The 576,716-nt window shown below is 49.2% G+C and overlaps 1 protein-coding gene across 5 annotated transcripts; it reads left to right on the forward strand.

Moving 5' to 3' along the window:
* Positions 1-4,941: 4,941 nt before the first annotated feature.
* grb14 (growth factor receptor-bound protein 14) lies at positions 4,942-369,073 on the forward strand. 5 transcript variants are annotated; one of them, XM_072474138.1, is made up of 15 exons: positions 4,942-5,019; positions 65,960-66,088; positions 199,313-199,513; positions 260,373-260,529; positions 276,556-276,677; positions 278,428-278,499; positions 290,650-290,787; positions 341,668-341,778; positions 342,113-342,208; positions 349,969-350,049; positions 359,562-359,678; positions 360,772-360,841; positions 361,114-361,201; positions 363,425-363,518; positions 367,878-369,073. In XM_072474138.1, the coding sequence occupies exons 3-15, from the start codon at positions 199,451-199,453 to the stop codon at positions 368,022-368,024; spliced, it is 1,356 nt and encodes a 451-aa protein (XP_072330239.1). In that variant the 5' UTR covers positions 4,942-5,019; positions 65,960-66,088; positions 199,313-199,450; the 3' UTR covers positions 368,025-369,073. The 5 variants fall into 5 exon arrangements, with proteins under 5 accessions (XP_072330239.1, XP_072330218.1, XP_072330228.1 ...); XM_072474117.1 differs by having other exon boundaries at positions 4,943-5,019; positions 278,425-278,499; XM_072474127.1 differs by lacking the exons at positions 4,942-5,019; positions 65,960-66,088 and having other exon boundaries at positions 199,256-199,513; positions 278,425-278,499.
* The last annotated feature ends 207,643 nt before the right edge of the window (positions 369,074-576,716 follow it).

Consider the following 576,716-nt stretch of genomic DNA (forward strand, 5'->3'; position numbering starts at 1 on the left):
CAGAAGGAGGCCATTCGGCCCATCGAGTCTGCACTGGCTCTTGGAACGAGCACCCTACCCATGTTCAACACCTACACCCTATCCCCATAACCCAGTAACCCCACCCAACACTAAGGGCAATTTTGGACACTAAGGGCAATTTAGCATGGCCAATCCACCTAACCTGCACATCTGTGGACTGTGGGAGGAAACCGGAGCACCCGGAGGAAACCCACGCATACACGGGGAGGATGTGCAGACTCCGCAGAGACAGTGACACAAGCCGGAATCAAACCTGGGACCCTGGAGCTGAGAAGCAATTGTGCTATCCACAATGCTACCGTGCTGCCTGAGGTGATTGACCTTGAGGTGGGCCAAGGACGTAACTCTTTAAAGGAGTTGACCCCAAAGTCCATCTGAGGGCCACCCTCCCCCTCCCTCCACACAATACAAGACCTGCCCACCTCACCACCACCAGACCCCTGCAGGGCCCCCACACCAGGCACCGCCTAAATAAGGAGACTTCTTGACAGACCTCCCCCAGAAAAGTGACCCCTGTCAGGAGGTTCCCCAGAAATGAGACCCCTGTCAGGAAGTTCCCCAGAAATGAGATCCCTGTCAGGAAGTTCCCCAGAAATGAGACCCCTGTCAGGAAGTTCCCCAGAAATGAGACCCCTGTCAGGAAGTTCCCCAGAAATCAGATCCCTATCAGGAAGTTCCCCAGAAATGAGACCCCTGTCAGGAAGTTCCCCAGAAATCAGATCCCTGTCAGGAAGTTCCCCAGAAATCAGATCCCTATCAGGAAGTTCCCCAGAAATGAAATCCCTGTCATGAAGTTCCCCAGAAATCAGACCCCTGTCAGGAAGTTCCCCAGAAATCAGACCCTGTCAGGAAGTACCCCAGAATGAGATCCCTGTGAAGAAGTTCCCCAGAAATGAGATCCCTGTGAGGAAGTTCCCCAGAAATGAGACCCCTGTCGGGGATCCCCCCAGAAAAGAGACTTTTGCCAGGAATGCCCCCAGAACAGACACCTCTGTCCAGGAATCCCTCCAGCAGAGAGACCCCTGTCACGAAGCTAGAGCGAAGTCCAGACAGAGGCAGTGAAAAAATTACTGCTTTAGCACTTACTTCCGCAATACACCTGCTGGCTCAGACACAGGAAGCACCACATGTCCTGGAAAGACATAACCAATCAGTTGTGTTTAAACCCTCTCAGATCTTCCATCTGTGAGCCATTCATTCATTTCTCTTTGATATTGATTTTACTGGTCGATGATTGACAGCTTCCATGCACAACCAGCTGACAGCGTTGTTCCATTCATCTCCCTTCAGGGTTGCTAACTCTGAAGTGTTCTAACCAATGTTTATGAACATCGAGCTTTGATTGACAGCTCCTGGACCACTTCAAACAGAATTAAGTGTTTTCCAATCACCTCCCTTCACAGTTGAGTGATTTTGAAATGGACAGCTAAAAATTGACAGCACTTTACTGTGTTTCAGCTCTCACAGGAGAACATAAACTCCCAAACAGAAATTTTTGCCCCGGTATTCCAAGTTACCCGTCTGTGTTTTGGAATAACCGCACATTTAACATCAGCGAGGGTTCTTAACACTTTTAACTGTAGAAATAAATAGTTCCTTTTTACTTATCACAATTAGCACTCCCCAGAATTACATTTCTTATTGAAAACAGTTCACTGTGGCTTCCTGTTTTCAATGTGTTGCTTATTTTCCCAGCCAGGGAACAATCCCAGATCAATATCTCACTGTCAGGGTTAGACAGTAAATTTCTTCCTGTAGCTCTAAGCTAGGTAAATCTTCCAACTTCTTGTAACTCCTCACAAACTCAGTCTTCGATCTCAGTGCGAGCTCCCTCGCGTGTTCTGTGTGGTGAACAATAGACTTATCAATTTCCCTGCTTAAGCTGGAGGCCTGGCTCATTCTATCTCTTGTTCTCTACCTCTCAGCTGGTTACAGAACACACAGGATGAAACTGCAACTGCTGTCCGTCTATATTAATCCTGGGTTTATAGAGAAAGCTGTAACCTGATCTCAAAATGGCTTCTTCTACCCTCTTCTGCATAGAAACGGGCAGGATTCTCCATCCCGAGATGCCCGGAGTACGTTCTCTGATAGGACGGGCGTGGGGGCAAAATCAGGATCGGTGCCGGGCACCAATCCGATTGCAATGCTCCGACCCCTGCAGGTGGCAGGAACAAGATCCATGACCGCATGCCGGCGGGGGGATGCAAGTGCGTATTAATGGTCCATTTGCATCCATTCAGCAGTCCTGGAACTGTATTCTCCAGCCCTCCGTGATTCTCCGCTCCTCCTGGCTGGGAATCATGTGACCGCGGATCATTTGTGGTCTCTGCCAGCGTGGCCCTGAAGTGGTGGACCTTTCGGTGGGCCAAGGAGATACCCCTCCAATGAGTTAACCCCCTTGATCCACTGCGAGGTCCACCACGCCAGGGCCATAAGACCATAAGACATAGGAGCAGAAATAAGTCATTCGGCTCCTTGCCTTTGCTCCGCCATCCAATCATGGCTGATATGTTTCTCATCCCCATTTTCCTACATTCGCCCCATAACCCCTGATCCCTTTATTAATCAAGAACCTATCTATCTCTATCTTAAAGATACTCCGTGACTTGACCTCCACAGCCTTCTGCGGCAATGAGCTCCAAAGATTCGCCACCCTCTGGCTGAAGAAATTCCTCCTCATCTCTGTTTTAAAGGACCATTCTTTCAGTCTGAGGCTGTGCCCTCGGGTTTTAGTTTTTCCTACTAGTGGAAACATCCTCTCCACGTTCACTCTATCTAAGCTTCTCAGTATTCTGTAAATTTCAATGAGATCCACTCTCATCCTTCTAAACTCCATCGAGCACAGACCAGATCCCTCAACCGCTCCTCATATGACAAGTCCTTCATTCCGGGAATCATTCTTGAAGGTTACGTGCAGTGCAATCACACATTAGAGTGATTGAAATGCACTTAGTGCTTGGAATGCACTTACCTCTATGTTGTGGTCAATGTTTTGTCAACTTTGGGGTTTCACCACTTAGGCTACTGAATCATGAGGAGAGATGAATGAATCATAGCTGCAGATCGAAGTTGTGAATCACAGACCACTACTGGGCAGCACGGTAGCACAGTGGTTAGCACTGTTGCTTCACAGCTCCAGGGTCCCAGGTTCGATTCCCAGCTTGGGTCACTGTCTGTGTGGAGTCTGCACGTTCTCCCCGTGGCTGCGTGCGTTTTCTCTGGGTGCTCTGGTTTCCTCCCACAGTCCAAAGATGTGCAGGTTAGGTGGATTGGCCATGCTAAATTGCTCTTCGTGTCCAAAAAGGTTAGGTAGGGTTGCTGGGTAACAAGGATGGGCTGGAGGTGTGGGCTTAAGTAGGGTGTTCTTTCCAAGGGCTGGGGCAGACTTGATGGACTGAATGGCTTCCTTCTGCACTGTAAATTATATGATTCTATGAGAAAGTGATGAATGGCTTGCAGCTAATAGGGAACCAGATGTAGGTCATAGCTGTTCTCTTCCCTGGAATAGACACATGGAGCTTCAAGGTAAGTGCTACAGTTAAAATTCTTCTCTGCTCCTGTTCTCTAGCTTCCAGACAGGGGTCGTGTTTCTGGGGGTGGGGCGGTGTCTGCTTTTTTGGGGGGGGGCACCCTTTTAGGCAGGGGGTCCCTATGGGGGGGTCCCCCTATTACATAAAATTGATTGGCAAGGAGGCGATGGTGTAGTGGTATTGTCACTGGACTAGTAAACCACAGACCCAGAGTAATGATTTTAAAAAAAATTTAAAGTACCCAATACATTTTTTCCAATTAAGGGGCAATTTGGCGTGGCCAATCCACTTACCTTGCACATCTTTGGATTGTGAGGGCGAAACCCAAGCAAACACGGGGAGAACGTGCAAACTCCATACGGACAGTGACCCAGAGCCGGGATTGAACCTGGGACCTCGGCGCCATGAGACTGCAGTGCTACCACTGTGCCACCGTGCTGCTCTGACCCAGAGTAATGATGACCATGAAACCATTGTCGTTTGTCAGAAAAACCCACCTGGTTCACTAATGTCTTTTAGAGAACAAAATCTGCCTGGTCTGGCCAACATGTGACTCCAGATCCACAGCAATGTGGTTGACTCTTAACTACCCCCACAAGGGCAATTAGGGATGGGCAATAAATGTCCCATGAACAAATAAAACAAACACTGAATTGTCTGCTGGTTTGCGCCCCCAGGGGGATCGTAAACTGATAGCAATTAACCTCCGTCGGGAGAACATTGGACGCAATCTACCAGCCACATTGTGCCTGAACGTCAGCGCGCCGCAGTGCAACTTGGCAGGTAGATGTTGGGCTTCCCCACTCCCGGAATCTACCCAGCGTGTTATGCCTCGCAAGATCTAACAATATCTCGTGAGACGCGGCTATGGGAGTCCTGCCCATTGTGAGTGGGATCAGTTTTTGTAGATCTGCGTACTAGTGAGCCAGTGAGCAGGGGCACTGCCAGGGTGCCAGTCTGGCACTGCCAAGGTGCCATGCTGGCATTTTCTTCTACCTCTCCCACCCATGTCCTCCCTCCCCCACATCTACATCTCACACCTTACCCTCTGATTTCAGTTTCTCTGTCGTTTGGCCTTTCACACCTTTTATTCCCTCTGGGGACTACCATTAGCACTTTTTCCCTTGGTTTCTGTGGCTATTAGTACTCATTTACCTTTGTTTCTGTGGCTATTAGTACTATTTTCCCTTGGTTTCTGTGGCTATTAGCACTCTTTTCCCTTGGTTTCTGTGGCTGTTACCACTCCTTTACCTTGGTGTCTGTGGCTATGACTCATCTTTCATTCCCTCCTCCTACAGTATAAATATTTCCCATTTTCTCTGTCTTTTAGCTTTGAGTCTTCTGGACTCGAACGTTAGCTCTTTTCTCTCCTTACAGATGCTGCCAGACCCGCTGAGATTTTTCAGCATTTTCCCATTTGCTGACTTCTTCCGAACAAGGTCGCCCACCCTTAAATATTCTACTGGTAGGTCAATTACCCCACTGACTCCAATTTGCATAGGGACTTGGTGCGAATTTTCTTTTGTGTTTTCTCGCTGATGATGACAAAAAGCGCGGGGTGGTGGGAGGTGTTGGACCTGATACACTGCAGAAACTGCGGGGGAAGGGGGGGGGGGGGGGTCGGATCTCACGTTCGTACAGCACAGGTGGACGAATTGCGTCAGATCTTTTGCTTCCACTGGTTGCAATTGAGGAGTCTCAGCAAAGGGCTTGGCGACGCATTCATTGAGCTGGAGACTCCGAGACAAGGTGAACAGCTCGATTGTCCATCCCAGGCGCTCGAAGGTCAGCATTTCCAGGGCTATTTGCTTTCAGAGAGCTGGAAAGTTCAAGTGTTTCACACGCGGGGAGCAAAACTCCGAGGCCGAGTTCTGGATCTGCTGGGCTGTCGTGTGACAACTTTATAACATTTAATGTTATGGATGGATTGGAGTTCCAATAAAGCATCTGCACACCTTGGACGGGTGGCGATCATCCGAAATAATGCAACGTTTTAAAACAAAGCAAAACTTTTATTTTCCCTTTTGGAGTAATATTGCACTGCAGAAAGAAAAATCAGTTTTCATGTATATGTTAATATTTAATATCGGGTCAAGTGCACGATTGATAACATTTGCACTTTTAACATTTAGAAAAGATAGCTTTTACTTTTGTCTCCTTTGATCATTGAAGCGCTTAGACTTGTTTTAAGGAAGGGGGAGGAGAGGGGGAATGTGTGTCCTGTCCTCATTCCTATCTAATTTTAGTTTCCCCCAATTTTTCCAGGTACGACTGGTGCAATTCTGGCAGCTTGTCACCTGTCGCCTGACTGCAGGTCCCATTTTCAAGACACTCACTTTTTAACGTTAATTATCTTGGAAAAACGCGCGTTGGACAGTGATGCCATCATTGTCTCGATATTATTTAAAAAAAACACTTTATTACAGCATTGAAAGGAGTTTGTGTATAAACCTGGATTGCTGTTCAGTCAGCGTTATTCAAAGCGCTGTTTCAGCCTCAGGAGTTGAAGTTGCCCCCAAAAGACTCCCACAGGATGCAATCGTGTGCTTTTAACTCTCAATGGTGCCAAGCTGCTTGGCAAATAAGGCAGTGTAGAGCAGAGTAACTGACACATTATCCTCAGGCATTTCTTGCAGATTGTGAGCTCAGTTGTTCGTACTTCTGTCCTTTTTATATCATATTTCTCAATTGAGAAACTAGAATTACACGTAGAGGGTGCGATTTAACGGGAAAAGTTCTAAGTGTCGTATCGGGTGCAACTTCACGGGTGCTTCCAGACGGCCTCATTGGCGAAAATGCAACTCGTCTTTAACAGCACATAATGCCGAAAATGATTCCTCCACAAGCTTCACAGCGGAACTGGCTGATTTGCCAGAACCTCGCCCCGCTAACAAGGGGGAATTGCTCATAAACGGTCCTTCTGACCTAACTCTCAGGCAGCACAAGACCTTGGCACCACGCATTGAAATGCCAACCTGGATGCCGTGAAGGTGAGACGGGACATCCTGTTCCCCCGAGGGGGTCGGAGGTCCAGCATCAGGGTCACCAATGGCGCCTGAGAGGCAGTGGCCGTCAACAGGAAGAAGACCAACAATCTCCAGCAAGCTGCAAGGTGAGCTAACACCGGCCCCTGTCATCAATCCCGCCTGCCACCCTCCTGACCTCCCACCAACAATTCGGCGGCTTGCACCTTGCAGCCCCCCCCCCCCCCCCAGCAAAGCACCGCGCCTGTGCCCCAGCACACCCTGGCACCAACAAGCACAGACCCTGTTTAGCACACTGGGCTAAATCGCTGGCTTTGAAAGCAAACCAAGGCAGGCCAGCAGCACGGTTCAATTCCCGTACCAGCCTCCCTGAACAGGCGCCGGAATGTGGCGACTAGGGGCTTTTCACAGTAACCTCATTTGAAGCCTACTTGTGACAATAAGCGGTTTTCATTTAATTTCATGCCTAGGAGCGGTGCTCAACCATACCACCTGCCATAGACACCCCCTGATGTATCAACCGTGCGGCTCGCAATGCCATCTCTCTGTCCCTGCAGAAGTAGTTGATCCATAACAGACGGGAAAGGGCCAAGACGGGCGGCGGAGTTCCAGACATCAGAGTCCTCACCCTCTATGAGGAATGGGCCCTGGAGATCGCGGGGTTGACCGAGGAGAGAGAAGTCACCGGCAGCGAGGTTGGCCTGTGCCAGAGAGGTGAGGATCCACTGCCCCCTCACCCAGATCACATGTCTCAAGTGATTTGTTCATGTCAGAAAGAATTATCCTTCCCTCTCACATGTCCCTACTCTCGCAGGACCTCCATCTGAGGGGACCTGGCCATCTGGGGTCGTCCCCTTCCTGCCCACCCAAGAGAACACCTCGGAGAGCTCAGGAGATCACCATCGAGGCATCACAGTTGTCACCTCCACCCTCCACCAGCACAGAGACTCACACCTCGGTAGGCAAAGTGAGTGGAAAGAGTTATGGGCTGCAATCTGGTGAGCACCACACAGTTGCTGATGCACATCAGGTGGAGTTGAGAACACCCAAGGTGGTCAGCAGTCAGACATCTGCGGGATCCCAGGACTCAGCTGAGTCCCAGTCAGATGCCGAGCCTCTGGGCAAGACTTTCCGAGAGCTGATGCAAACGCTTTGATGCGGCTGTGACTTTCTGGAAGGGGATGTCAGCTACACTCTGGCAGGTGCATAGCTGATTGGAGGAGTCCCAAAGGCCACGGCTGTATGGGTGCAGGAGATGGTGCCGGCAATATGTGGCACCGAGGCCAACACTGCCAGGGTGGAAACTGCAGTGGAAAGCCTGCAGCATGAGGTCAGTGTCTTGAGCGGTGATGTCCAACGCATGGCTCAATCTGTGGCTGAGGGCCTCGACAGCATGTCCCAGTCGCTGAGCGACGTGTCCCAGATGCAGGTGGACATTGCCGAGGCATTGCAGAGCTTTGCCCAGTCAATGAGGATCATCGCTAAGGGCATCAATACCATGGTGCAGACAGTGGGGAGCTGCCAGGGCTGGCAAAGCCAGATGACTCAGAGGCCTCTGGAGCTCGATCCCACTGTCCCTTAGCCCCATGGAGATCCTTAGGGTCCTACGGGCACTGTCCGCAAGGAGGGAGCATTGGAGGCCAAGCCGGAGCCTGCCACCAAGGAGACGACGACGGTCACCACTTCTTCCGAATTACACCACCCCTGACACCAACGTATCACAAGGGCAGTGGGCAGAAAAGGGTGTCAAGGATCAAGGACACGCCAACGATACCGGTAAGTCGGTTGGGTTCCTCTGGCTCCAGGCCCTCCAGAGGATGTCTGCCAAGGTCATCAAAGGCAGCAGACTGCTTCCACCTCTGATGTGCATCCTGGAGATACACTTCGACGTAGACGGAGGACGCAGCACAGTAGCATTGTGGTTAGCACAATTGCTTCACAGCTCCAGGGTCCCAGGTTCGATTCCGGCTTGGGTCACTGTCTGTGCGGAGTCTGCACATCCTCCCCATGTGTGCGTGGGTATCCTCCGGATGCTCCGGTTTCCTCCCACAGCCCAAAGATGTGCAGGTTAGGTGGATTGGCCATGATAAATTGCCCTTAGTGTCCAAAATTGCCCTTAGTGTTGGGTGGGGTTGCTGGGTTGTGGGGATAGGGTGGAGGTGTTGACCTTGGGTAGGGTGCTCTTTCCAAGAGCCGGTACAGACTCGATGGGCTGAATGGCCTCCTTCTGTACTGTAAATTCTATGATAATCTATGATATAGAAGATTGAGGACCTCTGAGCGGAGTGGTCACGGGGGTAGCGGGGAGGGGCAGCATGGTGGGGGTGGGGGGTGCACACCATCAGTACCTAGGGACAATGGGGATTTTGAATGATCACAAAACTTGTAACACCTGAAACATGCAAAGCCTCTGCCATGTTATTTTTCACAGTGGGTCTGTCCATACACCCACTCCCTGCTCTACCCACACCCTGGCCCCCAGGCACAGTTGTCCAACAGCAAGAGCCCCCGATGCAGACCCCATGTAGGTGCTGGATGTGAGCACGTTGTCAGCAGAATGGCAGGAGTCAGACTTTGACAAAGATTGAGGATTAGATTTAGATTCGAATTTTTGGATTAGATTTAGATTTATTGCTACATGTTGCAAGGTACAGTGAAAAGTATTGTTCTGCGTACAATCCAGGTAGATCGTTCCATACATGAAAACATGGAACACACGATAAATACATGAGGATACATAATGAAAATACATAAACGTAGGGGGTGAAGGATACGGTATATAGTGCTACAACTGTAGAGAAGATGCATAGAAAGATCAGTTCAGTCCACAAGATCAGTTCAAACCCTAAGAGGGTCATTCAGGAGTCTGGTAACAACGGGTTCACATGATGGACTGGTTTCTGTTCAGGGCTCTCTGTAGTTTCTTGAGGTCTTGGGCCGAGCAGTTGCCATACCAGGCTGTGATGCAGTCAGGATGCTTTCTCGGGTGCATCTGTAAAAACTGGTAAGAGTCAACTTGGACATGCCAAATTTCCTTATTTTCCTGAGGAAGTATAGATGCTGTTGTGCTTTCTTGGTCGTAGCGTTGATGTGGGTGGACAGGGCAGATTGTTGGTGATGTGCAAACCAAGGAATTTGAAGCTGTCAACCATTTCCACCTCGGCACATTGATGCAGACAGAGATGTGTACGATATTTTGCTTCCTGAAGTCAATGACAAGCTCCTTAGTTTTGCTGACGTTGAGAGAGAGATTGTTGTTGTTACACCATGCCACTAGGTTCACTATCTCCCTCCTGTACTCGTGACTCATCATTGTTCGAGATCTGACCCACTGCGGCCGTGTCATCAACAAACGTGTGATGGAGTTGGAGCCATATTTTGTCACACAGTCATATGTGTATAGGGGGTATAGTAGAGGGCTAAGTTTTCAGCCTTGCTGGACCCCAGTATTGAGGACTAGCATGGAGGAGATGTTGTGGGAATGATGTGGGGGTGAGGGTGCTCTATGGAGGAGGGGGTGATTGGAAGGGAAGGGGGTGAATTGATGGACAAAGCCTCATCTTATGAGAAGCGGGCGAGAATGAGGGCCTCCTTCCCCTCTGGGCATGCCGGACCCTCGCTGCTGCCTGTCCTCCATCCTCAGGCTGCTCCTGCTTGTCCTCCCAGGCTTGTCCTCCAGCCCCTTCTGGTCCGGCCCCTCATAATTCGCCACAGATACGGCCGCATGTCCCTCCTCCTCCTTCTCCAGCATGCTGCCCCGCTGCTGTGCCGATTTAGGGAGGGCACAGCAGACCAACACAAAACGGGAAGCCCCTGGGGTTTGTACTACACTGCACCACCCGAGCGAGTGATTCAGGCATCAGGGAGGTTATGCTGCAATTGTATAAGGTGTTGTGAGGTCACACCTGGAGTATTGTGTTCAGTTTTGGTCTCCTTACCTGAGAAAGGACGTACTGGCGCTGGAGGGTGTACAGAGGAGATTCACTAGGTTAATCCCAGAGCTGAAGGGGTTGGATTACGAGGAGAGGTTGAGTAGACTGGGACTGTACTCATTGGAGTTTAGAAGGATGCGGGGGGGGGGGGGGGGGATCTTATAGAAATATATAAAATTATGAAGGGAATAGATAGGATAGATGCGGGCAGGTTGTTTCCACTGGTGGGTGAAAGCAGAACTAGGGGGCATAGCCTCAAAATAAGGGGAAGTAGGACTGAGCTCAGGAGGAACTTCTTCACCCAAAGGGTTGTGAATCTATGGAATTCCTTACCCAGTGAAGCAGTTGAGGCTCCTTCATTAAATGTTTTTAAGATAAAGATAGATAGTTTTTTGAAGAATAAAGGGATTACGGGTTATGGTGTTTGGGCCGGAAAGTGGAGCTGAGTCCAAAAAAGATCAGCCATGATATCATTGAATGGCGGAGCAGGCTTGAGGGGCCAGATGGCCTACTCCTGCTCCTAGTTCTTATGAACCGCATTTTCAGTATTTTGATGCACCGCTCAGTGACAGCACGGGTGACAGCATGGGCCTCGTTTTACTGTGTCTCCACATCGGTCTCTGGCCTCTGGACTGGCGTCATCGCCTGGTACTCAAGGGTTATCCCTTATTCCCCGAGAGCCAACCCGTTATCCTGGGGTGGTCCTCGAAGATGCCGGGGATCACCGAGTGTCCCAGGGTGTAGCTGTCATGCACACTCCCTGGGAAACGTACACATGTGCATGATGCGGAGGTGGTGGTCACATACAAGTTGAGCATTTGAGGAGTGGAACCCCTTCCTGTTAATGAAGGGCACTCCTTGATGTCCTGGTGCGCTCAAGGTGACATGCATGCCATCTAATACCCCTGTACCTGGGGTATCTTGGCGATGGTGGACAATCCTGCTGCACAAGCATCTTGATATGCTTGGTCCAGCTCAAAGATTTTGTAGTCAGTTACCCGGGCATACAAGGCATTCATGACCTGGGAAATGCCCCACAAGGCCCTGCTCGAGTCCAGGATTGTACAGTTGTATAAAAGTTTAGTGTTATGGTGATACGCCGCTGAGAGTGGGTCTTTTCCTCCTCCACAAGGTGCCAAGTCGGCAAGTACATGGCACAGGGGCCGCACCATCTCCGTGTTGAGACCGTGGCTCCTGTGGCACACATTGCCCATCATTTCGTCGAATGACCAACGACATCTGTACACCTTGGGCCATCGTTGGCCTCCTCCTCTGTGTCGCTCCTCGGTTTGATGGGCGGCCGGGTCTCCAGGGTGTGCGGCAGACCCCTGCAAATGTGGTGCCGTCTACAGCCTGCATTGGCACTGCTGCCACCTTGTGCAGCATCTGGCTGCCTGGACTGCATCCAGTATTGCGAGGGTAGCTGCTGCAGGGTCAAATTGACTGCTGTAAGGAATTGTAGAAGGAGAGAGACCGACAATCAGTTAGGGCTTCCACCCCGGGACCCTGATATACCACGTGCCCTGCCTTCTTTCAGAATGCCAACCACCGAGCCAATTGTGCTGGAAGACCTCGCTCTGCACACTCACCCCCAGCCAGCAGGATCCCCTAGACCCCAGAACTCTGCCGGGAACACTAAGGAGATCATGCTCAGGTGCCTTCTCCTGATGCACACATTCCCCCCTCTGCTTGCAGGCATATCCCCAGTGCTGAAGCCCAGCTCTTGTGTGTTTGATTGTTGGCTGCTGCCTCTGTGGTGTTGAAGCCCCCAGGATTCAGGCGAACTGTTCAGGCCTCACAGTTTGATTGGAATGCTGGGCAATAACCCTCGCCTGAGACATGACCCGTGTACCCATGAGAATGCACTTGAGAACTTTGCAGCACTCACATAACTAACAACACCGTTTCTGTATTAGCAATAGCCGTCAGCTAGAGGCTGCTCACAGCTAAAGGGAGTTAACGTGGCCTTCAGCAGGTAACTGAACAGGGCTCCGTCCTGGAAGTGTTTGGTCGGACAGACAGGCAGCAGCTGTAGTTGCAACAATTTGGGGTATGCATAACATAGGAGGATGGCCTGTAGGACCCGTACACGCTGAGCCTTTTCACCCCCTTGCTCAGGGGCGACCCCGATCTATGGCATCCAGTCCCCCAACCAGGCCCATCCCCCACTCCCCCGAGGGGTTATCCACAACCCCTGCCGCCAACCCCCCCCCCCCCCCATCTTGCCCAGAGCACTAGGGCAGCAGCTCCAATGCCCCTGGGTTCATGCAGGGGAATGGAAATGGGCACTCCCCTCCCTCTGCAGCCATTGCACTCGCTTTCCGTTTTTAAATCGGAGCGCTAAACGGCGTCTGTGTGACCTCTCGCTGGGAGTCGGTTAGTTCCCAGGGGGCTGTTAGATTGGGCTTCCATCTCGCTATTGAGATGGAGGTTGCTCTTAATTGGTCTTGATTGGTGTCTCGCCCCGTCTGGTAGGGATCCTGAACGCATCAACAGGAGCGAGCTGGTTAGATCGTGAACTGATTCGCTCATGGCGCAGATCCTGATTTTGGCCTTACCCACTATATAATTGGCGCTTCCAGATCCGTGCTGGGTACAATGTGGCCGTTAGATCGCGCCCAGAATAAAACATCCTCTGCGGGATTCTCTGGTCCGCCAGCTGCGTTTTCCTGCACGGTAGGCCCACGTCGACAGCGGGATTCTCCTTTCCGGCAGCCAGCCAGTGGGATTTCCGGCACCATCTCCTGCACCCGTCACCTTTGGAACTCCTCCAATTGGCTATGGACCTCCCCTCCTGAATATCACGGCCGCACCCTAGCATCTGCATCAGCTCCAGGATAACCTTGTCCAGAGGTTTAAAATCTACTTAAGCGCGTGCTGTCTGGTCCCACCCATTGTGGGCGGGATCCCAGGAGGCTTCACTCGGCAACTATCAGATGGGCATGGCATGGCTGGTAGATCATGCCCATGGGTTAGTGAATGCAGTGTTCTGTCACGTATCCAGGGGCTGATTTAGCACAAGGCTAAATCGCTGGCTTTTAAAGCAGACCAAGGCAGGACAGCAGTGCGGGTTCAATTCCTGTAACAGCCTCCCCGAACAGGCGCCGGAATGTGGCGACTAGGGGCTTTTCACAGTAAATTCATTTGAAGCCTACTTGTGACAATAAGCGATTTTTCATTTCATTCATTTCATTTCATATCCCCTAATGGTTTACTAAAGATCAATTTGAGAGATGATTTTAGTCGAACCTCTACACAACAAACAGCGGGGGGAAAAAAATTGCCTTTGGTTTGGTTAAACTATGTCCAGCCTTCAGGATCAAAAATAAATTTAGAAAATCGCTGCACTTTTGGGTTTAAATCCATACCTTGATTTGGTTGCTGCAGTTTAAAAAAAAATATATGTTGGACTGAAGTTGATGGAACATTTCCCTCTCTTTGATTGCAATCTTTTAATAAACCTGCTGTTCCTTGTTTGTTTTATTATAGTGCCTGCTATTGATTATTCCACTTATACTTGAGTATGGAGTGCAAGACAAAAATCTCTGCCAAATTTCTTTCACTTTAAAAAAAATGGAATTAAATATTTTTATGGTTGAAACAAATGGCACAATTTAGCAATAAAAATATATATTTAGACAGCATTTTTAAAGTAATGAACTCACAGATGAACATTGATTTGTCTTGTCTCCAGGAAAGGAGAGTTAGCAGAAGTGACCAAAGGCATGTATTTGAAAAGGTTTTCACAGGATTCGAGGGGAAAGTATGAGGAGGCATTTCCAGAGAGTGTGTCTCAGCTAACAAGATGTGTGACTTGGAGAGGAACTTAAGAGCAGTAGTGCGAACATAGCATTGCCAGCCTCATCCATTAGGTTTTATTAATGTAACCATAATGAATTACTGCAGTGCATCCTGTGCATCATGCACACACTGACAGTGTGCCATTGCTAAGAAATATAGCTATTGAGGGCACTAGTGAGGACACCAAGCTCTTTACTTGGTTGTTATGACTCGACCGATTATGGCAAGTCATGAGTGATCCATTGTATAGGCGGCAGGGTAGCACAGTGGTTAGCACTGTTGCTTCACAGCGCCAGGGACCCGGGTTCGATTCCCGACTTGGCGTCACTGTCTGTGTGGAGTCTTCATGTTCTCCCTGTGTCTACGTGGGTTTCCTTCGGGTGGTCCAGTTTGCTCCCACAACTCCCGAAAGACGTGCTTGTTAGGTGAATTGGACATTCTGAATTCTCCCTCAGTGTACCCGAACAAGCGGCAGAATGTGGTGGGGATTTTCACAGTAACTTCATTGCAGTGTTAATGTAAGCATACTTGTGACAAGAATAAAGATTATTATCATCATCTCTCTCCCTGGCACCTATTTGAACCTGAAACCTGGTGTCATATTTGACACTGAAATGAGCTTTCCATGTCCAAGCTATCTCTAAGGCTGCCTTTTAGTACCTGGGGCTGGTTTAGCACATGGCTAAATCGCTGGCTTTGAAAGCAGACCAAGGCAGACCAGCAGCACGGTTCAATTCCTGTACCAGCCTCCCCGAACAGGTGCCGGACTGTGGCGACTAGGGGCTATTCACACAAACTTCATTTGAAGCCGACTTGTGACAATAAGCGATTTTCATTTCATTTCATTTCCATAACACCACCCGAGCATGGCCCTGTTCTCAGCTCAACTACTGCTGAAATCTTTGTCCATGCCATGTTACCTCCAGATTTCACTACTCTGATGCACTCCCAGCCGGCCTGTCACAATCTATGCTCCGTAAAATTCAGGTCATTCAAAACACTGCACATATCCTGGCATCTTCCAAGGCCCCTTTACAATTATCCATGTGCTTGCTGAAGTAGGAAGTCTTACAACACCAGGTTGAAATCCAACAGGTTTATTTGGAATCACTAGCTTTCAGAGCATAGCTCCTTCATTACTCATCTGATAAGTCTCACAGTAAGACTTCTTACTGTGCGCACCACAGTCCAACACCGGCATCTCCACATCCTTGCTGAAGTACATTGATGCCTGGTCAAGCAATATCTTAATTTTTTTAATTCTCATCCTTGTTTCTCAAGTCCCTCCATGGCCTTGCCCCTCCGTTTCTCTGATATCTTCTCCAGCCCGCAACCTGCTAATATATACAAGGTGACAAATTGTCCCCTATTTTTACCTTTCATCCCACGTACCTCATGAAATCCCTTTTGATCCTTATTTCTAGGACAGCCTGTGGAAGACTCCCGAGTTCGGAGTCTTCTCTTGCATTTGCCTCTCTTTCTTTTGTGAGCGTGCACACTGGTCATTGACTCCAAGGGGTTTTCTGATCAACCTCCCCTCCCATTTTTATTGCCACCAATCCCCTGCCCTCTGATCTTGTGATCACCAACATTCCAGTTGAAGTGTCCCCTCTGATCCCCTCCCTTTCTTTCTTTAAGACTCTGTCTTTTAAAGCTTCTTCTATAATTAAGCTTTTGGACATCTGCCCGACTATCACCTTTTGTAAATTGTGTCAAATTTTGCTTTCTAGTACATCTGCGAAAGGCTTTGGAATATTTAATTACATTAAAGATGCTAGATAAATATTGCCGTTGTGGATCCATAAACTATTTTTTCAAGCATATCGAAATAATTGCTTGAAAAGGAGGGAAATTGGGAAGTACCAGAAGCCAACAGCATAGGTTAGGTAGCTTAAAAAAATCAGTGCTGCCTTGGAGATGTACAGCCAGTTTATGTTGTAATACTTTCATGTTTCTGTACATTGCTCTAGGTCCTGGATTTCCACGTCAATGATAGAGTGGTTATTCTTCTGCAAGAAAATACAGCAGGTTTATTTCTGACAATTAATTTTATGTGCATTTTGTTCGACTTGTGTAGCTTGCTGTCTAACCCATAACTTTAGATGTTTCTGATGTGATAAGATTGAGGGCTATGGAGAAGGGATAGGAAGTACATAGAACATAGAACATTACAGCGCAGTACATGCCCTTCAGCCCTCGATGTTGCGCTGACCTGTGAAACCACTCTAAAGCCCATTTACACTATTCCCTTATCGTCCATATGTCTATCCAATGACCATTTGAATGCTCTTAGTGTTGGCGAGTCCACTACTGTTGCAGGCAGGGAATTCCATGCCCTTACTACTCTCTGAGTAAAGAACCTACCTCTGACATCTGTCCTATATCTATCTCCCCTCAATTTAAAGTTATGTCCCCTCGTGCTAGAGGAAAAAGGCTCTCACTGTCCACCCTATCTAATCCTCTGATCATCTTGTATGCCTCAATTAAGTCACCTCTTAACCTTCTCTCTAACGAAAACAGCCTCAAGTCCCTCAGCCTTCCCTCATAAGATCTTCCCTCCATACCAGGCAACATTCTGGTAAATCTCCTCTGCACCCTTTCCAATGCTTCCACATCCTTCCTATAATGCGGCTACCAGAATTGCATGCAATACTCCAAATGCGGCCGCACCAGAGTTTTGTGCAGCTGCAACATGACCTCATGGCTCCGAAACTCAATCCCTCTACCAATAAAAGCTAACACACCGTACGCCTTCTTAACAACCCTCTCAACCTGGGTGGCAACTTTCAGGGATCTATGTACATGGACACCAAGATCTCTCTGCTCATCCACACTACCAAGAATCTTACCATTAGCCCAGTACTCTGTCTTCCTGTTATTCCTTCCAAAATGAATCACCTCACACTTTTCTGCATTAAACTCCATTTGCCACCTCTCAGCCCAGCGCTGCAGCTTATCTATTTCCCTCTGTAACTTGTAACATCCTTCCGCACTGTCCACAACTCCAACGACTTTAGTGTCATCTGCAAATTTACTCACCCATCCTTCTACGCCTTCCTCCAGGTCATTTATAAAAATAACAAACAGCAGTGGCCCCAAAACAGATCCTTGCGGTACACCACTAGTAACTGGACTCCAGTCTGAACATTTCCCATCAACCACCACCCTTTGTCTTCTTCCAGCTAGCCAATGTCTGATCCAAACTGCTAAATCACCCTCAATCCCATGCCTCCATATTTTCTGCAGTTGCCTACCATGGGGAACCTTATCAAATGCTTTACTGAAATCCATATACACCATATCAACTGCTTTACCCTCATCCACCTGTTTGGTCACCTTGTCAAAGAACTCAATAAGGTTTGTGAGGCACGGCCTACCCTTCACAAAACCGTGTTGACTATCTCAAATCAAATTATTCCTTTCCAGATGATTATACATCCTATCTCTTATAAACCTTTCCAAGATTTTGCCCACAACAGAAGTAAGGCTCACTGGCCTATAGTTATCGGGGTTGTCTTTACTCCCCTTCTTGAACAAGGGGACAACATTTGCTATCCTCCAGTCTTCTGGCACTATTCCTGTAGACAAAGATGACTTAAAGATCAAAGCCAAAGGCTCAGCAATCTCCTCCCTAGCTTCCCAGAGAATCCTAGGATAAATCCCATCCGGCCCAGGGGACTTATCTATTTTCACACTTTCCAGAATTGCTAACACCTCCTCCTTATGAACCTCAAGCCTTTCTAGTCTAGTAGCCTGAATCTCAGTATTCTCCTTGACAACATTGTCTTTTTCCTGTGTGAATACTGACAAAAAATATTCATTTAGCACCTCTCCTATCTCCTCGGACTCCACGCAGAACTTCCCACTATTGTCCTTGACTGGTCCTACTCTTACCCTAGTCATTCTTTGATTCCTGACATATCTATAGAAAACTTTAGGGTTATTCTTGATCCAACCTGCCAAAGACTTCTCATGTCCCCTCCTGGCTCTTCTTAGCTCTCTCTTTAGGTCCTTCCTAGCTAACTTGTAACTCTCGAGCGCTCTAACTGAATCTTCATGTCTCATCTTTACATAAGCCTCCTTCTTCCTCTTGATAAGTGTTTCGACTGCTTTAGTTAACCACGGTACCTTGCACGACCACTTCCGCACCAGAGTTTTGTACAGCTGCAACATGACCTCATGGCTCCGAAACTCAATCTCTCTACCAATAAAAGCTAACACACCGTACGCTTTCTTAACAACCCTGTCAACCTGGGTGGCAACTTTCAGGGATCTATGTACATGGACAACTTTCTTCCATTAGCAGGGAGACCTTTTCAAATAAGGTATACACTTTAAGTAATTGATGGAAGAATTGGATGGGAGTTGAGAAATTCTTTCACCCAACAGGTAGTGGGAGTGTGTAATTCACTGCTTTGAAAAGGTGCTGTGGCAGAAATTCCCATTGCATAAAATAACCACTGGAGGTGCCATTTGATAAAGGGCTACAGACCTAGAGCTGGAAGAGCTTAGTGTATAGTTCTTTGTCAGCCGCTTATGGGCCAAATAGTCTCTTGTGTTTAAATCTTTTTATGTTCAGTAATGAATGGCAAAACACTCAGATGTTTCATTACTTTTGTCTTTCTTTTCCGTAAATTGCATTTGGAAAGTTGTGTAAATTTTCAAATTTTATTGCTTTTTTAATTTCCCAAATATTTTTTAAATGGCATTTCAAAAACCCACCACAAGGAATGAAAACAATTCTATACTGTAAGACCAATTTATAAGTGTGTCTCATGATTCACATTAACTTTCAGCAATAGGATTTGCCTACTGGAGTTGGGGTAAGAATGAATGAGTCTTTTCAGTTTCTGCAACATCACAGCTGTTCACCGAGCACTTTATCCAATCTAAACTCTTGTGCAAAAGATATGTTGTGCAAAATGAAGTTGTCAATAGGCAAGCTAAATTCAGCAACTTGTGTTGAAATTTCTAATTCCACAATAACAATATAAAAGTTAATTTTATATTTTAGGAGGTTAAAGTTCAATTAAGAACTTTAAACAAAATCCATAACAAAAAGGCATTTGGGCTACAGTGTGAAAGACTTGCCACATCATCACATTACGGAGCTCAGATGTGTAGCACCATCAAGACATCTTTTGTATTCGTGTTTTGTGTACGATAATTCCAGGTTCTGTTTTAGAGAAGTCTGCCCAGAGCATATGCAAACAATATTACAGATTTAAGGGTTTGTTGTAAAGCAAATTCTTTGCAAAGTTCGTGCACAAATGAAGACTTTTGATTTTAGATTTGGTTACATTTTTAAAAATTACATTTCGCTGTGGTTGTAACCATGCTGGCAGGTGAACGGACAGAGTTGACATGAACAGTGCATGTGGTTGAATGTATCAACAGAGAATTGTGCCGTTGTAGACAGAGACGGTTGCTGTTGGTGAGTGAATGGAATTTTCTTTCTGGTTAGATGATACTTTGGACCCAGTGACCCTGTGCAATAATATGAATAATTCACTGGATAATTAACAAAGTATGAAGAGTTTGGGTGAAAATGCAGCTCAGAATGACAAAAATACCACAAGCAATTAGTCCAATAGAGGCCTGATTAAATATTAGCAAAATGTTCAACCTCAGGTAGTTCAGCAACAGAAAAATTAGTATGCTTGGTTTGGTGCTGATGCACGATCAATGACCACTAAAGTGAGGTTGTAGTCCAACTGAAGGCTTTAATAAACTAGATGTTTCCCCCAGCAGCTCAGGTACAGAATGAAGGCTGCTGGGGCGGCACGGGCTCTTATACCCCGCCTAGCAGGACGGAGCTACCATACAGCTTGACCAATAGGAAACATACAATATCTACCAATGGTGTTCCAGCATTACCAGGTACCATAATACCTCTACACAGACTACCACATTCACCCCCTGTTAAAAAAGAGTCCGGCGGGTGTGGTGGCCTTATACTACAAACATGGCAACGTGGTAGAATTAGTTATGGAGGTACCATAATACCTCTGTACAACGTTTTGTAACTATTTACAATTCTATTAACTATTTACAATTTATGACTTAAATTTACAATTTAAAATGAAGCAATCAGTCGATTGGGGGCCCTGGTCGTCCTTTGTGATCATCGGAGCTTCGGTGGTGACTCCGGTGGAGGCTCGGGCGTCTGTGACTCCAGGAGCGTGGCCTCGGTCTCTGTGGCAGCTTCGACACCCCTCGACGGCGCTGGTGGGGAAAACGGTTGACCTGGGAAGGGAGCGCCTGCGGGGTGCGTTGGTGGGTGGGGGGGCCTAGACGGGGCCGGCGGCAGGACCTATCCTCCTGTAAGGTGCCCTGGTTGGGGGGGGGGGACTGATGGCTGGGGTGTGCTGGGGCTCCAGCGGGCGCCAGGTCTCATAGGGAGACCGTATCTTGTCGGCCATCGGGGTACGCCACGAAGGCGTACTGGGGGTTAGCGTGGAGAAGATGGGCCCTCTCAACCAACGGGTCCGACTTGTGCGCCCGCACATGTTTTCGGAGCAGGATGGGTCCGGGAGCTGCCAACCAGGCCGGGAGCGAGGTCCCAGAGGAGGACTTCCTGGGGAAGACAAGGAGACATTCGTGAGGTGTCTGGTTGGTTGTGGTACAAAGCAGTGACCGGATGGAGTGGTGGGCATCCGGGAGGACTTCCTGCCAGCGGGAGACTGGGGGATTCCTGGACCGTAGGGCCAGTAGGACGGTCTTCCAGACCGTTCCGTTCTCCCTCTCTACCAGTCCGTTACCCCGGGGGTTGTAACTGGTCATCCTGCTCGAGGCGATGCCCTTACTGAGCAGGAATTGACGCAGTTCGTCGCTCATAAAGGAGGACCCCTGTCACTATATATGTACGCGGGGAACCCGAACAGTGCAAAGGTGCTATGGAGGGCCTTGATGACGGTGGTTGCGGTCATGTCGGGGCAAGGGATGGCGACTGGGAACCGGGAGTACTCGTCAATCACGTTCAGGAAGTACGTGTTGCGGTCGGTGGAGTGGAGGGGGCCTTTGAAGTCCATGCTGAGGCGTTCAAAGGGACGGGAAGACTTTATCAGGTGCTCTTTCTCTGGTCGGTAGAAGTGCGGTTTGCACTCCGCGCAGATTTGGCAGTCCCTGGTGGCTGTCCTGTCCTCCTCGATGGAGTAGGGCAGTTGCGGGTCTTGATAAAGTGGAAAAAGCGAGTGACCCCCGGGTGGCAGAGGTCCTCATGGAGGGCTCGGAGGCGGTCCACTTGTGCGGTGGCACATGTGCCGCGGGACAGGGCATCAGGAGGCTCGTTTAGCTTCCCGGGACGATACAAGATCTCGTAGTTGTAGGTGGAGAGTTCGATCCTCCACCGCAAGATCTTATAGTTTTTAATCTTGCCCGCTGTGCATTATCGAACATGAAAGCAACCGACCGTTGGTCAGTGAGAGAGTGAATCTCCTGCCGACCAGGTAATGCCTCCAATGTCGCACAGCTTCTACTATGACCTGGGCATCCTTTTCGACTGAGGAGTGGTGGATTTCGGGGGCATGGAGGGTACGTGAGAAGGCCATGGGCCTGCCCGCTTGTTGTGGGTGGCCGCCAGAGCTATGTCAGACGCGTCGCTCTTGACCTGGAAGGGGAGGGACTCGTCGATGGCGTGCATCGTGGCCTTTGCAATGTCCGTTTTGATGCGGCTGAAAGCCTAGCGGCCCTCTATCGACAGGGGAAAAGCTGTGGATTGGATCAGGGGATGGGCCTTGTCCGCATAGTTGGGATCCACTGTGCGTAATAACTGAAAAACCGTAGGCAGCGCTTCAGGGCCTTGGAGCAGTGAGGGAGGGGGAACTCCATAAGGGGACGCATGCGCTCAGGGTCGGGGCCTATAACTCCATTTCGCACTACGTAGTCGAGGATGGCTAGGCGGTGGGTGCTAAACTCGCATTTATCCTTGTTGTATGTAAGGTTAAGGATCTTTGCGGTCTGGAGGAATTTTCGGAGGTTGGTGTCGTGGTCCTGCTGGTCGTGGCCGCAGATGGTGACATTATCGAGATATGGGGAATGTTGCCCGTAAACCGTACCGGTCAACCATTCGGTCCATCTTGCGCTGGAAGACCGAGACCCCGTTAGTGACACTGAAGGGAACCCTTAAGAAGTGATAGAGCCCATCTGCCTCGAAAGCAGTGTATTTGCGGTCACTAGTGCGGATGGGGAGCTGGTGGTAGGAGGACTTAAGATCCACCGTGGAGAAGACCGTAATGCGCGATCCTGTTTACCAGGTTGGATATGCGGGGGAGAGGGTACACGTCAAGCTGTATATCCTGCTGATGGTCTGACTGTAGTCGATGACCATCCTCTGCTTGTCCCCGGTCTTTACCACCACTACCTGAGCTCTCCAGGGACTGTTGCTAGCTTCAATGACCCCTTCCCTCAGTAGTCTTTGGACTCTGACCTAATAAAGATCCGATCCTGGGCACTGTACCATCTGCTCCTGGTGGCGACGGGTTTGCAATCCGGGGTGAGGTTCGTAAACAGGGAAGGCGGGTCGACCTTAAGGGTCGCGAGGCCGCCGACAGTGATGGGGTATAGGGCCGCCGAATTTGAAAGTTAGACTTTGGAGATTACACTGGAAGTCTAAACCTAGGAGTGTGGCCGCGCAGAGGTGGGGAAGGACGTAGAGCCGGTAATTTTTAAACTCCATTTCCTGGACTGTGAGGTTTGCTACACAAAATCCCTTTGTCTCTACTGAATGTGAACCGGAGGCCAGGGAGATTTTTTGATTAACGGGGTGGACGAGTAGAGAACAGCGCCTTACCATGTCGGCGTGTATGAAGCTCTCCGTGCTCCCAGAGTCGATGAGGCAGGACATCTCATGCCCGTTGATAAATACAGTTGCTGTGGCAGTTCAGAATGTTCGAGGCCGGGACTGATCCACAGTCACCGAGGCTAATCGCAGCAGTTGAGTGTTCTCTTCGGGCAGTGTGTGGTCAGCTGAGCTGGGGTCCTGGGAGTCTATCCAAGATGGCGGCACCCATTGGTCGCACATGGCTGGGGTTGCACAAAATGGCGGCGCCCATCCATCTAACATGGCGTCCGCGGGACAAGATGGCGGCGCCCGGGGTCCGTACGTGGCCCTGGAGTAGGAAGATGGCCACGCCTGCTGACCGCACGGGAACCGTGGAGAGGTTTGTGGTGGCGGTCCGCATTGACCGCCGGAGACTGCGGCAACCGCACGAGCCTGGCGTACCACTAAATGGCCCTTTTTACCGCATCCCTTGCAGGTGGATGCGCGGGCCGGGCAGCACTAGCGGGGGTGCTTGGCCTGCCCACAAAAGTAGCAGCGGGGCCCCCCAGGGTTGCCCGGCCGCCTTGCAGCACAAGCTTGTGGGGGGGATGGGGGATGTCTCGGGGTCGGCTGCGGAGGGGTTCCACGCTGCCCAGGGGGCTGCCGCGCGGTCGGGAACGTAAGCGCGGGCATTTCTGGAGCCCACATCCAGGGAGCCTGCAAGGACCCGGGCCTCCTTGAGACCTAGAGTGTCTTTTTCCAGCAATCGCTGGCGGATTTGGGAGGACAGCATAACTGCCACGAAAGCGTCCCGGACCAAGAGTTCTGTGTGTTCGCTTGCCGAAACCTGCGGGCAGCTGCAATTTCTCCCCAACACCAGGAGTGCACGGTAGAATTCTCCCAGCGATTCCCCAGGGATTTGTCGCCTCGTTGCTAGCAGATGTCGGGCGTAGACCTGGTTTACCGGGTGAATATAATGTCCTTTTAGCAGCTCTATTGCTGCATCGAAGTCTTCCGCTTCCTCGATGAGGGTGTAAATCTCCGGGCTCACCCTCGATTGCAGGACTTACATTTTCTGTTCTCCCATGGGTGTGTTTTCGGCCGTCCAGAGATATTGTTTAAAACACGCCAGCCAGTGCTTGAAGATTGCCGCTGAGTTCGCCGTGTGGGGGCTGAGTTGCAGTCACTCCCGCTTCATTCGGAGCTCCATCCTTTTAAATCTAGCTCATTAAATTGATGCACGATCAATGACCACTAAAGCGAGGTTGTAGTCCAACTGAAGGCTTTAATAAGCTAGATATTTCCCCCAGCAGCTCAGGTGCAGAATGAAGGCTGCTGGGGTGGCACGGGCTCTTATACCCCGCCTAGCAGGGCGGAGCTACCATACAGCTTGACCAATAGGAAGCATACAATATCTACCAATGGTGTTCCAGCATTACCAGGTACCGTAATACCTCTACACAGACTACCACAGGTGCATTTTCTTAAACTATTGAAAATTAATTTAAAACTTCAAAGAGTAACATTGAACATGGGTCATTATTAAAAGGTTTAAAACTATTATTACTTTACCTTTTGGTCTTATCCCCTTGTGACATGTCATTCACAGAGGAAGTCTGCTTGCAGTTAGCCATTTTTTCCCCTCACAACACTTGCACTATTTAGGCTGCTTGAAACAAAAATCTATACGGGACTTTGAACTTGTAAATACAGCTGACAAAAAAACTCTGTGTTGAAAATTAAATGACACGTACAGTTGTGACTATTTATATATTGAACGCTCAAGTTAAGTGCTGGTAAGAAATTATTTTCTCCTCATTTCGAGAAAAACATTCTGATTTTCTTCATGATTGCTTACTTATGAACATAATGAACATATGAAACAGGAGCAGAAGTAGACCCTCGAGCCTACTTCGCCAGTCAGTAAAATCATGACTGATCAGTTTGTGTTTCCAATAGCACATCCCAGCTACCCCCCAATAACATTCGATCCGTGTTAGGCAAGGGTAACAACCTACCTCCGCCTTAAACGATATTCATTGACTCTGCCTCCACTGTTTTCTGAGGCCGAGTTCCAACGTCGTACAACCCTCTGAGGTAAAAACAAAATCCTCATTTCAATCCTAAAAAGGCTAATTTTAAAGCAGTGCAGCAGTGTATATTATCTTGGGCGGCACGGTAGCACTGATGGGCGGCACGATAGCTTAGTGGGTAGCACATAGGGAACACTGTCGCTTCACAGCTCCAGGGTCCCAGGATGGATTCCTGGCTTGGGTCATTGCCTGTGTGGAGTCTGCACATTCTCCCCGTGTCTGTGTGGGTTTCCTCCGGGAGCTCTGGTTTCCTCCCACAGTCAAACTCGTGCAGATTAGGTGGATTGGCCATGCTAAATTGCCCTAAGTGCCCAAAGGGGTAGGATAAGGTTGCTGGGTTACAGGTGTGGGCTTCAGTGGGGTGCTTTTTGTAAGGGCTGGTGCAGACTCGATGGGCTGAATGGCCTCCTTCTGCACTGTAAATTCTATGTCTACCTTGCTGAAGTAAATGAGCTAATGTAGCACATGCCTTGAATATGTGTATCACTGAATTTTGTTAGCAAACCACTTCAGTAAAGCAACAATTTTCAATTGACTAATTTGTAAAAATGTTCATTTTTGTGGATGTTGTGGCATGTGGAATTCCTTACTTTGTTTTGTCTTCATAATTGTACATTTTTGTTACAACCCCCATGGAGGTCACTGGGTGTGGACCATTCAGTTCCTCGTGACCTACATGGAATAAGAACTTCCCCGGTAATGGGGTGAGGCTTCCCGTTTAACGAGGGGAGCCCGCACAGTATAAAAACCCTGATCTGGGTGGAGGTCGAGGAGGGAGACTTTTTGGGGAGTGGAGAGTAATAAAAGAGTATTGTTCCATCCAGCTGGCCATTCCATGTGTTCACTGCGCGAATACTATCGTTTTACATTCCCTCTGTCACGTTGGATTTCATCAAAATAAATAACTTGTTTTGCTTAAAGGTGAAGCACATTTGCAGTCCAGTTAAAGAAAAGACGGAAACCATTTGATATTAACTCAGACGTTATAAAAACATACATTCTCCATCTCTAATCCTCCATTCACACTTTGAACAGGCAGTGGAGCAGAAAATAATACCTATGCTTTGAACCTGAATTCTCTGCATTGGCTTTATGCACGACTCGAATGACTCTGAATATTACAATGGATTTGGTGGGGCAAAGAAAACAGTTGAGCTGTTTAAACAAATGTGAATCAACAAATTTTTTAAAGCACTTTGAGATGATTAATAACGCATTAATCGTACTACACAAACAAAGTCAATTTTAAGAAAAAGTAAAGATGTTGTGCAGCATGGTGACATGACTGAACGGGAGAGCAAAGTGTGCCTGCCATATATTCTGCTTGATGAAAGAACGACTTGACATCCCTAGTTTAGCATGTTTTCATAATCCTCTCGTCCTTGCAGGTAGGAGTTGCCACAATATGTAATTATGCTTTCACATATATGGATTTTTCAACCTTAAACAGCTGGTCAGCATGCAATTGTCAGGTTTTTGATCGAAAAGATCCCACAATATCAATCTTTAGTTTGTATAGTCTGACATTTCAGCAAAATTCTTGCCTTTCTATCTCTATAGATGATCCTTTATCTTGACGATTGTCACATGAACTATAAACATTTTGGTTACAGCACAAGATGAATATTATACTGGCATGTGCAAACCGGTGTAATAAAAAATATGAAAGCTATGGATCTAAACCCAGGTGCAAAACCAAACTTAGCTTCAGTCTATCTTCCATAAAACCAATCTAGGTAATAAGAGCAGTGTGGCCAGGAGGCACAGGTGCTAATCCGTCATTTTGGCTACACCAGCAAGGTGAAATGTGCTTCTAAGCTTTACAAGATTTAACCAGATGTTTAGGACAATGAGTTTCCTGCAGAGTGTTTTGTAATACTTTAGGTCTGTTTCTTGGGGAGTTATTCCTGCTTGACGCAGACACTGGGACTCCCGATTTTTATCACTGCAACAGAACAGATCAGTTCAGAACTTGGTCTTCAATTGATTCTATTATCTTGAGCAAATTGTGGGGCGGGGCAGAGTTCATGCTGGTTGGGGGTTGGGGGGGCTGCTGGTGGAGTGCTCACCCGATGTATTTGCTTGCGTGCCCCTCGGGCAGTTCATTGTTCAAAGGCACTCAGTGTCTGACTGAGGAATCTGACATTGGATAGGGGTGCCTGCCCTTGCTGCTGACCCTCCCTCCTTTCCTAACCAGTGCTAGGTTCCTTCTCGCTTGGCCTTGGGTGGGTGGAGTACTGGCAGCTGCCACCACATCCTTGGTGGTGCTGCTGAGTACTAAAGAGCTGCTCACCTCTGGTTGGCTGGCAGCTCTCTGAGTGTGGGACTTCCTCTCCCTGTTCCTGGATCCCTGTCAAGTGCCTGAGTGGCTCAGGACATGGAGGGATTTCCCAAGAATAGGCGATATGGGATGTTTGCCAGCTGCCTAACTAGCAGCTGGCAATCTTGTCACCTCCAAGATTCAAGAGTTGATGCACCGTCAGTTGCCACAAAGACGAGAATGGTGGAACAATCAAGGCTTTATTGAACAAGATGTTGTGCCTCCTGTAGCTGGAACCAGAATAACTGCAGCGTCGGAGAGCACACACTTTTATACACCGCCTGCTGGGCGGAGCCAGCAGGCATTGATATACCGTTGTACCTCTAATATAAGGGCAATACCGTAATACATATAATATACCACTAGTGGTGACTACCACATTCACCTCCTGTTAAAAATGAGTCCGGCGGGGGTGGTGGAAACATTACAAGTTAAGTCTGTCGGGGGCCTTGACCCTCCTCTGTGATCGCCTCAGTCCAGGTGGTGATGTGGGCGTCGACTGGGTCACCTTCGACTCCAGGAGCGTGTTGTCCTCGCCATCGTCACCCCTGAGTGGAACCAGTGGGAGGACGGATCCTACTGGGGTGGGGGCTGCGGTGAGGTTCGCTGGAGGGTGGGTGGGTGGTGCAGGGGTGAATGAGGCAACGGGGTGTGGGGGGGAGAGGGGGGGTGTGGGGGGAGGTGTCAGGTCGTGGGTGGGGATCCAGCGGGTGCCAGGTCCCGGAGGGAGACTGTGTCTTGGCGCCTGTCGGGGTGTGCCACATAGGCGTACTGCGGGTTTGCATGTAAAAGGTGGACTTTCTCGACCAAGGGGTCCGACTTAAGGGTCCGCACATGCTTCCGAAGGAGGACGGGTCCAGGAACTGTCAGCCATGTTGGGAACAAGACCCCGGAGGTGGACTTCCTGGGAAAGGCAAGCACACGTTCGTGAGGGGTCTCATTAGTTGCAAAGAACAAACAAAGAACAAAGAAATGTACAGCACAGGAACAGGCCCTTCGGCCCTCCAAGCCCGTACCGACCATGCTGCCCGACTAAACTACAATCTTCTACACTTCCTGGGTCCGTATCCCTCTATTCCCATCCTATTCATGTATTCGTCAAGATGCCCCTTAAATGTCACTATCGTCCCTGCTTCCACCACCTCCTCCGGTAGCGCATTCCAGGCACCCACTACCCTCTGCGGTGCAGAGGAACGACCGGATGGAGTGGAGTGCGTCGGGGAGGACTTCCTGCCAGCGGGAGACCGGAAATGTTTAGACCACAAGGCCAGCAGGTTTTCAAGACCGCCCTGTTCTCCCTCTCCACCTGCCCGTTTCCCCGGGGGATGTAGCTGGTCGTCCTGCTCGAGGCGATGCCCTTGCTGAGCAGGAACCGACGCAGCTCATCGCTCATAAAAGGGGATCCCCGATCGCTGTGGATATAGGTGGGGAAACCAAACAGAGTGAAGACGCTCTGCAGGGCAGCACAGTAGCACAGTGGTTAGCACAATTGCTTCACAGCTCCAGGGTCCCAGGTTCGATTCCGGCTTGGGCCACTGTCTGTGCGGAGTCTGCACGTTCTCCCTGTGTGTGCGTGGGTTTCCTCCGGGTGCTCCGGTTTCCTCCCACAGTCCAAAGATGTGCAGGTTAGGTGGATTGGCCATGCTAAATTGCCCTTAGTGTCCAAAATTGCCCTTAGTGTTGGGTGGGGTTACTGGGTTAGGGGGATGGAGTGGAAGTGTGGTCTTGGGTGGGGTGCTCTTTCCAAGAGCAGGTGCAGACTCGATGGGCCGAATGGCCTCCTTCTGCACCGGAAATTCTATGACCGTGGCAGAAGTCATATCAGGGCAGGGGATGGCGAAGGGGAATCGGGAGTACTCATCAATAACGTTCAGGAAATACGTGTTGCGGTCGGTGGAGGGGAGGGGCTCTTTGAAGTCCACGCTGAGGCGTTCAAAGGGGCAGGTGGCCTTCACCAGGTGCGCTTTATCTGGCCGGTAGAAGTGCGGCTTGCACTCTGCGCAGACTTGATAGTCTCTGGTGACGGTCCTGGAGTAGCGCAGGTTGCGGGCCTTGATAAAATGGAAGAACCGGGTGACCCCCGGGTGGCAGAGGTCATAGTGGAGAGCCCGGAGTCGGTCCACTTGTGCGCTGGCACATGTACCGCGGGATAGGGCATCAGGGGGCTTGTTGAGTTTCCCCGGGCGATACAAGGGGCGTCATTCTCCGCCGGCGGGAGTCTCCATTTTGCCGGCACCGGGGGGTTTCCCGACGGCGTGGGGCTGCCCCACAATGGGAAACCCCATTGACCGGCCGGTGTTACGGAGACTCCCGCCGGCCGGTCGACGCAGAAATGTGGCGGGGCGGATAGGAGAATTTCGCCCAAGATCTCATAATTATAGGTGGAGAGCTCGATTCTCCACCTCAAGATCTTATCATTTTTGGTCTTGCCCCGCTGTGTATTATTAAACATAAAGGCAACCGACCGTTGGTCAGTGAGGAGAGTGATTCTCCTGCCGGCCAGGTAATGCCTCCAATGTCGCACAGCTTCCACTATTGCTTGTGCCTCCTTCTCGACAGAGGAGTGTCGAATTTCGGAGGCATGGAGGGTATGGAAAAAGAAAGCCACGGATCTGCCCGCCTGGTTGAGGGTGGCGGCCAGAGCCACGTCCGATGCATCACACTCCACCCGAAAGGGGAGGGACTCATCGACCACGTGCATCGTGGACTTGGCGATGTCTGCCTTGATGAGGTCAAAGGCCTGGCGGGCCTCAGCAGTCAGGGGAACAACTGTGGACTGAATGAGTGGGTGGGCCTTGTCCACATAATTAGGGACCCACTGGGCGTAATATGAGAAAAACCCCAGGCATCATTTCAGGGCCTTGGAGCAGTGGGGGAGTGGGAGTTCCATGAGGGGGTGCATGCGGTCGGGGTCGGGCCCTAGGACTCCATTTTCCATGACATATCCAAGGATGGCTAAGCGGTTGGTGCGGAACACGCATTTCTCCTTATTGTATGTGAGGTTAAGGAGTTTGGCGGTATGGAGGAATTTTTGGAGGTTTGCCTCGTGGTCCTGCTGATCGTGGCAGATGGTGATGTTATCTAGGTACGGGAAGGTGGCCCGCAGTCCGTACCAGTCAACCATTTGGTCCATCTCTCGCTGGAAGGCCAACACCCCATTAGTGACGCCGATAGAAACTCTAAGGAAGTGGTAGAGGCGGCCATCTGCTTCTAACGCAGTGTATTGGCGGTCCTCCGGGTGGATAGGGAGCTGACGGTAGGCGGACTTCAAGTCGACTGCAGAGAAGACTCGATACTGCGCAACCTGATTGACCATGTCAGATATGCGTGGGAGGGGGTACACGTCGAGCTGCATGTACCGGTTGATGGTCTGACTGTAGCCAATGACCACCCTGTGCTTCTCCCCAGTCTTCGCTACCACCACTTGAGCTCTCCAGGGGCTGTTGCTGGCCTCAATGACCCCCTCCCGCAGAAGCCGTTGGACCTCCGACCTGATGAAGATCCTGTCCTGGGCACTGTACCATCTGCTCCTGGTGGCGACGGGTTTGCAGTCCGGGGTGAGGTTCGCAAACAGAGAGGGCGGATCGACCTTAAGGGTCATGAGGCCGCAGGAGGTGAGGGGGGTAGGGGTCCGCCGAATTTTAAAGTAAGGCTTTGGAGGTGGCATTTAAAATCCAGGCCGAGTAACAGGGCAGCGCAGAGGTGGGGGAGGACGTAGAGCCGGAAGTTGCTGAACTCTATGGCTTGGACGGTGAGGGTCGCGATACACTACCCACGGATTTCAACAGAATGAGATCTGGAGGCCAGGGAGATTTTCTGGGTGACGGGGTGTCCCATGAGGGAGCAGTGCCTTACCGTAGTGGGGTGGATGAAGCTCTCTGAGCTCCCAGAGTCATAAAGGCAGGTCGTCTTGTGCCCATCGATCTTCACCGTCGTCGTCGCGGTCGCGAGGTTGCGGGGCCGGGACTGATCCAGGGTGATAGAGGCGAGCTGCAGAAGATGCTGGGAGGTCCAGGGCTCGTCAGCGGTGCGGAGGTAGCAATCGGTGATGAACAGCCAGATGGGCAGGGCTCCTGAGGCGCCGTCCAAAATGGCGCAGAAGATGGCGGCGCCCACGGGCCGCACGTGGCTTGCGGTGAGGAAGATGGCGGCGCTCACGGTCTGCCTGTGGCTTGCGAAGGGGAAAATGGCGGCGCTCCTGTGTCGCACATGGGGGGTGTAGAAACGCCGGGCCTGGAAGCAGCGGCGACCGACCGGGCCTGGCAAACTGAAACATAATGTCCTTTCTTCCCACACCCATTGCAGGTCGCGCTCCGCGCCGGGCAGCGCTGCCGGGGTGCTTGTTTTGTCCGCAAAAATAACACTTCGGCCCCCCAGAGTTGGCTGGCTGCCGCGTGGCACAGTCTTGCAGTGAGCTGGAGTCAGCAGCTGGTGGGGCCCATGATGCCCACGAGGGTGCCACGCGGTCGGGGGCGGAGGACTGAACGTTACGGGAGTCCACTTCTAACGAATTAGTGAGCTGCCTAGTCCCTGCAAGATCAAGCATACTCCCTTCCAGTAGCCGCTGGCAGACGTAGGCAGACTTCAAGCCCGTGACGTAGGTGTCTCTAATTAACAGTTCGGTGTGCTGGACTGCCGAAACTGCCTGGCAGTCACAGTTCCTACCACGGATGTGCAGGGCACACCAGAAATTGTCCAGAGCCTCCCCGGGGAGTTGCTGTCTCGTGGCCAGGAGGTGCCTGGCGTACACTTGGTTCACCGGTCAAACGTAATGTCCCTTCAGGAGCGCCATCGCTTCGGAGTAGGTGGGCGCATCCCGGATGAGGGAAAAATTATCAGGGCGCACCCATGAATAGAGGACTTGGAGCTTCTGCGCGTCCGAGGGTTCTTCAGCGGCTGCTCCGAGGTAGCCTTCGAAGCAGGCTAGCCAGTGGTCGAAGGTGGACGTGGTGTTGGCTGCTTGAGGGCTCAACTGCAGGCGATCAAGCTTGATGCGGAGATCCATTGTTTAAAAAATCTTATTCAATAAATTGATGCACCATCAATTACCACAAAGACGTGAATGGTGGAACAATCGAGGCTTTGTTGAACAAGATGTTGTACCTCCTGTAGCTAGAACCAGAATGGCTGCAGCGTCGGAGAGCATACACTTTTATACGCCGCCTGCTGGGCGGAGCCAGCAGGCAGGGATGTACCATTGTAATATACGGGCAGTACCGTAATACATATAATATACCACTAATGGTGACTACCACAAGAGTATTGTAAAGGTTAATGCGTGGGGCTGTGTAAGTAGCACCTCCCATAATAATGATGGAAGAGAATACATGACCAAAAGTCAGGCATGTTCCTTGCTCCAGAAGTGTAACACAAAGTCATGTCTCGCTGTACATAGTTCAGTTACATCGAATAAATCAGTTGCTGTTTACACACATACATTTCAGCAGCTATTCCGCAGAATATAACAGGTTCCTCCCCATGTTTAATATCCTTTCCCCTTTCTCCTTTCCCCAATCAGACTCTTCCCTCACCCTCCACCTCCACACACGCCGGGCAGGATTCTCCGGCCGTTTGCTGGCGGTGGAATTCTCTGGTCCCGCCGGCAGTGCACCCCTGCCTGCGGGTTTCCTGGCAACGTGGGGTGGTTTCAATGGGAAATTCCATTGACAAGCGGTAGACCATAAGACATAGGAGCAGAATTAGGCCACTCAGCCCATCGAGTCTGCTCCGCCATTCAATCATGGCGGATATTTTTCTCAACCCCATTCTCCTGCCTTCTCCCCATAACCCCTGATTAATCAAGGTAGTACAGAATCCCGCGGCCAGCGAACGGTGCACTAAATTCTCTGTCCTTGCTAGCAGCGGTAGCGTGGCGGGCTCGCGGCGGACGATCCCGACTCCTTTTTTTATTTCACATTAGCTTCAGGGAAAGATCCAAAAACCCACAGACCCATTTGACAGCTGCTGATTTCATTCCCCGGGGCTGCTTCTGAGCCATTGGGCAAAATTCTATGTTTGGGAGACGAAGGGTGGATTCTCTGGCAGCACTCGGCGACCAGAAATTCCTGCCCGATGTCATTGGACCTTTACATTGGCACCCCGCCCGAGGCGATACTGCGGCGATCGGGACAGATTCCACTTCCCACAATGAGGGCTGAGGCAGGGAAGTGTCTGTCTGCTGGGGGCGCAGCCGCAGTGTGATGTGGGTCCTGGGTGTGACACAGTTTTTTGTTTTCAATTTTTAGAGTACCCAATTCTCTTTTTTTCCAAATAAGGGGAATTTAGCGTGGCCAATATAATTACACCGCATATCCTGTTCTGCATTACACTGCACATCTTTTTGGGTTGTGGGAGTGAAACCCATGCAGACACGGGGAGAATGTGCAAACTCCACATGGATAGTGACCTGGGTCCTCTGCGCGTGAGTGACACACAGGTTTTGACAACCTGACAAGGGACAGGATGGATGGGAGCAGGAGTGCAGTGGGCAGGACATGGGAAGAGCCTGTGGTCCTGTGGAGTGGGTTAGCTGATAATGTCACTGGTGCGGCCTCTGCTCTCAGAGGGACTGAGGTACCATTAAACCACTGCTAGACGATGAGAGCGAGAGAACATAGGCTTTATTACACAAGAACTTGCCTGCCTGAGATCACTGTAACAACTGCGCGCCGCCCGGAGCGTTCCAGTACACTACATGGAAGAGGGATCATATTACAGTACTCGACAGACAACTTATTCTGGTGAATACATTCACCACATTCACCCCTGTTAAAAAAATGAAGTCCAGCGGGGGTGAAGTGGCGTCATCAAATGTTCAGTCTGTCTGGAGGCCGGATTGTTCTACTGGACCTCCTCAGCCCTGGCGGTGCGGTGGGTGCTGCCGATGTAGTCGTTGACTTTGGGAGCGTGTCGTCTGGAGCCTCGGTCCAGCGTGTCGGCGACAGCTGAGGAGTGGGGGTAGGCAGGGATGGTGGATAGCGGTAAGGGAAAGGTGGATAGCGGCAGCGTAGGCTCGGGACAGTGCAGGAGTCCCGGGGGGGTGGGGGGGGAGGGGGGGGGGTGGCGGTAGGCGGGGGGAGGGGGGGATGCGTTGGCATGGGATCCAGCAGGGGGCAGGTCCCGGAGGGAGACCGTATCTTGCCGTCCGTCTTGATGTGCGACGTAAGCATATTGGGGGTTGGCGTGCAGCAGCTGGACTCTCCCGACCAGGGGGTCGGTCTTATGGCTCCTCGCATGCTTCCGGAGAAGGACAGGTCCCGGAGTTGTCAGCCAGGATGGAAGCGAGACCCCGGAGATGGACTTCCTAGGGAAGACAAACAAACGCTTGTGAGGGGTCTCGTTCGTGGCTGTGCAGAGGAGAGATCTAATGGAGTGGAGGGCGTCGGGGAGGACCTCCTGCCAGCGGGGAATTGGGAGACATCTAGACCAAAGGTCTAGAAGGACGGCCTTCCACACCGTCGCGTTCTCCCTTTCCACCTGCCCGTTTCCCTGCGGGTTGTAGCTCGTAGTCCTGCTCGAGGCGATGCCCTTACTGAGCAGGTATTGACGCAGCTCATCGCTCATGAACGAGGTGCCCCAGTCACTGTGGACGTTCGCAGGAAAACCGAACAAGGTGAAGGTGCTGTGCAGTGCCTTTATAACAGTGGCCGAGGTCATGTCGGGACATGGGATAGCGAAGGGGAAGCGGGACTACTCGTCAGGAAGTATATATTACGGTTGGTGGACGGGAGGGGCCCTTTGAAGTCGATGCTGAGGTGCTCAAAGGGCCGGGAGACTTTTACCAGGTGGGCCTTGTCTGGCCGGTAGAAGTGCGGCTTGCACTCCGCGCAGACTTGGCAGTCCCTGGTCATGGCCCTGACCTCCTCGGTGGAGTAGGGCACGTTGCGGGCTTTAATAAAGTGTATAAGCCGGGTGACCCCCGGGTAATAGAGGTCAATGTGGATAGCCCGAAGTCGGTCATCTTGCGCGCTGGCGCATGTGCCGCGGGACAGGGCATCTGGGGCCTCATTGAGCTCCCCAGGACGATACTTAATATCGTAAGTATAGGTGGAGAGTTTGATTCTCCACCTCAAGAGTTTGTCATTTTTTATTTTGCCCCGTTGTGCGTTGTCAAACATGAAGGCGACCGACCGTTGGTCGGTGATGAGGGTGAACCTCCTACCGGCTAGATAGTGCCTCCAGTGCCGCACGGCTTCCACAATGGCTTGTGCTTCCTTCTCGACAGAGGAGTGTCGAATCTCGGAGGCGTGGAGGGTTCTAGAAAAGAAGGCTACTGGCCTGCCCGCCTGGTTGAGGGTGGCGGCCAGGGCGACGTCTGACGCATCGCTCTCTACCTGGAAAGGGATGGACTCGTCCACCTCGTGCATCACGGCTTTGGCAATATCTGCCTTGATGCGGCTGAAGGCCGCGCTGGCCTCAGCCGTCAGGGGGAATATAGTGGCTTTAATAAGTGGGCGGGCTTTGTCCGCATAGTTGGGGACCCACTGGGCATAATAGGAAAAGAGCCCCAGGCAGTGTTTGAGGGCCTCGAGGCTGTGGGGAAAGGGAAGTTCTATGAGGGGGCGCATGCGGTCGGGGTCGGGCCCTAGGATCCTGTTTTCGACGACATAGCCGAGGATGGCTAGCCGGGTTGTGCGGAGTTGTGTGAACCGATTAATGGTCTGGCTGTAGTCCACTACCATCTGACTCTTCTCCCCGGTCCTGACAACCACCACTTGTGCTCTCCAGGGGCTGTTGCTTGCCTCGATGACCCCCTCCCTCAAGATTCGTTGGACCTCCGACTTGATAAAAATCATGTCTTGTGCACTGTACCGTCTGCTCCTGGTGGCGACGGCCTTACAGTCGGGGGTGAGGTTCGTGATGAGCGAAGTGGGGGGGGGGGTGACCTTAAGGGTCGCGAGGCTACATACAGCGAGGGGGGTAGGGGTCCGCCAAATTTTAGGGTCAGGCTTTGGTGACTGCATTGGAAGTCGAGTCCAAGCAATAGTGGGGCGCAGAGGTGAGGGAGGACATACAGTTTAAAATGGGCGTACTCAGCGCCCTGTATCGCAATGTTCGCAACACAGTACCCCCGGATCTGTACCGAAATGGGATCCGGAGGCAAGGGAGATTGTCTGGGATGCGGGGTAGAAGTGGAGGGAGCAGCGCCTTACTGTTTCGGGGTGGACGAAGCTCTCTGTGCTCCCGGAGTCAAAAAGACAGGGGGTCTCGTGCCCATTGTCCCGGACGGCCATCATCGAGTTTTTCAGGTGTTTTGGCCGCGACTGGTCGAGGGTGACTGCACCGAGCTGCGGGTAGTTTGCGTGGTCGGAGGTATCGGGTCACGAGATGGCGGCCCCCACCGGCCGCATGTGTTGGGCTGGGTAGAAGATGGCCGCCCCCATGGGTCACACGTGTCGGGCTGAGTTGAAGGTGGCGGCCCCCACGAACTTCACGAGGCGGATGACACGTCTGAAGGGGCCGGCAGGCACGCAGCCACATTGTGGGGTCCGCGGGCCTGTGAGTCCATGGGTCGGGCCTGGTACGCTTTCGACTTCGGGGCTTTGGATCGGGCCAGACAGACTCTGGCGAAATGTCCCTTTTTGCCGCAGTCACAGATTATCATAGAATTTACAGTGCAGAAGGAGACCATTCAGCCGATCGAGTCTGCGCCGGCTCTTGGAAAGAGCACCCTACCCACGGTCAACACCTCCATCCTATCCCCATAACCCAGTAACCCCACCCAACACCACAGGCAATTTTGGACACTAAGGGCAATTTAGCATGGCCAATCCACCTAACCTTCACATCTTTGGACTGTGGGAGGAAACCGGAGCACCCGGAGGAAACCCACGCACACACGGGGAGGATGTGCAGACTCCGCACAGACAGTGACCCAAGCCGGAATCGAACCTGGGACCCTGGAGCTGTGAAGCAATTGTGCTATCCACAATGCTACCGTGCTGCATGTCACGGTGCGGGCTGGCCAACGCTGCCGGGGGTGTTGACCCTGACTGCAGAAGTAGCAAGGCGGTCCCCCAGGCTGAACGGGCAGCTGCGTGGCACAGGCCTGGGACGTAGTCGGGTCTGGTGACGGCCGCGTCTGTGGTGCCCACGAGGGGTTCGCTGGGTCTGACGGCAACGCGTGAGGCTCTGGTAGGCCACCTCTAATGAGGTGGCTAGCTTTACCGTGTTCTGTAGATCAGTGGTCCTGTTTTCCAGCAGCCGCTGCCGGATGTAGTTAGACCGGACCCCAGCCACGTGGGTGTCAGGGATCATCAGCTTCATGTGCTCACGGCCTTCACATCCCTGTAGTTGCAGTTGCAGGCGAGTAGGGTCAGGCTCTCCAGATACCCATCCAGCGATTCACGGGCTTCACCGACTGTCTCTTTAGAATCGCAACCGCCGCGTCATACGTGGCTGCGTCCTGGATTGTACCCGTGATTCGGTGTCTCAGCCAGGCGTGGAGGAAGTGCAGCTTGAGAGCGTCGGAGGGAGGAGTTGCAGAGGAGTCGAGGTAGGCCTCAAAGCAACGGAGCCAGTGGGAGAAGATTTCCTTGGCTTCCGCTGCTCGTGCGTCGAGTTCCAATTTATCAGGCTTCAGAACGGTTTCCATAGTGATGTCTTTGTGTAATAAATTGAGGTACCATTAATCCACTGCTAGACGATGAGACAGCTTGCCTGCCTGAGATCGCTGTAACAACTGCGCGCCGCCCACAGGCGGCCGGTCTATATACCGTCTGGGGGGGCGGAGCCTGAGGCGGAGCCCACCAGGGTTCCAGCACACTACATGGAAGAGGGATCATATTACAGTACTCGACAGACAACTTATCCTGGTGAATACATTCACCACAGGGACAATGTGCCAGGGAGGGTGCCAAAGGCCACGGTGCATGTATCCTTTGTTTGGGATGAGCTCTGCTATTCTCCTGCTTCCCCTGCAGTGGGGCTGTGCTTCTGATGAGTGCACTGAGGAGTGGCAGCACCTGGTATTCCACTGTTTGGGCTTGGTCACTCCCATCCCATTGATGGGTCAGCTGGAATCTGAGGGTTTCCAGAGGGGCAGCCTGGATGGGCCCCCAAATGGTCAGAGGGCCTGTGAATATTTATAGGACACAGTGAGCAGTCAGCAGAGTGAGCAACCAGGAGCCTGCAACTTGTACCAACTGGGTGTGTTTAAAACAAATATTGCAGCAATGGCAGTCTGAGCCGGGCCACCCAGGTCCTGAGGGAGACACCCTAAATCCATGGAGCTGTCAGCACGTCGCTCCCTGCTACACCCGCCGGCCCTTGCAGCCACCCACAGCAAGCCTACAATTTTTCACAGTTTTTCAAACTTTTCTTACATTCTCACTCCCCCTCAGCAGCCATGGCACCCAGTCCCCATTTGTAAATAAGTGTTGTAAATCGCACCCGCGTGACTTCTGCTTGACAGGGGCGGATCATCGCAGAGGCATGCTGGGTCAAACACGCTAATTGCATTCAAATACATGCAGATGCCGGTTCTGCATGCCGCTCCTGGTGCGGGGCGCAAACCTCGTCATTGCCACCAGCGAGGGACCGGAGCATGGCGCCCCAATCAACACCAGACGGGGACCTTGATTTTGGCCAGACGCCCTATTCTCTGCACAATCGCGGTTCATGAGGCAAAGAATTTCACCCATTATCTAATCCTTGACTACAGAGTAGGAATTCCGCTTCCCTAGCCAGTAGTTGATGCCACTAGGATTACACAAGTGCAGTAAAATTCAGTCAAGCCAGTGTTCTTCCCTAATATTTTGCTGCCATTACTGTGTGCCTACATTTGCTCTCCCTGTTCCTCAGGTACGTTTTAGTACAACCATGTGACGCTCTCACCTACTCCTTCCACAACAAACAGCAAAAAGCCAAGACTGGCTGTGGCAATTACAAAGCTGCTGTGGATATTATTGTTCTGAATTGAAAATACTCCAGAAACTTCAAAACGTTTATGAAATGGAGAGAAAGGTAAGGGGTGGGATTTACTGTCTGTTCACGCCAACGGTAAACTCCGGTGCCACACATGGGTTTCCCGGCGATGAGGGGTGCTGTCAACAAGAACTCCCATTGACAACGGTGGGACCGGTAGATCCTGCTGATGTGCTGCCTCCCCTGCCGAAAACCCGCGGCGGGTTGGTCGGTAAATCCCGCCCAATGTCCATACTAGTTTTAGCTCTTTTAGAAGTTGAACTTTGAAATCAAACAGAAGAAGTTATCACCTGTTCTTGTTAGAAATATGTCAATAATTGACTGACATGATTACAAATTTGAATGGCAGATGGAGATTGTAATGCACTTCTAAGAACAAATACCAATTCCAAATAAAATGCGGGCAGAGTTCATGCAAAACGTTTTTAAAAATAGAGTCAAGGCAGCACGGTGGCGCAGTGGTTAGCACTGCTGCCTCACGGCACCGAGGTCCCAGGTTCGATCCCGGCCCTGGGTCACTGTCCGTGTGGAGTTTGCACATTCTCCCTGTGTTTGCGTGGGTTTTGCCCCCACAACCCAAAGATGTGCAGGGTAGGTGGATTGGTCACACTAAATTGCCCCTTAATCAGAAAAAATGAATTGGGTACTCTAAATTTATTTTTAAAAATAGAGCCAACAGCTTTGTGTGAGGTGTGTGGCCTTTCTGCCCCCTCGATACGATCGACAGACAACAAAAATTGGTCAGCGAATTAATTCCCCATATTCTGAGATATTCTTTTACTTTAAATACGATATTTGAATGTTTTGAGTTATAGATTGCTATCTATATTTATATTAGAGACCATGGGCGGGATTCTTCATTGGCTGTCGCTGAAATCGGGAAACGTGATTGGGCGGAGAATAGGTTCCGACGCCAAAATCACTGCGGGCGCCGATTTGACGCCATATCGCAATTCTCCGTCACCTCAACAGCGGCGTCAATGCATACCGGACTGCACATTCAGGAAACACCGTTTGCGTATCATTAGCGGCCCTGACCCGGTATTCTCCGAGGCCTGCGCGATTCTCCGCCTCCGATGGGCTGAGTTCCCGACGGTGCGGTTCACTTCTGCTTTTAAAAATCGTGAAACTTGCATCATGGCTGATGAGGGAGAGAGAGGGGGGTAGGACACAGAGCTGCGCGACTGTGGGCTGGCGGGTCAGACACTGGCCGGGTTGGCTGGGGTGGGGAAGGCCCTGCCAGGACCAGGGGAGGGGACCGGTGGGTGGGCGAAGAGGGCGAGTGGCCGGGGTGAGCCCCACGGGACTGGTCCTGTGTCAGGCAGCCATCTTTCTGCACCACCCTGGCACCTGGTTCTGCAGACTGACACCAGCTGTATGGGTGCACCCAACCCCCCACCCCCACACCCTACCCTCTGCTACACCCCCATCACACGGCCGCCACACACCGGTGGACCACCCAGGGCAACACCCACAGTAGCCCCTACTGGAGCCGCGGTGCATACCCCTGGCAAGGGCAGTGCCAGCCGACGGTACCCCTGGCATCAGGGACCAGTGCAAGGGCCAGAGGCCCCCATGGTGCCCGCCACTAATAGGGCCAGGGGAGCAGGGATAGGGGTGGGGGACATGCGTGGCAGAGCCAGCAGTGCCAGCCGGGGCCACCGTGTAACCCGTTGGATCTTGTTGGGCACAGGGGTATGCACCATGCTAACATGTCAACCTTTCACCCCCTGCAGGCAATAGATATTGGAATTCAACCAGCGATTGTGGCCTCCCTGCTAGTCGCCGCAGCCCAGGCACTGTATGAGCTGGAGCTGCTCGAAGAAGAGGAAACAGCAGCATTGGATCCTGCCCCAGAGGAACAGGAGGCTGCCGCCCAGGATGGAGAGCGAGCCGCCCAGCAGGCCGAGGAGGAGGAGGTGCCAAGGAGGCACTGCATGAGGCCTCGAGTACCCGCAGCGCCTGTCAGTCGAGGACCTGCCAGGCCAGGCATGCCGTCGAAGACTCCGACTGAGCAGAGAGACATTATGACATATCTGTCAAAGAACAGATGCCTGGCACCTCGGGGTTATGGGGATGGCCGTCAAGGTGACGGTTGCCCTGAACCTTTACCCAACAGGGTCCTTCAGATGCCGATTGGGGGCCTGTCCAGGATCTCACAGACCTCGGTGCAGAGGAGCATCCGCGCCGTCACGGAGGCACTATATGCCCAGGCGGCTAAATACATCCAATTCAATGTGGACTGAGCCCACCAGGCTGTCCGGGTGCTGGGATTCCCGCCATCGACAGGATGCCCCAGCCCAGCGGGTGATCGGGATGCATGTTCCCCTACGAGCACCTGCTGATGACAGTCCGCTCTACACCAACCAAAAGGAATACCAGTCAATGAACGTGCAGCTGATATGTGACCATCAGCTGGGCATCATTCACCTCTGCGCCCGATACTCATGCAGTGTGCACGACGCCTTTATCCTGGCACACCCGACGATTCCTGACATGTTTGAGATGCCCTCCCACCCCCCCACCTGAGGAGTTGGCTCCTGGGTGACAGGGTTTATTCACTGCAGTCGTAGCTGATGACACCGATCCGGAAGCCACAGCCCAATGCGGAGACCCTCTACAATGCCCAGGTCCGTGATTGAGCAGTGCTTCGGCCACCTGAAGATGTGGTTCATGTGCCTGGACCACTCTGGGGGGGGGTGTCCTCAAGTACGATGCTGATCGTGCCGCCCGCAACGTGGCAGCCTGTTGCGTCCTCCACAACATTGCACAGCAGAGGGGTGATGTGCTGGAGGAGGAGGTGGAACACCAGGCCTCATCCAATGAGGCGGATGTGGGGGAGGGTGGAAATGGGCAGGACATGGAGCCCAGGCAGGCAAGGGAGACATGATGTGCGCCAGGGCCAATGCACCAGGGATGCTCTGATTGCCTCCTGATTCATCTGGATACCGCATTCCACCTCCATACCCCCTCACTCCCCATCCCGGCCACCCCCCACCTGCAACCCACTCCGTGATACCTGCCTGCCGCACTACGAGGTGTGGACCCTGTGTTGGCAGTAACAGCGGGTCTGGTCTATGGAGGATGGAGGATGATGACAACCTGATGTGCGGTGAGCTCTCTGTGGAGTCTTTCTCTTCTTATTCATTTTACAGGTTGTTGTCATCCAGTGTAGCAACGATCTGCCATTACATCAAGGTATTGGATTCATCTACTATTAGTAGAGTGGTATTTAGCTTTTCAACCGTGTTGCTAACACAATGATCATCATATCCAAATATCTCTGCCATGTCTGAGTAGTATTCTTCAATGTGGCATTGATCATCTTTAGTTATAGATCTGTTGACATTTTCTTCTTGTTGCATACTGCAAACATTTTGTTTCATGGTGCTGCAAAGTTTTCTTCAACTGTTGAAATTCAGGCATTGTTCTGCCTTGCGAGGTAAAAAACCTGTGTTTTGTGCCTTTAAAACTGTTTTTCAAAATTTTCCTTTAAGTAAACGTGTCCAAAATGCTCTGACATCATGACGTTCATGACATCATGCATAACCTTCGATTGCGCATGCGCAAATCAACCTTCTCCCTGAGTACGCTCTTTTTTCAACTGCGCATGCAGAGCTTCTCGCGCATGCGCAGAACGGTATTTTTCCGGTTTGCGTCTTTTTTGGAAGTGCGCATGTGTGTACTGGTCCCGCACATGCGCAGAACAGTCAGAATTGGAATTGTGCGTTTTTTCGGGTGCGCTTGCACATTTTTGAAGAATAAAGGGATTAAGGGTTATGGTGTTCGGGCCAGAAAGTGGAGCTGAGTCCACAAAAGATCAGCCATGATCTCATTGAATGGTGGAGCAGGCTCGAGGGGCCAGATGGCCTACTCCTGCTCCTAGTTCTTATGATCTTATGTTCTTATTCGTCTTTTTGAGCGCAAATGGTTTTTTGCTGCACCATAGCTTCAAAGGAGGGAATTTATTTTTTACTTTGACGATTAAACAGTTTTAGATTGTTTCCTCGCATTGTACATTTTAAATGAATCTTGAGACAGCATTTTATGTTGCCTTTGCAGTCTTTTGATGAACTCTTCATCACTTTCACAATATTGATCAAATTTTTTAACCACCAGTTCAAAGTTTTTTTTATCAACATCATTCTCAAAATGAAATGTGTTATATATGTCTACAGCTTGTTGTCCAGCCATGAGTAATAATAAGGCAGTTTTTCACTCATCTCTGGCAGTTTCTAGATTAGAGGATGATAGATGATAGATAGAGTTGAAACTCTTGATAAAACACTCACCAGTTATAATTACGATTCCTGTTCATCCGGAGTCGCCGTGGAGCGTGAGCTTTCTCCATCAGCCCTGGATTCATCGATGTCTTGCAGTAACAGGTCTGTTCTTCGAAATTAGAGTTGCTTATTAGTTTTTCTTACCAGATACTCACTAAACTATTTAAGTAGCTACAGTAGACACCCTGGTACCATGTTATTACGTGGTGCATTAAAATTTAAAGCTTTCCACTCCTCGATGCTTGTTATATTACAACACCTGGTAGCATGTTATATTACACTTTGCGGTAATATGTCGTTATTCTTTTCCTTTTGATCCAGAATGGTCTGATGAGTTGATGATAAAGAAACCACCAATCTTTAGATTGAAGCAAAACTAATTTATTGAATAACGATTAATTAAATAAAGTTTGCACACACTACTGAACTATTAACTACTAATAAAGTAAGGCTGAATCTGTTAAACAGTAATCTATAATCTAGTATTAACTAATGATGTCCTCGTGTTAACTATCTCTCTAATCTAAACTACTCCTCGTGCTGTGATCAATCTGTCTCCTCTGCTAACTCTCCACTAACTACCCAGCATTCCCTGCGGTCTGATATTTACACTGGAAACTGGTGGTGCCCTCTAGTGTTTGAATTACACTAAAATGTAATAATTAACCCTTCACTAACTTGTCTATCTGCATATCATTACATGTGCCACCTCCCTCTGTCCGTGCCATGTTGGCCAGCGCCTGGGCAATGCTGCCAACGTTCCCAGCCATGGCCTGCGGTGACTGGGCCACGCTCAGGAGCGCTGCTGCGATGTCCAGGTGGCTTTGGCACATGGTTGCCTGTGAGTCGGCAACCTTGCCCTGGGCCTCGGTCAGCACCTGCACAGAATGTCCAAAGCCTTGGACGTGCTGATCCATAGCTGAAATCGTCACCCTCAATGTCTTGACTACGGACACCACCCGTGTGGTGTTGGCCTGGGTGGCACGCATGGTCGGCACCACCCCTTGCTGCTGCATGTGATTGGACTCCTCCAACTGCATCTGTAGGTGCTGGATGCTCGCCGACAAGCCCTCATGTAGTCCCTGGCTCTGCGACTGCATCTCCACAATTGATGGGACTGACCGTTCCAGAAGCCCGAAACCCATTTGTAATGCAGCTAGTTCCTGGGGTCAGCCTGTCCTCCGACCGTTCACCCCTTTGGGAGTTCCTACCTCCACCTGCTGTACCGGATCAGCTGTGTGCTGAGCACCAGAAATTACCCCATGAGTCTCTTCGCAAAAGTGCCCAATCGAGGTGAGTGTCTCTGGGATGGTGGAGGGTGTTGGAGACAGCTGTGACAGGAAATCACTGTCATCCTCAGACTCGAGCTGCGGGGTCTCCTGAGTTTCCGGTGGAGGGCTGGTGTCCGAGCTGCTCTCAGCAACACTTCTCAGCTCACGGGGGGCTCCGACTGTGGCACTGGCTGGGGGCGGGGGAATCCAGATGGACATGCCCCATCACCAGCTGCTCCTATAAGACACAAGACAAGACGCATGATTAGACCACGGGGCTGGGAGGGGAGTGGGGGCCGGGGATGGAGCGGTGGGGAGTGAGGGTGGGGAGATGAGGGTGGTTTGGCGGTGGTGTTGGGGAGGGGGTTGACACATGTGTCACGGGGATCCGCAACTAAGTGGGGTTTCACTTCCTCGCCCACGGCCGAGTTCCATCTCGGTGACCTCCCTTTCCTCTGGGCTGCCGACCACATCCAGGGCCCTCTGCTCAGCCACAGTGAGGGGCAGCAAGTCCAGCAGTCTCCCTCCTGCCTTCTCCCACTCCCTGCGTTTTTGTGGGCCTTCTCCTGCAAGCGGGGGTGGAATCACAAAATGACAGTGTTAGACAGTCTGATGCATGCAGCCCAGGGGTAGGTAGCTTGTGGCCTCAGTGGTCAGGGCACCCGGCCATGGTGCCGATATGGGTGCCGGCATGTGGTGCAGGATGGGACTTTGGCTGCCCTCCGGGTGGGGGTGGGGTTCCGAGTGTGTGGGACAGAGGTTGGTGCCAGGGCCACAGTGCACAGTGCTGCCCACTCACCCTGACCGCCCTGAGGAGATCGTGCAGTTTTCTATGGCACTGCTGGCCGGTCCAGACTACGTTGCGTAGGCGCTGACTGCCTCTGCCTTCAGTGCCCGGGTATGATGAATGGCAGCAGCTGGCAGCCTTCTTCCCGGGTTGGGGTACAGGTTCATCCTTCTCTCCTCCACGGTGTCCAGGAGGGTCTCAAGCTCTGCGTTTGCAAAACATGGGGCCGCGCATCTTACTGCCATCTTGTTGGCTGGCATGGTGTGTGTGACGAGTGAAGTGTGTACAGGCGGCTGTTGCTTGTCAGCCTCCTAAGTGTCAGTTGCAAACCGGTGAATCCGGCACTATTTTTCATTAGAATCCATTATGTTCCACGTGATGCCAGTGCTAACCCCTGAACAGTAGCAGAATCGGTCCAGGTGCGGCGCCAATTTTGCTGTCATGAAAGTCCCCGAATTCTGCGCCGGAGTCAACACGGGTGGGATTCTGTCCTTGCCGATGCCAAAATCGCATTCGACGATCGGGTGGAGAATCCCTTCTGTTGCCGAAATGGTGGGCGGTGCCCGTTTTCCGATGCTCCGCCACCTCCACAGCGGCGTAATCGGTGAGCCTTTGGGATGGCCTCAGGATGTCACCTGAAAGCCCTCCCCCGATTCTTTGCCCCCAATGGGCCAACTTTCCGACGGCGTGGATCACTGAGGTTTAGTCAACCTTGCGTGGCTGCTCGTCACAGTCGGGGGTGGGGTGGAACCGTTCCACTGGCCGGGGAGGGCTTTGGCGGGATCTGGGGGTACTGGTGGGGGGTGGTCCGAGGGTGGCAAGGGGGGTTACAGGGGGGCACTATCTGGCAGGCCGGGTCCGCGCGCGGCTGGCATCATTTCGTACGGCGCGTCCGCTGTTGGTAGTCGCCGTGCACATGCGTGGCCAAGGACCCGGCATTTCACTGGCCATTTCTGTCAGGAACGGCGGGAGTTTTACGTGGCGCGGCTGCTAGCCCCCCACATCAGTGCGGTAGCCCCCCAGCGAGCGGAGCATCAGTGCGGTAGCCCCCCAGCGAGCGGAGTATCGGTGCGGTAGCCCCCCACCGAGCGGAGTATCAGTGCGGTAGCCCCCCAGCGAGCGGAGTATCGGTGCGGTAGCCCCCCACCGAGCGGAGTATCGGTGCGGTAGCCCCCCACCGAGCGGAGCATCAGTGCGGTAGCCCCCCACCGAGCGGAGCATCGGTGCGGTAGCCCCTCACCCAGCGGAGCATCAGTGCGGTAGCCCCCCACCGAGCGGAGCATCAGTGCGGTAGCCCCCCACCGAGCGGAGCATCAGTGCGGTAGCCCCCCACCGAGCGGAGCATCAGTGCGGTAGCCCCCCACCTAGCGGAGCATCAGTGCGGTAGCCCCCCACCAAGCGGAGCATCAGTGCGGTAGCCCCCACCGAGCGGAGTATCGGTGCGGTAGCCCCCCACCGAGCGGAGCATCTGTGCGGTAGCCCCCCACCGAGCGGAGCATCAGTGCGGTAGCCCCCCACCGAGCGGAGCATCAGTGCGGTAGCCCCCCAGCGAGCGGAGTCTCGGTGCGGTAGCCCCCCACCGAGCGGAGCATCAGTGCGGTAGCCCCCCACCGAGCGGAGCATCAGTGCGGTAGCCCCCCACCGAGCGGAGTATCGGTGCGGTAGCCCCCCACCGAGCGGAGCATCAGTGCGGTAGCCCCCCACCGAGCGGAGTATCGGTGCGGTAGCCCCCCACCAAGCGGAGTATCGGTGCGGTAGCCCCCCACCGAGCGGAGCATCAGTGCGGTAGCCCCCCACCGAGCGGAGTATCGGTGCGGTAGCCCCCCACCGAGCGGAGTATCGGTGCGGTAGCCCCCCACCGAGCGGAGCATCAGTGCGGTAGCCCCCCACCGAGCGGAGTATCAGTGCGGTAGCCCCCCACCGAGCGGAGTATCAGTGCGGTAGCCCCCCACCGAGCGGAGTATCGGTGCGGTAGCCCCCCACCGAGCGGAGCATCAGTGCGGTAGCCCCCCACCGAGTGGAGCATCAGTGCGGTAGCCCCCCACCGAGCGGAGTATCGGTGCGGTAGCCCCCCACCGAGCGGAGTATCGGTGCGGTAGCCCCCCACCGAGCGGAGCATCAGTGCGGTAGCCCCCCACCGAGCGGAGTATCGGTGCGGTAGCCCCCCACCGAGCGGAGCATCAGTGCGGAGGTGCTGCTGACTTTTTTTTTTAAATAAACATTTTATTGAGGTATTTTTGGTATAGTGACAACAAAATAAACAATATACACGAATCCATAAACATAGTGCAAAAACCTCTCGTACAGGTCCCACCCTTATTGACCCCCTACTCTAATCTAAACTACTCCCCCCCCCCACCCCCCCCCCCCCCCCCCAATCTGCTGACGATTAACTTCCCGCAAAGAAATCGACGAACGGTTGCCACCTCCAGGTGAACCCTAACAGTGACCCTCTCAAGGCGAACTTGATTTTCTCCAAACAGAGAAAGCTAGCCATGTCTGATAGCCAGATCTCCGACTTCGGGGGCTTTGAATCCCTCCAAGCTAATAGTATCCGTCTCTGGGCTACCAGGGAAGCAAAGGCCAGAACGTCTGCCTGGTCTTCTGACACCCCGGAAATTGCCACCTCTGGACTCCCGCGACCCTTTTTTTTTTAAACACCGTGGATATGACATCCGCAAACCCCAGCCAAAATCCCCTAAGCTTTGGACATGTCCAAAACATGTGGACATGGTTCGCTGCTCCTCCCGCACATTTTGCGCACCTGTCCTCCACCCCAAAGAATCTTCTCATCCGGGCCACTGTCATGTGAGCCCGGTGAACAACCTTAAATTGTATCAGGCTGAGCCTGACACATGTTGCAGACGCGTTGACTCTACGGTGGCAGCATATCCCATCTTTTAAAATCCTCCTCCATCTGTTCCACCAACCGCGTCAAATTGAGCTTGTGCAGGGCCCCCCAACTCCTAGCTACTTGGATCCCCAGGTACCAAAAGCTCCTTTCCGCCCTCCTCAGCGGTAACTCGTCTATCCCCCTTCCCTGGTCCCCTGAGTGCACCACAAAGAGCTCACTCTTCCCTACGTTGAGTTTATACCCCGAAAAGTCCCCAAACTCCCTAAGGATCCGCATGACCTCCGCCATCCCCTCCACTGGATCCGCAACATGCAACAACAGGTCATCGGCATACAACAACACCAGGTGTTCCTCTCCCCCCCGGACCAGTCCCCTCCATTTCCTGGACTCCCTCAGTGCCATGGCTAGCGGCTCAATTGCCAGTGCAAACAACAAGGGGATAAGGGGCACCCTTATCTTGTCCCCCGGTACAGCCAAAAGTTCTCCGACCTCCGCCGGTTCGTAGCCACACTCGCCACCGGGGCTCTATATAGCAGTCTGACCCAGCTGATGAACCCCTCCCCGAACCCAAACCTCCGCAACACTTCCCAAAGATACTCCCACTCCACCCGTTCAAAGGCCTTCTCCGCGTCCATAGCTGCCACTACCTCCGCTTCCCCCTCCACCGAGGGCATCATAATCACATTGAGGAGCCTCCGCACATTTGTATTTAGCTGCCTACCCTTCACGAATCCCGTCTGGTCCTCATGAATCACCCCCGGGACATAGTCCTCAATTCTCGTAGCCAGCACCTTCGCCAGCAACTTAGCGTCAACATTGAGGAGCGAGATCGGTCTATACGACCCACATTGTAGTGGATCCTTGTTCCGCTTCAAGATCAAAGAAATCAGCGCCCTAGACATTGGCGGGGGCAAGGTCCACTCCTCCCTCGCCTTATTAAAAGTCCTCACTAGCAACGGGCCCAGCAGGTCCACGTATTTCCTATATAATTCAACCGGGAACCCATCCGGCCCCGGGGCCTTCCCCGCCTGCATGTTCCCCAATCCTTTAACTAGCTCCTCCAGCCCAGTCGGCGCCCCCAAACCAGCCACCTCCTTCTCCTCCACCCTCGGGAACCTCAGCTGATCTAGGAATCGTCGCATCCCCTCCTCCCCCGCTGGGGGCTCAGACCTGTACAGATCCCCATAGAAGTCCCTAAATACCTCGTTTATTCTCACCGCACTCCACACCATATTCCCCCCTCTATCCCTAACTCCACCAATCTCTCTCGCTGCCTCCCTCTTACGAAGCTGATGTGCCAGCATCTGACTCACCTTCTCCCCATACTCATAAACCGCCCCTTGCGCTTTCCTCCACTGTGCCTCTGCTTTCCCCGTGGTCATCAGGTCGAATTCCGTCTGGAGGTTCCGTCGCTCCCTAAGTAGCTCCTCCTCGAGGGCCTCTACATAACTCCTGTCCACCCTTAAAATCTCCCCCACCAACCTCTCCCTCTCCCTCCTCTCTCTTCTCCCTGTGGGCCCTAATGGAGATTAGCTCTCCCCTGACCACCGCCTTCAACGCCTCCCAGACTACCCCCACCTGCACCTCCCCGTTGTCATTGGCCTCCAAATATCTTTCAATGCACCTCCGCACCCGCCCGCACACCTCCTCATCCGCCAATAATCCCACATCTAGACGCCACAGCGGGCGCTGGTCCCTCTCCTCCCCCAACTCCAGCTCCACCCAATGCGGGGCGTGGTCCGAGATGGCAATGGCCGAGTATTCCGTTCCCTCCACTTCGGGATGAGCGCCATACTTAAAATGAAAAAATCTATCCAGGAGTAGGCTCTATGGACGTGGGAAAAGAAGGAAAATTCCCTGGCCTGCGTCCTGGCAAACCTCTATGGATCCACTCCCCCCATCTGGTCCATAAACCCCTTGAGCACCTTGGCCGCAGCCGGCCTCTTACCCGTCCTGGACCTAGAGCGTTCCAGTGCTCTGTCCAGCACCGTGTTGAAATCCCCCCCCATTGTCAAGCTTCCTACCTCTAGATCCAGAATCCGACCCAACATGCGTTTCATAAATCCGGCATAATCCCAATTCGGGGCATATACGTTCACCAGTACCACCCGCACCCCCTGCAACCTACCGCCCACCATCATATATCGACCTCCATTATCCGCTACAATATTCAGTGCCTCGAACGACACCGACTTCCCCACCAGTATTGCAACCCCTCTGTTCTCTGCATCCAGCCCTGAATGAAAGACCTGTCCTACCCATCCCTTTCTCAGCCTGATCTGATCTGCCACCTTCAACTGTGTCTCCTGGAGCATAACCACGTCTGCCTTCAGTCCCTTTAAGTGCGCGAACACCCGGGTCCTCTTGACCTGCCCGTTCAGACCCCTCACATTCCAAGCTATCAGCCGGATCAGGGGGCTACTCGCCGCCCTCCCCTGCCAACTAGCCATCTCCTTTTCTAGGCCAGCCACGTGCCCGCGCCTCCCACACCCACCAGTCCCCCAGGCGGCGGACCCCCGCCCCGACCACCTCTCCTACTTCCCCTTTGGCCAATGCAGCAGCAACCCAGTTCCCCCCCTCCACCCCGCTAGATCCTCATCTAGCCATTTTGCTCCCCCCATGACACTCCCGTAAGTCAGCTGACTCCTGCTGACCCCGGCCTCTCCCGCCATTCCATCGACCCCCCAGTGTGAGAATCCCCCCCATCCCTTGGCAGTCAGTGTGCGCTCCTCTCCAGCACCGCCCTTCCCACCCGGCCCCGCCCCCATCCTTCCCTAACACGGGAAAAAGCCCGCGCTTTCCGTCTGAGCCGGCCCCGCCCCCTCTGGCGCAGCTCCTTTTTGCGGCCTTACCCCAACTCCCCATCCCCGGGCCACCACCCCCCTCTTCCTCCACGGGACCCTGCCCCTCCAACACCGACGCCCACACTCTCCCACAGCCCCCACATCAAATCCATTCATCCATCCCCACCCAGCACCGAAACAAAAAGAACATTCCCCAAACGCAGTAAACACAGTAAACATACCCCCACGCCAAACCCTCAGTTTGAGTCCAACTTTTCAGCCTGGATAAAGTTCCATGCCTTATCAGGCGTTTCAAAATAGTGGTGCCAATCTTGGAACGTGACCCACAATCGCGCTGGCTGCAGCATCCCGAACTTCACCCCTTTCCGATGGAGAACCGCCTTAGCCCTGTTAAAACCAGCTCTCATCTTAGCCACCTCCGCTCTCCAGTCCTGGTAAATACGGATCTCCGTGTTCTCCCACCTGCTGCTCCGTTCTTTTTTGGCCCATCTCAGGACACACTCTCTGTCCATAAAGCGGTGGAACCGCACCACTACAGCCCTTGGCGGCTCGTTGGCTTTGGGTCTCCTTGCCAGGACCCGATGAGCCCCATCCAGCTGTAGGGGCCTCAGGAAAGCTCCCACGCCCATCAGCGAATTGAGCATCATGCTTATATATGCCCCGGCATCGGGCCACTCCGAAGATTCTTCCTCCTCGACCTATTCTCCAGGTCCTCAAATTTTTCCTGCCACCTCTTGTGCAGCGCCTCGTGCGCCTCCACCTTCAACCCCAGGCCCAAGATCTCGTCTTCGTTCTCCAAGGCTTTTTGCTGCACCTCCTCGATCGCCGCTCCTTGGGCCTTCTGGGTCTCCACAAGCTTCTCAATCGCCGCCTTCATTGGCGCCAGCATTTCTGTCTTCAGCTCCGCAAAGCAGCGTTTAAGGAATTCCTGCTGCTCCTGCGACCACTGCGCCCATGCTGTTTGGTCTCCACCTGCCGCCATCTTGCTTTTCCTCCTTCGCACTTTTCGCTGCCCCAAGATCACTTTTTTAACTGCTCCACTCCTGGTCCAATCCATATAATGTCGGGGGAACCTTGCTGTCACCTTCCCACACTGGGAGCCGTCGAACAATTGCCATTGGGGCCCCTCTGAAGAGCCCAAAAGTCCGTTCCCGGCGGGAGCTGCCGAACGTGCGACCTCCCTAGACACAGCCGCAACCGGAAGTCTGTTGTTGTTTTCTCAACAGATGAATAATTCATTAGCCGGTCTCAGTAATTGCTGTACCTCTAGCTCTTAAATTTCTCTTGAACCATAGAATTCCTACAGTGCAGAAGGAGGCCATTTGATCCACTCCGTCTCACCGACCCTCTGAAAGAGCACTCTACCTAGGCCCACTCCCCCATCCTGTCCCCATAACCCCACCTCATCTGCACATCTTTGGATTGTTGGAGGAAACCAGAGCACTGGAGGAAACCCACATTGACACGGGGAGAACGTGCAAACTCCACACAGTCACCCAAGGCAGGAATTGAACCCTGGTGCTGTGAGGCAGCAGTGCTAACCACTGTGCACCGTGCATGTCCTACAATAAAGAGGGTGACAAAAACAGTCATGTTTTAAATCGAAATCATGAGGGCACGTTTTTCCAAAACTCAAAAGAGTGCAGAAGGGTATTTAGTATTTTGTATATTTTTTAGCAAAATTATAGATTTGCATGGGAGTTCTAGAAATTAATACAACTTGAGTTCAGGATAACTCCTCCGCAGCGACCAGGCATAATTTGGAACTGGTTCACAAAGTCATGAACCAATTGTGGTGGCACCTACATTGGTGGCTTCAGTTGACTGGGCACCAAATTACGGAATTCTCTCCCTACACCTCTCTGCCTCTACCTCATTTTCCCCTTTAAGACACCCGTAAAACCTACCTGTTCAATCAAACCTTTGGTCAGCTGACCTAATGGATGCCCAGGTGACACTGACAGGCTGGTAGGGCACTGCCAGAGTGCCAGGCTGGCAGTGCCAAGGTGCCCTGGTGGCTTCATGTCCACATTGGGATCGGGCCTGGAGGTGCCCTGCCCTTGTGTGGTGGGGTGCAGGGGACTTGATGACCCTATTATTGATGGGTTGGGGGGAGTCCGGAGGCCACAGTGGGGGGTCTAGAGGTCTGAGTGCCAAGGCCCAGAAATGACGCAGAATTCAACCTAATAGTGGAGCCGCTTTGGTGCTGCCAGCGCCAGGAGAAACCTAGCTAAGCATGCTCGGCATGGGATTCATTTCCATTAAATCGGGCCCAATATCTCCTTATGTGGCTCATGTCATATCCTGTTTTATAATGGTTGTACAAAGCACGTTGGGACATTTCACACTGCCTTTAGCATAATGTGAATATAAAGTTGTTATCATTCTTTCATAATTTTTACTGAATATTTGGAGAAATACTGTGCCAATTTGACAATGAGCTGGCTGCAAAATAGGGTAAAGAATTGGGGAATAATTGAGGCACTACAGAACCGACACAGTTGAGAGGTCATATTACTCGAGTACAAGTTTACATGGGGCGGGATTCTCCATTTCTGAGACTAAGAGCTGGATTCCCTGATTTTGAGGCTATGGCCGGAGCACGATGAAAAAGTCGGCGACGAAACTTCCGGTGGCGGCTATGAAGCACATTTGGTGGCTCCTGCTTTGGTCGGACATTTGGACCTTTTCCCCGTTTTTCTACCGGACTTGAATTGTAAAACGGATTTTAGTGGCAATTGTTTACTGAATTCCCACTTCGGTGCATGGAGAGAAGGACTAGAAGTGTTCGTAAGGGCAGAAACAAAAGGATAGAGAAGGCTTGGGCTGTAGCTGCAACAGAAGACAGCATGGCGGAGGTTCGGGCCTCTGGTTTGTCGGCCCCGCAGTCTATGGAGCAGTCATTCAGGAAGGCTTTGCTCTCACTGGCGGGTAGGGTGTAGTCGGTAAAAATGACGGTCCTTCCGAGGTTTCTCTTTGTGTTCCAGTGCCTTCCCATTTTGATCCCCAAGGCCTTTTTCAAACGGGTAAGCAGGAGCATCATGGGATTTGCGTGGGCGAATAAGACCCCGAGGGTGAAGAGGTTGTTTCTGGAGCGTAGCAGGGATAGGGGGGAGGGGGCTGCCGCTGCCGAATCTGTGTGGCTATTATTGGGCAGCCAATGTGTTGATGATCCGTAAGTGGGTAATGGAGGGAGAAGGGGCAGCGTGGAAGAGGTTAGAGATGTCGTCCTGTGTGGGCACGAGCCTGAGGGTGCTGGTGACGGCATCGCTGCCGCTCTCGCCGACAAGGTACACCACGAATCCGGTGGTGGCGGCGACGCTGAAGATCTGGGGGCAGTGGAGGCGACACAGGGGCGAGGTGGGGGCTTCGGTTTGGTCCCCGATTCGGGAGAACCATCGGTTCGTCCCGGGAAATTGATGGGGGGGTTTCGGAGCTGGCATCGGGCAGGGATTAGAAGAATGGGGGACCTGTTCATCGATGATGTTTGCGAGCCTAGGGGCGTTGGAGGAGAAGTTTGGGCTACCCCCGGGAAACACTTTTAGGTACATGCATGTGAGGGCGTTTGTGAGGCAGCAGGTTAGGGAATTCCCGCTGCTTCCGGCACGTGGGATTCAGGACAGGGTGATTTCGGGTGTATAGGTCGGAGAAGGCAAGGTTTTGGCGATTTATCAGGAGCTGCAGGAAGAGGAGGAGGCCTCGGTGGAGGAGTTAAAGGGCAAGTGGGAGGAGGAGCTTGGGGAGGAGATAGATGAGGGTCTGTGGGCTGATGCCCTGAGTAGGGTTAATTCTTCCTCCTCTTACGCCAGGCTTAGCCTAATACAGTTCAAGTTTACTCACAGAGCGCATATGACAGGGGCGAGGTTGAGTAGGTTCTTTGGAGTGGAGGGCAGATGTGTGAGGTGCTCGGGGAGCCCGGCAAATCACGTCCATATGTTCTGGTCGTGCCCGGCACTGGATGGGTTTTGGAGGGGTTTTGCGAGGACTATGTCCAAGGTGGTGAATGCCCGGGTCAAGCCGAGCTGGGGATTGGCATTATTTGGGGTATCGGACGAGCCGGGAGTGCAGGAGGCGAAAGAGGCCGGTATTCTGGCCTTTGCGTCCCTGGTAGCCCGGCGGAGGATTTTGTTACTGTGGAAAGATGTGAAGCCCCCTTGTGTGGAAGCTTGGATCAATGACATGGCAGGGTTCATCAAGCTGGAGCGGATAAAGTTTGCCTTGCGAGGGTCTGTGCAGGGGTTCCTCGGGCGGTGGCAACCGTTCCTAGACTATCTCGCGAAACGTTCGGAGGAGGTAAGCAGCAGCAGCCCAGGGGCTGGGGGTGGGGTGGAGGGAGGGGGGGTTTCTCTTGGGGTGGTGTTTGGGTTAAGGTGGTTTTCTTTTTCCTATTTGTGCTTTTTACTGTTATATGGGGGGTTACTGTGTATGGGGGAAATCCAATGTATAATTTCTACCTGTTGTGTTCTTGTTGCTTTCTTTTTGTTGGGGGGGGGGGGTGGTTTTGTTGAAAATTTGTTGAAAAACTTGAATAAATATATATATTTTTTAAAAGAGAAAACAACAACAAAGCTTAGTGTATTAGCATTTTAACCACTCTTGGTTTCTGAGCCTATTTTTAACAATTGTGAGAACACACTTTGCTTTACAATCATTCTTTTTTGTTGAAATGATAAAACAAATATTGCAATGTGTGATTTACTTCATGATTGCAAAACAACGGTTGCTACAGGTCATCCATCGACTGTGAACGTTTAAAATATATAACTGATTTTTTTTGTTTATTTACAGTACGTAGGATTAAAGGCCCACAAATCCTTGATGCCACCTTGAGTTTGTACAGTTGCAGCAAGGAATGCAGTGTGTCTGAAATAAAATATTTTTATTAGCTCTAACAAAAATGAATAATTTTGAGATGCTGGATCCAACAGATCATTACAGAATTCTAAACAGTTAAAATATAAACAAACACCAAAAATGGGATTTGTCCCCACAGATTGGGGAAGTGAAGAACGGTGCAAAAGCAAAGTTCACGTTTTCTATCACTTTACCCAGTTTCCTCCCACAGTCCAAAGATGTCCAGGTTAGGAGGATTGGCGTTGCTAAAGTGCACCTTAGTGTCCAAAAGGTCAGGTGGGGTTACAGTGACAGGGAGGGGGAGTGGGCCGTGGGAGAGTGCTCTTTCGGAGGGTCGGTGCAGGCGCGATAGGTCGAATGGCCTCCTTTTGCTCTGTAGGAATTCGATATTTCTATGAGTACTAGTTCAAGTAATGTGGTAAGCGGAAAAGATTAAAACGTTTATTCTGTTATCAGTAGCAACAAACTCAGCAGGTTTGTGAAATAAAAAAGAAAATGCGGAAATGCTCAGCAGGCCTGGCATCATCTCAGTTTCAGTTATTTCCTGCTGAAAGGTCATCGACCTGAAACGCTAGCTCTCTCTCTCTCTCTCTCTCGCCACAGATGCTGAGTATTCCCAACATTTTTATTTCATGATTTCCAGCATCCACACGACTTTGTTGATGTGCTGCATCTTAACAGTGAAGTGCTCTCAGAGCATTCATTGAATAAAGCAAGCGAGGGAGTAATAATTATATGGCATCACGCATTGCTCTAAAATAGCACAGGGCCATTTGGGTTTGGAATTCTGATCATGGATGCTACAAGGAGCGTGTTTTCATGTTGCAATATAAATCAATGGTTGACCAAGCTCACGCTAATATTGTCAGTATTTTTTGTTCGTGGGATGAGGGCATCATTGGCAACAGCATAATTTATTACCCATTCCTAATTGCCCTTGAGGAGGTGTGTGTTGTTAAGCTGTTCTTAAGTGTGATCTTAAGCTGCTGTACTCTTTGTGGTGTGTGTAATGGTATTCAAGAGCCATTTTAGTTGCAGCATTATATGGAATCATAATTTCATACTTAGGGCAACACGGTGGCGCAGTGGTTAGCATTGCTGCCTACGATGCTGAGGACCTGGGTTCGAATCCCAGCCCTGGGTCACTGTCCGTGTGGAGTTTGCACATTCTCCCCGTGTCTACATGGGTGTCACCCTCACAACCCAAAGATGTGCAGGTTAGGTGGATTGGCCATGCTAAATTGCCCCTTAATTGGAAAAAAATAATTGAGTACTCTAAAATTTAAAAAAGACAAAATCATTTCATACTTAAGGATGAAGTTAGTGGATTCTTGCTTTCCATTGGCCCACATCTGTTGAAAAGAGTACCGTCTCCACTTCTGGTGGCGGCTATGAAGGAGTAAGTCGCCCATTTGGTGGCTCCCGCTCGGGTCGGATTTTGGACCTTTTCCCCTGATTTCTTACTGGACTTGAGTTGAAAAATTGATGACAGAGGCAATTGTGAACTAAATTCTCACATCGGTGCATGGAGAGGAGGACTAGAAGTGCTCGCAAAGGCAGAAACAGAAGGACATGGAAGGCTTGGACTGAAGCAGCACCGGGAGGAAGCATGGCGGAGGACCAGACCTCTGGCTTGTCGACCCAGCGGTCAACGGAGCAGTTGATGCAAGTGATCCAGGAGGGTTTCGCCAAGCAGAAGCGGGACTGCTTCTGTTTGGCGAAGCGGGGCAGCACGGTAGCATTGTGGATAGCACAATTGCTTCACAGCTCCAGGGTCCCAGGTTCGATTCCGGCTTGGGTCACTGTCTGTGCGGAGTCTGCACATCCTCCCCATGTGTGCGTGGGTTTCCTCCGGGTGCTCCGGTTTCCTCCCACAGTCCAAAGATGTGAAGGTTAGGTGGATTGGCCATGATAAATTGCCCTTAGTGTCCACAATTGCCCTTAGTGTTGGGTGGGGTTACTGGGTTATGGGGTTAGGGTGGAAGTGTGGACCTTGGGTAGGGTGCTCTTTCCAAGAGCCGGTGAAGACTCGATGGGCCCAATGGCCTCCTTCTGCACTGTAAATTCTATGATATGGCTCTATGCTTGGACCCGATTAAAGAGGCAATTTTGCGGCTGGAACTTAGATTGGATGCCCAAGATCGGGTGATCCAGAAAGTAGAGAAGGCGCTGGCTGACCAGGAGGAACATCAAACAGTGGTGGAGTTGGAGGTGGGGATGCTAAGAGACCAGAGAAGAGGTCGGCAGAGCTTGAAGATCGTTGGGCTCCTGGAAGGGTCCGAAGGAGCAGATGCTGGGACATACATAGCAGCCATGTTCGAGAAGCTGCTGGGAGATGAGGCATTCCCCTGACCCTTGGAGGTGGACAGGGCTCACAGAGCGCTTGCGAGGAAGCCGTGAATGGGAGACCCCCCGAGGGCAATGGTGGCGAGAGTCCACAGATACCTGGATAAGGAGCGCGTTTTACAGTGGGCCAAGCAGACACGGAGCTGCAAATGGAACAACAGTACCCTGCGGATCTATCAAGACCTGAGTGCAGAGGTGGCCAGGAGGAGAGCGGGGTTTAACCAGATCAGGTTGACCCTTTTCAAGAAAAAGATGAAGTTCGGGCTGTTGTATCCGGCCCGCCTCTGGGTCACACACGAAGAGCAACATTACTATTTCCAGTCACCTGAGGAAGCGCTGGACTTCGCAAAAAGGACTGAGAACTTTGAACTTTGAATTTTGCTGCAGTGTTTATGTTTTTGTTTTAAAAAAGTTTTTTGTTTCTTGCTTTCTCGGACGTTATTGGCTATGCCTGTTGCATGGATCTGGGACCAGCTGCAGAGCTGAGTAAGGTAAAGTTTGCATTTGCACTGTTGGGGGATGGAGGTGTGTTTGTTCAGATGCCGGATCTTTCGCCTGATCCTTTATTTTGATTATGTGTTCAACTTGTTTTTTAAACATCTCTGTTGGGAAATTGTGTTGGGTGTGTTTTTCATTTGAATATGTATGTATGAGCGGGGGAGAGGGTGGGGAGGGAACAATAGGTGGGAGATTGTCTGGCACCAGGGGCAAGGGCCACCAAGCTAGCTGGGCGGGCTAGCTTACGGAAGCGTAGTGGGGGGTGAGCAGATGTTAGGCTTATCAAAGGGGCTGATTTACTTTGTGCTGTAGGGGGGAGGGGGGAAAAATGTTCCGCTCACGAGGGAGGGACTTTTGCTGAGGGACAGTGAGGAGGTCGGGGGCGGAGGCTGCCTGGTGGCGGGCCGGTGGAGGCGTGGGGCACGGGCCGGCGACTGGCCCAAGAGAGGGGATGGCTGGTCGGGAAGGGGGAGGGGGGCAATGAGCCCCCCAACTAGCCTGATCACCTGGAATGTAAGAGGGCTCAATGGGCCGGTCAAGAGGGCACGCATGTTCGCGCACTTGAGAGGACTGAATGCGGACGTGGTAATGCTGCAGGAGACGCACCTTAGAGTAGCTGACCAGGTTAGGTTAAGGAAAGGTTGGGTCAGACAGGTTTTTCACTCGGGACTGGACTCAAAGACCAGTGGGGGTCGCGATTTCTGATCAACAAGCAAGTAGTGGTTGTGGCGGGAAGAATAGTTTTGGATGTGGAAGGCCGGTACATTATGGTTAGTGGGAAATTGGAGGGGGTGCAGGTGGTACTAGTAAATGTGTATGCCCCAAATTGGGATGATGTGGAGTTTATAAAGAGGATGCTGGGGAAGATACCGGACCTGGATTCGCATAAACTGGTCATGGGAGGGGACTTTAACATAGTTATTGATCCTGGTTTAGACCGGTCAAGCTCAAAAATGGGCAAGGTGCCAGCAATGGCTAAGGAGCTAAAAGGGTTCATGGAGCAGATGGGGGGGATGGACCCATGGAGATTTGGGCAGCCAAGAGTAAAGGAGTTTTCATTCTACTCACACGTGCATAAAATGTACTCCCGGATCGATTTCTTTATTCTGAGCAGGGCTGTACTGACGGGGCGGTGGACCCGGGGTACTCGGCGATTACAATCTCAGACCATGCTCCACACTGGGTCGTCCTTCTGGTTAGTAAAGACAGTAATCAGCGCCCGCACTGGAGGTTAGACGTGGGGCTTTTAGCGGACGAGAAGGCGTGCGGGCGGTTAAGGAAATGTATTCAGAATTACCTGGAAGTCAATGACACGGGGGAAATTTCAGCAGAGGTGATCTGGGAGGCATTGAAGGCGGTGGTTAGAGGGGAGCTGATTTCGATACGGGCTCACAGAGAGAAGGTAGACAGGACAGAGATGGACCGACTGGTAAAGGAGATGCTCCAGGTCGACAGGAGGTATGCGGAGACCCCTGAGGCGTGGCTTTTAAGAGAACGGCGGAGGCTACAGGCGGAGTTTGGCTTGTTAACCACAGGGAGGGCAGTAGAGCAGCTGAGAAAGGCGAGGGGGGCGATTTATGAGCATGGAGAGAAGGCCAGCAGAATGCTTGCACAGCAGCTTAGAAAGAGGGAGGCAGCCAGGGAGATAGGGAAAGTAAATGACGGAGGTGGGAACCTGGAGGGAGACCCAGCAGGGGTGAATAAGGCATTTAAGGAGTTTTATAGTAGGCTCTATGGGTCGGAACTCCCACCGGGGCCAGAGGGGATGTGGCACTTCCTAGGGGGGCTGAATTACCTGAAGGTGGACGGGGAGCTGGTAGAAAGGCTGGGGACCCCGATCGGGATCGAAGAGATAGCAGATGGGCTGAAGGCCATGCAGTCGGGTAAAGCCCCGGGACCGGATGGGTACCCAGCAGAGTTTTATAAAAAGTTCGCTGGGATATTGGGGCCGCTGTTGATGAGGACATTCAATGAGGCAAGGGAGAGAGGGGTGCTCCCCCCGACGATGTCATAGGCCATGATCTCACTGATTCTGAAGCGGGCTAAGGATCTGGAGCTGTGTGGGTCCTACAGGCCGAGATCCCTATTCAATGTGGACGCCAAACTGTTGACCAAAATTTTGTCCTCTAGGATTGAAGACTGTGTTCTAGACATGATTGGGGAGGGCCAGACGGGGTTCGATAAGGGAAGGCAGTTGGTGTCGAATGTAAGAAGATTGCTATATGCGATCATGATGCCCCCAGAAGGTAGGGAGGTGGAGGTAGTGGTCGCAATAGACGCAGAGAAGGCTTTTGATCGAGTAGAATGGGAATGCCTTTGGGAGGACGATTTGGATTTGGGCGGGGCTTTATTGACTGGGTCCGGTAGCTGTATCAGGCTCCTGTGGCGAGCGTACGGATGAATAGGACGACATCGGACTATTTTAGGCTACACCAGGGGACGAGACAGGGGTGCCCCTCTCCCCACTATTGTTCGCGCTGGCTATAGAGCCACTGGCAATTGCGCTGAGAGCCTCAAGGGGCTGGAAGGGATTGGTCCGGGGGGGAATGGAACACAGAGTCTCGCTTTATGCAGACGACCTGCTCCTGTATGTCTTGGACCCAGCAGAGGGGATGGAAGAAATCATGAGGATTCTGGGGGAATTTGATCGGTTTTTGGGATACAAACTAAATATGGGGAAAAGTGAGATGTTTGCGATCCAGGCAAGGGGACAGGAGAGACGATTCGAGGAACTGCCGTTTAGAGTGGTAGGGGGAAGTTTTAGGTATCTAGGCATCCAAGTGGCGCGGGAATGGGAATGGTTACACAAACTTAATCTGGCCCGTTTGGAGGACCAAATGGAGGAGGATTTTCGGAAGTGGGACGCACTCCCGTTGTCACTAGCTGGGAGGGTCCAGACGGCAAAGATGACGGTCCTTCCGAGATTGCTGTTTGTGTTCCAGTGTCTCCCATCTTCATTCTGTGGTCCTTTTTTAAACGGGTTAACAACATTATCACGGGCTTTGTATGGGCGGGCAAGACCCCGCGAGTAAAAAAGGGATGATTGAGCGGAGCTGGGGAGAGGGCGGGTTGGCACTGGACAACTTCAGTAACTATTATTGGGCGGTGAATATTGCCATAATCAGGAAGTGGGTGGTGGGGGGAGGGTCGGCATGGGAGCGTATGGAGGCGGCATCATGTAAGGGCACCAGCTTGGGGGCATTGATAACGGCGCCTCTGCTGTTCCCGCCGGCACGGTACTCCACCAGCCCCATGGTGGTGGCAGCACTGAGAGTCTGGGGGCAATGGAGGAAGCATGTGGGAGCAGAGGGAGCATCGGTCTGGTCTCCAATCTGTAACAACCATCGGCTTGCCCCAGGAAGGATGGACGGGGGGTTTTGGAGATGGCAGAGGGCAGGAATTGAGAGGATGGGGGATATGTTCATAGAAGGGAGCTTTCCTAGCTTGAGGGAGCTGGAGGAGAAATTTGGATTGGCGAGGGGAAACAAATTTAGGTATCTGCAGGTGCGGGACTTCCTACGTAGACAGGTCTCAACCTTCCCGCTCTTACCACCAAGTGAGATTCAGGATAGGGTAGTCTCCAGAGTGTGGGTGGAAGAAGGGAAGGTCTCCGACATCTATAAGGAGCTCATGGGGTCAGAGTACACGCAGACTGAGGAGCTGAAACGTAAGTGGGAGGAAGAGTTAGGAGGTGAGATTGAGGATCATCTCTGGGCGGAAGCATTGAGTAGAGTCAATGCGTCCACAACATGTGCCAGGCTCAGCCTGATACAGTTCCAGGGAGTTCACTGGGCTGACATGACAGTGGCTCGGATGAGCAGGTTCTTTGGGGTAGAAGATAGGTGCGCAACTGTGCGGGGGGGCCAGCGAACCATGTCCACATGTTTTGGACATGCCCAAAGCTCAGGGGATTCTGGCAGGGGTTTGCGGACATCATGTCCACGGTGTTAAAAACAAGGGTGACACCGAGTCCGGAGGTGGCGATTTTCGGGGTGTCGGAAGATCTGGGAATCCAGGAGGAGAAAGAGGCAGACGTTATGGCCATTGCTTCCCTGGTGGCCCGGAGGCGGATATTATTAGCTTGGAGGGACTCAAAGCCCCTGAAGTCGGAGGCTTGGCTATTTGACATGGCTACCTTTCACTGTTTGGAGAAAATCAAGTTCGCCTTGAGAGGGTCATTGCTCGGGTTTGCGGAGGTGACAACCGTTCGTCGACTTCTTTGCAGAAAATTAAACGTCAGCAGAAGAGTAGGGGGTTAATGAAGGGGGGACCTGTAAGGGAGGAAGCAGGCTTTTTGCACTATGCTTATAGACTTATGTATGTTGTTTATTTTGTCGTTGTTGTAAAACCAAAAATACCTCAATAAAATGTTTATTAAAAAAAAGAGTACCGTCTCCATTCTCAACTGCCTATTTTGGGAAAAGCCAGCTGTATATTTAGTGTTAGGCAGCAATACCATGGGGAAACTCTAGACTGTTGAGTGAGCATCTAGCTGAATCTCCATCTGTATTTCTACAGCTACAATGTTCTGGTTTGTAAACTATGTAAAGTTTTCAGGTGTTTTGATTTCCACAACTGTCCTGGTAAACCTCAGAGGTATTGATTGAAAGAGTTATCATATCAGCATTAGGGAAGCTGTGTGAAGAGATAATAGGGGAAATGAAATGGTATATGTGAATAAACGTACTACTCATGCAGGGGATAAACGCCAACATGGACTTATTGGGCCAAATAGTTTATTTCTGTGTTGTATTCCCGAGTGTAGCATTTGTGGATTTGGTGTTAATCTCCATTTGGACAAATTTGAGGAGAGAGAATGGAGGGAGGGATGAAGGTTGATGAGCCATTTTCCAGGCCTGAAAATTGCCTTTCTTAAATTAGTAACCGGAAGGCAAAACATCTGGTCGGATGAATAATTTAGCTGAATTGGGAAGTGGAAGAATAGTTAATTTTAATCAAGAATTTTGTATACAACCTTAAATTAGGATTTGCTGGTTAACATTCTTTCACTTTGTCACTCTTTCTTTCTCTTCAATATCTTCTAATCCTCCATTCATTGATGGCCATTCCTTCTTTTCTGAATTGCCATCCAAATACCATTTCATTGTCATCCATTTTCTATCCACTTTATGTTGTTAGTCTGTCTTCCTTCTCATGAGTTTGGTAGCTAATGCATTGGAGTCAGTCTTTCTATCTTCTTGCTCACAAGAGTTTCTCTCTACAGTATATAGGGGCGACAAACCCGGCCATTATCACTGGGAATTGGATTTGGATTTGGGTTTATTGTCTAGTACAGTGAAAAGTATTATTCTGCGTACAGTCCAGACAGATCGTTCCATACATGAAAAATATCGGACCTACGATAAATACACAATGTAAATACATAGACATAGGCATCGGGTGAAGCATACGAAGTGTAGTGCTACACAGTAGAGAAGATGTGTGGAGAGATCAGTTCAGTCAACAAGAGGGCCACTCAGGAGTCTAATAACAGCGGGGAAGAAGCTGTTTTTGAATCTGTTTGTGCGTGTTCTCAAACTTTTTTATCTCCTGCCCAATGGAAGAGGTTGGAAGAGAGAATAACCTGCGTGGGAGGGATCTTTGATTATACTGCCTGCTTTCCCAAGGCAGTGGGAGGTATAAATGGATGGGAGGCGGGTTAGTGTGATGGACTGGGCTGTGTTCACGACTGTCTGTAGTTTCTTAAGGTCTTGGGCCGAGCAGTTGCCATACCAGGCTGTGATGCAGCCAGATAGAATGTTTTCTATGGTGCATCTGTAAAAATTGCTAAGAGTCAATGTGGACATGTCGAATTACCTTAGTTTCCTGAGGAAGTATAGGTCCTGTTGAGCTTTCTTGGTCGTAGCGTCAACATGGGTGGACCAGGACAGATTGTTGGTGATGTGCACACATAGGAATTTGAAACTGTCAACTATATCGACCTTGGCGCCTTTGATGCAGACAGGGGTGTGTACGATACTTCGCTTCCTGAAGTAAATGACCAGCTCCTTAGTTTTGCTGACATTGAGGGTTAGATTGTTGTTGTTACACCACACCACGAGCTTCTCTAACTCCCTCCTGTGCTCTGATTCATCGTTGTTCGAGATCCGACCCACTACGGTCCTGTCATCAGCAAACTTGTAGATGGAGCTGGAGCCACATTTTGCCACACAGTGTGTATAGGGAGTATAGTAGGGGCTAAGTACGCAGCCTTGTGGGGCCCCAGTATTGAGGACTATTGTGGAGGAAGTGTTGTTGTTTATCCTTATTGATTGTGGTCTATGGGTCAGGAAGTCGAGGATCCAGTTGCAGAGGGAGGAGCCAAGTCCTAGGTTTTAGAGTTTTGATGGGAGCTTGGCTGAGATTATGGTGTTAAAGGCGATGATGTAGTCAATGAATAGGAGTCTGACATAGGAGTCCTTGTTATCGAGATGTTCCAGGGATGAGAAAAGGCCAAGGAGGTGGTTGTGGCAGTTTGCGAATTGCTGTGGATCAAGGCATTCTGGGAGTATGGAGTTGATGTGTCTCATAACCAACCTCTCGAAGCATTTCATGATTAAGACAATATGAAAAGTTGCGAGAGGAATGGGATGGGAATAAAGACCAGGAATGTTCCTTTTTAAATATCAGCAAATGCAGAATGGGCCTCCAAAACATTGACTCAGTGTAGAATGCATATTATTTGCATATGTATGACTACTGCTTAATGTGCACATTCCCAACAGTGTTTTAATAAGTCCATGGAGCAATCACACCTTTATGCAGTACAAAGACATATCCTTGCAGAATTTAAGTATATTTTGTTTTTTATTCAACTTTATTTACATTTTATTATATTAAATATTGTTGCCATTTATGGTAATTAAAAGCATGTTGTTCTTGTTCAATCTAGGGATGTAAGGAGAAGAACAAAATGTTGGCTTTGCCACCCATTAAAAATCCTTTCCCTGAGCATTGAATTTCTTCCACTTCAGTACTGGCTGCTAGTTCGAAGCCTATGGCCAAAAAGCACAGTTCTTTGGTAAGTACGATAGCTTTCAAATACTCATGCTTGATGTGGGTAATTTATACCAGATCTATAAGTATCATAAATAGTTTAATCTAATTTAATGTAGGGCTTTCAGTTCCTTTTATTACCTTTGGTAAACTATAGTTGCTCACTAACCTGACCTAGGGCAAAATTATGTTGATCTTGTGAGACTAATTAATGCTGCATGACTTCAATAAAATAGATTTTAATGAACATATAAACACAAATGACTAGCGTGTATTTTCAAAATGACTACTCATGGACTTTATTAGTAAGACCATAAGACATAGGAGCAGAAGCAGGCCATTCGGCCCATTGAGTCTGTTCCGTCATTCAATGCGATCACGACTGATCTGATATGGGGAAGATTCTCTGGCCTCCCAGTGGCATGTTTGTTGATGGTAGCAGGCAGCCCGCCAGCCGTTGACTGGCCACGGGATTTCTGATCCGCTGCTATCATAGAATCATAGAATTTACAGTGCAGAAGGAGGCCATTCGGCCCATCGAGTCTGCACTGACCCTTACAAAGAGCACCCCACTCAAGCCCATTTATCTACCCTATCCCCGTAACCCAGTAACCCCCACTTAATCTTTTTGGACACTAAGGACAATTTAGCATGGCCAATCCACCTAACCTGCATGTCTTTTGACTGTGGGAGGAAATCGGAGCACCCGGAGGAAACCCATGCAGACACAGGAGAACGTGCAGACTCCGCACAGACAGTGACCCAGCCGCGAATCGGACGTGGGACCCTGGAGCTGTGAAGCAACTGTGCTAACCATTATGCTACCATGCTGCCTTGTCAATGGGATTTCTGATTGAATCTACCCGACACCACCGGGAAACCTTCACTGGGGGCGCGTCATGGGCGGGACAGAAAGATCCTGCCGGTGTGAACAACCGGAGTTTCTCCCACATGATAACCTTCAACTCAACGTTCCTGCCATGGTATATATATATTAAAATATTTTAGATAATTAGCATTTGGAAGCAGTTGTGCGTAAGAGAATCTGTTGGATTTAATAGCCCAGGTTTTACAGTGGTAGTGACGAGGAAACTGTCAGAATTCATTATCGTTAATCAACTGAAACTGACAGCAACTTTGAGTTTGCACAGCACCTCATCTTCCGATTAGGCACGTCACAACAACTTCAGACTGTGAACACTCTTCTCCACCTTCACCCCATTTTTATTTCTATCAATTTATTTTCATTTCTTCCATCGAACTGTTTCCCCTGCCCCCACCCCCTCACTTGGGCCATCTGTTCCCTGTTTCTAGTTGCCCTTTAACACCCTGCTCACCTTTATTCTGCCATTTACACATTCTAATCTCTTTATGTGCTACTATCAGCACCCTTCTTTGACTTAATCACCTCATTTGCATTCCCTTTGTCTTTCTGTCCATGGCTTTGTCAATCTCCACCTATCGCTGGCCCTCTACCCAGCCCCACCGTTCCTCGCACCCCCCCCACAACAGTATAAATATGACCCTATTTCCAGCGTTGACAAAGCGTTATCCAGACTCAAAACGTTAGTTCCCTACTCTCTCTCCACAGATGTTGTCAGATCTGCTGAGAATGTCCAGTATTTTCTGTTTTTGTCTGAATTTACACATGTGCAGAATAAGACACAACTCCAGAAGCTGCTGTCAGCGATTCTGTGCTTCTCTAAAAGAAATGCTACTGAGTTACCCACACGCATCCCCCCCACAACCTCCCAAAGAAGACCAATTAATTTGATGAGAACTTCCACGTCTGACTATAAAAAAATCTTTTAAAAGTCACACCTTGTTGAATGAGATGTTACTGGATACTTAACAGCGTACTAACTTCATAATTGCTGCTGAACACTCTCAGTGGCCCCAAAAGCTAATTTTATATTTAGATTGCAATTTCACCACACATAATTCTGCACATTTTTACAAAGTTACATTTGTTTTAGCTTGTATCTCAATACAATCCCAATGATTTAGTTTGCCATCTGTAAAGTGAAGGTATTAAGGGCTCTTAACATCCTGCTTTGTTGTGTCAATACTAGTGGGGTGGGTTTCTTATGTTGCCTGACATCACTGCTGTTGTACACAAAGACATCTCCTTCAGTCGGTGTCACATTTAAACTGCGGGTGGAATGGTAATAAACCACATCGGGGATCTCTATATCTTTATCTTTGAGGTTCACAGTGAGCATTGTCTCTTTGTTGCTGGTTACAAAATTCGGGTTTGTATGCATTACCATGTTCAAACGAGTAATAATGGGAGAAGTTGCTTTGAATTTTGACCTGCTGATTTTTTTCTTTTATCTCTAAATGCTTTGGCAGAGATTTAATTATGTCAACTCTTTTTGCGAAATGCAAATAAAATTTGTGGCAGTAGGTGATATTCTGTTGATCGTGCTTACTCCATATAACTGATCAAAAATTGGCTGTGCAAAAGCTATTGGCACAGATTTTGCTTTAGAGATGACAGTTAGGCTAACAATGCTCACTGTTATTAATCTGTAAATCGGACAGCAACATCTGGACTCCACACGTGTACATAGTTCAAGTGCTTAGCTCCGCTGTGGGCTAAACTATAACAATACCTCCGTTTAGATCCAGCATTACTGGCAAGGGGAGATGGTGGTGTCATTGGTAATATCACTGGAGTAGTAATTAGAGACCCAGAGTAATGAGGCTCAGGCCATGAAACTTACATTTTGTTGTTGTTGTAAAAAAACAATCTGCTTCACTAAAGGCTGCCATCCTCACCTGGTCTAGTTTACATGCAACTCCAGACCCACTGCAATGAGGGGCTGGTTTAGCACAGTGGACTAAATAGCTGGCTTGTAATACAGAACAATGCCAGCAGCGCGGGTTCAATTCCTGTACCGGCCTCCCCAAACAGGCGCCGGAATGTGACGACTAGGGGCTTTTCACGGTAACTTCATTGAAGCCTACTTGTGACAATAAGCGATTATTATTATGTGAGCTGCCCTCTGAAAATGGCACGCCACTCCTATCAAGGGCAAAAAGGTGATGGCAACAAATGGTGGCCTTGCCAGCGATGCCCACATTCCAAGAAATAATGAAACAAAGATCAGTGCAGGGACGTGAAGTCGTGATACTTTCCCACTAAATATGGATACATTCAAGAGAAAGTGAATTTTTAACTCTATTGTCCATCATAATTGCTGCCCAAATAACGTCTTCGTTTGTCTGCCTCTCTATCAATCCCATTTTTCTTTCACTTTCTGAGCATATTTTGTATCTAAATTATACCGCCTAGTTGTCTGGTTTAGACGCAGGGAGGGGCCTCTGACTGACACCATCCCCTCACTCCGACTTCCATTCCAAGCTGAAAAGTCCCAGACCAGACAACCCCTCCTAACCCAACTGCCACCCTACGCACTTACCACACCCATCCTACCTATTTACCTCACCCACCCTACCCACTTACCGACCTACACATTCACTAACGCAGACATTGTCAAAGTGGGGGTTGCGACCAGCTAAAAGAATGCGGGTGCACTGCACATGCGTGCTCACTTATCAATGTGCCCAGCGAGAAGCACCACCTCATCCTGGCGCAGCGTGCTGACCCAGAAGAAGATTTTTTCAAAAAATTCAATGCAATCATCTTGCCTGAGCAAGGCAGAGAGCAGGTCACGCGCCCCAAACGCTAACGTTACATGCTTTGGGCACGATTGCGAATCCTCCATTTTGTCTGCAGCAAACAAGTAAATAAGAACCAAGCAAGCTCACCTCTCGCATTAAAGGTAAGAGAAAATGGTGGGTCGCGAAGGATGGCTGGCATGGGTCGTGGAGGTCGGCCGGCGTGGATCACGAAGGTCGGCCAGCGTGGGTCACGAAGGTCGGCTGGTTGGTAAAAATGGGTCCCTGGAAGAAAAGTTTGAAAAACTCTGCACTGACGGAGTGAAAAATCTGTTGAATATGTCTGTCCCAAAGCTTTTCAGTGTGTTGGTGAACAGTTGTTCGAATGCAGCAGCTGGTGCAATGCAAAGAGGGCATGGCTGTCTTCCTCCTATGATCCTGGACACCAGGAACTGTTTCCAGCGAAGGCATGGCCACATTTCTGAAGAAGCCAGGATCGGCAGACCCAGCCAGAAATGTGGACCTCCGTGTGGCACAGAAACGTAGGTAGAAAATTGAAAGGTTTGGTCAGATGGCCAAAAGCTTAGTCAAAGGGGTAAGTGTTAAGGAGTATTGAAAAGGAGGGAAGAGGGCAAAGAAGCAGAGAAGTGGAGGGAAGATATTATGGTTTGGGGCCCATGCCTGTCATTTTCAAACTCGGGGTCACGACTCGCGGGTGGGTCATGGCTGGGTGTTGGAAGAGGTGCGGCATTCTCGATTGCGGGAAGAAGTGCCCAACGACTGCGACCGGCTCTTAAAAATATGCGCCGTGACAAGCTTTCATGTATTCTGGCTGTCTTGTGCATGCGTGCCCCCTCAGCCTGATGTAGCAGTGAACAGATCCGGAGCCCAACGGGTAAGACCGCCTCCTCTGGAATTCAGTGCGCTGTCCCAAGAGCAGATTTTTAAAAAAATCACAGGAGTCTCCCTACCAGAAGCCGCAACAGAGATCAGGTCACATGCCCCGTACACTGGCGTCACGTGTTCTGGGCCCTAAATCACCGAAGAGAGATTCCACCATTTTGTAGCTGCCAGCAAGGAAGCAACAGGACTGGAGAATTTAAAATGAATTGTTTCATAATAAGGAAGAGATGGCCAGACACACAAGCAGGCCACAATCTCACAACTAAATCTGCTGGAGAGAGCTGCTGAGGAGAGTCTAGGGCAGGACGAAGCAGTGCTGAGGTGAGCTCAAGGACCACTGGTGAACAGCCCACTAAGAAAAAGCTGAAATCAGGAACAAGGCAGTATAAAGATGATTTCCTGAGGTATTTATTCATTGTGCCAATGCAAATCAGGATGCAACAAAATAATTGTGGGTCACAAGGTTCAGCCGGCGTGGGTTGCGAATGTCGGCTGCCGTGGATTCGAGGGCCGGCCGGCGTGGGACATGAAAATTGGCCGGTGTGGGTTCGAGGTTCGGCCGGCGTGAGTCGCAAGGGTCAGCCGGTGTGGGTCCCGAAGGTTGGCCAATTGGTAAAAGTGGGTCCCGGGGAAAAAAAGTTTGAAAAACACTGGCCTAGGCAACTGAGATCTCAGCCACCGATGGTGGGGAAATTATAATTTGCAATGCACAGTAGACTAGAATTACCTATGTAATAATAAGCCAAGATACAGAGAATTGTGAGGCTGGAGGAGATTAGAGATATCGAGGGGCAAGAGAGCTCTGAAAAGAAGGATAAGAATCTTAAAATTAAGACGTTGCGTTAACGGGAGCCAGTGTAGGTCAGCGAGCACAGGGCTGAGAGGGGAATGGGACTTACTATGAGTGAAGGTACTGGGCAGCAGAATCTTGAATGATCTCAGGATAATGGAAGGCAGAAAGTGAGAAACCAGCAAGGTGTGCAATGATATATTTAAGTCTAGAGGAGACAAGGACCCGGCGAAGGATTCAGCTTCAGATAAGCTGAGACAGCAGCAATGTCAGGCAATCTTACAGAGGTGGTCTTAGTGATGATGTGAATATGAGGTCGGAAGCTCATTTCATCTCGGGATCAAATGTGACACCAATGTTGCAACCAGACTTGCTTAATCTCAGACTGTTGCCTAGGAGAGGGATGGAATCAGTAGCTAAAGAATGGAGTATAGGTGGGGCCTGAAACAATGTTTTCCCAATATTTAATTACAGGAAACCTCTCATCTAGTACTGGTGTCGGATAACCAGTCCGATAATTTAGCACCAGTGAAGGGGTCAAGAGAAGTGGTCATGAGATAGAACTAGGTGTATATGTGAAAACTAATGATGTGTCTTCAGATGACATTGTTGATGTGAAAATGGAAGGGTCCCTGGATACATCTTTGGGGGACATCAGCGATAATAGTGTTGGGGCAGGAAGAGGAGCTACTGCAAGTGATTCTGGTTAGATTGATCAGAATGACCTACTCTGGTTTTCAAAGATAGAGGGGTCTCGGAGAAGGATGGTGCGGTCAACTGTGTGAAAGATTGCACAAAGATCGAGGAAGGAAGGTTTATCTTGGTCACTGTTCTGGAAATAAAATAAAACCAGCAGTACAGCTTTTGAGGCATGTTTTGTTTATATGGATGTGTATTCCCCAGAATTATTCCCGTTAGATTCTTTTCAAATTAGAGAAGAGGTTGGATGTCCAAAGGAAATTTTCCACATTGCCCTAATATCATGAGGCTTCCCCGGTATTCTATTATTTTCAATCCTCAGTTCCATATCATAAGACCATAAGACATAGAAGCAGAATTCGGCCCATCAAGTCTGCTCCGCCATTCAATCCTGGCTGATATTTTCCTCATCCCCATTCTCCTGTATTCTCCCCATAACCCCTGATCCCCTGATTAATCAATTATCGGCCACTTCTCCACTTGTTATCTAACCCTGCTTTTTTTCCTCATTATTCTTTCTCTCAGATATTGTGTATCAGTACACACAGCTTCTGTTCCACTTCCACTGCAATGCCTGAATAATTACATGTACACAGGGCAATGAAAAATTCTGTTTATTTCAGTTCTTCAAATACACTGTCTCCGTGGCAAGTAAAAGAAATAGCAAGGTTAAATTGCAATAGTAACATTTTTTAATGTGATGGAAATAGTTGAATCACATAACAGTATGATGACATGAGCATTAACAGCAAAGTGATATAGTAAGCATTATATGGCATGAGTATAAACGTGCAAGACCACATATATATCGATATATATTGGGCAAATTCTCTGGCCACGCCCGCTCGGCGACCGGAAATTCCTGCCGAGGTCAATGGACCTTTACATTGTCCGCATCCCGCCTGTGGTGAGTCCATACTTTTTTTATTTTGTCTAACCTTAACTCTTACACTATATAGTTTTCTAATTAGAATGCACCACAGTGTGGATGGTGGCTAGTCAGAAGGAATAATTTTTGTGCCATTTCTTTGTTATTGTAATATTGGCACTGAACTCACCAACAATGTTACAATAAAATTAAGTCCTTTCTAAAATAGAGCTACAACAAAGTAGCTTTCTACGAATAACCTTTGCTAAGCCCAACTTTTATCAATCCATGCTGCATTCAGCAGCAAATATGCAGCTCATAATTGGGCGTACCGTTCCACAATATAAAGTAAGCATGTGAGTAAGTAAAATGTTAAAATCTATTTAAATCCGCGAATTGAAGACAATTCATATATTGAAGTTACTATGGTGTGAATATTGAAAGAATCCACACTGATAATGACTGCCTGTTGCACTGTTTTAATGTCTGAGCTTCAATGTACAAAGTAGTGTTTCATCCAGAAGATGTTTTGAAACTGCTATTCTCTGAGGATTACACAATAGCTGTTTCACTTGCTGAAATGGATAATAAAGCTGCTTACCACTTATGCATTGTGGTAGTATGTATTGGGGGTCATGTGGGACTAGAAGCCCTAGTGTCATTGGCTGACAGATCCCGGGTCCTGGTTGGCCGTTGACCTCAAGCTCCGCCCTGAAGGCGGAGTATAAGAAGCCGGAGTCTTCCCCCACAGGCCAGTTTACTATCGAGCTGCGGGGGAACAGACATCGACTTCACTCTATTCGTCTCATGGAGTCTTTGTGCGCTACATGCATGAATGGTGATGAACATCTGTACATAAGGACAGTTTCATTACTAATTTGCTGGCCTACTCATTCTTTTTCCCCTAACAGCAATTAGTTACTTAACTGAGTTTTAAATCAGTATTACTGTACTTTTTAATCTGGTGTGTTTATGGTGTAGAATATGAGGGTAGATGGAGAAATATGTATAGTGCATGTGTAGTAAATGAGGAAAGAGATGTGTGACAAGGATATCACACTCAATCTGGCTCTACCCGGTTTGAAGACTCAGTGGAGTGCTCTTTACAATTCGCTCACATACACATGCATCTAAAACCTATCTAAGGAGTACTCATTTGTGACTTGATTAAACTATTCTGGCTTACTCGCGGTGTGGTCTTTTAGACTTTCTCTCTTAGTTGATCATACATTCAAGACACCTACTCTACCATTGTGATGTTCTTTCAAGACTATTTGATTCTACAAATTATTATTTTTTCTACCTGATCAGACAGGTGTCCATGGATTAGCAGTTTCTTCCCCAACATCTCTAATTAGCTAATAGCACAGGCTTGGTGAATGCTGCCACTGTCTTGAACTGTATGCCTGAGATACATTCGCTGATGGTTGGGGGCTGGTCAGAGGCTGCTTGTGTACGTTGAATGGTTGATGTATCCTTGAAAGTCATCAATTGCAGTGCTGCCTGATGACCAGCACCCTTCATTTCCAGTTTAAATGGCATCGATGACAAAGCAAAGATTTTAAAAATTGCAATCACCATTGATTATAACTGTAGGGGTGGGGAAACAATAATTAATTTCTTAATACTTCAACTAGGGAAGAATTGCGCAGAAGTCCAGGAAATTATGAATTCTTGTGAGTGATGACGTAAGTCACTAATCCAATAATTTGCTTTCTCATGCTGTGACGTGACTACGCCATAAGAATGGCTTCCAGGAAGGTTATATCATAACTTGCCAAACATTTTTCTATTATGTTATTGTAGATTTGAAATTTGGGCAGAAAACCCACTTTGAAACCTCTCATTCAGTTGGTATACTTTGCTTACCTGAACCTCGGTACTACGTTGTGTGCCCAGTGCAAGTTTGATTATTTCATGGCTTAATGTGATAATCTATTCTTGGGAATAAAATAATTAATTATGCTGCCTAGTTTTATGATGACATGGTTGGCGGCAGTCCCTAAAATTTTAAATATCCCTTATTCAAAAATGTAGCAGGGTAGCAGAAAATGGCTTGATGGATTATTTCAGATCTTTTTTGTACGAGAATTAAAATCGAGTTTGATTAGTTGCAAACCTGCCTGTTCTCAGTTTGGACCACTAGGTGGAGTGTTTCAATATATTAAGCTCAATCCATTCCCGGAAAGTGAAGCAGAAGAAATGAAGGCAGTGCTGTTATGGTTGGCCTGGAATTATTATTTCCACTAATGTGCTCAAGTCCTGCAAGGGTCATTGGCTAGGATTCAGGAATCTTGCTGAACTTTTCCTCCCTAGCATGGGAAACTGAGGCCAATTGCTGCATGCCAACCGCTGCTCTGGCCAAGATCAGCTAATTTAGCACAGACTGTATCAAAGTTGAGATCTTCTGGACTGTAAAGTTTAGAATTTCATCAAATTATGTTTTTTAATCGTTTGGGGGAAAAAAATTGGGTCAGCTACTTGGACGCTTGTTTTAGCATCAGCAACGATTTCAGTGACTACGTAGTGGCCAACATGGCGGGCAGGCCACTGTGAAGTTGGGTGAGCTGGCTATAGGATAATGTGGCCGGTGATAGAAAAAATGGCAATGCTTTATTGCAACCTGCCAGATCCTCTGCAAATAAGGTAGTTTTGAATCCGGCTAGACCATAATCTGCCATCCAGTTCAATAGTGTGTAGTATTTATATACTCAAAAAAAACAAATCCAATTTAAGCTCTAAATGGCATTGCTGGTTAGCTGTCTTGTCAAAATATATTGAGCATCTTTGGGAATTTAATACAGTTTCAGACATTGGTAACATTTTTCCTATAGATTTAGTAAGCAGTGGCAATAATGTTGTGTTTTGCAACAAAATTCAATGCTAATAGCCAATCACTGAAGATAAAGGCTGGCATTCCATAGAAAGAATGTACTTGGTTCATGCTCGGGGTTTGGAATAGGACATGAACCCACAACTCCGATGTGAGAATGCTACTATAGAAGCATAGAAAATAGGAGCAGAAGTAGGTCACTTGGCCTTTCGAGCCTTCTCCGCCATTCATTGTGATCATGGCTGATCATTCAGCTCATTAACCTGTTCCCGCTTTCCCCCCATATCCTTTGATGCCTTTAGACCCAAGAGATATGTCTAACTCCTCTTGAAAACATGCATTATTTTGGCCTCAACTGCTTTCTGTGGTAGCGAATTCCAAAGGCTCACCACTCTGGATGAAGATATTTCTCCTCATCTCAGTCCTAAATGGTCTACATAATATCTCAAGACTGTGACCCCTGGTTCTGGACTTGCCCCACCATAGGGAACATCCTCCTTGCAGCCACCCTGTCTGGTCATGTTAAAATTTTATAGGTTCCCATGAGACCCCCCTGATTCATCTGAACTCCAGCAGATATAATCCTTTTTATTTTTAAATATTTCTTTATTCTCCTTTTTCGCATTTTCTCCCAAATTTACACCCACCAACATAAACAATAATCAGTAACACATATGTCAATCCCCATATCAATAACAACGATCCCACCAAACCCAAAACATTCGGCCACATGTTCACATAAACAACTGACAAAAAGGAATCAGGAATCACCCATAGCCACCATTAACACCCATCGCCCCCCCCCCCCAACCACACCACCCCCCCCCCAACTAATGTTCGATGTTATCCAGTTCTTGAAAGTGCATAATGAATAATGCCCATGAATTGTAGAACTCTTCTGTCCTTCCCCTCAGTTCAAACTTAACCTTCTCAAGAGTCAAAAATTCCAACAGGTCCCCCCGCCACGCCAGGGCACAGGGTGGAGAGGCTGCCCTCCATCCCATCAGGATCCGCCTTCGGGCGATCAACGAGACGAAGGCTACAACATCTGCCTCCGCACCCGTTTCCAACCCTGACTGGTCCGATACCCCGAATATGGCCTCCCGGGGGCCGGGGTCCAGTTTAACGGTGCACCACTTTAGAAATTACCCTAAAAACCTCCTTCCAGTAATCCTCCCGCTTTGGACAGGACCAAAACATATGAACGTGATTAGCGGGGCCCCCCCCGCAATGTTCACACACATCTTCTACTCCTTCAAAGAATCGGCTCATCCTCGCCCTCGTGAGGTGTGCTCTGTATACCACCTTCAGCTGTATCAGCCTCAACCTCGCGCACGAGGTGGAGGCATTCACTCTCCGGAGCACCTCACACCAGAACCCCTCCTCCATATCCTCTCCCAACTCTTCCTCCCACTTTGCTTTGATCCCTTCCAGTGGTGCTTCCTCCTCTTCCAAAATAGCTCCATAGACCACCGCTGACACGACCCCCTTCTCCAATACCCCTGTCGTCAGCACCTCCTCCAGCAATGTGGAGGCCGGCTCCTCCGGGAAGTTCTGTAACTCCTTTCTGGCAAAATCTCGAACCTGCATGTATCTAAACATTTCCCCCTGCTCCAGCCCATACTTCGCTTCCAGCTCCTTCAACCCCTAAGAAACAAATCTTTCAGTGTCTTAATCCCTTTCTCCTCCCATTTTCGAAAATTTCCATTCCACCTCCCTGGCTCAAATCTGTGGTTCCCCCGAATTGGCATTTCCCTTGACCTTGCCCCCAACCCGAAGTGTTGGCGAAACTGTCTCCAAATTCTCAATGAGGCTATTATTACCGGACTCCCTGAGTACTTCCCCGGGGCTATCGGGAGCGGCGCTGTTGCTAGTGCTTTCAATCCCGACCCCCTGCACAAACTCTCCTCCATTCTGACAGCAAATATAATCCGAACCAACTCAATCTCTCCTCATACGCCATCCCAGGAATCAGCTGGCAAACCTTCACTGCACTCCCTCTACAGCAAGAACATCCTTCCTCAGATAATGATACCAAAACTGCACACAATATTCCAGGTTTGGTCTCACCAAGGCCCTATATAACTGTAGCAAGACAATCCCTGCTCCTGTACTCAATTCCTTTCTCTATGAGTCGCACATCAGTGGTAGGAAAACTGTTGGAGAATATTCTGAAGGAGAGAATTAACCTCCACTTGAAAAGGCATGGGTTGATTAGAGATAGCAAGGTTTTGTCAGAGGGAGGTCATAAAGCCGTAGAATTTACACTGCAAAAGGAGGCCATTTGGCCCATCGAGTCTGCACCAGCCCTTGTAAAGAGCACTCTACTAAGTCCATACCTCCACCCTATCCCCATAACCCAGTAACCCCAGCCAACCGTTTTGGACACTGAGGTCAATTTAGCATGGCCAATCCACCTACCCTGCACATCTTTGGTCATGCCTAACAAATTGGATCAAATTCTTTGATGAAGCAATCGAGTGTGTGGATGAAGGAAGTGCAGTTGACATAGCTTATTTGGATTTCAGCAAAGCCTTTGACAAGGTCTCACATGGGAGACAAATTGAGAAGGTTGACATGTATGGAATTCAAGGAAACTTGACAAGGTGGATCCAAAACTGGCTCAGTAGTAGGACATAAAGGGTGCTGGTAACTGGAGGCAGGAGTCCAGCGGCATACCACAGGGATCAGTGCTGGGTCTCTTGTTGTTTGTTATATATATAAATGATCTAGATAAGAACATGGGGGGGAATGATAAGTACTTTTGCAGATGACACCAAGAATGGGATGGTGATAAACAGTAAAGAAAAGGTTACAGGAAGATATAGATGGGTTGGCCAGATGGGCAGAGCAGTGGCAGGTGGTATTTAACCCTGTTCAGTGCGAGGTGATGCACTTTGGAAGAAGAAACAGGACAGGGGAGCCTTTAATGAATGGCAGGACACAAGGAAGCTTAGAGGAACAGATGGATTGTGAGGTACTTGTTTACAGGTCCTTGAAGGCAGCAGAGCAGGTGAATAGGGTAGTTAAGAAGGCATATGGAACTCTTGCCTTTATTAGTCGTGGCATAGAGTATAAGAGCAAGGATGTTATGTTGGAGCTGTACCGAATGTTGGTTAGGCCATACCTGGAGCACTGGGTGAATTTGTGGTCACCTCACTATAGGAAGGTGATTCCATTGGAGGGGGTGCAGAGGGGATTCACCAAGATGTTGCCTGGGATGGAGCATCTTAGCTATAAGGAGAAACTGCATAGGCTGGGATTGTTTTCTTTAGAGCAGAGAAGGCTGAGGGCGGGGGGGGGGGGGGGGGGGGGGGGGGAGAGAGGGGCGGGGGTATGATTTGGCTGTATAAGATTGAGGGGTTTAGACAAAGTAAATAGGAATCAGCTTTTCCCCTTGGTTGAGGGTTCAATCGCAAGGGGGCATAGTTTTAAGGTGAGGGGCAGGAGATTCCGAGGGGATTTGAGAAAAATAAATTTCACTCAGAAGGTGGTCAGAATCTGGAATGCACTGCCTGTGGCTGGAAACCTTATAACCTTTAAAAAACACTTGGATGAGCACCTGAAACACCATTACATTCAAAGATATGGGACAAGTGCTGGTAAGTGGGATTAGTGCGAGATATGGGGCAGTGCAGACTCGATACACTGAAGGGCCTTTTCTGCATTGTATGACTCCATGATGGTCAACATACCATTTGCCTTTTCTCACCATCTGATGCACCTGCATGCTTTCTTTCAGTAACTGGTGTATGAGGATATCCAAGTCTCATTGCACATTCCTCTCTCTCAATCTACAGCCATTCAGATAATAATTTTTGCCACCAAAGTAATAATCTCACATTTATCCACATTGTACTTCCACAGCCATTCATTTGCCCACTAACTCAACTTGTCCAAATCACACTAAAGCATCTCTACATCTTCCTCTTAGCTCACCCTCCCATCCAGCTTGATGTTATCTGCAAAGTTGAAGATATTACATTTAGTTCCTTCATCAAAATCATTAATATACATTGTGGATAGCTGGGGTAGTAGCATTCATACCTGCAGTATCCCACTAGTCAAAGCATGCCACATGGAAAAAGACCTGGTTATTCCTGCTGTCTATCTCCTGTTTGGCAACCATTTTTCTATCCCTCTCAATACACTATTCCCAATCCCATGCACTTTAATTTTACACGCTATTCTCTTTTGTGAGACCTTGTTCAAAGCCTTCTGAAAGTCCAAATAGACCACATCCACTAGCTCCCCCTCATCGATTCTACCAATTACATTCTTGAAGAATTAGATTATCAGGCGTTGGGGATTTATCGGCCTTCAATCCCATCAATTTCCCCAACACTATTTCCCTACTAAGTCTGATTTGCTTCAGTTTGTACCTCTCACTAAACCCTGTGTTCCCCAACATTTCTGGTACATTATTTGTGTCTTCCTTTGTGGAGACAGAACAAAGCATGCATTTGTTGGTCAGCCATTTCTTTGTTTCCCATTATAAATTACACTGTCTCTGACTTCACCAACCTTTTTTCTTCCTATAACTATAGATGCTTTTCCAATCAGTTTTTATGTTCCCTTGGTCTTGTACTTTATTTTCTCTATTTTCCCCTTTTTAATCAATCCCTTGGTCCGCCTATGCTGAATTCTAAACTTTTCCCAATCCTCAGGTCTGCTGTTTTTTCTGGCCAATTTGTATGCCAATTTCTGACCAATTTGTATCCAAGTCCAGAGGACATGGATGGTGTTTCAGAACTAGATCAGAATTTGTGTCAAAGGAAAAATTTGTTTTGCCCCAATTGTGAATTCTGTTTGAGCACAGTTAAACAGGAATTACGATATGCTGCTTTTAGAACATATTTTACAGTTAAACCTTTCATTATTTTAATTGCAAGTGTGCTTTTATTGTTTGACAATAAGGGAAATGTGACTTGGGTAATTTCAACCTAACCTGCCTGGCAGGAAATTGACTGGTTCGGATAGAACATAAATTCTGTGAGGTGCAAGAAATGGACGGCTGATTCGATTCAGCCTGTTTCCTGCTAAGCAGGTTCAGTTATAATTACCTCTGTTCTTTGTCAATAGTGCAGCATTGTATACAGAATGTTAGCTTCTCTTCAGACCCAAATTTTGGCTGAATTTCATAATTATCTCTGATCATTTGTCTTTAGTAATTATTTAAACAAACCTCATCCAAACCACAGCACAGAAAGTCTCTTACCTGCAATAACGTGAGGTATCACTGAGGTAGCTTCTTCTATAACAAAGAGGTATATTGGAAACAACAATGAAGTCTAACTATGTAAAGGCACAGAGGTCTATCATTCAGATCTTTTTGCCTTTACCTCTGAGTCCACACTACCCAGTCCCTGGCTCCCAGGGCCCTGCTGTTTTTCCACGGGTGCTCCTGCAAGATAGGGCCCGATCGGGTCATGTGGTCCGCGAAATCATCTAGATAGGAATAATATGATCAGGGATAGTCAGCATGGCTTTGTGAAGGGTAGGTCATGCCTCACAAACCTTATCGAGTTCTTTGAGAAGGTGACTGAACAGGTAGACGAGGGTAGAGCAGTTGATGTGTTGTATATGGATTTCAGCAAAGCGTTTGATAAGGCTCCCCACGGTAGGCTATTGCAGAAAATACGGAGGCTGGGGATTGAGGGTGATTTAGAGATGTGGATCAGAAATTGGCTAGCTGAAAGAAGACAGAGGGTGGTGGTTGATGGGAAATGTTCAGAATGGAGTTCTGTCACAAGTGGAGTACCACAAGGATCTGTTCTGGGGCCGTTGCTGTTTGTCATTTTTATCAATGACCTAGAGGAAGGCGCAGAAGGGTGGGTGAGTAAATTTGCAGACGATACTAAAGTCGGTGGTGTTGTCGATAGTGTGGAAGGAAGTAGCAGGTGACAGAGGGATATAGATAAGCTGCAGTGCTGGGCTGAGAGGTGGCAAATGGAGTTTAATGTAGAGAAGTGTGAGGTGATTCACTTTGGAAGGGATAACAGGAATGTGGAATATTTGGCTAATGGAAAAGTTCTTGAAAGTGTGGATGAGCAGAGGGATCTAGGTGTCCATGTACATAGATCCCTGAAAGTTGCCACCCAGGTTGATAGGGTGGTGAAGAAGGCCTATGGAGTGTTGGCCTTTATTGGTAGAGGGATTGAGTTCCGGAGTCAGGAGGTCATTTTGCAGCTGTACAGAACTCTGGTACGGCCGCATTTTGAGTATTGCGTACAGTTCTGGTCACCGCATTATAGGAAGGACGTGGAGGCTTTGGAACGGGTGCAGAGGAGATTTACCAGGATGTTGCCTGGTATGGACGGAAAATCTTATGAGGAAAGGCTGATGGACTTGAGGTTGTTTTCGTTAGAGAGAAGAAGGTTAAGAGGAGACTTAATAGAGGCATACAAAATGATCAGAGGATTAGATAGGGTGGACAGTGAGAGCCTTCTCCCACGGATGGAAATGGCTAGCACGAGGGGACATAGCCTTAAACTGAGGGGTAATAGATATAGGACAGAGATCAGGGGTAGGTTCTTTACGCAAAGAGTGGTGAGGCCGTGGAATGCCCTACCTGCTACAGTAGTGAACTCGCCAACATTGAGGGCATTTAAAAGTTTATTGGATAAACATATGGATGATAATGGCATAGTGTAGGTTAGATGGCTTTTGTTTCGGTGCAACATCGTGGGCCGAAGGGCCTGTACTGCGCTGTATTGTTCCATGTTCTATGTTCTATGAAAGATTGCCCCTTACAGGGGTCACGCTACCTCAACCTGGAATACTATTTGCTAATGTGTGTAAACAGCATTCCATGTAATGTGTAGAATGGCTATCCCCATAAACCTTTATTCACAAAAGGATGCAAGGATAATTCAGGTAATTACAGGCCTTGAGTCAGTGGAAGGGAAATTATTGGAGAGGAGTCTTTGAGACAGGATTTACTCCCACTTGGAAATAAGTGGACGTATTAGTGAGAGGCAACATGGTTTTGTGAAGGGGAGATCGTGTCCCACTAAGTTGATCGAGTTTTTCGAGGAAGTGACGAAGATGATTGATGAGGGCAAGGCAGTGGATGTTGTCCACATGGTGATGCACCCGGATGATGCCTGGGATGGAACATTTAACTTAGGAAGAGAGGTTGGATAGGCTGGAGTTGTTTTCGCTGGAGCAGAGAAGACAGAGGGATGACCTGATCGAGGTGTACAAGATTATGAGGGCATGGACAGGGTCAGTTGAAGGGTCAGCCATGAGGGGTCACAAGTTCAAGGTGAGGGGCAGCAGGATTAGCGGGGATTTGAGGGAAAACCTTTTTACCCAGAGGGTGGTGATGATCTGGAATGAACTGCCTGGGAGGATGGTAGAGGTGGGCTGCCTCACATCCTTTAAAAAGTACCTAGATGTGTACTCCGCATGTCATAACATTCAAGGCTATGTAAGTGCTGGCAAATGGGATTAGGTAGGCAGATCAGTTGTTTTCCATGCGGCAGGGCTGACTTGATGGGCCGAAGAACCTCCTCTGCACTGTATTATTCAGTGATTCTGATTCTGTGATTTTGTGATAGGCCAGGAACTGAATATAGGTCACTGAGCACGAGGTGCCGAATGAGTGAGACTAAATATGTGCTCATAAATCAAGTAGCAAAGCTTTGGGTGAACTCGAGTTTATGGACGGTGGAAGTTAGGAGTCCGGAAGTGGGAAACATTGAAATACTCAAGTTTGGATATGGTAAAGGAATAGATTAGTGTTTCAGCAGCAGATAAACTGAGGCAAGGGTAGAGGTGTTACACAGGTGGAAGTAAATACTCCTGGTGATGAAGAGGATATCTGGTCAGGAGCTCAGTTAGGGGTCAATTAGGCTGCTAATTCAAATTTCTGTCCATTTCCCCTGTCTCCTAGTTGGATAATCTGTCCAAGGCCTCACCCAAAACTTCTGTACATTTACAATTTGTCCTCATTGGAATGCTAAAGTGTTGCAAGTAGACTTTTGTTGTGATGGGGACAGGGGTCATAAGCTTGCCTTGGAACACAAATAGGACACCAGAGGTTGCAAATACTCAGGTTTCATCGGAGACCATGTCAAGGAAGGGGATGGATTTGTTTTTTTTTAACAAACATTTTATTTCGGCATTTATGGATTTAGAACAACAAATGATGCAAAAACAAATGTAAACATAACTCAGTGCGTAACCCCCCCCCCCCAACCAACAACCATACCCCGCCAACATAGCTTATACACACAATCCCCAAGTGCCTCCAACTCCTCTCGCTGATCCCGGGGGATGAATTTGTTTACAAGGTAATATATTGCACCCCCTGAAGGTGATGACTTCTGTATTCCTCCAGTTTAATTTGAGGAAATTGCAGATCATTAGGACGCCAAAGGGTTTGATGAGTTATGTGACATTTGCTAATTCTATACTCCCAAGTCCGTTCTAAATTGAAATACTAAATTAAATGCAGATGATTGTTTCTTCGTGATTGAAAAACTTAGTGCCAAGAAGGTGAACCAAGGTTCAATAAACTTAATGCATTTTATTTCATGCAAACCTGTGATTTTCCTTTTCTACTTATGATCTTGTCCTTATAGGCAGATTCTCCCATCTAGGATTAGGTTACTAGGTCCCATGGTGGGAGCAGGAACGTGGGGTGCTTCCCACTGCAGAAGCCGGCAGGAAAACACTCCAAACCTTCCGGCCCGGCCTCATTAATTATGCAACCAAGTGTTTTGCACTGTATTCCATGGCAGGCAGGCCTAACAGTGCATAGCCTGCAGTCTTATCCGGGCACCATGTTGAAAACTGACCCCCAATTAAGATGGACCTCCTGAAAATAAAGTTAGATCTCCAGGAGCAGCCTGAGACCACAGATGAACCTCCTCCAGGACACCAAATCTGGGGAATCCAACTGTAGATGCTCCCCCTCACCCACTGCTGTGGTATTCCGGGGTCCAGGGTTGCTGCTGGCCTCCATCCCGAACTCCAGCTGCAGCCCCAGACATTGTTTGAGTTAGTCCCGATATCTGCAGGCCACGTTCCAGATGTGTTTTGTATCGCCGTGCCTTCTGGCCAGCATTGCGGAGAATTCTGCCCTATATTTCCAATTTAGGACTGTGCTCGTGAAATACTGCTGATCTAGACACTGAAGTCTTCGTACCTGCACGCCTTTTTCTTCAACCATGCCTGTTAGTTTCTTGTGAAAGAAAATCTACCTATTGCGCCAGTGTCTTTTCCTGCATGCAATTTCTGTAAATTCCTAATCAGAGTTAAAAGGAACTCTTCTGCAAAAAATTCAATTGTTGTCTAAGGGAGCCCCAGAGCCAGATGGCTGTAGGGACTTTGTGGCGGGACCTGGAAGGAAGGCTTCAAAATGGTGGGCAAGAAGGGTCAGGCTGCAAAGGCCAGTGGGTAGGGAGTGGCCAAATCTGTGGTGGGAGGAATGGTGTGGGAGACCTGAAGGGGAAATATTCATCTCCACTTTCCCATCTGAGGTTGGACCAAGTTAATCTACTGGACATATAACCCACCCTTCCCTGACCTTCATTCACCAACCTCAGAATTGCGACTGGGCAAGGAATAGTCACTTAATGGCCTCAATTGGGACGATAGTAATCCGTCCTAGGCCTTGCCTGTCTCCGTGTAGAATTGCAGACAGGTCTTGGCATGAGGGCAGTGGGAAGGGCACCCAGGGAATTTTACAGACTCACCTAGCCTGTAAACCTCTGCCCCAGGAAACGGCCTCCTGCTTGCCAGAGTTTTCTTTACTGCCAGGCCCAGACCACCCATCCTAATTGGAAATTTTTCCAAGTGTTCAGGTTTAAGATCCTGGTCCTCAAATACTCTTTTCCTCAGTCAGCCAAAGACTGAACTGGCACAATGGAGGTGCTGATGAATTTAGTTGTCTGTGTCTGCTTTTGTTGAACGAAGGCTCCTAATAAACAGTGATGTTTTCAAAAAGGCAATTAAAGTCATATTTCAACATGCTTTTTTACACCAATCCTCATATCCTTGAATAACAATAAATTATAAAGTAGAAACAGGCCCTTGACCTAATTGATTTGTGTTGGGTGTTTATTTTCCTAAGAGTAGTAATTCTAATTATGTGCTCATGGCCTGTTTCCATATCCCTTTAAACTCCTTTCTTCACCTATCCATCAAGTCTATTAAATGTCAATATGTGTCCGCTTCAATCACTAATTACAGTAGTGAATTTAATAAATTCTCATCTCTCTGTGTAAAAGAAAGTGATTATCCTGCTTTCTGTCCAAAATGTTGAATCTTGAATCCATTTTGGAAGCAGTCTATTTCTATCCATTTCTCCCCCACTCCATCATAATTTTAACTACTAGTAAATCACCACATAACCTCCTTCGTTCTAGCAAAAACAACTCAACTCTTACCAATCATCTATTAATATTCTTAGCCTCATTTCCATTACTCCTTAATTAAAAAAAAAATATATTTTTATTCTCTTCCTTTTTCACATTTTCATCCAAATTTCCACCCACCAACAATCAACGATAACAAATACAATGTCAATCCCCTGGCCAACAATTCCTCCCTCCCACCAACCCCCAAACAACCCTCAACATTTTAAGTACAAACATCAAACAAAAGGAAACAGGGGCGAAATTCTCCCCCAACGGCACGGTGTCCGCCGACTGGCGCCCAAAACGGCGCCAATCAGACGGGCATCGCGCCGCCCCAAAGGTGCGGAATGCTCCGCATCTTTTGGGGCTGAGCCCCGACATTGAGGGGGTAGGCCGGCGCCGGAGGGATTTCCGCCCCACCAGCTGGCGGAAACGGCGTTTGTTGCCCCGCCAGCTGGCGAGGAAATGACATCCCCGGGCGGCGCATGCGTGGGAGTGTCAGCGGCCGCTGACAGTTTCCCGCGCATGCGCAGTGGGGAGAGTCTCTTCCGCCTCCGCCATGGTGGAGGCCGTTGCGGAGGCGGAAGGGAAAGAGTGCCCCCACGACACAGACCCGCCCGCGGATCGGTGGGCCCCGATCGCGGGCCAGGCCACTGTGGGGGCACCCCCCGGGGTCAGATCGCCCCGCGCCCCCCCCCAGGACCCCGGAGCCCGCCCACGCCACCTTGTCCCGCCGGTAAATACCTACTTTAATTTACGCCGGCGGGACAGGCAATTTCTCGGCGGGACTTCGGCCCATCCGGGCCGGAGAATTGAGCGGGGGGGCCCGCCAACCGGCGCGGCGCGATTCCCGCCCCCGCCCAATCTCCAGTACCAGAGACTTCGGCAACCGGCGGGGGCGGGATTCACGGCGGCCAACGGCCATTCTCCGACCCGCTGGGGGGTCGGAGAATGATGCCCCTGGAATCCACTATTCACCCATACATTGTCACCAACAACATACACAGTCCAACGCCGCCCCCACCCCCCGCCGCCCCCAACCGCCCTCCCCCAGCTCTAATGTTCAATGTCATCCAATTCTTGAAAGTACATAATAAACAAACCCCATGAATTGTAGAACCCTTCCATCCTTCCCCTCAACTCAAACTTCATCTTCTCGAATGTTAAAAACTCCAACAAATCCCTCCACCATGGCACAGGGTGGAGAAACTGATCCCCACGCCAACAGGATCTGCCTTTGGGCGATTAGCAAGGCGAAGGCTAAAACAACTGCCATCCCGCTTCCAACCCCGGCCGGTCCCATACCCTGAATATGGCCTCCAGAGGACCCGGCTCAAGCCTCACATGTACCACCTTTCAAATTACCCTGAATACCTTCCTCCAATACCCTTCCAGTTTTGGGCAGGACCAAAACATATGAACATGGTTTGTGGGGCCCCCCGCAAAGTTCACAAACATCCTCTACCCCCTCAAAGAGTCGGCTCATCCTCGCCTTTGTGAGGTGCGCCCTATACACCACCTTCAGCTGTATCAGCCCCAACCTCGCGCACGAAGTTGAGGCATTCACCCGCCAAAGCACCTCACACCACAACCCCTCCTCCATACCCTCTCCCAACTCTTCCTCCCACTTTTTCTTAATCCCCTCCAGCGGTGCCTTCTCTTCACCCAGAATCGCCCCATAAATCGCCGACACCATCCTCTTCTCCATTTCCCCTGTCGTCAGCACCGCCTCCAACTGCATGGAAGCCCGTGCCACCGGAAAGCTCTGTGTCTCCTTCTTAGCGAAATCTCAGACCTGCATATACCTAAACATTTCCCCCTGCCCCAACCCATATTTCGCCACCATCGTCTTCAATCCCGCAAACCGGCCCCCTAGAAACAAATCCTTTAATGCCCTGACTCCCTTCTCCCATCTCCGTAAACTCCCTTCTCACTTCCCTGGCTCAAATTTGTGATTCCCCCGAATCGGCATTTCACTTGACTCTGCCCCCAGCCTAAAGTGCTGCCGCAAATGCCTCCGGATTATCAACATCGCTACTACTACCAGACTCCCTGAGTATTTCCTCCCGGGGGACATCGGGATCGGCGCTGTTGCCAACGCCCTCAGCCCTGACCCCTTACACAGACTCTCCTCCATTCTAACCCACTGGGAGTCCCCCCCTCTAACTCAGCCATGGCTCCTTAATTACTAAAACTTATTTTATAAAACTTATTTCTCTCTTGTTCTGAATGTTTCTTCTCCTCAGCAGTAGCTCTTACTTCGTATATTTGGGAGATTCTTTTGCACTTTTCAACAGGATACAAGAAAAGGTTTCTGAGAAACACTACTTTCTTCTCCAGCCTTTTAAATTTGTCTTGGATTTATCAATTTGCTGCCTTAATATTGGTCAATTTTCCTGTTGTTCACTCTTTCCCAGAACAGACTTGTTAGCCCAGTTGTCTTTTCCTGTTCTTAAAATTGTGCACTATTGTGTAATTCTTCAGTTGTTGAATCCTCTCCTTTAAAATGGGAGCAGCTTTCTAAAATTTGATCATTATGAGGATTGTATCAGATTTGCCACCAAAACCAGTTTGCTTCAGATGTACAATTGTGCAATTGTAAAGTGTGCTTTATATTAGGCAATCTCAGCCCAATGCTTACGTGAGGAAAATAACCTTGGGCGTCATTCTCCGACCACCCAGGGGGTCGGAGAATGGCCGTTGGCCGCCGTGAATCCCGCCCCCGCCGGTTGCTGAAGTCTCTGAAGGGAGAAAAGTCGGCGGGGCGTTAATGGCACCGCTGACGTCGGAGAATGGCACCGGTCTGCGCAAGGCAGCCGATTTTGGGCCTGCCGATATTCTCCCTTCCGGATGGGCCGAAGTCCCGTCGACGTGATGACCGGTCACGTCGACGTAAATCAAACCTCCTTTTCATCGGCGTGAAACTGTGCTCCAGGTTCATGCCGACCAGCGTGGAGGTGAGTGACGGCCTGGGGGGTTGGCCGCTGGGCAGGCGATGGCGTGGCCGCAGTCTGAATGTGTGGGGAGAGGTGTGTCTAGGGTTGTGTGTGTGTGTGTGCGGCGGGGGCGGGGGGGGGGGGGTGGTTAGAGTGGGCTGGGTTCCGGGGGAGTGCCGGGAGGGGGGTCCGTGCCGGGGAGGAGGATGGGAGGTCCGTGCCGGGGAGGGGGATATGGGGGGGGGGTCCGTGCCGGGGAGGGGGATGGGAGGTCCGTGCCGGGGAGGAGGATGGGGGGGTCCGTGCTGGGGACGGGGATGTGGGGGGGTCCGTGCCGGGGAGGAGGATGGGGGGGGGTCCGTGCCAGGGAGGAGGATGGGGGGTCCGTGCCGGGGAGGAGGATGGGAGGTCCGTGTCGGGGAGGGGGATGGGGGGGATGGGAGGTCTGTGCCGGGGAGGAGGATGGGGGGGTCCGTGCCGGGGAGGAGGATGGGGGGTCCGTGCCAGGGAGGAGGATGGGAGGTCCGTGCCGGGGAGGGGTCTGGGGAGGGGGGAGTCCGTGCCAGGGCGGGGGATGGGGGGGGGGTCCATGCCGGGGAGGAGGATGGGGGGGTCCGTGCCGGGGAGGAGGATGGGGGGTCCGTGCCGGGGAGGAGAATGGGAGGTCCGTTCCGGGGAGGGGGATGTGGGGGGGGGGGGGTGTCCGTGCCGGGGAGGGGGATGGGAGGTCCGTGCCGGGGAGGAGGATTGGGGGGTCCGTGGCGGGGAGGGGGATGGGGGGGTTCCGTGCCGGGGAGGGGGATGGGGGGGGGGGGTCCGTGCCAGGGAGGAGGATGGGGGGGAGGTCCGTGCCGGGGAGGGGGATGGGGGGGGTCCGTGCCGGGGAGGAGGATGGGGAGGGGGGTCCGTGCTGGGGAGGAGGATGGGAGGTCTGTGCCGGGGAGGAGGGGGTGGGGTGGGGTGTTCCGTGCCGGGGAGGAGGATGGGGGGGGGGGGGTGTTCCGTGCCAGGGAGGTGGGTCCGTGCCGGGCAGGGGGATGGGCGGGTCCGTGCCGGGGAGGGGGATGCGAGGGCAAGTGAGTTGGTCCACCTGGCCAGGTGCCAGCCTCCAACAGTTGGACCCATGCGGTTCATGCCACCTGGCTGGGGGGAGGAGGGGATATGGGCAATGATGACATGTCGTCGTTCCCCTCCCCCCCACCAGGCCGTCATGTTTTCCAATCATCCAGCGATGTTGGCCGCCGTGGCGGCAGCCGCTAATGTCTATGTTGCCAAGGATGAGGAGGAGGAGGAGGAGCGTGCCAGAGAGGCGGCGCAGGCTGCCGCAGAGGGGCAGGCGGCAGCCGCCCAGGCTGGAGGGACACCTGACCGACAGGACGAGGAGGGGGAGGAGGACGTCGCGGCCCCACGGCAACGGAGGCACCCGAGGGCGCCCCGTGTGTACGGGCCCCGGAAGTCATACCAGGACCTCACGGACCGGGAATGCAGGAGGAGACTCCGGATGAGGCGGGAAACCATGGCACACATCTGCCACCTGCTGGCACACCTGTCACCGCGTGGCACTGACGGGGGACACCCTCTCCCTGTGTCCGTCAAGGTTACGGTGGCCCTGAACCTTTATGCAACGGGGTCATTCCAGGCACCGAGTGGGGACCTGTCCGGCATATCGCAGACATCGGTGCATCGGTGCATCCGGGCAGTGACAGATGCCCTATATGCCATAGCGCACCGCTACATCCGCTTCCCTGTGGACCGGGCCAGCCAAGATGCCCGGGCGGTGGGCTTCTCTGCCGTGGCCGGGTTCCCCACGGTCCAGGGTGCGATTGATGGGATGCACGTTGCCGTGCGGCCACCTGCAGATAACAGGGCCGTGTTCAGCAATAGGAAGGGGACCTATTCGATGAACATACAGGTGGTCTGCGACCACCGCATGATGATCCTGCATGTCTGCGCCCGTTGCCCAGGCAGTGTACATGACTCATACGTGTTGTCGCGGTCATCCATCCCCGGCATGTACGAGGGACGCCATCCCCGGCTGAGGGGCTGGTTGCTGGGCGACAGGGGCTACCCATTGCGATCGTGGCTGATGACGCCTATACGGAGGCCACACAATGAGGCGGAGAACCGCTACAATGATGCCCATGTAGCGACAAGGGGAGTGATAGAGAGGTGCTTTGGCGTGCTGAAGATGCGTTTCAGGTGCCTGGACCTCTCTGGGGGCGCCCTCCAGTATCGGTCAGATAGGGTCGGCCGCATCATTGTGGTGTGCTGCGTCCTGCACAACATAGCCCAACAGAGGGGCGATGTGCCGCAGGCAGAGGAGGGCGGAGTGGAGGAGCAGCAGGAAGAGGCGCAGTCCTCCCCAGATGAGGGGGATGGGGGCAATGGTCAGGGCAGACGGGCTAGACACAGGCGGGTGGCTGTCCACCGTTACCGGCTGGTCCAGTGGGCATGGGACAGACTGATAGCCGCCCGCTTCACTGACTAGATGGGCGTGGGAATCGGGTAGTGTGGCCACAGACTGCACACCATGGCAACAGCCGACCACCCACATCCCCCACCCATCCACCCACCCAGCACCCTCACCCCCCTCCCCAACCCCACCCACCCCACCCGCATGCACACCACCCCCCCCATTGCCGATCCACCTGCGGCACAATGGCCGGGCTCACACAGTTGCGGGTGGACGCGTGTCTATTGCAGGCCATGGAGGATGATGACAACCCGCCCTGCGATGAGCTCCTGGCTCCACATCGTTGGACTATGTCTGACCCATGGCCACAGTACCACCATCCACCCGGACCATCCCTGCATGCGGCTGTGACACTGCAGTGCACGGTCCCGTCCTCTGCCCGGGGGGATGTTGATGGCGGCCCAGGGGGAAGGGGGCAGACTCACCTGGGGCTGAGGTAAGACCACCCCTCACACGCACACTTGCGCACAACGTACATGACACCCCCGCACGCTTTGGACAGAGCACAAAGGCAGCTTCTGTAGGTGTAACATTGACTTTAATAACCAAAGGAGTTCATGCACGTGCCCTAGCCCCTAAAACTCATCTGTGCCCTGCACCCGTGCCAACTTACTCAGTGTCTAATTGTTTGGCCTTACGGGCCCTTTGACTACGTCTACGTGGTTCCCCAGACGGTACAGCAGAACTGGAGGTGGACTCCTGTGATTCCTGCCCTCTGACACAGGATCTCTTTGGCGGCCGTTTCCTGGGGCGTCCTGGCCTAGATGGGCCAGTCTGCGGCCCGGGCGACTGGGATGGCGAGCTGCCAGCCTGTCCTGCCCGTTGCCCACCCGATGCACCTGGGACGGAAGGGGGGGAGTCCGAGGTGTTGCGGTGTTCCCGGACCTCCCCTACAGGGGGAGCCGGGACGGACCACACCACCTCCTCCTCCCTCGGGGTGCCCGATGGCCCCCAGGCCTCTACATGGGTGGGGGATGTGAACGGACTGGCCATCCGACGGCCCCCCGACATCTGGCGCTGCCAGTCCTGGGGGCCCGTGCTGGTATCGACAGGGGTCTGCAGGTTTGCAGCCATGGAGCCCAGGGGGTTGGCAAACCCTGTCTGTGACTGCGACGCCGGCTCGCACATGGCCACTGGCGCCGATGCCCTCAGCGATAGCCTGCTGAGACTGGGCCATGGCCTGCAGAGACTGGGCCATGGCCTGCAGAGACTGGGCTATGGCCTGCTGAGACTGGGCTATGGCCTGCTGAGACTGGGCTATGGCCTGCTGAGACTGGGCCATGGCGTTGAGCGCCTCTGCCATCTGGCGTTGGCACTGGCTCATGGCCTCCTGTGAGAGGGCAGCCATGTCCTGGGCCACAGATGCCGCCTGCACGGAAAGCCCCAGGCCTCGGAAACCGTTCCCCATGTCTGACACCGTCGCACCCATTGCCTCCACCGCGGACGCCACCCGTGCGGTGTTGGCCTGGGTGGCACGCATGACCGGCACCACTCCCAGCTCCTGAACGCGGGTGGACTCCTCCACCTGCGACTGCAGCCGCCGCAAGCCGGCCGTCACCCTCTTCGCTCGTCTCCGGGTCGGTGGTTGCATCGGATCTATGTGTGGGTGTGGTAACTCCAGGAGCCCGGGATCCATCTGGGCGGCAGATGTTCGCTTGGGCTGGGCTGCCCTCCGACCGCCCGGCCCCTCTGCTGCTCCTACCTCCACCTGCTGTACCGGGACGGCTGTGTTGTGCGCACCAGTGAGTGTACCAGACGCCTCATCACTAAAGTGCCCAACCGAGGTGAGTGTTTCTGCGATGGTGGAGGGTGTTGGTGACAGCAGTGGCGTTGTGTCATGCTCTTTGTCCCACTCTGAGTCCATGGCACTTTGGGGTGGGGGTTCGTCTCCACCCATTCAGTCTGAGTCACTGTCCGGTATTTCGTCTTCCTGGGTAGTGCTGTCCCGGGTAGTGCTGTCCCTGGTAGGGATGTCCTGGGTAGTGGTGTCCTGGGTAGTGGTGTCCTGGGTAGTGGTGACCTGGGTAGTGGTGTCCTGGGTAGTGGTGTCCTGGCTCAGCTGTGACGGGGGCCTGTGGCTGCCCCTCTCGTCGCTGGGTGGCACATGACTGCGTCGTCGCACCCGCACGTGACGGGGGCGTCGTCTCCCTGTTGATCCAGGTCTCTCCATCTCCCGTGGTGTGCGAGGGGCATCCTGCGGGCGTCGCATGCCGGAGGGTCCGGGTCTCTCCGTCTCCAGTGGCCTCCGAGGGGCATCGTGCGGGCGGTCTGCATCTGCGGGGATGGGTGCCTCGGCGTTTGCTCCTGCGATACACAATGAAGCATGCATGGTTAGACACGCAGGCAGTGATCAGGTGATATGGGGGAGGGGGATATAGGGGAGGGGGGATATGGGGACGGGCTGTCGGTGGCTCACTTGCTAGTACGCCCCCGACCTCTGCATCAGCAACCTCCCCGTCCTCAGGTCCGCCAGCCAGTTCCAGGGCCCTTTCCTCGTGTTCGGTCAGTGGCCTCTCATCAGCGGGGCCACCTCCAGTCCTCACATGCTCCCTGGTGTTGTGTGCGCATTTCTCCTGTGGCAGGGGAGGGGGTGGGTGGCAGGGGTAAAAGGCAACAGTGTTAGGCAGGTATATGAATGCACGCCATCGGTTGCGCGTGTATTGCAGAGGTTAAGGTTAGGGCTGGATTCACATGGGGGAGGGGGGATATGGGGGAGGGGGGATATGGGGGAGGGGGGATATGGGGGATGGGGGATATGGAGGAGGGGGATATGGGGGAGGGGGGATATGGGGGAGGGGGGATATGGGGGATATGAGGGAGGGGGGATATGGGGGAGGGGGGATATGGGGATATGGGGGGAGGGGGATATGGGGGAGGGGGGATATGGGGAGGGGGATATGGGGGATATGGGGAGGGGGGATATGGGGGAGGGGGGATATGGGGGAGGGGGATATGGATATCGGGCGGGGGGGGGGAGGCTCACCCTGCCTGCTCTGACGAGGTCGTTCACCTTCTTGTGGCACTGGGTGCCTGTCCGTGGTGTCAGGGCCGCAGCGGTGACGGCCTCTGCCACCTCCCTCCTCTGACGCTGGCTGTGGCGTGGGGCAACTCTGCGGCCGTGCCCGGGATACAGGGCCTCCCTCCTCTGCTCCACTGCGTCCAGGAGCGCTTCCACATCCCGTGACTGGAACCTCGGGGCTGAGCGGCGGCCAGCCATCCAGTCGGGTGTTCCGGTCGGGTGTTCCGGTCGGGTGGGGGGGAGCAGTGCGTCCTTATGAGCCGTCACGCCGTGCGGCGTGTATGACGCTGCATGGCGTGAACCACGTGCGCAAGCGCGGATCCCGTCACGTCGCTGCTAGCCCATTTCGGGCCGGAGACTTTGCAACGATTTTTCCGGCGTGACGCAAGTCAGATTTGCGCCGATCGGCGGAATTTGCGCCGATAACGGAGAATTTCGCCCCTTCTGTCCCGTGAAAAGATATTTTTTTAAAAACAGGCTATGGAGGAGAGAAACTAAATTGGAGAATAACATCTATATCTGCATATATTTTACACCACAGCAAAATAGACAACACTTTCCCTTCATTTCTATGCTCCTAGGATGTTCCCACTTGTCGTAGGGGAAATAATTAAGTTCAGTCAAACATTTGCACTTGAATGTGTGAAACAAGTGACATATAGGTTGGTTTCCAGATTGGAGATTCATTCCCAAGGTAGTGTTAGAGTAGTAGGATTTCAGAATTCCCTTGAAGTCAGTTAGTTTTGCTCCTTGTGTCTGTTCAGCAGATGAAAATTTTAGATGAGTGCAAAGTCCTTATGCCCTATCTGCATTTATCTTAGGGCTACTACCATGTTGACAAAAGTAGCTTTCCGGGATGGGCAATTGTAGCCACCTAGGTTGGCCAAGTCCCGATCTAAAATGGAGAACAGCAAAGGCTGAAGGGAAATTCAGCCAACACAGGCAGAAACTAGCAGGTGCAAGTTACAGTGTATTAAGCCCAGACAGCATTGAAACAAGCAGCCATCTGCATAATAATGTAGCAGCCATCTACATACTAATAAGCGATCCCCGGGAACAATCGCAACATTTGGGACAAACAAAGCTAAGCCATACTCCCCGGCGCCAGCAGGAGCTAACACAAAAGAGGTTAACGGACACCTCAAGACCGCCCATCGATCAGGGAACCGCTCCAGTATTGGAGAAATCGAACTAAGCAACTGGAATGAAGTCCAATCATTTGGAACCAGGTACAGGGTCCGCCCCGAAAGGCGGGAAGCCCCTGGGGACTTTAAAGTTAAGCCCCCAAGTTCAAATTGTTCTTCTTGACCGGGTCACTCAGCAACGCGAACCAACCCTTGACCGTGACCGGTGCAGCTGCCGCCGATATCCAGTAAGTCTTAAGTCAACGCTCGCTACGAGATAGGCGTTCCTAGCTACCAATCCGTACCAACTTCGAATCCCGCAGACTCAGAACCCGAACGAAAGGCCACTTGTTCCCCTGACCTGGTGGGCCAGTCCGAAGCTAAGTATAGGCCTGTTAGTTGTAGAAGTAGCTTAGAAGTAGAATTTATGCATGAGTAGTGATTACTGTGTACAATAAATGTGCTTTGAGTTGAATCTTACTAATTGGTGTGTTGAGTTATTGATCATTACTTGAACTTGAACCTCGTGGCGGTATCATAAAGATACCTGGCGACTCGAGAGCAAAGGTTATAAAACAGAGCCAATTGAACCAACGAAAAGTTAGCAACATATTACTGGCGACATCTGACGGGACCCGAACTAGAAGTGGCTTAACCACTCCGGGAGAACCCAAAAATTTGAATTAGAGATCCAATTGGGAACAGAAAACCACAAGTGTTCAAGCAGTTCTGATCAATCCTCATAATTCGGAAGTGTGTTAAATGCATGCGTAACTAACAGGGCTATATGGTAAACTGATAGATTTTTTGTTGCGACAAAACTGTCGAGAGTTTGTATTTCGGAAATTAGCGAAAGCCGTACCCGTATTTACAGCATCGCCTGAGCTCCCCTGTTCCAAATTTAAAAGAAGCATCCAAATAAGAAAGATGGCAGTGCAGGCAATGCAGCACCTCATGAACCCAGAAGAATTTGCGGTCGCAGCGACCAGCAGCAGTAGAGTAGGACAGTGTCCCGTATGGGAAGAAGAAATCAGGAAGTACCTCAAAGGGAAAGGATGGCCCCTTTGGAGCAAATTCTGTATCAATGAGGAAACAGGTCCCAGGAGTATAGGACATACTTGGTGGGAGAACCTGAGCGAGATTCACAAGAAGAGCTTAGGGAAAGCTCGCAAGTCGATGACAATCATGTCCTGCTTGGCACAATTGCGAGGCACAGAGGAGGTCGTTAGGACGCTCCGGAAAGAGATAGAAGGCATACATCGAATGAGCAAGGTCGATGTCAGTGAGGTAGAAAGAGAGAACTTAGAGTTAAGGAGGAAGTTGGCAGCAAAAGACGGAGAGGTGGATGATGCCAAGAGGGCACACCAGTCTTGTCTGGCGCACGTAAGCAGCTTCCAGTCCCAGTATGAAAAGGCCTATCAGGACACGCAACGTGCAGTCCTGGTACGAGAAGAAACAGAGAAGCAGGTAGAAGCATTGCAGAGGCAGTGTAGTGACCTGAAGGCAGCGTTAAGAGCACTCCATGCTGCTACCACGGAGCAAAGACAAAGCTCACTAGACCACACAAAGAGCCGGAAGCAGATTGCAGAGCTGCAATCGCTGCTTTTAGTTCAAAAAGGATTCCAGGAAACCTTTGGAGCAAAATTAGATGAGGAAGACGGCCCTGATTGGGAAGAGTTAAATGAGACAGCGCAGAGATATGTTCAGGGAACATGTGCGCAGGGAAAGCCCCAAAAGAGAAAAGCGCCCCAACCCCCCACAGAGCAGATAGTTCAGGCTCCAATGAACCCAGTCACCACCCACCGCACAGCCACATCGGACGATACGGAATTTCTGTACACCACCCCCTTAGCAGTGACCCAATTACGGGACGCGTGCGAGAAAATCACACCGTTCCTCCCCACCTCAGACCCCCACCACTTCTTTGCCAGTGTAAAGCAGCAGGCGACCATGTACGGCCTGGATGAGCGAGAGCATGTAAAGCTCACAGTTTTGAGTTTAGACCCTTCGGTCGTAGCAGCCCTTCCCGACCACAGAACGTAGGAGGAGGCACCCTTGCAGAAATGCATACCGCGGTCCTAGATGCGATCGGGTATAACCGGGGTGACCCCATAGATGGCCTCAATAAATGCAGGCAAAAGGAAACCGAGCACCCCACAGCGTTTGCTGGACGCCTGTGGATCCACTTTGCAGCAGTTTTTGGAGACTTAGACCGTGCCCATTTGTCCCCAGACAATATGGCCAAATGGACCCGCACCCTTGTCTCCCATGCCATAGAAACAGGACAAAAAGCTTGTGCGAATTATGATCCCTCAGAGGAGGCTCATAATGAGAAATGGGTCGTAAAAAGATTGTCCCGTGCCTGGGAGCAGTCTGTACAAAACAAACCCGCAGTTAAAAATCCCGAAGAAAAGCAGGCCGACGCAGACATACAAGCAGTTAAAACACACCAGAACCCCGCATGGGTAAATGAAAGCAAGAACAGCCCCCCACAAAAATCACAGGAGTGTTACAACTGTGGACAGTTGGGACACTTTGCAGGAGAGTGCAATACCCCACGAAAGCCACAGAGAGCCCAGCAGACGGGCACTCTGAGTAAGAATAAGACAGAGCCCATACATAGTGTGAGCACCCGTTCAGATCAGATGGACCTGAACGGAACGGACTGACGGTGTTCGGGCTCCCTAGTTGGGTCTGCGACACCCTTTGGGATAGGTCCGGACGACCGGTAATTGCAACGAAAATACGGGGACAGCCCATCGAGTTTCTCTGGGACACAAGAGGGTCCCGTACCACAATAAATTCCTCCACCATGTTCCAAAAGGACACGTGGCCCACTACAGCCACCATCACCCTCAGCGGCTTTACAGGCCACTCACAGCAGGGACACATCATAGCCCCTGTACCCATTCAAATCGGCAACATCACCACCAAGCACCCCATAGTTTTAGTCGATCTGCCCCACACAGCAGAACACATTTTGGGCATAGACTTTATGAATTCCCACAATCTATTCCTTGATCCAGTCAGCCAGTGTGTCTGGAAAATGGCAAAATCTGCATGAGCCCCCGCAACGCTCACAATAGGTGAATACGCCAACAAAATTAGCACAGTAGGCGAATTTTGGTTTAACCCAACGACAATTAGCACGGACAAGCATGTTAGGGCAGTTTTACAGAAGAACATTCGCGACCCACAAGCACGACTGTCGCCGGATGACTGGAAAGTACAAATCACAGGACCTGACCCTAGACACCAAAAACAGTATGGATTTTCCCAAGAGGCAGAGGGAGAAATCTCAAAGGTAATCGACAGCTTATTAGAGCAGGGCATACTTAGATCAGTAGCCTCCACGAATAATGCCCCAATTTGGCCAGTGAGAAAGCCCGATGGATCATGGCGACTGACCATCGATTACCGGGAACTCAACAAAATCACCCCCGCAGCAGCCCCCACAGTAGCAACAAGTCCCGGGACCATGCTCAAGCAGGGACTCAATTCCCGATACTTTACGGTTTTGGACACCAGTAATGGATTCTGGTCCATTCCATTGGCAAAGGCGTGCCAGTACAAATTTGCCTTCACTTTTAAAAACCAACAGTGCACGTGGACATGCCTTCCAGAAGGATTCCACAACTCCCCCTCCATTTTCCACCGACAGCTGGCAAATGGTCCAGCCAAATTTTCTCGTCCCGAATGTCTGGTCCAGTACGTAGATGACCTACTACTGCAGACAGACACCAAGGAAGAGCACATCGAGTTTCTGTCCGAACTCCTGGAACTCCTACAAGCAATTAGATGTAAAGTTAGTTAACCCCAAAAAGGCCCAGATTCTGGAAAATAAGGTGATATATTTAGGTACAATTATCACACGTGGTAAACGCGAGATCGAGCACAAAAGAATTGACTCGATTGCTAAATTGCCCCTTCCCCAGAACGTTTCAGCTCTCCAGTCGTTTTTAGGATTGGTTGGCTACTGCCGAAACCACATTGACGGTTTCGCCAGCAAGGCAGCACCCCTCTCAGACCTAAAGAAAGGAGTCCCCTGGGAATGGCTTCCGCAGCATACGGATGCTGTGGACTCTTTGAAACAAGCACTCATAGCAGCCCCCGCACTACAAGTTCCAGACCCACTTTCCCCCTATGCGATAGAGGTAGCAAGCACAGACTGCACCCTTTCGGCCGTGCTCCTTCAGGAACGGCACGAACAGTTACAGCCCGTGGCTTACGCCTCCAGAGTTTTAGATGCTGTGGAGCAGGGATTTTCAGTCTGTGAAAGGCACCTGCTCGCAGTTTTTTGGGCAGTACAGTATTTTTCTTACATTACTGGACTGAACCCCATCACAATCCTGACGGAACACACCCCCACCCAAGTTTTACTGGACGGATGACTCAAGGACGGTACAGTTAGTCAGATAAGAGCAGCCAGATGGACCCTTCTTTTACAGGGACGGGACATCACTGTTAAAAGGACAAAGACCCACACTTTTTTAGCCGACAACTTACAGTACCCCAGAATCCCCCACGAATGTGAAATTATCTCTCCACACCACAACACAGGCCCCTTTATTGCTGAAACACCCCCCAGAAAGATAGGTAGTTCACCCCAGAGCCCCAAGCACACAGACACATGTGAATCCATAAAGATATATGTGGATGGATCTTCCACAATATTAGAAGGGAAGCGCATAGCAGGATGCGGTATTTATGTTGAGGCCCTAGAAGAAATAGCAATAAAACTTCCAGGACACTTAGGCGCGCAGGCGACAGAACTTGCGGCCATCACATACATAGTGGAACACCCAGATTCCTTCCCCAGCCCAGCAGACATATATTCGGACAGCCTCTATATCTGCAACAGCCTTACGGAATTCCTACCCCTGTGGAAAGCAAGAGGATTTGTTTCCGAAGACGGAAAACCCCTCCCTTCAGCCCCATTGCTCCGTCACATTTTAGAGAGAGCACAGAACAGGACTTTTGGAATAGTCAAAGTTCGTAGTCACCATCGTTCCTCCCCCCCTGGAAATGTAAAAGCCGACGCACTGGCTAAAGCAGGTTCCAGGCATGTATATTTTTGGACACCCCCCGAAAGCGCACCAGTGAATGCAGTTCAGGTCTCGCAGACTAATATCGAGGATTTAGTGCAGGCCCAGAAGCAGGACAGCAATCTCATGGAGATTTTGAAAGGAAACTATCCAGCCCCCTATGAGAGATTTTAAAATGCTCTGACCACACATGACGGTGTGGTGTTAAAAAACACCCTTTATGTGATTCCTGAACAGGACAGGAATCAACTGATTTGTTTATTCCATGACAGTCATGGACATCAGGGAATCGATCCCACTACAGACCACCTCAGGCAGCTCTGCTGGTGGCCGAATTTAAAGGACGATGTAAATCACTACATTGAGAATTGTCTTATCTGTGCCCAGAACAACCCGGACAGATACGCCAAAAAGGCTCAGCTCAGTCACACCAGACCCGTTAATGGCCCCTGGACTAACCTCCAGATTGATTATATAGGACCATTGCCCCCTTGCAGGAATGGTTATAAATATGTACTCATGGTGATAGACACGTTTACAAAATGGGTGGAAGCATTCCCATCAGAACAAACACGGCAAAGACCACAGCCAAGATCCTCACCCACCACATCTTTATGAGATGGGGACTCCCCCGCAGCATTGCATCCGACCAAGGTTCCCATTTTACAAGACGTGTCATGAAGAACGTCCTCACGATATTTGGCATTACCCAAAAATTCCACATTGCAGTCAAGTGGTATCGTGGAGCGCATGAATCGGACCCTAAAATCAACCTTCAGAAAAATGGTCCAGCAAAACAACACCACTTGGGACTCGATCCCACTACAGACCCTTTTGCGCTGATGTTTTTGCGAAATACGGTTTCCACATCCACAGGTTACACCCCACACACTCTCATGACCGGACGCCCCATGAAAGGCACAGAATTTTTATTAGGATTAGATTTGACCAGCCCCGAAGTGACGGCCCTCACACACGAGAACGCAGTCAAACAATTAATGGAGAATGTTAAAACGGCTCAGCTAGCAGCCACAGTGAAATTGGGCACAAGAAAGAAACAGAGCAAGGCCTGTTTCGATAAGACAGTGCATGCGACTGAGTTCAGTGTAGGACAGCAAGTCATGCTCTCCGTATACAACCCCAGCACATTCCTGTCACCAAAGTACTTGGGTCCGTACTCCATTGCGGACAAAGTAAGCCCTTCCGTCTACAAAATAAAGTACCCCAATGGAAAGACTGCGTGGTTCCATATCAACCAGCTGAAGGCATATGGAACACAATCTAACCATGCACACCACGTCATGCTCGACGCAGCAGACCACGCCCCGCCCACAGCCAACGTAACCCTACCCTCCCCCAACACATCCAGCAGCCACGGACTCAACCTCGACTCCACCCCCGAAATATATACTCCGTCCCGGAACACCCACAGACAGCAGCAGCAGCGACAGCAACTGTGACTCAGACAATAGCCACAGCACGCCACCCTACTATCCCCATGCAACAGGCCCCACACCCACCGAATCTGAGCACGATTCGAGTGATCCCTTCACGATCACTTTCCTAAACAAACCCCACCACCGACCACCGACCTACAATGACGATCACGATTCCGTCTCCACAGACCTAGACACCACCTTTTGGCACCGAGATAATTCGTACAGACTAGTCCGGAACGACGAGAGCGATCCCAGATCACACCATGCAGCCCTATCAGCCCTGATACACTCGAGAGTTTGGCATCCGGGATAAGATGACGACTTTGAGTCTGACTCCCAAAAAGAGAACCCATTTGCGACCCTGTTCGCAACCAATAACTGAGGTGTCCAGATGATGTTTTAAAAGGAACCGCTTGGGAGAAACGGTGTCCTTTCTGATGGAACCTGCAACATGTTTGATGTTGTTTGTACTTGTACTGTTAAATGTTGTATGTCAGACCGGAAATTTTTTCCACGGCCCTACGACACCACCCTTCTGACGCCCACTGGCAGTCAGAGAAACTAGTTTGGCCAGACGCTAGATCAGAGGAACTAGTTTGTCCGCAGAGACTGGTTAATGTCCCAGATGCCAGTTCAGAGGAACTCGTCTGTCGACTGAAACACAGACCCCCGTTCGTAACTGCTCTTCTGGTTCGAGGGAAGAACCAATACGGCAGCCCCCCCACGATGACTACATTTCTTGCCCGTTCTTGTCGGTTGCTCAGGCAGTGGAGAAACGGCTTGTGACCCGCCCTGCTGGGAACCCCCCCTCTGGTCAACTACGCTCGGGTAGGGCACACACAGCATTGGTTGCCGTCCTACCCGGGGGCTCCATCCAAATCGTACCCGTCGCGGCCCATACGCACCTCATTTCGTCAAGTTTTGTTCAAAAAGTTTTCTTTTGTTTTCAGGTGACCCTTAGGTTGCCAACCTTATGCTATTTACATCCTGAAACATTTGGATGGTAAATCGCACAGTCTGCGAGACGGCTCGCACTGGTTCATTATTTGTAAGTGTGTCTTGTCCTGAAATTCGGTTTTTGAAGAAAAAAAAATGAGGGAGTCACACATAGTGACCAATTATAAAGGGAGTAATTGGCACTAAAGGACTGACAGGCTATCATACGAGATATTAAACCAAGATAGTAACAGACACTATGCTTGATCCCACAGAACTCCAGAAGCTCCAGGACCAGAGAAGAGAAGAGAAGTGAAAGAAGAAGAACCATGAGGACATTCTCCGCGTGGCTCATAACCCTAATGGACATTTGGTTGCGCGCGAACGCGAACCCCATGACCTCAACTCCCCCAGCCGTTAATGATTCACTTCCCCACAGTACCCAGAGCCCAGTCAGAAGCGACACCACACCATCTTGGTGTGACAGGTTTATAACCTGGTACTTCCTGTCCTACTTGATAGAATCCCTATTGGTATTGGCGATACTCTGCTGCATCGTGCAGACTATTCGTCTGAGAAAATGGAGAAAGAGAGCCTACCATGCTCGCACCCCGGTATCAGATCCTCTATTTTCGGATATGACCAGACCCCCGACCCCCGCGATCTATAATAAAGAACAGTCGTTTGCGATTTGTTGTAAATAAAGAAATGTTCGTGAGCAATTGTACAATCCTGAGCTTGACCGCCAAGCCAGAAAATGTGTATAATACTGCTATGATTTTGTTTGTGTGGTTTAGGAAGTTAGTGTGATGAAATGTTTAAGTGAGTGTAGTTTATTAAGGATAGTTAGAGGTTCCGATTTTCTTGTTTTGTGATGCATGTCCCTGTTTGACTTTGGCCCCTCAGAATTGTCAGTTAGAAAATTTTTTTTGTATAGTTATGGTCAGTGTAGAGGCCAAAGGAGAGTGCTCGCCGGGTCAAGGAATGAAAAACAACGCAGAGGGAGTGTAGCCACCTGGGTTGGCCAACTCCCGATCTAAAATGGAGAACAGCAAAGGCTGAAGGGAAATTCAGCTAACACAGGCAGAAACTAGAAGGTGCAAGTTACTGTGTATTAAACTCTGCAAAAGCCCAGACAGCATCGATACAAGCAGCCATCTGCATAATAATGTAGCAGCCATCTACACACTAATAAGTGATCCCCGGGAACAATCGCAACATTTGGGACAAACAAAGCTAAGCCAGACTCCCCGGCGCCAGCAGGAGCCAACACAAAAGAGGTTAACGGACACCTCAAGGCCGCCCATCGATCAGGGAACCGCTCCAGTATTGGAGAAATCGAACCAAGCGATTGGAACGAAGTCCAATCACCTGGAACCAGGTACAGGGTCCGCCCCGAAAGGCGGGAAGCCCCTGGGGACTATAAAGTTAAACCCCCAAGTTCAAATCGTTCTTCTTGACCGGGTCACTCAGCAACGCGAACCAACCCTTGACCGTGACCGGTGCAGCTTTCGCCGATAACCAGTAAGTCTTAAGTCAACGCTCGCTACGAGATAGGCGTTCCTAGCTACCAATCCGTACCAACTTCGAATCCCGCAGACTCAGAACCCGAACGAAAGGCCACTTGTTCCCCTGACCTGGTGGGCCAATCCGAAGCTAAGTATAGGCCTGTTAGTTGTAAAAGTAGCTTAGAAGTAGAATTTATGCATGAGTAGCGATTACTGTGTATAATACATGTGCTTTGATTTGAATCTTACTAATTGGTGTATTGAGTTATTGATCATTACTTGAACTTGAACCTCGTGGCGGTATCATAAAGATACCTGGCGACTCGAGAGCAAAGGTTATAAAACAGAGCCAATTGAACCAACCAAAAGTTAGCAACACAATCAATGCTGGCACAGCCTGCGGTGCCCGCGTCCCATGAATGAATAAAAAAAACCTGCTGCTGACCTTAAATGGGCACTACACCTAAAGCATTGGGAATAAATGAGCTTGTTAAAAGACTCCACATGCAGTCTAACCTGACTTTCTAGAGGTCAGAAAATGTCTTACGCCCTACTTACGCCCTACAGCTGAAGGACAGCTGGAAGTAGCAGTACTGCAGGCTGCAACTGGCCTGCTCCAATCCCTTTCCCATTCTTCTAGCAACCGCACCCCCCCCCCCCCCCCCCCCCCCGCCCCCGCCCCATTCTGTACGCTGGTTTCCACAATGATTATAATCATGCCTTGAGGTCATTGTTTGGGCAAGAACTGAACCTCTAACTTCTGGTGTGCACCAATTATGCACTGATTATTCTTTGCCTGAAAATGTGTGAAGACCAATTTCTTATCCTATTGATTCCAACTACATGGCTTCACTGATTTCCTTACTCCATGTTGTAACTTATATTGCAAGAAAGAATACTATTTTTTCCCCAAAGGGCAGCATGTTTGCAATCAGTACGGTTGCATCGTAAAACAGAATACCTTTTGTAATAGTGGCATTTACAATGGTATTTTATTCAAGAAATATGTTGATAGTCTGAATTTCCATGTCACTTGCATTGATAAATGCACATACAGACTAAATAATCAAGTTAAAAAAGTGCAAGCATGTGACAATCATGAAATGACAAAAGTGGACAAACAAATCAAGCAGGTAACAGGGAAGTGGGCGAGCGGGATGATAGAGGAAGGGTGATGTTGACTTAAAATTATATTAAAATTGCAAACCAATTTATCTTTTGCACATTACAGCCACTGAAGTACATACAAATGTAGTAATGTAAGTACTTCATTGAGGACCTAAATCGTGGGTAAGCAATCCTGAGTGTTGCCATTTAAGGCACTTTATCATGTTAACATTTCTTAAACCAGAAATATAAGTCTGTCGATGGCTTCTGGAAGATTGAAATGATTTTCTGCATCAATAGGTATTAACACCTGTATGGATTCTCTAGTGGAGAGCGAAGCATTATATGGTAAAGTCTGTTCATGCACGAGAACAGTGATTGTGAACACCGCTGACACTTTGGAGGCACTCTATTTATTTCAGTTTGCCTTGGGGCTATCCTGAATTATAATCCAACAATAGTCTTCAGGATCATGGATGTGTGCTCTTCTTCACAAAGAAACAAAATCATACCCTATGGGCAACCAAAGGAGCAGCAGTAAAATCAATGAGGATGTGTGGGAATAGTCATTCGCAGCTCAAATGACACTCATGCCATATTCGTACAGGAGATCTTCTCTTGTCAACATTTATTTCCACAGGATTAATCCGAGTACATTTTCCACTTTTCCTCTACAAATACTTTGTTAAGGCTCCTTTTGGGGGCCAAGGACTGTGCTCCATACCATTCCCCCCTTACACATCTGGGAGTCATTGGGGGCAGATTTCCCCTTAACAAGAGGATATTCAGTATAAAACATTCAGTATAAAAACCCTGACCTGGGTGCAGGTCAGGGAGGGCGTTCTTCGGGGAGAGGAGTTATTGTTTTGTTATTTTGTGTATACCGTAATAAACTAGTTGTTCATTCCTACTCTACCTGCGTTCGTGTTGTTCGGGTCCTACATACTTCATCTTCAGACCCTTTTTTGTGTTCAACTGGTTCGGAATATTTGTCTCATAAAAATGCCAGGAGGGCAACACAGTGGCGCAATGGTTAGTGCTGCTGCCTCATGGCGCCGAGGTCCCAGGTTCGATCCCGGCTCTGGGTCACTGTCCGTGCGGAGTTTGCACATTCTCCTGGTGTCTGTGTGGATTTCACCCCCACAACCCAAAGATGTGCAGGGTCGGTGGATTGGCCATGCTAAATTGTCCCTTAACTGGAAAAAAAATGAATTGGGTACTCTAAATTTAAAAAAATAAATAAATACAAATGCCAGGATAGATCATACAACATGTTTAATTACAAGTCTGAAGATCCTCCAATGTGCGTGGACCAGCCCACATGACCAGACCCAACAGGACTCCTCCAGTGACCCGACCCTGGCCTCGACCTGGAAGTGGAAGAGGTCTGACCCAGGAGTCCGACCCTGACATCGTGTAGGACCCGACCCGGCTCCCGGAGCACCCAACCTGGCCTGGGAAGCAGCCCCGGCCCTAAGAGCACCCGACCCAACCTCTAACCATGAGACCCGGCCCGGCCTGACCCCCCCTCCCCTCCCCGGTAAGCCTGAAATTGTGAACAATGCCCGGGACCTCGCCAGATGCAACCACTTACCTTCCACAATGTCAGACTTCTCCTTCGGATCCTGGGACCATCCAGAAGTAGCTGCTGACTGAGGAAGCAAGGAAAACATGACACTTTGCTGGTGAGACTAAAGCAATGTGGGTTCAAGTCCCCTTTCCCCAGCAGACTCCTGGCAAACGTCCAAGTGATCGAAAACAAGCTGGATGAACTTAACGCTAGGCTTATCTCTCAGAGGGAAGTAAGAGAATGCTTTGTGCTCTGTTTCACAGAGACATGGCTCACTCCCGCCTCATCGCACTGTGCCAAACAACCTGATGGATTCTCAATACACCGGATGGACCATACTATATTATTGGGCAAAGCAAAGGGTGGAGGGGTTTGCCTCCTCATCCACCTCTGGTGCTTGGATGTGGCAACCCTGGTGAACTACTGCTCTCCGGACCTGGAATACCCGACTGAGAAGTGCCGCCCAAAGTACCTTCCACGGGAACTCACTTCTGCCATTACCATATTTTAATGCACCAAAACATCCTGATGTACTCCACGTGTAAGTCAAACCACATGAGGTATTAGGACCAGGTAGGTTTTGAGGAACTTATGGAAGGAGGAGAGGCTTATGGGGGAATTCCAGAGCTTGAGGCCCAGATACTGAAGTCAGAGCCACCAGTGAGGGTGGTACAAGAATCCAGCATTGGAAGAACGCGGCAATCTGAGAGTTTCAGGGTTCAAAGGCATTGCAGTGTGGTGTTCTGCAAATGACCCAATCTGTGTTTGGTTTCCCTATTTAGAGGAGATGACTTTGTGAGCAGTGAATATAGGCAGGATACTAAATTGAAGGAAAGACAAGTAAATTACAATTTCATCTGAGAAGAAAGCTTGCTGCCCTGGACAGGTTGAAGGGACGAGGTAAAAGACCAGGGGCGAGATTCTTCGACCCCCCGCCGGGTCGGAGAATCGCCGGGGGCTGGCGTGAATCCCGCCCCCGCCGGTTGCCGAATTCTCTGGCACCGGAGATTCGGCAGGGGCGGGAATCGGCCCCCCCCCCCCCCCCCCCCCCGCGATTCTCCGGCCCGGATGGGCCGAAGTCCCACAGCTAGAATGCCTGTCCCGCCAGCGTGGACTAAACCACCTACCTTACCGGCGGGACAAGGCAGCGCAGGCGGGCTCCGGGGTCCTGGGGGGACGCAGGGCGATCTGGCCCTGGGGGGTGCCCCCACGGTGGCCTGGCCCACGATCGGGGCCTACCAATCCGCGGGCGGGCCTGTGCCATGGGGGCACTCTTTTCCTTCCGCCTTCGCCATGGTCTCCACCATGGCGGAGGTGGAAGAGACTCCCTCCACAGCGCATGCGCGGGGATGCCGTGAGCCGCCGCTAACGCTCCCGTGCATGCGCCGCCCGGCAATGTCATTTCCGCGCCAGCTGGCGGGGCACTTCCGCCAGCTGGCGGGGCGGAAATCAGTCCGGCGCGGGCCTAGCCCCTCAAGGTTAGGGCTCGGCCCCCCAAGGTGCGGAGGATTCCGCACCTTTGGTGCGGCGCGATGCCCGACTGATTTGCGCCGTTTTTGGCGCCGGTCGGTGGACATCGCGCCGATACCGGAGAATTTTGCCCCAGGTGTTACATCTCCTGCACTTGCAGGGAAAGGTGTTGTGGGAAGGGGAGGAGTTTCTGGTGGTTACTGAGGAGCAGACCTGGTGTAATGGAGGGAATGGTCCCTTCAGAATGCTGAAAAGGGAAGGGAAGTGGATTTTTTGGGTGCACAACGTTAAAATGGTGGAGAATGTGGAGGCTGGTGGGGAGGGGAAAGAGTAAGAGTGCAGGAAATGGAATGGCCACAGTTGAGGGCCTTTTTGAGCATGGTGAGGGGGATCTTTGTTTGTGAAGAGAGGAAGATATAACGGAAGCACTGGAATGAAAAAAGGCAGAACAGGTGCAACGGAGATTGCAACACTGGTTAATAAAAACAGAGAATTTGAGGCGATGAGTTGGGGATTCACCATCTGAAGGTGAGGCAAGAGTGGAAACTGGAAGCAAGGTGGATGACATTGTCCAGTTTGGGTTGAGAGCAAGTGCTGCACAAATGTAGTCCTCAATGTGCTAGATAAAAGGTGAGAGAGGGGACCTAGGACATTTATATCAGACTGGAACAAAGCGTGTTCCACAAATCCCACCAAAAGGTGGACATAGTTTGGACCTCCATTGGTTTGCATAGGTTTGGAAAAAGTGAGTGGAGCTAAAGAAAAAATTGTCCAATGTGATAAAAGCTGATGGATATGTGTCGGTTGGACCTCTGTTCAAGGAAGAAACAAAGAGCCCTCGGGCTACCCGGGTAGGGGAGGAATTGTGCATTCCTGGTGAAAAGATGACTGTTGGTTCAGGAAACTGTTAAAGCAGCAGAGGGCATCTGAGGAGTTGCAGATGTAGGTGGGGAGAGACTGGACAAGGGGAGAGAAAAAGGTTAGGCAGAGCACTTCGAGAAGATCTGCTTAACCATAGATAACACGTACGCAAAAAATAATACCAGTAGAAAAGTAAAATGCTGGAGATTTTACAAAAAAGCTTGCTCTCATGAGGCTACGTCACATGACAGGCTTAATAACTAACTGTTACACATCACAGTCTCCTCTCTCTTTAATCTCACAACTAAAGAGGGCTGTTTGTTTACATGTCTGAGTTCTGAATCGCAACACCTGTTTGGATGCCACCAATTTGATTTTCAATTCACTACTTCTCCATTTTCTTTCAAAACAAAATGGCAAATGAGCTTAATTGTTGACTGGTCCTACAGTTTGACAAGTTTTGGGCAGAAATGAATTTTGACTGGCACTGCATTAGAGACACATGTGCAAAAAGGTTCAAGTGGCATCATTTGGACCCCATGCCATTTTTACCTCTGCTTGCCTGATTTCCACCAAATTCAACCATGGGCGAGACACACACGTGAGGAAGCACAAATTTCAAATGATACTTAAGATCCTCAACTAAAGCTAGAAAGAGTTTTGGTGGATCTCTTTCCGGCAGTCACATATTGCTTTTTTTGTCTTAATGGGGTTTGAACATTTGTGCAGTTCCTGCAGTCAAATAGTGGCTGCTACATTTTCTTCTCCCAAAGAAAACGCAGAACATGATGAACTCTGAAAGGGTGTGAGGCTAAATGGAGGGAACGTGGAGAAAACACCAGATCAGAACTCGGTTAGCAGGAAATTTGGGAAAGGTTTGGTTTGGGTTGAATGTGGGGTTATGTAACTGAACAGGTGGTCTTGCTCTTCGTGACAAAAATGTGCATGAGTTTGTTGCAGGAGGGTGAAGGAAGGGAAGAGAGTTTATGGAGATGGTTAGTTACGAAGGATAATCCTGGAGAAATGAACTATTTTACCAGAGTCCAGGCCCCTGCAAACCCTAACATGCTATTGAATTGCAAGCTCCATAGTCTATGGTGGGGCCTCCTGTCTTGTCCCAATTACTGACTTTGGGACAAATCCCTAACATGCTCCCCATTGCAGACACCATTGCCTTATCCAGAGCCACCGTATTTGTTGCCTGGTCCTGTGCTGCAGGCCTGCAGTCTGTCAGCTTCAAGCTCAGGCTCCTTAACCTATAACACTGTTTTTTAGATCACCTATCCAGCTGTCCACACATAACTTGAGCTGGATTGAGATTCCAGTCGCTGGAGACATGGGTTTGTACTCCACCACTGCCAGTTGGCTCTTTTTAGCTTCAGATTGGCACATAACTTGGAACACAGCATCCATAATGTTCTGGTGAAAACATCGGGTTTTAATACAATCACAAAATCAAACTGTCCAATACGCAATAGAAAATGGCCCCAGCCTCAAACGAACCAGCCGAGGGCAGAGAGCAGAGCTGCTGATTGGCTGTTGCGGGAACAATTTGCATACGTCTGTTGTGCTCACCCTAACTTGAAGGTGTACCTGAGCAAGAGACCCTAGCTGTTCAAGTGAAGACAAGCATCCAGCAGAGGGCAGTAGAGCGGAGATGCTGATTGGCTGTTGCGGGGGCAATTTGCATACGTCTGTTGTGCTCACCCGAATTTGAAGGTGGTTTCTGGAGGAGCTGTTGTCAAGTGACACTTAAACCCGAAACACTTCTTCAGTGTTTCCCTACCTAACCCTCCTCTAACCCAAAAAACCCAACTGCTGTAAAGATCAAGAGAAAGGCTCGAGGTAGAAGTAGAAAGAAGTTGAACCGTGAAGTCACAGCCTGTCACATAACTTTCCAAATATTGACTGGAAATGCTATAGTTCGGGTACTTTAGATGGGTCCGTTTTTGTCCAATGTGTGCAGGAGGGTTTCCTGACATAGTATGTAGATAGGCCAACGAGAGGCGAGGCCATATTGGATTTGGTACTGGGTAATGAACCAGAACAGGTGTTAGATTTGGAGGTAGGTGAGCACTTGGGTGATAGTGACCACAATTCGATTACGTTTACTTTAGTGATGGAAAGGGAAAGGATATACCGCAGGGCAAGAGTTATAGCTGGGTGAAAGGCAATTATGATGCGATGAGGCAAGACTTAGGATGCATCGGATGGAGAGGAAAACTGCAGGGGATGGGCACAATGGAAATGCAGAGCTTGTTCAAGGAACAGCTATTGCGTGTCCTTGATAAGTATGTACCTGTCAGGCAGGGAGGAAGTAGTCGAGCAAGGGAACCGTGGTTTACTAAAGCAGTCAAAACACTTGTCAAGAGGAAGAAGGAGGCTTATGTAAAGATGAGACATGAAGGTTCAGTTAGGGCGCTCAAGAGTTACAAGTTAGCTAGGAAGGACCTAAAGAGAGAGCTAAGAAGAGCCAGGAGGGGACATGAGAAGTCTTTGGCAGGTAGGATCAAGGATAACCCTAAAGCTTTCTATAGATATGTCAGGAATAAACGAATGACTAGGGTAAGAGTAGGGCCAGTCAAGGACAGTAGTGGGAAGTTGTGCTTGGAGTCCGAGGAGATAGGAGAGGTGCTAAATGAATATTTTTTGTCAGTATTCACACAGGAAAAAGACAATGTTGTCGAGGAGAATACTGAGATTCAGGCTACTAGACTAGAAGGGCTTGAGGTTCATAAGGAGGAGGTGTTCGCAATTCTGGAAAGTGTGAAAATAGATATGTCCCCTGGGCCGGATGGGATTTATCCTAGGGTTCTCTGGGAAGCTAGGGAGGAGATTGCTAAGCCTTTGGCTTTGATCTTTAAGTCATCTTTGTCTACAGGAATAGTGCCAGAAGACTGGAGGATAGCAAATGCTGCCCCCTCATAGATGATCATAGATTAACGTAGGTTATCATAGAATTTACAGTGCAGAAGGAGGCCATTCGGCCCATCGATTCCGCACCGGCTCCTGGAAAGAGCACCCCACCCAAGGTCAACACCTCCACCCTATCCCCATAACCCAGTAACCCCAGCCAACACTAAGGTAACCCAGGTAACTATTGACCAGTGAGCCTTACTTCTGTTGTGGGCAAAATCTTGGAAAGGTTTCTAAGTGATAGGGTGCGCGATTCTCCGCCCCTGCGCCGGTTGGGAGAATCGCCTGGCGCGCCATTTTTCCCCACAACGCCGGTCCGACGCCCTCCCGCGATTCACCCAAGCGGCGACAACGGCCCCGTCGAGTTCAGCGCGGCGCAGGCCGTAGAATCGCCTGGGACATCCAAAATGGCGATTCTCCGCTACACCCGCTATTCTCCGGCCCGGATGGGCCGAGCGGCCTGCTCAAAATGACGGCTTCCCACCGGCGCCATCCACCCCTGATGGCAGCCGGCGGGAACAGCGCGGGAACGCTGGGAGGGGGTGGCCTGTGGGGGGGGTTCTTTTACCAGGGTAGGATTCAAAAGGGGTCTGGCCTGCGATCGGTGCCCACCGATCGGCGGGCCGGCCTCTCTGAAGGAGAACCTCCTTTCCTCCGCGTCCCGCAAGATCCATCCGACATCTTCTTGCGGGACGGCCTCGGGGAGGACGGCAACCACGCATGCGCGGGTTGGTGCCGCTGCTTTCGGGACACGCCCCCCGAGTTTCTGGCGGCCCCGATCCTAGCCCATTTTCGGGCCCCGAACCGTTCGAGATCGGGGCCGTTTCGCACTTCGTCGCGGGAGCGGAGAATCGCGCCCAGGATGTATAATCATCTGGAAAGGAATAATTTGATTAGAGATAGTCAACACGGTTTTGTGAAGGGTAGGTCGTGCCTCACAAACCTTATTGAGTTCTTTGAGAAGGTGACCAAACAGGTGGATGAGGGTAAAGCAGTTGACGTGGTGTATATGGATTTCAGTAAAGCGTTTAGTCATAGAGTCATAGAATTTACAGTACAGAAGGAGGCCATTCGGCCCATCGAGTCTGCACCGGCTCTTGGACCAGTAACCCCACCCAACACTAAGGGCAATTTTGGACACTAAGGGCAATTTATCATGGCCAATCCACCTAACCCGCACATCGTTGGACTGTGGGAGGAAACCGGAGCAGCCGGAGGAAACCCACGCACACACGGGGAGGATGTGCAAACTCCGCACAGACAGTGACCCAAGCCAGAATCGAACCTGGGACCCTGGAGCTGTGAAGCAATTGTGCTATCCACAAGACTACCGTGCTGCCCCGTTTGATAAGGTTCCCCACGGTAGGCTACTACAGAAAATACGGAGGCATGGGATTCAGGGTGATTTAGCAGTTTGGATCAGAAATTGGCTAGCTTGAAGAAGACAACGGGTGGTGGTTGTTGGGAAATGTTCAGACTGGAGTCCAGTTACTCGTGGTGTACCACAAGGATCTGTTTTGGGGCCACTGCTCTTTGTTAATTTATAAATGACCTGGAGGAGGGTGCAGAAGGATGGGTGACTAAATTTGCAGATGACACTAAAGTCGGTGGAGTTGTGGACAGTGCGGAAGGATGTTACAAGTTACAGAGGGACATAGATAAGCTGCAGCTCTGGACTGAGAGGTGTCAAATGGAGTTTAATGCAGAAAAGCGTGAGGTGATTCATTTTGGAAGGAATAACAGGAAGACAGAGTACTGGGCTAATGGTAAGATCCTTTGTAGTGTGGATGAGCAGAGAGATCTCGGTGTCCATGTACATAGATCCCTGAAAGTTGCCACCCAGGTTGAGAGGGTGTTAAGAAGGCGTACGGTGTGTTTGCTTTTGTTGGTAGAGGGATTGAATTTCGGAGCCATGAGGTCATGTTGCGGCCGCATTTGGAGTATTGCGTGCAATTCTGGTCGCCGCATTATAGGAAGGATGTGGAAGCATTGGAAAGGGTGCAGAGAAGATTTACCAGAATGTTGCCTGGAATGGCGGGACGATCTTATGAGGACAGGCTGAGGGACTTGAGGCTGTTTTCGTTAGAGAGAAGAAGGTTAAGAGGTGACTTAATTGAGGCATACAAGATGATCAGAGGATTGGATAGGGTGGACAGTGAGAGCCTTTTTCCTCGGATGGTGATGTCTCGCACGAGGGGACATAGCTTTAAATTGAGGGGAGATAGATATAAGACAGATGTCAGAGGTAGGTTCTTTACTCAGAGAGTAGTAAGGGCGTGGAATGCCCTGCCTGCAACAGTAGTGGACTCGCCAACACTGAGGGCATTGAAATGGTCATTGGATAGACATATGGACAATAAGAGAATAGTGTAGATGGGCTTTAGAGTGGTTTCACTGGTCGGCGCAACATCGAGGGCCGAAGGGCCTGTACTGCGCTGTAATGTTCTATGTTCTATGTTAACCAGTTCCCAGCCACTCTGTTTCATCCAGCCTATGCTGAGTTAGATGAACCCATGTAAGTTGCGCTTCCTCAAGGTCATTGACAATCTGGCCAAGGGATTTTATCAAGTTGACCCTACTGGATGATCTTCAGACCTCACAGCGTTTCCAATTAAACTGTGTGGCAAATCACCAGCACATGGCCTCCCACCACATATTTTGACCAATATTGCTGACTAGATTTGCATCGCGAACCTCTCCTGTGAACTGCAAGTCCTGTCTCGCAATGAACATTTTGTTCGGATGCAACCTGTCTTCACCCTCACCAACCAAAATTCTCAGCCATTCTCAGGACGGCACAACACAGCTTGCTTACCAAGCAATGCAAACGTAAAGCATTGCAAACGTAAGCACCATCAGCAGTTTTCAGAGTCTTGAGGAACTGGATCACACCACGCCACAGTGTGCAAAATCTCAGTTCCACACTCTCCTTCAGGAGTATGATTAAGTCTTTGGTCCAATATTCCCAGGTTACATTGGCAAAGTTGGCAGCTTCAAGCCGAATGTGTTCATGGGAACCACAAGAGAGCGATGAGCCATGGCCTCCCCAAACCCCTCTTGCAAGTCGATACAATCCCTCGTTCTGCACTTCTGTGGTCTGGTCTCTGATCTGCCCCAGCACTTACAAATGATCCCTCCCAAATCCATGTTTTCCTGAGACCTTGGGTTGACCATTCCCAGCACAGATTGTGCTGATCTCACAAGGTTAGAATCATCATGTCCTTTGGCTGGGACATCTTGAATTTGAGGTAATTAATACTGAACCAATTCATTTTTAAAATTTGTTTTTATTAAAGATTTTTTCAAACAGAATTTTTACATAACCAATAACAGAAAAATAAAAGGAAAATATTTAACAAAACTAGGTGGCTATTATCATTATACAAAAAGAGAATATACATTAAATAAACAATTCCCCACCTAAGCCCCCCCCCCCCCCCCCCCCCCCGGATTGCTGCTGCTGACATTTTAACGCTCTCGTAGAAAGTCAAGGAATGTTTGCCACCGCCGGGAGAACCCCAGCAAGGACCCTCTCAAGGGAAACTTTATTTGCTCCAGGCTGAGAAACCCAGCCATGTCACTGAGCCAGGTCTCCACACTTGGAGGTTTCGAGTTTCTCCACATTATCAAGATCCGTCTCCGGGCTACCAGGAAGGCAAAGGCCAAAACCTCGGCCTCTTTTGCTTCCTGCACTCCCGGATCCTCTGACACCCCAAAATCGCGATTTCTGGACTCGGCTTCACCCGCGTGTCCAAAATCCTGGACATAGCCCTCGCAAAGCCCTGCCAGAATTCTTTAAGCGCCGGGCATGCCCAGAACATATGGACATGGTTCGTTGGACTCCCTGAACATCTCGCACAGCTGTCCTCCACCCCAAAGAACTTGCTCATTCTCGCCGTCGTCATGTGTGCCCTATGTACCACCTTAAACTGAATTAAACTGAGCCTGGCACATGATGAGGAGGAATTTACCCTTCCCAGAGCATCAGCCCACAGGCCCTCATCTACCTCCTCACCCAGCTCCCCCTCCCACTTGCACTTCAGTTCCTCCACTGGGGCTTCCTCCGCCTCCTGCAGTTCTTGGTAGATGTCCGAGACCTTCCCCTCTCCTACCCAGATGCCAGAAACCACCCTGTCTTGTATCCTTCAAGGGGGTAGAAACGGTCCCCACCTGTGTTTTGAGAAAGTCGCGGACTTGGAGGTATCTGAAGGCGTTTCCAGGGGGCAGTCTGAATTTCTCCTCCAGCGCCTTCAAGCTAGGGAAAGTCCCATCTATGAACAGGTCTCCCATCCTTCTAATGCTTGCCCTGTGCCAGCTTTGAAACCCCCCCATCTATCTTGCCAGGAACAAATCTATGATTGTTCCGTATCGGGGTCCAAACTGAGGCCCCCTCCTTCCTGTGCCTTCTCCACTGACCCCAGACCCTCAGTGCCGCCGTCACCACCGGGTTTGTGGTGTATCGCGCCGGCGTGAATGGCAGCGGTGCCGTTACTAGTGCCCCTAGGCTGGTGCCTTTGTATGACGCTGCCTTGAGCCGCCCCCACGCCGACCCCTCCTCCATTACCCATTTCCTAATCATGGCCACATTAGCCGCCCAGTAATAGCTACAGAGGTTGGAAGCGCCAACCCCCCCCCCCCTCCCCCCCCACAGGCACTGGAAAACGAACAGGAATCTGGGGAGGACCGTCATTTTCACGGTCTGCACCCTTCCCGCCAGGGAAAGCGGGAGCATGTCCCACCATTTAAAGTTTCCCTCCATCTGCTCTACAAGCCGAGATAGATTGAGCCTGTGTAGGGCATCCCAGTTCCTAGCCCCCTGTATACCTAGGTAACAAAAGCTCCTCTCCACCATCTTGATCGGGAGCTCTCCCAGTCTCTCCTCCTGTCTCCTAGCGTGGATTACAAACAGCTCACTTTCCCCCACGTTCAACTTGTACCCCGAGAAGCTCCCAAAGCCCCTTAGGATCCGCATGACCTCCCCCATCCCTAGCCGGTCCGAAATATATAATAGCAGGTCATCTACGTAGAGCGAAACCGGTGCTCCTCTCCCCCCCACCGAACCAGCCCCCTCCAGTTCCTTGAAGTCCTCAGCGCTATGGCCAAATGCTCAATTGCCAGGGCAAATAGTAGCAGGGACAAGGGGCACCCCTGCCTCGTCCCTCGGTGCAGCCTAAAATACTCCGACCTCAGCCGGTTCATGGATACACTCGCTACGGGGGCCTGATACAGTAGCTTGACCCACCCTATGAATCACTCACCGAATCCAAACCTACCTAACGTTTCCCACAGGTACTCCCATTCCACCCGGTCAAAGGCTTTCTCTGCATCCATTGCAGCCACTACTTCTGCGTTCCCCTCCTTCTGAGGGCATCATGATAATGTTTAGGAGCCTCCTCACATTTGTGTTCAATTGCCTGCCCTTGACGAAACCCGTCTGATCCTCATCAATCACTCCCAGGACACAGTCCTCTATTCTAGTAGCCAAAATTTTAGCCAGCAGTTTGGCATCCACGTTTAGGAGCGATATCGGCCTGTTGGACCCACAGTGAAGCGGATCCTTCTCCCTCTTCAGGATGAGCGAGATCGAAGCCTGCAACATCGTCGGGGGGAGGGTTCCTCTCTCCTTGGCCTCGTTAAAGGCTCTCAGCAGGAGTGGGCTCAGCAGCTCAGAGACTTTCTTGTAGAATTCTACAGGGAAGCCATCCGGACCCGTGGCCTTGCCCGACTGCATACTTTCTAGGCCCTTAACTACCTCCTCCAACTCAATCGGGGCCCCCAGTGCCTCCACCAGTTCTTCGACCACCCTTGGGAACCTCAATTGGTCCATAAATTGCTTCATCCCTTCTCCTCCGACCGGGGGCTCTGATTCGTACAGTTTACAATAAAACTCCTTGAAGACGTTGTTGACCTTCTCTGGGCCCAAGACCATGTTACCTGCCTTATCCCTAACTCCCCCAATCTCCCTGACCGCCTCTCTCCTGCGAAGTTGGTGCGCCAGCATCCTACTTGCTTTCTCCCCATACTCGTAGACTGCCCCTTTCACCTTCCTCAGCTGTGCCTCCGTCTTCCCAGTGGTCAGCAGATCAAACTCCGCCTGCAGTCTCCGGCGCTCCTTTAGCAGCCCCTCCTCAGGGGTCTACGCGTACTTCCTCTCTACTCTGAGTATCTCACCCACAAGCCTCTCCCTCTCTGCCCTCTCCCTCTTCTCTCTACGGGACCTAATAGAAATTAACTCCCCTCTAATAACTGCCTTCATAGCCTCCCAGACCGTTGTTGCTGTTACCTCCCCTGTGTCGTTTGTTGTCACATAGTTTTGGATGCTCCTCCTTATCCGCCCACACACCTCTTCATCCGCCAGCAGTCCCACATCCAGTCTCGAGAGAGGGCGCTGCCCTCCCTCCGCCCCTAATCGCAAGTCCACCCAGTGTGGGGCATGGTCTGAGACAGCAATGGCCGAATACTCAACCCCAACCACCCTCGGGATTAAAGCCCTGCTCAACACAAAAAAGTCAATCTGAGAGTACACTTTGTGAACGTGGGAGAAAAAAGAGAACTCCTTCGCCCTTGGCCGCGCGAATCTCCATGGGTCCACGCCCCCCCATCTGATCCATGAACTCCCTCAGGGCCTTGGCCGCCGCCGGTCTCTTTCCCGACCTGGACTTAGACCGGTCCAATGCCGGATCCAGGACTGTGTTGAAGTCGTCCCCCCCCCATGATCAAATTACTTGACTCCAAGTCTGGGATTTTACCCAGCATGCGCCTCATGAATTCAACGTCGTCCGAGTTCAGGGCATAGACGTTCGCTAACACCACCCGGGCCCCCTGCAGCTTGCCACTCACCATAATGTACCTGCCCCACTTGTCCACCACAATACTCCCTGCCTCGAATGCCACCCGTTTGCTAACCAGAATTGCCACCCCTCTGGTCTTCGAGTCTAGCCCCGAATGGAACACCTGGCCCACCCATCCTCTCCTTAACCTCGTTTGGTTAGCGAGTTTTATGTGCGTCTCCTGTAGCATGGCCACGTCCGCCTTTAATCCCTTTAAGTGCGAGAACACGCGGGCCCTCTTGACCGGCCCGTTCAGACCCCTCATATTCCACATGATCAGCCTAGACGGGGGGTTGATCCCCCCCCTCCCCCCCCCCCCCCCTGCCAACTAGCCATCTCCCTTTTTCAGCCAGCCACGTGCCCGCGCCCCCCGCTTTCTCCAGCCCTCCCGCCGGAGGCCCCCACCCCGACTCTCCATCCGTACCCAGAAGTTGGCCCCCCTTCAGTCAGCAAAGCAGCGCCCCCAACCTCCCAATCCCAATCCCCCATGCCAAGCACGCGGTTAGCACTGATTTCCCCCCCATTACGCTTCTGTAAGTCAGCTGACCCATGCTGACCCCGGCCGCTCCCGCCTCTATCCCCAATCTTACTGTTGTCTCCTCCTTCGGGCCCCCAACCTCCCCTCCCCCACAGGATAAGGGAGCGAGAGCTATCCAAATTCTTCCCGTGAAACAAGAAACACAACCCGGGCGTTACCCCACCCCCTGAAAAAAACAACAAAAAAGAAAAGTGAACAACATAAATTCTACTACCAATCTTACATTAGGCCAACACCCGGTTACACATCCTCACCAGGGCGTTTCATCCACGTGCAGCTGTCCTTAAGCTCGAGCCCAGATTTTCATGCTTAATAAATGTCCACACCTTGTCCGGCGTATCGAAGTAGTGGTGCCTGTCCTGGTACGTTGCCCAAAGCCTCGTCGGATGCAACAGCCCGAACTTCACCCCTTTGCTGTGGAGGACCGCCTTAGCCCGGTTGAATCCCGCATGCCTCTTAGCCAATTCAGCTCTCAGGTCCTGGTATATACGAATCTCGCAGTTCTCCCACTTACTGCTCCGCTCCTTCTTTGCCCAACGCAAGACCCGCTCCCTATCTATGAAGAGGTGGAACCTTACCACCATCGCCCTCGGTGCTTCGTTTGCCCTAGGCTTCCTCGTGAGGACTCTGTGCGCCCCATCCAGTTCCAAGGGCCGCGGGAAGGCCCCAGCACCCATCAGTGTCACCAGCATTGTAGTCACATATGCGCACGCGTCCGCCCCCTCCGCACCTTCAGGGAGGCCCAGAATTTGCAGGTTATGACTCCTAGACCTCTTTTCGAGGTCATCCAGTCTCTCCTGCCATCTCTTGTGCAGGGCCTCATGCGCCTCCACCCTGACCGCCAGGCCCAGGATCTCATCCTCATTGTCAGATACTTTTCTCTCCACCTCTTTGAATCGCCTTCTCCTGCACCTTCTGAGTCTCCACCATCCTTTCCATAGAGTCCTTCATAGGGGCCAGCATCTCCGTCTTCAGCTCTGCGGAGCAGTTACTTAAGAACTCCTGCTGCTCTCTCGACCACTGGGCCCACGCTGCTTGGTCCGCACCGGCCGCCATTTTGTCTTCTCGGACCCGTTCCGCTCGCTTCCCCGCAATTGCTCTCTTGATGGCCCCACTCCTGGTCCCCTCCATGCAACAGTGAGGCGAACCTCTCCAGCGTCTCTTGCCACGCCGGGAATCACGCCAAAGTGCCGCTACAGCTCCGTTAAAGGGCCCAAATGTCCGATCTTGGCGGGAGCTGCCGTGTGCGCGACCTATTCGGACATGGCCGCTACTGCAATACTGAACCAATTCATATTGGATTTTTAATTGCTTTACCCGATTTAGAAATGTTTAACGAAACATTGGTAGCACAGGAGCGTTGTTGATGTTTTGCTCTGTTTTGGTCATTTAGTGAAAATGCCGAAATGTCCACATTTGCAAACTTGCTAGTTATGCAATGGAAAATGTGTTTGCCAGAAGTAGATGGCTAGTGTTCTATGTTCTTGATCATTTACAAGTAAGTCGATTGTTTTGTATTGCACTGAGTATTAACACATGCTGAACTGTAGGCAGGCAATGTGAACAAGCTTTATTTACATCCCCAATAGAGAAGGCAATGTAACAAATGGTCAGATCTTGCAATATACAACATCAATGTGCTTCAACTGTACAAAATGTCTGATTATTTTAAATCTGATGGAGCACAAATTAATGCGACAATAAAAACTTCCTTGCATTTCATAAATGTCATTAAATTAGGTAAATTAATATCATTAAATTATACTTTACCACTAATAGTTAAAATTGCTGTTTTAAGATTTTTGGTGCCACAGTTTTATTCTTCAGACACCTAAATATATTCAATGCTATTTTCTTAAGGCCATTATGGTTAATGATTTCTACTGAGTAGTTTAGATTAACCCTGGAGGAAGATTTAGTCTACAGGGATAAAAATAGAAATGAAAGATTAAGAAGAACAAGAACAAGTGGATATAGAGAAAAGATAACATTTTTCTCTCAGAATGATATGTTCTTTTCCTTGAAACTTTGTTTTTCATATCTTCTTTGAACTCAATTTCAAGGAAATCTGTGGCTCCAAAGTTGCCTTGAACTACTTGAAGTGTGAAACAGTTGGTGAAGTATCCTTGAACAAAGAAACATACGACTATCAATGTGGAGCAAAGTGCACAGTCATCATAAATGGATACAAAAATACATTGCGGGCTAGTGCCGTTAAGTTGCTTCACTAGAATGAGCAGTGAAAAGTCAATTAATTTAAGTATTTTTGTGGTACTCTTAGTTTGTGCTCACCATGCAATGGGGACAGGGGTAAGCATTCACCAAAGGGTGGAGAGATGGGAAGGAGAAGCAGAATGGAAGACCATGACAGGGAAAGTGAAAAAAAACCAAATTGCAGTCTCTCGATCAGATGGCAGCTGGGCGATGAGCGCACTGGTCAAGCACTCCAGCAGTGTTTTGTCCGATGTGGATTTGTTCTGAACTGAAATTTCAACTTGAACAGATGCAATGTCAGGGAAATCAGATGGTGTATAATAGATGGCCAATCTGATATCGGCTTTTATCAAAGTTGAAAAATGTTGCCGCATGTCTGTGTGGGCAAGATGTTAGTCCTGCTTATTGCACGGAGTGCCAAATGACAGGAACTAAAACAGCGTTGAGAATTAAATGACATGAAAAGCTGCCAGAACAGGTTGTCAGATTTTAAATTCCAGACTTCAGGTCAACACTTCCGATTTCACAGATTTGCCTTCCGCCCCAACAAATCTAATATCGTCCTTGGGCGGGATTTAGTGGCTGGGTTAGTCTTCCCCGCAGAGGCAATCAGATTCACGCACAGGAAGGGCTCGAACCTGATTTGGTGGATTTGAATCGATTACCATACACTTAGCATGGTTAATGTTGCATCTTCAGCCCGCATTGAGCTGTTCTAACCACCAGGCGTGATGCCATACGGTACAAATACTATTGCTTTTTAAAAGTGGGAACCAGACGCATGCCCTCAGAGAGGGAGGAAGGAGGTGGGCACCACTGAGCGCCAGGTCGGCACCGGGCATGGGGGATAGTCAGGGTTGTCCGGGGCCTCGGGGTGGGGGTTGGGGGGCCTGCTCAGGGGGTGTGACAGAAAAAGGAGGGCAGCTGTCGGGGGCATAAGGCTGCATTCGCGGGGGTGGTCCTGATATCTGTTATCCGTGTTGTTTAAGTGAGCTTTTAGAGATGTGGCATGGGAGTATGGGGCGGTTGAGGGGTGTAAGAGACTCAAGGGGCCGGGTTCAGTGGACTGGGTCAATGAGAGCCCAAAACGGGGACACTGAGAAGGAGAGGGAGAAGCTGTCCAGGAAGCTCAATGGTTGAGGCATGACAGCAATTAGGGCACAATCTCATGGAAAGGTTTCTAAGTATGGTAGCGAGGGGGAACAGCTGGGTGTTTCCCGATGGCCCACCCAGCGAGGCCGTCACCAGTACCTAACATTAATTAGGCCATGTAATGATGCCCCAAGGGCTACATGCTGGAACTGGCTGTCCCGCCAGCTGATTCGCCGGGACCGCACTCGGCAGCTCCTTGCGAAAAAGAGGGCGCAGGTCTTACACTGATCCCACAGAGCAAATCCCAGACAGCACGCAGCCGTGCCACCGTGCAGACCCACTCCACAATTCGGAGATACTTACCTGATGGGATGCGGTGAAGTCCAGGTGGGATACCCTGTACCCCGGAGGGGCTCAAGAGGGTCAGCCACAGGGCAGTCAGTGCTGCCTGGGAGGCAGTGGCAGTGAGTGTCAGCTCGGGGAATGTCACCAGGAGGACCACCACACAGTACCGCAATAAGCTAAAAGACCTTCACCGGGCCGCACGGGTGAGTTGCCATTGGTCTCATGATACCGGTCCCGCCTGCCACACCTGGATCCCCCCCCCCCACCCACATGATTCTGCGCATTGCACCACCCGTCCCCAGCACAATACCATGCCCGTGCCTCAGCATACCTTGACACCCACAAACACCCATGCCCAGCAGCCCATCCCTGTTCCCCGCCTTGCCTTCACCCCTGCAATACATGCAGAACGTGACTCACGATGCCCCCTCTGTATCCCCGCACGAGAGGTTGGTCCACAACAGACAGGGTAGGGCCCGGGCAGGCGGCAAGGCGACGGACATCAGAAGCCTCACCCCATGTGAGGAATGAGCCCTGGACATCATGGGGGTGGGCGAGGACAGACCGTCCACCGATGTCGATGCGAGGTTGGCCTGAGTCGCAGAGGTCCAGTCGCATCATGCCAGTAAGATGATCCTTCCCACCCACTGACCACATGTCCATTCTCCCGCAGGATCTCCAGCCGGCGGTGCCAGCCCATCCAGTGTGACCCCCCCCCCCCCTCACTATCCAAAACAACACCTCTGAGTTGAGCTGCGGGGATCCCACCATTGAAGCGCCACAGCTGTCATCTCCACCTCCCAACAGCACAGATACATACACCTTGGTGGACAAATGTATGGACAGGCTTCTGGGGCACATTCTGGTGGGCACCACACAGTTGCTGATGCACATCAGGTGGAGGCAGGAACATCCAAGAGAGACAGCAGCCGAAGGTCTGCTGGATCCCAGGACCCAGCTAGTTCCCAGCCTGATGTCGAACCTCAGGACCAAGCTTTCCCAGAGTTAATGTAGTCGCTAGGGTGCTGCCGTGAGAGTCAGCGGGGGGAAGTCAGCAACACTCCAGTAGGTCCATAACCAATAGGAGGATCCCCAAAGGCCATGTGCGCAGTAAATTGCGCCGGCAATGCATGGCACCGAGGCCAGCACTGGTGGTGACTGCAGTGGAGAGCCTAGAGCATGATGTCAGTATCATGAGTGGTGGTGTCCAAGGCATTGCTCAGTCAGTGAAGGCCATGGCTGAGTGCCCCAACAGCATCTCTGAGTCACTGGAGGAAGTGTTTCTGACGTGGGTGGACCTTGCTGAGTTGCTGCAGAGCATGTCCCAGTCTTAGTTGGGCATTGCTGAGGTGCTCGAGAGCATATCCTGGTCGCTGAGAACCGTTTCCCAGATGCATGTTGACATTGGCGAGTATGGCCCCGTCACAGAGGGGCATCGACACCATGGTGCAGGCAATGGGGAACTGCGGGCTGGCAGATCCCGATGATGCAGGGGCACCCAGAGCTCAATCCAGCTGCCCTCATCCCGAGGTGACCCCCAGGGCCCTATGGGCACGACCAGGATGAGGGAGCGCTGGAGGTCGACCCGGAGCATCCCTTCAAGGTAACGAAGGTGATCACCTGCTCTTCCGAGTCTCAACACTCCTCACCCCCGGACAATGGCGCGATTCGCAGTCAGCGTATGGAACAGGGTGGCACGGTAAAGCCAGTGATACAGGCAAGTCAAGAGGAGACCTCTGGCCCTAGACCCCCAGAGGACGTCCGCGAGGGGCCACATGACTCAGTCAGAAGCAGGCTGTCTCCATCTCTGATGTGCATCCTGGGGATACACCTACATACAGCGGCAGAGCACAGAGGGCTATGCAGATCGAGGGTCACTGAGAGGGCAAGGGGAGGGTGGCAGAACCATTGGGGGTTAGGGACAGTTGGGGCCACGATTGTAGAACATTAAAAATTGTTACCTCGAGACATATGAAGCCTCCATCATGTTATTCCGCACTGCGGGCTGGCCTGCACCCCCTCCGCCCTTCCTCGGCTCCAGTCCTCTGGGTGCGCTGGTCCTAGACCTGCCCCCCCCCCCCCCCCAAGGTATACCACGTGCAGGTGATAGGGTGAACACGCACTCAGCAGTCAGACAGGAGTCAGACAATGGCATAGATTGAGGAGCACCAGAGCTCAGCTCACAGTGGGTTATCAACACTCTCCTGCCTTGTACTTTGACCCACTGACAGTGCCGACACAGGCCCATCACCCTAGAGTGCTGTAACACAGGGTAGAACTGGGCGATAAAGGGGGGGGGGTGCGGTAGGGGGATGAGGGGGGGAGGGGGCATGTATTGGATGGGTGGGGGATGGTCGGGGGAGGAATGGAGGGAGGAGTGTGAGGCAGACTGAGTTCCGTGGGGGTGGTGTGGGAAGGGGAGAGGGGGAGAGATGACAGATGAAGCCATATCCGATGAGAAGCGGGCGAGGATGAGAGCCGCTGGGCCTTGCCACTGCCATCTGTTCTCCATCCTGTGGCTGGTCCCGTTGTCCTTTGGGGCTTGTCCTCCAGCCCCTCCTGGATCAGATCCTGCTCCTCGTCCTCCTCTGGCATGGCTGCATGTTTTTCCTCCTCCACCTCCAGCACATTGCCGGCCAGGTCCTCGGGATATTGGGTAGGCCCCTGAACATGGGCCACCACCCCGAGGCTCTGTCACCACAGCTGCTGCTGTCTTCTCCCCGTGGCCTTTTGCACTGCCATCGCCACTGTGAGGTACACAATTTCATCCATACTATGACATCTGTAAGGAGGTGGAGAGGGTGAGAGACCTTCAATAAGCTATGGCTTCCACCCCGGGACTCGTGGGTCCCCCAAGCCTCCCTACACTGTCATCCCTCATGGTATCATCCAACACACCTTGTACATGCACCCCTGGCCACAGCAAGCTCCCCTGGGCACTGGACCCCAGACCCTGTACCCTAGACACCTGGTTCTCTCTCCAGTCCACACACATACCCTTGGTTCGAAGGGATGTCCCTGGTACTGTGGCCCAACTCTTGGGTGTTTTAATATTAGCTACTGCCTCTGTGGTGTGGAGGCCTCTGGAGTTCAGGCACAGTGTCCAGGCCTCACAGTCTGATTGGGATGCTAGGCAGTAACACTTACCTGTGACTTGGCATGTCTACCCATGGGAATCCACATGGGAGCTGTGAAGTGCTTACATTACTAGAATTGCCGATTCCCTATTAGCAATAGCCTTCAGCTGTGCGACCAGCAGCTGCCACAGACAGTGGGGGTTAAAGTGACCTTCACCATATTACCACGGACAGAGCTCTATCCTGGGGTTGTTTGTTGGGACAGGCAGACAGCAGCTGGAGCTGCCCCCATTATGGGTATACACGATCCAGGGGGGTGGCATGTCAGCGCTGGACTACTTGCTGTCCCCCAGCCCAGAGGTGACCCCCCCCCCACCGATGTGGCACCCCCCGACCCTAGCACTGGGGCATCAGCCTCAGTCACCCCGGGCTGAGTGCCCATTTACCAAGATGGCTACTCATCTCCTTTGGTCCCCACACAGCCAGTTCACTAGTTTCACATTTAGGTGCGCTAAACGGAGCCGGTGTGACCGCTCGCTGGGGAGCCGGTTAGATCATGGGAGGCCTTTAGATAGGGGTTCCTTCCCATTAATGGAATGGAGATTGGCCTTAATTGGTGATTATTGGTTTCTCGCCATGCTGGATCTGGATCTCACCAATAGGTGGCCTGGGCCGGTTAGATCGGAAACCAATCGGCGCCTAGAGTGGCTCCCAATTCCGGTCAATCCTGTGATCTAACCGCAATGAAAGCTCTGAACGCTGCAGCCTGAGTAAGAAGGCTGCTTATTAGCTTTGCCTCTCCCTGAAGCTTAAAGCAAATGTTCCCTCTATCATTCCTGAGACTAATGCTCATCAAACTAATTATCCAAAAGAGTTAACTCTTAACAGTGTCAGCTACCCGCAGTCCCCTTTAAGGAGCTGTCCCTTTTAATTTGTCCCTCAGTTTGTTTGATTTAGTTTAATCGGTTGAACTCATAGCCCAAAGCCAACAGGATCAAGAGGCACTGGCCTTACTTCTCTGCCGGACCCCAGTCAGGATCTGTTAGCCCCCAAGGTAGGCCTCACCATCCAGTTGACCGTGGCCATTTGGGATGAGCGTGCATGTAACCGTCTTGTCAGAACTCCCAGTGTTAGACGGCATAAGGGAGGTGAGAACCAGACAGAGGTGAAAGGCGAGTTTATAGGCCAGGGCCAATCCTATTCTGGAGATGGGAAGGCACCGCTGGCTAAGATCTGGGACTGGCTGCTTTGAGGTCTGGAAGGTCAATGAGTCAGGGGAGATAATGAGCCAGGAGACATAATTGGTTACTCCATGTGACGGAAGGCAGCTGGAGTGAGCTCAAGAGGCCTCAACTTCATCTGCCGTTGTTAGTTCTGGAGGTCGACCATTGTCAGAACCATGCAGTTGAAGCTCTCAGCCATGTCCTCAGGGACATAGCCATGCTTCAAAGTTCTCCTGCCATGGATCTGACGTCTTGCCTTGTACTTTCTACACAGAAGGCTTTTTGACTACTCCATTCGAACTTGGAGTTGCTATCATGCCATCCTGGTATTCCCGGTTCGGCCTTTGCATCTTAAGCAGCTGAGGCATGGGACACAGCTGAGTCCTGGGTTCCAGCAGACCTTCAATTGTCCGATCCCGGGACGTTCCTGTCTCCAACTGATGTGCATCAGAAGCAGTGTGGTGCTCACCAGATAGTGATCCAGAAGCCTGCCTGCTAAGATCGCCCACCGATGTGCTTGGCTCTGCGATGGTGGATGGTGCGGGTGATAGCCATGATCCTTCGTCAGTGTCTTCCTCCAGAATCTCCTCAGAGATCGTGTTGAGGGTGGCTAGTGAGACCCTGCTGGTGGATGGGCTGGGCTGATCAGGTAATGTTCCTGCAAAGCAAGGAAAATGGTCTGGTGAAGGGTTTGGACTACACAGAACTCAGTTGAATTTGGTTATCTGGATGAAGGTGCAGTGACTCCTCACATTTCCCTCGCAGGCCACCTCGCTCACAGCACAGGCCCAACTTGCTCACAACACAGGCCCACCTCACTGTCAGCACAGGCCCACCTTGCTCATAGCACGGGCCAACCTCGCTCACAGCACAGGGCCACATCGCTCTCAGCACAGGCCCACTTCGCTCTCAGCACAGGCCCGCCTCGCTCACCACACAGGCCACGTCGCTGTCAGCACAGGCCCACCTTGCTCATAGCACGGGCCAACCTCGCTCACAGCACAGGCCCACATCGCTCTCAGCACAGGCCCCCCTCCCTCTCAGCACAGGCCCACCTTGCGCACAGCAGAGGCCCACCTCGCTCACAACACAGGCCACGTCGCTCACAATACAGGCCCACCTCGCTCTCAGCACAGGCCCACCTCGCTCACAGCACAGGCCCATCTCCCTCTCAGCACAGGCCCACCTCGCTCACAACACAGGCCCACATCGCTCTCAACACAGGCCCACCTCGCTCTCAGCACAGGCCCACCTCGCTCAGAACACAGGCCCACCTCGCTCTCAACACAGGCCCACCTCGCTCTCAGCACAGGCCCACCTCCCTCTCAGCACAGGCCCACCTCGCTCACAACACAGGCCCACCTCGCTCACAACACAGGCCCACATCGCTCTCAGCACAGGCCCACCTCGCTCACAATACAGGCCCACCTCGCTCTCAGCACAGGCCCATCTCCCTCTCAGCACAGGCCCACCTCGCTCACAGCACAGGCCTATCTCCCTCTCAGCACAGGCCCACCTCGCTCACAACACAGGCCCACCTCGCTCACAACACAGGCCCACCTCGCTCTCAGCACAGGCCCACCTCGCTCACAGCACAGGCCCACCTTGCTCTCAGCACAGGTCCACCTTGCTCCCCGCACACGTGTGCTCCTGTTCCTCCCCTGTGAGCTCCATATCTCTCTCCTCAAAAGGAGTCAGGATCTTCAGCTTGGTCATTCCACCGCCCGTCTTCTCTCGCTCGCGGCAGTTGTGGGAAAGCTTCTCCTGCAGGAACACAAATGAAGATGATTTGAGCTGGCCACCTGGAGGATCAAATGTTGATGATACTTGGCATGAATGGACACTGCGTAAGCAGGGAGGGGTTCTGATGAATGCAGGGAGATGTGAGGAATCTTGTGAGTGTTAGGTGCTGGGACCCTGCGAGTTGGCAGCATTTGGGGTCAAGGTGACACTCCGGGGGGTGATGGCAAGGTAGAGTGCAGAGATGAGACCTGCAGCACTTATCCTGGTAGAATTGGGCAGGTCATTGGTCTTCTTGCGACACTGCACTTCTGCTCTATTGTGTAGTCGAATCAGATGCTTCATACCTCAGGCGTGATGTTTTTCACGTGGTGGGTGGGTGGGTGGAGGAAATATTTTTCTAAGTACCTGAAAATTGCGGCCCGGATCACGTCGCCAGGGCAGAAGTGAATCGCACCAATTTCTGTGCCAAAATTGACACTTTTGTTATTTTTTCAGAACATTTCGTCCCAAATCTGACTTTAATTGCTCCACCACTGGCGACTGCCTTCTGCTGCCAGGGGAATTTCCTCCCTAAACCGCTTTCTCCCTCATCTGGTTCTCCGTAAAACCTAACTCTTTGACAACCTTGCAGCCATCTGCCATAATACCTCTGTGTGGCTCAGTTCCAAATGTTGTTTTATCATGTATTTGTGAAATGCATTTTACGATATTAAAGGCATTTTTATTTGCTTAACATTAAAAAGCACGGGGATTATCAAGGAATACTCCTCACTGTACTTCAATGTACTGCATAGTTCACATACCCTCCCACAACTATCATCGGCTTCAGAAGATAGTAGAATTGACAGATTCTTAAAATGCTTTGTGCTCTCTTGACTACCTGACAGACATGATTCTGGTACTTTTATGCTTCAAAATGTTTATGCTCTTTTGGAGGGTTGGTGCAGACTTGATGGGCTAGGTAGCCTCATTTTGTACTGTGGGGATTCTGCAAAAACAAATTGTGCCAGTTTATGTGAGTGAGCATGCCATTTGACTCTCTTTACAGATCATAGCAAAAGAAGCTACCACAGGGGCTTCCTGACCCCACTTCAGACAAATCAGTTTGAACATGCATTGGGAGGCTTTCAATCTATGTTATAAAGCATTTAACACACATTTATCTAGAATTTGTAAATGCTTTGATTAGTGTACAACTCGGCCCTTCTAAAACGAAAAATCATTTTGGTGATTGAACCAATAGGGGGAAGAGTCAGAACATGAATGTTCAGAACGGGATTCTCCGTCCCGCCGCGTCAGATTTCTGGGGCGTCATTCTCCGACCCCCCGCCGGGTCGGAGAATCGCCGGGGGCTGGCGTGAATCCCGCCCCCGCTGGTTGCCGAAGTCTCCGGCACCGGATATTCGGCGGGGGTGGGAATCGGGCCGCGCCGGTTGGCGGGCCCACCCGCTGGATTCTCTGGCCCGGATGGGCCGAAGTCCCGCCGAACCACCTTTTGAACGGCGGGACAAGGCGGCGTGGGCGGGCACTGGGGTCCTGGGGGGGGCGCGGGGCGATCTGGCCCCGGGGGGTGCCCCCACGGTGGCCTGGCCCGCGATCGGGGCCCACTCATCCGCGGGCAGGCCTGTGACGTGGGGGCACTCTTTCCCTTCCGCCTCCGCCACGGTCTCCACCATGGCGGAGGCGGAAGAGACTCCCTCCACTGCGCATGTGTGGGAAACTGTCAGCGGCCGCTGACGCTCCCGCGCATGCGCCGCCCGGAGATGTCATTTCCGCGCCAGCTGGCGGGGCAACAAAGGCCGTTTCCGCCAGCTGGCGGGGTGGAAATTCCTCCGGCGCCGGCCTAGCCCCTCAATGTTGGGGCTCGGCCCCCAAAGATGCGGAGCATCCCGCACCTTTGGGGCGGTGCGATGCCCGTCTGATTGGCGCCTTTTTGGGCGCCAGTCGGCGGACATCGCGCTGTTTCGGGAGAATTTCGCCCCTGGTTCAGCACGCCGGCGGGATTCTCTGTTACGCCGGCTGGTCAATGGGGTTTCCCATTGTGGGGCAGCCCCACGCCGTCGGGAAACCCCCGGGCTGCTGGCAAAATGGAGCATCCCGACGGCGGAGAATCCAGCCCATTAATAAATTTAAGTCTGTACTCTTTGAAACTTGTCAAAAATCTGTCCCTTCTACAAATGGTCATTGTCCTTGAAGGAATTAATAATTTAGTTAGCATGGGTTCAAACCTTAGTGGCTTAATTCAAACGAGTGATGCAGTCCTCTTAATATACACAATGAATCACCAGAAACTAATGTTTCAAAAACATTTGTCTCACCTATCTAAAATGTAGTAAGGATGTAGAATAACTTGCCATATTTTTCCAAAATAATCTTTGAAATAATTTGACTTGTACTAAAAAGACTTTGGTTGGCAAGTACAGTACTTCTGACCTTGAAAGAAGGAAAGTGTACCAGGAATTAACAGACCAGGAATTTTTACCTTCTTTGTTCGGAACCAAAAACTTGCATTGTTGCTAAGATGGGCACATCTCCCTTCACACGGTTGGAATTCAGAATTGTAGCAATTTCGAATAGGTTTAAGCCCAATTATAATGGCAACAAATTTTCCAGTCGTTTTGGATATGGCAAATTCTTCTGCCTACCCCATTACCAGGGGGGCATTAGGTGTCAGAATTCCCAGCCAATTCATTCCCACCTGATATACTTTCTTCTGGTGTAATTTACAAGCAGATCAGGGTTGTAACCTTGTAAGAAGAAGATGTGCAAAGTGGGAATATTCCATTTAAAGGATTTTACTGCCTAGATAACTTTTGAGCATTTCAGGTTTGTCAACATCTTTTCGGAATCTTTTTTTTGTTGCCTTCAGGAATTTCTGATTCAAGACCACAGCGAACACAGCTGTATGTTTGTGGCCTCCATACAGGTTCTCCAATGGGAATAGTTTTGTTTGCAATCTTGACCGACGAGCATAAAGAGAACAGAAAACAGCCTGGGGGATCTCATAGAGACTTATGACATTTTACCGGGACGAGACAGGGTAGATGCAGGGAAGATGTTCCCAATGGTGGGTGTGTCCAGAACCAGGGGCGGGATTCTCCGCAATCGGCGCGATGTCCGCCGACCAGCGCCAAAAACGGCGCGAATCAGTCCGGCATCGCCCCGCCCCAAAGGTGCGTAATTCTCCGCATCTTGAGGGGCCGAGCCCTCACCTTGAGGGGCTAGGCCCGCGCCGGACTGATTTCCGCCCCGCCAGCTGGCGGGAATGGCCTTTGGTGCCCCGCCAACTGGCGCGGAAATGACTTTGCCGTGCGGCGCATGCGCGGGAGCGTCAGGGGCTGCTCACGGCACCCCCGCGCAAGCGCAGTGGAGGGGGTCTCTTCCGCCTCCGCCATAGTGAAGACCATGGTGAAGGCGGAAGGAAAAGAGTGCCCCCACGGCACAGGCCCGCCCGTGGATTGGTGGGCCCCGATCGCGGGCCAGGTCACCGTGGGGACACCCCCCGGGGCTACATCATCCCACGCCCCCCCCCAGGACCCCGGAGCCCGCCCGCGCCGCCTTGTCCCGTCGGTAAGAGAGGTGGTTTGATTCTCGCCGGCGGGACAGGCATTCCAGCAGCGGGACTTCGGCCCATCACGGGCCGGAGAATCGCTGGGGGGGGGGGGGGGCCCGCCAACCGGTGCGGCGAGATTCCCACACCCGCCGAATCTCCGGTGCCGGAGAATTCGGCAACTGGAGGGGGCGGGATTCACGCCAGCCCCCGACGAATCTCCGACGCGGCGGGGGGTCGGAGAATCCCACCCCAGGCGTCACAGTCTGAGGATTCAGGGTAAACTATTTTGTACAGATATAAGGAGACATTTCTTCACACAAAGAGAGGTGAGCCTATGGAATTCATTACCACAGGAAGTAGTTGATGCTAAAACTTTGAATACATTCTTTTAAAAATAAATTTAGTGTTCCCAATTCATTTTTTTTCTAATTAAGTGGCAATTTAGCGTGTTCAATCCACTTATCTTGCACATCTTTGGGTTGTGGGGGCGAAACCCACGCAAACACGGGGAGAATGTGCAAACTCCACACGGACAGTGACCGGGATCGAACCTGGGACCTCGGCGCCGTGAGGCAGCAGTGCTAACCCACTGTACCACCGTGCTGCCTTACTTTGAATATATTCAAGAGGCGGCTAGATATAGCACTTGGGGAGAATGGGATCAAAGGCTATGGGGAGAAAGCAGGATTAGGCTATTGAGTTGGATGATCAGCCATGATTGTGATGAATGGCGGAGCAGGCTTGAGGGCCACAAGGCCTCCTCCTGCTCCTATCTTCTATGTACCTATGTATCTATGTAACCTCAAAGGAAGATTAGGCTAACTTGCTACTCTCCTCTCTTCCCACAGTGGGTCTTTGAGTCCTGCAGATCTTGTCCTTTCAGTCTTTGGGCAGGATTCTCCCCTACCCGGCGGGGCGGGGGGTCCCGGCGTAATGGAGTGGCGGGAACCATTCCGGTGTCGGGCCGCCCCAAAGGTGCGGACGTCTCTGCACCTTTAGGGGCCAAACCCTCACCTTGAGGGGCTAGGCCTGAGCCGGAGCGGTTTCCTCTCCACCGGCTGGCGGGAAAGGCCTTTAGCGCAGTCGGGGCCGAAAGGTCTTCGCCGAGCGACGCGAGTCCGCGCATGTGCGAGAGCATCAGCGGCTGCTGATGTCATCCCCACGCATGCACAGGGGAGGGGGTCTCTTCCGCCTCCGCCATAGTGAAGACCATGGCGAAGGCAGAAGAAAAAGAGTGCCCCCCACAGCACAGGCCCGCCCGCGGATCGGTGGACCCCAATCGCGGGCCAGACCACCGTGGGGGCATCCCCCGGGGCCAGATCGCCCCGCGCACCCCCCCAGGACCCCGGAGCCCGTCCGCGCCGCCTTGTCCCGCCTTTCAAAAGGTGGTTCAATCCACGCTGGTGGGACAGACATTCCAGCAGCGGGACTTCGGCCCATCGCGGGCCGGAGAATCGGCGGGGGTGAGCCCGCCGACCGGCGCGGTGCGATTCCCGCCCACGCTGACCGACGCGGCGCGATTCCTGCCCCCGCCAAATCTCTGGTGGCGGAGACTTCGGGACATGGCGGGTGCGGGATTCACGCCAGCCCCCAGCGATTCTCCGACCCGGCGGGGTGTCGGAGAATCCCACCCTTTGATTCACAAAGCAAGTTCACCTGTCACTTTAAAGGTAAGCAAAAATGGTGGGTTGCGAAGGTTGTGTTGCTAACATTTGGTTGGCTCTTAATTTGTAATTTGCTCTTTGTTTAACCTTTGCTCTCGAGTCGCCAGGTATCTTTATGATACCGCCACGAGGTTCAAGTTCAAGTAATGATCAATAACTCAACACACCAATTAGTAAGATTCAAATCAAAACACATTTATTATACACAGTAAATCACTACTCATGCATAAACTCTACTTTCTAGACTATTCCTATCACTAAAAGGCCTATACTTAGCTTCGGAATTGGCCCACCAGGTCAGGGGAACAAATGGCCTTTCGTTCAGGTCCTGAGTCTGCAGGATTCAAAAGCTGGTATGGACTGGTAGCTAGGAACACCTATCTCGTTGACTGGGGACTTACTTGGTTGATGCGGCAGCTTAGACAGATCACTCTCATGGGTTGATTCAAGTTGCTGAGTGACCCTGCCAAAGAAGGACGATTTGAACTTGGGGGCTTTACTTTATAGTCCCCAGGGGCTTCCCGCCCTTCGGGGCAGACCCCGTACCTGGTTCCAAATGATTGGACTGCGTTCCGATCATTTGGATCGATTTCGCCAATACTGGAGTTGTTCCCTGATCGCTGGGCGGTCCCTAAGTGTCCGTTGGCCTTCCTTTGTTTTGGCTCCTGCTGGCGCTGAGGAGTCTGGCTTGGCTTTATTCATCTTAAGTGTTGAGATTGTGCCTTGGAATCGCTCATTACTATGCAGATGGCTGCTGGTTTCAGTGCTGTCTGGTTTTTGCAAGTTTCAATACACAGGGGGCGTCATTCTCCAACCCCCCAGAGGGTCGGAGAATGGCCGTTGGCCGCCGTGAATCCCGCCCCCTCCGGTTGCCGAAGTCTCCGAAGGGAGAAAAGCCGGCGGGGCGTTAATGGCGCCGCTGCCGTTGGAGAATGGCACGGGTCTGCGCAAGGCAGCCGATTTTCACCTGCCGATATTCTCCCTTCCGGATGGGCCGAAGTCCATCACGTCGACGTAAATTAAACCTCCTTTTCATCGGCGTGACCCTGTGCTCCAGGTTCACGCCGACCAGCGTGGAGGTGAGTGACGGCCTGGGGGGTTGGCTCAGGGCAGGCGATGGCGTGGCCGCAGTCTGAATGTGTGGGGAGTGGTGTGTCTCGGGATGTGTGTGTGTGTGCGGCGGGGGGGGGTGGTTAGAGTGGGCTGGGCTCCGGGGGAGTGCCGGGAGGGAGGTCCGTGCCGGGGAGGAGGTTGGGGGGTCCGTGCCGGGGAGGGGGATGGGGGGTCCGTGCCGGGGAGGAGGATGGGGGGTCCGTGCCGGGGAGGAGGTCGGGGGGGTCCGTGCCGGGGAGGTGGATGGGGGGTCCGTGCCGGGGAGGAGGTTGGGGGGTCCGTGCCGGGGAAGAGGTTGGGGTGTCCGTGCCGGGGAGGGGGATGGGGGGTCCGTGCCGGGGAGGAGGATGGGGGGTCCGTGCCGGGGAGGAGGTTGGGGGGGTCCGTGCTGGGGAGGGGGTTGGGGGGTCCGTGCCGGGGAGGAGGTTGGGGGGTCCGTGCTGGGGAGGAGGTTGGGGGGTCCCTGCCGGGGAGAAGGTTGGGGGGTCTGTGCCGGGGAGGAGCTTGGGGGGTCCATGCCGGGGAGGAGGTTGGGGAGTCCGTGCCGGGGAGGGGGATGCGAGGGCAAGTGAGTTGGTCCACCTGGCCAGGTGCCAGCCTCCAACAGTTGGACCCATGCGGTCCATGCCACCTGGCTGGGGGGAGGAGGGGATATGGGCAATGATGACATGTCGTCGTTCCCCTCCCCCCCACCAGGCCGTCATGTTTTCCGATCATCCAGCGATGTTGGCCGCCGTGGCGGCAGCCGCTAATGTCTATGTTGCCCTGGATGAGGAGGAGGAGGAGCGTGCCAGAGAAGCGGCGCAGGATGCCGCAGAGGGACAGGCGGCAGCCGCCCACGCTGGAGGGACACCTGACCGACAGGACGAGGAGGGGGAGGAGGACGTCGCGGCCCCACGGCAACGGAGGCACCCGAGGGCGCCCCGTGTGTAACGGCCCCGGCAGTCATACCAGGACCTCACGGACCGGGAATGCAGAGGAGACTCCGGATGAGGCGGGAAACCGTGGCACACATCTGCCACCTGTTGGCACACCTGTCACCGCGTGGCACTGGCGGGGGACACCCTCTCCCCGTGTCCGTCAAGGTTACGGTGGCCCTGAACTTTTATGCAACGGGGTCATTCCAGGCACCGAGTGGGGCTCTGTCCGGCATATCGCAGACATCGGTGCATCGGTGCATCCGGGCAGTGACAGATGCCCTATATGCCATGGCGCATCGCTACATCCGCTTCCCTGTGGACCGGGCCAGCCAAGATGCCCGGGCCGTGGGCTTCTCTGCCATGGCCGGGTTCCCCATGGTCCAGGGCGCGATTGATGGGATGCACGTCGCCGTGCGGCCACCTGCAGATAACAGGGCCGTTCACCAATAGGAAGGGGACCTATTCGATGAACATACAGGTGGTCTGCGACCACCGCATGAAGATCCTGCACGTCTGCGCCCGTTACCCAGGCAGTGTACACGACTCATACGTGTTGTCGCGGTCATCCATCCCCGGCATGTATGAGGGACGCCATCCCCGGCTGAGGGGCTGGTTGCTGGGCGACAGGGGCTACCCATTGCGATCGTGGCTGATGACGCCTATACAGAGGCCACACAATGAGGCAGAGAACCGCTACAATGATGCCCATGTAGCGACAAGGGGAGTGATAGAGAGGTGCTTTGGCGTGCTGAAGATGCGTTTCAGGTGCCTGGACCTCTCTGGGGGCGCCCTCCAGTATCGGTCAGATAGGGTCGGCTGCATCATTGTGGTGTGCTGCGTCCTGCACAACATAGCCGAGCAGGGGTGATGTGCCGCAGGCAGAGGAGGGCGGAGTGGAGGAGCAGCAGGAAGAGGCGCAGTCCTCCCCAGATGAGGGGGATGGGGGTAATGGTCAGGGCAGACGGGGTAGACACAGGCGGGTGGATGTCCACCGTTACCGGCTGGCCCAGCGGGCACGGGACAGATAGATTGCCGCACGCTTCAATGACTAGATGGGCGTGGGAATCGGGTAGTATGGCCACAGACCGCACACCATGGCAACAGCCAACCACCCACACCCCCCACCCATCCACCCACCCAGCACCCTCACCCCCCTCCCCAACCCCACCCACCCCACCCGCATGCACCCCCCCCCCCCCATTGCCGATCCACCTGCGGCACAACGGGCCGGGCTCACACAGTTGCGGGTGGACGCGTGTCTATTGCAGGCCATGGAGGATGATGACAACCCACCCTGCGCTGAGCTCCTGGCTCCACATCGTTGGACTATGTCTGACCCATGGCCACAGTACCACCATCCACCCGGACCATCCCTGCATGCGGCTGTGACACTGCAGCGCACGGTCCCGTCCTCTGCCCGGGGGGGATGTTAATGGCGGCCCAGGGGGAAGGGGGCAGACTCACCTGGGGCTGAGGTAAGACCACCCCTCACACACACACTTGCGCTCAACGTACATGACACCCCCGCACGCTTTGGACAGAGCACAAAGGCAGCTTCTGTAGGTGTAACATTGACTTTAATAACCAAAGGAGTTCATGCACGTGCCCTAGCCCCTAAAACTCATCTGTGCCCTGCACCCATGCCAACTTACTCAGTGTCTAATTGTTTGGCCTTACGGGCCCTTTGACTACGTCTACGTGGTTCCCCAGACGGTACAGCAGAACTGGAGGTGGACTCCTGTGATTCCTGCCCTCTGACACAGGATCCCTTTGGCGGCCGTTTCCTGGGGCGCCCTGGCCTAGATGGGCCAGGCTGCGGCCCGGGCGACTGGATGGCGAGCTGCCAGCCTGTCCTGCCCGTTGCCCACCCGATGCACCTGGGATGGAAGGGGGGGAGTCCGAGGTGTCGCGGTGTTCCCGGACCTCCCCTACAGGGGGAACCGGGACAGACCACACCACCTCCTCCTCCCTCGGGGTACCTGATGGCCCCCAGGCCTCTACATGGGTGGGGGATGCGAACGGACTGGCCATGCGATGCCCCCCCCGGCATCTGGCGCTGCCAGTCCTGGAGGCCCGTGCTGGTATCGACAGGGGTCTGCAGGTTTGCAGCCATGGAGCCCAGGGGGTTGGCAAACCCTGTCTGTGACAGTGCGACGCCGGCTCGCACATGGCCACTGGCGCCGATGCCCTCAGCGATGGCCTGCAGAGACTGGGCCATGGCCTGCAGAGACTGGGCCATGGCCTGCTGAGACTGGGCTATGGTGTTGAGCGCCTCTGCCATCTGGCGCTGGCACTGGCTCATGGCCTCCTGTGAGAGGGCAGCCATGTCCTGGGCCACAGACGCCGCCTGCACGGAAAGCCCCAGGCCTCGCAAACCATTCCCCATGTCTGACACCGTCGCACCCATTGCCTCCACCGCGGACGCCACCCGTGAGGTGTCGGCCTGGGTGGCACGTATGACCGGCACCACTTCCAGCTCCTGGACGCGGGTGGACTCCTCCACCTGCGACTGCAGCCGCCGCAAGCCGGCCGTCGCCCTCTTCGCTCGTCTCGGGTTCGGTGGTTGCATCGGATCTATGTGTGGGTGTGGTAACTCCAGGAACCCGGGATCCATCTGGGCGGCAGATGTTTGCTTGGGCTGGGCTGCCCTCCGACCGCCCGGCCCCTCTGCTGCTCCTACCTCCACCTGCTGTACCGGGACGGCTGTGTTGTGCGCACCAGTGAGTGTAGCAGACGCCTCATCACTAAAGTGCCCAACCGAGTTGAGTGTTTCTGCGATGGTGGAGGGTGTTGGTGACAGCAGTGGCGTTGTGTCGTGCTCTTCGTCCCACTCTGAGTCCATGGCACTTTGGGGTGGGGGTTCGTCTCCACCCATCCACTCTGAGTCATTGTCCGGTATTTCGTCTTCCTGGGTAGTGCTGTCCCGGGTAGGGGTGCCCTGGGCAGTGCTGTCCCGGGTAGTGGTGTCCTGGGTAGTGGTGTCCTGGGTAGTGGTGTCCTGGGTAGTGGTGTCCTGGCTCGGATGTGACGGGGGACTGTGGCTGCCCCCCTCGTCGCTGGGTGGTCGCTCCCGCACGTGACGGGGGTGTCGTCTCCCTGTTGCTCCAGGTCTCTCCGTCTCCCGTGGTGTGCGAGGGGCATCCTGCGGGCGTCGCATGCTGGAGGGTCCGGGTCTCTCTGTCTCCCGTGGCCTCCGAGGGGCATCCTGCGGGCGTCGCATGCTGGAGGGTCCGGGTCTCTCTGTCTCCCGTGGCCTCCGAGGGGCATCCTGCGGGCGTCGCATGCTGGAGGATCCGGGTCTCTCCGTCTCCCCTGGCCTCCGAGGGGCATCCTGCGGGCGGTCTGCATCTGCGGGGATGGGTGCCTGGACGTTTGGTCCTGCGATACCCAATGAAGCATGCATGGTTAGACACGCAGGCAGTGATCAGGTGATATGGGGAGGGGGATATAGGGGAGGGTGGATATGGGGACGGGCTGTCGGTGGCTCACTTGCTAGTACGCCCCCGACCTCTGCATCAGCAACCTCCCGGTCCTCAGGTCCGCCAGCCAGTTCCAGGGCCCTTTCCTCGTCTTCGGTCAGTGGCCTCTCATCAGCGGGGCCTCCTCCAGTCCTCACATGCTCCCTATTCGTGTGTGCGCGCTTCTCCTGTGGGGGGGGGGGGGGCTGGGGGTGGTGGCAGGGGTAAAAGGCTGTTAGGCAGGTATATGAATGCACGCTATCGGTTGCGCATGCATTGCAGAGGTTAAGGTTAGGGCTGGATTCACTTGGGGATATGGGGGATATGGGGGAGGGGGGATATGGGGGAATATGGGGGAGGGGGGATATGGGGAGGGGGATATGGGGGAGGGGGGAAATGGGGGAGGGGGCATATGGGGGAGGGGGGATATGGGGGATATGGGGAGGGGATATGGGGAGGGGGGATATGGGGGAGGGGGGATATGGGGGATATGGGGAGGGGGGATATGGGGGATATGGGGGAGGGGGGATATGGGGAGGCTCACCCTGCTTGCTCTGACGAGGTCGTTCACCTTCTTGTGGCACTGGGTGCCTGTCCGTGGTGTCAGGGCCACAGCGGTGACGGCCTCTGCCACTTCCCTCCACAGACGCCGGCTGTGGCGTGGGGCAACTCTGCGGCCGTGCCCGGGATACAGGGCGCCCCTCCTCTGCTCCACTGCGTCCAGGAGCGCCTCCACATCGGGTGACTCGAACCTCGGGGCTGAGCGGCGGCCAGCCATCCAGTCGGGTGTTCCGGTCGGGTGTTCCGGTCGGGTGGGGGGGAGCAGCGCGGCCTTATGAGCCGTCACGCCGTGCGGCGCGTATGACGCTGCACGGCGTGAACCACATGCGCAAGCACGGATCCCGTTACGTCGCTGCTAGCCCATTTCGGGCCGGAGACTTTCGACCCATTTTTCCGACGTGACGCAAGTGGGATTTGCGCCGTTTTTTGCGCCGATCGGCGGACTTTGCGCCGATAACAGAGAATTTCGCCCAGGATTTCTGCACTTGCTCAAGTTTGCCTGTGTTGGCTGAATCTCCCTTCAGTCTTTGCGGTTCTCCATTTTAAGTCAGGAAGTGGCCAACCCAGGTGGCTACAGTTGGCAGGCGTGGGTCGTGAAGATCGGCCAGCGTGTAGCACGAAGAATGCCGGTTGGTAAAAATGGGTCCCGGGCAAAAAAGTTTGAAAAACACTTGAGTTATACCACTCTGCATGATAATTTGTAGCTCAGATCAAGAAATCAAACTAAGCTGACCGTGGCAGTTGTAACTTGCAAGGTTTAAACTGTTAAATCACTGGCTTCTTCCAAGCTGTACTGGTGATGGCGGGGCTGAAGGAGGGAGGCAGGTGTGCTGGGGCAGAGCCTCTTCAACGTTACCTGTGATTTCATCTGGTGCTACTATGACAGATCCCTAGCACAGGGTGTAGATTTCACCCACCTTGTGATTATCCTTAGACAACAACATAATAGAATATTTCAGTTATATCACCAAGTCGGTTTCCCAAATTCAGGGAACAGTGGGTGTATTTTATATTGCAGGCACCCTGTGTGGACTTGCCTGAATTTCCTGAATTTCAGTGTTCACTTTCTCTGACCAGCTGCAATGAATCGTACATGTCACAGACACATTGCCAGAGAATTGTCACATTTTCTTCAAGGTAGTGTAGCCTCCTAGCTGTGTTCAGGAAAGGTGTCAAGATCACATCAAGTTCCAGTGGCTTCTGGACAACTTCTTCGGGGTGGCATGGTGGCATAGTGGTTGGCACTGTTGCCTCACAGCTGCAGGGACCCAGGTTCAATTCCGGGTTCGGGTCACTGTCTGTGTGGAGTTTGCACTTTCTCCCCGTGTCTGGGTGGGTTTCCTCCCACAGTCCAAAGATGTGCTGGTTAGGCGGACTGGCCATGCTAAAATTGCCCCTTCGTGTCCAAAAGGTTAGGTGGGGTTACTGGGTTATGGGGATTGGGTGGAGGCGTGGGCTTAAGTAGGGGCAGGTGCGGACTCGATGGGCTGGGTGGCCTCCTTCTGCACTGTTAATTCTATGATTCTATGATGTGCAGAAGACACCAGCAGAATATTGCTACAATTAATCCAATTAGAAACAAGATTTGTTACAGAAAGGACTGTAGTGTTTTGCAAGGCAAGGCTTTCTTGCATCGTGTAGGGCAGCATCCAGAGTGGGTTGCTTGTTGTGTTGATTGTGAGGGGCACAGCAATCACAGTTCAAAATGGACTAGTCATGGAATCATGCATGTAGGCCCAGATTCTGAGAGATTTGGATCTTAGCCTCAGGAGAATTCAGTGCTCTGAAGACACTTCCCTGCCTACCGTCGGAGAAAGGTTACGAGTCCTGTTTTCTGTTCTGATTGAATGTTTCGATGGGTGATATTTTTAATCACTGCATAATTTTAAATTTCATGATAACTCCAATCATTCTATACATCCACAATAGCAAAAAGAGTATTCAACCCAGACACCTCGAAACCTTTTAAAATTTGAACATTGTGGTTGATATAGAGAACCGTCAAAGCACAGGATTACATTGAATGGGTGTGTAATTTGCAAATGAACGTCAATATAGGTAATTGTGAGGTGGTACATTTTGATAGGAAGATGAAGAGGCCACGCACACCTTGGAAAATAATTATCTAAATGGGGCAGAAAGGCAGAGGGATTGGGGAGGATTGGTACTGAAATTACTAAACAGTGAAGTTTCTTTTTAAAAAAGAAAAGCACCAAAAGCGCTGTGTTTTCTTTCTCGGGGGATACAACTAGGGCTGCACAGTGGCAGAGTGGTTAGCACTGCTGCCTCACAGCGCCGGCGACCCAGGTTCAATTCCAGCCTTCGGTGACTGTCTGGAGAATGTTTGTACATTCTCCCCGTGTCTGTGTGGGTTTCCTCTGGATGCGCAGGTTAGGTGGAATGGCCATGCTAAATTGCCCCTTAGTGTCCAAAGATGTGTAGGCTAGGTTAAGTGGTTATTGGGATAGGGCGGGGGTTTGGGCCTAGGTAGGGTGTTCGTTCAGATGGTCATGCACACTCAATGGGCCGAATGGTCTCGTTCTATACGATATGGATTCTATGATTCTATGAACTGGAAAAAAACAGAAGTTCTATTATCTATGTAATGGTTAGACCACAGTTGTGTACTGTGAACAGTTCTGGTCTCCATATTATATGTAAATAGGTCGGGAGGTCCTGGACAAATTGCAAAGAAGATTTACCGGAAAGGTACAATCTCTCAGTTATCGGGCAATAATGATTGATTCGGCTGGATCTTTCTCTCTAGAAAAGAAAAATCTAAGGGGGTACCTGATGAAGGTGTTTAATATTAAGAAAGGATGATAGTAGACATATTGAGGGAGTTTTCACTTGCAAAGGAAACCAGACTAGAGGTTATGAATGTATAATTGTCACATATATTTCGTATAAGGAATTCAGAAACAAATTATTTATCCAGATGATGGTTAGAATATGGAACTTGCTATCAAAGGGGGTGGTTGAGGTGATAAGCATTGATGTATTTATCCCTGCGCACTTTAAACCTATGTCCCCTAGCACTTGGGCAGCACGGTAGCATAGTGGTTAGCATAGTTGCTTCACAGCTCGAGGGTCCCAGGTTCAATTCCAGGCTGGGTCACTGTTTGTGCAGAGTCTGCACGTTCTCCCCGTGGCTGCGTGTGTTTCCTCCGGGTGCTCCGGTTTCCTCCCACAGTCCAAAGATGTGTGGGTTAGGTGGATTGGCCATGCTAAATTGCCCTTAATGTCCAAAAAATGTTACTGGGTTATGGGGATAGGGTAGATACGAGGGCTTCAGTGGGTTGCTCTTTGTGAGGGCCGGTGCAGACTCGATGGGCCGAATGGCCTCCTTCTGCACTGTAAATTCTATGATTCTATGATTGACTCGCCTCACCTCGGAAAGAGCATCTGACTATCCACTCTGTCCTTGCCACTCATAATCTTGTAGACCTCTATCAGGTCACCTCTCAACCTCTGTCGTTCCAGAGAACAGACCGAGTTTATCTAACCTCTCCTTATAGCGAATGCCCTCCATACCAGGCAACATCCTAGTAAACCGCTTCTGTACCTCTTAAAAGCATCCACATCCTTCTGGTAGTGTGGTGACCAGATTGTACACGATATTCCAAATGAGGCCTAACTAAGGTCCTGTACAGCTGCAACATGACCTGCCAATTTTTATATTCAATTCCCCGACCAATGAAAGCCAGCATGCCATATGCCTTCTTGACCACCTTATCCACATGCGTTGCTACTTTCAGTGTTCGGTGGAAATGCACGCCCAGAACTCTCTGCCTGTCAGTACTCGCAAGAGTTCTACCATTTATTGTGTAATTCCTACATGCATTGGACCTTTCAAAGTGCATTACTTCACACTTGTCCAGATTAAACTCCATCTGCTATTTCTCTGCCCAAGGCTCCAACCAGTTTATATCCTGCTTTATCCTCTGACAATCCTCTTGACTATCTGCAACTCCACCAATTTTTGTATTGTCTGCGAACTTACTAATCAGACCAGCTACATTTTCTTCCAAATCATTTATGTACACCATGAACAACATAGGCCCCAGAACTGATCCCTGTGGAGTGCCGCTAGTCACAGTCTTCCATTCAGAAAAGCACCCTTCTACTGCTATCCTCTGTCTTCCGTGCCCAAACCAGTACTGTATCCAACTTGCCAGCTCTCCTCTGATCCCATGTGACTTCACCTTTTGTACCAGTCTACCATGAGATACCTTGTCAAAGGCTTTACTGAAGTCCATGTATACAACATCTACTGCCTTTCCCACATCCATCATCTTTGTCATTTCCTCGAAAAACTCAAACAAATTAGTGAGGGACGACCTCCCCTTCACAAAATTATGCTGTCCATCACTAATAAGCCCATTTGTTTCCAAATGTGAGTAAATCCTATCTCTAAGAATCTTTTCCAATCGTTTCCCTACCACTGACGTAAGTGGAAGAGGTTTCCCCTGATTCCTATTGACTCCAGTTTTTCTAGGAGTCCTTGATGCCATACTTGATCAAATTCTGCCTTGATGTCAAGGGTAGTCGTTCTCACCTCACCTCTGGAGTTCAGCTGTTTTGTCCATGTTTGAATCAAGGCTGTAATGAGGTCTGGAGCTGAGTAACCCTGGTGGAACCCAAACAGAACTTCAGTGAGCAGGTTAATGCTAAGTAAGTGCCACTTGATAGCACTGTTGATGAATCCTTCCACCACTTTACTGATGATTGAAAGGAGACTGATATGGTGGTAATTGGCCGGGTTGGATTTTTCCTGATTTTTGTGTACAGGACACACCTTGGCAATTTTCCACATTGTCGGCTAGATGCCAATGTTTAAGCTGTACTGAAACTGCTTGACTAGGGGTGCGGCAAGTTCTGGAGCACAAGTCTTCAGTATTATTGCCAGAATATTATCAGGGCCCATAGCCTTTGCAGTATCTAGTGTCTTCAGCCGTTTCTTGATATCACGTGAGGTGAATCGAATTGGCTGAAGACTGACATCTGTGATGCTGGGGACCTCCGGAGGAGACAGAGGTGGATCATTCACTCGGCATTTCTGGCTGAAGGTTATAGCGAATGCTTCAGCTTCGTCTTTTGCACAGATGTGCTTGGCTCCTCCATCATAGAGGGTGGGGATATTTGTGGAGCCTCCTCCTCCAATGAGTTGTTTAGTTGTTCACCACCATTCATGACTGTAGAGCTTAAATCTGTACTGTTGATGTGGGATCACTTAGCTATTTCTCTCACTTGTTACTTATGTTGTTTGACATGCAAATAGTCCCGTATTGTAGCTTCACCAGGTTGACACCTCATTTTTTGTTATGTCTGGTGTTGCTCTTGCACTTTTCATTGAACCAGGGTTGATTCGCTGGCTTAGTGGTCATGGTAGCGTGTGGGATATGCCAGGTCATGAGTTCACAAATTGTGGCTGAGTACAATTCTACTGCTGCTGAGGACTAACAGCGCCTCATGGATATCCAACCTTGAGTTGCTATATCTATTCTGAATCTATCCCATCACGATTCAACCAAAATATTTTGAAGTGCCATTTTGCGCGGGTTTGTTGGGGTGTTTCGTGCTGGCTTCTTGTGTGAGATCCACACTGCTACTTAACCACACTTAGTCATTTTTGGGGTCTTGGGGAGCTTCTCCTTGGCCCCGGGAGAATACGGCATAAGAATATGTAATTGAGAGGCCACTCGCGAGATTCATCGGCCGCGTTGCGCCACCAAGACGGCGCGTCATGGCTGTTAAATCGTGCCTCATGTCTCTAATCATCCACTCTGAGGGGAACCCTCTTAATATATATAAAAGTCTATTAGCCCAACCTTTTATGATGCTTTAATTGCACCTCCAAAAAGCCTAGCTGCCTTGCAAACCAGGATTTTTAAAAACATTACTGTAGTAGGCATACACACACTAACCCAGGTTTTTAACCTTTATTGCACCAGATACATATGATACAATATATCTGAAATTCCCACATGCATTACAAACAGCATGCTCCTTCACTTGAAACAACAACAGTTCACTTCTCTGCATGTTTCTGATCTTCTCCACTGAAACTTTACAGTATCCAAATAATATGTTATTGGAAAGCTAGCGCTGCCCCTTGTACTGGCTGTCACATGCTTGCTCAACTTAACAACAGTCCATCCAAGCCATGCTTGATAATGTCATTTAGTGCTCTCTCTTCCCATTTTGATCTATTCCTAGTTCCAGGTGGCTCCTGCTTGATCGTTATGTCAGCTGATTGGTGATAGTACAGAAGCCTATAACAGTTGCTCTTCCCTTTTTGTTCAAGCTCATGAGCTGGCGTGTGCAAGCTCCTTTTGCAGATATTGCTTCACTCACTTCCAGACAAGACCTGCTGGGAACTTGAGCATGGCAGTTGACCAATTTCTTACTCTCCGAAAAGACATCCTGGCAGCATTTAAATGAGCTTTAAACCTGAGCAGATGGAGAAGATTAATAATCCAGTGGCCTAGGCTAAAGCTCTAGCGACATCGGTTCAAATCCCACCACGGCAGTTGGTGGAATTTAAATTCAATTAAAATCTGGAATTATAAAGGCTATTCTCAGTAATGATGACCACAAAACCATTATCGATTGTTGTTAAAAACCCATGTGGTTCACTAATGTCCTTTAAGGATGGAAATCTTCCTTCTTTACCTGGTCTGACCAACAGGTGACTCCAGGCCCACAGCAATATGGCTGACTTTTAACTGCTGTCAAGGGCAGTTAGAGGTGGGAATCAATTTCTGGCCTTTCCAACGATGTTCACATCCCATGAATTAATTTAAAAAAAACCGTTAGGCCTCCCAAAGCTGACATTGCATAGTTGACTTGATCATGTGACCCACGTGGTATTTGTTCTGGGTCGAAGCTGTATGTAATTCCCATTAGGGGATGGATTAGCACAGTGGGCTAAACAGCTGGCTTGTAATGCAGAACAATGCCATCAGCGCGGGTTCAATTACTGTACCGACCTCCCCGAACAGGCGCCGGAAATTTGGCGACTAAGGGTTTTTTACAGTAACTTCATTGAAGCCTACTTGTGACAATAAGCGATTATTATTGTTATATTTCAAATAATTTTGAATCAAATAAGAAAAAATACTTCAGCTTTATTTTAAATGGCTTGCACACAGCAATTGTAATTGGCCCCATTACACCTAGAATAATGGAGCTATATAGATGGATATGTTGGCATATAAAATGTAAATTTATATCTTTGGATAGGGGATTTTTCAACATTCTCTATTTTCTGTCAGTTGTTTGCCCTCACTATTTCACTCTCTCTGCTCAACCCCTACTCCTCCCGAACCTCTTTGCAGAATGATTTGAGACTTCTCTGGATGTAGTTCCACACCCAAGGCTTTTCATCGGTGTCAAAGAACTGTTCAATCACAGTGGTGTCACATTATAGCCTGATCCTGTTCCCACCCAACACCCATACATGCACACTTACTACAGAAGTCAAAGGATAATGGTCAAGATTGGGGGACAATGTTTGATATTTTATTTTAACCTCCTCCCTAATTATTTGACAGCGAGGCAAACTGAAGTAATCCTACTGCTTGCAATTAGTTAACTGACTATCGATTTAGGACTGAATCAAAAAAATTCTGGATCTCTGTTAAACTATTTATTGTTTTAAACAGCTGAGCCATGAGGATTTAGAAGCAATTTTTAAAAATGGCTTCTTGTTGTCTGTGCATGTACTGTCGCAAGTTAAAGCGTCAACTTGTCTACATGTTCTGTACAATCATATAATTAGGGATTAGTCTGAAGAATAAAAATAATTAGCTTTCCAGCTATTATACTGAATGGGGTGTGGTCACAGGATCTTTTTCTTCTCAGTGGCGGTCCTAGATTGCAATTTGAGACTTCACCTGGGGTTATTTTTGAATTGTCCTCTCGATAAAAATCTGCCTCTTGATTTATTGTGACATGCAACTTATATTTCTGAGATTCAAATTTCAGTGGAAAAATGCTGAGCTGGTTTTGAAGCTAGTTACAGTTAAACTAAACGTTTTCTTGGCTTAATGCTCTGACGATGTGATTGTCGTTTAGTGCAAGAAGCAAAGGCCTCACCTGGATTTTATCTAGGTTTAAATGCTCCCTATATGGAAACACAAAGGTGTACTACCAGATTACCAAATCGTACTTTAGTTATTCAGTCCTATGCTTCTGAAGAGACTATTTGGTATTTACTTCTTTAAAAAAGGTGAATTAGTGCTAAATAAATGTTTAGGCCCACTCCTGGCTTCTCATGAAGTGACCAGAACATTGACATGCATAATTCGTGAAAACTGGGCTCTGACCATGACATGAGAAATATAGTCTTATGTTAACCAAGCCTTCCTTGCTGCAATGTGCACAATCTCTGATTATCCAGTGACAAGTATGACTTTATTTTTAGTCAGTTAATTTCTTCAATGCTGTTTTACTCCCTGCAAGTATCAGTCCATAGTGAGTATTGAGTCATGTAATATTGGGTTGATCTTAAATACACAAACATTACAGTATGTACAAGGTCATAAGTTCAAAACTTAGGTCATCAGCCTAAAAAGTAGAGACAGATATAACTACTTTTTTCACATTGAGAGGCTAAGATGAACCTTGCAACAGTAAGCTCTTTAAAGCCAGTTTTTTTTTCCTGTTAGGTTGAATCTGTATTTATCAAAACATTTTTTAAAGTTGTTCCCAGAAGCAGCATGTGTCTGTTTTCTTGAAACAACAGCAGCTTGTATTTAAATTTTGTCTTTAACACGCAAGATATTTCACAGGAGGTTAATCAGTGAAACATCGAGGCCGATGTCGTGTTAATCACCCTGGGGTAACACGGACTGCAACTGGATGCAGTTGTACTTGAAAGTAGACTCCAAACTTTGGTGTTGGTTCAATACACTTTATTGAACTTGTTAAGCACACAGTTCGCTGTGGGTTTGACACTCTACTAATCTAAGCGTGCTTACTCTTACTAACTAGACCAGATTAGCTCTGAGCCACATGTAGAAAGTGCTAACTGATATGTACACCCTGACTATCACTCCAGTTGTCACCAGTGGAAAAAGGCAGAGTGTTGATGCTTCGTGTGTTTTATAGTGGGAGACCATCTTCTAGTGTTCTGCCTGGTGATTGGTTGTGTTCTGTCCTGTGTGTTGATTGGCTGTACTGGGTGTCTGTCACTGCCTGTCTGTATCTCATTATGTGCATGAGTGCATATCATGACATCTCCCCTTTTTAAAAAAAAAAAAATGTTGGTTGCTTGGAGCATATGCGACTGTACTTACATGTAGACCTATTTACATTAAATGGCGAGTGGATGAAAGTGAGTGGATGAATATATACATAAGAGGTGTCTAGCGTGTAGATACAGAACAAAATTTAGAAGATAAATGTCTATAAGTCCAATTTTTGGGGCTTGCGTCTGATCCTTGTCGACTGCCTGAGAGGTGGAGATGGGGACGACGGCGCCTTGACAGGCGGGATTGCTGGCAGATTGGTGGCCTCGTGGTGCGAGGTGTCCGGAGGAGGCACGACAGCATACGGAAAAGTCGGATCTGGTGGTGGGCAGGCAACCTTGCGCAGTGCCCTTCTGTTGCGCCTGACAATGGAACCATCAGCCATACGAACTACAAACGATCTGGGAGCAGCCTGTTGAACAACAACAGCTGAAGCTGACCAGCCGCCATCAGGTAGCTTGATCCGAACAGCATCTTCCGGAGGTAGCACAGGCAAATCGGTAATATGAGCATCGTACGTCAGCTTTTGCCAGTTCCTGAGTTGCTGCACCTTTTGAGCACTGGGAGGTGATCCAGGTCTGGTAAGTGTATGGCTGGAACAGTCGTTCGCAGGTCTCTATTCATGAGGAGCTGAGCCAGAGACATACCGGTGGACAGAGGGGTTGCCCTGTACGCCAGCAGCGCAAGGTTGAAGTCAGAAGCAGAGTCCGCAGCCTTGCAGAGCAGTTGCTTCACTATATGGACCCCTTTCTCGACCTTCCCGTTGGACTGCGGGTAGTGTGGGCTTGAGGTATTGTGGTTGAATTGGTACGACTTGGCGAAATTGGACCATTCTTGGCTGTGGAAGCAGGGACCATTGTCACTCATGACAGTGAGTGGAATACCATGCCTGGCAAATGTCTCCTTGCAGGCCCTGATGACTGTCCTTGATGTGAGGTCTGACAGCTTCACAACTTCCGGGTAATTTGAGAAGTAATCTATGATGAGCACATAATCACGCCCATTGGCTTGAAGAAGGTCGATTCCCACCTTGGACCACGGAGAGGTCATGATCTCGTGTTGCTGGAGTGTTTTTTTTGTTTGAGCAGGCTGGAAACGCTGGCAGGTCGCACAATTGAGGACCATGTTGGATATGTCCTGGCTGATTCCAGGCCAATAGACAGCCTGCCGAGCCCTGCGCCTACACTTTTCGACACCGAGGTGTCCCTCGTGGATTTGTTTGAGCACTAAGCTCTGCAGACTGTGAGGAATAACGACACAATCTAGCTTGAGGAGGATCCCCTCGACGACGGTCAGGTCGTCCTTCACATTAAAGAACTGAGGGCATTGCCCTTTTTGCCAGCCATTTGCAAGGTGGTGCATTACACGCTGCAGAAGAGGGTCTTTGGCAGTCTCTTCACGAATGCTGATCACTCTTTCATCTGAGGCATGGAGGTTGCTGGCACACAGCTGCACCTGTGCCTCAATCTGGTGGATGAAGTCAACCTGTTCACAGGGCGAGGTGATGGAGCGGGACAGGGCATCCGCAATTATCAACTCCTTGCCTGGTGTGTATACTAACTCAAAATCGTACCTGCGGAGTCGAAGGAGAATGCGCTGAAGCCTGGGCGTCATGTCATTCAAGTCCTTATGAATGATATGGACAAGGGTCTGTGGTCAGCCTCCACTGTGAAGGTTGGTAGACTGTAGTCATGGAACTTTACAATGCCGGTTAGGAGGCCCAGGCACCCTTTTTCTATTTGGGCGTACCTCTGTTCAGTAGGAGTCATGGCCCTTGACGCATAAGCCACTGGAGCCCAGGACGAGGAGTCATCCCTCTGGAGGAGCACCGCACTATTGCCGTCCTGGCTTGCGTCCGTGGAGATTTTTGTTTCCCTGTCCGGGTCAAAAAACGCTAATACCGGAGCAGTGGTGAGCTTTGCTTTGAGCTCGAGCCACTCTGCTTGATGTGTGGGTAGCCACTGGAATGCAGTGGACTTCTTCACCAAATGCCTGAGAGCCGTAGTGTGTAAGGCCAAGTCGGGAATGGATTTTCCCAAGAAGTTCACCATTCTGAGGGGGCGTAGTGCCGCCTTATTTTCTTCCGGGGTCTTCATGGCTTTAATGGCCTTGACCTTGTCCGAATCTGGCTGCACACCCTGCTGGGATATCTGGTCGCCCAAGAACTTGATGGCTGACATGCCAAAGGAGCACTTGGCCTTGTCCAGCTTGAGGCCGTTTGCATGGACACGTCAAAAAACTTGTTTGAGACGAGATATGTGTTCCTCGGGGGTCTTGGACCATTTGATTATATCATCTACATAGACACGCACACCCTCAATGCCCTCCATCATCTGCTCCATGATCCTGTGGAAGATTTCAGAGGCTGAGACAATGCTGAACGTCATCCGGTTATAACAGTACCTGGCAAATGGTGTGTTGGACGTGCAGAGCTTCCTGCTGGACTCGTCCAGTTGTATCTGCCAGAAACCACGCGATGCATCTAGCTTCGTGAAGTATTTGGCGTGAGCCATCACACTGGTTAGTTCCTCCCGCTTCGGGTAGTGTTCCCGCATTATGTTCCAGTTAAGATCTTTGGGATCTATGCATATCCGCAACTCTCCTGAGGGCTTCTTCACACAGACCATCGAGCTGACCCAGTCAGTCGGTTCCGTCACTTTGGAGATGATGCCCTGGTCTTGGAGCTCCTGTAACTGTGCCTTTAAACATTCCTTCAGAGGAGCCGGCACCCGGCGTGGTGCATGGACCACAGGCGTGGCATCAGGCCTGAGTAGGATCTTGTAGTAGTATGGCAGAGTGCCCATTCCATCAAACACATCTGGATATTGAGCAAGGATGTCATCAATGTCAGCCTGAAGATCCACATTGGAAGAAGATATGGCATGGACTCGCTGTACGAGGTTGAGTAGCTTGCATGCAGGGGCAGCGAACAGGGACGCCTTATCAGGCTTGACGATTTTGAATCGCAGTGTGGCATTGATGGTCTTATTGGAGACAAATAGATGACAAGATCCTAGTGCAGTTATGGCATTGCCATTATAATCGAGGAGCTGGCAGGCTGCCGGAAGAATTTTGGGTTGCTTTTTAAAATAAATTTAGATTACCCAATTATTTTTCCAATTAAGGGGCAATTTAGCGCGGCCAATCCACCTACTTTGCACATTTTTGGGTTGTGGGGGCAAAACCCACGCAGACACGGGGAAAATGTGCAAACTCCACACGACAGTGACCCAGAGCCGGGATCGAACCTGGGACCTCAGCTACCGTGAGGCAGCTGTGCTAACCACTAGGCCACCGTGCTGCCCTTTTGGGTTGCTTTTTAATGCGGTCAACATCAGCTTGAGAGATGAGATTGGCAGAAGCACCAGTGTTATGATGCCCACACGATAGGGGGACTCCAGGCAGTCATCCTCTGGATCCGTAGTGCTACCAGGATCAGAATCCAGTAAACCTTGCTGTACACATCGAACGCGCTTGCGATGGAATTGGGATCGCTGGCCCTTGACTGGTGGTGCAGACCTGCACAAGGCTGCATAATGCCCTGTCTTCCCGCAATTTAAACAGGGCATTGCCACTTTAAGTGGTTGGTGCCGCAGTTCAGGCACGTCATGACGTTGACGTCATTGCGCTCCGTGCGTCGTCGCACATGCGCAGTGCGGTCAGCCGACGTTCGCACCTGCGCAGTTTGGTTTTCTGCCTCTTCATTCTCCCGTTTGCGTTGCGCATGCGTGGGGCCCCGGGAGAAGCGTGCAAAATGGCCGCTTTCATCGATACTGAGGCGCTGCCGCCGGGCAATGGCCTGTACACTCTCTGCCTTGTGGGAGGCAGGTTTTTCGTATTCTGCCAATTTGAAACGGGAGGACCGATTTCTCGCATTCTCATGCACTATACACATCTCGATTGCGACTGGCAGGGTCATGTGCTTAATTTTGAGGAGTTGCTCCCGCAAGGAATCGGAGTGCACCCCAAACACGATCTGATCCCTGATCATGGAATCAGCGGTTGCACCATAATTGCAGGACTGCGCTAATATACGGAGGTGAGTTAGAAAGGATTGGAATGGTTCATCCTTACCCTGAAGGCATTGCTGGAAGATATAGCGCTCAAAGGTCTCATTTGTTTCGACTTCACAGTGACTGTCAGACTTCTCCAAAACGGTCTTGAATTTAGTCTTGTCCTGCCGTCGGTAAAATTAAGCGAGTTGAAAATCTGGATGGCTTGGTCCCCCGCAGTTGATAGGAACAGCGCGATTTTTCTGGCATCGGATGCATCCTCGAGGTCTGAGGCCTCAATGTAGAGAAGGAACCTTTGCTTGAAGACCCACCAGTTGGCGCCGAGATTGCCGAAGATCCGTAGCTGTGGGGGGCCTGGATCTTCTCCATGCCGCTGGAAGGCACTTGCTGGTTGTCACGGAATCACTCGAGGTAAACCACTTAGAGATAGTAGACTACTGGTACCATGTCGTGTTAATCATCCTGGGGTAACATGGACTGCAACTGGATGCAGTTGTACTTGAAAGTAGACTCCAAACTTTGGTGTTGGTTCAATACGCTTTATTGAACTTGTTAAGCAGTGCACACAGTTCCCTGTGGGTTTGACACTCTACTAATCTAAGCGTGCTGACTATAACTAACTAGACCAGACCAGCTCTGAGCCACGTGTAGAAGGTGCTAACTGATATATACACCCTGACTGTCACTACAGGCGTCACCAGTGGAAAAAGGCAGAGTGTTGATGCCTCATGTGTTTTATAGTGGGAGACCACCTTTTAGTGTTCTGCCTGGTGATTGGTTGTGTTCTGTCCTGTGTGTTGATTGGCTGTACTGGGTGTCTGTCACTGCCTGTCTGTATCTCATTATGTGCATGAGTGCATATCATGACAGCCGAGTCAAAGGAAGATATATCGTTGGAGGATGTGACCAAAGCTTAATCGGAGAGGTGGGTTTTTAGGGCAGTTTTAAAAGAAGAGAAGGGGGGCGCACAGGTTTAGAGATTAATTCCAGTGCTAAGAGCTTTTATTAGCTGAGAGCCTCTTTGCGGTTCTTGAGTTAGAAATGGGAAGAGATGAGACGATGAAGTGATTGCAACATGACGATGAGCATTTTAAATATACGGCACTGGATTAAAATTAGTCGACATAATTTTGGAGGCCCAGGGTGAAGGAGGAGGTATTGTCGGACGGTATGTATGCATCAACTTTGCGGTTGAGCTGAAGTTTGTGGAAGGTGCGGAGGGGCCACAAGGCAGCTGGGAGTGGCAGGTGTGAATGGGGATTTTGGCAGCCGATTGGTGGCAGCTGTTTATGTTACAAAGTTGGTACTAGATGTCTTTTGTGATACTGAAGATAAGAGCCAGAAGCTCAGTTTGTGTTCAGGCGGGATGCCAAGGCTACTGTCAGTCCAGTACAACCTGAGATGGTGACTGGGAGATGGTTGAAATTTGTGGAGAGGATAAAGAAATTTGTGACGTGGGACCAAAAATAACACCTTCCATTTTCCAAGTGTGAACTGAAGGAACTTGTGGCTATTCCATGACTCTTATCATTATATGGGCAACACGGTAGCACAGTGGTTAGCACTGTTGCTTCACATCGCCAGGGAACCGGGTTCAATTCCCGGCTTAGGTCACTATCTGTGCGGAGTCGACACGTTCTACCCGTGGGTTTCCTCTGGGTGCTCCGGTTTCCTCCCACAAGTCCCGAAAGACGTTAGGTGAATTGTACATTCTGAATCTCCCTCAATGTACCCAACAGGCGCCTGAGTGTGGCGACTAGAGCATTTTCACAGTAACTTCATTGCAGTGTTAATATAAGCCTACTTGTAACACTAATAAAGATTATCATTGTGAGAAAAACATCCTGAGAAGTGCGGTGGTTGAGAGATGCGGTGCGCTACAAGTGCAGGACGCGGTCATAGCACATGTACTGACTCCATGGGCGGGATTCTCCGTGAATCAGCGCGATGGCCCGAATCCGGCGCCAAAAACGTCGCGAATCACTCCGGCGTCGTGCCCCCTGAAACGTCGCGAATTCTCCGGCCTGGAATGGGCTAGTGGCAGTGTGACGCCATTCGCGATGGCGTCACCCGTCACGGACGGGTGGGCGGGGTGAGGGTGGTTGGTGTTCGGTGGGTGGGGTGAGGTTGGTAGGCTGGTGCCGTAGTGTGCAGTCTGTGCCCATACTCGGTGATTCCCACGCCCCCCTAGTCCGTGAACCGGGCGGCTACCAGCCTGTCCCGTGCTCGCTGGCCCAGCCGGTAACGGTGGGCAGCCTCCCATCCATGTTCAGCCTGTCTGTCCTGACCATTGCCCGCATCCTCCTCATCTGGGGAGGCCTGCACCTCGTCTTGCTGCTCCTCCCCTTCCCCCTCCTCTGCCTGCAGCACATCGCCCCTCTGCTGGGCTATGTTGTGCAGGACGCAGCAGACCACAACGATGCGGCCGACCCTATCTGACGGGTACTGGAGGGCGCCCCCAGAGAGGTCCAGGGACCTGAAGCGCATCTTTCGCAGCCCAAAGCACCTCTCTATCACACCCCTGGTCGCTGCATGGGCATCGTTGTAGCGGTTCTCCGCGTCAGTCTGTGGGCTCTGTATAGACGTCATCAGCCACGACCGCAACGGGTAACCCCTTTCGCCCAGCAACCAGCCCCTCAGCCGGGGGGGACGTCCCTCGAATATGGTGGGGATGAAATATTGCGCCAATACGAATGAGTCATGTACACTGCCTGGGTACCGGGCGCAGACGTGCAGGATCATTATGCGGTGGTCGCAGACCACCTGAATGTTCATGGAATAGGTCCTCTTCCTATTCGTGAACACAGGTGGCCGCACGGCGATGTGCATTCCATCGATCGCCCCCTGGACCATGGGCACCCTGGCCGCCGCAGCGAAACCCGCTGCCTGGGCATCCTGGCTGGCCCGGTGCACAGGGAACTGGATGTAGCGGTCCGCAATGGCATATAGGGCGTCTGTCACTGCACGGATGCACTGGTGCACCGATGCCTGCAAGATGCCAGACAGGTCCCCACTCGGCGCCTGGAATGACCCCGTGACATAGAAGTTCAGGGCCACCGTAACCTTGACGGCCACAGGGAGAGGGTGTGCCATCAGGTGGCAGATGTGTGCCACGGTTTCCCAGCTCATCCGGAGTCTTCTCCTGCTTACCCGGTCCGTGAGGTCCTGGTACGATGAGCGGGGCCAGTACACATGGGGTCTCATAGGGCGTCTCCGTCGCCGTGGTACCTCCACCACCTCCTCCTCATCCTGTCGTGCGGGCGGCCCTCCAGCCTGGGCGGCTGCCACCTGCCTCCCTGCGGCACGCTCCTCTGTGGCAGCCTCCGCCGCCTCCCTGGCACGCTCCTGCTCCAGCTCTCCCAGGGCAACGTGTAGAAGTGCGGCACCCGCCACGGCAGCCAACATCGCTGGGTGATGACCAAAGATAACGGCCTGCAGGGAGTGGGGGGGATTGGCGACAGGTCACCATTGCCCATAACCACCCCCCGCAGCCAGGTGCCATGGTCTGCATGGTCGCGACTGTTGCCAGCTGGCACATGGCCAGGCGGACCCCCCCGCCCCCCCTTCCCGGCACGCACCCTCCCCAACCACCCCCCTCTCCACCCCAGCACACAGCCTCCCCTACACCCCCCCTCCTCCCCGGCATGCACCCTTTCCATCATGCACCCTCTCCAACCCCCCATCCTCCTCTCCCCCAGCCCATCCCCCCCATCCCCTCCCTCCCCCCCAGCCCCTCCCTCCTCTCTCCCCCTCCTTCCCCCATCCCCTCCCTCCCCCCAGTCCCACCATCCCCCTCAGCCACTCCCTCCCCCCTCCCCACCTCCCCCAGCCCCTCCCTCCCCCAGCCCCTCCCTGCCCCCAGCCCCTCCCTTCCCCCCCCCCAAGCCCTTCCCTCCCAGCCTCTCCCTCCCCCCAAACCCCCCCCCCCCAGCCCCCCCCCGCATGCACACTCCAACGGCTCCTGCGACCCCCCACCACCACCTGCGGCCGTGCCGTCACTTCTCTGGCGGCCACCCCACGCCGACTCCTACCTCCGCGCTGGTGGTTTGATAGGTGGTTTGATGGGTCACACCGGCGGGACTTCGGCCCATCCGGCCCAGAGAATTGGGGCGGCCCCAGGGCCTGTTGCGTCGCGCCGGCCCTCGACATTCTCCGAGGCACGCGCCGCGATTCACGACGACGGGATTTTTGGGGGGCCGGAGAATATCACATTGGAGGGAATAGTACAAGAGAAAGAACAGAAGCCATTACCCGGGATTCTCTAGGATGGATCACCCGGTATCAGATAGGTATCTGATACGATGAATGCACAATTAGCTCAGCTGATCCTGCAAAGTCCTCCTCACTAACATCTGGGGACTTGTGCCATAATTGCGAGAGCTGACCCACAGGCTAGTTGATGGAGCCTGGTATGGACATATTCATAGAATCGTGCCTTCAAACCAATGTTCCAGACGCCACCAACATCATTCCTGGGTATGTTCTGACACACTGGCAGCACAGACCCATCTGTGGTGACAGCACAATGGTTTACAGTTGGAAGGAAGTGTCCCTGGGAGTCTACAACATTGGTTCTCGACTTTATGAAGTCTCGTGTCATCATGTCAAATATGGGCAAGAAATCATCCTTCAGGTTCCAACTTAACACCCTCCCTCAGCTGATGAATCAATATTGAACATGACTTGGAAGGAGCGAAGAGGATAATGCATTGTGAGTGGGGTGTTAAATGCCCAAGACTAAGAGTGACCACTGGCCAGGTTGGCCATGGCCTGAAGGATACAACTGCCAGACTGGGCTTGTAGCAATTTTTTCCCTCTGGTTTCTCACCACCTACCTGAATTCATCCTTACCAATCTACGTGTCACTGGTACATCTGATCATTACAATATTGCTTGGAGTGACCATCGGACAGTTCTTGTGGACAGGTAGTCCCGTCTTTCAATTGAGCCCTGCCTCCATAATGTGGTAATACCACTATGCTAAATAGGATAGATTCAGATTGGATCTAGCAGCTCAAAACTGAGCATTCATTAGGTTCAGTGGATCATCAGCAGCAAAAGAATTGTTTTGAACCACAATCTGTAACCTCATTGCCCAGCATATCCAGAACTAGGGGACACTGTTTTAAAATTAGAGTCGCCCTTACAGGACAGAAATAGGAACATGGAAACATAGGAACAGAAGGAGGTCATTCGGTCCTTCAAGCCTGCTCCGATATTCATTATATCATGGCTGATCTTCTAACTCAATAGCATAATCCCACCTTCCCCCATATCCTTTGAACCCCCTCTCCCCAATTGCTATATCTAACTGCTTCTTGAAAACATACACTGTGGACTCTGCGACGGCAGGATCCTCCACTTTGTTGGCAGCGCACCCATGCCTGCGGGCTTCCTGATGGCATGGGGTGGCCACAATGGGAAACCCCATTGGCCGGCTGCGGGAATGGAGAATCCCGTGCTGGTGGGGGGGCGCCGCGTCGGAAAACGGGGCTAGTGGGACGGAGAATCCCACACATAATATTTAGGCCTCTACTACTTTCTGTCATTCAAATTAGCCAACAACAATACATAGCATTATTGAGAATCCTTAGGTACAATGAGATTTCTCTCTTGAGATACTTTCATATAACAGTTAGAGTCCATGCTTCAAGGAATATATGAAAGAAAGCCCATGACGAGCTTATTCCCAAATCCTCTTCCACTAATTAGATACCCACTGAAGGCTCATTTTGAAAGTTAACTGGTCTGAGCTTTGTACAGCTACATTTATATATATTGGGAAGTGCCATCTGACATGCTGTAAGATATGGTTCAGTTAGAAAACTATCCCTTCATCTTGGATTTGAACTCAAACTTGGACCTGGTCCCACCCAAAATAAAGCAATAGCATTATTCTTCAGCAGTTGTTCCCAAGACAACCAGAAATTGGTATAAGCATCACTAAATATTAATCCAGTTCAGAGTGGGATGGTGGGAGGGGTGTGGGTGAAGTTGTGGAAAATGAACTCGGGAACATTATGGTATTAGGGTGAAGATGTGTTATTGGGTCGAAGTGCAGAGAGATTTATTTTGAATCCAACCTAAATTATACCTGACCTTGGATCGGCTGAGCCCAGTATCAGTTGGCAGAAGTGAAAACATATTTAACTATGCTTTACTGGTATCACTCGTCTTGGGAGAAAAAAAGTCACAGCCCCAAGTGATATTTAAAATAATATTTTTAACTGAGTATTGCTGCGCTAATTATTTTTTGCCTTCATTCGTGTACATATGCAAATTTAATAATTAATGCTGCACCTTTCGATGACAATATTTGTTTTGCTCTATCGAATGGGGCAAGATAAAGTATCAGGCCACGGCGCATTGTAGCCGGTGAAAGCCAGGGGAAACCCACTCCCGGGATCTACCTAGCTTGCAACGCCTAGCGAGACTCAATGCAATCTCGCGAGATGTTACAAGGTGAATCCCACCAACAATGGGCGGGATTATTTTCGGCAAATCTGCATATTAGAGCGAGGCAGTAAGCCTTTTTCCAATGTGCAGACTCCCGAGGTACCTAAAGCTTTGGGGTTCAATCCCTTTGCCTCAAGTACTGGTCCCCACAAACGGGGACCAGACGGAACGTGTGGGTCTCATGTCAAAATGAGCTAAACAAGATTCACCTGCGTCACCTTAAACCCATGACAGATATCAAAAGACAGGATTCCACTGTCAAATATGAGAGGCAACACGGAACATTAAACACTACTTAATGTTTGTAAAAACATAGTTCCACCAGGCAAAACATTTTATTCAGGCACATAGCAGCAGACTTTCCAAGTATGTTCTATAAAATGAACTTCAATGTAGCAAATGCATATGTGGTTGGAAGATAGGACTTGGCACAAAGGCAAACAAATCAGATGCTTGAAGGCAAGTTATCAGGTAGGCATTCAATTTTGTGACACAAGAGTAGGCAACATTGAAATCTGAATAGTAGCAAAAAGTACCAAAAGTAATTGTTCAAAACAAGACAAAATGTATGCATACATTGCATGAAGCCCAGTACGTCATGAACTGGACCATATAGCTATGGAAAAGGCCATAGAAGGCTTACAATTCTTTACTTGTTATCTTCATGCCTGAGGAAGTTACAGCCTTTTTTTATGCTTATGGCTTTTACATGATCTCAGAATCACAGAATTGTTACGGTACAGGAGGCCAATCGACCCATCATGTAGTCTGGTCCAGGAAATCTGGGCTATTAACCACATTTTTAAAACTGGGCCAATTAAAAGGGTTAAATTAATGGACAGATTGCTGAGAATAGGTTTGGGTATTCCTCAAGTATAGAGACATGAGAAATCTAAGGGTGGCACATTGGAGCAGTATTTAGCACTGCTGCCTCACAGCTCCAGGGTCCCGGGTTCAATTTTTGCGTGGGTGTTCTCCGGGTGCTCCGGTTTCCTCCTACAGTCCAAAGATGTGCAGGTTAGGTGGATTGGCCACGCTAAATTGCCCCTTTAGTGTCCAAAAAGGTTAGATGGGGTTACTGGGTTATGGGGATAGGGTGAAGGCATGAGCTTAAGTAGGGTGCTTTTTCAAGGGTTGGTGTAGGCTCGATAGGCCGATTGGCCTCCTCCTGCATTGTAAATCCTATGATTCTATGTCGGCACCGACTCTCCAAACGTGCATTCTGACTGAGTGGTGTTCTGGAGCTTTTTCCCTGTACCCTTGCACGTTGCTTCAATTCAAATTATCATCTAATGCCCTCTTGAATGCCTCAATTGAACAGGGGGGATAAAAATTACTTTAGAAAATAGGAATATTCCTGGGATGGATTGAAGGTTTCTCTACTATTCCTTCCAATATTTCACAGTTCTATTTATTTTATTTTCTAAAGGATGCCTATTTCTTAAGAGGATCTCCCCAAACTTTCAGATTTAAAATGGAGATTAGCTGTACTATACCGAAAGGACAAGGTGATTTTGGTAACCTTGTTAAGGATTACAAACATTGAGAGTTGCTGCCTTCAAATTCAGATTTTAAAATTGGAAGGCCTATATTTTATGATTCTCCAATTTAACCAATTGCTATTTAAATTGTTTTTAAATCATGGGAAATTGCTTGAGAATGAAAGACGGTGTGAACAAGCATAGCTGCTACACTTAGCTCAATTTCCTCCTCTGACCATCAAAAACAGTGATTGTCTTCGAAAAGAACATGAAGTTTATTTTTACTGCACACTTTAATACAGTTGACCACACTCTCCTACGCCAGTGCCTCTCCTCCATTGTCCAGTGAATTGGAAAAGGACCTCATTTAGTACCACTCCTCCATGATCGTGCTGAATGGCGGAGCAGGCTCGAATGGCCAAAAGGCCTCCTCCTGCTCCTATCTTCTCTGTATCTATGTATGTCTGACTGTGGCTTTTTTCATCCATGGGATATGAAAGCATTTATTGACCACTCCTAATTGTCTTTGAGAAGGTGGCACGGTGAGCTGCCTTCTTAGCCATTGCTGAACGTGGTCTAGGTGCACTGATAGTGAATGGATGGCTTTGCAGTTCCAATTCAGGATAGTATGTGACTATCAGGTGGTGGTATTCCCATGTTGTCTTTCCAGGTGATAGAGCTCATAGGTTTGGAAGGTGCTGTTGAGGGAGCCTTTGTAAGTTGTTGCACTACATCTTTGAGATAGTACACACCACTGCCAATGTGCAACAGTGGGGGATGTTTGAGTTGGTAGATGGGTTGTCAATTAAGCATGCTGCTTTATTGAGCATGGTAGCATTGTTGGAGCTGCACTAGGGTAATGGAGCGTATTCCATCACACTGCTTTGTTGTGTCTTGTAAATGGTGGACAGCCTTTGGGAAATCAGAGAGTGAATTACTCGCTAAAGCAATTCAGAAGTTTCTGCCTCTGACCTGCTCTTGTAGATACCGCATTTAAGTTTTTGATCAATGGTAGCCCCCAAATATTGATGATGTGGGATTCAGTGATGTTAATGCCTTTGAATATCAAGGGGAAATAGTTAGATTCTCTTTCAATGAAAATGGTAATTGTCTGGTACTTGTTGCATTGATGTTGCTTGCCACTTATCAGCTCAAGCCTCAATGCTGTCCAGGTCTGGCTGCACGTGGGCACAGATTGCTTCCGTATCTGTTAAGAATGGAACTGAATATTGTGCAATTATTAGCAAACATCCCCACTTATGACCTGATGATGGAGGGACGATCATTGATAAAACAGCTGAAAAGAACTGATACTTCCCCAAGGGATCGATTCAGCAATGCCTGTAGGGTGAGATAATTGTCCTCCACCAACCACAACCATTTTCCTTTGTGCTAAATATATGACTTCAACCTCTGGAGTTTTTCCTTGATTCCGACTGAATTCAGTTTTGTTAGGACTCCTTGATGCCACACTTGGTCAAATACTGCCTTGATATAAGGCCGAATCACTGTCATCTCACCTCAGAAATTCAGCTATTTGTCCATGATTGAACCAAGGCAGTGATGAGGTCTTTGAGATGAGTAGTCCTGGCATTGATGATTAGGTTATTGAAGAGTAATGTGCCATTTTACAGAACTGTCAATTACACTTTTTGTCACTTTGCTAATGATTGAGAATGGATTGTGGTAATTGACCAGACTGGATTAATCCTACTTTTACAGTACATTTGTGAACGTTTTTAACCATTATTGGGTAGATTACAGTACTTTAACAACTTGGCTGGGGGTGCAGTTAATTCTAAAGCACAAGTCTTCATCACTACTTGCAGGATATGGTCAGGATTCATTGTGTTCAGGATTGAATGCAGGATACTCTCAAAGCTCATTGCCTTTCTCGTGTCCAGCGCATTTAGTGTGGAGTGAATCAAATTGGCTGAAGACTGACATCTGTGATCATAGAAATCTCAGTGCAGAAGGACGCCATTCAGCCCATTGAGTCTGGTCCCGCCCTTGGAAAGATGCCGGGGACTTCAAGAGAAGGCATTTAATTGTCCACCTCTCTTCATGAGCTATTGAAGCGCTTTGATCTGATCCTTTGGTTGTGGGATTCTTTTGTTCTAAAAATCCTGATGAGCATGTTGGTAGTACTGTGTTGTAGCTTCACTAAAGTGTACCAAGTTTTTAGGTACGTTTGATGCTGCTCATGGCATGCCCTGCTTCACTCTTTATTAAGCCAGGGTTGGTTCCCTAGCTTGATGGTAATGGTAGAGTGGAGGGTATACAAACATGCAAAATAGGAGCAGAAATAGACCATTCAGTCCTCAAGCCTGCTCTGCCATTCTATAAAATCATGGCTGATCTGTTTGTGTTTCAAGTTCCACATTCCCATCTACCCCAATAACCTGCAATTCCCTTGCCCAACAAGAATCTATCTGCCTCTGCCTTAAAAATATAACTCTGAGGCAGGGTTATAAAGTTGCACAACACTCTGAGAAAATATTTCTCCCCTATAAAATTCTAACAGGACCAGACTGGGTAGATGCAGGAATGCTGTTCTCCATGGTGGGTGTGTTCAGAGAATATGGGGTAGACCATTTAGAACAGAGATTAGGAGACATTTCTTCACCCAAAAAGTAGTGAGCCTGTGGAATTCATTAAGTGTAAGTACGAATAAAGAAAATGCATGCTTGAAATTAATTCCATTAATATAGATGAAATTTTGTTTGGCAATGACCATGCTTTATTATTTGAGTGGCGTGGGCTGTAATTTGTCATGCACTAGAATGTGATCTGCTGTTCTTGTTTGCAAACAGCTGGACTGACTCAGCTGTATTTTTTCAGCACCAAAGTTTGTTTTTAAATTCCTGGGTTGTGGAAATATGTCAGGATGATTGAGTGTACTGTTATGATTTAAGTATTTTAAGGAAAATCTTTTATATTGGGTAAACAAAATAATAGCTGCCCAGTTCTAACTGTTTGAGGTGAGGGTGTGGTTGGGGAGATGCTTCTTTACATTAATCGAGCAACACTGTAGAATGGCAGTATTAGGATTATGAGGTGCTGATAGTGGCATAAAGGTAAATTAGCACGGGTTAATAGGAGAACAAAGGTCAGTGGTCAGTGAAAACAAAACTTAAGAACAAGTGACAGATGGCCCTGTGGGGGAAGTGGGGTGGGGGATTTGGACAAAACACAATTGGATTAAAAACGGAGTGAAGGTGGAGGAGAAAGTTCACAGTCTATACCCTGTTATGGGCCAGGGTTTAGAGAACCCCAAAGTGTATCATGGAGTTCACCTGACCCACGACTTTTAATAGATTGTGGTTATGGGGAGCACACGGTCCACTCTACAGGTATGGTTCAAACAGAGCTTTACAGTACTTTTAAATTAAAACAATGTTTATTGTATGAACACAAGTTAACCTTTTTAAAACATACAGTGAACATCTTAGCAACCATCAATTCAAATACAACCCCCAAAAATTACAACACTAAGTAATCCTTAATAACTTACCAAACAACATCCAGAAGACAAAAAAAACACGTTTTAACAGAAGTACATTAGGTTTACATTCACTACTGAGACCATTTATAATTCTGAATTCACCAAATGATCAAGAGATAGTCTTTTCATGGCAGAGAGATCAACGGTACACCTGCTCTGTCTGGCTTCAGCTCCAACACTGAAAACGAAACTAAAACACACCCTGCAGCAAACAGCTTAAAACGAAAGTAAAAGGCTGACAGACAGCCCAGCTCTACCCACTCTCTGATATCACTGCGGTAAGAAACACCCATTGCTTAAAGGTACTCTCACTACAGATATTTATATAAACACCCATTTATAAACACCCATTTCTTAAAGGTACTCTCACATGACAACCCGTTGAACTCAGTGTTGAGTTCAGAAGGCGGTAACATACCTAATTGGAAGATGAAGTGCTGCTCCCCCAGTTTGCGTTGAGCATCACTGGAGGAACAATATTATTTTAGCGTTGATACTTGTATTGAATTGTCATTTTTCCATTAAGATTTTAACATGGTTATGATGTAAAATGCTGTAACTAGTCTAGAGAGTTTGCAACATGGAACTGTACACACCATTCTCTGTCTCTTTCACTATTTCTATGTAACACTACAGTGTACATCCCACTACAGATGGATATTAATTTTAGTCAAATACTCGTCAGTCTCTTGTGCCCTTGCAAGTCAAGCCCAAGTGCTATAAACATGTTAAGCCAAAGATTTTCTTTTGACGGGTTCATGGATAATTGAAAAATTAGGGAAAAAGGGAACAAAGAAGTAAGAGTGCAGTGGGAGGTTGTGGAGGGAGCGATGAGAAGGATGCAGAAATGAGGGCAAGTAGGGTGGCTCCAGTCAGCTAATTGTGAGCAAAGAAGGAAGATGTGGTCCAGTGAGGAGACTGGATTCCGTTCCCAAAAACAGATGCAAAGTGGATTGGGTGATTATTGCCGGCTCTGGTTGCCAAAGTGATGATGGATGTTGAGGTGGGACTGATATGTTGTGTTGAGGTGTGTGGGCTTTCATTTCAAAATAATGGTCAGTGCTGGAGAGGGTGGAATCCAGTTTTCCAATTGGTGTCATACAGAATCAAGGATGAGAGATGGGGTGGTGCACTTGGGGCGGGAGGGGGTGGGGGGGATGCTATTTGCAGGCTGGAGGCTTCATTGCAACTATTTTTGTCATGGGGAAACTGAAACTGGCAATTTATTTTTAGAAGTATTTGAAGCATTACAAATGTAGCACTTTTAAAATAATATATAACTCAATTTGTGGGCCACAGTAGAAGCTGATGGTGATGAGAATGAGGAACAGGCAAGTGGAGATGGCCAAAAGGGTTGGGAATGAAACAAGGAGGGAGGGGAGTATTGGAGGAGTGAGTAAAGGACAGCTAATCTATGTCTATGCAGCAGTTCACTGAACTTAAAAGCTTCTAATTCTGCACTAATATGTACCCTGTGAACCTATCACTTAAATCAGGAATATTTCTTTTGTACTTCACTAACAACTAATTCAGTCCTGATGATTTATCGTCAACAGCACCACCATTCCAGTTTTATTGCTTACCTTGACTCGATCACTGTTTCTTGAGCTGAATTCTACTGTCCTGATCACATTTTCTTTGTAGTACGAGACGAGGGTCAGTGCCACTGATTTATAGACCAAACTACTGTTGCTTTCAAGTCCATTGGTTGGATGGCCATGCTGCTAATCTTTGAGTTCACCATCCATATTAATACAATTGTTTACTTAAAACATATAATTTGAGCAAAATCCACACTTTCTGTATTTGAATCAAACATTTAAATTGGCTTGGGCATTTAAATACCTCAACAATGCTGGCTGGTACAAGTCAAGACTGACATTATAGTTAGATATTAAAATACTCTCTTTATGCACGACTTTTGAGTTTCCTTAAGAGTATGTTAAGAGATAACGGGCGAGTATGTTAAGAGATAACTAAATGGGAACAAAGTCCCATCATGCAGCGCCACAAAACACAGCACTATTAAACGTCATTCGGGTTAGATAGGGGGCCTCAGCGGTGAATGCGCGACCAAGGCCGCACATAGCCCCGTTTTCTGCACTGAGGTTCTCCGCTCACCGAAACTCCTCAGTATATCTTGGAGTCCCCAACCAGATCCCTGACCCCGCCCAAGTCCCAACTCACTATGAGCGGATCTAAGGGCACCCCCAGCCTGATCGCCACAGCACAAAAAATGCCTGGCTGTCATCCAGACTGGCACTGCCAGGATTCCAGAATGGCATTGCCAGGCTGCCACCCTGCATAAAGGACATGCATCTGGGGACCTCCTATCCCCTGGGAGATCCCCTGGAGAGCCGTTCCGTCTGGTACCATTCGTGGAGACCAGCACTGAATGGCGCTCACCCAAGCTCTCCGAGGCGAAGGGGATAGATCACCATGCCATGGTGCCTTGGGAAACTGCATATTACTGTGAGACTAGCTGTCTTGCTCTAATATGCAGATTTGCCAAAAAGTGATCATTGCCCACAATGGGCAGGATTCACATTGCAACGTCTCAAGAGATCGCGTTGGATCTTGAGAGGCGTTGCGAGTTGGGTAGATCCCGGGAGTAGGGTCTCCCGGCTTCTATCGGCCACGTTGCACACTGCTTTTTGAGAGCAGTGTTGCTGTTCGATCGCACCCAATGTATGTGTTTGCATTGAGGTTAAGGCATTTTATATTTTGTTAATGACCACTGTTTAGATGACATTTAAGTGTTGGTGTTTTGCATGTGTAATTCAAAGTAATAACAATCATAATACTTTATTGATGAAATTTATTCCAAAATGCAGCAAGTGCTACATTTTGAACCTCGCTGCAAGCCGACTCGAGATCAACCTGTTTTTATGATGAAATTTTATTATGTGCCATATGCTGATCTTAAAATCACACTATTGAAACCATGCCAAGAACCCGTATCTAAAGTTATGTTTAGCTAATGCCTAGATATGAGATTAGCATTGTGCTGAGACGTCTGTCCTCCACTTCAGCTTCCCCCTTTCTTTTATAATTATGTTAGCGTTTTTTTCTCATGCTTCATTTTTCTACCTGAGGTGATAATTCTTAAAATATTAATACAAAAGAAAAATACTGAAGATACTGGAAAGCTGACTGAGCAGAGCGTCCATCATGACTTTCACCCTGAATGTCACATGCTTCAGCCCAATGGGCTCTTACCTTCCTCAGCGATGCCAGAGTCTCTGCGGCCTGACAGCCTTCCTCCACCCTGGCTCTCCAGCTACAGGATTCCCAGCTTGTGGCTGGCGAAGATCGCCAGGTTTGGCACACTCCCAGCAGTTGAAAACCACCCCTGATTGTTGTGGCTCCGTTTTGTCTGCAAGCCAGTGAAGAGCTCCAAAGATTGCTGAAACCTTCATTTTGAATGCCATACCATGCTGCCCTCTGACTCAAAACACCCCTAAAGATTTGAAAATGCGACCAAACCCCTGGACACCTGAACCATTGATGGACCAGAGGCTGCTGATTCATCTCTCCAGTCTTAGAATCATAGACGTTACAGTGCAGAAGGAGGCCATCTGCCCCATCGAACCTTTACCGGCCCTTGGAAAGAGCACCCTACTTAAGCGCAAGCCTTCATCCTATCCCGGTAACCTGCAATTAACCTTTTGGACACTAAGACACAATTTAGCATGGCCAATCCACCTAACCTGCACATCTTTGTGCTGTGGGAGGAAACCGGAGCACCCGGAGGAATCCCAGACACTGGGACAAAGTGCAAACTCCACACAGTCAGTCACCTGAGACCGTAATTGAACCCGGGTCCCTGGAGCTGTGAAGCAGCAGTGCTAACCACTGTGCCGCCAACCACAAGTGTGATCTAAGACTTCTTGAGACCTGCACACTGGATTGCAACCATGGATGGCCACTCTTCTCATGTCCCATTCATCTCAATGCCCACTCACTACTTATCCATGCCAATTTCAGAATGTCATTGAACCTTTTCCGGTACTGGATCGAGGTTCTCCGGAATAGATCGTGCCCACTAATCTCCGCTGCCACCTTGGCCCATGCCTTCCTGGTGAGGTGGGGTGGCTACATCCTCCCATCCCTCAGCATCAAAATGTCCCTCCTGGCTGACAGCCTCAACAAGGGCTCGGAGGCAGTCATCTGGTAAACGGGCACTTGCTAGCTTCCTGAATTCCCCTCCCATCTGCTGTGGCCTCCTGTTGTTGCCACGGCTCATGCAGGTGTTCGTCTGCGGCCTTTGAGGCCACTTTTGAAGTTCGCGGAGGAGTCATGGAGGAGTCCTTGTAGAGCACGATTGCTGCTGTGCCACTTAGCTCTGAGGACACAGCTTCACCCCCTGAGAGATTGGCAGCTCCAGCAAAGGGATGGACAATAAATGCTGCCCCAGCCAGCGACACCCACATCCCATGAACGAATAAACAAAAAAAATGGCTAGTCCAGTTCAGTATCTGATCAATGGTAACCCCCAGGATGTTGATTGTGGGGGATTCAGGAATGGTAATGCCATTGAATGTCAAGGGGCAATGGTTATGTCCTCTCTTGTAGGAGATGGTCATTGCCTGGCACTTGTATGGCACAAATGTAACTTGCCACTTGTCAGCTCAAGCCAAGATATTGAGCAGGTCTTACTGTGTTTGGACATGGACTGCTTTGTTATCTGAGGAGTTGCGAATGGTGCTGAATATTGTGCAGTCATCTGCGAACATCTCCACTTCTGACCTTATGATGGAAGGGAGGTCATTGATGAAGCAGCTGGAGATGGTTGGGCCGAGGACACTACCCTAAGGAACATCTGCAGTGATGTCCTTAAGCTTAGAAGATTGACCTCCAACCATCTTCCGTTGATACAGGCTGTGATGAGGTCAGAAGGTGTTGATGAACAGCCCTCTTGAACTGCTGCATTCTATGTGATACAGGTACAAACACAGAGTTAATTGAAAGGGAATTCTAAAATTTTGACCAGTGACAGTGAAGAAATAACCATCTATTTCCAAGTCATGAGAATTGCGTGACTTGAGGTAGAAGGGCTTTGGGAGACTGGATATTGCCACAATATCCAGCCTCGCAACTGGTCTTTTAAAAAAAATCTTTATTGTCACAAGTAGGCTTACATTAACACTGCAATGAAGTTACTATGAAAAGTTCCGAGTCTCCACACTCCGGCGCCTGTTCGGGTACACAGAGGAAGAATTCAGAATGTCCAAATTACCTGACAGCACGTCTTTCGGGATTTGTGGGAAGAAACCGGAGCACCCGGAGGAAATCCACGCAGCCACAAGGAGAATGTGCAGATTCCACACAGACAATGACCCAAGCCGGGAATCGAACCTGGCACTGTGAAGTAACAGTGCTAACCACTAATCTACCGTGCTGCCCACAGAGAATCATCGAATCATAGAATACCTGCAGTGCAGAAGGAGGCCATTCGGCCCATCAAGCCTACACTGACCCTCCGAAAGGGCACCCTATCTTGTCCCAATCCCCCGCCCTATTCCCATAACCCCACCTAACACTAAGAGACAATTTAGGGTGGGCAGTTCACCTAACCTGCACATTTTGGGCTGTGGGAGGAAACTGAATGGAGCACCCGGATGATACGATACAGATACGGACAGAACATGCAAACTTCACACAGTCACCCGAGGTGGGAATCAAACACAGGTCCTTGGCGCTGTGAGGCAACCCGGCTAACCACTGTGCCAATGTGCCCCCCCCCCCCCCCCTCTCTTTGTGCATAAATGATGGAGGGGATGAGTACTGAAGGCAGTGGATTAGATGCCAATTAAGTAGTCTGCCTTTCCTGAATGGTGTCGAGCATCTTGGGGTTACACTTATCCAGACAAGTGGAGAGTGTTCTTGGTTTCTGTCTACTGGATAGAACATAGAACATAGAAAAATACAGCACAGAACAGGCCCTTCAGCCCACGATATTGTGTCGAACCTTTGTCCTAGATTAATCACAGATTATCATTGAATTTACAGTGCAGAAGGAGGCCATTCGGCCCATTGAGTCTGCACCGGCTCTTGGAAAGAGCACCCTACCCAAAGTCAACACCTCCATCCAACACTAAGGGCAATTTTGGACACGTAGGGCAATTTATCATGGCCAATCCACCTAACCTGCACATCTTTGGACTGTGGGAGGAAACCGGAGCACCCGGAGGAAACACACGCAGGCACGGGGAGGATGTGCAGACTCTGCACAGAGAGTGACCCAAGCCAGAATCGAATCTGGGACCCTGGAGCTGTGAAGCAATTGTGCTATCCACAATGCTACCGTGCTGCCCTTAAGAACAAATAAATCTACACTACATCATTTTACCGTAATCCATGTACCTATCCAATAGCTGCTTGAAGGTCCCTAATGTTTCCGACTCAACTACTTCCACAGGCAGTGCATTCCATGCCCCCACTACTCTCTGGGTAAAGAACCTACCTCTGACATCTCCCCTATATCTTCCACCATTCACCTTAAATTTATGTCCCCTTGTAATGGTTTGTTCCACCCGGGGAAAAAGTCTCTGACTGTCTACACTATCTATTCCCCTGATCATCTTATAAACCTCTATCAAGTCGCCCCTCATCTTTCTCTGTTCTAATGAGAAAAGGCCTAGCACCCTCAACCTTTCCTCGTAAGACCTACTCTCCATTCCAGGCAACATCCTGGTAAATCTCCTTTGCACGTTTTCCAAAGCTTCCACATCCTTCCTAAAATGAGGCGACCACAACTGTACACAGTACTCCAAATGTGGCCTTACCAAAGTTTTGTACAGTTGCATCATCACCTCACGGCTCTTAAATTCAATCCCTCTGTTAATGAATGCTAGCACACCATAGGCCTTCTTCACAGCTCTATCCACTTGAGTGGCAACTTTCAAAGATGTATGAACATAGACCCCAAGATCTCTCTGCTCCTCCACATTGCCAAGAACTCTACCGTTAACCCTATATTCCGCATTCATATTTGTCCTTCCAAAATGGACAACCTCACTCTTTTCAGGGTTAAACTCCACCTGCCACTTCTCAGCCCAGCTCTGCATCCTATCTATGTCTCTTTGCAGCCGACAACAGCCCTCCTCACTATCCACAACTCCACCAATCTTCGTATCATCTGCAAATTTACTGACCCACCCTTCAACTCCCTCATCCAAGTCATTAATGAAAATCACAAACAGCAGAGGACCCAGAACTGATCCCTGCAGTACGCCACTGGTAACTGGGATCCAGGCTGAATATTTGCCATCCACCACCACTCTGACTTCTATCGGTTAGCCAGTTCGTTATCCAACTGGCCAAATTTCCCACTATCCCATGCCTGCTTACTTTCTGCATAAGCCTACCATGGGAACCTTATCAAATGCCTTACTAAAATCCATGTACACCACATCCACTGCTTTACCTTCATCCACATGCTTGGTCACCTCCTCAAAGAATTCACTAAGACTTATAAGGCAAGACCTACCCCTCACAAATCCGTGCTGACTATCCCTAATCAAGCAGTGTCTTTCCAGATGCTCTGAATTCCTATCCTTCAGTACCCTTTCCATTACTTTGCCTACCACCGAAGTAAGACTAACTGGCCTGTAATTCCCAGGGTTATCCCTAGTCCCTTTTTTGAACAGTGGCACGACATTCGCCACTCTCCAATCCCCTGGTACCACCCCTGTTGACAGTGAGGACGAAAAGATCATTGCCAACGGCTCTGCAATTTCATCTCTTGCTTCCCATAGAATCCTTGGATATATCCCGTCAGGCCCAGGGGACTTGTCTATCCTCAAGTTTTTCAAAATGCACAACACATCTTCCTTCCTGACAAGTATTTCCTCGAGCTTACCAGTCTGTTTCACACTGTCCTCTCCAACAATATGGCCCCTCTCATTTGTAAATACAGAAGAAAAGTACTCGTTGAAGACCTCTTATATCTCAATACACAATCTCCCGCTACTGTCCTTGATCGGACCTACCCTCGCTCTAGTCATTCTCATATTTCTCACATATGTGTAAAAGGCCTTGGGGTTTTCCTTGATCCTACCCGCCAAAGATTTTTCATGCCCTCTCTTAACTCTCCTAATCCCTTTCTTCAGTTGCTCCTGGCTATCTTGTATCCCTCCAACGCCCTGTCTGAACCTTGTTTCCTCAGCCTTACATAAGTCTCCTTTTTCCTCTTAACAAGACATTCAACCTCTCTTGTCAACCATGGTTCCCTCACTTGACCATCTCTTCCCTGCCTGACAGGGACATACATATCAAGGACACGTAGTACCTGTTCCTTGAACAAGTTCCACATTTCACTTGTGTCCTTCCCTGACAGCCTATGTTCCCAACTTATGCACTTCAATTCTTGTCTGACAACACCGTATTTACCCTTCCCCCAATTGTAAACCTTACCCTGTTGCACGCACCTATCTCTCTCCATTACTAAAGTGAAAGTCACAGAATTGTGGTCACTATCTCTAAAATGCTCCCCCACTAACAAATCTATCACTTGCCCTCGTTCATTACCAAGTACCAAATCCAATATGGCCTCCCCTCTGGTCGGACAATCTACATACTGTGTTAGAAAAGCTTCCAGGACACACTGCACAAACACCACCCCATCAAAACTATTTGATCTAAAGAGTTTCCACTCAATGTTTGGGAAGTTGAAGTCACCCATGACTACTACCCTGTGACTTCTGCACCTTTCCAAAATCTGTTTCCCAATCTGTTCCTCCACATCTCTGCTACTAATTGGGGGCCTATAGAAAACTCCTCAAGGTGACTGCTCCTTTCCTATTTCTGACTTCAACCATACTACCTCAGTAGGCAGATACTCCTCGATCTGCCTTTCTGCAGCTGTTATACTATCTCTAATTAACAATGCCACTCCCCCACCTCTTTAACACCCTCCCTAATCTTATTGAAATATCTATAACCAGGGACCTCCAACAACCATTTCTGCCCCTCTTCTATCCAAGTTTCCGTGATGGCCACCACATCGTAGTCCCAAGTACCGATCCATGCCTTAAGTTCACCCACCTTATTCCTGATGCTTCTTGCGTTGAAGTATACACACTTCAACCCATCTCCGTGCCTGCAAGTACTCTCCTTTGTCAGTGTTCCCTCCACCACTGCCTCACTACATGCTTTGGCGTCCTGAATATCGGCTACCTTAGTTGCTGGACTACAAATCTGGTTCCCATTCCCCTGCCAAATTAGTTTAAACCCTCCCGAAGAGTACTAGAAAACCTCCCTCCCAGGATATTGGTGCCCCTCTGGTTCAGATGCAACCCGTCCTGCTTGTACAGGTACCACCTTCCCAGAATGCGCTCCAATTATCCAAATACCTGAAGCCCTCCCTCCTACACCATTCCTGCAGCCACGTGTTCAGCTGCACTCTCTCCCTATTCCTAGCCTCGCTATCACGTGGCACCGGCAACAAACCAGAGATGACAACTCTGTCTGTCCTGGCTTTTAACTTCCAGCCTAACTCCCTCAACTCATTTATTGCCTCCACACCCCTTTTCCTACCTACGTCGTTGGTACCAATGTACACCACGACTTCTGGCTGCTTACCCTCCCCCTTAAGGATCCGGAAGACACGATCCGAGACATCCCTGGCCCTGGAACCCGGGAGGCAACATACCTTCCGGGAGTCTCGCTCGCGCCCACAGAATCTCCTATCTATTCCCCTAACCATTGAATCTCCTACTACTATTGCTTTTCTATTCTGCCCCCTTCCCTTCTGAGCCCCAGAGCCAGAAACCTGGCCGCTAGGGCCTTCCCCCGGTAGGTCATTCCCCCCCAACAGCATCCAAAACAGTATACTTGTTTTGAAGGGGAATGGCCACGAGGGATCCCTGCACTGTCTGCCTGTTTGTTTTCTTTCCCCTGACTATAACCCAGCTACTCTTGTCATGTACCTTGGGTGTGGTTACCTCCCTGTAACTCTTCTCTATCACCCCCTCTGCCTCCCGGATGATCCGAAGTTCATCCAGCTTCAGCTCCAGTTCCCTCTCACGGTTTTTGAGGAGCTGGAGTTGGGTGCACTTCCCGCAGGTATAGTCAGCGGGGACACCGGTGGTATCCCTCACCACCCACATCCTACAGGAGGAGCATGCAACTGGCCTAGCCTCCATCCCCTCTTACCTTACAGAATATAGCTGCCCTGTGGACCAACTGGACCTCCGCCCTCCGACTCTGCTCCCAGTCAGCTGCACTCTTTGTAAACTTCTGGCTCCCTTCTTGCTCTTTGCGGAAATGTAGGAAATGGAAGGAGCACCTTATTCCCTCCTCACCTCACTCCCTCAGTCACCAATCTCTCACTATAGCACTCAAATGCACCAAATTCAGCACTCAGTGCAAACAAAGTCTGCACTGTAGGTGGATCACTTTTATACTGTGAGGTCGTGCAACCATATCACCTCTGGGTAATTCAAAAAGTAGTGTACGATCAGGACATAGTCCCTACCCAATGCGTGGAACAAGTTGATGCCCACCTTGGTCCATGGTGACGTGACCAACTCGTGGGGCAGCAGGGTCTCACGTGGTTGGGCCGGCAGGAAGCGCTGGCAAGTGGGGCAGTTGAGCACTGTGTTGGCTATGTCCTCATTAATGCCGGGCCAGTACACTGCTTCTCGGGCCCGTCGGCGGCACTTTTCCACACCAAGGTGGCCCTCGTGTAGTTGTTCCAGGACAAGCTGGCACATGCTATGCGGGATGACAATGCGGTCCAGTTTGAGAAGAACCCCGTCCACTACCGCCAGATCATCTCTCACATTATAGAATTGAGGGCATTGGCCCTTGAGCCACCCGTCCGTTAGGTGGCGCATGACACACTGTAGCAAGGGGTCAGCCACCGCGTAGCGGCGAATTTGGACGAGGCGTTCTTCCGAGGCAGGTAGATTGGAGGCCGCAAATGCCACATGGGCGTCAACCTGGCAGACAAATCCCGCTGGGTCACATGGAGTGTTGACTGCCCTGGAGAGAGCTTCAGCAATGATAAGGTCCTTGCCTGGGGTGTATACCAGCTGGAAGTCGTATCACCGGAGCTTGAGAAGAATACGCTAGAGGCGAGGCATCATGTCGTTCAAGTCTTTCTGTATTATATTGACCAGCGGGCGATGGTCGGTCTTGACGGTGAATTGAGGAAGTCCGTAGACATAATCGTGAAATTTAACAACACTGGTCAGAAGGCCCAGGCACTCCTTTTCTATCTGCTCCGTGGGGGTCATCGCACGTGACGCATATGCAACGGGGGCCCATGATGAGGCCTCATCACGTTGAAGTAGCACTGCCCCAATGCCGGATTGGCTGGCATCGGTTGAAATTTTGGTCTCCTTTGCTGGATCAAAGAAGGCTAAGAACGGGGCCCTGGTCAGTTTTGCCTTGAGTTCCCTCCATTTGCGCTCGTGGGCAGGGAGCCATTGGAAGTCTGTCGGCTTCCTGACCAGGTTCCTGAGAGCCGTGGTATGAGAGGCGAGGTTAGGGATGAATCTCCCTAAAAAATTGACCATGCCCAGAAATCGGAGGACCGCCTTCTTGTCCTCTGGTGTTTTCATAGCTGTGATGGCAGCTACCTTGTCCGCATCCGGCTGCACACCCAATTTGGAGATGTGGTCCCCGAGGAACTTAAGTTCTGTCTGACCAAAACAGCATTTGGCCCTGTTGAGGCGGAGGCCATGCTCATGTATACGTCCGAATATGCGCTGGAGGCGACTAACATGCTCCTGCGGGGTGGTGGACCAAATGATTATGTCACCGGCAGAAGACGCGAACACCTTCAATGCCTTCCATCATTTGTTCCATAATCCTATGGAACACTTCTGATTCAGAGATGATCCCAAATGGCATCCTGTTGTAACAATATCTTCCAAAGGGGGTGTTAAACGTGCAGAGTTTTCTGCTGGATTTATCGAGCTGGATTTGCCAGAATCCTATTGAGGCGTCGAGTTTGGTAAAGAGCTTGGCGCGAGCCATCTCACATGTGAGCTCTTCATGCTTGGGAATTGGATAGTGCTCTCTCATAATATTGTGATTTAGATCCTTGGGATCAATGCAAATTCTCAATTCGCCGTAACGCTTTTTTACACATACCATGGAACTGACCCAGTCGGTCGGTTCTGTGACTTTGGCAATCACTCCTTGGTTCTGGATATCCTGCAGCTGCTGCTTGAGGCGGTCCTTAAGGGGTGCTGGGACCCTGCGAGGTGCGTGCACCACAGGCGTGGTATTCGGTTTTAATAAAATCTTGTAGGTTTACGGGAGCGTGCCCATGCCCTCAAAGACGTTGTGGTACTGGTTGATAATGGCGTCGAGCTGCGCTCTGAAGTCAGTGTCCTGAAACGCAGATGCGTCAGCAGGAGAGACAGAGTGAACTCTCTGAAATAGGTTCAACAGCTTGCATTCCTGCGCGCCAAGCAGGGAGGCTTTCAAGGAGCCCACGATTTCAAAGGGAAGGATGGCTTTGCGTGACCTGTGCGTCACTTCAAGTTGGCATGAGCCACTGGCAGCAATGGCATTGCCATTATAATGTAATAGCTGGCAGGCTGATGGCAGGATGGCTGGTTTGACACGAAGGCTTTGGAGGTCAGACCGCGCAATGAGATTGTCGGAGGCTCCGCTGTCCAGGCAGAATCGTATTTGGGACCGGTTGACTGTAAGGGTGGCACACCACTCATCGTGGGTTGAATGGCCCGGACATTCCTGCGAGGCTGGCTGGAGTGACGAGAGTTGGCAGGCTGAGCTGATCTGCATAAAGCAGCATAGTGACAAAGTTTGCCACATCGCAAGCATCGTCGGGATTTGGCAGCACATTGCCGCTTTAAGTGGGCGGAGCCACAGTTGTTGCACGTTGAAGCGTCAGTATGTTCACTGTGCCACCACGCATGCGCGGTGCGGTCATATGTGGTGCGTGCCTGTGCAGTACGTTCGTCGATGTTGCCGTCCCCTCGTTCGGTGCGCACAAGCGCGGGAGTCCGTGACAAGCGCTCAAAATGGCTGCCCTCATCCAGGCTGAGGCCCTGAAGTTGCTCGATTGCTTGGACCCGTTCTGCCTCGTGGGGACCTTGCCGCGCCGTTTCAGACGCTTGGATGTGGGAATACCGACTAGTGGCGTGTTCATGTAGCACGCAGGTCTCGATGGCAATCGCTAGGGTGACTGAACACCGAAAACGATCTGGTCACGTATCATGGAGTCGGTGGTGGGCCCGTAATTACAGGATTGCGCAAGGATGCAGAGGTGGGTGAGAAAGGACTGGAAAAGTTCATCCTTACCCTGCAAATGCTGTTGGAATACATAGCGCTCGAAACTTTCATTCACCTCGATGTCGCAGTGACTGTCAAACTTAAGGAGGACCGTCCTGAATTTTGATTCCGTGGATAGGAAGAGAATGATCTTCCTGGTGTCTGAGGCAGCTTCCTGGTCTGTGGCTTCAAGGTAGAGCTGGAAGCGTTGTTTGAATATCTTCCAGTTGGCCCCTCGGTTACCGGTGATGCGGAGCGGCGGCGGCGGGCGGACGCTGCCCATTTTGCAGGCTGGCTGTATGCTGGTGGAAGGCAGATCACTTGCAGGTATGTCTAAGAAGTTCTAACATCCCTCGACTACTGGTATCATGATGTGTTGGGTGCTTTGGATCCATGGAACACATACAGGCTACCAACACTTAAAATAGAACAACACTATTTTATTAAGCTCGAAACTGTTGAACATACTTTCACTGTGGGTTAACACGATATTAGATTAAACTAAAGACCTATGCCTATCCTAACCAGTCTATGCACTCAGCACATAGTGAAGATCTGTGCTGTAAACTCTGTCCTTCTGAGAGACTGCATCCCGAATGAGCGGGAAAACTGATGCCCTCTGTCTTTATAGTGAGTGTGCTCTAACTGGTGATTGGCTGCGGTGTTGTGTGTGTTGATTGGTCTTGCTGTGTGTCCATCAGTGTGTGTGTCTGCACCATGATATACTGGTGTATATTATGACACAACCCTCTGAAAGAGCATCCTACCTAGGCCCAATCCCCACTCAATCCCTGTAATCCCACCTCGGGGCAATTTATCATGGCCAATCCACCTAACCTGCACATCTTTGGACTGTGGGAGGAAACTGGAGCACCCGGAGGAAACACACACAGCCACGGGGGGCAGACACAAATGTTGGAGATTGATCATTTTCGATACTTTCTCAACTCTGTAAAGGAAGAACTGAACTGATCGACCCACATATTAGAAGCACTATTTCGAAATGCCAACATTGTGGCCCATCAGAATTCTGGTGGGGGCATGAGCTTAATTGTATGTTCTCTATCTTGGAGTTGGGGGGGGCGGGGGTGGTGCAGTGATTATAGGTTGATGTTTATAGCAGTGGAAACAAGGGTTGGCCCTGATTCCCTCCCAACAACCACTCATCTGTTCTGCATACTCCTTCAAATAACTGGCTCAATGAAACCATCATGGCTGGAATATTGTGCAGTTGTTTGGATTATTCTGTTGTGGTGTTCTGAATCTTCTTGGATATTGTTCAAATAGAATATTACCATTAATTCTGCTGCACAAACTCATCTTCCTTCTCCGAATCCAATAAATCAGTGGCAGATCCAATGGACTGGCTACACTGAGCACTTTTTAATGCAGCAAAAAATCTCCTTTTGCAGTTATGCATCAGAAGAGTGCTGAAAAACAGTGAATAAAATTCTGAACTGAAAGGCGCAAAGTTCAGATTGACAAGTCATATCGTAACATTCACAGTCTGGCAAACATCCAATTTAAACAAACAGGTAGAAAATTGAGAGTTTTACTGCAGGACTGACTGCAAAGTTAGTTATGGGAACAAGTATGCTGAGTCTGATCTTGGGCACGATTCTTCGGTGCTTGGCCCAGCGAGGTCGGCAATGCTATACAATGTTAATTGGTCCAGTTAATGAGGCCCCACAGACTTCTCGCCGCAAATGAGGGCTCGCCAGCTGATTTGCCGGCACCGCACTCGGCAGCTTCCTGCTAACAAGGTTGAACAGCATTAAGCAGCACTTGCTCAGTTAACCCCAGTCAGCAGGCAACGATGGGGCCCAGGAGACCGGCCCCAAGATTCAGCGGTGTGGATCTGGGGAGATTCAGTGGAGACCTGGGGAAATGCAGTGGAGGCCAGGAGAGATGTCCTGTTCATCCGAGGGTCCTGGAGGGTGAGCCACAGGGCAGCCAGTGCTGCCTGGGACAAGGTGGCGGCGGCTGTAAGCTCCGGGAGTGTGACCAGGAGGACTGGCCTGCAGTGTTGAAAAAAGATCAACGACCAACACCGGGCAGCACGAGTGAGTAGACACCAACCGCCCCCCTCCCCCCCCATGAAACATTCCCACCCCCACGTGAGCATCCATCCTCCATGCGGTCCCCGACCTTCCCTTCACCACCACCCCCTCTCCCTTCAACTCTCCCTTCACCCCCTTCCTTCAACTCCCACCAACCCTTGCTTCACATTCCGTCTCCCACCGTTGTGAACCATACATATGGCTAAAGATGCCCTCTCTGTGTCTCCTCAGGAAAAGGTCTCCCACAATCATCGGGAATGGGCCTAGACTACCGGAGGTGCTGCTAGACGTAAGCATCCTCACCTCTTTCGAGGAGCGGACCCTGGAGGTGACTGGGATGGCTGAGGACAGAGCGGTCACCAAAGCGGAGGTTGGCGGAAGCCGCAGAGGTGAGGTTCCACATACCATTTGCCTACCTGGAGGACCTGTCACATGTGAGTTGTTATTGCCACACTGACTGACCCATTCCACCCACTGACCACATGTCCATTTTCCTGCAGGTCCTCCAGCCAATGGCACTGGCACATCCCGGGTGGCCCCCCTCTCCAGCCTCCCAGGAGACCACCACAGAGGGGAGCTGAGAGGAATGCACGACAAGGCGTCACAGCTGCCATCCCCACCCTCCACCAACGTAACACACACCACAGTGGGACATGTTAGTGGACAGGCTTCGGGGACACAATCTGGTGAGCACCACACTGCTGATGATGCACATCAGGTGGAGGCAGCACCCCCCCAGGTGAGACAGCAGTCGGAGGGCTGCTGGATCCAAGGACCCAGCTGGGTCCCAGTCTGATGCTGAGCCTCTGGTACAGGGTTAATCGGAGCTGATGGAAATGTTATCGGTCAGTCAGGACATTCAGAGGGAGATGGCAGCGACACTCCAGCAGGTCCATAGCCAATTGGAGGAGTCCCAGAGGCTATGCGTGCAGGAGATCTCGCCAGCAACGCATGGCCCCGAGACCAATATTGCTAGCATAGTGACTGCAGTGGTGAGCCTGGGTGTACTTCTCGCCTTGCGGCGAGAAGTCCGTGGGGGCCTCATTAACTGGACCAATTAACATTGTATAGCATTGCCGACCTCGCTGGGCCGAGCACCGAAGAATCGTGCCCAAGATCAGACTCAGCATACTTGTTCCCATAACTAATTTTGCAGTCAGTCCTGCAGTAAAACTCTCAATTTCTACCTGTTTGTTTAAATTGGATGTTTGCCAGACTGTGAATGTTACGATATGACTTGTCAATCTGAACTTTGCGCCTTTCAGTTCAGAATTTTATTCACTGTTTTTCAGCACTCTTCTGATGCATTGGGTGTACCAATAGTGGAGATGTCCAAGGTGTTGCACAGTCTGTGACGACCATGGCTGTGGATCTCGGCAGACTGTCCAACTCACTGGGGGATGTGACCCAGTACCTGGCTGACCTTGATGAGGTTCTGCGGGAAATGTCCCGCTCTCAAATGAGAATGACCGAGGCGCTGCGGAGCTTGTCCCAGTCGCAGGTGGGCATTGCCGAGGCACTGCAGAGCATGGGCCAATCATTGGGAGCATCCCTGAGGGCGTCGACTGGCAGAGCCAGATGATGGATATAATCCCAACTGATTTGGTCTCTCCTCATATGACAGCCCCGCCATCCCGGGAATCAGCCTGGTAAACCTTCGCTGCACTTCCTCCATAGCAAGAACATCCTTCCTCAGACAAGGACACCACAACTGCACACAATACTCCAGGTGTGGCCTCACCAATGTCCTATACAATTACTGTAAAACATCTCTATTCCCATACTCAAATCTTCTCGCTATGAAGGCCAACATCCCATTTGCCTTCTTTACTGCCTGCTGTACCTTACTTTTAACGACTGATGCACGAGGACACCAAGGGGCTTTTCACAGTAACTTCACTGCAGTGTTAATGTAAGCCTACCTGTGACAATAAAGATTATTATTATTATTAAGGTCTTGCTGAGTATCCACCTCTCACAATTTACACCCATTCAAATAATAATCTGCCTTCCTATTTTTGCTACCGAAGCATTATCCACATTATACTGCATCTGCCAAGCATGTGCCCACCCCCTCAGCCTGTACAAATCGCACTGAAGCATCGCTGCAACCTCCTCACAGCTCACCCTCCAACAAAACTTTGTATCTTCTGCAAATGTGGAGATAATACATTTAGTTCCCTCGTCCAAATCATTAATATACAGTGTGAACAGTTGGGGTCCATCTCAGATCCCTGCTAGTCACTGCCTGCCAAACAGAAAAAGACTAATTTATTCCAACTTTTTGCTTCCTGCCTGCTAACCAGTTTTCTACCCATCTCAAGACACTACGTGTAATCCCAAGCACATTAACTTTACAAATTAATCTGCTTTGTGAGACCTTGTCGAAAGCCTTCTGAAAGTCTAAATAAACCACATCCCCCGGTTCTCCCTGGTCACTCTACTGGTTACAACTTCAAGGAATTCTGGTAGGTTTGTCAAGCATGATTTTCCTTTCATGAATCCATGCTGATTTTGTCTGATTGCACTATTGCTTTCCAAATGCTGTGGTATGAAATCCTTGACAACGGACTCCAGTAACTGCCCTACTATTGACATTAGGCTCACTGGTCTATCATTCCTTGTTTACTCTCTACCTCCCTTTTTGAATGGCGGGGTTACATTTGCTATCTCCAATTTGTAAGTACCAATCCAGAGTCCAAAGAATTTTGGGAAATGACCACCAATGCATCTACTATTTCTAGGGCCACTTCCTTAAGTACTCTGGGTTGCAGATTATCAGGTCCTGGAGATTTGTCTACCTTCAATCCCATTCATTTCCCCAAAATGATTTCTTTACTGATACTAATTTCCTTCAGCTCCTCGCTAAAACTTGTGTTTCTCAGAATGTCTGGTACATTGGGCGAAATTCTCCGGTATCAGCGCGATGTCCGCCCACCGGTGCCAAAAACAGCACAAATCAGTCGGGCATCGCGCCGCCCCAAAGGTGCGGAATCCTCCGCCCCTTGACCGGCCGAGCCCTAACCTTGAGGGGCTAGGCCCGAGCCGGACTGATTTCCGCCCTGCCAGCTGGCGGAAAAGGCCTTTGGTGCCCCGCCAGCTGGCGCAGAAATGACATTGCCGGGCGGCGCATGCGCGGGAGCGTTAGAGGCCGCTCATGGCATCCCCGCGCATGCGCTGTGGAGGGAGTCTCTTCCGCCTCCGCCATGGCGACGGCGGAAGGAAAAGAGTGCCCCCACGGCACAGGCCCGCCCGCGGATCGGTGGGCCCCGATCGCGGGCCAGGCCACCGTGGGGGCACCCCCCGGGGCCAGAACGCCCCGTGCCCCCCCCCAGGACCCCGGAGCCCGCCCGCGCCGCCTTGTCCCGCCGGTAAGAGAGGTGGTTTAATCCACGCCGGCGGGACAGGTATTCTAGCAGCTGGACTTCAGCCCATTCGGGCCGGAGAATCGCGGGGGGTGGGGGCCCGCCAACCGGCGCGGCACGATTCCCATCCCCGCCGAATCTCCGGTGCCGGAGAATTCGGCAACCGGCGGGGGCGGGATTCACGCCAACCCCCGGCGATTCTCCGAACCGGCGGGGGATCAGAGAATCTCGCCCATTATTCATATCTTCTTTTGTGAAGACAGAAGCAAAGTACGAATTTAGTTCCTCAGCCAATTTTTTGTTCCCTGTTATGGATTCCCTTGTTTCTGACTGTAAGGGGCCTACATTATTTTTTTAATCAATGTTTTCTCTTTACATACCTATAGCAACTTTTACAGTCAGTTTTTATGTTCCCCAAATAGGAACAAACAATTTTGGAGTTCACCTATTTGTTCCTTGAATGCCTGCCAGTGCCTGTCTGCTGCCCTTCCTTTCAGCAATGTTTCCCAACCCATCATAGCCAGCTCATGCCTCATACCATCATAGTTACCTTTATTGAGGTTCAGAACACTGGTCTCAGAATCAACTATCTCAATATTCACATTGATAAAGAATTCCACCATATTGTGGTCACTCATTCCCCAAGGATTCTTTCACAACTAGATTGCCAGCTAATCCTTTCTCATTGCACTACACCCAGTACAAGATGGCCTGTTCCCTTGTTGGTTCCTCAACATACAGGTCCAGAAAACCATCCCATATACACTCCAGAAATTCCTCTATTGTACTGTGACTAATTTGAGTCACCCAATCTATATGCAGATTAAAGTCCCCCATAATTACAGATGTTCCTTTATCACATGCATCTCTGATTTCCTGCCTAAAGCTATCCCCTGTCTTGTTATGCTCTAGGCGTAGCATAAGCAGCTTCATTGTGGTGCACTTGATAAAGGAAGGTTCAGACGTGGAGATAACTTCAACCCGTTTATTAAACTATTTACACTTCTCCTACTCGGGTTCGCCACTACTGTTAATCCTTCTATAGCTACTCAGACTGACTAACCAGTCTGCTACAATCCACGTGGTGGGTGTAATATTGAATCAACCCTGTGTCTCTACTCACTGACTGTCTCCACTGGAAAGAGGAAGGTCATGTGTGTTGTGTCCTTGATATATGGGTTGGTGTAATGTCCTCCTGTGGTCGTGTCACCTCTATGTGTATCGTGAATGCCCATTGGTCGTGTCCTATCTAACTGTTCTATTGGTTGAGTGTCTGTGTGTCATGTCTCTGGTGCTCCATCTAGTGTCTAGCTAGTCTACATGTATTTACATTAACCCCTTGTGTCTTTACAGTGATGCATATCACCACATCCCAACATTACCACTGCAGTTTGGTAGTCTGTATACCACCCCTACATATGTTGTTTCCCCTTGAGTTTGTTAACTCAACCCAGACAGATTCCACATCATCTGTACTTATATCTTTTCCTCAATATTGTATCAATATCTTTTTTCTTTAAATATCGTTATTCTCCTTTTTCACATTTTCTTCCAAATTTACATCTCCTACAATAAACAATAAGCAGTAACGAATATAATGTCAATACCCATATCAACAACAACAATCCCATCCTCCCACCAACCCCCAAACAACTGCTCGCATGTTAACATAAACAAATAACAAAAAGGAATCAGGAATCACCTATAGTCACCATTAACACAGACAGACCCCCCCCCCACACACACACACACACTAATGTTCGATGTTATCCAATTCTTGAAAGTGCATAATGAATAGCGCCCATGAATTGTAGAACCCCTCGATCCTTCCCTTCAGTTCAAACTTAACCTTCTCAAATGTCAAGAATTCCAACAGGTCCCCCCCGCCACGCCAGGGCACAGGGTGGAGAGGCTGCTCTCCATCCCAACAGGATTCGCCTTTGCGCGACCAACGAGACGAAGGCTACAACATCTGCCTCCACACCCGTTGCGAAACCCGGCTGGTCCAACACCCCAAATATGGTCTCCCGAGGGCCCGGGTCCAGTTTCACGTGCATCACTTTAAAGATTACCCTAAAAACCTCCTTCCAGTAATCCTGCAGCTTTGGACAGGACCAAATCATATGAACGTGATTTGCAGGGCCGCCCCCCCCCCGCAACGTTCACACACATCTTCTACCCCCTCAGAGAGCCAGCTCATCCCCGCCCTTGTGAGGTGTGCTCTATCTATCACCTTCAGTTGTATCAGCCCCAACCTCACGCATGAGGTGGAGGCATTCACTCTCCGGGTCACCTCACACCAGAACCCCTCCTCCATACCCTCTCCTAACTCTTCCTCCCACTTTGCTTTGATCCCTTTCAGTGGTGCCTTCTCCTCTTCCAAATTAGCCCCGTAAACCGTCGGCGCTACCCCCTTCTCCAGTCCCCCTGTCGTCAGCACCTCCAGAAATGTGGAGGCCGACTACACCAGGAAGCTCTGTATCTCCTTCCTGGCAAAATCTCGAACCTGCAGGAATCTAAACATTTCCCCCTACTCCAGCCTATACTTCGCTTCTAGCTCCTTCAATCCTGAAAACTGACCCCCAAGAAACAAATATTTTCGTGTCCTAATCCCCTTCTCATCCCATTTCTGAAAATTTCCATCCTACTTCCCTGGCTCAAATCTGTGGTTCCACCGAATCGGCATTTCCCTTGACCATGCCCCCAACCCGAAGTGTTAGCGAAACTGCCTCCGAATTCTCAATGAAGCTATTATTACCGGACCCCCTGAGTATTTCCCCGGGGCCATCAGGATCAATGGGTGGGATTCTTCGACTCCCCGCCGGGTCGGAGAATCGCCGGGGGGGGGCAGCGTGAAACCCACCCCCGACGGCCGCCAAATTCTCCGGCGCCAGGGTTTTGGCGGGGGCGGGAACCGTCCGTCCCGGCGTTTTGCCGGCCCGTAATGGGCTGAGTGGCTGCCCGTTTTCGGCCGGTCCCGCCGACGTAAATCACAACAGGTCCTTACCGGCGGGACCTGGCTCCACGGGCGGCCTGCAGAGTCCTCGGGGGGCACGGGGGGATCTGGCCCCGGGGCAGTCCGATGCTGGAGTGGTTCACGCCACTCCTCGGCGGCAGAGTGGCCCGTCCCACTGATTCGCGGAGAATCCCGCCCAATATCTTCTTTAATCAACAATGCAACTCCACCGCCTTTTCCTTTCTGTCTGTCCTTCCTAAAAACTGAATAGCCCTGAATGTTTCCTTCCTATCCTTTGTCACTTTGGAGCCATGTCTCCGAAATCCCAACCATACTATCTGTGCAACTAATACATCCATTTTATTTCAAATGCTCCGCGCATTCAGGTACAAAACCTTAAGGCGAGTCCTTCTAACGTTCCTTATCTTATCCCTACTATTTTCTACAGTGTCATTATCTGATAAAGGCCCTTGATTTCTCTGCTTATCACTTTTCTGATTCTCCTTTCTGTCTTTTTCTCTTGTTCTTGATTCCCCCTGCTCTGGAACCTTACATAGGTTCCCACCCCCCTGCCATATTAGTTTAATCCCTTCCCAACTGCTTTACAGGTACCCCCCCTCACCCCCCCCCCCCCCCCCCCCCTCCCACCTCCCCAAGGACATCAGTCCCGGTCCTGCCCAGGTGTAACCCATCCTGCTTGTACTGGTCCCACCTCCCGCAGAACCGATCCCAATGCCCCAGAAATCTGAAACCCTCCCCCTCACACCTTTTCTTCAGCCACATATTTAACCGATACATCCTACTATTTCTACTCTGACTACACGTGGCACTGGTATTAATTCTGAGATCAATACCTTTGAGGTCCTCACTTCTCAACTTTCTTCCTAACTCCCTATATTCTGCTTTCAGGACCTCTCCTTTTTTTACCAATGTCGTTGGTACTAATGTGTGCCACGACCACTGGCAGTTCGCCCTCCCCCTCCAGAATGTCCTGTAACCTCTCTGAGACATCCTTGACCCAAGCACCAGGGAGGCAACACACCATCCTGGAGTTTTGTTTGTGGCCACAGAACTGCCTATCTTTTCCCCTTACAATCAAATCGCCTATAACTATTGCATTCCTCCACTTTTTACTCCTCCCTTCTGCAGCAGAACCAACCATGGTGCAATGAATTTGGCTCCTACTGCATTCCCCTGAGAGGTCCTTACCCTCAACAGTATCCAAAACGGTACATTGGTTTTTCAGGAGAATGGCCACAGGAGATTCTTGCCCTGTCTGGTGCTCACCCATTCCGAACCTGCCTGTGGAGCCTGAGCCTGCAATGTGACCACCTCTCTATACGTGCTATGCACGGCATTCTCCGCCTCACGGATGCTCCACAGTGTCACCAGCCACTGCTCCAGCTTCAGGTGATGTAGCTGCAGACACTTCCTGCACACATGCTGGCCCGGGGCACTGGAAATGTTCCCCGCCTCCCACATGGAGCAAGAGGAGCAAACCAAGACTTTCTCCTGCCACGACTTACCCTTTTACATTAAAGCTTTGGAAGATGCTTTTCGATTAAATTCAATTGTCTATGGCCCTTCTTCGCTCATCCTCGTTACTGCCAATTATAGCCCTTACAGATTATAAATCACCAAACTTATTTTCAAACTATAATTGATGAAAGTTGTAAAGACTTACCGACCTTGTCCACTACTTACTAATCAGCTCTCTCCCTTGTCGCCTCAACTGCAGCAGGGCAAGAACACTCTCTGAAGGTTTAAAAGTTACAAAGCAAGGAGAAAAGGCAAAAAGCACCTCTTCCCGCTCTGCACGAAATCCCCACTCTGCTTCAAATTCCCAAGTTTAAAACTCACTCTGTCTGTGGCCTCATTCCGGATGTCGCCTCTCTCCCACTGCTCATGAGCCTATCTCCAGTTGCAGTTGGATGCCGATTCCAGGCATTACATAACCATTAACACCCACAGGGGCTTCTAAAAATACACAAGGCTATCATTTGGACTGTCATCGGCTTGTTCAATTTTTCAGCGGGGAGGCAGTGACATAGTGGTTTTGTGACTGGACTAGTAAACCAGAGACCCAGGGTATTGCTCTGGGGATCCAGGTTCAAATCCTATCATTGCAGATGGTGAAATTTGAATTCAGTAAAAATAGATCATAGATCATCATCATAGCAGATTCGACAGCATAGGTCATAGATTTTACAGTGCAGAAGGAGAAACTTACAGACTTTGGGGGGGAGGGAGGGATGTTATAACCCTCATGAGACCCACGGGGATGGCCCGATTGATGTCCTCATGAGCCTCCTGGAGTACGAGGTCCCCCGCTGAAGGACCTTAAAAGATCGGGCCAGATAGGAACCAAGCTGCAGAGTAGTTCCGACTGGGACTGTTACCTGTATATACCTTTGGTGATAAACCTTTCATTTGAGTCTCCTTTCCGGACTCCTCTGTGATGAGTAAAACAAATAACAAAGTATGAATGAACATTTCAGCAGCAGATCAGCTGAGACAGGAGTAAGTGAAGCTGAAAGATGTTCGGCAAGTGGAACTAGGGGGTCATAGTGGTGGCATGAATATGAGGTTAGAAGCTCCCACCAGAGTCAAATGTGCCACCAAAGTTGCAAACAAAATAGCTTAATCTCGGGCAGTTTCCAGCGAGAGAGAGAGACATGGGGCAGGATTCTCCCCTACCCGGCGGGGCGGGGGGTCCCGGCGGGATGGAGTGGCGGGAACCACTCCGGCGTCGGGCCGCCCCAAAGGTGCGGATTTCTCTGCACCTTTAGGGGCCAAGCCCTCACCTTGAAGGGCTAGCCCCGCGCCGGAGTGGTTGGCGCCCCGCCGGGTGGCGGGAAAGGCCTTTGGCGCCATGCCAGCCGGGGCCGAAAGGACTTCGCCGGGCGGTGGAAGTCCTCGCATGCGCGGGAGCGCCAGCAGCTGCTGACATCATCCCCGCGCATGCGCAGGGGCGGATGTGTCTCTTACACATCGGCGATCGCAGAGGCTGTCGCCGAGGCGGAGGGAAAAGAGTGCCCCACGGCACAGTACTGCCCGCGGATCGGTAGGCCCAGATCGCAGGCCAGGCCACCGTGGGGGCCTCCCCTGGGGCCAGATCACCCCACGCCCCCCCGCCAGTCCCGCCGATAAGGTAGTGGTTTGATTCACGTCGCCGGGACTGGCATGACAGCAGCGGGACTTCGGCCCATTGAGGGCCGGAGAATCGTTGGGCCGGGCCCGCCAACTGGCGCGGCGCGATTCCCGCCCCCGCCAAATTTTTGGTGCTGGAGAATTCGGCGGCCGGCTGGGGCGGGATTCACGCAGCCCCCCCGGCGATTCTCCAACCCGGTTTGGGGGGGGGGGGGTCGGAGAATCCCGCCCCTCGAGTCAATAGTTAGAGAATGGATTTTGGATTGGGGACTGAAAACAATGGCTTCAGTCTTCCCCTTGTTGAAATTGAGGCTCATCTAGCACTGGATATTGGATAAGCAGCCGAATAGTTTAGCAACAGTGGGGGAATCCAGAGAGATGGAGCTGGGTGTGGTCACTGCACACATGTGACCTGTTTACGGATCATATTGTTGAGGGGCGGCGTGTAGATCACAAATGGGAGGGGTGAAGAATCAAAACAATAAAACATTCGACTCTCTTTGTATTTTTTATTTACTCTGAACTCATCTTGACATGGCAGCAACGCAAAACCTCATCTGACCGAGCCCTATTGAAATAAGTGCTATTTAGCTCACTACACATTTTTCTGTTTGTTTCTGACTTGTCTTCTTGTGATTTAGTGTTGTTCTGTATAAAAAACCAATGTGACTTACTTTTTCTGCGCTTACCCTGTTTATTGAAGCTCTGTTTTGTTTTCTGTAATTCTCAACTTTTGACCAAAAAAATAAAAACTCTGAAAACACCTGAGTGTTTTTAATTTACAGATAAATGTGTGCAGCTTCTATTTTAAAAGCAAATCTGTGCACAAAAAGTGCACAGTTCAGGGTCTGCTGTTTCAGCTGACATTCTGGCTCTCTGCCCAATATCACCATGTAGGTAATCCTCCCTAAATCCCACTCCTAACAAAAAGACATAGATGAATGAGGTGAGCTATAAATAAAAAGTACTGGCTTCTTATATACAAAAAAAAAATTAGCTGATCTTGTGAGCAATAAAATAAACAACCATTGTTGCTAGGCACCGGAAACGACACTGGCACACCCAGTCCTGCAAAGTCCTATGACCTAGACGGGGAAGGGCAGCAGATGCATGGCGAACACCACCATCGGGAGGTTCCCCATCAGGTCACACAGCGTCCTGACTTGGAACCACATTGCTGTTCCTTTACTATGGCTGGGCCAAATCCTGGAACTCCCACCTTTACAGCACTGTCTGTGGGTGTACCTGAGCCACATGGACTGCAGCAGTTCAAGAAGGCAGTTCACCACCACCTTCTCAGAGGCAAATAGGGGCAGGTAACGAACACTGCCCGAGCCAGCCACACCCACTTCTCTGTGAAAAAACAAAAGGAAATGAGTAAATCGGTTTCCCAACTGCTCAGTAATTTTATCTGATAAGTTGCTGAGCTACACAGACTGAAAAGGTGTGATTTTTAAAAAAAAAATCTGGTTTTGCATAAACTTAAAAATTTATGCTTTATACCAGCTTAGTTCCGATTTCTTCCAAAATATTCCTTCAATCATATGTTTAATCTTTGAAGGGACCATATTTTGCATAGATTATCGCTCTGATTTTGTTTCTGCAAAAAGAAGCAATGAGACAAAATGAAATGAAATGAAAATCGCTCAAGTAGGCTTCAAATTAAGTTACTGTGAAAAGCCCCTAGTCGCCACATTCCGGCACCTGTTCGGGGAGGCTGGTACAGGAATTGAACCCTGCTGCTGGCCTGCCTTGGTCTGCCTCCAAAGCCAGCGATTTAGCCCTGTGCTAAACCAGCCCCTGGTTTGGAATTGTCGTCAGGAACTATTCTAAAGAAGAACAAGCCTTAGTTTTGGAGAAGAACCATACTAACTATATTAGTATAAGACTTAAAGTATAAAAGAGTGGATAACTAATCCAATAAACTAAAATGCGATGTGGCATTATGGAGATGCCCTACATGCATTTGTGTGATCAAACCGTGTTGCCTGGACACTGTGCCTGAACACTGCGGGAGGCGACACTGAGGATGCAGCAGCCAACATCCGAACAATCTGGGGCTGGGCCCTAGCACTTGGGACATCTCCGCGACCAGAGGGTGGGTGTGGGCACCAAGGATAGAATCAGCACCCAGTTCAGGTTACTTTGCGATCAGGTGTCTGGGTACAGGGTGTGGGGCCCGGTGAACATGGGCCAGGGGTGCTTGGGTAGGGCGTGTTGGATTGGGGTAGGGCTGACGCAATGGGGGGACTGTAGGGTCCTGGGGTGTAGGCCACCGCTGGATGTCAGCCTCACACCCTCTCCCAATTCCTTATAGATATTACACAGTGCCCTTGTGGTGCTGCTGGCAGGCCAGGCATCCAGATGGCAGAGAAGGTGTCGACAGAGGTTTGAGATGACGGCCATGTGCAGGGCGCCGCACGACATCCCGAGGACCCGGCCACCCATCAGACCAGGGAGCGGCCCAGAGAAGGAGGCCTGCGATGGGCCAAGGTGTACAGTCGTCACTAGTCTTTTGAGCAGGTGACGGACAGCACGTGCTGCAGGAAGCTCTGCCTCAACCAGGGCATGGTGCGGCACCTGTGCCCTGTTCTCACGGACTTGGCACCGCATGGAGGAGGAGGATACCCGCTCCTGATAGCCATCAAGGTCACCACATCCCTGAACGTCTACACCTCAGGATCATTCTAGGGCTTAAGCAGGGACTTGTGCAGCATCTCACAAGCTACAGCCCACGAGTGCATCCGTGAAGTAACGAATGTCCTATTTACTCGGGCAGAAAACTATATAAACTTTGACATGGACCAAGGCCAACTTGACGCCCAGGCAGCAGGATTCACCACGATCATCGGATGCCCCTGGTCCAGGGGCTAATATATAGCACGCATGTCGCCTTGTGCTCACCGGGCCATCTGGGAGTTCCTTACATCAACAGAATAATAATAATAATCACTTATTGTCACAAGTAGGCTTCGGTTAAGTTACTGTGAAAAGCCCCTTGTCGCCACATTCCGCCACCTGTTCGGGGAGGGTGGTACGGGAATTGAACCTGTGCTGCTGGCCTTGTTCTCCATTACAAGTCAGCTGTTTAGTCCACTGTGCTAAACCAGCCCCTAAAGTGGTTCCACTCCCTGAACATCCAGCTCGTGTGCAACCACAACATGAAGATCATGGGCGGGATTGTGGCAGACTGTCCACACCGTCGTAATCGCCATCGCGTTTTACGACGGTGTGAACGGGCCGATCCGACGACTAATTCTGGCCTGCAAAAGGGGCCAGTACGGCACTGGAGTGGTTCACGCGGCTCCAGCTGCTGATCCCACCGCGGACTGGGCGCCACGGGATCATTGCATGCGCAGTGGTGCCGGTGCCAATGCCTTCCTTCAACGTGCCAGCCCCGACGCAACATGGTGCAGGACTACAGGGGCCGGCGCGGAAGAAAAAAGGCCCCAAGCCAGAGAGGCCGGCCCGCCGATCGGTGGTCCCGATCATGGGCCAGGCCACATCGGAGGCCCCCCAGCATTTCGGACCCCCCCTCCCCCCCACATGCCGCCCCCCCGATCCTTCCAAGCTGAGTTCCCGCCGGCTGAGAGGGGGTGTGGACGGTACCGGCGGGACTTGCCGTTTTCACAACGGCCGTGCGGCCCATCCCGGTCCGAGAATCGACGGGCCGGCCGCATAGAGTGGCCCCCGACCGACACCGCACCACCACGCCGGCTCCAATGGCGCCGATTCTCTGCTCTGCGGAGAATCGCGTGTCAGTGTCGGGCCGGCGTGGCGCAAATCGTGCCGGCTGTCATTGAGCGGTGCATTGACTCCTCAAAATGCCCGTGGGGCCTTGTTAAGTGGACCAATTAACGTTTTATAGTGCTGAAGGCCTCACCGGACCAAGCGTCGGGAAGCTCATGGCAGTTCCCACTTGCTAGAAATTTCCTGGTGAAATCACACCCCTGATCTCTAGCTTTGTGCATTTCCAGTAATGATCACCGGATAATTGCAGGAATAGGAACTAATTTTATCCTGCGTTTAAAGGTTACTGCGGTAAATTGTTGCACCAACAGCATATCTCATTAACATCAAAGTCAATGTAAAAAATAGCCTTGAATTTGAGGCCTTCTTGAACTATGTGGCTTAGCTATTCACTTTGTTGGAGGTGGGGCAGTTGGCGGACGAGGAGGTGAGTGAGAGGGTCCGAGGAAGTATAGAGAGATACCTGGAGGCCAACGATAACGGGGAGGGCCGAGTGGGGATGGTCTGGGAGGCGCTGAAGGCGGTGGTTAGGGGAGAGCTGATCTCCATTAGGGCCCACAAGGAGAGGAGAGAGCAGAGGGAGAGGGAGAGGCTGGTGGGGGAGATGGTGAGGGTAGACAGGAGGTATGCTGGAGGTGCCGGAGGAGGGACTGTTGAGGAAGAGGCGCAGCCTCCAGGCCGAATTCGACCTGGTGACCACCAGGAAGGCGGAGGTGCAGTGGAGGAAGGCCATGGGGGCGATTTATGAGTATGGGGAAAAGGCAAGTCGGATGCTGGCGCATCAGCTTCAGAAGCGGAACGCAGCTAGGGAGATCGGGGGAGTTAAGGATAGGGGAGGGAGTGTGGTACGGAGTGGGGTTGACATCAATGGGATCTTCAGGGACTTTTACGAGGAATTGTATCGGTCCGAGCCCCCACTGGAGGAGGGAGGGATGGGCCGCTTTCTGGACCAAGTGAGGTTTCCGAAGGTGGAGGAGGGACTGGTAGCGGGATTGGGGGCCCCGATTGGGCTGGAGGAGCTGGCCAAAGGGATAGGGAGCATGCAGGGGGGGGAAGGCACCGGGGCCGGACAGTTACCTGGTCGAATTCTGCAAGAAATATGTGGACCTGTTGGGCCCGTTGCTAGTTAGGACCTTCAATGAGGCAAGGGAGGGGGGGGCCTTGCCCCCGACGATGTCCCGGGCACTGATCTCCTTGATACCGAAGCGGGACAAGGATCCTCTGCAGTGTGGGTCTTATAGGCCGATTTTGTTGTTAAATGTAGATGCCAAGGTGCTGGCGAAGGTCTTAGCCACGAGGATTGAGGATTGTGTGCCGCAGGTGATCCACGAAGACCAGGCGGGGTTCGTGAAGCGGAGGCAGTTGAACGCGAATGTGCGGAGGCTCCTGAATGTTATTATGATGCCGGCGAGGGAGGGGGAGGCGGAGATAGTGGTGGCGATGGACGCTGAGAAGGCCTTCGATAGGGTAGAGTGGGTGTACCTGTGGGAGGTGCTGAAGAGGTTCGGGTTTTTTTCCACAGAATTTACAGTTCAGAAGGAGACCGTTCGGCCCATCGAGTCTGCACCGGCTCTTAGAAAGAGCACCCTACCCAAGGTCGATACCTCCACCCCATCCCCATAATCCAGTAACCCCACCCAACACTAAGGGCAATTTTGGACACTATGGGCAATTTAGCATTGCCAATCCACCTAACCCGCACATCTTTGGACTGTGGGAGGAAACCAGAGCACCCGGAGGAAACTCACGCACACACGAGTAGAATGTGCAGACTCCGCACAGACAGTGACCCAAGCCGGGAATCAAACCTGGGACCATTGAGCTGTGAAGCAATTGTGCTATCCACAATGCTACCGTGCTGCCCACTGGGGAGGGATTTGTCAGGTGGGTTAGGTTGTTGTATGAGGTCCCGATGGCGAGGGTGGCCACGAACAAGAGGAGGTCTGAGTCCTTTCGGTTGCATCGAGGGACGAGGCAGGCGTGTCCCCTGTCCCCCCTGCTCTTCGCACTGGCGATTGAACCCCTGGCTATGGCACTGAGGGAGTCGAGGAACTGGAGGGGGTTGGTGCGGGGAGGGGAGGAGCATAGGGTGTTGCTCACTGCGGACGACTTGCTGCTATATGTGGCGGACCAGGTGGGGGGAATGCCGGAGGTTTAGAGGATCCTCAGGGAGTTCGGGGATTTCTCAGGGTACAAACTCAACATGGGGAAGAGCGAGTTGTTCGTGGTTCACCCAGGGGACTAGGAGAGGGGGATTGGCGAGCTCCCACTAAAAAGGGCGGAGAGGAGCTTTAGGTACTTGGGGGTCCAGGTGGCCAGGAGCTGGGGGGCCCTGCATAGACTTAATTTCACGAGGCTGGTGGAGCAAATGGAGGAGGAGTTCAAGAGGTGAGACACGTTGTCGCTGTCCCTGGCGGGTAGGGTGCAGTCAGTTAAGATGACGGTGCTCCCAAGGTTTTTGTTCCTGTTCCAGTGCCTCCCCATGTTTATCCTGAAGGTCTTCTGTAGGCAGGTCAACAGGAGCATAACGGGGTTTGTGTGGGCGCGAGGGACACCGAGGGTGAGAAGGGTGTTCCCTGGAGTGGAGTAGGGATGGGGGAGGGGCTGGCAATGCCCAACCTCTGTGGGTACTACTGGGCCGCCAAAGCGGCGATGGTGCGCAAATGGGTGATGGAGGGGGAGGGAGCTGCATGGAAGAGGCTGGAGACGGCGTCTTGTGACGGTACGAGTCTGGAGGCACTGGCAACGGCGCCGCTGCCGATCCCTCCAATGAGGTATACCACGAGCCCGGTAGTGGCGGCTACCCTCAAAATCTGGGGGCAGTGGAGGCGGCACATGGGGGAAGCCTCGGTGTGGACCCCAATACGGGGAAACACCGGTTTGTCCCATGGAGAATAGATGGAGGGTTCTCGGGGTTGAACAGGGCAGGGATAAGAAGGTTGGGGGACCTGTTTGTGGACGGGAAGTTCGCGATCCTGGGTGAGCTGGAGGAGAATGATGGGCTCCCCCCGGGGAACACCTTCAGATATTTACAGGTAAGGGCGTTTGCCAGGCGGCAAGTGGTGGAATTCCCGTGGCTGCTGCCTCGCACAGTACAGGACAGGGTGCTCTCGGGGTGGGGGTGGATTGGAGTGGGGAAGATCTCGGAAACTTACCAGGTAATGCAGGAGGAGGAGGTGGCCTCGGTGGTGGAGGTGAAAGGTAAGTGGGAGGAGGAGTTGGGAGAGGCAATCGAAGAGGGGACGTGGGCAGATGCCCTAGGGAGGGTGAACTCTTCCTCTTCCTGCACGAGGCTCAGCCTCACACAGTTTAAGGTGCTGCACAGGGCACACATGACCGGGCCAAGGATGAGCCGGTTCTTTGGGGGTGAGGACAGGTGTGTTAGGTGCTCAGGGAGCCCAGCAAATCACACCCATATGTTCTGGGCATGCCCAGCGCTGGAGGAATTTTGGAAGGGCGTGGCGAGGACGGTGTCAGGGGTGGTAGGATCCAGGGACAAGCCGGGCTGGGGGCTCGCAATATTTGGGGTTGCAGAGGAGCCGGGAGTGCAGGAGGCGAAAGAGGCCGGTATTTTGGCCTTTGCGTCCCTGGTAGCCCGGCGAAGGATTCTTCTTCAGTGGAGGGATGCGAGGCCCCCAAGCGTGGAATCCTGGATCAGCGATATGGCGGGGTTTATTAAACTGGAGAGGGTGAAACTCGCCTTAAGGGGATCGGTACAAGAGTTCTTTAGGCGGTGGCAACCGTTCTTGGACTTCCTGACAGAACGGTAGACAATGGTCAGCAGCAGCAGCAACCCGGGGGGGGGGGGTTCTATTTCATTTTTGTTTATTTACCCTATGGGATCTGAGGGGGTGTATATAATTGCTATGTTTGCTTTGTGTTAACTCGGGGTGTTAATTTATTATTTATGTTTTGGGGGGAGGGGGGCACGGGGGTTGTTTTACTTTGTTCTTGGGTTTGTTATTGGGTTTCTTTTTCATTCTTTTGTTGATATTTTGTGAAAGCCCTAATAACAATTTTTTTTTAAAAAGGCTATTCACCTTGTATTGAGGTACTGTAACAATTGAAGTTTCACTTGACCTATTTTGGACTAGTTCCTCTGGTTGAAGAAGTTAAATGGGAATTAAGTTCAATCTGTTATTTTAATATTATACTATGGAGTTTCTAAGTGCCATGGTTAAAAAAGCCTGGCCCTCTTTCTACACTGTAAACTTCTGCTAGCTTGTACTGTTTCAATTTGACTTCACCAGTCAGTGGTTTTATATTGTATGTTGTGATGCATAGCAACTTGGTAACCTAAACATTCAAAATAACTATTGATGAGGCCGACTTCTATAAAACCTTTGGGAAGTCTCAATGCTACCGCTTCTGGCAGTATATCTATCATGAAGGGGCACCTTAATTTGAAGAACAGGAAACCTTTTTCTCTTTAATGAGTACCTTACTTCTTGTTTCTACATGTTAGATTACTGTCCATAAACAATTATATAAAAGCCACAAAAAATTGGTGAAATGTCTATTTCCTTGGAGATTAAAAATAATTATCTTTGCTGCGATGCTCAAATGTTATTCTAACATAAAAGATAAGGTGCTAGTTGGACCCATTTATCTCTCCAATTGCCAAGTTCCTGCTGACGAGCAATCATGATCATGAAATTATTGTAAAATTGTGCACATTATTCAGTGATTTTAATTTTTCTTGTGCTTATATTTTCAGCCTTAAAATAAAAGATTAAAGAAAAGAAATGGCAAGAAATATTTTTGGGTTCGAAAATTATCGAATGTTTAAGCACATTTGGCAAACAATTCTGCATGGAATGTTGTTATTTATGTGTAGGAAAATATTCTTAGTGTAGGATACTTACAGATAATTACTAATACTGAAATACACAAATATGTGGTGCCAAATTACTGAATTTGAGGGGACCAAGACAAAAATTCCCTGACGAGCAACAGATTTAAAACTGCACTCTTGTTTTAGCAGTCAGGAAATCTTGTGTTCTTTAAAACCATAAACAAGAAGAGAATTTGTTTTCAAGGGCAAAGGAGGAGCTTTTAGTGGCTGCGATTGGCTGTTGATTTGTCCTGTCCTATGACCACATCTCTTAATTAGTTTGGGTAGTACAGGATTTACATAGGCTGGATGATATTTGTTGATCCTTTAACTCAGTATTATGTTTTGATAGCAACCTCTATGCCACGACAAAGGAATTTTGTGCACAGTGTATTGAGACTGCAAGGAATTTTTGTCAAGAGTTTCCATCAACCACGTAACAGATTGGTCTTTCATGGTTGCTTAATGGTACGCCTTTTGAAGAACAGACATGAGCTTGTCTGCTCGCCGAGTCACATTGCCTGCAATCACTCCACTTGTACTGCAGAAACGGGTAAGATAGCCTTTGGTACTTATGTTCAGTTCTCTTTTTTTTAAACCAATTATTTACAAGTCTGATGCTTAAATTGGGAATTCTCTCAATTCTGTTGAACCAGCCCCTTTAACTTCTTAAAGACTCAAGGGGTTTTCCATTTGTGAATATTTTACTTTGATTGCAGTCTTGCAATAGTTTATAATGAATTGTGTATGTTCCGTTATTTAATTGTACTTGTAAATCTGTGGTGTAACTCAATAAGGAAGAAACAAAACCAAGTAATGTGTCTGTTTTACTGCAAGTATTGATGAATATTGGAATACTTAGTGTTGAATTACATGTCAAGTACAGAGCGATCATTAACCTGAGCCATGATTGACAAGTTGAATTATGAGTTGAATGTTTTGATCTGACTGATATTGCACTGAATCGATATTATGATGGACTAAATTGTGCCTGCTCGTTCCAGTTGAAGCTTTCAGGATAAAATTCATTTATGTGTTGGCATTCAGCTACTATTTCTACTGCTGCTGATTTGCATATCTTGGGTGCAGGGGTAGCGGTGGGAAGTAAGTTGGCTGCTCTGAGTGCTACTGAAGTCCTGGGTGAAAAAAATATTTTTAAACAGAATTTTCTGCCTGGCTTGGCAAAATTTGCCACCCATCAATTGTTCGCAATTGGCCTGAAAACACTTCCATATTAAAGCCCTGCACGACCCATACCCGACCACCATGAATTCAGTTAACCATGCTGAATGACACCTGCTGGCCAGGGTTGGCATGATGGTGTTGCCAATATATCCAGGGCGCGATACTCTGAGCCCTGCGCCGGAGAATCGCCGCAACCGCGCCGCAACGCCGGCGTGCGATTCTCCGAGGTGCGGAGAATCGGTGCCATATGCGCCGGTGATTTTGACGCGGCGATGGCCGCGGGCCACTGGAATCGGCGGGGCCGCCGATTATCCGGCCCGGGTGGGCCGAGCGGCCGCGCAGAAAAAGCAGAGTCCCGCCGGCGCCGTTCACCCCTGGTCGCTGCTGGCGGGAACTCTGTGGGAAGCCTGTGGGCGGGGAAAGGCGCTCCTTCACCGGGGGGGAGCCTCTGATAGGGTCTGGCCCGCGATCGGGGCCCACCGATCAGCGGGCCGGCCTCTCCCCCCCCGGGCCTACTTTGTTGCGCGGCCGGTCCCTGAACCCCTACGTCATGTTGCCTAGTGGCCAGCGCGTTGAAGAAGTCCCCCATGCATGCGCAGGTTGGCGCGGCCCAACTGCGCAAGTGCACATTGGCGCGGCGCCCATTTGCCGTGAACCGCTCTAGCGCCGTGCTGGCCCCCTGTGGGGGACAGAATCGGTCGTCCCCGTGCCCGTTTCGCGCCGTTGTGAAACGCGACGGCGTGAACACTTAGTCTACATTTTGGAGAATCGCCCCCCCCAATGTCTGTCATTTTCTCATCATTAACAACTGGTATGAATAAATCTACGGGCAGATTTATTCCTTGCGCATTATTATCTTTAGCCAGAAAATCCACAAGTGACGGTACCTCCAGGGTCTATGTGGAACATTTCATTGGCTTGTCTGAGTGTTGTGGAAAATTTGCCTCTAGAAATTATCCTTTGAGAGTTTGATAAACACCTGAATAATTAAGAGAATCTTGTCTACAATTAAATCTTACTTGCTTTACATGTGCAAAGCCTAGTTTTTCTAGTTGTTTCACTAGTTAACAATTAGTAGATAAAATGACTTGTTCTAGAGCTTTGCTTTCTTATTGTCCCAGCGATATAGTCCTTTTATGACCTTGAGGATTGTAGTTCAGTGCCAAAAGCTGCATAATCTGCCTTACTAAGATGCCTCATCATGAAGATCCTGGACATTGGCTGCTAGAGACATTTATGCCATTCATACAGGACACCTTCTATTCACTACTATATTTAGTCAACTGAAGAATCTATTGACCAGATATGGTGTTGATAATAATTCTGCAGGACACATACCTGCAATGGTGCTAGTGTTGGCCACTGGTACCACATAACTGCAAATTGACGGGAGATAACCAATAATATCAATGAAGCCCTGCCTCGTGGTTGTATGTAACTGATACCCAAGACAGTTGAAAGTAGAAAGAAATATTAATTGGCATAAAGGATCATCAAATATAAACTTGCTAAAATAAAGGCTTGAAGATAGCTATCTTTCATGTTGCCGTGTCTTTTAAAGTTCCTCCCACCCTGATAGTCCATTTGGGAGGCTTTTTCTTCAAACACAGGTCACATTACCCAGAAATAGTATAACACCTTACAACCGAGCAAAGCACATTTGCATAAAATTGCCTTTGTTCAGCAATAGAGCATTTTTATTATCCCACTGTGTTTAGTTCTCAATAGTTGGCATCTCTGGAAGTGACGTTCGGTACAAAATAAATACAGGGAAGAGTTCAAATGCCATAGAGTCTGTTAGCTCCATTTCACTGCCAAAATAAATTTGAGATAGTTATCTTGATAATTAAATGACTGCAAAACTCAGTAAAAGCATTTGCAAAATGAACTGACATTCTTCCATCAATCCCCAGCAGTTGCCTTGCAGTCATTCCCTGAATGCTGCAAATCGCGGCAGCAAATAAGGCAACCGCATTTTTCCAGCCCCAAAAATCATGGCTGGGATTCTCCGAGCCTGCACCGGGACGGAGAATCAGCAAAGGGGCGCGTGAATCCCGCCACACCGCTCCGCGACCGGGCCACCGTTTCTCCGGAGAATCGGCGGCAAACGTGTCGGCGCGGTCGTCACGTGGCCGGTCAGGGGCTGTTGAAAGCAGCCTCCGCAGCGATTCTGTGCGCTCAACGGGCCGAGTGCCCGCCGGGTTCCGACAAGTCCCGCCGGCATCGTTTACGTATGGTCCTACCTGGTGGAACCTCGGCGTTCTGGCTGCGGGGGCCGTCCTAGTGGGGGTGGGGCGGGGAGCCGACTCCGGGGGGGGGCCTCCACGGTGGCCAGGCCCGCGATCGGGGGCAACCGATCGGCAGGCGCTCTAATTCCGGGACGTGCCTATGTTCCTCCGCGCCGGGCACCTGTAGGGCTCTGCCATGTTGCCTGCGGGCCGGCGCAGAGAGGGCCGTGGCACGCATTCGCAGATCCGCGCCGGCCGTGGTGGCGGGCCGGCTTTCGGCGGCGGAGCAGCACACAGCTGTTCTCGCCCCCGAGGACGGAGAGAATAACAGGGCCTGGAGGCCCGGTGACGCCGGTGTCGCTCGCGCCGGTTTTGACGCCGGCGTCAACACTTGGACGGGACTTCGGAGAATCCTGGCCCATGTTTTGACATATAGTTGGTGCACAAGTTGACCCCTCCCCCCGTCATAACATGCCAGATTTGCATTAGTAGCCAGCCTCAGGTTTCCACTCCATTCATGCATAGAATCATAGAATATGCAGTGCAGAAGGAGGCCATTTGGCCCATCGAGTCTTCACGGGCCCTTGGAAAGAGCACCCTACTTAAGCACACCTCCACCCTATCCCTGTAACCCAGTAACCCCACCTAACCTTTTTTTGGACACAAAAGGAGAATTTAGCTTGGCCAATCCACCTAACCTCGTATCTTTTGGCTGTGGGAGGAAACTGGAACACCCGGAGGAATCCCACGCAGACACGGGGAGAACATGCAGACTCCGCACAGTCACCAAGCTGGAATTCGAACCTGGGACCCTGGAACTGTGAAGCAACAGTGCTAACCACTGTGCTACCATGCCGCCCCATGTTTTTTTTTTGTTTATTCATTCATGGCCTGTGGGCATCATTGGCTGGGGCAGCAATTGTTACCAATCCCTAATTGTCCTTGAACTGAGTGGCTTGTTTGCTCATTTCAGACATGTTGTTTTTTAAAGAGTCAACCACACTGCTGTGGGTTGTGGGTTTGGAGTCACATGTAGGACAGACCAACTGAGGGTGGCAGATTTCTCAGATGGGCTTTTACGACAATCGACAATGGTTTCATGGACATCATTAAACTTTTAATTCCAGATCTTTATTACATTTGAATTTCACCATCTGCAGTGGTGGGATTCAAACCGGTGTGCCCAGAGCATTACCCTGGGTCTCTGGATTGTTGATCCAGTGACAATACTATTATGGGCCCGGGTTTAGAGAACACCAAAGTATATCATGGAGTTCACCTGACCCACAACTTTGAATAGATTTTGGTTATGGGGAGCACAAGGGTCCACTTTGCAGGTGTGATGCAACAGAGATCTAAAGTATTTTTAAACAAAAAAAATGTTTATTCTATTAATCCAGTTAACATTTTATAAACACACAGTAAACATCTTATCAACTACCAACACTGATACTCCCCCAAAGATACAATAGTCTGTAGGTAACACTTAGTAACTTACCTAACAACATCCATAAGTCAAAAACCTTTTTTAACAAAGACAGTAGGTTTGCATTCCTTACAGAAACAAGTATTACTTTGAAATCATCAAGTGATCTGGAGACATCCTTTAGCTTGCAGAGAGAGACCCAAAATACACCTCCTTGGTTTGAATGCAGCTCTCCAACTGAAAACGAATCTAAAACTCAGCGACAAAACAGCTTCCAGCTCAAAACAAAAGTAAAAAGCAGAGCTAGAGCCCAGCTCCACCCACACACTGATATCACTGCAGCCACTTGAGAAGACAAACATTTCTTAAAGTGACATTCCCTTGACAATACCACTATTCCACTGCCTCCCCTACTTACTGGTATCTTCTAATTGTGTGCCAAGGATCAAGAGGCAAAATGGGCTGTGTTGCAAAGACAAGCAGGAGTTTCAGACATGCCCACACTTTGTGTCAGATGCCAATGACATTTCCAAATGGATGTCACCCACAGTAGGCGGTTCAGTTTTACACTCGGCGTATAAGTTGACCCCCGTTTTCGGAGAGGTTTTTTTTGAGGCTTCAAAGGTGACTTATATGCCAACATCAATGGTATTAAATTATAATGCAGTATTCTATGAAAACTTTCCTTATGCATATCGAAAACCTTAAATGGCTGAATAAGCATGAGAACTCACGGGTCATTTTTACTTGGGAGGGGGTAACTTGACTTTATAATATGTTATTATCTTACAGAAGAGTCTACCCGATCATATTAGGTTGAAAATCATTTTTTGAGAACGTGCCAATATGATTTGCTTTTAGATGAAAATGCCAAGAGGAATCAGCAAGAATCTTTAGTCACTACCTAGACAAGTCAAATAGATTAAAAACTAAGGGGTGCAATTCTCCCATCGGGAGACTAAGTCCCGGTGTCAGAGTGAAAACCGGAGTGTTTCGCTCTGGCGTCGGAGGCCCCTCCCAGCCCCCTATTCTCCTGCCCCCGGGGGGCTAGGAGCGGCGCCGTGTCATTTACGCGAGCTGGGCCTTGGCGCCGCGTAAAAGCGGCGGCGCATAAATGACGCGGCGACGTCACCCGCGAATGCGTGGGTTGGCCGGCGCCAACCTGCGCATGCGCAGTTGCCATCCTCCCCGTGGCCGGCCCGCAAGAAGATGTCGGATGGATCTTGCAGGGCGGCGGAGGAAAGGAGGTCCTCCTTCAGAGAGGCCGGCCCGCCGATCGGTGGGCACCGATCGCGGGCCAGACCCCTTTTGAAGCCCCCCCGGTGCAGGAACCCCCCTCCCCCCACAGGCCGCCCCCCACCCCCCCAGCGTTCCCGTGCTGTTTCCGCCGGCAGTGAACAGGTGTGGACGGCGCCGGCGGGAACCTGTCGTGTTGGAACCTGTCGCCCGTTACAAACAGCAAGCGGCGATTCTCCCAGCGGCCAGTTGTGATTCTCTCCGCGCCGGTTCGGGGTGGGTGGGAGAATCGCGTGCGGGTGCCGGGGCAGCGTGACGGGACTCGCGCGGCGCCCAGGCGATTCTCCCACCCGGCGTGGGGTGGGGGGGGGGAGAATTCCGCCCACGGTACCAGAGATGAATTTAACCCTGCCTGGTAACTATGCGGGTGTGTAGTAAAATGGTTGCCTTCCTCTAGGTTGTAATTTTAACCTACGTTTTGAATAATTGAACAGGATACCTACCGGAAAGTAATGGGATCCATCTTTAAATTACCATTTCAGGCACCAATGATGCCATCACAATCCAATTTGGTGGCCATGAGCCCAGAGTCAGGAGAGACCCAGAAAGAGAATTAATTTTGTATTATTTCTTTTGTTTCCTGATGAGGTAAACTATAGACCTCCCTCGGCCTCTGATTCCCATCCCCTCACATGTTTGTGAGCGCTTCCTTCCTATTTTCCTAATAGCACTAGCAACCCCCCCGCCCCCACAAATCAATCCCCCCCCCACACACAACCACAACCCAAGTACTGCGCTTAATTGTCTGTTGTTCACCTATCACGTGTGTGTGCTAATGTACATTGGTTCCCTGATAAGGAAATGCGCAATTTTTAAGAGCATTAAATAAATAGGCACAGGAGTAGACCATACAGCTCCTCAAACCTGTTCTGCCATACAGTAATATCCTTGTAATATTACTTGTAATATTTGCTGTATATTACTGTAATAATACTCCTTGCCTGCCCATCTCCCATATCCTTTGATTCCCTGAGAGATGAAAAATGTAACTCTTTCACCTTGTGAATACTCAATGATGGAGCATCCACAACTCTTCGTGGAGGGAATCCCAAAATTTCCTAACCTTCTGACTTGAGAAATTCCTTCTCATCTCAATTCTAAATGATTGACACTTTATACTGAGTGTGTGTTCCCGTTTTCCTGATTCCCCTGCCAGGAAACAAACCTAACCGTGTCTGTTTGTTGAGCCCTTTCAGAATCTTATATGTTTGAATGAGATCATCTCTCATTCTTCCAAATTCCAATTTACTCTTCATCAAATGATGATACTATCATCTTAGGAGCTCGTTTAGTGATTCTTGCTGAACTGCCTCCACAAGGATATCCTTCCTTAAATATGAAAACGAAAACTGCACACAGTACTCCACGTGTGATCTTACAAAGTGCTATACAACTGTGGCAAGACATTCTTATTCTTGTACAACAATCCTCTTGTAATGAATGAAAACTGCGGTCAGAGTTAATGGACCCCTGTCGAGCTATATAAATAAACAATGGTAATCCTTCCTTTGAAACTGCCTGGATCTGTCAATAAAGAGGCTTTTAAAAGGCAATGGTCTGTGAAATTGAATGTAAATAATGCAATTCAAAGCTTTTCGGCTTAGAGGCATGCACACAGGCTTGAAAAAGGTAAAAGGCAATGAAATTGAACGTGAAAAAAACATTTCAAATGTTTCCACCGCATTAAAAGGAAGACTTTTATCTTCATTTCCCAGATATTTGAACTTCGCATGCTGACAGACAGTTCAAAGTGTCCAACGCTGCAGATGGGAAGACTTTCACATTATTTTCAGAAAACTTTAATATTGACATGCTGACATAGAGTTTAAAGTGTTTAAAGGCTGTAGATGGTAAGACAACTAATCCCCATCCCAGGAAAGACCCCTGACCTGAGCCCAGTCCAATCACCCCCAATCTGCATTTCCCATAAAGAACCCACCTTGAACCCTGGAAGCAAGTGTAGGGGGGTACTCACCCCCTTGACACCCCTTGAAGTGCAAGGTGCCAGGTTGACACTACCAAGTGATGGGGCCTGAATGGTGGTACTAGGGGGCTGAAGGGGAGACCTGGGGTGCCTGAGGGGGCCGTGCCAGTGATCTGTGGGATGGTGGGACAGAACTACGGAGGTGGGCCTTGCCGGTGGTCCCTGGTTGGGGGGGTGGGGGGTGGGTAGCTGCAACAGTATTCTGGGATAGGGGCCCCCTTTGAAAATGGTGCCCTGATCTCTGAGGAGCGTGTCCTATCAAAGAGATTAGGCCCCATCCTTCCTAGGTCCAGCGAAAACCCCGATCTTCTTTAAAACATTATGTGCTGCGGAATGCATGAGAAACCTGATCCTGTGGGAAAAAAATTAGAAGTTCCATGGGATGACACCTCAGCATCGATCCTAACGCCAGTGGGAAAACAGTGGTTTTCCCAATGTTGGGAGTGCATAGTCTGCAAACGGGAGAATTGCATCCTCTGTTTCCTATCTGTTAACCAATGTTAATATATCACCTACCCATGTTAATATATTACCTCCATCTCCAGAAACACTTATATTACATATTAAGGGCAGCACGGTGGTGCAGGGGTTAGCATTGCTGCCTCACGGCGCCGAGGTCCCAGGTTCGATCCCGGCCCTGGTCACTGTCCGTGTGGAGTTTGCACATTCTCCCCTTGTTTGCGTGGGTTTCGCCCTCACAACCCATAGATGTGCAGGTTAGATGGATTGGCCACGCTAAATTGCCCCTTAATTGGAAAAAATTAATTGGGTACTCTAAATTTATTTAAAGAAATATTGCATATTAAACTTGTGTGGCTGCTACTGCATATCTTTTAGAGAGTCAAGTACTGTATACTACATGTAATGGCTTTCCTTTATCTAACCTACTAACTACATATTAAAAACAATTCTAATAAGTCCGTCAAACACAATCTTCCTTTCGTAAAACCATGTTGACTCTGGTCACACTATGTTTTTCTAAATGCATTTGATTAAACTTTGTAATAATAGATTCAAGCATTTTCCCAAAGACTTATGTCAGGCTATTGGCCTGTAGTTCCCTGTTTTCCCCCTCCCTCTCTCTTTCTGCTTTCTTGGTATGAAGTCTTACAACACCAGGTTAAAGTCCAACAGGTTTGTTTCGATTCACTAGCTTTCAGAGCACTGCGCCTTCCTCAGCATCTCCACATCATGGCTACCATCCCCTTTCTTGAATAGTGATGTTACATGTGTTAACTTTGAATCCACAGGGACTGTTCTGGAAATGGAGGAATTTAGATAAATTGTAATTTATCCATCCACTATCTCAACCCTAGGATGTGGGCAAACAGGCCCTGGTGATTTTAGCTGTTATTCTCTCAATCTCCTCCAGTACCTTTTCTCTGCTGATGTTAGGAACATTAAGAATATAGGAGTTTGGAACAGGAGGGCCTGATTCGTTCCTTTGAGCCTTCTCCGCCATTTCATAGATTATCATAGAATTTACAGTGCAGAAGGAGGCCATTCGGCCCATCGAGTCTGCACCGGCTCTTGGAAAGAGCACCCCACCCAAGGTCAACACCTCCACCCTATCCCGTAACCCAGTAACCCCACCCAACACTAAGGGCAATTTTGGACACTAAGGGCAATTTATCATGGCCAATCCACCTAACCTGCACATCTTTGGACTGTGGGAGGAAACCGGAGCACCCGGAGGAAACCCACGCACACACGGGGAGGACGTGCAGACTCCGCACAGACAGTGACCCAAGCCGGAATCGAACCTGGGACCCTGGAGCTGTGAAGCAATTGTGCTAACCACCGTGCTACCGTGCTGCCCCGCAGATGGCAGATCTAATTGCGGTCTCAACTCCATGTTATCTGCAGCTCCCCCTCCCCAACCCTCCCAGCAACACCCTTGACTCGATGGGCGGAATTCTCCGACCCCCTGCCGGGTCGGAGAATCGGCGCGGCGCCGCGTGAATCGCGCCACCCCGCCCCGACGGAATTCTCCGCAGAATGGAGAATCGGCGCCATTGGTGCTGGTGTGGTCAGCGCGGCGCCGGTTGGGGTATGCGCGACTCTCTGGCCCGGGCCGGCACGGGTCGAGGTGCCGATTCTCCGGCCCAGATGGGCCGAGCGGCTGTCACAAAAAATCCGAGCTCCGCCGGCGCTGTTCTAACATCCTCTGAGCCGGCGGGATCTCGGCGTTGAAGGGGCTCGGGGCGGCCTGTGGGGAGGGAGGGGGAATCTGACCCCGGTGGGGCCCTCCGTAGTGGCCTGGCCCACGATCAGGGCACTCCGATCGGCGGGCCGGCCTCTCTGGCTGGGGGCCTCCTTTCCTCCGCACCGGCTCCTGTAGCCCTCCGCCATTTGGCGTCGGGGCCGGCGCGGGGAAGAAGGCCACTGCGCATGTGCTAGTTGCCGCCTGCCGAACTGCGCATGCGCAGACCCCGCAGTACCGGGTTCACGCTGGGATCGGCAGCTGGAGAGGCATGGGCCGCTCTAACGCCGTGCTAGCCCCCTGTGGGCCGGAGAATGGGGTCCCGGAACGGGCGCCGACGCGTCAAACATTCCCTTATGAAGAAAGGTTGAAGAGGTTAGGTTTGTATCCACTGGAGTTAAGAAGGGTAAGAGGCAACTTGATTGCAATCTTTCAGATTCTGAGGGGTATTGACATGGTGGATGTGGAGAGGATGTTTCCTCTTGTTGGAGAATCTTGAACTAGGGGCTTCTATTTAAAAATAAGGGGGGCGAAATTCTCCCGAAGCGGCACGATGTCCGCCGACTGGCGCCCAAAACGGCGCCAATCAGAAGGGCATCGCGCCGCCCCAAAGGTGCGGCATGCTCCGCATCTTTGGGGGCCGAGCCCCATCATTGAGGGGCTAGGTCGACGCCGGAGGAATTTCCACCCCGCCAGCTGACGGAAACGGCCTTTGTTGCCCCGCCAGCTGGCGCGGAAATGACATCTCCGGGCGGCGCATGCGCGGGAGCGTCAGCGGCCGCTGACAGTTTCCCACGCATGCGCAGTGGAGGGAGTCTCTTCCGCCTCCGCCATGGTGGAGACCGTGGCAGAGGCGGAAGGGAAAGAGTGCCCCCACGGCACAGGCCCGCTGCGGATCGGTGGGCCCCGATCGCGGGCCAGGCCACCGTGGGGGCACCCCCCGGGGCCAGATCGCCCCGCGCCCCCCCCCCCCAGGACCCCGGAGCCCGCCCACACCGCCTTGTCCCGCCGGTAAGGTAGGTGATTTAATTTACGCCGGCGGGACAGGCAATTTATCGGCGGGACTTCGGCCCATCCGGGCCGGAGAATCGAGCGGGGGGGGCCCACCGGCGCGGCCCGATTCCCGCCCCCGCCGAATCTCTGGTGCCGGAGACTTCGGCAACCGGCGGGGGCGGGATTCACGCCAGCCCCTGGCGATTCTCCGACCCAGCGGGGGGTCGGAGAATGTCGCCCGGGGTCGCTTATTTAAGACAGAAATGTTTTCTCTCAGAGGGTCGTGAGTCTCTTGCTGAGCACCTAACACACCTGTCCTCACCCCCAAAGAACCGGCTCATCCTTGTCCCGGTCATGTGTGCCTTAAAGCACCTTAAACTGTATGAGGCTGAGCCTCGCGCACGATGAGGAAGGATTCACCCTCCCTAGGGCATCTGCCCACGACCCCTCTTCGATCTCCTCTCCCAACTCCTCCTCCCACTTGCCTTTCACCTCCACCACCGAGGCCTCCTCCTGCATCACCTGGTAAGTTTCCGAGATCTTCCCCACTCCCACCCAACCCCCCGAGAGCACCCTGTCCTGTACTGTGCGTGGCAATAGCCATGGGAATCCCACCACTTGCCACCTGGCAAATGCCCTTACCTGTAAATATCTGAAGGTGTTCCCCAGGGGGAGCCCATACTTCTCCTCCAGTTCAGTCAGGCTCGCAAACTTCCCGTCCACAAACAGGTTCCCCCAACCTTCCTATCCCTGCCCTGTGCCACCCCGAAAACCCTCCATCTATTCTCTCTGGGACAAACCGGTGGTTCCCCCGTATTGGGGTCCACACCGAGGCCCCAACTTCCCCCCTGTGCCGCCTCCACTGCCCCCAGATTTTAAGGGTAGCCGCCACTACCGGGCTCGTGGTATACCTCCTTGGAGGGAACGGCAGCGGCGTCGTTGCCAGCGCCTCCAGACTCGTACCCACACAGGACGCCGTCTCCAGCCTCTTCCATGCAGCCCCCTCCCCCACCATCACCCACTTGCGCACCACCGTCGCATTGGCGGCCCAGTAGTACCCACAGAGGTTGTGCGGCGCCAGCCCCCCCCCTGTCTCTACTCCGCTCCAGGAACACCCTTCTCACCCTCGGAGTCCCTCGCGCCCGCACAAACCCCGTTATGCTCCTGTTGACCCGCCTACAAAAGGCCTTCGGGATAAACACGGGGAGGCACTGGAACAGGAACAAAAACCTTGGGAGAACCGTCATCTTAACTGACTGCACCCTACCCGCCAAGGACAGCGGCAACGCGTCCCACCTCTTGAACTCCTCCTCCATTTGCTCCACCAGCCTTGTGAAATTAAGTCTATGTAGGGCCCCCCAGCTCCTGGCCACCTGGACCCCCAAGTACCTAAAGCTCCTCTCCGCCCTTTTTAGTGGGAGCGCATCAATCCCCCTCTCCTGGTCCCCTGGGTGAACCACGAACAACTCGCTCTTCCCCATGTTGAGCTTGAACCCTGAGAAATCCCCGAACTCCCTGAGGATCCTCATTATCTCCGGCATTCCCCCCACCGGGTCTGCCACATATAGCAGCACGTCGTCCGCATAGAGCGACACCCTATGCTCATCCCCACCCCGCACCAACCCCCTCCAGTTCCTCTACTCCCTCAGTGCCATATCCAGGGGTTCAATCGCCAGTGCGAAGAGCAGGGGGGACAGGGGACACCCCTGCCTCGTCCCTCAATGCAACCAAAAGTACTCAGACCTCCTCTTGTTCGTGGCCACACTCATCATCGGGACCTCGTACAACAGCCTAACCCACCTGACAAACCCCTCCCTAAACCCGAACCTCTTCAGCACCTCCCACAAGTACCCCGACTCTACCCTATCGAAGGCCTTCTCTGCGTCCATCGACACCACTGTCTCCGCCTCCCCGTCCCTCGCCGGCATCACAATAACGTTCAGGAGCCTCCGCACATTCGCGTTCAGCTGCCTCCCCTTCACGAACCCCGTCTGGTCCTCATGGATGACCGGCGGCACACAATCCTCAATTCTCGTGGCTAAGATCTTCGCAAGCACCTTGGCACCTACGTTTAGTAGCGAAATCGGCCTATAAGACCCACACTGGAGGGGATCCTTGTCCCGCTTCAGGATCAAGGAGATCAGTGCCCGGGACATCGTCGGGGGGAAAGCCCCCCCCTCCCTTGCCTCAGTGAAGGTCCTAACTAACAACGGGCCCAGCAGGTCCACATACTTTTTGTAGAATTCGACCGGGAAACTGTCCGCCCCGGTGCCTTCCCTGCCTGCATGCTCCCTATCCCTTTAGCCAGCTCCTCCTGCCCAATCGGGGCCCCCAGTCCTGCCACCAGCCACTCCTCCACCTTCGGAAACCTCAATTGGTCCAGAAAGCGACCCATCCCTCCATCCTCCAGTGGGGGCTCGGACCGATACAGTTCCTCATATAAGTCCCTGAAGACCAGATTGATGCCAACCCCACTCCGCACCACACTCCCTCCCCTATCCTTAACTCCCCCACCCATCTCCTTAGCTGCGTCCCGCTTCCGAAGCTGATGCGCCAGCATCCGACTTGCCTTTTCCCCATACATGGGGCTGTTTTAGCACACTGGGCTAAATCGCTGGCTTTGAAAGCAGACCATGGCAGGCCAGCAGCATGGTTCAATTCCCGTACCAGCCTCCCCGAACAGGAGCCGGAATGTGGCGACTAGGGGCTTTTCACAGTACCTTCATTTGAAGCCTACTTGTGACAATAAGCGATTTTCATTTCATTTCATTTACTCATAAATCGCCCCCTGGGCCTTCCTCCACTGCACCTCCGCCTTCCTGGTGGTCAACAGGTCGAATTCGGCCTGGAGGCCACGCCTCTTCCTCAACAGTCCCTCCTCTGGCACCTCTGCATACCTCCTGTCTACCCTCACCATCTCCCCCACCAGCCTCTCCCTCTGCTCTCTCCTCTCCTTGTGGGCCCTAATGGAAATCAGCTCTCCCCTAACCACCGCCTTCAGCGCCTCCAATACCACCCCCACTCGGACCTCCCCATTATCGTTGGCCTCCAGGTATCTCTCTATGCTTCCTCGGACCCTCTCACTCACCTCCTCGTCCGCCAACTGCCCCACCTCCAAGCGCCACAACGGGAGCTGGTCCTTCTCCTCCCCCAGCTCTAGGTCTACCCAATGTGGGGCGTGATCCGAAATGGCTATCGCCGAGTACTCGGTATCCTCTACTCTCGCTATCAGTGCTCTGCTCATAACAAAAAAGTCGATCCGGGAATAAGCCTTATGAACATGCGAGAAGAATGAAAATTCCCTAGCCCCCGGCCTCGCAAATCTCCAAGGGTCCACCCCTCCCATCTGGTCCATAAACCCCCTCAGCACCTTAGCCGCCGCCGGCTTCCTACCCGTCCTAGACCTGGAGCGATCCAGTGCCGGATCCGACACCGTGTTAAAGTCTCCCCCCCATTATCAGGCCCCCCACTTCCAAGTCCGGGATCCGACCCAGCATTCGCCGCATAAAACCCGCATCGTCCCAGTTCGGGGCGTACATGTTGACCAGCACCACCCTCTCCCCTTGCGGCTTACCACTTACCATTACGTACATGCTGCCATTGTCTGTCACAATGCTAGACGCCTTGAACGACACCCTCTTTCTCACCAAGATCGCCACCCCCCGATTTTGGCATCCAGCCCCGAATGAAACACCTGACCTACCCACCCTTTCTCAATCTTACCTGGTCTGCCACTCAGGTGTGTCTCCTGGAGCATGACCACATCCGCCTTCAGCCCCTTCAGGTGCGCGAACACGCGGGCTCGCTTGACCGGCCTGTTCAGTCCCCTTACATTCCAGGTTATCAGCCGAATCAGGGGGTTACCCACCCCCCTCCCCCGCCGACTAGCCATAACTCCTCCTCGTCCAGCCATGCGCTCGCACCCCACGCCCGGCCCGTTCCCCACAGCGGCAGACACCCGTCCCAACCCCCTCTACTCGCTCCAGCTCCCCCTTGGCCATAGCATCAGCAACCCGGTTCCCCCCCCCCCCCCCCCCCCCCCCCCTAGCTAGGACCCCTCCTAGCTGCTTTACTCCCCCCATTGCACTCCCGCAAGTCAGCTGACTCCTGCTGACCCCGGCTACTCCCGCCTCTCCTTTGACTCCTCCCATTGTCTGATATACCCTCCTCCTCCATTACCCATCTGCAGTCTCTCCGCCTACCCCTTCCATCCCAAGCGCGGGAAACAACTCTCGCTTCCCCGCCCCCTCCAGTCTTCAGCGCGGGAAAAACCCCGAGCTTTCCACCTACCTGGCCCCGCCACCCCTGATGCAGCTCTATTTACAGGCCCAGTCCCCTCACCCCCAACTCGGGCCTACCCCTCCCCCGCGGGGCCCCATCCCCCCTACCGGCCATCCACCCCTGCTCCATTTACTTACCCCCCTCCGAGAGCCCCCCCCGACAGCCCCAACCAAAACAGTGCCCAACCCACCCTAACCACCCTCCCCAAACCCCCCCTCAAAATGTAACACATCAACAGCAATCCCCGACCGCCCATCGCGACCCTCAATTTGTGTCCAGCTTCTCGGCCTGAACAAAGGCCCATGCCTCCTCTGAAGGCTCAAAATAATGGTGCCGGTCCTTGTAGGTGACCCACAGTCGCGCCGGCTGCAGCATGCCAAACTTCACCCCCTTCCTGTGCAGCACCGCCTTCGCCCGATTGTACCCGGCCCTCTTCTTCGCCACCTCTGCACTCCAGTCCTGGTATATTCGAACCTTCCTGTTCTCCCACCTGCTGCTCCTCTCTTTCTTGGCCCACCTGAGCACGCACTCCCAGTCAGCAAACCGATGGAACCGCACCAGCACCGCCCGTGGAGGCTCGTTAGCCTTGGGCCTCCTTGCCAGCACTCTATGGGCCCCTTCCAGCTCCAGGGGGCCCTGGAAGGACCCCGCTCCCATCAGCGAATTCAACATGGTGACCACATAGACCCTCACGTCCGACCCCTCCCGCCACTCCGGGAGGCCCAGTATCCGCAAATTCTTCCGCCTCGACCGATTCTCCATCTCCTCGAACCGTTCCTGCCAGTTCTTATGGAGCGCCTCGTGCGCCTCCACCTTTACCGCAAGTCCTAAGATCTCGTCCTCGTTGTCGGAGATCTTTTGTCGGACCTAGCGGATCGCCACCCACTGGGCCGTCTGGGTCTCCAGCAGCTTATCGATAGAAGCCTTCATCGGCTCCAGCAGGTCCGCTTTAATCTCTCTGAAGCAGCGTTGGATTACCTCCTGCTGCTCCTGCGCCCACTGCATCCACGCTGCCTGGTCCCCGCCCGCCGCCATTTTGCTCTTCTTCCCTCGCACCTTCTTCGGGTCCACCACCACTTTTTTAGTTGCCCCGCTGCTGGTACAAGCCATATACTGTCGGGGAACTATTGCAAACTCCTTCCCGCACCGGGAAACGTTGAAAAAGTGCCGTTGGGGGCCCTGAAAAGAGCCCAAAAGTCCGTTTCTAGCGGGAGCTGCCGAATGTGCGACTTAGCGCCGCATAGCCACAACCGGAAGTCCGCTGGCCCTCTGGTACCTTCCTTGAGACTCTGATTGAGGCAGTGGTGTACAGGAGAGAGAGATTATTCTTGGCATCACCAGAGCCTGAATGGAGGTATTGGCAGAGGTCAACAGCAGAGGAAGACCAGAAGGATCTGGATTTGATGTTGAAAAATTCAATTACATGATAAGGTTTTGAAAGGTGAGTGGCAAGCGACGCCTGGGTGTCAGGTCTCCAGCTCTGTGTACACCAGCATGCAGACAAGCTGAGCAAATGGCTGTCTCACCCTGCTGATTGCTATGAGGCCTGGGACAGCTCAGAGGTCTTTATCCAAAGCCTGGCCGGCTGGCAACTCTTGAATGTTCTGTTCATCTTCCTCTTCATCCTCATCTGAGGAAAAGTGGCATTCCCGGTCCTCTTCATCGAACTCTATATTGACAGGGTCCAAGCTTGGTGGTGAAGTTGAAATCAAGAAATGTAACTTTCTTCATTGAGGTAACTTATTGACTTGTTAAGTCTCATAGCTCTCCTTCCACACATCCAGTAACCCAGCTGTCCCCCATTTATATTCTTTTTTGTAAACCACAAACCAAAACAAATAAAATTATTTGGCCCCTTAAAGATGAACACATGAACACATCATTAACACCCGAGGTGTCTTTGCATTATTATGTTGTACAGCTCGGAGCAGACAACCACACTACAAAACATCCTGGCTGGCTTGTACCAGAGGGAACCACCTGACCAGTCAGGAAACTGAAGTATACTTTCACGATGCCAGTGGTCTGCTCAAGGCAAGTGCATGTTAATAGATGATTCTGATTGTCATGCCTCTCTCCATCCGTGAGAGCTGGGTACATGGATATAATTGACAGCTCCCTGGACTTAAGGGAGTCCATCAATTGTGGCAAATCCCAATTCCCTCTGTGTCTGCGTAGGCCTAGCTGTCCCACAATGAATGTAGCTCCCTGCCCTCTGGAATCGGGACCTGTGACCTGATTGTTTGTGGAGCTGCCAAATGCAAGATACCACCCAGGTCTGCAGCTGAACCCTGGAACAACTTAGATGCGTAAAGTTCAGGGCAACATTGACCTTGATGGCTTAAGTTAAGGGATTGCCAAGGTGCCTGCAATGCTTCAGGTCGTACTGGACCGCAGTGCGCAAGTCCTAAACCAACTGCCTGCATAGGCGCAGTCCCCTATGGCACTGATGTTCCATCATTTGCGGGTGGCTGAATCTTGAGTGGTACACTAAATGTCTTGGAGAGCACTTTCCTCCCCTTGTATCCTCTTGCTGTGCTCCCCTGACCAGGACAATGCACCTGGTGAAGCTCCTCCTCATTACTCTGTCCAATATCAGAGTATCCTGCTCCCATCTCCACTGCCTCAGCGGGCTCCTGTTTGTTCGCCAGGGCTTCTTCTACCAATTTCGGCTGTCCAAATGATGCCAGCAGCCTGACCTACATCTCGGGACTTTCACTTCTCACTATCGAGGAATACAAACCATTCAGCTCAAACATGGCAACTCCTAGCCACTGATTGAGCAGCTGAGCATTATTCTCTGCTTACAAGTATGCTGACCAGTGCATCCATTGGCCCTCATGACAGATGCATCCTGATGTGTCGCAGACTCATCTTTCCCCCATCTGCCGTTTGAAAATTGAAAACCGTTCCGCTGAAGCCTTTTAATGAGCTCAGAAATTATGCTTCCGCGAAGATATTTTTCAATGCGTGCCCACGCCCATGTTCGCCCCCGTGGGAAATAGAAAATCCTGCCCAAAATATTTGTTCAACATTTCTGCCATTTCCTCATTCCCTATGATAACTTGTCCTATCTCTATCTCTCGGGGACTAATTGTTTACTTTAGCCACGCTCTGTTTTTTTATACTTTTAAAATCTCTGACAATTTTCTCAATATTCCTGGCTTCTATTTTTTCCCTTTGTATAAAATTCATGTTCGCCTTTTGCTGGTTTTTAAATCTCTCCCAATCATCTGACTTACTGGGCTGGATTCTCCGCGCCGAAATCGCATTCGGCGCGGGGGCGGAGAATGGGCGTTTACCCGGAAATCGGGACCGGTTCCGGGACCGGAGAATCGCTCAGGAGTCGCTTGCGCGCGATCTACGCAGTGCGGGTAGGGGACCATTGACAGAGCCCCCCCCCGCCCCCCGCAATTCAGCACGGAAAACTGGCCGAGTTTCTGATGGCATGGTTCTAACCACATATCGACCGTCGGGAACCTCGGGTGGTGGCCGCGGACTCAGTCCGCGGCCGCCCTGGTGGGGGCGGGGGGATCGATCACCGGGGGGGGCCTCATGGACGGCCAGGGGAGCAATCGGGCAGCACGGACCCACAGGCACGCACGATCTCGGGGGGGGGGCCTACATCTTTGATGACGGTCCGCGGTGCGAGTCTGCCTTGTTACAAGGCACGGCTGCCGCCATGCACACACACGGACTCCCGGCCGGAAGTGGGGGGCTCCGTATCCGCAGCCAGAGCTGCGAGAAGCACTCCGGGGCCCTGCCAGCCCCCTGCAGATAAGAGAATCGCTCAGGACCTTCTTAAGGAAAGTCCAGAGAGAAACTCTAGTGGTTTTACGCTGGCGTGGGGACATAGCCCCATTTTTGGAGAATCCAGCCCACTATTCTTTGTAACATTTTAAGCTTCTTTTTTCAATCTAATACTACACTTAAATACCCCGTATGCCACAAATAAAAATACAGCACAGGAACAGGCCCTTCCGCCCTCCAAGCCTGTACTGCTCAATATAGCACCCTTGGCCAAAACCCTCAACACTTCCTGGTGCCGTATCCCTATACACCCATCCTATCCATGTATTTATTGAGAAACCTTTTGAACGCCATTAATGTATCTGCTTCCACAACCTCCCTGGCAACGCGTTCCAGGCACTCATCTCCCTTTGTATAAAAAACCTCCCTTACACACCTCCTCTAAACTTTGCCCAACGGACCTTAAACCTATGCTCCCTGGTGACTGACCCCTCTACCCTGGAAAGAGTGCCTGCTCATCCACTCTATCCATGCCCCTCATAATCTTGTGGACCTCTATCAGGTCGCTCCTCAACCTCCGAGGTGTCCTCCCGCAGTACGGCTTCTCCTTAACCAGTAATGCTACTCCCCACCCCTTTTACAACCCCCTCTATCTCTCTTGAAGCATCTATATCCTCCAACGTTCAACTGCCAATACTGCCCTTCCTTTAACCACGTTTCTGTGATCGCCACAACATAATAATTCCAAGTACTAATCAATGCTTTAAGTTCATCTGCCTTACCTGCTATACTTCTGGCATTGAAACAAATACACTTCAGACCACTGCATTTGAGCAGATAGAGTGATGTTTTTCTCTTATTTTGGTTCTCTATTTCCCGTTTAGTTATTACGCCTTCTAAGCTAACGCCCTGGTTCCCACACCCCTGCCATACTAGTTTAAATCCTCCCGAGTGACACGAGCAAATCTCCCAGCTAGGATATTGGTGCCCCTCCAGTTGAGATGCAACCCGTCTTTCTGTACAGGTCCCACCTGCCTCGGAAGAGATCCCAATGGTCCAGAAATCTGAAACTCTCCCTCCTACACCACCGGTTTAGCCACGTATTTAGCTGCACTATCCTCCTATTTCTAGCTTCACTGGCATGTGGCACAGGGATTAATCCTGAGATTACAACCCGAGAGGTCTTGCTTTTTAGCTTACTGCCTAACTCGCCAAACTCCTTCTGCAGGACCTCATCATTCTTCCTGCCTATGTTGTTAGCACCTATGTGTACTGCGACCTCTGGGTGTTCACTCTCCCCCTTCAGGATGTCCTGTGTTCGTTCAGAGACATCCTTGACCCTGGCACCAGGGAGGCAATGTACAATTCTGGAGTCGCTTTCACATCCACAGAAGCGCCTATCTGTGCCCCATACTATAGAGTCCCCTAAACTATCGCTCTCCTGCACTTTGCCCTCCCCTGCTGAGCAACAGAGCCAGTTGTGGTGCCACTGTTCTGGGTGCTGATGATAGGCTATCCGCCCCCCCAACAGTACCAAAATGGTATACTTGTTAGAGAGGGGGCCAACCACAGGGGATTCCTGCTCTGTCTGTCCGGCCTTTCGAGCGGTCACCCATCTGTCTGCCTGCACCTTGGTGAGACCACGTCTCTATAACTCCTATCTGTGATGCTTTCCGCCACCTGCATGCTCCTAAGTGCATCCAACTGCTGCTCCAACTGAACCACGCGGTCTGTGAGGAGCTGCCATTGGTTACACTTCCTGCAGACATAGTCGACCAGAATACTGAAAGTGTCACGGATCTCCCACATCTCACAGTTAGAGCACTGCGTCCCGCTGAGCGACATTTAAGCATTAATTAATTAATTTAAAATATATATTTATTAAATTGCTTTTCGATTAAGTTACAATTAACTATATGGTCCCTGGCGCTAGATTTCTATTGTAAAATTAAATGCTAAATACCAATCTCTTCCTTCAGGTTTAGTTACTCCTCTACCTAGTCAATTAATTAGTTTTAATTAGGTTTTTCAATGTTTTTTTCAAATTTAACACAGATTCCCTACCATCCAACTAAGTCACAGCTTTACTGTGATGTCACTTCTCAGTTTTTACCCCCCACAATTTGAAAACACAGAGAGACACAGACACAAATACCACGAACCTTCCCAGACTGCACGCTGGATTTCTCCCACTCAGCCCCGCTCCTGATGTGAAGGACTTACCTGCCTTACCTGCTACTCACCAATTAACTCTCTTCATTGTCGTCACCTGTAGCAGAGCAAGGCTACTCACTGGAAATTTGAGTGTAACAAATCAAGGGATAAAAAACACTTCCTCCCACCCAGCCTTGAATTCCCACCTAGCTTCAAATTCCCAGCTCCCAAACTCACTGTCCAATGTGTCCCACTCTGGATGTGTCCTCTGTCTCACTGGGATCTTTCCTGCTGAATTTCTGTTTGATTTCAATGGAATGCATTTTGTCGAAAATGTGTTTATATTTCCCACTTTTTATTTATTGCCATACCCTTTAGTCTGGTTATCCAATCTACCTGAGCCACCTCTCCCCTCATATCTATGAAATTGGCTAAGTTTACGATTCATGTTCTAGATTGAGGAATGTCGCTCTCAACCTTGACATAAAATTCAGTTGTATTATGATCACTTTTTCCAAGTGGATCTTTTGCTCTGAGATTACTATTTAGTCCTGCATCATTACACCACACTGGATCCAAAATAGCTTTATCGTGAGTTGGTCTCACAATGGAGGAAACAGCCATGAAAGTATTGTAAACTCATCTTCCAGATTACCTTTGCTCATTTAATCTGTTCAATCCATATGAAATTAAAGATCCCCCCCCCCCCCCCCACCTTGATCGTTACATGGTCTTTATTGTAAACTCATATTCTGTTTTGCTTGTCCAAACTGTTAGGGAGCCTATAAACTACTCCCCCCAATGTTTTCTTACCCTTGCTATTCTAATCTCCATCCACACTTATTTTACTCCCTGATCTTCTAAACTAAGATCCTTTCTCATTTGTCCTACCGTATCAGGGCAACACCTTCTTTTCCATTCTGCCTGTTCCTTCCCAATATAAAATACCGGAGAACATTTCATTCCCAACTTTGTTCAACTTGCAAGCTTGCGTCTCAATAACAACTAGACCAAACCCATTTATCTCTATTTGTGCTGCCAGTTCGTCTGTCTGGTTACAAAAGCTTTGCACATTCAGATAAAGTATTTAATTTATTTTTTTTAAAACAAAACTCTTTTCATGCACCTTATTCACCAATACACTGTGATCATTGAACTCGCTAACTTCCTTTCTCACTCTGCTGGACTTTACCCAACTCACTGCACTGTTTTATTGATTTGACATTTCTCTTTAGATTTCTACATTTTCCTTCACCTGGTCCTTTCCATCCCTCACCCCGTCCACTCTATCCACCCATCAGTCAGTTTGCACTTGTCAGGCTCCTTCCTATTCATTCATAGTCTATTCCCTCATTTCCCCTTACTTTTAATTTTCCAGTTACAGTTTTGATCCATGGATGATTTGGTGGACATGTGTCTTTTAGGCAGCATGCCATTTTATTTCAAGCAGAAGAAAGCAGTGGTCTGTTCCTTTAATTCAAACAGAGGATTTTAGCAGCAGGATAGGTCACTGTGCTAGTCTGTGCTGGTTCATACTGGAGTTGCAGACTGACCGGCATAATGACAAAGATTGGCTGGGTCTCAGTTTGACTGATTTGGCTGATAGTCAGTGAATTGGCTCAAAGGGCTGTGCTCTGCCTGGTAACAGGTGGTGATTGGATATTATTCTACTGGAGGACTTTTCAGATGTCCGAAGGTTGAGTTTGGTTTCAGTTTTAATTCTGGCAGCCTGATGAAGAGATTTAACTAGCACATTCCAAATAAGATCTAACTAATTCTTTCCAGAAGGTCACTGTGAGGGCTGACTCTTCAGCAAATCTCTTGAGACTTCAGAGGCCTGGGGCGAAATTCTCCCCCAACGGCGCGATGTCCGCCGACTGGCGCCAAACACGGCGCCAATCAGACGGGCATCGCGCCGGCCCAAAGGTGCGGAAGGATTTCCGCCCCGCCAGCTGGCGGAAAAGGCGTTTGTTGCCCCGCCAGCTGGCGGGGAAATGCGGCTCATGCGCGGGAGCGTCAGCGGCCGCTGTCAGTTTCCCGCGCATGCGCAGTGGGGAGAGTCTCTTCCGCCTCCGCCATGGTGGAGGCCATAGCGGAGGCGGGAGGGAAAGAGTGCCCCCACGGCACAGGCCCGCCCGAGGATCGGTGGGCCCCGATCGCGGGCCAGGCCACCGTGGGGGCACCCCCCGGGATCAGATCGCCCCGCGCCCCCCCCCCCAGGACCCCGGAGCCCGCCCACGCCGCCTGGCAATTTCTGGGCGGGACTTCGGCCCATCCGGGCCGGAGAATCCAGCGGGGAGTCCCGCCAACCGGCGCGGCCCGATTCCCGCCCCCGCCCAATCTCCGGTACCGGAGACTTCGGCGGGGGCGGGATTCACGGCGGCCTACGGCCATTCTCCGACCCAGCGGGGGGTCGGAGAATGACACCCCTCAAGTCAAACCATGAGCTGAAAATAAGGTTTGATGTGAAATACAGTGGGCGGGATTCTCCCCTACCTGGCGGGGTGGGAGGTCCCGGCGGGACGGAGTGGAATGAACCACTCCAGCATCAGGCCGCACCATCAGGGGCTAGGCCCGCCCCAGAGTGGTTTGCGCCCTGCTGGCCGGCGAGAAAGGGGCTTGGCGCCACGCCAAACGGCGCTGAAGGGCCTCCGCCGGCCGGCGCGAGTTGGCACATGCGCGGGAGCGCCAGCGCATGCTGGCGTCATCCCCGCGCATGTGTAGAGGGAGCTGCTTCCGCACCGGGAATGGCGGATCGGTACAGCCTCCGGTGCGGGACAATAGAGTGCCCCCATGGCACAGGCCCGCCCGCGGATCGGTGGGGCCAGGCCACCGTGGGGGCAGCTCCCGGGGCAAGATCCCCCTGCGACTCCCTAAGAACCCCGGACCCTGCCCGCGCCACCAGGTCCCGCCGGTAAGGGACCTACTGTAATTTACGCCGGTGGGACTGGCAAAGAACGGGCGGGACCTGGCCCATCGCGGGCCGGAGAATTCGGTCAGCCCCGGGGCCCATTGAGTCGCGGCGGACCCCGCCATTCTCCGAGGTGGGCGGCGCGACTCACGCCGGGGCAATTTTTGGGGGGCGGTAGAATTAGGAGGACGGCAGGGGCGGGATTCATGCCACCCCCCTTCGATTCTCCCACCCGGAGGGGGGGGTCGGAGAATCCCGCCCAGTATCTCTACAGAAATAAATAAATGTGAACCTTGAGCTGAAGGCACAGTTTGATGAGAAATAAAGTGTCACCATAGTAAGCCTGCTGCCTGTGCATGTTTGCTAACCTACAGCGACCCTGAATGAATTAATTAATGATTCTACAAAGAAAGTGGCACGGTAGCATAGTAGTGAGCACTATTGCTTCACAGCTCCAGGGTCCCAGGTTCGATGTCTGGCTGGGCCACTGTTTGTGCGGAGTCTGAACGTGTCTGCGTGGGTTTCCTCCAGGTGCTCCAGTTTCCTCCCACAGTCCAAAGATGTGCAGGTTAAGTGGATTGGCTATGCTAAATTGCCCTTAGTGTCCAAAAATGTTGGATGGGGTTACTGGGTTACAGGGATAGGGTGGAGGTGTGGGCTTAATTAGGGTGGCTCTTTCAAAGGGCCAGTGCAGTCTTGATGGGCCAAATGGACTCCTTCTGCACTGTAAATTCTATGAAAATAACCGGGTGTAAACCAGACACTTTAACCAGCAAGTGTGCTGCGGAGAATGTGTGTGCTGAAGAACCACCATCCGAAGCAAATAATCTGATCTTTTGACTTTCATAGATCATAGACCATAGAGCTGTATGATAGAATTTACAGTGTAGAAGGAGGCCATTCAGCTCATCAGGTCTGCACCGGCCCTTGGAAAGAGCACCCTACCCAAGTTCACCCCCCCACCCAATCCCCGCAACCCAGTAACCCCACCTAAACTTTTTTAGACACAAAGGGCAATTTAGCATGGCCAATCCACCTAACCTGCACATCTTTGGACTGTGGGAGGAAACTGGAGCAGACACGGGGAGAACATGCAGACTCCACACAGACAGTGACCCGAGCCGGGAATCGAACCTGGGACCCTGGAGATGTGAAGCAACTGTGCTAACCACTGTGCTACCGTGCCCCCACTTTCATCCTTATTATTTGTCATCCCATTCGACCCTCTATGTTTGTATGTCTTGTGTATGTAGCTAAAATCTCACAGACCTCAGTCTGCAAAGGCCAGATGATTTCTCATGTGCCCCAGTCAGCCCCTGCCTTCATGACTCCGAGCAGGAGTTAAATTCAGACTAATTTATCTTTGCTTAGATCTAGCAGCTGATGTGTCCAGAGTAGAAACATACCCCACAAAAATTAATATCAGTGCTGAATCTGTGCCAGCAAGAAAATAAATGGTGAAAGACAAAATTAGAGCCCCTGGCTCTTGTTAATAATCTAGAAACTATGTTGAGATTAAAGAAAAACCTTGAAACATAAAAACATTTTAAAAATCTGCAGGCACTTTTCAGAATTTGGACATTTTTGGTGTGCATCAGCATTTTATCACATGTACTTTTTGGGTAAGCAATATGAGACAGGAAATGAAACTGGACTTAAAACCACTTAGCATTATCAGAGATTAGAACATTAGAAAGATATGTTGCAGATGTCATTTGTGTTTTGAATTTTCTGGAATTGTCATATATATCTAAAACATCATTGCTTCAAAAATGTTTAATGGGAGTCCAAATCCCACAAGAAAAACCTTACTACTGGAAGTAAATTTTACACCAAATTGCACGTATGGTTTGATAAACACCGATAATTAGAAATACGATGTGAAGCTGCACATGCAAGGCTTATTCCATTGTGTGTTTCAAAGATTAAATTCATCTAAAATACCTGGAATTTGTGTTTAACATTACAGTTAACACATTGGATTAGACTACATCAGGATTAAACTGCAAGTAAATAAATTATGAAAAATATTAAGCCGATTATTTTCCATTTAGCTTGGTTACCAATAAGCTGCAGGATATCTGTGAAAAATGTATGGTCTACAACAGAATATTAGTCGAGGTTTATGGAAGTTGGTACATGAGATATCGAAAATTCTGCTGTATGAGCTGGATCCTCAGACCTTTTCATGACTGTGCCTGCATCACATTCCCATTTCCCTTTTTTATTTAATTCCTTAGACGACACACTTCTGATAATGCACTCACAAGATATTTAACAGATGAGGCAAGCCATCCACTCCCCCTTAATTCATCTCTCCAGAAAGTACCCCTCCCCCACCCTCCATTGCTGTATTTATTTTCTTAAATTATTCCAGGCTTTTGCCTCCAGCACGCTCTCCGTAATTCGATTCTGAGTGCTGTTCATTATTGTGTGAAGAACCACCTCCTGAAATCAGTTTTAAAATTACTATTTACTAATGTGTCTTCTCCTCCTGTCATTGTTATATTCCCTATTAATCTTTTTAAATCTTATTTCAAGGGATGTGGGTATCACTGTCTGGGCCAGCTTTATACTGCCAAATCAAATTGCCCTTGTGAAGTGGTGGTTAGCTGCCTTCTTGAACTGCTGTAGTCCATGTGGTGTAGGTACACCCACAGTGATGTTAGGAAGGAAGTTTTAGGATTTTGACCCAGCGACAGTGAAGGCCCATCAGCGGACTTGTTAATTCCACAGGATAAAACCCGGCCTAGGTAGGAGCCGGGGTTCCAGAATAGTCCCGGCTGGGACTTGGACTGTTGCTTGTATATACTTTTCTGAAACCGAGGGTTGTAAATAAACCTTTTTTGATCTCCTTTCCGGACTCCTCCATGACCATTATACAGTGCATCTTGTAGTTGATACACACTGCTGCCACTGTTGGAGGGAGTGAATGTTTAAGGTGGCATGGGGTACCAGTCAAGCCGGCTGCTTTCTCTTGGATGGTGTCGAGCTTCTTGGGAGTTGTTGGAGCCGCTCTCATCCAGGCAATTGGAGAGTATTCCACCACACTCTTGACTCGTGCTCATTTTTGAATGAGACAAGGATAAGGAAGGGATCATTTAAATAGTTGAGTTGGTGCCAGCAAAAGTATTAATGTTAGTTTCAGTGACAGATGGTCTAAGGCAGAGGCAAAAATGGGTGAAATTATAGAGGTGGAAGGAGATGATCTTAGCGGTGGAGATAATATGAGGTTGGAACTTGCCTCCAGGTTAAATAGGACACTCGGGTGGTGAAAAGCCTGGTTTCAGTTTGAGAGAGTGGTTAGAGAATGGAATTGACGGCTGCAACATTGAGTTTGTTGTGGGGTTGAAGACAGGGGCTTCAATATTTAATTGGGGAAAATTTCTGACTGAATATTGGGCAAGCAGCCTGATGAGTAGTGGGAGGGTGTTGAACGGTAGAATAGGGTGTTGTCTGTTTACGTGTCAAACCTGATGTTTTCAGCTAATGTTGCCAAGGAGCAGCATGTAAATAAGGAATAGGCAGGATCAAGGAGGGGTTATTGGCAGCTTTCCAAAGGTTACTGTATGGGAGTTAGAAGAAAAGCCATGGTGCAAGATTCACAGGCTACAAATGAATAGTGGAGAATTGGTATCCATTGAGGGAAGTCTCACTTGACAAGATATTGGAAGATTGTGTGGTCAACTGTGTCAATGGCTGCAGCTAGGTTGAGAGGGATGTGCAGGGGCCATGCATTGTAGTCGTACAGGATGCGACTTTAATCTGGAGAGTTTCATAGGAGGAATTTCAACTTAATCTGGAGATGTATTTATTTTACAACCTTTCAGTTTGTCCAGAGCTTCTGTCTCATTTTTATTAAAGTTTTGTAATTGCCTTGATGATTATGTTTGTCATGTCTTCCCTGTAAACAGAAAGACATCATTTAGCACACTCATTGGTTCATTATCCGTTTGTTTTTTGTAAGTTGCAAATTTTATGCTAAAAACCCACTTCTACTAAATCTACTCAGTAATGTACCGAGTTTTCACCAAACTTTGTTAATTTCCTCCACCTTTGGTAAAGGTCACGTTCATTGCTTGCAAATCATTGCAAATATAAGGTGCATCACCTCAGCAGCCTTTCACTAAATTCTAATCTAAGTGTAAAATGGTTCCCCCTTAGAGGGGACAGAATTCTTAAAATGCATCCAGGAGAGCCTTTTTATGCCAGTACGTCGAAAGTCCTTCAAGAGAGGGACGGTGCCGGATTTAGTTTTAGGGAATGAAGCCAGGCAAGTGGTAGAAGTTTCAGTGGGGGAGCATTTTGCTGACAGTGACCATTGCTCAGTAGGATTTAAGGTAGTTGTGGAAAGGAACTTTTACTCCTAGCGGAGGGGGTCAATAACCAGGCGGCATAAATTTAAGGTAAGGGGCAGGAGGTTTAGAGGGGATGTGAGGAAAAACCTTTTCACTCAGAGGGTGGTGGGAATCTGGAACTCACTGCCTGAAAGGATGTTAGAGGCAGGAACCCTCACAACATTTAAGAACTATTTAGATGAGCCATAGCATATAAGGCTACGGGCCAAGTGCTGGAAAATGGGATTAAAGTAGATAAGTGCTTGATGGTGAGCATGGGCACGATGGGCTGAAGGGCCTCTTTCCTTGCTGGAAAGACTCTTATGACTCATTATGGTGTGGGGTTCTCTTCAAAAATGTCATTGCTTAACAAGTTCAAAAAAAATTTCTATGATTGAATTTTGTTTATTGTCACGTGCACCGAGGTACAGTGAAAAGTATTTTTCTGCGAGCAACTCAACAGATCATTAAGTACATGAAAAGAAAAGGAAATAAAAGAAAATACATAATAGGGCAACACAATGTAACTACTTAACACCGGCACAGATGAAGCATACAGTGGTGTAGTGTTAATCAGGTAAGTCCATAAGAGGGTCGTTTAGGAGTCTGGTAACAACGGGGAAGAAGCTGTTTTTGAGTCTGTTCATGTGTGTCCTCAGACTTTTGTATCTCCTGCCCGCTGTTGGAAGAAGTTGGAAGAGTGAGTAAGCCGGTTGGGAGGGTTTTTGTGATTATGCTGCCCGCTTTCCCCAGGCAGCGGGAGGTGTAGATGGAGTCAATGGATGGGATGGTTCATGTGATGGACTGGGCGGTGTTCACGACTCTCTGAAGTTTCTTGTGGTCTAGGGCCGAGCAGTTGCCATACCAGGCTGTGATGCAGCCTGATAGGATGCTTTCTATGGTGCATCTGTAAAAGTTGGTAAGAGTTAATGTGGACATGCTGAATTGCCTTCATTTCCTGAGGAAGTATAGGCGCTGTTGTGCTTTCTTGGAGGTAGCGTCGACGTGGGTGGACCAGTACAGATTTTTGGACAGGAATTTGAAGCTGCTAACCATCTCCACCTCGGCCCCATCGATGCTGACAGGGATGTGTACAGTACTTTGCTTCCTGAAGTCAATGACCAGCTCTTTAGTTTTGCTGGCATTGAGGGATAGATTGTTGTCGCTGCACCACTCCACTAGGTTCTCTATCTCCCTCTTGATGATCCCTTTCATGTGAAGTACGGAAATACCACAAGACAGACTATTTATAAATAAAACGTTTCAAGTTGGTTTTGCCTCAAATATGAGGCACTATTTTTGGAAAGTGATTGTCACATTAGGTGATTCTTCATCAGCTGTCCAGAGCTGCACTGCTTTCTGCAAAGTACTAGGAGGTAATGTGGCCTGGGAATAAGGGCCATTTCTTCCCCACACAGGCAGGAAGCTCAAGTCAGGAAATCCCCCTATTTGGCAGACCTCTCTCCATGGAAACAATCTCTGTTCACATGATAGTTGCTTTAAGTGGGGTGGGGGTGGGTGTGGGGGGGGGGGGGGGGCATTATTATTGAGTTGGGCTTGCCATTTCTGGAGGCAGTTTTGAGGTAACCATGGAGCGAGGTGAGTGAGGAAGTGTGCTAATTATAAGGACAACTCAGTGCCCTGAAACATCGGCCTACTTTTATAAAAGGCTGTTAGGCCCCTTGCCCTCACCCCATCATCAACTCCCATGTTTACTCCTATCCACATGCCGCCTGCTTGGTCACTCAAAAGTATCCACCATGGGCAGATCTCAGAAGCCATGTGAACATGAATGCAACCCAAAATTCTCACAATCTGAGAGAGCTCACATTCATACATGCTTGATACTGAAACAATTATTTAATTCATGAAAACCTTTCAAAGATTTTAAATCCCCTCAAGCGGTTAATAAATTGTAAAAAGCCAAAAGTCTTTGATTCACTAATCACATCAAATACATTTAATCCTTTAGCTCTTAAAATTGTCAATCAAAATCTTAACTTTTTTCCCCCAACTGAGATAAATGGTTTTGGAGCATTTAAAACTCAGCCAATCTTTCACAATGGGCTCTGTTGCAATATTAATCCTTGGCAAATGTTAACAATATAGTCTATTTAAACTGCAGGAACAGACGACTAATGTTTTTTTCTAAGTTGCACCAGATAGTCTGTCAATCGATGCAGCCTCCAATGGTGGGCTTATTTTGGACTCTAACTAATATCTTCAAACTGTTTTTGTTTTCATGTTTAAAGAACTGGGAATTTAAACAATTGCAAATCCTGTCACGTTATCCACTGTTCAAATGACCCTGCTGAGTTTAGGTTTCCCTCCCTTTCCCTGCACCAAAAATGAGATCAGCCAGAAATGGGGCAGGATCTCCTCATTGGGTCCCACCCACAATTCGTAAAGGCCGGCAGAGTCCAGACTCCATGAAAACCTGACCCTAAGAGTCAGAAGTTGTTTATAAAAGTAATTGAAAATTCATCTAAGGCAGTATTCCTCAGATTAATACGTTAGGGTATGAGGCCTTATGTTTGGAGGAACAAAAGGAAAGCAGTATACTATTTAAATAGAGCGAGATTGCACTGCAGCGTACTGAGTGATTTGGGTGTGCTGTTACTTGAATCACAAAAATTTAGTTCCAAAATGCAGACACAGCAAGTGATTAGGAAGGCAAATAGAATATTGGCATCTATTGCACGGGAAATTGAATATAAAAGTAGGGATGTTTTACTACAGATGTACATGGTTTTGGTGAGACCACTCACATCGGAAGTACTGTGTACAGTTTTTGTCTCCTTATTTGGAAAATGATATAATTGCATTAGAAGCAGTGCAGAGCAGGTTCACTTGACTCTTTCCTGGTATGAAGGGCTTATTTTATGAAGAAAGGTTGAACTAGGGGCTGGTTTAGCTCACTGGGCTAAATCGCTGGCTTTTAAAGCAGACCAAGGCAGGCCAGCAGCACGGTTCAATTCCTGTACCAGCCTCCCTGAACAGATGCCGGAATGTGGCTTTTCACAGTAACTTCATTGAAGCCTACTTGTGACAATAAGTGATTTTCATTCCATTTCATTTTCAACTGGTGGGGCCTTTACCCTTTGGAGTTTAGAAGAATGAGAATGATCTTGCTGAAATATACAAGATACTGAGAGGACTTGACACGGTGTATACTTAGAGGATGTTTCTCCTTATGGGCGAGGTTAGAACTAGGGAACACAGTTTAAAGTGGAGATGAGGAATTGGAATCCCCATGAATCCCCATGATGCCAACAAAAAAACGAATGCTGGACCAGGTTTCACATTATAAAATGTAAACTGTACAAACCAACTAAAATCAACATAATTCAAACATTAATTAACGTGAAGAATTTTTAAAATAAAAGGGTAAATTTCAATTTAACTAGTCGATTCAACAGAGAAACAATTGGCAGTTATGAGCACTTGCATTAGCTCCCAACAAATTCTGGGACCATTTCCTGCTCAATTGTTCAGCCTTGGAGTTGTATTCCATCCAATATCTCCAGACATGTTCAACACTAACCAGGTGCATATCTATGAACCCTCGCTAACTTGAGTAACAACAGTCCTAATAGTATAGAGTCCCCAGAGACTCCCTTTCCCTATCCCTTAAACAGTAGGGTAGAGGGGTCAATTACTAGGGGGCATAGGTTTAAGGTGCGAGGGGCAAGGTTTAGAGATGTACGAGGCAAGTTCTTTACACAGAGGGTAGTGGGTGCCTGGAATTCGCTGCCTGAGGAGGTGGTGGAAGCAGGGACGATAGTGACATTTAAGGGGTATCTTGACAAATACATGAATAGGATGGGAATAGAGGGATACGGACCCAGGAAGTGTAGAAGATTTTAGTTTAGACGGGCAGCATGGTCGGCACAGGCTTGGAGGGCTGAAGGGCCTGTTCTTGTGCTGTACTTTTCTTTGTTCTTTGTTCCTCTAACCTGCCAAACTACCCCTCAGGAACAGATCACCCATTCTCTCCAACCCCTTCCCCTCCCATCCCCCTAAAAGTGGCATCAATCTCACAGGCCTGAAAAGATGATTCTCACAAATCGGAGCCTGCTTTATACTGACCCCAATTTAAAATGCTGCCGAAATTGTATCCATATCTTCAAAGTGGAGACAACCATTGGATTTGCTGACAACTTTGCCGGTGGGAACGGGAGCGAGGCCGTCACTAATGACCTCAGAGCAGACCCTCTACACAACCTTGATTCCATCTGCTGCCACCTGGCTCCCAGATCACTATACCAACCCACACCTTCTCCGCATTCGCCGCCCAGTCATAAAATATTAGGTTCGGCAACACCAAGCCCCCCCGACTGTCTATCCTTTGAAGGACTGTCCTCCGAATCCTCATGTTCCTGCTAAAGGATGGAATGAACTTTTTGGTCTCCCAAAAACAATTGGGGGCGAAAGCCCGGCAAACACTTGAACAAAACAAAAATCTTGATAAAATGTTCATCTTGATGGACTGAACCCTGCCCGCCAAAGACAGGGGAAGATTATCCCACCTTTGCAGATCGGTCCTGGCCCTGCCTATACCTCGTATAGTTCAGTTTACGGAGATGGACGCAATCCCAGGCTACTTGGACCCCCTGGTACCTAAAGCTGGAACTAGCTATACGGAAAGATAGCATCCGTAGATTAACTCCCCTCCCTGGGGGATTAACTAGAAAGCACTGTCTTTTTTCCAAGTTTAGCTTGTACCCTGTAAAAGAACCACAGCACCTCAGCAGCTCCATTATATCATACATGGTGGGGATCAGATCCGTCACATAAAGCAAGAGATCATCAGCGTACAGGGACACTCGATGCTCCACCCCTCCCCTTGCTATCCCCCTTCACTTACTTATCTGAAGCCTTCAAGGCAATAGCCAAAGGCTTAATCGCTGATGCAAACATGAGGGGGGACATAGGGCATCCCTGCCTTGTTCTCCTATTTAATTGAAAATGCCCCAAGCTCATGTTATTGGTACAGACACTAGCTGCTGGGGCCTTGTACAACAGTCGTATCTAAGATACAAACTTGGGCTCCAACCCAAACTTTTCCAAGACCGCAAAAAGATACCCCCCATTCTATCCTATCGAATGTCTTCTTGGCATCCAGTGCGACGATTACCTCAGACAGGGAAAGCACTATATTTAGCAATTGCCGCACGTTAGACTACAATTGCCAGCATTTAACAAAGCCCATCTGATATTCCGTAATAATTGAAGGAGACATGGGGCGGGATTCGTGCGGCCCGCCCCCGGTATTCTCTGTTTCGCCATCTGGCTAATGGGGTTTCCCATTGTGGGCAGCCCGACGCTGTTGGGATATTTCTGGCTAGTATTTTGCTGTCTACATTAAGTAAAGGTGGTACACACACATTCCAAGGGGCCTTTATCCTTTTTTAAAAGCTTCACTGCTTGCATCAGCGTCGTGGGCAGGGAACCCCGCGAAACCGAGTCCTCGAACATCCCCATTAATAACGGCACCTGCTGCCCCACAAACCTTTAGGAAAGTTCCACTGGGAACTGCCCGGCCCCGAGCCTTACTTGTCTGCATCCACCCTATTGCTGTCAAGACTTTCTCTGTGCCCAATGGCCTCTCCAACACTTCACGCTCTTCCTCCTCCACCTTCAGGAACTCCGACATACCTGACCTCCCCCTTCAAAAGACCTGACCTATAAAGGTTCTTATATATTGCTTCAAATACCCATTTGACATTGTCCAGCGCAGACACCAGCCTGCCACCTGAGTCTCTGACTTGAATAATTTCTGGGGAGGCCACCTGCTGCCTCAACTGGCCTTCTCCCCATACTCATATACCTTCCCTCGAGCGCCACAACTGGTGCACCACCTTTTCTGTAGACAACGGGTCAAGCTTCATCTGGAGCTTCCTTCCTGCCAACGAGGAGGTCTGGGGTTTGATCATTTGCATACCTGCAGTCGACATCCAAGATGTCATCCACCAACTTTTAGCATTCCTTCCTTGCCTCCTATCCATATGCGATTTGTGCAAAATTATCTCCCCCCCTAATCACTGCTTTCAGAGCCTCTCACAGAACCAAGGGCAAGACCGACCAAATCCCATTAAACCCCACATACTTGTCTATCACCCTCGATATCGTTCCACAGAACCCTAAGTCTGCCAAAAAACCCACATCCAGCCTCCATGCCGGACGCTGAACTGGACCTATTTCTAATACCAAATCAACCAGATGTGGAGCATGGTCTGAGATGACTATCGCGGAGTATTCAGCTCTCCTACCCCAGGTAGAAGAGATCTTCCCACATAAAAAAAATCAATCCTTGAATATACTTTAAGTACGAGGGAGAAAAAAAATTATTTACCCCCAGATTGTGAGGGGTGGATGCTGGCAGGTTGCATAAACTGCCACGGATTCCCGCCCCCCCCATCAAAATGCTTATCTTTAAATCAAAGACATCTAAGTCATATTTTTTGAAGAGTCCTTCTGACTCTACAACTTCAAAATGATGGGTTGGACTTGGATATAGAAGTCCTGCCTCCCTTTCTGACAACCACATTTTGCCAGTAGGGAAACGGGAGAAGGGTATGATTCACACAGGAGCGAAATCCAAATTCAGCAGAGCCATTTGAACTTCGTGCTGAGTTCAAACAGACCACATTTTGGCTGTTGTGAGAGCTTTAGCCCACAAGGGCCGATTTTGTGCCCACGTTAGCCATCAGTGTAAACGCCGATGCCAGCCTAAAATCTTGGTAGAGTTGGCAAACAAGGTTCTCGCTGTCGTTTCCTGATTTTCCATGCCCATCACCTGTGACATAATGAGATTTCATTACATTTAAATAAATTTAAATATCATTATACGGTTTCCCTGCAACAAGTTTCCCCCTCACTGAATATTCATACATCGGCAAGGTTTAAAAACCTGAAGCAGTTGAGGAAGTCCGCCGGGGCCGCAAAGGTAAGCATAGTACCTGGGGAGAGAGGGCCATGCTGGCAGTGTCGAGGTGGGAGCCCCATTGGGGGGGATCACCTTTTGTGTGATTGGGTGTTGGCGCCCCGATGCTTGTGTGGGAGGGGGCGGGGGAGTTTCCCCGATGCTTGTGGGGAGTAGGATCCTCTCTGTCTGTGGGTGAGGGGGTTCCTTTTGGGCAGATTGGCACGTCCTTTAAAGGTGGTGCCCATGTCTCCGCCCCGCCAGAGTGATGGTGAATCTGGATGGAAAACTCAGCTGTGCAGCTGGTGAGCTACATACTGGTTTTCTCACTGAAACTTACACTCTGAAAAAATATTGAAAAATTCTTCCCACAGTGTGGGAAAACACGAATTGATGCAGTAGATGTATGGTAAGATATAGAATGATGTCTGAATAACTAGCATGATCTGAAGATTTTTTTAAAAATCCCCTGCTCCTTAAACTTAAAACAAAATCAGACTTATGCTGTCATAATAAACTTCTACTGAACTACTTTCTTCTCAGGTCATCTGGTGAAAATTAGAAAGAAAGGTTGCATCTGGTGGAGCAGTTTCAATAGAATTCTTCATTTACATTTTCCCAAGTGCTATCGTTATGCATGCTTGGCTGTGTTTCAAAAGCGACAATTATCTCCACGGGGAATTCTGAGTTCACAGATTGATCGACAGTTTAAAGAATCTATGAAAGGATTAGATGTCTTTGAAGTGGGGCCTGAATAGAAGTTTGTTTTCTGAGAAAATTTGAGAAGATTTAAAACCTTTGAATAGGATTTATGTGTGGGAGTTTTTTCACCATAAATGTGTGGGACTGAGAGCTGTATTAAATTGCTTGCATCTCTACTCAGCTCCCGAGATTTGCCTATGGTGGATACTCGGTGAATTGGCATTGAAGTGATATGAGGAGCCATGGGGACTGTGTGAGGATAATGCTTGGCAGGGACAGAATGTGGGGCCCTGAGAGGTGGTTTAGGACATGGAGGGTATGAGGAACTGTGGTACGGGTGGGGCATGAGTTGACATGGAAGTAATGGGGGGGCCAAGACAGGTGGTTTGTTTTTTTTTATCTGGCATGAAGGTATGAGAGGTGGATAGGGCAAGAGTTGGCATTGAATTGGCATGGTGGGTATGAGGGTCCATGTGCAGTGGGTGAGGGAGGTAGAGAGCCTAACAGCTTACAACTCGGATGAAATCCCAGAGAGCCGAGGCAGGCCTTCTAACTAGAATGCCTCAGCACTCACCCACCTCCATGGCCACTCATGACCTCCTGGGGGTGGGCCAGCCCAAATATATTGTACACAGCCCACCTCCTCTCTGGGTGTGAAGATTGCATGTTTGAGTCACTTTTTACTGAGGCAGATCTGACAAGGTGAGTCCCTGAGGGCAGCAGGAAAGTTAAATAAGGTGGTTAAGAAGGCATATGGGATACTTGCCTTTATTATCCAAGATATAGAATATAAGAAGAGGGAGGTTATGAAGGAGCTGTCTCAAACGCTGGTTAGGACGGGTTAGGCTGGGGTTGCTCTCCTTAGAGTAGCGAAGGCTGAGGGGGGACCTCATTGAGGCGTCAAAACTTATGAAGGACATAGATGGGATAAATTGGAAGAAATGTTTCCTCTTAGTAGAGGGGTCAATAACCAGGAGGCATACATTTAAAGTAATGGGCAGGAAATTTAGAGGGGATTTGAGGAAAAATGTTTTCACCCAGAGGATGATGGGAATGTGAACTCGCTGCCTGAAAGGGTGGGAGAGACGGGAACCCTCACAACATTTAAGAAGCATTCAGATGAGCACTTGAAACATCATTGCATTCAAGGCTACAGACCAAGTGCTGGAAAATGGGATTAGAATAGATAGGCGCTTGATAGCCGGCACAGACCCGATGGGCCGAAGGACCTCTTTCTGTGCTGTAAAACTCTATGGTGACGGTGAGTCGAGAAATGTCCCAGCGTGAACTACCCACCTTGGTAGCAAATATTCAGCACTTGTACTCAATGGATTGTTATGTTTGTGCACTGACTTTTATTTGAAAAGACAGAACTTACATATTTTTCTGTAGTTTTTATGGCATTGCGTTGAAGCCATACAGTATGATGACTCATTACGAGAACACATATGTTTGAGAAAATTAATTATTGCCATTTTAACAAACCATTAACTTGGTAATGGGTAACTTGGTGCCTTTGGTTTGGCAAAGCTACCCTGAGAAATTAGGGTTCCGTTTCCATTTGGGCAATTATACTGTGTCGATGTTTAGCCTAAGACACATTTAAGTTTGCTTCGCCTCTTTGTTAAATTTCTCATTCTGCCTTGTGAAAACGGTCCATCTGCAGTGATCAGTTGATAAAAGCCAGAGACACTCCACGGCTGGCAGGAGAAAACTGCTGCTCAAGGTCATTATTTAACAATCTTGTGTCTGGTCCAGTTTGCTTTGCAATTAACTATTAATTTTCTACTTTCTCACGGTGGATAGTGAAGTTTAAAAAACACTATGAGCTGGATATTATGGCCACAAATTGGATGGGCTATCCGCCCCACCCTCCAGCCACCCCACAATCGTCCTTATGTAAAATATGGCATGATGTCGTTGGGCCAGCATTCCAATGTCATCCCACCAGCCTTCAATAATATGGAAGGTGAGCAAGTGTCAAAATCGGAAGCCCAAAATCATTCCTCCTTACCCGGTTGAAAAATGCAACACCCACCCATGTGATGCTGGTCTTAACTTGGTCCCTGCCATAACTGGACGGCAGTGGCTCAAGTCACTTATTGCCCTAGTTATGCTGGTGTTCAGGGTGCCACCATTTTAGTTAAATTCCTGATGTGGACAGCAGAAACCTCCTATTTCAGGTAGGAAATGATTTCTATCATGCAGATCGGATTCTGTGACATGCATATAATTGTCGAACAGAAAAGAAGGAGGTCATTTGGCCTGTCAATTCTGTGTCGACATTAGATCCAGACAGTAATTTTGATGTACAAATGAGTGGCATTCTCCATTTATTTATAGATTTAGATGTATTGTCACGTGTACCGAGGTACAGTGAAAAGTATTGTTCTGCGTACAGTCCAGGCAGGTAGTTCCATACATGAAAAACATAGGCGATTCAATAAATGCATGATGTAAATACATAAAGACATTGGGTGAAGCATACGGAATATAGTGCAACATCTGTAGAGAAGATGCATAGAAAGTACAGTTCAGTCCATTAAAGAGTCTGGTAACAGCGGGGAAGAAGCTGTTTTTGAATCTGTTGCTGCATGTTCTCAAACATCTTTGTAGAGTATATTTGCGAGAGTGGCCTAACAGCAGACCAGGAAAAGTTTGAACTTTTGTTTTAGTGAAGTCAGGAAGAGCAGGTACCTGGGTCCTCAAAACTACTCTGGACTGTTCATAGAATTTCATAAAATTTACAGTGCAGAAGGAAGCCATTCAGCCCATCGATTCTGCACCTGCTCTTGAAAAGAGCACCCTACCTAAGCCCACACCTCCACCCTATCCCTGTAAGCCCACCTAACCTTTTTTGGACACTAAGGGCAATTGATCATGACCAATGAACCTAACCTGCACATCTTTGGACTGTGGGAGGTAACTGGAGCACCCGGAGGAAACCCATGCAGTCACGGGGAGAAAGTGCAAACTCCACACGAACAGGGCGTTATTCTCTCTTCCCCCCCCCCCTCCCCTGCCCCACCACCACCCCCCCCCCCCCCCCGCCGCGTGGGAGAATCGCCGGGGCACTGCACGAATCGCGCCACGCTGCCCCGACCCCCGCACGCGAATTTCCCACCCCCCCAAAAACGGCGGCGCGCGAATCGTGCCGGGCCGCTCGGAGAATCGCCGCAAACAGCGAGTGGCGCTTCTCCGGCTCGGATGGGCCGACCAGCCGTGCGTAAACAGTCTAGTCCTGCCGGCGCCATCCACACTTGGTCGCTGCTGGCGGGTACTCGTTGCGAAGGCTTGGGGGGCAGCCTGTGGGAGGGGGGCTCCGTTCCCGGGGGGGCCTCCGGAGTGGCCTGGTACGCGTTCGGGACCAACCGATCGGCGGGCCGGCCTCTCTGTCGGCGGGCCTCCTTTCTTCCGCCGGCGAGCCTGGATCGATCCGCCATGTTTGTGCGGGGCGGCCTGGGGGAGGATGGCCACCGCGCATGCGCTAGTTGGCACAGGCCCAACGGCGCATGCACGGGACCCAAGGGGCTACGGCTTTTACGCGGCGCCGGGTCTCTGACGCGTGACTAGGCCCCTGTAAATCGCGCGACGTCTCTGCTAGCCCCACGGAGGGGGGAGAATAGGGGTCTGGGAACGGGCGCCGACGCCGGAGTAAAACACTCCGGTTTTTACTCTGGCGTCGGCACTTAGACTCCCGTTGGGAGAATCCCGTCCACAGTGTCCCAAGCCGGGAATCGAACCTGGAACCCTGAAACTGTAAAGCAACTGTGCTAACCACTATGCTACCGTGCTGCCCCTGTTGGTGGCCCATTTGAGTTAACCCATAAATCATTTCACGTCCACTGCAGGCTCCAACTGTCAGACAGCTCCTCATGGGAACTGGACATGTCCCAACCTTGCACAACCAGCGAGCTACTCTAGGAAGTTGCAAATGGTGTGTTAATGCCCTGGCCTCGTGCCAGCAATAATGGACAATAAGTGGCAGGAACACTCCACCTGAAGTTATAATTGGTCTTTATAAATCTGTGTGTGTCATTACTTCTGTTCACTGATCCATTAATTGTTAAATACATTAGTAAGTTTATAGCCCATGCCACATTTTCTGAAATTGAAGATCATGTGGGTGAAGAGAGTTAATTGTTTAATTATGGGTTCATACTGGTCAGGCAAAGCTGCATTAAATTTTGAAAGTGCAGGAGAAAGCCTATTGAAGTGGTCTAAAATGCTGGACCCAAGAAAAGGATCTAGAGTGACACAGAAATGTGGCAGTGATAAGATGGAATATCATTCATGTGCTAATGTACCACTCAATTGTTTAAATTTGAAGTGGGTCAGTACAAACATAAATGTCAAAGAGGTTTAAGAGGCTGTAAACTGATACTGGTGAATGAGATTTATGGCAAGGGTACAGAATTTGTTTTTGCAGACTGAATGAAATATCTTCATATGGATGGGTCATATTTAGCTGAGAAACTGGAGGGTGCAGAGGATAGATCCTAGGGGACTTCAGAGTTAGGGGTAGGAAGAGACGCTCTTGATGGAGGCATACTAGCTATGACTGAAAGGTAAGAGTGGAACAAAACAAGAGCAGTCCCATTGAGGGGCCAGGAAATACGTTAGCCGACCTCACCATCATCTGTGCAAAAGTCTTTTAAAAAATGATAAGAATAAATATGTATAATATACCATGATCATCATCACAAATGAAGTCTTTGTGACTTTGAATCACAGAATCTACGGCACAGAGACAGGCCCTTCGGCTTAAACTAGTCCATGCCAACCAAAAGGCCCATCTAAGCTAACCCCATTTGCCTGCATTTGGCCCATATCCCTCTAAATCTTTCCTATTCATGGGCGTCTCTGTTTAAGAAGGGTGGCAGGGATAATCCCGGGAACTACAGGCCGGTGAGCCTTACTTCAGTGGTAGGGAAATTACTGGAGAGAATTCTTCGAGACAGGATCTACTCCCATTTGGAAGCAAATGGACGTATTAGTGAGAGGCAGCACGGTTTTGTGAAGGGGAGGTCGTGTCTCACTAACTTGATAGAGTTTTTCGAGGAGGTCACTAAGATGATTGATGCAGGTAGGGCAGTAGATGTTGTCTATATGGACTTCAGTAAGGCCTTTGACAAGGTCCCTCATGGTAGACTAGTACAAAAGGTGAAGTCACACGGGATCAGGGGTGAACTGGCAAGGTGGATACAGAACTGGCTAGGCCATAGAAGGCAGAGGGTAGCAATGGAGGGATGCTTTTCTAATTGGAGGGCTGTGACCAGTGGTGTTCCACAGGGATCAGTGCTGGGACCTTTGCTCTTTGTAGTATATATAAATGATTTGGAGGAAAATGTAACTGGTCTGATTAGTAAGTTTGCAGACGACACAAAGGTTGGTGGAATTGCGGATAGCGATGAGGACTGTCTGAGGATACAGCAGGATTTAGATTGTCTGGAGACTTGGGCGGAGAGATGGCAGATGGAGTTTAACCTGGACAAATGTGAGGTAATGCATTTTGGAAGGGCTAATGCAGGTAGGGAATATACAGTGAATGGTAGAACCCTCAAGAGTATTGAAAGTCAAAGAGATCTAGGAGTACAGGTCCACAGATCACTGAAAGGGGCTACACAGGTGGAGAAGGTAGTCAAGAAGGCATACGGCATGCTTGCCTTCATTGGCCGGGGCATTGAGTATAAGAATTGGCAAGTCATGTTGCAGCTGTATAGAACCTTAGTTAGGCCACACTTGGAGTATAGTGTTCAATTCTGGTCGCCACACTACCAGAAGGATGTGGAGGCTTTAGAGAGGGTGCAGAAGAGATTTACCAGAATGTTGCCTGGTATGGAGGGCATAAGCTATGAGGAGCGATTGAATAAACTCGGTTTGTTCTCACTGGAACGAAGGAGGTTGAGGGGCGACCTGATAGAGGTATACAAAATTATGAGGGGCATAGACAGAGTGGATAGTCAGAGGCTTTTCCCCAGGGTAGAGGGGTCAATTACTAGGGGGCATAGGTTTAAGGTGAGAGGGGCAAAGTTTAGAGTAGATGTACGAGGCAAGTTTTTTACGCAGAGGGTAGTGGGTGCCTGGAACTCACTACCGGAGGAGGTAGTGGAGGCAGGGACGATAGGGACATTTAAGGGGCATCTTGACAAATATATGAATAGGATGGGAATAGAAGGATACGGACCCAGGAAGTGTAGAAGATTGTAGTTTAGTCGGGCAGTATGGTCGGCACGGGCTTGGAGGGCCGAAGGGCCTGTTCCTGTGCTGTACATTTCTTTGTTCTTTGTTCTTCTTTGTCATTCTCCGACCCCCCGCCGGGTCGGAGAATGGCCGTTGGCCGCCGTGAATCCCGCCCCCGCCGAAGTCTCCGCTCCCGGAGATTGGGCGGGGGCGGGAATCCGGCCGCGCCGGTTGGCGGGATCCCCCGCTGGATTCTCCGGCCCGGATGGGCCGAAGTCCCGCCCAGGAATTGCCTGTCCCGCCGACGTAAATCAAACCTGGTATTTACCGGCGGGACCAGGCGGCGTGGGCGGGCTCCGGGGTCCTGGGGGGGGGCGCGGGGCGATCTGACCCCGGGGGGTGCCCCCACGGTGGCCTGGCCCGCGATCGGGGCCCACCGATCCGCGGGCGGGCCTGTGCCGTGGGGGCACTCTTTCCCTTCCGCCTCCGCTACGGCCTCTGCCATGGCGGAGGCGGAAGAGACTCTCCCCACTGCGTATGCGCGGGAAACTGACAGCGGCCGCTGACGCTCCCGCGCATGCGCTGGGAAACTGACAGTGGCCGCTGACGATCCCGCGCATGCGCCGCATTTCCGCGCCAGCTGGCGGGGCAACAAACGCCATTTCCGCCAGCTGGCGGGGCGGAAATCCCTCCGGCGTCGGCCTAGCCCCTCAATGTTGGGGCTAGGCCGCCAAAGATGCGGAGACTTCCGCACCTTTTTGCCGGCGCGATGCCCGTCTGATTGGCGCCGGCTTTGGCGCCAGTCGGCGGGCATCCCGCCGTTGGGGGAGAATTTCGCCCCATGTATCTGTCCAAATGCCTTTCAAGTGTTGTCAATGTCCCTGCCTGAACCACTTGCTCCAGCAGCTCATTCCACATACGTACCACCCTCTGTGGAAAAAGGTTTACCCCTCAGGTTCCCATTAATTCTTTCCCCTCTTAATTAAATGTATACCCTCTAGTTCTCGATTCCCCAACCCTGGGAAAACGACTGAGTGCACTCACCCTATCCATGCCTCTCATGACCTTATCCACCTCTATAAGTTCACCCCTCAGTCTCCTATGCTCCAAAGAAAAAAAGTCCAAGCCTGTCCAATTTCTCCCTATAACTCAGTCCCTTGATCCTTGAGGCAACATCCTTGTAAACTCTTCTGCACTCTCTCCAGTTTAATAACATCTTTCCTATAACAAGGCTACGAAAACTGAACACAATACTCCAGGTGCGGCCTCACCAACGTCCCGTACAACTGCAGCATAACTTCCCAACTTTTATACTCAATGCCCTGACTGGTGAAGGCCAACATGCCAAAAGCCTTCTTCAGTGTCCTATCTACCTGTGACTCCACCTTTAGAGAACCGTGCACCTGAACTCCAAGGTCCCTCTGTTCCACAATACTCCCTGAAATCCTACCGTTCACCTTGAAAGTCCTACCTTGATTTGACTTTCCAAAATGCAACACTTATCTGTCTTGAACTCCATTTGCCATTTGTCGGCCTACTTATCCAGCTGTTCAAGATCCAGCTGCAATTTTTGATATCCTTCCTCACTGTCTACAATACCACCTATTTTAGTGTCACCTGTAAACATACTGATCATATCTTGTGCGTTCTCATCCAAATTGTTGATATAGATAATAAACAACAATGGGCCCAGCACTAATCCCTGAGGCACACCACTAGTCAGAGGCCTCCAGGACGACAAACATCCTTCCTCCATTACCCTCTGGTTCCTACCAACAAGCCAATTGTATATGCAATTTGCCAGCTCTCCCTGGATTCCATGTGATCTAACCTTCCAGGACAGCCTACCATGTGGAACTTTATCAAAGGCCTTACTGAAGTCCATGTAGACTACGTCTACTACCCTGCCCTCATTAACCTTCCTGGTCACTTCATCGGAGAACTCTAACAAATTTGTAAGGCATGATTTCCCATGTACAAAGCTGTGCTGACTACTCCTAATCAAACTCTGTCTTTCCAAATGCCTGTACATCTTATCCCTCAGAATCCTCTCTGGTAACTTACCCACCACAGATGTTAAGCTTACTGGTCTATCATTCCATGCTTTTTCTTTGCAGTTCTTCTTAAATAAGGGCAGAACATTTGCTATCCTCGTCTTTTAGTACCTCACCAGTAGCTAACAATGATGTAAATATCTCAGCCTGGGCTCCCGCAATTTCTTCTCTCGCCTCACGCAGTGTTCTTGGATATACCTGGTTAGAGCCAGGAGATTTATCAATCTTTATACATTTTAATACGTCCATCTCCTCCTCTATTGTAATGTGAGCTGTCCCCAATATATCACCACTAATCTTCCCAGGTTCCCAAGTTCATCCACAGTAAACACACAGGAGAAATATTCATTGAGAACCTCGCCCATCTCCTGCGGTTCCACACATATGTGTCCACTTTGGTCCTTGAAGGGTCCTATTCGCTCTCTAGTTATTCTTTTTCTTTTAATATACTTAATAATAACTTTTATTGTCACAAGTAGGTTTACATTGCAATGAAGTTACTGTGAAAAGCCCCAAGTCGCCACATTCCGATGCTTGTTCGGGTACACAGAGGGAGAATTCAGATTGTCCAAATTACCTAACAGCATGGGCGCGATTCTCCGTTCCCGTGCCGGTTGGGAGAATCGCCTGGGTCGCCAGATTTTCCCAAGACGCCGGTCCGGCGCCCTCCCGCGATTCTCCCAAGCGGCGAGAACGGCCCCGTCGGGTTCCGCACGGTGCAGGCCGGAGAATCGCCCAAGACACCCAAAATGGCGATTCTCCGGTACCCCTGCGATTCTCAGTGCTGGATGGGCCGAGCGACCAGCCCAAAACGGCTGGTTCCCCCGGCGCCGTCCACATCTGGTCACTGCCGGCGGGAACAGCGCGGGACCGCTGGGGGGGGCGGCCTGTGGGGGGGGCGGGGGGGAGGGGGGATCCTGCACCGAGGGGGGGGCCTCAAATGGGGTGTGGCCCACGATCGGTGCCCACCGATCGTCGGGCCGTCCTTTTTGAAGGAGGACCTCCTTTCTTCTGCAGCCTTCAAGATCAGTCTGGCACCTTCTTGCGGGGCGGCCTCGGAGAGCACGCAACCACGCATGCGCGGGTGACGCCAGTTATGCGGTGCCGGCCGCGTCATGTATGCGGCGCCGCCTTGACGCGGCTCGAAGGCCTGGCGCGCGGAAATGACGCGGCGCCGCTCCTAGCCCATTATCGGGCCCTGAATCGGTCGGGATAGGGGTCGTTTCGCGGATAGTGACACTGCAGCGCACGGTCCCGTCCTCTGCCCGGGGGCATGTTGATGGCGGCCCAGGGGGAAGGGGGCAGACTCACCTGGGGCTAAGGTAAGACCACCCCTCACACACACACACTGGCGCTCAACGTGCATGACACCCCCGCACGCTTTGGACAGAGCACAAAGGCAGATTCTGTAGGTGTAACATTGACTTTAATAACGAAAGGAGTTCATGCACGTGCCCTAGCCCCTAAAACTCATCTGTGCCCTGCACCCGTGCCAACTTACTCAGTGTTTAATTGTTTAGCCTTACGGGCCCTTTGACTACACCTAGGTGGTTTCCCAGATGGTACAGCAGAACTGGAGGTGGACTCCTGCGATTCCTGCCCTCTGACACGGGATCCCTTTGGCGGCCGTTTCCTGGGGCGTCCTGGCCTAGATGGGCCAGGCTGCGGCTCGGGCGACTGGGATGGCAAGCTGCCAGCCTGTCCTGCCCGTTGCCCACCCGATGCACCTGGGACGGAAGGGGGGGAGCCCGAGGTGTTGAGGTGTTCCGGGACCTCCCCTACAATGGGACCCGGAACGGGCCCCAGCACCTCCTCCTCCCTCGGGGTGCCCGATGGCCCCCAGGCCTCTACATGGGTGGGGGATGCGAACGGACTGGCCATCTGACGCCCCTCCGAAATCTGGCGCTGCCAGTCCTGGAGGCCCGTGCTGGTATCGACAGGGGTCTGCAGGTTTGCAGCCATGGAGCTCAGGGGGTTGGCAATCCCTGTCTGTGACTGTGTGACGCCGGCTCGCACATGGGCAATGGCGCTGATGCCCTCAGCGATGGCCTGCTGAGACTGGGCCATGGCTTGCTGAGACTGGGCTATGGACTGCTGAGACTGGGCTATGGCCTTCAGAGACTGGGCCATGGCCTGCTGAGACTGGGCCATGGCCATCAGAGACTGTGCCACGGAGTTGAGCCCCTCTGCCATCTGCCGCTGGCGCTGGCTCATGGCCTCCTGTGAGAAGGCAGCCATGTCCTGGGCCACAGACGCCGCCTGCATGGAAAGCCACAGGCCTCGCAAACCGCTTCCCATGTCTGACACTGTCGCACCCATTGCCTCCACCGCGGACGCCACCCGTGCGGTGTCGGCCTGGGTGGCACGCATGACCGGCACCACTGCCATCTCCTGGACGCGGGCGGACTCCTCCACCTGCAACTGCAGCCGCCGCAAGCTGGCCGTCACCTTCTTCGCTCGTCCCAGGTTCGGTGGTTGCATCCGACCTATGGGTGGGTGTGGTAACTCCAGGAACCCGGGATCCATCTGGGCGGCAGATGTTCGCATGCGCCGGGCTGCCCTCCGACATCCCGGCCCCTCTGCTGCTCCTACCTCCACCTGCTGTACCGGGACGGCTGTGTTGTGCGCACCAGTGAGTGTACCAGACGCCTCATCACTAAAGTGCCCAACCGAGGTGAGCGTCTCTGCGATGGTGGAGGGTGTTGGTGACAGCAGTGGCATTTTGTGGTGCGCATCATCCGACTCTGTGTCCATGGCACTTTGGGGTGGCGGTTCGTCTCCTCCCATCCAATCTGTGTCACTGTCCTGTATTTCAGTTACTGGGTAGGGGTTTCCTGGGTAGGGGTGTCCTGGGTAGGGGTGTCCTGGGTTGTGGTTTCGTGGCACGGCTGTGACGGGGGCCTGTGGCTGCCCCTCTCGTTGCTGGGTGGCACACGCCTGCGTCGCCGCACCCGCATGAGACGGGGGCGCCGTCTCCCTGTTGCTCCAGGACTCACCGTCTCCCGTGGTCTCCGAGGGGCATCGTGCGGGCGTCGCGTGCCAGAGGGTCTGGGTCTCTCTGTCTCCCGCGGTCTCCAAGGGGCATCGTGCAGGCATCGCATGCCAGAGGGCCCGGGTCTCTCCGTCTCCCGTGGTCTCCGAGGGGCATCATGCGGGCGGTCTGCATCTGCGGGGATGGGTGCCTCGACGTTTGCTCCTGCGATACACAATGAAGCATGCATGGTTAGATACGCAGGCAGTGATCAGGTGATATGGGGGAGGGGGGATATGGGGGAGGCGGGATATGGGGGAGAGGGGATATCGGGGAGGGGGGATATGGGGGAGGGGGGATATGGGGATGGGCTGTCGGTGGCTCACTTGCTGGTGGGCCCCCGACCTCTGCATCAGCAACCTCCCGGTCCTCAGGTCCGCCAGCCAGTTCCAGGGCCCTTTCCTCATGTTCGGTCAGTGGCCTCTCATCAGCTGGGCCTCCTCCAGTCCTCACATGCTCCCTGGTGTTGTGTGCGCGCTTCTCCTGTGGGGGGTGGTGGCAGGGGTAAAAGGCAACAGTGTTAGACAGGTATATGAATGCACGCCATCGGTTGCGTGTGTATTGCAGCGGTTAAGGTTAGGGCTAGATTCACTTGGGGATATGGGGGAGGGGGGATATGGGGGAGGAGGGATATGGGGGAGGGGGGATATGGGGGAGGAGGGATATGGGGGAGGGGGGATATGGGGGAGGGGGGATATGGGGAGGGGGGGATATGGGGAGGGGGATATGGGGGAGGGGGGATATGGGGAGGGGATATGGGGGAGCGGGGATATGGGGAGGGGGATATGGGGATAGGGATGTGGGGGAGGGGGAATGTGGGGAGGGGGGATATGGGGGAGGGGGGATATGGGGAGGGGGATGTGGGGAAGGGGGATATGGGGAGGGGTGATATGGGGATGGGGGTGTGGGGGAGGGGGGATATGGGGAGGGGGATATGGGGAGGGGGAGGGGGATATGGGGGATGTGGGGGAGGGGTGGTATGGGGATATGGGGGATAGGGATATGGGGATATGGTGAGGGGGGATATGGTCAAGGGGGGATGTGGAGGGCTATGGGGGAGGGGGGATATGGTGGAGGGGGATATGGGGAGGGGGATATGGGGAGGGATGATATGTGGAGGGGGATATGGGGATGGGGAATATGGGGAGGGGGATATGGGGGAGGGGGGACATGGGAGAGGGTGGATATGGGGAGGGGGATATGGGGGACATGGGGGAGGGGGGATATGGGGAAGGGGAATATGGGGGAGGGGGGATATGGGGGAGGGGGGATATGGATATCTGGCAGGGGGAGAGGCTCACCCTGGCTGCTTTGACGAGGTCGTTCACCTTCTTGTGGCACTGGGTGCCTGTCCGTGGTGTCAGGGCCACAGCGCTGACGGCCTCTGCCACCTCCCTCCACAGACGCCGGCTGTGGCGTGGGGCGACTCTGCGGCCGTGTCCGGGATACAGGGCCTCCCTCCTCTGCTCCACTGCGTCCAGGAGCGCCTCAATGTCGCGGGACTGGAACCTCGGGGCTGAGCGGCGGTCGGCCATCCGGTCGGGTCTTCTGGTCGGGTGGGGGGAGCAGTGCGTTTTATGAGCCGCACGGCGTGAACCACGTGAGCCAGCGCGGATAGCGTCACGTCGCTGCTAGCCCATTCTGGGCCGGAGACTTTGCGACGTTTGGGGCGGCGCGATGCAGGTGGGATTTGCGCCGTTTTGGGCGCCGGTCGGCGGACATCGCGCCGATACTGGAGAATTTCGCCCCAGAGCTTTAGAGTAAGAAATATAAATATTAGATTATTTTGAGCATTTCTAAAAATAGTTATTTCTTTAACCTTTACAGCAATGGAAACTTCTTTATTTGGCTTACTTTCTGGACATTATTAATATGCATTTTTGACTTATATTCAAGAAAAACGTTAGTAAATTTATCATTGGCAATTTATACAATAGCCTCAAAGTTCCTGGTTGGGTAATAAAAAATACAAACTATGCCTTCAGTTGGTTATATAACACTTCAATTCAAGAACGGACAGAAGGGTTAATCTATTAATGGACATACGTTTCTTTTCCCCCGTTTGTGGTCAAGAACTACAACAAACACGATTGGCTAAATTTTCTCTTTCTGAACCGTTCAATAGTTCTACATATACAAGCAATATATTTTGAATGAAAAATGGTAAGAATATAAGATGATGAAGAGTAACATTAAATTTAACATAAAAACTTGATGGCGGGAAGAATCCTGTTCCTGTTTGTAGCTGCTCCGACCAGGAGATCTGCTGTCCTGGCACCTTCCATGACTAACTATGTGAGGTTGCAGGTTTTTCACAGGTGACAGGTCATGCGTCTTACTGAGCATCATGACTTTGCCCTGGTGGTGTCACACACATTTCTGGTGTCTGCCTTCTGAGCCATTCTCTACTATTTGTTTGGGTCTTCTGCCTTATCAACCATTGTCAGTCTACAATGTACAGTTGGAGTGGTGATGTCTCCACACCACGCCAGTTGAGACTGATGGACCCCTCACTTAGTTTTGCGCAACTGCTGAATTGAGATCCTGGGGTATCGCTGCTGTTATGCGAAACCAACTACCTGGAGTCATGAGTGAGGGTTGGAGAGTTATAAAGCACCGTTTCCTCCACCCACCTCTCTTTTAATATGGGCGTGTGGCTTGTCGGGGGATCAAGGGGATTACTACCCCTCATACATATCTCCCATATACCACAAAGGGGGGAAGAGGAAGATAAGAAAAAGTTGAACTCAAGTACTTATTTTATAAGTTCACGTGTTTGTAACTATCATTGTTTAAAATGTTTATGGTAAATATTGCATTGATAATACTACTCTTGATGTTTGAATAGGTTTATTTAAAAAATAATTTTGTAATGACTGCGGAAACTGAAAAAAATCCAGGGAGCATAAAGTCATTGGCTGTTTTTTCTGCTATAACTTTAACCGTAACTTTAACAGTAATGGCATGGTAGCACAGTGGTTAGCACTGGTGCTTCACAGCACCAGGGTCCCAGGTTCGATTCCCACTTGAGTCAAAGTCTGTGCGGAGTCTGTACGTTCTCCCCTTGTCTGCGTGGGTTTCCTCCGGGTGCTCCGGTTTCCTCCCACAAGTTCCGAAAGACATGCTTGTTAGGTGAATTGGACATTCTGAATTCTCCCTCAGTGTACCCGAATAGTGTGGTGACTAGGGAATTTTCACAGTAACTTTAATGCCTACTTGTGACAATAATAAAGATTATTAGATAACTGAAAATTGAATACATTTTACTTCTGTTTGCTTAGGGTGTATATTTTGAATTTGAATATTTTAAAGCACAGTATAATGCAAACATAAAAATGTACAGCACTGTTAAGAGTCCACTTTTACATTAGATAACAATTTAACCATCTGTTATATTCCCTTAACATTACTGAATTTGCCAATTAAATCCTTAAATACAGATTCTGAGAATTTCCAATTCGGTTTGATATGGCAGTCTCCTTGCTTACATTTTCACTTCAATTTATTGTGTTTTTAAAATATCTTCAGTTTTACAGAGCTGCATGCCTGGAATGACAAACATAAGGGCAGAACTCTCCCACGGCCCAGTATACGGGTTCAATGGCGCGTGAGGGGGGAAGAATTTGGTGGGAGTGCAAAAATTGGTTTCACGCCAGGTGATTTTCCAACGGGATCTTCTGCTGGTGCCCACCATGGTGGATTGGGAAACCCACTGAAGGCCAGCATGAAACTTATTTGCATCCTACTAAGGGGATGCATATGAAGGCCCAACCAGAATCTTTTGCAAATGCTTGATTCTCCATGGCACCGCTGCAAACCCCATCTGGAACATTGTCGGGGCCCACCTGAATAATGCCCGGGGCTGCCTCCAAATTTGGAATGGAGGCTGGCGGAAACCCTGGACCTTGAAACACCACAGCAGTGGGTGGGAAGCATCGACAGGTAGATCTTCCAGATTCAGTGTCATCTTCCAGCCTCAAAATGTTTCTTATCTCTCAGGAAGTCCATCTTCGAGCTTGAGAGTCCGCCTGGAGATCTATGTTCATTTTCAGGATGTCCATCCTCTTATTTCAATAGTCGGGTGCTTTTCAATATGGCGCCCAGATACAAGGGCAGTCTGTGCTCCATCAGGTCTCCCCTCCACGGAATAAGGTGCAAAACACCTGGTTGCATAATGAATGAGGTCAGGGCTGGAAGACAGGGCATTGTTTCCTGTTGTGGAGGGTAGCGGGAAACCCTCCACATTCCTGCCCCCATCACAGGACTTAGACCAAGATGGGAGAATTCTGCCCAAGGTCTTCGTTTAACAAGAGAAAAACATTATTTGTATAAACATGGTTGTGAACCATCCAAGCTTGGGGCTGATGAAACTAATTTAAATAGGACTGATCAAAATTTGAAGTAGCATTCAAGAATGAAAGTTTCTATTTGACTTCAATTTTTCACAAATTTTGTTGTTAATGGAAACTGATATCTTTAAAAAAAAAAAAATTTTGAGTACCCAATTCATTTTTTTCAATTAAGGGGCAATTAAGTGTGGCCAATCCATCTACCCTGCACATCTTTGGGTTGTGGGGGTGAAACCCACACAAACACGGGGAGAATGTGCAAACTCCACACGGACAGTGACCCATAGCCGGGATCGAACCTGGGACCTCGGTGCCATGAGGCAGTAGTGCTAACCACTGCACCACCGTGCTGCCCCTGGAAATTGATATCTTAATACTGTAAGCAGGTAACTCTCACAATGGTCTAAATTTTCAGGCCCCATTGTGAGCAGGAGGTGGAAGCAGATGGGACCTGGAAATACTGGTGCCAGCCAGACCTGATGCTGACAATATTCACCAGGATGTGGAGATGCCGGCGTTGGACTGGGATGAGCACAGTAAGAAGTCTTACAACACCAGGTTAACAGCCAACACGTTTGTTTCAAACACTAGCTTTCGGAGCACTGCTCCTTCCTCAGCTGAATCTGTCTGCTTTCTTGCATCTTTGTAGAAACTTCATGTCAGTGATTCACCTGAGGAAGGAGCAGTGCTCCGAAAGCTAGTGTTTTAAACAAACCTGTTGGACTTTAACCTGGTGTTGTAAGACTTCTTACAATATTCACCGGGGCAGCATAGCAATCCCAGTCACCTCTTGATTAAGGACAATTAAAATGTCTGGAGCTCATTAAAGGGGGAGCTTGAAAGTTTCCTCAGGCCACACAGGTTGTATGCACTGGGACTAAACAATTGAAAGAGGCAGGTAAAAAGTCGGGAGAGTGTCATGGATGCAGCAGGAAGTAATTCCCTGGTCCTATAATAGGGTCAGCGATGCAAAAGGGGCTCAGTCTTTGGGAAGGAAGTGCCCTAGACGCTGCACAGGTGGTGGGGAGAATGGGCGTTCAATACTTGGACATTGAGCACAGTTGTCACCCCATCGTAAACAAAGAATACTGGAAATGCAGTATTTGAGGAGAGAAAAAACTTTCAAACTCCCCGTGTCTGATTGGGGCAGGGAAGTTCCCCAAAGGCGCACTTAAGAACCCATCTTGGAAATTCACAGGTAAACATTTGTACGGCAATTGCCGAGATGCACTAGCTTTGGCTGGCTAATTGTCCTGTGCTGGGATCCATTCGAAAATGTGATTTAGATGGTTCCGACTAACTTATTGAGAAAAAGGTAGAAGAAATAAGATCTATTCTAACTTATGCAAGAAGTATTACGGGTAAGGCAGATGAACTTAGAGCTTGGATTAGTACTTGGAACTATGATATTGTTGCCATTACAGAGACCTGGTTGAGGGAAGGGCAGGATTGGCAGCTAAACGTTCCAAGATTTAGATGTTTCAGGCGGGATAGAGGGGGATGTAAAAGGGGAGGTGGAGTTGCGCTACTGGTTCGGGAGAATATCACAGCTGTACTGCGAGAGGACACCTCAGAGGGCAGTGAGGCTATATGGGTAGAGATCAGGAATAAGAAGGGTGCAGTCACAATGTTGGGGGTTTACTACAGGCCTCCCAACAGCCAGCGGGAGATAGAGGAGCAGATAGGTAGACAGATTTTGGAAAAGAGTAAAATCAACAGGGTTGTGGTGATGGGAGACTTCAACTTCCCCAATATTGACTGGGACTCACTTAGTGCCAGGGACTTAGACAGGGCGGAGTTTGTAAGGAGCATCCAGGGGGGCTTCTTAAAACAATATGTAGACAGTCCAACTAGGGAAGGGGCGGTACTGGACCTGGTATTGGGGAATGAGCCCGGCCAGGTGGTAGATGTTTCAGTAGGGGAGCATTTCGGTAACAGTGACCACAATTCAGTAAGTTTTAAAGTACTGGTGGACAAGGATAAGAGTAGTCCTAGGATGAATGTGCTAAATTGGGGGAAGGCTAATTATAACAATATTAGGCGGGAACTGAAGAACATAGATTGGGGGCGGATGTTTGAGGGCAAATCAACATCTGACATGTGGGAGGCTTTCAAGTGGCAGTTGAAAGGAATTCAGGACCGGCATGTTCCTGTGAGGAAGAAGGATAAATACGGCAATTTTCGGGAACCTTGGATGACGAGAGATATTGTAGGCCTCGTCAAAAAGAAAAAGGAGGCATTTATCAGGGCTAAAAGGCTGGGAATAGACGAAGCCTGCGTGGAATATAAGGAAAGTAGGAAGGAACTTAAGCAAGGAGTCAGGAGGGCTAGAGGGGGTCACGAAAAGTCATTGGCAAATAGGGTTAAGGAAAATCCCAAGGCTTTTTACACGTACATAAAAAGCAAAAGGGTAGCCAGGGAAAGGGTTGGCCCACTGAAGGATAGGCAAGGGAATCTATGTGTGGAGCCAGAGGAAATGGGCGAGGTACTAAATGAATACTTTGCATCAGTATTCACCAAAGAGAAGGAATTGGTAGATGTTGAGTCTGGAGAAGGGTGTGTAGATAGCCTGGGTCACATTGAGATCCAAAAAGAAGCGGTGTTGGGTGTCTTAAAAAATATTAAGGTAGATAAGTCCCCAGGGCCTGATGGGATCTACCCCAGAATACTGAAGGAGGCTGGAGAGGAAATTGCTGAGGCCTTGACGGAAATCTTTGGATCCTCGCTGTCTTCGGGGGATGTCCCGGAGGACTGGAGAATAGCCAATGTTGTTCCTCTGTTTAAGAAGGGTAGCAAGGATAATCCCGGGAACTACAGGCCGGTCAGCCTTACTTCAGTGGTAGGGAAATTACTGGAGAGAATTCTTCGAGACAGGATCTACTCCCATTTGGAAGCAAATGGATGTATTAGTGAGAGGCAGCATGGTTTTGTGAAGGGGAGGTCGTGTCTCACTAACTTGATAGAGTTTTTCGAGGAGGTCACTAAGATGATTGATGCAGGTAGGGCAGCGGATGTAGTCTATATGGACTTCAGTAAGGCCTTTGACAAGGTCCCTCATGGTAGACTAGTACAGAAGGTGAGGTCACACGGGATCAGGGGTGAGCTGGCAAGGTGGATACAGAACTGGCTAGGCCATAGAAGGCAGAGAGTAGCAATGGAAGGATGCTTTTCTAATTGGAGGGCTGTGACCAGTGGTGTTCCACAGGGATCAGTGCTGGGGCCTTTGCTCTTTGTAGTATATATAAATGATTTGGAGGAAAATGTAACTGGTCTGATTAGTAAGTTTGCAGACGACACAAAGGTTGGTGGAATTGCGGATAGCGATGAGGACTGTCGGAGGATACAGCAGGATTTAGATTGTTTGGAGACTTGGGCGGAGAGATGGCAGATGGAGTTTAATCCGGACAAATGTGAGGTAATGCATTTTGGAAGGTCTAATGCAGGTAGGGAATATATGGTGAATGGTAGAACCCTCAAGAGTATTGAAAGTCAAAGAGATCTAGGAGTACAGGTCCACAGGTCACTGAAAGGGGCAACACAGGTGGAGAAGGTAGTCAAGAAGGCATACGGCATGCTTGCCTTCATTGGCCGGGGCATTGAGTATAAGAATTGGCAAGTCATGTTGCAGCTGTATAGAACCTTAGTTAGGCCACACTTGGAGTATAGTGTTCAATTCTGGTCGCCACACTACCAGAAGGATGTGGAGGCTTTAGAGAGGGTGCAGAAGAGATTTACCAGAATGTTGCCTGGTATGGAGGGCATTAGCTATGAGGAGCGGTTGAATAAACTTGGTTTGTTCTCACTGGAACGAAGGAGGTTGAGGGGAGACCTGATAGAGGTATACAAAATTATGAGGGGCATAGACAGAGTGGATAGTCAGAGGCTTTTCCCCAGGGTAGAGGGGTCAATTACTAGGGGGCATAGGTTTAAGGTGAGAGGGGCAAGGTTTAGAGTAGATGTACGAGGCAAGTCTTTTACGCAGAGGGTAGTGGGTGCCTGGAACTCGCTACCGGAGGAGGTGGTGGAAGCAGGGACGATAGTGACATTTAAGGGGCATCTTGACAAATACATGAATAGGATGGGAATAGAGGGATACGGACCCAGGAAGTGTAGAAGATTGTAGTTTAGTCGGGCAGCATGGTCGGCACGGGCTTGGAGGGCCGAAGGGCCTGTTCCTGTGCTGTACATTTCTTTGTTCTTTGTTGTTGTTATGGGTACCTATTGTAAAGACCCAGACCGACCCCCCCCCCCCCCCTCCACCAATCTCTCAGGGAACTCCCTCCACCCCTCGACTAACGAACACTCCACAGTATTTCTGACCCCTCATCATAATTCCCCTCTACCCACACACGGGACTCTTTCCCCTGCTGCGGGCCCGAGAACCTGCTTCAGGCTTGAATCCCCCTTACCCGCCAGACCCAACCTGCAACCCCACACCCCCAGTCAATCCAACAACTTGCCCCTATCCGAGGCCTGATTTCACTTCCCCTGCAGGCCTGACCCACAATCCCACAACCCCCCTTCCCCACCACCACCCATCGCAGCTCCAAGGCCCGATTTCCACCTCAGAGGCCCAATTTTATCCTCCCACCCAATATTCCTATCCACTCACCTTAGACATCTGACAATGATTGTCATTCCACAGATGTTATGGCCCCATATTTTTTCAGGTTGACAACCGTTCATCACAACTGAAGAAACGTAGAAATGTATGTTTTTAAGCCAGTTGAAGGAGAGAAGGGGCAGGACGAACAAAAGAGATGGCTTGTGGTAGGGTGGAGGGTAGGGTAGCGGAGATTACAGAACAAAAGATTTCATGATGCAACAGCCAAAGAGAGTGGTAATGCGTTTCGTGGAAAAATAAAGTTTATGGTCCAGATGAAATGTGAATTACTACATAAAATTCATCTGAGTACAACATGATGGCATAAAGAAAGAAACAAGGCAAGATCAACACAGCAAAACATAAACAAAAGAGAAAAGGAAACATAGAAGAAGATGAAGGTTGTCACCCCACCATCCTTCCTCGCATGGGCAGAAGAGCAACAGCAAGGCTGGCAGTCACAAGAGAATGACAACCTGTCTTCAAGGAAGGCTGCAACTGGCAATGGTGGCAGAACTCTCAGATTTTAGGCTCAGTGGTGATGAGGGGAAACACCTTCTGCAGGAAGGTGCAACCCTGTGCAGCAGGAGAACAAAGGAGAGGAAAGAGGGGAAGAAAGGCAACAGCAGCCAAACCCTCAACAGAGTTGCTGCCTGGAGCTAACTGAGACCAAGTGTTGAAGGAGACTGCGACTGTCCAAGCATATGTTTGTAGACATTTGTGACCTTGTCACTGAAGACTTCATATCTTGCAGCACTGATCACTATGCCCTGCTCATCCTGGCATTGAACATCTTTACTTCTGTCTCCTTTCAAAGATCAGATGAGCACCTTGGTGGCATCTTGCAGAAGGCATTGAATTTTGGATTTCCAAGGTACATTATTTAATGCACCCATTTGGCCATTACGACACTCAGTGACTGCCCACTCAGATTCATCCATAGGATAGGCTTCCACTCCCTCAATGTTCAATAGATCTGCAAGCACAACAGGAGCTTTCTCCAAGTGTGCATTTACGCATTTACTCTCCTGGCAGCTGTCATGATTACTTCATTTTCCAGCATTCTATGTTGCCTCAAATCTTCACTCCAACCAGTGAATAGATCCCAGACCGCAAGGCTTATAATTTCACCTGCTCACTAGGGCAACAATTGAGGCGGCCAGTGGGCTTCTGAAGATTTGATTCCAGGACATGGGCCAGTGATGTGGTGCCGTCCAGGACTCTACCTCAAGGCCTAGTGGTTTGTTGAAATCTTCATAACATGGTCCTCTAGTGAGGTGTCGACCTTGAGGCTGGTCAAACCCTGAGCCTGGAGGACAGCCTCCATCACTTGATCCTGCTGTATAGATGGAGGGTCCTTAGTCAGAGGGGCCAAGGCTACTAAGGGTGCCCCTTGAGGAATGGCATCCTTATCCCTTGCCAGTCCCTCTGGATGCCTGGAGGAAGATACCTTCTGGGTCATACAAGGCACCCCATTCCCAAAGATTTCTGCTTCACTAGTGTCACTGAGTGGTCCGTGATATTGAGTCTCATCCATCCTGTGGATGTCAATGCACAGTTCCTGCATGCACTCTATCACTTATGGCTGGCCGCTCTCTCAATGGGGAAACTTGTGCGTTCAAAGCCCTGAGCCATAATGGCACATATGAACTGGATGCACTCTTCCATTCTTAGCCTGTGACTGCACCAGCCTCAGGGAACTCTAACTTGTGGGATCACAGTTCTTGATTAGACATAGTCACACGGTTTTGTGAAGGGTAGGTCGTGCCTCACAAACCTTATTGAGTTCTTTGAGAAGGTGACCAAACAGGTGGATGAGGGTAAAGCAGTTGAGGTGGTGTATATGGATTTCAGTAAAGTTTGATAAGGTTCCTCATGGTAGGCTGCTGCAGAAAATATGGAGGCATGGGATTGAGTGTGATTTAGCAGTTTGGATCAGAAATTGGCTAGCTGGAAGAAGACAAAGGGTGGTGGTTGATGGGAAGTGTTCAGACTGGAGTCCAGTTACTAGTGGTGTACCACAAGGATCTGTTTTGGGGCCACTGCTGTTTGTCATTTTTATAAATGACCTGGAGGAGGGCGTAGAAGGATGGGTGAGTAAATTTGCAGATGACACTAAAGTCGGTGGAGTTGTGGACAGTGCGGAAGGATGTTACAAGTTACAGTGGGTCATGGATAAGCTGCAGCGCTGGGCTGAGAGGTGGCAAACGGAGTTCAATGCAGAAAAGTGTGAGGTGATTCATTTTGGAAGGAATAACAGGAAGACAGAGTACTGGGCTAATGGTAAGATTCTTGGCAGTGTGGATGAGCAGAGAGATCTCGGTGCCCATGTACATAGATCCCTGAAAGTTGCCACTCGGGTTGAGAGGGTTGTTAACAAGGCGTACGGTGTGTTAGCTTTTATTGGTAAGGGATTGAGTTTCGGAGCCATGAGGTCATGATGCAGCTGTACAAAACTCTGGTGCGGCCGCATTTAGAGTATTGTGTGCAATTCTTGTCACCGCATTTATAGGAAGGATGTGGAAGCATTGGAAAGGGTGCAGAGGAGATTTACCAGAATGTTGCCTGGTATGGAGGGAAGATCTTATGAGGAAAGGCTAAGGGACTTGAGGCTGTTTTCGTTAGAGAGAAGAAGGTTAAGAGGTGACTTAATTGAGGCATACAAGATGATCAGAGGATTGGATAGGGTGGACAGTGAGAGCCTTTTTCCTCGGATGGTGATGTCTAGCACGAGGGGACATAGCTTTAAATTGAGGGGATAGATATAAGACAGATGTCAGAGGTAGGTTCTTTACTCAGAGAGTAGTAAGGGTTTGGAATGCCCTGCCTGCAACAGTAGTGGACTCGCCAACACTAAGGGTATTCAAATGGTCATTGGATAGACATATGGACGATAAGGGAATAGTGTAAATGGGCTTTAGAGTGGTTTCACAGGACAGCGCAACATCGAGGGCTGAAGGGCCTGTACTGCGCTGTAATGTTCTATGTTCTATGATGCTGTTCAAGGTAGAACTTTCTGAAGTCCTGCACTGTGCCCAGCTGAGCAGGGCTGTGTCTATCCTTCCTCCTTTGAGGGGAACTGGCCATAGCCCCCTTTTTATTTCTTGGGTTTTTGATTACTGCAGCATCAGTCACATTATACTAAATATGTCAGCTATCGTCAGACAGATTTATTTGCTTATTTCATTTTCAATTTCGCAGTAGCAAACTTGAAAAGGGATTTCTTAGATTGGAATTATTACATTTGATCTCCAAATATTAAATGTGGACTGTACATTGTATTCTGACATTTCAGACAGACTAAAGCAGGGTTACTCCAGTTACACTAATTAAAAAGTTTTCGGGCAAAGATATGGGTATTGAAGCATTGTGTATTCTGCACCTCATGATAAAATGAGCACTGTTCCTCATGCAATATGATAGCTTTGAGCTTTGGTTTGGCAGAACCACTGTAATTAAAATGCACACTGGGACACAATTGGAATTAAGCCTGACTGCATTTCCTGTATCGCTTTTCAACAAGGGAAGTAACTTTCAGTGTAATAAAAACTATCACTTTAGACTTTGATTCTGCATAAACAAATTACTTCCAAGAAATGGCAGATATTTTGCTATGCTGCATTTGTAAAGCAGCTAAGCGAACTGTCGTTTCAGATTAATACTTCTCCCGTCTAAAAATGCGTGTTGATCATGCAGCACAGTCGACCATGGCAAGGGCTTCAGTACATAAGCTCTTGTGTTTTGTTTGCACTCTGTGATTGGAGATTCTTCGGTCCTTGTCTTCTAAATCTCCGTGCTGACTGATTTAAATAGCAGATCATTTACCTCGGTTCAAATGACATCATAACAGAAGCCTCTCATTTGCTGGGAGCTTTTGAAGGGTGCTTAACTTAGCCCAGCAGGAACATACTGACAAGATTTCTTCTGTACAGACAGGCCGATTTATCTTGCCCCCTTCTGATCTCCTTTTCAAACGAAAAGAACATAAAGGCTGCATCAGCAAATCCCTATTTAGTGTCACCTAACCCCTCCCCCTACCATCCCTCAACGTAGGCAAAGTTGAGCTATCTAACATCACAGTTGGGTCTGATCTCCAGGACTGCAAATTAATTTATAAGGTGCATTACATTAGTAATCATCATTCAAAAAGCATTGTGAAGAAGAAGTGGCAAAAGCATAGTGCGTTATTTTATTTGTGCTTAAGTTTATGCGGTAAGGGAGGTTCAGCCTTTGCTGATTCCTGAAAAGGTAGCAGGTGATTGGGTGAAACATTTGATGACATGCAGCTGTGGAGTCAGGAAACTGTTGTTAACAGGCAGCACCACATAATCACCTCATTTGAGACTGGTGCAATCGCAGATATCTCCAGCGTGCCTTAATGTGCAAGTCTAACTTACCTGTACAATTATTGTATAATGCAATGTACACATACTTACATTAACTGCAGAGCTGACCAAAATATGCAAGTCTGTTTGTCGTCTTATCGGTTGGTGAGTAAAGCAAATGTAAATAATCAAGATTCGAAAACGTGGAAGTTTGGAGAGGCATTTGAAAGACTTTGAACAATCGTTTAAAAATCTGGATTTTCTCTCGTGCTATGCAAATGAATCATGATTTTATTTTGACATATTTGCTCAGAATAACGACACTATTTTTGGCAATTTTCTTCCTTGAACTTGGGTAAATACAAAAATTGAAGAGATTTTAAATTTCAACTTTTAGCAGGTGGCATGATAATTGATTCATTCATTTGGCTTGCGGGCAAGGTTTAGTATGTGCCACCAATCAAGCTTATTTTTCTTGGTTTTTATATGCAGGTAATTAAAGTATTTAATGAGAATGGCAGTAGTCAAGCATTGGAGGTGCCAAGTGACATCATGGCTCACGATGTCTGTCAGTTGTTCATATTGAAAAATCACTGTGTCAATGACAATACCTGGACTCTTATTGAGCACCTTCCTCACATTGGAGTGGGTAAGTGTAAAGATTAATTTAACTTTTTATTCATTGTGATGTAATTTGTACTATGTCATTCATTATAAAGGAGAAGGTTTTTGAGCATATGCAAGTTATATCTATAAACATTTTTCAAACATGTCCTGTACTTCCCTTACTGTGTCTGGTGCCATTCTTGTCCACCCTTAGAGAGGCAATTGTTCAGTTGAACAGCAGCAATTGTGTGTGTGTGATTGTGTGAATAAGAGCATCCATTTGAAGCAGTGTTATTGTCAAATATTGCCAAATGTTGTTGTCCAGCTATTTGCAAATAGTCAGCTGCAATTTTTATATGGCTAGTTAATCAGGGTAATTTTCACTTGACCCATTCAGTGGGATTCTAATCGTATAAAATTGGTTGACTATTTCATTCTCTACCTGAAATCAGGCGGGGTGTAGAATTGACAGCCAATTCAATCATGGCAAACTTTTGCTGAAAGCATCAGATAAAAATAACCTATATTTTGCAGAAAATATTCCACTTCTTACCCATTTCTCGCACTGCTCAAAACCACCTTTTTTTTTTATGGAGGAAAAGAAAACTTTTAACACCAGTATTTTCAATGTAAAATATTCAAACTCTTTGCTTAGTAATTCTTCTTTAAATTGAGTTCAGTCCACTGACATTTCTATTTTATTTGCATTGAGCGAACATCAGTATGTTTACCAGCTCCTGTTAATGAGGATTCAACAGCTTTTTGGGAGACAGTTCTGTAATTTTGCTGCCCTTTGTGAGGAACTGCTTCCTTGCATTATCCTCAAAGTGAAAGCTGAAAATGCTGGAACCACTCAGCCTGTCTAGCAGCATCTGTGGGGGAAAAAAGCAGAGTTAGCTTTTCAGGACGTTGACTGCACATACCCCTGTGCACACACCTCCCAACCCTATCAAATCCTTTACACACTTAAACACCACTAGATCGCTCTTCACTTCTTTATACTTGAGGAATACCCAAACCTATTCTCAGCAACCTGCCCTCAATTTAACCCTTTCAGTTGGCTCATTTTTAAAAATGTGGTTAATGACCCAGATTTTGTGGATCAGGCTATCTAATGGTGTCTGATGTTAGTTAAGCTTAACCGTGCCCTTATAGGCTATTAAATGTTTCGCATTACAAGTTACTGATAATGATGCAGCAAGGAAAATGGCATTTGGGGCCTGAATGATCAACGAGAGTTAACTGTGTCTCAATTATTGAATAAGCAGTGCAAGGATACATTATGTACATCAATTTGGATGTGGAAAGAAAAGAGGGAAAGAACTATTAGATTGAGAGGGGGCTACCCCTTTTAAAAAAAAAAAAAAACAAAAAAACTCTGCAATGAAAACTGAAGGATTGTGACTCCACACTTGTAAAAATTACTTTTTGATTCTAGAGGGATTAAGAGTATTTGAAATGACAACTTTCTGTGCAGAGTTTGTCATATATAGCTTCATCCCATGCATTTTAATGGATTGGCAGATAATGAGATGCCGCTTCGGTAAAGCTAATAGATCACTGGTGCAACATTTGGAAATCTGTGCTTGGTCTAAACCATGTAAAACACTTGTAAACAATATTGGAGCCCATGAGACTAAAGGAACAATTGGCAACATGGATAAAATTTGTCTACGAGTGGCAAACTGTTGTTTTCGTCGACTGGAGGAAAATATACTGTCAGTGCTCGGACCACTGCTCTTAATATGAACAGTTAACTCTCTGTATGAAGCAACCACTTATTTTATTAGCACTTCTAAAATAGTAAAACATTATTTGCTTACTCGCATAGAGTTATATACGCAGAGCAAAAATAGTAAAACATTATTTGCTTACTCGCATAGAGTTATATACGCAGAGCATAACTTCAAAGCTTTCAGTTGACAAAACACAAGACATAGTAAACCGTGCGGAGGATGCTAAAAACTTATGGGAAACATGGACTGGTGAAATGGGCCGACACGTTTATTTAAAAAATAAAAGGCTTCTTGGCTCTTCAAACCTGCTCTCGCTCCATCATTAAATACTATCATGGCTGATCTGCCTCCATTCCAACCTCTCTCACTATCCCTATATTTCTTAATCCTGAGTATCCAAAAATCTATTGACCTCTGAATAAGGGCAATGACTAAGTATCCACATCTTTGATGTATAAAATTGCAAAGATGCACAACCTTTTCAGTGAACAGATTTCCCCTCATCTGTGGTTACTGAACCTTTTTTATTCTGAGACTGTGACCTTCCTTGTTCTAGACCCCTCAGTCAGGGGTCTAGCAGCATCTACTCTTATCAAGCCCCTTAAGGATTTTGTATGTTTCAATTAGATCACCCCTCATTCTTCTAAATTTCAGGGAATATAGGCCCAGTCTACTCCATCTCCCCTCATAGGACACTTCCCTCATCCCAGGGATCCAAAGTAATGAATCCTCGTTGCACTCCCTCTTCCTCGTTGCACTCCCTCTAAGGTTAGTATATGCTTCCGAAAAGTAATGAGACCAAAGCTGTGCACCGTATTCCAGGTGTTAGATGTAACACAAGGTGAAATTATTTATTTTGGTAGAAAGAATGAGCGGCTAATATAAACTAAATGGTGTTGCAGGAGCTGAGAATTAGGGTATACATGCACATGTCTTTGAAGGTGGCAGAGCAAATCAAAAACATAAATGGGATCCTTGGCTTATAAAGCAAAATGTATGGTAAACCTTCTTAAACACTGGCTAGATCTCAGCTTGAGTATTGCTGCCACATTTAAGAAAGAGGTCAAAGCCTGGGAGAATATGGAGGAGGTTTACTGGAATGGTATCTGGGATGAAGAACTTTAGTTACTACATTGTGGAACTCTCAACTTGGGGTAGTTCTCCAAGCAGCTGCTACAATCCTAGTTGGTGTTCTAACTGGGCAGGAAGTTCCCAGATTGCAACCTTGGCTCAAAAGACTAACTTTTTCTTATAAAAAGTGGAGGAACAGAGTCAGAGGATTGCAAATGGGTTTTAACATTTAAAAAAAAAAAAAAAACATTAAACAGAAAGTGGGATTATTGTACAGTACTCCTTCTCAGCTCTCTGCCTTCACTGTTCTATACCTTTTTTAACTTCAGATTTCATGGAATTGAGTCTGCACCGGCCCTTGGAAAGAGCACCCTACTTAAGGCCAAGCTTCACCTATCCCAGTAACCCCACCTGTCCTTTTGGACACTATATAAGGGGGCAATTTAGCATGGCCAATCCGCCTAACCTGCACATCGTTGAACTGTGGGAGGAAGCCGGAGCACCCAAAGGAAACCCACGCAGACACTGGGAGTGCAAATTCCCCACAGGCAGTCACCCGAGGCCAGAATTGAACTCAAATCCCTGGAGCAGTGAAGCAGCAATGCTAACCACTGTGCCACGAACAGACTTCTTGGAAACCTTTCTTGACTCTGCACTTTTTTTTCTTTATCATCACTGCATGGTATAGCTTTTCTTCTTGAAAAGCTGAGAGGACTGTTCCCACTCTAGCTTTCTAAACCAACTGCTTCTAACAGAGCTGAGAGCTACCTTCTCTCTCATTACCTATCTCCAACTTCCCACAAATTCCACTAAAACGAACAAGCTTCTGTACTTTGAGGCTCCAGTGTGGTATAGGTATTACGGTACCCGACAGGCTAAAGCACCATTGGTGGAAACTGTATGCTTTCTATTGGTAGAATGTATGATGGCTCCGCCCTGATAGGTGGGGGTATAAGAACCCATGCTGCCCCAGCAGCCTTCATTCTGTACCTGAGCTGCTGGGTGAATCATCTAGCTTATTAAAGCCTTCAGTTGGACTACAACCTCGCTTTAGTGGTCATTGATCGTGCATCAATTTAATAAGTTAGTTTAAGAAGAAAGGATGGAGCTCCGAATCAAGCCGGAGTGTCTGCAACTTAGCCCCCACGCGGTGAACTCATCGGCAATCTTTAAGCACTGGCTGCTTTGCTTTAAAGGGCATCTCGAGACGGCCGAAAATGCACCCACAAGAGAGCAGAAACTGCACGTCCTGCACTCAAGGGTGAGCCTGGAGATTTACACCCTTATCGAGGAAGCGGAAGACTTCGATGCAGCAATAGAGCTGCTAAAAGGACACTATATTCGCCCGGTAAACCAGGTCTATGCCCGGCACCTGCTTGCAACAAGGCGACAAACCCTTGGGGAATCGCTGGAGGAATTCTACCGTGCACTCCTGGTGTTGGGCAGAAGCTGCGGCTGCCCGCAAGTTTCGGCGAGCGAACACGTGGAACTCTTGGTCCGGGACGCTTTCGTGGCAGATATGCTATCATCACAAATCTGCCAGCGCCTGCTTGAAAAGGACACCCTGGGTCTCGGGGAGGCACGGGCCCTTGCAGGCTCCCTGGACGTGGCCTCCAGGAATGCCCGCGCTTATGTTCCTGACCACGCGGCAGCACCCTGGGCTGCATGGAACCCCTCCGCGGCCGGCCCCGAGGGGCCCCGCTGCTACTTTTGTGGGCAGGCAAAGCACCACCGCCAGCGCTGCCCGGCCCGCAAATCCACCTGCAAGGGATGCGGCAAAAAGGGCCATTTCGTGGGGTAAGCCAGGCCCGGGCGGTTGCCGCGGTCTCCGGCGGCGAATGCGGACCGCAACCACTAACTTCTCCACTGGGCCCCGTGCGGCCAGCGGTCGCTGCTATCTTCATATCCCAGGGCCACGTGCAGACCCCGGGCGCCGCCAGCTTGTTCCACGGACGCCACGTTGGAGGGATGGGCGCCGCCATTTTGTCCATCCCCAGCCATGTGCGACCAATGGGAGACGCCATCTTGGATGAACCCCAAGGACCCCAGCTCGGCTGACCACGCACTGCCCAAAGAGAACTCTCAACCGCTGCGACTAGCCTCGGTGACTCTGGATCAGTCTCGGCCTCGAACACTCTCAACTGTGACGACGACCGTATTCATCAACAGGCACGAGACATCCTGCCGAATCGACTCTGGGAGCACGGAGAGCTTCATACACCCTGACACGGTAAGGCGCTGCTCCCTCCTCATCCACCCCAGTAATCAAAAAATCTCTGTCTTCCGGTTCACACTCAGTGGAGATAAAGGGGTTTTGTGTAGCAAACCTCACAGTCCAGGGAAGGGAGTTCAAAAATTTCATCGACTACAGTCAGGCCATCAACAGGTTTATGCAGCTGGGCGCATACCCTCTCCCCCGCATATCCGACCTGGTAAACAGGATCGCGCATGATAAGGTCTTCTCCACGGTGGACCTCGAGTCCGCCTACCACCAGCTCCCCATCCGCACTAGTGACCGCAAATACACTGCCTTCGAGGCAGATGGGCGGCTCTATCACTTCTTAAGGGTTCCCTTCGGTGTCACTAACGGGGTCTCGGTCTTCCAGCGCGAGATGGACCGAATGGTTGACCAGTACGGTTTACGGGCAACATTCCCGTATCTCGATAATATCACCATCTGCGGCCATGACTAGCAGGACCATGACACCAACCTCCCAAAATTTCTCCAGACCGTTAAAATCCTTAACCTTACATACAACAAGGATATATACGTGTTTAGCACCAACCGTCTAGTCATCCTCGGCTACCTTGTGCAAAATGGAGTTATAGGCCACAACCCTGAACGCATGCGCCCCCTTATGGAGTTCCCCCTCCCTCACTGCCCCAAGGCCCTGAAACGTTGCCTAGGGTATTTTAGCTGCTACGCCCAGTGGGTCCCCAACTACACTGACAAGGCTCGTCCCCGATCCAATCCAGCTTTTCCCCTGTCGATAGAGGCCCGCCAGGCCTTCAGCCGCATCAAAGCAGACATTGCAAAGGCCACTATGCATGCCATCGACGAGTCCCTCGCCTTCCAAGTCGAGAGCGATGCGTCCAATGTAGCTCTGGCGGCCACCCTCAACCAAGAGGGCAGACCCGTGGCCTTCTTCTCTCGTGCGCTCCATGCTTCCGAAATCTTCGAATCCTCCCTCAGTCGAAAAGGAGGTGCAGGCCCTAGTAGAAGCTGTGCGACATTGGAGGCATTACCTGGCCGGCAGAGAGAGCGCACCTGATAAAGGCTTCCCGTCCTTTTGAATGCCTCAGCATGGACTTCAAAGGCCCCCTCCCCTCCACCTTCCGCAACACTTCCTGAACGTGATTGATGAGTCTTCCCGGTTCCCATTCGCCATACCCTGCCCCGACATGACCGCAACCACTGTCATCGAGGCCCTCCATAGCATCTTTGCACTGTGGGTGCCCCGCTTACATACACAGTGATAGGGGGTTCTCCTTTTATGAGCGACGAACTGCATCAATTCCTGCTCAGCAAGGGCATCGCCTCGAGCAGGACGACCAGTTACAACCCCGAGGTAACGCACAGGTAGAGAGGGAGAACGGAATGGCCTGGAAGACCGTCCTACTGGCCCTATGGTCCAAGAACCTCCCAGTCTCCCGCTGGCAAGAAGTCCTCCCGGATGCCCTCCACTCCATCCGGTCACTGCTTTGTACAACCACCAATCAGACACCTCACGAATGCCTCCTTGTCTTCCCCAGGAAGTCCTCCTCTGGGACCTCGCTCCCAACCTGGCTGGCAGCTCCTGGACCCATCCTGCACCGAAAACGCGTGCGGATGCACAAGTTGGACCCGTTGGTCGAGAGTGGCCATCTGCTCCATGCTAACCCCCAGTACGCCTACGTGGCATACTCGACGGCCGACCAAGATACGGTCTCCCTACGGGACCTGGCGCCTGCCGGAACCCCACGCACGTTCCAGCCGCCAGTCCCACCCTCCCCTCCACCGCAGCACCTTACAGGAGGATCGTTTTCCACCGGCCCCCTCTAGGCCCCCCCACCCACCGACGCCCCCGGCAGGTGCTCCCTTCCCAGGTAAACCGTTTTCCCCACCAGCGTCGTCTAGGGGTGCCGAAGCTGCCATGGATATCGAAGCCACGCTCCCGGAGTCACAGCCACCCGAGCCTTCACCGGAGTCACCACCGAAGCTCCGAAAATCGCAAGAGGATGACCAGGGCCCCCGATCGACTGACTGCTTCATTTTAATTGTAATCTGTAAATATAAACCATCAAATGTACATAGCTTTCAGAATTGTAAATAGTTACTAAACACTGTGCGGAGGTATTACGGTACCTCCATAACTAATTATACCATGTTGCTATGTTTTGTAGTTTCAGGCCCCCCCCCCCCCCCCCCCTTGCCGGACTCTCTCTTTTTAACAGGGGGTGAATGTGGTATTACGGTACCCGACAGGCTAAAGCACCATTGGTGAAACTGTATGCTTTCTATTGGTAGAATGTATGATAGCTCCGCCCTGATAGGCGGGGTCTGAGAACCCATGCCGCCCCAGCAGCCTTCATTCTGTACCTGAGCTGCTGGGGGAAACATTTAGCTTATTAAAGCCTTCTGTTGGACTACAACCTCGCTTTAGTGGTCATTGATCGTGCATCACCCAGTTGCTAAGCAACACCCACATGCTTATGCCTTTTATATTTCACACTGTAGCCCTCTCTAAGCACAAAAGAAATACAGTTGGAACTTGCCAACCCCCACACATAACATCTTTACCGAGCATGAAACATCTTTACCGAGCATGAATCTAACTATAGATTTTACCCTTGCAGGCACAGAAACATTAATTTAAACACACTACCTTATTTCCCATGTTTACCAATACAAATCCCTTGACTTTTGTTCTCCTCACACCTCCCCCTTTGAAAGAAATAAATCTTCATAACCAGTAACATTTCTTTGCACTGGTGTTTCATCATAAAAGTACAGTTTTCTTAGTTCACAATAACCTATGGTACAATATATAATTACAATGATTTAACCAAAACAATCAATTTTGACCGCATGATCAGAACCGACACATGGTCATATTCTCATAACTTGATTAAGTTGCTTCTTGTGTTCACTCTTAGTATCGTACTATTGCTTTTGTTTGTTCCTTTTCTGATCTGTCATTTTCCCCCCAGTCCCATTTCTTTTCAATTCTGTTTGAGTCATGTCAATCACTTGCTCTCGAGTTCGTTCCAATCCTTCCACTTTCAATTGCTGTTCTTCTATCTATTTTTAAATCCGAGTCTCTGATCATTGACTCAAAGATCACTTTGCAATTTCCATACTTCCAGTGGACAATCATAATTACCAATTTTGCAAGTACTTCAATTGTTTTTCTTATTGTCCATTACTTACTTTGATACATTGTCCATTACTTACTTTGATACAGTTGTATCAATGTTCCACAATTGATTTTATAATCCTGAATTGCAATACTCCATCCACACTTCTATTTCTCTCAAGCTCCAGTTCTTTGTTCTGCTTTTTAATTCTGCATTCAATCAGTTATTCTGATTTACATTGTTCAAGGCATTTTCCGCAATACTTCTGATGCTTGAAGTTCAACAAGTTTTAAACTGAAGATCAACCGTTGCCAAGTATGCTTTTTAAAGTTTCTTTTAGACCGTTCCAAATCTTCAATAGTCAAATGTTCCACTTTTCCTGAGTGGTTATCAATTTTTCCCTTCCATTAATTGAAATGAAAATCGCTTATTGTCACAAGTAGGCTTCAATGAAGTTACTGTGAAAAGCCCCTAGTCGCCACTTTCCGGCGCCTGTTCGGGGAGGCTGGTACGGGAATTGAACCGTGCTGCTGACCTGCTTGGTCTGCTTTAAAAGCCAGCGATTTAGCCCAGTGTGCTAAACCAGCCCCTGTAATTCCTCCTTACTGAGACGTTTTCCTTCATACAATTTGTATTCCAGGAATCATCAGCCACCATTAATGATCGATCTGTTCCCATGTACATCTGTGATCTGCTCCAGTGTTTCTCAAATTTAATTTGTTAACTTATTTTGTCAGATGTAAAAGGGAAATCTTCTCCCTTTCTCCCTTTCTCTATCTTGAAACCAATCCCCCTTTTTCATTTTGGTTCTGAAGGACCATGTTTCATTTGCACCACTGTTGCACTTTTAACAACCATTTACTTTTCACATGCTTCCTTTCTTACATCTATACCTGGCCATTTAATCTCCAACAATCTGTCCTAATATGTTCCACGTTTTTTTTACAATGGAACACTTGAGGCCTCTGAATTTCATGCACCTTCCATTTTTGATCTGAAGTGAAATTTCCCAACTGTTTCTTTTCTTTCTGGTTTTTTTTCTCTTCTCCTTCCCATCTTCTATCTTTCTCGTGTTTTAAAAGGGTGGCAGAAAAAACGTTTGGTTCTATGGATCGGTTTGTAACCATCAGCAACTCTGCTGCCTGTTGAGACTTTTTGTTCCTGAGCATGCATCCTAATGACCAAAGGAAGTGAGCCTTTAAATTTTTCTAAAAGATTCAGCACTCGGGGGGGGGGGGGGGCTTCATATGTTCTTTCCATCATTGCCCATATCCGATGATTAGTTGTTTTGCTTTACCCTCTCAAATTCAGGTTTTGTCGCACCTGTTTTCTTGCATTTCAACTTCTGCCTGTATACCTTTGTTATGACCCCCTGTGCTCGCTGTCAATTCCAGCCCATTTGACCCGGAGTCACAACACAATTGAAAGATGTATATATCCATGGATCAAAATGATGATGACAAAGACCTTCTCCAACAATGATGCATACATCTCAGTAGCAGTTTCATCTGTTTAGCTAAATTTTTAAAAATTTAAAAAATGCTTCAACATCCTTTTCCTTAAGAGCTTGTATGAATTAAAAAAGAAAAATTCCCACTACCTTCCTTCTTTTGAGAACTACTTCCTTCCTCAACCTGCTGTAGTGTCTCCTTTTAACTGCCAGAAATTTAAAAAGTATTTTCTTTCGTTTTTATATTTTGTGCCTAGCAAGTTACAGAACTGCCTAGCAAGTTACAGAACTATGCTAAACCAACACATTCACAACAGAATGACATCCCAACAACAACGGTGGCCGTGAACCCCCCCCCCCCCCCCCATGCCCCTTAAACAGGCATACTTTTCCTGCATATTTGACATACTCCAATTTTGTGGGCAGCACGGTAGCATTGTGGATAGCACAATTGCTTCACAGCTCCAGGTCCCAGGTTCGATTCCGGCTTGGGTCACTGTCTGTGCGGAGTCTGCACGTCCTCCCCGTGTGTGCGTGGGTTTCCTCCGGGTGCTCCGGTTTCCTCCCACAGTCCAAAGATGTGCAGGTTAGGTGGATTGGCTGTGATAAATTGCCCTTAGTGTTGGGTGGGGTTGCTGGGTTGTGGGGATAGGGTGGAGGTGTTGACCTTGGGTATGGTGCTCTTTCCAGGAGCCGGTGCAGACTCGGTGGGCCGAGTGGCCTCCTTCTGCACTGTAAATTCTATGATCCAATATGGCCAAGTACACATTTACAGAAACTTATGTACAGTTTGGTTCAGGCCTTGAGCCAGTCTTCTGTGGCTGGTCAGAGTGATACGTGGCACAAAGGAAGATGGTTGCAGTGGTTGGAGGTCCATCATTTCTGCTCCAGGACATTACTAATGGAGTTCCTCAGGGTAGTGTCCTTAGCCCAACCAACATCAGCTGCTGTCCTTCCTTTTATCTTGAAGGTCAGAAGTGGGGATGTTCAGCTAATGAAGCAGTTCCATGTCCAAATGCAGCAAGACCTGGACAATATCCAGGCTTGGGCTGACAAGTGGCAAGTTACATTCGTGCCACACAAGTGCCAGGCAATGACCATCTCTACAAGAGAGACTCTAACCACTGCCCCTTGACATTCAATGGCATTACCATCACTGAATCCCCCACAATCAACATCCTGGGGGTTATCATTGATCAGAAACTGAACTGGACTAGCCATATTAATACTGTGGCTACCAGGACCGGTCAAAGGCGAGGAATCCTACAGCGAGTAACTCACTGCCTGTCCACTGCAAGGCACAAGTCAGGAGTGTAATAGAATACTCTAATTTGCCTGGATGAGTACAACTCCAACAACACTCTAGAAACTGGTTACCATCCAGAACAAAGCAGCCCACTTCTTCCACAAACATTCAAACCCTCTACCACTGAACAGTGGCAGCCTTGTGTACCATCTACAAGATGGCACTGCAGTAACTCTTCGACAGCACCTTCCAAACCCATGACCACTACCATCTAGAAGGACAAGAGCAGCAGATATCTGGAAACCCCACCACCTGGAGGTTCCTCTCCAAGCCACTCAGCACCTTGACTTGGAAATATATTGCCGTTCCTTCGCATTCACTGGACAGAACCCTGGAACTCCCTCCCTAACAGCACAGTGGGTGTACCTACACCTGAAGGACTGCAATTGTTCAAGAAGGCAACTCACCACCACCTTCTGAAGGGCAACTAGGGATGGGCAATAAATGTTGGCATTACTAGCGGTGCCCACATCCCATAAACAGTCACAGGATAAAACACTTTTTAAACATGAGACCATTCGATCATGATACAATATCCCTTTAGTTTAACAATTACAGTTATTAAAGATTGCAAAATACATCTTTAAGATGCAATGGTGTCATTAACACACCACGTCCCCCTTTTAAGCACACCAGATAACTGTGGTCAAATACTTCTGAACCCAAGTTACTGTTTGTGGATTTCTTCTCCAAATCCCCCAGATGATGATCATATGAGAGTTCCTAAGCTCCACTTAGATGCTTTAAAATCTTTTCTCCTGACAATGCTTTCCCTTAGCAGTTTCAGCCCAGGTTTTACAAATGACTCTTAACACAAACTTCTCCACTTTAACAGTGAATCCAGGCCTAGATTTTAATAATAATAATCTTGTCACAGGTAGGCTTACATTAACACTGCAATGAAGTTATTGTGAAAAGCCCCTAGTCGCGAGGAGAATTCAGAATGTCCAAATTACCAAACAGCACGTCTTTTCGGGACTTGTGGGATGAAAACTGAGCACCCGGAGGAAACCCACGCAGACACATGGAGATTCCGCACAGACCGTGTCCCAAGCTGTGAATTGAACCTGGCACTATGAAGCAACAGTGCTAACTGCTGTGCTACCGTGCCACCCTCTTTTAGATTTCCTTTGTTTTATCTGTTGTTACACAACTCCCAAGATCCAGCCATCGATTTCCATTGTTGTTTCAACTCGTATACGATAGGCTGTAGTAAAATTTCTCAAACCTGAAAATCATTTCAGATATCTTTCTGGTGTCTCAGCCTTTTTCTGTGCTCGGTCTGTCTTTACTAAATAGGTGCTCTGTTCTTGTGTCTTTAACCTCCGACTTCTTGGAAACTTCTTTGTTTCACTAGTCTCTTTTTTGAAAATATTTTATTGAGGCATATCTAATTTTAAAACCATTTTCAAGAGGAACAAATAACACCCACTCAGCCAGCCAATGTGGCTTACATACAAAGTTTGAGAGTCTCCCTTTTTCCCCCCCCTCCTTACATCTGCTGACAACTTAATTTTCCCCAAAGCAGTCGATAAACGGCTGCCACCTCACAGGCATCGATCCTTTCCGGGCAAACGTGATCTTCTCAAGCCTGAGAAACCCGGCCATGTCACTGCCCATGCCCCTGATTTTGGGGGTTCCGAGTCCCTCCACGCTAATAAGATCTGTCTCCAGGCTACCAGGGAGACAAAGGCCAAAACATCAGCCTGAACCCCCGGGTCTTCCGACACACCCAAAATCTGCTCATACGGGCCACAGTCATATGCACCCTGTGAACAATCTTGAATTGTCAGGCTAAGCCTGGCACACGACGAGGACGTGTTAACTCTACTCGGGGTGTGGTCCCATAATCCCGCCTCTAATTCCTTGCCCAATTCTTCTTCCCATTTTTGCTTCACCTCCCCTATTGGGGTTCTCTCCCATTCCCATGAGTTCTTCATAAATTTCCGATATCTTCCCCTCCTCCATTCCCGTTTTCAACACTTATGTTGTCCTGTATCCCCTGGGGCGGTAGGTGCGGAAAGGTCGAGATCTGCCTCCGTGCAAAGTCCTTCATCTGCAGGTAGCGGAATCCATTCCCCCTGGGCAGATCAAACTCCTCCTCCAAGCACGGAAATCTGCCATCAATAAACAGGTCCCCAAACCGCTCGACCCCAGCTTGTTGCCACCTCCGAAGCCCCCCCCCCCCCCCCCCCCCCCCCTGCAGTGCAAACAGGTGGCTGCCACAAGTAGTTGTCCGTACCAATGCCCCCTCCACCCCCATGTGCTTCCGCCACTGTCCCCACACCCTCTAGGCTGCCACTACCATCCAGCTTGTGGATTAATGAGCCGGCTAGAATGGCAGAGGTGCTGCTAGCAGTGCTCTTAAACTTGTGCCCCTAAATAAAGCTGCCTCCCACCTGCTCCCACATCAACTCCTCCCCCACTACTCACTTCCTGACCATTGCTAAATTCGCTGCTCAGTAGTAGTTCCTGAAATTAGGTGGGGCCAGCTCCCCCCCCCCCCCCCCCTTGCCAACACGACCCCACTCCAGCAGCAACTTACCCGTGGGGTATTACCCATCCAGACAACCCCAGAGATCATCACGTTCACCCTCCTTTTATAGAAAGCCTTGATAATAAAAATAGGTAGGCATTGAAATACGCACAAGAACTTTGGGAGAACCGTCATCTTTACGGTCGGCACCCTTCCCGTCAGTGACAACAGGAGCATATCCCACCTTCTGAAGTCCCTCTTCCATCTGCTCCACTAACCGAGCCAAATGCCTTCCCTTCACAAACCCCGTTGGGTCCTCCCCATCACTCCTGGCACACACACTATTCTCTAAGCCAAGATCTTGGCGCCTCGCCACTTCCCGTTTCCTTGGCTGGTGTGCTAGCATCCTGCCAGCCTTCTCCCCATATTCATATACCACCCTCTTGCCTTGCTCAATTGCCCCATTGCCTTCCCTGTAGATAGCAACCCAAACTCCATCTGCAGCTTCTGCTGCTCCTTCAACAATATGGGACATCCGAATACCTCCTGTCTACCTGGAGAAGCTGCCTCACTAATCTATCCATCTCCGCCTTCTCCCTGTGTGCCCCTATTGAGAAACTCTCCTCTCACCACTGCCTTCAACGCCTCCCATACTGTAGCTGCCGAGACCTCCCCCGTATCATTTATCTCCACATACCTCTGAATGGCCTCCCTCACAACACACACCCCTCCTCCTCCACTAATAGTCCTACATCTAACCTCCAGTGCAGGCGCTGGCCCCCCCTCCTTACTCATCCATAAGACCAGCCAGTGCGGGGCATGATCGACACTACTGTCGCCGAGTACTCAAATGTACCCCACCCCTACCAACAATGTCCTATCCATAACGAAAAAGTCAATTCGGGAGTACACTTTGTGCGCATGAGAAAAAAATGAGTACACTTTCGCTCTCGGCCGTCGAAACCTCCACGGATCTGCGCCCCACCCCACCCCATCACCCCATAACAAAATAACAATCCCAACCCCCATCAACACACTCACCACCTGCTCCCCCCCCCCCCCCCCCCCCCACTGTGCTTCCATCAGCTAACCTGGTAGCCCCTGCCCATGGCGCTTAGCATCCTCGAGAGTACACGGGTGGGACTATGCTATCTGGATAGCTCTGTTTAGAAATAGCTACGGCATGATGGACTGAGTGGTGATCTCCTTGGATCGATCTGACTTCCATGATTTTCTAAAAGTTAATAGAGTACCAGATACTCCGGTGTGATTAGTGGTTAGAGTTTGGGTTGGATAGGCATTGGTTGCATTCTTGTACGTCGAAGCTTACAACTTGTTCTGCCTGGGGACCAGTTACTAATGAGACGTGGCGGGATTGGATTTGGAGCCATTGCTGATTTGGATAATTATATCCGCGGGGGCGTGGGTTGGCCTCTGGTAGTCATTATGAATGGAGTAGGGCTAATCCAAGGTAGCAAACTCTAGGCTGTGTAGTGAACGTAACTCTTTCTAAGGGTTCCTAGGTGACTATTGAAAATGTAGATTGTGGGATGTTAAATTCTGTATTATCAGAGGCTCTGTTCGAGAAAGGGCCAGTAGATTGATAACTAAACTTGGACCATCAGCTTTTTATTCTAGAATGCACTCAGTTTACTAAAAACAAGTGCAGGAGACCAGTGCAGGAGTATAATATAAAAAGCTAGATTGGATGGCACAATGAGTGCAGATTTGCAGAAAGCTTTAAGGGGACTGGATGTGTTGCTAGTTAGCTATGTGTGACATTATTATGATGTGGAGATGCCGGCGTTGGACTGGGGTGAGCACAGTAAGAAGTCTTACAACACCAGGTTAAAGTCCAACAGGTTTGTTTCGATGTCACTAGCTTTCGGAGCGCTGCTCCTTCCTCAGGTGAATGAAGAGGTATGTTCCAGAAACATATATGTAGACAAATTCAAAGATGCCAGACAATGCTTGGAATGCGACCATTAGCAGGTGATTAAATCTTTACAGCATACCTCTTCATTCACCTGAGGAAGGAGCAGCGCTTCGAAAGCTAGTGACATCGAAACAAACCTGTTGAACTTTAACCTGGTGTTGTAAGACTTCTTACTGACATTATTGTGTAATAAAGGTGAGCAGTATTAGGGGATGTGTCTTCCAGTCACTTTCCAGGAACTAGTTTGATCAATTTTGGTGCTGTCAAATCCCAGGCACCACTGTAGCCCTACCGTTCCAGCATGAACAGTGGGATAAGGAGGAAATGGAATCTGCAGTGTGAACCTGAAAGTTGGGGAGGGTGAATACTTAAAACACTGCATAGATCAGCAGCTGAAACTGGGACCTATCTGGTTTAAGACTGAGCTGATCCCAGGATGAACCTGGTATATCATCGAAGAGAATAGAGCAATTATATTTTAGACTAAATTTATCAATTACATGCAATTATAGACACTTGATTCTTCGACTGTGGTCCTTTTTATTACTGCAGCTAAGTTTATGGTAATTTTCTACTAACCAGGAAAATATATAACTTATTAACCTTGTCATATAGGGACATGGGTGAAGTTCAGCTTCTTGCACCTAACGGAGATAACATAGCGTGTTCAGTTTTTCTAACTGAATTGTGAAGTAAAACAAAGGATTAATGCTCCTGAAATTGTTTGTCATTTATCCTTCTTTAATTTCTTGTATAGAAAGAATTGTAGAAGATCATGAATCAGTGATTCAGCTGCAATCAACCTGGGGGATGGACACAGACAGCAGATTGTACTTCAGAAAAAATTATGCAAAATATGAATTCTTTAAAAACCCTTCAGTAAGTCAAAGCAGTAATTTTGTAGGAAAAATTAAACCAATGTCATGAGGTTTTATTGGTGCTGATTGTGGCTTGTTTAATCGGCTTGGTTACATTGTATTATCTTTAAAGGAAAGCCGGATTTTCCTTTTGTAATTTGAAGGCGCAAATTACATATGCTAAAACTGGTGTATTTTGTTATATCTTTGACACCATTTGCATTCTCTTTATACAGCATGGGACATCAAAAAGAAGATGGCCAGATTTTAACTCTTGTAGCACATTACTTGTAGAGTTGTTTAGGTGGTGAGCATAGAGGGAAATTGGTCAGCAAGGATTGTTCCTCATTGTGCCAAAATTGCCTTTTATTTAAAAGAATGGATGGAAAATTTGGGCAAGCATTACACAGTACATCCCGTCTGTTGAATGTTCCCCTCTTTTCTGCCCAATTGACCCTGTACACACCAGAGTCCAAAAGGAAAGCTGTCCTAATTCCAAATAATAGTTCATTCTTTGACCAAATTTACTTAAATGCTGCTGCCATATTTTGTGATTCCGGCCTTTTCCATGAGCTTAATCCATTATTTTATGAAAGGTGTTTTAAATGCCAAGCCCAATAATTTAGTTTGAAAATTCTCATGACAGCAAGTACAAAAATGGAAACCCCTGTCTGGTTTGGAGTGTCTTAAATTCTATTGCGGTAAACGCAGTTGTATTGCAGCTAGAAGTTGCTGTTGAGGAAGAGTCCAGAAAAGGTGAGCCAAAAGTAGCTTATTTCTCACTCGCAGCTAGGATATACAGCAACTAAGCCACAGTCCAAGTCCCAGCCGGGACCATCATGAGACGCCGGCTCCTTCCTGGACCGGCTTTTTCTCAGGGAATTAACGAGCCTGTTGTTGGGCCTCCACCCACAGCGGGGGGGAGTGTTTTCTCCATGGGGTGATCAAACAGGTCGTCCCCGTAGGTATCCTGGGGGTTAGAACAGATGCACAGCTGTTGTGACTGACAGAAAACATTTGCGGCCTGTATTTTCCTTTTGTTATTGGACCCCAAAGGGGGCTGGATAATGGCAAAAAGTCAGTCAGGCCCAGCACAATATCTTTCTCCCATCACCAGATATTCTTTCACAGCTGACCACATGCAAACCATCATATTTACCATCAGGAGAGCCCAGATGATAGTAGGCCACGAGGTGGTAGTAGGCCACGAGATGGACAGCACTGTAGCTTCACAGCGCCAGGGTCCAAGGTTCGATTCCCCGCTGGATCACTGTGCGGAGTCTGCACCTTCTCCCCGTGTCTGTGTGAGTTTCCTCCCAGTCCAAAGATGTGCAGGTTAGGTGGATTGGCCATGCTAAATTGCCCTTGGTGACCAAAAAAAGTTTAGGAGGGGTTATAGGGTAACGGGGATAGGGTGGAGGTGAGGGCTTCAGTAGGTCGGTGCAGACTCGACGGGCCGAATGGCCTCCTTCTGCACTGTATGGTCTATGTCTATGGTGGATGGCCTACTGATGTGCTGCTTGGGTGGAGAGTTGGAATTTCTTTTGTAACGGAGTAAAGCTCTGTTTAGTTGCATGAGATTTTGAACAAAACATTTGAGCTGAAAGTGCAGAACTTTATGTAAAAAGTAAAATTCATTTTTTGCTGAAGTGCCAGAATAATGAGCATCAGAATTTAGCATATTTAACTTAGAATGCTTGTATTGTACTTTGCCTTCATCCTGCCAAGTATTCCTTGACATTTTGATTTTTTTTTTTTCCTTTCTCCAGCAGTTTTTCCCAGAACACATGGTGTCTAGTTGCAGTGAGACAAATGGAAGTTTAAGCCATTCTCAGTTAATACAGGTACAGCATATGTAAAATTCAGATGGAACGTGTTTGTTATATATTTTTTTAAAACAACCTTTTTTTTTTTTTGTTCTGTAGTAAATAACAAAACTTACTAGGGCCAGTTACTCATCCCATCGCTAACACCTGGGGACATGAAGAAGACCGCACAAATCTGAATTGCATTCTGCTTGACCTTTGTGTCAACCTGATCATAGTTGCAGATTCAGGTCATTAGCCTGTACCCAAACGTTGCATGTGTAGGCCTGCCTCCTGGCCAACCTCCCAACTGATTTCTTAAAAAAGAAATGGGGGGGGTGGGGTGTCGGAATTGCAACTATTGCACTGTCCAGAATCCTGCACCAGCTGTAATGGCCACTAGTTTCATGGTATTGTGACTGATGTCCAGAAGCAGCAGCCAAATACCTTTCCAGGGCTGACCTATGTCCTACTGAAGAAACATTCTTGGTCAACCTTGCTGCCTAATTCTCAATTCTTGGAGAGGAATTGGGTGCAAGGTCCAAGTCACATTTCCATCTGCCTCTTAATGGGAATGGAGGCTGAGGGCTGGTTACACCCCTGATTACATTCTGTAGTATGCCTACCACTGGCTGTACCTTGGTCAGAATTCTCTGGCTGTTGCGATCTTGCTGGCTGCACACCCCCCACCCAGGGGACCCCCACCCAGGGGTTTCTTGGTGGTGTGGAGTCGCTTTCATGGGATATCCCATTGACAAGTGGCGGGAGTACAGAATCTTGTCCTCGGCAAAAAGCGCGCTACTGAGCAACAAGGCTGCAGGAAGACAGTTGCTATTAAAAGCTGGAAATTTAAAAAAAATATTTTAATTCTCCTTTTTCACATTCTCTCCCAAATCTGCACCCACCAACAATAAACAATAAGCAGGAACAAATATAATGTCAATCCACATATCAACACCAACAATCCCACCCTCCCACCAACCCACAAACAACTGCCCGCATGTTAACATGACCAAATACCAAAAAGGAATCAGGAATCGCCCATGCACCCCATTAACACAGACAGACCCCCACCCCCGCACTAATGTTCGATGTTATCCAATTCTTGAAAGTGCATAATGAATAGCATCCATGATTTGTAGAACCCCTCCATCCTTCCCCTCAGTTCAAACGTAATCTTCTCGAGTCAAGAATTCCAACAGGTCCCCCCTGCCACGCCAGGGCACAGGGTGGAGAGGTTGCTCTCCATCCCAACAGCATCCGCCTTTGGGCGATCAACGAGGCGAAGGCTACAACATCCGCCTCTGCGCCAGTTTCCAACCCTGGCTGGTCCGACACCCCGACTATGGCCTCCCGAGGGCCCTGGTCCAGTTTCACGTGCACCACCTTAGAGATTACCCTAAAAACCTCCTTCCAGTAATCCTCCAGCTTTGGACAGGACCAAAACATATATGTATGTGATTTGTGCCCCCCCCCCACCCCCGCAACATTCACACATCTTCTACTCCCTCAAAGAGCCGGCTCATCCTCGCCCTTGTGAGGTGTGCTCTATCTACCACCTTCAGCTGTATCAGTCCCAGCCTCACGCACGAGGTGGAAGCGTTCACTCTCTAGAGCATCTCGCACAAGAATCCCTCCTCCGTACCCTCTCCCAACTCTTCCTTCCACTTTGCTTTGATCCCTTCCAGTGGTGCCTTCTCCCCTTCCAAAATAGCCCCGTAAACCCCCTTCTCCAGTCGTCAGCACCTCCTCCAGCAATGTGGCGGCCGGCTGCACCGGGAAGCTCTGTATCTCCTTCCTGGCAAAATCTCGAGTCTGCATGTATCTAAACATTTCCCCTGCTCCAGCCCATACTTTGCTCCCAGCTCCTTCAATCCTGTAAACCGACCCCCAAGAAACAAATCTTTTGGTGTCTTAAACTCCTTCACCTCCCATTTCCGAATATTTCCGTCCCACTTCGCCGGCTCAAATCTGTGGTTCCCCCGAATCGGTTGCAAGCTGGAAATTATAATTGCTCTCCAACATGACAATGGCATCATTTGTTTTGACAGAGAAAAATTAAGCAGTTAAAATTTTGTGCTCCAGTAGGTCTGGGGATGAATAGCTGAAATCAGTTGTGCATTAGATCCACAAGCTTGTGAGGCGAGATTCTGTGGTCCTGAGGCTAAGTGTTGATGCCGTCGGTGTTGTGAATGTATAGTTACTGATAATTCACCAGTGCACTCTGTTGTTATTAACCCTGTGGGCTCTACCTATGGGCCATTGTGTGGCTTCACCCACAGGGGATATGTTGGGGCATGTACGGGCTCTGCCCATGGCTCCACCCCCTTTACAGGAAGTATAAGAGCTGCTGACCTGTGGGGCCGCCTTCAGTGTTGTCCCGGTCACAGACAGGCTCAGTTCTAAGCTGATTAAAACCACGGTTTACTTCTCCACGTGTCTTTGAGTGAATTGATGGTTGCATCAATTTAATCAGCTTAAAATGCTACTATGGAATCAGCCCTCAAACCTGACAGACTGGAACACGATCCACAGGCCGCGGAGGCGAAATAAATGTTTTCACATAGGCCTGGCTTCGATGCTTCAAGGCCTATCTCGCCGCGTCGTCTACGCCATCCGTCACTGACTAACAGAAGCTGAGCCTCCTCCACGCACGGGTGAGCCATCGCATTTCTGTCCAGCTCGACAAAGCCGCTTCCTATACAGAGGCCCTCGCACTACTCGAACGCCTCTGTGCGGCCAGTGAACGAGGTATACGCGCGACACGTCTTCACCTCAGGGAGTCGCTAGATGATTACCTACGCAACCTCAAAGCCCTCACGTGCAACTGTAACTACCAGGCCATTATGGCCACTCAGCACATGGAGCTCGCCGTCCAAGACGTTTACGTGGCGGGGGTCCGATCGAACTGTGAGACAGCGCCTGCTCGAAAAAGGGGCCCAGGTCCTGGACGACACGGTAAAACTGGCTACCTCTCTGGAGGCCGCTTTTCAGAGCCTTACTGCGTTCCTGGCCGATCATGCGACCCCCCCTCGTGGCCCCTGACCCGAGACTACCCCAGGCCTGTGCCGCGCGGCCGGCCACCCATCATGGGGGGCTACCCTGCTACTTTTGCGGCCAGTCCCAGCACCCTCGACTGCACTGCCCGGCCCGCAACGCGAACTGCAGCAGCTGCGGGCGAAAAGGACATTTCGCCAAGGTCTGCCTGGCCAGGTCCAAGAACTCAAACTCACAGACCCGATTCACAGGCCCGCAGACCCCCCAAGGTGGCAGCGTGTCTGCCGACTCCGCCTCCGCATAACATGTGCGACTCATGGGGCCGTCATCTTGGCCATTCTCCCCCACGCGGCCGGCCACATGCGATCCATGGGGGCCGCCGTCTTGGACGCCATCTTCCTCACCGCCTGCCACGCTCGACCAATGTGGGCCGCCATCTTGGCCGCCATCTGCTACACCGCTCAACGCGTACGACCTACACGGACAGCCATCGCGGGGCTGCCCCAGCACCTCCGATCACCTCAGTGCGGTCACCCTGGACCAGTCGCGACCTAAGCACTTCCGGAGCTCCATGATGGCCGTCCGGGTTAACTGGTACGAGGCACCTTGCCTTTTCGACTCCGGGAGCACAGAGAGCTTCATTCACCCGGACATGGTAAGGTGCTGCTTGCTCCCAATATTCCTGACTCAACAAACCATATCCCTCGCCTCTGGGTCGCACTCGGTGCAAATCCAAGGGTGCACTACTGGAACCCTAGCGATACAGGGCGCTGAGTACGCTAATTTTCAACTATATGTGCTCCCAGACCTCTGCGCTCCTCTCCTTTTGGGACTCGACTTCCAGTGCAACCTCAGGAGCCTAACTCTTAAGTTTGCGGGGCCCCTGCCCCCGCTCACCATATGCAGCCTCGCAAACCTAAAAATCGACCCCCCCCCCCACCCTCTTCGCAAACCTCACCGCCGATTGCAAGCCAGTAGCCACCAGAAGCAGGCGGTATAGCATGCAGGACAGGACGTTCATTAGGTCCGAGGTCCAGCATCTCTTGTGGGAGGGGGTCATAGAGGCCAGCAATAGCCCCTGGAGAGCTCAGGTGGTGGTCGTCAAGACCGGGGAAAAGTTCTGGATGGTGGTTGATTACAGCCAGACCATTAACCAGTTTACGCAACTCGATGCGTACCCCCTTCCCCGGATTGCAGATATGGTAAATCAGATCGCGCACTACCGCGTGTTCTCCACGGTGGATCTTAAGTCTGCATACCACCAGCTCCCAATCTGCCCGGAGAAACGCCACTACACTGCGTTTGAGGCAGACGGCCGCCTTTTCCATTTCCTCTGGGTCCCCTTTGGCGTCACAAACGGAGTTTTGGTGTTCCAACGAGCGATGGATCGAATGGTGGACCAATACGGGCCACATTTCCGTACTTGGACAATGTCACCATCTGCGGCCATGATCAGCAGAACCACGACGCCAACCTCCACCGATTTCTCCAAACCGCTCAAAAACTCAACCTCACCTACAACAAGGAGAAATGTGTTTTCCGCACAACCAGGCCAGCCATCCTCGGCTACATTGTGGAAAACAGGGTCCTTGGGACCGACCCTGACTGTATGCGCCCCCTCCTACAATTCCCTCTCCCTCACTGTCCCAAGGCCCTGAAGAGGTACCTTGGATTTTTCTCCTATTATGCCCAGTGGGTCCCCCAGTATGCGGACAAAGCCCGCCCACTATTTAAGGCCACCCTCTTTCCACTGGCAGCCGAGGCTCGCCAGGCCTTCAACTGCATCAAGGCGGACATCGCCAAAGCAACGATGCGCGCGGTGGACGAGTCCATCCCCTTCCAGGTGGAGAGCGACACATCAGAGGTCCTCTCGCCGCCACCCTCAACCAAGCAGGCAGACGGGTAGCGTTTTTTTCACGCACACTCACCACCTCTGAAATTCGACACACGGTCGAAAAAGAAGCCCAAGCCATCGTGGAAGCCGTGCGGCACTGGAGGCACTACCTCGCTGGTAGGAGGTTTACCCTTGTCACCGACCAACGATCGGTTGCCTTCATGTTTGACAATACGCAGCGGGGCAAAATCAAGAATGATGATAAGATCTTGAGGTGGAGGATCGAACTCTCCACCTATAACTACGATATAGTATTGTGGTATTATCAGGTATTGCGGTACCGGAGAGGCTGATGACCATTGGTTAAACCTAGGAGTTTACCATTGGCTGTTGATAAATAGCTCCGCCCTGACAGGTGGAGTATAAGAACCGGTGCCGTCCCAGCAGCCTTCACTTTCTGTACCGAAGCTGTACAGTCGGTGGAGATAAAGGGGTTCTGCCTAGCGAACCTCACCTCACTGTCCAAGCCAGGAGATTCAACAATTTCCGCCTTTATGTCCTGCTGCACCTCTGCGTGGCTACACTCCTGGGGTTGGACTTCCAATGTAACTTGCAAAGCCTGACCTTTAAATTTGGCGGCCTTATACCCCCCCCCTTACTGTCTGCGGCCTCGCAACCCTTAAGGTCGACCCGCCTTCCCTGTTTGCGAACTTCACCCCGGATTGCAAACCCGTCGCCACCAGGAGCAGGCGGTACAGTGCCCAGGACCGGACCTTCATCAGGTCAGAGGTCCAAAGGCTGCTGAGGGAAGGGGTCATCGAAGCGAGCAACAGTCCCTGGAGAGCTCAAGTAGTGGTGGTAAAGACCGGAGAGAAACATAGTATGGTCATTGACTACAGTCAGACCATCAACAGGTTTACGCAGCTGGACGCGTACCCTCTCCCCCGCATATCCGACCTGGTAAACAGGATCGTGCAATACAAGGTCTTCTCCACGGTGGATCTCCAGCTACCCCTCCGTAATAGTGACCGCAAGTACACTGCCTTCGAAGCAGATGGGTGGCTTTATCAATTTTTAAGAGTTCCCTTTGGTGACACTAATGGGGTCTCGGTCTTCCAGCGAGAGATGGACCGAATGGTTGACCGGTACGGCTTATGCGCAACGTTCCCGTATCTGGATAACGTCACCATCTGTGGCCATGACCAGCAGGACCATGACCAGCAGGACCATGACACCAATCTCCACAAATTTCTCCAGACCACGAAAATCCTTAACTTAACGTACAATAAGGACAAATGAGTATTTAGCACCGACCATTCTAGGCTACGTAGTGCGAAATGGAGTTATAGGCCCCGACCCTGAGCGCATGCGCCCCCTTATGGAATTCCCCCTCCCTCACTGCCTCAAGGCCCTGAAGCGTGCCTCGGGTTTTTCAGTTATTACGCCCAGTGGGTCCCTAACTACGCAGACAAAGCCCGACCCCATATCCAGTCCACAACCTTCCCCCTGTCGCCAGGCCTTCAGCCGCATCAAAGCAGACATTGCAAAGGCCACGATGCGCGCCATCGAGTCCCTCCCCTTCCAGGTTGAGAGCGATGCGTCCGACGTAGCTCTGGCGGCCACCCTCAACCAAGCGGGCAGGCCCGTGGCCTTCTTCTCACGTACCCTCCATGCTTCCGAAATTCGCCATTCCTCGGACCGAAAAGAGGCACAAGTCATAGTTGAAGCTGTGAGACATTGGAGGCATTACCTGGCTGGCAGGAGATTCACTCTCCTCACGGACCAACGGCCGGTTGCTTTCATGTTCGATAATGCACAGCGGGGCAAGATTAAAAACGACAAGATCTTGCGGTGGAGGATAGAACTCTCCACCTTCAACTACGAGATCTTGTACCGTCCGGGGAAGCTAAACGAGCCTCCTGATGCACTGTCCCGCGGCACATGTGCCAACGCACAAGTGGACCACCTCCGAGCCCTCCACGAGGACCTCTGCCACCTGGGGGTCACTCGTTTCTACCACTTCATCAAGACCCACAACCTGCCCTACTCCATCGAGGAGGTCAGGACAGTCACCAGGGACAGCCAAATCTGCGCGGAGTGCAAACCGCACTTCTACCGGCCAGAGAGGACGCACCTGATGAAGGCTTTCCGTCTCTTTGAACGCCTCAGCATGGATCTCAAAGGCCCCCTCCCCTCCAGCGACCGCAACACTTCATTTCCTGAACGTGATTGACGTGTCCTCCCGGTTCCCATTCGCCATCCCCTGCCCGGACATGACCGCAACCACCGTCACCAAGGCCCTCCAGGGAATCTTTACACTGTTTGGTTTCCCCGCGTACATACAGTGATAGGGGATCCTCCTTCATGAGCGACGAACTGCGTCAATTCCTGCTCAGCAGGGGCATTGCCTCAAGCAGGATGACCAGTTACAACCCCCGGGGGAACGGACAAGTGGAGAGTGAGAACGGAAAGGTCTGGAAGACTGTTCTACTGGCCCTACGGTCCAGGAATCTCCCAGTCTCCCGCTGGCAAGAAGTCCTCCCGGTGGCCCTCCACGCCTTCAGGTCGCTGCTATGCACAACTACCAATCAGACACCTCATGAATGTCTCCTTGTTTTCCCCAGGAAGTCCTCCTCCGGGACCTCGCTCCCAACCTGGCTAGTGACATCCGGGCCCATCCTGCTTCGGAAGCACGTGCGGGCACACAAGTCTGACCCGTTGGTCGAGAGGGTCCACCTGCTGCACGCTAACCCCCAGTTCGCCTACGTGGCGTTCCCAGACGGCCGGCAAGATACGGTCTCCCTACGGGACCTGGCGCCCGCCGGAACCCCACGTGCACCCGAACCATTACCCCCCCCCCACAGCATCTCACTGGAGGGACGTGCTCCTGCTTAGGCCCGCCCACCCACCGACACCCCCTACAGGTCGTCCCCCCCCCCCCCGTGTCAACCGTTTGCCCCAACAGCGCTGCCTAGGGGTGCCGAAGCTGCCACGGAGGCCGAAACAACACTCGCGGAGTCTCAACCACTTGAACCCCCACCAGAATCACCACCGAAGCCCAGACAATCCAGAAGGACGACCAGGTCACCCGATCGACTGATTGCTTCGCTGTGACTTTCACCTGCTTCGCTGTGACTTTCACCATGAACGAACACTTTGTAAATATTCTCGACAGCCCTGTAAGGAGGTATCACGGTATCTCCATAGCTGATCATACCATGTTAAAGGCGACTGTTACCACTGGCCACCGCGCCCGCCGGACTCTTTTATCAGGTATTGCGGTACCTAAGCGGCTGATGACCATTGGTTAAACCTAGGAGTTTACCATTGGCTGTTGATACGTAGCTCCGCCCTGACAGGCGGAGTATAAGAAGCGGTGCCGTCCCAGCAGCCTTCACCTTCTGTACCGAAGCTGCTGGGGAACAAGTTCTAGTCGATTAAAGCCTTCAGTTATGAAATACTTCGTCTTGAGTGTAATTGATCGTGCATCAAGTATATCGTCCTGGGAAGCTCAACGAGCCCCCAGATGCCCTGTCCCGCGGCACATGCGCCAGCGTGCAAGGTGACCGACTACGGGCTATCCACGATGACCTCTGCCACCCGTGGGTCACCCGACTCGCCCATTACATCAAGGCCCGCAACCTGCCCTACTCCACCAAGGAGGTCAGAGTTATAACCAGAGACTGCCAAATCTGTGCGGAGTGTAAACCGCGCTTCTAAAACCGCGCTTCTATCGACCGGATAAGGCCCACCTGGTAAAGGCATCCCGGCCCTTTGAACGCCTCAGTATCGATTTTTCAAAGGGCCCCTCTCCTCCAATAACCGCAACACGTACTCCTTAACATCACAGATGAGTTCTCCCGCTTCCCGTTTGCCATCCCCTGCCCTGATATGACCACCCCCACTGTCATTAAAGCCCTGCAGAGTGTCTTCACCCTGTTTGGTTTCCACAGTGACAGGGGCTCGTCGTTCATGAGCGACTAGCTGCGTCAGTCCCTGCTCAGTAAGGGCATCGCCTCGAGCAGGACTACCAGTTATAACCCCAGGGTAAACAGGCAGGTGGAGAGGGAGAACGTGACGGTCTGGAAGACCGTCCTACTGACCCTGCGGTCCAGGAATCTCCCAGTTTCTCACTGGCAGGAGGTCCTCCCCGATGCGCTCCACTCTATTAGGTCCCTCCTTTGCACGGCCACAAACCAGACTCCTCATGACCGTTTGTTTGTTTTCCCTAGGGGAGCTACCTCCGGGGCCTCTCTTCCGCCCTGGCTAATGACACCGGGGTCCAGTCCTCCTCCGAAAATATGTTCGGAGCCATAAGACCGACCCCCTGGTAGAGACGGTCCAGCTCCTGCAGTCCAACCCACACTATGCGTACGCCGAACACCCCGATGGCCGGCAAGATCCCGTCTCCCTCTGGGACCTGGCGCCCGCAGGCTCCAACACCACTCCCACTACTGTATCCCCCACACTGTCCCGTCCAACCTCCCATGTTCAGCGCTCCCACCCCTTTATGGTTCCCGCGCTCCCTCCCACCCGCCGCACCGGTCCACAGGAATGAAGCTCCGGAAGAGCTGCTCCCAGGGTCCATGCCTGTGCCTACCCTGGACCCACTTCCACAGCCACCCAAAGCGGCTGCAACACCAGTGCTTCAGCGGTCGCAATGTACGATCCGGGCACTGGACCGACTGAATCTATGAGCCCGTCACCCCCACCGGGCTTCATTTTTAAACGGGGTGAATGTGGTGAATGTATAATTACTGATAATTCACCAGTGCACTCTGTTGTTATTAACCCTGTGGGCTCTACCTATGGGCCACTGTGTGGCTTCACCCACAGGGGGTATGTTGGGGCATGTACGGGCTCTGCCCATGGCTCCACCCTCTTTACAGGAAGTATAAGAGCTGCTGACCTGCGGGGCCGCCTTCAGTGTTGTCCCGGTCACAGGCAGGCTCAGTTCTAAGCTGATTAAAACTACGGTTTACTTCTCCACGTGTCTTCGAGTGAATTGATGGTCGCATCAGTTGGAAATACCGTTGCGTTTCTCGAAGGTGTCAACGCCGCCTCAGGATCAGCAATTCTGGCCCCGACAGAGCCAGCACGGCACTGGAGTGGTTCACGCTGCTCCAGCTGCTGATCCGGTTGTGAACTGGGCGCTGCGGGTTCCGCGTATGCACAGTGGCTCCCTTCAACGCGCCGGCCCCGACGCAACATGACGCAGGGCTACAGGAGCCGGCGCGGAAGATAGGAGGCCCCCAGCCCGAGAGGCTGGACCGCTGATTGGTGGGCCCCGATTGTGGGCCAGGCCACATCAGGGGGACGGACCCCCCCCCCCCCCCCCCCGACTCTTTCCCGCCGGCTGAGAGCAGGTGTGGATGGTGGCGGCGGGACTTGGGTTCTTTACGACTGCGGGGATTCTCCGGCCCGGTCCTGGGCTGAGAGAATCCCGCCCGTGATCTTTAGACTGTGGGAGTGAAGATGATGGTCCTCTTGGCAGGGGGGGGGGGCTTCTGGCAAATGGAGAGCCAGAGAATATGCAGTTAGTCCATTTGAGTTTGACTTGGTGTTAATGCACAGGAACATGGGGCTGTAAAGAGGTGGAGAGAATTGAGTGGAGAGAGATGCAGGAAAGTGACCTCGAGTGACCAAAAACGTAGGAGTAGAAGACCTGGTATAGTAAAGTTGGAGAGGGTGGTTGTGGGTATGGAGAGGGTGGTTGTGGGTATAGTGCATGAAGGGAGGAGGGGGCAAGTGGAGTTGAGATGATTATCAAGGATGAAGTGTTGCGATATCTTGGTGAGAAGCTGTGGGTGGGACTTGAGGGTGGGTAGACCGTGAGGATGTTGGAGTACTAAAGCAATGAGAAGGTACTCGATAAGTAGGAGTGACGTGGGTGAGTGAGACTGAACGGATGCTGGTGAGATTAAACCCCAGTGAGCGTGGTTGTTGCAATGGGAAGGAGATCAGAATTAACAGTGCAGAAGGGGGCCATTCGGCCGATTGAATCTGCATCAGCCCTTGGAAAGAGCACCTACACTTCCACCCTATCCCAGTAACCCCATGTAACCCTTTGGACGCTAAGGGGTAATTTAGCATGGCCAATCCACCTAACTCGCACATCTTTGGAATGTGGGAGGAAACCGGAGCATCCGGAGGAAACCCATTCAGTCATGGGGAGAAAGTACAACCTCCACACAGACGGTCACCCAAGGCTGGAATTGAACCAGAGTCCCTGGAGCTGTGAGGAAGCAGTGCTAACCACTGTGCCACAGTGCCGAGTTGCTGAGATGGAACCTCGGTGGGGCATACATGTTATTAGGAGAACACTGCAAAGATGGCTTTACGGAATGAATGGTGTCTCCGCGGGAAGGTTGAATCCTGTACTAGCAAAAGCTCTGGTGTGGCAGAGAATTAAGAGGGATGGCCTCATTGTAAAAAAGAATGGAACAATATAAAAAGTCTTGAGGTGTGGAATTGACTCTCACCCACAACCCAATGTCTGGATTTGATGACTGTTACGCAGCAGCGATGCATCTAAATTCTATTTGAAAGGCGATGTATTGGTAACCCCAAGTGAACTTCAGACCTCCGCTCAGTTGGCTAATATTAAGATGTCTAAATTAGAGGGAATAAGTAAAATTATGGGTGAGATTCTCCATTCTGGGGGCTAAGTCCACACGCCGGCGGGAAAACTGGCACCAACCACTCCGGCGTCAACAGCCCCCGAAAGTGAGGCATTCTCTGCGTTTTCGGGGGCTAGGTGGGCGAGTTAGGTGGATGCTAAATTACCCCTTAGCTCCAGCTGGCGCCGAAGGGCCGGCATGATTTGGCGCATGCGCAGACCGACCGGCGTATTTTTGCGCCAGCGCGTGGGAGTTCTTTTCTCTGCGCCGGCCCCCAGGCAATATGGCGGAGCCCTACAGGTGCCCGGCGCGGAAGAAAGAAGTGCCCCGAAAGAACAACCCTTCCCACAGATCGGGACGGGCCACCCCCCCCCACCCCGAGGACCGTCCACGCATACTCACCTGCCAGGTCCTGCCGTGCGTTGCCAGGTCCTGCCGTGCGTTATGTGAGTAATTCACGCCGGTGAGACTGGCCAAAAATGGGTGGCCGCTCGGCCCATCGGGGCCCGGAGAATTGCCCAGGGGCCACTCAACTGCCCCCGACCATCGTGGCGGGAATCCCTCCGCCGCCCGAAACGCCACCGTGGCACCAGAGAATACGGCAACCAGCGTTCGGGCGGGATTCGCACCTCCCCATGGGGATTCACCGACCCGGCGGGGGATCGGAGAATCCCGGCCCATGTTCTTGTTTCTTTGTCTCAACCCCTCAACCTGAAGTGTTGAAATTTGTGTTTTTAGAATTTCCTGAATTCAAGCATGTGTCCTGAGATTCATGGCTATCTTCATACCAGAGAGCAGGGAAGGAAGACATGGAAGAAATGTTACTTTGTCTTGAGACGATCTGGGTTGTACTTTTCTACGAAAGGCACATCTAAGGTAAAGTGTCATTGTTCAGTTGATAGATTTTTAAAATGTCCCTTGTTCCATTTTTATTAATTTGTTATATGGAAACATTTAACTGATGAAACATACCTGCAAGTTCCAGGGCAGTGTACCTAGGGGTTTTCCAGGTAAGGAACTATAAGCGGAATAGTAATCCAAATCCATTGTCCCTCCATCTGAAGTTACAGGCATTATAACCGTATCACCAATGTAATTTTTAAATCTTGCACTGCTGGCCTTGTCATGATATTCAGGTAAACATCATGGTGCAAACATGCATACATACTGATGGACAGATCAACGGACCAACCAATATGCACACAACATCACAGGCAAGAGCATACACACTATAAAACGGGGAACACAACACTTCCTGCTCATTCCAGCAGGAGACGGCTCGGGGCACAGAGCTCACAGCAAGCCACTCAGACATCCACCATGTGCTGAGTGCCACTCCAAGATAGTGTTAGGGATAGGGCCACATATTCATGGGTAATGAACGAACCACCGTAACCAGTTTACCACTGTAAATATTGTTAGTAATAAAACTTGAGTTGTACCATCCGCAACTGTGTTGGTTCGTCTGTGTAGCAGAGCACCCAACATGACAGGCCTCTTCGGGGAATTTCAGGATTTATTACTGACCATTATTGACCTTGTGCTCCTGCATATTGATCTGAAACGAGCAATAGTAGAGTTATGCAGATGTTAGTAATAGCTTTGCTATTGTAATAGTGAACCTATGCATAACTTTTTTTTTGCTTCTGCTCATCCTTACCACACCCTTTTCAGCTTCATTATTTTAACACCATTTTATCTCAAATGCATATCTAAGCAGATCTACTTTTTCTTCACACCGGATGTTTCAATATAAATCTTTGAATTACGACCTGTAAAATTTTGTCTTCTAGCTGGCTTATTCCCAGCTCCAAAAGCTGTTATTAGATTTTGTTATTAGCTGTTACAAGACCTCTTCTGTTGACTTTTCATGGTCCTGGAATGTAAATATTTAACATGTTCACTTGGTCAGGAGAACCAGGTCAATGTTTTGATGGATTTTTCAAGCATTGAAGGGAAATCTGATAGAGATGTACATGATTATGTTGGGTTTAGATAAAGTGGACAAAGAGAAACTGCAATGTAGTTAAAACAAAGAAAAGCTGTTCCCATTAGCAGACGACGAGAGGAAATTTTGAGGAAAAGAGGCAGGCAAGGAAGAATACTTTTGAGCAATATGTGTCAATTACCTGGAACTCGCTGTCTGTGAAGATGGTAGAAATGATTGATTTTGAAAGAGAAATAGAAGGGAGTTTGTAAGTAAATTTGCAGGGCTACTGACAAGAACAGGGGAATGGCATGTGTCAGATGTCTGCTTGCTGGGCCATAATAACCCTGTGGCTATAATTTTCCAGGGAGAACTGACGTCCCACCACTTTGACCAGGTGCCTCTGGCACTTACAACTCGGCCCCCTTCTTTCCACCACTACCCCCTCCCCTCCCACAATGGAATGCTATCTTGCACTGGTTGTCAGATTAGTGGGAGGGGTTTGGGGTGACCTGTCTCGGAAGGGATTCACACTAAGGCAGCTGTTATGGGTGATTCGGTGATTCCCTGTAGGTTCTCCTGTAGGCCAGTGGTTTTTAAGTCATGGTACCCTTTTATACTACAAAATTGTTTTGAGGCACACCTCCTCATTTTCTCCAAATGAACTGCCCTTTCATTAAAGCCTTTTATCTCTAGATTTCCCCCCCCCCCCCCCCCCCCAAAAACAAGTCAAGCCACTATTTAATACAGATTTCATTGGTACAATAAAAGCTTTGGCTTTCTTAACTAGCAAGTCAAGAAGCAATATTGGAGCCTGTTTCTCCTTTTTATTTATTGGTTCCAGTTTCTTACCTCCATCTCTTCACTTACTGGGAACATTTCTCTTAACTTCTCCCTTTTTTTTTCAACTGATTGTATGCCCTTTTTTGTGTTATTGCGCAGGCGTACGGGGTCTTTGTCTTCATCTCCCAATTCCCAAAGCACCTGGCATGTGTCAGTCAGGAAAGGGCTGCACATGCGTGGTTTGGAATGTATTATGTTAGCAATCCGAACCATGCATGCGCTGGCTGGAAAGGGCCATGTATGTGCAGTTCTGATGCTTTACATCGGTTAGGTCCATATGCAAAATTCCGAACCCCACATGTGCGGCCAATGGGACCCGAAGTTCATCAGCACATGGGAGGTGCTGACCACAAAGATTAGATTTCATTATCACTTTGAAAGATATTTTGCGGCACCTTTTAATGGGGTTTTCTGTGCCAAGGCACATCGGTTTGGAGTATCTGCTCTTGGGTCCTCGGGAAAAGTCGGAGGTACTCTTTCCCAGAGACAGAGGGAAAATACTTCCCTACCTAAGCAATCCATTGAGGTGGCCGTGGAACCTTGCTGCAGTGCCACAAGTGCAAGAATGACATTTGTTCTGCCAAGGTGAGTTCCCCACACATATGTCTCTTCCATTAATGTTATGAGGGTGAGGTTGCTGGGGAGAGCAAATCCACCTGGTCAGTGGCAATGGGGTCAGGCTGCAGTAGCATTTGCAAGATGAATGGTTTCATCACTGTCAGTGGTGACCCTTGCTAGATAACATCAAGGGGGGCCACATTAAGTGCCTCTAAAATGGACAGCTAGACTACCAGCCACTACACATTGTGCCTATCATTGTAGGGCAATGAATACTGCTCATTGTTCCTGCAGGAACCCACAATGCAAAAAATGTAACCAAACTGGCAGGGTGCCATTTCACACTACCTTCATACCCACTGAAGAGGAGGCTCTGGGCTTGGCTGGGCAGTATGGAAACTGCTCCGTTGAGGCAGGAGTGTGGGTGTCGAGAGGCTGAGTAGTCTCATGATGGGTACAAACGGGAGCTTTGACCAAATGCCCAATGGCACCCAGACCACCCACTGTACCCATATAGAGGGCATAATGCCAGTTGATTCTTGAGGCACTTGTTTAGGAGAACAAAACCCTTTGATCTTTCTGTTCTTTCTCTTGGCTCAGCCTCTAGAACCGAGCTGATGTCCCATCTACCTCTAAGGAGGGGTCAGAATCACATTATTGCCCGCACCTTCTGCCAGCACCGATAGTTTCATGTTGGTATGTATCTATTTGCACTTTATTTGGGGGTCATCAACTTGCTGAAAATACTACACATGTCTGAACAGTTGCTGAGGCCGAGCGAGCAGAGGCCACTGACACTACTGTGGAAAAACAGGCCCACACTGAGCCGCAGGCTGCTGATCTGCATCTGGAGTTCTCTGTAAGGTGGTGCTGAACGTACAACATGAGGTGAGTGAAGATCTGAGAAAGATTCCAGAGTGTATGCACACCCTGGCTTGAACAATGGAGGAAACAATCCAGGCCATGGTGTTGCTATTTCCCTCTTCATCCACATGCTTGGCCTTCATATCAAGTAATTGGCAACTCTTCCAGGGAGTCTGATCTAATAGACCAGTCAGTAGATGCTTCGAGATGAGCGTAGATCTGAATTCCATTGCCGTATGCATGAGTTTTATACAGCAATAGCTTGACGAGTGGCGAATGAGGCAGAGTTCCCAGCCTCTGACCTGCTCTTGTGGCCACAGTATTTATATGGCCGGTAAGTATCTGGTCAGTAGTATCCCCAGGATGTTGATTGTGGGGGAACTTACCATTGAATATCAAGGAAAAATTGTTAATATTCTCTTGTTGGAAATGGTATTTGCCTGCCACTTGTGTGGCACGAGGCACAAATGTTACTACTTGTGCCCAAACCTGAATGTTGTCCAGGTCTTTCTGCATATGGGCAGGTTCAATGTTTGAAGAGCTGCAGGTCGTACTGCAAACTGCACAATCATCAGAAAACATGCTTGCATCTGACTTTATGATGCAAGGAAGTTCAGTGATAAATTGAAGATGGTTTGTCCTAGGGCACTACTCTTGGGAACTCCTGTAGTGATATCTGGGGCCTGAAATGATTGACCTACAACCACAACCATCTTCATTTTGTGCTAGGTTTGACTCCTACCACTTGTGTTTTCCCTTTGATTTTAATTTTGCTAGAACCTGCGGATGCCACAATTCATCAAATGCTGCTTTGATGGCAAGAGCAGTCTCTCCTCTGGAATTCCATTTTTTTTACATGTTTGGACCGTGGCTGAACTGAGCTTTGGGAAGCGCTTTTTTTTTTTTTTGCTTGCGTGTCACTTGTTAACACCTTCCATCACTTTGGAGAGTAGGGTGATGGGAATGGTAACTGATCAGATTTGTTCTACTTCTTGTGGATTGGACGTTCTTGGAAAATTTTCCACATTGATGTCAGGTGTTGTGGCTGTACTCGCTTAAATCATTAAGATTGTTTTAAGGTCGGAAGCTGCGTATGTTATCTTTGGCAACAAATTATCAATAGCAGCTTCCACTGTTAGCAGCATGTTTAATAAAAAGTGGTAATACAGCTGTCATCCATATCTTCCCTTGTTACTACTGTTAGCACTCTGACTCCACAAAATGGATGTTTTTCTTTGTTGAAAAAAATTTTATAATTCAGCAGATTAGTATTTATAAAATAAGTCCCAGAAGTGTTGTTGGTTAATTCTCTGCGTCACAAAATCTCCATGTTTTTGAAGTGGTTAACCATTTCAAATCTTCAAGGAATTAACAAATGAACCTTTCACAATCCAATAAATTGATGATGTGCAGTAGTTGCTTTTTAATTTATCAGGATTTCATTATCACATGATTGTTAAAGTTAAACCATTCTTCAAAGGGAAAGAAATGTGGGTGTAACCAAAAGGAAATTAAAAGCCATTGCCTCTCTGGGATTAAAAGTCCAGCACTATCACAGAAAAAGGTCCAAACTGGGTAGAGCCTGTTATGTGCCAAATAGAGCCAGCCAATTGGAGTGTAAAAGATTTTGCATAAATACAGGTTTCAGCATGACCCAAGATTATCAGTGACTCCCACCACCATTTGGAACAAGACGGTTTTGTTTCAAATCTGCTAATAAGCTTAGCTTTGCTGGTTGGCCACATTTCTGAACAAAAACAGATGACCTGCTGTTTGTTCAGTGTTCATTTGAGATTTTCAAAATATGACTTTGTATTTTATACATAAAAAAAAAAAAAAATAGCAGCCATTGCTTGTAAAAGCTGAAATATTTGATCATTTCAATCTGACGCCATGTAAAAATCAAAAATAGTGCATATATTTTAATTCTACTTCGAATTAAATGGGCACCCCCATTATCCATTTAATAAATTGCTATCTGTTGTTTCAAACGATAAGGCATAGACTTTAAAAATCTCACAATCGTGGGTAGAATTCTCCCAAGACCCTCCTGTCTAGTTCAATGGTGGACAGGGCTGGAGAATTTGGCAGGACTCTAAAAATCGGTTTCATGCTGATATGAATTTACCATGGACATTCTGCTGGTGTTCGCCAAAGTGGCTCAGGAAACGACTGGAGGCCGGCGTCAAACCGATTTGTATCCCACAAATGGGTTGCCAATTAAAGCCCAACAAAAATCTTGTCACCAATCCGATTGTCCGTTACACCCGCCAGAAAACACGTTGGTCCGGAACAATGCAAGCAGAAGTCGATGCTTACCTGAAAAATACCTAGGGCTGCCTCCGGAGCTTTGGATAGAGACCGCCAGCAGCCCTGGATGCCAGAACACCAGAGCAGTGAGTTTGGGAATGGGGGGGGTTCTGCAGGTAAGTATCATCGAGGAGGCACATCTTTTTGAGGAGGTTTATCATCTTTCATCAATGGTGAGTCAGTGATATTGGGCATCTTTCAGTATGGCACCCAGATATGACTGTGGAGCTCAGGCCACCATGTCTGCCCCACCACAGTGCAAAACACCCAGTTGCGTAACTACTGGGGTCGGAAGGTGGTTTCCCACCGGGCTCCACCGCATCGTCCACAGCAGATGCTATCTCCCTGGCTCTGCAATCAATACTCAAGCACCTCGACGACAAGGACACCTATGTAAGACTGCTGTTCATCAACTACAGCTCCGCCTTCAACACCAATGTCTCGACAAGACTAATAACCAAACTCGGCAATCTTGGACCTGACCCCTCCCTGTGCAGCTGGATCCTTGACTTCCTCACCAACAGACCGCAATCTGTCAGGATAGGCAACAGCACCACCTCCACAATAGACCTCAACACCGGGGCTCCGTAAGGATGTGCTCAGTCCTCTACTGTACTCCCTATACAGACATGACTGTGTGGCAAGATTTAACTCCAACTCAATCTATAAATTTGTGGATGATACGACTGTGGTGGGTCATATCTCAAACAATGACGAATCGCACTACAGGGGCGGGATTCTCCGAAAACTGGCGCGATGTCCGGGACCCGGCTCCAAAAACGGCGCGGATCACTCCAGCGTCGGGCCCCCCCCAACAACGCAAATTCTCCAGCCCCGAATGGGCTAGCAGCAGCATGACGCCATTCGTGATGGCATCACCCGACGTGGACGGTGACGTCGCATGGCGTGACGGCTCAAAAGACGCGCCTCACCCCCACCCCGGAAGACCCAACAAGATGGCCACCTGCCGCACAGCCCCAAGGTTCCAGGACGGCGACTTCGAGGCGCTCCTGGACACAGTGGAGAGGAAGAGGGAGTCCCTGTACCGCGGACACGGCCGCAGGGTTGCCCCACGCCTCAGCCGGCGTCTGTGGAGGAAGGTGGCAGAGGCCGTCAGCGCTGTGGGTCTGACACCATGGACAGGCACCCAGTGCCACAAGAAGGTGAATGACCTCGTCAGGCCAGCCAGGGTGAGCCCCCCCCCCCCTCCCTGCCCGATGTGCGGCACCTGTTTCACCCAGGTGAAACCAACCATAACCCTAACCTCTGCACTATACGCGCAACCAATGTCGTGCATTCATATACCTGTCTAACACTGTTGCCTTTTACCCCTGCCACCCACCCGCCCCCCACAGGAGAAGCGTGCGCCCAACAATAGGGAGCATGAGAGGACTGGAGGGGGCCCAGCTGATGAGAGGCCATTCACCGTACATGAGGAAAGGGCCCTGAACTGGCTGGCGGACCTGAGGACCGGGAGGTTGCCGATGCAGAGGTCGGGGGCCCACCAGCAAGTGAGCCACTGACCGCCCGTACCCATATCCCCTCTTTCCCCCATATCACCTGATCACCGCCTGCGTGTCTAACCATGCATGCTTCATTGTGTATCGCAGGAGCAAACGTTGGGGCATCCAACCCCGCAGATGCCGATCGCCCACAGGATGCGCCAGGGCGACCACGGGAGACGGAGAGACCTGGAGCAATAGGGAGACAACGCCCCCGTCTCGTGCGGGTGTGGCGACGCAGGCGTGTGCCACTCGGTGACGAGGGGAGCAGCCACAGGCCCCCGTCGCAGCCTCGCCTCGCAGCCTCGCCACAAAACCCCTACCAGGAGAGCCCCCCCCCCCCCAACTACCCAGGAGACCGTAATACAGGAGCGTGACACAGAGTGGATGGGTGGAGACGAACCGCCACCCCAAAGCACCATGGACTCAGAGTCGGATGATGCGCACGACACAACGCCACTGCTGTCTCCAACACCCTCCACCATCGCAGAGCCACTCATCTCTGTTGGGCACTTTAGTGATGAGGTGTCTGGTACACCTCACTGGTGCGCACAACACAGCCGTACAGGTACAGCAGGTGGAGGTAGGAGCAGCAGAGGGGCCGGGAGGTCGGAGGGCATCCTGGCGCAAGCGAACATCTGCCCAGATGGATCCCGGGTTCCTGGAGTTACCACACCCACCCATAGCCCCGATGCAACCACCGAACCTGGGATGAGCGAAGAGGGTGACGGCCGGCTTGCGGCGGCTGCAGTCTCGGGTGGAGGAGTGCACCGGTGTCCAGGAGCTGGTAATGGTGCCGGTCATGCGTGCCACCCAGGCCGACACCGCACGTGCGGCGTTCGCGGTGGAGGCAATGAGTGCGACAGTGTCCGACATGGGGAGCAGTATGTGAGGCCTGGGGCTTTCCGTGCAGGCGGCGTCTGTGGCCCAGGACATGGCTGCCCTCTCACCGGAGGCCATGAGCCAGCGGCAGATGGCAGAGCGCTCAAGGCCGTGGCCCTGTCTCAGCAGGCCGTGGCCCTGTCTCAGCAGGCAATGGCCCAATCCCTGCAGGCCATGGCCCAGTCTCAGCAGGCCATCGCTGAGGGCATCGGCGCCATTGCCCATGTGCTAACCGGCATCGCACAGTCACAGACTGGGATGACCAACACCGAGCTCCATGGCTGAAAACCTGCAGACCCTTGTCAATACCAGCACGGGCCTCCAGGACTGGCAGCGCCAGGTGTCGGAGGGGCGTCGTATGGCCGGTCCGTTCGCACCCCCGACCCATGTTGTGGCCTGGGGGCCATTTGGGCATCCCGAGGGAGGAGGAGTTTTTGGCGCCCGTCCCTGGTCCCTCTGTAGGGGAGGTGCAGGAACACTGCAGCACCTCGGACTCTTTCCCCCCCCCCCCCCACCTTCCATCCTAGGTGCACCGGGTGGGCAATGGGCAGGACAGGCTGGCAGCTCGCCATCCCAGTCGCCCGGGCCGCAGCCTGGCCCATCTAGGCCAGGACGCCCCAAGAAACGACCGCCAAAAGGATCCCGAGTCAGAGGGCAGGAGTCCACCTCCAGTTCTGCTGTACCGTCAGGGGACCACCCATGTGTAGTCAAAGGGCCAGTAAGGTCAAACAATTAGACACTAGTAAGTTGGCACGGGTGCAGGGCACAGACTCTTTTAGAGGCTAGGGCACGTGTATGCACTTGTTAAAATCACTTTGACAACTACAGAAACTGCCTTTGTGCTCTGTCCGAAGCGTGCGGGGGTGTCATGTACGTTGAGCGGCAGTGTGTGTGAGGGGTGGTCTTGCGTCGACCTCAGGTGAGTCTGCCCCCTTCCCGCCCTCACCATCTCCCCCCCCCCCCCCCCCCCCCCCCCCCCCGCCCCGGGCAGTGGACGGGACCGTGTGCTGCAGTGTCACAGCCGCATGCAGGGATGGTCCGGGTGGATGGTGGTACTGTGGCCATGGGTCAGGCATCGTCCAGCGATGTGGAGCCAGGATCTCATCACAGGGCGGGTTGTCATCATCCTCCATGGCCTGCAATAGACACGCTTCCACTGGCGACCGAGAGAGCCCGGCCGTCCTGCCGCAGGTGGATCTGCAATGGAGGGATGGTGTGCATGCGGGTGGGTGTGGCTGGGGGGGGGGGTGGTGAGGGTGCTGGGGGGGGTGGGTGAGCGTGTTCAGGTGTTGCCATGGTGTGCGGTATGTGGCCATACTCGCCGATTCCCACGCCCCCTAGTCAGTGAAGCGGGCGGCTATCAGCCTGTCCCGTGCTTGCTGGCCCAGCCGGTAACGGTGGACAGCCACCCGCCCATGTCTAGCTCGTCTGCCCTGACCATTGCCCCCATCCCCTTCATCTGGGGAGGACTGCGCCTGCCTCTTCCTGCTGCTCCTCCACTCCGCCCTCCTCTGCCTGCAGAACATCGGCCCTCTGCTGGGCTACGTTGTGCAGGACGCAGCACACCACAATGATGCGGCCGACCCGACCCTATCTGACGGATACTGGAGGGCACCCCCAGAGAGGTCCAGGCACCTGAAACGCATTTTGAGCACGCCAAAGCACCTCTCTATCACACCCCTTGTCGCTGCATGGGCATCATTGTAGCTGTTCTCCGCGTCATTCTGTGGCCTCCGTACAGGCATCATCAGCCACGACTGCAACGGGGTAACCCCTGTCGCCCGGTCGGGCGGGTACATGCTGGGGATGTAAGACCGCGACAACACGTATGAGTTATGTACCCTTCCCGGGTACCGGGCTCAGACGTGCAGGATAATTATGCGGTGATCGCAGACCACCTGGATGTTCATGGACATCCTATTGCTGAACACGGATCTGTTATCTGCAGCTGGCCACACAGCGATTGTGCATCCCATCGATCGCGCCCTGTACCATAGAACATAGAACATAGAACAATACAGCGCAGTACAGGCCCTTCGGCCCACGATGTTGCACCGAAACAAAAGCCATCTAACCTACACTATGCCATTATCATCCATCTGTTTATCCAATAAACTTTTAAATGCCCTCAATGTTGGCGAGTTCACTACTGTAGCAGGTAGGGCATTCCACGGCCTCACTACTCTTTGCGTAAAGAACCTACCTCTGACCTCTGTCCTATATCTATTACCCCTCAGTTTAAAGTTATGTCCCCTCGTGCCAGCCATATCCATCCGCGGGAGAAGGCTCTCACTGTCCACCCTATCCAACCCCCTGATCATTTTGTATGCCTCTATTAAGTCTCCTCTTAACCTTCTTCTCTCCAACGAAAACAACCTCAAGTCCATCAGCCTTTCCTCATAAGATTTTCCCTCCATACAAGGCAACATCCTGGTAAATCTCCTCTGCACCCGCTCCAAAGCCTCCACATCCTTCCTATAATGCGGTGACCAGAACTGTACGCAATACTCCAAATGCGGCCGTACCAGAGTTCTGTACAGCTGCAACATGACCTCCCGACTCCGGAACTCAATCCCTCTACCAATAAAGGCCAACACTCCATAGGCCTTCTTCACAACCCTATCAACCTGGGTGGCAACTTTCAGGGATCTATGTACATGGACACCTAGATCCCTCTGCTCATCCACACTTTCAAGAACTTTACCATTAGCCAAATATTCCGCATTCCTGTTATTCCTTCCAAAGTGAATCACCTCACACTTCTCTACATTAAACTCCATTTGCCACCTCTCAGCCCAGCTCTGCAGCTTATCTATATCCCTCTGTAACCTGCTACATCCTTCCACACTATCGACAACACCACCGACTTTAGTATCATCTGCAAATTTACTCACCCACCCTTCTGTGCCTTCCTCTAGGTCATTGATAAAAATGACAAACAGCAACGGCCCCAGAACAGATCCTTGTGGTACTCCACTTGTGACTGTACTCCATTCTGAACATATCCCATCAACCACCACCCTCTGTCTGCTTTCAGCTAGCCAATTTCTGATCCACATCTCTAAATCACCCTCAATCCCCAGCCTCCGTATTTTTTGCAATAGCCTACCGTGGGGAACCTTATCAAACGCTTTGCTGAAATCCATATACACCACATCAACTGCTCTACCCTCGTCTACCTGTTCAGTCACCTTCTCAAAGAACTCAATAAGGTTTGTGAGGCATGACCTACCCTTCACAAAGCCATGCTGACTATCCCTGATCATATTATTCCTATCTAGATGATTATAAATCTTGTCTCTTATAATCCCCTCCAAGACTTTACCCATTACAGACGTGAGGCTCACCTGTCTATAGTTGCCGGGGTTGTCTCTGCTCCCCTTTTTGAACAAAGGGACCACATTTGCTGTCCTCCAGTCCTCTGGCACTATTCCTGTAGCCAATGATGACATAAAAATCAAAGCCAAAGGTCCAGCAATCTCTTCCCTGGCCTCCCAGAGAATCCTAGGATAAATCCCATCAGGTCCCATGGGAAACCCGGCCACGGCAGAGAAGCCCACGGCCCGGGCATCCTGGCTGGCCCAGTCCACAGGGAAGCGGATGTAGCGGTTCGCAATGGCATATAGGGCGCCTGTCACTGCCCGGATGCATCGATGTCTGCGAGATGCCGGACAGGTCCCCGCCTGGCGTCTAGAATGACCCCGTGGCATAAAGGTTCAGGGCCACTGTAACCTTGACGGACATAGGGAGAGGGTGTCTCCCCCCCCCCCCCCCCACCCCCCCAGTGCCTGCCAGCAGGTGGCAGATGTGTGCCACGGTTTCCCGGCTCATCTGGAGTCTCCTCCTGCATTCCCAGTCCATGAGGTCCTGGTACGACAGCCAGGGCCGGTACACACGGGGCCTCCTCGGGTGCCTCCGTTGCCGTGGCACCGCGAGGTCCTCCTCACCCCCCCCCCACCCCCCTCGTGTTCCTCCTCCACTACGTGCTCCCCCTGCTCCTCCTCCTCGTCCGGTCGGGCGGGTGTCCCTCCAGCCCGGGCGGCTGCCGCCTGCCCCTCTGCGGCATGCTCCTCTGCGGCAGCCTGCGCCGCCTCTCTGGCACGCTCTTCCTCCTCCTCGTCCTCCAGGGCAACATGGAGAATAGCGGCTGCTGCCACGGCGGCCAACATCGCTGGCTGATCAGAAAACATGACGGCCTGCGGGGTGGGGGGAAAAGACGACATGTCGTCACTGTCCGTATCCTCATCCCCCCCCCCCCCAGCCAGGTTGCGTGGGCACGACTGTTGGAGGATGGCACATGGCCAGGCAGACATTCTGTGGGAACGAGAGAGACTCGTGATGTCTCGGATCGTGTTTTTGGGATCCTTAAGGGGGAGGGGGAGCAGCCCCAAGTCGTGGTCCACATGGGTACCAACGACATAGGTAGGAAAAGGGATAGGGATGTAAGGCAGGAATCTAGGGAGCTAGGGTGGAAACTTAGATCTGGGACAAACAGTTATTATCTCTGGGTTGTTATCCGTGCCATGTGATAGCGAGACGAGGAATAGGGAATGAGAGGAGTTGAACACGTGGCTACAGGGATGGTGCAAGAGGGAGGGTTTCAGATTTCTGGATAATTGGGGCTCATTCTGGGGTCAGTGGGACCTCTACAAACGGGATGGTCTACACCTGGACCAGAGGGGTACCAATATCCTGGGGGGGGGGATTTGCTAATGCTCTTCGGGAGGGTTTAAACTAGTTCAGCAGGGGCATGAGAACCTGAATCCAGTATACAGGAGGTTGAGAGTAGTGAGGTCATGAGTAAGGTTTCAAAGTTGCAGGAGTGTACCAGCAGGCAGGAAGGTGGTTTAAAGTGTGTCCTCTTCAATGCCAGAAGCATCTGGAATAACGTGGGTGAACATCCGGCATGGGTTGGTACCTCGGACTTCGATGTTGTGGCCATTTCGGAGACATGGATAGAGCAGGGACAGGAATGGTTGTTGCAGGTGCCGGGGTTTAGATATTTCAGTAAGCTCAGGGAAGGTGGTAAAAGAGGGGGAGGGGTGGCATTGTTAGTCAAGGACAGTATTATGGTGGCAGAAAGGACGTTTGATGAGGACTCGTCTACTGAGGTAGTTTGGGCTGAGGTCAGAAACAGGAAAGGAGAGGTCACCCTGTTAGGGGTTTTCTATAGGCCTCCGAAAAGTTCCAGAGATGTAGAGGAAAGGATTGCAAAGATGACTCTGGATAGGAGCGAAAGCAACAGGGTAGTTGTTATGGGGGACTTTAACTTTCCAAATATTGACTGGAAACGCTATAGTTCGTGTACTTTAGATGGGTCCGTTTTTGTCCAATGTGTGCAGGAGAGTTTCCTGACACAGTATGTAGCTAGGCCAACGAGAAGCGAGGCCGTATTGGATTTGGTACTGGGTAGTGAACCAGGACAGGTGTTAGATTTGGAGGTAGGTGAGCACTTTGGTGATAGTGACCACAATTCGGTTACGTTTACTTTAGCGATGGCAAGGGATAGGTATCTACCGCAGGGCAAGAGTTATCTCTGGGGGAAAGGCAATTATGACGCGATGAGGCAAGACTTAGGATGCATCGGATGGAGAGGAAAACTGCAGGGGATGGGCACAATGGAAATGTGGAGCTTGTTCAAGGAACAGCTACTGCGTGTCCTTGATAAGTATGTACCTGTCAGGCAGGGATGAAGTGGTCGAGCAAGGGAACCGTGGTTTACTAAGGCAGTCGAAACACTTGTCAAGAAGAAGAAGGAGGCTTATGTAAAGATGAGACATGAAGGTTCAGTAAGGGCGCTCGAGAGTTACAAGTTAGCTAGGAAGGACCTAAAGAGCGAGCTAAGAAGAGCCAGGAGGAGACCATAAGACATAGGAGCGGAAGTAAGGCCATTTGGCCCATCGAGTCCACTCCACCATTCAATCATGGCTGATTTCAACTCCATTTACCCGCTCTCTCTCCATAGTCCTTAATTCCTCGAGAAATCAAGAATTTATCAACTTCTGTCTTAAAGACACTCAACGTCCCGGCCTCCACCGCCTACTGTGGCAATGAATTCCACAGACCCACCACTCTCTGGCTGAAGAAATTTCTGATCTCTGTTCTAAAGTGACTTCCTTTTATTCTAAGGCTGTGCCCCCGGGTCCTAATCTCCCCTGCTAATGGAAACAACTTCCCTACGTCCACCCTATCTAAGCCATTCATTATCTTGTAAGTTTCTATTCGATCTCCCCTCAACCTCCTAAACTCCAGTGAATATAATCCCAGGATCCTCAGACGTTCATCGTATGTTAGGCCTACCATTCCTGGGATCATCCGTGTGAATCTCCGCTGGACCCGCTCCAGTGCCAGTATGTCCTTCCTGAGTTGTGGGGCCCAAAATTGCTCACAGTACTCTAAATGGGGCCTAACTAATGCTTTATAAAGCTTCAGAAGTACATCCCTGCATTTATATTCCAAGCCTCTTGAGATAAATGACAACATTGCATTTGCTTTCTTAATTACGGACTCAACCTGCAAGTTTACCTTTAGAGAATCCTGGACTAGGACTCCCAAGTCCCTTTGCACTTCAGCATTATGAATTTTGTCACCGTTTAGAAAATAGTCCATGCCTCTTCTTTTTTCCAAAGTGCAAGACCTCGCACTTGCCCACGTTGAATTTCATCAGCCATTTCTTGGGCCACTCTCCTAAACTGTCTAAATCTTTACTCAGAGAGTAGTAAGGGCGTAGAATGACCTGCCTGCAACAGTAGTGGACTCGCCAACACTAAGGGCATTCAAATGGTCATTGGATAGACATATGGACGATAAGGGAATAGTGTAGATGGGATTTAGAGTGGTTTCACAGGTCGGCGCAACATCGAGGGCCGAAGGGCCTGTACTGCGCTGTTATGTTCTATTTTTTTGTTTGATAAAGATCTGGTTATCACTGAGGCATGGATTTCCCCTTCTCTATGTTAGTTCGAATACGGCTTCAAGTCGAGGGGATCTCTGTGAATCCAGCACAAGTGATGTCATCAAACAGAAGTGATGTCATCAAACAGGAGAAAACCCCACTCACATTGGCATGGGTTAGCACAGTGGCCCACTAGTTTGCATTGCTGCCTCACAGCACCAGTGACAGGGTTCAATTTCTGCTTTGGGTGACTGGACACTTTCCCAATGTGTACATTAATTTCCTCTGGGTGCTCCGGTGGTGGATTGGCCGTGCTAAAATTGCCCCTGTGTGTCAACGATGTGCAGGTTGGGTGAGGTTGTGGTAATGGCGTGGGGGGGGTTGGATCCGGATGGGTGCTTTTTCAGAGTGTCGGTGCTGACTCGATGGGCCAAATGGCCTCCTGCATTGTAGAAATTCTCTGGATTGTGAAATTACTTCAAATCACAAAGTTAAATGTACAGAGAATCCTTCATTTTTTAATCAAATGTTTATGACATGCACATAGGTATTAAAGTATAAACTGAGAATTAAAAAAAAAAATTGTGTGGAATTTGTTTTTTACTGTATTGGAGAAACGTGTCAGAACAAATTTGTTCTTTGGTGTCATAAATGCTTTACTATTGCTTTACTATAGTAAATACCAACTCCCTATAACACCATGTCACAAGTAGTGTAACATTAACTCCGCAATGAAGTTACTGTGAAAGCCCCTAGTCGCCACATTCCGGCGCCTGTTCAGGTACATTGAGGGGGAATTCAAAATGTCCAATTCACCTAACGAGCACGTCTTTCGGGACTTGTGGGAGGGAACCCACACAGAGACACTGGGAGAATGTGCAGGCTCCGCACAGACTGTGACCCAAGCCGGGAATCGAATGTGGGACTCTGGCGCTGTGAAGCAACAGTGCTAATCACTATGCTACAATGATGCCCAATGTGTTCCTGATGGAATTTTATGAGAATTTTGCGCTGATGGGCTGGGATAATTTGAGGGATATAAAGAGGGGGAGCGTAGGGTGTCCTTGAACAATGAGGACCCTCTTGCATATCGGACTTGGCTCCTATGGTGGGGGACACAATGGGGCTGCTAAAGTGGTTTGGGTTTTTGCGGGTTACAAACTAAATTTTGAGAAGAGGGATTTTTGGTTTCTGCTGGGTAAGGGGACCAACTTGGGAGTGGGGGGAGTGGCTGTGCTGTTGCCGTTTTAGTGCAGTCACCCATTCTAGGTATTTTGGGGTGCAGGTGGCTCAGCTTGGGCCCAGCTTTGCAAACTTAAGTATACGAGCCTGGTGGGTAGGGTCCAGGCAGACTTGGAGAGGTGGGATAGCCTCTGTCACTTGCGGACCGAGTGCAATCGGTGAAAATGAATATCTTGCTGTGGTTTCTATTTTATTTCAGTGTCTTCCTGGCATTTTCCGTGTCAATGGAGCAGCTGATCTCCGCTCATTGGGGCTGGGAAGATTGCCAGCATTCGTAAAAAAGCCCTTCAGAGAGGGTGGCAGTTAGGGCCTTCACCTACTGAATCTTGTGTATTACAACTGGGCAGTGAATGCTGAGAAGGTGCGGGGTTGGGGTCGGGAGCCAGAAACAGTTGAGGATGGAGGGTGACTCATGTAACGGGGCTGTGGGTTTTGGCTATGACGCCACTTCCATTAGTGCCAGAGCAGTATTCGAGTAGCCTGGTGTTGGTGGCAATGCTAGAGAATAGGAAGAAATTTCAGCAGCATTTTAAATTGGGGGTGGCATCTAAATTGATGCCGGTCCGAGACTCACTTGTTTGAACTGGCTAGATTGGATGTGAGGTTTTGGCGTTGGGGAGTTACCTTAAATGATCTATTCCTGGGAGGCCAATTCACCAGTTTGGAAGAGTTGAGGGAGTAGTTTTGGATCCTGTGGACCGAGGTATATGCAGGTGCGTGATTTTGTCAGGAAGACATTCCCAGTGATGCCTCCCCCCTCTTTGCTGGAGGGGGCGCTGTCGATGATGAGGTTGGAGGGGGAAGTCACCTCAGCTATTTGCTGGGAGTTGCATTGAGGAGGGTGAAGGACAGGTGGGAGAAGTAATTGAGGGGGGGGGGGGGAAGAGGGAAGAAGGGGTAGTACTGCAGGAGGGATTGTATTGCGGAGGGTGAATGCATCAACCTCTTTTGCGAAGCTAGAAAGGATACAGTTGAAGTTGGTGCACAGGGCCCACCTAATGAGGTCCAGGATGAGTCGGTTGTTTGAGGGGATGGAGGACGTTTGTGAGTGGTATGGGAAGGAGGCCGGACAAATCCGATCCATAGGTTTGGGTCGTGCCTGAAGTTGAAGAGGTTCTGGGGCTCTGATACACAATCAATACTCTTGAGTCCACGTGGAGTCCTATCGATTCAGCTTTAATCAGATAGAACTGTACCCAGCAGCGAAGTTACAGATGTGAAGGCTGCTGGGACGGCATTGGTTCTTATACCCCGCCTCTCAGGGCGGGGGCTATGTACATTGGCTAGATCGCGGGGGTCTACTATTGGGCAATGGTCATTCCTCTCTCTGGTACTGCAATACCTGGTATTACCACATTCACCCCCTGTTAAAAAAGAGCCAGCGGGGTGATGGCCAGTATTACTGTTGCCTTTTCATGGTAGGACCAGGTATTGCAGGTACCATGCTATCGAGGATTGCGGAGAAAGTTCTTGCGTTGTTAATTTTCTTCATGGTGCTGCAATCAGACGATCGGGCGGCCTGGTCGTCCTACTGGAGCGTCTACGTTTCGGCGGCGATCCTGGTGAGGGCCCCGGCGGTAGTGACTCCAGGAACGTGGTGTCTTCCTCCCAGGCAGTTTCGTCACCCCTAGGTGGCGCTGTAATGTCGAAAAATGGGCAGAAGGAAGGGGGCGTCGGTGCCTGCTCGGCTCTGGGTCGGGGTTCTGGCGGCAGTACTGACCCTCCGGTCAGGTGCGGTTGGGGGGGGGGGGGGGGGGGGGGGGGGGGGGGGGGCTCCGGTGAGCGCCAGGTCCCGGAGGGAGACCGTATCTTGGCGTCCATTGGGGAACGCTACGTAGGCGTACTGGGGGTTGGCATGCAGCAGGTGGACCCTTTCGACCAGCGGGTCCGACTTGTGCGCCCTCGCATGTTTCCGCAGCAGGACGGTTCCGGGTGTCGCTAGCCAGGTTGGGAGCCAGGTCCCCGAGGAGGACTTCCTGGGGAAAACAAGGAGACGTTCATGAGGTGTCTGGTTCGTGGTAGTACATAGCAGTGACTGAATGGAGTGAAGGGCCACTGGGAGGACCTCTTGCCAGCGGGAGACTGGGAGATTCCTGGACCGAAGGGCCAGCAGGACGGTCTTCCAGACCGTTCCGTTCTCACTTTCTACCTGCCCGTTTCCCCGGGGGTTGTAGCTGGTCGTCCTGCTCTAGGCGATGCCCTTGCTAAGCAGGAACTGGCGCAGCTCGTCGCTCATAAAGGAGAACCCCCTATCACTGTGGATGTATGCGGGGGAACCGAACAGTGTAAAAATAGTTTGGAGTGCCTTGATGACGGTGGTTGTGGTCATGTCTGGGCAGGGGATGGCGAATGGGAACCGGGAGTATTCGTCAATCACGTTCAGGAAATACGTGTTGCGGTCGGTGGAGGAGAGGGGGCCTTTGAAGTCCATGCTGAGGCGTTCAAAGGGACGGGAAGCCTTTATCAGATGCGCCCTCTCTGGTCGGTAGAAGTGCGGTTTGCACTCCGCGCAGATTCGGTTGTCCTTGTTAACTGTCCTGACCTCCACGATGGAGTAAGGCAGGTTCCGGGACTTAACAAAATGGAAGAACTGGGTGACACCCGGGTGGCAGAGGTCCTCGTGGAGGGGCTCGGTGGCGGGTTTACTTGTGCGGTGGCACAAGTGCTGCGGGGATAGGGCATCAGGAGGCTCATTCAGCTTCCCGGGACGATACAAGATCTCGTAATTGAAGGTGGAGAGTTCGATCCTCCACCGCAAGATCCTGTCGTTCTTTATCTTGCCCCGCTGTGCATTATCGAACATGACGGCCACCGACCGTTGGTCCGTGAGGAGAGTGAATCTCCTGCCGGCCAGGTAATGCCTCCAGTGCCGCACAGCTTCCACTGTGGCCTGGGCCTCCTTTTCGACCGAGGAGTTGCGAATTTCGGAGGCATGGAGAGTGCGGGAGAAGAAAGCCACGGGCCTGCCCGCTTGGTTGAGGGTGGCGGCCAGAGCTACGTCAGACGCGTCGCTCTCGATCTGGAAGGGGAGGGACTCGTCAATGGCGCGCATCATGGCTTTTGCGATGTCCGCTTTGATGCGGCAGAAGGCATGGCGGGGCCTCCGTCGACAGGGAGAAGGTTGTGGATTGGATTAGGGGTCGAGCCTTGTCGGCGTAATTAGGGACCCATTGTGCATAGTAGCTAAAGAAGCCGAGGCAGCGCTTTAGGGCCTTGGGGGCAGTGAGGGAGGGGGAACTCCATGTGCTAGCGTTCGGGGCCGACTCTGGTCCAGGGTAATGGAGGCCAGCTGCAGCAAGGAGTGAAGATCGGGCAGCGCATCGTCAGCCGTGTTGGGGGCTTGAGGCCCCATCCAAGATGGCGCCGTCCATGGAGTCCGGGGACTCCGAGGATGGCGGTGGGGAGGAACAAAATGGCGGCGGGGAGGGCTGCGAGGTGGAGGCCAGCTGCAACAAAGGGTTTTGGTCGGGCAGCGCGTAGCCAGCCGTGCTGGGGTCTTGAGGCCCCATCCAAGATGGCGCCGGCCATGGATCGCACGTGGAGTCTGGGGATCGCACTGCGGAGAATCGCGTGCTGGCGGCGTGGCCCGTTCCCGGGGATTCTACGGCGTGGGGTTGGGAGAATCCCGCCCGTTGAACTGAATAACATTTTTAAATTTAAAACAGCACTGACAGCTACTGCCTCCCAGGTGGCATTACTGGCCCTGCTGCTGGTCCTCCCATCCCTTGGGGAAGCGGGTGGCCTGCATCTCATCCACAGTGTAAAGGACTCCTGTGATGTGGCCATTATCTCTTTTCTTCCCCCCCCCCCCCCCCCCAAAATGAGGCGCCCCCCCCCCCCCCCAAAAATGAGGAACAGGTCTGCGCGCTGCCATGCTTGTGTTGACTGGGAGTGAGTGACGAGGGGCACTTAAAATCAGCTCTCCCTTTTTACTGATGATCAGGTGAGGAGAGGGAGTCACTAATGTTGGATCTCATGGGGGTTTTGGCAGTAAGTGCTGTTGAATATGGGCCATGATCTCACCAACGCGACTGTCGCAAAACACGCCCAACACCAGACTTTGAATTTTTTCCATGCTGTGCCCTGTGTGTAGGTGAATACAGGTCTGGATCTCGCCAGAAAGTCATTCACTCTGTCTTTCTCCCACCCTCACACTTCCAGCCACTCTCCCACTCTTTTCTCCCCCCCCCCCCATCCCAATCACCATGCTTTGCGGCCTCCAAAGTAGAGTGCTGGTCTCCCCTCCAAGCCTTGGCGTCCGACGTCTCCAAGGCTTATTCCACAATTCTGTTCCAGTGTCAATTTTAAATCTTTAAATTTTTAAGTCCCCCTCCCTTCGATGCCACCCCCCTCATTCCTGCCACCGCTGAAGGTGTCTCCAATCAGGTCTGATATTAAGCTCTTGTTTTCATCCCCCGCTTTCTTTGAAATGAGTACTGTTTACTTCCTTGGCTGCTTGCAGAGTTTAAACTATGCTGAGTACAATGTGTCCTGTTAGACCTGAGGTTCAATCCCTGTATCTTATCCATAGGAAGTATACCCAGCTTCCACATTTGCAGCATTGCCTGTTGCTGCCCTGCCATTAGCGTTCTGCTTTAGTACCCTCGTTGACTTCCACCTTTTTTGTAAACTTTAATTGCACCAAACATTGTCACCACCCTAACTTCTGGTTACCTATTATCACTGACCTTATTGACGTGGACTAGTTTTTAACCCCTTCATGTTCATTAATAAACTGCCTGTAAATAGAAGCAACTGATAAAGTTAAAACATTTATTTGGGGAAAACATTTATTTGGGGAAAGGCTATCTATCACTTATGCTGTACCCACTTGTCTTGCACGTTTTCCATGACATTCCAGTGCTATCATTAATCAACTTTGGTGAGGAGGATTTAAGGAGTGCTTCTGAAAATAACTTCTCCAGAAATAGAAAGTCATGTCACTGCCAAAACATTTACTGTCAAAAGAAATGTGTGAGGTGGGTGTTAGACCATAAGACATAGGAGCAGAATTAGGCCACTTGGCCCATCGAGTCTGCTCCGCCATTTAATTATGGCTGATATTTTTCTCATCCCCATTCTCCTGCCTTTTCCCCATAACCTCTGATCCCCTTATTAATCAAGAACCTATCTACCTCTGCCTTTAAAGACACTCGGTGAATTGGCCTCCACAGCCTTCTGCGGCAAAGAGTTCCACAGATTCACCACCCTCTGGATGAAAAAAATTCTCCTCATCTCTCTTTTAAAGGATCGTCCCTTTAATCTGAGATGGTGTCCTCTGGCTCTAGTTTTTCCTACAAGTGGAAACATCCTCTCTGCGTCCACTCTATACAGGCCTCGCAGTATCTTGTACGTTTCTATAAGATCCCCTCTCATCCTTCTAAACTCCAACGAGTAGACCCAGAGTCCTCAAGCGTTCCTCATACGACAGTGTTAGCATTTTTTTTCAGTATTCTTCTCATGAGCTGAAGAATTGCCTCTAATACTATGGTATAGATCCTTGGGCAGTAGTCATCTTTTAGTATCTTTAAAATTGTCATTGTTTACCATGAGAGTGTCAGTGGGGGAACATCATAACTAACCCTAATGTTTTCTTATTCAACTTTCACATGTATGCTAGATAGTGATTAGAATCTACCAAATTTTCCCCTTCCTGAAATCTAAGAGTGCAGTGGCACATAGCGTCCAACAACTGACCCTGCTCGAGGTAAATTAATTTAGAATGGATTAATGATAATTGATATGGTTACATATTTATTTCTAAGTATCTAAATGAGCATTTAAAAAAATATTTTTATTCTCTTTTTTTCTGGAAGCATAATGAATAACGCCCATGAATTGTAGAACCCCTCTGTCCTTCCCCTCAGTTCAAACTTAACCTTCTCGAGTCAAGAATTCCAACAGTCTGTTGGAATACTTGACCCTTGAGAAGGTTAAGTTCGAACTGAGGGGAAGCTCGGAGGGGTTCTACAAGTCATGGGCACTATTTATTATGCACTTTCAAGAACTGGATAACATCGAACATTAGTTGGGGGGGTGAGGGGGGCTGTGTAAATTAAGGGTGACTATGGGTAATCCCTGATTCCTTTTTGTCATTTGTTTATGTAAACATGTGGGCTGAGGTTTGGGGGTTGGTGGGCGGATCGTTATTATGGGGATTGACATATCTTGCTGATTATTGTTTATTGTTGATGGGTGTAAATGTGGGAGAAAATGTGAAAAAGGAGGAGAATAAAAATATTTTTAAAAAAAAGAATTCCGACAGTTCCCTCTGCCACGCCAGGGCACAGGGTGAATAGGTTGCTGTCCATACCAACAGAATCTGCCTTCAGGCGATCAAAGAGGCGAAGGCGACAACATCTGCCTCCGCACTCGTTTCCAACCCTGGCTGGTCCGACACCCCGAATATGGCATCCCGAGGGCCCGGGTCCAGTTTCACGTGCACCACTAGATTACCCTAAAAAACTCCTCCCAGTAATCCTCCAGCTTTGGACAGAACCAAAACATATGAACATGATTTGCGGGGCCCGACCCGCAACGTTGACACATACCTTCAACCCCCTCCAACAGCTGATTCAGCCTCGCCCTTGAGATGTGCTGTATCAGCCCCAACCTCGCGCACGAGGTGGAGGTGTTCACCCTCCAGAGCACCTCACACCAGAACCCCTCCTCCATACCCTCTCCCAACTCTTCCTCCCACTTTTCTTTGATCCCTTCCAGTGGTGCCTTCTCCTCTTCCAAAATAGCCCCATAAACTGCCGACACTACCCCCTTCTCCAGTCCCCCTGTCGTCAGCACCTCCTCCAGCAATGTGGACGCTGGCTCCACCGGGAAGCTCTATCTCCTTCCTGGCAAAATCTCGAACCTGCATGCATCTAAACATTTCCCCCTGCTCCAGCCCATCCTTGGCTCCCAGCTTCTTCAATCCTGCAAACCGACCCCCAAGAAACAAATCTTTTAGTATCTTTTTAAAAATAAATTTAGAGTACCCAATTCATTTTTCCAATGAACAAAGAACAAAGAAAAGTACAGCACAGGAACAGGCCGATCGGCCCTCCAAGCCCGTGCCGACCATGCTGCCTGTCTAAACTAAAATCTTCTACACTTCCGGGGTCCGTATCCCTCTATTTCCATCCTATTCATGTATTTGTCAAGATGCCCCTTAAACTTCACTATCGTCCCTGCTTCCATCACGTCCTCCGGCAGCGAGTTCCAAGCACCCATTACCCTCTGTATAAAAAAATACTTGCCTCGTACATCTCTAAACCTTGCCCCTCGCAGTTTCAACCTATGCCCCCTAGTAATTGACCCCTCTACCCTGGGAAAAAGCCTCTGACTATCCACTCTGTCTGTGTCCCTCATAATTTTGTAGACATCTATCAGGTCGCGACCTCTATCAGGTCGTCCCTCAACCTCCGTCGTTCCAGTGAGAACAAACCAAGTTTAATTCAACCTCTCCTCATAGCTGATGCCCTCCATACCAGGCAACATCCTGGTAAATCTCTTCTGCACCCTCTCTAAAGCCACCACATCCTTCTAGTAGTGTGGCGACCAGAATTTAACACTATACTCCCAAGTGTGGCCTAACCTAGGTTCTATACAGCTGCAACATGACTTGCCAATGTTTATAATCAGTGCCCCAGCCAATGAAGGCAAGCATGCCATATGCCTTCTTGACCACCTTCTCCACCTGTGTTGCCCCTTTCAGTGACCTGTGGACCTGTACATCTAGATCTCTTGACTGTCAATACTCTTGAGGGTTCTATCATTCACTGTATATTCCCTACCTGTATTAGACCTTCCAAAATGCATACCTCACATTTGTCCGGATCATTTGCCATCTCTCCGCCCAAGTCGCCAAATGATCTAGATCCTGCTGTATCCTCTGACAGTCCTCATCGCCATCTGCAATTCCACCAACCTTTGTGTCATCCACAAACTTACTAATCAGACCAGTTACATTTTCCTCCAAATCATTTATATATACTAAGAACAGCAAAGGTCCCAGCCACATCCCTGCAGAACACCACTAGTCACAGGCCTCCAATCAGAAGAACACCCTTCCATTGCTACTCTCTGCCTTCTATGACCTTGCCAGTTCTGTATCCATCTTGCCAACTCGCCTCTGATCCCGTGTGACTTCATCTTTTGTACCAGTCTGCCATGAGGGACCTTGTCAAAGGCCTTACTGAAGTTCATATAGACAACATCCACTGCCCTACCTGCATCAATCATCTTTGTGACCTCCTCGAAAAACTCTATCAAGTTAGTGAGACACGACCTCCCCTTCACAAAACCACGCTGCCTCTCGCTAATACGTCCATTTGCATCCAAATGGGAGTAGATCCTGTCTCGAAGAATTCTCTCCTGTAATTTCCCTACCACTGACTTAAGGCTCATTGGCCTGTAGTTCCCTGTATTATCCTTGCCACCCTTCTTAAACAAAGGAACAATATTGGCTATTCTCCAGTCCTCCGGGACATCACCTGAAGACCGTGAGGATCCAAAGATTTCTGTCAAGGCCTCGGCAATTTCCTCTCTTGCCTCCTTCAGTATTCTGATGTTGATTTGCCCTCAAACATCCGCCCCCAATCTAGGTTCTTCAGTTCCTGCTTAATATTGTTATAATTAGCCTTCCCCCAATTTGGCACATTCATCCTCGGACCACTGTTATTCTTGTCCACCAACACTTTAAAACTTACTGAATTGTGGTCACTATTCCTGAAATGCTCCCCTACTGCAACTTCTACCACCTGGCCGGGCTCATTCCCCAATACCAGGTCCAGTACAGCCCCTTTCCTAGTTGGACTATCTGCATATTGTTTCAATAAGCCCTCCTGGTGCTCCTTACAAACTCTGCCCCATCCAAGCCCCTAGCAATAAGTGAGTCCCAGTCAATATTGTGGATGTTAACATCTCCCATCACCACAATCCTGTTGCTTTTACTCCTTTCCAAAATCTGTCTACCTATCTGCTCCTCTATCTCCCGCTGGCTGTTGGGAGGCCTGTAGTAAACCCCCAACATTGAGACTGCACCCTTCTTATTCCTGATCTCTACCCATATAGCCTCGCTGCCCTCTAAGGTGTTCTCCCATAGTACAGCTTGTGATATTCTCTCTAACCAGTAGCGCAACTCCTCCATGCCTTTTACATCCCCCTTATCCCGCCTGAAACATCTAAATCCTGGAACGTTTAGCTGCCAATCCTGTCCTTCCCTCAACTAGGTCTCTGTAATGGCAACAACATCATAGTTCCAAGTACTAATCCAAGCTCTTAAGTTCATCTGCCTTACCTGTTATACTTCTTGCATTAAAACATATGCACTTCAGGCCACCAGTCCCGCTGTTTTCAGCAACATCTCCCTGTCTGCTCTTCCTCAGAGCCATACTGGCCCTATTCCCTTGTTCTCCCTCAATTTGTTTCACCTTCTGACCTATTGTTACGGTACTCACCCCCCTGCCATACTAGTTTAAACCCTCCCGTGTGACACTAGCAAACCTCGCGGTCAGGATATTTATGCCTCTCCAGTTTAGATGCAACCCGTCCTTCTTATACAGGTCACACCTGCCCCGGAAGAGCTCCCAGTGGTCCAGATAACTGAAACCGTCCCTCCTACACCAGCTGTTTAGCCACGTGTTTAGCTGCTCAGGAGCAATCTTAAGGAGCAATTTAGCGTGGCCAATCCACTACCCTGCATATCTTTTGGGATATGAGGGCGGAACCCACGCAACACGGGGAGAATTCCACACGGACAGTGACCCAGAGCCGGGATTGAATCTGGGACCTCGGCGCCGTGAGGCAGCAGGGCTAGCCCACTGCGCCACCGTGCTACCCTTATGTTTTAGTGTCTTAATCCCGTTCTCCTCCCATTTCCAAACATTTGCGGCCCACTTCCCTGGCTCAAATCTGTGGTTCCCCCGAATCGACATTTACCTTGACCCTGCCCCCAACCCAAAGTGTTGGCGAAACTGCCTCCAAATTCTCAATGAAGCTCTTATTACCGGACTCCCTGAGTATTTCCCAGGGGCCATTGGGAGTGGCACTGTTGCTAGTGCCTTCGATCTCGACCCCCTACACAAACTCTCCTCTATTCTAACCCTCTGGGAATCAACCCGTCTGACCCAGCTCCGCACCTTCTCCACATCTACTGCCCAGTAATAATACATCGGGTTAGGAAAACCCAAACCCCCTGCCTGCCTTCCCCTCTGTAGCAGCACCTTTCTAATTCTGGCCATCTTCCCCCTCCATATGAACAAGGTCATCATTCCTTCAATATCTGTAAAAAAAAAAAAAATGCCTTTGGCAAGAAAATCGTCAGGCATTGGAAAATAAACAGAAATCGCGCCAACACGTTAATTTTAACCGCCTGTATCCTACCCGCCAGTGACAGAGGGAGACCATCCCACCTTGCCAGCTCAGCCTTCACTCTCCCCACCGAACTAGAAATGTTGTATCTACGGAGCCCGCCCCCCCCCCCCTCAATCCCAAGCAACTTGCACCCCCTGGTATCTAAAGTGAGTCCCTGCCCCCACCCCTGGCCGAGACACCACAAAATACTCTCTCTTGTCTACATTTAATTTGTACCCCGAGAAAGACCCAAACACCCGAAGCAGCTCCAATATTCCACCTATTGACGCACTCTGTTCCGACACGTATAACAACAAGTCATCGGTATATAATGACACCCTAAGCTCTATCCCCCACCCCCGCGCACTATCCATTTCCATACCCCCAAACTTCTTAACACGATGGCCAACGGCTCAATCGCGAATGCAAACAGCAGGGGGGACATAGGACATCCCTGCCTAGTCCCACGGTGGAGAGAAAAGTATCTCGAGCTGATGTTATTTGTGCGGACTCTCTCCCTCTGCTCCTTGTATTGTAGCTTTACCCTGTCCGCAAATCTTGGTCCAATCCCGAACTGCTCCAGAACTGCCATCAAGTACCCCCATTGTACCCTGTCAAACGCTTTCTTGGCGTCCACTAAATTAGCATTTTTATTGGAAATTTTAAGATAGCTAATCTGAATATTGTGAATTTCATTTAATGGACTTTTTAGTCCATGTAAATTCTGTTTTAATTTGGCAGGGTGAGCGTTAATCTCACCAGTTTTTACAGTACGATGCTAGCTTGGATTGATCTGGTATTTGATATTTTTTGAATGAATCTTTATGTCAGATTTTGAAATTGGAGCCACATTTAAAATCTAGATGACTTTGTACATGCTTTATATAAGGTACAAAATTAACGCACAATTTTCCATGATTTTACTTCTTAAAGAATAATGCTCTTTTTACGACAGCCCTTCCAACTACATGCACACAGCTTGGTCATCACAGACTTGGTATGCTTGCCAGGTTATTCAAACTTTAGTACAAAGAAAGCAATTGTTACTTTACTGTGTTCTATTAAAAGGAATATGTCAAATGAATAGTTCATGGAACTGTAGATTTTATCATGGAAGCTTGAACATCAATTAAAAAATGGAATGTGTACCAACTGGAAACCCCGGAAGTGCAGGATATTTGATTTTAATTCATAGTAAAAGTAAAACGCAGAGTCTGGCTTGCAGGTGAGGTCTAACAAGCCAAAGGCTGAACGACATTTCAATCAACAGATTTGCATATTTTAAAGTGGAAGGCTTAATGTGAAAGATTTCGATTTAACATTATTTTACTCCAAATTTACTTGGGTTTTAAAGTAAAACTTCCAGAAACTCAATCACAGTGCCAACAAATGGGACGGAATTCTTCGGCCGTTCACGCTGGTGGGATTCTCTGGTCCCCCTGTTGCGGGTTTCCTGGCGCGCAGGGTGGCCTCAATGGGAATTTCCACTGACCCGCGTCTGGGAGACTGGAGGATGCCACCTCATAAAAGGAGCTGTGTAAATTTCAGTCTATTGATCAAAACTTACATTTGTTAAACCACAAAATTGAGATTTAAGTAAGTTGGTTTTAGAATAATTTTAAGAAATGCAAGCGGCAAAACTGTGAAGCTTGAGACAGCATAACAATGGATGACTTTATCCGTGGAGTGGGGCTAACAATGATTACAAGTGACCAAGAATTACTTGTTTCCAAAATGTATCCAGTTCTGCTGCTTGGATCAGTGCATTTTTCATTCAGCAAAGAAGATGTTATAGCTACTGGGCGGCACAGTGGTTAACAGCGCCAGGGACGTGGGTTCAATTCCACCCGTGGATGACTCTGAAGTTTGTACATTCTCCCTGTCTCTGCGTGGGTTTTCTCTCGGTGCTCCGGTTTCCTCCCACAGTCCAAAATATGCAGCTTAGGTGGATTGGCCATGTTGAATTGCCCAAAAGGTTGGGTGGGGGTGGCTGGGTTTCTGGGATTAGGGTGGGGGCTTGGGCCTAAATAGAGTGCTCTTTCAGATGGTTGGCGCAGACTCGATGAGCCGAATGGTCTCCTTCTGCATTGTAGGGATTTGAGTTGATTTCCAGGAAATGAAGTGACACATGTAAATTAGATAATAAGAAGGGCATATTGAGGAAGCAGCAATGAGTTTAACAAAATAGCCTGACTAGGAGGGAGAATAATCAACAGGGAAGGTAAATTCTTGGGGGGAAAAAAAGCCAAAACTAGGCCAGAAGAATTGAAACCGGAGTGTGGACCAACAGTAAGAATTTTTTTACATCATGGCAGAAATTGTCAGAATTTATCCCTGTTTCTGTGGTGATATTAAAGGAAATTATGACCACATTTACCAAGAATCACATTGGAATATATCAGAATGTAAAAATAAGTGTAAAACAAACCGGCCCCAAGGCAAGTCCAGAAAATATATCACTTCTTTCAGTATCCCTCTCCTTCATTGATGTCACAAAGAATTATTATGAGCACCAGAGGACTGGTAACATCCAACCTTTGCTGTCTGCAACAATGTGAGTAATTGCGTGCAGCATTAATCAAGCCCAGTATATATTTCATGAGGTTTGGTGCCCAAAATTGATTGTACTACTCCAGATGGAATCTGACCAAAGCTCTGCACAACTGAAGCACAACTTCCTCCCTTGGTATTCCAGCCTCCTTGACGTGAAAACCAGCATTCCATTCGCCTTTGATTTACTTTTTGTATCTGCGATTAGTTTTTAGTGATTTGTATACCAGGCCACCCAAATCACTTTGTCTTTTGACATTTGCCCTGTCCACCCCATCCCTACAGTGCAGAAGGATGCCATTTGGCCCATCGAATCTGCACCAACCCTCTGAAAGAGCAAGATGTATCCGACCGTTCGGTATATTCTCTGTAGCGCAGTGATGCTGTAGTGGCATTGATGCTACAATGAGACCATGGTAGCATCCTGTACTAGTGATAGGACGGAAAAACTGTTAGTGTTTCAGTTTTAAAAATAAATAAATAAATGAAACAACTAGATTTTTTTAGACCAAGGGCCGTACTTTCGGAAATAAAAACAGAAAATACTGGACAATCTCGGCAGGTCTGACAGCATCTGTGTAGAGACGGGAGCTAACGTTTCGAGTCTGGATGACTCTTTGTCAAAGCTAGCAAAGCTTTGTCAAAACTCAATGTCAGCTCCCTTCTCTCTTCACGGATGCTGAGGTCGTCCAGTATTTTCTGTTTTTGTTTCAGATTTTGGCATCCACAGTAATTCGCTTTTATCGTTGTACTTTCAGAGTTGGGCTGATTCTGGTGACCTTTAAAAATGGCGCACTGGACATGATGCAGAAATCCCATTTCCATTTCTGATCGATCCCATTTTTGATAGCAGTGGGAAGGGAGCAGGATGTGAAAATTTTGGGCAGGATCCTCATGGCTCCTGCGGCCTGCCCATAGTGGATACTGAAAACGTGGCTATGGAAGATGCATGGAATTATGAGGCCATGGGAGTGGGTGGTGGAATGAGCCGGTATAGGGGGAGCATGGGCAGTGAGTGGGGGATGAGGTGATTGTGAGGGATGAGGACTAGAAGACCTGACAGCTTCTAAAGCCACTGGGGTGAAGAGCCACAGGATTGAGCCTGGACTGCTACCCAGACCATCTCCACACTCCTCTCTCTCCCGTTATAATATGACCTTTATTGTTGTCACAAGTAAGCTTACATTAACACTATGGTGAAGTTACTGTGAAAAGCCTCTAGTCACTACACTACAGCACCTGTTCGGGTACACTGAGGGAGAATTCAGAATGTCCAATTCACCTGACAAGGACGTCTTTCAGGACTTATGGGAGGTTTGCCCACTCTCCTAGCCTTTCCAAGTCCATCTGCAGCCCCCTGCTTCCTCAATACTACCTGTCCCTCTACAGATCTTTGTATCATCTGCAAACTTAGCAACAGTGCCTTCAGTTCCTTCTTCCAGATCATCAATATATATTGTGAAAATTTGTGGTCCCTGCACAGACCCCTGAGGCACACCACTATTCACCAGATGCCATCCTTAAAAAGATCCCTTTATTCCCACTCTCTGCTTCTGCCCATCAGCCATTCCTCTATCCATGCCAGGATCTTACCCTTAATACCATGGGCTCTTAACTTATTTAACAGTCTCCTATGTGGCATCTTGTCAAAGGCCTGGAAATCTAAATAAATCACGTACACTGGTTCTCCCTTGTTTAACTTCCTTGTTACCTCCTGAAAAAACTCTTACAGATTTGTCAGACATGACCTCCCTTTGACAAAGCCATGCTGACTCAGTCCTATTTTATCATGCACTTCCAAGTACTCCGCGATCTCTTTAATAATGGAATCTAAAATCTTACCAATGACCAAAGTCAGGCTAACTGGCCTATAATTTCCCGTCTTCTGCCTCCCTCCCTTCTTAAACAGTGGTGTTACATTAGCCACTTTCCAGTCCTCTAATTTCCCTTCCTGCCTCCAGTGATTCCTGAAAGATCACCACCAATGTCTCCACAGATTCCTCAGCTATCTCTTTTAGAACCCTGGGGTGTAGTCTATGCGGTCCAGGTGATTTATCCACCTTCATACTTTTCAGTTAACCTAGGACATTCTCCTTGGTGATGGCCACTTGGTGATGCACTTACCTCTGCCCCCTGGTTCTCCTGTAGCATCTGGCATCCCACTGGTGTCTTCCACCATTAAGACTGATGCAAAGTAACTATTTATTTGTTTCCTATTATTACTTCTCCAGCCACATTTTCCAGTGGTCCAATCTTTGCCTCTCTTACTTTTTATATATTGAAAAAATCTCTTCCTATCTTCCATTATATTACTAGCTAGCTTGCACTCATACTCCCCCCCCCCCCCCCCCCCACCTCCCCACTATTGCTTTTTTAGTTGTCCTCCGCTTACTTTTAAAGGCTTCCCAATCCTCTGGCTTCCCACTAATGTTCGCCACTTTGTATGCTTTCTCTTTTGCTTTTATGGAAATCTAAATAAATCACGTACACTGGTTCTCCCTTGTTTAACTTCCTTGACTTCCCTCATCAGCCATGGATACCGAGTCCTCCCCTTAGCATGTTTCCTCCTCCTTGGGATGAATTTCTGTTGTGCCTCCCAAATAACCTCCAAAAACTCCTGCCATTGCTGTTCCCTTGTCTTCCCTGCTAGATTCCTTTTCCAATCAACTCTGGCTAGCTTCCCCCCAAAGCCCAAAAATGTGCACAGTAGGTGGATTGGCCATGCTAAATTTTCCCTTAATTGGAGAAAAAAGAACTGGATACTCTAAATTTATATTTTTAAAAAACTCTGGCTAGCTTCTCCCTCATGTCTGTGTAGTTACCCTTATTTAATTGTAATACTGATTCCAGCTTCTCTCAAACTACAGGGTATCAATCTACAGGGTAAATTCTATCATACTGTGATCACTGCTCTCTATGGGTTCCTTCACCTTAAGCTCCCTAATCAAGTCTACCTCATTATACATCACCAATTGTGGTCACTGCTTCCTAAGGATTCCTTCACCTTAAGTTCCCTAATCAAGTCTGCCTCATTACACATTACCAAATCCAGAATTGCCTGTTCCCTCATAGGCTCTGTCACAAGCTGTTCCAAAACATCATCTCTTCAACATTCCACAAATTCCTTTTCTTGGGATCCACTACCAACCTGATTTTCCCAGACCACCTGCATATTGAAGTCCCCCATGATTATTGTAATATTGCCTTTTTACATGCCTTTTTTATCTCCTGATTTATTTTCTGCCCCCATCCTGATTACTGCTAGGGGACCTGTACATAACTCCCATCAGGGTCTTTTTACCTTTGCGATTCCTCAACTCTACCCACAGAGATTCTATGCCTCTGATCCTATATCGCTCCTTGCTATCGATTTAACGTCACTCCTTACTAACAATGGAACCCCACCCCTTTTGCCCATCTGCCTGTCCTTTCAATAGAACACGTATCCTTGAATATTTAGACCCAGCCCAGCTCCCCTTGCAGCCATGTCTCTGTGATGCCCACAACATCGTACCGGCCAATTTCAATGTGCGTAGCAAGCTCATTTATCTTGTTCTGTATACTGTGTGCATTTAGGTACAACACCCTCAGCCCTGCATTGACCACCTCCCTTCTCACACTTGTCACCTTTTTTGCTCTGTCTGAGGGTGATGTTGTTCTCTTATTTTTGTTCTCTATTTCCCCTTCTGCTATTACAACTTCGTTTTTTTTCAAATTTAGCAGATTCCCTACCAGCCAACCAGGTCACAGCTTTACAGTGATATTACGTTCCAGTGAGAACAAACCGAGTTGATCCAACCTCCCTCATAACTAATGCCCTCCATACCAGGCAACATCCTGGTAAACCTCTTCAGTACCCTCCCCAAAGCCTCCAAATCCTTATGGTAGTGTGGCGACCAGAATTGAACTCTAGTGTGGCCTAACTAAGGTTCTATATAGCTGCAACATGACTTGTCAATTTTTAAAATCATGTGCTAGTTAATGAAGGCAAGCATGCCATCTGCCTTCTTGACTACCTTCTCCACATGCGTTGCCACTTTCAGTGACCTGTGGACCTATACACCCCGATCCCTCTGCCTGTCAATACTCTTAAGGATTCTGCCATTTACTGTACATTTGCCACCTGGCATTAGACCTTCCAAAATGCATTACCTCTCATTTGTCCGGATTCCACTGCTACCCTCTGTTTTCTATGATGGAGCTAGTTCTGTACCTTTTCATCTCACCTCTGATCCCATATGACCTCCTGTTCTGTACCAGTCTGCCATGAGGGACCAGTCTGCCATGAGGGACATTGTCAAGACCTTACTGAAGTCCATGTAGACAACCCACTCAAGTCGACCTACAACACAGACTATGCTGAGAGACTCTGCCGTTGCACCTCTCTCTCACTCCTCGACCACGTCGTCCGCCAGTTCTACAGCAGATGACGCAACCTGGAAACCAAGATAGAGGCCATATTCTCAACTTGCGCTCAGGACGCAGCAGATCAGCTGCGGAACACCGCCAAACAGATGAGATAACAATACTATGCCACCTATATGCACACCAAGAACAGGAAGCTTGAGAAACTCGGCATCACCACCAGCAGCAACCAAGCCACCCCGGTACCACAGTAGAAAACAATACAGGGAAATCTATTGTCAACTTGTCGGACTACACCCTTCAACCAGACGAAATCGAAGTCCTCAGCAGAGGGCTCAATTTCTGCACCACCACCAAAATGGACCCCATCAGTCTCGCGGCAGACACGGAGGAATTCATCAGGCGAATGAGGCTCCGGGAATTCTTCCACAGACCCCAAGAGGCCGACAGCGAACCCAAGGAGATGAGCAATCGGCAACCGAAGAGGAAAGAGTCGAATTGGACCCCTCCAGAAGGCCGCTGCCCTAGACTCGACATGTATGCTCAAGCCGTCAGGAGTCGCGTCAATGCCAGATTCATCAGTTGCATTCACAAGACAGCCCCGAACGTCACCCAAGCACAACGCAATGCAATCCGTGCTCTCGACCAACCGCAGCATCATCATCAAACCTGCAGACAAAGGAGGGGCCACTGTCATACTGAACAGAACGGACTACTGCAAAGAAGTATACCGACAAGTCAACAACCAAGAACACTACAGACATTTACCTGCAGATCCGACCAAGGAACACAGCCGCCAACTTAACAGACTGATCAAGACCTTGGATCCAGATCTTCAGAGCACCCTACGTGCTCTCATCCCACGTACTCCCCGCATTGGAGATCTCTACTGCCTCCCGAAAATACACAAGGCCAACACACTAGGCCGTCCTATCGTTTCAGGCAATGGGACCCTGTGTGAGAACCTCTCTGGCTACATCAAGGGCATCTTGAAACCCATCGTACAAGGTACGTCCAGCTTCTGTCGCGACACAACGGACTTTGTACAGAAACTCAGCACCCATGGACCAGTTGAACCAGGAATATTCCTCGTCACAATGGACGTCTCGCACTCTACACCAGCATCCCCCATGATGACGGCGTTGCTGCTACAGCCTCAGTACTCAACACCGACAACTGCCAATCTCCAGACGCAATTCTGCAACTCATCTGCTTCATTCTGGATCACAACGTCTTCACCTTCGACAACAAGTTCTTCATCCAGCCATGGGGACCAAATTCGCACCCCAATACGCCAACATCTTCATGCACAAGTTTGAACAAGACCTACTCACCGCACAGGACCTTCAACCGACGTTATACACCAGATACATCGATTACATTTTTTTCCTTGGACCCACGGCGAAGAATCACTGAAACGACTACACGATGACATCAATAAGTTCTATCCAACCATCAGACTCACCATGGACTACTCTCCAAAATCAGTTGCATTCTTGGACACACTCGTCTCCATCAAGGATGGTCACCTCAGCACTTCGCTTTACCGCAAGCCCACGGATAACCTCACGATGCTCCACTTCTCCAGCTTCCACCCTAAACACATTAAAGAAGCCAACCCTATGGACAAGCTCTCTGTATACACAGGATCTGCTCAGACGAGGAGGAGCGTAACGGACATTATCATAGAATTTACAGTGCAGGAGGAGGCCATTCGGCCCATCGAGTCTGCACCGGCTCTTGGAAAGAGCACGCTACCCAAGGTCAACACCGCCACCCTATCCCCATGACCCAGTAACCCCACCCAACACGAAGGGCAATTTTGGACACTAAGGGCAATTTATCATGGCCAATCCACCTAACCTGCACATCTTTGGACTGTGGGACGAAACCGGAGCACCCGGAGGAAACCCACGCACACACTGGGAGGATGTGCAGACTCCGCACAGACAGTGATCCAAGCTGGAATTGAACCTGGGACCCTGGAGCTGTGAAGCAATTGTGTTATCCACAAGGCTACCGGGCTGCCCCTTAAGAGTTACTTGCCAGTTAGCCCTCGCCTTACTATGAATGAAATGAAAACCGCTTATTGTCACAAGTAGGCTTCAAATGAAGTTACTGTGAAAAGCCCCTAGTCGCCACATTCCGGCGCCTGTTCGGGGAGGCTGGTACGGGAATTGAATCGTGCTTCTGGCCTGCCTTGGTCTGCTTTCAAAGCCAGCGATTTAGCCCAGTGTGCATCTACAGACGTTGAAAGACACCCTCATACAAACGGGATATGGCGCTCGACTCATCGATCGACCGTTCCAACACGCCACAGCAAGAAACCGCACCGACCTCCTCAGAAGACAAACATGGGACACAACCGACAGAGTACCTTTTGTCGTCCAGTACTTTCCCGGAGCGGAGAAACTACGACATCTTCTTCACAGCCTTCAACACGTCATCGATGAAGATGAACATCTTGCCAAGGTCATCCCCACACCCCCACTACTTGCCTTCAAACAACCGCGCAACCTCAAACAAACCATTGTTTGCAGAAAACTACCCAGCCTTCAGAACAGTGACCACGACCCCACACAACCCTGCAATGGAAATCTCTGCAAGACGTGCCAGATCATCGACATGGATACCACCATTACAGGTGAGAACACCACCCACCAAGTATGCGGTACATACTCGTGCGACTCGGCCAATGTTGTCTACCTCCTACGCTGCAGGAAAGGATGTCCCGAAGCGTGGTACATTGGCGAGACCATGCAGATGCTGCGACAACGAATGAATGGATATCGCGCGACAATCACCAGGCAGGAATGGTCAATTCCAGTCGCGAAACACTTCAGCAGTCAAGGGCATTCAGCCTCTGATCTCCGGGTAAGCGTTCTCCAAGGTGGCCTTCAGGACGCACGACAACGCAGAACCGCCGAGCAGAAACTTATAGCCAAGTCCCGCACACATGAGTGCGGCCTCAATAAGGACCTGGGATTCATGTCGCATTACATTCATCCCCCACCATCTGGCCTGCAAAATCCTACCAACTGTCCTGGCTTGACACAATTCACACCTCTTTAACCTGGGGTTACCCCATCTCTGGATCTGTAAAGATTTAATGATCTGCTAATGCTCGCATTCCAAGCATTGTTTGGCATCTTTTGAATCTGTCTGTATATATGTTTCTGTAACATACCTCTTCATTCACCTGAGGAAGGAACAGTGCTCCGAAAGCTAGTGATATCAAAACAAACCTGTTGGACTTTAACCTGGTGTTGTAAGAATTCTTACTGTGCTTACAGTCCAACACCGGCATCCCCACTTCAACAATCATCTTCACTTCCTCAAACTCGAAGTCAGTGAGACACAACCTCCTCTTCACAAAACCGTCCTACCTCTTGCTAATATATCCACTTGCTTCCAAGTGGGAGTAAATCCTGTCTCAAAGAATCCTCTCCAATAATTTCCCTACCACCGGCCTGTAATTTCCTGAATTATCCTTGCTACCGTTTTTAAACAAAGGGACAACATTAGCTGTTCACCAGCCCTCTGGGATCTCGCCTTTAGCCAGTGAGGATACAAAGATTTCTGTCAAGGCCCCTGCAGTTTTCTGCCTTGCCTCCCTCAGTATTCTGAGATATATCCCATTACGCCCTGGGGATTTTGCTACCTTGTGTTTTTCAAGATGCCCAACACCACCTCCTTTTTTCATTTCAATGTGACCCAAATTATCGACAGACTTTCCCATGAATACTAATGCAAAGTACTAATTTAGTACCTCGCCCATTTCTTTTGGCTCCACCCATAGATTCCACCCCCCGTCCTTGAGTCAACCAGCCGTTTCCCTGGCTACCCTCTTGCTCTTTATATACATATAAAAAGCCTTGGGATTTTCCTTAATCCTGTTTGCCAATGACTTTTCGTGACCACTTTTAACCCTCCTGTCTCCTTGTTTCAGTTCCTTCCTACTTTCCTGATTCCTCATTGGCTTCGTCTGGTCCTAGCTTTCTAGCCCTTACAAATGCTTCCTCTTTCTTTTGGACTAAGCTCACAATATCCCTCGTAATCCAAGGTTCCCAAAACTTGCCATACTTATCCTTCTTCCTCACAGGAACATGTCGACCCTGATGTTTGAAAGATTCTCACATGCCAGATGTTGATTTACCCTCAAACATCCGCCCCCAATCTAGATTCTTCAGTTCCTGCCTAATATTGTTGTAATTAGCACCCCCAACCCCCTGCCCGAGGACCTTCACCCGAGAACTACTCTTATCTTTATCCAACAGTACCTTAAACGTACTGAATTATGCTCACCCGAAATGCTCCCCTTCGACCACCTGGCTGGGCTCATTCCCCAATATTGGTATGGCCCCTTTCCTAGTTGGACAATCTACATATCGTTTCACTTGTGCCTTGTAGATGGCGGGCAGGATTTGCGGAGGGTCAGGAGGTGAGTTACTCACCACAGTATTCATAGCCATTTGGCCCTCTTTTGTAACCACAATATTCATATGGCCAGTCCAGTTCAGTTTCTGATCCATGGTAACCTGTCAGGATGTTAATAATTAATCTTTTTTATAACTTTGTAATCAAATTCATGGAAAGTGCCTAACTTTTTTTGTTGTTGTGGATAGTCGCTGTCACTGGTGCTCATATAGTTTCAATTTAATGTTTGCTGAGTAAAATGATCCATTCGATAAAACTGAGTTTAAAAAATCAAAGAAGAGACTCTACAGGCAGATTGCAGTTTACTTATATGGGTTAAGAAGATTTCTTCCTTACAAATCTCCTTGAAACCTACCTTTTGTTCGTTATCTGCTTTAAGATCTACTCATGTGGCTTCATGCCATATTTTGGAAAGACCTTTTGGGCATTCTACCCCCCAAATCTTAAAGCAGAGGAATTGTGGAGGCCATTTGCCCCATGTGCTAGTCCTTCAACTGTAGCTATGTGGTTTTTCTTGCCTTTTTCCTCAAATTAAAATGAAATGAAATGAAAATCGCTTATTGTCACAAGTAGGCTTCAATGAAGTAACTGTGAAAGGCCCCTAGTCGCCACATTCCGGCGCCTGTTCGGGAAGGCTGGTACGGGAATTGAACCGTGCTGCTGGCCTGCCTTGGTCATCTTTAAAAGCCAGCGATTTAGCCCAGTGTGCTAAACCAGCCCCAATTTTTAAGCAGAGTTGAATGGGGCTAAAAATAGTCGTTAAAAATATGTTCGATTGGTTTTTAAATGATGTTCTGGTCCTTGCATGATCCAATTTTCTAATTACCCTTAAGTGAAGAAAATTATTTAGTAGGCTGAATTCTCCGCCTCCGGCAACGGGGCCTCCAGTGCGGTGGCGAATCAGGTGTCCGGGAAAAATTGGGATCGGTGCCTGATACGCCAGTCCCCTGCTGGCGGCGGGTTCGGGGAATCACACCTGCGCACCCAGTGGGAGGGTGCTAATTGATGCAAATCGGTTCTAATGATCCATTTGCATCCACTTAGCGGGCTGGGAATCAGTCTCTGGGTCCCCTCCCTTCTCTGGTACTCTGTGCCGGGAATCTGTAGGCTGGGGTTACAACCAGTATCACTAAATGTGAACCTGACATGGTGTTCCTCGTGGTGTGGCAAGAGGGTAACTTTTCTTAAGGGAGGTGTCCCAAAAGCTCATCTGAGGGCCACCCCAGCTAACCCCGTCTCCCCATGACCCACTAAAATGGGAGTGCTGAAACCACAATGTTCACAAACATCGACCACATCCGAGTTTAAGTGCATTCCAATCACACCCCTCGTGCTGAGCTGGAAATTGACAGCACTTAAGCATCAACCACATCAAAGAGAGTTAAGTGCTGTCAATTTCCACCTCAGCACTTCAAAATCATTCCAGCATGAAGAACACTTGCATTTAAAAGTTATAAGGAAGCTGATTGTATGGTTGGGGCGGTGGACAGCCATGCGACTTCGCAATCCGATTGCCTGCTCAAAATGGCCCAAAAGTGGGGATCCCTCGTATTCCTTGCCATGCATAAATTTTCGTGTCAAAGGATACCGACAGAAACATCAAATGCTTTAGGGCGGCACGGTAGCATAGTGGTTAGCACTATTGCTTCACCTCGCCAGTCTCAGGTTCAATCCCCGGCTTGGATATCTGTCTGTGAGGCATCTGAACGTTCACCCCGTGTATGCATGAGTTTCCTCCGGGTGCTTCGGTGTCCTCACACAAGTCCCAAAAGATGTGCTATTTGGTAATTTGGACGTTCTGAATTCTCCCTCTGTGTACCCGAACAGACCCTGGAGTGTGGCAACTAGGAGCTTTTCACAGTAGCTTTGTTGCGGTGTTAATGTAAGCCTACCTGTGACAATAAAGATTATTATTATTATTATTAATAAAGAATTGCGGCGCACAAAGCACGTAAATTCAGCTTTGGAGTCTCCAAACGGAGACTCTCACCCTGTGTCTTTGTTCCTTTTGCTGATTTGTATAAATCTAAAAGTCATCCGCCTGTGGAAAAAATATTTCACTACAGTAGTTCCCCATAAAACCTTGAATAATTTGAAAACATTTACTAGGCCTATGGTGTGCTCGCGTTCATTAACAGAGGGATTGAATTTAAGAGACGTGAGGTGATGATGCAGCTGTACAAAACTTTGGTACGGCCACATTTGGAGTATTGTGTACAGTTCTGGTCGCCTCATTTTAGGAAGGATGTGGAAGCTCTGGAAAAGGTGCAAAGAAGATTTACCAGGATGTTGCCTGGAATGGAGAGTAGGTCTTACGAGGAAAGGTTGAGGGTGCTAGGCCTTTTCTCATTAGAGCGGAGAAGGATGAGGGGCGACTTGATAGAGGTTTATAAGATGATCAGGGGAATAGATAGAGTAGACAGTCAGAGACTTTTTCCCCAGGTGGAACACACCATTACAAGGGGACATAAATTTAAGGTGAAAGGTGGAAGATATAGGAGGGATATCAGAGGTAGGTTCTTTACCAAGAGAGTAGTGGGGGCATGGAATGCACTGCCTGTGGAAGTAGTTGAGTCGGAAACATTAGGGACCTTCAAGCAGCTGTTGGATAGGTACATGGATTACGGGAAAATGATATAGTGTAGATTTATTTGTTCTTAAGGGCAGCACGGTAGCATTGTGGATAGCACAATTGCTTCACAGATCCATGGTCCCAGGTTCGATTCCGGCTTGGGTCGTTGTCTGTGCGGAGTCTGCACGTCCTCCCCGTGTCTGCGTGGGTTTCCTCCGGGTGCTCCGGTTTCCTCCCACAGTCCAAAGATGTGCGGGTTAGGTGAATTGGCCAATGATAAATTGCCCTTAATGTCCAAATTGCCCTTGGTGTTGGGTGGAGGTGTTGTCTATGGGTAGGGTGCTCTTTCCAAGAGCCGGTGCAGACTCAAAGGGCCGAATGGCCTCCTTCTGCACTGTAAATTCAATGATAATCTATGATTAATCTAGGACAAAGGTTCGGCACAAGATCGTGGGCCGAAGGGCCTGTTCTGTGCTGTATTTTCTATGTTCTATGTTCTAGATTCCTACTTAACTCTTGGTGAAAAAGCTCGCCATTTTCACAACTATAACCTATTTTATGCAAATCATTCTAGTCTACATTTACTTTCTTGAAAGGAGATGGCCTTGAATATTGCCTTGAGTTCCTTCCTATGATTGGATGCCCTGAACTTCATCCAGTGCTCAACATCCTGATTAATGTCGAACTGCAACATCTCCGACTTGTTCTCGTATCCAATCTTCCATACATAAAACCCAGATTTCCATGTGTTTTTTTACAGCCTTTTCTATCTGCACTGCACCTTTTTAATGCTATTCCAATCTTTTTGGAATCAGAACTGTTCCTGATGTACTTGCTATCATGTTCTTTTTCCAAATATATACTCCTTCACATTTCTGTGCATTAGACTGCATCTGCTACTTGGCTGCTGTTTCCACTAGCCTGTTCATAATCCTCCTACAACCTCCTACATTCTTCCTCTCTTGGCTGCGTGCCTATTCAGCATCAAAAAACTTTCATATCCTTCCTCTTGTCTATGCCTAAGTTATTTATAGAAATTGAAAACATGGTCTCGATATAGAGCCTTGAAGCAGGCCACTACTCTCATACCCCTCAGCTTAAAATATATCCAGTCACCATTTTACCTGTCTCAATCCGACAGCTATTGTTATATCCTAGTACAGGATTTTTCAAAGTGCAGGTCGTGACCTGTGGGTCGACAGCGGGCAGGTGTTGGGAAGGTGGTTGAGTGATTGGACGTAGCTTTCCCCATCGTGGGAGAAGCGCTCAATGGCTGCTACTGGTTTTTACTGAGCGGCGGCCACTGTCACCTTTAAATAAAAATAAATGAGGCTGTGTGCAGTCCTCCAGCCAGAAGGAAGCAGGTCACGCACCATGCATGTATACTTGACGTCAAGGGTCCTCCGTATACATACTTTGCCGCCAAATCACAGAGAAGAGGTGCTTCCATTTTCCAACTCCTGGCAAGATGACTGAAGATGGATTAAGAGACTCAAATAGGGAGTGTACATGCTGGACCTGATCTCTCAATACAATCTGCTGGAGAGAGAGAGCTGTGCAGCAGAGTCCGGGACAGGACCGAGCACTAGAGTTAGCTCTGAATAGAGCTCCAGGACCACCAGTTAACAGCCCACAAAGAAGAAGCTTAACCCATGAACAAAGCAGTATAAACCACGCATCCCAGAAGATGCTCATCCCCTCTTCTGCATCACCTACAGTGCTCACCTGCCCCTCTAGCATCCCTGACTGTGTTCAGATCCCCACGAAGGTCAACCCCTCCCGCACGATGCTCATCCACAACCCCATGATGCTCAGTCCCTTCCTGACATTGCTAAGCTCCTGCACACAGACAACACTGCTTTCCCTCACTGCATCCTTCCTTTCTGAATCCCTGACTTCTGTCCAGCTGAGAGAGTAAGCATTTTCAGGGTGTAGGAGTATTGTTAGAAATTAGCGTTTTTGGGAGATGGGGTTGTGGGTGGTACGCGGAGGGGGGGCTGAAGTTTGTATTGTTGGGGATGTGGGGAGGGGGGCATTAACAGGCGTCGCGGGGTGGATGAAATTTCCGGAGGTGTGGGTGAGCATTGTCTGGGTATGGGGTTTGTGCAGTGACGGAGGTGCAGGAAGTGTGAAAACTTGGTGGTTTTGGGGGTGGGGTGAGCATTTCCAGAAAGGTGGGTAGTGTTGGGGGGTGGGGGGGGGGGGGCAGGAGGAAATCTAAGCACTATGGGGGGTTGTGGTTGTGGCGGCTGAGCTATGCTGGGAATGACATGTCCATTAAAAAATGATTCCTGTCGTGCCAGCAATGGCAAAGGAACTAAGAGGGTTCATGGAGCTGATGGGAGGAGTGGATCCATGGAGATTTGGGCAGCCGAGGGTGAAGGAGTTCTCCTTCTACTCACATGTGCATAAAGTGTATTCCTGGATTGATTTCTTTATTTTGAGCAGGGCCATGCTGGCTGGGGTGGTGGACACAGGGTACTCGGCGATTACAACCTCATACCATGCTCCGCACTGGGTTGATCTGCAGGTTAGTAAAGACAGTAACCAGCGCCCATACTGGAGGTTGGATGTGGGACTTTTGGCAGATGAAGGGGTGTGCGAGCGGCTGAGGAAATGTATTCAGAGCTACCTGCAGGTCAATGACACGGGGGAAATTTCAGCAGCGGTGGTTTGGGAAGCACTGAAGGCGGTGGTCAGGGGGGGCTGATCTCGATCCGGGCCCATAGTGAGAAGGTGGACAGGGCAGAGACAGACCGACTGGTAAAGGAGATACTACAGATTGATAGGAGGTATGTCCCCAGAGGCAGGGCTTTTAAGGGAACTGCGGAGGTTACAGATGGAGTTTAGCTTGCTGACCACGGGGAGGGCGGTGGAGCAGCTGAGAAAGGCGAGGGGGGCGATCTATGAACATGGAAAGAAGGCCAACAGAATACTTGCACAGCAGCTTAGGAAGAGGGAGGCAGCTAGGGAGATAGGGAAGGTAAAGGACGGAGATGGGAACCTGGTTGGTGATTCAGTAGGCGTGAATAAGTTTAGGAATTTCTACAGCAGTCTGTACAGGTCGGAACTCCCTACGGGGCCGGAGGGGATGAGGCACTTCTTGGAGGGGCTGAATTTCCCAAAGGTGGACGGGGAGCGGGTAGAAAGGCTGGGGGAGATAGTGGAAAGCTTGAAGGCCATGCAGGCGGGTAAGGCCCCGGGTCCGGACGGGTACCCAGTGGAGTTTTATAAAATGTTCTCCGGGATATTGGGGCCGGTGTTGTTGAGGATGTTGTTGAGGATGTTCAATGAGGCAAGGGAAAGAGGAGTGTTGCCCCGGAACCCCCTACAGGGCCGGAGGGGATGAGGCACTTCTTGGAGGGGCTGAATTTCCCAAAGATGGACGGGGAGCGGGTAGAAGGGCTGGGGCCCCAATCGGGCTGGAAGAGATAGTGGAAGGCTTGAAGGCCATGCAGGTGGGTAAGGCCCCGGGTCCGGACGGGTACCCAGTGGAGTTTTATAAAATGTTCTCGGGGATACTGGGGCCGGTGTTGTTGAGGATGTTCAATGAGGCAAGGGAAAGAGGGGTGTTGCCCCTGACGATGTCACAGGTAACGATTTCGCTGATTCTTAAGCGGGACAAGAACCGGGAGCTGTGTGGGTCCTACAGGCAGCTATCCCTGTTGAATGTAGATGCCAAATTCTTGTTCTCCAGGATCGAGGATTGTGTTCCGGACGTTATTGGGAAGGACCAGACGGGGTTTGTTAAGGGCAGGCAGTTGGTGGCCAATGTAAGAAGGCTGTTAAATGTGATCATGATGCCCCCGGAAGGTAGGGAGGAGGAGGTAGTGATCGCAATGGATGCAGAAAAGGCTTTTGATCGGGTAGAATGGGACTATCTGGGAGATACTGGGACGGTTCGGATTCGGGTGGGGCTTTATTGACTGGGTCAGGTTACTGTATCAGGCTCCTGTGGCAAGTGTACGGACGAATAGGATAACATTGGACTATTTTAGACTGCACCGGGTGACGAGACAGGGATGCCGCCTCTCCCCATTGTTGTTTGCGCTGGCTATAGAGCTGATGGCAATTGCTCTGAGAGCCTCGAGGGGCTGGAGAGGACTGGTCTGGGGCGGGGCGGGGGGGGGGGGGATTGGGGGTGGGGGGGTGGTGGAGCACAGGGTTTTGCTCTATGTGGATGACCTGCTTCTGTACGTTTCGGACCCAATAGAGGGGATGGAAGAAATCATGAGGACTCAAGGGGAATTTGGCCGGTTTGCGGGGTATAAGCTTAATATGGGAAAGAGTGAAATGTTTGTGGTCCAGGCGAGGGGACAGGAGAGGCGACTGGGAGAGCTGCTGTTTAGGTTAGTTAAGGGAAGCTTTAGGTACCTAGGCATCCAAGTGGCGTGGGACCGGCTGCATAAATTGAATCTGGCCCAGCTGGTGGACCAAATGAAGGACGATTTTCGGAGATGGGATGCGCTTCTGTGGGGAGGGTGCAAACGGTGAAGATGACGGTCCTCCCGGGATTCTTATTTGTATTTCAGTGTCTCCCCAACTTTATTCGACGATCCTTTTTTAAGCGGGTCAACAGAGTGATCACGGGCTTCGTCTGGGCGGGCAAGACCCAAGGGGCTGTTTAGCACAGGGCTAAATCGCTGGCTTTGAAAGCAGGCCAAGGCAGGCCAGCAGCACGGTTCAATTCCCGTAACAGCCTCCCCGAACAGGCGCCGGAATGTGGCGACCAGGGGCCTTTCACAGTAACTTCATTGAATCCTACTTGCGACAATAAGCGATTTTCATTTCATTTTCAAGACCCCGCGAGTAAGGAAGGTAATGCTTGAGCGGAGTCGGGGAGAGGGCGGGCTGGCGCTGCCAAATTTTAGCAACTATTACTGGGCGGCTACTATTACTGGGCGGCTAATATAGCCATGATCAGGAAGTGTGTGGTGGGAGAGGGGTCGACATGGGTGCATATGGAGGCGGCTTCATGTAAGGGCACCAGTTTAGGAGCGTTGGTAACTGAGCGTCTGCCATTCCTGCCGGCACCGAACTCCACCAGTCCAGTGGTGGTGGCGGCTCTGAGAGTTTGGGGCCAGTGGAGGCGGCATGTGGGAGCATCGGTCTGGGCCCCAATCTGTGATAATCACCGGTTTGCCACGGGGAATATGGATGGGGGGTTCCGGTTATGGCGGAGAACGGGGATTTGGAGGATGGGAGATATGTTCATAGAGGGGAGCTTTCCGAGTATGAGGGCGTTGGAGGAAAAGTTTGGGTTGGCGAGGGGAAACAAATTCAGGTATCTGCAGGTGCGGGACTTCCTTCGTAAACAGGTGTCAACCTTTCCTGCTCCTACCGCTAAGGGGGATTCAGGACAGGGTCGTTTCCAGAGGGTGGGTAGGAGAAGGGAGCGTCTCGGACATTTATAAGGAACTTATGGGGTCGGAGGAGACGCAGACTGAGGAGCTGAAGTGCAAGTGGGAGGAGGAGTCAACGCGTCCGCAACATGTGCCAGGCTCAGTCTGTTACAATTTAAGGTTGTTCACCGGGCTCACATGACAGTGGCTCGGATGAGCTGATTCTTTGGGGTGGAGGACAGGTGCGCAAAATGTGCGGGAGGACCGGCGAACCATGTCCACATGTATTGGACATGTCCAAAGCTTAGGTGATTTTGGCAGGGGTTTGCGGATGTCGTATCCACGGTGTTTTTAAAAAGAAATGGTGGCGGGAGTCCAGAGGTGCCGATTTTCGGGGTGTCGGAAGACCCAGGAATCCAGGAGGAGACAGAGGCAGACGTTCTGGTCTTTGCTTCCCTGGTAGCCCAGAGACAGATAGTATTAGCATGGAGGGACGCAAAGCCCTCTAAGTCGGAGATCTGGCTATCGGACATGGCTAGCTTTCTCTGTTTGGAGAAAATCAAGTTCGCCTTGAGAGGGTCACTGTTGGGGTTCACCCGGAGGTGGGGGGGGGGCGGGGGGAGTAGTTTAGGTAGAGTAGGGGGTCAATAAGGGTAGGACCTGTATGAGAGGTGAATGGCTTTTGCACTTATGTTTATGCACTATGTTTATGGTTTTGTGTAGAATGTTTATTTTGTTGTTATACCTCAATAAAATGTTTATTTAAAAAAAAAAAAATGATTCCTGTCGATGAACTAAAGATGGACGTTAAGGTGCATATCTTTAGTTCATGACAAAAAAAAGGGAACTGGCTTCAGTGGAATGATGCTCGTCACTTGGCTTCCCAGACTGTTCTTCAATGGATTAAAGCTGGAGCCTGATAGCGTTAAAAGTTAAGTGGCTGGATTCTCCGTTTTTGGGACTATGTCCCCACACCGTCATAAAAACTGTGACCTTTCATGCCAGAAAAACTGGCGTGAAGAGGCCACTTATTCATAGCCCTGCAGGGGGCTAGCAGGGACCTGTCGGGAAGCTTGCAGCTTTAGCTGCAGATCCAGGCCCCCGCACTTCCAGGTCAGAGGCCGCGCATGCGCACGGCGCGGCCTCCAGCGGCCGCGCCGTGCTACATGGCGGACTCCGACCATGGGGCTGGATCTCCTAAATAGTGCCCTGATCGGCCGCACTCCCAACCCTGACCGCCAGCCAAACATTGACTGAGTCCGCAGCCACCATGCGAGTATCCCGAACGGCAGGACCACATTAGATCCACGCCGTCAGGACTTTGGCCGGTCGGGGGCAGAGAATGGCGGGGGCGGGCCTCCTGCAATGGCCGCAGGTAGGGGATACGTGGCGCGGCATATCCTCAGAGTATACTGCTTTTTGGGACCCGGAGAATCGTGGAACCGGCGCTGGCCCCGATTTCATGCGCAGATGTGGATTCTCCGCCCCGGTGCGGCTGTGATTTTGCCGTCGGGGTGCAGAGAACCCAGCCTAAGGTCACCGTTTTAAACATGGTTAGAGGCGTGCGCTCCTGCTTCATGACTGACCGGAGGATTTGGGCCAATATGCTTCTGGATAGAGGCCTTGCATCACCTGCCATTTTATATTCAATCCTCCACGTGATAGTGAGATGAGGAATAGGGAGAGAGAGCATTTAAACACGTGGCTACAGGGATGGTGCAGGCGGGAGGGATTCAGATTTTTGGATAACTGGGGCTCTTTCTGGGGAAGGTGGGACCGGATGGTCTACATCTGAACCTGAGGGGCACAAATATCCTGGGGGGGAGATTTGTTAGTGCTCTTTGGGGGGGTTTAAACTAATGCAGCAGGGGCATGGGAACCTGGATTGTAGTTTTAGGGTAAGTGAGAATGAGAGTATAGAGGTCAGGAGCACAGATTTGACGTCGCAGGAGGGGGCCAGTGTTCAGGTAGGTGGTTTGAAGTGTGTCTACTTCAATGCCAGGAGTATATGAAACAAGGTAGGGGAACTGGCAGCATGGGTTGGTACCTGGGACTTCGATGTTGTGGCCATTTTGGAGACATGGATAGAGCAGGGACAGGAATGGATGTTGCAGGTTCCGGGGTTTAGGTGTTTTAGTAAGCTCAGAGAAGGAGGCAAAAGAGGGAGAGGTGTGGCGCTGCTAGTCAAGAGCAGTATTACGGTGGCGGAGAGGATGCTAGATTGGGACTCTTCTTCCGAGGTAGTATGGGCTGAAGTTAGAAACAGGAAAGGAGAGGTCACCCTGTTGTGAGTTTTTTATAGGCCTCCTAATAGTTCTAGGGATGTAGAGGAAAGGATGGCGAAGATGATTCTGGATATGAGCGAAAGTAACAGGGTAGTTATTATGGGAGACTTTAACTTTCCAAATATTGACTGGAAAAGATATAGTTCGAGTACAATAGATGGGTCGTTTTTTGTACAGTGTGTGCAGGAGGGTTTCCTGAAACAATATGTTGACAGGCCAACAAGAGGCGAGGCCACGTTGGATTTGGTTTTGGGTAATGAACGAGGCCAGGTGTTGGATTTAGAGGTAGGAGAGCACTTTGGGGACAGTGACCACAATTCGGTGACGTTTACGTTAATGATGGAAAGGGATAAGTATATACCGCAGGGCAAGAGTTATAGCTGGGGGAAGGGCAATTATGATGCCATTAGATGTGACTTGGGGGGGGGGGGGGGGGATAAGGTGGAGAAGTAGGCTGCAAGTGTTGGGCACACTGGATAAGTGGGGCTTGTTCAAGGATCAGCTACTGCGCGTTCTTGATAAGTATGTACCGGTCTGACAAGGAGGAAGGCGTCGAGCGAGGGAACCGTGGTTTACCAAGGAAGTGGAATCTCTTGTTAAGAGGAAGAAGGAGGCCTATGTGAAGATGAAGTGTGAAGTTTCGGTTGGGGCGATGGATAGTTACAAGGTAGCGAGGAAGGATCTAAAGAGAGAGCTAAGACGAGCAAGGAGGGGACATGAGAAGTATTTGGCAGGAAGGATCAAGGAAAACCCAAAAGCTTTCTATAGGTATGTCAGGAATAAGCGAATGACTAGGGAAAGAGTAGGACCAGTCAAGGACAGGGATGGGAAATTGTGTGTGGAGTCTGAAGAGATAGGCGAGATACTAAATGAATATTTTTCGTCAGTATTCACTCAGGAAAAAGATAATGTTGTGGAGGAGAATGCTGAGCCCCAGGCTAATAGAATAGATGGCATTGAGGTACGTAGGGAAGAGGTGTTGGCAATTCTGGACAGGCTGAAAATAGATAAGTCCCCGGGACCTGATGGGATTTATCCTAGGATTCTCTGGGAGGCCAGGGAAGAGATTGCTGGACCTTTGGCTTTGATTTTTATGTCATCATTGGCTACAGGAATAGTGCCAGAGGACCGGAGGACAGCAAATGTGGTCCCTTTGTTCAAAAAGGGGAGCAGAGACAACCCCGGCAACTATAGACCGGTGAGCCTCACGTCTGTAGTGGGTAAAGTCTTGGAGGGGATTATAAGAGACCAGATTTATAATCATCTAGATAGGAATAATATGATCAGGGATAGTCAGCATGGCTTTGTGAAGGGTAGGTCATGCCTCACAAACCTTATTGAGTTCTTTGAGAAGGTGACTGAACAGGTAGACGAGGGTAGAGCAGTTGATGTGGTGTATATGGATTTCAGCAAAGCATTTGATAAGGTTCCCCACGGTAGGCTATTGCAAAAAATACGGAGGCTGGGGATTGAGGGTGATTTAGAGATGTGGATCAGAAATTGGCTAGCTGAAAGAAGACAGAGGGTGGTGGTTGATGGGAAATGTTCAGAATGGAGTACAGTCACAAGTGGAGTACCACAAGGATCTGTTCTGGGGCCGTTGCTGTTTGTCATTTTTATCAATGACCTAGAGGAAGGCGCAGAAGGGTGGGTGAGTAAATTTGCAGACGATACTAAAGTCGGTGGTGTTGTCGATAGTGTAGAAGGATGTAGCAGGTTACAGAGGGATATAGATAAGCTGCAGAGCTGGGCTGAGAGGTGGCAAATGGAGTTTAATGTAGAGAAGTGTGAGGTGATTCACTTTGGAAGGAATAACAGGAATGCGGAATATTTGGCTAATGGTAAAGTTCTTGAAAGTGTGGATGAGCAGAGGGATCTCGGTGTCCATGTACATAGATCCCTGAAAGTTGCCACCCAGGTTGATAGGGTTGTGAAGAAGGCCTATGGAGTGTTGGCCTTTATTGGTAAAGGGATTGAGTTCCGGAGTCGGGAGGTCATGTTGCAGCTGTACAGAACTCTGGTACGGCCGCATTTGGAGTATTGCGTACAGTTCTGGTCACCGCATTATAGGAAGGACGTGGAGGCTTTGGAGCGGGTGCAGAGGAGATTTACCAGGATGTTGCCTGGTATGGAGGGAAAATCTTATGAGGAAAGGCTGATGGACTTGAGGTTGTTTTCGTTGGAGAGAAGAAGGTTAAGAGGAGACTTAATAGAGGCATACAAAATGATCAGGGGGTTGGATAGGGTGGACAGTGAGAGCCTTCTCCCGCGGATGGATATGGCTGGCACGAGGGGACATAACTTTAAACTGAGGGGTAATAGATATAGGACAGAGGTCAGAGGTAGGTTCTTTACGCAAAGAGTAGTGAGGCCGTGGAATGCCCTACCTGCTACAGTAGTGAACTCGCCAACATTGAGGGCATTTAAAAGTTTATTAGATAAACATATGGATGATAATGGCATAGTGTAGGTTAGATGGCTTTTGTTTCGGTGCAACATCGTGGGCCGAAGGGCCTGTACTGCGCTGTATTGTTCTATGTTCTATGTTCTAACCCTTATTCAACCCGCACTACTGTCTTTGCATGTCATTAAATATGAACATTTTGCACAATCATATAAATTATGGTGTGTATTCACCATGCTGCCTATCCTGAACTACAATTCTGTAAGCACTTCACACTCGCACCTCTTTAACTGGGAATAATTGTTCACATGTTTGTGGTCCTTCATCATAGGTTGGAAGGTATACGTTAACAGCCAAGACAGGTTTCCTTGTCATTTAAAATTTATTAATTTCTTAAATGTGCATTAACCATTTTCTTGTCATAATTGCAGGAACCAAGACATTTACAGTTTGTTGCGGAGTTTGGTGAAAGCAATGTTTACGTACTGTTATCGGGAAGGAAGATGTATGGAGCCCCAACAAATTTTGGATTCTGTATCAAGGTAGACCCTTTCTGTTGAATCGAGGAGCCAGCTGTGAGTAGATATCGTGTAATTTGTGTGTGTCAATAGCTGTTTCTCCGCATTATGTAATGTGTATTTTAAGGTACAGTGCAAAATGTAGGCTAGGTTTATCCATCAATTTACAAAAAGTACTTTTCCCATAGGGTTAACCTCGTGCATTTAAAGTACGGGTTAACTGAACACAAATGGATTGAAGGTGATAAAACGAACAGGGTTTAATTTAGAGGTGTTTTTAGTGATTTTCTTTTTAATTCCAACAGGCATTATTGTTAAGGCATGCATTAATCCTAAACAATTTGCTGTGGCCTTCCAGCTTCACAAGTCAGGAGGTACCAGAGATCTGAAGTTACTTTGTGCTGAAGATGAACAGAGTAGGACATGCTGGGTGACAGTGATTCGACTTTTTAAGGTAATAGTATTAATATTGTTACAAAAGTGTAGAAGATCGATCCTTTTTTTAAAATGAAAACTGCATTCTCCTAAAATATACATATATTTGTAAAATGATTAAAGGCAGCCTGTTATGTGTTTCTTTATTCTCTAACAGTTTTGTGTGCATGCACATGTGAGCATATCCATTATGTTTAAAGCATTGATTGCATTCTGCTTGCTATACCCCAACTTGACTAAATAGCAATTTGGTGTGCAGGTTTGCCTAATTACTTTGAAATATTTTAAAACCATGAGATTTATGATTCAATTTGCATCTCCACTCATTAGCTAAATAATCAAGATAACAATGTGCACATTTTGATTGGATTTGTTTTGTTTTTACATTTTCTTGAGTCCAGCATGTTAACAAGTGGGTAAGACATTTAAGATTCTCATTTTTTGGATAGTGTGCCCTTGGGCAGTATGAATGTAACCAAATGCACCCAGAGGACTCAGCCAGCCATTTTGACACTGCAAAAAAAAAAAGAAAAATACAACTACTCTTGATGCCTGTATTGCAGTATTGGGTTGAAATTTTGGTGAAATGGTATCCCCTTTGTGGCAAAAAAGAAGTATAACAAAGAGATAAGGTATGGAGGTGCTCATAATCTGGATTCAGACCAGCAAGAATGTATTCCCTGATAAATAACATCCTTTTTAACAGCTGTGCAAACACCGTCATCTGTGCAGCAGATTAAATTATTTAAATTAAGCTGCATTTTGGAGCTATATCTTTGCTGTTGTGTTTTAACAAATGAAATGAAAATGAAATGAAAATCGCTTATTGTCACAAGTAGGCTTCAAATGAAGTTACTATGAAAAGCCCCTAGTCGCCACATTCCGGCGCCTGAAAAATCAGCCCTTTAAAGTAATGGAGGAAAAAAGATAATTGTGAGATGGATGGACTTGCTTTGCAGTTTGACTTTTTTTAACTCTATTGCGGTGCTTGCTTGGACCTGGGGTAAAAGGGAAAAGTGGTTAATACTTGAGAATTACTGTGAAGAGGAGTTGATGAATGTATGCATAATTATGTGTTATATTAAAAAAACTTCCCTGTCCCTGTATCTTAGCCAAGAAGTGTCTGTGTGAAGAAATCCAAAACTGACTACACTTAAAGTTAATCCGTCTGGCTCAAGATTTCAGCAGCACACATCTTAGTTTTTTTTCCAAGTCACTTTTATGGCTGGTTTAGCACAGTGGACTAAACAGCTGGCTTGTAATGCAGAACAATGCCAGCAGCGCGGGTTCAATTCCCTTACCAGCCTCTCCGAACAGGCACTGGAATGTGGCAACTCGAGGCTTTTCATAGTAACTTCATTGAAGCCTACTTGTGACAATAAGATTATTATTATTATTTTTTTTGAGACTGAGAGTTCTTGCCCTTACTTTTCCATGGAGGTTGTATCGTCAATGATCACTTCAGTAGTCTTGATGTCAGTTGGAACTAATAATCTAGCGATATCGTCCCCAGTTCTTTTATATATTAAATGCATGTGTTCTTCCCTTGTACAGTTGTTTATTCAGTGCTTTAGGCTGTGACACCCAGACAAAAACTAGGCATCAGTAAAGGTTGGGAAGAGTAACGACTACCCGACCCTTCAAATTGTTGATTTGGAAAAAAGGCACAAAATGCAACATTCAGCATGCTCTGATCATTGTTAAAGTTTCTGTTCTCATTTCCCTGAATGCCTGTCATTAAGAATCATCAGTGTTTCTCTCCACTTCACAGCCCCCTGCATTTCAATGGTTCTCTTGTTTCTTGGTGACAAGAACTGGATCGAGTATTCAAGATGTGATAAATGTAATCATTACTTCCCATGACCTATTTTCAACTATCTTTGGTTTTGTAATTATTTCATTGGGTTTAATAGAAACGGACATTGCTGGTTGGTGTCCCACAAGTATCAGTGATGGACACCACAGTTCACCGTATACAGAAATGATTTGAATTTGGGAGTCCAAAGTATAATCTAAAACATGCAGATGGTAACTAACTGAGGAGAACAACAAAATAAAGAAATGGATAATAACTTGCAGAATGGGTCTGCAATTGGTAAATTAACTTTGATATAGATACGCCATTGTTTGCGGTCTCTGCTCCAATCTCCGTTCCCTAGCTACTGACTCCATCCATCCTTCTGTCTGAGATTGAGCTCATATGTTTGTAAGCTTAGTTTTGCATTTGATCTCAAGATGATTTCTGACCTTGTATTCATGCCACCACCAAGACTGCCTATTTCCACCTCCATAACGTCACAGGGCTTCACCCGTTACAGAGTACCCAAATTTTATTTTGTGAATACTGGAGGAAGTATTCACTCAACTTATTTACTTGTTTTCCCTCCATTTTGAACTGTTTCCATCTTTATTTTGCTGCCTCGTTTCTCTGACTGCCATATTCTAACCTGGCACTGAAATCATTTCTTACTCTTTTATGCTTAGTTTCAGCTGCCACACTTTATCCTGGCTCATTTCTGCTTCTCTGATCTCCATTTTAGCAGGGTTCGTCCATTCTCTTGATTCATCCCAATGGGTGACATTTCCTTTTCCACTAAAGATTTGTGGAACTCATTTTTCCTCTGTCATGTGAGTGTCCCTGTAAGAAAGGTTTTGTTTGACCACATGACTTGTAGCATGCCTTCAGTGAAGTCATTTGTGGGTGGAGCTGGGCTGTGTCTGTCAGGCGAGGGGGGTGTTAGTGTTTGAGTTTCAGTTTGTTGATTTGGACTGCAGAAGAGAAGCAGTGTTTCCCTGTTTTCATTTTAAAGTTGTTCCACATTAGGTGTGGGTGTGGCAAACTGCCCTGGTAACTTTAAAGATAGAGTTGCTTCCCGGAAGGAGTTTGAATCTGCTGGTTGGAGGCTGGATTTCCGGGAAAGGACCAGTCCCATTCAAGTGAGGCTACAGTGTGCTGGGCCATGCCCTTAAAGTTTTTGGTTGATTGGATTTTGTATTGAATTGGAACAGCAACTAAGGGGGATTTGTGAAGAGTTATACACTTAGATTACTGTAGCTGTTGTGTTTTCTTTATCTTTGTAATTGATAAATTCTTGCTCTGTTTTACATATGTTCATTACATTCTTATAACAAACTTTGTTTTGATAAAAGCACCTAGGAAGTCTGATGAATCACACCTGAAATGAAGCTCTTGTGCTCATCCTAGCCAAATTAAACATAAACGTTATTGGTCAGATGAACTTCATAATACACTTGAGTTTCTAAGCCTTGGCGCAAAACACCACCTCCCCACTTATAATTGATTTGTTTGAATCATTTTGGATCATGTTTGTTTGGACTAAGCTTGTTTCTTTTTGGGAATGTAGTTATTCTACATTCTCATTTCTACAAGGGTTTTCCTGTAACTTTAGTAGAAACCCTGGAGAAATGACAAACGATTTTCATGTGGATCTTCTACCAAAGTTACATGGGACCAGCAGGAGAACCAACATGGAAATTCAAAGGTATTCTATTTGTCTTCTCCAGAAATTTATCCTTGGCGCCTCGTCTTGGGTATTTTTATTCACAAATCACATATTAATTTTTTTCACTCTGTAGTCACTGCAGGGTGCTATGACTACTATTCCATGTGCATTTTCTATATCACCTATAAATAGCAAATAAGAATGAGAATATATGAAAAGTAGGGCCCACTAGGGACTAACAGGGAAATCTGTGGGTGGAGCCAGAATACATTGGTAGGATGCTGAATTTCATATCTGTCTTCGACTGTGGAGATAGCTATAGAACTCTGGGAGAGAGGGAGGTATTGGAGGTGTTGAACGGTTTAAAAGTGGAAATGTCACCAAATCCGGATGAATTGTGTCCCAGGTTGCTGTGGGGGCGAGGGAAGAGACTGCAGGGGATCTAACCCGAGTTTTTAATTCTTCTTGGCCTCTGGGGAGATGCCAGATGATTGGAGAGCAGCTAATATGGTACCACGATTTAAGAAAGGTTGTAGAGGTAAGCCAGGGAACTATAGACCAGTGAGTCTCATGCCAGTGGTAGGGAAACTACTGGAACAAATTCTGATCAAGACAATCTATCTCCACTTGGAGAGGCAAGGTTTGATCAGCAATAGTCAGCATTGCTTTGTCAGAGGGACGTCAGGCCTAACAGATTTGATTGAAATTTGAGCATTTGTCCAGGTGTATAAATGAGGATAGCGCAGTTGATGTAGTTTACATGGATTTCAGAAAGCCTTCAACAATGTCCCACATGGGAGACTTATAAAGGAGGCAAATGCACACAGGATACAGAGCAACTTGATAAGGTAGATTCCAATTTGTCTTAGCTATAGGAGATGGAGGGTGATGATAAGTGGCTGCTTTAGTGACTGGAAGCCAGTGTCCAATGGTGTACCACAAGGATCTGTGCTGAGTTCCTTATTGTTTGCCATTTATATACATGACATAGATGATTATATGGGGGGTAGGATCACAAAGATTGGCTGGGTGGTTCGCAGTGAGGTCGAGTGTCTTTGGTTGCAGTAAGATATAGATGGGATGGTCACGTGGGCAGAAATATGGCTGCCAGAATTTAACCCTGAAAAGTGAGGTGTAAAAAAGGGAACCAGGCGAAGGGAACCTGCCAGGGGCACACAGATGTAGCCATCTGAGATGGCCACCTGCAAAGGACCATGGGAATTATGGCCTACCCAGGACTCGGACAGATACAGAGCTTCTGTGTATTTGAAACGCAGGTAGACCTGATCGAAACCCCGGCTCGTTTGCATTCTAATGGCCCATTTCTCCAGAACAATAGGACTGCACTCAAGAAACCGATACGGACACAGACTGATCGGCCCCACTCCCTTTACTCAGAGCCCAACTGCCAAGGTCAATGACCGCTAAGGACCCGCCCAGCCACCAAGGCACCCGCCCCTTTATTGGCCAAAATCGAAGGCAGTGATCCTTCGGAAGGCAGTGATTACACGGAAAACAGAAAACACAGGATGAAGCAAGGACCGCTAACATGCGTGTTGATCGTCGCTGGACTTCTGCAACTGCGCAACGGACAATTTTAATGTACCAGGCCCGAACACTACCACACAACATGACACCCCTAGCCCGGAAACCACACCACACATAGAGATAGACACCGAAACCCCCACTTGGTGCAAAAACATTGCCAAATGGTACCCCCTTTCATACACAGTAGAGGCCCTTCTAGTAATTGCAATAATCTGCAGTGTCATTCAGACACTTCGTCTCCGTAAATGCCGACTAAGAAACCAATAGACACAGACAGATCGGCACCACTCCCTTTACTCAGAGTCCAACTGCCAAGGTCAATGACCGCTCAGGACCCGCCCAGCCACCAAGGCACCCGCCCCTTTATTGGCCAAAATCGAAGGCAGTGATCGAAGCCCTGTCGAACTATTGGGTCTAATATCAAGGACCGTTCCAAAGAGCGCGAAATCCCAGAGGGATAAAAGGGGACACAGCCATGTGTTCTGCCTCTTTTGGACGTGGCCTGTGCCAGCCTCCTATGAATCCGGCCTGTGCCAGCCCAACTGCAGCATAACGACCAGACAGCCAAGTTCAAGACGAACGATCGCTACCTGACGGATGAGCCCAGCAGAGACAGAGCCACTTCTTCAAACCAGCCACGTGAGATCAAGATAAAGGCCTTATCCACTTGCACAGTGCTGGTCGCCTGAAGTTAAGTATAGGCTATTGTAGTTGATGGGTGTAGTTTAACTTGTAGTATAATGTGCTTGCATGTCAAAGTAACCCTTGTGTGTAAATAAACCATCTTTGAACTTGAACTGACTAACTGGTTGTGTGGTCATTTAACCGATATATGGGAAAGCCTTGTGGTTCAGTAAGAGAAATAGAAACACCCACAGTATTGGTGACGCTGTTGGGACATAACATCACATCATAAAAAGAGCCTCAGTATCATATTGGCGACTCTAAAGAGCAACATAGCCCCCAGGGAGAGGAAAATGGCCAGACTCCTGGTGGTGCCAGGGGCTCCCTTCTGGGGGAACTGTATTGGGAGTTTGCATGCCTGTGCCTGTGTAGGGGGGTGTTGTCTTTTTGAAGGTGCCAGTGTGATGCTGTGGGCTACGCCTCCCCATATTTTTCATCCTGTGCTGCACAATATGGACAGAAAAACTGGCTGTGCAGCTGGCGCGCTGCACTCTGCTTTTTCTCACCTATGCCAGCACTTAAAACATAAGAAAATTCCGTTCATTGTGTTTCTTAACAGATTTCTCAGGCCATCTTGTGTTCTTTTGGTAATCGGCTTAAATCCATGCTCTTTGGTTATCAATCCTTCTATAACTGGAAACTCTCTTCTCTATTTGCTTTCTCTTCAGGTCCCCCATTCCCCTTATCTCCACTGAGGAGAGAATTCCAGCTTCTGCACATAAAGTAACTGAAACCCTTCATCCCTGGCTTGCTGTCCAAGACTGTTTGAAGTTTTTCCTGAAGTGTGGCTCAATGCCCAGTATCTACGACAACTCATGTCCCCAGCATTGTACGTTTTTACCTTGGAGAACAAATTGAAAATTAAAACACTTGAAAGGGAAATAAAATCCTATTGGAGGTGCATTTGGATTGTACAAACAAACTGTTGACCAGAAAATATCAATGGATCTTAATGTTCTTAATTTGAGTATCATGAATAGAGCGATCAATCTTAAAAATTAATACACAAGAATATATACTGGATGTGGTTATATGTGACTGATTTTTCTTAATCTTCCATGACCTGGCCAAAATGCCCTGTTGACACACAGGGCTCCTGCCTATCTTGCACAAGTAGGGCTCTTCGTTCCTGTGGCTGTAGTGTCCTAGGCCCAACCATCTTCAGCTGCTTTATCAATTAAGTCTGTCCATCATAAGGCCAGAAGTGGGGATGTTTGTAGATGACTATACAATGTTCAGCACCATTCGCAACTCCTCAGAAAATGAAGCAGCCCATGTCCAAATACTGCAAGACCTGGACAATATCCAGGCTTGGGCTGCTCACCTCCTAATCCCCTCAAAGCCTGTCCACCATCTACAAGGCACAAGTCAGGAGTGTAATGGAGTACGCTCCACTTGCCTGGATGAGTACAGCTCCAGCAACACTGGACTGAGTAAGGGCAGACGGTTTTGTTTTTAGTTAGGACATCATGATCGGCACAGGCTTGGAGTGCCGAAGGGCCTGTTCCTGTGCTGTACTTTCCTTTGTTCAATGCAACTGCAATCTGCAGTGGAATCATTGCTGGAATGCAATGGCGCAACTTGATGCTGATAACCTTCAAATGTGAAGAAAACGTTGCGACTTGGTTTCGGTAGTGCAACAATGACTTTGGCCCCCTTAGCCTAGTGGACCTTGGAGAAGCCAAGCCACTGATGTTGAACCACTGTAATCATGTGCATCATGCACATGCAGAGTTGAAGAATTTTGTGCATCTTGGGAACACAGATGTTTGAAAAAGTGAAGCCACATTGTATTTATTTGTAGTCTATTAACAATGGTGGGGATGTTTAATTTTAAGGCGCAACATGTTCTTTAGAGGGATGTGGCACAAGGAAATGCTGAGGGTTTTGTCAAAGGTTGATATCATGACTAGTGCAGGCTTGGAGGACCGAAGGGCATGTTCCTATGCTGTATTATTCTTTGTTCTTTGTATGACAACATTTCAGTAACTTTTTTCCCTCATGCCTTCTTATCGAAATAGTCAGCATATTTTGATTTCAACTCCTCAAATGCATTAAAAAAAATAAATCTTTTATTTTGCAGTATGGAATACAACTGTACCAAAACTATAAAATACCACAGCAAAGGCGGGGTAGCCTTACATCACTGAATTCATCACCAATGGTATGAAGTTCAAAATATAAACTGGAAAAAATTGTAGCTTAGAAAAATAACTTGTGCATTAAAGTTAATCATCTAAACTTAACATTCGATATCGTTGCAAAAATTTGCTTATATAGTGATATGCCTAGACAGATGTAAACTGAGGGTCCTTGTCCAAGTAAATGAATTGAAGAAAACATCCATTAAAGTGTTTATATTGTCGGTTGGTTCGCTCAGTTGGCTGGACAGCTGGTTCGTGATGCGGTGCAGTGCCAACAGCACAGGTTCAATTCTCGTGCTGGCTGAGGTTATTCATGAAGGCCCTGTCTTCTCAACCTTGCCCCTCGCCTGAGGTGTGGTGACCCTCGGGTTAAATCCCTGCCATTCAGCTCCCAAAGGGCGAGCAGCCCTCTGCGACTGTGGCAACATTTATTATTATGTTACCACATCACGCAAACATGAACAGGGTAGTTGTTAGCAATCCATGGTTCAGATCATCATTCTCTCAGCAGCACGCTGTCAAAAATGTTCCAGACAAGTAATTATTTTAAAAAGTGGTAGTAAAATAAATACGATCGACTTATTACCATCAAAACTTTATATTACCATCGAAACTCGAAGATCCACTAGGACTAGATCCACTGATGAATGAAAAAAGTTGGATAATTCAATAGTTAAATTTACAGCATTCCCCTGCACACAGACCAGCATCGCCCTCTACACAGACCAGATAATGCAAATAATAAATACAGTCTTTACGTTTTTTATAACTCTGAGATGGACTTGTGCAAAACAAGAGTCACAGATGTAACTGAGAAGAGTAGTAATTCCGGTAGGAAGCAATGCAGGGCCTGAAAGGCTGTCAGTGACAGCATTGGAAATGATGGTTTGATGTTTAACGGTGAGGTCATGGTTTAGGGAGCAGAGTGGTGCCGAGTTGGCGTTCAGCTAGGCCAGTTTTCCAAGAAAAGCTGTGCCTTGTCAGCTTTCCTAATGTTAATATTGGATCTCTGAAAAAGAAGGACGGAAAGTTCGGAGGGAGATAGATTAGAGTGAGTGCCACAGTGAAATTGAGGCAGCTGCTGTTACACTGAAAGTTCTCAATGAAAAGGTCTAGAGAGGGTCCCGGTGGAAGGATAATTCTCATTACAGGAAAAAGGGGCTGCTGTGAGTGGGAACTGAAGAAGTGAACATGGAGGCGAAGGAAACCGAACAGCTCACCATCATGCCAAGCTCCGATTTCATTCAGATAAGATGGGAAAACTAAGGCCTTTGCTGTGGATTGATTGTTCAGGGTTATAGAGGGGAAGGTCAGAAGAGATTGTGGAAACATGGCCAGGGGTGAAATTGGAAGAAAGGATGGGGTCAGAGGAGAATGAAGGGGGAACAGGGGCCCAGAGAGCCATCAGCATTCGTTAATTGTTGAAACATGAAACCCTTGAAAGGAAGAACAGTTTTTTTTGACAAGAGGTGAAGGAAGAAACGGAATTGTGGACAAGGACATCTTTGAGAGTGAGAATTGGTGCTGTTGAAGAAAACAGTACAAGATGTGCATGTGACCTGCCAAATATTGAGCATGGGACAGTGGTTCGGGGAATGCTGAATATTCTGGAGATGTCTGTAAACTTGGTCCTGAAACATGAAGAGTGAAATTTCATTTGGAATTGAATAAAAGCGGCAGTTTCTGAGGAAGGAAATGTGACCGTGAAAGTGTGTAGTGGTAGATGTCTAATCAATGAAGGAAGGGGAATGAAAGCAATGAAGATAAACAAGATAAAAGAGAAAAAACTCAGAAATTCGTATGAGTGGAGAAAGTCCTCCAGAGAAGCATTCCTGGGAGAGTGAATCAAACCCTAATACAAAAACAAAATACTGCAGATGTGGGAAATTTGAGGGAAGCATGAAGAGCTGATCAGGTCAGGCAACATCAGTGGAGAGAGAAAGCGTCAACATTTCAGGTCAATGGCCTTTCATCCAATCTGGGAGGGATTCGAGTTGTAGCTGTTTTTAAGCACGGTTGGTATAGTGGGGAAGTAGAAGAAAGGCTGGTAAAGTGGGGGAGTAGAGGAACGAACAAAAGGAGAAGTCTGATATGTTGGGAGGAAGAGTAAATGACGAATGGGATAATGGAGCAAGGCAAAAAGTGATGGTGTGACAAGTAAAGAGGCAAAAGATGGGCCCAGAGAAGGTGTAAAAGGAGAAAAGCAAAATCAACAAATGGGAAGAGGATCTGAAAGTGTTGAACTCAGCGGTGAATATGGGAGGCCTTAAAGTCCTTCATTGAAAGGTGAGGTGTTGTTCCTTGATTATGTTGAGCTTCATCAGAATGGCATAGGAGGCGGAGGAGAAAATCACGTCAAGAGTGGGCATAGGGCAGAGAATTAAAATGATAGGTGACAGGAAGCTCAGAGCCTCCATTGCAGATTGAACGGATCTATTCTGAAAAGCAGTTCCTAATCTGCAATTTGTGTCCTCCGTGTAGAGGACATGGCAGAATTTAATACACTGAATAGAAAAGCCCAAGTAAATTAGTTTCTTTTTTAAAAATATTTTTATTCAAGTCATTTAACACATATACACAGAACATCAGACAAACAACACATCAACCCAATAAACAACCCCAACCCTCTAACCCCTCATAACACCAGCACCCTTCCCATTGCGGATCCCTCAATCCTCCCTGAAGAAATCAATGAACGATTTCCACCTCTGGTCGAACCCCTCTACTGACCCCCACAGAGCAAACTTGACCTTCTCCAATCTCAGGCATGCTGCCAGGTTGCTCACCCACACTCCTGCCTTCGGCAGCTCCGAGTCCCTCCAGCCCAACAAAATGTGCTATCACGGAGGCAAAGGCCAATTCATCGGCCTCTCTTGTTCTCTCCCACAGCAAATATTTCCCCCTCGGACCCGGAACCACCTCCACACCCAGCACCTCGGACATCACGTCTGAGAACCCCTGCCAGAACCCCTTCAGTCTTGTACATGCCCAGAGCATGTGGATGTGATTCGTGGGCCTGCCCACACCTATCGTCCCACCCCCGCAAAGGACCTGCTCATCCTCGCCACTATCATGTGGGCTGTATGCACAACTTTAAACTAGATGAGGCTTTACCTCGCACACGACGAGGACACGTTCACATCCGCAAGGCCTATGACTGTCTGGGCCCGCACCTACCCACCCAGCTTCTCCTCCCACTTGCGCTTAGTATCCTCCCCCAGAGCGCCCTTCCTCCATCAATTCCTCCGAAATGTCTGACATATTCCCCTCCCCTATTTCGTCTTCTGAAACTGTTTCCCTTGCAGCACCGGAGGCCGCAGCCCCGGGAAGGACGGCACCTCTCTCCTCCGAAATCCTGAACCTACAGGTACCTGAAACATTTAGGCAACTCATACAATTCCTGCAACCCTGCGAATTTCCCCCCTACAACCAAGCCCCTGAAGTATCTCAATCCCCACCTGCCGCCATCCCCAAAGCCTCGCGCCGAACCCCGCTGGCACAAATCTGTGGTTGTCGCAGATCTGCGCCCTCAACAACATACCCTCCAGCTCAAAAGGCTGCCAACACTGCCCCCTCACCTTTTAATGCTGGCCCCACCACTGGCCTCATGAAGTACCTGGCTGGTGAGAATGGCAAAGGCAACAACAAAGCCCTCAAACCCTTTTTTCCTACACACCGCTGCCTCCACATGCCCCAGACCGATCCCACCTTCACAACCCACTCCCTCGCCATCACAATATTTGCCACCCTACAATAATTTATCAAATTTGGCAATGCCAGTCCCCCCCCACCCCCCTCCCCTCACTCACTTCCCAAGTCCATTTCCTGGTCTGCCTCGCTCAATTCAAGATCTTTGTCCAAGAATTGCTGCAGCCGCACCACCATTGCCCTCGGCAGTTCCCCCACCTCTGGTCTCCTGTGCGCTCGATCCACCTCGAGGGGAAGGCCGAAGGCCCCTGTCCTATCAACTTCTCCAGCATGCTCGGCACATACTTGGCGGCCTCCCCTCCCTCAGTGCCCTCAGGCATCTCGATAATCCTCCGGTTCTGTCTCCTGGAGCAGTTCTCCAGGTCCTCCAATTTCTCTCTCGGCCTCTTCTGGCTGTCCAAAACCATCCCTAACTCCATCTCCAGCAAGGCCATCTGCTCCTCGTGCTCCCCCACCGCTGCCTTCACCTTCTGAATCGCAGGCCCTAAGCCTCCAGCCTCTCTTTGAATTGCATATGGGTGGGGAAGGACCAACAAAATCTACCTTGAGCGGGAGCCACCAAATGTGCGACCACTCACTCCATGGCCACCACCATAAATCTATAAATTGCTCTTTTGCCTGCAAGGATTGTTTGGGGATTTGGATGATGTGAGGTGAGTAGGAAAAGAACAGGTGTTGTATCTCCTGCACTTGGAAAGCTGAGGGAGTTTTGAAGTTGATTGAGCACTGGAACAGGGTGTCACAGAAGGAACAGCCTCTTCGGAATGCTGAAAAGTGGAGACATGGGAGGTGGATTTGGCATCATACCAGAGATGGTGGAGAATCATCCGTTGCATGTAAAGGCTGGTGCTGGTGGGATTGCTCAAAAGGAACCCTGTTATAGTGCTGGGAGGAATTTATGCTTTCCTTAAGTCGATATTTTAAAAAAAACTTGATGATTCAGTAGGGCACAAATGACCAGATTTATTGAATTTAGTTGAACAACTTATTCTCGAGAAAGTTAACTCTTTACATCTCGCCCTAAACCGTACTGCTAATAAAATTGTGGATTTTGCATTTATAATAAAACTATTGTTTTGTTTTGAAGCTGTGCTATCTTGAACTTTGACTTGTGTTAATGATACCTGAACGAATATCACAGATTTGTTGTGATGCCGAAGGAGGCCATTTGTCCCATCGCGTCTGCACTGTCTCTCCAAATGAACATCATGACTTAGAATCATAGAATCACTACAGTGCAGAAGCAGGCCATTCAGCCCATTGAGTCTGCACCGATCCTCTGAAAGAACACCCTATCTCGGCCCAAGCCTCCACTTTATGCCTGTAACCCCCACCGAACCTCTTGGACACTATGGGGCAATTTAGCATGGTCAATCCACCTAACCTGCACATCTTTGGACTGTGGGAAGAAACCGGAGCACCCAGAGGAAACCCACGCAGACACAGGAAGAATGTACAAACTCCACACAGATAGTGATCCAAGGTTGGAATTGAACCCGGGTCTCTGGTGCCAAGGCTGCAGTGCTAATCACTGTCGCCATGCCACCATTAGTGCCATTATCCTGTCTGTTCCCTGTCCCCCTACTCATTGTTTCTATTCAACTAATCATTTAATGCCCTCTTGAATGCTCAATTAACCCTGCATCCACAACCAACCACTCTTGTGGAAAACGGTTTCTCGCCTCACATTTGCTTCTTTTGCAAATCGCTGTAAATCTGTGCACTCTCATTCTTGATCCTTTTACGAGTGGGAACAGTTTTTCCCTATCTACTCTATCCATCCAACACATAATTTTGAACATCTCTATCCGATCTCTTCTTGGCCTTCTTCACTCCACTCCCAAGGATAACAGTCCCAACCTCTCCAATCTACCCTCATAACTGAAGTTCTCATTCCTGGATCCATTCTTGTAAACCTCTTCCACACTCTCTCCAATGCGTTCACATCCTTCGTTCCTAAAGTGTGGCAGCTAGAACTGTACAGTGTGCTAGCTGAGGTTTAACTAGTGCCTTGTGTAATTTCAGCAACACTTCCTTGCTCCTTGTACTCTAATTGCTCCTTGTAGTCTATTCCCCTGTTAATAAAGCCCAGAATACCCAGAATACTATCTGCTTCATTAACTGCCCTCTCCACCTGTCCTGCCACCTTCAATGACTTATGTGCATATATACTCAGGAACTTCTACTCCTGCACCCCCTTAGGAATTTTACCCTTTTTATGTTGTCTCTCCATGTTCTTCCTACCAAAGTGCATCACCTCGCACATTTCGCTTGCATTGAACTTCATCTGCCATCTATCTGCCCAAATCACCAACTTGTGTATGTCTCTTTAAAGTTCTACACAGTCCTCTTCACAATTTACAATCCTTCCAAATTCTGCGTCATCCGCAAAGGGTCTCAATAGCGACGCTTGGAGAACACCACCACAAAACTTCCTTTCGTCCAATAACAGGCGCCGGAATGTGGCGATTATGGGCTTTTCACAGTAACTTCATTGAAGCCTACTTGTGACAAGAACAACAAAGAAGAAAGAAATGTACAGCACAGGAACAGGCCCTTCGGCCCTCCAAGCCCGTGCCGACCATGCTGCCCGACTAAACTACAATCTTCTACATTTCCTGGGTTCGTATCCCTCTATTCCCATCCTATTCATGTATTTGTCAAGATGCCCCTTAAATGTCACTATCGTCCCTGCTTCCACCACCTCCTCCGGTAGCGAGTTCCAGGCACCCACTACCCTCTGTGTAAAAAGACTTGCCTCGTACATCTACTCTAAACCTTGCCCCTCTCACCTCAAACCTATGCCCCCTAGTAATTGACCCTTCTAACCTGGGGAAAAGCCTCTGACTATCCACTCTGTCTATGCCCCTCATAATTTTGTAGACCTCTATCAGGTCGCCTCTCAACCTCAGTCGTTCCAGTGAGAATAAACCGAGTTTATTCAACCGCTCCTCATAGCTAATGCCCTCCATACCAGGCAACATTCTGGTAAATCTCTTCTGCACCCTCTCTAAAGCCTCCACATCCTTCTAGTAGTGCGGCGACCAGAATTGAACACTATACTCCAAGTGTGGCCTAACTAAGGTTCTATACAGCTGCAACATAACTTGCCAATTCTTATACTCAATGCCCCGGCCAATGAAGGCAAGCATGCCGTATGCCTTCTTGACTACCTTCTCCACCTGTGTTGCCCTTTTCAGTGACCTGTGGACCTGTACTCCTAGATCTCTGACTTTCAATACTCTTGAGGATTCTACCATTCACTGTATATTCCCTACCTGCATTAGACCTTCCAAAATGCATTACCTCACATTTGTCCGGATTAAACTCCATCTGCCATCTCTCCGCCCATGTCTCCAAACAATCTAAATCCTGCTGTATCCTCTGACAGTCCTCATCACTATCCGCAATTCCACCAACCTTTGTGTCGTCTGCAAACTTACTAATCAGACCAGAACAGCAAAGGTCCCAGCTCTGATCCCTGCGGAACACCACTGGTCACAGCCCTCCAATTAGAAAAGCATCCTTCCATTGCTACTCTCTGCCTTCTATGACCTAGCCAGTTCTGTATCCACCTTGCCAGCTCACCCCTGATCCCGTGTGACTTCACCTTTTGTACTAGTCTACCATGAGGGACCTTGTCAAAGGCCTTACTGAAGTCCATATAGACAACATCCACTGCCCTACCTGCATCAATCATCTTTGTGACCGCCTCGAAAAACTCTTATCAAGTTAGTGAGACACGACCTCCCCTTCACAAAACCATGCTGCCTCTCAATAATACGTCCATTTGCTTCCAAATGGGAGTAGATCCTGTCTCGAAGAATTCTCTCCGGTAATTTCCCTACCACTGAAGTAAGGCTCACCGGCCTGTAGTTCCCTGGATTATCCTTGCTACCCTTCTTAAAGAGAGGAACAACATTGGCTATTCTCCAGTCCTCCGGGACATCACCTGAAGACAGTGAGGATCCAAAGATTTCTGTCAAGGCCTCAGCTATTTCCTCTCCAGCCTCCTTCAGTATTCTGGGGTAGATCCCATCAGGCCCTGGGGACTTATCTACCTTAATATTTTTTAAGACGCCCAACACCTCGTCTTTTTGGATCTCAATGTGACTCAGGCTATCTACACACCCTTCTCCAGACTCAACATCTACCAATTCCTTCTCTTTGGTGAATACTGATGCAAAGTATTCATTTCGTACCTCGCCCATTTCCTCTGGCTCCACACATAGATTCCCTTGCCTATCCTTCAGTGGGCCAACCCTTTCCCTGGCTACCCTCTTGCTTTTTATGTACGTGTAAAAAGCCTTGGGATTTTCCTTAACCCTATTTGCCAATGACTTTTCGTGACCCCTTCTCGCCCTCCTGACTCCTTGGTTAAGTTCCTTCCTACTTTCCTTATATTCCACACAGGCTTCGTCTATTCCCAGCCTTTTAGCCCTGACAAATGCCTCCTTTTTCTTTTTGACGAGGCCTACAATATTTCTCGTTATCCGAGGTTCCCGAAAATTTCCGTATTCATCCTTCTTCCTCACAGGAACATGCCGGTCCTGAATTCCTTTCAACTGACACTTGAAAGCCTCCCACATGTCAGATGTTGATTTGCCCTCAAACATCCGCCCCCAATCTATGTTCTTCAGTTCCCGCCTAATATTGTTATAATTAGCCTTCCCTCAATTTAGCACATTCATCCTAGGACCACTCTTATCCTTGTCCACCAGCACTTTAAAACCTACTGAATTGTGGTCACTGTTCCCGAAATGCTCCCCTCCTGAAACTTCTACCACCTGGCCGGTCTCATTCCCCAATACTAGGTCCAGTACCACCCTTCCCTAGTTGGACTGTCTACATATTGTTTTAAGAAGCCCTCCTAGATGCTCCTTACAAACTCTGCCCCGTCTAAGCCCCTGGCACTAAGTGAGTCCCAGTCAATATTGGGGAAGTTGAAGTCTCCCATCACCACAACCCTGTTGTTTTTACTCTTTTCCAAAATCTGTCTACCTATCTGCTCCTCTATCTCCCGCTGGCTGTTGGGAGGCCTGTAGTAAACCCCCAACATTGTGACTGCACCCTTCTTATTCCTGATCTCTACCCATATAGCTTCACTGCCCTCTGAGGTGTTCTCCCGTAGTACAGCTGTGATATTCTCCCTAACCAGTAGCGCAACTCCGCCACCCCTTTTACATCCCCCTCTATCCCGCCTGAAACATCTAAATCCTGGAACGTTTAGCTTCCAATCCTGTCCCTCCCTCAACTAGGTCTCTGTAATGGCAACAACATCATAGTTCCAAGTACTAATCCAAGCTCTTAAGTTCATCTGCCTTACCCTTAATACTTCTTGCATTAAAACATATGCACTTCAGGCCACCAGACCCGCTGTGTTCAGCAACTTCTCCCTGTCTGCTCTGCCTCAGAGCCACTCTGTCCCTATTCCCTAGTTCTCCCTCAATGCTCTCACCTTCTGACCTATTGCTCCCGTGCCCACCCCCCCGCCATACTAATTTAAACCCTCCCGTGTGAAACTAGCAAACCTCTCGGCCAGAATATTGATGCCTCTCCAGTTTAGATGCAACCCGTCCTTATATAGGTCACACCTGCCCCGGAAGAGTTCCCAGTGGTCCAGATAACGGAAACCCTCCCTCCTACACCAGCTGTTTAACCACGTGTTTAGCTGCTCTATCTTCTTATTTCTAGCCTCACTGGCACGTGGCACAGGGCTATTATTATCTATTTACCATTTTGACTTTCTCACTTCTTTCAAATAAAATTTGTTTTTAAACACTTTCCCAAAATGTTTTTTTTAAAAATTATTTTGTCCTCACAGAGAAGCATCTCGGAAAATTCACTGGTAGCTATGGACTTCTCTGGACACAAGGGAAGAGTAATTGAAAACCCCACGGAGGCGCTTACAGTTGCTGCTGAGGAGGGGTTAGCATGGCGGGTAAAATATTGACCTGAACATTTACCTACAAGTGCTGTTTTCTTTACATATAACTTCGACAAGCGAAAATAGTTTTGAAGAATAATTTGAAATGCACCATTACCTATGTCTGTGAATCTCCTTTCCCATAACTAAATCAGCTGCAAATGCATTTTAATCAACTGTACAATAAAAAACCCTGCTTATAGTGATTAATTTTAGTCATTACCATCAAATGGTCAGTGTCATTTACTGTTCAGTGTGACATCGGATACCCGTCCCTGATGTGTACTGTTCCATGATTTTAAAAATATACATTACTGAGCACGGTCACCTACACAAAAATAGTGATTGCTCTTCAAAGGCCATTGCATGCAAAGCATTTTGGTACATTTCAGAGCTGTGAATGAGGCATTATACAAATTCAAACAAAAAATGTCTCGACGAGTCAGACAGCTGACATTTCAGATCTGACTTCCTTTCGCAAGGTTGCCTGACCTGGATATTTTTCTGTTTTTATTTTCAGTTTATCAGCATCGTTATGGCTTTTGGACAAGCAAATGGGAGTTGACTATTTCTTTTATAACTCCTCAACCTTTAGTTCTTTCATACGCTGCTCAGAACAGCAGTCTCAACTTTGCTCCTTTTCATTGCTCTTGATCCAAAAGCAGAATTTGAGTAGAGACCTGTTGAGCTCATGGTTGGTGAATATTGAGTGGCGTTGTTCAGCAATGCAATAACTGAGCTATCCATAGAATCCTTTGCAATTAGACATTTAGGACTAGTTGGGAATATTTTGCAGTGCATTGTTAATGTTAGTTACCCAGCTGGATCGTACAGATCAAAGTTCTTCAATTGCACTTCAATCTTTCAACGACCAGAGAAAGAACCATTCTAATCAAAATGCACTAATCACTATAAACAATTAGTGTCAGTTGGCTGTGGTTTTTGGAATGCATACTCTAATTGTTGCAAATGTAGGATCCCTGTGTGTGTAACGGAGATAAATTTACCTCCAACGGATAGCATGCAAGTCATTTGTTACTTAAAATTCAAATTAATTGCATTTGATCATGAAATTGATATTTTAAAATTTAAATTCTTGTAAAAACAGAGGAGAAGCTGTCATCGTTTGAACGCTTATGGAAGTCCAACCACGTCGCAGAGCACTACCCCCTGTCAAGGTTGTTTCAATATGTACTTTGTGTTTAAAGAGACTATCGCATAATTCAAATAAATTATCGGTGACAGTTAATTTTAAGTGAAAGATGTTTGCCGATGCTCTTTTTAATAAAAACTCCGAGGGTATTAGTGGATTAATATTTTAGGATTTAAGACTATTTGTTTTAATCCAGGCACTCCCGGTTTTGCCAATTCTATTGTGGGTATAGTGGGTCAGATTATTTTTGAAACATGAAATTTGTAATAATATCATTAATGTGTCTTTATAATTTAGCTATTCACCGGATGCAGCTATGGTTTCATCACCGACTCTCTAGAGATGAAGCTCAAAAGCTAATAGAACAACAAGGTCTTGTGGATGGGTGAGCATGAATTTTCTGATTTGGCTGGGGCCAAAATTCACTTCAAATACTTGTTCTTGTAAAATGATAACAGCAAGTGCTTCCAGGTAGTTTGGTTCAGAAAAATCTTTATCATGAAGCCAGCAAATATTTGCACTTCGTTTTGTCCCTGCTTCTGGTTACAATGGCTCTGTCATTTGATAAGGTCATGGCTGATCTGATTGTGGCTTCAACTCTACTTTATTTTCCTGCCTACCTCTTATACCCGTTTGTCTCCCATGTCAATCAAAATTTAATAGTTAGTTACTACTGGGGTGAAGATGAAATTATTGCACTCAAGATGGAGGATTTCAATGACTAGAAAAGGAATGTTTCTACTTTGATTACCCAGTTTGATTACCTTTGTATCAAGCAACCTAAATGCAAAAACCATACAAATGGGGACAGAGTTAAATAACCTTATTCTGCCCCAACAAACCTTATTCTGCACCAACAATCTGCCATGAGACCAGTCTCTGAACCATACTCAAATCACCATTATTGTGCTCAAGTCCGATTACCCTTTCTCGAGAGCCCAGATGATATACGCATTCTACACCGTGGGTTCATGATTGCAAAGAACTCGGCTTATACTATGAAATTAATTTTATTCCGGAAACATAGAAAATGGGAGCAGGAGGAGACCATTCGGCCCTTTGAGGCTGCTTCGCCATTCATTATGATCATGATGTGGAGATGTCGGCGTTGGACTGGGGTGAGCACAGTAAGAAGACTTACAACACCAGATTAAAGTCGAACAGGTTTGTTTCGAATCACTGGCTTTCGGAGCACAGCTCCTTCCTCAGATGAATGAAGAGATGGGTTCCAGAAACATAGATGCAAGACAATACTTTGAATGTGAGTCTTTACAGGTCCAGATGGAACAACTGGAGAGAGGGATTGTTGCTCCATCTGGACCTGTAAAGACTTAATTACCTGCAAAGACTCGCATTCAAAGTATCGACTTTGTCTGTATTTATATGTTTCTGGAACCCACCTCTTCACTCACCTGAGGAAGAAGCTGTGCTCCGAAAGCTAGTGATTCAAAACAAACCTGTTGGACTTTAACCTGGTGTTGTAAGACTTCTTGCCATTATGATCATGGCTGATCATCCTACTCAATAGCCTAATCCTGCTTTTCCCGCCATATTCATGGAGGAATTTGTAGATGAGGAGTCGGATCAGATCCAACAATAATGAGGAGAATTCCAGCAGGATTAGGGCACGATCCAATCAACAAAACAGAGCCCTTTCTGGGCGGGGTTAGAGGGGCCATTCTGTACACTATCTAATGGCACTGTTGCTATTTTGTGCTCCGGCAGGTAATGCCCCCCCCAACCCAGGCAGCACAGTGTGATTTCCTGCACAGAGCTGTGACGAGCAAAGCCCCTCAGTTCAGGAGGAGAAAATGGCGTCCAGATCTCTCTACTCCCTTCCCCCCCCTCCCTCACCCAACTCACCACCTTGAGCCCTCCCTCACCTCATCATCTACCGGTAGGGCACCCCCAGGCCCAATCGCCAGCATGGGCAAAATAGCTGGCCGTGCTATGGTGCCACAGTGGCACCAGCCATACCAGGGTGCCAGAAGCTGATGATCTGGGGGCCTCCAATCGCCTGGGTGATGTCCACCCCCGAATGAAATTGCCAGTATACCAGGTTCCTGTTTGTGGGGAACAGTACTAATCGGCGCTTGGCTGGGGTCTCCTCAGTAAGGCCGATTGGGTTTTTAAACACAACCATGCGAGGCTGGGTCCAGCACATTATGGTTAGATTTCATGAGATGTAATAGCCGTCGGGAATCCCGGGAGAGGTCTCTCCCGGGATCTACTGGCCGTGTCCTGTCCCAATTCCAGCGGGACGCTGCCAGTAAATCCTACTGGCGGGAAGGTTGGACAATTTCGGCAGCCAAGAGATCGGGATTAGTGTTCAACACCGGTTGGGATGAGTAGAAGTTTGGGGGGAAAAATATCAAGGCAAGTTGTTTTGGTGAAAAATAGGATGCTCGGTTAACCGTTGGCACTGGATTGAGTGAAGTGCCAAGGCTTTGCACACACTGATTTAGATCAAGCAACTAGTGGGGGACTGGAGTTGGTGGAAAAAGCAGAGCCTTCAGTAGTACCTGTTAAACAATAATGTGTAAAACCTAGTGCGTGTGTATGTGTCTGTGTATGTATATAGATCTATTTTCCTTTTCATCCCATTTAGGATGTTCTTACTGCGGGACAGTTGGAGTAATCTGAAAAGTTTTGTTTTGTCACTGTGCCATTGTCAGAAGATCAGACATTTTCAGATTGTTCCGGTAAGTAGTTAGATTAAAGCTTCAATGGTAATTATTTTCACTTATTGATTGTGGGTGCGTGTTTGATAATATATGATTGCAATATACTAAAACTTGTCACTTTTAAAAGTGCTGTTTTGAATAATGTGATTACTTTGAAAGAGAAAAAAAAAACTTCAATCTCTTCAACTTATGGTTTTCAAAATTAATTCTGCAATGGGTGGATTGGCCATGCTAAATTGCCCTTAGTGTCCAAAATTGCCCTTAGTGTTGGGTGCGGTTACTGGGTTAAGGGGATAGAGTGGAGGTGTGGGCTTGGGTAGGGTGCTCTTTCCAAGAGCCGGTGCAGACTCGATGGGCCGAATGGCCTCCTCCTGCACAGTAAATTCTATGAAACTGCATCTTCTGCCTTCAGTATTTTGTGACCCAAGCATCTTCAGTTGTTCAGTAGTTGATAGAAATAATAATGGATACAGCTTTGACGAAAATGTGTGCTAATCTCTAAGGAATTGCGCCAGTGTTGGGTGTAAATTACTCTGTATGGCATCTCCAAATTTAAGTAAACAAAATACAACTAATATTTGTATTAATACGGAAGCTTTGCATTCGTGACAGTTGCCAAATACAACAACGGATCTAAGTCACATAAGTAGAGAACAAAAAAAAATTCTCCTTCACCTGACCAGTGTCAAATTTTCAAATACCAACTCTCTCAGCGATCCTGGTTCTTTCTCAATTTTTTGCTTGATATCTTTTTTCCAAAGTAAACAAACCAAGGCTATTCCATCTCTCCTCATGGGCTAGATGTTCTAAATTAGGTACCAGTTTGGTTATTCTTTACTGACTGGTCTCTATATTGGTTACCCTTCTAGTACAGCAAGCCAAAATCAGAATGTAGTCAAATCTTGGAATTTGTCTTTTAACCTCCGTATCCAGTAAGTTTTACTGAGAGCACTGTATTTTTCATTCAATTATCCACCAATGCCTTTTCATCCCCCTCCTTTGTTGTACCTGTAGCAGAGAATCATTTAGTTTTATATTCACTCTTTATTTTTCTTGTCTCATCCCATTACCTTATATTTGTTCATAGTAAATGTCATTTGTCACCTATCTTCCCAACCCATTCAGTTTAACTAATACAATCTGGAATTGAAAGCTAATCTCCATGCTGAAGTTTAAACTCCTAAAAGGCCAGCATTTTATGGCCCCACATGCCAAAGTCAATGGACTTCAGGCTGGCTGGCTGCATCTGCCTATCTGGAGTCATACATGTAGGCCAGACTGGGGAAGAATGGAAAATGTCCTTCTCAAAAGAGCACGAGTGAACCAGATAGGTTTGTTCATTGTCAGCATTACGGAAACTTTCAATTCCAGATTTTATTAATTAAATATGAGTTCCACCAACTGCCATTTTAAACCAGTGGGATTTGAACCCATACCTCCAGGGCATTGGCCTAGGCCATTAGTCCAGTGGCATGATCACTGCACCACTGCCTCCTCTTAGTAGTATTGCTAGCTAATTTAAGTAACCTTGTATGATGTTCATCTGAGTCTGGTGCCTTGCCTTTCTTTTGCTCCCAGTGAGCTCCATATCTTGAATTTCTACTTATTTAACTATTTTCTTCCCTACACCCAGACCATAAATTCAACTTTCTGATGGGAGGTTCCATATGATCTACTCTGTGAATACTGAAAATAATTTATTTTGTATAGGTCAATTGATACAATCACCTTTTGGAATCTTTCAATGACAGCACTGTTTTTAATTTTACCTGCATATATTTATTAAAACTTAATTTATTCTTGCATTCATCCCAATCCACCTAGCTGCTGGTAGCTTATAATTTCCACTCATGATCTGCAATTTCTACAACTATTTTCCCACCCCCTGCCCGCTGTTCACCATTTTACCTCGTTGAGTATCTGTATGATGTGTGTAGCATTTCTTAACCAGATCCACCCTTCTTTCCTAATTTACTCCCGTTGTTGCACTGTACATCCAAATCCATTGTTCCTCAAAATCTGTTTTCCTATGGTAGAATATTTCTACTTTAATCATTGGAGCTAAATTTCCACATGATGCTTTTCAGTTATTGTTACTATGGAAAAAGATTTGCCACGACCACGGCCTGGGACCACATATGCAAGAATGAAACCGCACAGAAGTGGGTTGTGTAATTCTCCGCAATCGGCGCGATGTCCGCCGACCGGCGCCAAAAACGGCGCAAATCAGTCCGGCATCGCACCGCCCCAAAGGTGCCTTCCGCACCTTGAGGGGCCGAGCCCTCACCTTGAGGGGCTAGGTCCGCGCCGGACTGATTTCCGCCCCGCCAGCTGGCGGGAAAGGCCTTTGGTGCCCCGCCAGCTGGTGCGGAAATGACTTTGCCGTGCGGCGCATGCGCGGGAGTGTCAGCCGCCGCTCACGGCATCCACGTGCATGCGCAGTGGAGGGGGTCTCTTCCGCTTCCGCCATAGTGAAGACCATGGTGAAGGCGGAAGGAAAAGAGTGCCCCCACGGCACAGGCCCACCCGCGGATCGGTGAGCCCCGATCGCGGGACAGGCCACCGTGGGGGCACCCCCCAGGGCCAGATCGCCCCGCTCCCCCCCCCAGGACCCCGGAGCCCACCCGCGCCGCCTTGTCCCGCCGGTAAGAGAGATGGTTTGATTCTCGCCGGTGGGACAGGCATTCCAGCAGCGAGACTTCGGCCCATCGCGGGCTGGAGAATCGCGGGGGGGGTGCGATTCCCACCCCCGGCGAATATCCGGTGCCGGAGAATTCGGCAACTGGCGGGTCGGGATTCACGCCAGCCCCCGGCGATTCACCGTCCCGGCGGGGGGTCGGAGAATCCCGCCCCTGGTGTCTATGCTGGCTATTTTGAAAGAGCTACCTAATTAGTTCCACACCCCTGCTCCTTATAGGTCTGTAAATATTTCCTCTTCAAGTATTTATTTATCAAATTCCCTTTTGAAAGCTACTATTGAATCTGATGGTACATTTCGGATCATATTTTACTGTGCAGAAAAAAAGGTTTTCCTTGTCAACTCTAGTTTGCCAGTTTATCTTCAATCAGTCTCTTCTGGTTACAGACTCTTCTGACATTCGAAATGACAATTTACTGTGTGAAAACCCTTCAGCGTTTTCAATAAGTTGGTCAAACCTCCCCTTAACAGTCTCTGCTCCAAGGGAAAAAATCTCCCCATGTACAAAATCTCCCCATGTAACTGAAGTCATTCATCACAGTTACCATTCTAGTCATCCTTCTCTGCACTCTCCCAAAGACCATGATATCCTTCGTAAGGTATGACACCAGACTTGGTGACTGGGCCAAACCAATGTTTTATAAATGTTTTGCATACCTTTCCGAATCCATCTCTCCAACTCCCACGTGATTCCCCACAGCCGTGATTCCCTCCATACCTCTGGACATTGCCGAGCCCGGCCCTACGTAGGCTGCCGCGCCCCAACCCCCCCTCCCATCCCATTCACTTACCTTAGAAATTTACCTTCTCCCTTTCAAAGGGATCTTTAAACTCGCCTCACCTGCGTTATGGCATTTAGTGCTTGTGGTGTTGGGTGCTCTAATGCACAGATGAACCAACACAGTTGTATTTGGTACAACTCTATTTTATTTCAACTGCTATATACAATTCGGTCTGGATACTCTGCACGTGGTGTCTCCCTGAGTGTGTAGTGTAACAGGTCCTGTCCTTGTCTTGGTCTCCAGCTCTACTGGCCACCAGGTGTCGTGTTTGTCCTTTTATACTGTCCCTGTCCTTGTCTGTGATTGGTTGTGGTGTTGTGTGTTCTGATTTGTCTGTTGGTGTGTCTATCATGATGTGTGTGTTTGAATATCATGACAGTGCTGTAAAAAGGGGGCATGTTCTCCTTCACTTTGCTCCTTTTACACTGCTGGTGCTAGGGACGCACTTCACTGCCTGAGCCTCATCCAGCCTGAGACAGGAGAGTCGGGTAAGGTGGGCACTTTAAAATTTAAGTGCAGGTGATTCCGTACAGACTGGCAATCCGCTGCTGACTGCCACTTCGGGGAAGTTACAGCCAATATGTTTTCAGCGGTGCATTTGCATATGACTCCAAAATTAATGAAAGATGGTCAGTGCCATTGCCTGATGTAGTTGAAATGGCATAATTGTGGGCTTTGGAAGTGATGAGAAATGTATATAATTTGCAAATAAGTTGTTTATGTGCATAATGTTGCAATTTATGCCAAAAAAAAGCTACTGATTGTTTCATTGAAGTTACTGCAGAATTACAATTATGAAAGGATACAAAATAACAAGGTTGAGTAATTATACAGAAGCTGTTGTATGCACACAACTGCATTGGAACTATTTCATAAACTGCTATGTAATCAATGCAGCTAGAAGAAGATGGAGAATTATATTATTCCCTGGATGACGGTCACACCAAATTTACTGACCTTATCCAGCTTGTGGAGTTTTACCAACTCAACAAGGGTGTGCTGCCCTGCAAACTGAAACACCACTGTGCTCGAATTACACTTTAATCTCGGAAACCATCAGCCCATCTGGAACTTGGGAACAATAAATACAGTGCGTGCTCGGGAGTGACACACCAGAATTCTGCAAACTTATTTGCTAATGTACGTTGTGCCTCGGACCAAGACTGAGTGGCATTGAACGGTAACGTTCATACAAGACCGTACCCGTTGCCTGATTATATCCAATTCACACGTGTGGAATCACTGTTTGATTATGCACATCTCTTAATGGCAGAGTTACCGGAACAAAGTCAATATTTCATTACTGAAAGCTACACTGTACAAGGGAGAGATTCACAAGAAAATGGTCTCTGCTGAACAACTGATTTTTAAATGAGACATTGAAGTGGTATTATGTACATTGCATGCCATGAGTACTAAAAGCGCAATGTTTGCCAAGAGATTGACTCTTCAAATGATAAAAATGGACTTTAAAACTAATAGCAAAACAACCTGTTTCACACTTTTGAAGAGAAGTTGAGCAAATGTGCAGACTCAGACGAGCACATTTTTCTGCAAGTTGAGAACTGTGCATTCAATCGGTGGATATTGTGTGAAGGAACATGATTGCAATGTGTTAGTACATCCAGCATCGCTTTGCACAATGTAATTTTTAAGTATCAAACATTGTTAAAATATTTTGAATTCACTTAATGTATGATATCTTTATTTTCTCAAATGCTACAAATGATCACATAAATTGTGATTTTATATTTCAATATGTAATTGTTAGTACAAAATGCATTAATCTAAAATGTATTATAGCAATGAAACTGACATTCTTCACTGTTACCAAATCATTACTTGATATGTCCTTCTAGATCTGTCATTCTAATCTTGATTTATCGTCAGAATGGATTGGCTCCAAAAGAAATTATTTTGGTATGAATCCATATTACGACCAATGTAGCATATTGATCACTACATCAATATAGTCAACCCGTCAATGATGGCTTTAATAGGTATTAAAATTAAAATGAAGCTTTTTATTCTGACAAGCAGTACCTGTCCTGGCTTTTTTAAAAATGTGAAATAAAATTTACTGTATTCCTAAATATTTCCATGGATTAAACATTGTGTTCTGCTCATGTTCTTGAAATTCAGTTTAAAAATACTTGCATTGTAATAATGAAATAATTTATTATCCAAGTATAAATCTAAAATTTTCTTTCCATAGAATGTGCCAATGTTTTTGCAGCTGAAGTATTCATTTTGTTTCTTGTAAAATAATTTTAACATGTAATATGAGGGCATTATTTTATCTTAACTGAAGATATTCAGGCACCTTTGGCTAAAATTTGGCTATGGAGGCAAATAGCTTTGTTGTGAAATGACTTGCCAGACCTGCCCCAGCAAAAGTGCCGATTTTGTTCTTGGGGGTGGAGGAGAGGGGGGAAGAGGGTGGATGGGGTGGTGTTGTATGGAGGTGTGCCTGCTGATCCCAGAAGCCGAGAGTCGGAGGCCATGATGGTGGGCGAGTACCAAGGTAAGTTGGTTAGGCCAACCAGTGGACCCCTCATCCTCCCATGGCAACTTAATACTAACACATGCCGACACCTATACCTCATGGGTATACCTCTGGACCCATGTGGATTTGGGACCCATGTGGATTTGAACGAAAACAAACATCTAAAAATCTAATACAGCTCTCACCACACAAGCGTGATGGTGAAAAAAACTCCCATTTACAAAACAGCAAAGGTTTTAAATCTCGGTTAAAGCAAACTTCTATTCATACCCCTAATCCTTTAATAGCCTATTAAACTTTTAATCAAACTGTGGACTTTGAATACTCTGCTGAGATGATTATAGCGTGTGAAACTCATCTAAGCATTCATAATGAAGAGCTGTTGGGGAAATATAAGCAAAAACTTCTATTGAAACTGCTGAAACAGATGTTACAGCAGCTGGCCTGCCAATTAAAGCATTTGAGCAGAGTTTTTTTTAAACAATCACTGACAGCTGTGAGTTTTCTGTTGTATAAACTTTGCAAAATGTCCTTCTACAGATTAGGCTGCAAGAGAAATGATGGGTGAGCCAGTTGCGGACTATCCTATGTTCTGTTAAAACAAACAGTTTTGTTGTCCTTTTCTACACGATGAATATTCTGGATTCCTGATGGCCCAAAAACTTAACCCAGAAATATCCTTTAACATGGTGAAGTAGGGAAATGAAAGAGCCATCTACTTTCCTCCAAACAACATTTTGCAGTCTCTTCTTCACAAGGTGGACAGCGGGCAAAAAACTGACCTCTGAATGTTTCCAGAGTACAAATGTGGGGCTTTTTTCTGCAGCAAACGCTACTATGAATTGAATCTTTATTGTTCCCTTTTTTCTTATCTCCAATCCCAACACACGAATTACACATTTTGGAAAGAAGTAGCAGCATGTGAAAGGCCATGGAAAACAACTTCAATCTGGAACCTGAAAACCGAGTCTCCGAGATCGTCCATCCCAGGGCAATGCAGGATAAGGAAGTGCTTTTGCTTGATCTTTGGAAGTTATCCCTATGTGTTAGAAAATTGCCAATATCACTTAAAAAAAAAAAAAAATAGATGGAGAAGAGAAGTCAGGACATTATAGAACTATTAGTCTAATGTCTGTTATGGGAAAGTTAATGGAATCTTGAAATTCAGAACAGAATGGCTGAATACCAGGCAGCTTCATCATCTTCTGCCTTCTTCATTATTCCCACATTCCACCTACACTCCTCCTTTTACTTCTCATATTTTTGCTAACTCTCCATTAACTCTGGTGCAATAGCTCCATGCACTTGGGCTTTTTGGCATTACACAGATCTTTTCCCGTTCCTCCTGGAGCTCGCTCATCAACTGGTTTACTATGGCTTCTCTATCATAGGCTTTCCTTTGTAACTGATTTTTCTCATTCTAGCTGTCTTATTTTCTCCTCTTGTCTCTGGACTTGCACCTTCAAGGCCAGAAGACACACTTTCATTAACATGGCTCAGTGAGTGAAGCGATCATGTGAAAGAAGCGATGTGGGCGCAAAATATCACAAGAATTAGAAAACCAGAATCTCTCCAGTGATATCTTGTTTTCCATTTCTCCCCATCCTCTTGCCAGTGACGTAATAAGCTTCCCACCCAGGAAGGTTGAAAACCTACCATTTCAAAATATTTAGTGGGCTTTCCTGCCTCCACATTTGGAATAACTCCTTTGCTGACATGACATCAGGTCTCAAGGTTTACATCTACCAGGCAAACCTGCTGGGGGCGCACAGGTAGGTATAACCCCTGGAGGGATATGCCTGGGCAGTTCCCTGGCATTGCCTCCTGGCATATCTCTCTAGCATTGTCTCTGGCACTGTTTTTTCTGGCCCTGCCAGCATGACTGCCTGGGATACCTCCAGATCATTTCTGCACAGGCTGCTAGATTAACTGGACAGAAAAGCTGGTTGCTTGCTGGTTTTCTCGTCTCAGCCAACACTCTGGGCAGAAAATGGAACACTCTGCCCTACCTATGTGGCTTTGAATGTTTGCATCAGCTGCCTTGTCATCAAGAGGGATTGGAGTTCGATGTAATAGGTAGAGATTGTAAAAGCAATCAGTGGGATCTTGTAAATGTGTAGAACAGTGTGAAGTTAGGTAGGTGATGGCCCTGAGGCACGCTACTTGTCACAAGCTGCCAATCTGAGAATGTTCCCTTTCTCCCTGTTTTCTGCCTTTCCTACTTCCCAACCAATTACTAACGAATGCCACAAGATTACCTCCAATTCCTTGTGCTTTTATTTTTGCCAACAATCCTGTTGTGAAACATAATGAAATGTCTCTAGAAATCCATATATGGACAATAATTGCCAAGTAACCATATCAGAACTTGCAATACATTTTGGAGCAAAGATACAACCCAGTAATGTTAACTTTGCATCAGCGTGGTACCATCTAAAGTATTGGGCACAGTGATTAAGATGTTTCTAAAGAACCATTCCAGCAAATCTTTTTTCCACTGCTTCCCTTTTTATATATGTCTAACAAAAGTTCAAATTTAACATAATAGGGGATTTTGCACCCATTTGGTTGTATATTTGAAGGGGGGGGGGCATGTAAATTAAAATGGATGGCTAGCCACCCTCTTCCTGCGTACCCCTCCAAGATACTGCCCACATTACTGTAAGCAGGTAAGGTGTCAGCAAGCCCATCTGACCTTAGGCCTATTGAGGCCAATTAAAGGACAGTTAAGGACCTGTCTCCACCTCAACCACAAAAATCTGTGGTTTGGGAAGGCAGAATGAAGGAGGCCCCTGCTATTTTTGCAATTGAGGCGAAAAGGGAGAAGGAACAGGATAGTTCCCTCCTTTGGTGTGGTTATCTGTGCTCATTGGAGGAAGTTTTTACCCCACTTTGTGCTGACTCCTACCTCACCCAACCCCAAGGTCCCCAACTAAAAATAATGTCCCATCTAAATAAAGGCACATCAAATAATACAGCACTCCCTCAGTTCTGCACCAGAGTGTCAACCTTGATTTGAGTCTTGAAGTGGGATTTGAACCCAGAAAGCTAAGATTTAGAGGCAAGAGTGCCGCCAGCTGAATCAAGATTGACAATCTGCATTGTTACTTTAGGGACTTGTGTATCTGTACACCTACATACTTTTGTTCCTCAACTCCATTCAAATACATAGGTTAGATTTTCATCCTCATGGTGGGTTGTGAGGAAAATTCCCAGCTCTACCCATCCACATTGGGGAAAGAGTGACCACAAGGATAGGATTTCCATTTGTTTGTGCATGCACATGGTGGAGATGCAGGCTGCCTTGGGTCAAAGTTTGGAGGCAGCCACAGGGGCTGCTGAGTAAGGAGCCAGGCTGTTTGAAAGGTCCACCTCAGTGCTATAGGACCTTATTCCAGTTAAAATAAAAACAGGGATGCCCTCCAGCCTTGCTGCTGAGTGATGAGTGGATGGGTGATCTTGGCGAACCAGGAATAATGGGCTTCCTTCAGGTCTGACCAAATTTAATGGCTGAACTCGGTTAACATTTTTGCCTCCATTTACATAGAAACATTCATAGAAATAGAAGCAGGAGGAGGCCCATCGAGCCTGCTCTGCGATTCATTATGATCATGACTGATCATCAAATTCAATACCCTGATCCCGCCTCTTCCCCCTTCCCCAAATCCCTTGATTAATTATCCCCAAGAGTTATATCTAATTCCTCCTTGAAATCTCACATTTTGGCATCAACTACTTTCTGTGGTAGTGAATTCCACAGGTTCAGCATTCTAAATGAAGAACTTTATCCTCTGCTCCTATCGAAAAGGTTTACCTCATCCTCAAACATTCTTTCTGAATTTACCCTGTCCAATTCTGTTAGAATTTTATTGTACGGTCCCCTCTCACTTAAAATGAATATAATCTGAACCAATTTAGTCTGTCCTCAAATGACAGTCCTGCCATTCCAGGAAGAAGCCTGGTAAACATAGAACATAAGAACTAGGAGCAGGAGTAGGCCATCTGGCCCCTCGAGCCTGCTCCACCATTCAATGAGATCATGGCTGATCTTTTTTGGATTCAGCTCCACTTTCCGGCCCGAACACCATAACCCTTAATCCCTTTATTCTTCAAAAAACTATCTATCTTTATCTTAAAAACATTTAATGAAGGAGCCTCTACTGCTTCACTGGGCAAGGAATTCCATAGATTCACAACCCTTTGGGTGAAGAAGTTTCTCCTAAACTTAGTCCTAAATGTACTTCCCCTTATTTTGAGGCTATGCCCCCCAGTTCTGCTTTCACCCGCCAGTGGAAACAACCTGCCCGCATCTATCCTATCTATTCCCTTCATAATTTTATATGTTTCTATAAGATCCCCCCTCATCCTTCTAAATTCCAATGAGTACAGACCCAGTCTACTCAACCTCTCCTCGTAATCCAACCCCTTCAGCTCTGGGATTAACCTAGTGAATCTCCTCTGCACACCCTCCAGTGCCAGTACGTCCTTTCTCAAGTAAGGAGACCAAAACTGAACACAATACTCCAGGTGTGGCCTCACTAACACCTTATACAATTGCAGCAGAACCTCCCAAGTCTTAAACTCCATCCCTCTAGCAATGAAGGACAAAATTCCATTTGCCTTGTTAATCACCTGTTGCACCTGAAAACCAACTTTTTGCGACTCATGCACTAGCACACCCAGGTCTCTCTGCACAGCAGCATGTTTTAATATTTTATCATTTAAATAATAATCCCTTTTGCTGTTATTCCTACCAAAATGGATAACCTCACATTTGTCGACATTGTATTCCATCTGCCACACCCTAGCCCATTCACTTAGCCTATCCAAATCCCTCTGCAGACTTCCAGTATCCTCTGCACTTTTTGCTTTACCACTTATCTTCGTGTCGTCTGCAAACTTGGACACATTGCCCTTGGTCCCCAACTCCAAATCATCTATGTAAATTGTGAACAATTGTGGACCCAACACTGATCCCTGAGGGACACCACTAGCTACTGATTGCCAACCAGAGAAACACCCATTAATCCCCACTCTTTGCTTTCTATTAATTAACCAATCCTCTATCCATGCTACTACTTTCCCCTTAATGCCATGCATCTTTATCTTATGCAACAACCTTTTGTGTGGCACCTTGTCAAAGGCTTTCTGGAAATCCAGATATACCACATCCATTGGCTCCCCGTTATCTACCGCACTGTTAATGTCCTCAAAAAATTCCACTAAATTAGTTAGGCACGACCTGCCCTTTATGAACCCATGCTGCATCTGTCCAATGGGACAATTTCCATCCAGATGCCTCGCTATTTCTTCCTTGATGATAGATTCCAGCATCTTCCCTACTACCGAAGTTAAGCTCACTGGCCTATAATTACCCGCTTTCTGCCTACCTCCTTTTTTTAAACAGTGGTGTCACGTTTGCTAATTTCCAATCCGCCAGGACCACCCCAGAGTCTAGTGAATTTTGGTAAATTATCACTAGTGCATTTGCAATTTCCCTAGCCATCTCTTTTAGCACTCTGGGATGCATTCCATCAGGTCCAGGAGACTTGTATACCTTTAGCCCCATTAGCTTGCCCATCACTACCTCCTTGGTGATAACAACCCTCTCAAGGTCCTCACCTGTCATAGCCTCATTTCCATCAGTCACTGGCATGTTATTTGTGTCTTCCACTGTGAAGACCGACCCAAAAAACCTGTTCAGTTCCTCAGCCATTTCCTCATCTCCCATTATTAAATCTCCCTTCTCATCCTCTAAAGGACCAATATTTACCTTACCCACTCTTTTTTTGTTTTATGTATTTGTAGAAACTTTTACTATCTGTTTTTATATTCTGAGCAAGTTTACTCTCATAATCATAATCTATCTTACTCTTTGTAGCTTTTTTTAGTAGCTTTCTGTTGCCCCCTATAGATTTCCCAGTCCCATAGCCTCCCACTAATCTTTGCTACTTTGTCTGTTTTTTCCTTCAATTTGATACTCTCCCTTATTTCCTTAGATATCCACGGTCGATTTTCCCTCTTTTTACCGTCCTTCCTTTTTGTTGGTATAAACCTTTGCTGAGCACTGTGAGAAATCACTTGGAAGGTTCTCCACTGTTCCTCAACTGTTTCACTATAAAGTCTTTGCCCCAGTCTACCTTAGCTAGTTCTTCTCTCATCCCATTGTAATCTCCTTTGTTTAAGCACAAAACACTAGTGCTTGATTTTACCTTCTCACCCTCCATCTGTATTTTAAATTCCACCATATTGTGATCGTTCCTTCCGAGAGGATCCCTATCTATGAGATCCTGAATCAATCCTGTCTCATTACACAGGACCAGATCTAGGACCGGTTGTTCCCTCGTAGGTTCCTGCCTTGACCGACCTGGTTAAACCAATCAACATGTAGATTAAAATCCCCCATGATAACTGCTGTACCATTGCTACATGCCCAGTTATTTCTTTGTTTATTGCCTGCCCCACCATAATGTTAATATTTGGTGGCCTATAGATTACTCCTATCAGTGACTTTTTCGCCTTACTATTCCTGATTTCCACCCAAATGGATTCAACCTTATCCTCCATAGCACCGATGTCATCCCTTACTGTTGCCCGGATGTCATCCTTAAATAACAGAGCTACACCACCTCCCTTACCATCCACTCTGTCCTTCCGAAAAGTTTGATACCCTCGGATATTCCAGTGGGATCAGATCCAATCATCACCTGCTACTGAGCAGAGTACAGCCTTCGGACCAATTCATTGGCCACCAGCCAAATTAATCAAACCATCTCTTCTCATAGTCTTCAACTGCATTGTGAACCAGCACAGTGATCTCTCCTGATGCTGAATCCTTCTTGAATTAAAGGTACAGGCTGCCTTAAGCACACATGTCCATTAATCATCCATGGATCAAACATGTGAATGACAAAAAAAATTAAAGAAATGGGAAATAAGGGAGTAAGCACGAACATACAGGAAGGAATTTTAAATTGCGCACCTCCCCCCCCCCCCCCCCCACCCCCCAAGAAGAAGGTAAATTCAGGGCACTGATGTTTCATTATGAGATATGCAAGACATAAGACACAAACATCTATCCATCCCCAATATACAAGCTCCCTTCCCAGTCTCTACATTGGTAACTAGTCAGCTCTTAAATGCATGACAAAGTGTCTGCAATTACATCTTTTCTGGGAATGTGTACAATTTTAACTTTGAACTGTTGTAATAATATAAACCAATGGAATAACCTTGCGTTCCAGGGTTTAAACAGCTCTATAAATACACGTGAACTGTGTAAACCAAGCTTTTGGTATTGTCATGTTGGACATATACTGCAAAGTGCTGCTGGGCTCGTAGCAAGGCCAAGGCTTCCGTTTCAGTGGTGGTTACTATATGGAGTGGCACAGATTTTGTTTTTCCGAGAAATACCCCACTGGCGTCTCTATTCCCGCATGGCCATCTTGCCCCTACCCCACAGGTCACTGGCATCTGTGGCCACTTTAAATGATCTGAAAAAGACAAGGGGCAGCCAGCACCAGTTTGCCCATGAACATGTCTGTCAATCTCTCAAACGCTACTTGGCATTCTGTGGGCCACAGCGTTTTCACTTGTCCCTGCAACATGTCCAACGTCCATTGTATTTCAGTCACTAACTGAACCAGTCACTGTGGTTTTAGTTGAGGTGGATGTGGCTTGACTGGTTCAGAGTTACTTACGTGTACATCCTGGAATTTCTCACAACTGTGGGCGCGATTCTCTGGCCTTGTTGCGCTCTCGCTCAAGCTTAACGAGGCCGGTTAATAGTGGTAGAGGCAAAAAATTAGATCGGCACCAGGCGCCAAACAGATTGCGATGCAACTGGCCCGCACCCATAGACAAAATTGGCATATCGCCGTAGCATGTAGAGAAACCAATTATCACTATGTAAGCCCCATTTCCATACAATCAACGAGAGCGACTCCATACCAAACAGCCTCCCGTCATTCAGCCGCCTCCCCAGCAAGTGGTCACGCTGGCACCGATTAGTGCTCCTTTTGAAAAACATGAACCTGGCGGAAGGGCTTCTGTGGGGAGCCAAGGAGGTGAATAGCCATCTTTGCTCACAGGCGCTGGGCTTGCCACTCCAGTGCTCAGCAGGGGTGGAGGGGATGCTTGGCTGGGGGTGGGGGACCCTCCGCAGGGTGGTGGTGGGGGGGCAAACCTCTGTCGTCACCACCATGCCAGCCCCGGATCATGTGTACCCATTCCAGGGGCAACCCTTGTCCCTGTCCGTCTGCCCTACCGACCACCCATAACCCCCACCGACTGCTGTGGCTGAAGGCTATTGCTAATAGGGAATTGGCAATCGTGCATAAGTGAGCACTTCACACACGCCAAGTGGATTCCCACCTGGAGAGATGGGACAAAGGGTCCAGAGGTCGGTCCGCATTGCAGAAGAAAGTGACAGAGGCATCATAATAATTATTCAAAAGGTGTTATTGTGATTGTGCTGTACAATACCTCACTCCTGGTGGTGCCGCCCCCCCCCCCCCCCCCCCCCCGGCAAGCAACCCACCCTCCTAACCCCTACCGACTCTCCCAACCCCTCCCTCGGTTCTTTCAGTGATCCTCAACATGCATGGCCCTCCTAGCTCTACCACTATGTCTAGGTGTCTCCCCACGATGCACATCTGAGGTGAAGGCTGCTAGCTGCTTACCTCGCCCCATTACCTTGGATGCCCCTGGTGCGCATCCTCTGGGAGCTCTGGGGCAGGAGGGTCCAGCTCATTTTTCGGTGGCACATGCACAGCCTATCCCATGTGCTGACTTCAGGATATGTCCTCATCAGAAGGTGGAACTCGGGGGAGCTGGTACCCACCGTCGCCACTCCATTGGACGGGTCCGACCTGGCATTCAGCGCATCTCCGCTCGATCGGTGCCGTTAGGGCCTTGGGTCCACCTTGCAAAGGAGGTGCAGCTGGTTTGAGCCCCAACTTCTCTGCATTGTCACCTTTGCCAGCCCTGGCAGTTCCCCATGGTCCACACCATCGTGTCGACGCCCTCAGCGATGCTCCTCAGTGACTGGGACATGCTCTGCAGGGCGTCAGACATGCCTACCAGCGACTGGGACAATCTCCGCAGCGTCTCAGCCATTCCCATCTGAGAGTGGGATATGTCCTGCAGAACCTCAGCAAGGTCAGCCTGGTACTAGGTGACATCCCCTAGCACGCCAGTCATTCTGCCGATGCCCTTAGTCATGGCCGTCACTGACAGCACAATGCCTTGGACACCTTCACTCATGGTGCCGACGCCGTGCACCAGGCTCTCCACTGCGGTCGCCACCCTAGCAGCGTTTGCCTTGGTGGCACTCATTGCCAGCACCATCTCCTGCGCCCATAGCCTCTGGGATTCCTCCAAACGCTTATGGATCTGCTGCAGTGATGCTGATATCCCCTCTGAACATCCTGGCCACTCCCTATCATCTCCATCAGCTCTGGGTAACCACTTCCACAAGCTCAGCATCAGGCTGGGACCCAGCTGGGTCCTGGGATCCAGCAGACCTCTGACTGCTGTCTCGCGTGGGGGTTCCTGCCGCCACCTGATGGGCATAATCAGCAGTGTGGTGCTCACCAGATTGTGCCCCAGAAGCCTGTCCACTAACACTAACATTTCCCACCGAAGTGTGTGTATCTAAATAGTGATAAAAATAATAGTCTGCGCTGGTAGTGATGACAGCTGTGCCGCAACCATGGTGGCATCCTCGGAGCTCTCCTCCGAGGTTAGCTCCTCGGAGTTAGGAGAGAAGGCCATCCGGGATGGGCTGGTGCCATCGGCAGGAGAATGGACATGTGGTCAGTGTAAGGGTTGGGTCAGTCAGTAAGGCAATCACTACTCACGTTTGACAATCACTACTTACGTTCCTTACCTCTGCGGCATCCGCCAGCCCCCGCGTGGGTGACCGACCTGACCTCGGCCACACTGGTCACCACTCCTTGAAGCAGGTGAGGATTCTTATGCCTGGCCTCCTTCCTGCACTGCTGGCCAGTCCTCTTTTTTAAAAAATATGTTTTTATTAAGAATTTTTCAACAATATTTTCCACCTTACAAACAACCCCCCCCCCCATTACAAAGAACAGAAAGAGAACTCGCGTGGCAAGACATGAACATGGCAAGTCAATAAGATACAGAACTTGGTACATTGGATTCTTCCAGTACATGTCAGTTTCCGGATCATTCATGTGTTTTCTTGCTCAAATGCCCCCCAAAGGAACCCCCCCCGCCCCTCCACGAACGATGTCTCCCCCCCCCCCCCCCCACCTCCCCTGGGTTGCTGTTGCTGCTGTCCGACCTTCACCTAACGCTCCGCAAGATGGCCTAGGAACGGTTGCCACCACCTGTAGAACCCCTGCGCAGACCCTCTCAAGGCAAATTTTATCCTTTCCAACTTGATAAACCCAGCCATATCATTTATCCAGGCCTCCACGCTGGGGGGCTTCACCTCCTTCCACATTAGCAAGATCCTTCGCCGGGCTACTAGGGACGCAAAGGCCAGAATGCCGGCCTCTTTCGCCTCCTGCACTCCCGGCTCGTCCACTACTCCAAATAGTGCTAGCCCCCAGCTTGGCTTGACCCGGACTTTCACCACCTTAGATACTGTTCCTGCCACTCCCCTCCAGAACCCCTCCAGTGACGGGCATGACCAAAAAATATGGACATGGTTTGCCGGACTTCCTGAGCAGCTCCCACATCTGTCCTCCACCCCAAAGAACCTACTCAGCCTCGCCCCCGTCATATGCGCTCTATGAACCACCTTAAATTGTATCAGGCTAAGCCTGGCACACGAGGAAGAGGAATTAACCCTACTTAGGGCTTCAGCCCATAGTCCCTCCTCAATCTCCTCCTCCAACTCCTCCTCCCATTTACCCTTCAGTTCCTCTACCAAAGCCTCCCCCTCTTCTTTCAACTCCTGGTATATCGCCGACACCTTGCCCTCTCCAACCCATACGCCCGAAATCACCCTATCTTGAACCCCCTGTGCCGGGAGTAGCGGAAATTCCCTCACCTGCCGTCTCACAAACGCCCTCACCTGCATGTACCTGAAAGCGTTTCCCGGGGGTAGCCCAAACCTCTCCTCCAGCGCCCCTAAGCTTGCAAACGTCCCGTCAATGAACAGGTCCCCCAATCTTCTAATCCCTGCCCGATGCCAGCTCTGAAACGCCCCGTCCATCCTTCCTGGAACAAACCGATGGTTGTCTCTGATTGAGGCCCACACCAAAGCTTCCGTCGCACCCCTGTGCCATCTCCACTGCCCCCAGATCTTTGCGTTGCCACCACCACCGGGCTCACGGTGTACCTTGTTGGTGAGAGCGGCAGCGATGCCGTCACCAGCGCACCCATGCTCGTTGCTTTGCAGGATGCCATCTCTAACCTCTTCCACGCTGCCCCCCTCTCCCTCCATCACCCACTTACGGATCATTGCCACGTTGGCTGCCCAATAGTAACCACCCAAGTTCGGCAACGCCAACCCTCTATCTCTGCTATGCTCCACAAGCCCCCTCCTTACCCGCGGGGTCTTGCTTGCCCACACAAATCCCATTATGCTCCTGCTTACCCTCTTAAAGAAGGCCTTAGTAATCACAATTGGGAGGCATTGGAATACAAAAAGAAACCTTGGGAAGACCACCATTTTAACCGACTGTACCCTACCCGCCAGCGAGAGTGGCAACATGTCCCACCTTTTAAAATCCTCCTCCATCTGTTCCACCAACCGCGTCAAATTAAGTTTGTGCAGTGCCCCCCAGCTCCTAGCTACCTGAATCCCCAAGTATTGAAAGCTCCTTTCCGCCCCCCTCAACGGTAGGTCGTCTATCCCTCTTCCCTGGTCCCCCGGGTGGATCACAAAGAGCTCACTCTTTCGCACATTGAGCTTATAGCCCGAAAAGTCTCCAAACTTCCGTAGGATCTGCATTACCTCAACCATCCCCTCCACTGGATCCGTCACATACAGCAACAGGTCGTCTGCATACAACGACACTCGATGTTCCTCTCCCCCTCGAACCACCCCCTTCCATTTCCCCGACTCCCTTAACGCCATGGCCAAAGGTTCAATTGCTAATGCAAACAGCAGAGGGGACAGGGGGTACCCCTGCCTCGTCCCTCGAAATACTCCGACCTCTGCCGGTTCGTGACCACACTCGCCACCGGGGCTTTATACAGGAGCTAAACCCATCTAATAAACCCTCCCCCGAACCCAAACCTCCTCAACACTTCCCAGAGATACTCCCACTCTACCCGATCAAAGGCCTTCTCCGCGTCCATGGCTGTCACTATCTCCGCTTCTCCCTCCACCGATGGCATCATTATCACATTTCGGAGCCTTCGCACATTAGTGTTTAACTGCCTACCCTTTACGAATCCCGTCTGGTCCTTGTGAATCACCCCCGGGACACAGTCCTCAATCCTCGTGGCCAACATTTTTGCCAGCAGCTTAGCAACTACATTAAGGAGTGAGATCGGTCTATATGACCCACATTGCAGTGGGTCCTTATCCCGTTTCAAGATCAAAGAGATCGTCGCCTCCGACATTGTCGTGGGGCAGGGTCCCCCCCTCCCTTGCTTCATTGAAGGTCCTTACCAGCAACGGGGCTAACAGGTCTACATACTTCCTGTAAAACTCCACCGGGAACCCATCCGGCCCCGGAGCCTTCCCTGGCTGCATACTCCCCAGTCCTTTAACCAGCTCCTCCACCTCAATTGGCGTCCCCAAACCAGCCACCTCCTGCTCCTCCACCCTTGGGAACCTCAATTGGTCCAAGAATCGGCGCATCACCTCTGTTCCCCCTGGGGGCTGGGACCTATACAGGTAAAAGGCCTCGTAAAAGGCCTTAAAAACCTCATTCACTTTCCCTGCACTCTGCACCGTAGTTCCCCTGCCATCTTTGACTCCGCCTATTTCCCTCGCTGCCATCCTCTTACGGAGCTGATGTGCCAGCATCCGACTCACCTTCTCCACATATTCATATATCGCCCCCTGTGCCTTCCTCCACTGTGCCTCTGCCTTCCCTGTGATCAACAGGTCGAACTCCGGCTGGAGACTTCGTCTCTCCCTGAGTAGTCCCTCATCAGGAGCCTCTGCATAGCTCCTGTCCACCCTTAAAATCTCCCCCACTAACCTCTCCCTTTCCCTACCCTCTCTCTTCACCCTATGAGCCCTGATGGAGATTAGCTCTCCCCTGACCACCGCCTTCAGCGCCTCCCATGCTACTCCCACCTGCACCTCCCCGTTGTCGTTGGCCTCCAGATACCTTTCAATACACCCCCACACCCTCCCGCACATTTCCTCGTCTGCCAGCAGTCCCACATCCAACCTCCACAGCGGGCGTTGGTCCCTCTCCTCCCCCAGCTCTAAATCCACCCAATGCGGGGCATGGTCTGAAATGGCTATGGCCGAATACTCTGTTCACTCCACTTTCGGGATCAATGCCCTGCCCAGATCAAAAAAATCTATCCGGGAGTATGCCTTGTGTACATGGGAGAAAAAAGAAAATTCTCTGGCCAAAGGCCTGGCAATTCTCCACGGATCTACTCCCCCCATCTGGTCCATGAACCCCCTAAGCACCTTGGCCGCCACCGGCCTCTTCCCCGTCCTAGATCTGGAGCGATCTAGTGCTAGGTCCAGCACCGTGTTAAAATCCCCACCCATTATTAAGCTCCCTACCTCCAGGTCTGGAATACGCCCCAACATCCGTTTCATGAATCCAGCATCGTCCCAGTTCGGGGAATATACATTCACCAGTACCACCTCCGTCCCCTGCAACCTACCGCTCACCATCACGTATCGGCCTCCCTTGTCCGCTACTAACCACTCCTACAACTGCTTGACCTGACACCAAATACACTCCAATTCTACTTTATACAATGGAATTGGGATATAATCTCCACCTAGTCCCTTCACTAATACTTCAGCTTTCATTAAGCTCTCTGGAAGGAAAACCAAGTCTTTCTCCAGTAAGAGAGTTTGAGTACCACCTGTGTCCCTTAAGATAGTTGTGGGTTTCGCTTCATCGGTTGAGGAAAATGGGGTGACCTTCCCCGAAAACACTAGAACATAGAACATAGAAAATACAGCACAGAACAGGCCCTTCGGCCCACGATGTTGTGCCGAACCTTTGTCCTAGATTAATCATAGATTATCATTGAATTTACAGTGCAGAAGGAGGCCATTCGGCCCTTTGAGTCTGCACCGGCTCTTGGAAAGAGCACCATACCCAAACTCAACACCTCCACCCAACACCAAGGGCAATTTGGACATTAAGGGCAATTTATCATTGGCCAATTCACCTAACCCGCACATCTTTGGACTGTGGGAGGAAACCGGAGCACCCGGAGGAAACCCACGCAGACACGGGGAGGACGTGCAGACTCCGCACAGACAATGACCCAAACCGGAATCGAACCTGGGACCATGGAGCTGTGAAGCAATTGCGCTATCCACAATGCTACCGTGCTGCCCTGAAGAACAAATAAATCTACACTATATCATTTTACCGTCATCCATGTACCTATCCAATAGCTGCTTGAAGGTCCCTAATGTTTCCGACTCAACTACTTCCACAGGCAGTGCATTCCATGCCCCCACTACTCTCTGGGTAAAGAACCTACCTCTGATATCCCTCCTATATCTTCCACCTTTCACCTTAAATTTATGTCCCCTTGTAATGGTGTGTTCCACCCGGGGAAAAAGTCTCTGACTATCTACTCTATCTATTCCCCTGATCATCTTATAAACCTCTATCAAGTCGCCCCTCATCCTTCTCCGCTCTAATGAGAAAAGGCCTAGCACCCTCAACCTTTCCTCGTAAGACCTACTCTCCATTCCAGGCAACATCCTGGTAAATCTTCTTTGCACCTTTTCCAGAGCTTCCACATCCTTCCTAAAATGAGGCGACCAGAACTGTACACAGTACTCCAAATGTGGCCTTACCAAAGTTTTGTACAGCTGCATCATCACCTCACGGCTCTTAAATTCAATCCCTCTGTTAATGAACGCGAGCACACCATAGGCCTTCTTCACAGCTCTATCCACTTGAGTGGCAACTTTCAAAGATGTATGAACATAGACCCCAAGATCTCTCTGCTCCTCCACATTGCCAAGAACTCTACCGTTAACCCTATATTCCGCATTCATATTTGTCCTTCCAAAATGGACAACCTCACACTTTTCAGGGTTAAACTCCATCTGCCACTTCTCAGCCCAGCTCTGCATCCTATTTATGTCTCTTTGCAGCCGACAACAGCCCTCCTTACTATCCACAACTCCACCAATCTTCGTATCGTCTGCAAATTTACTGACCCACCCTTCAACTCCCTCATCCAAGTCATTAACGAAAATCACAAACAGCAGAGGACCCAGAACTGATCCCTGCGGTACGCCACTGGTAACTGGGATCCAGGCTGAATATTTGCCATCCACCACCACTCTCTGACTTCTATCGGTTAGCCAGTTCGTTATCCAACTCGCCAAATTTCCCACTATCCCATGCCTCCTTACTTTCTGCATAAGCCTACCATGGGGAACTTTATCAAATGTCTTACTAAAATCCATGTACACTACATCCACTGCTTTACCTTCATCCACATGCTTGGTCACCTCCTCAAAGAATTCAATAAGATTTGTAAGGCAAGACCTACCCCTCACAAATCCGTGCTGACTATCCCTAATCAAGCAGTGTCTTTCCAGATGCTCAGAAATCCTATCCTTCAGTACCCTTTCCATTACTTTGCCTACCACCGAAGTAAGACTAACTGGCCTGTAATTCCCAGGGTTATCCCTAGTTCCTTTTATGAACAGGGGCACGACATTCGCCATTCTCCAATCCCCTGGTACCACCCCTGTTGACAGTGAGGATGAAAAGATCATTGCCAACGGCTCTGCAATTTCATCTCTTGCTTCCCATAGAATCCTTGGATATATCCCGTCAGGCCCGGGGGACTTGTCTATCCTCAAGTTTTTCAAAATGCCCAACACATCTTCCTTCCTGACAAGTATTTCCTCGAGCTTACCAATCTGTTTCACACTGTCCTCGCCAACAATATCGCCCCTCTCATTTGTAAATACAGAAGAAAAATACTCATTCAAGACCTCTCCTATCTCTTCAGACTCAATACACAATCTCCCGCTACTGTCCTTGATCGGACCTACCCTCGCTCGAGTCATTCTCATATTTCTCACATATGTGTAAAAGGCCTTGGGGTTTTCCTTGATCCTACCCGCCAAAGATTGTTCATGCCCTCTCTTAGCTCTCCTAATCCCTTTCTTCAGTTCCCTCCTGGCTATCTTGTATCCCTCCAATGCCCTGTCTGAACCTTGTTTCCTCAGCCTTACATAAGTCACTTTTTTCCTCTTAACAAGACATTCAACCTCTCTTGTCAACCATGGTTCCCTCACTCGACCATCTCTTCCCTGCCTGACAGGGACATAACATATCAAGGACACGTAGCACCTGTTCCTTGAACAAGTTCCACATTTCACTTGTGTCCTTCCCTGCCAGCCTATGTTCCCAACTTATGCACTTCAATTCTTGTCTGACAACATCGTATTTACCCTTCCCCCAATTGTAAACCTTGCCCTGTTGCACGTACCTATCCCTCTCCATTACTAAAGTGAAAGTCACAGAATTGTGGTCACTATCTCCAAAATGCTCCCCCACTAACAAATCTATCACTTGCCCTGGTTCATTACCCAGTACTAAATCCAATATTGCCCCTCCTCTGGTCGGACAATCTACATACTGTGTTAGAAAAGCTTCCTGGACACACTGCACAAACACCACCCCATCCAAACTATTTGATCTAAAGAGTTTCCACTCAATATTTGGGAAGTTAAAGTCGCCCATGACTACTACCCTATGACTTCTGCACCTTTCCAAAATCTGTTTCCCAATCTGTTCCTCCACATCTCTGTTACTATTGGGGGGCCTATAGAAAACTCCTAACAAGGTGACTGCTCCTTTCCTATTTCTGACTTCAACCCATACTACCTCAATAGGGTGATACTCCTCGAACTGCCTTTCTGCAGCTGTTATACTATCTCTAATTAATAATGCCACCCCCCCACCTCTTTTACCACCCTCCCTAATCTTATTGAAACATCTATAACCAGGGACCTCCAACAACCATTTCTGCCCCTCTTCTATCCAAGTTTCCGTGATGGCCACCACATCGTAGTCCCAAGTACCGATCCATGCCTTAAGTTCACCCACCTTATTCCTGATGCTTCTTGCGTTGAAGTATACACACTTCAACCCATTTCCGTGCCTGCAAATACTCTCCTTTGTCAGTGTTCCCTTCCCCACTGCCTCATTACATGCTTTGGCGTCCTGAATATCTAACCCGGCATATCTCTCATCTACCTCTTTCCTCACACCGGCTGAGTGTTTACCTCAGGTTTTCTAAGTCCAGATAAAGCTACAGTCTGCACTGTAGTATTCTCCACTTTTGTTCCCTTCTCAGAATCCTCCTTCTGAACTCCCACAAGTCCCATTGGCTTTCATTGCAACTTCAAATTGATGAACAGACATGTTACAACTTGTTACAATGGTAACATCTAGGCTTCCGAGCCTCACCTTCACCCTCAGTATTTTTCTTCCTGGTCTGAGGTGGAGATCTCGGAGCATTCCCAACTATCCATTCTCTACCTTGGCTGACTGCCTACCTTTCACTCTCCCACTTCCTATCCTTTTCAAAATTATGCAAGTGATGGAACAAAAGTTTAAATTAGGGATTAGCTCATAATCATCAGCCACAATACTGCCTTACTAGCAGTTTTCACTCTCAGGTCTTCAACATATGTTCCTACTATAGGAGGTAGGGAAGTCTTAAATTCCTCTATGAGAATGACATCTCTCAGAGCCTCATAGGTAGTTTAAATTCCCAATGCTCGTACCCACCAATCAAAATTGTTTTGCTTAACTCTTTCAAATTTTGCATAAGTCTGTCCCAGCTGTCTCCTTAAATTCCAACGTTTTTGACTATATGCTTTGGGAACCAATTCATATGTATCCAGAATAACCTTTTTCACCTCGTTATAATTCTTCGGTACCCGCTCTGACAGGGAAGCATAAACGTCCGGTGTCCACCCAGTCAATTTATTCTGCATGGGTAATGTCCATTTTTCTTTTAGCCACTCCATTTGAGTTGCTATTTTCTTAAAACCCCCCAAAAAGATTTCTACCTCCTTTTCACCGGAGTTTGGGAGGGCCTGTATAAATTTAAACATATGGGGTGGCAAGGTGGTCTAGTGGTTCGCACTGCTGCCTCACAGTGCCCGAGTCCCCGGGTTTGTTCCCAGCCCCAGGTCACTGCTCGTGTGGAGTTTGCACATTCTTACGTGCAGGGTAGGTGTGGATTGGCCACGCTAAATTGCCCCTTAATTGGAAAACAAATATTTTAATTTAAAACAATTTTAAAAGTTTAAACATATCGCCACTGGGTTCTGTTTTAGGATTGAGCACCCCTCTACTTTCTGGTAGCTTCCCACTAATTTCTAGTACTTAAGCTGGACGTCTTTCTCTAATTCCAACTTCCTCATTTCCATCTCCATTTTTTTTTCTTTTTCTCTCTGCCTCAGCTTCATTTCTTTCATTTGTAACTGGATTTCAGCTAATTCTACTGATTCTTGCCATGACCCTGGCTGTGTTTCAATTTAAATGCTGAGCAATTGTGTCAATTATCTCTACCTTTCCAGCTCTGGCTCTATTTCTAATGCACCTACCAATTTGACTCGTTTGTCTTTGCAAAGCTCTTTTAAATAAACCAAAGATAAGTCTGCCACCTGAAGAAAATTCTGAGCAGTTTCCAGCGCCATCCTATTATATCGCTACAAACCTGTTGCCTCTTTTAATTACACTGTAACCCAAATCTGCCATCTACCGTTCCAAAGATCCCGGACAAGCCCCCAAATTATGTTAGGACATCCTGAGAAAGTTCATGGTCAATTCCAGCCTCACTTGTCCTGGAGTCCAAGACAAGTGAATCAACCAATAATTCTTATAAAAATGTCCGAAGTCTTTGACCCTTGGCTGCCCAACAATTACAGTCACCAGGTTTGTAAGTTTTAACACAACGACTGTTTATTTAATACAAGAACTATAACGAAATAGGCAGCAAATAAAGTTGGTTAAATGTTAGTAAATACCTAACTCCTACTTTAACTTGCCCCATTACCCTCTACAGACAAGACAGACAAGCACAGAGGGGTGGGAAAGGGGAACAAAATGTAGGCGAAAGAGAAAAGAGTCTTTGCTTTTGATGATGGTTATCAGCAGTGTACTTTTACATCACTATCTGGATGGTTCTGTACTTAGTCCTGCTTTAAGCTTTATATGCCAGATCCTTACACTACAGTGGGGAGACCAGGGCATTGACATGGAGGAAGGTGGGGGAAATCAGAGGCCTTGGTATGGCGATAGTGGAGGAGATCAGCTAGGCCTAAATGTGGGGGATGTTGGTGGAAATGGGAGGCTTTGTTGAGGCGGATGGTGAGGAAATTGAAAGCCTTGGTGAGGGGTTGATGAGGAAATTGGAAACCTTGGTGAGGAAATTGACACCCATTGTTGAGGGAGATGGTATGGAAATCTGAAGCCTCGGTGAGGGAGATGGTGGGTGTGATCAGAAGCCTTGGTGAGGTGGGTTGATGGGGAAGATTGGAGGCCTTGATGAAATGGGCTGATGGAGGAGACCATGGGCCTTGGTGAAGTAGGCTGTTGGGGGGTGGGGGGGGGGGGGGGGTGAATGGCAGAGTCAGAAGCTGGGTAACACAGAAGAGAGAGTGATTGGAAAGACTGGAGTTGGGTGGAACCAGGTAAGTTGGATCAAGCAGTTAATTGGAAAGACATACATTGGTTAAATTCAAAATTGAGAAAGAGGCTGTTTTTGGATGGTGAATGATGACGTTGGGAGTGAGGGTAATAGGGAGATTTAAGGCCTTGGGAGCAGACGAGATGGGAGGGCGCGGGAAGCTGAGGTTGCAGACCGTGGGGCTGTAGGGGGAGGTTATTAGAGGCCTCGGAGGTGGGGAATGGATATCTTAGGTTAGTGAGTAGATCAGAGGCTTCAGGGTTGGGAGGAGATCAGAACCTTCAGGGTTTGGGTGAGGAGAGTGGAAATCTCTGGGGATGGGTTGGAGGATGTCAATGGTCTTTGGGGTTGCGGGGAGGAGATTAGTTGTCATGGGGTGGTGAGGCGATCTGAGGCCTTGGAGTGGGGAGCGGCTGAGGAGTAGAAGTTCAGGGGCTGCAGTCAGGAGGGATGGGGAATTGAAATGAAATGAAAAATGAAAAGTGAAAGACAAGGTGGTAATGTGGAGGGCAGGGGTTGTGGGATAGAACCATGTAAGCTGGATCTAGTAAGTAAGTGAAAAGACCGTTAGGAGTAAATTTACAATGGAGTTTAAATTTGAGATCTCATAAAATTGGAGCAGGTTGGTCGAGTGACCTTGATTTCAGTTCTGCTAAAACCAAATGTGGGTGAGTTTGAGGTAAATTGGGTTCAAGTTTGAGATTCTTCTAACATTCTATGCGACCCAGACTTACCTCATTTGGTGAGTTAGAGTTCTCCTATTGTTTTCCAAGTGGTTTGTTTCCTTCTTATTCTTCCTGTTCAAATGTTCACTTTACACTTCTCTACATCTTTACCAGTCGCACATACATTCTGCAAGTTTATTAAACTTTTCCTGTATTTATGGCAGTCCTGCTCTGTATTATCTATACGCCCCAATTTGGTGTGAACTGCCCAACTGCAAGTTTTATAATTGTACTTCCAACCCTGAGCTCAAATCGTTTATGCATATGGTGAACACTAGCGGTCTAAGCTCCTATCTTTGTAGAACACCATGTCCCGCTTTTTGTCATTATGCTTAAACCCCAATTTCACATCTTGAATCAGCTCTATCCTGGAATCAGACAAGCTTGTCATTCACAACATTCCAGATCCACTAACAATTAAATCAGTGGTATCAATGGAATGGCCAAGATGCTCTTGGTCTCAGTCCGACACCCCCAACCCCTGAAACCCGTTTCCAACTGCCAGTCATCTGTAATTGGGTCTCTGTTTCTGCTCTGTCCTGTGGCACCATCTAGTGGTTTCAGGGCCATCAACTCGTGCTGTAAGTTTATTTAGTAATATGCATCATTTAGGTTTTTTCTTTGTATAACATACAACAAATATCACTGCAACCTGCTTTTCTCTTAATTTCTGCATATTAGGGATTGGTTATTTGTAATGAAGAGGACAGGAGGCCACAAGGCAGATTGGAAATGCAATGGTGGCAGGGGAATTGACAGCAAAGGGAGCAGACAGGTGTATCCACAGATGTGAATCTGAGATGGTATACTGCTTCCTTCATGCCAGGGTGAAAGGTGTCACTTAGTGGGTGTGAAAGCAAAAAAGAGCTCAGCACTGTGCCAAGGTATAGGGGAGATGTCAGAGGTCGGTTCTTTACACAGAGAGTGGTGGGTGCGTGGAATGCACTGCCAGCAGACGTGGTGGAGTCAGAGTCATTAGGGACATTTAAGCGACTCTTGGACAGGCACATGGACAGCAGTAAATTGAAAGGGTTGTGGTGAACCACTGTACACCTATATTAGGGGATGTAAGGTAGGACCTGTACTACAGGTTCGCCGGTAGCCCCTGCCAGCTGGCTCCGCCCAGTAGGAGGAGTATAAATATGCGTGTCCTCCATTTAGCTGCCATTTCACCAGCTGCAGCAGGAGGCCATGCATCTGACTGCAATAAAGCCACAGTTGTACCCAACCTTAGTCTTTGTGAAATTGATCGTGCATCAATGGTGTAGGTTAGGTTGATCTTAGATTTGGATAAATGGTCGGCCCAACATCGTGGGCCGAAGGGTCTGTACTGTGTTGTACTATTCTATGTTCTATGAAGTGGGGTATGAAGTTGAGTCCTTTGCTGGGTATTCTTTATACATGGCAAGGGATGAGATTCAAAGAAGGAACGGGGTCAAAGGGAAGTGAAGGAGAAGAATGATCTGGATGGGTATTGGTAGCTATGAGTTGTTGAAAGGAAGATGAAAAGTTTTTTTTTGAGGTGCTGGATGAGGTATAGGATAAATCAAACTGCAAACCCAGAGTGCTCTGAGATGGAGTGTGTTGGGCTCCTGAAGGGAAAGATCAAGTCTGTGCACATGGTACATGATGTTGAGGGTGGAACTCAGGATGAGGCATGAACGGTGTTCAAGAAACATTGAATATCTAGGAGATATTTATAAATGTGAGTGGAATTTCAGTTGGAATCTATGTGAAATACTTTGGGGCTGGAGACAGTTGATGAGGGTGAAGTCATGGCAGAGAACGCAAGTTTTGTCAGATACTGATCAAATGTAGGACTGGAAATAGAAAGCAGGGAAGGTAACCAAGTCAAACAACATAACAAAAATCTTACGGAGAGAAGGGAAAATTTCTCCAAGCAATACATTCCTGGAAGATAATTGGCAGTGAATTAAACACTAATGCAAAAGCAAAATATGGCAGAAGCTGGAAATCTGAAATAAAGAGAGAAAATACTGGCAGCATCTGTGGAGCGAGAAGCAGAGTTAATGGGCACGATTTACCAGCTGTATCATGCCAGAATTGAGCTGGGATGCGACCGGTAAAACCCGGGAGAGGCTTCTCCCAGGATTCCCAATGGTCATTGCGCTTCATGAGGTCTACCAGATCTTGTGCGATGTCGCGATCTGCATCCTGCCCACAATGGGCAGGACCCAGACTTGCAGAGTTAAATGAATTTCGAAACTCCCATAACTCTGACGCTGGAACGAACTGGCTTCCGGCGTCTATTGGCCTCACTGAGGCTGGGGACCAGTGCAAAACGGCACCTGGTTGGGGTCTCCTGAGCAAATGGGGACAGGCGGAATGGCATTTTGGGCTCTCCCAAGTCATCAGAGGCCCCCAGGTGGTCGGCCTCCGGGCGGGTGGCATCCTGACACTACCAGTGCCACCAAGGCATCTTTTCACTGCCAGCCTGACACCCTGGCAGTGCCACCTGGACACCTTGGCAGTACCACCCTGGTGCTAGGCTGACATTGCCAGGGTGCCAAGCTGGCATTTTGGCCATGCCAGGGGATTGGGCCTGAAGGTGCCCTGCCCCTATGAGGTGGGGTGAAGGCGGGGTGGGGGGGGGGATGACCGCCGACCCCCTTATCGATCAGTTGGGGGGGACCGAGGACCCCTTTGTAGATGAGTTGCGGGGGGTGTCAGGGGGTCGCATCAGGAGGTCTAGAGAACAGAAATTGGTTAAGTGGGCCTCGGTGGGGCATTCCCTCCTGGGACACAAAAACAAAAGAGTGCCATATGATAATAGGGTTGTTCCTGGCGCTACAGCACCGGGAGCAACTTCTCTAATCCTGCCCAATGTTTCAGATCAGTGACTTTTTAGCAGAACTGGGAAAAAATTGAAATGTAATAATAGGGTTAAAGCAAGTGAAAGGGACAAAGATCAAAAGGGTAGGTCTGAGATAGTGCACAGGGCGAAAGAGATTAAATGACAAAAAGTTTCATGGTGCAAGGCTGAATAGAGTGGTAATAGGACAAGTAAAGAAACTAAAGATATGTCTGAGAAGGTGTAAATGGCAGGATCCTGAATAGCTACTGTGCAAACATAAATGGCTGGATTCTCCGAGGCATCGCGCCGAAATCGCGAAACGCGATCGGTAGGAGAATCACCTCTGACGCCAAAATCGGATTTGACACCACTTTTGCGCTGATTTTGGATTCTCCGGATCCCTCAACTCGACGAAATCTCATTCCACTCACCCCACCCAACATCTGGCCTGGGCTTGCGAAATCCTACCAACTGTCCTGCCTTGAGACAATTCACACCTCTTTAACCTGTGATTATCCCTCTCTCCAGTCGCTCCGTCTGGACCTGTAAAGACTTAATTACCTTCAAAGACTCAAATTCAAAGTATCATCTTGCATCATTGACTTTGTCTATATATGTGGTTGTGGAACCCACCTCTTCACTCACCGATGAAGGAACTGCGCTCTGAAAGCTAGTGATTCGAAACAAACCTGTTGGACTTCAATCTGGTGTTGTAAAACTTCTTATTGTTCTGAATACAACACTGAGTTCAACAATTTTTGACTATAACATAAGCCCCTATTTTGGTTTGTGTTCTGTTGCTGTTTTCTTTTTTCCTTTCTGTCGATTTCCTTTACTTTGTGTTCGGATGGTAGCTATCCTGCCATTCACACCCGTTGGTGCCTCATTTGCTCGAATGCTGACTTAATAATGAGAGCTGCTGCTCTTAACTTTCCTCTGTTTCAGTTCAGTTCTTGCGTCCATATATGGCTAAGTCCTGTGATGAAAGTTTCTGCGGAATGGTTCTGATAGAAACTGAACTGAGGTTTGGTGAGCTGGTCATTTGTAAGTAAGTGTTCTTGGATAAGAATCTTAGATAAGATTAGATGTTCCTTTCAAGAATTCTCAATTACTACTGATAATTGGGACAAGGCAAAGGGGGCAGTAAAATTTGTCAGGTTAAATCTGTCCTGGCTTTTCTGGATAGGACACCTGGACACTTTCCTACATTGTGAGGTAGATATCGGTATTATGGCTGCACTGGAACAGCTTGATTGGGAAGAGCAGCTAGTTGTACAGTGTCGGTCTTCCGCACTACAGTGGAGATATTTTCAGAGTCTATTACTATGTCCAATGCACTCAATTGTTTCAAGTGTGAGATCTTTTCACAGTGTTGTCAAGATTCTTAGGCTGCATGGTGACTGATATGATTTTGCTCTGTGGCAACCACAGAGGTAGTGACGTGAATCTTGACAAACCCTTAAACATTATTAGCATTTTGGTATTGGTAGTCTAGATATGATATATTGCACCAAAGTTGTTTCCAACCAAACAACTAAGAGTTCAACCTCGTGAATGTAGTTTGTTAATTTGCCTTGTTTCAATTAGGTTTTAAGACCATAAAACCATAAGACATAGGAGCAGAATTAGGCCACTCGGCCCATCGAGTCTGCTCCGCCATTCAATCATGGCTGATATTTTCTCATCCCCATCCTCCTTCCTTCTCCCCATAACCCCTGATCCCCTTATTAATCAAGAACCTCTCGAACTCTGTCTTAAAGGCACTCAATGATTTGGCCTCCACAGCCTTCTGCGGCAAAGAGTTCCACAGATTCACCACCCTCTGGCTAAAGCAATTCCTCCTCATCTCAGTTTTAAAGGATCGTCCCTTTAGTCTGAGATGGTGTCCTCTGCTTCTAGTTTTTCCTACAAGTGGAAACATCCACTCCACGTCCACTCTATCCAGGCCTCGCAGTATCCTGTAAGTTTCAATAAGATTTCCCCTCATCCTTCTAAACTCCAACGAGTACAGACCCAGAGTCCTCAACTGTTCCTCATATGACAAGTTCTTCATTCCAGGGATCATTCTTGTGAACCTCCCCTGGACCCTTTCCAAGGCCAGTACATCCTTCTTTAGATACAGGCCCCAAAACTGCTCACAATGGGGTCTGACCAGAGCCTTATACAGCCTCAGACGTTCATCCCTGGTCTTGTATTCTTGCCCTCTTGACATGAATGCTAACACTGCATTTGCCTTCTTAACTGCCGACTGAACCTGCACATTAACCTTAAGAGAATCGTGAACAAGGACTCCCAAGTCCCTTTGTGCCTCTGATTTCCTAAGCATTTCCCCATTTAGAAAATAGTCTATGCCTAAATTCCTCATTCCAAAGTGCATAACCTCACACTTTTCCGCATTGTATTTCATTTGCCACTTCATTGCCCATTCTCCTAGCTTGTCAAAATCCTTCTAAAGCCCGCTGCTTCCTCAATACTGCCTGTCTCTCTACAGATCTTTGTATCATCCGCAAACTTAGCAAGAGTGCCTTCAGTTCCTTCTTCCAGATCATTAATGTATATTGTGAAACGTTGTGGTCCCAGCACAGACCCCTGAGGCACACCACTAGTCACCGGCTACCGTCCTGAAAAAGACCCCTTTATTCCCACTCTGGGCAGCACGGTAGCCTTGTGGATAGCACAATTGCTTCACAGCTCCAGGGTCCCAGGTTCGATTCCAGCTTGGGTCACTGTCTTTGCGGAGTCTGCACATCCTCCCCGTGTGTGCGTGGGTTTCCTCCGGGTGCTCCGGTTTCCTCCCACAGTCCAAAAATGTGCAGGTTAGGTGGATTGGCCATGATAAATTGCCCTTAGTGTCCAAAATTGCCCTTAGTGTTGGGTGGGGTTACTGGGTTATGGGGATAGGATGGCGGTGTTGACCTTGGGTAGGGTGCTCTTTCCAAGAGCCGGTGCAGACTCGATGGGCCGAATGGCCTCCTTCTGCATTGTAAATTCTATGAAAGACTCTCTGCCTTCTGCCAGTCTGCCCATCCTCTATCCATGCCAGGGTCTTACTCTTAACATTATAGGCTTTTAACTTATTTAACAATCTCCTATGGGGCACCTTGTCAAAGGCCTTCTGGAAATCTAAATAAATCACGTCCACTGGTTCTCCTTTGTCTAACTTTCTTGTTACCTCCTCAAAGAACTCTTTTTTTATCCAAGGTTTTATCCAAATACCACCACTCAGGCCACCAACTCTCTGAGCTTTTGCATTGTAATATACTCAGTAACCATGACTTTTATTTTTGCACCTTCTATTTCTTTCCTTTGACATTTCATTTATCAATAAATTGAGATGTACCTATAAGTCAATAATCTATAAGGCACAATGAAACTGATAGATTGTGATACTCTTGAGAATAATATATAACTGCCTTTTAAATTGGAGTGTTTTGACATGCTTGTTTGAGAGGTGAATTATATTAGCCTGCACTGTTTGGAATTTCTCAATTTGGCATACTGTACTATTGTGTGGCTAAATGAAAGTGGTCATAAGTGTAAAGAGAATATTTTACTATTTAATATTGGACCCAGGTTCTGAATTGCACTACTTTGTTAAGGGAAATAAAACTAGCCAGAAGCAATTTATCCAACAGGCATTATGGTAACTACAGTTAATCTACAATTTAGCGTTACACAAACTCATTTTCAATAATGTTCTCTTCAACATTTTTGCTCTATTTCATGGTTTGAAATGTGTCGAAATATTTTCGATGCACGTACAATATTCTGAGATGGATGTCGCAGGTTTGTGTTTGTATACTAAGGGTTTTCCTTAACTAGATTAATGGTATCAGGTATCTCATACTCTCAACAAAAGAACAATTGATCAACTTGTTTTTAACTTCATGTTCTCCAATCTGGAATCATCTTCCATTTTAAATATTGCAAAATTGGCTATCCGCCAGCATTTTATTAAGATGCATGCTCCTTATTGAAAACCTTTACTCCATTAATGCCGTTGACTGACAGTTAACCTCAAATACTTGAAATGATTGATCAAATTCTAACATGTTGGCAACTTCATTAAGATAAATGGATATAAAAGGAAGAACAAATCAAATGATTGTGATGCATATATCCATTTAAAAATTGCTTATTGGCAACTCTTCAATTTCCTGAGATTAATTGGTCTGAAGTTCCCAAATGTGGCAATGCCACAATATTTCAGGAAATTTCCTGAATGGTTCAGCACGTTAAGGTCATCAGTAGCTAAGCTGTAAAAATCGTGAAATTCCCATTGAATCTTTGGTGTATTTTGAGTTATTCTGCTTCAGCTAGGGAAGGTAAAGTAAGCTGATGAATTGTGAATGATTAACCATAATTAATTGATCTTTCTGGGACTTAAAAATATATTATCAGGGATTTATCAATGTCGGCTTTATTTATCTGGATTGTTCTAATTATTTGTTTTGCTGTTATTGCCCTTAGCATTTACCGTTAGGAGGAATGGGTAACAATTCTCCTTTAGGTGGAATTCTCCCCAAAAAATGTCTAAATGTGGAGCGGGATTCTCTGGTCTCTGACGCCGAAATCGTGTTCGGCAAATGTCCAGAGAATCCCCATATGCACCAAAATCAGGGGCGGTCACGCTTTTGCGATGCTCCGCCCCCTTCAAAACGGCATACTCGGTGCACACCGTCTGGGCGGCTTTAGAACGTCACCTGAGGCCCTCCCCCAATGCTCCGCCCCGATGGGCCGAGTTCCTGATGGCGTGGAACACTCATGCTATATATTTTCATGAACCCGGTGTAGCGGCTGAGGACTGAGTCCAGCGCCGCCACAGTTGGGTGGGAACCGTTCCACAGGCAGGGGGGGCTTTGGCGGGGACTGGGGCACTGGTGGAGGGTGGTCCGGGAGTGGCGGGCCTGGTCAAAGGGGGGCAGTTTTTGGCAGGCCGAATCCGGAGGACTGGAAAGTGGCTAAAGTAACACTGTTGTTTCGGAAGGGAGGGAGGCAGAAGATGGGAAATTATAGGCCGGTTAATCTGCCTTCGGTCATTGCATTGATTTTAGAGTCCATTATTAAAGATGAAATCGCGGAGTACTTGGAAGTGCATGATAAAATAGGACTGAGTCAGCATGGCTTTGTCAAAGGGAGGTCATGTCTGAAAGATTTGTTGGAATTCTTTGAAGAGGGACTTCCGGTGGCGTTCGCGAGCGGAGGTGTCGCACTAAAGAGGCTCCTGCCAATCCGTGTAAAATGTAAAATGTTTTACATTTTTATAAAAAAAACAATCTTTCCACCAAAACCCAGCAAAAGGAGAAAGGCACATAACAGAAATTTGCCTGCAAATAATAATAAATCGGGGGGCCGGCGAGATGTAAGAAGGAGCAGCAGTGAAAGCGAAAAAAAAAAGGCAGGAGCTGCGGCCGCACAGGCAGACGTACCCGCAAGGTGAGGCGGAGGTTCAGGTGAACTAGGAAGTGGAAAAGCTGGCGAGCTGAACAGCGGAGTAGAAATAGGACTCGGTGACCACCCCTCCCTCCGCACAGGGGGAGGAATGGAGGAGAATGCTGAAAACGGAGCTAACGCCAATGGAGGCGACCAGGGCGGAGCTCCGCACAATGATGAAGGAGAAGCTGGTGGAGACCATAAGACCATAAGACCATAAGACATAGGAGCAGGATTTGGCCACTCGGCCCATCGAGTCTGCTCCGCCATTCAATCATGGCTGATAATGAGCGAAATGCAGCGAACCATCGAAGGCTGGAAAGGAAGGTGGAGGCGCAGGAGAAAACAAATCTGGAGTTGGAGAGGGCCGCTTCGGACCCGAGCGACAGGATGATAGGCTCCCCTGGACGTTACCAACCTTTTCACCTCAGTTTCCAGAGCTAAGAGGGAAAGTGGAGGACCAGGAAAACAGGACCGGACGGCAGAACATTAGAATAGTGGGTCTGCCAGAGGGGATAGAGGGCAGAGACCCAACAGGCTACATCTCCCAAATGCTGGGCAAGCTAATGGGAAGGGAAGGATTTCCAAACCCCCCAGAAATAGGTCGCTCCGGCCCAAGCCCAAAGGGGAGCGGCCCAGAGCGATTCTCGCGAAGCCGCACCGGTTCCACGGCCGGGAAAAAATCCTAAAGTGGGCCCAGCAGACGAGATCGAGCACATTGGAAATGAGGGTGAGAAAAGGGCCAGTAGGCGGAAGGTTAAACAAGGACAGAGCTGGACGAATACTGGGAGGAGGGCCACTGTACTAGCAAGGAGGGCTAACCCGGGAGGGCACGAAGGAATGAGGGCTGTGGCGCGCCTCTCAGGGGAGAGGGAGCGCCTGGCACAAGGGGGACAGGGGGACGGGGGGGGGGGGACAGAAGGGGGGGAGAACACAGGGGGGGACAGAGGGATGGGGGCTAGGGGGGGGAGAGGAGTTGGGGGGAAAGGCGGAACAAAAGCGAAGCAAAGAGGTGAGATAGACAAGCAGTACAGACACAGGCCTCGGCAGGCATGGAGCAGGACGAGGAACCAAGACGGCACCGCACGCAGCCGCTCGGGAGGGCATCAGGGCGAAGGGAGACCCTGGAGGTCAGGGGCGCACCCACATGGTATACACATAGCTGGCGGCCTGGTTGGGTGCCCCCTGGACAAAGGGAAAACCCGGAGCGCTGGGGTCTGAACCCCATGGTGAGTGCGGCAACCCTGGCCATTTTGGATGGCCCCCTAACAAAGGGAAACCCCCAAGTGCCCTGGCGCATCCACCGGGTAAGTGTGGGTGATCCCACAGGACCGAGGAATCAGAAACCCCCCACCAGAATTGTTACCTGGAATGTAAGGGGACTGAACGGCCCAGTGAAAATATCCAGAGTCTTCGCCCACCTAAGAGGCCTAAACGCAGACATAATCTACCTATAAGAGGGAGAAGGGCTGAATGCTGGTAAGGAAGGGCTGGGTGAGACAGACGTACCATTCATGCTATGGGACGAGGGCTAGGGGGTTTAGCAATATTAATTAGCAAGAGGACGAGGTTTACGGAAACCAAGACAGTTACGGACCCAGGGGGATGGTACATTGTGGTCAGCGGTGTCCTGGAAGGGGCACCGGTCGTACTGGTAAATGCATACGCTCCCAACTGGGATGACACAGAATTCATAAAGAAGACCATGGCGGAAATCCCCGACACACACCGACTGATTATGGGGGGCGACTTCAACTGCGTGCTGGTCCCACTGACCGACTGATGAAATCCCAGAATGGGGAAAAGGTCTGGCATGCCTAGGGAGCTAGGAGCCTTCATGGAACAGATGGGGGCGGTGGACCCATGGAGGTTCCTGCCCCCGGGAGAGAAGGAGTTCTCGTTCTTTTCGCAGGTGCACCAGGTATACACCTGTGTCGACTTCTTTGCAGTGGGGAAATTGTGCCTCCAGTGTTCACGGGAACGGAATATTCCGCAATCGTTATCTCCGACCACGCTCCACACTATATGGATGTGAGGTTGGAGACAGGCCGGGCCCAGCGCCCCACGTGGAGGCTGGATACGGACCTCCTGGCCGTCAAGGCCTTCTACCTAAAAATATCGCGGGCCACGGGCAACTACATTAGTAACAACCAAAACGGGGAGGTCTCACCCTCCACGTTCTGGAAGGCACTGAAGGCTGTGATTAGAGGAGAGATCATAGCCTACAAGGCAAGCAGAGATAGGGACGAGTGGGTGGCCAGGCAACAACACGTGTACTCCATTCTGGAAGTCGACAGAAAATACTCCGAGGCCCCAACCATAAGCTGCGAATGGACTTTAACCTGCTATCCACTAGGAAAGCAGTGTACCAACTCTGCCAGGCACGGGGAACTTTCTATGAACACGGAGACAAGGCTGGCCGCCTGTTGGCTCACCAGCTGAGAAAGCAGGCAGCCATGAGATTGATGCGACCATCAATTCACTGCGAGACAAATTGAGAAGTGAAAACTGTGGTTTTAATCAGCTTACAACTGAGCCTGCCTGTGACCGGTACAACAATGAATGCGGCCCCCCAGTCAGCTGCCTTTATACTTCCTGTAAGGGGTGGAGCCATGGACGAGCCCGTACATGCCCCGACATATCCCCGTGTGGGCGAATCCGTACAATGGCCCATAGGTGGAGCCCACAGGGTTAAATACATAACGTAACACGATACAGCAGTAACATGATATCACAGGGCACTGGCGAATTAACAGTAGTTCCATGCACCACAGAGGGAAATAGCGCAGGTTTAGCAGAGGCAGACTGGTAACAGAGCCAAAGGAGGTCAATCGGGCATTTGAGGCCTTCTGCCGGGAACTGTACATTTCCGAGCCCCCAACGGGGGTGCGGGGATGAAACAATTCCTAGACGGACTGGAACTACCAGTCATGGGGGATTACAGACGGGGGCAGCTGGAAGCACGAAAAGACCTGGGAGAAATCATGGAGAGCATCAGCTCAATGCAGGCGGGGAAGGCACCGGGACCCGACGGGTTCCCGGCGGACTTCTACAAAAAGTTTGCACCAGTCCTGGCCCCACACCTAAAGGACATATTCGCAAACTCATTGGCAAGGGGCATCCTGCCCCCCACGCTAGCGCAGGCCACAATCTCACTGATACCCAAAACAGATAAAGACCTGATGGAATGTGGATCATACAGACCCATTTCACTGCTGAACGTGGATGCGAAAATCCTTGCAACGGTCCTGGCCAAAAGGCTGGAGGGCTGTGTACCAGAGGTGGTCGCAGAGGACCAAACGGGCTTTGTCAAGGGTAGGCAGCTCACAGCGAACATCAGGCGGCTGCTGAATATAATAATGACCCCCCCAGGGGAGAGGACACCAGAGGTGATCGTCTCACTGGACACAGAAAAGGCCTTTGACAGAGTCGAATGGAACTACCTCCTCGAGGTACTGGAACGGTTTGGGCTAGGAGCAGGGTTCACTGCCTCGGTGAGGCTCCTGTGCAACACTCCCAAAGCGAGTGTCCGAATTAACACCACCAGCTCTGAATACTTCCAGCTACAGAGAGGAACAAGACAGGGCTGCCCCCTGTCCCCACTCTTGTTCGCGCTAGCGATCGAACCCCTGGCGATAGCCCTGCGGGATGCAAAAAGCTGGAAGGGAATCCGGAGAGGAGACAGAGAGCACAGAGTCTCACTCTATGCAGATGGCCTGCTCCTCTATGTCTCGAAGCCACAGGAAGGACTGAAGGCAATGCTGCAGATCCTGAAAGAGTTTGGAACATTCTCGGGCTACAAACTTAACCTGGGCAAAAGCCAGGCATTCCCAGTGAATCCAAAAGGGGGAGGGACAGAGCTGGAGGGGCTCCCATTCAAAATGGCCCAAAACAGATTCTGTACCTGGGGATCCAGATAACCAGAGACTGGACACAGATCCACAAGTGGAACCTGACCAGCCTGGGGGAGGAAGTAAGAAAAGACCTTTAACAGTGGGACTCACTCTCACTCTCCCTGGCGGGGAGAGTACAGACGATCAAGATGAACGTACTGTCAAGGTTCCTCTTCCTGTTTAGGTCCATTCCGATCTTCATCCCCAAGGCCTTTTCCAAAATGTAGACAAGCTAATCATGTGTGGAGGGGGGTAAGAACCTGAGAATTCCCAAACAGACACTGCAAAGAAGAAACTTCAAAGGGGGCTTGGCCTTACCAAACCTACAATACTACCACAGGGCAGCAACGGCAGAAAAAGTGAGGGGATGGGTACAAAAACCGACACAGATTGGGTACAAATGGAGGAGGCATCCTGTAAAGGAATGACCCTCCGGGCCCTGGCCACAGCAGCACTCCCATCCTCCTCAGCAAGATACACAACGAGCCCAGTTGTAGCGGCCTCGCTGAGAATGTGGGCCCAGTTGAGACAGCTCTTCGGGATACCTAAAATGTCCCCCATGGCCCCCATCTGCGGCAATCACAGATTCCCCCCAGCCATGCTAGATACCACCTTCAAAAGATAGAGGTGGGACGGGAGCACTGTCGGGGTCTTTTACGTAGGCCGCAGACTGGCGACACTGGTCAAACCGACGAGGAAGTGGAAACTAGCAAAAGGACAGGAATTGAGACACATCCAAATAAAACACTTCTTCCGCAAAGAGACAGTAGGGTACCCGGGGGCCCCAGAAAACACATTACGAGATGACCTGATACGCACAAGCAGCGAGAAGGGGGTGCTATGTGTGAAAATATACAAACAGCTACTGGACAGAGCTCGAACACTACTGGACGAGAACAGACAAATGGGAGGACGAACTGGGGACAGAGATAGGGTGGGGACTTTGGAGCGAAGCACTGAGCAGGGCGAACTCCACCTTCTCCTACGCAAGGCTAAGTCTAATGCAGCTCAAAGTGGTGCACAGAGTGCACCTGACCAGAACCCGAATGAGCAGGTTCTTCCCGGAGGTGGAGGACAAATGTGAGCGGTGCCAGAGGGGCCCGGCCAACCACACCCACATGTTTTGGTCTTGTCCCAAACTTGCTGAGTTCTGGACAACCTTGTCGGGGGGCATTGGGGTTGAGGGTGAAGCACTGCCCGATAGTGGCAATCTTCGGGGTATCGGAGCAGCCAGAGCTACACATGCGGAAGGGGGCTGGTGCCCATGCTTTCGCTTCCCTCATCGCACACCGCAGAATCCTGCTCGGCTGGCAATCGGCAGCACCACCCACAGCTGCAGACTGGCTCGCGGACCTCTCGGAATTTCTCCACCTGGAGAAGATTAAGTACGCCATCTGAGGGTCAGAGGGAGGCTTCCTGGATACTTAGGGGCAGTTTGTCGGCCTGTTCCAAAACCTGTTCGAGGCCAGCAACGAGGAGTAAGCTAACAATATAAATAAACAAGGTAGATGAGGAACCAAAGGACTGCGCAACCTGGGGGGTGTGGGGGGGAGAGGCGGAAAGAAGGTGGGAAAACCACACGCGAAGAGGAAGGGTGCTGAAGCCAAAGGGGGGGGGGGGAGGAAGGGGGGACGACGACAACGGGGAAGGGTGGGGAATTATAGACTGATCCAGAGGGCAACGAAATGTACACAGAATTAGTTAAATGAAGGACAAAATAAACCTCTCTGTACAATAAAGTAAATTAGCGCAGGCAAGAAAAATGTAATGTATACACACAACTGTTTATAAATAAGAGAAAAGACAATAAAAAGATATTTTTAAAAAGATTCTTTGAGGAGGTAACAAAGAAGTTAGAGAAGAGAGAACCAGTGGACATGATATATTTAGATTTCCAGAAGGCCTTTGACAAGGTGCCACAATGAGACTGTAGAGCCCATGGTGTTAAGGGTAAGATCCTGGAGTTTAGAAGGATGAGGGGAAATCTTATTGAAACTTACAGGATACTGCGAGGCCTGGATAGAGTGGACGTGGAGAGGATGTTTCCCCCTGTAGGAAAAACTAGAACCAGAGGACACCATCTCAGACTAAAGGGACGATCCTTTAAAACAGAGATGAGGAGGAACTTTTTCAGCCAGAGGGTGGTGAATCTATGGAACGTTTTGCTGCAGAAGGCTGTGGAGGCCAAATCACAGTGCTTTTAAGACAGAGATAGATAGGTTCTTGATTAATAGCAGGGTTAAGGGTTATGGGGAGAAGGCAGGAGAATGGGCTGATAAAAATATTAGCCATGATTGAATGGAGGAGCAGACTCAATGAGCCGAGGGCCTAATCCTGCTCCTATATCTTATGGTCTGATCTCAGAATAACCCACGGCTAAAAGGGGCCATGAAATGTCTTTAGCAAACATGGTCATGAAGTATCCCAAGGCTTTTTATGCATAAATTAGGAGCAAGAGGGTAGCAAGAGAACGAGTAGGCCCACTCAAGGATAATGGAGGGAAGTTATGCGTAGAACCACAAGAAGTGGGTTAAATCCTTAATGAGTATTTGCTGTCGGTATTCAGCAGGGAGAAGGACAGGACGGATGTTGAGGTAAGGGATAGATGTTTGAACAATCTTGAGAACTTCAATATATCAAAGAAGGAAGTGTTGAGTATCCTAAATTGCATTAAGGTAGACAAGTCCCCGGGGCAGGATGGGATCTATCCCAGGTTACTGCGGGAGGTAAGGGGACAAATAAGTGGGGCCTTATCCGATATCTTCACATCCTCTTTGACCACAAGCGAGGTTCCAGAGAACTGATTACAGAACCTACAGTGCAGAAGGAGGCCATTCATCCTGTAGAGTCTGCACCGGCCATGGAAAGATCACTCTACCTAATCCCACACTTCCACCCTATCCCCATACCAGTAACCCCATCTAACCTTTTTTTGGATACTAAAGGCAACTTTACATGGCCAATCCACCAAACCTGCACATCTTTGGACTGTGGAAGGAAATCGGAGCACCCGGAGGAAACCCACGCAGACACGGGGAGTACATGCAAACTCGGCACAGACAGTGACCCAAGCCGAGAATCGAACCTGGGACCCGTGAAGCAACTGTGCTAACCACTGTGCTACCGTGCTGGCCATAGACACCCCGAAGCGAAAATCATGCCCCTAGACCAATGAACCACCCGCTAAACTGAAGAATAGCCAATGTTGTTCCCTTGTTTAAGACAGGAAGCAGGGATAATCCAACAAATTACAGGCCGGTGAGCCTGACATCAGTGGTGGGGAAGCTTTTGGAAAAGATACTGAGGGACAGGATATATGCACATTTGGAAGAAAATGGACTGGTTAGTGACAGTCAGCATGGTTTTGTACTGGGAAGGTCATGTCTCACCAATTTGAGTTTTTTGAAGAGGTGACAAAGAAAATTGATGAGGGAAGGGTTGTGGATGTAGTTTACATGGACTTTAGTAAGGCATTTGACAAGGTCCCACATGGCAGACTGGTACAAAAACTAAAGTCACATGGGATTCATGGTGGGCTGGCGAGATGGATACAGAATTGGCTTGGTTACAGAAGACAGGTGTTTTTCTGAATGGAGATCTGTAGCTAGGGATGTTCCACAGGGATGAGTGCTGGGACCTCTGTTGTTTATAGTGTATATAAATGATCTGGAGTAAAATGTGGGTGGTCTGATTCGTAAGTTTGCGGATGACACAAAGATTGGCGGAGTTGCTCACAGTGCCAAGGATTGTCAGAGGATACAACAGGATAGATTGGAGACTTGGGCACAGAAATGGCAGATGGAGTTTGATCTGGACAAATGCAAGGGGATGCATCTTGGAGGATCAAATCTAGGTATGAATTATACTTTAAATAGCAGAACCCTTCGGAACATTAACATGCGGAAGGACCTGGGCGTGCAGGTCCACAGTTCTCTAAATGTGGCAACACAGGTGGCCAAGGTGATTAAGAAGGCACCAGGTTAGAGAAGAATGAAATTAAATGTGAAAAAAAGCTCTTCAAAGGTTTCCAACACATCAGAGGGGAGACATTTACCTTTATCTGACAGATCTTTGATATTGACATGCTGGAAGAGAATTTACATTTTTCAAGGCTACAGAGGGAATACATGCTACATGACCCCCACCTTGGGAAAGATTCCCGATCTGAGCACTCCAGCTCTGCCCAAGCCCCCCGACCCCGACCTCAGGATCCCCGTTGGTGCCCTGGAGGTAAGTGTAAAGAGGGTACTCACCCCTTTACTCCCCCCAGTGTCCATTGCACCTGCCTCCCACTTTAGGGACCAGTAGATATTCATGCCCGTGTCCCCCCCCACTATGGGGAGGGGGTGGGTGAATACTGGGAGGCCACTGCATTCACCTTTAAACTCGCTAATGAGATTTAAATGAATGCAAATGAGTTGTGATCAGGTTCTTGCCCTTTCAAGACGAGATTCTGATCATGCCAGCTGGAGCGTCTGGGATAATGGGAAACTGATTTGCGCCCGGTGCGAATTCTGTTTCAGGGCTCTCCTGCCAAAGCCGATTTGCGTCTGGTGCAACACGGCCAGAGAATGGCACTCACTCTATGTTTATGCAAGTACTTTCAGTTGATTGGCAGAAAGAAAATATTGCAGGTGTGGAAATCTGAAATGAAAACCGAAAATATGAAAAGAACATGACGTCAGGCACCATCTGTGGAGAGACAGAGCACCTCAGCAGCACAACGTTCTTTCTGTGCGGACTTTCCAACCTCAAGCACCATCCTCCTACCTTCCCACATATTATCCCCCCCCCAACAACATGTGCGGAAATGCTGGAATGCCCATCCCACGGCACATCCTACCAAAATGAAATCAGGTTACAAAACGTTGAAGTTATCAAAGGCAATATTGAGGCCAAAGGACTGAATGGTATAAAGTGGGAAGATAAAGCAATGTTCCTATAGCTTCATTGTGGCAGTGTAGAAGGTAAAAACAATCAGAATGGAAGTGGGAGTATTCTGGAAATAGGGAGAATATTGGTGCTTGAATGTTGGAGATGGACTGCACTCTCAGATTGCTAGTTTCAGAAGGTGGTCTGCACTCTCACTTTGCTAGTTTCAAGAGATGGTCTGCTCTCAGATTGCTAGTTTCAGAAGGTGGTCTGCACTCTCACTTTGCTAGTTTCAAGAGATGGTCTGCTCTCAGATTGCTAGTTTCAAGAGATGGTCTGCTCTCAGATTGCTAGTTTCAGGAGATGGTCTGCACTCTCACATGGCTAGTTTCAGGAGATGGTCCGCTCTCACATTGCTAGTTTCAGGAGACGGTCTGCACTCTCACATTGCTAGTTTCAAGAGATGGTCTGCTCTCACAGTGCTAGTTTCAGGAGATGGTCTGCACTCTCACATTGCTAGTTTCAAAAGATGGTCTGCTCTCACATTGTAATTTCAGGAGATGGTCTGCACTCTCACATTGCTAGTTTCAAGAGATGGTCTGCACTCTCATATTGCTAGTTTCAAGAGATGGTCTGCACTCCCACATTGCTAGTTTCAGGTGATGGTCTGCACTCTCACATTACTAGTTTCAAGAGATGGTCTGCACTCTCATATTGCTAGTTTCAAGAGATGGTCTGTACTCTCACATTGCTAGTTTCAGGAGACGGTCTGCACTCTCACATTGCTAGTTTCAAGAGATGGTCTGCTCTCACAGTGCTAGTTTCAGGAGATGGTCTGCACTCTCACATTGCTAGTTTCAAAAGATGGTCTGCTCTCACATTGTAATTTCAGGAGATGGTCTGCACTCTCACATTGCTAGTTTCAAGAGATGGTCTGCACTCTCATATTGCTAGTTTCAAGAGATGGTCTGCACTCTCACATTACTAGTTTCAAGAGATGGTCTGCACTCTCATATTGCTAGTTTCAAGAGATGGTCTGCACTCTCACATTGCTAGTTTCAGGAGATGGTCTGCACTCTCAGATTGCTAGTTTCAAGAGATGGTCTGCACTCTCACATTGCTAGTTCCAAGAGATGGTCTGCTCTCACATTGCTAGTTTCAGGAGATGGTCTGCACTCTCATTGCTAGTTTCAAGAGAAGGTCTGCACTCTCACATTGCTAGTTTTAAGAGATGGTCTGCGATCTCACACTGCTAATTTCAAGAGATGGTCTGCACTCTCACATTGCGAGTTTCAAGAGATGGTCTGCTCTCAAATTGCTAGTTTCAGGAGCTGGTCGGCACTCTCACATTGCCAGTTTCAAGAGATGGTCTGCTCTCACATTGCTAGTTTCAGGTGATGGTCTGCACTCTCACATTGCTAGTTTCAAGAGATGGTCTGCACTCTCACATTGCTAGTTTCAAGAGATGGTCTGCACTCTCACATTGCCAATTTCAAGAGATGGTCATCACTGTCAGATTGCACGTTTCAGGAGATGGTCTGCACTCACATTGCTAGTTTCAAGAGATGGTCTGCACTCCCACATTGCTAGTTTGAGGAGATGTTCTGAACTCTAACATTGCTAGTTTCAAGAGATGGTCTGCACTCTCACATTGCTAATTTCAAGAGATGGTCATCACTGTCAGATTGCTAATTTCAGGAAATGGTCTGCACTCACATTGCTAGTTTCAAGAGATGGTCTGCACTTCCACATTGCTAGTTTCAAGAGATGGTCTGCACTCTCACATTGCCAATTTCAAGAGATGGTCATCACTGTCAGATCACTAGGTTGAGGAGATGTTCTGAACTCTCACATTGCACGTTTCAGGAGATGATCAGCACTCACATTGCTAGTTTCAAGAGATGGTCTGCACTTCCACATTGCTAGTTTCAAGAGATGGTCATCACTGTCAGATTGCTAGTTTCAAGAGATGGTCTGCACTCTCACATTGCTTGTTTCAGGAGATGTTCTGCCCTCTGACAATGCTAGTTTCAGGTGATGGTCAGCACTTTCACATTGCTAGATTCATGTGATGGTCTGCTCTCACATTGCTTGTTTCAAGAGATGGTCTGCACTCTCACATAGCGAGTTTCAGGAGATAGTCTGCTCTCACATTGCCGGTTTCAGGAGATGGTCTGCACTCACATTGCCAATTTCAGGAGATGGTCTGCACTCGCACATTGCTAGTTTCAGGAGATGGTCTGCACTCCCACTTTGCTAGTTTCAAGAGATGGTCTGCACTCTCAGATTGCTAGTTTCAGGAGATGAACTGCACTCTCACATTCCTGGTTTCAGGAGATGGTCTGCACTCCCACATTGCTAGTTTCAAGAGATGGTCTGCACTCTCACATTGCTAGTTTCAGGAGATGGTCTGCACTCTCACATTGCTAGTTTCAAGAGATGGTCAGCACTTCCACATTGCTAGTTTCAGGAGATGGTCTGCACTCTCACACTGCTTGTTTCAAGAGATGGTCTGCACTCTCACATTGGTAGTTTTAAGAGATGGTCTGCGATCTCACCCTGCTGATTTCAGGAGATGGTCTGCACTCTCAATGCTAGTTTCAAGAGATGGTCTACACTCTCACATTGCTAGTTTCAAGAGATGGTCTGCACTCTCACATTGCTAGTTTCAGGAGATGGTCTGTACTCTCACATTGCTAGTTTCAAGAGATGATCTGCACTCTAAGATTGGTAGTTTCAGGAGATGGTCTGAACTCACTTTGCTAGTGTCAAGAGATGGTCTGCACTCTCACATTTCTAGTTTCAGGAGATGATCTGCACTCTCACATTGCAAGTTTCAGGAGATGGTCTGCTCACACATTGCTTGGTTCAAGATTGGTCTGCACTCTCACATTGCTAGTTTCAGGAGATGGTCTGCACTCTCACATTGCTAGTTTCAGGAGATGGCCTGCTCTCACATTGCTAGTTTCAGGAGATGATCTGCACTCTCACATTGCTAGTTTCAAGAGATTGTCTGCTCTCACAGTGCTAGCTTCAGGAGATGGTCTGTACTCTCACATTGCTAGTTACAGGAGATGGTCAGTACTCTCACATTGCTAGTTTCATGTGATGGTCTGCTCTCACATTGCTAGTTTCAGGAGATGGTCTGCACTCTCACATTGCTAGTTTTATGAGATGGTCTGCTCTCACATTGCTAGTTTCAGGAGATGGTCTTCACTCTCACACTGCTAGTTTCAAGAGATTGTCTGCTCTCACAGTGCTAGCTTCAGGAGATGGTCTGTACTCTCACACTGCTAGTTACAGGAGATGATCAGCACTCACATTGCTAGTTTCAAGAGATGGTCTGCACTTCCACATTGCTAGTTTCAAGAGATGGTCTGCACTCTCACATTGCCAATTTCAAGAGATGGTCATCACTGTCAGATTGCTAGTTTCAAGAGATGGTCTGCACTCTCACATTGCTTGTTTCAGGAGATGTTCTGCCCTCTGACAATGCTAGTTTCAGGTGATGGTCAGCACTTTCACATTGCTAGATTCATGTGATGGTCTGCTCTCACATTGCTTGTTTCAAGAGATGGTCTGCACTCTCACATAGCGAGTTTCAGGAGATGGTCTGCTCTCACATTGCCGGTTTCAGGAGATGGTCTGCACTCACATTGCCAATTTCAGGAGATGGTCTGCACTCGCACATTGCTAGTTTCAGGAGATGGTCTGCACTCCCACTTTGCTAGTTTCAAGAGATGGTCTGCACTCTCAGATTGCTAGTTTCAGGAGATGAACTGCACTCTCACATTCCTGGTTTCAGGAGATGGTCTGCACTCCCACATTGCTAGTTTCAAGAGATGGTCTGCACTCTCACATTGCTAGTTTCAGGAGATGGTCTGCACTCTCACATTGCTAGTTTCAAGAGATGGTCAGCACTTCCACATTGCTAGTTTCAGGAGATGGTCTGCACTCTCACACTGCTTGTTTCAAGAGATGGTCTGCACTCTCACATTGGTAGTTTTAAGAGATGGTCTGCGATCTCACACTGCTGATTTCAGGAGATGGTCTGCACTCTCACATTGCTAGTTTCAGGAGATGGTCTGCACTCTCAATGCTAGTTTCAAGAGATGGTCTACACTCTCACATTGCTAGTTTCAAGAGATGGTCTGCACTCTCACATTGCTAGTTTCAGGAGATGGTCTGTACTCTCACATTGCTAGTTTCAAGAGATGATCTGCACTCTAAGATTGGTAGTTTCAGGAGATGGTCTGAACTCACTTTGCTAGTGTCAAGAGATGGTCTGCACTCTCACATTTCTAGTTTCAGGAGATGATCTGCACTCTCACATTGCAAGTTTCAGGAGATGGTCTGCTCACACATTGCTTGGTTCAAGATTGGTCTGCACTCTCACATTGCTAGTTTCAGGAGATGGTCTGCACTCTCACATTGCTAGTTTCAGGAGATGGCCTGCTCTCACATTGCTAGTTTCAGGAGATGATCTGCACTCTCACATTGCAAGTTTCAGGAGTTGGTCTGCTCACACATTGCTTGGTTCAAGATTGGTCTGCACTCTCACATTGCTAGTTTCAGGAGATGGTCTGCACTCTCACATTGCTAGTTTCAGGAGATGGCCTGCTCTCACATTGCTAGTTTCAGTAGATGGTCTGCAGTCTCACATTGCTAGTTTCAAGAGATTGTCTGCTCTCACAGTGGTAGCTTCCGGAGGTGGTCTGTACTCTCACACTGCTAGTTACAGGAGATGGTCAGTACTCTCACATTGCTAGTTTCATGTGATGGTCTGCTCTCACATTGCTAGTTTCAGGAGATGGTCTGCACTCTCACATTGCTAGTTTTATGAGATGGTCTGCTCTCACATTGCTAGTTTCAGGAGATGGCCTTCACTCTCACACTGCTAGTTTCAAGAGATTGTCTGCTCTCACAGTGCTAGCTTCAGGAGATGGTCTGTACTCTCACACTGCTAGTTACAGGAGATGGTCAGTACTCTCACATTGCTAGTTTCAAGGGATGGTCTGTACCCTCACATTGCTAGTCTCAGGAGATGGTCTGTACTCTCACAGTGCTAGTTTCAAGAGATGGTATGTACTCTCTCATTGCTAGTTTCAAGAGATGGTCTGCACTCTCACATTGCCAATTTCAATAGTTGGTCATCACTGTCAGATTGCAAGTTTCAGGAGATGGTCTGCTCTCACATTGCTAGTTTCAAGAGATGGTCATCACTGTCAGATTGCAAGTTTCAGGAGATGGTCTGCACTCTCACATTGCTTGTTTCAGGAGATGGTCTGCACTCACATTGCTAGTTTCAAGAGATGGTCTGCACTCTCACATTGCTAGTTTCACGAGTTGGTCTGCACTCTCACATTGCCAATTTCAAGAGATGGTCATCACTGTCAGATTTCAAGTTTCAGGAGATGGTCTGCACTCACTTTGCTAGTTTCAAGAGATGGTCTGCACTCCCACATTGCTAGTTTCAAGAGATGTTCTGCACTCTCACATTGCCAATTTCAAGAGATGGTCATCACTGTCAGATTTCAAGTTTCAGGAGATGGTCTGCACTCACATTGCTAGTTTCAAGAGATGGTCTGCACTCTCACATTGCGAATTTCAAGAGATGGTCATCACTGTCAGATTGCTAGTTTCAAGAGATGGTCTGCACTCTCACATTGCTAGTTTGAGGAGATGTTCTGAACTCTCACATTGCTTGTTTCAGGAGATGTTCTGCCCTCTCACAATGCTAGTTTCAGGAGATGGTATGCGCTCTCACAGTGCTAGTTTTAGGAGATGGTCCGCTGTCACATTGCTAGTTTCAAGAGATGGTCTGCATTCTCACATAGCGAGTTTCAGGAGATGGTCTGCTCTCACATTGCTAGTTTCAGGAGATGGTCTGCACTCACATTGCTATTTTCAAGAGATGGTCTGCTCCCACATTGCCAATTTCATGACATTGTCTGCACTCGCACATAGCCAGTTTCAAGAGATGGTCTGCGCTCTCACATTGCTAGTTTCAAGAGATGGTCTGCACTCACATTGCTAGTTTCAAGAGATGGTCTGCACTCTCACATTGCTAGTTTCAGGAGATGGTCTGCGCTCTCACATTGCTAGTTTCAAGAGATGGTCTGCACTCTCACATTGCTAGTTTCAGGAGATGGTCTGCTCTCACATTGCTAGTTTCAAGAGATGGTCTGCGCTCTCACATTGCTAGTTTTAGTAGATGTTCTGCACTCTTACATTGCTAGTTTCAGGAGATGGTCTGCTCTCACATTGCTAGTTTCAAGAGATGGTCTGCACTCTCACATTGCTAGTTTTAGGAGATGATCTGCACTCTCACATTGCTAGTTTTAGGAGATGATCTGCTCTTACATTGCTAGTTTCAAGAGATGGTCTGCACTCTCACATTGCTAGTTTTAGGAGATGATCTGCTCTTACATTGCTAGTTTCAAGACATGGTCTGCACTCTCACATTGGCAGTTTCAAGAGATGGTCTGCACTCTCACTTGCTAGTTTCATGAGATGGTCTACACTCTCACATTGCTAGTTTCAAGATATGGTCTGCAGTCTCACATTGCTATTTTCAAGAGATGGTCCGCTCTCACATTGCTAGTTTCAGGAGATGGCCTGCACTCTCACATTGCTAGTTTTAGGAGATGATCTGCTCTTACATTGCTAGTTTCAAGAGGTGGTCTGCACTCTCACATTGCTAGTTTCATGAGATGGTCTGCACTCTCACTTGCTAGTTTCATGAGATGGTCCGCTCTCACATTGCTAGTTTCAATATATGGTCTTCAGTCTCACATTGCTATTTTCAAGCGATGGTCTGCACTCACATTGCTAGTTTCAGGAGGTGGTCTGCACTCGCACATAGCTAGTTTCAAAGATGGTCTGCGCTCTCACGTTGCTAGTTTAGAGAGATGGTCTGCACTCTCACATTGCTAGTTTCAGGACATGGTCTGCACTCTCACACAGCTAGTAAGAGATGGTCTGCACTCTCACATTGCTAGTGTCAAGAGATGGTCTGCACTCTCACATTGCTAGTTTAGAGAGATGGTCTGCACTCTCACATTGCTAGTTTCAGGACATGGTCTGCACTCGCACATTGCTAGTGTCAAGAGATGGTCTGCACACATATTGCTAGTTTAAAGAGATGGTCTGCGCTCTCACATTGCTAGTTTAGAGGGATGGTCTGCTCTCACATTTCTTGTTTCAGGAGATGGTCTGCGCTCTCACATTGCCAGTTAAGGAGATGGTCTTCGCTCTCACATTGCTAGTTTCAGGAGATGGTCTGCACTCTGACATTTTTGATTTTCAAGAGATGGCCTGCTCCCACATTGCTAGTTTCAAGAAATGGTCTGCACTGTGATGGAATTTAGATTGCAGAAGGAAGCCATTAGGCCCATCGAGTCTGCACCAGCCCTTACAAAGAGGACCATACTGAAGCCCATGTATCTACCCTACCCCCGTAACCCCGTAACCCAGTAAACCCCACTTAACATTTTTTGGACACTAAGGGCAATTTAGCATGGCCAATCCACCTAACCCACATATTGTTGGACTGTGGGAGGAAACTGGAGCACCCGGATGTAACCCACGCAGACACGGGGAGAACTTGCAGACTCCAAACAGACAGTGACCCAGCCGGGAATCGAACCTGGGACCCTGGAGCTGTGAAGCAACTGTGCTAACCACTATGCTACCGTGCTGCCCTCTCATGTTGCTTTTTTCTTCTGGGTCACTGAAATCTGACCTGCTTTACGGTTTTCAAGGTTTCCTTTCTGCCTGCCAATTGCCGACCCCGATAGCTACTCACATGCTCTCTGTGCCTTGAAAATGCGATTTGTTTCTTTAACGTCTCATTTTGTCTCTTATTACCTTGTGCAATTATCACTTCTGTCAATTAGCAGCCACCCGTGTGCCACTTAAACATTTTACAAATTAGTCTATTTCCTTTCCAGAGTGTCTGTTTATGTGTTTTCCTCATGTTCTGGTAAATTCTGCTTAATCGGTAATATCTTCTAGTGGCAAGGAAAAGTCTCCTGCAAAGGAATAAGGGGGGATTGATGCACAGATAATCAGGGCCCATTGAAATGACACCGACAGTGTCATGATACTCAAGTGAACATCACAGCACATACACACATCCATAATGGTGGACAGATTAATGGACCAATTAGCACACACAACACGACAGCCAATCACAGACAAGAGCAAACACAGTACAAAACAAGGAACAGGACACTTCCTGGGCAGTCCATCAGGAGATGGCTCAGGGCACAGACCTCATTGCCAGCCACTCCGACAGTCACCATGTGCTGAGTACCAAAGTTTACTATGTCAATAGTTAAATGAAATAAAACTGCATTGTACCATTCGCAACCGTGTTGGTTCATCTGCGTCTCAGAGTACCCAACACTTCATGGTACCAGAAGTGAATTAATACCTACCCACAAATCTGCCATCCTACGCCATGGACACCGTCAACACACCGCAGCCGTTGCAAGTCGCTGGGAACCTTGGCGTAAATTGGACGTTGTTCAAACAGCGCTTCCAGCTCTTTCTGGAAGCCAACGACAAAGAGAGCGCCTCGGACACAATAAAAGATCGCCATCCTCCTCACCACGGCAGGTCAGCACGCCATCCATGTCTACAACTCCCTGGTGTTCGCAGAAGGCGAGGACAAATCTAAATACAAGACGGTCCTCCTCAAGCTCGACCAACACTTCAACGTCAAGGTCAACGAGAGCTTTGAGAGGTATCTCTTCCAGCAGCGCCTGCAAGGTAAGGATGAGCTCTTTCAGTCATTCCTGACGCATCTCTGCATACTCGCGCAGTCCTGCGGTTACGACACCACCTCAGAGTCCATGATCCAGGACCAGATCGATTTGGGATCGCCTCGGGCACCCTACACCAGCAGCTTTTAAAAATAAAAGGCCTAACCTTAGCCTCTGCAATCGAAGCCTGTATCCTGCACGAGAACGCGACTAGCCGCAATGCCCAATGTCAGGCGACCGAATCGGCGCGGAGGGGGTCCTATGCGACCGGATCGGCGGCCGTTTTGCCGGCATCCCACGCCTGTGGGAGGCCTTTTTGAGGCCTCCCACGCCTGTGCGCGCCTAAACCTACGGCAACACTGAGGGACGTGATGCGCAGGCGCGCTCGACGCAAGACCGAACTGCGCATGCGCAGTGGCACAACGAACGCCATGACGTCACGACTTGCGGCAACTGTGGAGCTGCACATTTAAAAGGGCAATGTCCCGCAAGAACCCGACAATGCCTACGCTGTGGCAAGGTGGGCCACTACGCTGCTTACTATTCAACCTGTCGATCTTCCACATCTCCGACAACCTCGCAGGGACGTGCGGACCATTCAGCCTCCCCATTACGAATCGGGCCCAGACAACATCCAGACGGGTGACACAGATGACCGAGATGCCTTCCGTGTTGCGGTCATTGATGGGAACCGAGTCAACACGATCAATCCGGGTGATGAATGGTGTGCCACCCTGACGGTCAACCGATCGCCGATCACTTTCCGCCTGGACACTGGCGCCTCCGCCAACCTCATAGCATGGTCAGCCTTCTACGCCATGAAGGTCAGACCACCAATCCAGCCGTCCCGGTGCAGGATGGTCAACTACAACGGGAACGTTATCCCGGCTATGGGATCCTGCCAGCTCCAGGTGACACACAACACACACACGGCCACACTCTCATTCGAGATAGTCGGCTCATCGAAGGACTCCCTGCTAGGCGCACAGGCATGCAAGGCTCTCCACCTTGTGCAAAAAATCCACTCTCTCTCTCCAGACGGCACGTCTGACTTCCCGGATGCAGAGTTCAACGCACAGCTCCAATCGCTCCTCGCCCACAACCAGGAGGCATTCGAGGGCATGGGAACACTGCCATACACCTACCGAATTTGCCTCAAACCAGACGCCATCCCGGTCATTCACGCACCTCGCAGAGTCCCTGCGCCACTCAAAGACCGCCTCAAGCGGCAGCTGCAGGATCTCCAGGACCAAGGGGTCCTATCCAGGGTCACGGAGCCCACGCCGTGGATCAGCTCCACAGTGTGTGTCAAGAAGCCCTCCGGCGATCTCTGAATATGTATTGACCCAAAAGACCTCAATAACAATATCATGAGGGAACATTATCCTATACCCAAACGGGAGGAGATCACGAGCGAAATGGCCCAGGCGAAAATATTTACGAAACTGGATGCCTCCAAGGGGTTTGGCAGATCCAACTCGATCCGTCCAGCCGAAAGCTGTGCACCTTCAATACCCCTTTCGGCAGGTTCTGCTACAACCGGATGCCATTTGGTATCATCTCGGCATCCGAGGTCTTTCATAGGATCATGGAACAGATGATGGAAGGCATCAAAGGGGTGCACGTATACGTGGACGACGTCATCATCTGGTCCACCACACCACAGGAGCACATATATCGTCTCCAACGCATTTTTGCCCGCATACGGGAAAACGGCCTGCGCCTCAACTGAGCCAAGTGTTCCTTTGGCCAAAGCGAGCTGAAGTTCCAGGGGGACCATATTTCCCGGTCAGGGGTCTGTCCGGATGCAGACAAGGTGAGCGCCATCACAGCCATGCCGCAGCCGGCAGACAAGAAAGCAGTGCTACGCTTCCTAGGCATGGTCAACCTCCTGGGGAAGTTCATTCCCAACCTTGCCTCCCACACGACAGCTCTGCGCCACCTCGTCAAAAAGTCCACAGATTTCCAGTGGCAACACACACACCAGCTGGAATGGGAGGAGTTCAAACTCAAACTCACCACTGCACCGGTATTGGCGTTTTTTGACACGGCTCGTGCCACCAAAACCTCGACTGATGCCAGCTAGTCCGGCATTGGGGCAGTGCTCCTGCAGAGGGATGACACTGTGTCATGGGCCCCAGTTGCCTATGCATCGCGAGCCATGACCCCCACAGAGCAGCGCTACGCGCAGATCGAAAAGGAGTGCCTGGGCTTGCTAACCAGTTTAGACAAGAACATAGAACATAGAACATAGAAAATACAGCACAGAACAGGCCCTTCGGCCCACGATGTTGTGTCGAACCTTTGTCCTAGATTAATCATAGATTATCATTGAATTTACAGTGCAGAAGGAGGCCATTCGGCCCTTTGAGTCTGCACCGGCTCTTGGAAAGAGCACCCTACCCAAACTCAACACCTCCACCCAACACCAAGGGCAATTTGGACATTAAGGGCAATTTATCATTGGCCAATTCACCTAACCCGCACATCTTTGGACTGTGGGAGGAAACCGGAGCACCCGGAGGAAACCCACGCAAACACGGGGAGGACGTGCAGACTCCGCACAGACAATGACCCAAGCCGGAATCGAACCTGGGACCATGGAGCTGTGAAGCAATTGTGCTATCCACAATGCTACCGTGCTGCCCTTAAGAACAAATAAATCTACACTATATCATTTTACCGTCATCCATGTACCTATCCAATAGCTGCTTGAAGGTCCCTAATGTTTCCGACTCAACTACTTCCACAGGCAGTGCATTCCATGCCCCCACTACTCTCTGGGTAAAGAACCTACCTCTGATATCCCTCCTATATCTTCCACCTTTCACCTTAAATTTATGTCCCCTTGTAATGGTTTGTTCCACCCGGGGAAAAAGTCTCTGACTGTCTACTCTATCTATTCCCCTGATCATCTTATAAACCTGTATCAAGTCGCCCCTCATCCTTCTCCGCTCTAATGAGAAAAGGCCTAGCACCCTCAACCTTTCCTCGTAAGACCTACTCTCCATTCCAGGCAACATCCTGGTAAATCTTCTTTGCACCTTTTCCAGAGCTTCCACATCCTTCCTAAAATGAGGCGACCAGAACTGTACACAGTACTCCAAATGTGGCCTTACCAAAGTTTTGTACAGCTGCATCATCACCTCACGGCTCTTAAATTCAATCCCTCTGTTAATGAACGCGAGCACACCATAGGCCTTCTTCACAGCTCTATCCACTTGAGTGGCAACTTTCAAAGATGTATGAACATAGACCCCAAGATCTCTCTGCTCCTCCACATTGCCAAGAACTCTACCGTTAACCCTGTATTCCGCATTCATATTTGTCCTTCCAAAATGGACAACCTCACACTTTTCAGGGTTAAACTCCATCTGCCACTTCTCAGCCCAGCTCTGCATCCTATCTATGTCTCTTTGCAGCCGACAACAGCCCTCCTTACTATCCACAACTCCACCAATCTTCGTATCGTCTGCAAATTTACTGACCCACCCTTCAACTCCCTCATCCAAGTCATTAATGAAAATCACAAACAGCAGAGGACCCAGAACTGATTCCTGCGGTACGCCACTGGTAACTGGGATCCAGGCTGAATATTTGCCATCCACCACCACTCTCTGACTTCTATCGGTTAGCCAGTTTGTTATCCAACTGGCCAAATTTCCCACTATCCCATGCCTCCTTACTTTCTGCATAAGCCTACCATGGGGAACTTTATCAAATGCCTTACCAAAATCCATGTGCACTACATCCACTGCTTTACCTTCATCCACATGCTTGGTCACCTCCTCAAAGAATTCAATAAGATTTGTAAGGCAAGACCTACCCCTCACAAATCCGTGCTGACTATCCCTAATCAAGCAGTGTCTTTCCAGATGCTCAGAAATCCTATCCTTCAGTACCCTTTCCATTACTTTGCCTACCACCGAAGTAAGACTAACTGGCCTGTAATTCCCAGGGTTATCCCTAGTTCCTTTTTTGAACAGGGGCACGACATTCGCCACTCTCCAATCCCCTGGTACCACCCCTGTTGACAGTAAGGATGAAAAGATAATTGCCAACGGCTCTGCAATTTCATCCCTTGCTTCCCATAGAATCCTTGGATATATCCCGTCAGGCCCGGGGGACTTGTCTATCCTCAAGTTTTTCAAAATGCCCAACACATCTTCCTTCCTAACAAGTATTTCCTCGAGCTTACCAATCTGTTTCACACTGTCCTCTCCAACAATATCGCCCCTCTCATTTGTAAATACAGAAGAAAAGTACTCATTCAAGACCTCTCCTATCTCTTCAGACTCAATACACAATCTCCCGCTACTGTCCTTGATTGGACCTACCCTCGCTCTCGTCATTCTCATATTTCTCACATATGTGTAAAAGGCCTTGGGGTTTTCCTTGAACCTACCCGCCAAAGATTGTTCATGCCCTCTCTTAGCTCTCCTAATCCCTTTCTTCAGTTCCCTCCTTGCTATCTTGTATCCCTCCAATGCCCTGTCTGAACCTTGTTTCCTCAGCCTTACATAAGTCACCTTTTTCCTCTTAACAAGACATTCAACCTCTCTTGTCAACCATGGTTCCCTCACTCGACCATCTCTTCCCTGCCTGACAAGGACATACATATCAAGCACCTGTTCCTTGAACAAGGTCCACATTTCACTTGTGTCCTTCCCTGCCAGCCTATGATCCCAACTTATGCACTTCAATTCTTGTCTGACAACATCGTATTTACCCTTCCCCCAATTGTAAACCTTGCCCTCTTGCACGTACCTATCCCTCTCCATCACTAAAGTGAAAGTCACAGAATTGTGGTCACTATCTCCAAAATGCTCCCCCACTAACAAATCTATCACTTGCCCTGGTTCATTACCCAGTACTAAATCCAATATTGCCCCTCCTCTGGTCGGACAATCTACATACTGTGTTAGAAAAGCTTCCTGGACACACTGCACAAACACCACCCCATCCAAACTATTTGATCTAAAGAGTTTCCACTCAATATTTGGGAAGTTAAAGTCGCCCATGACTACTACCCTATGACTTCTGCACCTTTCCAAAATCTGTTTCCCAATCTGTTCCTCCACATCTCTGTTACTATTGGGGGGCCTATAGAAAACTCCTAACAAGGTGACTGCTCCTTTCCTATTTCTGACTTCAACCCATACTACCTCAATAGGGTGATACTCCTCGAACTGCCTTTCTGCAGCTGTTATACTATCTCTAATTAATAATGCCACCCCCCCACCTCTTTTACCACCCTCCCTAATCTTATTGAAACATCTATAACCAGGGACCTCCAACAACCATTTCTGCCCCCCTTCTATCCAAGTTTCCGTGATGGCCACCACATCGTAGTTCCAAGTACCGATCCATGCCTTAAGTTCACCCACCTTATTCCTGATGCTTCTTGCGTTGAAGTATACACACTTCAACCCATTTCCGTGCCTGCAAATACTCTCCTTTGTCAGTGTTCCCTTCCCCACTGCCTCATTACATGCTTTGGCGTCCTAAATATCGGCTACCTTAGTTGCTGGACTACAAATCCGGTTCCCATTCCCCTGCCAAATTAGTTTAAACCCTCCCGAAGAGTACTAGCAAACCTCCCTCCCAGGATATTGGTGCCCCTCTGGTTCAGATGCAACCCATCCTGCTTGTACAGGTCCCACCTTCCCCAGAATGCGCTCCAATTATCCAAATACCTGAAGCCCTCCCTCCTACACCATTCCTGCAGCCATGTGTTCAACTGCACTCTCTCCCTATTCCTAGCCTCGCTATCACGTGGCACCGGCAACAAACCAGAGATGACAACTCTGTCTGTCCTGGCTTTCAACTTCCAGCCTAACTCCCTAAACTTGTTTATTACCTCCACACCCCTTTTCCTACCTATGTCGTTGGTACCAATGTGCACCACGACTTCTGGCTGCTCACCCTCCCCCTTAAGGATCCTGAAGACACGATCCGAGACATCCCTGGCCCTGGCACCCGGGAGGCAACATACCTTCCGGGAGTCTCACTTGCGACCACAGAATCTCCTATCTATTCCCCTAACCATTGAATCTCCTACAACTATTGCTTTTCTTTTCTCCCCGCTTCCCTTCTGAGCCCCAGAGCCAGACTCAGTGCCAGAGACCTGACCGCTAGGGCCTTCCCCCGGTAGGTCATCCCCCCCAATAGCATCCAAAACGGTATACTTGTTTTGAAGGGGAACGGCCACGAGGGATCCCTGCACTGTCTGCCTGTTTGTTTTTTTCCCCCTGACTGTAACCCAGCTATTCCTGTCCTGTACCTTGGGTGTGGTTACCTCCCTGTAACTCTTCTCAATCACCCCCTCTGCCTCCCGGATGATCCAAAGTTCATCCAGCTTCAGCTCCAGTTCCCTAACACGGTCTTTGAGGAGCTGAAGTTGGGTGCACTTCCCGCAGGTATAGTCAGTGGGGACACCGGTGGTATCCCTCACCACCCACATCCTACAGGAGGAGCATGTAACTGGCCTAGCCTCCATCCCCTCTTACCTTACAGAATATAGCTGCTGTGTGGACTAACTAGATCTCCGCCCTCCGACTCTGCTCCCAGTCAGCTACACTTCCTGTAAACTCCTGGCTCTCTTCGCACTCTTTGCGGAAATGTCGGAAACAAAATGAAAGGAGCACCTTACTCCCTCCTCACCTAACTCCCTCGGTCACCAAACTCTCACTATCGCACTCAAAAAGCACCAAATTCAGCACTCCCTCGGTCACCAAACTCTCACTATCGCACTCAAAAAGCACCAAATTCAGCACTCCCTCAGTTACCAAACTCTCACTATAGCACTCAAATGCACCAAATTCAGCACTCCCTCGGTCACCAAACTCTCACTATCGCACTCAAAAAGCACCAAATTCAGCACTCCCTCGGTCACCAAACTCTCACTATCGCACTCAAAAAGCACCAAATTCAGCACTCCCTCAGTTACCAAACTCTCACTATAGCACTCAAATGCACCAAATTCAGCACTCCCTCGGTCACCAAACTCTCACTATCGCACTCAAAAAGCACCAAATTCAGCACTCCCTCGGTCACCAAACTCTCACTATCGCACTCAAAAAGCACCAAATTCAGCACTCCCTCAGTTACCAAACTCTCACTATAGCACTCAAATGCACCAAATTCAGCACTCCCTCGGTCACCAAACTCTCACTATCGCACTCAAAAAGCACCAAATTCAGCACTCCCTCGGTCACCAAACTCTCACTATCGCACTCAAAAAGCACCAAATTCAGCACTCACTCGGTCACCAAACTCTCACTATCGCACTCAAAAAGCACCAAATTCAGCACTCAGTGCAAAACAAGTTCCATGATTATGTGTATGGTCTTCCCCGGTTCACTGTTGAGACTGACCACTGCCCCCTGGTCAGCAGCATAAACAAGAACTTGAATGAGATGACCCCTTGCCTCCAGCGCATCCTACTGAAACTCAGGAGGTACGACTTCCAACTGGTCTTCACCCCAGGGAAGGAACTCATCGTTGCGGATGCCCTAACGAGAGCAGTGAGCACGCCGCCGGATTCGGAGGGGTTCGTATGTCAGGTCGAGACGCACGTGGCCTTCACATTGGCAAATCTGCCAGCTGACGACTCTGGTCCTGCCCGTATTCGCCGAGAGACTGCGGCCGACCCCCTTCTACAACATGTGATGTGCCACATGACGGGAGGGTGGCTCAAAGGGCAGTGCCCGCAGTTCTACAATGTCCGAGATGACCTGGCCGTCATTGATGGTGTCCTGAAGCTGGACCGGATTGTGATTCCACACAGCATGCACAAGCTGGTTCTCCACCAACTACACGAAGGCCTGTGGGTCGAGACGTGCAGACGGAGGGCCCGAGAGGCGGGATACTGGCCGGGCATCAGTGACGATATTGCCAACAAGGTGCTCAACTGTCCCACCTGCCAAAGGTTTCAGCCGGCGCAACCTCCTGAAACGCTTCTGCCCCATGAGCTGGTGACGTCCCCCTGGGCGAAGGTGGGTGTGGACCTATTTCACGCGCTCGGCAGGGACTATGTCATCATCGTTGACTACTCCTCCAACTACCCAGAAGTCATACGCCTGCACGATTTGACGTCGTCTGCTGTCATAAGGGCTTGCAAAGACACATTCGCTCGCCACGGCATTCCGATGACTGTCATGTCGGACAATGAGCCCTGTTGAGCCAGCCAGGAATGGTCATCGTTTGCTGCCTCGTATGGCTTTACACACGTGACGTCTAGCCCTCTGCACCCCCAGTCCAATGGAAAGGCGAAGAAGGGCGTTCACATTGTAAAGCGGCTCCTCTGCAAGGCTGCTGCTGCTGGATCGGATTTCTGCCTCGCCCTGCTGGCCTATCGCTCAGCCCCATTAGCCACTGGTCTCTCACCAGCCCAGCTGCTGATGGGTCACGCCCTCAGCACCACTGTGCCTTCCATCCTGGCACCCGCAATAGACTTTGCTCCGGTACTGCATAGGATGCAACTGCAGCGCGGTCGCCAGAATAGGTCATATGACACACGGGCAACTGATCTTCCCGCCCTGGCCCCTGGAGACGAATTCCGCATCCACCTACCAGAAGGTGGCTGGTCATCACCTGCCGAAGTTCTCCGACGTGTGGCTCCCTGCTCGTTCCTGGTTCGCATGCCTGATGGATCCGTTCGTAGGCACAATCGCCGGGCTCTTCGCCTACTTCCACGCTCGCTACGAGACCTTACACTGATACCGTGTCCTCCTGTTGATCCTGATAGCGACTTCGTGGAGCTGCCTGCTACCATGCCCCTTCCGTCGTCACCCGTGGCCAGGCCCGCACCTCAGCCGGTGGTTCCAGACCTACCCTTGAGACGGTCAACCCGAATTCGTCACCCACCTACTAGACTGGACTTATGAGACTGTTTACACGTTGAACTCATGCAACCACTGTATTAACATGTTTATGTTCTTATCGCTACAGGAATTTGTTTTATCGCTCCACATTTCCCCGTTCTTTGTTATGGTACAACCTCGTTATTATGTCACACCCGACATCGCCCCTTGTATATAGTTAAGCCCCATGTACATGCTGTAAATATTACACACACACATTTAGCTGCACCCAGTACACATCTCTATTTATGACCACGTAGGCACATAATCGTGTAAAAAAAGGGAGGATGTCATGATATTCAAGTGAACATCACAGCACATACACACATCCATAATGATGGACAGATCAACGGACCAATTAGCACACACAACACGACAGCCAATCACAGACAAAAGCATACACAGTACAAAACAAGGAACACAACACTTCCTGGGCAGTCCATCAGGAGATGGCTCAGGGCACAGACCTCATTGCCAGCCACTCAGACAGTCACCATGTGCTGAGTACCAGAGTTTACTATGTCAATAGTTAAATGAAATAAAACTGCATTGTACCATTCGCAACCTGTTGGTTCGTCTGCGTCTCAGAGTACCCAACACTTCAGACAGCATGCAAACTTTGTGTTGCCTGCTCGTTCAAATGAGAGTGGCATGCAGCCCAGTGTTAAGTTCAGCAGGTGAGTGGCTCAGCAGGTACATCAGTGCAGGGTATCAGCACTTAAAACTGGCCTGCTCCTCTTATTGATGTGATGCATTCTGACTGTAATCTGGCTGTAAATTGCTGGGAAGTGTACCCAATTTATAGAAGAATAAAGGTGGAACAGCATGGCAGAGAGAAAACTCCAACTTGAGGCCCTCATGCAGAAGTGGGCAGGCAGGGAAAATTTCCTCTTCCCAAAGAGGACCAGGAGGCTTTTCAGGCAAGCACGGAGAAGAGAAATGGGAACAGCTGGTCACAAAGATAAATGGCAAGCAATATTATCCTGAAGACTTAGGTGCAGTGCTGAAACAAGTTTAATAATCTCACTCAAGTGATTGTTGTTAGTGAATTCATCTTCAAATGCCATATCCTTACACCTGAGCCATATGTTTCTCACACTGCTCAATACACAACTCCTCCATCGTTCACCTGCCAAAATTCTCCATCAGGGATGACTCATACCTCATATTCATAACTACATCTCACCCTTGCATATTTAGCGCTGCTGCAAACCTCACAACCATATCTCACACCTTCCTTACAATAGCAGCTCATTGATCACAACACATTTCCACCTCTCTTGCAAGAAGGAGATTGTGGAGTACAACTTGAGGTAGCAGTAGCTAACCGATCAGATGCTGGCATAGCTGCAGGTCCATATCCTCATGGACGAGACAGTGGTCCACCACAATGGGAGCGGCCGTCCTTGAGGACTTGGCTGGCAGCCTTGGCAGCCTATTTCTACCTAATCTATTTTCTTATATCTCATTCCTCCGCAACCAACCTGCAACGAGGAGTCCAAACACCTGCAGGAGCAGGAGCTGGTGACGACCATGCGAGCCACCCAGGCCAACACCGCACGGGTGGCATCCACGGTGGAGGTATTGGGGGTTTCGGTTTTGGCTATGGCTCAGCATGTCCAAGGCCTGGGTCATTCTGTGTAGGCGGGGGCTGAGGCCCAGGACAATGTTCGCGCCTCCGAGGCAGCCATGTGCCAGAGTCACCTGGACATCACAGTGGCGCGTCTAAGTGTGGCTCAGTCACAGCAGGCCATATCTCGCAATGTTGGTGGCATTGCCCAGGCGCTGGCAAACGAGGCACAGACACAGAGAGAGATGGCCTAGTCCCAGAGGGTGATGGCGTAGTCACTGGCTGATGTGACACAGACCCAGAAGGTAGTGGCACGGTCAATGGGTGATGTGGCGCAGTCCTAGATGGAGATAATCCAGTATCTGTGCTCCCTGCATGCATGCAGACCCTGGCCGAGACGAGAGTGGGCCTCCAGGAGTGGCAGCACCAGGTGCGGTGGAGCCTCAAAAGTTAGCTCCGCTTGCACCCCCGTCCCATGAAGTAGCCTGGGGGCCACCGGGCACCCCGAGGGAGGAGCAGGTGGTGGGTCTCGTGCCGGTGACTCCCACAGCACTTTGGACCCCCCCACAATTGTCCTTGGCGCATCTTGTGGGCAGCGGACAGAGCAAGGCAGCACCACGCCATCTGGGAGACCTGGGCAGCATCCAGGTCCATCCAGGCTCAGTCGCCCCAGAAGGCGGCTGCCAACAGGGACTCAGGACGCATGGCGGAAATCACAGCACCCCACCTCCACTCCCAATGTACCGTCAGGGGATACACCTCGGCGTAGCGTTACGGCCCATAAGGCTAGAAAGTTAGACACCAGTTAATTTGGCACAGATGCAGGTCACAATTTAGTGATGGGGGCAAGGCACAAATCTGTAAAAACGTTGTCACATTAAACACCTGTTCACACTGTTACAACCTGTCTCGCTGCTCTGTCAGATAGGCATGAGGGATGGGCTGGTCTGGGCTGACCAGAGAGGGTCTCCGCTTCGATCTGTGGCCTCCGGATATGCGTCATCTGCCTTGACCGCAGTAGATAACACCTGTAACCCAGGAGTCAAACCCCCAGCTTGGGGTGGGGGGTGGGGCGCGCGTGTCGAACATGTAAGGAATCGTTGTGTGTGACAGAATGAAGACGTCATGCACACTGCCTGAGTATCAGCTGCAGACATGCATTATGTAGAGCTGATGGTCACATATCAGCTGCACGTTCATGGAGTGGAACTCCTTTCACTTTGTGCAGAGTGGCCAGTTATCTGCAGGTGCTCGTAGGGCGATATGCATCCAGTCGATCACGCCTTCAACCAGGGGCATGTTGGCGATGGCGGCGAACCCTGCTGCCCGGGCATCTTGGTGGGCTCCGACCACATCGAAATGGATGTATTAAGCCAACTGGGCATATAGAGCCTCCGTGACGGCGCGGATGTACCTGTGCACCGAGGTCTGTGCGATTCCGGACAGGTCTCTACTCAGAACCCATTGCGTAAAAGTACAGGGCAACCATCACCTTGCCAGACACGGGGAGCAGGTGTCCTCACCCATACCCCCGCCATGATCTGACAGATATGTTGCGCGGTCACCCTGCTCAGTCGGAGTCTTCAACGGCATTCCCAGTCTGGCAGGCCCGCGAATGACAGGCGCTGCCAGTACACACGAGGCCTCATGCGGCGCCTCCTTGGCACCTCCTCCTCTTTGGCCTGTTGGGCAGCTGACTCTCCATCCTGGGCGGCTGCCTCCTGTTCCCCTGCAGCAGGCTCCGCTGCTCCATACTCTGCTGCTGCACGATGCATTGCTGCAGCTTCCTACTCCTCGAGCAGCTCCAGCTCGTACAACCGCAGGGCATCCCCCAGGGCTGCTACGAGTAGCAGGAAGGCCACCATTGCTTTTAATAAAAATTAATTTAAAGTAACCCATTAACTTTTTTCCAATTAAGTAGGAATTTAGCGTGGCAATCCACCTTGCCTGCACATCTTTGGGTTGTGAGGGCGAAACCCACGCACACATGGGGAGAATGTCCAAACTCCACACAGACAGTGACCCATGCCGGGATCGAACCTGGGACCTCGGCACTGTGAGGCAGCAGTGCTAACCATTGCACCACCATGCTGCCCTGGAAGGCCATCATTGCTGGTTGAATTCCAATGTCCATTGTCTGCAGGGGGTGAAAGGCTGATATGTTAGCATGGTGCATACCCCCGTGCCCAAGCAGGTCCAACGGGCTATATGGTGGACCCGGTTGGTGCTGTGGGCTCTGCCCCGCATGTTTCCATCCCCCCCACCTCCGCACCCCTGACCCCGTCAGTGCCTGGCACCATGGGGGCCTTTGGTCCTGGTGCCCGTCCCTAATGCCAGGGTTACCATCAGCTGGCACTGCCCTTGCCAACCATATGCTCCATGGGTTACATTGGGCATTGCCCTGGGTGGGCTGCCTGGTGCCCCACTGGTGGGTGGCAGCCAGTTGGGAGGGGTGGTATGGTGGAAGGTGGGGTGCATGGGTGGGGGCACCCATACTGCCGGTGTCACTCTGCAGAACCAGGGGCTAATGTGGGTGATCAGTGGGGTGCATGCACGATGGCTGCGTTGCAGGCCGCGGCAAATAGCGGTCCATGACTGGACACCGCCCCAGTGCCATGAGGGGGGTCACCCCGGCCACTCGGCCCATCCCCCTTCACACCCCTCCCCACCAGCCCTAGCAGGGCCCCCCACCCCACCCCAGCCAGCCGGGCCACTGATCGGCCCGGTAGCCCACTGTCGCGCTTCTCTGTCCTGTCTCTCCCTCATCAGCTACAGCGCTAGTTTCACGATTTTTAGAAGCACAAGTGAACTGCACTTTCGGGAATTCGGGCAATTGGAGGTGGAGAAACGTGGAGGCCCCGGAGAATACTGGGACAGGTATACTAATGATATGCAAATGGTGTTTTCTGTACATGCGTTCCGGACTGCATTGAGGTCGCTGGCGAGGTGACGGAAAATTGCAATTTGGCGTCAAACGGTGCCTGCTGCGATTTCGGCGTCCGAACCTATTCCCTGCCCAGTCGCATTTCCCAATTTTGGCATCAGCCTTCGGAGAATCCCACCCCGTATATTTTACCCATGTTTTCTTTGTTTTCAAGGAATTATTTCTAATGGAACTTCTCCAGTTGTAATAATAATCCATTTTCTTTTTACAAACAGAAATTAATAGAATTAAAAATTATATGTAAAATACAGTCGATATGATGTTAGTGGCAATTATTGGGCTCTAGGTAGCAGTAGTGTTTCATATATTGATGCAGTTAAATATAATGCAAGTCTGTGCAGCTTCCTTTGAGGTATATTGTTGTGCCTATTATGCTCAGTTCACAGAACGTACCAGGGATGCCATGCACTCTCTGCTCTGTTTGTGCTCAATGCACGTTTGCAGTGATGGGAGAGATTTGGTTAAATATTAAAATGTGAATGGGAACATCCTGCCCACCATTTTCCAAAATGTTTGTCTGCAAGATACTCAGTGTTAATTACTTCATTGATAATTGGGCCATGACCTTTGCTAGTGGCTAGGAAATAGGGGGATCTGGCCACATGAAAACTGTTGCATATCCTGCACTTTCCTGCATTGGCAGACAAAGGTGAACTTTCCCTACATTGATAAATGATTAGAGCAGTTCCTGTTTCTTTAGACGGCTGGTTTGTCGGCCCAATAGCATCATTAAAATGTCATGGTAATTGCTTCCCCTAATGACACCAAATCCCAGTATTTTATCATTTATTGGCAATGCATGAAAGCAGAATCATCAGGATGGAAAAAACCAACACAGACTGATTAGTCACATCTACGATGCCACCAAAAAAGTATTCTCGATATGCTGCCACAGCATCGTAGAAAGGCAGGTGCAAAGCTGTCCCAGTTGCTTCATGAACAGGCAGCTCAATCTTGAAACTTAGGTGTGAATTTTACCACCCCCCCTTGGAGATAGGAATGAAGGTTATATTGTTTTGGGGAGTAACAGTGTGTGTGTGTGTGGGGGGGGGGTTGGGTACGGGAGCGGCAAGGGATGTTGGATGTCAACAATGGGTTTGGGTGGGGTGGTCACTAAAATTGGAAGGAGGCATGGCAGTCCCACCGCTGAGGCATTTTCCTTCTCAGGGCAGGCGACCGATTAGCAGAATTAAATTTCCATTAAGTACAATGCCATCAGCCTCCTGATGTTTAGCAAGGTTGCCAACTAAATGGAGACAACTCTCTGCAACAGCCCAGGCGGGCCATCGGAACGATTAGGAGGCTTCAACTCATAAAAAGGGTTGAACAACTATCGACGGTACCCTCTGTGGCCCCAAGGATCTGGGTGAAGGTGCTTCCCTCCTACCCTTAGCTCTTTGATCTTTTTAATATATTTTAAAAACTTTTTTGGAGATGCCGCAAGGCCTCCTGCCTGCTTGAGCAGCAGCTGCCATGCCCGGTGGCAATGCTCAATGTTGCTGGCCCTCCTACTGGTCTGGCAGCTTCAGGGCCCTGACTGCCTGCCATCCTTAATTGGATAGTGGACCAACAGTTGGCCAATCAGGAGCCTGTCTGTGATCAAATTGATATGGACGGCATGGTAGCACAGTGGTTAGCACTGTTGCTTCACAGCGCCATGGTCCCAGGTTCGATTCCCGCTTGGGTCACTGTCTGTGCGGAATCCGCACTTTCTCCCCGTGTCTGCGTGGGTTTCCTCCGGGTGCTCTGGTTTCTTCCCACAAGTCCAGAAAGACGCGCTGTTAGGTGAATTGGACATTCTGAATTCTCCCTCTGTGTACCCGAATAGGCGACGGAGTGTGGCGACTACGGGATTTTCACTGTAACTTCATTGCAGTGTTAATGTAAGCCTACTTGTGACACTAATACAGATTATTTTTGTTATGAGCAATCCTGCTGCTGGCAGATGGAGGCTTGGGACTTGCTTTTCACCCTGATGCCAGGATCCTGACACCCACAGGACAATACAAGGTCCCATGTCACCTCCTGTAGGTCCGCAGCAATTCTGCTGGCACCATGGAGTGGCACAAAGGACCACCTTGTGTAACACCACCTCCACCACACCAACCACCAAATAGAGGATTAGGTGCTAAACTACTCCATCACATGACCTGTGCTTTTGATTTTCCTTCTCTTCATTTTGCCTGCGCCTTATTCTGCAGCTTTTCCCTCCTTGGGGCCAATAGGTTGAAATGTCTTTTGAGATTTCCAAAACGTTTTCAGAAGTGTTTTGTCATCCAATTGTGACACTCTCCTTTCATTGTACTCACCTCTTTACATTGCCCTTACATGCAATCTTCTTTGTCCATCCACAGGAATTGTTCGCTGCAATCTGTGGATGATTGTACTAAAAGAATGACCCTGAAAAATTGATTGCCTTAAACACATTACCCATCTAGAAAGATTTGCATCAGTTCTTAACCATTTTAAAATTAGTTGCACCAACACATAGAATTCAGCCGCACTACATTTTGGATCTTGATACCTTCACAGTAACGACTGCTAAATAAATTATTCACCATTTTGTACCAATTAGTTCTATCAATTGCACAGGTTTTTCCTCAAGCTGAACATAGAGAAAAAAACCTTCAAGAGAAGAACACTAGTCTGGCAAATGATTAAAATTTAAATAATGTGAGTAACTTTGTGGATTCTGAGAGTTCTCATTATTAGATTTTATAAAAAATAAATACAAGAACAGAGCCTTTATAAAATGTTTTCTTTTTGCTGGGTGCACAGATTAATGTTATTTTTACCAATGATTTTCTTTACCACCCCTGTCACTCATTTTATGCTTCTGGTACTTCTAGGTTTGATGTGCTTGAGGCCAGATTTAAATCAAAGTTTCTTAACCTCGATCTCAGAAGATTGCTACTACTGCACCCAGGTGACTTTTTATCTCTTTTGACACCAGCACTCCTTTTGGCTGCTCCAGGCAATGTTGCGGAGCAAAGAGAAAATGCTGGAAAATCTCAGCAGGTCTGGCAGCATCTGTAGGGAGAGAAAAGAGCTAACGTTTCGAGTCCGATGGCCCTTTGCCAAAGCTATAAGACAGGGAAAGTGGGAAATATTTATCCTGTGGAGTGAGAATGAAAGATGAGTCATAGCCACAGAAACCCAGGAAACAGGGTGCTAATAGCCACAGAAACTACGGGGGAAAGAGTGCTACTGGCAGTCCCCAGGGAGAACAAAAGGTGTGAAAGGCCAAACAGCAGAGAAATTATCAGAGGGTAACCTGTGGCCGATGTAGATGTAGGGGGAGGGGAAGGGGGAAGCAAAGGGGAGAAAGGGTAAGGAAAGGTGGAAAGGATGGAGGGGGTTAAATATATATAAAGAAAGACAAGAGAGAAAGAAATGGTAAAAGGCAGTTAAAATGAAATGGGCTGAAAACAAATGGGTCGAGGTGGGGTAGAGCTAATCATCTGAAGTTGTTGAATTCGATGTTGAGACCGGAAGGCTGTCGCGTGCCTAACCGGAAGATGAGATGTTGGTCCTCCAGTTTGCATTGAGATTCACTGGAACATTGCAGCAGGCCAAGGACAGACATGTGGGCATGGGAGCAGGGTCTTGTGTTAAAATGGCAAGCAACGAGAAGGTCAGCGTTCTGAATGCACACAGACCGAAGGTGCTCAGCAAAGCAATCACCCAGTCTGCGTTGGTCTCTCCGATATAGAGGAGACCACATTGGGAGCAGCGAATGCAATAGACCAGATTAAAAGACGTGCAAGTGAAATGCTGCTTAACCTGGAATGAGTGTTTTGGGCCTGGGATGTTAAGCATGGAAGAGGTAAGGGCAGGTGTTACACCATCTGTGATTGCATGGGAAGGTGCCATGGGTGAGGGATGGGAGAGGAATTGGGTTTGTTTTGTGAGGGCCATGAAGAATCCAGCACGAGTTTTAAGGATACAAAGTAATAACATTTATTTACAATAACATATATATATAACAGCAGCAGCAACTTCCCTTGCTGCACACTCCTTCCTGCTGTTTCCAAACTGGCCAGCTTTATTTATACTTGGAGTTTACTAATGGTTTCTCCGCCCCCCCTCATTGGGGAAGCTCATACTCCCATTCGATTGTGGGATTGTCGTTAGTCCCCAGCCAATGGTAAGTAGGCAGGTTATAATATCCCTCCCCCCCAAAGTCCAAGGAATCCACCGAAGACCCTGGTGAAGGAGGGCGTCGGACTCGTTTTGCCGCAGGTCGGACACCATTTGCACGCGGCGCTGGATCAGGCGGCGTGTAACGAGGCGGAGACCGGCGCTTCCGTGATGAACGGCGCAACGGTTGTACATCCATGGCCCGTGGATCCGAGGATTCCCCCTCTGATGCATCCTGTGTCTCAATCTCGGAGTCAGAGTCTGCCGCCTCCGTCATGTCAGCGTCTCTATCTCCATTTGGTTCTGTAACGACCTGCGCAGGCTTCGAGTGAGGCACCAGTGGAAGATTGTGAGGACTACCTTCCCTTGTCTCTGGTCTCTGCGGCTGTAGAAATGAGCTCCGGAAGCGGGGAATCTTTTGAGGGGATAGTCTTCTGGACCGAACGTGGCCTACATGTTTGCGCTGGAGACGACCCTGGGCTTGCACCTGGTAAGATATAGGGCCCGTTTGGCGAAAGATTACACCAGGAACCCACTGGGCACCACCAGCAAAATTCCGAACGAACACTGGGTCACCGGGCGCAAACTGCCGAATCGGCCGATGCCGAGAAAATCCCTGTCCCTGCTGTTCTTGTGTGCGGCGTACTTTTGCGCCAATGTCCGGGAAAACCATACTAACGCGGGTGCGAAGTCTCCGGCCCATTAGGAGTTCTGCGGGAGCTACCCCAGTCACCGCATGGGGGGTGGTCCTGTATGTAAACAAAAAGCGAGCCAGTCTCGTGTCCATTGCTCCGGAAGACTGCTTCTTCAGGCTTCTTTTGAATGTCTGCACTGCGCGCTCTGCCAACCCATTTGAAGCCGGGTGGTAAGGGGCAGTGCGGATATGGCGTATGCCGTTCATCTTTGTGAACCTCGCAAACTCCTCACTCGTGAATGGAGTGCCGTTATCCGTGACCAGCACCTCGGGGAGGCCATGCATACTAAACGACAAACGCATCTTTTCAATTGTTGCGCAGGATGTTGTCCCCTGCATCTTATGCACCTCTAGCCATTTAGACTGGACGTCAATTAATAGAAGGAACATGGATCCTTGAAAAGGGCCTGCGAAATCTGCATGCAAGCGTGCCCAAGGTCGCCCTGGCCATTCCCAGTGATGTAGGGGCGCGGCCGGCGGAAGCTTCTGATGCTCCTGGCAAATGGAGCAGTTTTGGGCCACATTCTCAATGTCGGTGTCGAGGCCTGGCCACCAGACATAACTCCGGGCCAACATTTTCATTTTGGTCACACCTGGATGCCCATTGTGCAAGTCTGTTAGTATCAGCTCCTGGCCTTTTTCCGGGACAATCACACACGTCCCCCACAAGAGGATGCCGTCTTCCACGCTGAATTCTGACAGCTTGGAGGAAAATGCCCACAACTCGCCTGGGAGCTGTCTATGCTGCCCACCATACAGGACTATGTGCCGAACCTTTGACAGGACTGGCTCCGTCTGGGTTCACCCACGGATCTGTGATGCCATGACAGGCAAGGTGTCCATAAAATTTAGGGTTGCAACCACCTCACCGGTAGTGGGGGTCGACATGGGGCCGGTCGATAAAGGCAATCGGCTCAGTGCGTCGGCATTTGCTATCTGTGTACCTGGTTTGTGCTCCAGAGAATACTCGTATGCAGCAAGCAACAAAGCCCAGCGCTGGATCCGTGCGGAAGCAATGGGCGGTATTGGCTTATCCTCTCTGAAAAGTCCCAGCAGAGTCTTATGTTCAGTCACGATAGTGAAATGGCAGCCATACACCTACTGGTGGAAGCGTTTCACCGCAAAAACCACTGCCAGGCCCTCCTTCTCGATCTGCGCGTACTTTTTCTCCGCTGCAGTCAATGTGCGGGAGGCGAAAGCTATCGGTCGCTCGGCCCCGTTCTCCATCTTATGGGACAGGACGGCCCCAATACCATACGGGGATGCATCACATGTGACGAGCAAAGGCTTTCCAGGATCATAGTGGGTTAGTAACCCAGACAACAACAATTGTTGCTTTACCCGCCGAAAAACGGTTTCTTGCGGCTCACCCCAAACCCAGGTGTGATTTTTCTTTAGCAGAAGGTGCAAAGGGGCCAGCGTAGTTGCCAGATTGGGGAGGAACTTCCCGTAATAGTTTACGAGACCGAGAAAAGAACGAAGATGCGAAGTGTCAGTCGGGGCGGGGGCCTGTTGAATTGCACTTGAATTGCACGCACCTTCCCTGCGACGGGGTGCAAAGCTTCGCGGTCCACTTGATAACCTAGGTAGACTACTTCCTTTGCCTGAAATACGCACTTTGTGCGACGTAAACGGACTCCAGCCTCCGAAAAGCGTCTAAGGACAGCCTCCAGATTTTCCAAATGTTCCTGCTCCGACGTCCCTGTAATCAAAACGTCATCTAAGTAGACAGCAACACGTGGTAAACCCCTCAAAATGCCCTCCATAACATGTTGAAAAATTGCGTCGGCAGAGGATACTCCAAAGGGCAACCGTGTATATTCATACAGGCCCCGGAGTGTCTTAATCGTTACATATGGTTGGGAGGCAGGGTCCAGCTCCAACTGCAGGTAGACGTGACTCATATCTAATTTTGTGAACGAGAGTCCACCTGCAAGCTTCGCATAGAGATCCTCTATGCGAGGCATTGGATATCGGTCGAGTCGGGAAACCGTATTCACTGTAAGTTTATAGTCGCCACACAAGCGAACTGTGGCATCTGGCTTCATTACAGGTACAATTGGTGCTGCCCAGTCAGCAAAACGGATGGGCCTGATAATACCCAAACTCTCCAAACAAGTGAGCTCCCCTTCTACCTTCTCGAGCAAGGCGTAAGGCACCGGGCGCGCCCGGAAATAGCGTGGCGTGGCTCCTGGTTCGACTTGGATACGGGCTACGGCCCCTTTTATTTTCCCCAAACCAGGCAGGAATACATCTGGGTATCGTCCTAGCACCTCAGTCAACCCTTCAGAAACTGTTTGCAAGATGTGCTGCCATTGCAACTGCAAATGGCGCAACCAGTCCCGACCCAACAGGCTGGGCCCATGGCCGCGCACCACGATAAGTGGGAAACGCCCCTCCTGACGTCCATAAACAACAGGGGTCATTGTAGTTCCTGCAATGTCCAGTGGTTCCCCCGTGTAGGTGGCCAACCTGGCCTGTGAGTCGGTTAATGTAAGGGTCTGTATACCCTGCTTGATGCGGTCGAATGTCCTCTGGGCGATCACGGAGACCGCTGCGCCAGTGTCCAACTTAATCTCAAGCGGGTGGCCATTGACCCGTACTGTCACCTTAATGGGGGCCACATGGGGAGCTGCCACACAATGCAGCTGCAGGCAGTCATCCTCCGTCTCCATGTCCTCAGGAGTAGTCGCCGCAGGTTCATCCACATGGAAGGTACGGCCCCTGGGCTGGTCCCAGTTACGGCCCCTGGGCTGATCCCAGTTTCGGTCGGAACGACGGTGCCTCTGGTGCCCCCAGGACCGCCGTCCGCGACGGGGTCGGCGCTTACAAGTCTGACACGGACATGGCACCTCATCCATTGGTTCTGGAGGAGGCTCCCTTCGGGGAGGAATGTCCGACGGCCACTGGTGTCGGTCGGACGTTGCCTCGCCCAAGGTACCGCAGGAGTGCGGGGGGACGTTTTCGGACGGAAGGGGTTGCGCCCTAAGGCATGCACTTCCATTCCCTGTGGCTCCTGCAGTCCTCGTTCTGCGCTCTTTCGGGACAATACTATTTGAATGGCCTGTTGAAAAGTCAATGTTGGCTCAGCTAACAATTTTCTCTGGGAGGCTGCATTGTTAATACCGCAAACCAAATGGTCGCGTAACATTTCTGACAAGGTCTCACCATAGTCACAGTACTCCGCAATCCTGCGTAGCCTGGATAGAAAATCGGCAAGGGATTCTCCAGGGGTCCTCTCAGCGGTATTAAACCGGTAACGCTGGACTATCGTGGATGGGGTGGGGTTAAAATGTTGCCCCACTATATTCACAAGTTCATCAAACGTTTTGGTGTCCGGCGCAGCTGGGTACGTAAGGCTCCTAATCACCCCAAACGTATGCGGGCCGCAGGCGGTGAGCAATATGACCACCTGGCGCTCGTTTTCAGTGATATTGTTTGCCCGGAAGTAGTAGCGCATCCGTTGTGTGTACTGGTTCCAGCTTTCCGGTGCAGCATCAATAATCCAACAAAAATCCAGGGAGGTAGCTTCAGCAGTGTAGACAGCTATTCACTTTAACCTTCGTCGCCTGTTTTGTGAGGGCCACGAAGAATCCAGCACGAGTTTTTAGGATACAAAGTAATAACATTTATTTACAATAACATATATATATATATATATAACAGCAGCAGCAACTTCCCTCGCTGCACACTCCTTCCTGCTGTTTCCCAACTGGCCAGCTTTATTTATACTTGGAGTTTACTAATGGTTTCTCCGCCCCCCTCATTGGGGAAGCTCATACTCCCACAGGATTGTGGGATTGTCATTAGTCCCCAGCCAATGGTAAGTAGGCAGGTTATAACATTATGGTGGAGGAGTGGACTAGATTATCTCGGAGGGAACGGCCTCTGCGGAATGCTGACAGGGAGTGAAGGGAAGATGTGTTTGGTGGTGGCATCATGCTGGAGTTGGCAAACATGGCGGAGGATTATGCTTTGCATACGGAGGCTGGTGGGGTGAAATGTGAGAATGAGGGGGCCTCTATCCTTGTTCTGGGAGGGAGGGGAGGCGGCGAAGGTAGTGGCGTGGGAGATGGACCGCACACTGTTGAGGGCCCTGTTGCTGAGCATGTGCCAAATCCTGAACAGACCTATGGGTAAAGTCACCATAGTCCCAGATGACCATAGGCTGCTTGGAAGGGGAGAGCTGACCGGTGGTGATTTAACCTGAGGATCACCGCACCTCAGGCGTGGGGCAAGGTTGAGACTGCAGGGCCTTCATGAGTAACCTCAGCCGGTAGGGGAATTGAACTTGCTCTGTATCGTAACAGCCATCCAGCCAACTAAACTAAATTGGCCCACACAAACAGATTTATTTTTAACAATCCCAATGGGTGCCTTACGTATCCCAAAGTGTGCTTACCTCTCCCAAAGGTGTCCTGGAACCATCCCCAAAGGGGTAACTCAACCTTAACTCTTCAAAGGGTTATTCAAATGAATCCCTTAAGCTCTCATGTAGTCGAATCTGCACACTCTGAATTTCATATTCCTGGCCCACTAAAATCCCACTGGGGACAGCTGGTGATTTAAATAGTCTGCTGCCACTGTAAACCGTGTCTGCACTAACAACGGCCTGACTCCACTCCTGCCTCCTCGAAAATAGGAAGTGTCGTATTCTGGGGAGAGACTTAGGGGTTTTGGGCTCATTTGCAATTTTCGTCACAAGGGCTAGGCTCTGTGACATGGTGAAAACCTGGGCCTCAATACAGATTTCTTTGTCTCTGATGATGGAGAGTAGATAGAGAGGGCGGTAATTGGCTGAGTTGGATTTGTCCTGTTTCTTGTGTACAGGGCACACGTGGGTTATTTTCCACATTGTGGGGTAGATGCCAGTGTTGTAGTTGTACTGGATCAGCCTGGCTAGGGGTGCAGCAAGTTCTGCAGCACAAGTCTACTATTGCCAGAATATTGTCGGGGCCATAGCCTTTGCAGTATCCAGTCCCTTCAGCCATTTCTTGATATCACGTGGAGTGAATTGGATTGGCTGAAGACTGACATCTGTCATGCTGCGGACCTCCGGAGGAGACCGAGGTGAATCATCCACTTGGCACTTCTGGCTGAAGGTTGTTTCGAATGACTCAGCCTTGTCTTTTGCACATATGTGCTGGGCTCCTCCATCCACTGAGTTGTTTAATTGTCCACCACCATTGATGGCTGGATGTGACAGGACTGCAGAGCTTAGAGGTTGCCATGGTGGCACAGTGGTTGGCACTGCTGCTTCTCAAGTCCAGGGACCTGGGCTCAAATCTGGCCTTGGGTGACTGTCTGTGTGGAGTTTGCACTTTCTCCCCATGTCTGTGTAGGTTTCCTCCAGGTCCTCTGGTTTCCTCCCACTGTCCAAAGCTGTGCAGGTTAGGTGGATTGCCCATGCTAAATTGCCCCTTTGTGTCCAAAAGTTTAGGTGGGGTTACTGGGTTACAAAGACAGGGTAGAGGCATGGGCTTAAGTAGGGTGCTCTTTCCAAGGGCCGGTGCAGACACGATGGGCCAATTGGCCTCCTTCTGCACTGTAAATTCTATGATTCTATGAGATCTGTTGCGTTTGTTGTGGAATCGCTTTGCTCTGTCTATTCCTTGCTGCTCATGCTGTTTGGCACACAAGTACAAAGAACAAAGAACAAAGAACAAAGAAATGTACAGCACAGGAACAGGCCCTTCGGCCCTCCAAGCCCGTGCCGACCATACTGCCCGACTAAACTACAATCTTCTACACTTCCCGGGTCCGTATCCTTCTATTCCCATCCTATTCATATATTTGTCAAGATGCCCCTTAAATGTCCCTATCGTCCCTGCCTCCACTACCTCCTCCGGTAGTGAGTTCCAGGCACCCACTACCCTCTGCGTAAAAAACTTGCCTCGTACATCTACTCTAAACTTTGCCCCTCTCACCTTAAACCTATGCCCCCTAGTAATTGACCCCTCTACCCTGGGGAAAAGCCTCTGACTATCCACTCTGTCCATGCCCCTCATAATTTTGTATACCTCTATCAGGTCGCCCCTCAACCTCCTTCGTTCCAGTGAGAACAAACCGAGTTTATTCAATCGCTCCTCATAGCTTATGCCCTCCATACCAGGCAACATTCTGGTAAATCTCTTCCGCACCCTCTCCAAAGTCTCCACATCCCTCCGGCAGTGTGGCGACCAGAATTGAACACTATACTCCAAGTGTGGCCTAACCAAGGCTCTATACAGCTGCAACATGACTTGCCAATTCTTATACTCAATGCCCCGGCCAATGAAGGCAAGCATGCCGTATGCCTTCTTGACTACCTTCTCCACCTGTGTAGCCCCTTTCAGTGATCTGTGGACCTGTACTCCTAGATCTCTTTGACTTTCAATACTCTTGAGGGTTCTACCATTCACTGTATATTCCCTACCTGCATTAGCCCTTCCAAAATGCATTACCTCACATTTGTCCAGGTTAAACTCCATCTGCCATCTCTCCGCCCAAGTCTCCAGACAATCTAAATCCTGCTGTATCCTCAGACAGTCCTCATCGCTATCCGCAATTCCACCAACCTTTGTGTCGTCTGCAAACTTACTAATCAGACCAGTTACATTTTCCTCCAAATCATTTATATACACTACAAAGAGCAAAGGTCCCAGCACTGATCCCTGTGGAACACCACTGGTCACAGCCCTCCAATTAGAAAAGCATCCCTCCATTGCTACCCTCTGCCTTCTATGGCCTAGCCAGTTCTGTATCCACCTTGCCAGTTCACCCCTGATCCCGTGTGACTTCACCTTTTGTACTAGTCTACCATGAGGGACCTTGTCAAAGGCCTTACTGAAGTCCATATAGACAACATCTACTGCCCTACCTGCATCAATCATCTTAGTGACCTCCTCGAAAAACTCTATCAAGTTAGTGAGACACGACCTCCCCTTCACAAAACCGTGCTGCCTCTCACTAATACAAGTAGTCCTGTGTTGTAGCTTCACCAGGTTGACATCTCATTTTTCGGTATGCCTGATGTTGTCCCTGGCATGCTCTCTTGCACTCTTCATTGAACCAGGGTTGCTCCCCTGGCTTGGTTGTAAGGGTAGAGTGAGGGATATGCCAGGCCATGAGATTGCAGATAGTGGTTGAATGCAATTCTGCTGCTGCTGAAGGCCCACAGCACCTCGTGGATGCCCAGTCTTGAGTTGCTAGATCTGTTTGAACTCCATCACATTTAGCACAGTGGCAGTGCCACACAACACAAAGGAGGGTATCCTCAATTTGAAGACGGAACTTTGTCTCCACAAGGATTGTGCGCTGGTCACTTCTACAGTTATTGTCATGGACAGTTGCACCTTCAGCAGCAGGTTGGTGAGGATGAGGCCAAGTATGTTTTTCTCTCTTGTTGATTCCCTCACCACCTGCAGCTACGTCCTGTAGGACCTGGACAGCTTGATCTGTGTTGGGTATTAACAAGCCACTCTTGGGAATGGACATTGACGTCCCCCACCCAAAGTATATTCTGCGCTCTTGCTACCCTCAGTGCTTCCTCCAAGTGGTGTTCAACATGGAGGTGTACTGATTTATCAGCTGATGGTGGCCGGTATGTGGTAATCAGCAGGAGGTTTCCTTACCCATGTTTAAGCTGAAGCCACGAGACTTCATGGAGTCCAGAGTTGATGCTGAGGACTCCCAGGGAAACTCCCTCCCGGCTGTATACTATGGTGCCACCACCACTTCTGCTGGGTCTGTCCTGCCGGTGAGACAGGACATACCCGGGAATGGTTATTGTGGTGCCTGGGACATTGCTGTAAGGTATGATCCTGTGAGTATGACTGTTGTCAGGCTGTTGCTTGTCTAGTCTGTGAGACAGTTCCCCCAACTTTGGCACAAGACCCCAGATGTTAGTAAGGAGGACTTTACTGGGTCCACAGGGCTGGGTTTGCCATTGTTGTTTCCGGTGCCTGGGTCGATGACTGGTGGCCTGTCCAATTTAATTCCTGTTTTGTGTTTTCATAGCGATTGAATACATTTCAGAGGGCATTTAAGAGTCAATTGCTGTGGGTCTGGAGTCGCATGTAGACCAGACCATGTAAGGAAGGCAGATTTCCTTCCCTAAAGGACATTAGTGAACCAGATGGGTTTTTACAACAATCAACAATGGTATCATGGTCATCATTAGACTTTAATTCCAGATACCTTATTGAGTTTAAATTCCACTACCTGCCATGGTGGGATTTGAACCCGGGTCCCCAAATCATTATCCTGGGTCTCTGGATTACTAGTCCAGCGGCAATTCCACTATGCCACCGGCTCCCCATTATTGGATTAATTTTGGATAAATTGTTTTCCTTTTTGTAAATGCCTTCATGGGATGTGGGCATTGCTGCCAAGGACAGCATTTAGCACCCATCCCTAATCACCCTTGAGGAGATAGTGATGAGCGGCATTGTTATTACTGGCATTACAAATCTATGGTCGCTGACTGGGATACATGGCTATCGAGATAGCAAAGATGCCGACTAGCTCCTGGTGATGACCACAACCATGATGCTCAGTGACTTTTGTGTGAGCTCCAATTTTGGCTGGAGGAGGGCCTTTGTCTTAAAATCACATGTTTGGAGAACCTGAACAAGATGCAACGCACAAGCTCCTCCTTTGGGAAGCTGTTCAGAGGAGTCACCTTTCACCATAACCTGCGGATGGAGACAAAAGTCGCAGTCTACAAGGCAGTCGTCCTCTACGGTGATGGAATGTGGGTGACATATTGCTGACACCTGAGAAAGCTGGAGACATAGCATCAGCTCTGCCTACAAAGGTCTTGTGAATCACCTGGATGAATCGCCATATGAACTGGAGCATTCTGCAGGAAGCTGGTGTCCTGAGCATAGAGGTGCCCATTCTGATGCGGCAATTGCATTGGACAGGCCACTGTGTAAGAATGCCAAACATTCAACTTCAGAAGTGTGCTCTCTACTCCCAGCTCACAACTGGTCAAAGATCACAGGGGTGGCCAGTGGAAGCATTCCAAAGATATTCTGGAAGACTACATGAAAAAGATTGGCTTTGACCTCAAAAGCTGGGAAAAGATTGCCCCCGATGGCAAACCCTGCTTTTTTATTTATTCATTTACAGGATGTGGGTGTCACTGGTTAGGCCAGCATTATTGCCCATCCCGAGTTTCTCTTCAGAAGGTGATGGTTGTCATGATATTCAAACATACATCATAACACATACATAATGATAGTCAGACCAACGGACCAATTAGCACACATAACACGACAGCCAATCACAGACAAGAGCAGACACAGTATAATACAAGAAACACGACACTTCCTAGGCAGTCCATCTGGAGACGGCACAGGGCCAGGACCTCATAGCAAGACACTCAAACAGTCACAACGTGCTGAGTACCAAGTCTGATTGTATAAATAGTTTAATGGAATAAAACTGCGTTGTACCAATCGCAACGTGTTGGTTCGTCTGTACTTCAGAGCACCCAACACTTCATGATACCAGGAGTGAATCGATACCTACTGGCAAATATGCCATCCTGAGCCATGGACACCCTCAACAAACCGCAGCCGTTGCAAGTCGCTGGGAACAAATTGGATGCTCTTCAAGCAGCGCTTCGAACTCTTCATGCAAGCCAATGAAAAACAGGGTGCCTCGGACGAAACGAAGATTGCCATGCTCCTCACTACCGCAGGTCAGCACGCCATCCATGTATACAACTCCTTGGTGTTCGCGGAAGGCGAGAACAAAGCTAAGTATGACACGGTCCTCCTCAAGCTCGACAAGCACTTCAACGTTGAGGTCAACAAAAGCTTTGAGAGGTATGTCTTTCAGCAGTGCCTGAAAGGTAAGGATGAGCTCTTTCAGTCCTTCGCACCTCCGCATACTCGCGCAGTCCTGCGGTTACGACACCACCTCAGAGTCCATGATCCGGGACCAGATCGTTTTTGGCGTTGCCTCCAGTGGCCTACGCCAGCAGCTTCTAAAAATAAAAGGCTTGACCTTAGCATCTGCAGTTGAAGCCTGTGTCCTGCATGAGAATGCGACTAGCCGCTATGCCCAATTTCAGGCGACCGAATCGGCACGGAGGGGGTCCCATGCGACCGAATCGGCAAGCCAGGCCACCCACGAGGCCGAACGCGTCCAGGCAATCGAGTTTCTCTCAGCCCGCGGCCCGGACGAGGGCGGCCGTTTTGCGCGCTTTTGTGCGCGCTAATAACCTACGGCAACACTGAGGGACGTGCTGTGCAGGCGCGCCCGACGCAAGACCGAACTGCTCATGCGCAGTGGCGTAACGAACGCCATGACGTCATGACGTGCGGCAACTGTGGAGCTGCACATTTAAAAGGGAAATGTCCTGCAAAAACCGGACAACGCCTACGCTGTGGCAAGATGGGCCACTACGCTGCCTACTGTCGAGCAGCTCAACCTATTGATCTTCCACATCGCCGACAACCTCGCAGGAAAGTGCGGACCATTCAGCCTCCACATCACAACATCCAAACTGATGACACAGATGACCAAGACGCCTTCCGGGTTGCGGTCATTGATGGGAACCGAGTTTCCATTGGTGGTTCAGTGGTAGAATTATCGCCTGCCAAGCCAGAGACCCAGGTTCGATTCCCGGCCAGTGCATCGCAGCTCTTTAGGGCAGCACGGTAGCATTGTGGATAGCACAATTGCTTCACAGCTCCAAGGTCCCAGGTTCGATTCCGGCTTGGGTCACTGTCTGTGCGGAGTCTGCACATCCTCCCCGTGTGTGCGTGGGTTTCCTCCCACAGTCCAAAGATGTGCAGGTTAGGTGGATTGGCCATGATAAATTGCCCTTAGTGTCCAAAATTGCCCTTAGTGTTGGGTGGGGTTACTGGGTTATGGGGATAGGGTGGAGGTGTGGATCTTGGGTAGGGTGCTCTTTCCAAGAGCCGATGCAGACTTGATGGGCTGAATGACCTCCTTCTGCACTGTAAATTCTATGAAATCTATGAAATCAATCCGGGCGATGAATGGAGTGCCACCCGAACGGTCAACCGATCGCTGATCACTTTCCGCCTGGACACTGGTGCCTCCGCCAACCTCATAGCATGGTCAGCCTTCTAAGCCATGAAGGTCAGACCACCAATCCGGCCATCCCGGTGCAAGATGGTCGACTACAACGGGAACGTTATCCCGGCCATGGGATCCTGCCAGCTCCAGGTGACACACAACACACACACGGCCACACTCTCATTCGAGATAGTCGGCTCATCGAAGGACTCCCTGCTGGGCGCACAGGCATGCAAGGCTCTCCACCTTGTGCAACGAATCCACTCTCTCTCTCCAGACGGCACGTCTGACTTCCCGGATGCAGAGTTCAACGCACAGCTCCAATCGCTCCTCGCCCACAAACAGGAGGCATTCGAGGGCATGGGAACACTGCCATGCACCTACCGAATTTGCCTCAAACCGGACGCCATCCCGGTCGTTCACGCACCTCGCAGGGTTCCTGTGCCACTTAAAGACCGCCTCAAGCAGCAGCTGCAGGCTCTCCAGGACCAAGGGGTCCTATCCAGGGTCACGGAGCCCACGCCATGGGTCAGCTCCATGGTGTGTGTCAAGAAGCCCTCCGGCGAGCTCAGTATCTGTAGTGACCCCAAAGACCTCAATAATAATATTATGAGGGAACATTATCCCATACCCAAACGGGAGAGATCACCAGTGAAATGGCCCAGGCGAAGATATTCACGAAACTGGATGCTTCTAAAGAATTTTGGCAGACCCAACTGGACCCGTCCAGCCGAAAGCTATGTACCTTCAACACTCCTTTCGTCAGGTTCTGCTACAACTGGATGCCATTTGGCATCATCTCGGCATCCAAGGTCTTCCATAGAATCATGAAGCAGATGACGGAAGGCATCGAAGGGGTGCGCGTATATGTGGACGATGTCATCATCTGGTCCACCACACCGCAGGAGCACATATATCGTCTCCAACACGTTTTTGCCCTCATACGGGAAAACGGCCTGCGCCTCAACCGAGCCAAGTACTCCTTTGGCCAGACCGAGTTGAAGTTCCTGGGGGACCATATCACCCGGTCAGGGGTCCGTCCCGATGCAGACAAGATGAGCACCATCACAGCCATGCCGCAGTCAGCCGACAAGAAGGCTGTCCTACGCTTCCTTGGCATGGTCAACTTCCTGGGGAAGTTCATTCCCAACCTTGCCTCCCACACAGCGACTCTGCGCCACCTCATCAGAAAATCCACAGAGTTCCAGTGGCAACACACACACCAGCTGGAATGGGAGGAGCTCAAACGCAAACTCATCACGGCACCAGTGTTGGCGTTTTTTGACACGTCTCGTGCCACCAAAATCTCAACTGATGCCAGCCAATACGTCATTGGAGCAGTGCTCCTGCAGAGGGATGACACGGCATCATGGGCCCCAGAGGCCTATGCTTCGCGGGCCATGACCCACACAGAGCAGCGCTATGCGCAAATCAAAAAAGAGTGCCTGGGCTTGCTAACTGGTTTAGACAAGTTCCATGATTACGTATATGGTCTTCCCCGGTTCACTGTCAAAACTGACCACCGCCCCCTGGTCAGCATAATAAACAAGGACCTGAACAAGATGACCCCTCGCCTCCAGCGCATCCTACTTAAACTCAGGAGGTACGACTTCCAACTGGTCTACACTCCAGGGAAGGACCTCATAGTGGCGGATGCCCTATCCAGGGCAGTGAGCACGCCGCCAGATGCGGAGGGTTTCGTATGTCAGGTCGAGGCACAGGTGGCTTTCACAGCGACAAATCTGCCGGCTGACGACTCCAGTCTGGCCCGTATCCGCCGAGAGACTGCGGCTGACCCCCTTCTGCAGCTAGTGATACGCCACATGACGGGAGGATGGCTTAAAGGGCAGTGCCCGTAGTTCTACAATGTATGAGACGACCAAGCCATCATTGATGGTGTCCTTCTGAAGCTGGACCGGATTGTGATTCCGCACAGCATGCGCCAGCTGGTTCTCAACCAACTACATGAAGGCCACTTGGGGGTCGAGAAGTCCAGACGGAGGGCCTGAGGGGCGGTATACTGGCCGGGCATCAGTGACGATATTGCCAACAAGGTGCTCAACTGTACAACCTGCCAAAGGTTTCAGCCGGCGCAACCTCCTGAAACGCTTCTGCCCCATGAGCTGGTGACGTCCCCCTGGGCAAAGGTGGGTGTCGACCTGTTTCACGCGCTCGGCAGGGACTATGTCATCATAGTTGACTACTTCTAAAACTACCCTGAAGTCATACGCCTGCACGATTTGACGTCGTCTGCTGTCATCAGGGCCTGCAAAGACACCTTTGCTCGCCACGGCATTCCGATGACTGTCATGTCGGACAATGGGCCCTGTTTTGCCAGCCAGGAATGGTCGTCCTTTGCTGCTTCGTATGGCTTCACACATGTGACGACCAGCCCTCTGCACCCCCAGTCAAATGGAAAGGCAGAGAAGGGCGTTCACATTGCCAAGCGGCTCCTCTGCAAGGCTGCTGCTGCCGGGTCGGACTTCTGCCTCGCCCTGCTGGCCTATCGCTCGGCCCCACTAGCCACTGGTCTCTCACCAGCACAGCTGCTGATGGGTCGTGCCCTCAGAACCACTGTGCCTTCCATCCTGGCACCAACAATAGACCATGCTCCGGTACTGCATAGGATGCAACTGCAGCGCGGTCGCCAGAAGAGATCGTACGACACACGGGCAACTGATCTTCCCTCCCTGGCCCCTGGAGACAACGTCCGCATCCACCTACCAGACGGTGGCTGGTCAGCACCTGCCGAAGTCCTCCGACGTGTGGCTCCCCGCTCGTTCCTGGTACGCATGCCGGATGGATCCATGCGTAGGCGCAATCGCCGAGCCCTTCGCTGACTTCCACGCTCGCAACGGGACCCTACACAGATGCCGTGTCCTCCACTGGTTCCTGATAGCGACTTCGTGGAGCTGCCATATACCATGCCCCTTCTGTCGCCGCCCGTGGCCAGGCTCGCACCTCAACCGGTGGTTCTCGACCCACCCTTGAGGCGGTCAACCCAAATTTGTTGCCCACCTACAGACTGGACTTATGAGACTGTTCACACGTCAAACTTTTGCAACCACTGTTTTATAACATGTCTCTGTTTTATCGTTACAGGCTTCGTTTGATCGTTCCAAATTTCCACGTTGTTCTTCTTTTTGTTATGGTACAACCTCGTTAGCATGTCACACCTGACATCGCCCCTTGTATATAGTTAAGCCCCATGTACATGATGTAAATATTACGCACCCACACACCTTTAGCTGCACTCAGGACACATTTATATTTATAACCACGTAGGCACATAATCTTGTAAAAAAGGAGGGATGTCATGATATTCAAACATACATCATAACACATACATAATGATAGACAGACCAACGGACCAATTAGCACACATAACACGACAGCCAATCACAGACAAGAGCAGACACAGTATAAAACAAGAAACACGACACTTCCTAGGCAGTCCATCTGGAGACGGCACAGGGCCAGGACCTCATAGCAAGACACTCACACAGTCACAACGTGCTGAGTACCAAGTCTGATGTATAAATAGTTTAATGGAATAAAACTGCGTTGTACCAATCGCAACCGTGTTCGTTCGTCTGTACCTCAGAGCACCCAACACTTCAATGGTGAGCTACCTTCTTAAACCGCCGCAGTCCCTGAGGTGTAGGTACACCCACAGTGGGGGCCGGTTTAGCTCAGGTGGTTACACGGCTGGTTTATGATGCAGAGCCAGGTCAGCAGCGTGGGTTTAATTCCTATACCAGCTGAAGTTATTCATGACGGTCCCACCCTCACAACCTTGCCCCTTGCCTGAGGTGTGGTGATCCTCAGGTTAAATCACCACCAGTCAGCTCTCCCCCTTACAGGGGAAAACAGCCTGTGGTCATCTGGGACTATGGCAACTTTACCTTTTACACCCACAGTGCTTAGGGAGCGAGTTCCAGGATTTTGCCCCAGCAACAGTGAGGGAACGGTGATATATTTCCAAGCCGAGTGAAGTGGAGGGGGATCTCCAGGTGGTGGTGTTCCCAGGTATCTGCTGCTCTTGTCCTTCCAGATGGTAGCAGTCGTGGGTTTGAGATGTGTTGTCTATGGAACCTTGGCGAGTTACTGCAGTACATTTTGCAGATGGCACACATGGCTGCCACTAAGGTTGTGAGAGCAAATAGAAGGTTGAAGAAGGTACGCAATCCCTTATCGAAAACAGACTGACAAATGACGGACTGCCGATGTGAAATGCTCTTCTTTTAAAAAAAAAGGCTATTTCTCTATTAATTTAAATTGACCTTTTCCACTTTCTTTACCTTGCACTGGCTTCACCCATATCTTTTGTAGCCTCTCTTTCTCGCCCCCTTTCTTTCTCTCTCTCTCATTCCTTCTCTTTACTCTCAGACTCCATGGTAAATATCCTCCTGGCATTAGGGAATTATTATTATTAAGCTTCCAGTACTCCGTAATTCTGAACAGCAGAAAGCTAGCATGAATTTTCTTCGCTCCAGCCTTCTCCAATCCTTGTTGGTTTACTTTACCAAACTATTCTGTCATTGTGTTGCTTTGGAAACAATGGGCGTCATTCTGCGACCCCCCAGCGGGTCGGAGAATGGCCGTTGGCCGCCGTGAATTCCGCCCCCCGGGGAGGAGGATGGGGTCCGTGCCGGGGAGGAGGATGGGGGGACGGGGTCCGTGCCGGGGAGGGGGATGGGGGGAACGGGGTCCGTGCCGGGGAGGAGGATGGGGGGGTCCGTGCAGGGGAGGAGGATGGGGTCTGTGCCGGGGAGGGGGGAGTGCGAGGGCAAGTGAGTTGGTCCACCTGGCCAGGTGCCAGCCTCCAACAGTTGGACCCATGCGGTCCATGCCACCTGGCTGGGGGGAGGAGGAGGTATGGGCAATGATGACATGTCGTCGTTCCCCCCCCCCTCCACCAGGCCGTCATGTTTTCCGATCAGCCAGCAATGCTGGCCGCCGTGGCGGCAGCCGCTAATGTCTATGTTGCCCTGGATGAGGAGGAGGAGGAGGAGCGTGCCAGAGAGGCGGCGCAGGCTGCCGCAGAGGGGCTGGCGGCAGCCGCCCAGGCTGGAGGGACACCTGACTGACAGGACGAAGAGGGGGAGGAGGACGTCACGGCCCCACGGCAACGGAGGCACCCGAGGGCGCCCCGTGTGTATCGGCCCCGGCAATCGTACCAGGATCTCACGGACCGGGAATGCAGGAGGAGACTCCGGATGAGGCGGGAAACCGTGGCACACATCTGCCACCTGCTGGCACACCTGTCACCGCGTGGCGGGGACACCCTCTCCCCGTGTCCGTCAAGGTTACGGTGGCCCTGAACTTTTATGCAACGGGGTCATTCCAGGCACCGAGTGGGGACCTGTCCAGCATATCGCAGACATCGGTGCACCGGTGCATCCGGGCAGTGACAGACGCCCTATATCATAGAATCATAGAATCATAGAAGTTTACAGCATGGAAACAGGCCCTTCGGCCCAACCAGTCCATGCCGCCCAGTTTTTACCATTAAGCTAGTCCCAGTTGCCCGCACTTGGCCCATAACCCTCTATACCCATCTTACCCATGTAACTATCTAAATGTTTTTTAAAAGACACAATTGTACCCGCCTCTACTACTACCTCTGGCAGCCCTTTCCAGACACTCACTACCCTCTGAGTGAAGAAATTGCCCCTCTGGGCCCTTCTGAATCTCTCCCCTCTCACCTTAAACCTATGCCCTCTAGTTTTAGACTCCCCTACCTTTGGGAAAAGATGTTGACTATCTACCTTATCTATGCCCCTCATTATTTTATAGACCTCTATAAGATCACCCCTAAGCCTCCTACGCTCCAAAGAAAAAAGTCCCAGTCTATCCAGCCTCTCCTTATAACTCAAACCATCAAGTCCCGGCAACATCCTAGTAAATCTTTTCTGCACTCTTTCCAGTTTAATAATATCCTTTCTATAATAGGGTGACCAGAACTGCACACAGTATTCCAAGTGTGGCCGTACCAATGTCTTGTACAACTTCAACAAGACGTCCCAACTCCTGTATTCAATGTTCTGACCAATGAAACCAAGCATGCCGAATGCCTTCTTCACCACCCTGTCCACCTGCGACTCCACCTTCAAGGAGCTATGAACCTGTACTCCTAGATCTCTATAACTCTCCCCAACGCCATACCATTAACTGAGTAGGTCCTGGCCTGATTCGATCTGCCAAAATGCATCACCTCACATTTATCTAAATTAAACTCCATCTGCCATTCGTCGGCCCACTGGCCTAATTGATCAAGATCCCGTTGCAATCCTAGATAACCTTCTTCACTATCCACTGTGCCACCAATCTTGGTGTCATCTGCAAACTTACTAACCATGCCTCCTAAATTCTCATCCAAATCATTAATATAAATCACAAATAACAGTGGACCCAGCACCGATCCCTGAGGCACACCACTGGTCACAGGCCTCCAGTTTGAAAAACAACCCTCTACAACCACCCTCTGCCTTCTGTCGTCCAGCCAATTTTGAATCCAATTGGCAACCTCACCCTGGATCCCGTGAGCTTTAACCTTCTGCAACAACCTACCATGCGAAACCTTGTCAAAGGCTTTGCTAAAGTCCATGTAGACAACGTCTACTGCACTGCCCTCATCTACCTTCTTGGTCACCCCCTCAAAAAACTCAATCAAATTTGTGAGACATGATTTTCCACGCACAAAGCCATGCTGACTGCCCCGAATCAGTCCTTGCATCTCTAAATGCTTGTAGGTCCTGTCTCTCAGAATACCTTCTAGCAACTTACCTACTACAGACGTTAGGCTCACCGGTCTGTAGTTCCCAGGCTTTTCCCTGCTGCCCTTCTTAAACAAGGGCACAACATTCGCCACTCTCCAATCTTCAGGCACCTCACCTGTGGCTGCCGATGATTCAAATATCTCTGTTAGAGGACCCGCAATTTCCTCCCTAGCCTCCCACAACATCCTGGGATACATTTCATCAGGTCCCGGGGATTTATCTACCTTGATGCGCTTTAAGACTTCCAGCACCTCCTCCTCTGTAATATGCACACTTCTCAAGACATCACTATTTATTTCCCTTAGTTTCCTAACATCCATGCCTTTCTCCACCGTGAATACCGATGAGAAATATTCATTCAGGATCTCACCCAACTCTTGTGGCTCTGCACATAGATGCCCTTGTTGATCCTTAAGAGGCCCTACTCTGTCCCTAGTTACTCTTTTCCCCTTTATGTATTTGTAGAATCTCTTTGGATTCTCCCTTGCATTATTTGCCAAAGCAATTTCATGTCCCCTTTTTGCCCTCCTGATTTCCCTCTTAACTCTATTTCGACAATCTCTATACTCTTCAAGGGATCCACTTGATCCCAGTTGCTTATGTACGTCATATGCCTCCTTCTTCTTTTTGACCAGAGTCTCAATATCTCGAGTCATCCAGGGTTCCCTACTTCTACCAGCCTTGCCCTTCACTCTAAAGGGAATGTGCTTACCCTGCACCCTGGTTAACACATTTTTTAAAGCCTCCCATTTACCAGCCGTCCCTTTGCCTGCCAACAGTCTCCCCCAATCTACATCTGCAAGTTCCTGTCTGATACCATCAAAATTGGCCTTGCCCCAATTAAGAATTTTAACTCTTGGGGGGATATGGGGGATATGTGGGAGGGGGGATATGGGGAGGGGGGATATGGGGGATATGGGGGAGGGGGGATATGGGGGAGGGGGGATATGGGGGATATGGGGAGGGGGGATATGGGGAGGGGGGAAATGGGGGAGGGGGGATATGGGGAGGGGGATATGGGGGATGTGGGGGAGGGGGGATATGGGGGAGGGGGGTTATGGGGGATGTGAGGGAGGGGGGATATGGGGGAGGGGGGATATGGGGGATATGGGGGAGGGGGGATATGGATATCGGGCGGGGGGGGGAGGCTCACCCTGGCTGCTCTGACGAGGTTGTTCACCTTCTTGTGGCACTGGGTGCCTGTCCGTGGTGTCAGGGCCACAGCAGTGACGGCCTCTGCCACCTCCCTCCACAGACGCCGGCTGTGGCGTGGGGCAACTCTGCGGCCGTGCCCGGGATACAGAGCCTCCCTCCTCTGCTCCACTGCGTCCAGGAGCGCCTCCACATCCCGTGACTCGAACCTCGGGGCTGAGCGGCGGCCAGCCATCCGGTCGGGTGTTCCGGTCGGGTGTTCCGGTCGGGTGGGGGGGAGCAGCGCGTCCTTATGAGCCGTCACGCCGTGCGGCGTGTATGACGCTGCATGGCGTGAACCACGTGAGCAAGCGCGGAACCCTTCACGTCGCTGCTAGCCCATTTCGGGCCGGAGACTTCGCGACGTTTTTGGCGGCGTGATGCAGGTCGGATTTGCACCGTTTTTTGCGCCGATCGGCGGACTTTGCGCCGATAACGGAGAATTTCGCCCCTTGTCTGATGTTATAAATCACAGCCGTATGGACTGGTACCAATTTTCTAACCCAATTTTATTTGTTGCCCATTAATTAATATGTATTTTTTATCTTGTGCAATTTGTAGACTACTGTAATATTGAAAATGTGAATTGCAGAGTGATTATCTAGCCCCATTATTTCAGCTCCTTAATCAAATGGTTTTATGAAAGTGTGGAGTCCCGATCAGCAAATGAATCGTACAAAGTGTGAAATGCAAGGAATTTGATCATCTTGATACACAACGCATTCCTAAATCTGGCCACCCAGAGCACCAATCTTGTAATTGTTCATTTGCTCCATATGTTGCTGCTTTTCTAATCAGAATAAACCACAATGAGCTGAGCGACTAATCCCTCTGAAGCCATGAGAGGGCCACAGTGAATGGAAGAGTAACTTCATAAATAAACTTTAATTTTGAGGTATTTGTCCCATTTCACTACCATAGTGACCTATAAATTGCTACATTATAGACTATAGATAATTTAGGTTTAAATAATTACTGATTTTATTTTTGCTGATTACCAGGACATAAGGGGCGGGATGCTCTGACCCCGCGCCGGGACGGAAAATCGCCAGGGCGGATGCACAATTCACGTGACAGCGGTCAGCCGATTCTCGTTGACTGGAGAATCGGCGCCATTGGCGCCGTCACGGTTGGCGCGGCGCCGGAGTGGTCCGCCCGGCGATTTTCCCCACGCGATGGGCCGAGTTAGGCCGAGTCCCGCCGGCGCCGTTCTCGTATGGCGAGACCTCGCCGTTCATGTTGCGATTGCTGGCCTGGTGGGGGGTGGGGGGATCGGACCCCGGGGGGGGGGGCCTCCACAGTAGTGGGCGGGCTTATCCCGGTGGGGGCCTATGTTCCTCCGCACCGAGCCCCTATAGCTCTACAGCAAGTTGCGTCAGGGCCGGCGCGGAAAAGGCAACTGACGCGCATGCGCAAACTCGTGCCAGCCGTAGTGTGCATGCGCAAACTCATGCCAGCCGTAGTGTGCATGCGCAAACTCGTGCCAGCCGTAGTGTGCATGCGTGAACTCGCTCCGGCCATAGCGCGCATGTGCAAACTCGTGCCAGCCGTAGTGTGCATGCGTGAACTCGCTCCGGCCATAGCGCACATGCGCAAACTCGTGCCAGCCGTAGTGTGCATGCGTGAACTCGCTCCGGCCATAGCGCGCATGTGCAAACTCGTGCCAGCCGTAGTGTGCATGCGTGAACTCGCTCCGGCCATAGCGCGCATGTGCAAACTCGTGCCAGCCGTAGTGTACATGCGTGAACTCGCTCCGGCCATAGCGCGCATGTGCAAACTCGTGCCAGCCATAGTGTGCATGCGTGAACTCGCGCCGGCTGTAGCGCGCATGTGCAAACTCATGCCAGCCGTAGTGTGCATGCGTGAACTCGCTCCGGCCATAGCGCGCATGCGCAAACTCATGCCAGCCGTAGTGTGCATGCGTGAACTCGCTCCGGCCATAGTGCGCATGTGCAAACTCGTGCCAGCCGTAGTGTGCATGCGTGAACTCGCTCCGGCCATAGCGCGCATGGGCGGACCTGCGGCGCCCGTTCTGACGCCAGTATCGGCAGCTGGAGCAGCGTGAGGCTCTCCATTGCCCTGCTGGCCCCCTGTGCGGTGCAGGATCGCTGATCCTAGGAGCCAGATGACGCCGTCGCAAAACGCTCCAGCGTTTACGACGGCGTCAACGCTTAGCCCCAGGATCAGAGAACCACGCCCAGGGCCGGGATTCTCTGACCCCGCGCCGGGTTGGAGAATCGCCGGGGGGGCACGGGAATTCGACGTGGCTCGCCGATTCTCCGCCGACGATTCTCAGGCGCCCGCGGGATCGCCGCTGCGCAGGTCGTGGGGCGGTTGAAAGCGCCCCCCCCCCGGTGATTCTCCGGGCCTCGACGGGCCAAGTGCCCGCCAAGCTCAGCCGAGTCCCGCCAACGTGGGTTACGTATGGTCCCACCGGCGTGACCTGGAAGTTCTGTCTGCGGAGGCCGTCCTGTTGGGGAGGCGGGGGGGCCTCCACGGTGGCCTGACCCGAGATCAGGACCTACCGATCTGTGGGCGGGCTGGTTCCGTGGGGGCCTATGTTCCTCCACGCCGGGCCCTGTAGGGCTCCGCCATATTGCTCGGGGGCCGGCGCAGAGACTAGGACCCACGTGCAGGCGCGAACTCGTTGCGGCTGTAGCATACATGTGCTGTCTCGCGCCGGCTGTGCCACGCCGGCTGGAGCAGTGTAGACCACTCCGTCGCCGACCTAGCCCCTAGGAAGGGGTGCATACCTGACAATCGAGGACCGTTGACGCCGGAGTGGTTCACGCCGCTTTTCACGCCGGCGTCAGAACTTAGCTGCGGGATTGGTGAATCCCGGCCAAGATTGCAAGTTTTTTGTGACTTCAGTGATATTCTGACTTTCTTCTGATCACATGGGCTTGAAAGATTTTTGAGCTTCATGTTCTTAAACATCAATTTACGCATATGTGATTGAAATAATAGTGATTTCTGTTTAGCACAGGGCTTAATTGTTGGTTTTGAAAGCAGACCAAGGCAGGCCAGCAGCACGGTTCAATTCCCGTAACAGCGTCCCCGAACAGGCGCTGGAATGTGGCGACTAGGGGCTTTTCACAGTAACTTCATTTGAAGCTTACTTGTGACAATAAGCGATTTTCATTTCATTTCATTCATTAATAAGCAAAATTAGAGTTATCAGAAAAGGCATGTTTGTAGCTTTGGTGGATTTAATGACATTGACCACTGTGGGAAAAGAGCAGATGCGTCATTTAATTTCTGAAAACCATCTCATATATTGAATGGACTGTAAACATATGGAATGACAATTTGACAATGAATCCAGGTAGTTGGAAATAGATAGGTGGAGATCCCAGCTGCTTCATCTTTGCAACAACAATATATTTTTAACAACTGGCAATTTGAACTCAATCTTGGGACAAAGAATCATGCTGTTCCAAGGCCACCAATGCTAATACTTTGATATCCAGTGCCTTAAAAACTGGTTAAAGAGCAGAAAAATGGTGACTGCAATTGGTTTTAATGGTGGTCGTGGGGAGGGGAGGGGGGGGGGGGGGGGGTCAGTGTGGATCTATGATAATTACCTTCTAATTGTTGCCACTGAGGGTAACAGTGGAGCCGAGCTAAAATCCCAAGGAAATATGAAGTTTTACAATTAATGGCATATGCCATTTACTCCATAATTTCCTATTTCTTTTGTGCCAGTCAGGAAAATATAGGCTAAACTAATAACAATTGCAATTTAGATTTTAGAACACCAGCTACTGGAATTACTGTTCCTTATATTGATTACCTGCTACTTAACAGTTTGCTATCCTCACAAAAAGCAGCTAACCTCAATCCAATTCACTCTGACGAAAGGTCGTTAACCCGAGTTTTCTGTTTTTAATTCGGATTTCCAGCATCTGCAGAACTTTTGTAACTTCATTCCCAACTTCCATGCTCCACTATTCCACAGCTTAAAAGCAAAAGCATTGTATTCATGAAAGCACTTTTCATGACTGCAAGACCTCCACTGCTTAGTCAATGAAGTAGCCTTGAAATAAGGGGCACGATTCAGCAACCCCATTGCACCTGGCGGATGTGGGTGCAACAGGTGAATCGTGCGAGAACTCCAAACCGGGCTTTGCGCCAGGCCGATTGTGGGTCACCTGATTCGCATCGCCCGGTGCGATCTGGATCATGCCCTCGCTGGCCGAGATCCAGATCTGCATATTTAAATATTCGGACTCCAGTTTCACCCGGGACTTAATGGCTGCACCTGCGAGACCTCGCCAGGGCGTCATTTAGTACTGGTTCACAAAAACGTGGACCAGGTATAATGGCACCTCGGGGGGATCTGGCCGTTGGACATCCCTGGAAGATCAGGGACAGAGCAGTGTGGTATCCTGAAACTCCCCCTGGCACCTGGACACCTTGGCACTGTCAGCCTGGCACCCTGACAGTGCCATCTGGACACCCTGGAAGTGCCATTCTGGCACTTCCAGGGTGCCCAGGTGCCAGGTTGGCAGTGCCAGGGGTCAGGCCCAGGGGGGCTTGCCAATTGGAGGGGGTGAAGGTTTTTTCCAGGAACCTCGACAAGGTTGGGGAGTGAGATGGGGGGGGGGGGGGGGGAGGGGGGGAAGGGGGGGCAGAAATCTAGGGGGGGGGGGGGGAAGGGGGGGCTGAAAGGAGGGAGGAAAGATCAGGGCTTCGGATCAAAATAGCGCCATGATCTGAGAGCAGCCGTTCCTGCTGGCGAGATCAGCTTTGCAGCAGGAAATCTTCTAAGTTCGGCCTTGTCGGGCAGAAATTCCCCAACGCCCAAATGAAGCGGCTAAGTGCTGTTGAATAGTAGAGTGATGCTTGGCACTGCAGCTGCTGAGAAACACCCCACCAAATGCGCCTGAAAGCAGACGTGGTTTTACGTCTTCTGAATCACGCCCTCATTTGCTGTTTTAACATAAGGGAGTGTAACTGGCAATTCATGTACAAGGTCCAACAAACAGCATTAAGATAAATGAACCTGATAAATTGTTTTGCTGCTGTTAGTTAAGGATTGGAAGCAAGAACTTCAGAACAAATCCACCCCTCCCAACCCCATCACTCTTCTTTGAAATGTGTGATGGGATATTTTACATCAAAATCAATGTGATGACCATTTTTGTAATCTAATCACTGGGTGGAATTTTACCATAATTTTTCGAAGTGGCGGTTCCAGTGAGAAAACCTGTGAGAAGCTTGTCAACTCTGACCACGGGTAAACTCACTGAATGTTGAGACTCTTCAACAAAAATGCTCATGGCGGCTTGCCTCTGATACGCTCGCCCCAGGAAAACGTAATTTCTGAAATCAGTTGGGTGCTCATTTTAAATGCCTCCCCAGCACTTGTTCCAAGTCCAATCGGAGGATAGTTGTCAGGAAGACAACACCAAAATGTTTGAAAGGAACCCTTACCAAACCCCTGGAGGTGTGGAGCAGAGGTCTGACACCTTCTACTTGCAGACGTCCATTAACCCACGTGCGTGGGTTTCCTCCGGGTGCTCTAGTTTCCTCCCACAGTCCAAAGATGCCTGGGAGGCAGTGACCACAATAGTGAGTGCCAGCTCACTGCATGAGAAGACGGAGTAACAGAGCCAGAAGAAGATGAATGACCTTTGCGCAGCCAGGGTAAGTCTGCCCCCTGATGTATTCTACTGAATCACTTCATAAATCCTTCACACATCAATGGTTATCTCTCACCCAGCCACCTCACGGGTTACCAACACTTCTCATGGTGCCTTCCCTCCCCTGCCCCTACCCCTCATATTTCCCCAGTAGATAATCTGCTCCTCACATTCCCGCTCCCACTCACGTCGTACACTGTAGTAGTATGTATTAGGGGTCATGTGGGACTGGAAGCCCTAATGTCATTGGCTGACAGATCCCGGGTCCTGGTTGGCCGTTGACCTCTAGCTCCGCCCTGAAGGCGGAGTATAAGAAGCCGGAGTCCTCCCCCGCAGGCCAGTCTACTATCGAGCTACGGGGGAACAGACACGCTTAATAAAGCCTCATCGACTTCACTCTATTCGTCTCTCGGAGTCTTTGTGCGCTACAATTTATTAAGCGTGCCTAAAAAGGACTATGGAGCTCAAGATCATCCCGGAATGCCTGAGGATCAGCCCCCACGCAGTGAACACGGCAGCAGCCTTCAAGCACTGGCAGACTTGTTTCGAGGCCTACCTCAGAACGGCCACCGGCCGGGTCACAGAACACCAAAAACTACAGGTCCTGCACTCGAGGTTAAGCACGGAGATTTTCTCCCTCATCGAAGACGCGGAGGATTTCCAGACGGCGTTCGCAGCACTGAAAAGTCTCTATGTCCGCCCAGTTAACCAAATCTACGCTCGCTACCAGCTCGCGACGAGACGGCAAAGTCCCGGAGAATCGATTGACGAATTCTACGCTGCGCTGCTGATTTTGGGACGAGCCTGCAGCTGCCCTTCGGTGAACGCAAATGAACACACGGACATGTTAATGCGCTATGCTTTTGTGGCAGGTATGAACTCCTCCCAAATCCGCCAAAGACTTCTAGAAAAAGAGTCGCTAGGACTCTCAGAGGCACGGGCCCTAGCAGCCTCCCTAGACGTGGCCGCGCGTAATACCCGCGCCTACGGCCCCGACCGCGCGGCAGCCCATTGGGCTCCGTACGTACCCGTCGCGACAAACCCACCCCCCCCCCGGACACCCAAAGGCTTGCGCGGTCCAAACGCCAAGTCGCACCGGGGGCGCCCACTGCTATTTCTGCGGCCAGGCGAAACACCCCCGGCAGCGCTGCCCGGCCCGCGCAGCAATCTGCAAGAGCTGCGGGAAAAAGGGCCATTTCACGGTTGTGTGCCGGTCCCGCGAGGTCGCCGCTGTCCCGGGAGAATAGGGAGCCCTGCACGCCGCTTACGCTCCCCAACCCCCCCAGCGCCCCATGTACGACCCGCAGGTGCAGCCACTCTGGGTCCCGACCACCGCGGTCCTGGGAGAACAGGGAGCCCTGCATGCCGCTTACGCTCCCCAACCCCCCCCCGCGCCCCATGTATGACCCGCCGGCTCTACCACTTTGGGTCCCGACCACCGCTCTCCCCGGAGAAGAGGGCGTTCTGCGCGGCTCTAACGCCCCCCAAACCCCCCCCCGCGCCCCACGTATGACCCGCCGGCGCTACCAATTTGGGTCCCGACCACCGCTGTCCCCAGAGATGAGGGAGCCCCGCGCGTTCCTAACGCTCCCCAACCCCCCAGCGCCCCATGTGCGACCCGCAGACGCCGCCATTTTGGGTCCCGGCCACCACGAGGGGAGGAAGGGCGCCGCCATCTTGGACCACCCCAGACCTGTACGACGCAAGGGGGCGGCCATTTTGTCCACCCCCACCGCCATCTTGTGACCCCCCAGCCATGTGCGATGTATGGGGGCAGCCATTTTGTTCATCCCCGACGCCATCTTGGACGGCAACAATGGACCCCAGTGTCGACGGCTCCACGGGGTTCGAGGAAGACGCTCCACTACTACAACCACGTCTCGCTTCAATAACGCTCGACCAAGCTCGGCCCCGGACACTCCAGACGACGACGACAACGGTGCTAATAAACGGGCACGAGACACCATGCCTAGTCGACTCCGGGAGCACGGAGAGCTTTATCCACCCTGACACGGTAAGACGCTGTTCCTTGACCACCTATCCCAGCGCACAAAAGATTTCCCTAGCTGCAGGATCCCACTCCGTACAGATCAAAGGCTTCTGCATAGTTACCCTAACGGTGCAGGGGAGGGAGTTCAAAAACTACAAACTACACGTCCTTCCCCAACTCTGCGCCCCCACATTACTGGGATTAGATTTCCAGTGCAATCTACAGAGCCTTACCTTCAGATTCGGCGGCCCAATACCCCCACTCACTATCTGCGGCCTCGCAACCCTCAAGGTGCAACCCCCGTCCTTGTTTGCGAACCTCACCCCGGATTGCAAAGCCGTCGCCACTAGGAGCAGACGGTACAGCGCCCAGGACCGGACCTTCATTCGGTCCGAAGTCCAGCGGCTACTAAAGGAAGGCATAATCCAGGCCAGCAATAGTCCCTGGAGAGCACAGGTGGTAGTAGGGAAGACAGGGGAGAAACAAAGGATGGTCATAGACTATAGCCAGACCATCAACAGGTACACACAACTAGACGCGTACCCTCTCCCCCGCATATCCGACATGGTCAATCGGATTGCCCAATATAAAGTCTTCTCCACCGTGGACCTTAAGTCCGCCTACCATCAGCTCCCCATCCGCCCAAGTGACCGCAAGCACACAGCCTTCGAGGCAGATGGGCGATTATACCATTTCCTAAGGGTCCCATTTGGCGTCACAAACGGGGTCTCGGTCTTCCAACGGGAGATGGACCGAATGGTTGACGTACAACGAGGACAAGTGCGTTTTTAGCACCAACCGGCTAGCCATCCTGGGCTACGTAGTGCGCAATGGGATAATAGGCCCCGACCCCGAACGGATGCGCGCCCTCATGGAATTTCCCCTCCCGCACTGCTCAAAAGCCCTGAAACGCTGCCTGGGGTTTTTTTCATACTATGCCCAGTGGGTCCCCCAGTACGCAGACAAGGCCCGCCCCCTAATACAGACCACGACCTTCCCTCTGTCGACAGAGGCTTGCCAGGCCTTCAGCCGCATCAAAGCGGATATCACAAAGGCCACGATGCGCGCCATCGACGAGTCCCTCCCCTTCCAGGTCGAGAGCGACGCCTCCGACGTAGCTCTAGCGGCCACCCTTAACCAAGCGGGCAGACCCGTGGCCTTTTTCTCCCGAACCCTCCACGCTTCAGAAATCCGCCACTCCTCAGTGGAAAAGGAAGCCCAAGCCATAGTGGAAGCTGTGCGACATTGGAGGCATTACCTGGCCGGCAGGAGATTCACTCTCCTCACCGACCAACGGTCGGTAGCCTTCACGTTCGATAATGCACTGCAGGGCAAAATCAAAAACGACAAGATCTTAAGGTGGAGGATCGAGCTCTCCACCTTCAACTACGAGATCTTGTATCGTCCCGGAAAGCTGAACGAGCCGTCCGATGCCCTATCCCGCGGCACATGTGCCAACGCACAAATTAACCGCCCCCAAACCCTCCACGAGGCCCTCTGCCACCCAGGGGTCACTCGGTTTTTCCACTTTATCAAGTCCCGCAACCTCCCATACTCTTTAGAGGAGGTCCGTACAGTCACAAGGAACTGCCACATCTGCGCAGAATGCAAACCGCATTTTTTCAGGCCGGATGGTGCGCACCTGATTAAGGCTTCCCGCCCCTTTGAACGCCTTAGTCTGGATTTCAAAGGGCCCCTCCCCTCCACCGACCGCAACACATACTTCCTTAATGTGGTGGAGGAGTACTCTCGCTTCCCATTCGCCATCCCCTGCTCTGACATGACCGCGGCCACAGTCATTAAAGCCCTGAACACCATCTTCACACTGTTCGGTTGCCCCGCATACGTCCACAGTGACAGGGGGTCCTCTTTCATGAGTGACGAGCTGCGCCAGTTCCTGCTCAGCAAGAGCATAGCCTCAAGCAGGACGACCAGCTACAACCCCCGGGGGAACGGGCAAGTAGAGAGGGAGAACGGCACGGTCTGGAAGACCGTCCTACTGGCCCTACGGTCCAGGGACCTCCCAGTTTCACGGTGGCAGGAGGTCCTCCCGGACGCTCTCCACTCCATCCGGTCGCTATTGTGTACGAGCACTAATCAAACGCCTCATGAGCGTCTCCTTGTCTTCCCTAGGAAGTCCTCCTGTGGAACGTCGCTGCCGACCTGGCTGGCGGCCCCAGGACCCATCTTGCTCCGAAAGCATGTGCGGGCGCACAAGGCGGACCCGCTGGTCGAAAGGGTTCACCTCCTCCACGCGAACCCACAGTACGCTTACGTGGAGTACCCCGACGGCCGACAGGACACGGTCTCCCTGCGAGATCTGGCGCCCGCCGGCAACACACACACACCCCCGACACCATTCACCCAACCCCCCCCCTTCCTGCCACCGCCGCACCCCGCGACCGCCCCCTTCCCAGGAGGATCGGTTCCCCTCCCCTCAGGCCCGACCAAGAATAAAGCCCAAGCTGAAACCGTAAGGCTCCCGGAGACGACAACACCGGAACAAGCACCACCACCACCACCGGGGCCGAGGCGATCGACACGGACGACCAGACCGCCCGACCGATTCGTGGCGTCGATCTAAATCAATATATGGACTTTTCACAAGAACATTTTGCTTTTTCTCCCGATACCTTCTGTAAATAGTTGAAACTGGACAAAATTGTACATACTGTATTGCCATATGAATGTTTTCCTCCCAGGACCAGCCCTGTAAACCCTTACCACCATGCGAAGCATCACCCCGCCGGGTTCATTTTTGACAAGGGGTGAATGTGGTAGTATGTATTAGGGATCATGTGGGACTGGAAGCCCTAATGTCATTGGCTGACAGATCCCGGGTCCTGGTTGGCCGTTGACCTCTAGCTCCGCCCTGCAGGCGGAGTATAAGAAGCCGGAGTCCTCCCCCGCAGGCCAGTCTACTATCGAGCTGCGGGGGAACAGACACGCTTAATAAAGCCTCATCGACTTCACTCTATTCGTCTCTCGGAGTCTTTGTGCGCTACATACATATGCTAGACTTCATCGCCATCTGTCGCGGCAAGACTACCGCCTAAACTCTCCCAATCTCTCTCTTTACAGGGCAAACTTGAGCACAACTGGCATGAGCGGGCATAGTCTTTCAGAGTCTTACCCGAACTGAGATGTCCAATGCCCTTTGAGGAGGTTCTTGTTTTTATACATCACGCCAGCGTGACGTCACACCAGTGCCATTGAATATTCAGTGAGGCGAAAGACCTGGAATAATGTTTCCAAATAAGGTTCCTGGCCTTCCGCACCAGGTTTCACATCACTCTGCAGTTGAGGGGCCTAGAAAATTGGAAATCTCACTAGAGTGAATCGTGTTTTCTGATACTCGCCGAATTTTCCCCCCATATCGCAGTTCTGACTGATGGCAATGTGCTATTAGCATAACTATCAGCATTGCAGGGGTTAATGTAGAGTTGTGACTAGCCACTAAAGGGAGCTACAGTTACAATTATATAAGGCAATCATGCTGGACCATGGGGAGGACTGAATGCAGGAGTTAGAGAGTGAAGGTCAGAAGAGCAGACAGTGCAAGTAAGGTTCAATCTTAGTGGCAGCATGGTAGCATAGTGGTTAGCATAGTTGCTTCACAGCTCCAGGGTCCCAGGCTCGATTCCTGGCTTGGGTCACTGTCTGTGCGGAGTCTGCACATCCTCCCCGTGTGTGCGTGGGTTTCCTCCGGGTGTTCTGGTTTCCTCCCACAGTCCAAAGATGTGCGGGTTTATTGGATTGGCCATGCTAAATTGCCCTTAGTGTCCAAAACGTTTAATTGGGGTTACTGGGTTAAGGGGATGGGGTGGAGGAGGTGTGTGCTTGAGTGGGGTGCTCTTTCCAAGGGCCGGTGCAGACTCGATGGGCCGAATGGCCTCCTTCTTCACTGTAAATTCTATGATTCTATGATAAATTCTATGATAGTTTAGACCAGTAGTGAGATTAGCAGTCGATGAGGGTAGTTAGATGTTATTGATCAATTGTGCATTCTTAAGGAGTATGTGTCGAATCCAAGTTAATAGTGTAAATAAAATCCCCATTATGTTACTTAACATGTAATCTTTATTAGTGTCACAAGTAGGCTTATATTAATACTGCAATTAAGTTACTGTGAAAATCCCCTAGTCGCCACACTCCAGCGCCTGTTCGGGTACATTGAGGGAGAATTCAGAATGTCCAAATCATCTAACAGTACGTCATTCGGGACTTGTGGAGGAAACTGGAGCTCCCGGAGGAAACCCACGCAGACACGGGGAGAACGTGCAGGCTCCGCACAGACACTGACCCAAGCTGGGAATCGAACCCGGGTCCCTGGTGCTGTGAAGCAACAGTGATAACCACTATGCTACCGTGCCTAACATGGCTAGAAGCCAATTCAAACTAATCTAGATTTAAACTAATCTGGGTAAAGAACAAAGAACAAAGAAATGTACAGCACAGGAACAGGCCCTTCGGCCCTCCAAGCCCGTGCCGACCATACTGCCCGACTAAACTACAATCTTCTACACTTCCTGGGTCCGTATCCTTCTATTCCCATCCTATTCATATATTTGTCAAGATGCCCCTTAAATGTCCCTATCGTCCCTGCCTCCACTACCTCCTCTGGTAGTGAGTTCCAGGCACCCACTACCCTCTGCGTAAAAAACTTGCCTCGTACATCTACTCTAAACTTTGCCCCTCTCACCTTAAACCTATGCCCCCTAGTAATTGACCCCTCTACCCTGGGGAAAAGCCTCTGACTATCCACTCTGTCTATGCCCCTCATAATTTTGTATACCTCTATCAGGTCGCCCCTCAACCTCCTTCGTTCCAGTGAGAACAAACCGAGTTTATTCAATCGCTCCTCATAGCTTATGCCCTCCATACCAGGCAACATTCTGGTAAATCTCTTCTGCACCCTCTCTAAAGCCTCCACATCCTTCTGGTAGTGTGGCGACCAGAATTGAACACTATACTCCAAGTGTGGCCTAACTAAGGTTCTATACAGCTGCAACATGACTTGCCAATTCTTATACTCAATGCCCCGGCCAATGAAGGCAAGCATGCCGTATGCCTTCTTGACTACCTTCTCCACCTGTGTAGCCCCTTTCAGTGATCTGTGGACCTGTACTCCTAGATCTCTTTGACTTTCAATACTCTTGAGGGTTCTACCATTCACTGTATATTCCCTACCTGCATTAGCCCTTCCAAAATGCATTACCTCACATTTGTCCAGGTTAAACTCCATCTGCCATCTCTCCGCCCAAGTCTCCAGACAATCTAAATCCTGCTGTATCCTCAGACAGTCCTCATCGCTATCCGCAATTCCACCAACCTTTGTGTCGTCTGCAAACTTACTAATCAGACCAGTTACATTTTCCTCCAAATCATTTATATATACTACAAACAGCAAAGGTCCCAGCACTGATCCCTGTGGAACACCACTGGTCACAGCCCTCCAATTAGAAAAGCATCCCTCCATTGCTACCCTCTGCCTTCTATGGCCTAGCCAGTTCTGTATCCACCTTGCCAGTTCACCCCTGATCCCGTGTGACTTCACCTTTTGTACTAGTCTACCATGAGGGACCTTGTCAAAGGCCTTACTGAAGTCCATATAGACAACATCTACTGCCCTACCTGCATCAATCATCTTAGTGACCTCCTCGAAAAACTCTATCAAGTTAGTGAGACACGACCTCCCCTTCACAAAACCGTGCTGCCTCTCACTAATACGTCCATTTGCTTCCAAATGGGAGTAGATCCTGTCTCGAAGAATTCTCTCCAGTAATTTCCCTACCACTGAAGTAAGGCTCACCGGCCTGTAGTTCCCGGGATTATCCCTGCCACCCTTCTTAAACAGAGGAACAACATTGGCTATTCTCCAGTCCTCCGGGACATCCCCTGAAGACAGCGAGGATCCAAAGATTTCTGTCAAGGCCTCAGCAATTTCCTCTCCAGCCTCCTTCAGTATTCTGGGGTAGATCCCATCCGGCCCTGGGGACTTATCTACCTTAATATTTTTTAAGACACCCAACACCTCGTCTTTTTGGATCACAATGTGACCCAGGCTATCTACACCCCCTTCTCCAGACTCAACATCTACCAATTCCTTCTCTTTGGTGAATACTGATGCAAAGTATTCATTTAGTACCTCACCCATTTCCTCTGGCTCCACACATAGATTCCCTTGCCTATCCTTCAGTGGGCCAACCCTTTCCCTGGCTACCCTCTTGCTTTTTATGTAAGTGTAAAAAGCCTTGGGATTTTCCTTAACCCTATTTGCCAATGACTTTTCATGACCCCTTCTAGCCCTCCTGACTCCTTGCTTAAGTTCCTTCCTACTTTCCTTATATGCCACACAGGCTTCGTCTGTTCCCAGCCTTTTAGCCCTGACAAATGCCTCCTTTTTCTTTTTGACGAGGCCTACAATATCACTCGTCATCCAAGGTTCCCGAAAATTGCCGTATTTATCTTTCTTCCTCACAGGAACATGCCTGTCCTGTATTCCTTTCAACTGACACTTGAAAGCCTCCCACATGTCAGATGTTGATTTGCCCTCAAACATCCGCCCCCAATCTATGTTCTTCAGTTCCCGCCTAATATTGTTATAATTAGCCTTCCCCCAATTTAGCACATTCATCCTCGGACCACTCTTATCCTTGTCCACCAGTACTTTAAACTTACTGAATTGTGGTCACTGTTACCGAAATGCTCCCCTACTGAAACATCTACCACCTGGCCGGGCTCATTCCCCAATACCAGGTCCAGTACCGCCCCTTCCCTAGTTGGACTGTTTACATATTGTTTTAAGAAGCCCTCCTGGATGCTCCTTACAAACTCTGCCCCGTCTAAGCCCCTGGCACTAAGTGAGTCCCAGTCAATATTGGGGAAGTTGAAGTCTCCCATCACCACAACCCTGTTGTTTTTACTCTTTTCCAAAATCTGTCTACCTATCTGCTCCTCTATCTCCCGCTGGCTGTTGGGAGGCCTGTAGTATACCCCCAACATTGTGACTGCACCCTTCTTATTCCTGATCTCTACCCATATAGCCTCACTGCCCTCTGAGGTGTCCTCTCGCTGTATAGCTGTGATACTCTCCTGAACAAGTAGCGCAACTCCGCCTCCCCTTTTACATCCCCCTCTATCCCGCCTGAAACATCTAAATCCTGGAACGTTTAGCTGCCAATCCTGCCCTTCCCTCAACCAGGTCTCTGTAAAGTGATGGCACAGTGGTTAGTATCACTGCCTCACAGTGCCAGAGACCCGGGTTCACGTCCAGCCTCGGGCAACTGTAGAGTTTGTACATTCTCCCCGTGTCTGCATGGGCTTCCTCCAGGTGTTTTGTTTTCCTCCCACAGTCCTAAAATTTGCTGGTTAGGTGGATTTGCCAAGCTAAATAACCCAAAGATGTGTAGGTTAGGTGAGGTTAGGGGAGTGGTGTGGGAGAGTGGGGTGCTCTTTCAGAGGGTTGATGGGCCGAGTGGCTTAATTCTGCTCCTATGCCTTATGGTCTTATGGCTGTTCTTCTACTTCAAAACTGTTCCTGCAATCTCCCCGTGCCCCTTGATGTTTGTAATAAAATCGATCTCTTGAACGTACTCAATGTCTGAGCCTCCGTAGCTCTTTGGAGCAAAGAATTACAAAGGTTCACCACCCTCTTGGAGAACAAATTCCTCTTTATCTCTGTCCTAAATGGTCTGCCCCTTATTCTGAGGATCACCTGTTCCATTCCATCATGTGACTTATGCTGATGGTTGGGAGCAAAATTTTAACTGTTATCATTTAAATTATTCAAGGGATATGTGCAAATGATATGTGTGAATAACTGTAAAATAACATCTGTGTTGTTATAACATGGATTCCAGTTGAATAAATATATCCGTCTTTACTGTGTGGGTTCTATCATCCAAAGTCCACAATTGTATTCTATACAGGATATTTCACAGCTGCCCATGCACACTGATTTATATAAATTATGTTTTCTCAGTGGGCTTCTGTCAGAGTTGTTTTTTTTTTAGAATAAATAATTCATTCTAATTAGAACTTCTAAGAGCAGAGGGAGTTTAATATTTCTCCTTAGTCTGTGTGAGCTGTCTCTCACCTCGGCCAGAGCTGACTGCCCACTGCCTTAAAAACTCTTTAGTGGGAGTTCTGCGAAAAAATAATTAGGAGCAAGTACAGAAATGCAAATGCAATATGTAAATGTAAAATTATCCTCATTTCTCCCAGTTTGTTAAAATTGTCAAGCTCCTGATTCTCTCTGAACAAGCCTTTTATGATGTTAGCAGTATTTGAGATGGTGGATCCATCACCACATTGACACCATCCCACTGAGCTAAAAAAATAAGTTAGGTTAAGCTAAAATAAAGAACTGCTCAATTTATGGAGTTGATGATAAAACCCGCACATGGCATTGCTGGTCCTTTTGAGGCATGGTGGGCAACTGTCCACATCACCTGAGGCCAGCTCATCTGGTTAATTTACTCTCACCCTGGGTGTGTTATCATGAGAAGCTGGAATTGCCAGGGCTGGACTGCTGAGGGTCAGTGGTCAATAGTCATCCATTCTGCAACAGGTAAATTTCGAGTGTAGTTGGAGGGCATTCAGCACAGGCAGTGGTAGGTTAGTTCTCCGAAGGGGCTCAGGAATCGGCATGTAAATTGGAGATGATGAATTGCAGGGAACGGCTGCCATCATGCCATAAAAAGCAGAACGCGACAATGTTTCATTACACATACAGAGATGAGTGAATGAAAATCAAAATAATCTTATTATCAAATGAAAAGGACAGTTCTGCGAAAGAAATTATCCTGTATGTAAGACTATTAATAATTAAAATATTGTTCGTTGAATTAGGGGAGCTGTATGGCAGGTCAAGGGATCATTCCTTTGGTGTTATTCTACATTTAACTGCATGGATCTTTGGAGCTTCCCCACTATCCTCTTTGGTCCCTCTGTGACTTTTCCGGTGATGTTTTAGAATCATGTACACTAAATACGCCACTGCTTTATTTCTTCCTCAGCCCCGTTAACTGCTATTTGTGTTAATTTGAACATTTAAAACATTTCAAATTATAGATCAGTTCAGATTTTTCACATGGCAATTTCATACACTTAGCAACGTTTTAAGAGCACCACTAGAGATTTACAGAGACTTATTTTCAACAGCAAAAAACTTCAGTAAACATCATTATTGCTATTCATTTTTAACCGAATAAAGATATGTTTTATGCATGGCCTTCTACACTGACAGCGATGTAATCTTGCTGAGGCTAGGTAATATTAGAGCCTTGCTGTGAATTCTTAGTAGTCGGGAAAAGTTTTATGTAAAAAAAAATTGGTAATGTAGGTTTATGTTTAGTGGCATAGCTTAGGCGCAGAAGAGCTGCAATATTTTCTTCAAGGTCAACTTGTCAGTTTAAGGTCAATTTCATAAATTTAGAATGAAATGATCTCTGTGTACCAAGGATTATTGTGGAGAGGATCTCTGAGCAGTGAGCAGATAGATTATCACAGCTGAAATGTGGGATATCTTTTCCAGGGAGAATGTAGATATCAAGTATTTACACTCCCCTAAATCATTGAAAAGTACACTTTTTTTGAGTTGAATCTCAATAGGACTCTAAAAACCGCCTGAGAAAAACAATGCAATTGTTATTATGGACCAGCGTTTAGAGAAACCCAAAGTGGAGTTCACCTGACCCACAACTTTGAATAGATTGTGGTATGGGGAGCACACGGCCCACTCTACAGGTATGGTACAGCAGAAATGGAAAAGTATTTTTTAAAACAAAACAATGTTTATTCTATGAACTCAAGTTAACCTTTTTAAAATATACAGTGAACATCTTAGCAACCAGCAATTCAAATACAACCCCCAAAAATTACAACACTAAGTAATCCTTTAAGCTTTCCTTTTAACATCCATAAAACTACACCTTTTACCAGAAGCACATCAGGTTAAAGTCACTACTGTTATTAGTTTTCAATCACCAGGATCGATTTACAGTCTTTAGATTACAGAGAGAGACTCGAATACACCTTCTGGCTGTGGCTGCAGCTATCCAGCTCTGAAAATGAAACTAAAACACATCCTGCAGCAAACAGCCTAAAACAAAAGTAAAAAGCTGACAGACAGCCCAGCTCCACCCACTCTCTGACATCACTGCAATAATAAACACCCATTTCTTAAAGGTACTCTCACTACAGATACTTATATACACACCTATTTATAAATACCCATTTCTTAAAGGTACTCTCACATGGCACCTCCCCCCAAGAATAAAAAACTATCAACTTCAAGATGGTTTCATTTTTCACTTTTTCACTATCCTTCAAGAAATGCACACAGTAAATATACTTTATCGTTTCAAAAAACAACACATGAAAACAGGTATAATAATATAATCCTTTTTTTTTCGTTTTTCTTCTTCCAACTGAAATCCTTCTCGATTGACAGTCTCTTTGAACAAGAAGGTCCATCTATTTCTCTACGCCTCGGCATTTCTCTTTAAAGGCAGATACTTTCGTTCAATCTGATCACAGAGTCCCTTGCAATTCTCCAACACAGGAGCATTGATTATCACAGTTTTCAGGCAGTCAAATGCCTGTTGAATGTCCGCTGTCCATTGAAGTTTTCGACATTTCTTCAGCAAGTCCATCAGTGGAGCAATCACGCTACAAAACCTTTGCACAAATGTTCGATCAAATCCACTCATGCCAAGAACTCGCATTATTTCCTTTCGTCTTGAGGGTATCGGAAACTCCTCAATAACTGTTGGTTTCACATCCCGTGTGACCATTCGACCCTGTCCGATTGTATGGCCAAGAAAAGTGACTTGGGCTTTACCAAATTCACTTTTGGCTAGGTTTACCACCAAACCCGCCTCCTGAAGTCGATCGAATAACTCCATCAGATGTTTTAAATGTTCTTTCCATGTCTGGGTGAAAATTACCAGATCATCGATGTATACCGCACAATTGGGTAATCCTGAAACAACTTTGTTAGTTAACCATTGAAATGTGGCTGGGGTGTTTTTCATGCCAAATGGCATAGCTTTGAATTGGTATATACCATCTGGAGTCACAAAAGCTGAAATCTCCTTTGCCCTTTCGGATAAAGGTACCTACCAGTAACCTTTAAGTAAATCCAGTTTGGAAATAAAAGCTAATTGTCCCACTTTCTCAATGCAATCCTCCAAACATGGAATAGGATAAGAGTCCGTTCTTGTAACTGCATTAACCTTTCTATAGTCCACATACAACCGTTGGGTACCGTCTGGTTTAGGTACCATCACTATGGGTGAGCTCCATTGGCTGCAACCTACTTCAATTATGCCATTTTTAAGCATACTCTCAATCTCTTTGTTAACCTGTGCCAATTTTAAAGGGATGTATGGAAGTTGTTTGATTGGAACAGCATTTCCCACATCTACATCATGTATAGCCATTTTAGTACTTCCCAATTTATCTCCACAAACTTGCCCATGTGATATCAATAACTCTTTCAGGTCAGTCCCTTTTTCTTCTGGAAGGCAACTCAACAATTTATCCCAATTTTTAAGAACATACTCGTTTTCCAATTTAATTTGAGGTATGTCAAATTCACAGTCATCTGGATTGGGTTCGTCACTTTGAGTTAGAATCATTAAAACCTCCTGCTTTTTCTCTCCTTCCCTTTCAAAGTACCTTTTAAGCATATTCACATGACACACTCGGTGAGTCTTCCTTCTATCTGGTGTTTTTACCACATAATTCACCTCACTTAATTTCCTTTCAATCTGACAAGGTCCACAAAACCTTGCTTTTAAAGGTTCACCTTCCACTGGTAACAATACTAAAACTTTATCTCAAAGAACAAAGAACAAAGAAATGTACAGCACAGGAACAGGCCCGTGGGCCCTCCAAGCCCGTGCCGACCATGCTGCCCGACTAAACTACACTCTTCTACACTTCCTGGGTCCGTATCCCTCTATTCCCATCCTATTCATGTATTTGTCAAGATGCCCCTTAAATGTCACTATCGTCCCTGCTTCCACCACCTCCTCCGGTAGCGAGTTCTAGGCACCCACTACCCTCTGTGTAACAAACTTGCCTCGTACATCTACTCTAAACCTTGCCCCTCTCACCTTAATCCTATGCCCCCTAGTAATTGACCCCTCCACCCCAGGGAAAAGCCTCTGACTATCCACTCTGTCTATGCCCCTCATAATTTTGTAGACCTCTATCAGGTCGCCCCTCAACCTCCTTCGTTCCAGTGAGAACAACCCGAGTTTATTCAACCGCTCCTCATAGCTAATGCCCTCTATACCAGGCAACATTCTGGTAAATCTCTTCTGCACACTCTCTAAAGCCTCCACGTCCTTCTGGTAGTGTCGACCAGAATTGAACACTATACTCCAAGTGTGGCCTAACTAAGGTTCTATACAGCTGCAACATGACTTGCCAATTCTTATACTCAATGCCCCGGCCAATGAAGGCAAGCATGCCGTACGCTTTCTTGACTACCTTCTCCAACTGTGTTGCCCCTTTCAGTGACCTGTGGACCTGTACACCTAGATCTCTCTGACTTTCAATACTCTTGAGGGTTCTACCATTCACTGTATATTCCCTACCTGCATTAGACCTTCCAAAATGCATTACCTCACATTTGTCCGGATTAAACTCCATCTGCCATCTCTCCGCCCAAGTCTCCAAACAATCTATATCCTGCTGTATCCTCTGACAGTCCTCATCGCTATCCGCAATTCCACCAACCTTTGTGTCGTCTGCAAACTTACTAATCAGACCTGTTACATTTTCCTCCAAATCATTTATATATACTACAAACAGCAAAGGTCCCAGCACTGATCCCTGTGGAACACCACTGGTCACAGCCCTCCAATTAGAAAAGCATCCTTCCATTGCTACTCTCTGCCTTCTACGACCTAGCCAGTTCTGTATCCACCTTGCCAGCTCACCCCTGATCCCGTGTGACTTCACCTTTTGTACTAGTCTACCATGAGGGACCTTGTCAAAGGCCTTACTGAAGTCCATATAGACAACATCCACTGCCCTACCTGCATCAATCATCTTTGTGACCTCCTCGAAAAACTCTATCAAGTTAGTGAGACACGACCTCCCCTTTACAAAACCATGCTGCCTTTCACTAATACGTCCATTTGCTTCCAAAGGGGAGTAGATCCTGTTTCGAAGAATTCTCTCCAGTAATTTCCCTACCACTGAAGTAAGGCTCACCGGCCTGTAGTTCCCTGGATTATCCTTGCTACCCTTCTTAAACAGAGGAACAACATTGGCTATTCTCCAGTCCTCCGGGACATCACCTGAAGACAGTGAGGATCCAAAGATTTCTGTCAAGGCCTCAGCAATTTCCTCTCCAGCCTCCTTCAGTATTCTGGGGTAGATCCCATCAGGCCCTGGGGACTTATCTTCCTTAATATTTTTTAAGACACCCAACACCTCGTCTTTTTGGATCTCAATGTGACCCAAGCTATCTACACACCCTTCTCCAGACTCAACATCAACCAATTCCTTCTCTTTGGTGAATACTGATGCAAAGTATTCATTTAGTACCTCGCCCATTTCCTCTGGCTCCACACATAGATTCCCTTGCCTATCCTTCAGTGGGCCAACCCTTCCCCTGGCTACCCTCTTGCTTTTTATGTACGTGTAAAAAGCCTTGGGATTTTCCTTAACCCTATTTGCCAATGTCTTTTCGTGACCCCTTCTAGCCCCCTGACTCCTTGCTTAAGTTCCTTCCTACTTTCCTTATATTCCACACAGGCTTTGTCTATTCCCAGCCTTTTAGCCCTGACAAATGCCTCCTTTTTCTTTTTGACGAGGCCTACAATATCTCTCGTTATCCAAGGTTCCCGAAAATTTCCGTATTTATCCTTCTTCCTCACAGGAACATGCCGGTCCTGAATTCCTTTCAACTGACACTTGAAAGCCTCCCACATGTCAGATGTTGATTTGCCCTCAAACATCTGCCTCCAATCTATGTTCTTCAGATCCCGCCCCTGGCACTGAGTGAGTCCCAGTCAATATTGGGGAAGTTGAAGTCTCCCACCACCACGACCCTGTTGTTTTTACTCTTTTCCAAAATCTGTCTACCTATCTGCTCCTCTATCTCCCGCTGGCTGTTGGGAGGCCTGGAGTAAACACCCAACATTGTGACTGCACTCTTCTTATTCCTGATCGCTACCCATATAGCTTCACTGCCCTCTGAGGTGTTCTCCCGTAGTACAGCTGTGATATTCTCCCTAACCAGTAGCGCAACTCTGCCACCCCTTTAACATCCCCCTCTATCCCGCCTGAAACATCTAAATCCTGGAATGTTTAGCTTCCAATCCTGCCCTTCCCTCAACCAGGTCTCTGTAATGGCAACAACATCATAGTTCCAAGTACTAATCCAAACTCTAAGTTCATCTGCCTTACCCTTAATACTTCTTGCATTAAAACATACGCACTTCAGGCCACCAGACCCGCTGTGTCAAGCAACTTCTCCCTGTCAGCTCTGCCTCAGAGCCACACTGTCCCTGTTCCCTAGTTCTCCCTCAATGCTCTCACCTTCTGACCTATTGCTCCCGTGCCCACCCCCCTGCCATACTAATTTAAACCCTCCCGTGTGACACTAGCAAACCTCGCGGCCAGGATATTTATGCCTCTCCAGTTTAGATGCAACCCGTCCTTCTTATATAGGTCACACCTGCCCCGGAAGAGCTCCCAGTGGTCCAGATAACGGAAACCCTCCCTCCTATACCAACTGTTTAGCCACGTGTTTAGCTGCTCTATCTTCCTATTTCTAGCCTCACTGGCACGTGGCACAGGGAGTAATCCCGAGATTACAACCCGAGAGGTCCTGTCTTTTAACTTTCTGCCTAGCTCCCTGAACTCCTGCTGCAGGACCTCATGCCCCTTCCTGCCTATGTCGTTAGTACCAATATGTACAACGACCTCTGCCTGTTTGCCCTCCCCCTTCAGGATGCCCTCTATCCATTCAGAGACATCCTGGCCCCTGGCACCAGGGAGGCAACATACTATCCTGGAGTCTCTTTCACGTCCACAGAAGCACCTATCTGTGCCCCTGACTATAGAGTCCCCTATTACTATTGCTCTTCTGCGCTTTGACCCTCCCTTTTGAACATCAGAGCCAGCCGTGGTGCCACTGCTCTGGCTGCTGCTGTTTTCCCCTGATAGGCTATCCCCCCGATAGTATCCAAAGTGGTATACCTGTTCGAGAGGGGGACAACCACAGGGGATTCCTGCACTGACTGCCTGCCCTTTCTGGTGGTCACCCATTTCTCTGTCTGCACCTTGGGTTTGACCACATTTATATAACTGCGATCTATGACACTTTCCGCCACCTGCATGCTCCTAAGTGCATCCAATTGCTGCTCCAACTGAACCATGCGGTCTGTGAGGAGCTCCAGTTGGGTGCACTTTCTGCAGATGAAGCCATCCGGGACGCTGGAAGCCTCCCGGACCTGCCACATCTCACAGTCAGAGCACTGCACCCCTCTAACTGACATTGCGTCAATTAATAATAAATTAAAATTAAACGTTTTTTAAAAAACAGCTACCGATCATGCTGCCCCTCACCCCCCCCCAGTGCCCTCTCAGTGATCCTCAACCTCCTTAGCCCTCTGTGCTCTGCCAATACAACTAGGTGTGTCCCCAGGATGCACATCAGGGGTGGAGGCAGCCTGCTGCTCACCATGCCCTGTGGCTTTTTGATGACCTGGTGGCCGTCCTCTGGGGGGCTGGAGGGCTCTGGCTGCCTTGCCGGTAGCACATGCCACCCTGTTCTGCTCACTGACCCTGAGACGCGCCTTTGTGAGGAGTGGGTAAGAGGGGTGGGGGGAGGGGGGACACACGGGATCAACGTTAAATGCAATGTCTGCAATTTCTGTGCTTTCACTCTGCACATTGCATTGTAAACAGAAATATTCAGTCAGACTGTAACTCCCGAGACTGCGAACAGTCGGTGGGGTGTCTGCCGTCGTCTCCCCGTAGTGCCTGGGGGTGAATTTTGGACATGGGGCGGCTGGATTGAGCTCCAGAGGCTCCTGTATCATCTGCCTCTGCCAGCCCTGGTGTCTATGCCCTCAGCAATGCCTCTCTGTGACCGGGCTCTGCAGTGTCTCGTCAATGTCCACCTACATCAGGGACATAGTCCTCAGCGACTGGGACATTCTCTGTAGCGCCTTGGCAATGCCCACCTGAGACTGTGACATGCTCCGCTGGGCCTGGCAAGGTCCACTTGAGACTGGGACATGGCCCTCACTGACTGAGACTGTTGTTGAGGCACTCGGCCCACCATCGCTGACTGAGCTACACCTTGGACATAGAAACATAGACAATTTGAGCAGGAGGAGGCGATTTGGCTCTTCGAGCCTGTTCCATCATTCATTATGATCATGGCTGATCAGCCAACTCGATAGCCTAATCCTGCTTTCGCCTCATATCCTTTGGTTCCCTTCACCTTAAGTGCTATATCTAACTGTTTCTTGAAAACATGAAATGTTTGGCCTCAACTACTTTCAGTGGTAATGAATTCCGCAGGCCGACCACTCTCTGGGTGAAGTAATTTCTCCTCATCTGTGTCCTAAATGCTCTACCCGTTTCCTCAGACTGTGACCCCTGGGGCGTGATTCACCGACCCCCCACCGGGTCGGAGAATCGCCGGGGGCTGTCGTGAATCTCGCCCCTGCCGTGTCCCGAATTCTCCGCCACCAGAGATTCGGCGAGGGCGGGAATTGCGCCGCGCCGGTCGGAGGGAATCGCGCCGGTCGGCGGGCCCACCCCCGGCGTGATGGGCCGAAGTCCCGCCGCTGGCAACCCTCGCCCGCCAGCGTGGATTAAACCTCCTTTTGAACGGCGGGACAAGGCGGCGCGGGCAGGCTCCGGGGTCCTGGGGGGGAGGGCGCGGGGCGATCTGGCCCCGGAGGATGCCCCCACGGTGGCCTGGCCCGCAATCGGGGCCCACCGATCTGCGGGCGGGCCGGTGCCGTGGGGGCACTCTTTTTCTTCCGCCTTCGCCATGGTCTTCACTTTGGCGGAGGCGGAAGAGACCCCCACCCGCCATGCGCGGGGATGCCGTGAGCGGCCGCTGACGCTCCCATGCATGCGTCGCCCGGCGAAGACCTTTCGGCGCCAGCTGGCATGGCTCCAAAGGCCTTCCCTGCCAGCCGGCGGAGCGGAAACCACTCCGGTGCGGGCCTAGCCCCTCAAGGTGAGGGCTTGGCCCCTAAAGGTGCGGAGAATTCTGCACCTTTGGGGTGGCCCGACGCCGGAGTGGTTCCCGCCACTCCATTACGCCGGAACCCCCCCTCCCCGCCGGGTAGGGGAGAATCCCGCCCCTGGTTCTGGACACACCCACTATCGGGCACATCCTTCCTGCATCTATCCTGTCTAGTCCTGTTAGAAGTTTATAGGTTTCTTTGAGATCTTCCTTATTCATCCGAACTTCAGTGAATAACCTTAACCGACTCAATCTCTCCTCATACATCAGTCTCGCCATCCCAGGAATCACTTTGGTAAATCTTAGCTGCACTCAATCTCGAGAAAGAACATTCTTCCTCAGATAAGGAGACCAAAAGAGCAAACAATATTCCCGGTGTGGCCTCACCAAGGCCCTGTATAATTGCAACAACGCATCCCTACTCCTGCACTCAAATCCACTCACTATGAAGGCCATCATACCATTTGCCTTCTTTCATAATAATAACAACCTTTATTAGTGTCACAAGTAGGCTTACATTAACAATGTAATAAAGTTACTGTGAAAATCCCCTAGTTGCCACACTCCGGCGCCAGATTGGGTACCCTGAAGGAGAATTCAGAATGTCCAATTCACCTAACAGCATGTCTTTCGGGACTTGTGGGAGGAAACCAGAGCACCCAGAGGAAACCCACACAGACAAGATGAGAATGTGTAGACTCCGCGCAGACAGTGACCCAAGCCGGGAATCAAACCTGTGTCCCTGACACTGTGAAGCAACAGTGCTAACCACTGTGCTACTGTGCCGCCCTACCTCCTGCTGTAACTACATGCCTACCTTCAGTGATTGGTGTACGAGAACACCCATGTCTCGTTGCACATTCCCCTCTCCTAATTTATGGCCACTCACATAATAACCTACCTTCTCATTTTTTGCTACCGAAGTGGAAAACCTCGCATTTCTCCAAATCATACTCCATCTGCCATTCATTTTGTCCACTCACTCAACTTGTCCAAATCACACTGAAGGATCTCTGCATCCCCCTCACAGCTCACCCCCCCACACAACTTGGTGTCATCTGCAAATTTGGAGATAATACATTTTGTTCCCTCATCTAAATCATTAATATATAATGTGAATAGCTGGGGTCCAAGCACCGATCCCTGTAGTACCCCACGAGTCACTGCCAGCCAATTTGAAAAAGACCCATTAATTCCTACTCTTTGTTTCCTGTCTGCCAACCAGTTCTCTCTCCACCTCAATACACTTCCCCCAATCCCATGTGCTTTTATTTTACACACTAATCTCTCATGCAGGACTTTGTCAAAGGCCTTCTGAAAGTCCAAATATATTACATCCACTGGCTCCCCCTCGCCAACTCTACTAGTTACACTCTCGAAGAATTCCAGTAGATTTGTCAAGCATGATTTCCCCTCATAAATCCATGCTGACTGTGTCCAATCCTGCCACTGTTTGCTAAGTGCTCTGCTATTAAATTTTGATAATGGATTGTAGAATTTTCCTCACTACTGATGTCAGACTTACTGGTCTATAATTCCCTGTTACTCTCTACCTCCTTTTTTAAATAGTGGAGCTACATTAGTTACCCTCCAATCTGCAGGAATTGTTCCAGAGTCTGTAAAATCCTGGACGATGACAACCAATGCATCAACTATTTCTAGTGCCACTTCCTTAAGTACTCTGGTATGTAGATTATCAGGCTCTGGGGATCTATCGGCCTTCAATCTCATCAATTTCTCTAACACCAGAGGGTGGCATGTGGCGTAGTGGATTGCACTGGGACTGCCGTGCTGAGGACCTGGGTTCGAATCCCCGCCCTGGGTCACTGTCCGTGTGGAGTTTGCACATTCTCCCCATGTCTGCATGGGTTTCGCCCCCAATACCCAAAGATGTGCCGGTTAGGTAATTGGCCACGCTAAATTGTCCCTTAATTGGAAAAAAATATATAGTTGGGTACATTAAATATATATTTTTAAATTCTCCAACACCATTGCTCTACTCATATTGATCTCCATCAATTCCCCCCTATCACTAAACCCTGCATTCCCCAACATTTCTGATATCCTCATTTGTTAAGACAGAACCAAGATATGTATTTATTTGCTCAGCCATTTCTTTGGACCTATTATGCATTCCCCTGTTTCTGACTGTAAGGGACCTACATTTGGCTTCATCAATATTTTTCTCTTCACTTACTTATCAAAACTTTTGCTGTAGAAAGTCAGTTTTTATGTTCCCTGCAAGCTTACTCTCATACTCTATTTTCCCCTTCTTAATCAATCCCTTGGTCCTTCTTTGCTGAATTCTAAACTGCTCCCAATCCTCAAATCTTGTGTTTTACTTGGCCAATTTGTATGTTTCTCCCTTGGATTGAATACTATCTCTAATTTCCTTTGTAATTTCCTTTGTAAGCCATGGATTGGCCACCTTTCCTGTTTCACTTTGCCAGACAGGAATAAACAATGTTTGCAGTTTGCCCATGCACCCCTTGAATGTTTGCCATTGCCTATCCACTGTCATCCCTTTAAGTAATGTTCCCCAATCTATAATAGCCAACTTGCACCTCATACCATTGTAGTTTCTTTTATTAAGATTCAGGATCCTAGTCTCAGAATCAACTACTTTACTCTCCAGCTTGATGGAAAATTCTAGCATATTATGGTCGCTCATCCCCAAGGGGTCTCACTAGATTGCCAATGAGTCCCTTCTCATTACACAGTACCCAGTCTAGGATGGTCTGCTCTCTAGTTTGTTCCTCAACATACTGATCCAGAGAACCATCCCGCCTGCACCCCAGGAATTCCTCCTCGGTATTGTGGCTAATGTGACTTGACCAATCTATATACAGATTAAAATCACCCATAATTACAGATGTGCCTTTATCGCATGCATCTCTAATTTCCTGTTTAGTGCCATTCCCAACATCACCACTGCAGTTTGGGGGTCTATATACGATGCCCATTAGTGTTTTTTGCCCCTTGGTGTTTCTCAACTCTACCCATACAGATTCCACATTGTCAGAGCTAATATCCTTCCTCACTATTGCGTTCCATTATTTCTTTAGCCAGAACTGTCACTCCACCACCTTTTCTTTTTTGACTGTCTTTCCTAAATACCCCTGGACATTCAGTTCCCATCCCTCGTCACCCTGCAGCCATCCTTCCATAATCCCAATTATATCATAACCGTTTTACGTCTATTTGGGCGATTAGTTCATCCGCTTTATTGTGAATCCTCCATGCGTTAAGGGCTCTGTGCATTAAGGGACAAAGCCTTTAAGCTTGTTTTTTTAACATTACTTGTCTTGCTCCCAATATTTTTCACCGTGGCCCTGTTTGAATCTGGCCCTTACTTTCCCTGCTTATCACTTTTCCTATTCCCCTTTCTGTCTTTTGTTTTTGTTCTACTTTTCTCCTCCTCTGACGCCTTGCATGGGCTCCCATCTCTCTGCCATTTTAGTTCAAATCCTCCCCAACCACTCTAGCAAACACTCGCTAGGACATCAGTCCCGGTCCTGCCCAGGTGTAACCCGTCCAGTTTGTACTGGTCCCATTTCCCCCAGAACCGGACCCAAAGCCCCAGGAATCTGAAACCCTTACCCTCACATCATCTATTCAGCCATGTATTTATCCGATACATCCTGCTATTTCTACTATGACTAGCACATGACACTCGTAGTAATCTTAAAATGACTACCTTTGAGATCCGACTTCGCAATTTCCTTCCTAACTCCCTATATTCTGCTTTTATATTCTGCTATATTCTGCATTGACTCTCACAAACATCTCCAGATGTGCGATAGAGAGCATCCTATCTGGCTGCATCACAGCTTGGCATGGCAACTGGTCCAAGATTGCAAGAAACTACAGAGTGTGGTGAACTCAGCCCAAGGCATCACACAAGCTTGCCACCCTCACATTGATTCTGTGTACACCTCCCGCAGTCTCAGGAAGGCAGACAGCATTATCAGAGACCCCTCCCATCCAGGCATTGCCTTCTTCCAGACCCTTCCATCAGGCAGAAGATACAGAAGTCTGAAGATCGCACATCCAGACATAGGAACAGCTTCTTCCCCACAGCTACAAGACTCCTCAATGACTCCCCCTCGGACTGATCTGTTCCCTGTAAGAACACTATTCACGACGCCCTATGCTGCTCTTGCTCATGTATTTGCTTTGTTTGGCCCCTTATTCCGCACTGTAACCAATTACTGTTTGTCGATGTACCATTGTCAATGTTCTCTGTTGATTATTCTTTTTGTCTACTATGTACGTACTGTGTACATTCCCTCGGCCGCAGAAAAATACTTTTCACTGTACTTCGGTACACGTGACAATAAATCACATCAAATCAAAATCAAATCAAACCTTTTAAGACCTCATCCATTTCTTTAACCAATGTGGTGCTCAAGATGCACTCATGGTGCTAACATCGTGCTCAAGGTTTTCTACTGCTCCCCACCAGGTGTTCTGGCCTTCACCTGATGTGCATCAGCAACTGTGTGATGCTCACCAGTTTGTGCCCCAGAAGCCTGTCCACTATATTCATCCACCGAGATGTGTGTCTCTGTGCTGTGGAGGGTGGGGTTGACAGCTGCGATGCCTCAATGGTGGCATCTTCGGAGCTATCCTCTGGGGTCCTCTCCTGGAAGGCGAGGCAGGGGAGACCACTCCGGATAGGCCAGCATCATCAGATGGCGATTCTGCGGGAGAGTGGACATGTGGTCAGTGAGACAGAAGGATCATTGTGTCTCTTGTGTGACAGATTGTCTGGGTGGGGACCATGGATCCTCACCACTGCGCCGCAGGCCAAGCTTGATGTTGGTGACCGCTCTGTTCTCGGCCACCCACATGACCTCCCGGGCCCATTCCTCATAGGGTTGAGGTCTCTGATTTCCTGACCTTGCCGCCCATCTGGACCCTTTCTTACCTGTATGGGTCAACTTCTCCTGCGGGGACAGAGAGCATTGTGAGCCGCACACTTCATGCATTGTTGGGGGGGGGGGGGGCTATAGCGGGAACAGGGTGTTGCTGGGACACAGGCGTGGTGTTGTGCTGGTGGGAGGGGGGGGGGGGGTGTCAACTGACAGGCCGTCAGGGGGAGGGGGGAGACGGTGGTGGCAGGCAGGACTGATGCCAGTGAGCCGATGCCAACTCACCGGTGCGGCCTGGTGGAGGTCGTTGAACCTCTTAGGGCACTGGGTGGCGTTCCTCCTGGTGACACTCCCCGCGCTGGCAGCTGCTGCCATTGTTTCCCAGGTGGCACTGGCTGGCCTGTGGTTGACCTATCGACCCCTTAGGGGGAACAGGGTATCCCACCGCGGTTCCACCATGTTCAACAGACAAGCCAGGTCTGCATCTTCGAATTGTGATGCTGGTCTGCGCGGGCATGGCTGAGCGCTGTCTGGAGTATGGTCGGAGGGATCGGTTTAAGAACTTCTCCCCCTTGTTAGTGGAGAGCTGCTGTGCTTTTCTGACATGAAGCCAGTGGGAGATCATTATTGGCCTTAATTAGTATTAGATACATGTCGTGGTTTCTCTGGGTCGGCCTCTGGAAGCACCTGGCAATTCTCGCTCGCTTCCGCACTTAGTGCTTCTCCCGTTAGATTGCGCCCCTGGTGTTTATTCTCTAAGGGAACATATTTATCTTCCTCCTTCTGGTATCCCTTCAACTTCTTTTATTCATCTATTCAATTTGATGTTGAATGTTGGCATTTATTCTGCCTCAACCACTAACCCAGAAGAGAATTCCAAAGCCTCATAACTCTCTGAGTAAAGAAGTTTCTCCAACCCTCTAATCTAAATCGTTTACATTTAATCTTGTATCGATTGTCCCTCGTTCCAACCTTCTCAACTACTGGAAATAAACTTCTATCTACCCTGTTTCAACCTTCCATAATTTCAAACACCTCAAATTGCCCCTTAATCTATAAGGATGAGCCTTAATAGAAATTACACAGAGTCAAAATGGGTCTGAGAGCAAGCCATCTATCATTCTGGTCAGGGAAGCTCCCGTCTTGCTTGACTTCCTCATTTCTTAATCTGTTATACAGCCACAGATGACTGCCTCGGTGATTATTAGCAATAAGTTACAAGCTACTTATATCTGTTTCACATACCTTCTAAGCATCATCTCTTCCTCCTTCACAGCTGGATGAAAACTGCAAGAAGAGGGGAAATTTACTTCCAATGAAAATTTGTGTGATTTATCTTGTAATCTATCAAGTATTATCAGATGTATCTAATTTAAAACAGTATTAACTGCAGAGCAGAGGAGCACGAGGTTGGACTGCAAAGTATGAAGTGGCCATGCAGTTAAACTGGTGGAATCATTTTTGGTCAGTGGCTTGATCCTGCTGTAGAGCAATTGAAAAATTTGGTTAATATATTTATCTGCAACATTCTCCAAAATCAACACAATAGGACATTGGATGGAACCATTTCAATGTCAACATAGGCAATGACGAATAGCGTGGTTTGATTATTGAAGTTAAAAAAAATACACAGCTACTTAACCTAGTCAAAAAGCCTATGTCAAAGTGCCTTATAGATTTACTGTACACAACATTTAAATCAATAATGCCTGTACAATCTAACCTGTATAATGATACATCTCTTCACAAAACTATTTGTGAAAGACTTGCCCCATCTGCTTCGCAAATTCAAAGTACTGGCAGGAATCCCTTTTCCCTTTCAATGATGGAGTTGATGATTAATCAGTGGATTCTTGTAATTGATTGCTATTTCCCACCGATGTGATATTTCGGAAAGAAACCATTAACAGCCAGCCTGTGGGAAAGTTTTATGAAACTGGTTTTGGAAACTGCAGCAATTATAAAAGGAAGGTTTCTATTTATTTTTTTATTGGACCAATAAGGGTGACACTGGGGGAAAGCGATAATCGACAAGTGTCCCCTTAGGCAGCATTAATACAATAATGTAAGCACATGGTCTATATCAAACGAAGAGAAACTTATAATACTAAATCATCTTATTGTTACTATGTCAAAGTAATGTGTGCGTTTTCTGTTCGTAATAAGTTTGGTTTAGAAATTGTATGTCACAGTCCTAAAGTGTGAATTTACAATGATGGCACGATAAGCCTTTATTTTCCTCTGCTTAAAATTGGGACAGCCCACCTCCCATCTCCTATTGCTCATAAGGCACTAGCTTAGATTTCCACCAATGCAGATTCTTACCCTATAAATGAGTTCAGGAACTCCTTGCTACAACGTTCTATGATATGCTTTGACCTCTGACAAAAAATACATTATTATTGGTTTCCTCATTAATGGTGAACCGCTGTGTTCCTTCACAATACTCATTATCCCCAAGCAAAGCTTGTCGACATGTTAAAGTTCTGTAAAATTATTTCTTGCCGCTTTTTTTAGACACACCTATTGCCGCCTTTGGCTGATTTAAGCAAGTAACCTTTTTTTTTAATGTGAAAATTTGCATATGGATTATTAAATTAAATTGGAATAAAGGTGTTTATTTGATGGGAAAAAAAGTTAAGATGCTTCCACAAATACCAATTATGATAATTAGTTTTTAATGAGCTGATGGATTTTTCAATGAGATTTCATTCATTTTAGGAGTAGACTGCTCGCTGGCTCTAATCACAATATATTCAAAGTGTTAGAATATGGTTATGACTTAAGTCCTTTAATTTTTTTTAATTAAATCCGTACTTTTACTTATTTTGTTTTTTTGAACCGTATAAGTTTATGGTAACCATGGGATAAATGTATTATTCAATAATCTCCAATTCCCATAATTTATTCAGCCATGAAAATTGAGATTACTTTCTCACTACTGCTGCAGTTGGTCAGATAACCATTAGATTTAAATAAATGATCACTGAACTAATTCAAATTTCCTACTCTGACTCATTAAAACTGCAAAGAGAGTAGGTTTATAGGATTATGTTGGAATCCTGGGAAAAGCACATTAGTGAGAGGATTGTTTTCTCTGTTAATGAGGGAGCCATAAAAAACATGCTTTATATCTGAAAAGTTAACCCACAAAGAAGGCTGAAGACATACCCAACCCAGCTATCTTGCTGACCAACACTTATAAGATATCAATGCCTAGAATTTCAGCGGGGCTTCTTCCAAAGTCCTCTTCCCCATTCTGTTCTTTAGCTCCTTACTCCATCTCTCTTCCAGGTGACAGCCTGAGATTCAATCATTCTGCTCTCCACCTTGATGCCACATTGGATCCTGAGATGAGCTTTTAACATCATATTTGTGCCATCACTAAGGCCTGCCTTACATCACCCAACTTTGTTTTGACTCATCTGCTGCTGAAACCCTCACTCTTGCCTTCGTTACCTCGAGGCCCAACTGTTCCACAACACTGTTGACTGGCCTCCCAAATTCTACCCTCTGTAAACTTGAGGTCATCCAGAACTCTACTGCCTGTGTCATAACCTGCAGCAAATCCCATTCCTTTATCACTGCTTTAGGACCTCATAAGAGCCCATTCCACCACCTCTAGTATTCTATGCAGTTGGTAGGTTGTGCATTGGGTGCAGAGGTTCCTCTATTTGGGAAACCCATGCCTGATTGAGAGACCAGGGCTGCACCCACGTGAAGGCTTCTGCTCCAATCCCTCACCAAATCTTGCTGATTGGCCCCAGCAAGAACACCTCACCTATCTTTCACCCAGGGCTCCAAGTGATGATCTTAAGCCTTGCACTACTGCAGCACCAGCATCGTCACCGCTCCTGGTTGCACTGTCAGTACTGGAGAGCAGATGGGATATCTGCCCTGAAGAGGCCAAGGAGGGGTTTGAGTGAAATGACTGTGGCGGATTTTCAAGGAAGGGCCCAATATTGCAACTATTAATCCTACCTATCTGAACTTAGTAAAAATGAGTATCTTATCTGTGTCCTTAAATATTCAAAATGCAAACATTCAACGTTGCAATTTAATCATATATCCCTGGAATTTGGTTGAAATCCAGGTAATTTCCAGCCCCATTTGACCTGGAGGCACAACACAATTGAATTAACAAATAATTATATGAAAAACAGCCAAAGTCTTTGTCCCTTGGCTGCCCAATAACTACAGTCACTAGGTTTGTAGATATAAACACAATTAATTTTTATTTATAACAATAACTATAATTAAGAATGCAGCAAGTACAACTGGTTAACCATTATCTAATTCAACCCCCACTGTTAACTTGCCCCTATCCGCTATACACACACACACACACACACACACACACAAGACAGACAAACACAGAGGGGAAAAGAAGGGTGTAAAAGTAATGATGAAAGTAAAAGGATAAGAGTCTTTGTTTCAGGTGGTTGTCCTCCAGCACACCTTCTTTCAGTCTAGGCTTTCAGTTCAAGGTTCTGCTTTCAGTCTGTAATGGCTTTCTCTGCAGATTCGTTCTGGTGCTCTGCAGATTCAGAAATACAGCAGCCATGCTGCTTTTCTGGAGAAAGAGAAATAGAGAGAGCGACACTCACAGTTGCTCCTCTCAGCATCCAGGATCCAACTGCCCTTTCCTTTGTTCTCTGAAAGCCCTCATACCGGGTAGGACCCAATTACCGCCTGTTGTCAGGCAGAATATGGCCTTTTGCCAATTCAATAGCCAACCAATCAAATTGAATCCCCCCGAGCTCTTAGGTGCCAAATGTCTGAGATCTACTGTTCAAAAGCAAGCACAGTGTACTGTAGCCATCTGGGAAGGCCACATCCCGATTACAAAATGGACACTTGCAAAGACTGCAGGGAAAATTGGACAATGCTAAGAAACAAGCAGGTGCAAGCTCTGTCTGTTGATTAGAACCTTGAACGCTCAGACAGGACAGAAACGACCAAACGATTTACAAACTAATGAGCCATCTCTGGGGACAAAAGGGAAACATTTAGATACACAATGTTCGGACAGACTCCCCGGCGCCAGAAGAAGCTAAGACAAAGCAGACTGACAGTCACCAGGACACGCCCAGTAATCAGGGAACCACCCCTCTATTGGAAGAAAATCGATATCGATGATTGGGAAAGACCCAATTAGTTCAGGCTAAGTTCAAGGCCCGCCCAAAAGAGCGCAAAGCCCTTTTGGGTATAAAAGGGATCCCCCAAGGGAGAACGCTCTCCTTTGGCTTTGGCTCTCAGCGAAGAGAGAGAGCAGCGTAGCAGCTACAGCAGACCAAGTAAGTTCCAAGTCAACGCACACTACGAGATAGACGCTCCTAGTTGCTACCCTGTAAACAGCTCAACCCAGCAGCCTCAGAACTGAGCAACGGCCATTGTTCCTCTGACTGGGTGGGTGGCCGAAGCTAAGTATAGGCCTTAGTAATAGAAGTAGTTTAATTTTGTAGAGTTCATGCATGAGTAGATTTGACTGTGTAAATAAATGAGCATTGCTTTTGAACTTACTAACTGGTGTATCGAGTCATTGATCAGTATTCGGTTCTGAACCTTGTGACGGTGTCGAAAGACACCTGGCCACTCTTGAGCAAACGTGATTAAATAGAGCCAAATTAAGAACCAACCAAAAGTTAGCAACAGTACTGCAACCTTTGAGTTCCTCACTTCCTCTGCTTAAATATGTCCATTAAACATCCATGGATCAAAAATGATAACAACAAAGTAAAATAAATGGGAAATAAGGGAATCAACAGGAAAGACTCTTACACCTTAGGGACTCCCTGTGAAATGAGTTAGGGCAGTCTTCATTCAGTTTTAAGTGAGCATAGAGTTACAATGCAAAAATGACACTAATTTAGCACTTAAATAAAAGCAAAATATTGTAAGAGCTCTGAAGAATCATAGAATCCCTACTGTGCAGAAGGAAGCCATTGGGCCCATCAAGTCTGCACCATCCCTCCAAAAGAGTACTCCACCCAGACCCACTCCCCCACTCACATCGACCTATCCCCGTAACCTAACCTGCACATCCCTGGACGCAAAGCTGCAATTTTAGCATGGCCAATCCACCTAACTTGCACATCTTTGGACATCGGGAGGAAACCTGAGCACCTGGAGGAAACCCACGCAGACATTTGGAGAATTGCAAACTCCACAGAGACAGTGACCCAAGGCTGCAATTGAACCCGGGTCCCTGGTGCTGAGGCAACAGTGTTCAGCACTGTGCCACTGTGTCCCATACTGACTCAAAACGTTAATTCTGTTTCTCGCTCCACAGATGCTGCCAGACCTGCTGAGCTTTACAAGCATTTCCTGTTTTTCTTTCAAACTTAGCACTTGTTGCCAATTTCACTCAGATATGCCGATGACAGCTGCAATGGCACACTGGTACTTTGGGGAGGGTTTTGCTGGAATGGAGAGGCACACTGGTAGAACAGAGTTGAGGTAGCCGTAGACCTGAAACTTTAGCCCCTCTTTTTACAGAAGCAAACTGACCTGCTGTGTATTATCAGCATATTCCATGTTAATTTCATAGAGTCAAAGAAGAGTGCAACAAGAGAGGGAGGCCAGTCAGCCCATCTAGTATGTGCTGACTATCACAGAGCAGTTCAGTCTTTTATCACTGCAATCTTTATCCTTCCGGTACTTATCCAATTGCATCTTGAATGTGTATCCACAACCCTATTCAGTATTCTGAATCATAACCTCTCATTGCATAATAAAGCTTTTCCACGTATTCTTTTCACAATCCACTTAAACCCTGCCCTCTGGTTATCTATCTTTCTGTCAGTGGTACCAACGGGTGAGAAATTGGATAGCCCTGTTTTTTGGACACTGGGGACACGATTTGCAATCTGCCCATTGTGGTGTTCTTTGTTGCTAATACTCAATGATGGATCCAGGTCATGGTGTGCACAAAGAACCACAAAGCTAAATTAAATTAACAAAGCTAATTTTTATTACACTACTCTTAATACAGTTCGAACCCTCGTCCTAAAGCTAGCACAACAACAAATTACAATGACTATTTACACTATCCTAACTACTGTCTCGAACACATCTCTTCACCTATCAGCTTCTTCTCTACTCTCCCACTACACTCTCCCAGAAGTCTGAGAGGCATTCCCGTTTATAGGTCTGCTCCCCAGCTCCATCTAGTGGTAGAATAAAATATCACATTAACTCTTAATGTGCCAAATATTACACATAATGCCACATCATTCCATTCTGATCAAGATAAGGCAGGCTGCAGATTCGTTCTCTCCATCTCATCTGAATGATTCAAGTGTTGATTTGAGTGGGTTCAATGCTGCTTTCCTCTCCTTAATAATGCCTGCTGCCTCTGCGCTCTATGGGGTGGTAGAGTAGCCTTAATACCACCTGGTCCAGGCAGCCTTTCCTTCTTAAAGACAGACTCCCTACTAAAGAGGAACTGCACTGCTGAAATTAACGAATGTTAGTCAATGAGAGCGGTAGACGGCAGGTGCAGGGAAATGGCGTAGAAGGTAAGGGAGAGAACTCTAAGATTCAGTGACATCACATTGGAAGCACTGAGGGCAAACACGGTGTCCAGGAGAGAGGTAATGTATCTGTCAGTGGGCAAGATACTCTCATGGTGACCCTGCCACATGAATGGGAGGACAAGGCCAGAGAGGTGAATCCCCAAAGTTAGCCCCGAGAACATGGAAAAAGGGTCGTAGACAGTTTAATGGCCTCACATGTGTGGAGCAGAAGTCTCCCACACCCCCGCCAGAGGGATCAACCAGGGGACAATTTGGTGAGAGTCAAAAATCGGTTAAATTGACAGTGAGTTCTACTGCTGATGCCCGTCAAGGCGGATTAGGAATCCTGCTGGAGGCGGTCCTTGCTCCAGATGACGGACATCAGAGGAGGGGAGGATGCTGGAGGCCTGGAGCTACTGGACACTGGAGGAACACATGCATCACATGGTGGTGGGAGGTTTAAACGTGCTGGGGGATGAAGCTGGGAGAGGAGATGCTGGCCGGCTGAAGGTGGGCGAAAAAGGCGCCCGGGGGATGATGCTTCGGGACGGAGGGTTGAAGGTGTGGGCGGAAGAAGTTCGGAGGGGGGTGTTGAAGGTGTTGGGGGTGAAGTTCGGAGGGGGGGTTTGAATGTGTTGGGGGGTGAAGGTGGGAGGGGGGTGAAGTTGGAAGGGGGGTTTGAACGTGTTGGGGCGGTGAAGTTGGGGGGGTGTTGAAGGTGTCGGGGGGGGTGAAGTTGGGAGGGGGGGTGAAGTTGGAAGGGGGGGTTTGAATGTGTTGGGGCGGTGAAGTTGGGGGGGTGTTGAATGTGTCGGGGGGGTGAAGTTCGGAGGGGGTGTTGAAGGTTTCGGGGGGTGAATTTGGAAGGGGGTTGTTGAAGGTGTTGGGGGGTGAAGTTGGAAGGGGGGGATTGAATGTGTTTGGGCGGTGAAGTTGGGGGGGTGTTGAAGGTGTCGGGGGGGGGTGAAGTTCGGAGTGGGTGTTGAAGGTTTCGGGGGGTGAATTTGGAAGGGGGTTGTTGAAGGTGTTGGGGGGTGAAGTTGGAAGGGGGGGTTTGAAGGTGTCGGGGGTGAATTTGAAGGGGGGTGTTGAAGGTGTTGGGGGTGAAGTTCGGAGGGGGGGTTTGAATGTGTTGGGGTGGTGAAGGTGGGAGGGGGGGTTGAAGGTGTTCGGGTGTGAAGTTGGGAGGGGTGTGTTGATGGTGTCGGGGGGGTGAAGCTGGAACGGGGGGTTTTGAAGGTGTTGGGGGGTGAAGTTGGGAGGGGGGTGTTGAAGATTTTGGGGGGTCAAGTTGGGAGGGGGGGTTTGAATGTGTTGGGGGGTGAAGGTAGGAGGGGGGGTTGAAGGTGTTGGGGGGTGAAGTTGGGAGGGGGGGTTGAAGGTTTTGGGGGGGTGAAGTTAGAAGGGGTATGTTGAAGGTATTGGGGGTGAAGTTCAGAGGGGGGGTTTGAATGTATTGGGGGGGTGAAGTTGGGAGGGGGGGTTGAAGGTGTCGGGGGGGTGAAGCTGGCAGGGGAGGATGGAGCTGGGAAAAGGTGCGGGAGCTCAGAGGAGGGAAGGTGTCGGGGTGGAGGAGGGGCTGAGTGTGAGAGGGGCAGAGGGAGCCCGGAGGGTGGGAAGGTGAAGGTATGTCGGTAGCAATAGCCAAAGGGTGGTTGGTGGGGACCTGGAGGCAAACACGGACCCTGTGGATGAGAAGAAGGAGGTCGGGGAGGTCAATAAGGATGGCTGTGTGGTGTTCAGGGAGATGCAGAATGTGAAATTCACCTAGACATTGTTGAAGGGGAAGGGTTTGGACTGTAAAGCAATGGAGCAGTGGTCAAAGGTTAAGCCAAGGGTGGTAATGGTGATGGTGAAAAGGACATGGGTGATGGATGGCCGAGAAAGGAGCTGGTGAAGTAGGTAACTTTCGCAATCTACTGGAATCAGAAGGGGCAGCACGGTAGCACAGTGGATAGCACAGTGGCTTCACAGCACCAGGGTCTCAGGTTCGATTCCCTGCTGGGTCACTGTCTGTGCGGAGTCTGCACGTTCTCCCCGTGTCGGCGTGGGTTTCCTCCGGGTGCTCCGGTTTCCTCCAGTCCAAAGACGTGCAGGTTAGGTGGATTGGCCATGCTAAATTACCCTTAGTGTCCAAAAGGGTTAGGAGGGGTTATTGGGTTAGGGGGATAGGGTGCAAGTGAGGGCTTAAGTGGGTCGGTGCAGACTCGATGGGCCGAATGGCCTCCTTCTGCACTGTTAGTTCTATGTTCTATGTTCTATGTATGTGATCGGAGCCATGTGATGGATGGACACAGGTGCTGCATGGGAGTGGCTGGGCAGAGACACTGGTCAGCTCAGATAGATAACCGAAAGAAAACTCTGGCAGACAGCATTGGAAAAGCTCAGGACAGTCAGATGAGCGTGACAAATGGAGGATCCGCATGCGCGAGTTGGTGCTTGCACAAGGCTGTGAAAGGCCCTGCTATAGAACATAGAACATTACAGCGCAGTACAGGCCCTTCGGCCCTCGATGTTGCGCCGACCTGTGAAACCACTCTAAAGCCCATCTACACTATTTCCTTATCGTCCATATGTCTATCCAAAGACCATTTGAATGCCCTTAGTGTTGGCGAGTCCACTACTGTTGCAGGCAGGGCATTCCACGCCCTTACTACTCTCTGAGTAAAGAACCTACCTCTGACATCTGTCTTATATCTATCTCCCCTCAATTTAAAGCTATGTCCCCTCGTGCTAGACATCACCATCCGAGGAAAAAGGCTCTCACTGTCCACCCTATCCAATCCTCTGATCATCTTGTATGCCTCAATTAAATCACCTCTTAACCTTCTTCTCTCTAACGAAAACAGCCTCAAGTCCCTCAGTCTTTCCTCATAAGATTTTCCCTCCATACCAGGCAACATTCTGGTAAATTTCCTCTGCACCCTTTTGAATGCTTCCACATCCTTCCTATAATGCGGCGACCAGAATTGCACGCAATATTCCAAATGCGGCTGCACCAGAGTTTTGTACAGCTGTAACATGACCTCATGGCTCCGAAACTCAATCCCTCTACCAATAAAAGCTGTACACCTTCTTAACAACCCTCTCAACCTGGGTGGCAACTTTCAGGGATCTATGTACATGGACACCGAGATCGCTCTGCTTTTCCACACTGCCAAGAATCTCACCATTAGCCCAGTACTCTGTCTTCCTGTTATTCCTTCCAAAATGAATCACCGCACACTTTTCTGCATTAAACTCCATTTGCCATCTCTCAGCCCAGCGTTGCAGCTTGTCTATGTCCCTCTGTAACTTGTAACATCCTTCCGCACTGTCCACAACTCCACCGACTTTAGTGTCATCTGCAAATTTACTCACCCATCCTTCTGCACCCTCCTCCAGGTCATTTATAAAAATGACAAACAGCAGTGGCCCCAAAACAGATCCTTGTGGTACACCACTAGTAACTGGACTCCAGTCTGAACATTTCCCGTCAACCACCACCCTTTGTCTTCTTCCAGCTAGCCAATTTCTGATCCAAACTGCTAAATCACCCTGAATCCCATGCCTCCGTATTTTCTGCAGTAGCCTACCGTGGGGAACCTTATCAAACGCTTTACTGAAATCCATATACACCACATCAACTGCTTTACCCTCATCCACCTGTTTGGTCACCTTCTCAAAGAACTCAATAAGGTTTGTGAGGCACGACCTACCCTTCACAAAACCGTGTTGACTATCTCTAATCAAGTTATTCCTTTCCAGATGATTATACATCCTATCTCTTATAAACATTTCCAAGATTTTGCCCACAACAGAAGTAAGGCTCACTGGTCTATAGTTACCGAGGTTGTCTCTACTCCCCTTCTTGAACAAGGGGACAGTATTTGCTATCCTCCAGTCTTCTGGCACTATTCCTGTAGACAAATATGACTTAAAGATCAAAGCCAAAGGCTCAGAAATCTCCTCCCTAGCTTCCCAGAGAATCCTAGGATAAATCCCATCCGGCCCAGGGGACTTATCTATTTTCACACTTTCCAGAATTGTTTACACCTCCTCCTTATGAATCTCAAGCCCTTCTAGTCTAGTAGCCTGAAGCTCAGTATTCTCCTCGACAACATTGTCTTTTTCCTGTGTGAATACTGACGAAAAATATTCATTTAGCACCTCTCCTATCTCCTCGGACTCCACGCACAACTTCCCACTACTGTCCTTGACTGGCCCTACTCTTACCCTAGTCATTCTTTTATTCCTGACATATCTATAGAAAGCTTTAGGGTTATCCTTGTTCCTACCTGCCAAAGACTTCTCATGTCCCCTCCTGGCTCTTCTTAGCTCTCTCTTTAGGTCCTTCCTCGCTAACTTATAACTCTCGAGCGCCTTAACTGAACCTTCATGTCTCATCTTTACATAAGCCTCCTTCTTCCTCTTGACAAGTGTTTTGACGGTTCCCTTGCTCGACCACTTCCTCCCTGCCTGACAGATACATACTTATCAAGGACACGCAGTAGCTGTTCCTTGAACAAGCTCCACATTTCCATTGTGCCCATCCCCTGCAGTTTTCCTCTCCATCCGATGCATATTAAGACTTGCCTCATCGCATCATAATTGCCTTTCCCCAGATTTAACTCTTGCCCTGCGGTATATACCTATCCCTTTCCATTACTAAAGTAAACGTAATCGAATTGTGGTCACTATCACCAAAGTGCTCACCTACCTCCAAATCTAACATCTGTTCTGGTTCATTACCCAGTACCAAATCCAATATGGCCTCGCCTCTCGTTGGCCTAGCTACATACTGTGTCAGGAAACTCTCCTGCACACATTGGACAAAAACGGACCCATCTAAAGTACACGAACTATAGCGTTTCCAGTCAATATTTGGAAAGTTAAAGTCCCCCATAACAACTACCCTGTTGCTTTCGCTCCTATCCAGAATCATCTTTGCAATCTTTTCCTCTACATCTCTGGAACTTTTTGGAGGCCAATAGAAAACCTCTAACAGGGTGACCTCTCCTTTCCTGTTTCTAACCTCAGCCCATGCTACCTCAGTAGACGAGTCCTCATCAACTGTCCTTTCTGCCATCGTAATACTGTCCTTGACGAACAATGCCACCCCTCCCCCTCTTTTACCACCTTCCCTGAGCTTACTGAAATATCTACACCCCAGCACCTGCAACAACCATTCCTGTCCCTGCTCTATCCATGTCTCCGAAATGGCCACAACATCAAAATCCCAGGTACCAACCCATGCCGCAAGTTCACCCACCTCATTCCGGATGCTCACGATACTCCTCCCTCCAGGATCACTCACGGTAAGGCTGCATGAAGCTGAACTGGGTGTCGTGGGGAAGGGAGGCCTCTGAAGCCTACACAATGACATTAAAAGACAACACTAATCATAATGTAGTGACAGTGTGAATATATTTCCAGATAATATCGTTCATCCGTGCCAACACTTTTTTAATCAAAACCTTTTTATTTTTTATTTTGTGTGTCCGACTACTTCTTCTAAGTGTTGTCGTGACAGCAGGGGTGGATGCAGCCTGTGGAGCTGGTAGTCTTGTTGATTTGATGTCTTTGGTGGCTATTCTCTGTAGAGCCGAGGTCTGGAGTGCTGAAGGAAATGCTTAGGAAATCAGAAGCACAAAGAGACTTGGGTGTCCTTGTTCACAATTCTCTTAAGATTAACGTTGAGGTTCAGTCGGCAGTTAAGAAAGCAAATGCAATGTTAGCATTCATGTCAAGAGAGAATACAAGACTAGTAATGTACTTCTGAGGCTGTATCAGGCTCTGCTCAGATCCCATTTGGAGTATTGTGAGCAGTGTTATGGGCGAGGCATTTTCAGAACCCCAAAATGTATCATGGAGTTCAACCAATCTCTTCCTTTAATGTATTTGTTGATTTTCCTAGCAAACGGCTTGCTCCCTAGTTGTGGGATTACAATTATGGACACGTGGGTTTTTAAACACAAAACAATGTTTATTCCATGAACTCAACTTAACATCTTAAATAAACATTGGATCTCTTAACACCCCTTACTTCAAAGATAACTCAGAAAATATTGCAACAGTAAATAATTCCACAAAATGTTCCTTCAAACTTCCAAGAGACTTAACACCTTTAAACAGAATCACATCAGGTTAAAGGCTTTACTATTATGAGTTTAAATCACCCATATGATCCAGAGATATCTTTCATGGCAGAGATCCAGCTCACTGCAAACACAGACACCCCCCAAGCTCTTTTTCTCCAAACTGCAGCTCTCTGGAAACGCACAGGCACAAACAAGCTGCTTTTTAAAACTGCAGCTCTCTGGAAACACCCAGACACACACAAGCTCTTTTTCAAACTGCAAAACTGCAAAATGGCTGATCTGACCTCAGCTCCACTCACTCTCTGACATCACTGTTTTCTTAAAGATACATTGCTTAAATATCCATGTCTTAAAGGTACTCTCACATGACACCTCCCACCAAGAAACAAAAACAACCCATCAACTTCAAGATGGTTTCATTTTTCACTTTTGCACCATCCACTAAGAAATGCACACAGTAAATATACATTTTCATTTAAAGAAAACACCACCCTCAAACAGGTATAATAATATAGTCCGTTTTTCTTCCTCCAACCGAAAACCTTCTCAATTGACAGTCTCTTTGAACAAAGTCTCTGCACGATCCATCCATTCCTCTACTCCTCGGCATTTCTCTTTAGAATCTGATACTTTAGTTCAATCTGACCACAGTATCCCTTGCAATTCTCCAATACAGGAACATTGGTGATCACAGCTTTCAGGCAGTCAAATGCCTGTTGAAAATCCACTGTCCATTGAATTTTTTTACGTTTCTTTAGCAAGTCCATCAGTGGAGTAATCACGCCACAAAGCTTTTGCACAAATGTTCGATCAAATTCATTCATGTTAAGAAATCGCATTATTTCCCTTTGTCTTGAGGGCATCGGAAACTCCGCAAGGAAAGTGATTCGGGCTTCTCCAAATTCACTTTCGGCTAGGTTCATCACTAAACCTGCTACCTGAAGTCCATCGAAAAACTCCATACGATGCTTTAAATGTTCTTTTCATGTCTGGAAGGTGTAAATAAAAGCAGATTGTCCCAATTTCTCAATGCAATCCTTCAAACGTGGGATTGGATAAGAGTCCGTTCTTGTAACTGCATTCAACTTTCGATAGTTCACACACAACCGTTGGGTACCGTCTGGTTTAGGTACCATCACTATGAGCTCCATTGGCTGCAACCCACTTCAATTATGCCATTCTTCAGCATACTCTCAATCTCTCTGTTAACCTGTGCCAATTTTAAAGGATTAAGTCTATATGGGTGTTGTTTGATAGGAACAGCATTTCCCACATCTACATCATGTATAGCCATTTCAGTACTTCCCAATTTATCTCTACAAACTTGCCCATGTGATATCAATACCTCTTTCAGGTCAGTTTGTTTTTCCTCTGGAAGGTAACTTAACAATTCATCCCAATTTTTAAGAACATCCTCATTTTCCAATTTAATTTGAGGTATGTCAAATTCATAGTCATCTGGGTTTGGTTTGTCACTTTGAGTTAGAATCATTAAAACCTCCTTTTTCTCTCCTTCCCTTTCAAACTACCTTTTAAGCATATTCACATGTCACACTCGGTGAGTCTTCCTTCTATCTGGTGTTTTTACCACATCATTCACCTCACTTAATTTCCTTTCAATCTGATACGGTCCACAAAACCTAGCTTTTAAAGGCTCCCCTACCACTGGTAACAACACTAAAACTTTATCCCCACTGGCAAAACTACGAACTTTGGATTTCTTGTCCGCTACCCATTTCATCACATTTTGTGCAACTTTCAAATGTTGTCTAGCCAATTCACCTGCTCTATTTAATCGTTCACTAAAATTTGACACGTAATCCAAAAGTGTCATTTCCAATTTCTCACCAAACAATTTTTCTTTAATCAATTTAAGTGGTCCTCTTACCTCATGACCAAAAATTAGTTCAAAAGGACTAAATTTGGTGGACTCATTAGATGCATCCCTAATTGCAAACAATACGAATGGGATTCCTTTATCCCAATCCTCTGGATAATCTTGACAATACGCCCTCAACATTGTCTTTAATGTCTGATGGCACCTTTCTAACGTTCCTGCGATTTTGGATGGTACGCAGTTGATTTAAATTGTTTTATTCCTAAGCAATCCATAACTTCTTTGAATAACGTTGAAGTAAAATTTGATCCTTGATCCGATTGAATTTCTGTGGGTAGTCCATATCTAGTAAAGAATTTAAGTAACTCCTCCACAATCTTTTTAGCTGTAATATTACGTACTGGAATGACCTCTGGAAACCTAGTAGACACATCCATTACAGTCAAAAGATATTGATTCCCACTTTTTGTTTTAGGAAGCGGTCCTACACAATCGATTAGGACCCTCGTAAAAGGTTCCTCAAATGCTGGAATGGGTATTAAGGGCGCTGGTTTTATCACTGCTTGAGGTTTCCCTATCACTTGACAGGTGTGACATGATTGACAAAATTTAACTACATCTTTATGTAGTCCAGGCCAATAAAAATGTTTCTGGATTTTAGCTTGAGTTTTCCTTATTCCCAAATGATCATCCACTGGTACCTCATGTGCAACTCGCAACACCTCCTTTCTATACCCTACCGGCAATATGACTTGATGAACTTCTGCCCACTTTTCATTCGCCTGCATATGTACAGGTCTCCATTTTCTCATCAAGACATCATTTTTATGTTAATAACACTCTGGTATACTCACAGATTCCTCTTCCGTATATGCTTTCTGATATATCCGCATTATTTCTACATCTTTCTGTTGTAACTCCGCCAATTTTCCTGAACTAAAAATATCCGTCTCATCCTCCACCTGTTCTTGTTCTTTTTCAACCATCTGATCAAAAATCATTTCTGATAATTGCACTTCAACTTCATCTTCACTCTTTGATCTCTCCTCTTGTCTTAACCTGTGACTTTGCGACCTTGTTACTACACAATCTGGAAAAATCCCAAGATATTCATCCTTCAACACTTCAGTTGACTGATTTTCCACTGGCTTATCAACCACAGTAGGCATCACTCCCACCTGCGATCCAGCTATATCATTACCCAAGATAAACTGTATTCCTGGACAAGATGGTTTCTCTATTACTCCTACTACCACTTCACCACTCTTTACTGGACTTTCCAACCTTACCTTATATAATGGAACGCTACTACTCCCACCCTGAATTCCACATATCACCACCTTTTCTGGCAACATTCTTCCCAAACTACATTATTCCTCATCTCTTACCATTAAAGATTGACTAGCCCCTGTATCTCTTAAAATTGCGACTTCTTTACCTGCTCCTCCTGATACACATGAGTAAACTTTACCCACACAAGTAAATTCTTTAAAGTCATCTGGCACCTTCTTAACAATTACTTCTTGAACAGGCTGTACAATCGTTTGCACCTCCTTCGCTTCCCTTGGGCTTTCCTTTTCTACTGTAAGAAACCCCACTGTTTTATCCTGTTTTACCACATCAGCCTTCCCAGTGCTTTTCTTCAACCACCAACACTGTGACTTTACATGGCCTAGTTTATTACAGTAAAAACATCTGAAACTTTTCATTTCTTTTCCACCCTCCTGGATTTCTTTTTCAGTCTGAGGTACACTCTCTTTATTGTCTCCCATCAGATCACCTTTACCTTTGCCACTTGAGTATTTCTCATGTCCCCAGTTTCTATCCCTCAACGGCTGAAACTGATGTCGGAAACCAATCTTTGATTTATGAACTAATTCATAATCATCTGCCATTTCCGCTGATAATCTCGCAGTTTTAACCCTCTGTTCTTCCACATGAGTTCTCACTACATCAGGAATTGAATTTTTAAACTCCTCCAAAAGTATAATTTCTCTGAGAGCTTCATGCTTTGGTCTATTTTCAAAGCCCTTATCCACCTATCAAAATTACTCAGTTTGAGCCTTTCAAACTCCATGTATGTTTGACCAAATTCTTTCCTTAAATTTCTAAACCTTTGTCTGTAAGCTTCAGGCACTAGCTCATATGCACTTAAGATGGATTTCTTCACCTCTTCATACGTTCCACATACCTCCTCCGGTAGTGATGCAAACACTTCACCAGTTCTACCTACCAGCTTTGTTTGAATCAGTAACACCCACATGTGTTTAGCTACCTTCATTTGTTTAGCTACCTTCTCAAATGAAATGAAAAAGGCTTCCACCTCCTTCTCGTCAAACCTTGGCAATGCTTGGACATATTTAAATAGATTCCCACCAAGCCTTCGACTATGACGCTCTTTCTCACTATCCTCATCACAATCATCCAACTGTACGTTTCCCTTTACGTCTGCCAATTTTAACTGATTGTCATGTTTCATGGCCATTTTCTGAAGTTCAAACTCCCTCTCTTTATCTTTTTCCCTGATCGGTATCTCCCTTTCTTTTTCTTTTCGTTCTGCTAGGGTATTGTTTCTTTTCTCCTTTCTTCTCTCTCCTTTTCTTTTTCCTCTCTCTCACTCTCGTATTCAAGCCGCTTTAATTCTTTCTCATGTTCCATTTGTTTAATTTGTAACTGAATTTTTGCCATTTCCAATGAGTCAAACTCTATCTCAGGCAACTTTAAATGCTTAACCACCGCCATAATTACCTCACCTTTTCGCATTTTGTTCAGTAATGTTAACTGCAATGTTCTTGCCAAATCTAACAGTCTGCTTTTAGTTTCTGTCCATAAAGTACTTTGTGTGACATTCTCCACCGCCAAAAACTTCTGAGCCTCTGAAAGAGCCATTGTTCACAATACTCTCCCCACTTAAACTAAAATACCACACCGGGAAAGCAACAATCCTTCACTGTCTTTAAGTTCACAAAAGCCAATCCAATAGATAGACTTTTATCCACCTCGAGCCCCCAATTGTTATGGGTGAGGCGTTTTCAGGACCCCAAAATGTATCATGGAGTTCAACCAACCTCTCCCTTTAATGTATCTGTTGCTCTTCCTAGCACACGGCTTGTTCCCTAGGAGTGGGATTACAATTATGGACACGTGGGTTTTTAAACACAAAACAATGTTTATTCCAGGAACTCAACTTAACATCTGAAATAAACATCGGATCTCTTAACACCCCTTACTTCAAAGATAACTCAGAAAATATTGCAACAGTAAATCATTCTTCAAAATGTTCCTTCAAACTTCCAAGAGACTTCACACCTTTAAACAGAATCACATCAGGTTAAAGGCTTTACTATTATGAGTTTAAATCACCCATATGATCCAGAGATATCTTTCATGGCAGAGATCCAGCTCACTGCAAACACAGACACTCCCCAAGCTCTTTTTCTCCAAACTGCAGCTCTCTAGAAACACACAGACACACACAAGCTGCTTTTTAAAACTGCAGCTCTCTGGAAACACCCAGACACACACAAACTATTTTTCAAACTGCAAAATGGCTGATCTGACCTCAGCTCCACCCACTCTCTAACATCACTGTTTTCTTAAAGGTACATTTCTGAAATATCCATGTCTTAAAGGTACTCTCACATGACAGCAGTTTTGGGCCTCCTATCTGAGGAAGGATGGGCTGGCCTTGGAACAGGTCCAGAGGAGGTTCACAACATTGATCCCTGGAATGAACAACTTGTCGTATGAGGAATGGTTGAGGACTCTGGGCCTGTACTCGTTGAGGTTTAGAAGGATGAGGGGCGATCTTATTGAAACTTATAGGATTCTGCGAGGCCTGGATAGAGTGGACATGGAGAGGATGTTTCCACTTGTAGGAAAAACTATAACCAGAGGATACCATCTCCGACTAAAGGGACGATCCTTTAAAAGAGAGATGAGGAGGAATTTCTTGAGCCAGATCGTGGTGAATCTGTGGAACTCTTTGCCGCAGAAGGCTGTGGAGGCCAAATCACTGAATGTCTTTAAGACAGAGATAGATAGGTTCTTGATTAATAAGGGGATTGGGGGTTACGGGGAGAAGGCAGGAGAATGGGGATGAAAAAATATCAGCCATGATTGAATGGCGGAGCAGACTCGATGGGCTGAGTGGCCTAATTCTACTCCTATTTCTTATGGTCTTATGGAGTGCCCCGGCTTATTTTGGCTTTCCACCGATGGGCCAGCTGCTCCCCCTGCAGTGGCAGAGGATGAGGTTGAAGGGGTCACAGACTGAGAGGATTTGGAGGAAGCTAACAAATTCTGAGAGTCCAGAGTGGATGACCCAGAGATGTCCAGCTTTTGCTCCTTCTCCCTTCGGGTGTCCGAGGGGCCCCAGGCTGACTCCTTTAGGGGAAGACACACTTGGAAGGATGTTGAGGTATTGCATTTCATTCTTGCGTAGCCACTGCATGAACTCACCCAGGACAATGCTGCACAAAGATGACCATGGCATTCGCCATCTTCTCCATGCAGACCTCGGGGTGTGCACGTGTCAGCACCGCTTTATTAGAGAGCAAGCGGACGGATTCTCCAACTTGCGTGCCACTCTGTTGATGGGTTCCAACAGCTCTGCCTGATGTTTCTCCGCCTCTTCCTGATTCTCCAACATGAGTTGGAAAGCCCATTCCAGAGACTTGTCAACGGACCCAGAGTGCACACGTGCTTCTTTCTTAGCATTCGTCTGAGAGCCAGAAACGCGGCTGAACCAGCCTTCTCCTGTTGTGGACATGGGTCCTTGCGGTGACCACCAGATTGTGAGATGCTTCCTAAACTAGCACTAATACCCACTTAGCTGTGTTTTGCTGAGTTGGAGGCCTGTGTAAGAGAGCACTGTGATGCCTCTAAAAGTGTGGACCTCTCCTCTTCTGCTCCCTCGTGGCTCATCTTTGGTCTTTGGCTGGGGTGCGGTTTGAAAGGGAGTCCTTATCCTCCTCGGGCCCTGCTCTCTTTCAGGAGGCACCTACATGTGAGAAAGGAGAGTGAAAGTGACAGCATCAGCTGTCTCTAACATTCGACCTTCAGGTCTGAATTGAATAGATGAATCTTTATGAGGAGGACCTCCAAGATCAAGCACCACATCACCAATGGCTCTTTCATGCTTTACTCCCCCAAGATCTGATGCCCTCTCCTCAGACTCAGTGAGAGCCCTCAGGTGTCGTCGACCCCCCTACGTCTTTTCCAGATTGTGACTAAACTTCACCTGCTCAAAGAAGAGAACATTTGAGAGGAGTTGCATGTTTTGTTGGTTGGGGCATTGGAGCTTGGCTCATTAATCATTCCTCCCCTTGTAAGATAGCCCATCTCTGAGTTTTTACTTTGGTTTTCACATTTGGCTGCTGTAGACTCAGCCAGAGAAGTATCTTGGCCTGTCTCTCTATATTCAATTTTAAAGAGTTATTCCAAGGAAGAAACCCAATGATCATACTTACCTGCTGTTTTGGTAGAAAGGGGTTTTTCCTTTTTGGGATCTTGTTATTGAAGTGGAACAGTTAAAGGGGCAATTCATTCAGGGTTATACATCGATTACTGTAGCTGTGTGGGGGCCCTATGTTTGTAGTTGATAATTCTTACTGTGTGTGTTTATACAGATGTTAACTAAATTCGTAGAATAAAGCTTGTTTTTTGATTAAAAGCCTAAGAACTCTGCTGAATAACACATGAAAGGTGGCCTCTTGTCCTCCTCGTAACCAAAATCAATAAACAGTTATAGGTCAGGTGAACACCATAATATACTTTGGTGTTTTCTAAACCCTGGCCCATAATGCACCACATCTGGAAGATACAGATCATGTGACCATGGACCTCCTGCTTTCCTCCTCACCCACTTTCCATACTCCAGCCCTCCCGTTCTGCTTTTGTGATTTTAGGTATCCAAGATCTGCTGGCTGGTCAGACTCAGCAGAGCTAGGATGAAGATCAGCAGCTACCCTGTGACTGTGGTGAGGATGCACTATCACTTGACCTTACGTTTTATCAACTACCATTTCAAATACCGGCAGTGCATACACTTTAGAGGCTAGTATAAAAATGGTATCTCCACATGGCGAGTCACCGCGTGTAAGTGGGCTGCAGGCATGCCATAGGGAAAGGATAGCCTGTGTACCGTCCCCCTGAAGGGTGAGGTAGCTGATGGGTTCTGCTACAGGGGACTAATGAGGATATTGATACAATGATATACTTGACAGAGATACTTGGAGCATTGGCAGACCTGCCAGACAGTCTCCTATCACTGTCTAAGAACATGGGGGAATCCAACTCCAGCATGGCAGAGGACATGACATAGTGTTTAAAGCCCATCTTTTCCACTGTGGACATTGGATGTGACAATGATGGAGTGTCTGATGGTCAAGGTCTCGGTTTCCACTGCAGCAACAGCTAGACGCAGATCACCATTTTCAGTGCTACAGTGGAAGCTCAAGTGATGTCATGAAATCCATGCTTCCTGCCCTCATCGTGGTTGCAGACCTCAGTGCTCAGGGTGCATGCAGGTGCTCATAGCAGATCAACTATTTGTGCTCCAGCAGGTTACTAGAATTGCACAGGTTGCATAGGAGCACCGTGCATAACCTGCAGTCCTCTGTGAGAATTCATTCTCCCAACACTGCCAGTGACCTTGCTGAGTATACATAATGAGGGTTGGCTGTGAGCCCAGACATCCATTACTTTGTTGAAACTTGTGCCAAGAAGGGTAAACACTGCGGAAATTATAGCTCAAACTTTCCTTTCTAGATCTGTTTGCCTATGGCTCAGTGTTTACCGACACAAAATAAAGATGCATCAAGTGATTAGAGTTTCAGTTATTGATACTGTTATTGATAAAGATCTGATTGATTGACACTTTCACAGGGTTTTTGTTGCAGGATTTTTCAAAGAAAGTTATGAATGGCTTTTTTAAAGCATTTATACACATGCCATTGCTACTACAGGGTTCATCGGTTCTGTACAATGTAGAATTAATGAATGGTCATGAAAGTGCTGTGAGTTGGCATGGAGGGAACGAGGGGCCATGAGAGCGAGTGGGGACAAGTGTTAACATGGGGAGGCATGGATAGCTCCTTCTAAATGTATCTTTCAAAAGGCTGCAGCATCCAGACAATGGTGCACAATTCCTCTGAGAGGCCTTGAAACACAAGTTATTGTCAAGCTGGCTTGACTTCAGGGAAATTGCAGGAGGCTATGAGATGCCTACCTTGCAGTGAAGCCAGCCAGGTCAGGAACGCAGGGTGCAGGTAATAATAATCTTTATTATTGTCACAAGTAGGCTTATATTAACGCTGCAATGGAATTACTGGGAAAATCCCCTCGTAGCCACACTCCGGCACCTGTCCGGGTACACAGAGGGAGAATTCAGAATGTCCAATTCACCTAACAAGCACGTCGTTCGGGTGTACTATCCGCACCCATCTCCCACGACAGCAAATATTAGGGGCGATGGTAATGGTGTTTGGAATCCTGGAAACGGATCCCGTCTGCCATTTTTAAAGGTCTGTAGAGTCTCCCCAAATCCAAATGTTTTCCCTATCTCTCGCAATTAACCCTGCTTTTCCTCTCTTTATTTCTCATTCAGTACTTAAGTTCACTCACTCGAATTCACACTCCACCTCAGTCCTTTCACCATTAGTCTTCATTCTCATTACTTAAGGAGATAAACCGTTGGTCTCATAATTTATCAAGGTCCCAGGCCTTCTGTAGCCCTCGTTTCAGCTCACATTTCCAGAAACATTTGAGGCAAAGTAATTAAAAAACAAAATGTGTTTGAACAAATCTAAATAGCAGGGCACGCTCCAGCTAACTTTGAGTCAAATTGCTTCTCATTCACCATGATAAATAAATAAATAAATGTGTGTTTTTCACATACTACAATGCCATAATTAAATAAACATGTGCATGCAATGTGCTGAGGTTCCAGCAATAAATGGATGTCACTCATGCATCACAGTCACTCAAATACATTTATTTATTTCAGTTTTTTCATGTGCTTATTAGATGAGAGGAAACGTAATAGAAGAACATGAGAAATATGTATGGAGCGGGATTCTCCGTCAGCCGATGCATGATCGCGAAAGGGGATTGGGCGGAGAATCGATTTTGACTCCAAAATCGCGTTGGGTGCTGGGCCCACACCAAATCGCGTCACGGCATCATTGCGTCCACTCCACTTTATTGCAAACAAAATAAACGCCATTTGCATATCATTAGCGGGCCTGACCTGGTATTCTTCGGGGCCTCCAGGATTTGCCACCGCCCCTGGGGGGAATTCCCGGCAGCGAGGCTCGCTTGTCCTTTTAAAAATCGAGAAACAGGTTCCGTGGCAGATGAGGGAGAGAGAGAAGATAGAACATGGAGAGACGGAAAAGTGGGCTGCCAATCCTGACACTGGCCGAGCTGGCTGGGGTGGGGGGGGGACCAGAAAGGGTGGGGGGTGCGGAGTGAGGGGGGCGGGGAGATTGATGGGGGGGCGGGCCATGGGGCTGGGGTGAACCCCCATGGGACTGGGGCGGTGTCGAGGTATGGACCGCTATTGCTGCTTAGGTTCCGTTTGGACCACCCCCAACCCCGCACCCCACCTTTTGCTATACCACAACCTCAACTGGCCGCCACTCGCTGGCGGGGCATTACGTGGACTGCCCAAGGGCAATGCCCACATCAGCCCCTGCAGGAGGGGGCGCCGGACAGGAGCCACGGAGCATACTGCCGGCATGGTATCCCTGGCAGCAGAGACAGGTGCCAGGGCCAGAGGATCCCATGGTGCTGGGCACCAACGGGGCTAAGGGTGTGGCGATGGGGGCGGGGACATGTGTAGCCTATTGGACCTGGTTGGGCAAGGGGGTATGCACCATGCTAACATGTCGGCCTTTCACCCCCTGCAGACAATGGATATTGGAATACAACCAGCAATGCTGGCCTTATTCCTAGCCGCAGCCCTGGGAGATTGTATGAATTGGAGTTGCTCGAGGAGGAGGAAGCTGCAGCAGTGGAGCGTGCCCCAGAAGAACAGGAGACAGCCACTGAGGATGGAGAGCTGGCTGCCCAACAGGCCGAGGAGGAGGAGGAGGTGCAAAGGAGGCGCTGCATTAGACCGTGTGTGTACCGGCAGCACCTGTCAGTCAAGGGCCTGCTGGATCGGGCATGCCATCGAAGACTCTGGCTGATTGGGGACAGTGTGACATATCTGCTGGATCATGGCGCACCTTGCTCCGTGGGGTAATGGGTGAGGATACCTGCTCCCAGTAGCCGTCAAGGTGACAATCACCCTGAACGCTGACGCCACAGGCTCCGTCCATGCGCCAAGTGGGGACATGTACAGGATCTCAGAGAGCTCAGTGCACAGGTGCATCCGTGCCGTCACAGAGGCCCTATAATCCAGTCGGCAGAATACAAATATTTCAATATGGACTGAGCCCACCAGGATGCCTGAGCAGCGGGGTTTGCTGCCATCGCCGACATGCCTCGGGTCCAGGGTGTTATCGACAGGATGCATGTTGCCCTATGAGCACCTGCAGATGACAGGCCGCTCTTCGCAAACCAAAAGGGGTTCCACTCGATGAACGTGCAGCTGGTGTGTGACCATTTGTGTGACATCTGCGTCCGTTACCCGGACAGTGTGCATGACGCCTTCATCCTGGCACACTAGACAGTTCCTCGCCTCTTCGAGGTGAGAGGGCAGCCCTGTCCTGGGCCTCAGCCACCACCTGCACAGATTGGCTCAGGCCTTGGACATGCTGATCCATGGTCGAAAACCTTACCGCCCCTCTCCCCAAGGCCTCCATTGCAACCCCTCCCATCTGGTTTTGGGCTTGGTGACACACATGGCCGGCCCCACCACCTGCTCCTGCACGTGTTTCGACTCCTCCAACTGCACCTATAGGTGCTGGATGCGCGCCGGCAACCCCTCATGTAGTCCCTGGCTCTGCGACCGCATCTCCACTATCGATGGGATTGTCTGTTCCAGAAGCCCGAAACCTGTCTGGACGGCAGCTGGTCCCTGGGGTCGGCCCGCCCACTGACCGTCCACCCCCTCAGGAGTTCTTACCTCCACCTGATGATGTATGTGTGGACATGGGATAGTGCCCAGGAGCCTCTTCACTAACATTACCGACCAAGGTGAGTGTCTCAGGGTTGAGGGTAATGGACACAGCTGTGACGGGAAATCTGTGTCACCCACGGACTCAAGCTCTGGGGTGTCCTGGGATTTGGGTCAATGGTTGTTGGTATCATACTCATTACTGGTTGACATCTGGGGATCTGGCTGTGGCTGTGGTTGGGATCGGGGGCCACCAGAAGGGCCCGCCCCATCACCAGCAGCTCCTGTAAGACCCAAGACAAGATGAACGATTAGACCGCTGGATGGGGGGGGGGGGTACGGGTGCATTGGACGGGGGTTGGTTACCATGGGTACAGTGCTGCCTCTTCACCCTGGCCATCCCTGAGGAGGTCGTGCAATTTCTTTCTGCATCACTGGCCGGTCCGGACAGTGTTGTCCATGGCACTGACCACCTTTGCCACCTTCCTGGCCAGGGGTACACGGTAGCCTGCCTCTCCTCCATGGCATCTAGCAGGGTCTCAGATTTGGCATCCATGAAACAGGATGTCGCTCTCCTCGGTGCCATCTTGTTGGCTGGGATGGTGTCTGTGGGGAGTGATGTGTGTATATGCGGCTGCAGCTTGTCAGCCTCCTGGGTGAACCCGGTGAATCCGGTATGTCATGTGAGAGTACCTTTAAGAAATGGATGTTTAAGCAATGTACCTTTAAGAAATGGAGCTAATCATATTACTGAAGTGATGTCAGAGGGTGGGGGGAGCTGAGCTCACTTCTGTTTTTCTGAGTTTCAGTTTGAGAAGGCAGCTGGAGTGTCTGTGTGTTTTGCTGTAAGCTGCAGGAAGAAACACAGAGCTGGTCTGTTGATTTCTAAAATCCAAAGAGTATAAATATATTGAATGTAACCTAACGTGTTATAATTTTTGAAGGTTTGAAGTCTTTTAAATGTTTAAAGGAACAGTTTGAAGGATTATTTAGTGCTGTAGTCTTTTGGGGTTATCTTTGAAGTAATGGGTGTTAAGATATTCAATGTTTGTTTTTAAAAGGTTAACTTGAGTTCATAGAATAAACATTGTTTTGTTTAAAAACCCATTTGTCCATAGTTGCTGTATCACACCTGGAGAGTACGCCGTGTGCTTCCCACACTACAAGCTGTTAAAAGTTGTTGGTCGGTTGATCTCCATGAAACACTTTGTGGTTCTGTAAACCCGGACCCATAACAATTGGGGGCTCGAGGGGGATAAAGCCTATAAAGCAGTGATTCATTGGAAATGGCAAAAATTCAGTTGCAAATTAAACAAATGGAACATAAGAAAGAATTAAAGCAGCTTGAATACGAAAGAGAGGGAGCGGAAAGAGAAAGAAAGAGAGTGGAAAAAGAAAGAGAGAGACAGGAAAAAGGAAAGGAGAGAGAAGAAAGGAGAAAAGAAAGAATCGCCCTAGCAGAACAAAAAGAAAGAGAAAGGGAGATACAGATCAGGGAAAAAGATAAAGAGAGAGAGTTTGAACTTCAGAAAATGGCCATGAAACATGACAGTCAGTTAAAATTGGCAGATGTAAAGGGAAATGTACAGATGGATGATAGCGATGAGGACAGTGAGAAAGAGCGTCAAAGTCGAAGGCTTGTTGGGAATCTATTTAAATATGTCCAAGCATTGCCAAGTTTGACGAGAAGGAAATGGAAGCCTTTTTCATTTCATTTGAGAAGGTATCTAAACAAATGAAATGGCCACAGGACATGTGGGTGTTACTGATTCAAACAAAGCTGGTAGGTAGAGCTAGTGAAGTGTTTGTATCACTACCGGAGGAGGTATCTGGGAAGTATGAGGTGAAAAAATCCATCTTAGGTGCATATAAACTAGTGCCTGAAGCCTACAGACAAAGGTTTAGAAATTTAAGGAAAGAATTTGGTTAAACATACATGCAGTTTGAAAGGCTCAAACTGAGTAATTTTGATAAGTGGATAAGGGCTTTGAAAATAGACCAAACGTATGAAGCTCTCAGAGAAATTATAATTTTGGAGGAGTTTAAAAATGTAATTCCTGATGTAGTGAAAACTCGTGTGGTAGAGCAGAGGGTTAAAACTGCGAGGTTAGCAGCAGAAATGGCAGATGATTATGAATTAGTTCATAAATCAAAGCTTGGTTTCCGACATCAGTTTCAGCCTGTGAGGGATAGAAACTGGGGACATGAGAAATGCTCAAGTCCTAAAGGTAAAGGTGATCTGATGGGAGATAATAAGGCGAGTGTACCTCAGATTAAAAAAGAGATCCAGGAGGGTGGAAGAGAAATTAAAAGTTTAAAATGTTTTCACTGTAATAAACTGGGCCATGTAAAGTCACAGTGTTGGTGGTTGAAGAAAAGTACTGGGAAGGCTGATGTGGTAAAACAGGATAAGACAGTGGGGTTTGTTAGGGTGGTAAAGGAAAGCCCAAGGGAAGCGAAGGAGGTGCAAACGATTGTACAGCCTGTTCAAGAAGTAATTGATAAGAAGGTGCCAGATGTCTTTCAAGAATTTACTTGTGTGGGTAAAGTATACTCATGTGTATCAGGAGGAGCAGGTAAAGAAGTCACAATTTCAAGAGATACAGGAGCTAGTCAATCTTTAATGGTAAGAGATGAGGAATAATGTAGTTTGGGAAGAATGTTGCCAGAAAAGGTGGTGATATGTGGAATTCAGGGTGGGAGTAGTAGTGTTCCATTACATAAGGTAAGGTTGCAAAGTCCAGTGAAGAGTGGTGAAGTGGTAGTATGAGTAAGGGAGAAACTATCTTGTCCAGGAATACAGTTTATCTTGGGTATTGATATAGCTGCATCGCAAGTGGGAGTGATGCCTATTGTGGTTGGCAAGCCAGTGGAAAATCAGACAACTGAAGTGTTGAAGGACGAATATCCTGGATTTTTCCGGATTGTGTAGTAACTAGGTCGCAAAGTCACAGGTTAAGACAAGAAGAGAAATCAAAGAGTGAAGATGAAGTTGAAGTGCAATTATCAGAAATGGGTTTTTGATCAGATGGTTGAAAAAGAGCAAGAACAGGTGGAGGATGAGGTGGATATTTTTAGTTCAGGAAAATTGGCGGAGTTACAACAGAAAGATGTAGAAATAATACGGATATATCAGAAAGCATGTACGGAAGAGGAATCTGTGAGTATACCAGAGTGTTATTACCGTAAAAGTGATGTCTTGATGAGAAAATGGAGACCTGTACGTATGCAAGCAGATGAAAAGTGGGCAGAAGTTCATCAAGTAGTATTGCCGGTAGGGTATAGAAAGGAGATGTTGCGAGTTGCACATGAGGTACCAGTGGGAGGTCATTTGGGGATAAGGAAAACTCAAGCTAAAATCCAGAAACATTTTTATTGGCCTGGACTACAGAAAGATGTACTTAAATTTTGTCAATCATGTCACACATGTCAAGTGTTAGGGAAACTTCAAGCAGTGATAAAACCAGCACTCTTAATACCTATTCCAGCATTTGAGGAACCTTTTACAAGGGTCCTAATTTATTGTGTAGGACTGCTTCCTAAAACAAAAAGTGGAAATCAATATCTTTTGACTGTAATGGATGTGTCTACTAGGTTTCCAGAGGCCATTATAGTACATAATATTACAGCTAAAAAGATTGTGGAGGAGTTACTTAAATTCTTTACGAGATATGCACTACCCACAGAAATTCAATTGGATAAAGGAGCAAATTTTACTTTAAAGTTATTGAAAGAAGTTATGGATAGTTTAGGAATAAAACAATTTAAATCAACTGCGTACCATCCAGAATCGCAGGGAGCGTTAGAAAGGTGGCATCAGACATTAAAGACAATGTTGAGGGCTTATTGTCATGATTATCCAGAGGATTGTGATAAAGGAATTCCATTCGTATTGTTTGCAATTAGGGATGCACCTAATGAGTCCACCAAATTTAGTCCTTTTGAACTAATTTTTGGTCATGAGGTAAGAGGACCACTTAAATTGATTAAAGAAAAATTGGTGGGTGAGAAACCGGAAGTTACACTATTGTATTTTGTGTCAAATTTTAGTGAACGATTAAATAGAGCAGGTGAATTGGCTGGACAACATTTGAAAGCTGCACAAAATGTGATGAAACGGGTCGCGGTCAAGAAATCCAAAGTTTGTAGTTTTGCCAGTGGAGATAAAGTTTTAGTGTTGTTACCAGTGGTAGGTGAACCTTTAAAAGCTACGTTTTGTGGACCTTATCAGATTGAAAGGAAATTAAGTGAGGTGAATTATGTGGGAAAAACATCAGATAGAAGGAAGACTCACCAAGTGTGTCATGTGAATATGCTTAAAAGGTGCTTTGAAAGGGAAGGAGCGAAAAAGGAGGAGGTTTTAATGATTCTAACTCAAAGTGACGGACCAAACCCAGATGACTGTGAATTTGACATACCTCAAATTAAATTGGAAAATGAGGATGTTCTTAAAAAATGGAATAAATTGTTGAGTTATCTTCCAGAGGAAAAATGAACTGACCTGAAAGAGTTATTGATATCACATGGGCAAGTTTGTGGAGATAAATTGGGAAGTACTAAAATGGCTATACATGATGTAGATGTGGAAAATGCTGTTCCAATCAAACAACATCCATACAGACTTAACCCTTTAAAATTGGCACAGGTTAACAAAGAGATTGAGAGTATGCTTAAAAATGGCATAATTGAAGTGGGTTGCAGCCAATGGAGCTCACCCATAGTGATGGTACCTCAACCAGGCGGTACCCAACGGTTGTGTGTGGACTATAGAAAGGAGAATGCAGTTACAAGAACGGACTCTTATCCTATCCCACGTTTGGAGGATTGCATTGAGAAAGTGGGACAATCCGCTTTTATTTCTAAATTGGATTTACTTAAAGGTTACTGGCAGGTACCGTTATCCGAAAGGGCGAAGGAGATTTTAGCTTTTGTGACTCCAGTTGGTATATACCAATTCAAAGTTGGCATGAAAAACGCCCCAGTCACATTTCAATGTTATCTAATACAGTCGTTTCAGGATTACCCAATTGTGTGGTATATATTGACGATCTGGTAGTTTTCACCCAGACATGGAAAGAACATTTAAAACATCTTATGGAGTTATTCGATCGACTTCAGGTGGCGGGTTTGGTGATAAACCTAGCCAGAAGTAAATTTGGAAAAGCCCAAATCACTTTCCTTGAGGAGTTTCCGATACCCTCAAGACAAAGGGAAATAATGTGATTTCTTGGCATGAGTGGATTTGACCGAAGGTTTTGTGCAAAGGTGATTGCTCCACTGATGGACTTGCTTAAGAAACGTCGAAAATTACAATGGACAGAGGACTTTCAACAGGCATTTGATGGCCTGACAGCTGTGATAACCAATGCGCATGTGTTGGAGAATTGCAAGGCACTCTGTGATCAGATTGAACTAAAGTATCTGACTTTAAAGAGAAATGCCGAGGCATAGAGGAATGGATGGATAGTGCAGAGAATTTCTTGTTCAAAGAGACTGTCAATTGAGAAGGATTTCAGTTGGAGGAAGAAGAAATGTTTTTTTTTAATTGACTTTATTATTATACCTGTTTGCATGTGTTGTTTTTTTTGAACCGGTAAAGTGTTTTTACTGTGTGCATTTCTTAATTGATGGTGCAAAGGTGAAAAATGAAACCATCTTGAAGTTGATGGTTTATTTTTTTTTCTTGGGGGGAGGTGTCATGTGAGAGTACCTTTAAGAAATGGATGTTTAAGCAATGTACCTTTAAGAAATGGAGCTAATCATATTACTGAAGTGATGTCAGAGGGTGGGGGGAGCTGAGCTCACTTCTGTTTTTCTGAGTTTCAGTTTGAGAAGGCAGCTGAGAGTGTCTGTGTGTTTTGCTGAGAGCTGTAGGAAAAGACACAGAGCTGGTCTGTTGATTTATAAAATCCAAAGAGTATAAATATTTTGAATGTAACCTAATGTGTTATAATTTTTGAATGTTTGGACTCTTTTGGATGTTTAAAGGAACAGTTTGAAGGATTATTTAGTGTTGTAGTCTTTTGGGGTTATCTTTGAAGTAATGGGTGTTAAGATATTCAATGTTTGTTTTTAAAAGGTTAACTTGAGTTCATAGAATAAACATTGTTTTGTTTTAAAAACCATTTGTCCATAATTACTGTATCACACCTGGAGAGTACGCCGTGTGCTTCCCACACCACAATCGATTAAAAGTTGTGGGTCGGTTGAACTCCATGAAACATTTCGTGGTTCTGTAAATCCGGACCCATAACGGGTACTATTTCTCATTGGGTTTGATTGTGTTCCACGTGGTGTCGGTGCTAGCCCCTTAACAGTCAATGAATCGGTCCAGTTGCAGTGCCAGTTTTGCTGTCATAGAAGACCACGAGTCCTGTCCTGGTGTCAACACTTAAAACACAGATATAAGTACCAGTCTCCTGGCAAACTCCATTGCCAGTCCCATATCAATCACTTGAATTATCATATTAAAGTATATTATTCTCGACAGCTATAGTCTTGAGAAACACCTCATAATGCCATCCTGTATCAGTCCCGAACTGAAAGTGTTTTACATAATCACGGTGGTGCATTAGGTGTCAGACAGCTAGATGGTAGGGTAGACAACATTGGCATCCTGTTTGCGTCTGGCTCGAAAGGCCTTCTTGTGCAGGATAATGATTTGGGTGTGAGTGAGTGAGTGGTCATTGGTGATTTCAGTGTCCTGGACTGAATGACATCCTGCTCTTATGGTGCTGTTGAGACTTTGGATCAATTATATAGATATACTCAGCTATGCTAGCTGAATCTTAAAATCGATGAATGCTTCCCTCCTCTGATCTCACAAAATGTTAGGTGATTGGTGTTGCAATCACGAGTTATGTGTGTTTGTAGGTGGGGGGATGGTGGGGGATGCTGGCGAGTAATTTTAGCAGGCAGCTTTGTAATTTTCATAATTGTACTTTTTAAGTTCAGCAAGCTGAACAGTGTGGCAAAGGAAAGGCGAGAAACAGTGCCGATACTACAAAATGTACCTCAATGAACAAACCCATTGATATTGCTTGAATCATCCAAAATTCTGACAAAAGCTAGACTTGTGTATGTGTATTGATGTGCTTCTGCAACTGAAATAAGCCTGGGATTTAAAATATTAATGTGTTGAGAAAAAAGGTGGGAGAACAAGCACAAGACAGATGCCACTCTTGCTGCTGGCACAACATTAATAATGAATTTTGTTATGTGAGGAAAATGGTTCCAACATTTACCTACAAAATCACCAATCACCAAAATTCAAAGCATTTCTTTGTACATGAAGAACTTTCATACATTTCTGAGAGGCATAATAAGGCACTATTTTTCTTCATCTTGAATGGCACAGCACAGTGCTTCTTGTAGCTTCCATAAGTAGCTTCGTTTTGCAAAAAGCGATGTGCGTATCAGAATATACATACAGAAATATCTGGAATACTTGTCATTCCATGGTGTTGGTTGTTACTGGAGATAAATGATAATTTATGGCAAGTGTGAGTCACTTTTTGTACTTTTTTTTCAAAATCACAACTGTTTATGCTATTGTTTACGTTGGGATACGATGGGGACAATTCTGCCTATCACACATTAACACTGAAATATGGGATGGTTGTCAAACTAAATATTGTTTAGAAATCTATAGCGAATCTGATTGGTCCTGTCTGGCTCCATTTCTGAGTAGGCCTCTAAAAGTGATGCCAGTGCTGTTGCCTGAAATGTGTTTTTAGGACCTTAATGCATTACAAATGTGCAGAATGTGTGTGGTGCATGCTCTTTGCTAAGAGTGGCCTAACCCACAAGAATTATTGTAGGTATTTTTTTTTAGTTGACTCTTCTAGGGCGAGGAGACCAGAAATACTTCTCCTTGTGGCAATGCACAAAGTTTGCATGCAATCCAGAGAACCATAGAATTCCTACATTGCAGAAGGAGGCCATCCGCCCTTCAAGTCTGCACCAACCCACTAAAAGAGCACCCTACGTAGGCCCTCTCCCCCACCCTATCCCCATAACCCCACATCTTTGGACACTAAGGGGCATTTCAGCGTGGCCAATCCACATAACCTGCACATCTTTGAACTGTGGGAGAGCACCCGGAGAAAATCCATACAGACTCAGGAAGAAAGTGCAAACTGCATGCTTTCAATCACCCACGGCCAGAATTGAACCCGGGTCCCTGGGGCTGTGAGGCAGCAGTGCTAACCACTGTGCCACCATGCCGCTTGTTTAATAGCACCGCCTTTAAAAGAAAATCTTTAACAGCTGCTTAATAGCACCCCTTTTAAAATTTTTACCTCTGCTCCAAAACCAACACCAACTGCCTTCCAACCATTGAGGAGTTGCTTGTTAGTGCTCATTGATGGTTGTCGATCACCAAATTGTACAGGGAGACTTGATCATAGAAACATCATATTTGGGCTCCCATTGGTATCAGCGGGTGGATGGTGTAGTTGCCTTCCTCTTCCTCCCCCATTCTGATTCGATCACCTCCCCCTCTATCACTACCTTGACCTCAAAATTGCCCTTGGTCTTGCTCATGGATTTCCTGTCACTTTGCTGGGCAATTGACAAATACCCCCAAAACTAATTATTTTAATGAAAGGAACAGTAATGAGATGGGCTGCTTAATCCAGCAAACGTGCACACATTCATCCTTTAAATAAAAACAGCAGCAATTGAAAACTTCTTCCAAATTCCATTAACTAAATAAATTGAGCAAATGTAACAGCCCTCCCATCCAACAAAAAAAAACAGTAATCAATGAACGTCAAGGCATCCAATAGAGTTGACGCAAAAAAAGATAAAAAGTGGAAATTGTAGAAGGAGTTCCTCAAAAAATGATTAATTAATAACAGCAGAAAATTAATTAAGACCACCCAAATTGTTGCAGACATCCCAGGTTTAGGAATGAAATAAGAGGTCATTTAATTAGGAGGGAATCTTGTATAAATGAAATCAAAATCCAGTATCGCATCAGGAGTATTGCCATGATTCCTATGGATTAAATATATAGAGAGAAGTGTTTATTTAACCCTTTCAACCGAGGCCTATTTCTTTGTTCAACACAGTGTTCCTATTACAAAGAATTCACTTGTCTATGGTTCATTAAATGGATTCACTTGGCAACACGTAAATTCAAAAATATTTTTGGAAATGGGGGCTGCAATTCCTGCAAGTCATCAAATCCAAAACATGAAATTGGGAATGGCCGTTAAATAAGGGAATGAATTTGAAAGAGCAGGTATGACAACTCAATCATTGAGCAGCAACTTTGAAAGTACAACTTTGGCACACGGTATGAAAAGCCCTAATGTTGGGTTTTCAAATTGTCAGAAATGGGATGGAAATTGGTAGACGTGCGGAAGTCCTGAGGCACAGACATATGTGGAGATTTCCCAGTCTCTGACCCTGAGCATCACAACTGACACCCCCCCACCTCCCCCTCCGCCCGTCACATCACCTGACCACCCCCCAAACCCGATCACCCGACTACACCCCAACAACCGCGAACCAGCCAATTATCCCCTTGACTAGACACAACTAACGCCCCAACCCAACCACCTGCTGACCTGACAAACCACTCGCCCTGCTCACCCACTCAGCCACCTACCCACCTAACCGCCTCACCCACTCAGCCACCTACCCACCTCAGCCACTTACCTCCCCACTTATCCAGCTAACCACCTCACCCGTTAAACTACCTACCCACATAACCAACCATCCATCTCATTCACCTAGCTACCTCCCCCCCCCCCCCCCCCATTGGATCACTCACTCATTCACTGACTCAATGAAAGACTTGGACCTTTAAAAACTTGAAAACACAGCTGATGTCATGCAAAGGGGATGTGCCCTACCTTTATCAGGCTCTTCTTGCACCCAGTGATCTTTTCCAGGGCTGACTGCATTGAACCTTCAATCCTTCATCTGGGATCGGAAGATATATCTGAAGACTTGTAAAAGGGCAGGGTGGCAGAAAACCTCCCAGGCAGCATCAACGTGCTCAGCATCAACCCTGAGTGGAGAATGTGAGCCATTGTTTGATGTTATTTGGACAGCTTTGTAGGGAAGACAGCCGAGACCTTCAGTTAAAAAAGGTAGCAGCGCCACCTACTGTTTTGATGTAATGGAAACAAATGTTATAGAATGACCCACAAAAAGTCATTTGAGAATGCATTACTAAATGTGACGTGGTATGACAAAGGAAATGTGAAAAAAGGATATTTTGAATGCTTTTATTTTTATTCATTCATAGGATGTGAGCAATGCTAGCCATGCCAAAATGCCCCTTAGTGTTCAAGATGTGCAGGTTAGGTGGGGTTATGGGGATAGGGCAGGGGCAGGGGAGTGGGCCTAGGTAGGATACTCTTGGTAGGGTTGGTGCAGACTTAATGGGCCAAATGGCCTCCTTCTCCACTGTGTGGATTCTAAGGACAATTACCTTTGAGAAGGTGGTGGTTATTGGTTTCATGAATCACTGAAGTCTGTGAGGTGTTTGTATGCCCACAGTGTTGCTCGGGAGAGAGTTTGAGAATTGTGAGCCAATGACAATGAAGGAACAGCACTATAGTTTCACATCAGGAGGTTGTGTGACTTGAGACTACCACCGTTGACACTTCCAGCGGACTTGGAGGTAGATGGCAATCTGTTGCAGTAAGTTGACGTTGTTGAACCCGACAACGTGACGATGAGTATCATGGGTTTGCTGCCGGATCACATGACGGGGCAGCTCTGACATAAGGAAGCCCTTGTGGCCTGGTTTCCATGCAGGAGATGGTGCCGGATTTAAAGAGCTGTCAGCCCTCTGTTACTGCTGCAGGTCAGCATGAAGACTTTCTGACGGAGTTTTGAAATTGAATTGGCCAGCATTTGAACTTCTGTTCATATTTCATCAAAATGCCAGAACTAGGTAGATGAATTCTTCATCTTCATACCATTTCAATCAGTGGTATCAATGGCGTCAACTGTACTGGGAGATCTCACCATCCTCCCAGTGCATTGTCCCATGGTTCAGTGAAAGCTTACTGTATGATCTCCTCCTGGCCGCACAAAGGCGCAGACGCTGTTTCCGGCTGATGGTTGCAAAAGACCATCATGAATGACAAGTTAGCCTGAATGGAGGTTGCCATGGGCTCCATCCAAGGGACTGGGTCCATAGCCAAAAAAGGATGAATGACATCCTCTGCATTGCAAGGGTGGGTTTGAGTGTCAGACTGCCAATAATTAGATGAAAGGTGAGCAGGGAAAGAAAGGGATTGGGAGGACAGTTGGGCAACCTGACACCTCATGGGACTAGGGTACATTCTGATGGTAAGGTGTTCTCCTCAATATCACTGGTAAGTTCACTTTCTCCCCCATTGTGCTCGCAGGACAAACAGGTCCACAACACCAGGGAGAGGGCCAAGACCAGGTGTAGAGTACCAGAGATTCAACAGCTGACAGGGCAGAGCTGGAACCCTGGAGCTGACTGTGGAGCAGGGTGGATGTTCCTTATCAGACTCTGAGTTTGGACTGGAGAGTGAAAAGTAATTACACATGACTATCATCTCTGGCTACCATAGCAGCCTGCTGCATCCATGAATGATAGTGCAGCATTGTGTGCCTGTGCAACATAGTGTTCCTGTGCAACATGATGTTCCCGTGCAACATGATGTTTCTGTGCACAATGGTGTTCCTGTGCAACATGATGTTCCTGTGCAACCTGATGTTTCTGTGCACAATGGTGTTCCTGTGCAGCATAGTGTTCCTGTGTAACATGGTGTTCCTGTGCAACATGATGTTCCTGTGTAACATGGTGTTCCTGTGCAGCATAGTGTTCCTGTGTAACATGGTGTTCCTGTGCAACATGATGTTCCTGTGCAGCAGAGTGTTCCTGTGTAACATGGTGTTCCTGTGTAACATGGTGTTCCTGTGCAGCATAGTGTTCCTGTGTAACATGGTGTTCCTGTGCAGCATAGTGTTCCTGTGTAACATGGTGTTCCTGTGTAACATGATGTTCCTGTGCAGCAGAGTGTTCCTGTGCAGCATGGTGTCCCTGTGCAGCATTGCATCCCTGTGCAACATGATGTTCCTGTGCAGCATGGTGTTCCTGTGCAACATTTTTTTATTGGGAGTTTTCTATAGACCCGCCAATAGCAGCAGAGAGATAGAGGAACAGATTGGGCGTCAGATCTTGGAAAAGTGCAGAAGTAACAAAGTTGTTGTCATGGGTGACTCCAACTTCACTAATATTGACTGGAACCTCCTCAGTTCAAATGGTTTGGATGGAGCAGATTTTGTCAGTTGTGTACAGGGAGGATTCCAGACTCAATATGTAGATAGGCCGACTAGGAGGAAGGCCATATTGGACTTGGTGCTCGGCAACGAACCAGGCCAAGTGTCAGATGTCTCGGTGGGAGAGCATTTCGGTGACAGTGACCACAACTCCTTGACCTTTACCATAGTCATGGAGAGGGATAGGAACACACAGTATGGGAAGGTATTTAATTGGGGGAGGGGAAATTATACTGCCATTAGACAGGAGCTGAGGAGCGTAAAGTGGGAACAATTGTTCTTGGGGAAATGCACAACAGTAATGTGGGGATTGTTTAAGGAACACTTGCTGTGAGTGCTGGATAGTTTTGTCCCACTGAGACGAGGAAGGAATGGTAAGGTGAAGGAGCCTTGGATGACAAAAGAAGTGGAGCTTCTAGTCAAGAGGAAGAAGGAAGCTTACGTAAAGTTGAGGAAGCAAGGATTTGACTCCGCTCTAGATGGTTACAAGATAGCCAGGAAGGAACTCAAAAATGGACTGAGGAGAGCTAGAATGGGGCATGAAAAAGCCCTGGTGGGAAGGATTGGGGAAAACCCCAATGCGTTCTACAGTTATGTGAGAAATAAGAGGATGATCAGAGTGAGAGTAGGGCCGATCAGGGATAGTGGAGGGAACTTGTGCCTAGAGTCTGAAGAGATGGGGGAGGCCCTAAATGTATACTTTGCTTCAGTATTCACTAGAGAGAGGGACCTTGTTGCCCATGAGAACAGTGTGAACCAGGTTAATAGACTCAAACAGGTTGATATTAAGAAGGAGGATGTGCTGGAAAGTTTGTAAAGCATCAGGATAGATAAGTCCCCTGGGCCTGACTGGATATACCCAAGGTTACTACGGGAAGCGAGGGAGGAGATTGCTGCGCCGTTGGCGATGATCTTTGCGTCCTCACTCTCCACTGGAGTAGTACCGGATGATTGGAGGGAGATGAATGTTGTTCCCCTATTCAAGAAAGGTAATAGGGAAATCCCTGGGAATTACAGACCTATCAGTCTTACGTCTGTGGTGAGCAAAATATTGGAAAGGATTTTGAGAGATAGGGGGCAAAATTCTCCCCAAACGGCGTGATGTCCGCCGACTGGTGCCCAAAACGGTGCCAATCAGACGGGCATTGCGCCGCCCCAATGGTGCGGAATGCTCCGCATCTTTGGGGGCCGAGCCCCAACATTGAGGGGCTAGGCCGACGCCGGAGGGATTTCCGCCCCGCCAGCTGGCGGAAACGGCCTTTGTTGCCCCGCCAGCTGGCGCGGAAATGACATATCGGGGCGGCGCATGCGCGGGAGCGTCAGCGGCCGCTGACAGTTTCCCACGCATGCGCAGTGGAGGGAGTCTATTCCGCCTCCGCCATGGTGGAGACCGTGGCGGAGGCGGAAGGGAAAGTGTGCCCCCACGGCACAGGCCCGCTGCGGATCGGTGGGCCCCGATCGCGGGCCAGGCCACCGTGGGGGCACCCCCCGGGGCCAGGTCGCCCCGCGCCCCCCACAGGACCCCGGAGCCCGCCCACGCCGCCTTGTCCCGCCGTTCAAAAGGTGGTTTAATCCACGCCGGCTGGACAGGCAATTTATCGGCGGGACTTCGGCCCATCCGGGCCGGAGAATCCAGCGGGGGGGCCCGCCAACCGGCGCGCCGTGATTCCCGCCCCCGCCGAATATCCGGTACCGGAGACTTCAGCAACCGGCGGGGGCGGGATTCACGGCAGCCCCCGGCGATTCTCCAACCCGGCGGGGGGTCGGAGAATGACGCCCAGGATTTTTGATTATTTAGAAACGGGATGGATCTAAACAGGAAGAGGAACCTGGGCAGTACGTTCATTTTGATCATCTTCACCCTCCCCGCCAGGGAGAATGGGAGTGTGTTCCATCTCTGCAGGTCCTCCTTAACTTCCTCCATCAAGCTGGTCAGTCGAGAGCGATTTGGATCCCCAGGTAGCGGAATTTGTGATGGGCCTGTTTAAATGGCAGCGCCTCCAGCTCTGCCCCTCCCCCTTGCAGGTACACTGGGAAGATATCGCATTTGCCCATGTTAACTTTGTAACCTGAGAAGGTTTCAAACTCTTTCAAGAGTGCCATGATTCCTTCCATGGGGCTTCATGGGTCTGAGATGCAGAGGAGCAGGCCACCCACATAGAGCGAGACTCTGCGCTCTGCCTTCTCTCCGGATCCCTTTCCAATTGTTTGCCGCCCTAAGTGCGAACGCTAATGGTTCGATCGCTAGGGTGAACAGCAGCAGGGATAACGAGCACCCCTGCCTTGTGCCTCTACGCAGCTGGAAGTTCTGAGAGCTGGTGGCGTTTGTCTATATGCTCGCCGTGGGTTTCATCCAGATGGTGAACCCTGTTCTGAGCCCGAACAGCTCCAGTACCTCTATGAGGTAATGCCACTCGACTCTGTCGAAGGCCTTTTCTGCGAGCAGGGAGACGATCACCTCAGATGTTCTCTCCCGGATAAGATCATGATCACGTTCAGCAGGCGCCTGATGTTTGATGTTAGCTGTCTATCCTTGACAAAGCCCATTTGGTCTTCTGCAACCAGCCTGGTTTGCAGTCCCCCAGCCTTTTGGCTAGGATCTTGGCCAATAATTTTGTGTCTCCGTTTAACAGAGAGATGGGTCTGTAGGAACAGCATTCATTTGGGTCTTTGTCTTTTTTAGGTATCAGCGAGATTGAGGTTTGAGCTGATGTAGGTGGCAGTGTGCCTCTCACCAGCGAGTCTGTGAACATCTCCCACAGGGAGTCTGTCGCAAATCCTTTGCAAAAGTCTGCCGGGAAACTGTATATCTTCCCCGCCTGCATGGAGCTAATACTCTCTATAACCTCTCCCAGTTCTAGTGGTGCTTCCAGGCCCTGTTTCCTGTCCCCCCACACAACTGCCATATCCAGTCCATCAAGGAACAGCTTCATTCCCGGGTCCCCTGCTGGGGGCTCCAAGGTATACAGCCCCTGGTAGAAGCCTCAAACGCTTTGTTGACCTTGTCCGGTTCCGCTACTAAGTTGCCTCTGCTGTCCCCGATCTGTACTGTTTCCCTCGTGGCTGCCGGCTTTCTCGTGAGTCAGCAGGCGCTAGTCTTGTCTCCAAGCTCATACAGGGTCTCCCATGCGTGGTGGAGTTGGCGCACTGCTTTCCTCATGGGGAGCAGGTCAAAGTCCATCTGTAGCTTTTTCCTCTCCGCCAGGAGCTCTACGGTCGGGGCCTCAGAGTAGCGCTAGTCTACTTCCAGTATGGAGTCAACTAGCTGTTGCCAAGCTGTTCTCTCTTCCCTATCTCTTGATGCTTTATAAGCGATAACTTCACCCCTGATCACAGCCTTCAGCACCTCCCAGAGGGAGGGAAGTGAGACATCCCCATTCTGGTTATTAGTAATGTACTCGTCAATGGCCTGCGATATTTTCTTGCAAAAAACCTTGTCATCCAGGAGGGCTGTGTCCAACCTCCATGTGGGGCGTTGGGCACGGCCCATCTCCAACCTCACATCCATGTAATGTGGAGTGTGGTTGGAGATTACGATTGCGGAGTATTCTGCCCTTACTAGCCCTGGAAGCACCGATTTCCCCACTACAAAGAAGTTGATCCATGGATAGACATTGGGAGAAGAAAGAGAACTCCTTCTCCACCTGGTGGGTGAATCACCATGGGCCCACCACCCCCATCTGCTGCATGAATAGACTGAGTTCCTTCGCCATGTTGGAGGTCCCATTTTGATATTTCCACCATGGTCTTCATTACAAAATCTGTGTTTTCCCAGTTGGGAGCTTACAAGTTAATGAGGACTACTGGTGCCCCATCTAGGACACAACTGACCATGACGTCCCATCTCTCTGGGTCCGGAACCGTCTTTGTCGTCCTCTTATTTAGCAAAATGGCAACCCCCGGCCCTTATCCCGTAGCAGGAATGGTAGATCTGTCAAACCAAGCCTTCCTTACCCGCAGTTAGTCCTTCTCCCTCAGATGTGTCTCTTGGAGGAAGACTATGTTGGTTTTCATGTTTTTCAAGTGGGTGAAGACTCTGGATCTTTTCACTGTGACGTTAAGCCCCCTGACATTCCAGGTGACTGACCTGACGGGTTTTCTTTGTGCCCCCGCTCCTGTGGGATCAACCATACTTACCTGGTGGACGCGCCCCTGCACTTTGGGGTTTCCCTTTGTTAGGAGGCATTCCCAAATGACCTCAGTCACTGTTCTCCCCATGAGGTCAGGCCCCTGCGTTCCAGGGTTTCCCTTTGTCCAAGGAACACCCAACATGGCCGGCAACTGTGAGTTCATCATGTGGGTAAGCCCCTGCACTCTGGGGTTTCCCTTTGTTCCAGGCCCAAGTGGCTGCTTGCAGCGCCATTTTGTTACAAGTCGCCAGTCTAATGCCCTCCATCTTTCTTCACCTATCTCTCCCTCCTCCCCCATCCTCTTTCCTCCTCACCCCATCCCATAGCTAACCCCTCCCCTTCCCCTTTCCCCCTGCTTCTTCCCCTGGTTAACCCTCTGTGTCCATTATCTGCCCACCCCCTACCAGGTGCCTTCCACCTTGAGTGAATCCTGGTGCTAGCTACCTTACTAGTGTGGTGGCTCCCTCCCCGGGGGGTTGTTGCACTTCCTCCCGTTGCCCGATATCTGGGCTCCCTGTCCGCCATTTCCCTCACCTTCCCCTGTGCTTAGCTGTACTTGCTCATTCTTCCCCCACTTTTCGCTCTCTCACAGCGGTCTACAACCCACCCCAGGCAGAAGTGAAGAAGGCACTGGACGAACTGTACACAGTTATAGACAACAACAAAACAGAACATCTGGAGACCTTGTTCATCGTGGCCGGGGACTTCAACAAAGCCAACCTCCAGAGGGTACTGCCAAAGTTCCACCAGCACATCTCCTGTCCCACAAGGGGCGACAACACTTTTGACCACTGCGACTCAAAAATCGAGGTCGCCTACCGTTCCATCCCCAGACCACACTTCGGGAAATCAGACCATAAGACGGTGCTCCTTCTCCCGGCATACAGGCAGAAACTTAAGTGGGAGAATCCATCTCCTCATGCAGCGCTGGTCTGAGGAAACAGAAGAGCTCCTACGTGACAGCTCGGAGACATTGGACTGGTCCATATTTAAGAACTCAGCGACCAACATAAATGAGTATACCACCACTATCACAGACTTCATCAGCAAATGTGTGGACGACTGCGTGCCAAAGAAAGCAGTACGTATGTTCCCCAACTGGAAACCATGGCTTAATCGGGAGATTGACTCCCTACTGAAGGATAGGTCTGAGGCATTCAAGTCAGGCGACCCTGACCTATACAAGAAATCCAGGTACGACCTCCACAAAGCCATCCGAGATGCCAAGTGAGAATATCAGACCAAGTTAGAGTCACAGACTAGCGCTACAGATTCTAGTTGGTTGTGGCAAGGCCTAAACAACATAATGGGCTACAAAGCGAAGCCAAGCAGTATCTCCGGTAGCAGCGCACCCCTCCCCGATGAACTCAATGCATTCTATGCGCGGTTCGAGCAGGAAACCATTGATCTGCTGTCGAGTGCCCCAGTAGCCTAAAATACACCCATATCCACCATTACAACTTCCGAAGTCAGATCGATCTTCCTGAAAGTGAACCCTCGGAAGGCGACGGGCCTAGATGGGATCCCTGGTCGTGCACTCAGAGCCTGCATGGACCAGCTGGCAGAGGTATTCACGGACATCTTTAACCTGTCCCTACTCTGCTCCGAAGTCCCTACCTGCTTCAAGAAGACCACCATCATACCGGTGCCAAAGAAGAACCAGGCAATGTGCCTCAATGACTACCGACCAGTGGCCCTGACTTCAGTCGTAATGAAGTGCTTCGAGAGGTTGGTCATGAAACGCATCAACTCCATACTCCCAGAATGCCTTGATCCACTGCAATTCGAATACCACCGCAACCGGTCCACAGCAGGCGCCATCCCCCTGGCCCTACATTCATCCCTGGAGCATCTCAACAACAAGGACACTGTCATGTTATTCACCCTGGGGTAACACGGACTGCAACTGGATGCAGTTGTACTGTAAAGTAGACACCAAACTTAGACGTTAGTTCAATACCTTCTATTGAACTTCTGGAGCAGTGCACACAGCTTGCTGTGGGTTGACACTCTACTAATCTAAGTGTGCTAACTATAACTAACTAGACCAGACTCACTCTGAGCCACGTGTAGAAGGTGCTAACTAATATATACACCCTGACTGTCACTACAGTTGTCACCAGTGGAAAGAGGCAGAGTGTTGATGCCTCGCGTGTTTTATAGTGGGAGATCACCCTCTAGTGTTTTGCCTGGTGATTGGTTGTGTTCAGTCCTGTGTGTTGATTGGCTGTACTGGGTGTCTGTCACTGCTTGTCTGTATCTCATTATGTGCATGAGTGCATATCATGACATCCTCCCTTTAAAAAAAAAATTTGTCGGTTGCTTAGAGCATATGCGACTGTATGTGCATGTCTAACTATTTACATTAAATGGCGAGTGGATGAATATGTACATGGAAGTTATCTAGCGTGCAGATACAGAACAATATTTACAAGAATAATGTCTATAAGTCCAATCTTTGGGGCTGGTGTCGGATCCTTGTCGACCGCCTGAGAGGTGGTTTTGGGGACAACGGTGCCTTGACAGGCGGGATTGCTGCCAGGGTGGTGGCCTCGTGGTGCGAGGTATCCGGAGGAGGCATAACAACATCTGGAAAGGTGAGATTTGGTGGTGGGCAGGCAAGTTTGCGTAGTGCCCTCCTGTTGCGCCTGACAATGGTGCCATCAGCCATACGAACCACAAACGATCTGGGAGCAGCCTGTCGAACAACAACAGCTGGGGCTGATCAGCCTCCATCAGGTAGCTTGATGCGAACAGCATCTTCCGGAGATAACACAGGCAAGTAGGTTGCATGAGCACCATACGTCAGCTTTTGCCGGTTCCTGAGTTGCTGCACCTTTTGCAGCACTGGGAGGTGATCCAGGTCTGGTAAGTGCATGGCCGGAACAGTCGTCTGCAGGTCTCTATTCATGAAGAGTTGTGCCGGAGACATACCGGTGGACAGGGGGGTTGACCTATATGCCAACAGCGCAAGGTTGAAGTCAGAAGCAGAGTCCGCAGCCTTGCAGAGCAGTTGCTTCACTATATGGGCCCCTTTCTCGACCTTCCCGTTGGACTGCGGGTAGTGTGGGCTTGAGGTAATGTGTTTGAATTGGTACGACTTGGCAAAATTGGACCATTCTTGGCTGTGGAAGCAGGGACCATTGTCACTCATGACAGTGAGTGGAATACCATACCTGGCAAATGTCTCCTTGCAGGCCTTGATGACTGTCCTTGATGTGAGGTCTGACAGCTTCACAACTTCCGGGTAACTTGAGAAGTAATCTATGATGAGCACATAATCACGCCCATTGGCTTGAAGAAGGTCGATTCCCACCTTGGACCACGGAGAGGTCACGATCTCGTGTTGCTGGAGTGTTTCTTTTGTTTGAGCAGGCTGGAAACGCTGGCAGGTCGTACAATTGAGGACCATGTTGGATATGTCCTGGCTGATTCCAGGCCAATAGACAGCCTGCCGGACCCTGCGCCTACACTTTTCGACACCCAGGTGTCCCTCGTGGATTTGTTTGAGCACTAAGCTCTGCAGGCTGCGAGGAATAATGATACGATCTAGCTTGAGGAGGATCCCCTCGACGACTGTCAGGTCGTCCTTGACATTAAACAACTGAGGGCATTGCCCTCTTTGCCAACAATTTGTGAGGTGGTGCATTACACGCTGCAGAAGAGGGTCTTTGGCAGTCTCTTGTCGAATGTTGATCACTCTTTCATCTGAGGCCGGGAGGTTGCTGGCACACAGCTGCACCTGTGCCTCAATCTGGCGGATTAAGTCAACCTGTTCACAGGGCGAGGTGATGGAGTGGGACAGGGCATCCGCAATTATCAGCTCCTTGCCTGGTGTGTATGCTAATTCAAAATCGTACCTGCGGAGTCGAAGGAGAATGTGCTGAAGCCTGGGCGTCATGTCATTCAAGTCCTTATGAATGATATGGACCAAGGGTCTGTGGTCACTGTGAATGTTGGTAGACCGTAGACGTAGTCATGGAACTTTACAATGCTGGAGGCCCGGGCACTCTTTTTCTATCTGAGCATACCCCTGTTCAGTAGGAATAATGGTCCTTGATGCATAAGCCACTGGAGCCCAGGACGAGGAGTCATCCTTCTGGAGGAGCACCGCACCAATGTCGTCCTGGCTTGCATCCGTAGAGATTTGTGTCTCCCTGTCCGGGTCAAAAAACGCTAATACCGGAGCAGTGGTGAGCTTTGCCTTTAGCTCGAGCCACTCTGCTTGATATGTGGGTAGCCACTGGAATGCAGTAGACTTCTTCACCAGATGCCTGAGAGCCATGGTGTGTGATGCCAGGTTGGGAATGAACTTTCACAAGACGTTTACCAGACCGAGGGAGCGTAGTACCGCCTTTTTGTCTTCCGGGGTCTTAATGGCATTAATGGCCTTGACTTTGCCCGAATCTGGTTGCACACCCTGCTGGGATATCTGGTCGGCCAAGAACTTGATGGATGACATGCCAAAGGAGCACTTGGCCTTGTTCAACTTGAGGCCGTTTGCATGGACACATCGAAAGACTTGTTTGAGATGAGATATGTGTTCCTCGGGGGTCATGGACCATATGATTACATCATCTACGTAGACACGCACAGCAATGCCCTCCATCATCTGCTCCATGATCCTGTGGAAGAGTTCAGAGGCTGAAACAATGCCAAACGGCATCTGGTTATAACAGTGATGCGCAATCAATTGCACAAAGACGCAGATTGGGTACAACTGTGGCTTTATTACAGTCAGATGCGTGGCCTCCTGCTGCAGCTGGTGAAATGGCAGGGCAATGGAGGTCATGCATATTTATACAGTTCTTAGTGGGCGGAGCCAGCCGGCAGGGGCTACCGGTGAACCTGGAGTGCAGGTCCTACCTTACATCCCCTAATACAGTGGTTCACCACAAACAGCACCAGGGGTGGTGGTGGTCGGTGGTCTGGTGGGGTCAGTGTGTTTGGCGCAGTGGGGGGGGGGGGGGGCGCATGGGTGGAGGAGTGTGTTGGGGTGGAACCTGACAGTGCCAGGTCCCTGAGTGAGACAGTATCTTGCCTGCTTCGAAGGCCTTGTATGGACTGTCCGACTTCCAGATGGGGAGCTGGTGGTAGGCGGATTTCAGGTCAATTGTTGAGAAGATCCGGTGCTGCGCAATCTGATTGACCATATCAGATATGCGTGGGAGGGGGTACGCGTCGAGCTGCGTGTACCGATTGATGGTCTGGCTGTAGTCCATGACCATCCTGTGTTTCTCCCAGTTTTAACCACTACCACTTGGGCTCTCCAGGGGCTGTTGCTGGCCTTGATAATGCCCTCCTTAAGCAGCCGCTGAACTTCGGACCTGATGAAGGTCTTGTCCTGGGTGCTGTACCGTCTGCTCCTGGTGGCAACAGGCTTGCAATCCGCAGTTAGATTGGCAAAAAGGGAGGGGGGTCGACCTTGAGGGTCGCAAGGCCGCAAACGGTAAGGGGTGGTAAGGGCTCGCCGAATTTGAGGGTGAGGATCTGGAGATTGCACTGGAAGTCCAGACCCAACAGGAGTGTAGCGCAGAGATTAGGAAGGACATAGAGGCGGAAGTTACTAAATTCTACGCCCTGGACCATGAGGGTGACTGTACAGAAGCCTCAGATCTGGACGGAGTGGGATCCGGAGGCTAGGGAGATCCTTTAATTGGCAGGATGGACCGCGAGGGAGCAGCGCCTTACCGTATCTGGGTGTACAAAACTTTCGGTGCTCCCGGAGTCCAACAGGCACGAGGTCGCATGGCCGTTGATTTTCACTGTCGTCGACGCGGTGGCCAGGTTGTGCGGGCGAGATTGGTCCAGCGTCATCGAAGCGAGCTGCGGGTAGTCGTCGGATGCTTTGGGTGGAGAGCGTGTGCGGTTCCAATCTCGGGATGTCCGGAGACCCTGTGGGGGACAAGATGGCGGCGCCCATGGTGCGCACATTGCGGGGTCGGGACAAAATTGCGGTGCCCATGGTGCGCACATTGCGGGGTCGGGACAAGATGGTGGCACCCATGGGGCGCACGTGGCCGAAGGGGGACAAGATGGCGGCGCCCATTGGTCGCACATGGCCCCAGGAGGAGAAGTTGGCAGCTCCCATTGTGCGTTTGGTGTGGGGGAGGGTGCGATAGCCAGCGCGGTCGCAGCGACGGCACAGGCCTGGCACACAGCCGCGAAGTGGCCCTTTTACTGCAGGATCTACAAACGGCAGTGCGGGCTGGGCAGTTTTGATGGGGGTGCTTCTACTGACCACAGAAGTAGCAGCGGGGACCCCTGGGGTGCGCGGATCGGCGTGCGGCGCAGGCGTATTGGGAAGGCAGGGCCCCAGCTGAGGAGGTCATCGGCGGGGTCCAGGAGGGGTAGGAAGGGGTAGAAGGGTGTGCAGCGCGGCGGTAGTGGTAAAATTGTATATTTCAGGATGCGACCGTCATGGAGAGCGCCAAGGTTTTCGTCTCCGCCAGTTCGATAGTGGCCCCTTCCAATAATCGTTCTTGGATGCGGTCCGACACAATACCCGTCATGAAAGCATCGCGCATGAGGAGGTTTGCGTGTTCAGTGGCCGTAACGACCTGACAGTCACAGTCCCGGACGAGTGGAATTAGGGCGCGCCAGAAGTCTTCGATGGACTCACCAGGTAGTTGCGAGCGGGTGGCAAGTACATGCCTAGCGAAGAGCGTGTTCGCCTTCTGAGCATAGTTCTTTAAGGAGTTCCATTGCTTTTGCGTAATTCGTGGCGTCTTGGATCAATGGGAACACGCTGGAGCTCAGTCTGGAGTACAGGACGGAAATCTTCTGAGCCTCCGTTGGCGCGGGGTCCGCCGCGTTGATGTAGTCCTCCAAACATGCTAGCCAGTGAGTAAAGTCTTTTCTGGCGTCGGGCGAGTGCGGATCCAACTGCAGACGATCAGGTTTGATTCTGATATCCATCCTGTGGAAAAATCTGACTGTAATAAATTGATGCGCAATCAATTGCACAAAGACGCAGATTGGGAACAACTGTCGCTTTATTACAGTCAGATGCGTGGCCTCCTGCTGCAGCTGGCGAAATGGCAGGGCACTGGAGGTCATGCATATTTATACAGTTCTTAGTGGGCGGAGCCAGCCGGCAGGAGCTACCGGCGAACCTGTAGTGCAGGTCCTACCTTACATCTCCTATTACAGTGGATCACCACAAACAACACCTTCCGAAAGGTGTATTGAACGTGCAGAGCTTCCTGCTAGACTCGTCCAGTTGTATCTGCCAGAAACCACGTGCTGCATCTAGCTTCATGAAGAATTTGGCTTGTGCCATCTCACTGGTCAGTTCCTCCCGCTTCGGGATCAGGTAGTGTTCCCGCATTATGTTCCGGTTAAGATCTTTGGGATCTATGCATATCCGCAACTCTCCTGAGGGCTTCTTCACACAGACCATCGAGCTGACCCAGTCAGTCGGTTCCGTCACTTTGGAGATGATGCCCTGGTCTTGGAGCTCCTGCAGCTGCGCCTTTAAACGTTCCTTCAGAGGAGCCGGCGCCCGGCGTGGTGCATGGATTATAGGCGTGGCATCAGGCCTGAGTAAGATCTTGTAGCAGTGTGGCAGAGTACCCATTCCACTAAACACATCCGGGTATTGCGCCAGGATGTCATCAATGTCAGCCTGGAAGATCCACATTGGAAGAGGACATGGCATGGACTCGCTGTACGAGGTTGAGTAGCTTGTATACATGGGCACCAAGCAGGGATGCCTTGTCAGGCTTGACGATTTCGAATCGCAGTGTGGCATTGATGATCTTGTTGGAGACAAATAGATGACAAGATCCTAATGCAGTTATGGCATTGCCATTATAATCAAGGAGCTGGCAGGCTGGCTGAAGAATTTTGGGTTGCTTTTTAATGCGGTCAAAATCAGCTTGAGAGATGAGATTGACTGAAGCACCAGTTTCCAGCTTGAACTGGATGCTGCATTGGTTAACGTGTATGACAGCATGCCATTCGTCCGCAGAATCCACATTGAGGATAGATAGGTGTCTTGCTGAATTTGAGGAGGCATATTCACATGTAGCGATGATGCCCACACGATATGGGGACTCCAGACAGTCGTCCTCTGGATCCGTAGTGCTACCAGGATCAGAATCCAGTAGACCTTGCTGTACACATCGAACGCGTTTGCTTTGGAAATGGGATTGCTGGCCCTTGACCGGTGATGCAGACCTGCACAAGGCTGCATAATGTCCAGGCTTCCCACAATTTAAACATCGCCTGCCTTTTGCAGGGCATTGCTGCTTTAAGTGGGTGGTGCCGCAGTTCGGGCACGTCATGACGTTGATGTCATTACACTCCATGCGTCATCGCACATGCGCAGTGCGGTCAGCCGACGTTCGCACTTGAGCAGTTTGGTCTTCGGCCACTTCGTTCTCCCGTTCGTGGTGCGCATGCGTGGGACCCCGGGAAAAGTGCGCGAAATGGCCGCCTTCATCGATACTGAGGCACCGCATCCGGCCGATGGCCTGTACACTCTCTGCATCGTGGGAGGCAAGTTGTTCCTGTTCTGCCGATTTGAAACGGGTGTCCCGATTTCTCGCCTGTTCATGCACTTTACACGTCTCGATTGCGACTGGCAGCATCATGTTTTTAATTTTGAGGAGCTGCTCCCGCAAAGGGTCGGAGTGGACCCCAAACACGATCTGATCCCTGATGATGGAATCAGCGGTGTCACCATAGTTGCAGGACTGCGCTAATACACGGAGATGAGTTATAAAGGATTGGAAAGGTTCATCCTTACCCGGAAGGCGTTGCTGGAAGACATAGCGCTCAAAGCTCTCGTTCATTTCGACTTCACAGTGACTGTCGAATTTAGCTAAAACGGTCTTGAATTTGGTCTTGCCTCGCCGTCGGCAAAAGTGAGTGAGTTGAAAATTTGGATGGCTTGGTCCCCTGCAGTTGATAGGAGCAGTGCGATTTTCTGGCATCAGACTCATCCTCGAGGCCCCAGGCCTCAATGTAGAGAAGGAACCTCTGCTTCAAGACCCGCCAGTTGGCGCCGAGGTTGCCGGAGATCTATAGCTGTGGAGGGGCCTGGAACTTCTCCATGCTGCTGGAAGGCACTTGGTGGTCGGTACTGAATCACTCGAGGTAAACCATTTTGATGAAGTAGACTACTGGTACCATGTCGTGTTATTCACCCTGGGGTAACACGGACTGCAACTGGATGCAGTTGTACTGTAAAGTAGACACCAAACTTAGACGTTAGTTCAATACCTTTTATTGAACTTCTGGAGCAGTGCACACAGCTTGCTGTGGGTTGACACTCTACTAATCTAAGTATGCTAACTATAACTAACTAGACCAGACTAGCTCTGAGCCAAGTGTAGAAGGTGCTAATTAATATAAACACCCTGACTGTCACTGCAGTTGTCACCAGTGGAAAGAGGCAGAGTGCTGATGCCTCATGAAATGAAATGAAATGAATGAATGAAAATCGCTTATTGTCACGAGTAGGCTTCAATGAAGTTACTGTGAAAAGCCCCTAGTCGCCACATTCCGGCGCCTGTTCGGGGAGGCTGGTACGGGAATTGAACCGTGCTGCTGGCCTGCCTTGGTCTGCTTTAAAAGCCAGCGATTTAGCCCAGTAAGCTATAGTGGGAAACCCCCCTCCAGTGTTCTGTCTGGTGATTGGTTGTGTTCTGTCCTGTGTGTTGATTGGCTCTACTGGGTGTCTGTCACTGCCTGTCTATATCTCATTATGTGCATGAGTGCATATGATGACAGACACTACATCAGACTCCTATTTATTGACTACAGCTCTGCCTTCAACACATAATCCCAGCCAAGTTCATAGCAAAGCTCCAAAACTAGGACTTGGCTCCCCACTCTGCAACGGGATCCTCGACTTTCTGACCCACAGACCACAATCAGTAAGAATAAACAACAACACCTCCTCCACAATAGTCCTCAATACCGGGGCCCCACAAGGCTGCGTATTTACCCCCTACTATACTCCCCGTACACACACGACTGCGTGGCAGAGTTTGATTCCAACTCCATCTGCAAGTTTGCTGACGACACGACCATAGTGGGCCGGATCTCGAATAACCATGAGCCCGAATACAGGAGGGAGATAGGGAACCTAGTGGAGTGGTGCAACAACAGCAATCTATCCCTCAACACCAGCAAAACTAAAGAGCTGGTCATTGACTTCAGGAAGCAAAGTACTGTACACACCCCTGCCAGCATCAACGGGGCCGAGGTGGAGATGGTTAGCAGTTTCAAATTCCTAGGGGTGCACATCACAAAACAATCTGTCCTGGTCCACCCAGGTCAACGCTACCGCCAAGAAAGCACAACAACGCCTATACTTCCTCAAGAAATTAAGGAAATTTGGCACGTCTACACTGACTCTTACCAACTTCTACAGATGCACCATAGAAAGCATCCTAACTGGCTGCATCACAGCCTGGTATGGTAACTGCTCAGCCCAAGACCGCAAGAAACTTCAGAGAGTCATGAACACAGCCCAGTCCATCACACAAACCTGGCTCCAAACCATTGACTCCTGCTGCCTGGGGAAAGCGGGCAGCATAATCAAAGATCCTTCCCACCCGGCTTACTCACTCTTCCAACTTCTTCCATTGGGCAGGAGATACAAAAGTCTGAGAACACGCACAAACAGATTCAAAAACAGCTTCTTCCCCGCTGTTACCAGACTCCTAAATGACCCTCTTATGGACTGACCTGATTAATACGACACTCCTGTATGCTTCACCCGATTCTGGTGTCTATATATTTACATTGTGGACCTTGTGTTGCCCTATAATGTATTTTCTTTTTCTTTTCTTTTATTTCCATGTACTAAATGATCTGTTTGAGCTGCTCGGAGAAAAATACTTTTCACTGTACCTCAGTACACGTGACAATAAACAAATCCATCCATCTTGTCTCCAAAACGAGGCAGTGTTCTCCCACATAAAGCGGTCACTGTGGCAATGGTCTACTGTTGGCTATGCAGACCGTAAAAGGGAGAGAACCTTTTTTTGTTAAAACATTGCGTTGTAAGAGTCTCATTCTGTGGGCTCTTTATCACTACCACTGCTGCCGCTTATCCAGGCCCTTCTCTGCGACAAACTTGTCGCCATCCGCAGGGACCACGGAAAAGTGCTTGTTGCCTTGATACGTGACCCAGAGCTTGGCTGGGTGTATCATTCCGAATCTCACGCCGTTTCTGTACACCGCAGCCTTCACTTTGTTAAATTCGGCCCAGCGCTTGGCCAGGTCAGCCCCAATGTCCTGATAGATCCGGACTTTGTGATGTTCCCAGCTGCAGTTTTTGGACTTCCTGGCCCTGCCCTGGATTCTCTCCCGGACCTGATACCGGTGCAGTTTTACAATTATCGCCCTCTGCTGTTCCCTGGTTTTGGGCTTTGGTCGGAGAGACCGGCGTGCACTATCGATTTCTGTTGGGTTGGGGAAGCTGTCCCTCCCCACCAGGTTACCCAGCATTTGGGCCACATTGTCTGTGGGGTTCCTACCTTCGATCCCCTCTGGTAGGTCCACGATTCGCAGGTTCTGCCGCCTCGACTGGTTCTCCTGATCCTCAATCTTTCTCCTCAGGTTGCCTTGTGTCGTGCTGTGACCAGCCTGGCCACCTCCAATTCCAGGGCAATGGTCACTCTGGTCCATAGTAGCCTTCTCCAGACCTTTAATTGTTGCCTCCAGGGCCTCCAGTCGTTTTTCGGCTTTGTCCAGGGCCACCTGCATTATGGACAGAGCTTCGGCCACTGTCCCCTTCACCGCAGCTTGTATGTCTGATTTTATTTCTTCTCGGTGTTCTTTCAATTCTTTTGAGAGGAACATTCTCCATCCATCCCCTGGTGTGGGGGTGCTTTTTGTGTGGCGGGTCGGTTCCTCTCGCTCTGGCGAAGTCGGAGTTTCGCCACCATGTGCGCTGGTCGGTTCAGCCGATTGCTGTTTGTCCAGGCTTTTTCCACGCCTGGTCTCCACTCGTCCTCTGGACTGGCTATTGCTTGGCAGCTTTCCTTCTTTCTGTGTTTTGTTATTGGTGTGGGGATGATTTGCATAGTTTACGGGTGCATTTCGGGCAAAAAGTACCTATTATCCACGTTGGCGGGAGGAGAGCCACCTTTTGAGTGACTTCTCAGCAGCACATCCCCGTCACCAGAAGTGGAGGCAGCTTCTTGTGGGGGATGAGCTTGAGGCCATTGTTAACGGCGCCTCTGCCATTCTCGCTGGCCAAGTACTCCGTGAGCCCAGTGGTGGTGTCGGCCTTGAGGGTATGGGGACAGTGCAGGCAGAGTTTGAGACTGGAGGGTGCCTCGGTGTGGGCACCAACCTGTGATAGTCATAGGTTTGCACCGGGGGGTGCTGGATGCGAGGTTTCGGGGTGGAGGCAGGCAGGGATTGAGTGATTCGAGGACCTGTTCGTAGGGGTCAGCTTTGCAAAATTAGAGGACCTGGAGGAAGAGTATGATCTGCCCAGGGTGATTGGTTTTAGGCACTTGCAGGTCCGGGATTTCGTGAGGAGAGAGGTGCCATCCTTTCCCGGGTTGCCGACCCCGGGGCTGCAAGATAAAGTGTTGTCGAAGGAGGAGATAGGGGAGGGCAAGGCCTACAAAAGCCTACAAAGGTCTACAAAGAGCTGATGGATTGGAAGGGGGCCCCGGTGGGGATATTAAGCAGAAGTGGGAGGAGTACCTGGGTGGGGAAGTTGAGTTTGGGATGTGGGAGGAGGCCCTGCGGAGGGTGAATGCGTCCTCATCGTGTGCCTTATTTAATTTAAAGTAATTCACAGGGCACATATGACAGCTGTGCAGATGAGTAGGTTCTTTGACGGGGTGAAGGATAGGTGTGGGCAGTACGCGGGAGGCCCGTGAATCACATCCACAAGTTTTGGGCATGTCCAAAGCTAAAGGGGTTCTGGCAGGGGTTTGTGGATGTAATATCCGCGGTGGCCCTGAGTCCAGAGGTAGCGATATTTGGGGTGTCGGAAGACCCGGGAGCCCAGGGGGCGAGATGTCTTGGCCTTTGCATCCTGATAGCCCGGAGACTGATTTTTCTTGGATGGAGGGACTTGGAGCTGCAGAAAGCGGGTGTGTGGGTGAGCGACCTGGCGGAATTCCCGGGTCTGGAGAAGGTCAAGTGTGTCCTGAGGGGATCGGTTGATGGGTTCGCTCGGAGGTGGAAGCTGCTCATTGACTTCTTTAAAGAGGATTGAAGTTTCAGCAGAAGGCGAAGCAGGGGAGAAGTGGGGATAAAGGGGTTAAAATGGGGAAGGCAGGACGGGAAGAGCAGGGGGGCGGGAGGGAGTGGGTAGTGATTATTTATTACATTGTATAATTTTACTTCTGATTTTGTTTGTTTCATTTGTTGTTTGTTGATGTAAATTCCTGAATCAAATACGTTTTTAAAAAGACTATGCTGCCAGCATTTTTCTAACATTAGAGAGAACCTCTTCTAAGTTGGGAAGTTTCCTGTCAGAAACTGTAGAGCCACTGGGACATTATCTTATGAATTCCATGAAAGAACCACTAAAGTACAAAGGCCGCAGTGCACCAATAACCCTTCCTGTGAAATGTTCTCTACCACAATAATGGCCCTGTGATTGGTGGGCCCTTTGCATTTTTACATTAGTCTTTGGAGGATTCCTCCAATATGAGGCCTACCTGCTTCAGCAGCACCCACTTCAGCCAGTGTGACTAGTGAAGTGTAGTGGGTGCCTAGAACTCGCTGCCGGAGAAGGTGGTGGAAGCAGGGACGATAGTGACATTTAAGGGGCATCTTGACAAATACATGAATAGGATGGGAATAGAGGGATATGGACCCAGAAGTGTAGAAGATTTTAGTTTAGACGGGCAGCATGGTCATTGCAGGCTTGGAGGGTCGCAGGGCCTGTTCTTGTGCTGTACTTTTCTTTGTTCTTTGTATGTCCATCCACTGCTGTGGACCCTTCTAATGGACCACCTGTCTGAGTACTTGCCAACTGTCGTGAATTGAATGGTGAACATGTAGGCAGCTTCTCGGAACATTCCAACCATTGCTTGCCTCTGACCCATTTTGGATTGGGAAATGGTCCTAATAACGGTCTTCAAGATGATAGGCTCATAGATTGGGAAGATTAACAGACTATGTGGAACAGACAAAACATGGCAACAAACTGTATTTCTTTGTATATTATGTTCTGTTCTAACTGGTTTCAATTCTTGGAGAAGAATATGCATATCATGCAGTTTGTTTGCTACCAGCTGCTTTGAATGGCCCCCGGATGTCTCCTGGTGAGGTGGGAGAGTAATACTCATATGAGCTTCATACAGTTGTGTGCACAGTTTCTGAAGCAGTAAAACAGTTGTTATACTACTCATTCGCTTGATGCCAGAATCAGTTTTATAACTTCACATTGGGTTTCCTCTTCCTTTCCTGCAGTCTTAGCTAAAGCTTTCAAATAATTAAATTGAATGACTATGAAAGTATTGTCAATAGTTGTAAAAAAACATCTGGTTTACTCATGTGCTTTAGGGACAGAAATCTGTCATCCTTACTGGTCTAGCCTCTATGTAACTGCAAATCCACAGCAATGTGATTGATTTTTAATTTCCCTCTGAAATGGCCTGGCAAGCCACTTAGTTCAACGGCAATTAGGGATAGGCAACAAATTATGGCCTTTCGACTAATGTCAACTTCACATGAAATAATAAAAATCAAATGGCAAAATGTTTATTGTATAAGTACAACCAGCTAAGAGTCAATGGGGGATCTTAACTGGAAGGGATCCTGTTCGAAAACTTACACCATAAATTTCTACTTAAACATGGTTTAGGTGAAATGAAATGAAAATGAAAATCGCTTATTGTCGCAAGTAGGCTTCAAATGAAGTTACTGTGAAAAGCCCTAGTTACCACATTCCGGCGCCTGTTCGGGGAGACTGGTACGAGAATTGAACCGTGCTGCTGGCCTGCCTTGGTCTGCTTTAAAAGCCAGCTATTTAGCCCAGTGTGCCCCAGGTGGCTATGTGTGACAGCATTATAGTCCTACCTTGAGGGTACATTCACTGTAATCAATGTTATGAAAACCACAAATAGATGGACTTGATGGTGGATTAGGTTAAAACATGATCTAGATAACTCCACAACTTCACACTTCTCATGGGGGTGGGCTGGGGGAGGGTGCTTGCCTGGCGTTAGGAAATAGAGGTAAGTAATTCATATTTGTATTATGTGTGTTAGGAATAAGGTATATCTTTATTCAGAGAGTAGTAAGGGCGTGGAATGCCCTGCCTGCAACAGTAGTGGACTCGCCAACACTAAGGACACTCAAATGGTCATTGGATAGACATATGGACGATAAGGGAATAGTGTAGATAGGCTTTAGTGGTTTCACAGGTCGGCGCAACATCGAGGGCCGAAGGGCCTGTACTGCGCTGTAATGTTCTATGTTCTATATTCTATGTTCTAAGTTTGAGTAAGCTTAATTTTGTGTTTCTGTATTTGTGTGCTAAGAAAGGGTTAATAACTTCAGTTTGATTCAGTTTAATTTCACTTTAAAATTTGCCTGCATTGTAATAATGTTCTACTACCCTTAATGCAAATACATGGTATAAAAGAACTAAGCTGTTGTTTAGCAACCAGAGACCTACACTGGGACAGCAAGAGCAGTTAGAGTTGGTTTGCAACCAGCTAACCCAGAGACAAAGAACCTTCCACATCTGTCCTTCTGTATTGTCCTGCCTGTTCTGGCAGTTCATATATATATATATATATATGAACTGCCAGAACAGGCAGGACAATACAGAAGGACAGAAAGCAACTCCCAGAAGCTAAAGAACAGAAAGTTTCAGAAACCAAGGAATGGGACAGGGGTGCATTCTAAAGGAACAATGAACAGAAATGTGGAAAAAGGCACACAGAGAGGGTTGCAGTTAAAGACAGGACTGCAAGGTGCAGACGGGAAGGCGTCAGCTAGTGAGAAATCAGGCATCTGAAGTGTCCAAATGCAGCCTGTGAAGCATTGGTGTTCTGCTTTCATGGCTGGGTACCTGAGAGACTGTGTGGTAGCTTGAATGCACATGGCAATATAGGGAAGATAGGAGAGGTTGAAATTAAAGAACAAAACACAAAGAACAATACAGCACTGGAACAGGCCCTACGGCCCTTCAAGCCTGCGCCGATCACGTGTCCTATCTAGACCAACCGCCTGTGTCCTTCTATACCCCGTCTGTTCATGTGCCTATCCAGATAAGTCTTAAAGGTCGCTAACGTATCTGCCTCAACCACCTCACTTGGAAGTGCATTCCAGGCCACCACCACCCTTTTTGCAAAAAACTTCTCCCGCACACCTCCACTGAACCTTTTCCCCTCACCTTGAACTTGTGCCCCCTTGTAATTGTCATTTCCGTCCTGGGAAAAAGTCTTCCAACTGTTCACCATATCTATACCCCTAATAATTTTATAAACTTCTATCAGGTCGCCTCTCAGCCTCCGTCTCTGAAAATGAAAATGAAAATCGCTTATTGCCACAAGTAGGCTTCAAATGAAGTTACTGTGAAAAGCCCCTAGTCGCCACATTCCGGTGCCTGTTCAGGGAGGCTGGTACGGGAATTGAACCGTGCTGCTGGCCTGACTTCGTCTGCTTTCAAAGGCAGCGATTTAGCCCTGTGCTAAACCAGCCTCTCTAAACCTCCCTAGTCTCTATAGGGAGAACAATCCCAGTTTATTCAATCTCTCCTCATAGCTAATACCCTCCATACCAGGCAACATCCTGGCAAATCCTGGAGGAGGATCCTTGGTGAAGACATCCAAATGAAAGCAATGTTTGGGAGAAGATTCCAAGGCATGTTCGTCGAGAGCGGAGATTGGGATCTCTTGCATAGAAGTCAGATTTCCAGTGACCAGTTGGCTCACAGTATGACAAGCGTCTGGGGGGAATTGATGAGAAATCTGCTGAAGTTGTAGTGGGTGGCATCTGTCACTTGGTTTCAGAGTGTGGTGTGTCTGACCACATTTAGCCTATCGGTTTACATGGATTGTGTACTTTATGAGAAAATAGAGTATAAGGTAGATTATGTAAATTGTGTTATCTTTACAATTCTATATGCATCTGTAAAGGTGTAGCTAAGGAGAAGGAGTGGTGTATTATAGTTAATTATTTCTTGTTTAATAAACGTTTTATTCTTTTGTTAAAAGTTCATCTACAGTCCTGTGACTTTGTTCATCCATATATCTAAGCAAAAGTAAAATATTAGGATTGATCAAGCCAGGTTCCATCCTGGGATCTTACTTGTCCAATAGTAACATCAGGTGGGATCATAACTTACTGGTAGGAGAAAATATTAGAAATTTGGGCACACAATGTGTGTGATTTTCAAACAATTTTAATTTATTATCTGAAGACTTTGTAGATCTCTGACCAAACGCTCTAACAAACACTCCCGACAGTATTGCAAAGTGAGAAAATTACCTCTACTTTTCAGTTTTAACACAGGTTCAAATCCAGCCCATCTTGATAGGATGAAAGACCCATTTATTCTATTAACTGTAATTGTTCCATATGAATAAAGACAGAATGGTTAGCTCCATGTTAATATTTTTCCAACCAATTCATCTTTCGCACCCTGGATAGAACTTAATTGTCACTCACTGGGACATTTAATTGAGTTTTGTGAGAATTCATGAAATGTTTTCCTTTATATTGCTGGGCATGGTTTATGTATTTGGCAGTCTTTTGATGAGTCTTGTAGCTATTAAATTGTTGACCTTCTAGTAGCTCTCTTTGTTCATTCCTGCTCACTTTTTCCTGAACCGACTAGGTTTTCATTCATTTTCATTTCGTTGAATAGTCTTCCCGTTTTTTAATAGTGGGTTTCAGTTGCCTTTCTGTTCATGCAGATTCAGAAATAGAGGAAATGATTGGAAGTGAGCTGGCATCACGTCTGCTGTTCTCAGGCTAACCAATTCTATGTGTAGGCTAACTAGTCGTACTTAATAGGATCATTGGAGGCCGCAACCAAACAGGGAATTTTAAAAAGCGATTAGTTGCCTGAATGTGCATCTTCATAGTACTTTAATGGGCAGCACAGTGGCACAGTGGTTAGCACTGCTGCATCACAGCACCAGTGACCCGGGTTAGATTCCAACCTTGGGTGACTGTCTAGATGGAGTTTGTACATTCTCCCCATGTCTGCGTGGGTTTCCTCTGGGTGCTCCAGTTTCCTCACATAGTCACAAAGATGTGCAAGTTAGGTGGATACCCCTTGGTTTCCAAAGGTTAGGTAGGGTTACAGGGATAGGGTTGGAATGGACCTAGCTAGAGTGCTCTTTCGGAGGGTTGATGCAGACTCGATGGGCCAAATGGCCTCGTTGTAGGTATTCTATTCTATTCTATTCCTGAAGGCCATTGCCACCTCCCATTTAACCCCTTCTTATTGTCTCTCTCACCTCTGATTCCTCCTCCCTGATCGCCTTCCCTTCTCTCTCAATCGCTGTTTCGAATGATTGATGAAGTTTGCTCATTTACCTAATTCGACAGCACTTGAATAAAAATTAATTTTCTCTCTCAACTGCTATCAAACATATAACCCTGTTGTGTCTGCTTTTAGGAGAAGGCTGTACAAAACAGAAGGCAGTTGTTGCAGACAGGAGAGAAGTTACTAATGCAGTGAACAACAGGCTACATGGTGACCCTGAGTTGCACTTCAGCTTCACCCCTCAAAGTCACCCCCACCCCTCAACCGTTCCTCCCCGATATGTCATGTTCCAAACTGCACCCTGACCCCATCGGTGAATGTCACCGGGGAGCCTCTATCCTCACCACCTGTCCCTGTTGACTGGGGTACCGTGGTAGCCGCAACCCATGTCAGCGATAGGCTTAGCGGCCCCTGTCCTGTTCCCTCCAGTGGGGTTTACTGTGGATTCCCTCAATGGGTGGGTCATCTGTTCTCCTTCCAGCAGGGTAGCCCCTGGTTGTGGGGTGGAGGAGGTCACCGTGTGCCACCAACCGCCTCCATGCTTATGTGTGGGCAAGTCCGATGGATGGGGTTGAGTGAAGGGGGTAGGTATCTGCTGGGAGCATAACTGCAGCATGCTGTGGGTCCTGGGTGTGTCACGCAGATGGTGATCTGCTGTGGACCATTGTAGCAGTATGCAAATTGTAGTGGATAAAGGTGTTCTGGAAGTATGAAGTTGATGTGTCTCCTGACCAATCTCTCAAAGCATTTCATTACGATCAATGTCAAGGCCACCTATAGAGGCACGTTGCCTGGTTCTTCTTTGGCACCGTATTACGATGGTCTTGTTGAAGCAGGTGGGAACCTCGGAACAGAGGAGGGAGACATTGAAGATGTCCGCGAACACACCCGCCATGTTGGTCCGTGAGGATCTGAGTGCACGACCAGAGACTCCGTCAGAACCCATTGCTTTCCGTGGCTTCACTCTCAAGAAGGCCGATCTGATGTCTGAGGCTGTGATGGTTGGTATGCGTGTGACCGAGGCTGTTGGGGCAGTTGGCATCAGTTTGTTGGCTTCCTGCTTGAAACGAGCATAGAATGCATTGAGTTCATTGGGAGGGGTGCTCTGTTGCTGGAGATTCTACTTTATTTTGCTTTGTAGCCCGTTATATTGTTTAAGCCTTGCCACAACCGACGAGAGTCCTTGTTGTTAGTCTGTGACTTGAGCTTAGTCTGGTATTGTCTCATGACATCGCTGATGGCCTTGAGGAGGTTGCACCTAGATTTCTTGTATAGGTCAGGGTCGCCTATCTTGAATGCCTCAGACATGGACTTCAGCTGGGAGAAGGAGTACCGTCTTATGGTCCGATTTTCTGAAGTGCAGTTGGGGAATGGATTGATAGGCGCCCTTGATGTTTGCGCATTAGTGGTCAAGGATATTGGCACCCCTGTTGGGATAGGAGATATGTTGGTGGAATTCTAGCAGTACGCTCTTGAGGTTGGCCTGGTTGAAGTCCCTGGCCACGGTGAACAAGGCCTCCGGGTGCTCTGTTTCATTGTTATTTATAACGGTGTACAATACATCAAGCGTCTTCTTCACTTCCGTTTGGGGTGGGGTGTAGACCGCCATGATGATGGCAGAAGTGAACTCCCGTGGAAGGTAGTATGGGCAGCACTTCATAGTCAGGTATTCCAGGTCTGGGAGCAGTAGTTCTCCAGGGTTGCCACGTCCGAGCACCAGGAGGAGTTGATGAGGAGGCAAACCCCTTCACCCTTCGCTTTGCCTGTATTGAGAAGCTGTCAAGTTGTGTGGCACAGTCCGGTGAGGCAGGGGTGAGCCATGCCTCAGTGAAACAGAGCACACAGCAGTCTCTTACTTCCCTCTGAGAAGTAAGTCTAGCGTTAAGCTCATCCAGCTTGTTTTCAATCTTTTGGACGTTTGCCAGGGGTATTCTGGGGAGAAGAGACTTGAAACCATGTTGTTTTAGTCTCACCTGCAGACAGCCACATTTCCCTCGCTTCCTCAGTCGGCGGCTCCTTCTGGATGGTCCCGGGATCCGATAAGAGAAGTCTGACCTTGTGGAAGGTATGTGGTTGTTTCTGGCGGGGCCCGGGTGCTGGTTGCGATTTTGGCATCGCCGGGGGGCATATTCGTGATCCAGTCAGGCCACGGGATTCTGCTAGGATGGGTCTACCTTTCGGTACGTTCGGGTCCTCGATGGGGTCTTCGCCGTTTTGGGGGTGTTTATCCTGGGTTTGGGTCACAGGCAGGGTCTTCTTAGGTTAGATTTGGCCGGGTTACATGTTCGGTTCTGGCGTGGGGTGGTCTGGTCAGACGCTCATGGAATCAGGACTTGGAGTAGGCCTGATCGGGCCTCCGATTATGAGAGTAAACTTCCTCAGAATATAAAAACAGATAGTCAAAGTTTCTACAAATATATAAAACAAAAAAGAGTGGCTAATGTAAATACTGGTCCTTTCGAGGATGAGAAGGAAGATTTAATAATGGTAGATAAGGAAATGGCTGAGGAACTGAACAGGTCTTTTGGGTCGGTCTTCACAGTAGAAGACATAAATAACATGCCAGTGACTGATGGAAATGAGGCTATGGCAGGTGAGGACCTTGAGAGGATTGTTATCACTGAGGAGGTAGTGATGGGCAAGCTAATGGGGCTAAAAGTAGACAAGTATCCTGGCCCTGATGGAATCCATCCCAGAGTGCTAAAAGAGATGGCTAGGGATTTTGCAAATACACTAGTGATAATTTACCAAAATTTACTCGACTCTGGGGTGGTCCCGGCGGATTGGAAATTAGCAAACGTGACACCACTGTTTAAAAAAGGAGGTAGGCAGAAAGCGGGTAATTATAGGCCAGTGAGCTTAACTTCGGTAGTAGGGAAGATGCTGGAATCTATCTTCAAGGAAGAAATAGCGAGGCATCTGGATGGAAATTGTCCCCTTGGGCAGATGCAGCATGGGTTCATAAAGGGCAGGTCGTGCCGAACTAATTTAGTGGAATTTTTTGAGGACATTACCATTGCAGGGAGCCAATGGATGTGGTTAATCTGGATTTCCAGAAAGCCTTTGACAAGGTCCCACACAAAAGGTTGCTGCATAAGATAAAGATGCATGGCATTAAGGGTAAAGTAGTAGCATGGATTGAGGATTGGTTAATTAATAGAAAGCAAAGAGTGGGGATTAATGGTTGTTTCTCTGGTGGGCAATCAGGAGCTAGTGGTGTCCCTCAGGGATCAGTGTCGGGCCCACAATTGTTCGCAATTTACAGAGATGATTTGGAGTTGGGGACCAAGGGCAATGTGTCCAAGTTTGCAGACGACACTAAGATGAGTGGTAAAGCAAAAAGTGCAGAGGATACCGGAAGTCTGCAGAGGGATTTGGATAGGTTAAGTGAAATGGCTAGGGTCTGGCAGATGAAATACAATGTTGACAAATGTGAGGTTATCCATTTTGGTAGGAATAACAGCAAAAGAGATTATTATTTAAATGATAAAATATTTAAACATGATGCTATACAGAGAAACCTGGGTGTGCTAGTGCATGAGTCACAAAAAGTTGGTTTACAGGTGCAACAGGTGATTAAGAAGACAAATGGAGTTTTGTCCTTCATTGCTAGAGGGATAGAGTTTAAGACTAGGGAGGTTATGCTACAATTGTATAAGGTGTTAGTGAGGCCACACCTGGAGTATTGTGTTCAGTTTTGGTCTCCTTACCTGAGAAAGGACGTACTGGCGCTGGAGGGTGTGCAGAGGAGATTTACTAGGTTAATCCCAGAGCTGAAGGGGTTAGATTACGAGGAGAGGTTGAGTAGACTGGGACTGTACTCATTGGAATTTAGGAGGATGCAGGGGATCTTATAGAAACATATAAAATTATGAAGTGAATAGATAGGATAGATGCGGGAAGGTTGTTTCCACTGGCGGGTGAAAGCAGAACTAGGGGACATAGCTTCAAAATAAGGGGAAGTAGATTTAGGACTGAGTTTAGGAGGAACTTCTTCACCCAAAGGGTTGTGAATCTATGGAATTCTTTGCCCAGTGAAGCAGTTGAGGCTCCTTCATTAAATGTTTTTAAGATAAAGATAGATAGTTTTTTGAAGAATAAAGGGATTAAGGTTATGGTGTTCAGGCTGGAAAGTGAAGCTGAGTCCACAAAAGATCAGCCATGATCTCATTGAATGGCAGAGCAGGCTCGAGGGGCCAGATGGCCTACTCCTGCTCCTAGTTCTTATGTTCTTATGTTCTTATGATCGGGTCTCCACGTGGATTCTCCTCCTTTTCTCCATCTGCCGGTCTGTCAGGGCGCTGGGTGGAGCTCTCCCGGTCGGGTCGCTGGACTGGCACTCCAGGTCGGATCGGGCCGGATCGGGTCCTGTGGTCGGGGTCCAGTCGGGCATTTCGGGAGCTGGATCAGGCACTCCGGGGGCCGTAGTTCCTTCCCAGGCCCAGGTTGGGCGCTCCGAGAGCTGGCTTGGGTCCGACGCGAGAATGTTATTGGACATCCGGGTCGGGCCTCATCCACTCCACGTTGAGGCTAGGGCCAAGTTGTTGGAGGAGTTCTGCCCAGCCGGGTCAGGTCGGGGCATATGGGCCAGCCCACAGACGTCGGACGATCTTCAGACCTGCAACTGAATATAAAAGAGAAAGGTTAGAGATCATGGGCGGAATTCTCCCCAAACGGCGCGATGTCTGCCGACTGGCGCCCATAACGGCGCCAATCAGACGGGCATCGCGCCGCCCCAAAGGTGCGGAATGCTCCGCATCTTTGGGGGCCGAGCCCCAACATTGAGGGGCTAGGCCGGCGCTGGAGGGATTTCCGCCCCGCCAGCTGGCAGAAATGGCCTTTGTTGCCCCGCCAGCTGGCGCGGATATGACATGTCGGGGCGGCGCATGCGCGGGAGCGTCAGCGGCCGCTAACAGTGGGGAGAGTCTCTTCCGCCTCCGCCATGGTGGAGACCGTTGTGGAGGTGGAAGGGAAAAAGTGCCCCCACGGCACAGGCCCGCCCGCGGATCGGTGGGCCTCGATCGCGGGCCAGGCCACCGTGGGGGCACCCCCTGGGGTCAGATCGCACCGCGCCCCCCCCAGGACCCCGGAGCCCACCCACGCCACCTTGTCCCGCCTGTAAATAGGTACTCTAATTTACGCCGGCGGGACAGGCAATTTATCGGCGGGACTTCGGCCCATCCGGGCCGGAGAATCGAGCGGGGGGGCCCGCCAACCGGCGCGGCCCGATTCCCGCCCCTGCCGAATATCCGGTACCGGAGACTTCGGCAACCGGCGGGGGCGGGATTCACGGCGACCAACGGCCATTCTCCGACCCGCTGGGGGGTCGGAGAATGACGCCCCATATTAGTGCTAGAATTAAGTTTTAAAAGGTTAGTACGGTTAAAAGAGATGTACATAGAACATAGAACAATACAGCGCAGTACAGGCCCTTCGGCCCACGATGTTGCACCGAAACAAAAGCCATCTAACCTACACTATGCCATTATCATCCATATGTTTATCCAATAAACTTTTAAATGCCCTCAATGTTGGCGAGTTCACTACTGTAGCAGGTAGGGCATTCCACGGCCTCACTACTCTTTGCGTAAAGAACCTACCTCTGACCTCTGTCCTATATCTATTACCCCTCAGTTTAAAGTTATGTCCCCTCGTGCCAGCCATATCCATCCGCGGGAGAAGGCTCTCACTGTCCACCCTATCCAACCCCCTGATCATTTTGTATGCCTCTATTAAGTCTCCTCTTAACCTTCTTCTCTCCAACGAAAACAACCTCAAGTCCGTCAGCCTTTCCTCATAAGATTTTCCCTCCATACCAGGCAACATCCTGGTAAATCTCCTCTGCACCCGCTCCAAAGCCTCCACGTCCTTCCTATAATGCGGTGACCAGAACTGTACGCAATACTCCAAATGCGGCCGGACCAGAGTTCTGTACAGTTGCAACATGACCTCCCGACTCCGGAACTCAATCCCTCTACCAATAAAGGCCAACACTCCATAGGCCTTCTTCACAACCCTATCAACCTGGGTGGCAACTTTCAGGGATCTATGTACATGGACACCTAGATCCCTCTGCTCAGCCACACTTTCAAGAACTTTACCATTAGCCAAATATTCCGCATTCCTGTTATTCCTTCCAAAGTGAATCACCTCACACTTCTCTACATTAAACTCCATTTGCCACCTCTCAGCCCAGCTCTGCAGCTTATCTATATCCCTCTGTAACCTGCTACATCCTTCCACACTATCGACAACACCACCGACTTTAGTATCATCTGCAAATTTACTCACCCACCCTTCTGTGCCTTCCTCTAGGTCATTGATAAAAATGACAAACAGCAACGGCCCCAGAACAGATCCTTGTGGTACTCCACTTGTGACTGTACTCCATTCTGAACATTTCCCATCAACCACCACCCTCTGTCTTCTTTCAGCTAGCCAATTTCTGATCCACATCTCTAAATCACCCTCAATCCCCAGCCTCCGTATTTTTTGCAATAGCCTACCGTGGGGAACCTTATCAAACGCTTTGCTGAAATCCATATACACCACATCAACTGCTCTACCCTCGTCTACCTGTTCAGTCACCTTCTCAAAGAACTCAATAAGGTTTGTGAGGCATGACCTACCCTTCACAAAGCCATGCTGACTATCCCTGATCATATCATTCCTATCTAGATGATTATAAATCTTGTCCCTTATAATCCCCTCCAAGACTTTACCCACTACAGACGTGAGGCTCACCGGTCTATAGTTGCCGGGGTTGTCTCTGCTCCTCTTTTTGAACAAAGGGACCACATTTGCTGTCCTCCAGTCCTCTGGCACTATTCCTGTAGCCAATGATGACATAAAAATCAAAGCCAAAGGTCCAGCAATCTCTTCCCTGGCCTCCCATAGAATCCTAGGATAAATCCCATCAGGTCCCGGGGACTTATCTATTTTCAGCCTGTCCAGAATTGCCAACACCTCTTCCCTACGTACCTCAATGCCATCTATTCTATTAGCCTGGGGCTCAGCATTCTCCTCCACAACATTATCTTTTTCCTGAGTGAATACTGACGAAAAATATTCATTTAGTATCTCGCCTATCTCTTCAGACTCCACACACAATTTCCCATCCCTGTCCTTGACTGGTCCTACTCTTTCCCTAGTCATTCGCTTATTCCTGACATACCTATAGAAAGCTTTTGGGTTTTCCTTGATCCTTCCTGCCAAATACTTCTCATGTCCCCTCCTTGCTCGTCTTAGCTCTCTCTTTAGATCCTTCCTCGCTACCTTGTAACTATCCATCGCCCCAACCGAAACTTCACACTTCATCTTCACATAGGCCTTCTTCTTCCTCTTAACAAGAGATTCCACTTCCTTGGTAAACCACGGTTCCCTCGCTCGACGCCTTCCTCCCTGTCTGACCGGTACATACTTATCAAGAACACGCAGTAGCTGATCCTTGAACAAGCCCCACTTATCCAGTGTGCCCAACACTTGCAGCCTACTTCTCCACCTTATCCCCCCCAAGTCACGTCTAATGGCATCATAATTGCCCTTCCCCCAGCTATAACTCTTGCCCTGCGGTGTATACTTATCCCTTTCCATCATTAACGTAAACGTCACCGAATTGTGGTCACTGTCCCCAAAGTGCTCTCCTACCTCCAAATCCAACACCTGGCCTGGTTCATTACCCAAAACCAAATCCAACGTGGCCTCGCCTCTTGTTGGCCTGTCAACATATTGTTTCAGGAAACCCTCCTGCACACACTGTACAAAAAACGACCCATCTATTGTACTCGAACTATATCTTTTCCAGTCAATATTTGGAAAGTTAAAGTCTCCCATAATAACTACCCTGTTACTTTCGCTCATATCCAGAATCATCTTCGCCATCCTTTCCTCTTCATCCCTAGAACTATTAGGAGGCCTATAAAAAACTCCCAACAGGGTGACCTCTCCTTTCCTGTTTCTAACTTCAGCCAATACTACCTCGGAAGAAGAGTCCCCATCTAGCATCCTCTCCGCCACCGTAATACTGCTCTTGACTAGCAGCGCCACACCTCCCCCTCTTTTGCCTCCTTCTCTGAGCTTACTAAAACACCTAAACCCCGGAACCTGCAACATCCATTCCTGTCCCTGCTCTATCCATGTCTCCGAAATGGCCACAACATCGAAGTCCCAGGTACCAACCCACGCTGCCAGTTCCCCTACCTTGTTTCGTATACTCCTGGCATTGAAGTAGACACACTTCAAACCACCTACCTGAACGCTGGCCCCCTCCTGCGACGTCAAATCTGTGCTCCTGACCTCTATACTCTCATTCTCCCTTACCCTAAAACTACAATCCAGGTTCCCATGCCCCTGCTGCATTAGTTTAAACCCCCCCAAAGAGCACTAACAAATCTCCCCCCCAGGATATTTGTGCCCCTCAGGTTCAGATGTAGACCATCCTGTCTGTAGAGGTCCCACCTTCCCCAGAAAGAGCCCCAGTTATCCAAAAATCTGAAACCCTCCCGCCTGCACCATCCCTGTAGCCACGTGTTTAAATGCTCTCTCTCCCTATTCCTCATCTCACTATCACGTGGCACGGGCAACAACCCAGAGATAACAACTCTGTTTGTTCTAGTTCTGAGCTTCCATCCTAGCTCCCTGAAAGCCTGCCTGACATCCTTGTCCCCTTTCCTACCTATGTCGTTGGTGCCAATGTGGACCACGACTTGGGGCTGCTCCCCCTCCCCCCTAAGGACCCGGAAAACACGATCCGAGACATCACGTACCCTTGCACCTGGGAGGCAACATACCAAACGTGAGTCTCTCACGCTCCCACAAAATCTCCTATCTGTGCCCCTGACTATAGAGTCCCCAATTACTAATGCTCTGCTCCTCTCCCCCCTTCCCTTCTGAGCAACAGGGACAGACTCCGTGCCAGAGGCCCGTACCCCATGGCTTACCCCTGGTAAGTCGTCCCCCCCACAAGTATCCAAAGCGGTATACTTGTTTCTCAGGGGAACGACCGCAGGGGATCCCTGCACTGACTGTTTTTTCCCAGTCCCTCTTACAGTTACCTCTTACAGTTACAGTTATGTAGGAAGAGGACCTGTGGGAGAGAGCTCACAGAGAGTCACCACGCTCCGGCAGCATCTTGCTAACATGTCTTCCCTTCTTCCTCCCCCTGCAGAGAATGAGCACAGCCCGGAATGCTTGCATTCTACCGCGCCACAGCTGCCTGGCCACAGCCGGACGTCCAACAGGTCGAGGAGGAGATGCAAAGGAGGTGCCGCATCAAGCCACTCCAATACCGTTGCCGCCTATCCATCGAGGACCTGCCGGACTGAACGTGTCGCCGAAGACTCCGGCTAACCAGAGAGACTGCGACATCTGTGCCAGACGATGGCGCAGCTGGAACTGTGTGAGGATGGAGGAAGATGCCGGTTCCTGGAGGACCCAAACCTTTTTTGCCTCGGGGTTGTTCGAGACTCCGAGTGGAGACCTGTCTGGGATTGCGTAGACATCCGCACACAGATGCATCCGCACCTTTATGGACTCCGTATATGCTCGTGCAGCGGACCACATTAACTTCAATCAGGACCACGCCCACCGTGCCTGGGCAGTGGGATTCGTCACCATCGCTTGCTTGCCCCTGGTCCAGGGGGGTGATAGACGAGACACATGTTCCCCTCCGGACATTGGCTCATCAATTGGTAGGGCTTCCGCTCCCTGAATGTTGCTGTGTGACGACCAGCCACACATCATGCACATATCCAGGCAGCATGCATGATGCTTACATCCTGGCGCACTGATCGGTTCCTGACATTTTGGAGGCACTCCCTCTGGTGAGAGTTTGGTTCCTGGGAAACAGGGGTTATCCGATGAGCTCTTGGCTCATGACACCTGTCCGGTGGCCCCGGGCTTTTGAATTCCAACTGGTCACCTTGGACTCAATACTCCAAATCCTGGCAAGGTCTTGCTCAGAACTATATACGTACATCTGAAATATATGGAATGCCTTCGCTGCAGATGCTGTTGAGACAACAGTTTGTGATGGATGATAAGTGGATGAGGGCTATGAGCTGGCTGTGTCCGGATATCCATTTCATGAGGTAATGGTTGGGCCGGTGTCTTCCTACAGACCCCACCACATGATTGGCTGGACCCTTTGCCTCTGCATAATGAATTGCCTGGGCATCACAGGATTGTGCATGGCCAGTCGTTCCAACGCTGAGCAGAGATTCCTTTGTACTTCCAGTCTTGCTGTTGGCACACTCAATGCGAGAAAAAAATCCCAGCCATGGAATTTAAATTTAAATCCCACCATAATCACTTATGATGATAAATTCAAAAAAATTGGTAATTTCCTGACTATACCAAATAAGCTTTAGATTGCCAGATTGTTGCTAAAAAGTCAACTGGTCCAACAATAACCTTCAGGGAAGGAAGCCTGCGACCCTAACTTGTGTTGCTTATACATGGCTCCCTCTTAATACCCTGAGTACCTTGCCAGTATCATTCCTGCCTCAAGAACAAGCTAACTGACAGCTGCATATGTAATAGCAAATCAGAGAGAAAGGGAACCACGTAGCTGTCGGGGCTGCAAGGTGGCCGGCATTGACTTCCAGAGAAAAGCAAATCAAAATGGATGTAAAACAGACTGTCGGTTTGCCATTGCTTCTTCTCTGCTGCTGCTATATTTCAATGGTATGGCTCCCTGTTAACAGACCAATTCTTTTTCTGATTTTTAGACTTTACGGAGCTAGCTGCCTATGAGGTGCAGCAGATTATTCAAATTACACACTTTGGACATGGATGCAGCATTGGTGAGGAGCAAGTAATTTATCTTTACAATGGCCCAAAGCAAACAAAGTAGGGTTCAAGCTCCCAAACTTGACAAAGGGATTGGCAGAACACCAATGGTGCCTGCTTCTAGAAAATGGATACACGCCAGAAATAAATCCCATCCTGTCACGGCAGGGGTGGGGCCGGAAAGTACTGCGAGCCATTCAAAACTCCCTTGACTTTGGTGGGTACAACGCTATGCACAAAGCAAGTTTGTACATAATGCCATGCATGACCTCCCACCACTAGGTGGCACTGTAAACCCACCACGTGACCTTGTGGCAGAGGCGTTGGGAGTAGGTTGTGCTGGAAGATAGACGTATTTTGCAGTAGCTTTACAATAGTTAATTCGTGTTCGTAGTTTGTTATTTTATTTATCCTAGTTATCTTATCACACAGTTGTTCCATAATAAATTATTTAAACTGGATGTTCTGTAGTTCATCATTCACTTTGGCCAGTCTACAGAACATGACAACGGGATCAGAAAATCCTGCCAGCAGGAGAGGCCAGAAAATTCCGCCAATGGATTCTGACCCAAATTGCATCTGCAGATAGTAAACCTGCTCTCAACACTTGACCCAAGCTGCACCATTTGGACCTTTGTTTCTATTGAAACCTACATATAATACTTTACATGTGCATTTTACAGCAATAAATGGGAAATTCAGAAATCATGAGCATTACACTGGTTTTTATCTAAATAAAATACTGGGTATGTATGCTCCCTGCTAATAAACTCTTAACACATGTTTTGTATTCTGGTCAATCTTTCATCCAGCGATGCACCTATTAAAAGACAATACATGTTCCTTTGAAAATTATAACAAGGTTGTTAATTTCTAAAGTGTAATAGCATATAAATTGCTTGATCAGCCATATGGAACTAAACATAATTAAGACCAGTAAGGTTAATTTGTTTCATAATTGCATAATATAAGTAAATGAAAATTGCTTCTTTACCAAATTGCTTTCCATTAAAAACCACAGAGATAAAAGTAATATACAGTGAAAACACATGAAGCATATAGACATTAAAGACCAACGGTAATATAATTTGCTCTATCTGCCTTAACCAATTTTTAATAGATTGTCACTTAGTAATATACAATGGTCCACATCCTTAATGGTTTGTCAACAGTGCTTTAATGCTTAACTGCAATTTACTTTGAATATTTTTATGAACTTACATAATTGATGCCTTATTTTGAATTTTAGAAGATTTTTAATCTGGGTGTTTGTATTTACCATAGCAAGCAAGAAGCAAATGGAGTTAGATCAGGTGGTGTGCTGTCGCGTAAGCTAATTATCTACCCTAGGGAAGGAGCTCTCTCTTCAACCATTTACGGTCTGAGATCCATTTGAAATCCTGGAGTGGGAAGACTTCACAAAACCCTGGTGAGTCTCCCACATCATACCAGGCATAACTATTGTAAATTAGTATATTTGCCTGTTACGCACACAGTTTTAGTGCTTTTTAAAAAAATGTGGCAGGGTTTTTGTACAAGGTTTTTAGAATGCTCGTCATGCAGTGACTAACCATGAAAAGGACAACAAGGCAATAGTCAAACTGGTCTATGACAAGCTAATTATGGAGGCTCCACAGCAAAACCTTTTACAAGGGTCACCTGGTACAAATAATTAAAATGCATTATAAATCCTCTTTACTGGTACAATTAAATTATAAAGCAAAAAAGTAATTATCTATTTAACTAATAGCTTTGTTGGTCAGCAGCATTTAACTAAGGAAGAGGTAATGAACCTTTTACATATCTGAGTTCAGAGAATCCTCTGACGTGGTAATGAAAAATAAAAGTTCTCTGGTATTTCTTCACATCGGAAATAAATAATAAAAGACACAATTCATAATATACAATGTTCGCTGAAGTAATGAACTGCTACAATCAATGACCAAGTGGGCAATATACCCCTGTTTTCTGTGTCATTGCTTTCTTTGGTACATAATAGCACCTCACTCTTGAAATGTTTAAAATTATTCTGCCCATTAATCTTTTAATCTTCAGATGCTATAGTATTTTCTTTTGTAGCTCTACACATCTATTACGTATTTTCTCCAAAACATAATTAATATTTCATCGCAAAATAACACTGGGAGTTATGCAGCATTAAATAGTTCAATATTTTCAGCATTATTTATATAAATGAACGACTAACAAGAGAGGACCATCTTTATTTATTTCCTTTTTGTACCTTTGCATTCTCCAATATATAAATATTGTTAGCCAGAAAAATGGAAAACAGATTTCATCACCACTTCTATTCTATGATCACACAAAAGAAAGCAAAGGCTGATGTCAAAGCTTTCCCACTTCTTTTCCATATTACAATCCATCCAGGGAATCTGATCTGGAATTGCAGTAAGTCATCGTGAACAGAACAAATAGTCTAATCTATAGATGGTCTGAATGACAGACCTATGGCAAAAGTCTAACTTCTAACATTTGGAACCTGGTGTAAAATGCCTCCGCTGTTTTTAAAGAGCACAATAACTTTTGATTTATATGACACAGATGTTTAAATTTTTCCTTTTAATTATCACTACAATTCTGCGTTCATTTGTTGCTGTGGACTCATTTGTACATTGTAGTGTGTAGAATAACGGAGTGGACAGTAGGGGGCAGTTTTAACACAGAAAAATACAAGTTGCCACACAGCAAAGAATGCCTACAATATTCCTGTGAAAATTCTCATTTCTTAATGTTTGAACAATTTTAAATATTTAAAATCTCTTACCCATACTCATGATTGTGGCATATCACACAAATGTAAACCATACATTTCTATTACGGTAATAACATGCTCATCACAATTTAATTAACTTACAACAACACCGAGTCAAGTAGAATTCTCACTTGACAGCATTGTGTATTCTCAAGACAAATGGTCTAATATGCTTCTGTATTTAAAATTCAAATATTTTGTTAGCTGCATGTGGTTTTTGTGGGCGGTGTTTTAATTCACTGTGTCTTGGAATGTTAGGATGCTGATTTCCCCCAATATCAGTTCCTGGCTTTGATTTGATCATCTAGGGGATGCAGCAAGTGAAAGCTCCTTAGGGAAGGAGGCAAATAATCAGTTGAGTCACTTCGGGTTGCTCCCAAGCTGCTTACAGAGCAGTGTAGCCAAAGACAAGGAAGCAGATCATTTCCCTACTCGAGGGATTGGTGATTGATGTTTTTGGACCAAAAGGGAGGAGAAAATAACTGAAATAAGAGAAACATAACAATAGTATTTAGCTATTATCTTAATCATAAGTTGATGGGGGTGAAATTAATCTTCACTGAAATTGATAAATAGGCTACAGTGAATCATCAGCCCATTGGCTTCAATGGAAAATAAAATCAGGGCTGGTGTGCAACGGGCTAATGATTCACAATTGCTCATTTCGCGCTTTCGCCAAAGACCCAATGTGTTTTAGTGAAGGACAGGGAGAAAATTCTTTGTGGCAACCGTATAAACCTTGATACAGAATGCAACTGTGTATTACTTTGATTATTTCGTGGGGGAGGTTAGAACGCAACAAAAACTGTGTTTGTTGGAAAAAGACAAATGTAAAACTGAGACCAAGGATGTTTCATTGAGGAAAATATATATTTTTTTTACGAGTTAGGTTTATGCTAGTTGCCACCAGATCTTGTATTTAGATGTGTAATAATTTAATATCTACTTATTTGTACTCATACTGCGTGATGTAATTTTGAAAAAATTACAAGTTTATTCCATCGTGTCCAGGCTGCTTGGGTTAGGATCAAGTTTGCTTCTTCTTGTCATTTATGCCTTATGGTACTAATTTTTGTTAAGGATCTCATTATGATTTGTTATTGCACACAGGCTGAGATGAACAAGAAAATTTAGAAAAGCAAATTGTTGATAAGCAACTCCTATTCAGAGCAAGTGCTTTTGTGGAAAATTCTACTTGATTTTGAAAGGAATTCACTAACATCTTTGAAATGGACACTGTTTCTAATATTATTGCAAAGTAAAACTCAGTAAACATAGATAATAACATTTCTTGCTGCTCTGAATAAACATCACAAATTGTTTATTTCTGGTGCAAAAAAGCTATTGAAGTCCACAGAGGTTAATTAAACTCTTCTGCTTAGTATAAATTGAAGTGGGTCTTGAAAAATCATTAGCAAATTGCTAGCAGAATTTTACAATGTATGCTTAATATCATTAACATTCTTTACTTTTAGAATTAATTTAGATCTAATTGCTTACAGTCAATAAAAAATGTTAAGATTTCAGTGAGTTGACTTAGAACTGTAATTCTGACTGAAACAAAACGTACATTTTCAAGGTTATTATGTGTATGTATTTGAGGTGTTTTAGGTCTGTTTTCTATCAGGTTATACCAGCCTAAATCTTGCTGAGCTGCAAGGCTGCAGAGCTTTGGGAGTTGCAAGTTTTACAAGATGAATCTATGGCAATGCCCAGATATTATTTATCACTGCCACTCATTTAATGGCAGAATGTCATTTTTTGTTAAGTGTAAACTGCTGGCCAGAGGTATTTTATTTACATGGCTCCTGCCATAACTAAAATCACTCTTATTTTCTACAGCTGCCAAATGTACCGACATTTCCTCTATCCACATGTGTAAGTAATTCCTCTCGAATGTTTTAATTAATGTTTGGTCCAGCTGCTTTTGCTATATGTGAAGAGAACATTTTTTTAAATTTTAAGGCCCTTTTTTGTTGGGTTTTATTTTTTGTTATCTTCTTCTTTCTTCTATCTACCTCAGTACACACATTGCCAAGCTGATAGGGCAGACCAGTGATTATTGCCAGTCTTGTCAATGGGATGTAACTAGACACTTGAATAAATATAAATACATATGAGAAACTTAGGGTGAGATATTCTGGCCAGGCTGCGCCTGAAAGACAGCTCAAAGCGGCGCAGCCTGGCTGATAGAAGCCAGGTGATGTAAATCCCAACCATTTTGGGTGAGATCCCCTTTTAGCAAATCTGCATTTTGAAGCGAGACAGCTTGTCTCACTTTAATGTGCAGATTCCCGAGGTACCCAAGGCGGGGGATCTATTTCCTTTGCCTCGGAGACCTTGGGTGAGTGTCGTTCAGTATTGATCTCCACAAATGAGGACTAGATGGAATGGCACTTGAAGGGTCTCCCAGGGCATTGGAAGCCCCCAGGTGCATGCTCTTTGGGCAGGTTGGTGCCCTGGTAATGTTGGTTCCACCTTGGCAGCCTGGCACTGCCACTCTGGTGCCCTGGCAGTGCTAGCCTGACACTCTAGCAGTGCTATCTAGGTACCAGCCTGGCACTGCCAAGGTGCCCAGGTGGTACTGGCAATGGCCCACCCAGGTTGGTGGTGCCAAGCTGGCATCATTTGCATGGTGGTGATTGGACTGGGGGATGCCTTGTGTGTGTATTGGGGGGCTGAGGACCCTCCCATATTGCATTGGGAATTGGGGGGCTTTGGATTGGCTTCAGAGGCTCCTGAGATTTGGATGTCATTTAAAAATGGCGTCCCAATCTCTCGTCACACTGAGGAGTTCCAGCAAGCAGAGCTGCCCTGTGCAAAAATCAGTGTTATGTGGGGCTTCAGCCGTGCATTCCCCACTGCGGCCCCCTATCTATCATGAGTGCCTTTTATAGTGTTGTGTTTCTTGGCACTGTGAGCCCCGGGAACACAGTTAAAGGCGCTCGCTATGGGACTTTCCCATTTAATTAAATCGCACCCTTAATTTTTATCTTCCCTTGTTTTGATGGAACACCTTCCACAGAAAGAAAATAGAATCTCACCATGTAGAAAACTGAGGCGATAAACCTGCATTCCATTAAGCATAGGTGAAATAATTATATTGTGTGCCCAGAAGAACCCAATAGACTGGAAACCAAAGGCTATTTAGCCCATTTATGATCATTACTTTGGTTGCATAACTCACCCAAAATGTATTTAAAATAGCTCATATTTTTTGCATATTTAGGTATAGAATGTATTTTAATATTTATTTGGATGTACTTTGCACAAATACATTTCCTCTGGTTCTACTGATCTGGTTGATTTCGAGGTCACATTGTGCATTTATTGCATCTGTGCTATTTATTACTTTTTCATATTGGGTTTGTTATCACTGAATTTAAGAGTGATCAAACTTCTCTTATGTCTCTTTGGCCATATTTGAGATGATCATTGACTTTCTTCTTCCCTTTATCCTCTCCCATGAAGCTTGGTGGGCCAAATTGTTTTGCCTTAACACAGCATTATGACATTTCAGCATTACTTCTGTACACTCACATTTCACTGTTGAGTTATGTATTTCAATAGTTAAGTTATTTATCTGCATACATAGACTGGATGTGAAAGGAAACATAGCTGGTTAAATCTGCAGACTTATTTAAGTCTCTCTGTGCTAATTCTATTCCCTCTGTTATGCTTCAAAGTCACTCATGATTTTCAACCAATATCCCAAACGTTACATTTGTCAGGCTAAATTTAATTTGCTATTTGTCTGACCACTTGTTTAACTGATGGAAACTCTTTGCTTAATGTTTAATGGTATTCTCTGTATCTACCCTTTCTAAGATACTGCAAACGGTGGGCGGGATTCTCCATTGGCCGATGTCGAAATCAGGGCGTGAGATCGGGTGGAGAATAGCTTCCGCGCCGGTTTGATGCAGAATCACAGTTCTCGGCCTCCTCGAAAATGGTGTCAATGCGATGCACGCCAGGCATAGTTGAAACGCCGTTCGCATATTATTGGTGGGCCCCACCTGCGATGCTCCGCGTCTGATGGGTTCCCGATGGCGCGGTTCACGTGTGCTCTCACAAATCGTGAACCGAGCGTGTTGGCTGTGGTGATATGCATCACTGTAAATACACAAGGGGTTAATGTAAATACACATAGACTAGATAGACACTAGAGGGAGCACCAGAGACATGACACAAAGACATTCAACCAATAGGTCAGTAAGATAGGACACGACCAATGGGCATTCATGATATACACAGACGTGACACTACCACAGGGGAGCATTACACCAACCCATAAATAAGGACACAGCACACATGATCTTCCTCTTTCCAGTGGAGATACTCAGTGAGTACAGACACAGGGTTGATTGAACATCACACCCACCACGTGGATTGTAGCAGACTGGTTTGCAAAGAATAAAGAAAAGTACAGCACAGGAACATGCCCTTCGGCCCTCCAAGCCCGTGCCGACCATGCTGCCCGACTAAACTACAATCTTCTACACAGCCTGGGTCCGTATCCCTCTATTCCCATCCTATTCATGTATTTGTCAAGATGCCCCTTAAATGTCACTATCGTCCCTGCTTCCACCACCTCCTCCGGTAGCGAGTTCCAGGCACCCACTATCCTCTGAGTAAAAAACTTGCCGCTTGCACCTTAAACCTATGCCCCCTAGTAACTGACCCCTCCACACTGGGGAAAAGTCTCTGACTATCCATTCTGTCTATGCCCCTCATAATTTTGTAGACCTCTATCAGGTCGCCCCTCAACCTCCGTCGTTCCAGTAAGAACAAACCGAGTTTATTCAACCACTCCTCATAGCTAAAGGAACAGCGATCTGCGCATGCGCAATCCATTCCTACGCTCTACGTCACACGCTGCGTGACATCAGAGGCCCCAGACCACGCCCACTTAAAGGGGAAATGTCCCAAAACAAGGGGGAAAAATTGTAAAGCCTCAAAACCAGATTCTTTCACCTGGAACGAAAGCACAATGCCTGAACTTCGACCAGTAGTTGAAAGTAACCTCCGCTGAGCCCTGCAACAAGCAGTTAACACCGCCCAAAGAGATGATACAGTCCTTGAAGACTATGACTCAGACCCATAATTCTTCTTTGGACATCGCAAGCCCAATGCCAGCTCCGACACAAAAGGTGATGATATGGTCCTGGAAGACTACGACTCAGACGATGATTTCATCATTGGAGATGGCGACCCCAGTACCAAATCCGAACCGCAACGAGATGTGTTCGACAGTGAAGAATCCGACACAGATGCGGATGTATTCTTTGGATTTGAGGATCTTCAGCCCAGCATATATGACATCCCGACTCATGAGTGCAGGATTATGCTGCGGCCTGACGCCAAGAGACAGAGAGCGGTACATGCCCACAGAGATCGGCCTGCTGCCACACAGAGAGTGGTCCATGCCATCATGAATTGCGACCATAAGCATCGAAAAAAAAAAGACTCCAAATCAGTCAATGAAGTGATTTGAACACTTGAACACCTCCTGATGACCAAACACCAGGACACTGACGGCATTCACAAGGGAGCGACAATGTCACCATTGACACTTCTATACCAGACCAAAGAAATTCATGAACTATTGGACTCCTGGGCGCGATTCTCCACTCCCGCGCCGAAGTGCCCACGCCGTCGTGAACGCCGTCGAGGTTCACGACGGCGCAAAACGGCCCCGATCCCGACCGATTCAGGGCCCGAAAATGGGCTAGGATCGGGGCCGCGAGAAACTCGAGGGGGCGTGTCACGAAGGCCGCATCGTCACTGCACGACGCCCGAATTATGCGGCGCTGCATCATAAATGGCGCGATCCGTGCACAGAGGACCCGGAGGAGAAGAGAGGAGATGGCTGACCCCGAAGAGCCGCACCGAGGTTCCGTGACACGGACCTGGGCACCCTGGTGGATGAGGTCGAGCAGAGAAGGGACACCCTCTGCCCAAGACATGGGCATCGACAGCCATCCAGCGCGGTGAGGCGCGGTTGGCGTGAGGTTGGCACCGCAGTCAGTGCTGAGGGGCAGACCCCCCGGATGGGGGAGCAGTGTCGCAAGAAGCTGCACGACCTCACCCGGGCTGCCAGGGTAAGTGCCATGAGGGTGCCCCCAGGCCCCCCCCGGCACGGGGGGGGAAGTGGGGTGGGGGGGGCAGGGGGGGTTGGGAGTATTGGGGGGGGGATTGGGGGATCAGGGGCGGTGGTGGGGGGGAGTCAGGGGGGGTTGGGAGTGTTGGGGGGGATTGGGGCATCATGGGCGGTGGGGGGGGGGCTCAGGGGGGGTTGGGAGTGTTGGGGGGATTGGGGCATCAGGGGCGGTGGTGGGGGGGAGTCAGGGGGGGTTGGGAGTGTTGGGGGGGATTGGGGCATCATGGGCGGTGGTGGGGGGGGGTCGGGGGGGGGGGTTGGGAGTGTTGGGGGGATTGGGGCATCAGGGGCGGTGGTGGGGGGTCAGGGGGCTTGGGGGGTCACTATCTACTCGACCCACATGAGCCCCAGGACCCCCCCTGGAGCGATGCCATGGCGTGCTGCCTCCTGAATCAGCAACAATGTTGTCTATATCTGCATGCCCTGATGATACCCGCCTAATAGTGATGCTTTATCCAACCCCCCCCCGCCCCCAGGACAAGACAGCTCACAACCAGGGTGAGCGCATGAGAACCGGAGAGGGTTCCCCTGTCCTGCACCCCCTAACCGTTCATGAGCAGAGGGCCCTGGACCTCGCTGGGGGATCCGCCACCCGGGAGATCGCGCCATGCCAGGTCGAAGGCGCAGAAGCAAGTGAGACAACCCTGCATGTCCTCCCCACCCCCAACCCGTCATCGCCCCCCTCACACTCTGGCCACTGCACCCCCGATCCCCTCCCCCCTCACACTGTGCACCCACCACCACCATACACCCGAGCCACCGTGTCTAACGAACCCCGAATCTTTATGTTCCTCAGGGCCACCCGCCGAACGTCCAGGGACGTCTTGCCCAAGAAACAGCGGAACATCGGCAACCGCAACTGCACCCAGGGACGCACGCCAGAGGTTGGCAGTCGGTCGGACAGGAGGGCAGGCCTCTCAGTCTGGGACGCAGGACCGGGACGCTCAGACTGCCGAGACAGACAATAGTCAGGGGCACAGGGTGGACATTCATGTCGAAGCGCACATCACGGCCACACACCCGCTGGATTCACCTGGCGGTCAAGACGACATGGCCCTCATGGAGCTTGCGCCGGGCCATGAGGGGGACCAGTACACACTAGACTTCCTGACGGACGATGACCTCGAGCTTGCGGCACTGCTGTCTCCCACAACGTTCACCATCACAGAGACACTCACCTCGGTTGGGCATATAAGTGATGAGGCTCCCGGGTCACTGTCTGGTGCGCACCCCACAGCCGAGCCGGTACAGCAGGTGGAGTTTGGAGCAGCCGAGGGGCTGGACGGTTGGAGGGCAGCCCAGGCCCAGCAACCAGCTGCCACCCAGACGGTTCCCGGGTTCCTGGATGTAATTGACCCACCCGGACAACCGATGCATGTGGACACCCACGGCCTGAGTAACGGGATGAGGGCCATCTTCCAGGACCTGCACACGCAGCTGGAGGAGTCTATCCGCGTCCAGGAGCACGGAGTGGTGCCGCTCATCGCAGCCACCCAGGCCGACACCGCACGGGTGGCAGCTGCGCTGGAGGCAATGGGTGAAAGGGTTTCGGCCATTGGTCAGGTTCTGCAAGGCGTTGGGCTTCACGTGCAGGCGTCATCCATGGCCCAGGAGAGGGCTGCCCTCTCACAGGCAGCCATCTCACAGAGCCAACAGGACATTGCCACCGCTCTCGGGGCCCTGGCTCAGTCTCACCATGCCATGGCCCGGTCCCAGCAAGCGATGGCACAGTCCCAGCAGTCGGTCGTGGAGAGCATTGACAGCCTGGCACACGTGATGGATGGCGTAGCGCACTCACAGGTCGAGATCGCACAGTCCTTGGCAGGAAGGTGGCAATCCCTGTGCTCCGTCTCGGCGAACACTCGGACCGTGGTCGATACCGCTGTAGGCCTCCAGGACTGGCAGCGCCAGGTGTCGGTGGTGCGACGGGGCATGTCTCCGAGCGCATCTCCGTCCCACAGTGAGGCCCGGGGGCCACCGGGCTCCCCGAGGAAGGAGGAGGTTCTGGGGCCCGTCCCGGTAGCTCCATCAAGGGACGTCCCGGTACACTCGGCCTCCCCCTGTTACGTCCCTGCCGCATCTGGTGGGGAGCGGGCAGGTCAGGGTGGCACCACGCCATCCAGCATGCCCGCCAAGCAGCCTGGCCCATCGAAGCCGGGCCGCCACAGGAAACGTGTGCCGACGGGGAGCCATGTCGAAGGGCGTGATTCACAGCAGTCCACCTCCACTCCTGCTGTACCATCTGGGGAGACACCTAGACGTAGTGGTAGGGCCCGTAAGGCAAAGTCGTTAGGCAAGTAAGAAGTTGGCACGGGTGCAGGGCACAGTTTAGTTGTAGGGGGTAGGGCACCTATGTTAACCACATGAATAAACTCACTGTTAAATTTGACATGTAAGACTGTGTGCTATGTCCGGTGCCAGGGGGCTCGGGAGGGTGCCCGATTGGCGTTGTGGTATACGAGCCGTTCAAGGTCTGTTCCGGATGTGCTGACCCTTTCCCCCCTGCCTCCCATAATCAGACACCGTTGTCCTCGGTACACCGACGCCAGCCACCCCACACGGGCATGTGGTGAAATATCCGTCACGAAGGTGTGACCACCGGAGTGCATGGTTCAGCTATAGCCATGAGTCAGACCTCGGCTGGCGAATCTGAGCACACAGCTCATCGCAGAGCGGGCTGTCATCATTCAACATGGCACTGATCACACCCGCTTACCCAATCATCACTATTGTGCAATCCCGTAGTGCCGCAGTAGTAAGGTGATGTGGAATTGGTGCCGTGAACGTGGTGCAGGGGTGAGGGGGTGGGTGGTGGTGGGTGCTGTGTGGTGCCCGTGTACAGGAGTGACGGTGCAAGTGGCAGTGTTCAGCGAATCCCACCCCCACAGTGCGTGAACCGTGTGGCCACCAACGCGTCGCGTGCCCGCTGTCCCCGGCGGTGCTGTCGCGCAGCCTCCTGGGCGTAACGAGCACCCGGGCCGTGTCTGTGTCATACGCCCCTCCCCCCACCCTGATGCGCCCCATCATCCTCATCCTCCTCTTCCCCAGCCCCCTCGTTTGCGTTGGCTCCGGTGCCGTCGGGTCCTCCCTCCGACTCCTCCACCAGGGCATCTCCCCTCTGCATGGCAATGTTGTGCAGCGCACAGCAGACCACAACGATGCGACCGACCCTGTCAGGCCGGTACTGCAGGGCCCCTCCGGAGCGGTCCAGGCATCTGAAGCGCATCTTCAGCAGCCCGAAGCACCGCTCCACCACACCCCTGGTTGCTGCATGGGCCTCGTTGTATATTGTTGTGTATATTGTTACCCCCTCCCACCTGCACACTCTCCCTCACCCCCCTCCCACCTGCACACTCTCCCTCACCCCCCTCCCACCTGCACACTCTCCCTCACCCCCCCTCCCACCTGCACACTCTCCCTCACCCCCCCTCCCACCTGCACACTCTTCCTCATCCCCCCTCCCGCCTGCACATTCTCCCTCACCCCCCCTCCCACCTGCACACTCTCCCACACCCCCTCCCACCTGCACACTCTCCCTCATCCCCCCCTCCCACCTGCACACTCTCCCTCACCCCCCCCTCCCACCTGCACACTCTCCCACACCCCCCTCCCACCTGCACACTCTCCCTCACCCCCCCCCCTCCCACCTGCACACTCTCCCTCACCCCCCCCACCTGCACACTCTCCCTCATCCCCCCTCCCACCTGCACACTCTCCCTCACCACCCCCCACCTGCACACTCTCCCACACCCCCCTCTCACCTGCACACTCTCCCTCATCCCCCCTCCCACCTGCACACTCTCCCTCACCCCCCCTCCCACCTGCACACTCTCCCACACCCCCCTCCCACCTGCACACTCTCCCTCACCCCCCCTCCCACCTGCACACTCTCCCACACCCCCTCCCACCTGCACACTCTCCCTCATCCCCCCTCCTACCTGCACACTCTCCCTCATCCCCCCTCCCACCTGCACACTCTCCCTCACCCCCCCTCCCACCTGCACACTCTCCCACACCCCCCTCCCACCTGCACACTCTCCCTCATCCCCCCTCCCACCTGCACACTCTCCCTCACCCCCCTCCCACCTGCACACTCTCCCACACCCCCCTCCCACCTGCACACTCTCCCTCACCCCCCCCCTCCCACCTGCACACTCTCCCACACCCCCCTCCCACCTGCACACTCTCCCTCATCCCCCCCTCCCACCTGCACACTCTCCCTCACCCCCCCCCTCCCGCCTGCACACTCTCCCACACCCCCCCCCTTTGGCCGCAGCCTTCTCGGGGAAGCCGACCCGGTCTCCAGGAGCTGCGGAACTGTCCGCTCACCTCCTCCCTGCTCAGCGTCAGCCAGCACGACTGGCTGACGACTATAAATAGCAGGTGTGAACGGCGACGGCCCTGAGAATAGCGGGGGTGGCGGAGAATCGCCACATTGGGTGTCTCGGGCGATTCTACGGCCTGCGTAGCGCGGAACTCGATGGGGCCGTTCTCGCCGCTTGGGAGAATCACGGGAGGGCGTTGGACCGGTGTTGCGGGAAATTTTGGCATCCCAGGCGATTCTCCCAACCGGCGTGGGAGTGGAGAATCGCGTCCCCTAACTTTTATTTTGTAACGTCTTATCCTCAAAGTCATCGCAACTATTATTTGGTCTTGTGTACTATTGTATAGTCATCACAGTCATCATAACGTGTACATAGCATCACTTATCTACCTGTTTTTGTTCAATTTTCTTTAACACTGTACAGAAAATATGTAACACGAAAAAAAGGGGGATGTGGTGATCTGTATCACTGTAAATACACAAGGGGTTAATGTAAATACACATAGACTAGATAGACACTAGAGGGAGCACTAGAGACATGACACAAAGACATTCAACCAATAGGTCACTAAGATAGGACACGACCAATGGGCATTCACGATACATAGAGATGGCACTATCACAGGGGGGCATTACACCAACCCATATATAAGGACACAGCACACATGATCTTCCTCTTTCCAGTGGAGACACTCAGTGAGTACAGACACAGGGTTGATTGAACATCACACCCACCACGTGGATTGTAGCAGACTGGTTCATCAGTCTGAGTAGCTATAGAAGGACGAACAGGAGAGTCAAATCCAAGTAGGAGAATAGTTAATAGTTTAATAAACGTGTTAAAGCTATCTCCAAGTCTGAACCTTCCTTTGTCAGAGTGCACATCAAGGAAGCAACTTATGCTACGTCAAGAGCATAACTCCTCAAAAATGGCGTCAATGCGATGCACGCCAGGCATAGTTGAAATACCGTTCGCATATTGTTAGTGGGCCCCACCTGTGATGCTCCACATCTGATGGACCGAGTTCCCGATGGCGCGGTTCATGTGTGCTCTCACAAATCGTGAACCTAGCGTGTTGGCTACTGAGAGAAATAAAGGACGTACGGACAGTGTCCAGCACCGCCATACTTCGCCAATGGCTGTGCCGATGGCCGAGGGACGTCTGCCAGAGCGGGGATGAGTAATGGGGTGGCCAGGAAGTGGGCTGTGGGGTCGGGGTGGACTGGTACGTAACGCCGTTACCGCAACCGGTAAGGCAGCCATGAGGCTGCGCATGCCACTGACAGCCCGCTTTAAACCTGGTGCCCTGGGTCCTATATGTGACCTCCAACCCCCCCCCCCCCCCCACTTCCCTTGGGTGCCCTCTGGCCCCAGCCGACCTATCAGCTGTATGGGCGCTCCCGCACAACCTGTCCCATCTTTTTGGCCGCGATCAGTGTGTGTGTGGGGGGGTGTATAGTTGGTAAGTGCGGCTGCAACAACTAGGGGCTGGTTTAGTACATTGGGCTAAACAGCTGGCTTGTAAGGCAGAACAAGGCCAGCAGTGTGGTTTCAATTCCCGTACCAGCCTCCCCGAACAGGCGCCGGAATGTGGCGACTAGGGGCTTTTCACAGTAACTTCATTGGAGCCTACTTGTGACAATAAGCCATTTTCATTTTCATTTCATTTCAGCTTGTCAGCCCAGCGAGTGTCCATCACGGAACATAGAACATACAGTGCAGAAGGAGACCATTCTGCCCATCGGGTCTGCACCGACCCACACAAGCGCACGGACTCGGCGATTCCCGCACCATTTTTCGTGGGTTTTGCTGGTGTTCCACGAGGCACCGGTGCTAGCCCCTCACCCCGGTAGCGGAATCGGTGCAGATGTGGCGCCGATTGTTTTGACGTGAAACTCCACGGATTCTCCGCTGGCGTCAACACTTAGACTCAGAAACAGAGAATCCAGCCTGTGAAGTATTTCTTGTACAAAACAAAACAGGGTGACACGTTTTGTAAATCATAGTTTTAAGTTTAGATTTCCACATTTCTACGAACATTTATGAATCAAGGATAAATGCGGGGAATTTGTTCCAAAAATCACAAAGAGCCACTTTCAACACAGTCACTTTAAATATAAATGCATACCTGCCTCCCTCTCCCTCTCTCTCACTCTCTGATAAAAATGTTATTGTCAAATCATGCAGAAATGACACATGCTTGCATGACAACATGGCTCTGTCATGAATGATCATCAGTTTGTGGAAGTCTCAGCCTGGTAACTTGGGATTTAGGATCTCTCAAAGGTTTCATTGGCAGACTCTAGACAGGCCTTAGAAGCACAATGGAGAGCTAAGGAGAGCTCCTTATTGAAACAAAAAGCAGCATAAACTTTACCTTGACATGTGACATTTCTTTGTGGCAGGTTGAAACCAGTGTCATGGAATGTCACAAGTCCAAGTGCTGCGAGACCACAAGAGATTTAAAAATAACCTCTCTCCCCCTTGTATCCCCACTATGGAAATCTGATGGCTTACATGCAGCCCTACAGAACCAAAGGCTAAAAACCAATCACCACTTCCAAAATAAAATCTGCGAGACATGGTTGCAGGAATCTTTCAGTGAAGATTCTTTGGTTAATATCATTTATTACCATGGCAGCTATTAAGCCTGTGACCTGGCAGTTTTATATCAGCTGCATAAGCAATTGCAAACAGATTGTCCACTGCACATATTTCCAATGGAGCCTTATGCGTAATCGAAAATAAAAAGGTTGAGTTTTGCTCTTGTGGGGAATTTGTCAAAAAAAAAGTTGTGCTTTCAAACAGAGCCTCCTCAGAATCAGGACACCCCACTTCTACTGCTTTCATTGATTTTGAAGGTTTTGATCCAGTGCCTTATATGACTATCATGAAAAGGTTAAAAGCTGTAGAATTATATGGGTACGTCTTAGATTATACTGGGAAATGTATTCAGCAGCTACATCCAAGTAAGGAAAGATAAAAGATCCATAGACCCTTTCTCCAAAGAGGAATGAGACAAATATAAAAACAGAAAATGCCAGAAAAACTATCTGTGGGAGTAGGAAACAGAGTTAATATTTTGAGTTCAATATGGCTTTTCTTTAGAACTGTTCTGAAGGAGAATCATATTCAACTCAAAACATTAGATGCCGTCAGACCTGTTGAATTCTTTGATGATAGTAACTGCTTCGTAAAGGCTTCATCCTGCGGTGCGTACAGAGGTGACAAGGAAGTGGGCATGTTTGGGGTAAATTTACCATAGTAGTTTATGAGGCCTAGGAAAGATATTGAGTGGGATTCTCTGTCCCGCTGCACCCATTTTCTGGTGCGCTGCACTCCCACCTGCAGCGAGATTCCCCGTCTCGGCAGCCAGCCAGAAGGGTTTCCCTTGTGGGCATTCCCACGCCTTTGTGAAATCCACAGACGTGAGTGTGCGCAGCGAGACGGGGGATTCCACCGACGGAGATTCCCTCCCCTTTAATTCTGTTGTATTTCGCAGGGGCGGTGCCCCTTTGATGGTCTTAACTATATCCTCTGGAATGTTTAGGGATTAAATGCGCCAATTAAGAGGTTGTGTGTCTTTGCACATTTGAGGAGTTTGAAAGCGGACGTTGCGTTTCTACAAGAGACTCATTTGAAGGTCGCTGATCAGGTTTTCCACTCGGGGTTTGACATGAAGACGAGGTTGGTGGCGGTGTCGGTGAATAAGAGAGTGGCCTTTACGATGGGGAATATAGTGGCAGACCCTGGGGGCAGATTTGTGATGGGGGTTGGAGGGGGTGCCACATATATGCCCCAAATTGGGACGATGTAGAATTCATGAAGTGGGTTTTGGCAAAGATTCTGGACTTGGACAAGCACCAGCTGATTATGGGGAGGGACTTTAATACAGTGTTTGATCCGAGATTTGACCAGTCATGTCCCAGGTCATTGTCGGCAATGGTGAAGGAGTTGTGGATTCATGGGATGGACCTGTGGAAGTTTGAGAGGCCGAGAGCGAAGGAATTTTTGTTCTTTTCACATGTCCCGAGTTGATTTTTTTGTACTGGACAAGGCGTGGTTAGCAGGGGTGATTGGGTTGAGGTATTTGGTTATTGTGGCGTCTGATCACGCATCGCACTTTTGAGTGGAAAGGCCGCAGTGGAGATTAGATGAGGGATTGTTGGCAAATAAGGATATCTGTGGAAAGATAGGGGTGGCTATCCTTAATTATATGGCACATAACAAGACGGGTGAGGTCTCCGCCTCCATGTTGTGGGAGACGTTGAAAGCAGTGATTAGAGGGGTTTTTATTTCGATTCGGGCGCACGAGGAGAGGGTGGAGTGGTTAGAGAGGCAGAGGTTGATGGAGGCCATCCTAGAGGTGGGCTGGAAATACTCGGCGGCAAGGAGTAGGCAAGGTAAAAGGAGAGGCAGAGGCCTCAAATGGAGTTTGGGCTTATGTCTACAGGGAAGGTGGTGGGGAAATTGCACAGGGCCAGTGGGGTGATGTACGAGTGCGGGGGAAAAGCCAGCAGGATGCTGATGCATCAGTTGAGGACCCAGGTGGTGGCGAGGCAGATTGGACCAGATCTTTCCAAGGTCTGGTGCAGACTCGATAGTAGGGATGTGGTGGTTATGGAGTCGGGGTGGTGATTGGGGTATTTGAAGCTTTTTATCGGAAGCTGTACAGCTTTGAGCCTCAGTGGGGGATGAAGGTATGAGGTGGCACTTGGCGGGCTGCAGTTCCCGATGGTGGAAGAGCGGAAGGGCTAGGGTTGGGCGCCAATTGGGCTGAGGGAAGTAATGGAATGTGTGGGCTCTATGCAGTGGGGGAAGGCTCCGGGCCCGGAAGGGGTCCTGGCAGAGTTTTATAAAAAGTTTGGTTCGGAATTGGGGCTCCTATTATTCGAGATGTACAGTGAGTTGTTGGAGAAGGGGAAACTCATCTCCCCAAACTGTCTCAGGCTTCTATCTCGCTTATTTAAAAAAAAATTTAGAGTACCCAATTTGTTTTTCAAATTAAGGGGCAATTTAGCGTGGCCAATGCACCTACCTTACACATCTTTGGGTTGTGGGGGCGAAACCCACGCAAATACGGGGAGAATGTGCAAACTCCACATGGACAGTGACCCAGAGCCGGGATCGAACCTGGGACCTCGGCGCCGTGAGGCAGCAGGGCTAACCCACTGCGCCACCGTGCTGCCTCCATCTCGCTTATTTTAAGGACCCAGAACAGTGTGGGTCATACCACCCGATTTCGTTGTTGGACGTGGGCGCGAAAATATTGACAAAGGTGCTGGAGACGCATATGGAGAACTGGGTGCTGGGCGTGATAGGAGACCACCAGACCGGGGTCTAAAGGGGCAGTTGTCGGCTAATGTCCAGAGGTTATTGAATGTGATCATGATGCCTCAGGGGTGCTAGGAAGTGGAGGTAGTCGTGTTGATGGACGCGGAGAAAACATTTGACCAGGTTGAATGGATGTATTTGTTTGAGGTCTTGGGACGGTTTGTGTTCGGTCAGGGATTCGTAGGTTGGGTGAGACTGCTGTATAAGGCCCCTAAGGCAAGTGTCCGGATTAATAACATTAGTTCAGGGTACTTTGGCTTACAGCAGGGGAGGAAGCAAAGGTGTACACTCTCCCCATTGCATTTTTCCCTAGTGATTAAGTCGCTGGCTATGGCACTCAGGCGGGTGGTGGTGGTGGGGTATTGTGAGGGGTGGGGGGTGGGGTGGGGGGGGGGGGGGGGGGGGAATGATGGAACACCGAGTCTCTTTGTATGCGGATGATCTCCTGTTGGGTATTTCAAACCAGGTGGAGAGTTTCGATTGGATTATATAGATCTCGGGGGAGTTTAGTCTGTTCACGGGGTACAAGCTCAACATTGAGACGAGCAAGTTGTTTCGATCAACGCGCAGGGACAGGGTAGGAGTCTGGGAAGGCTGCTGTTTCGGCTAGTGGGGACGAGCTTTCAGTATCTGGGGATTCAAGTGACGCAGAGCTGGGCGCAGCTGCACAAATTAAATTTGGCGAATTTGTTTGAAGGAATGAAGCAGGACTTTAAGAGGTAGGATGTTTCACTGTTCCCATTGGGTCCAGACGGTAAAGAAGACAGTGTGACTAAAGTTTTTGCTTGTTTTCCAGAACCTTCCAATTTTTGTGCCCAAGTCCTTTTTTTAGGAGGGTCAATAAAATGATCACAGAGTTTATCTGGCAGGGCAAGGTTGCCCGGACTAGAGGGGTGTTCGTAGAACGGGACAGACAGACGGGGGGCTGGCATTGCCAAATCTGCAGAATTATTATTGGATGGAAAACATCGCAAAGATTAGGAAGTGAGCAGTGGAGGAGAGGTCAGCATGGGGGCTGATGGAGGAGAGCTCGTGTAGGGGGAACAGTTTGAGGGCATTATTATTGCTGCCTTCTCCATTCTCGCCAGCCAGGTACTCCATGAGCCCTGTGGTGGTGTCAGCACTGAGGGTGTGGAACCAATGTTGGCTGCTCTTCAAAATGAATGACATGTCCCTGTCGGCACCAATTTGTGCAACCACAGGTTTGTCCCGGCTGGGAGTGGGGGAGGGTGGGGTCGAGTATTTCACGAACCTGTTTAGGGTTTGTTTTGATAAGAGGAAAGGGGGTGGGGTTGGAGGGAAGAGAGAGGGGGCAGTCTGGATATGGTTATGGCATGTTGTTTGTTGATGTTGTTGCTGCTTCTCTTTGGTCTGTATATATACTTTTGAAAATGCCTTTGATAAAAATATATATTTATAAAACTTCATCCTTCACAGCCTTTTTTATCAACTCGGTACTCTTGGTAGACCACTTTGCTTCCTCATAACACACATTTTTCTCGTTTGAGATGGGCACCTGCATCAGATTATTGTCTCAAAAACTCCTCCAGATTTAGCAGGTGCTCTTTTTCTATGGCTCTTGTGATTAGTATGGTGTCTAAGTATATTGCGACCCGAGGAAAATGTTCTCCATCACGCGTTGAAAAATGGTGCATGCCAAAGAGACTCTGAAGGGTACCGATATGGGTACTTCAGGTGCCGGCTATGAGGTGAACGGTCACACGTAAGGCGGCTCCCGCTTGAGGATTTGGTTTTTGGCGCTTTTTGCCCATTAAACGGCTGTTGTTTGGGAAGAAAACTGGTGTAATTTGAGAGTTTAGGTTCCTCCTCTGCCTCTGGAGGCTATAATATGAGGAACAAGGCTTACTGGGGTCCTCGTCTGACTTGGAAAGCATTTGTGTCGCAGGAGTCATCAATATCCTCTTAGTCGACAACTGAGAGGCTGGTGGAATACCTAACAGAGGACTTTAAGAAACAGAGACTATGATGACCCGGCGAAGGCAATTGAGGTGGTCGTGGCACCCATTCGGAAAACTTTGGACAGGGTGGAACAATGGCAGGAAGTGCAAGGCTCGGTGATTCAGAAGGTGGAGGAGATATCTGGTCACAGAACATAATGATTGAATTGCCTCTTTGGAGGCAGAGGTGGCGATGTTAGAGTAACGGCAGAAGATATTGAAGATCTTTTTATAAATTAATTTACGGGATGTGGGGGTCGCTGGTTAGGCCAGCATTAATTGCTCATCCCTAGTTGCCCTTCAGAAGGTGGTGATGAGTTGCCTTCTTTAACCGCAGCAGTACTTCAGTTGTAGGTACACTCACTATGCTGTTAGGGAGGGAGTTTGAGCGGCATGGTATCACAGTGGTTAGCACAGTTGCTTCACAGCTTCAAGGTCCCAGGTTCGATTCAAGGTTTGGGTCAGTGTCTGTGCGGAGCCTGCACATCCTCCCCGTGTGTGCGTGGGTTTCCTCAGGGAGCTCCGGTTTCCTCCCACAGTCCAAAGATGTGCAGGTTAGGTGGATTGGCCATGCTAAATTGCCCTTAGTGTCCAATAAGGTTGGGTGGGGGTTACTGGGTTACAGGGATAGGGTGGAGGTGTGGGCTTGGGTAGGCTGCTCTTTCCAAGGTCTGGTGCAGACTCGACAGGCCAAATGGCCTCCTTCTGCACCGTACATTCTATGATTCTATGATTCTATGAGTTCCAGGATTTTGTTCCAGTGACAGTGAAGGAATGGACAAATAATTTCCAACTCGGGGTGGTGAGTGACTTGGAGGGGAACCTCCAGGCGGTGGGGTTCCCAGGTATCTGCTGCTCTCGTCCTTCTAGATGGTAGTGGTTGTGGGTTTGGAAGATGCTGTCTGAGGAACCTTGGTGATTTACTGCAGCGCATATTGTAGATGAAACACAAGGCTGCCACTGTTAGTCGGTGATGGAGGGTTTGAATGTTTGTGGAAGGAGGAGCAATCAAGCGGGCTGCTTTGTCCTGGATGGTGTCAAGCTCCTTGAGTGTTGTTGGAGCTGCACTCATCCAGGCAAGTGAACAGTAGTCCATTACACTGCTGACTTGTACCTTGTAGATGGTGGACAGGCTTTGGGGGGTCAGGAGGTAAGTTACTCACCGTAGGATTCCTCGCCTTTGACCTGCCCTGGTAGCCACAATATTAATGTGGCTAATTCAGTTTGGTTTCTGATCAGTGGTAACCCCCAGGATGATGACCTGGAAAATCGCTCCACACACCAGAATTTGAGGATCGTTGGGCTGCCGGAAGACATGGCAGGTACTAGTGCCACAGATTATTTGGGTAGCTGATAGGGGAGGGGATCCTTGCAAACCCTCCCATAGTGGACCGGGCCCACTGGTCGTGAAGACCGAAGTCTAGGGAGCTGCCACGGGCGATTATAGTCCGATTCCACATATACTTGGATGCGGAATGGATCCTGAGGTAGGCGAAGGACACTTGAGAATGTAGATGGGAGGTCCATCCTGTCATAATTTGTCAGGACGTTGGGGCACAACTGGCAAAAAGGTGTGCAGAGTTTAACAAGGCCAAGGCAGCTCTTTACAACAGCAAAGTGATTTTGGAGTGGTGTACCCGACTCGCCTTTGGGTCACCTTCAGAGACAGGGACTAATATTTCCACATGCCGGAGGAGTGAATTACATTGTAAAGGCGCATGGACTTGGGGAGAATTGAATGAAGTTGTTGGCTACATCTGAGTGTTCATTTTTGATGATTTATGCTTTTTCTTTTTCTCTTTTCTCGATTTTTGTTTTTCTTTAGTTTATTTTTAATCTATTGTTGGAAGAAAGATTGGGTGTGGGCACATGGTTAGGGGGTTCAGTTGGGGGACTGTTTGCTGATTCATTGTGCGTATAACTTTGATTTTCCCCCAGGCGGGGTCACCCTGTTAGCTGTTATGCTAGTTAAGGGGAGTGATGTGGGGGAGAGAGCTACAGCTGGTAACCTAGGCGGGGGGGGGGGGGGGGGAGATGTTCTTGGTTTCTTTTGTTCGTTAAAGTAACAAACCTACAGTGGTTGTGTTTTCTTTGTTTGGGATGGGGGTGGGGTGATTTCTTTGCAGAGTTGGATGGGTATTTTGTATGGTACCCGGGGGCGAGGGGGGGGGTGCAGGGAGGGGGGTTGCGGGAGGGGTTAGGAGGGGGAGGAGCAGATTGCTGATGGTGAGGGTTTCTTTGTCTATG

Source organism: Scyliorhinus torazame, chromosome 2 (assembly GCF_047496885.1).
Source record: "Scyliorhinus torazame isolate Kashiwa2021f chromosome 2, sScyTor2.1, whole genome shotgun sequence".
Classification (NCBI taxonomy): Eukaryota; Metazoa; Chordata; class Chondrichthyes; order Carcharhiniformes; family Scyliorhinidae; genus Scyliorhinus; species Scyliorhinus torazame.

Coding starts and splice junctions, on each gene's coding strand:
- grb14 (XM_072474097.1), top strand. CDS start 259,971: ATGCAATGTACACATACTTACATTAACTGCAGAGCTGACCAAAATATG. Junction 361,202..363,424: donor CAACAAGGTCTTGTGGATGG/GTGAGCATGAAT, acceptor CATCCCATTTAG/GATGTTCTTACTGCGGGACA. Junction 363,519..367,877: donor GACATTTTCAGATTGTTCCG/GTAAGTAGTTAG, acceptor TAATCAATGCAG/CTAGAAGAAGATGGAGAATT.